Below are 458,813 nucleotides of genomic sequence, written 5' to 3' on the forward strand. Positions count from 1 at the left end.
CCTCCCAGTGCCCCCCAGTGACCCCCATTAACCAAATATTGGGACCCCCAGTGCCACCCAGTGCCTCCCAGTGCCACCCAGTACCCCGCAGTGCCTCCCAATAACCAAACATTGGGACCCCAGTATCCCCCAGTGCCCCCCAGTTTCCCCCACTGACCAAACATTGGGACCCCCAGTGCCTCCCAGTGCCCCCCAGTGCCTCCCATTAACCACACACTGGGACTCCCAGTGCCCCCCAGTGCCCCCAGCCCCAGTGTCCCCCACTGACCAAACATTGGGACCCCCAGTGCCCCCCAGTGCCCCCAGCCCCAGTGTCCCCCATTAACCAAACATTGGGACCCCAGTATCCCCCAGTGCCCCCCAGTGACCCCCAGTTTCCCCCACTGACCAAACATTGGGACCCCCAGTGCCTCCCAGTGCCCTCCAGTGCCCCCCAGTGACCCCCATTAACCACACACTGGGACCCCCAGTGCCCCCCCAGTGCCCCCCAATGCCCCCAGTGTCCCCCACTGACCAAACATTGGGACCCCCAGTGCATCCCAGTGCCTCCCAGTGCCTCCCAGTGCCTCCCAGTGCCCCCTATTGACCACACATTGGGACCCCAGTTCCCCCCAGTGACCCCCATTAACCAAACATTGGGACCCCAGTATCCCCCAGTGCCCCCCAGTGCCCCCCACTATCCCCCACTCACCAAATATTGGGATCCCCAGTGCCTCCCAGTGCCCCCCAGTGACCCTCATTAACCACACACTGGGACCCCCAGTGCCCCCCAGTGCCCCCAGCCCCAGTGTCCCCCACTGACCAAACACTGGGACCCCCAGTGCCCCCCCAGTGTCTTCCAGTGCCCCCCAGTGACCCCCAATAACCAAACATTGGGACCCCAGTGCCCCCCAGTGCCCCCCAGTGCCCCCCAGTTTCCCCCACTGACCAACCATTGGGACCCCCAGTGCCTCCCAGTGCCTCCCAGTGCCCCTCAGTGACCCCCATTAACCACACACTGGGACCCCCAGTGCCCCCCCAGTGCCCCCCAATGCCCCCAGTGTCCCCCACTGACCAAACATTGGGACCCCCAGTGCATCCCAGTGCCTCCCAGTGCCTCCCAGTGCCCCCCAGTGCCCTCCAGTACCCCCCAGTGACCCCCATTGACCACACACTGGGATTCCCAGTATCCCCCAGTATTTCCCAGTTTCCCCCACTGACCAAACATTGGGACCCCCAGTGCCTCCCAGTGCCTCCCAGTGCCCCCCAGTGCCCTCCAGTGCCCCCCAGTGACCCTCATTGACCACACACTGGGATTCCCAGTATCCCCCAGTATCCCCCAGTGCCCTCCAGTACCCCCCAGTGTCCCCCACTGACCAAACACTGGGACCTCCAGTGCCTCCCAGTGCTTCCCAGTGCCTCCCAGTACCCCCCAGTGACCCCCATTAACCACACACTGGGACCACCAGTACCCCCCCAAATCCCCCCCCCCCCAGATCGACCAGCAAATCCCCCCACTGACACCCCCCCCCCCCGCCATACCTGGCACCAGCAGCACCGGCAGCACTGGGAGCACTGGGAGCACTGGGAGCACTGGTTTCTTATAGCAGCCTGGGGGATGGGGGCCAACCTCATACCTTCCCCCCCTACCCCCCCCCCCCCACCTCCCCCCCCAGCACCACTATGGGGCAGGATCCGGCCCCACCGGCTCAGCCAGTCCTTGGGACGCGAATGAGAATGAGTCAGGGCTGCCGGCGGCCCCTATAGACCGGCCCCATACATTTGGGGACCTATAGCCCAGCCCGTATAACCCAGCCCCCATAGACCTGCCCTATAGATCGGGGCCGTATAGACCAGCCCCTATAGCCCTGCCCCCATAGCCCTACCCTATAGATCGGGGCCCTATAGACCAGCCCCTATAGCCCTGCCCCCAAAGTCCTGCCCTATAGATCTGGGCCCTATAGACCAGCCCATATAACCCATCCTCCATAGCCCTGCCCTATAGATCAGGGCCCTATAGACCTGCCCCTATAGCCCTGCCCTAAAGATCTGGGCCCTATAGACCAGCCCCTATAGCTCTGCCCCCATAGCCCTGTCCTGTAGATCAGGGCCCTATAGCCCAGCCCATATAACCCAGCCTCCATAGTCCTGCCCTATATATCTGGGCCCTATAGACCAGCCCATATAACCCACCCCCCATAGCCCTGCCCTATAGATCGGGCCCCTATAGACCAGCCCCTATAGCCCTGCCCTATAGATCAGGGCCCTATAGACCAGCCCCTATAACCCAGCCCCCATAGACCTGCCCTATAGATCGGGGCCCTATAGACCAGCCCATATAACCCACCCCCCATAGCCCTGCCCTATAGATCGGGCCCCTATAGACCAGCCCCTATAGCCCTGCCCTATAGATGGGGGCCCTATAGACCAGCCCCTATAACCCAGCCCCCATAGACCTGCCCTATAGATCGGGGCCCTATAGACCAGCCCCTATAACCCAGCCCCCATAGACCTGCCCTATAGATCGGGGCCCTGTAGACCAGCCCCTATAGCCCTGCCCCCATAACCCTGCCCTATAGACTGGGACCCTATAGACCAGCCCCTATATCCCAGCTGACCCTATATACTTGGGGCCTATAGCCAAGCCCAGTATACCTTGCCCCTACTGGGTGACCCCCTATAAGACCCCCCAACCCATCCCCTATAGGACCCTATAACCCATTTCCTCTAAGACCCTATGTCTCATCCCTTCCAGGACCCTATAGCCCATCCCCTATAGGTTCCCACAGCCCATCCCCCATAGGACCCTACAGCCTGTCCCCTATAGGACCCTATAGCCCCTCCCATAGGACCCTATAGCCTGTCCCCTATAGGACCCTATAGCCCCCCCCATAGGACCCTATAGCCTGTCCCCTATAGGACCCTATAGCCCCCCCCATAGGACCCTATAGCCTGTCCCCTATAGGACCCTATAGCCCTCCCCATAGGACCCTATAGCCTGTCCCCTATAGGGCACTATAGCCCCCCCCATAGGACCCTATAGCGTGTCCTCTATAGGACCATGATGACCTCGAGGTGACAACAATCGCACGGAGGGTGACAATGGTGACACCAATGGGTGGCAGTGATGGAACTGGGGGTGACAGTGGTGACATCAGGGTGACAACAATACCATTAAGATGACAACAGTGACATTGGAGGTGACAACAGTGACACCAGCAGGTGACAACGATGCCTCCAGGGTGACAACGATGACATTGGGGTTGACAACCACAACCTCAGGGTGACAACGGTGACACCAGTGGGTGACAATAATGACATTGGGGTTGACCACCACCACCTCAGGGTGACAACCATGACCTCATGGTGACAATGATGGCACTGGGGGTGACAACCACAACCTCATGGTGACAACGGTGACACCAGTGGGTGACAACGATGCCTCCAGGGTGACACCGATGACATTGGGGTTGACAACCACCACCTCAGGGTGACAACGGTGACACCAACAGATGACAACGATGACACTGGGGTTGACCACCACGACCTCAGGGTGACAACCATGACCTCATGGTGACAGTGATGACACTGGGGTTGACAACCACCACCTCAGGGTGACAACGGTGACACCAGTGGGTGACAGTGATGACATTGGGGTTGACCACCACCACCTCAGGGTGACAACGGTGACACCAATGGGTGACAACGATGCCGGTAGGGTGACAATGATGACACTGGGGTTGACAACTGTGACCTCGGGGTGACAACCATGACCTCATGGTGACAACAACGACACCAACGGGTGACAATGACGACATGGAGGTGACAGTGCTGCCAGCAGGATGACAAATATGATATTGGGGATGACAGCGGTGACACCAACGGGTGACAACGATGCCGGTAGGGTGACAACGATGACATCGGGGTTGACAACCACGACCTCATGGTGACAACGGTGACACCAACGGGTGCCCACCCCCCAATTTAGGGATTCCGGGGGGCGAGACAGGGGACAGCACCCGCCAGGAGGGGCAGGCGGCCACCAGTGGGTGACGGGGACGGGGACGAGGACAAGATGTCACGCAGCTCGGGGACAATCTCCAGGAGGGATTCGGGGACATCGGGGTCACGGCGCCGGGAGAGACTCTCCAATGGGGACAGAGCGTGGCCTTCGTCCTCATCCTCCTCCTCCTCCTCCTCCAAATCTTCCTCCTCCATGGGGTTGGGGACAGCGGTGACAGTGGGGACAATGGTGGCGGTGGGGACGATGTCGGGGACAGGGCTGGGAACGGTGACAGGGAGGGGGGCGGTGGTGGGGATGGGGACGGTGATGGGGACGGGCAGCGTGCGGGCGGTGACACCTGGAGTGGGGGACAAAGGGGGATGTTGGCCTTGGCCTGGAGGCTGTCCCCGTGTCCCCCCCATGTCCCCGCATCCCTGTGTTCCCCCACATCCCCATGTCCCCACGTCCCCACATCCTCATCCCATCCCAATTTGAGGACCCCCATATCCCCACACCCCCATATTCCCACATCCCACATCCCCACATCCCTCACCCCATCCCAATTTGGGGACCCACATCCCACATCCCCACATCCCCACATCCCCACATCCCCATGTCCCCACATCCCCATTCCAAATCAATTTGGGGACCCTCCCATAACCCCATAACCCCATATCCCCACATCCCCACATCCCCATTCCAAGCCAATTTGGGGACCCCCATGTCCCCACACCCCCATATCCCTATATCCCTATATCCCCACATCCCCATCCCATCCCAATTTGGGGACCCCCATATCCCCACACCCCCATATTCCCACATCCCATATCCCCATTCCAAACCATTTTGGGGACCCACATCCCCCGCATCCCCACATCCCCCATATTCCCACATCCCACATCCCCACCCCATCCCAATTTGGGGACCCCCATGTCCCCATTTGGGGGCCCCCATATCCCCACGTCCCCACATCCCCACATCCCTCACCCCATCCCAATTTGGGGACCCACATCCCCACCTCCCCACATCCCCACGTCCCCACATCCCCACCCAATCCCAATTTGGGGACCCACATCTCCACCTCCCATTTGTGGTCCCCCGTATCCCCACGTCCCTACATCCCCACATCCCTCACCCAATCCCAATTTGGGGACCCATCTCCTCATATCCCAAAACCAGTTTGGACGCTGGTCACTTACTGATCCCGAGCAGGACGAGCAGGACGCCGACGGTCCTGGGGGCACCCATGGGTGCTGCTGGGTGTACTGGGAGCACTGGGAGCACTGGGAATGCCGGTTTTATGGCTGGATAAGATGTGCCAACGCTGCCCACGCTTTCGACCCAACCCAGGTGTGGCCGCCCACAGTCGGGTGGGGTTTGGGGTTGGGTTGGTCCTATTGGGGATGTATCGGCCCCATTGCGGTCCCTATGGGGTCATATAGGTCCTAGAAGGGATGTATTCCCATTGGGAACATCCTGATCCCATTGGGGACATCTTTGTCCCACTGTGGTCCCATTGGGGTCATATTGGTCCCATTGGGGACATCCTGGTCCCCCTGTAGACCCATTGGGGTCATATTGGTCCCATTGGGATTGGGTTGACCCCATTGGGGATGTATCGGTCCCATTGTGGTCCCAATGGGGTCATATAGGTCCTAGAAGGGATGTATTCCCATTGGGAACATCCTGGTCCCATTGGGAGCATCCTGATCCCACTGGGGACATCTTTGTCCCACTGTGGTCCCATTGGGGTCATATTGATCCCACTGGGGTTGGGTTGGTCCCACTGGGGATGTATCGGTCCCATTGTGGTCCCAATGGGGTCATATAGGTCCTAGAAGGGATGTATTCCCATTGGGAACATCCTGATCCCATTGGGGACATCTCTGTCCCACTGTGGTCCCACTGGGGTCGTATTGGTCCCACTGGGGACATCCTGATCCCACTCTGGTCCCATTGGGGTCATATTGATCCCACTGGGGTTGGGTTGGTCCCACTGGGGATGTATCAACCTCATTGTGGTCCCAATGGGGTCATATAGGTCCTAGAAGGGATGTATTCCCACTGGGGACATCTTTGTCCCCATTGGGGTCAAACTGAACCCATTGGGGACATTTTGGTCCTACTGGGGACGCACGCATCCCATTGGGGTCAAATTGTTTCTACAGGGTCCGTACTGTTCCTTAGGATTCCATACTGGTCCCTGTGGGTCCATACTTGTCCCTATGGCTCCACACGGACCCCTCCCTCTTTTATCCCCCCCCTGTCCCTCCACCCTGGTCCAGTTTCGGTGCCACCTCCCCAGTGTCACCTGTCCCCACCCTGGCTGGTCCCGATGACCCCGTGGGCGGCCCCAGCCCCACCCCAGCATTCCCATCCCACTCCCAGTTCCACTGTCCCCATTCCGGTCCCAAGTTCCTCATTCAGTTCCCAGTGTCCCCATTCCCATGGGTGTCCCCATCCCAGTGACCCCAAAGTCTCCATCTGAGTGTCCCCATCCCTGTCCTTCTGGATGTCCCCAAGCAAATGTCCCCACTGTCCCCATCCCCAAAGTCCCCATCCCAACGTCCCCATCCCTGTCCTTGGAATTGTCCCCATCCCAGTGTCCCCAGGATCCCCATCCCAACACCCCCATCCCTGTCCTTCGTGTTGTCCCCAACCAAATGTCCCCATAGATCCCATCCCCAGTGTCCCCATCCCTGTCCTTCTGGTTGTCCCCAACCAAATGTCCCCAATCTCCCCATCCCCAAAGTCCCCATCCCAAAGTCCCCATCCAAATGTCCCCAATCTCCCCATCCCAACATCCCCATCCCTATCCTTCTTGTCCCCATCCCAATGTCCCCAATCTCTCCATCCCCACTGTCCCCCATCCCAGTGTCCCCCATCTCCCCATCCCCAAAGTCCCCATCCCAACGTCCCCAAAATCCCCATCCCAACATCCCCATCCCTGTCCTTCTGGTTGTCCCCATCCCAATCTCCCCAATCTCCCCATCCCCACTGTCCCCCATCAGATTGTCCCCAGTCTCCCCATCCCAAAGTCCCCATCCCAATGTCCCCAATCTCCCCATCCCAAAGTCCCCATCCAAATGTCCCCAATCTCCCCATCCCAACATCCCCATCCCTATCCTTCTTGTCCCCATCTCAATGTCCCCAATCTCTCCATCCCCACTGTCCCCCATCCCAGTGTCCCTAATCTCCCCATCCCCAAAGTCCCCATCCCAACATCCCCAAAATCCCCATCCCAACATCCCCATCCCTGTCCTTGTAGTTGTCCCCATCCCATTGTCCCCAATCTCCCCATCCCCAATCTCCCCATCCCCAAAGTCCCCATCCCAGTGTCCCCAATTTCCCCATCCCCAAAGTCCCCATCCCAACGTCCCCAAAATCCCAATGTCCCCAAAGTCCCCATCCCTGTCCTTCTGGTTGTCCCCATCCCAACGTCCCCAATCTCCTCATTCCCACTGTCCCCCATCAGATTGTCCCCAGTCTCCCCATCCCCAAAGTCCCCATCCCATTGTCCCCCATCTCCCCATCCCAAAGTCCCCATCCAAATGTCCCAAATCTCCCCATCCCAACGTCCCCATCCCTGTCCTTGTAGTTGTCCCCATCCCATTGTCCCCAATCTCCCCATCCCAAAGTCCCCATCCCATTGTCCCCCATCTCCCCATCCCAAAGTCCCCATCCAAATGTCCCCAATCTCCCCATCCCAACGTCCCCATCCCTGTCCTTGTAGTTGTCCCCATCCCAACATCCCCAATCTCCTCATCCCCACTGTCCCCCATCAGATTGTCCCCAATCTCCCCATCCCCAAAGTCCCCATCCCATTGTCCCCCATCTCCCCATCCCAAAGTCCCCATCCAAATGTCCCCAATCTCCCCATCCCAACATCCCCATCCCTATCCTTCTTGTCCCCATCCCAATGTCCCCAATCTCCCCATCCCAAAGTCCCCATCCCATTGTCCCCCATCTCCCCATCCCAAAGTCCCCATCCAAATGTCCCCAATCTCCCCATCCCAACGTCCCCATCCCTGTCCTTGTAGTTGTCCCCATCCCATTGTCCCCAATTTCCCCATCCCAAAGTCCCCATCCCTGTCCTTGTAGTTGTCCCCATCCCAACGTCCCCAAATCCTCCCATCCTCCAACCGTGGGTGCAGACCAGCCCGACCAGCTCATCCGGTGCTGTGACACCTATGGACACGTGTGGCCATACTGGGGACACGTGTGGCCACAGGGACAAGTTTGGTGACACGTGTGGCCACGTGGGGCCATACTGGGGACACGTGTGGCCACGGGGACGGTGACACGTGTGTCCCCATATCGGGACACGTGTGTCCACGGGGACAGGGAACAAGGATGGTGCCACGCTGCAAGGGCTTTATTGGGATCGTGGGGAGGGTGACAGCACCATCCCCTATTTGTCACATCCCCCACAGCCCGATTCCTGCCCCGATCCACTGCTGGATCCCGATTCGTAGGTCCCGGTCCCGGAGCTGTAAGCGTATCCTGCATTAGGACCGCGGCGGATGGGGATGTGACCCCCAGTCCTGGCTGGATCCCGAAGCCCTGGCACGAAGGGGATCCCAGGGTTCTTGTATACGGGGCGCAGGGATCCGCTTCCATAGGATCCCGATCCCCCATAGGATCCTGATCCGCTTCCATAGGATCCCAATCCCCCATAGGATCCTGATCCGCCTCCGGAAGATCCTGATCCCCCATAGGATCCTGATCCGCCTCCGTAGGATCCCAATCCCCCATAGGATCCCGATCCACCTCCAGAAGATCCCGATCCCCCATAGGATCCTGAGTCTTCTCCATAGGATCCCGAGTAACCCCCATAGGATCCTGAATCATCCCCATAGGATGAGGGGAGCCCGTAGGATCCTGAGCTGCCTCCATAGGAGCTTGATCCCCCATAGGACCCCGATCCGCTGCCTCCTTGGGATCCAGGTCTGCCTGATCCCGATCCTCCTTGGGATCCAGGTCTTCCTGATCCTGATCCTATTCCCCCTTGGGATCCAGGTCTCCCCGATCCCGATCCTCCTTGGGATCCAGGTCTCCCCGATCCCGATCCTCCTTGGGATCCAGGTCTTCCTGATCCTGATCCTCCTTGGGATCCAGGTCTGCCCGATCCCAATCCTCCTTGGGATCCAGGTCTGCCTGATCCTGATCCTGATCCTCCTTGGGATCCAGGTCTGCCTGATCCCGATCCTATTCCCCCTTGGGATCCAGGTCTTCCTGATCCTGATCCTCCTTGGGATCCAGGTCTGCCTGATCCCGATCCTCCTTGGGATCCAGGTCTTCCTGATCCTGATCCTATTCCCCCTTGGGATCCAGGTCTGCCTGATCCCGATCCTCCTTGGGATCCAGGTCTTCCTGATCCACTTCCCCCTTGGGATCCAGGTCTGCCTGATCCCGATCCCGATCCACTTCCCCCTTGGGATCCAGGTCTCCCCGATCCCGATCCCCCTTGGGATCCAGGTCTTCCCAATCCATAGGGCAGAAGTCCATAGGATCCTGGTGGCCCACCAGATTCCGGTGAGACAAAAGATCCTGATCCGTCCCCTTGGGATCCCGGTCGGCTTCCATAGGATCCTGGTTTACCTCCACTGGATTCCGGTGACACGTAGGACCCAGATCCACTTCCTCGTCCCGGGGATGGCCCCGATACACCCCCATAGGATCCTGATCCGCCCCCATAGGATCCTGAACTGCTCCCATAGGATCCGGAGTCACCGTAGGATCCCGATCCACCGCCATGGGATCCCGATCCACCTTGGGATCCTGGTCTGCCCCCATAGGATCCCGATCCACCTTGGGATCCCGGTCTGCCCCCATAGGATCCTGAGCTGCTCCCATAGGATCCGGAGTCACCGTAGGATCCCGATCCACCGCCATGGGATCCTGATCCACCTTGGGATCCCGGTCTGCCTCCATAGGATCCCAATCCACCTTGGGATCCTGGTCTGCCCCCATAGGATCCTGAGCTGCTCCCATAGGATCCGGAGTCACCGTAGGATCCCGATCCACCTTGGGATCCCGGTCTGCCCCCATAGGATCCCGAACTGCTCCCAAAGGATCCCGATCCACCGCCATGGGATCCCGATCCACCTTGGGATCCCGGTCTGCCCCCATAGGATCCCAAACTGCTCCCATAGGATCCCGATCCACCGCCATGGGATCCCAATCCGCCATAGGATCCCGGTCCGCTGTAGGATCCCGAGCTGCTCCCATAGGATCCTGGTCCACTGTAGGATCCCACTCCCCCTCCGGAGGACCCCGCTGTGTCCCTCCCAGTTTGGGGGCTGAGGAATCCAGTGGGTTCCTTGCAGGGATCCACCCCGGCCATCAGCGGGCTCAGATGGGATCCCGAGTCACAGTCGGAGGCAGCGCCTGGAGAAGTGGAAGGGAGCCTTCCCAGTTCATCCCAGTCCATCCCAGTTTGTTCCAGTCCATCCCAGTTCATCCCAGTCCATCCCAGTTTGCTCCAGACCATCCCAGTTTGTTCTAGTCCATCCCAGTGCATCCTAGTTTATCCCATCTCACCCCAGTCCATCCCAGTCCATCCCAGTCCATCCCAGTCCATCCCATCTCACCCCAGTCCATTCCAGTCCATCCCAGTTTATCCCAGTACATCTCAGTCCATCCCATCTCACCCCAGTCCATCCCAGTCCATCCCAGTCCATCCCAGTCCATCCCATCTCACCCCAGTCCATTCCAGTCCATCCCAGTTTATCCCAGTACATCTCAGTCCATCCCAGATCACCCCAGTTTATCCCAGTCCATCCCAGTCCATCCCAGATCACCCCAGTCCATCCCAGTCCATCCCAGTTCACCCCAGCCCATCCCAGTCTATCCCAGTCCATCCCATCTCACCCCAGTCTATCCCAGTTTGTCCCAATCCACCCCACTCCATCCCAGTTCCTCCCAGTTCTCCCCCACTCCATCCCAGTCCCTTCCAACTCTCCTCCAGCCCATCCCAGTCCCTCCCAATCCCCTCCCACTCCATCCCAGTCCCTCCTATTTCCCACCCCAGTCCCTCCCAGTCCCCCCCCAGTCCCTCCCAGTCCCTCACAACCCTCCTCCAGCCCATCCCAGTCCCTCCCAGTCCCTCACAATCCTCTCCCACTCCATCCCAGTCCCTCCCATTTCCCACCCCAGTCCCTCCCAGTGCTCCCAGTCCCTCCCAGTCCCTCACAATCCTCTCCCACTCCATCCCAGTCCCTCCCATTTCCCACCCCAGTCCCTCCCAGTGCTCCCAGTCCCCCCCCAGTCCCTCCCAATCCTCTCCCACTCCCTCCCAGTCCCCCACCAGTCCCTCCCAGTCCCTCCCAGTCCCCCCCAGTCCCTCCCAATCCTCTCCCACTCCATTCCAGTCCCTCCCAATCCACCCCACTCCATCCCAGTCCCCCACCAGTCCCTCCCAGTCCCTCCCAATCCTCTCCCACTCCATCCCAGTCCCTCCCAGTCCTTCCCAGTCCCTCCCAATCCTCTCCCACTCCATCCCAGTCCCTCCCAGTCCCCCCCATTCCCTCCCAATCCTCTCTCACTCCATCCCAGTCCCTCCCATTTCCCACCCCAGTCCCTCCCAGTGCTCCCAGTCCCCCCCCAGTCCCTCCCAATCCTCTCCCACTCCATCCCAGTCCCTCCCAGTGCCCCCCAGTCCCTCCCAGTCCCTCACAACCCTCCTCCAGCCCATCCCAGTCCCTCCCAGTCCCTCCCAATCCTCTCCCACTCCATCCCAGTCCCTCCCAGTGCTCCCCAGTCCCTCCCAGTCCCTCACAACCCTCCTCCAGCCCATCCCAGTCCCTCCCAATCCTCTCCCACTCCATCCCAGTCCCTCCCAGTCCCCCCCATTCCCTCCCAATCCTCTCTCACTCCATCCCAGTTCCTCCCATTTCCCACCCCAATCCCTCCCAGTGCTCCCAGTCCCCCCCAGTCCCTCCCAATCCTCTCCCACTCCATCCCAGTCCCCCACCAGTCCCTCCCAGTCCCTCCCAATCCTCTCCCACTCCATCCCAGTCCCTCCCAGTTCCCCCCAGTCTCTCCCAATCCTCTCCCACTCCCTCCCAGTCCACCACCAGTCCCTCCCAGTCCCTCCCAATCCTCTCCCACTCCATCCCAGTCCCTCCCAATCCTTCCCAGTCCCTCCCAATCCTCTCCCACTCCATCCCAGTCCCTCCCAGTCCCCCCCATTCCCTCCCAATCCTCTCTCACTCCATCCCAGTCCCTCCCATTTCCCACCCCAATCCCTCCCAGTGCTCCCAGTCCCCCCCAGTCCCTCCCAATCCTCTCCCACTCCATCCCAGTCCCCCCCAGTCCCTCCCAATCCTCTCCCACTCCATTCCAGTCCCTCCCAACCCTCTCCCACTCCATCCCAGTCCCTCCCAGTTCACCCCCCCAGTCCCTCCCAGTGCCCCCCAGTTCCCCACCTGCCGTCTTCCCACACAGCAGCAGCAATAAGACCCCCAGGGCCGATGGCAGCCGAGGAGCAGCCATGGCTGGGGACATCGGGGACATCGGGGACGCAACGGGGACAGAAGGGACCGACCTTAAATAAGGACCAGGGGATGGGTGGGGCGGCCCGGTGCCATCACTGGGGGAGGGGACATTTGGGGACACGAGGACGGCCCCGCCTCGTTAAACCCTGAGTCACATCATTGACCTGCTTGGGACAGGGCAGGGTCACCCGTGTCACAACTGGGGACAGCTCAATGTCACCGAGTGCCCATGAGCCAGTGGGGGCAGCTCAGGGCCACCATGTGTCCAGTGACCACTTGGGGACACCTTGGGGACATCTTGGGGACATCACCACTTGTCCATGGACCACCTGGGGACAGCTCAGGGCCACCACGCGTCCATGGACCACTTGGGGACACGTTGGGGACATCATCAGTTGTCCATGGACCACTTGGGGGCACCTTGGGGACATCATCACGTGTCCATGGACCACTTGGGGAAACCCTGGGGACATCTTGGGGACATCACCACTTGTCCATGGACCACCTGGGGGCAGCTCAGGGCCACCATGTGTCCAGTGACCACTTGGGGACACCTTGGGGACATCTTGGGGACATCACCACTTGTCTATGGACCACCTGGGGACAGCTCAGGGCCACCACGCGTCCATGGACCACTTGGGGACACGTTGGGGACATCATCAGTTGTCCATGGACCACTTGGGGACACCTTGGGGACATCATCACGTGTCCATGGACCACTTGGGGACACCCTGGGGACATCTTGGGGACATCACCACTTGTCCATGGACCACCTGGGGGCAGCTCAGGGCCACCACGCGTCCAGGGACCACTTGGGGACACCTTGGGGACATCTTGGGGACATCACATGTCCATGGACCACTTGGGGACAGCTCAGGGCCACCACGTGTCCATGGACCACTTGGGGACATCCCAATGCCACATGTCCCACTTGGGGACACCTACGGACCACTTGGGGACATCTCAAGGCCATGTGTCCCACTTGGGGACATCAAGTGTCCATGTCCCACCTGGGAACATCTTGGGGACATCATCACATATCCATGGACCACTTGGGGACATCTTGGGGACATCATCAGTTGTCCATGGACCACTTGGGGACAGCTCAGGGCCACCACGTGTCCATGTCACACTTGGGGACATCTTGGGGACATCATCACATGTCCATGGACCACCTGGGGACATCTTGGGGACATCTCAAGGCCATATGTCCCACTTGGGGACATCGAGTGTCCCATGTCCTACCTAGGGAAATCTTGGGGACATCATCACGTGTCCATGTCACACTTGGGGACATCTTGGGGACATCATCACGTCCATGTCCCATTTGGGGACACCCATGGACCACTTGGGGACATCATGACTCATGTCCCGTTTGGGGACACTTTGGGGACAACTTGAGGACACCATGACCATGCCCTGTTGGGGACACTTTGAGGACATCACACCCTTGTCCCATTTGGGGACATCCTGGGGACACTTTGGGGTCACCTTGGGGACACTTTGGGGACCCCATACCCATGTCCCATTTGGGGACACTTTGGGAACACTTTGGGGACCCCACACCCACGTCCCATTTGGGGACACCCTGGGGACACTTTGGGGACAATTTGGGGACCCCATACCCACGTCCCATTTGGGGACACTTTGGGGACCCCCATACCCATGTCCCATTTGGGGACACCCTGGGGACACTTTGGGGACCCCATAACCCTGTCCCATTTAGGGACACTTTGGGGACACTTTGGGGTCACCTTGGTGACAATTTGGAGACACTTTGGGGTCACATTGGGGACCCTTTGGGGACATTCTGGAGACCCCATACCCACGTCCCATTTGGGGACACCCTGGGGACACTTTGGGGACAATTTGGAGACACTTTGGGGTCACATTGGGGACACTTTGGGGACCCCATACCCGCATCCCATTTGGGGACACTTTGGGGACCCCATACCCACGTCCCATTTAGGGACACCCTGGGGACACTTTTGGGACAATTTGGAGACACTTTAGGATCACATTGGGGACCCTCTGGGGACATTCTGGAGACCCCATACCCATGTCCCATTTGGGGACACCCTGGGGACACTTTGGGGACAATTTGGAGACACTTTGGGGACACTTTAGGGTCACGTTGGAGACACCCTGGGGACACTTTGGGGTCACATTGGGGACACTTTCGGGACCCCATACCCACGTCCCATTTAGGGACACCCTGAGGACACTTTGGGGACACTTTGGGGTCACATTAGGGACAATTTGGGGACCCCCATACCCATGTCCCATTTGGGGACACCCTGGGGACACTTTGGGGACACTTTGGGGACCCCATACCCACATAGCATTTGGGGATATCCTGGGGACACTTTGGGGACACTTTGGGGTCACATTGGGGTCACCTTGGGGACAATTTGGAGACACTTTGGGGTCACCTTGGTGACACTTTGGGGACCCCATACCCACATCCCATTTGGGGACACCCTGGGGACACTTTGGGGACACTCTGGGGTCACATTGGGGACACTTTGGGGACCCCCATACCCACGTCCCATTTGGGGACACTTTGGGGACATTTATGGGGACACGTTGGTGTGTCCCCCCCCCCCGGATTGAGGCCATATGGCCGCTCCCCATGGTGACACGTCGGCCACCCCCAGGGTGGGGTGGGGACGGTGACACCCGAGTGTCCCCTCCCCCTCCCCACCCCTCCTCGCACCCCCCCCCCCCCCCCCAATTTTGGTCACCACGGGTGGAGCGGACGCTTCGGGTGCCCCCGGAAGTGGGTTATTATGGGATGGGAGGAGGTGGCCCCGCCCTGCTCCACCCAGGGGTGGGGGGGGGGGGGGGGTTGAATGGGGAATAGGAGGGTTGGGCGGGGGGGGGGGCGATGGGGGGGTCTATGGGGGGACAATGGGATTTTGGGGGGGGTCCTGGGGGGTCTGGGGGGGGTCAATGGGGGTGAGGGGGGTGGGGGGGATCGTGGGGGGGGGTGGGGGGTCAATGGGGGGATGGGGGGACAGTGGGGTTATGGGGGGGAAGGGGGGGTCTATGGGGGGACAATGGGATTTTGGGGGGGTCCTGGGGGTCAATGGGGGGGTCTGGTGGGGGTGAATGGGGTGGGGGAGGTCGTGGGGGGGGATGGGGGGGTCTATGGGGGGACAATGGGATTTTGGGGGGGGTCCTGAGGGTCAATGGAGGGGTGTGGGGGGGGTTTGGAGGGGGTCAGTGGGGTCTGGGGGGGTCTATGGGGGGACAGTGGGGTTATGGGGGTGATGGGGGGGGCTATGGGGGGACAATGGGATTTTGGGGGGGGTCCTGAGGGTCAATGGAGCGGTGTGGGGGGGGTTTGGGGGGGGTCAGTGGGGTCTGAGGGGGTCTATGGGGTGACAGCGGGGTTATGGGGGGGGATGGGGGGGGCTATGTGGGGACAATGGGATTTTGGGGGGGTCAGTGGGGTCTGTGGGGGGGTCTGTGGGTCAATGGGGGGGGTCAGTGGGGTCTGAGGGGGTCTATGGGGGGACAGTGGGGTTATGGGGGTGATGGGGGGGGTCTTTGGGGGGACAATGGGATTTTGGGGGGGGTCCTGAGGGTCAATGGAGCGGTGTGGGGGGGGTTTGAAGGGGGTCAGTGGGGTCTGGGGGAGTCTATGGGGGGACAGTGGGGTTATGGGGGGGGATGGGGGGGTCTATGGGGGGACAATGGGATTTTGGGGGGGTCCTGGGGGTCTGTGGGGGGGTCTGTGGGTCAATGGGGGGGGTCAGTGGGGTCTGAGGGGGTCTATGGGGGGACAGTGGGGTTATGGGGGTGATGGGGGGGGTCTTTGGGGGGACAATGGGATTTTGGGGGGGGTCCTGAGGGTCAATGGAGCGGTGTGGGGGGGGTTTGAAGGGGGTCAGTGGGGTCTGGGGGAGTCTATGGGGGGACAGTGGGGTTATGGGGGGGGATGGGGGGGTCTATGGGGGGACAAAGGGATTTTGGGGGGGGTCCTGGGGGGTCTGGGGGTCAATGGGGGGGTCTGGTGGGAGTGAATTGGGTGGGGGAGGTCGTGGGGGGGGGGATGGGGGGGTCTATGGGGGGACAATGGGATTTTGGGGGGGTTCTGGGGGTCTGTGGGGGGGTCTGTGGGTCAATGGGGGGGGTCAGTGGGGTCTGGGGGGGTCTATGGGGGGACAATGGGGTTATGGGGGGGGATGGGGGGGTCTATGGGGGGACAATGGGATTTTGGGGGGGTCCTGGGGGTCAATGGAGGGGTGTGGGGGGGGTGGGGGTGGGGGTCAATGGGAATCTGGGGGATTTTGGGGGGGTCCTGGGGGTCAATGGGGGGATCTGGGGGGTTGGGGATACTGAAGGTAGCTGGGTGGGGGGAGGGGGGGTTAATTGAAGGGGGGGTCCATGGAGTGTTTTTTTTTGGGGGGGGGGAGAGACACTGAGGTGTTGAATGGGGATCCAGAGGGTCCCAAATAGGGATGGGGGGAAAGGGGGGTATCTTCTCTTTTATAGGGGGGGTCATCATTTTATGGGGGGGTCACCATTTTATAGGGGGGTCATCATTTTATGGGGGGGGGGGGTTCAACATTTTATAGTGGGGCGTCATTTTATGGGGGGGGTCACCATTTTTATAGGAGGGGTCATCATTTTAAAGGGGGGGGGTCACCATTTTGTAGGGGGGGGTCGCCATTTTATTGGGGGAGGGGATCACCAATTTATAGGAAGAACTCCAACTTTTTTTTTTTGGGGGGGGGGCACAAATCCTCACCATTATTTCAAATCCCATCCCCCCCCCCCATTCCTTCCCCCCCCCCCACGGAAGTGCAGTTCCGCCTTTTGGCCACACGGTGGCGCTGTTGTAAAGGGCCTGGATGGAGTTTGGGGGCGGAGGTGGGGGGGGGGGGGGGCGAATGGGCGGAGGGGGGGGGGGGGGCGTTTAGGAATGGGGCGACCCTACCATAACACCCCCCCCCCCCCTCAAGCTCCGCCCCCCCCATCCCTTCCTCCTTCCCTTCCCCTCCCCCCCCTCCTTTTTTTTCTTTTTTTCCCCCTTCTTTTCCTCACACAAAGACCCCCCCCCAAAATTAAGAACCTCCCCCCCCCCCCCATAACGCCCAAAAAAAACAAAAACCCGAACGGGGGGGTGGGGGGGGGGCGGGGAAACCCCTCCCCCCCCCACTCCCTTCCCTCCATCCGCTCTCCGGATGCCCCCCCCTCCCTTCTTCCCCCCCCCCCCCCCCCCTCCTTTTGTCTTCCGGATACATTTTGGGCGTTAACCCCTCCCTTCCCCCCCCCCCTTAAAAAAAAAGCCACCCCCCCCTCTTCTAAAATAACCCCAAAATCACTTCTTTCCCCCCCCCCACGCTATTAAAAAAAAACCCAAAAAACAGAAGGAAAAGAAAAGAGAGGGGGGGGGGGGAGGGAAAAAAGAAAGGAAGGGGGGGGGGGGGGTTGGGAAATCCCCCCCCCCGTGGGAAAAGCCGCTTTTCTTTGCCCCCCCCCCCCCCCCCGCAACCAAAGCCGCCCTCGGAGCGCCGCCGCGATCGCCGCGTCCCGAAGTGAGTAAAAAAAACCCGAATGGGGGGGGGGGGGAGGTTGGGGATGGGAATGGGGGGGGATTTGGGATTGGGGGGGGGACGGGACAGTGAGGGGTCTTGGGACGCCCCCCCCAACCCGCTTTATAACCCCCTCCTTTTCCGCGTCGTTCGCTGCGGGGGGGCGATTTTGTGGACCCCCCCCCCCCCGCCTCCCCTCCTTTCCAACATCCCCAAATCCGACGCCGCTCCGCCCGTCTGCGCCCTTTGTCCCCATAGCGGCTGTGCCACCAAGCCCTATTGTCCCCAAATGTCCCCATCCTTTGTGTGCCCACAACCACGGTGTCCCTAAATCCCCATCCCTGCTGTCCCCCCATCCTTGGTGACCCCAAATGTCCCCATCCCATATGTCCCCCCCAACCCCAGTGTCCCCAAATCCCCATCTACATTGTCCCCCCAAATCCTTGGTGACCCCAAATGTCCCCATCCCATATGTCCCCCCATCCTTGGTGACCCTAAATGTCCCCATCCTTGGTGTCCCCCCCAACCCCAGTGTCCCCAAATCCTCATCTATGGTGTCCCCCCAACCCCGGTGTCCCCAAATGTCCCCAATCTTGGTGACCCCAAATGTCCCCATACCTGGTGTCCCCCACTCTTTGGTGACCCCAAATGTCCCCATCCCATATGTCCCCCCCAACCCCAGTGTCCCCAAATCCCCATCTATGTTGTCCCCCCAGTCCTGGTGTCCCCAAATGTCCCCATCCTTGGTGACCCCAAATGTCCCCATCCATGGTGTCCCCCACAACCCCAGTGTCCCCAAATCCCCATCTATGTTGTCCCCCCAACCCCGGTGTCCCCAAATGTCCCCAATCTTGGTGACCCCAAGTGTCCCCATTCTCGGTGTCCCCCCCAACCCCAGTGTCCCCAAATCCCCATCTACATTGTCCCCCCAAATCCTGGTGTCCCCAAATGTCCCCATCCTTGGTGACCCCAAATGTCCCCATCCTTGGTGTCCCCCACAACCCCAGTGTCCCCAAATCCTCATCTATGGTGTCCCCCCAATCCTGGTGTCCCCAAATGTCCCCATCCCTGGTGACCCCAAATGTCCCCATCCCTGGTGTCCCCCCATCCTTGGTGACCCTAAATGTCCCCATCCCTGGTGTCCCCCCACATCCCCAGTGTCCCTAAATCCCCATCTACATTGTCCCCCCAAATCCTGGTGTCCCCAAATGTCCCCATCCCTGGTGTCCCCCACAACCCCAGTGTCCCCAAATCCCCATCTGTGTTGTCCCCCCAATCCTGGTGTCCCCAAATGTCCCCATCCCTGGTGACCCCAAATGTCCCCATCCCATATGTCCCCCCCAACCCCAGTGTCCCCAAATCCTCATCTATGGTGTCCCCCCAATCCTGGTGTCCCCAAATGTCCCCATCCCTGGTGAACCCCCATCCTTGGTGACCCCAAATGTCCCCATTCTCGGTGTCCCCCACAACCCCAGTGTCCCCAAATCCCCATCTATGTTGTCCCCCCAAATCCTGGTGTCCCCAAATGTTCCCATCCTTGGTGACCCCAAATGTCCCCATCCCTGGTGTCCCCCCATCCTTGGTGACCCTAAATGTCTCCATCCCATATGTCCCCCACAACCCCAGTGTCCCCAAATCAACCCCAGTGTCCCCAAATATCTCCATCCCATATATCCCCAACATCCCTGGTGTCCCCAAATCCCCACCCCTGATGTCCCCACCATCCCCAGTGACCCCAATATCTCCAACCTCGGTGTCCCCACCGTCCCTGTTGACCCCAAACTTGGTGACCCCATCCTTGGTGACCCCAATATTTCCATCCTTGATGTCCCCACCATCCCTGTTGACCCCAAACTTGGTGACCCCATCCCCAGTGACCCCAATATCTCCATCTTTGGTTTCCTCTCCATCCCTGTTGACCCCAAACTTGGTGACCCCATCCTTGGTGACCCCAATATTTCCATCCTTGATGTCCCCACCATCCCTGTTGACTCCAAACTTGGTGACCCCATCCCCAATGACCCCAATATCTCCAACCTCAATGTCCCCACCATCCCTGTTGACCCCATCCCTGGTGACCCCAATATTTCCATCCTTGATGTCCCCACCATCCCTGTTGACCCCAAACTTGGTGACCCCATCCCCAGTGACCCCAATATCTCCATCTTTGGTTTCCTCTCCATCCCTGTTGACCCCAAACTTGGTGATCCCATCCTCAATGACCCCAATATCTCCAACCTCAATGTCCCCACCATCCCTGTTGACCCCAAACTTGGTGACCCCATCCCTGGTGACCCCAATATCTCCATCTTTGGTTTCCTCTCCATCCCTGTTGACCCCAAACTTGGTGACCCCATCCTCAATGACCCCAATATCTCCAACCTCAATGTCCCCACCATCCCTGTTGACCCCAAACTTGGTGACTCCATCCATGTTGACCCCAATATCTCCATCCCTGATGTCCCCACCATCCCCGTTGACCCCAAACTTGGTGACCCCATCCCCGCTCCCCCCCATATCTCCACCCCCCTCCTTTCCCCCACCGCTCCCGATGTCCCCAACCTCCCCTCCCACCACCAGGCCATGGCGGTGCCGGGTTGGAAGCTTCAACTCTTGGAACGTCGCCGACGTGAAGAAGAAGCAGCTCGACGTCGGGAACGGGAACAGAGGGACCGAGCAGCTCAATTGCCCCCGTGGAAAAGGGAACTGCTGGAAAGACGACGGGCAAAAGCGGGATCCGGGGGGGGTCCTCCAATGGGGACGTCACCCCCAGTGACTTTGTCCCCGGGGTTGAGTCGTAGCGCTGAAGGTTTGGAGAGCTGCGGTACCACCGAAGCCCCCCGGGGTCGGGTCAGTCGTCTGCTGAGTCGTTTCGCCCCACGGCCACCCCCAGCTCGGTCACTCAGCACTGAGGGGCTCCCAGAGAGCCCCCCAACCAAGGGGGGTCCCCAACGGTGTCCCCAAGGGGATGGGGTAGAGATGGGGGATGGGGATGGGATGGGGAAAGGTCGGGGAAGCGTTGGGTTGGGTGCTCAAGGGGGTGGTGATGGGATGGGGGGTGGTGATGGGGTGGGGAAGGGCTGGTCAACGGTTGGGTTGGGTGCTCAAGGGGGTGGTGATGGGATGGGGGGTGGTGATGGGGTGGGGAAGGGTTGGGGAAGCGTTGGGTTGGGTCCTCAAGGGGGTGGTGATGGGGTGGGGAACGGTGGGAGGTTGGCTGACGTTGGCCAACGGTTGGGTGAGGGGTTGGGGGCCACCGAGGGGCTGACAGGACGTGACAGCGAGGGGGTGGGGAGGGCAGAGGGGCGAGGGATGGGTGAGGGTCGTGGGACGGGCAAGGGGCGAGGGTTGTTTGATGGGTTGGGGGCAACGGAGGGCCAGCAGGGGGCTGAGGGCCACGGGAAGGGGAAGGGCCAGGGGTTGGCCACCAACCTGGGGACGACAAAGGATGTGGGGACAGCTGAGGTGAGGGGGGTGGTGAAGGGGCTGGTGACAGCCAAGGGGTGGGGGTCTGTGAAGGCCCCAAAAGAGGGGCAGGGGGCAGCTGAGGGGTGTAGGGGGGGTAAGGGCCATGGGTCGGCCACCAGCCCGGGGACAGTTGATGGTCTGGGGACAAAGAAGGACCTGGGGACAACCGAGGGCCGCGGGACGGTCAGGGAGATGGTGAAGGGCTGGAAGGGACAGGGGACAGCTGAGGGGACACGGGGGGGGACAGTTGGTGGCCAGGAGGGCACGGGGATGGCCGAGGGACCGAGCACGGTGGCACCTCTGGTGGCCACAAAAGCTTCGGTGGGGAAGATGCCACCAACAGTGGTGACAACGTCAGCCGTGGCACCAACGTTGGCCACGGTGCCACCAACGACTGTGGTGTCATCGGTGTCAACCACGTCACCGTCATCAACCGGGACATCCGCGGCGGCCATGATGCCGACGGTGACGGTGACAATGTCAGCCATGTCACCAACGGTGGCCGTGATGCCATCGACGTCAACCGTGACGATGTCAACCACGTCACCGTCAACCGTGGTGTCAGCGACCACAGCACTGCCAAACACGTCACCATCAACGGTGACACCGTCAGCTGTGGCGTCGCCAACCACGTCACCGCCAACCACGCCACCGTCAGCCATGACACCGCCAACCATGTCACCAACGGTGGCCAAGATGCCACCAACAACCACGTCGTCATCAACCACGTCACCAACGGTGGCCAAGATGCCACCACTGACCACATCACCACCAACCACGTCACCAACGGTGGCCAAGATGCCACCAGCGACCACGTCACCACCAACCACATCACCGCCAACCACGTCACCCTCCACCACATCACCAACAGTTGCCAAGATGCCACCAATGACCACGTCACCCTCAACCACGTCACCACCAACCACGTCACCAACGGTAGCCAAGATGCCACCAACGACCACATCATCACCAACCACGTCACCACCAACCATGTCACCCTCAACCACGTCATCACCAACCGCGTCACCAACAGCGTCCAAGATGCCACCACCATCCACATCACCGCCAACCACGTCACCAACAGCATCCAAGATGCCACCACCATCCACAACACCACCAACCACGTCACCAACAGCATCCAAGATGCCACCACCATCCACAACACCACCAACCACATCACCAACAGCATCCAAGATGCCACCACCATCCACATCACCGCCAACCACGTCACCAACAGCATCCAAGATGCCACCACCGTCCACATCACCGCCAACCACGTCACCAACAGCATCCAAGATGCCACCACCGTCCACATCACCGCCAACCACGTCACCCTCAACCACGTCGCCTCCAACCACGACCCCCCCGGCACCCGCACCGCCCCCAACGCCGACGTCACCGTCGCCCACACCTCCACCTCCTTCCTCCACGGTGACACCGTCAGCCTCCCCCACCCAGGGGCGTTCCGAGGGCGGCCCCTCGGACGTCCCACCCCCGGGGGGGTCCGTTGGGGCGGCGGCCATGCGTGGGGCTCCCCGTCGAGACGCCGCACCCCCCCTGGCCCACCCGGCCCTCCAACGCCGTAGTGGGAACACCATCACCGTACGGCCCCGGAGAGGGGTGGGCAACGAGGGGGGGTCCACCACGGTTGTTCCACCTCCGACTCCATCCATCCCCAACCCGGGGCCCCCCAAGAAGCGTTACCCCACGGCCGAGGAGATCCAGGTCATCGGGGGGTACCTGGCTCTGCCCCGCTCCTGTCTGGCCAAAAATGACCCCCACCGCAAGAAGGTGCGTCACCGTGTGTGTCCCCCCCCTGCGACCCCCCCCCCGTGTCCCCTGAGGTCCTCCTGTGTGCCCCCATCCCCGTGCTGTACCTCCATCAGTGCCCCGTGTCCCCAGGTTTTGGCCCCCTGTCCCCATCCTTTGCCCATTCCGTGCTCCGTGTCCCCAGTTTTTGGCCCCTTCCGTGTTTCCTGTCCCCAATTCTTGGCCCCTTCTGTGTTTCCTGTCCCCAGTTTTTGGTCCCCTGTCCCCATCCTTTGTTCCCTGACCCCATCCTTTGCTCCCTTCTGTGCCCCATGTCCCCAGTTTTTGGCCCCATGTCCGCATCCTTTGCCCCTTTCTTTTCCCCATGTCCCCAATTTTTTGTCCCCTGTCCCCAGGTTTTGTCCCCTGTCCCCATCCTTTACCCCCCTTCCGTGCCCCATGTCCCCAATTTTTGGCCCATTCCATGCCCCATGTCCCCAATTTTTGTCCCCTGTCCCCAGGTTTTGTCCCCTGTCCCCATCCTTTACCCCCCTTCTGTGCCCCCTGTCCCCAATTTTTGGCCCCTTCCGTGTTTCGTGTCCCCAATTTTTGCCCCGTCCCCAATTTTTGGCCCCCTTCCCCATCCTTTTCTCCCTTCCATGCCCCACATCCCCATCCTTTGTCCCCTTCCATATCCCCTATCCCCAACCTTTGCCCCCTGCCCCCAATCTTTGCCCCCTGTCCCCATCCTTTGCCCCCTCCTGTGCCCCATATCCCCATTTTTTGCCCCATATCCTCATCCTTTACCCCCTTCTACGTCCCCTATCCCCAATTTTTGCCCCTATCCCCAATCTTTGCCCCCCATCCCCAACTTTTGCTCCCTACCCCCAATTTTTGCCCCCCATCCCCAACTTTTGCCCCCCTGCCCCCATCCTTTGCCCCACATCCCTATTCATTGTCCCATATCCCCATCCTTTGCCCCTTTTCTGTGCCCCACATCCCCAACTTTTGCCCCCTACCCCCAATCTTTGCCCCTCATCCCCAATTTTTGCCCCCCGTCCCCATCCTTTGCCCCTTTCTGTGCCCCGTATCCCCAGTTTTTGCCCCCTGTCCCCAACTTTTGCCCCCCATCCCCAGTCTTTCCCCCCCATCCCCAATTTTTGCCCCCATATCCCCAATTTTTGCCCCCGTCCCCAATTTTTGCCCCCTGCCCCCAATCTTTCCCCCCCACCCCCAATTTTTGCCCCCACCCCCAATCTTCCCCCCCCATCCCCATCCTTTGCCCCCTTCTACGTCCCCTATCCCCAATTTTTGCCCCCTGTCCCCCCACTGAACCCCCCCCCCAATATTACCCACAATCCTTTGCCACCCCCCCCCCAAAAAAAAAAAAAATAAAAAACAGGAACCCAAACAGGGGGGAAGGGGAAGGGGGGGGGGGGAGGGGAGAAGGAAGTGGTTGCGGTGGTGGCAGGGAGGGGACAAACATGTTGTCCCCCCCCCCCACCTTCCTGTCCCATCCCCCAGCTTGTTAATAGCCTCCGCTAATTACGATTAAGCCCCGAGGGGATTAATTGCCATGGGAACCCCCACAGAGTTGTGGGTGGGGATGGGGGCAGGGTGGAATGTCCCCAAGGGGCCGGGTGACATCTGCTGTCCCCATAGGGGTGGAGGTGTCCCCCCGTGGTGTCCCCATCATCTCCATGGTGTCCCCATAGTGTCCCCATCTCCATGGTGTCCCCATCACCTCCATGGTGTCCCCACCCCTATGGTGTCCCCACCCCTATGGTGATCCCATCTCTTATGATGTCCCCATGGTGTCCCCATAGTGTCCCTACCCTTATGGTGTCCCCATGGAGTCCCCATCATCTCCATGGTGTCCTCATGGTGCCCCCAGCCTTTTGGTGTCCCCATGGTGTCCCCATGGTGTCCCAATCTCCATGATGTCCCCATCCTTATGATGACCCCATCCCTTATGATGTCCCTATGGTGTCCCCATCCCTGTGGTGTCCCCATAGCGTCCCCATCTCCATGGTGTCTCCACGGTGTCCCCATATTGTCCCCATGGTGTCCCCACCCTTATGGTGGCCCAATGGTGTCCCCATCCCTTACCATGTCCCTATGGTGTCCCCATATTGTCCCCATAGTGTCCCCATCACCTCCATGATGTCCCCATGGTGTCCCCTTATGATGTCCCCATGGTGTCCCCATGGTGTCCCCATCCTTTTGATGTCCCCATGGTGTCCCCATCATCTCCATGATGTCCCCATGGTGTCCCCTTGGTGTCCCCATAGCGTCCCCACTCCTATGATGTCCCCATGGTGTCCCCATGGTGCCCCTACCCCTATGATGTCCCCATGCTGTCCCCCTCCCCACGCTGTCCCCATGTCCTCATGTCCCTCTGTCCCCCCCCTTCTTGTCCCCTTCCCCCCCCCTTTGTCCCCCACAGCTGAAGATCTGGTTTTCGGAGCGGGACCTGGAGCGCACCTTCTCCTACCCCTCGGAGGGGGCTTTGCTGGCAGCCTGGGGACCCCCCCCCGAAGAGCCCCCCCAGAACCCCCCCCCCGGACCCCCCACGGCCCCCGATGAGGATGAAGAGGAGGAAGAGCCCCCCCCGGGGCGGGGGCTTCAGGGGGGGCTTCGGGCACGAGCTCTGCTAGTGGGTGAGTGGAGGGGTCCTTTGGGGGGGGGGGGGGGGTCACAAGGCGTTTGGGGGGGGGGGCAGGGGTTATTTGGGGGTCCTGGGGGGGTCCTGGTATCCTCTGGGGGGGGTCTTGGGGGAAGGGGGGGGTCTTGGGGGAACCAAGGGGGAATTTGGGGGGGTCCAGGGGTCATTTGGGGGTCCTGGGGGGGGTCCTGGTTTCTCTGGGGGGGTTCTGGGGGTCTTATAGGAGGCATTTGAGTGGTTTGGGGGGTCTGGGGGGGGCACCAAGGTGTTTGGGGGGGGGTCCAGGGGTCATTGGGGGTCCTGGGGGGGGTCCTGGTATCCTCTGGGGGGGGTCTTGGGGGAACCAAGGGGGCATTTGGGGGGGTCCAGGGGTCATTTGGGGGTCCTGGGAGGTTCTGGGGGGGTACAGGTGTAAGTGCACGTTCCAATGGGTTTTTTTTTGGGGGGGGGTTGGGGAGGGGTTCCCTATTGGTTCCAATGAGGTTTTTTTTTGGGGGGGGGGGTCCCCAGTGGGTTGTTGTGGGGTTGTCTATGGGGTTTTCTATGGGGTTTGGTGGTGCTGACCCCCATTGCAGTGGGGATCATTTTGGGGGGAGGGGGGGGTTGGGGAGGGGTTCCCTATTGGTTCCAATGGGATTTTTTTTGGGGGGGAGAAGGGGGGGCAGTGGGTTGTTGTGGGGTTTTCTATGGGGTTTTCTATGGCGTTTTCTATGGGGTTTTCAATGGGGTTTTGTGGTGCTGACCCCCATTTTATCTCCCTCCCTCCCCCCTTCCCCCCCCCACAGATGAATCCTGTCGCCGGTGACCTCGACTCACTGTGGGGGGGGGGCACAGAAAAGCAGATCCCACCCCACCCCCCCAACCCCCCCACCCTTCCCCCTGGGTGGGGGTTGACAACGGCGGACCCACAGAGCCCCCCCTCCCCACCCCAATGGACACAACCAGGACCGGGGGAGGGGAGGAGTTGGGGGGGGACACGACATTTTTACACTCCTTCCCCCCCCCCCCCAATGTTTTGTAGCTTTTTCTTTTTTTTAGCAGCAATTTTTATTTCCTTAATGGTTTTTTAGGTCCTAATGAAGGGCTTTTTATAGGGGAAGATGTCAGTATTTGGGGGAAGGGGGGTTGGGGGGGGGGTGGAACGATGCAGTATTAATTGGGGGGGGGGAGAGGGGGGCACGAAGGGGGTGGGAGGGCGGGGCTTCGCGCTGGTGGGGGGGGCACAAAGGGGGTGGGGGTGGGGGACAAAATGGCGGCAGAGGGCCGCGGCCTGCTTGCGTTGCTATGGAAACGGAGCCTGAGGCCTACTGGTGGCAGTGTGGAAATGAAGCCCGAGGCCTGTTCCCGTTGCCATGGTAACAAAGCCTGAGGCCTGCTCGTTACCACGGAAACAAAGCCTGCACCTTCTCCTGTCACCATGGAAACGCAGCCTAAGGCCTACTCCAGTCTCCATAGCAACACAGCCTGCGGCCTGCACCAGTCGCCATGGCAACGAAGCCTTCGGCCGGCTCCAGCCGCCCTACGGCAGTGCAAAGCGCCAATAAAACCCGAATTCCATTAAGAGCTCGGAGAGTGGCGATTCTTTTGCGAAAGAATGTTTTAATTTTTCACAAGGGCTTTCTTACGGGGTGGGGGTTGAGCGGCGCGGCATTACGGTTGGGCGGGGGGGGGCGGAAGTGCGGTTAAGAGAGGGCGGGGCTATGTGGGGAGAGCGCATGCGCAGAGCGGCGCGGCGCAGGAAACCGGAAATAGGATCGTAGAGGCGGCCGGAAGTGGGAACGTAGCGGCGCCGGAAGTGGGAATATGGCGGCCGCACTGGAGCGATGGGTGGCGGGGGAGCTGCAAGAGCTGCTGGGGATGAGCGGCCGCCACGTCCCTGCTTTCCTGGTAGCTCTGGCGCGGCGGAGCCGGAGCGTAGAGGAGCTGCTGGAGCGGCTGAGGGAGACGGAGGCGCTGCGGGTGGAGGAGCCGCGCGTCAGGGAGTTCGCGAGGGAGCTGTGGGGGAAGGTGTGTGAGCCAGGCTCCGGGGAGGGGGGAGGAGCTTCCGGTGGGAGGGCGGGACTTGGTGAAATGGGTTTCCGGTTTGGGTGTGTGGGGCTTCCGGTTTGAGTGAGTGGAGCTTCCGGTGGGAATGGGAGGAGATTGGGGGGCGGGGCTTATCGTGTGGTGGTGGGGGTTAAAGAGGGGAGGAGCTCGTATGATTGGTGGGGCGGCATGAGAGTCAGGGGCTGTGGCCTATAGGAAGACAGGCATGTTTCCTTGTTTGGGGGCGGGGCTCAGGGATGGGGCTTATCGGGTGGGGGTGGGGCTTAAAGAAGTGGCAGCTTCTATGATTGGCGGGGGGCGCATGACAGACAGAGGGCTTGGCCTATAGGAAGACCAACGTGGGTTCTATTGAGCGGGCGTGGCTTGGAGTGGGTCGTGGGCGTGGCTATGCTAATTTTTGGCGTGGCTTTCACCGGGGGCGGGGTTTCTCAATGAATGGGGCGGAGTGTGGGTTGGCTGCTGCCAATGAGGAATGATAACTGGGTCCCTGTCATCGATTGGCCATTAAAAGGTGGGGGTGTGGCCAAGAAAGAGGCGTGGCCAAAGAAAAAGGGGGCGTGTCCTAATGAAAGCCCCGCCCCTCTCCCCCCCAGGTACCCCGAGCCCCCCCCAAGGAACCCCCAGGACGGGCAGCTGAGAGGGCAGCATTGGAGCTGCAGCGTCGCAGTCAAGGTTACCGCCCCATAGAGAGCGACGATGAGGATGATGAGGGCAGGTCCGACCCCGTTCCCACCCCACAGCGTCGTCGCCGTCGCCATCTGCGCCGTCGCCGATCCGAATCGCCCGACAAGGACAGCCCTGAGCCGTCCCCGGCACCGTGAGTAGGGCTGGGCTTGGGGGAAACACGGAGATTGGGGTCAGGATGGGTCTTGGGGTTCTCTTGGGTTCCTCTTGGTTGTTGGGGTCCTCTTCGTTATTGGGGTTGTGTTGGGTTCCTTTTGGTTATTGGGGTCCTGTTGGCTTCCTCTCGGTTGTTGGGGTCCTCTTGATTATTGGAGTTCACTTGGGTTCTTCTTGGTTATTGGGGTTTTGTTGGGTTCCTCTTGGTTTTTGGGGTTGTGTTGGGTTCTTCTTGGTTATTGGGGTCCTCTTCATTATTGGGGTTCTCTTGGGTTCCTTTTGGTTATTGAGGTTCTCTTCATTATTGGGGTCCTGTTGGGTTCTTCTCGGTTGTTGAGGTCCTCTTCATTATTGGGGTTGTGTTGGGTTCCTTTTGGTTATTGGGGTCCTGTTGGCTTCCTCTCGGTTGTTGGGGTTCTCTTCATTATTGGAGTTCATTTGGGTTCTTCTTGGTTACTGGGGTCTTGTTGGGTTCCTCTTGGTTTTTGGGGTTGTGTTGGGTTCTTCTTGGTTGTTGGGGTCCTCTTCGTTATTGGGGTTCTCTTGGGTTCCTTTTGGTTATTGAGGTTCTCTTCATTATTGGGGTCTTGTTGGGTTCTTCTCGGTTGTTGAGGTCCTCTTCATTATTGGGGTTCTCTTGGGTTCTTCTTGGTTTTTTGGGATCCTGTTGGGTTCCTCTTGGTTGTTGGGGTCCTCTTCGTTATTGGGGTTGTGTTGGGTTCCTTTTGGTTATTGGGTTTGTGTTGGGTTCCTCTCGGTTGTTGGGTTCCTCTTCATTATTGGGGTTCTTCTTGGGTTCCTCTTGGTTTTTGGTGTTGTGTTGGGTTCCTGTTGGTTATTCAGATCCTCTTCGTTATTGGGGTTGTGTTGGGTTCCTTTTGGTTAATGGGGTCTTTTTGGGTTCTTCTCGCTTATAGTGTTCCGTTTCATTTCTGGGGTTCTTTTGGGTTCCTGATTACGGAGATTGTCTTCATTAATGGGGTTCTGTTGGCTTCCTCTTGGTTGTTAGGGTCGTATTGGGTTCCTCTTGGTATTTGGGTTTCTCTTCATTATTGGGGTTTTTCTGGGTTATTTGAACTCTCCTTTGGGTGTCGGGGTTTTCTTATTGGGTTCCTGTTGGGTTTCAGTAGGTTATTGGGTTCGTTTGGGGTTCTTTTGGGTTCTGGCAGCTCTTCTTTGGGTGTCAGGGTCCGGTTATTGGGGTTTTTTTTGGGTAATTGTTTTCCTTTTGGGAACCTTTCAGTTGGTTGTTGAGTTCTTTTGGGGTTCTTTTGGGGTTATTGGAGCCCTTCTTTGGGTGCCGGGGTCCGCTTAATGTGTTCCTGTTGGTTATTGGGTTCTTCTTGGATTTCTGTAGGTTGCTGTGTTCATTTGGGGTTCTTTTGGGGTTATTGGAGCTCTCTTTTGGGTTTTAGGGTCCGCTTATTGGGTTCTTTTGGGTAATTGGGTTCCTATTGGTTTGCTGCGGGTTGTTGGGTTTGGTTTGGGTTCTTTTGGGTTCTGGGAGCTCTTCTTTGGGTATCAAGGTCTGCTTATGGGGTTCTTTTAGTTTATTGGGTTCGATTTGGGTTTTTCTAGGTCGGTAGCTTTGTGTTGGCTTCTTTTGGGTCATCGGTGTCCCCCGTTTATTTTCAACACCCCAAAATATTTCCTCAGAGCTCCGGAACCCTCAGAAGAACCAGAAGCAGAATGGGAAGCATCGGAACGGGAGCGCCTTCGGGACCTGGAGGAACGTGATGCCTTTGCTGAACGTCTCCGCCGTCGCGACCGGGACCGCACGCGCAACGTCCTCACCCGCCCCGATGCCAAGGTCTTGGGGGGGGGGGGGGGGGTCAGGAGGAATTTGGGGTCCCTGGGTGGGATTGATGGGTCCCATTTGGGATTTAGGGGTTTGGGATTGGGATTGGGACTTCTGGATGGGATTTTGGGGTCTTTGGGTGGGATTTGAGGGCTTTGTTGGTGTTCTCAGATGGGATTTTGGGGTCCCAACTGGGATTTAGGGGTTTGGGATTGGGATTGGGTCTTCTGGAAGGGATTTAGGGGTCGCTGGGTGGGATTTGAGGGCTTTGTTGGTGTTCTCAGATGGGATTTAAGAGTCCTTGTATGGGATTTGAGGGTTTTGTGGTAGGGATTGGGTCTTCTGGATGGGATTTAGGGGTCCTTGGTGGGATTTGAGGGCTTTGTTGGTGTTCTGAGATGGGATTTTGGGGTCCCAACTGGGATTTAGGGGTTTGGGATTGGGATTGGGTCTTCTGGAAGGGATTTAGGGGTCGCTGGGTGGGATTTGAGGGCTTTGTTGGTGTTCTCAGATGGGATTTAAGAGTCCTTGTATGGGATTTGAGGGTTTTGTGGTAGGGATTGGGTCTTCTGGATGGGATTTAGGGGTCCTTGGTGGGATTTGAGGGCTTTGTTGGTGTTCTGAGATGGGATTTTGGGGTCCCAACTGGGATTTAGGGGTTTGGGATTGGGATTGGGTCTTCTGGAAGGGATTTAGGGGTCGCTGGGTGGGATTTGAGGGCTTTGTTGGTGTTCTCAGATGGGATTTAAGAGTCCTTGTATGGGATTTGAGGGTTTTGTGGTAGGGATTGGGTCTTCTGGATGGGATTTAGGGGTCCTTGGTGGGATTTGAGGGCTTTGTTGGTGTTCTGAGATGGGATTTTGGGGTCACAACTGGGATTTAGGGGTTTGGGATTGGGTCTTCTGGAAGGGATTTAGGGGTCTTTGGGTGGGATTTGAGGGCTTTGTTGGTGTTCTCAGATGGGATTTTGGGGTCCCAACTGGGATTTAGGGGTTTGTGGTTGGGATTGGGTCTTCTGGAAGGGATTTTGGGGTCTTTGGGTGGGATTTGAGGGCTTTGTTGGTGTTCTGAGATGGGATTTTGGGGTCCCAACTGGGATTTAGGGGTTTGGGATTGGGATTGGGTCTTCTGGAAGGGATTTGGGGGTCACTGGGTGGGATTTGAGGGCTTTGTTGGTGTTCTCAGATGGGATTTAAGAGTCCTTGTATGGGATTTGAGGGTTTTGTGGTAGGGATTGGGTCTTCTGGATGGGATTTAGGGGTCCTTGGGTGGGATTTGAGGGCTTTGTTGGTGTTCTGAGATGGGATTAAATGGTCCCAACTGGGATTTAGGGGTTTGGGATTGGGATTGGGTCTTCTGGATGGGATTTAGGGGTCCTTGGGTGGGATTTGAGGGCTTTGTTGGTGTTCTCAGATGGGATTTAAGAGTCCTTGTATGGGATTTGAGGGTTTTGTGGTAGGGATTGGGTCTTTTGGATGGGATTTAGGGGTCCTTGGGTGGGATTTGAGGGCTTTGTTGGTGTTCTTAGATGGGATTAAATGGTCCCAACTGGGATTTAGGGGTTTGGGATTGGGATTGGGTCTTCTGGAAGGGATTTGGGGGTCACTGGGTGGGATTTGAGGGCTTTGTTGGTGTTCTCAGATGGGATTTAAGAGTCCTTGTATGGGATTTGAGGGTTTTGTGGTAGGGATTGGGTCTTCTGGATGGGATTTAGGGGTCCTTGGGTGGGATTTGAGGGCTTTGTTGGTGTTCTTAGATGGGATTAAATGGTCCCAACTGGGATTTAGGGGTTTGGGATTGGGATTGGGTCTTCTGGAAGGGATTTGGGGGTCACTGGGTGGGATTTGAGGGCTTTGTTGGTGTTCTCAGATGGGATTTAAGAGTCCTTGTATGGGATTTGAGGGTTTTGTGGTAGGGATTGGGTCTTCTGGATGGGATTTAGGGGTCCTTGGGTGGGATTTGAGGGCTTTGTTGGTGTTCTTAGATGGGATTAAATGGTCCCAACTGGGATTTAGGGGTTTGGGATTGGGATTGGGTCTTCTGGAAGGGATTTGGGGGTCACTGGGTGGGATTTGAGGGCTTTGTTGGTGTTCTCAGATGGGATTTAAGAGTCCTTGTATGGGATTTGAGGGTTTTGTGGTAGGGATTGGGTCTTCTGGATGGGATTTAGGGGTCCTTGGGTGGGATTTGAGGGCTTTGTTGGTGTTCTTAGATGGGATTAAATGGTCCCAACTGGGATTTAGGGGTTTGGGATTGGGATTGGGTCTTCTGGAAGGGATTTGGGGGTCACTGGGTGGGATTTGAGGGCTTTGTTGGTGTTCTCAGATGGGATTTAAGAGTCCTTGTATGGGATTTGAGGGTTTTGTGGTAGGGATTGGGTCTTTTGGATGGGATTTTGGAGTCCTTGGGTGGGATTTGGGGTCCCTGAATTGTCCCAGGTGTTTCCTGGGTGAGATTGGGGTGGGGCTGGTGGTCCCTGGGTGGAAGTGGAGGTTCTTGACGCTCTCGTTGGTGTTCCCAGATGGGATTTCTGGGTCCCACATGTGATTTCTGGGTCTCAAATGGGATTTAGGGTTTTTATGTGGGGTTAGAATGGGATTTAAGGGTCACTGATTGGGACTGGGTGCTCTTGGATGGGATTTGTGGGTTCTTTCATTGGGACTGGGGATTCTGGGTGAGATTTTGGAATCCTGGATGGGACTTAGGGATGCTTGGATGGGATTTGGGGGTCTCTTGTTGGGATTTGGGGCCTCACCCTGTTTTCCTTCTTCCCCCATTCCCAGGCCTACGAAGAAGCCCAGAAACGCCTCAAAGTTGCTGAAGAAGACCAAAAAACCATGGTGAGCCCCCAGAACTATTCCCAGCAGCCAACCAAACCCCTCTAATCCTAAATTCTCTTCCAATGGATCCCCTAAAACCCTAAATGCATTTGATCTGTAGGTTCCCAAACTCCAACACCCAACCAAACCCCTCTAATCCTAAATCCTCTTCCACTGGATCCCCTAAAACCTTAAATCCACTCGATCTGTGGGTTCCCAAGCTCCAAGACCCAACCAAACCCCTCTAATCCTAAATTCTCTTCCACTGGATCCCCTAAAACCTTAAATCCACTCGATCTGTGGGTTCCCAAGCTCCAAGACCCAACCAAACCCCTCTAATCCTAAATCTTCTTCCAATGGATTCCCCTAAAACCCTAAATCCACCCAACCAAACCCCACTCATCCCAAATCCCACTCCTATATATCCCCCCCCAAACCCTGAATCCGTCCCAATCCGTCCTCAGGTTCCCGAGCTCCGAAAGAAATCCCGACGGGAATATTTGGCCAAAAGGGAACGGGACAAACTGGAGGAGCTGGAAGCAGAGATTGCTGATGAGGAATATCTTTTTGGGGAAGAAACCCTAACGAGTTCCGAGCGTCGGGAGCTGGAATACAAGCGGAGGGTGCGGGATTTGGCGCGGGAATACAAGAGGGCAGGAGAAAAGGAGAAGCTGGAGAAGAGCAATCGCTACTACATGCCTGAGGAGACACGGGATAAGGTGGGCAGGGAGGGACAGCGATGGGATTTGGGGGGTTGGGACTGAAAATCACAAATTTGTGGTGGTTTTGGGGGGTGTTGGGAATGAAAATCCCGATTATTCACCGGTTTGGGACTGAAAATCCCGGATATTTGGTGGTTTTGGGGGGTGTTGGGAATGAAAATCCCAACTATTCACTGGTTTGGGACTGAAAATCCTGGATATTTGGTGGTTTCGGGGGGTGTTGGGAATGAAAATCCCAACTACTTGCTGGTTTGGGACTGAGAATCCTGATGCATGCTGGTTTAGGACTGAAAATCCCAACTACTTGCTGGTTTTGGACTGAAAATCCTGCTGCATGGTGGTATTGGACTGAAAATCCCGTATGCTTGGTGGTTTCGGGGGGTGTTGGGAATGAAAATCCCAACTACGTGGTGGTTTGGGACTGAAAATCCCAAATACTCTCTGGTTTGGAACTGAAAATCCTGATGCATGCTGGTTTAGGACTGAAAATCCCAACTACTTGCTGGTTTGGGACTGAAAATTCCAAATACATGATGGTTTTGGGGGGGGTGTTGGGACTGAAAATCCCAACTACTCAGTGCTTTGGGACTGAAAATCCCCAATTTGGGATTGGGAACCCCATTTTGGAGTCTTTTGGCACTGAAAATCCCCAATTTGGGGCAATTTGGGGGTGATTTGGGGTCTTTGGGCATCAAAAATCCCCAATTTGGGGCAATTTTGGGGTGATTTGAGGTCTTTGGGCACCAAAAATCCCCAATTTGGGACAGTTTTGGAGTGATTTGAGGTCTTTTAGCACCAAAAATCCCCAATTTTGGGCAATTTTGGGGTGATTTGAGGTCTTTGGGCACCAAAAATCCCCATTTTTGTCCATTTCAAGCCCCGTTTTTGTCTCTTTTTCCCCTCATTTCCCTTTATTTCTATTTAGAAAATCCCAGAACGTGAGGATCCCAGTGCAGAAGAGGAACGTTTGGCCCCCAGGGATGAGCAAAGGAGATGGGAAGAGGAAAGGATGGGGGCTGCAGCTCTGCGTTTTGGGGCTCGTGATGCTGCCCAGCGCCGACCCCCCCCCGATTACGACTTCATCCTGGAGGAGGATGAGATGATTCAGTTTGTCAGCGCTGTGCAGATGAAAGGCACAGAACCTGAGAAGGTGGTTGGGGGGGGGGGGGAGGTTGGGGGGGCGTTGGAGTGGCCTGAGGGGTCGTGGGGGGGTGAAATGGGGGGATTTGGGGGGGAGTTGGGAGGGATAAAGGGGATTTTGAGGGGGCTGGGGGGGCAGAAATGGGGGATTTGTGGGGGGTTGGAGGGATAAAGGGGCTTTTGAGGGGGATGGAGGGGGTCCCAGGGTGTCCTCGGGGGGATAAAGGGGCATTTGAGGGGGTTGGGGGGGCTCTGAGGGGGCAGAAATGGGGATTTGGGGGGGTCGGGAGGGATAAAGGGGCTTTTGAGGGGATGGAGAGGGTTCTGGGGTGTCCTTGAGGGGAGAAAGTGGCATTTGAGGGGATTGGGGGGGCAGAAATGGGGGGTCTGGGGAGTCCTAGGAGGGATAAAGGGGCTTTTGAGGGGGTTGGGGGGGCTCTGGGGGGGCAGAAATGGGGATTTGGGGGGGTTGGGAGGGATAAAGGGGCTTTTGAGGGGGATAGAGGGGGTCCCAGGGTGTCCTTGGCGTGGGAAGGGGGCATTCGAGGGGGTTGGGGGGGGGGTCTGGGGGTCCGAAATGGGGGATTTGGGGGGTCCTGGGAGGGATAAAGGGGCTTTTGAGGGGGATGGGGGGGGTCTGGGGAGCAGAAATGGGGGATTTGGGGGAGGGTTGAGGGATAAAGGGGCTTTTGAGGGGGATGTGGGGGGGTCCCAAGGGGAATCTGGGGGGATTTGGAGATCTTGGGGGTCCTGAGAGGTATTTAGGGGTGAAAAATATGGGATTTGGGGGTCCTGGGAGATATTTGATGGCTCTAAATGTGGGATTTGGAGCTGTGGCTGGGGGTCCCAACCCCCATGGGTGAATTTTGGGGGGTCTCACATTGGATTTGGGACCCAGGAAGCCCCCGCCCCAGTGCCGGAATCGGAACGTCGTCGTCGTTCAGCTCAGGAGGTTCGTCGTTCCCTCCCCATTTTCCCCTATCGGGATGAATTGGTGGCTGCCATCAATCAGCATCAAATCCTGGTGATAGAAGGGGAAACTGGATCCGGGAAGACCACCCAGATCCCCCAGTATCTTCATGAGGAGGTGGGAATGGGGTGATGGGGGGGCTGGCGGTGCAAATAAAGGGGATGGAGGGCAATAGGGGATGGATTTGGGGGGGCTTGGGGGGGCTGAATGGGAGGTGGGGGGCAAATAAAGTGGATGGGGGCAATAGGGGATGGATTTGGGGGGGCTTGGGGGGGTTGAAGGGGAGGTGGGGGGCAAATAAAGGGGATGGAGGGCAATAGGGGATGGATTTGGGGGGGATTGAGGGGGTTAAAAGGGAGGTGGGGGGAAATAAAGGGGATTTGGGGGGAGATTGGAGGGATTGAGGGGGAGGTGGGGGCAAATAAAGGGGATGGGGGCAATAGGGGAGGAGATGGGAGGTAATGGGGGATTATGGGGGGCTGGGGGGGGGAGATAAAGGGGATGGAGGGCAATAGGGGATGGATTTGGGGGGGGTTGAGGGGGTTGAAGGGGAGGTGGGGGGCGAATAAAGGGGTTGGGGGCAATAGGGGATGGATTTGAGGAGGGTTGGGGGGTTTATGGGGGGCTGGGGGGGAAGATAAAGGGAATGGAGGGCAATAGGGGATGGATTTGGGGAGGGTTGGGGGGTTTATGGGGAGCTAGGGGGGGAGATAAAGGGGATGGAGGGCAATAGGGGATGGATTTGGGGGGGATTGAGGGGGTTGAAGGGGAGGTGGGGGCAAATAAAGGGGTTGGGGCGATAAGGGATGGATTTGGGGGGGATTGAGGGGGTTGAAGGGGAGGTGGGGGCAAATAAAGGGGCTGGGGGCAATAGGGGAAGGATTTGGGGGGAGGTGTGGGGGTTGAAAGGGAGGTGGGGGGCGAATAAAGGGGTTGGGGGGCAGTGGGAGGCAGTAGGGAAGGAGATGGGGGGGGTTTGGGGGGGCTGGGGGGCAAATAAAGGGCTGGGGGCAATAGGGGGTGGATTTGGGGGCGTTTGGGGAGGGGTTGATGGTGAGGTGGGAGGGCAAATAAAGGGATTGGGGTGGGGGAGTTTGGGGCATTCGGGAGGGGGGTACGGGGGCAGATAAAGGGCTTGGGGGGCATTAGGAGGGTGGGGGGGAGTGTGGGGGGGCCATAAGGGGGTTGGGGGGCAATAGGAGACCCCCCCCCAGCCATTTATTTGCCCCCCCCCCCCCCGCAGGGATACACGAGGCAGGGGATGAAGATTGGGATCACGCAGCCAAGGCGCGTGGCTGCCATGAGCGTGGCTGCGCGGGTGGCCGTGGAGATGGGCACCAAACTGGGCAACGAGGTGACAAAGCGGGGGGGTCGGGGGGTGGGGGGGGGTCAGGGGGGGTGTATGGGGTGGGGGGGGGTCAATGGGATGTTGGGGGGGAAGGGGGGGATTTGGGGGGAAGGGGGGATGTGGGATGTGGGGACATCGGGGGGACTTGGGGACACTGGGGGGCATTGGGGACGTGGGGGGGCCAGGGGGGGTCAGGGGGGTCAGGGGGGTGTATGGGGTTGTGGGGGGTCAGGGGGGGTGTATGGGGTGGGGGGGTCAATGGGATGTGGGAGGGAAGGGGGGGATGTGGGATATGGGGACATCAGGGGGACTTGGGGACACTGGGGGGCATTGGGGACGTGGGGGGGTCAGGGGGGGTCAGGGGGGTGTATGGGGTTGGGGGGGTCGGGGGGGTGTATGGGGTGTGGGGTGGTCAATGGGATGTTGGGGGGGAAGGGGGGGATTTGGGGGGAAGGGGGGATGTGGGATGTGGGGACATCGGGGGGACTTGGGGACACTGGGGGGCATTGGGGACGTGGGGGGGCCAGGGGGGGTCAGGGGGGTCAGGGGGGTGTATGGGGTTGTGGGGGGTCAGGGGGGGTGTATGGGGTGGGGGGGTCAATGGGATGTGGGAGGGAAGGGGGGGATGTGGGATATGGGGACATCAGGGGGACTTGGGGACACTGGGGGGCATTGGGGACGTGGGGGGGTCAGGGGGGGTCAGGGGGGTGTATGGGGTTGGGGGGGTCGGGGGGGTGTATGGGGTGTGGGGTGGTCAATGGGATGTGGGGGGGAAGGGGGGGATTTGGGGGGAAGGGGGGATGTGGGATGTGGGGACATCGGGGGGACTTGGGGACACTGGGGGGCATTGGGGACGTGGGGGGGTCAGGGGGGGTCGGGGGGGTGTATGGGGTGTGGGGTGGTCAATGGGATGTGGGGGGGAAGGGGGGATTTGGGGGTAAGAGGGGATATGGGGGGTATTGGGATATGGGTACATCGGGGGGACTTGGGGACATTGGGGACATCAGGGGGATGTGGGGACATGGTGGGTGAGGGGGGGGTGGGGGGTGTATGGGGTGGGGGGGGTCACTGGGATGTGGGGGTAAGGGGGGATGTGGGGACACTGGGGGACATGGGGACAGTGGGGGACATTGGGACATGGGGACACTGGGGGACATGGGGACATTGGGGACATTGGGAACACTGGGGGTCAATGGGACATGGGGACATTGAGGGACATGGGGACACTGGGGACACTGGGGGACATGGGGACATTGGGGGACAATGGGACATGGGGACGTGGGGGGGATGTGGGGACATCAGAGGACATTGGGATTTGGGGACATCAGGGGGATACGGGGACATGGGGGGGACGTGGGGACACCAGGACATGGGGACACAGGGGGTCAATGGGACACTGGGGGACACTGGGGGGATATGGGGACATGGAGAGATCAATGGGACGTGAGGACATCAGGGGGGACGTGGGGCTGTACGGTGACCACGGGGACGTGGCGGGGACATTTGGGGACGCCGTGTGACACGTTGGGGACATTTGGGGACCCCCCCCAGGTGGGGTACAGCATCCGCTTTGAGGACTGCACGTCGGAGCGCACGGTGCTGAAGTACATGACGGATGGGATGCTGCTGAGGGAGTTCCTCACAGAGCCCGACCTCGCATCGTACAGGTGGCCCTGGGGACACTGGGGACATCGGGGGGATCGGGGGTGTTGGGGACATTGGGGGCGTTGGGGACGGTGAGGTCATTGGGGACAATGGGGGCACTGGGGACAATGGGGGCATTGGGGTCGTTGAGGACGTTGGGGGCAGTGGGGATATTGGGGTCGTTGAGGATGTTGGGGTTGTTGAGGATGTTGGGGACAATGGGGTCACTGGGGACATTGGGGGCGTTGGGGACAATGGAGGCATTGGGGTCGTTGAGGACATTGGGGGCAGTGGGGATATTGGGGTCGTTGAGGATGTTGGGGACAGTGGGGACACTGGGAGCATTGGGGACAATGGGGACATTGGGGGTGTTGGGGACATTGGGAGCGTTGGGGACAATGGGGACTGGGGTCATTGAGGATGTTGGGGTTGCTGAGGATGTTGGGGTCGTTGGGGTCAATGGGGCGTTGGGGACAATGGGGTCATTGGGGGCATTGGGGACATTGGGGGCAGTGGGGATATTGGGGGAGTTGGGGACAATGGGGACATTGGGGTCATTGAGGATGTTGGGGTTGTTGAGGATGTTGGGGACAATGGGGACATTGGGAGCGTTGGGGACAATTGGGGTCAATGGGGACAATGGGGACATTGGGGGCACTGGGGGCATTGTGGATGTTGGGACAGTGGGGTCAGCGGGGTCACTGGGGGCAGTGGGGACAATGGGGACATTGGGGTCATTGGGGACATTGGGGACATGAGGGGTTGGAGGATGTTGGGGATTTCCCCATGTCCATCTTCATGTCCCCACATCCCAATGTCCACATGTCCCCATGTCCCCAAATCCAACCCAACGTCCCCAAATCCAACTCAACGTCCCCAAATCCACCTCAATGTCCCCAAATCCACCCCAACGTCCCCAAATCCATCTGTGTCCCCAAATCCACCTCAACATCCCCAAATCCAACTCAACGTCCCCAAACCCATCCCAATGTCCCCAAATGCACCTCAGCGTCCCCAAATCCACCTCAACATCCCCAAATCCACCTCAACGTCCCCAAACCCAACCCAATGTTCCAAAATCCACCTCAACGTCCCCAAATCCACCTCAACGTCCCCAAATCCACCTCATTGTCCCCAAACCCATCCCGATGTCCCCAAATCCAACTCAACGTCCTCAAACCCATCTCAGTGTCCCCAAATCCATCCCATTGTCCCCAAATCCAACTCAACGTCCCCAAACTCAACTCAACATCCCCAAACTCAACTCAAGGTCCCCAAATCCATCTCAACATCCCCAAATCAATCTCAGTGTCCCCAAACCCATCCCAACGTCCCCAAATCCACCTCAACGTCCCCAAATCCATCTCAACATCCCCAAACCCACCCCAATGTCCCCAAATCCATCTCAACATCCCCCAATCCACCCCAATGTCCCCAAACCCATCTCAACATCCCCCAATCCACCCCAATGTCCCCAAATCCACCTCGACGTCCCCAAACTCAACTCAACATCCCCAAATCCACCCCAACGTCCCCAAACCCACCCCAACGTCCCCAAATCCCCCCCAGTGTCATCATGGTGGACGAAGCCCACGAGCGCACGCTGCACACGGATGTCCTGTTTGGGCTGGTGAAGGACATCGCTCGGTTCCGGCCCGAGCTGAAGGTTCTGGTGGCTTCGGCCACTTTGGACACCCAAAGGTTCTCCACCTTCTTCGACGACGCTCCCGTCTTCCGCATCCCTGGGCGTCGCTTCCCTGTAGATATCTACTACACCAAGGTGGGGGATCTCGGGGTCTTGGGGGGTCTTGGGGTCTTGGGGATCTTGGGGATGTTGGGGTCTTGGGGACGTTGGGGTCTTGGGGGTGTTGGAGGATGTTGGGGTCTTGGGGACTTTGGGGTCTTGGGAACGTTGGGGTCTTGGGGACGTTGGGGACGTTGGGGTCTTGGGGATCTTGGTGTCTTGGGGATTTGGGGGTTTTGGGGGTCTTGGGGATGTTGGGGTCTTGGGGGGATTGGAGGATGTTGGGGTCTTGGGAACTTTGGGGTCTTGGGGACGTTGGGGTCTTGGAGGACATTGGGGTCTTGGGGACGTTGGGGTCTTGGGGGGTCTTGGAGGATGTTGGGGTCTTGGGGACTTCGGGGTCTTGGAGGATGTTGGGGTCTTGGGGGTCTTGGAGGATGTTGGGGTGTTGGGGACTTTGGGGTCTTGGGGATCTTGGGGACATTGGGGTCTTGGGGACTTTGAGGTATTGGGCGTCTTGGAGGACATTGGGGTCTTGGGGACATTGGGGTCTTGGGGATCTTGGAGATGTTGGGGCCTTGGGGATCTTGGGGTCTTGGGGACATTGGGGTCTTGGGGACTTTGGGGTCTTGGGTTGGGGAATTTGAGGTATTAGGGAGTCTTGGAGGATATAGAGATGTGGGAGGATGGGAGGATATGGGGGATATGGGGACATGTGGGGATGGAGATGTGAGGGGATATGGGGGATATGGGGGAATATGGGGACATGGCAGGATATGGGATGTTGGGGTATAAGGGGATATGGGGGGATATGGGGGGATATGGGGGGATATGGGGGGATATGGGGACATGGCAGGATATGAGGATATGGAGATATGGGAGGATGGGGAAATATGGGGGGGATACGGGGACGTGTGGATTTGCTCTCTGATGTCCCCTCCCCACATCTCCCCCACCCCCCGTCTCCCCCCCCCAAAACCAGGCACCCGAGGCCGACTACCTGGAGGCGTGTGTGGTGTCAGTGCTGCAGATCCACGTCACGCAGCCCCCGGGGGACATCCTGGTCTTCCTCACTGGCCAGGTGGGCTTCCTCCCCCCTCCCCCCCCCTTCCCCTTCCCTCCCCCCTACGACCCCCTAAACCCCCCCACTGTCCCCCCCCCCCCACCTCTCACCTCCCTGCTGTCCCCACATCCGTGGGGTGTCGCCATCCATCTGATGTCCCCCCCTTATGCAGTTCTTGACCTCCCCCCCCAAATAGGAGGAGATTGAGGCGTGTGTGGAGCTGCTGCAGGAGCGCTGCCGCCGCCTGGGCTCCAAGATGGCGGAGCTGCTGGTGCTGCCCATTTATGCCAACCTCCCTTCTGACATGCAGGCTCGGATCTTTGAGCCCACGCCGCCCGGAGCCCGCAAAGTGAGCGTTGCCCCTTTAAGAGAAAGGTTGGGGTCTCTTTAAGTCAGATTGTGGGCCCACCTCACTGAGAGTGTGTTGCCCCTTTAAGAAAGCGAGCCCTCCCCCCCCCCCAAAAAAAACCCGACAAACATTGCCCCTTTAAGAGGGGGTGTGGCTTGGTGAGGAGGTGTTGCCCTTTTAAGAATGTGAGCCCACCCCCCCACTCCCCCCCCCCAAAAAAAACCCCACAAACATTGCCCCTTTAAGAAAGGGGGGTGTGTGGCATGGAGATGGGTGTTACCCCCTTAAGAGAAAATGTGGGTCCATCTCAGAGAAAATGCATTGCCTTTTTAAGGGAAGGGGTGTGACATAGAGAGTAGTATGGCCCCTTTAAGAGAGTGTATGGGCCCACCCCAGAAGAATGCATTGCCCCTTTAAGGGAGGGGGAGTGTGGCACGGATGGGGTATTGCCCCTTTAAGAGAAGATGTGGGCCCATCCCACAAAACCATTGCCCCTTTAAGGGAATGGGTGTGTGGCACAGAGGGGGTGTTGCCCTTTTAAGAGAAGATGTGGGCCCACATTACGGATAATGCATTGCCCCTTTAAGGGAAAAGGGTGTGACATAGGGAGGGGTGTGGTCCCTTAAAGAGAGAGCATGAGCCCACCCCACAAAAAGTACATTGTCCCTTTAAGAAGGAGGGGGTGTGCGGCATGGGGAGGGATCTTGCCCCTTTAAGAGAAGTTGTGGGCCCACCCCAAAAGAACGCATTGCCCCTTTGAGGGAGTTGGTATCCTGGGGAGAGGTGTTGCCCCTTTAAGAGAAGGTGTGGGCCAACCCCACAGAAAATGCATTGCCCCTTTAAGGGAGGAGGTGTGGCACAGGCAGGGGTGCAGCTCCTTTAAAAGATAGTGTGGGCCCAGCCCACAAAGAGTGTGTTGCTCCTTTATTGGAGAGGGATTTGACATGGGGAAGGATGTTGCCTGTTTAAGAAAGAGTGTGGCCTCAACCAATAACAAAAACAAGAAAAAAATGCATTGCCCTTTTAAGAGAGGGGATGTGGAATGAGGAGTGCTGTTGCCCCTTTAAGAGAATGAGTGGGCCCACCTTCATAGAAACTGCATTGCCCTTTTAAGGGAGTGCAGCACGGGGAGGCGTGTTTTCAGAAATGGCGAGGAAGTGGGCGTGGTTTTATTCAGGCGCGTCCCGGAAGTGGGCGGTGCTTCTCGGGGATGCGTCCCTCCGGAAGTGGGCATGGTTAAACGGGCTGTAAACCGGAAGTGGGCGTGGCTTAGTGATGTGCAGGCTGGAAGTTGGTGTGGCTTTTCTCCAGGCGCATCCCCGGGTGGGAGTGGGCGTGGCTTGTCGATGTATTGACCCGGAAGTGGACTTGCCTTGACGAGCTGTAAAACCGGAAGTGGGCGGGGCTTAGCGAGGCCCGCCACGTGATTGGGTGTGGCCTATCAGTGCCTGTCCTGGGAAAATTGGGTGAGGCTTAAGGAGGCGTGGGCGCCACAGAAGTGGGCGAGGCTTAATAAGGTGTGACCCCCGGAAGTGGGCGTGGCTTAACGAGACGTTGATCCCGGAAGTGGGCGTGGCTTTACGAGGCGTGGTCTCCCACCGGAAGTGGGCGTGGCTTAACGAGGTGTGATTCCGGAAGTGGGCGTAGTTTAGTGAGAAATGGACCGCCCCGGAAGTGGGCGAGGCTTAATGAGGCGTATTCTCCCACCGGAAGTGGGCGTGGCTCAATGAGTTGTGACACCCGGAAGTGGGCGTGGCTTAATTAGACGTGACCCCTCTCGAAATGGGCGTGGCTTAATGAGGCGTGGACCCCCCCCCACAGAAAGTGGGCATGACTTAATTAGGCATGATCCCCCTCAAAGTGGACATGACTTAATAAGTCGTGACCCCCCCCCCCCCGGAAGTGGGCGTGGCTCATTGCTCCCCCCCCCTACAGGTGGTGGTGGCCACGAACATCGCGGAGACGTCGCTGACCATCGATGGCATCGTTTACGTTTTGGACCCCGGGTTCTGTAAGCAGAAGAGTTACAGCGCCAGAACCGGCATGGAGTCCCTCATCGTCACCCCCTGCTCCAGGGTAACAGCGCCCCCCTCTCACAGACCTCCACGCCGCCCCATGCGCCCGTAAACCCAGAAAACCACCCCAGAGCCCCACAAGAACCCCATAACCACATTATCCCATAAGCACCTCATTGCCCCATAAGCACCTCATTACCCCATATTCACCCTGTAACTCCATAATCCTATAATCACCCCATCAGCCAATCAGCGCACAGCTCACCTCACACCCCATCGCCATCCCATAATATATAGCCATCCCACAATACCCCCCCCAGCAGCCCTCAGCCAATCAGAGTGCAGCTCGCCTCACACCCCACCGCCATCCCATAATATGCCCCCCTGCAGCCCTCAGCCAATCAGCACGCAGCTCGCCTCACGCCCCCATCGCCATCCCATAATATATAGCCATCCCATAATATCTCTCCTGCAGCCCTCAGCCAATCAGCGCGCAGCTCACCCCCATCGCCATCCCATAATTTCCCCCTGCTCCCCTCAGCCAATCAGTGCGCAGCTCGCCTCACACCCCACCGCCATCCCATAATATCCCCCCCCTGCAAGTCTTCAGCCAATCAGCGCACAGCTTGCCTCACACCCCACCGCCATCCCATAATATATAGCCATCCCATAATACGCCCCCCAGAAGGCCTCAGCCAATCAGCGCGCAGCTTACCTCACACGCCACCGCCATCCCATAATATCCCCCCCTGCAGCCTTCAGCCAATCAGCACGCAGCTCGCCTCACACCCCACCGCCATCCCATAATATGCCCCCCTGCAGCCCTCAGCCAATCAGCACGCAGCTCGCCTCACGCCCCCATCGCCATCCCAGAATATATAGCCATCCCATAATATCTCTCCTGCAGCCCTCAGCCAATCAGCGCGCAGCTCACCCCCATCGCCATCCCATAATTTCCCCCTGCTCCCCTCAGCCAATCAGAGCGCAGCTCGCCTCACACCCCACCGCCATCCCATAATATCCCCCCCTGCAAGTCTTCAGCCAATCAGCGCACAGCTCGCCTCACACCCCATCGCCATCCCATAATATATAGCCATCCCATAATACGCCCCCCAGAAGGCCTCAGCCAATCAGCGCGCAGCTTACCTCACACGCCACCGCCATCCCATAATATCCCCCCCTGCAGCCCTCAGCCAATCAGCACGCAGCTCACCTCACACCCCACCGCCATCCCATAATATCCCCCCCTGCAAGCCTCAACCAATCAGCACGCAGCTCACCTCACACCCCCGTCGCCATCCCGTAATCCCCTCCCCCCCAGAAGGCCTCAGCCAATCAGCGCGCGGCTCCCCTCACGCCCCGCCTCCATCCCATCGTACCCCTGGCAGGCCTCAGCCAATCAGCGCGCAGGGCGGGCCGGCCGCGTGGCCCCTGGGAAATGTTTCCGCCTTTACACGGCCTGGGCTTTCCAACACGAACTGGAGGAAACGGCCGTGCCCGAAATCCAGCGCGCCGACCTGGGCTGCCTCGTGCTGCTGCTCAAGAGCCTGGGTGAGGGGGGGGCACGGGGGCACTGCGGGACTTATGGGGCGTTATGGGATCGTTATGGGACCTATAGGGGCACTATGGGACCTATGGGGGCATTGTTATGGGACCTATGGGGGCATTATGGGATCATTATGGGACCTATGGGGGCATTATGGGACCTATGGGGGCATTATGGGATCATTATGGGACCTATAGGGGCATTATGGGACCTATGGGGGCATTATGGGATCGTTATGGGACCTATGGGGGCATTATGGGACCTATGGGGGCATTATGGGATCGTTATGGGACCTATGGGGGCATTATGGGATCGTTATGGGATCTATAGGGGCAGTGTGGGACCTACAGGGGCACTATGGGACCTATGGGGGCACTATGGGATCGTTATGGGATCTATAGGGGCAGTGTGGGGCCTGTAGGGGCACTATGGGACCTATAGGGGCACTGCAGGACCTATGGGGGCATTATGGGACCATTATGGGACTTATAGGGGCACTATGGGAGCTATGGGGGAAGTGTGAGACCATTATGGGATGTATAGGTGCCATTGGGTGCCATTGGGTTCCACTGGATTCCTTTGGGTGCCACTGGGTTCCCTTGGAGTTCCATTGGGTGCCATTGGGTTCCCTTGGAGTTCCATTGGGTTCCACTGGGTTCCACTAGGTTCCATTGGGTTCCACTGGGTTCCATTGGGTTCCATTGGAGTTCCATTGGGTTCCATTGGGTTCCATTGGAGTTCCATTGGGTTCCACTGGGTGCCATTGGGTTCCACTGGGTGCCATTGGGTGCCATTGGGTTCCACTGGGTTCCTTTGGGTGCCATTGGGTTCCCTTGGAGTTCCATTGGGTGCCATTGGGTTCCCTTGGAGTTCCATTGGGTTCCACTGGGTTCCACTGGGTTCCATTGGGTTCCACTGGGTTCCATTGGGTTCCATTGGAGTTCCATTGGGTTCCATTGGGTTCCATTGGAGTTCCATTGGGTTCCACTGGGTGCCATTGGGTTCCACTGGGTTCCATTGGGTGCCATTGGGTTCCATTGGAGTTCCACTGGGTTTCATTGGGTTCCACTGGGTTCCATTGGGTTCCATTGGAGTTCCATTGGGTTCCATTGGGTTCCATTGGAGTTCCATTGGGTTCCACTGGGTGCCATTGGGTTCCACTGGGTTCCATTAAGTTCCATTGGGTTCCATTGGAGTTCCATTGGGTTCCATTGGGTGCCATTGGGTTCCACTGGGTTCCACTGGGTTCCATTAAGTTCCATTGGGTGCCATTGGGTTCCATTGGAGTTCCATTGGGTTCCATTGGGTGCCATTGGGTTCCACTGGGTTCCACTGGGTTCCATTAAGTTCCATTGGGTGCCATTGGGTTCCATTGGAGTTCCATTGGGTTCCATTGGGTTCCACTGGGTTCCACTGGGTTCCATTGGTTTCCATTGGGTGCCATTGGGTTCCATTGGAGTTCCATTGGGTTCCATTGGGTTCCACTGGGTTCCACTGGGTTCCATTGGGTTCCATTGGAGTTCCATTGGGTTCCATTGGGTTCCACTGGGTTCCATTAGGTTCCATTGGTTTCCATTGGGTTCCATTAAGTTCCATTGGGTGCCATTGGGTGCCATTGGGTGCCATTGAGTGGCATTGGTTTCCATTGGGTGCCATTGGTTTCCATTGGTTTCCGTTGGGTTCCCCTGGGTGCCATTGGGTGCCATTGGGTTCCATTGAGTTCCATTGAGTTCCATTGAGTTCCATTGAGTTCCATTGGAGTTCCATTGGAGTTCCATTGGAGTTCCATTGGGTTCCATTGAGTGCCATTGGTTTCCACTGGGTTCCATTGGGTTCCACTGGGTTCCATTGGAGTTCCATTGGTTTCCATTGGGTGCCATTGGGTTCCACTGGGTTCCATTGGAGTGCCATTGGGTTCCATTGGAGTTCCATTGGGTTCCATTGGGTTCCATTGGGTGCCATTGAGTTCCATTGGAGTTCCATTGGGTTCCATTGGGTTCCATTAGGTTCCATTGGTTTCCATTGTGTTCCATTAGGTTCCATTGGTTTCCATTGGCTGCCATTGGGTGCCATTGAGTGGCATTGGTTTCCATTGGGTGCCATTGGGTTCCATTGGCTGCCATTGGCTGCCATTGTCTTCCATTGGGTTCCTTTGGGTGTTCCATTGGGTGACACTGGGTGACACTGGGTGCCCCCGCAGGCATCAATGACCTCATCCACTTCGACTTCCTGGACCCCCCACCCCACGAGGCTCTGCTGTTGGCACTGGAGCAGCTCTACGCCCTCGGGGCCCTCAACCACCTCGGGGAGCTCACCACGGTACTGGGAGCACTGGGACGGACTGGGGTGGGATCGGGGTGGGACTGGGAAGGACTGGGATGGAACTGGGATAGGACTGGAAGGACTGGGGTGGGACTGGGGTGGGACTGGGATGGGACTGGGAGGGATTAGGAGGGACTGGGGTGGAACTGGGATGGGATTGGGGTGGGACTGGGAGGGACTGGGGTTGACTGGGGTGGGACTGGGATGGGATTGGGATGGGACTGGGAGGGACTGGGAGGACTGGGCGGGACTGGGAGTACTGGAATGGGACTGGGATGGGGCTGGGGTGGAACTGGGAGGGACTGGGAGCACTGCAATGGAACTGGGAGGGACTGGGAGCACTGGGAGGGGAGGCTGGGAGGAACTGGGAGAGCTGGAATGGAACTGGGAGGGACTGGGGTGGAACTGGGAGGGACTGGGAGGACTGGGATGGAAGTGGGAGGGACTGGGAGCACTGGGAGGGGGTGCTGGGAAGAACTGGGAGAGCTGGAATGGAACTGGGATGGGACTGGGAGGGACTGGGAGCACTGCAATGGAACTGGGAGGGACTGGGAGCACTGGGAGGGGAGTCTGGGAGGGACTGGGTGAGCTGGGATGAAACTGGGAGGGACTGGGATGGGACTGGGGTGGAAATGGGAGTGCTGGGATGGCACTGGGAGCACTGGGATGGGACTGGGATGGCACTGGGCTGTTACTGGGGGCACTGGGATGGGACTGGGAGCACTGGGCTGGTTGATAGTGGTTCATACTGGATGATACTGGTTGATACTGGTTGGTACTGGTTGATACTGGTTCATACTGGTTCATACTGGTCCCCAGCTGGGCCGGCGCATGGCGGAGCTGCCGGTGGAACCCATGTTGGCCAAAATGATCCTCGCGTCCGAGCAGTGCGTCACCACTGTCACCTATGGGTGTCACCTATGGGTGCCCCAGTCCCTATGGGTGTCCCCATTGTCCCCTATGGGTGCCCCAGTCCCTATGGGTGTCCCCTATGGGTGTCCCCTATAGGTGTCCCAATTCCTATGGTGTCACCTATGGGTGTCCACTATGGGTGTCCCCTGTGGGTGCCCCAATCCCTATGGGTGTCCCCTATGGGTGTCCCCTTTGTGTCCCCTCTGGGTGTCCCCATTGTCCCCTATGGGTGTTCCCATCCTTATGGGTGTCCCTATCCCTATGGGTGTCCCCTTGGGTGTCCCCATTGTTCCCTATGGGTGTCCCCATCCCTATGGGTGTCCCCATCCTTACGGGTGCCCCCATCCCTACGGGTGCCCCCTATGGATGTCCCCATTGTCCCCTATGGGTGTCCCCTTTGTGTCCCCTTTGTGTCCCCTATGGGTGTCCCCATTGTCCCCTATTGGTGTCCCCATCCCTATGGGTGTCCCCATTGTCCCCTGTGGGTGTCCCCTATGGGTGTCCCCATTGTTCCCTATGAGTATCCTCATCCCTATGGGTGTCCCCTATGGGTGTCCCATCTGTGTCCCCTTTGTGTCCCCTATGGGTGTCCCCATTGTCCCCTCTGGGTGTCCCCATTGTCCCCTATGGGTGTCCCCTTTGTGTCCCTTTGGGTGTCCCCATTGTCCCCTATTGGTGTCCCCATCCTTATGAGTGCCCCCATCCCTATGGGTGTCCCCTATGGGTGTCCCCTATGCGTGTCCCCTCTGGGTATCCCTACTGTCCCCTCTGGGTGTCCCCATTGTCCCCTATGGGTGTCCCCTATGGGTGTCCCCTTTGTGTCCCCTTGGGTGTCCCAATTGTCCCCTATTGGTGTCCCCATCCCTATGGGTGTCCCCATTGTCCCCTGTGGGTGTCCCCTATGGGTGTCCCGTCTGTGTCCCCTTTGTGTCCCCTGTGGTTGTCACCATTGTCCCCTGTGGGTGTCCCCTTTGTGTCCCCTCTGGGTGTCCCCATTGTCCCCTATGGGGGTCCCCATCCCTCTGGGTGTCTCCTCTGGGCGTCCCCATTGTCCCCTATGAGTATCCTCATCCCTATGGGTGTCCCCTATGGGTGTCCCCTATGGGTGTCCCCTTTGTGTCCCCTTGGGTGTCCCCATTGTCCCCTATTGGTGTCCCCATCCCTATGGGTGTCTCCTATGGGTGTCCCCATTGTCCCCTCTGGGTGTCCCCTATGGGTGTCCACTTTGTGTCTCCTCTGGGCGTCCCCATTGTCCCCTATGGGTGTCCCCTTTGTGTCCCCCCCCCTCACATCACCAACCCCCCCCCCCCAGGTACGGCTGCACAGAGGAGGTGCTGACGGTGGCCGCCATGCTGTCAGTGAACAACGCCGTGTTTTACCGGCCCAAAGATCGGGTGCTGCACGCAGACAGCGCCCGCCTGGGCTTCTACATCCCGGGGGGGGACCACCTGGTGCTGCTCAACGTCTACAACCAGGTGGGGGGGGGGGGGGGCAGATGGGAGCTGGTGCTGCTCAGTGTGGGGCTATTTGGGGGGTGGGAGCTCCTGGTGCTGCTCAGTGTGGGGGTATTTGGGGGGGGGGTTGGACCAGGTGATGCTGCTCTATATGGGGATATTTGGGGGGGGGGGGAGCTCCTGGTGCTGCTCAGTGTGGGGGTATTTGGGGGGGGGTCACCTGGTGCTGCTCAACGTCTACAACCAGGTGGGGGGGGGGCAGATGGGAGCTCCTGGTGCTGCTCAGTGTGGGGGTATTTGGGGGGGGGGAGCTCCTGGTGCTGCTCAGTGTGGGGGTATTTGGGGGGGGGGGGTTGGACCAGGTGATGCTGCTCTATATGGGGACATTTGGGGGGGGTGGGAGCTCCTGGTGCTGCTCAATGTGGGGATATTTGGGGGGGGGGGGGCCACCTGGTGCTGCTCAACGTCTACAACCAGGTGGGGGGGGGCAGATGGGAGCTTCTGGTGCTGCTCAGTGTGGGGGTATTTGGGGGGGGGGGGTTGGACCAGGTGGTGCTGCTCTATATGGGGACATTTGGGGGGGGTGGGAGCTCCTGGTGCTGCTCAGTGTGGGGGTACTTGGGGGGGGGGGGGGTTGGATCAGGTGATGCTGCTCTATATGGGGACATTTGGGGGGGGTGGGAGCTCCTGGTGCTGCTCAGTGTGGGGGTATTTGGGGGGGGGGGTTGGACCAGGTGATGCTGCTCTATATGGGGATATTTGGGGGGGGTGGGAGCTCCTGGTGCTGCTCAATGTGGGGGTATTTGGGGGGGGGGCGGGACACCTGGTGCTGCTCAATGTGGGGGTATTTGGGGGGGGGGTCACCTGGTGCTGCTCAACGTCTACAACCAGGTGGGGGGGGGGCAGATGGGAGCTCCTGGTGCTGCTCAGTATGGGGGTATTTGGGGGGGGGGGTTGGACCAGGTGATGCTGCTCTATATGGGGATATTTGGGGGGGGGGGGGAGCTCCTGGTGCTGCTCAGTGTAGGGGTATTTGGGGGGGGGTTGGGAGGAATGGGAGTTAATGGGGGGATGGGGGGTGGGAAGGGGGTGATGGGGGGCTGGGGGGGGGGAGAGAATGGGGATATGGGGGGTTGGGGGGATGGGGAGGGAGGAATGGGGGGATAATGGGGGGATGGGGGCATGGGGGGGTGGCAAGGGGGGGATAGAAAGGATGGGGGGTGGGAAGCGGGTGATGGGGGGCTGGGGGGGGGAGAATGGGGATAAAGGGGGGGTATGGGGGGGTTGGGGGTTGGAGAGTGGGGATAATGGAGGATGTAGATGGGGTGGAGGGGGGGGATATGGGGGGGTCTGGGGATGGAGAGGGGATGTGGGGGCGTCTGGGGGGGGCAGAGTGGGGATGGAGTGAGAATGGGAGGGGCAGTGGAGTCGGGGGGGACATGGGGGGGGGGCAGAGAGAGGGACGGTGGGGAAATGAAGTGGGTGGGGGGCTGGGGGGACGTTGTGGGGGACATTGGGCCCTGTGGGGTTGTCCCACCGCAGCACTGACCGGCACTTTTGTCTGTGTGTCCCCATGTCCTCATGTCCCCCTCCTGTCCCCACACCCCCTCTGTCCCCCATGTCCACCATGTCCCCCATATTCCCCACATCCCCCACATTCCCAACACCCCCCATGTCCCCATACCCTCCCCACATCCCCCATCTCCCCCCCATATCCCACATCCCCCCCACGTCCCCATATCCCCCCCACATCCCCCATATCCCCCCCATGGCCCCACATCCCCCACACCCCACATTCTCCCCACATCCCCCATATCCCTCCCATGCCCCCACACCCCCCACATCCCCCCCATGCCCCCACATCCCCCATACCACCCACATCCCCCATATCTCCCCCATGTCCCCATATCCCCCCATGTCCCCACACCCCTCCTATGTCCCCCATGGCCCCACACCCCCCACATCCCTTCACATCCCCCATACCGCTCACATACCCCATATCCCCCCCATGTCCCCACACCCCCCACACCCCCCATATCTCCCCCACGTCCCCACACCCCCCACACCCCCCATATCCCCCCCACATCCCCCATATCCCTCCACATCCCCCACACCCCCCATATCCCCCCCACATCCCCCATATCCCCCCCACGTCCCCACACCCCCCACACCCCCATATCCCCCCCATGTCCCCACATCCCCCAAACCCCCCATATCCCCCCCATGTCCCCACACCCCCCACATCCCCCATATCCCTCCACATCCCCACACCCCCCACATCCCCCATATCCCTCCACATCCCCACATCCCCCACATCCCCCATATCTCCCCCATGTCCCCACACCCCCCAAACCCCCCCTACCTTCCCCCATCACTCCACACCCCCCAAACCGCCCACACCCCCCATATCCCCCCCATGTCCCCACACCCCCCACATCCCCCATATCCCTCCACATCCCCACACCCCCCACATCCCCCATATCCCCCCCACATCCCCACACCCCCCACACCCCCATATCCCCCCCATGTCCCCACACCCCCCACATCCCCCATATCCCTCCACATCCCCACATCCCCCACATCCCCCATATCTCCCCCATGTCCCCACACCCCCCAAACCCCCCCTACCTTCCCCCATCACTCCACACCCCCCAAACCCCCCACACCCCCATATCCCCCCCACGTCCCCACACCCCCCATATCCCCCCCACGTCCCCACACCCCCCACACCCCCCATATCCCCCCCACGTCCCCATATCCCCCCATATCCCCCCCGTGCCCCCCCGCAGTGGGCCAGCAGCGGTCACTCCGTGCAGTGGTGCTACGAGCACTTCGTGCAGTCGCGCTCCATGCGCCGGGCGCGGGACGTGAGGGAGCAGCTGGAGGGGCTGATGGAGCGCATCGAGATCTCGCCTTCCTCCTGCGGGGGGGACTTCGGCCCCGTCCGGAAGGTGACCCCCCAACGGGACCCCCAAAAACCCCATCATTTTCCCCATAAAACACATCGTTGCCTCCCAAACCCAATCATTGCCCCCCAAGCCCCATTTCCCCATCCCACAACCCTTCAGCATCCCATAATCTCCCCCCTTCAGCCCCCCATTATCCCCCCCAAACCCCATTTCCCCCTCCCACACCCCTTCAGCCCCCCATTATCCCCCCCAAACCCCATTTCCCCCTCCCACACCCCTTCAGCCCCCCATTATCCCCCCCAAACCCCATTTCCCCCTCCCACACCCCTTCAGCCCCCCATTATCCCCCCCAAACCCCATTTCCCCCTCCCACACCCCTTCAGCCCCCCATTATCCCCCCCTTCACCCCCCCATTATCCCCCCAAACCCCATTTCCCCCTCCCACACCCCTTCAGCCCCCCATTATCCCCCCCCAAGCCCCATTTCCCCCTCCCACACGCCTTCAGCCCCCCATTATCCCCCCCTTCACCCCCCCATTATCCCCCCAAACCCCATTTCCCCCTCCCACACCCCTTCAGCCCCCCATTATCCCCCCCAAACCCCATTTCCCCCTCCCACACCCCTTCAGCCCCCCATTATCCCCCCCCAAGCCCCATTTCCCCCTCCCACACGCCTTCAGCCCCCCATTATCCCCCCCTTCAGCCCCCCATTATCCCCCAAACCCCATTTCCCCCTCCCACACCCCTTCACCCCCCCATTATCCCCCCCAAACCCCATTTCCCCCTCCCACACCCCTTCAGCCCCCCATTATCCCCCCCTTCAGCCCCCCATTATCCCCCCCAAACCCCATTTCCCCCTCCCACACCCCTTCAGCCCCCCATTATCCCCCCCAAACCCCATTTCCCCCTCCCACACCCCTTCAGCCCCCCATTATTCCCCCTTCACCCCCCCATTATCCCCCCCAAACCCCATTTCCCCCTCCCACACCCCTTCAGCACCCCATTATCCCCCCCAAACCCCATTTCCCCCTCCCACACCCCTTCAGCCCCCCATTATCCCCCCCTTCACCCCCCCATTATCCCCCCAAACCCCATTTCCCCCTCCCACACCCCTTCAGCCCCCCATTATTCCCCCCCAAACCCCATTTCCCCCTCCCACACCCCTTCAGCCCCCCATTATCCCCCCCAAACCCCATTTCCCCCTCCCACACCCCTTCACCCCCCCATTATCCCCCCCAAACCCCATTTCCCCCTCCCACAACCCTTCAGCATCCCATTATCTCCCCCCTTCACCCCCCCATTATCCCCCCAAACCCCATTTCCCCCTCCCACACCCCTTCAGCCCCCCATTATTCCCCCCCAAACCCCATTTCCCCCTCCCACACCCCTTCAGCCCCCCATTATCCCCCCCAAACCCCATTTCCCCCTCCCACACCCCTTCAGCCCCCCATTATTCCCCCCCAAACCCCATTTCCACCTCCCACACCCATTCAGCCCCCCATTATTCCCCCTTCAGCCCCCCATTATTCCCCCCAAACCCCATTTCCCCTTCCCACACCCCTTCAGCCCCCCATTATCCCCCCTTCAGCCCCCCATTATCCCCCAAACCCCATTTCCCCCTCCCACACCCCTTCACCCCCCCATTATCCCCCCCAAACCCCATTTCCCCCTCCCACACCCCTTCAGCCCCCCATTATCCCCCCCTTCAGCCCCCCATTATCCCCCCCAAACCCCATTTCCCCCTCCCACACCCCTTCAGCCCCCCATTATCCCCCCCAAACCCCATTTCCCCCTCCCACACCCCTTCAGCCCCCCATTATTCCCCCTTCACCCCCCCATTATCCCCCCCAAACCCCATTTCCCCCTCCCACACCCCTTCAGCACCCCATTATCCCCCCCAAACCCCATTTCCCCCTCCCACACCCCTTCAGCCCCCCATTATCCCCCCCTTCACCCCCCCATTATCCCCCCAAACCCCATTTCCCCCTCCCACACCCCTTCAGCCCCCCATTATTCCCCCCCAAACCCCATTTCCCCCTCCCACACCCCTTCAGCCCCCCATTATCCCCCCCAAACCCCATTTCCCCCTCCCACACCCCTTCAGCCCCCCATTATTCCCCCTTCACCCCCCCATTATCCCCCCCAAACCCCATTTCCCCCTCCCACAACCCTTCAGCATCCCATTATCTCCCCCCTTCACCCCCCCATTATCCCCCCAAACCCCATTTCCCCCTCCCACACCCCTTCAGCCCCCCATTATTCCCCCCCAAACCCCATTTCCCCCTCCCACACCCCTTCAGCCCCCCATTATCCCCCCCTTCACCCCCCCATTATCCCCCCAAACCCCATTTCCCCCTCCCACACCCCTTCAGCACCCCATTATCCCCCCAAACCCCATTTCCCCTTCCCACACCCCTTCAGCCCCCCATTATCCCCCCCAAACCCCATTTCCCCTTCCCACACCCCTTCAGCCCCCCATTATCCCCCCCCAAACCCCATTTCCCCCTCCCACACCCCTTCAGCCCCCCATTATCCCCCCCTTCACCCCTCCATTATCCCCCCCAAACCCCATTTCCCCCTCCCACACCCCTTCAGCCCCCCATTATCCCCCCCAAACCCCATTTCCCCCTCCCACACCCCTTCAGCCCCCCATTATCCCCCCCTTCACCCCCCCATTATCCCCCCAAACCCCATTTCCCCCTCCCACACCCCTTCAGGCCCCCATTATCCCCCCCCAAGCCCCATTTCCCCCTCCCACACCCCTTCACCCCCCCATTATCCCCCCCAAACCCCATTTCCCCCTCCCACACCCCTTCAGCCCCCCATTATTCCCCCCCAAACCCCATTTCCCCTTCCCACACCCCTTCAGCCCCCCATTATCCCCCCTTCAGCCCCCCATTATCCCCCAAACCCCATTTCCCCCTCCCACACCCCTTCACCCCCCCATTATCCCCCCCAAACCCCATTTCCCCCTCCCACACCCCTTCAGCCCCCCATTATCCCCCCCTTCAGCCCCCCATTATCCCCCCCAAACCCCATTTCCCCCTCCCACACCCCTTCAGCCCCCCATTATCCCCCCCAAACCCCATTTCCCCCTCCCACACCCCTTCAGCCCCCCATTATTCCCCCTTCACCCCCCCATTATCCCCCCCAAACCCCATTTCCCCCTCCCACACCCCTTCAGCACCCCATTATCCCCCCCAAACCCCATTTCCCCCTCCCACACCCCTTCAGCCCCCCATTATCCCCCCCTTCACCCCCCCATTATCCCCCCAAACCCCATTTCCCCCTCCCACACCCCTTCAGCCCCCCATTATTCCCCCCCAAACCCCATTTCCCCCTCCCACACCCCTTCAGCCCCCCATTATCCCCCCCAAACCCCATTTCCCCCTCCCACACCCCTTCACCCCCCCATTATCCCCCCCAAACCCCATTTCCCCCTCCCACACCCCTTCAGCCCCCCATTATTCCCCCTTCACCCCCCCATTATCCCCCCCAAACCCCATTTCCCCCTCCCACAACCCTTCAGCATCCCATTATCTCCCCCCTTCACCCCCCCATTATCCCCCCAAACCCCATTTCCCCCTCCCACACCCCTTCAGCCCCCCATTATTCCCCCCCAAACCCCATTTCCCCCTCCCACACCCCTTCAGCCCCCCATTATCCCCCCAAACCCCATTTCCCCCTCCCACACCCCTTCAGCACCCCATTATCCCCCCAAACCCCATTTCCCCTTCCCACACCCCTTCAGCCCCCCATTATCCCCCCCAAACCCCATTTCCCCTTCCCACACCCCTTCAGCCCCCCATTATCCCCCCCCAAACCCCATTTCCCCCTCCCACACCCCTTCAGCCCCCCATTATCCCCCCCTTCACCCCTCCATTATCCCCCCCAAACCCCATTTCCCCCTCCCACACCCCTTCAGCCCCCCATTATCCCCCCCAAACCCCATTTCCCCCTCCCACACCCCTTCAGCCCCCCATTATCCCCCCCTTCACCCCCCCATTATCCCCCCAAACCCCATTTCCCCCTCCCACACCCCTTCAGGCCCCCATTATCCCCCCCCAAGCCCCATTTCCCCCTCCCACACCCCTTCAGCCCCCCATTATTCCCCCCCAAACCCCATTTCCCCTTCCCACACCCCTTCAGCCCCCCATTATCCCCCCTTCAGCCCCCCATTATCCCCCAAACCCCATTTCCCCCTCCCACACCCCTTCACCCCCCCATTATCCCCCCCAAACCCCATTTCCCCCTCCCACACCCCTTCAGCCCCCCATTATCCCCCCCTTCAGCCCCCCATTATCCCCCCCAAACCCCATTTCCCCCTCCCACACCCCTTCAGCCCCCCATTATCCCCCCCAAACCCCATTTCCCCCTCCCACACCCCTTCAGCCCCCCATTATTCCCCCTTCACCCCCCCATTATCCCCCCCAAACCCCATTTCCCCCTCCCACACCCCTTCAGCACCCCATTATCCCCCCCAAACCCCATTTCCCCCTCCCACACCCCTTCAGCACCCCATTATCCCCCCCTTCACCCCCCCATTATCCCCCCAAACCCCATTTCCCCCTCCCACACCCCTTCAGCCCCCCATTATTCCCCCCCAAACCCCATTTCCCCCTCCCACACCCCTTCAGCCCCCCATTATCCCCCCCAAACCCCATTTCCCCCTCCCACACCCCTTCACCCCCCCATTATCCCCCCCAAACCCCATTTCCCCCTCCCACACCCCTTCAGCCCCCCATTATTCCCCCTTCACCCCCCCATTATCCCCCCCAAACCCCATTTCCCCCTCCCACAACCCTTCAGCATCCCATTATCTCCCCCCTTCACCCCCCCATTATCCCCCCAAACCCCATTTCCCCCTCCCACACCCCTTCAGCCCCCCATTATTCCCCCCCAAACCCCATTTCCCCCTCCCACACCCCTTCAGCCCCCCATTATCCCCCCCTTCACCCCCCCATTATCCCCCCAAACCCCATTTCCCCCTCCCACACCCCTTCAGCCCCCCATTATCCCCCCCCAAGCCCCATTTCCCCTTCCCACACCCCTTCACCCCCCCATTATCCCCCCAAACCCCATTTCCCCCTCCCACACGCCTTCAGCCCCCCATTATTCCCCCCTTCACCCCCCCATTATCCCCCCCCAAACCCCATTTCCCCCTCCCACACGCCTTCAGCCCCCCATTATTCCCCCCTTCAGCCCCCCCATTATCCCCCCCAAACCCCATTTCCCCCTCCCACACCCCTTCAGCCCCCCATTATCCCCCCCAAACCCCATTTCCCCTTCCCACAGCCCTTCAGCCCCCCATTATCCCCCCCAAACCCCATTTCCCCCTCCCACACCCCTTCAGCCCCCCATTATCCCCCCCAAACCCCATTTCCCCCTCCCACAACCCTTCAGCATCCCATTATCCCCCCCAAACCCCATTTCTCCCTCCCACACCCCTCAGCACCCCATTCTCCCCCCTCTCCCCCCCCCATATTCTCTAACACCGCCCCCCAACGCCCCCCCCAGGCCATCACTGCTGGTTTCTTCTACCACACGGCACGGCTGACCCGCGGGGGCTACAGGACGGTGAAGCACCAGCAGACGGTTTTCATCCACCCCAACAGTTCCCTGTTTGAGGAGCAGCCCCGCTGGGTGCTCTACCACGAGCTGGTCTTCACCACCAAGGAGTTCATGCGGCAGGTGGGGGGCTGGGGGGGTTTTGGGGAGGGGGGGGTGGGAGGTAACGGGGTGGGGGGCGTTGGGGTGGGAGGTGGTGGGATGGGGTTGATGGGATGGGGAGAGTGGGATGGGTGAGAATGGGATGGGGACAGTGGGATGGGGGATAGTGGGGTGGGAGATAGTGGGATGGGGACATTGGGATGGGGAGAGTGGGATGGGAGATAATGGGATGGGGATGATGGGGATGATGGGATGGAGAGAGTGGGATGGGGACAGTGGGGTGGGAGATAATGGGATGGGGACAATAGGGTCAATGGGGTGAGTGACATTGGGATGGGGGACATTGGGATGGGAGATGATGGGATGGGGACAGTGGGATGGAAGAAAATGGGATGGGGACATTGGGGTGGGAGATAATGGGATGGGGATGATGGGATGGGGAGAGTGGGATGGGTGAGAATGGGATGGGGACAGTGGGATGGGGGATAGTGGGGTGGGAGATAGTGGGATGGGGTTGATGGGGACGGGGATGGGAGATAATGGGGTGGGGATGATGGGATGGGGGACAGTGGGGTGGGAGATGATGGGATGGGGATGATGGGATGGGAGATAATGGGATGGGGGGTAACGGGATGGGGACGATAGGGTCAATGGGATGGGGAACAATGGGGTGGGGGACGATGGGTGACATTGGGATGGGGACATTGGGATGGGGACAATGGGATGGGAGATAATGGGATGGGGACGATAGGATGGGGAACAATGGGATGGGATGGGATGGGGAACAATGGGGTGGGGGATGATGGGTGACATCGGGATGGGTGACACTGGGGTGCCCACAGGTGCTGGAGATCGACAGCGCGTGGCTGCTGGAGGTGGCCCCCCATTACTACCAGGCGAAGGAACTGGAGGACGGCGGAGGTCGAAAAATGCCCAAAAAAGTGGGGAAGAGCCGCCAGGAGTTGGGCTGAACCCAAAGGAGGGGGTTTAAAGGGTCGGGGGGGGGGCATAAAATGACATGGGGGGGGTGGACGACGACATCGAGGAGGGGGGGACACAGCGGGGCTGTGGGACGTCCCCAATACAGTGAACGGATGGAGAGCGGTTTTGTCACTTTCCCTTTATTCTGTACATTCATTTACGGGGTATTTTAGAGGGTGGGGGGGAAGGATTTGGGGTGGGGGGGGATAAAGAGGGAGGGGGGGGTTCTCAGGTGGCCCCCGGGGGTCCCATGGGGTGCAGCGTCGTCCCCAACGTCTCCGTCAGCAGCAGTGCAGCCACCAGCAGCTTCTTGGCCTCTGGGAGGGCTGTGGGGGCCGGGGTGAGCTGTGGGGGGGGGAAAAGGGGGTGTCAGGGATGTGGGGGGGGGGGTCTCCTGTCCCCTGTCCCCCATCTTCCCCCCCCCCCCCCCCCATAATGTCCCCACCCTTACCTTGTCCACACGGTGGAGGCAGATGAGCCCCTCTGCGTTCAGGGTGAAGGTGGAGAAGGCGTCGTAGGATCTGGGGACAACGGGGGGACATTGGGGACATTGGGGATTGGGGGCAGTGGGGACTTTGGGGCAATGGGGGTGCGGGGGGGGACTGGGGACATTGGGGATGGAGGGGGCAATGAAGACTTCGGGGGTAATGGGGACTTTAGGGACATTGGGGATGGGGGGGGCAATGAGGACTTCGGGGGTAATGGGGACTTTAGGGACATTGGGGATGGGGGGGGCAATGGGGACTTTGGGGGCAGTGGGGGCTTTGGGGGCAGTGGGGACATTGGGGACATTGGGGATGGGGGGGGGCAATGGGGACTTTGGGGGCAGTGGGGGTGTGGGTGGGGGCAATGGGATCACATTGCCAGTGGGGACACAGAGGTGACAGTAGGGACAAATGGGGACAATGGGGACACGGAGATGACACATAGGCAACAAATGGGGACACAGAGGTGACAGTGGGGGCAATGGGGACAAATGGGGACAGTGGGGATGTGGTGACAATGGGGTCACGTTGACAGTGGGACACAGAGGTGACAGTGGGGACAGTGGTGACAAATGGGGACACAGAGGCAACAATGGGGACAGAGAGGTGACAGTGGTGACAAATGGGGACACAGAGGCAACAAATGGGGACACAGAGGTGACAATGGTGACAAATGGGGACACAGAGGTGACAGTGGGGACAGTGGTGACAAATGGGGACACAGAGGTGACAAATGGGGACACAGAGGTGACAGTAGGGACACAGAGGTGACAATGGTGACAAATGGGGACACAGAGGTGACAAATGGGGACAGTGGTGACAAATGGGGACACAGAAGCGACAATGGTGACAAATGGGGACACAGAGGTAACAATGGGGACAAATGGTGACACAGAGGTGACAGTGGGGACAGTGGTGACAAATGGGGACAGTGGGGATGTGGTGACAATAGGGTCGCGTTGACAGTGTGGACACAGAGGTGACAAATGAGAACACAGAGGTGACAGTGGTGACAAATGGGGACACAGGTGACAGTGGGGACAGTAGGGATGTGGTGACAAATGGGGTCACGTTGACAATGGGGACACAGAGGTGACAGTGGGGACAGTGGTGACAAATGGGGACACAGAGGTGACAATGGGGGCAAATGGGGACACAGAGGCGACAAATGGGGACACAGAGGTGACAGTGGGGACAGTGGGGACACAGAGGTGACAGTGGGGACAGTGGTGACAAATGGGGACACAGAGGCGACATGGGGACACAGAGGTGACAATGGGGACAAATGGGGACACAGGCAACAAATGGGGACACAATGGGGACAAATGGGGACACAGAAGTGACAATGGGGACAGTGGGGATGTGGTGACAATGGGGTCACATTGACAATGGGGACACAGAGGTGACAGTGGGGACAGTGGTGACAAATGGGGACACAGAGGTGACAATGGTGACAAATGGGGACACAGAGGCGACAATGGGGACACAGAGGTGACAGTAGGGACACAGAGGTGACAATGGTGACAAATGGGGACACAGAGGTGACAATGGGGACACAGTGGGGACGTGGTGACAATGGGGTCACGTTGACAGTGGGGACACAGAGGTGACAGTGGGCACAACGGTGACAAACGGGGGCAACAGGGACGGTGACAACCCCGGCTCAGTGGTGCCGACGGGGACGCAGAGGTGACAGGGAGGTGACAAAGGTGACGAGCCGTCGGCTGACCTGAGCAGGTCCCGTTTGTCACGGCGGTAGAAGCGGAGCAGGCAGAGGTGGAAGGGAACCCCGACCAGACGCCAGCGGGCGCGGATGCAGCCCAGCTCCGGGTGCCTCGTCAGCGCCAGCACCTCCAAACGGACCCCGGCAAAATAACCCCAAACCGCGGCCCGGCACAGCGACACGGCCAGCTGGTAAAGCACGCGGCCCCTATAGGGACACACAGCGCCCTATAGGGCAGCTCGACCCTACAGGGACGGCGCGGCGCCCCATAGAGCGCATGGACCCTATAGGGACAGCGCCTCCTAGTGGCAGTACGTGGTACTGCAGGGGGTCCCTATGAGACACAGCGCCAACTAGTGGCAGTACTTGGTACTGCACGCAGCCACAATGGGACACAGCGCCACCTAATGGCAATACACGGTACTGCACAGTACCCCAATAGGGACACACAGCAGCCTATAGGGCAGCTCGACCCTATAGGGACGGCGCGGCGCCCCATAGAGCGCATGGACCTTATAGGGACACACAGCAGCCTATAGGGCAGCTCGACCCTATAGGGACGGCACGGCGCCCCATAGAGCGCATGGACCCTATAGGGACAGCGCCTCCTAGTGGCAGTACGTGGTCCTGCAGGTGATCCCAATGGGACACAGCGCCCTCTAGTGGCAATACGTAGTACTGCACGCAGCCACAATGGGACACAGCGCCACCCAATGGGAATACACGGTACTGCATGCAGACCCTATAGGGACACACAGCACCTCATAGGGCACCTGGACCCTATAGGGATGGCACAGCACCCCATAGGGCACCTTGACCCCATAAGGACAACACAGCACCCCATAAGGCAACTGGACCCCATAGGGACGGCAGAGCGCCCCATAGAGCACCTGGACCCTATAAGGACACACAGCACCCCATAGGGCACCTGGACCCTATAGGGACACACAGTGTCACCCCATGGCACCCCAAACAGCTCCTATAGGAACAGCCCATGTCACCCCATATTCCCCTATAGGTCCACCCCACATCCCTATGTGCTGCTTCCAGCCCTATGGGTCAGCCCCACACCCCTATAGGGCAGCCCCACACCCTTATAGGTCCACCCCACACCCCTATGGGTCACTTCCAACCCTATAGGGCAGCCCTACTCCCTGTAAGGTGACCCCCCAGCCCTATAGGTCCACCCCACACCCCTATGGGTCACTTCCAGCCCTACAGGTCTGCCCTACTCCCTATGGGTCCACCCCACGGCCCTATAGGGCGGCCCTACAGATGTGTGGGGCGCTCACCGCGTGTGCAGCCGGAGGTGGTGGTTGATGAACTCCACGTCGTGGGAATACAGCCCGTAGTCGGGGACCTTCAGCAGGAAATTGGGGAGCTGGGGGGGGGCAGAACGGGGTCAGGGCATTGCGACCCTATAACGACCCTATAACGTCCCCATAGGGCCCCCAGTGCGTCCCCAATGTGTCCCCATAGGATCCCCATAGCGTGCCTATATGGTCCCTATTGTATCCCTATAATGTCGCCATTGTGACACCATAGAGTGCCTACAGGATCCCCATAAAGTCCCCATAGGATGCCTATAGGGTCCTTATAATGTCCCCATTGTGTGCCTATAAGGTCCCCCATAGCGTCCCCATAATGTCCCCCATAGGGTCCCCATCATGTTCCCATTGTGTCCTCATGGCGTGCCTATAGGATCTCCGTAGCATCCACATTGTGTCCCCTCCCCAAAGTCCCCCATAACCACCCCATATCCCCCCCAAATCCTCCCCAAATCCCTCATAACCACCCCAAAAACCCCCCAAATCCACCCCAGCCCCCCCATAACCACCCCATATCCCCCCAAATCCCCCTCAGACTCCCCATAACCACCCCAAAAAGCCCCCAATCCCACCCCAGCCCCCCATAACCACCCCATATCTCCCCCATATCCCCCCAAACCCTCCCAAATCCCCCCCAAATCCCCCATAACCACCCCATATCCCCCCCATATCCCCCCAGCCCCCCCATAACTACCCCAAACCCCCCCAATCCCACCCCAGCCCCCCCATAACCACCCCATATCCCCCCCATATTCCCCCAAACCACCCCATATCCCCCCCATTTTCCCCCAGCCCCCCCATAACCATCCCAAAACCCCCCATAACCACCCCAAAAACCCCCAGACTCCCCCAATCCCACCCCAGCCCCCCCATAACCACCCCATATCCCCCCCATATGCCCCCAAACCCCCCCAAATCCCCCATAACCACCCCATATCCCCCCCCAATCCCACCCCAGTCCCCCCATATCCCCCCCCAGATCCCCCCAGCCTCCCCATTACTACCCCAAATCCCCCCAAACCCACTCCAGCCCCCCCATAACCACCCCATATCCCCCCCATATGCCCCCCAGCCCCCCCATAACCACCCCATATCCCCCCCAGATCCCCCCAGCCCCCCCATAACCACCCCATATCCCCCCCATATTCCCCCAAACCACCCCATATCCCCCCCATTTTCCCCCAGCCCCCCCATAACCATCCCAAAACCCCCCATAACCACCCCAAAAACCCCCAGACTCCCCCAATCCCACCCCAGCCCCCCCATAACCACCCCATATCCCCCCCATATGCCCCCAAATGCCCCCAAACCCCCCCATAACCACCCCATATCCCCCCCAGATCCCCCCAGCCCCCCCATAACCACCCCAAATGCCCCCAAATCCCCCCCAGCCCCTCCATAACCACCCCATAACCACCCCAAAACCCCCCCAGACTCCCCCCCCCCCCCCCAAAACCAACCTCGTGCCGCAGTTTCTCGTGCATCACAGCCAGATGCTCCTCCATGCGGGGTGGGGGGGGGCCGGGAGGTGACGGTGATGGAGGGGGGGGGGGGGCAGCAAATAACGGGGTGGGGGTCCGGAGGAGGAGAAGAAAAGAAGAAAAAGGAGGGGGGAGAAATGGGGGGGTGGGGGGGTCACGGACGTCGATGTCGTCTTCATTTCGTCCGTCCACGGTGGTGATTTTCCCCTCGGGGGGGGGTAAAATATGGGGGGGGGGAGGTGGGAAAGGAGAGGGGGGAAGATATGGGGTGGAAATAGGGGGGGGGCGGGGGGGGGGAACGCGGGGGAGAACCCGGAGGAGGGGGGGGGAAGGGCTGAGATGGAGCTTCGGCATGGGGGGAGGTCCTGGAATAAAGGGGGGGGGGGAAATGGGGGGGTGAGATATAAAGGGGGGGGGAGGTGTGGGGCTGCCCTATAAGGGGGGGGGGGCTGCCCTATAGGGTGGGGGGGGGGGGCTGAGATGTGGGGCTGCCCTATAGAGAGTAGGGGGGCTGGCCTGTAGGATGGGGGTGTTGAGATATGGGGCTGCCCTATAGAGAGTGCGGGGGCTGCCCTATAGGATGTGACGCTGCCCTATATGGGGCTGCCCCATAGGGTGGGGGGGGGCTGAGATATGGGGCTGACCTATGGGGGGGAGAGTTGGGGGGGGGGTTGGGGGGGCTGCCCCATAGGATGGGTGGGGTCGAGATGTGGGGCTGCCCCATAGAGGTGTGGAACTGCCCTATAAGATATGGGGCTGCCCCATAAGGGGCTGGAACTGCCCTATGGGATGTGGGGCTGCCCTATGTGGGCCTGGATCTGCCCTATAGGATGTGGGGCTGCCCCATAAGGGGCTGGAACTGCTCTATAGGATGTGGGGCTGCCCTATATGGGGCTCGAACTACCCTATATATTATAGGAGCGCCCCACAGCCCCCCATTCTGCCCCATAAGAGCCGCCCCATCTCAGCCCCACAGATCCCACAAGCCCCGCCCCTTCCCTCCAAACCACGCCCGTCTCATTAGCATAACCACGCCCATTTCTCCTCACCTGCGGTCTCGCCCGGTAGCGGCGGCTTTGAGGCCCCGAGCCGCTCCACGCCGCCCCCAGCCCGGTCCATGCCGACCTCAGACGGGCTGCGGCGGCGTTTCGGTGCCGGAGCATCGCGACGCCGCCCCGGGGCTGAGCGCGGCCCTTTTTTCCCTTCTCCTCACAGGAACCGGCACCGCACTGCGCCTGCGCGTTGCGTCGTTTCCGGTTTTGAGTGAGGCTACTTCCGGTCGCTTCTAAGGGCAATTCCGGCCGGGCATCGAGCTACTTCCGGTTATTGATAAGGGAACTTCCGGAAAATGGTGAAGTTACTTCCGGTTGCGGGTAAGGGCACTTCCGGCCGCAGTGAGCGACGCATGCGCGTTGAGGCGTTGCGGCGTTTGGGAAGGTGACCGCGCGGAGTGGGCGTGGCTTAGAGAGGCAACGCCTTAAAGGGGGGGGTAACGTCTTAAAGGGGCAACGCCTTCAGGGGGGTGGGGACCGCAGGGGGCGTGGCTTGAAGAGCGGGAGGATTGGGGGCGGGGAAGTGATGTCACGCCCCCCAGTGATGACGTCACAGCCCGGCGATGACGTCACCGTTCCCTCCAATATTCATTGAGACACAGACAGAAAGCAAAGGGTTCTCAGATTTATTGAAACGACCCCAAAATTGGGGGGGTTGGGGGGGAAGGAGGGAGGGGAAAGACCCTCAGTGGGACATGGGGCAGAGAGAGGCACCCATAGGTGCTGTGGGGCTGGGATGGGCACCCACGGGGATTGGGGGGGAGGGGAGGAGAGGGAACCTAGGGGGCAGCAATGGGCACCAATGGCTGCTATAGGGTGGGGATTGGGAACCTATGGGGCAGGGAGGAGCAGCCATGGGTGCTGTGGGGTGGGGATGGGCACCCATGGGTGCTGTAGGGTGGGGATAGGGACCCTATGGGGCAGCAATGGGCACCCATGGGTGCTGTGGGGCTGGGATAGGGACCCTATGGGGCAGCACTGAGCACCCATGGCTGCTGTGGGGCTGGGATGGGCACCAATGGGGGCTGTAGGGCTGGGATATGGACTCTATTGGGTAGAAAAGGGCACCCATGGGAGCTGTAGGGTGGGGATAGGGACCCTATGGGGCAGGGAGGGGCACCCATGGGTGCTATGGGGCTGGGATGGGCACCAATGGGGGCTGTGGGGTGGGGATAGGGACCCTATGGGGCAGCAATGGGCACCCATGGGAGCTTTTGGGTGGGGATAGGGACCCTATGGGGCAGCAATGAGCACCCATGGGTGCCCCCCATCCACGCTATGGGGCAGCGAAGCCCCATTGACCCCAACGATTTCAGCGTCCGATGCGGCCGAGCGAACTGCCAAAAGCAAGCAGCAAATGGGGGTCGAAAAAAAACCCCAAAAGGTTAAAATGGGGGTTTTGGGGGGGGATTTGGGGACTCACCTGGCACGTCGTTGTTGCCCCATATCGGGTCTGGTTTGATTGGGGTCAGCATTTATAGGGTCGTCTGTAGGGCCGCGACGGAGAAAAGGGCGTAAAGTTCCTCTTAATGGGGAACCGCTGGGGCGGCCCGGCGTTAAGTTGAATGGCCACGGTGGCTCCTCCTCCTCCCGCAAAACTGCGAATTCGATTGGTCGGCGGAGAGCGGAAGTGGGCGTGGTTACGCGGTAAGTTTCCCACGGTTCTCCCGCGCGTTCATTCATTCGTTCGTTCGTTCATTCATTCACTTACAGTCGCGGTCGGAAGAGGAATAGGGTTTGATTTCCTCTTCCGGGCGTCGCTGGGGGGGGCGGCGATTTGGGGGGGCTGGAGGGGGGAGATATAAATAGTAAGGAGGGTTAATGAGGGGGGGGGGCACCCTCCAGACCCCCGCGTCGCCCTATAGAGGAGTTTTCTGCCCCACTTACCTGGGCGGTTGGAGAAAAAGCCGTCGAAAATGACGAAGTTGTTTACCTTTAAGGGGGGGTTGGAGAGGGGGGGGGATTTCAGTGTGATTTACCCCCCCCCATGGGGCAAAATTCCCCCCCCCCCCCATCACCCAAAGCCCCACAGAACTGAAAGCAATCAGTTCTCTCTGCTCCCCCCCCACCCTTCCCCCCCAAACCCAACCCAAAGAGGTAAATTCAAAGCTATTTGCCCCCCCCCCGGGGTAAATTAGAAGCTATTTGCCCCCCCCCGGGGTAAATTAGAAGCTATTCCCCCCCCCCCCCTCCCCCCATACAGTTCTGCTCAAAGCCCCACAGAACCGAAAGCAATCCCAAACCTAAGGGGGTAAATTCAAAGCTATTTGCCCCCCCCCCCGGGGTAAATTCGAAGCTATTTGCCCCCCCCCACCTGTGGGATGGGGTCTCTGAGGCCGTAATGCTTCTGGAGGAAGGAGAGCAGCTTCTGGGAGGGGCGATCCACGGCCAAACGCCGGGGGTCCATGCGCTCACTCTGGGTTTTTTTTTTGGGGGGGGGGGACAAAAAATTGGGTCTAAATGGGGGTCTGTGGGGTCCCAGTGGGGGCTGGGGGGGGTGAGAGTGGGGGTTGGGGGGTTATTGAGGGGTCTGGGAGGGGGTCAGAGTGGGGGTTGGGGGGTTATTAAGGGGTCTGGGGGGGTCAAAGTGGGGGTTGGGGGGGTTATTGAGGGGTCTGGGGGGGGGTCACAGTGGGGGCTGGGGGGTCAAATGGGGGCTGGGGGAGTCACAGTGGTGGTTGGGGGGGTTATTGAGGGGTCTGGGGGGGTTCAAATGGGGGTTGGGGGCTCACAGTGGGGGCTGGGGGGTTCAAATGGGGGTAGGGGGGGTTATTGAGGGATCTGAGGGGGTCAGAGTGGGGGCTGGAGGGCTATTAAGGGGTCTGGGGGGGTCATAGTGGGGGTTGGGGGGGTTATTGAGGGGTCTGGGGGGGTCAAAGGGGGGGTTGGGGGGTCTTTTTGGGGTCTGGGGGGGTCAGAGTGGGACTGGGGGGGCTATTAAGGGGGGTTTGGGGGTTAAAATGGGGGTTGGGGGGTTATTGAGGGGTCTGGGGGGGTCAAAGTGGGGGCTGGGGGGGGTCTTATTGGAATCTGGGGGGGGGTCACAGGGGGTCTGGGGGGGTTATTAAGGGATCTGGGGGGGAGGTCAGAGTGGGGTCTGTGAGGATCATTAGGGTCGGGGGGGTCACAGTGGGGTCTGCATGATCAGAAGGGGGTCTGGGGGTATCATTGAGGATTCTGGGGGTGGATTCCCCCCCCCAGGTATTTATTCCCCCCCCCACGCCCCCCCCCCCAACCTGCAGCATGTGCTGGAACAGCTCCAGGCCGTGGCCGCAGCGCTGCAGGGATTCGTGGATGTAAAAATCCAGCAGGCAAAGCGGCTCCGCCTCCACGTGGGCACCGCTGCGATCCTAAAAAAGGGGGGGGGGGGGCATCCGATGAGACCCCCCCTCCCACCCCTCAAAACATGACACACGCCCATGGGACCCCCCCACACCCCAATGGGAGCCCAGATCCCAATGGGAGCCCCTCAAACCCCATGGGACCCCCCCAGACCCCAATGAGAGCCCAGACCCTAATGGAACCCCCCCAAACCCCATGGGGCCCCCCCAGACCCCAATGAGAGTCCAGATCCCAATGGGACCCGATTGAACCTCATGGGAACCCCACAAACCCCAAAGGATCCCCCCAGATCCCACAGGACCCCAGTGAGAGCCCAGACCCTAATGGGACCCCCCCAAACCCCATGGGACCCCCCCAGACCCCAAAGGGAACCCAGATCCCAATGGGAGCCCCTTGAACCCCATGGGACCCCCCCCAGACCCCAGTGGAAACCCCCAAGACCCCACAGGACCCCCCAGACCCCAAAGGGAACCCAGATCCCAATGGGACCCCCTCGAACCCCATGGGACCCCCCCAGACCCCAAAGGGAGCCCCAGATTCCATAGGGACATCGTCAAACCCCACAGGACCCCCCCAGACCCCAATGAGAGCCCAGACCCTAATGGGACCCCCCCAAACCCCATGGGACCCCCCCAGACCCCAGTGGAAACCCCCAAGACCCCACAGGACCCCCACAGACCCCAATGAGAGCCCAGACCCCAATGAGAGCCCCCCAAATCCCCCTGTGACACCTCAGACCACACTGAGACGCCCTCAGACCCCAATAACCCCCCCCATACCCCAATAAACCTCCCCAGACCCCAATGAGACCCCCCCAGACCCCAATGAGACCCATAGGATCCCCCTGTGACACTTCAGACCCCATTGAGACCCCCCCCAGACCCCAATAAACCCCCCAGACCCCAATAACCCCCCCAGACTCCCCTAATGACACCTCAGAACCCAATGAGACCCCCCAGACCCCAATAAACCCCCCAGACCCCCCTGTGACACCTCAGACCCCATTGAGACCCCCCCCAGACCCCACAGGACCCCCCCATACCCCAATAAACCTCCCCAGACCCCATTGAGACCCCCCCAGACCCCAATAAACCCCTCCAGACCCCCCTGTGACACCTCAGACCCCATTGAGACCCCCCAGACCCCAATAACCCCCCCCCAAGCCCCAATTTAACCCCCTTAGATCCCACCCACCCCCTCCAAACTGCCCCCCCCCCCCCCCCCCCAAAAAAAAAATACTCACCAATAGGAACAGCTTCTTATAGCCCACCTTTAGAAACCCTATAACGACACTTTTGGGGTCTCTGGTGGTCCGGGGGGGTCCTGGGGGGTCCCTCATGATGTATAGGACGTGCTGGTTGGCTTCCATCCGTGCTGCGCTGGTCACGGGGGTGGGCAGCCCCTGAGCCTAAAAATCCCAAATTTCACCCCAAATCTGCCCTATTTCACCCCAAATCTGCCTAATTCCCTTCTCAATTTACCCCAATTACCCCCAATTTAGTCCATATTTGCCCCATTTTGCCTCGTTTCGCCCCAATTTTATCCCCTTCTCTCCATTTCGTCCCGTTCTTCTAAGATTATCCCAATTTTCCCCAGCTTTGCCCCAATATTTCCTTATTTTGCCCCATTTTCCCAAATATCACCCCAATTTTTCCCAGTTTTTCCCTATTTTTCCCATTATTCCCCCATTTTCCCAAATATTATTCCAATTTTCCCCAATTTTCCCCAATTTTGTCCCAATATTACCCTATTTTCCCCATTATTCCCCCAATTCTCCCCCAATATTCTCCCATTTTCCCCCATTATTTCCCCATTTTTCCCCATTATTTCCCCATTTTCCCCCTTATTTCCTCATTTTCCCAAATATTACCCCAATTTTGCCCCAATATTTCCCTATTTTCCCCATTATTCCCCCAATATTATCCCAATTTAACCCAGTTTTCCCCAACTTTGCCCCAATATTTTCCCATTTTCCCCCATTTTCCCAAATATTATTCCAATTTTCCCCAATTTTGTCCCAGTATTACCCTATTTTCCCCATTATTCCCCCAATTCCCCCGATTTTTCCCCAATATTCCCCCATTTTCCCCCATTATTCCCCCATTTTCCTCAATATTACCCCAATTTTGCCCCAATATTTCCCTATTTTCCCCATTATTCCCCCAATATTATCCCAATTTACCCCAGTTTTCCCAAATTTTGCCCCAATATTTCCCTATTTTCCCCATTATTCCCAAAATTCCCTTAATATTATCTCAATTTTCCCCAATTTTGCCCAAATATTTCCCCATTTTCCCCCATTTTCTGAAATATTATTCAAATTTCCCCCAATTTTGCCCAATTTTGCCCCAATATTTCCCTATTTTCCCCATCATTACCCCATTTTCCCCCAATATTACCCCAATATTTCCCCATCTTCCCCATTATTCCCCCAATTTTCCCCAATATTACCCCAATTTTGCCCCAAAATTTCCTATTTTCCCTCATTTTCTGAAATACTATTCCAGTTTCCCCCAATTTTCCCCAATATTTCCTTATTTTCCCCATTATTTCCCCAATTCCCCCCATATTACCCCATTTTTCCAAATATTACCCAAATTTTCCCCATTTTGCCCCAATATTCCCCCATTTTCCCCAATATTACCCCAATTTTCCCCAATTTTGCCCCAATATTTCCCTATTTTTCCCCATTTTCCAAAATATTATTCCAATTTTTCCCAATTTTCCCCAATTTCACCCCATTTTCCCCCACATTTTCCCAATTCTTACCACATTTCCCCCAATTCCACCCCATTTCCCCCCATTTTTGCTCATTTTTCCCCCATCCACACCCAATTATTCCCCCTTCTTCCCCAAATTCACCCCATTTTCCCCCATTTTATCCCATCTCCCCTCAAATTTGCCCAATTCTTACCACATTTCCCCCAATTTCACCCCATTTCCCCCCACATCTTCCCATTTTTCCCCCATTTCCCCCAATTTCACTGTGTTCCCCCCCATTTTCCCATTTTTCCCCCATTTTCTCCCAATTTTCCCCACTTTTATCCCAATTTCACCCCATTTCCCCCCGCATTTTCCCATTTTTTCCCCAATTTTGTCCCAATTTCCCCCAATTTCCCCCACCTTGGCTGATGCTCGCCCCAATTCATCGATCAGCGTCCGCAGCTGCTCCAGTGCTGCCCTATGGGGCACCCCATAGATTTGCCCCACATCTTCCCATCACCCTATAGGGCACCCCATAGATTCCCTCCCCCCCCATCACCCTATAGGGCACCCCATAGATTCCCTTTCCCCCCCATCACCCTATAGGCTACCCCATAGATTCCCTTTCCATCACCCTATAGGGCACCCCATAGATTCTCTCCCCCCCATCATCCTATAGGGCACCCCATAGATTCCCTTCCCCTTCCCATCATCCTCTGGGGCACCCCATAGATCCCCTTCCCTTCCCATCATCCTCTGGGGCACCCCATAGATCCCCTTCCCCTTCCCATCATCCTCTGGGGCACCCCATAGATTCCCTTCCCATCATCCTTTGGGGCACCCCATAGATTCCCTTCCCATCATCCTTTGGGGCACCCCATAGATTCCCTTTCCCTTCCCATCATCCTCTGGGGCACCCCATAGATTCCCTTCCCACAATGCCCCACGACAGCCTCCCATCCTTCCCATCATGCACCGGGGCAACGCCATGTCCCAGCATGCCCCGCGTCCCCCCGTTTATTTCCGAGCTTGCGCCCCTCCCCCCCCCTCCTCAGGCTTCAAGCCTCCGGGTAGGCCTCACTCCCCGGTACCGGTTGTTGCCCCCTCGGCGCCCGGTGGGCTGAAGGTGTTGATCCACCACGGTGAAACGCTCTCCTAACACAGCTGTGACGTCGAATGGAAACTCCATGGCTCCGCAACCGGGCCTGGGCCTGGTCCCGGTGCCGGTACCGTTGTCGCCGTCGTCGCCAGGCCCAGGCCCAGGCCCGGGCCCGACCCTTAGCAACCGCCCATAGCAACAAGCCCCGCCCCTAATCCCATAGAACCAATCATCTTCGGGTAACAAGCCACGCCCCTTAACAACCCGCTAAACCAAGCCCCGCCCCTTAGCAACCACGCAGCAGCGCGGTGCACGCTGGGATATACACCCCTCCATACATCCCTTATGGGGGCGGCCATTTTGAGGGCGTTGCCGCCATCTTGAGGGCGTCGCCGCCGTTTTTCCCCACCTCGCCCCGCTTTTCTTCGTTTTGCCCCAATTTTGTCCCAATTTTGCCCAATTTTTCCCCTAATTACGCCAGTTTACTCCAGTGTTCCCCGTGCTGCTCCAACTTCTCATCATTTTGCTCCGATTTTTCCCCTTTTTCCACAGTTCTGCCCTATTTTGTTCTCACTTTGCCCCATTTCTCCCCCAATTGCCTCCAATTTTCCTTATTTTTCCAATTTCTCCCGATTTTTCCCCGTTTTGCCCCAGTTTCCCCCATTTGCTCTGAATTTTGCCTCGATTTTTCCCAATTTTCCACTAGTTACCCTACATTTTCCCCTTTTTTCCCCAATTTACCACAATTTTGCCCCAATTCTCTCCCTTTTCCCCCAATTTCACCCCATTTTGTCCTGATTTTCCCCCATTACTCCCAATCACCCCAATTTTTGTCTCTTTTCCCAATTCTTCCCCATTTAGCCACAATTTTTCCCCAGTTTTCCCAGTTTTCCCCCCGTTGCTCCAATTTTCCCAATGTTTTTCCCCTCTTTACCCCCAATTTTTCACCATTTTTTCCCGATTCTTCTCCCATTTTCTCGTTTTGCCCCCATTTTTCCACAATTTCCTGGGCCTCGCTGCCATTTGTGGGCCCTGCCGCCATTTTGAAGGCACCGCCGCCATTTTTTTTGCCCTTCCCGCCATTTTGTGGGCGTGGCCGCCATTTTCCCCCTTCCCGCCATTCTGTGGGCGTGGCCGCCATTTTTGCACCATTCCCGCCATTCTGTGGGCGTGGCCGCCATTTTGAGGGTACCGCCGCCATTTTTTCACCATTCCCGCCATTTTGAGGGCGTGGCCGCCATTTTTCCCCCATTCCCGCCATTTTGTGGGCGTGGCCGCCATTTTTCCCCCATTCCCGCCATTTTGTGGGCGCGGCCGCCATTTTTTTCCCCCATTCCCGCCATTTTGTGGGCGCGGCCGCCATTTTTTTCCCCATTCCCGCCATTTTGTGTGCACTGCCGCCATCCTGAAAGCCTGGAAAACACACAGTTGCGAGCCACAAAAACCTCTTTATTCTCCTTCTCACCCCTTCGTTCCCCCTTTTTACCCCTCTACTCCTCCCTTCTGCCCTTCCACCCCCATTTCAGACCCCGCTTTTTGCCCCTCACCCAGGGCTACAGCCGCTCCCCCCTCCCCCTTTTCCTCCTCCTTGAGGTAATCCTTATAGATACGCCTGAGGCGAGCGATGGCGGCTGCGGGCGGCTGCTGCCATTCGTACCACGGATACCACACACGGCCTTCCCTCAGCTGTGGGCCCGGAGGTGTCTTCCCGATGGCGGAATGCGGCGTGAGGTAATCGTCTGATGGTGGAGGAACGAAGGGCACCCGCAGCCATAGCAGCCCTGAGGAATGGAGGTGATGAAGGCAAGAGGGCGGCCAGTGAGCTCCAGCGTGTATCATTAAGGGATAGCTTAACTCCAATATATACCATTATAGGTCAGCTTAATCCTAGTATAAACCATTATAGGACAGCTTAACCCCAGCAAAAACCACTGTAGGACAGCTTAACCCCAGTATAAACCATTATAGGACAGCTTAACCCTAATATATACCATTAAAGCACAAATTACCACTGTGGTTCCTATTAATTACTCATCGTTAGCATCTCTGCGTTAATTACCCCACGTATAATTAATGAATTTCCCCCCCCTTTCCCCTAATTGGGCTCACCGTGGTCCTGTGCCTGAGCGATGGCCTTCAGCAGCAGTTTGTGTTGCTTCATGCAGACACCTGGGGGGGGAAGGGAAGGTTTGGTGGCCCTACAGGGGGGTTTGGTGGCCACTGCGGTGTCTTTATGGGGTTTGGTGGCCCTACAGGGGGGTTTGGTAGCCATTATGGTGTCCTTATGGGGTTTGGTAGCCCTAGAGGAGCTCTGGTGGCCATTATAGTGTCCTTATGGAGTTTGGTGGCCCTACAGGGGGATTTGGTGGCCACTGCAGTGTCCTTATGGGGTTTGGTAGCCCTATAGGGGGTTTGGTGGCCATTGGGGTGTCCTTATGGGGTTTGATGGCCCTACACGGGGGTTTGGTGGCCACTGTGGTGTCCTTATGGGGTTTGGTGGCCCTACAGGAGGTCTGATGGCCCTACAGGGGGGTTTGGTGGCCACTGTGGTGTCCTTATAGGGTTTGGTAGCCCTACAGGGAGGTTTGGCAGCCATTGTGGTGTCTTTATGGGGTTTGGTGGCCCTATAGAGAGGTTTGGTGGCCAATAGGGTGTCCTTATGGGGTTTGATAGCCCTACAGAGGGGGTTGGTGGCCACTGCGGTGTCTTTATAGGGTTTGGTGGCCCTACAGGGGGTTTGATGGCCACTGTGGTGTCTTTATGGGGTTTGGTGGCCCTATAGACAGTTTGGTGGACATTGTAGTGTCCTTACGGGGTCTGATGGCCCTACAGGGGGTTTATGGCCCTACAGGGGGGTTTGGGGCCACCCCACACGCAGCTTTGGTGGTCATCACAACCTCTTCTATATTTTTCCCCCCTCACCCGTGTGCGTGGGATGGAAGATGGAGCCGGAATGGGGGCACACAAACTGCTCCAGCAGCTTCACGTTCTGCCGCGAGGAAGAGGAAGACGAGGAGGAAGAAAACAAAAATGAACAGAACGAATTTCCTCCTTTTTCGCCCCGTTTTTGTGCCCCCCCCCCCCCCCCAGCAGCTCTGCTCACCCTGAAGTCCACGTGCAGGTTGTGGTCCCGGCAGATGGGGCAGGGGTTCCCCACGCGTTTCCCCTTACGCTGGGGGGGGGGAAATGGTGTGAGGGTCTCCCAGAAACCCCCAAATTCCTTCCCAGTCCCATCCCAGTCCTCCCAGTTCCCTCCCAGTACCCCAAATTCCTTCCCAGTCCCATCCCAGTCCTCCCAGTTCCCTCCCAGTACCCCAAATTCCTTCTCAGTTTCTTCCCAGTCCCTCCATATTCATTCCTAGTCCCATCCCAGTCCTCCCAGTTCCCTCCCAGTCCCCCCAAATTCCTTCCCAGTCCCATCCCAGTCCTCCCAGTTCCCTCCCAGTCCCTCCAAATTCCTTCCCAGTTCCCCCAGCTCCCTCCCAGTACTCCCAGTCCCCCCAAATTCCTTCCCAGTCCTCCCAGTCCCCACACATTCCTTCCCAGTCCCCCCAGCCCCCTCCCAGTACTCCCAGTTTCTTCCCAATCCCCCCAAATTCACTCCCAGTCCCATCCCAGTCCCCCCAGCTCCCTCTCAGTACTCCCAGTTCCTTCCCAGCCCCCCCAAATTCATTCCCAGTCCCCCCAGTTCCCTCCCAGTACCTCCAGTTCCTTCCCAGTCCCCCTGAATTCCTTCCCAGTTCTACCAGTCCCCCCCCAGTTCTTTCCCAGTCCCTCCAAATTCCTTCCCAATTCCCCCAGATTCCTTCCCCATCCCCCCCAAATTCCCTCCCAGCCCCCCCAGCTCCCTCCCAGTATTCCCAGTCCCCCCAAATTCCTTCCCAGTCCCACCCCAGTCCCCCAATTCCCTCCCAGTCCCCTGAAATTCCTTCCCAGTTCCCCCCCAGTCCTCTCTTAGTCCCTCTAAATTCCTTCCCAGTTCCCTGAAATTCCTTCCCAGTCTCCTCCCAGTTCCCCAACCCCCCCCCAGACCTCCCAATTCCCCCCCAGTCTTCCCAGTTCCCCCTCCAGTCCTCCCTCAGACCCCCCCCCAGCCCCCCCCCATCCTCCCAGTTCTCTCCCAGTCCCTTCCCAGTATTCCCAATTCCCTCCCAGTCCCCCCCAGTCCTCCCCAGTCCTCCCAATTCTCTCCCAGACCTCCCCCAACCACCCCCCAGTCCCCCCAATTCCCTCCCAGTCCCCCCAATTCCTTCCCAGTCCACCTCCCAGTCCTCCCCCATCCTCCCAGTTCCCTCCCAGTCCCTCCCAGTACCCCCCCCCCTCACCACACAAGTCTTTCTGGTCCGTTGAGGCGGGATGGCCCCTTTGTGGTTCCTCCTGTACCCCAACCACACCGGGTTGGCCCCATAAGCCTCCCGGTACTCTGTGCCAACAGCTCAGTCACCCCCAGTCCTCCCAGTCCCCCACCAGTCCTCCCAGTCCCCCACCAGTCCCTCTCAATTCCTTCCCAGTTCCCCACCAGTGCTCACAATTCCCTCCCAGTCCCCCCCAGTCCTCCCAGTCCCTCCTCAGCTCCCCACCAGTGCTCGCAATTCCCTCCCAGTTCCCCCACCAGTCCTCCCAATTCCCTCCCAGTCCCCCAAATTCCTTCCCAGTCCTCCCAGCCCCCCCCCAGTCCTCCCAGTTCTCAGTTTTCCCAGTTCCCCCCCAGTCCTCCCCCAAACCCTCCCAGTTCCCCACCAGCCCTCCCAGTTCCCCCCCAATCCTCCCAATTCTCTCCCAGTCCTCCCAGTTCCCCCCCAATCCTCCCAATTCTCTCCCAGTCCTCCCAGTTCCCCCCCAGTCCTCCCAGTCCCTCCCCAGTTCCCCTCTAGTCCTCCCAATTCCCTCCCAGCCCCCCCCCCAGTCCCCCCCTAGTCCTCCCAGTCCCCCCCCCCAGTCCTCCCAATTCCCCCCAACCCCCCCTAATCCTCCCAATTCCCTCCCAGTCCCACCCCAACTCCCCCCCCCCACCTCCCCAATTCCCTCCCAGTCCTCCCAGTTCCCCCGGGGGGGGGGGAGGGGGGGGGTACAGGAGTAATTTGGGGACACTGTGGGTAGGGTGCCCCCCCCCCCCCAATTACCATCACTGTCCAGATATTCCCAGGGTTTCTCTTTATAGGGTGAGGAAACTTCTGGGGTCCCGTGGGAGCTGCAGGGCCGGGAGGGGGGGGCAGCCTGGGGACAGCAAGGGGGGGGGGGGGGGGGGACAGTGAGATAGGAATGGGATGGGGGGGGGCAACAGGGGGGGCAATAAGGCGAGGTGGGAATGGGATGGGATGGGGGGGGGCAATAATGGGGTGGCAGGAATGGGGGGCAATGGGATGGGGGGGTAATAATGGGGTGATAAGAGGATCGGGGGGGCAATAATGGGGTGATAAGAGGGTGGGGGAGCAATAGGATGGGGGGCAATAATGGGGGGGCAATAATGGGTGAAAATAGGATGGGGGGGTAATAATGGGGTGGGAATGGGAAAGAGGGAGCAATAATGGGATGATAACAGGATGGAAGAACAATGGGATGGGGGGCAATAATGGGGGGGGGCAATTAAGATAGGGGGCTGATAAGGTGAGGTGGGAATGGGATGGGGGGGCAACAGTGGGATGGGGACAAATAAGGGGGGGCCAATAGGATGGGGGGGCAATAATGGGGGGGCAATAATGGGGGGGGGGGCAATAAAGGGGGGGCAACAATGGGGGTGGTGACACCCACCTACTGGGGGGGCATGAGATGATGTGATGGTGGACAGCGCGCACTGATGACGTCACTATCACGTGACGTCACTCCCCTCCTCACCCCTCCAACCCCAGCAGGCCGCAGCGCCCCCTGTAGGCCGCAGCGGAGCCGGTAGGCCTCAGCGCCGCCGGTAGGCCGCAGCGGAGCCGGTAGGCCTCAGCGCCGCCGGTAGGCCTCAGGGCCCGCTCCCACCCCGTCTATCTTCATCTTCCTCCTCTTCCTCACCGGTCCCCACAGCGGCCTCCCCGCAGCTCTCACACCCCGCACCGCCGCCCTCAGCATCGCCATCCCCGTGGTCACTGCTGCCGCCGCCGCCATCTTACCGCCCCGCCTCCCACAGCGGGCGGAGCCTGGGCGCCGCCATTTTGTCGTACGTCGCGGGCGGAAGTGCGCATGCGCAGAGGGAATTAAAACTGCGCCACGCTCGGGGAGCAGCAGCGGGCTGCGAGCGCGCATGCGCGGGGAGGAGGGGGTGGTGGTCATGTCACCGCCCCGCGCATGCGCGCTGCGCCCCAAGGTCGTTCGTCTGCGCTTGAAGGGCGGACGGGGCGAAATGGCCGCCGCGCAGGCGCGGTGAGGGTGGCGGTGAGTGCGTTCGTCGCCTCTTTTTGGGGTGAAAAATGGGTTTTTCGGGAGCGAAGGGCGAGCGGTTGTGAAGCGGCGCGGCGGGGGGGCGGGGGGAGCGGAGGGCTGTAAAGGCGAACGGGAGGGAGGTGAGGAGGGGGCGGGGCTTAAAGGCGGGAAGGGCGGGGCTTTGAGGGAGTGGGCGTGGTTTATGTCGGGAAGAAGGGGCGTGGCCGGGTATAAAAGGCGCCGCCCGCGCGGCTCGGCCGCCATTCTGGGGTCGGGGGTAGAGGTGAGTACTGAGCTGTGGGCGGGCGGAGGGCGGAACGGGGTGGGCGCGGGGATTCCCACGACCCCGCGTTTGAACCCCGAAGTAAACGGCGGTCCCCGTTGCGGGGGGAGCTCGGGGTTTTGATTTTTCCTCAGAGCCGCCCTCGAAATGGGGCGAATCGGCCTTAAAATAGTTTTTTTTTTTTTGCTTTTAAACGGCTTAAAACGTCTCTAAACCCCCCTGAACTGCCCCTAGAAAGGCACCGAAATGGTGCTAAGATGCTGTAGAACCTTCTGGAATGGCGTTAAAACGGCTCCGAAGGTTCTGGAATGGCTTTGAAAAGCTCCTCCCCCCAGCAAGAAAATGGCTTCGAGTCGTCCGAAAAGCCTCCAAACCTCCCAAAAGGGCCTCGAAACGCCCCCAAATCCTCCTTAGCACCCCAAAATCTATTGAAATCGCCCCCAAATCGGCCGAAATGGCCCCAAAGTTAGCCGAAATGGCCCCGAGAGGGACCGAAATGGCTTTAAAATGATCTCTACCCCCCTGGAATGGCCTCAAAAAGGACCGAAATAGCATTAAAAAAACCCCCGTCCCCCCCAAAATGCCCCCGAAAAGGGCTAAAATGGCCCCAAAATTGCCCAAATGACCCAGAAAAGATTGAAATGGCCCCAAAATCACCTGAATCCGCCCCAAAAATGATTAAAATGGCCTTAAACTCCAAAATAGTCCTGTAAGGAACTAAAATGCCCCAAATCTGCCCCAGAAAGGACCGAAACAGCCCCAAAATCACCTGAAACCGCCCCAAAAAGGAGTAAAGCGGTCCCCAAAAGCTCCAAAATGGCGTGAAACCACCCCAAAAAGCTCCAAAATGGCCCCGTAAGGGACTAAAATGGCCCTAAAATCAGCCAAAAAGGGCTAAAACGGCCCCAAAATCACCCGAAACAGCCCCGAAAAGGACTAAAATGCCCCCGAAATCACCCAAAACAGCCCCAAAAACGATTAAAATGGCCCCATAAGGGACTAAAATGGCCCCCAACCCCCCCCAAATAAAGGAAAACAAAAAAAAAGCCAATTCCAAACCCCATTTTTTAACCCATTTCCCCCCTATTTTTCAACACCATCAACAGAGGGAGGTGGGACGAAGTGGGGGGGTGGGGGGGGGAGGCTGGGTGGAGGGGGGGGGTGGTATTGATCAAATTTTCCTATTATTTTATATTATTTTATTTACTGTCACCCCTCCTTTCCCTCCCTTCCTTTCCCATCCTTTCCATTTCCAACCCCCCCCCCCAAAACTCCCCATTTTTTCTCCCTTCCCCCCCCCCCCCCCCCCCCCCCCTCCACCTTTTATCCAGGTTTGACCTGCGACCACCGGTCACCGTTGGGCGCGACACACAGACAAGACAGACAGACAGACAGAAGAGAAGCCAAACACAAGAAAACACACCCCACCCCCCCCCAAAAAAAACCTCCCCGCCCCCCCCCTCCCCCCAAACAAACAAACAAACAGACCAACAACAACAACAACAACAAAATACCAACAACAACAACAGAGCCAAGGGGAAAACACCCAACCCCCCCTCCAACCTCCCCCCAAAAAAACAGAACCTCAAACCAACCTAAAAAAAAAAGCTGTGGAAGAAACCCCCCCTTCCCCCCCCCCCAAAAAAAAAAAAATCTTTTCTCCCCAATTTTGGGATCCGGTGCTGCGAAAAAAAAAAAACTGCAAAGGAAAAACAAAACAAGAACAAAAAAAAAATCTTCATTGATACATAAACCCCCCCCCCAAAAAAAAAACAACCAAAAAAAGGACATTTCTGCTCTGTTATCCCCATAAAAAAATTATATATTTTTTTCCCCCATTTTTTTAAATTATTCCCCCCCCCCTTCTGTTTTTTTTTTTTTTGGGTGTTTTTCCAGCTTAAAAACCACCGGTTTTTTTTATTATTTTTTTTTTTCCAATTTTTTTCCCTTTTTTAATTTTTTCCTCTCACAAAGCGGGGGGGGGAAGCCCCAAAAACATCGAAAACAACCCAAATTACCCCCCCCCCCCCAAAAAAAAAAATACAAAAAAAAGCGTTTTTAAGCGATGGCTTCGCTCGAAAAACCTTTTTTTCCTCAGAAACGACCTTAAATGCCCCCCCCCCAAAAAAAACCCAATTTTTTTTTTTTTTTTTCCTGTGCGTGTGGGGGGGGGGGAGGTGGGGGGGGGGCTGCATTTTTTTGTGATTTTTATTTTTAATTTTTTCGAAGCGCTGTGGACGAGAAAATTAATTGCATTGTAAGTGTTTGCCTGAGCCCAAATGGCACCACAACCCCCCCCCCCCCCCCCCCTTATAAAAACCCCCCAAAAAATAGGGAAAATCGCCCCAAAAATGTCGCGGTTGGAGGAGTTGGGGGTCGGACGGAGGTGGTGGAAGCTGAAATTTGGGGAGATTTGGTGGAAAAAAGGTTAAAAACAACAAAAAAAAAGATGTGAACAACAGGGCTGGGTGGGAGGCAGGCAGGAGTAGGCCGCGATCCTTAGGAACCCCCCCCCCCCCTCATTAACAGCGGTAATTAGCAAAAATTCATCAGCTCCCAAGCGGAAATGAGAGGTGTGCAGATAGAGGAAACCCCCCCCCTTTAAAAAATGGCGATTTTTTGGGGTGAAAAGACCCGAATTCGGCGGATCTGTACATAAAAAAAAAGACGAGAGAAAAAAAAAAAAAAAAAAGCGGGCGGTTCTGAAAGGCCCCAAAATGGCGGATTTTTTTTTTTTTTCTATATATTTTTATTTTATTTTTATTTTTTCCCGGGGGGGGTCGGCGGGGGGGGATTTTTTACATCGGGGAGGGTTTGGATTTACGGTGGAATTTTTTATTTTTATGGGGGGGGGGCAGAAAACGGTGATTTTTGGGTGTTTTTGTTTTAAGGGGGGGGGCGAAAAATGGTGATTTTTAGGGTTTTTTTTTTTATAACGGGGGGGTCGAAAACGGGGGGGTTTGGGGTTTTATTTGAATGGGGGGGGGGGCGAAAATTTGGTGATTTGGGGTTTTTTTTAGTGGGGGGGAGCGAAAAACGGTGATTTTTATTTCATTTTTTTTTTTAATGGGGGGGGTCAGAAAATGGTGATTTTTAGTTGTTTTTTTTTTAAGGGGGGGGGGTCGAAAAGGGGTGATTTTTTTAATTATTATTTTAATGGGGGGGGGGGGGTCGAAAACCGGTGATTTTAGGTTCATTTTCTTAATGGGGGGGGGGTCGAAAACCGGTGATTTTGGGCTTTTTTTTCTTTTTTTTTTAACGGGGGGGGTCTTTTTTTTTTTTTTTACGGGGGGTTTTGGGTGTTTTTACTTCTTTTGATGGGGGGGGGTCAGAAAATAGTGATTTTTTTTTATATATATTTTAATGCGGGGGGGGGGTCGGAAACGGGTGATTTTTGGGTTCATTTTTTTTAACGGGGGGGTCTTTTTTTTAACGGGGGGGGGGTCAGAAACGGGTGATTTTTATTTTATTTTTATTTTATTTTTATTTTATTTTTATTTTAACGGGGGGGGGGGGTTGGGTGAGGCGATGAACGGCGCTGGGGTCAGAATTAAAGGGGGGGTGGGGGGGGGGGGGGGTCGTATTCCTGCATAAAACCGCCGGGTTGATGCCGCCCCCCCCCATTTTTATTTTTTTTTAAATTAATTATTTCATTATTTATTTACTTTTTTTTTTTTTAGGGACAAACCCCCCCCCCCCCCAAAAAAAAAAACGCTAAAAAAAAGAAAAAAATCCCAAGTTTTCAACCGCGCCCAAAATGGCGCCGGGCCGCTCGCTTTGCTGCCCCCCCCCCCTTTTTTTATCCCCCCCCCCCGCCGTTGTTTTGCCTTTTTCTTGCAGGTTTTACCCCTTTTTTTTTTTTTTTTTTGCCCCCCCCCCCCCCGCCAACTGTTTGAAATATGATCCGCCCTCCTTATCGATATTAACGATTTTAAGGTTTTATTAATTATCTTGCTTGGTTAAAATGCTGCTGATGGGGGGGGGGGGGGATTTTTTTTTGTGGGGGGGGGGAATTATAAGATTAGAAATGCGCGTATTGGGGGGGGGGGGGAAGAGGGGGGGGTGGGGGCAGCGCGTTGTGATCCGTTTCTATTTAATTAACGTTGATCTTTTAACGATTAATTCCTAATTTCCCCCCCCCTCCTCCCCCCCCACCCCCCCCCAGAGCCCCCTCCCCTTTTTTTTTTCTCTCCATTTTTAATTAAGGTTGCTCCAAATCCCCGTTTTCTCGCTTAAAATGGCGTCGGGAATGGAGGGAAATGGACCCCCCCCCTCCAGCCCCCCCCCCCCATTTCCCCCCCCCCCCCAATAACGCAGCGTTGCCCACAGCCAAACCCCTCCCACCTCGCCTGGGGGGGGGGGGGGGGGGGGGTTTGCAGCCCAACCCCCCCCCCCCCCAACCCCTTCTTAAGTGCCTCCATAGGATCCTATGGGCCCCCCCCCACTTCCCCCATAGGATCTTATGGCCTCCCCCCCCCCATAGGATCCTATGCCCCCCCTCCTCCCCCCTGCCCCATAGGATCCTATGGGAACCATCCCCCCCCCCCCATAAAGCCCCCGTCCATGCCCCCATAGGATCCTATGCCCCCCCCCCTTCCCCCCATGCCCCCATAGGATCCTATGGCTCCTTCCCTTCCTCCATAGGATCCTATGGGAACACCCCCCCCCAATAGGATCCTATGGGCCCCCCCTTCCCCCATAGGATCTTATGGGCCCCCCCCCCCATAGGATCCTGTGGCCCCCCCCTCCTTTCCCTGTGCCCCCATAGGATCCTGTGGGGCCCCTCTTCCCCCATAGGATCCTGTGGGGCCCCTCCTCTAGGATCCCATGCCCCCCCCCTCCCTCCAAAGGACTCTATGGGCCCTTCCCCCCCCCCCCCCCCCCCCCCATGGCCCATGCCCCCATAGGATCTTATTTGGAGGGGGGGGGGGGGGCATAGGATTCTATGAGGCCCCCACCTATAGGGTCCCATGCCCCCCCTATCCCCCCACCAAGACTCTATGGGCCCTCCCTCCCCACATGCCCCCCCTGTCCCATAGGATCTTATGGAGCCCCCCTCCCATATGGCCCCCCTGTGTCCTCCCTCCCCCCATAGAATCCTATGGAGCCCCCCCCATAGGATTTTATGGGCAGCCCCCTATGCCCCCCCCATAGGATCTTATGGTCCCCTTCCCCCCCATATCCCCCCCCCCTTATCTCCCATAGGATCCTATGAGGCTCCCCTCATTGCCTCCGTAGGACCCCATAGGATCCTATTCCCCCCCCTTCCCCTATAGGATCCTATAACGCTCCCCCCCCCCCTCCATTGCTTCCATAGGATCCTATGGGGGGGGGGGTCATAGGACCCTATGGCCCCCCCCCACCCCCAAACTGCCTCCATAGGACCTTATTGGGACCCCCCCACCCATAGGACCCTATGGCGGTACCCCCCCCCCCCAATTGCCCCCATAGGACCCTATGGAGACCCCCCCCATCCATAGGCCTCTATGGGAACTCCCCTCACCCATAGGCCCCTATTGGGGGGGGGGGGTGGAGTGGTGGGGTCATAGGACCTTATGGGCACCCCCCACCCCCAATTGCCCCCATAGGACTCTCTGCCCCCCCCCCCCCCCCCCCAATTGCCTCCATAGAACCTTATTGGGGGGGGCAGGGGTCATGGGACCCTATGGATGTCCCCCCCCAAAACTGCCCCCATAGGCCCCTATGGGACCCCCCCACCCATCGGACCCTATGGGGACGACCCCCCCCCCTCAATTGTCCCCATAGGACTTTATGGGGGGGGGGGGCAGGGGGGTCATAGGACCCTATGGACCCATAGGACCCCCCCCAATTGTCTCCTATAGGACCTCATGCCCCCCCCCATAGGACCCTATGGGCCCCCCCTCCCCCCCCCGAAATTCTTTCTTAGCCTTTTTTTGGGAATTTTTTTTCCTTTTTTTTTTTTCCCCCCTTTTATTTCTTTTTTATTTTATTTTATTTCTTTTTTTTTTTTTCCTTTTTTACTTTTCATTTATTTTTTCAGTTCTATTTTTTTTTTTTACTTTTCCACCTTTTTTCTTTTTTATTTTTTTCCATTTTTTCTTTTCATTTTTTTACTTTAATTTTTTTTTTACTTTTTTCCTCTTTTTGTTTCTTTTTAATTTCCTTTTATTTTTTTCCTTTTATTTTTTTCCTTTTATTTTTTTTATTTTCCTTTTCCCCTTCGATTTCTTCTTTTTTTCTTTTATATTTTTCTCTCTTTTTTTTCCGTTTTTTTTCCGTTTATTTTTTCTTTCATTTTTTCTTTATTTTTTCCCTTTTATTTCCTTTTATTTCTTTTTTCCCCTTTTTTTCTTTTGTTTTTTTTCCTTTATTTCACTCTATTCTTTCTTTTCCTTTTTTTCTTTTATTTTTCTTTATTATTTCTTTTTTTCCTTTATTTCATTTTTTCCCTTTATTTATTCGTTTTCCTTTTCTCCTTTAATTTTTCTACTTTTTTCCTTTATTTTTCGTTCCATTTTTTCTTTTATTTTTCTCCTTTCATTTGTTCCTTTTATTTTATTCCTTCATTTTGCACATTTTTTTTATTTTTCTCCTTTATTTGTCTTTTATCTCCCTCTATTTATTTTTTCTTTTTTCCCATTTTACCCCATTTATTTATTATTTTTCCTCTCTTTTATTTTCTTCTTGACACTTTTTATTTCCCTTTTTTCCCCCTTTTTCCCCATTTTTTCCATTTTTCCCCATTTTTTCCATTTTTCCCCATTTTTTCCATTTTTCCCCATTTTTTCCATTTTCTTTTTTCATTTCTTTCTTCTATTTTAATTTTTTCCTTTATTTTTTTCATTTTTTTCCTTTTCCCTTCGTTTCTTGTTCCTTCATTTTTCTTTTAATTCCTTTTATTCTTTTTTTCTCTTTCCTGTTAATTTTCCCCTTTTTTCTTTTTTTCTTTCATTTCTTCTTTTTTCCCCTTTTTATTTCTTATCTTTTTCATTCATTTTTTCCTTTTATTCCTTTTTTCACTGATTTTTTCTTTATTTTCCCCACTTTTCCCGCTTTTATTTTTTCATTTTTCCTATTTTTTTTCATTTTATTTCACTTCTTTCCTTCTTTTTTCCTTTTCCCCTTTTTTTCTGATTTTCCCCCTCTTTTTTTTTGCTTTTCTTTCTTTTTCTTTTCCTTTTATTTTTTTCCATTTTTCCTTTATTTTTTCATTTTAATTTTTTTTAACTTTTAAATTTATTTTTTATTTATTTATTTATTTTTCTCTTTTTTTTTTTTCCATTTATTTTCCTTCTTTCTTTTATTTTCTTTTATTTTCATTTTTTTCTTCTACTGTTTTTCTTTTGTTCTTTTCTTTTTCTCATTTCTCCTTTATTTCCTTTTTTCTTTCCTTTTCCTCCTTTCCCCATTTATTTCTTCCCCCACTTCCTCCCCATTTCCCCACTGATTTCCCATCCATTTCCCCACTTTATTTCCTCCCATTTCCTCCTTTATCTTTTCCTTATTTTCCCATTTTCTTTCATTTCCCCATTTTCCTCCAAACTTCCCCCTATTTCCCCACATTTCTCCCCACATTTCCGCACTTCTTCCCCATTTCCCCCCATATTTCCCCCATATTTCCCCATTTCCCCCCACATTTCCCCACTTCTTCCCCATTTCCCCCCACATTTCCCCACTTCTTCCCCATTTCCCCCCACATTTCCCCCCACATTTCCCCCCACATTTCCCCCCACATTTCCCCCCACATTTCCCCCCACATTTCCTCATTTCTCCCCATATTCCCCCCACATTTCCCCATTTCTTCCCATATTTCCCCCCATATTTCCCCCATATTCCCCATTTCCCCCCATATTTCCCCCATATTTCCCCATTTCCCCCCAAATCTTCCCCATTTCTTCCCCATTTTCCCCAAATCTTCCCCATTTCTCCCCCAATTCCCCCCCCTCCCCCAATTTAACCCCAATAGGAAACGCTCCCCCCCCAAGCTCTTATTTCCTCCCAAAACCCCAAAATTGACCAATTTTGCCCCATTTCTCAGCGCTGTGGCGGAGCTGTAGGAACTTTTAACACCACCATCGGGGTAAGCAGCACCCCCCCCTCATTAACACCCAGCCTTAATTACACCTCTTCCCTCTCTAATTAACACAAACCTCTTTAATTTCCACTCCCCTCCCCCTTCCCCCATTTTCCTCACATTTGGCCCCAAACCCCAAAAGATTTGGCTTCAAAAAAAAAAAAACAACCCCAAATTCCACCCCCCCCCGCCCCAAATTTTGACCATTTTCCCCCTTTTTTCACCCAAAATGAGCTCAGAGCTGGGGGAGCATTTCCTAAACCCCCCCCCCCCCCCCTTCAACCCTATACTTTTGCCCCCCCCATTCAACCCCATGCTTTTAGGGTCGTCGTCCCCCCCCCCCCATTCAATCCCATGCTTTTGTCCGTCCCCCCCCACTCCTCCCTATGCTTTTAGGATTTCCCCCCCCCCCCCATTCATCCCTATGCTTTTAGGATCCCCCCCCCCCCATTCATTCTTATATTTATGGGGTCCCCCCATTTCATTTCTGTGCTTTTAGGATCCCCCCCATTTCATTTCTGTGCTTTTAGGATCCCCCTCCCCATTCATTCCTATACTTATGGGGTCCCCCCCCATTCATCCCTATTCTTTTGGGGTGTCCCCCCCCATTCAATCCCATGCTTTTGCCCCCCCACCCCATCACTTTTATGCTTCGTCCCCCCCCCATTCATCCCTATGCTTTTAGGATCCCCCTCCCCATTCATTCCTATACTTATGGGGTCCCCCCCCATTCATCCCTATTTTTTTGGGGTGTCCCCCCCCATTCAATCCCATGCTTCATCCCCCCCCCACTCATCCCAATGCTTTTAGGATCCCCCCCCCATTCATTCCTATATTTATGGGGTCCTCCCCCTTTTCATTTCTATACTTTCAGGGTCCCCCTCCCATTCATCCTTATTCTTTTGGGGTGTCCCCCCCCATTCAATCCCATGCTTTTAGGATCCCCCCCCCCCCAGTTCATCCCAATGCTTTTAGGTTCCCCCCCCCCAAATTCAATCCCATAATTTTGGGGTCCCCCCATTCAACCCTATACTTTTAGGGCCATCCCCCCCCAGTTCATCCTTTTGCTTTTAGGTTCCCCCCCCCCCAGTTCAATCCCATACTTTTAGGATCCCCCCCCCCCCCCCATTTGTTTTTTGGGATGGGAGCAAAACGGGGCAGAAAAAGGCAAAATTTTGATGATTTGGGGTCAAAAAAGGATTAAAAAAACCCTTAAAATAATTAAAGGGGGGGGGGGTCCAAGCTGACCCCCCCCCTTAAATAGGGCTTTTATTTGGGGGGGGTCTTTGTTCTCTATTCCCCCCCCCATATAAAAGGGGTCAGTGTTGACTCTGCTCATCAAAACAGGAGAAAAAAACCCAAATTTTCCCATTTTAGGGCATTTTCCATGTAGAACCCCCCCCCCCCCCCCCCCAAAAAATAACCCTCAATTTTGAGTTTTCTGCCCCATTTTTTCAGGTGGGAGCAACCAAAAATTGAGGGGGGGCCCAACTTCCCCCCCTTTAAACCCGTAGGGTCAAAAAAAACCACCTTTTTTTAGGGTGAAAAACCTCAATTTTGGGGGCTTTTCAGCCCCCCCCCCCCCATTTATAAGGCTTTGTGCTTATTAACTGGCTGTGTTGTCTTTGCAGAAGGGCCGGCGGAGGAATCTGTATCCTTTCTTAATTAACCACGAGGGTTAAATAGCTCGTTAAGCGGCTCGTTAAGGTTTTGAGGAGAAAAAGTTGTATTTTGGGAGGTCGGAAATCTCCTAAAATTTGGTATTTTTTGGAGGGGGGGGGGGTTCTCCCTCCTCCTCCCCCCCCTTACAAACCATCATTTGTCAACTTCGTTAGCGCTAACGAGGCGGCAGTGAGTAATTAGTGCTGATTAAGACTGGCTTGGATGCTGTGTGTGTGTGCATTGAGGTCAGGGTGGGGTCGTTAATGCTCTGCTTTTAATTAGGGTACGCTAATTAAGGCCCCCCCACCCCAGGAAATGCCTCTGTTGGGAGGTGGTTGTTGTTAATGAGCGTTAATTGGGTGGGTTAATTAGAGCCTGGGTGCTTTCTGTGATGCTGTAAAGGGTGAAATGGGGGTGAAACGGTCCCGAATTGGGGCAAAATGAGCCAAAAATTGGGGTAAAATGACCAAAAATTGGGGTAAAATGATCCTAAATTGGGACAGAGCTCTGATTTTGGGGTGAAATGGCCCCAAATTGGGGTAAAATAATGAAAAATTGGGATAAAATGATCCCAAATTGGAGCTGAGCTCTGATTTTGGGGCAAAATGAGCCCAAATTGGGGTAAAATAATGAAAAATTGGGATAAACTGATCCCAAATTGGAGCTGAGCTCTGATTTTGGGCTGAAATGGCCCCAAATTGGGGCAAAATGAGCCCAAATTGGAATAAAATGACCCTAAATTAAGGTAAAATGACCCTAAATTGGGACAGAGCTCTGATTTTGGGCTGAAATGGCCCCAAAATTGGGACACAATGACCCCAAATTGGACCTGATTTCTGATATTGGAGTGAAATTGGGCTGAAATGACCCCAAATTGGGGCAAACTGACCCCAAATTGATGCTAAGCTCAGATTTTGGGGTGAAATGGCCCCAAATTGGAGCAGAATGAGCCCAAATTGGGGCTGAGCTCTGATTTTGGGGTGAAATTGCCCTAAATTGGGGCTGGAAGGGGACTGAAATGATCCCGAATTGGGCTTAAATGGCCCCAATTTGGGGCAAAATGACCCCAAATTGGGGCTGAGCTCTGATTTTGGGCTGAAATGACCCCAAATTGGGGTTGAAATGACCCCAAATTGAGGCAAAATGACCCCAGATTGGGGCTGAGTGCTGTTAATTGCGTCGTTAATTACCCGCCGTTAATTACCCGCCGCTCGCCGTCAACAGACCCGTTGTTTTGGGGTGAAAAAAGGGGATTTTGGGGCCAGGAATGGGGATTTTGGGGGCAGAAAAAGGAGATTTTAGGGCAGGAAAGTGGAATTTTAGGCCCAGAATAGGGATTTTGGGGCAGGAAAGGGGGATTTTGGGGCCAACAATGAGAATTTTAGTTCTGAAAGCTTCGAATCTTTGCTTATAACCGCCTGTTATTGAGGAGTAGGGATTTTTGGGGGGAGAAAAAATGGGATTTTGGGGTCTTTTGGGAGCAAATGGACATTTTTTGTGTGGGGGGGTGGAATCCGTGCTTACATTGACACCATTTCAGGGCAAAAAAGTTGAGATTTGGGTTCTTTTAGCATCAGAAATGAGATTTATTTCGATCTCAAATCCGTATTCATACTGACACCGTTGGGAGGCTTTTTGGGGGTCTAAAAACTACAACTTTGGGTCTTTCTTGGATAGAAAAAATTAAACATGGAGCTGGGGGGAGGGTTGGGGGGGTGGGGGGGGCTGTGTGTAACAATGCTCCCCCCCCAGGAATAGAATTTGGGCTCGGATTCCATTGGTGGATCCGTGGCTGTGCCACCTTTCAGAGCCACTCTGACTGCTTACGTTGCATTTTTTCAACCCTTTTAAGGCTTTTTCAACCTAAAAACAACTTCTATTTTCTTTCACCCCCCCCCTCACCCCCCTCCCCACCCCCCTCTCTCCAGATTTTCCTGCCATGGGCTCCGGCCCCATTGACCCCAAGGAGCTCCTCAAGGCCTTGGATTGTTTCCTGGGCCGTGATGGGGAGGTCAAAAGCACCGAAGGCATCACCAAGATATTCAAGTGAGTGTCATCCCCCCCCCTGCGCCCCCCCCGGGGGTCTCATGGTGTCCACCTCCCCCCCAGGACGCCCTTGTGCCCCCCCCCAGGGGGTCTCCCTGTGCCCCCCCCCACCCCCATATTTCCCCCCACGACCCCCTATCTTTGTCCCCCCCAAGAGATCACAGTACCCCTCCCCAATGCCCCCCTCAGGGGTCTCCCATTGCTGTCCCCCCCCCAGTATTTCACCCCACGACCCCCCTATCTTTGTCGTCCGTTCCCCCCCCCCCCCCCCTCCTGGGGTCTCACATTGCTTCCCCCCTCCCCAAGGATCCCCCTATGCCCCCCCCCAGGACTTTCTTGTGCCCCCCCACAGGGGTCTCATGGTGTCCATGACCCCCCCAGGGGTCTCCCTCTGCCCCCCCCCCCCCCATATTTCCCCCCACAACGTCCCTATCTTTGCCCCCCCCCCCGAGATCTCACTTGACCCCCAGTGCCCCCCCTCAGGGGTCTCCCATTGCTGCCCCCCCCAGAACTTACTTGTGCCCCCCCCCCGCCATCCCCCCAGGGGTCTCACAGTGTCCACCTCTCCCCCACGACCCCCCCAGGACTTCCCTGTGCCCCCCCTAGGGGTTTCCCTATGCCCCCCCCCCGTTTTTCCCCCCACAACCTCCCTATCTTTGCCCCCCCAGAGATCTCACAGTACCCCTCCCCAGGACCCCCAATGCCCCCCCTCAGGGGTCTCCCATTGCTGTCCCCCCCCCCAGGACCCCTCTGTGCCCCCCCCAGTATTTCACCCCACGACCCCCCTATCTTTGTCGTCCCCCCCCCCCGCCCCCCTCCTGGGGTCTCACATTGCTTCCCCCCCCCAAGGATCCCCCTATGCCCCCCCACAGGGGTCTCACGGTGTCCACGACCCCCCCAGGCCCCCCCTGTGCCCCCCCCCAGGGGTCTCCCTGTGCCCCCAACCCCGTATTTCCCCCCACGACCCCCCATACCCTTCCTCCCCCCCCAGGTGCCTCACATTGCTTCCCTCCCCCCCCCAGGACCCCCCTGTGCCCCCTTTCCCCCCCATATCCCCCCCCCAGGGTTCTCCCATTGCTGCCCCCCCCTTAATTATTCTCACCCCCCCCCCTCCTTTTTATTAATTAGCTTAATGAAGGACTCCCAAAAGATGGTGAGCCGCTGCATCTACCTGAACATCCTGCTGCAGACCCGCGCTCAGGACATCCTCATCAAGTAAACCACCCCCCCCCCCTCCTTTTTTTTGTTTAATCTTCTTATATACCCAATTATTAACCATTAATTACTAATAATTACTTAATTAACCCCCCCCTTTTCCATCAGGTTCATCCGCGTGGGGGGGTACAAACTCCTCAACACTTGGCTCACCGCCTCCAAAGCCACCAACAACGTCCCCTTCCTGCAGCAGATCCTCCTCACTCTGCAGCACCTCCCCCTCACCGTGGACCACCTCAAACAGGTTGGGACCCCCCCCTCAAAAAAAAAACCACCCCCCCCATTCCAAAATCCCACCCCCCCAAAATCCCCATTTTTATACCCCCCCCCCCTCCTGCAGCTTTTCCTGCTCCCTTTACTTCACTGTGAACTGCCTCAAACAGCTGGGGACCCCCCCTCAAAATCCCCCACCCCACTCCAAAATTGCCCCCAACCCCCCCAAAATGCTCCCCTCAATTCCTCCCATCCGCCAGCTGTGCATTTTGTGCCCCCCCCCTCCCAAAATCCCCATTTTTATGCTCCCCCCTCCCCCAGCTTTTCCTGCTCCCTCTACTTCACTGTGAACTGCCTCAAACAGCTGGGGACCCCCCCCCCCCAAAATCCCCCACCCCACTCCAAAATTGCCCCCAGCCCCCCCCAAAATGCCCCCCCCAATTCCTCCCACCCCCCAGCTGTGCATCTTGTGCCCCCCCCCCCCCCCCAATCCCCATTTTATGCCCCCCCCCCCATCCTTTACCTGCCGCCTTCCCCTGCAGCACCTCCCCCTCCCTGTGAACCACCTGAAACACATGGGGACCCCCCCTCAAAAATCCTCCCCTTCCAAAATCCCCCCCTCACTCCCCTCAAAACATCCATTTTGTGCCCCCCCCTCATATTTTTCCTTCCCCCCCCCTCAAAATCTCTTGCAGAACAACACAGCCAAACTGGTGAAGCAGCTCAGCAAATCCAGCGATGATGAAGGTGAGTTTGCCCCCCCCTCCCCCCCCAACAAAATATTGGGACCCCCCCATAAAATAATACCATCCACACAATACCCCATCCCTAATAACCCCCCTGACCCCCCCCTTATTCCTCCCCAATAACCCCCAGACCCCCTTTTATTCCCACCCATCCCAAATAACCCCCCTTATTCCCCCTTCACATCCCCCTTATCCCCCCCAATACCCCCCTTATTCCCCCCCAGACCCCCTCACCCCCCTTATGCCCCCTGACCCCCCCTTATTCTTCCCTCAATAACCCCCCATATCCCCTTTATCCCCCTGACCCCCCTTATTCCTCCCCAAATCATCCCCCTGACCCCCCTTTATCCCCCCAGACCCCCTTTATCCCCCCTCCCCCTCTTATTCCCCCCCAATAACCCCTTTTATTCCTACCCCCCTTATCCCCCCCAGACCCCCTTTATCCCCCCGACCCCCCCTTATTCTCTTCTCAATAACCCCCCAGACCCTCCCCCAGATCCTCTTTATCCCCCCCACCCCAAATAACCCCCCTGACTCCCCTTTATTCCCCCCCCCAAATAACCCCCCCAGACCTCTCTTATCCCCCCGACTCCCCCCTTACTCCCCCCAATAACCACCAGACCCCCCCAGACCCCAAATAACCCCCCTGACCCCCCCCCTTTATTCCTCCCCAATAACCCCCCAGACCCTCCCGACCTCCCTTATCCCCCCGGACCCCCTTTATCACCCCCCACCCCAAATAACCCCCCTGCCCCCCCCTTTATTCCCCCCCAATAACCCCCAGACCGTTCCCACCTCCCTTATCCCCCCCAGACCCCCTTTATCCCCCCCCACCCCAAATAACCCCCCTGACCCCCCCCTCTTTATTCCCCCCAATCACCCCCCAGACCCTCCCCACCTCCCTTATCCCCCCCAGACCCCAAATAACCCCCCTGATCCCCCCCTTATTCCCCCCCAATAACCCCCAGACCGTTCCCACCTCCCTTATCCCCCACAGACCCCCTTTATCCCCCCCCACCCCAAATAACCCCCCTGACCCCCCCTTTATTCCCCCCCAATAACCCCCAGACCCTCCCCACCTCCCTTATCCCCCCCAGACCCCCTTTATCCCCCCCCACCCCAAATAACCCCCTGACCCCCCTTTTATTCCCCCCCATAGCCCCCCAGACCCTCCCCAACCCCCTTTATCCCCCCCACCCCAAATAACCCCCCTGCCCCCCCCTTTATTCCCCCCCAATAACCCCCAGACCGTTCCCACCTCCCTTATCCCCCCCAGACCCCCTTTATCCCCCCCCACCCCAAATAACCCCCTGACCCCCCTTTTATTCCCCCCAATCACCCCCCAGACCCTCCCCAACCCCCTTTATCCCCCCCACCCCAAATAACCCCCCTGCCCCCCCCTTTATTCCCCCCCAATAACCCCCAGACCGTTCCCACCTCCCTTATCCCCCCCAGACCCCCTTTATCCCCCCCCACCCCAAATAACCCCCTGACCCCCCTTTTATTCCCCCCCATAACCCCCCAGACCCTCCCCAACCCCCTTTACCCCCCCCACCCCAAATAACCCCCCTGCCCCCCCCTTTATTCCCCCCCAATAACCCCCAGACCGTTCCCACCTCCCTTATCCCCCACAGACCCCCTTTATCCCCCCCCACCCCAAATAACCCCCCTGACCCCCCCCTCTTTATTCCCCCCCAATAACCCCCAGACCCTCCCCACCCCCTTTATCCCCCCCAGACCCCTTTTATCCCCCCAGACGCCAAATAACCCCCCCATTTTTCTCTCCCCCCCCCCAGAGCTGCGCCGCCTGGCCTCCATCCTGGTCAGCGACTGGATGGCCGTCATCCGTTCCCAGAGCGGTTCTCAACCTACAGAAAAAGACAAAAAGAAACGAAAAGAAGAAAACAAACCCAAAAATCCCATCCCGGAAAAAAGCCAGGAATTCAAATCCGACCCTAAAAACGAAGAAGGGATGGAGAAAAAAAGGGAAAAACCCAAATCTTTACGGACCACAGCCCCCAGTCACGCCAAGTTCCGGTCTACGGGTATGGGGGGGTCTTTGGGGTGGGGTTTGGGGTCTTTGAATGGGATTTGGGGTCTTTGGGGTGGGGTTTGGGGTCTTTGAATGGGGTTTGGGGTCTTTGGGGTGGGGGTTTGGGGTCTTTGAATGGGATTTGGGGTCTTTGGGGTGGGGGTTTGGAGATCTTTGAATGGGGTTTGGGGTCTCTGGGGTGGGGTTTGGGGGTCTTTGAATGGGATTTGGGGTCTTTGGGGTGGGGTTTGGGGTCTTTGGGATTTGGGGTCATTTAGGGTGGGATTTGGGGGCTCTGAGTGGGATTTGAGGTCTTTGAATGGGATTTGGGGGCAATGAATGGTCTTTAGGGTGGGGTTTGGGGGCTCTGAGTGGGATTTGGGGTCTTTAGGGTGAGATTTGGGGTCTTTGGATGGAATTTGGGGGCCTTTGAGTGAGATTTGGGGCTTTTGAATGGGATTTAGGGTGGGGTTTGGGGTCTTTGAGTGGGGTTTGGGGTCTTTGAGTGGGGTTTGGGGTCTTTGAGTGGGGTTTGGGGTCTTTGAGTGGGGTTTGGGGGCCTTTGAGATCTGGGGCCTTTGAATGGGATTTAGGGTGGGATTTCAGGGCTTTGAGTGGGATTTGGGGTCTCTTTAGTGTAGGATTTGGGGTCTTTGAATGGGTTTGGGGGCATTTAGGGTGGAGTTTGGGGCCTTTGAGTGGGATTTAGGGTGGGGTTTGGGGGGTCTTTGGGCGGGATTTGGGGTCTTTGAATGGGATTTGGGGGGAGGTTGGAGGGTCTTTGAGTGGGATTTGGAGTCCTTGGGATTTGGGGGTATTTTAATAGGATTTGGGAGTATTTTAATAGGATTTGGAGCCTTTGAATGGGATTTAGGGTGGGGTTTGGGGTCTGTGGGTGGGATTTGGGGGTATTTTAATGGGATTTGGGGTATTTTAATGGGATTTGCTGCCATTTTCTCAGCATCGCGTCTCTGCAGCTCAAGTTTTGGGTCCCCTGTCTCCATTTTAAGGACTGGGAATCCAACGGGAGGATTTGGGATGCCCCAAATCGGGGGTCTCCCACCCCCCACCCCGCTAATTACCGCCTCCTCGTTAACCCCGCAGGGCTGGAGATGGAAACTCCCTCATTAACACCATCCAAGAAAACGAACTCCTCCTCCACAGCCGACAAATACAACCTGAAACCGATGCCCATCAAAAGGCAAAAGTGAGCCAAAAAAAAAAACCCCAAAAACTGGGGGGGGAATGAAAAATAGGGTTTTTTTTTTTTTTTTTATGGGATTTTGAGCTCTTTTTCCTTTTCTTGCAGCACTTCTTCCCTTTGTGGGGATAATCCTCCGGCAGAGAAAAAATACAAACCTCTCAACACCACCCCAAATGCCACCAAGGAGATCAAAGTCAAGATCATCCCACCACAACGTGAGTGGGGGGATATAGGGTCAGCCCCTCCCTGACCCCATAAGCGGCCCCATTGGGGTTGTGGGGTGATGGGGTGGATGGGGGTTATGGGGTGATCATCCCACCCCAATGTGAGTGGGGGGATATAGGGTCAGCCCCTCCCTGACCCCATAAACGGCCCCATTGGGGCTGTGAGGTGATGGGGTGGATGGGGTGATGGCCCTATTGGTTGGTGTTATGGGGTGAATGGTGTGATGATCCTGTTGGGGTGATGGCCCTATTGGGGTTATGGGGTTGATGGGATTGGGGGTGATGATTCCATTGGGGTTATGGGGTCAGAGTGATGACCCTGTTGGGGTGGATGGGGTTATGGGGTGATCATCCCACCCCAACGTGAGTGGGGGGATATAGGGTCAGCCCCCCTCCCCCCCCGACCCCATAAGCAGCCCCATTGGGGTTGTGGGGTGATGGGGTGGATGGGGTTATGGGGTTGTGGGGTGGATGGAGATGACTATATGGTCCAGATGACCCCATAACCTTCCCCCATTTGCACTGACCCCATTGGGTTGACCCCATAGTCCACATGACCCCATAACCTTCCTTGGGTTGCATTGACCCCATTGGGGGGTTACACCACGGTCTGGATGACTCCATAACCTTTCCCCATTTGCATTGACCCCATTGGGGTGACCCCATGGTCCGGATGACCCCATAACCTTCCCTGGGTTGCACTGACCCCATTGGGATGCCACCACGGTCCGGATGACCCCATAACCTTCCCTGGGCTGCATTGACTCCATTGGGGTGATGCCATATTCAGAGTGACCCCATAACCTTCCTCCATTTGCACTGACCCCATTGGGATGACACTGCGGTCCGGATGACCCCATAGGCTTCCCCCATAGGCTTCCCCCATAGGCTTCCCCCATAGGCTTCCCCCATAGGCTTCCCCCATAGGCTTCCCCCATAGGCTTCCCCCATAGGCTTCCCCCATAGGCTTCCCCCATAGGCTTCCCCCATAGGCTTCCCCCATAGCCTTCCCCCATAGCCTTCCCCCATAGCCTTCCCCCATAGCCTTCCCCCATAGCCTTCCCCCATAGCCTTCCCCCATTTGCACTGACCCCATTGGGATGCCACCACGGTCCAGCTGACCCCATAACCTTCCCCTGATTTGAGTGACCCCATTGTTCTGACCCTACTGACGCTGACCCCCCCCAAAATCCCTTTTCCCCCCCAGCCATGGAAGGTCTCGGTTTCCTCGACGCCCTCAACTCCGCTCCCATCCCTGGCATTAAGATCAAGAAAAAGAAAAGAGTTCTGTCCCCGACGGCCACCAAGGTGAGATGCCCCCAAACCCCAAACGTCACCCCATTGATTTTTTTTATAGGGTCACAAGTCCTCATTTTACTCCCATCCCTTTTCCCAGCCCAGTCCATTCGAGGGCAAATCCATATCCGAAAGCAACGCCACCAAACCTTCATCTCCTGAACCCAATTCTGGTTCTGATGGCATGGAATCGGATCGACCCGGCACTCCGGTTCCGGCCGTGGAAGTACCAGAACCGATGGAAATAGGTGAGTGATTTGATAAATCCTAATTAACGTCACGGGGGGGGGGGGGGGGGGGGGGGGATGGATGGTGTAAAAAGAAAAAAAAAAACCCCAAAAACCAAAAATCCTATTGTTGAGTTTTGTTTATAGGGTCGTCGGAGCAAAGCGACGGGAAACAAAACGACGGTGGGGGCGACGGGGCTCCGCTCAGTAAGAAGGGCAGGAAAAGGAAAAGCGTGAGCTGGCCTGAGGAGAGCAAACTGAGGGAGTACTTCTACTTCGAGCTGGATGAGACGGAGAGGGGTGAGATATGGGGTGGGGGGGTTCCCCCCCATAAAGGAAATCTGGGAAATGGGGTTCTCTGTGAAATGGGTCATCGAAAAAGATGGGGAGTCCAGTAAGATGGGTGACCTGAAAGGATGGGGAGCCCAAAAGGATGGGAGACCTGAAAGATGGGGTCCTATAAAAGGGATGGGGACCTCAAAAAGATGAGTAACCCAAAAGGATGGGGATCCAAAAAGATGGCGTCCTCCAAAAAGATGGGGACCCTAAAAAGATGGGGACCCTAAAAAGATGGGTAACTCAAAAGATGGGGTCCTATAAAAGGGATGGGGACCTCAAAAAGATGAGTAACCCAGAAGGATGGGTCCTCCAAAAGGATGGGGACCCTAAAAAGATGGGGACCCTAAAAAGATGGGGTCCTATAAAAGTGATGGGGACCCCAAAAAGATGAGTAACCTAGAAGGATGGGGATCCCAAAAGGATGGATAACTCAAAAGATGGGGTCCTATAAAAGGGATGGGGTCCCCCAAAAGGATGGGGACCCCAAAAAGATGAGTAACCCAGAAGGATGGGGTCCTCCAAAAAATGGGGACCCTAAAAAGATGGGTAACCCAAAAGGATGGGGAGCCCAAGAAGGTGGGTAACTCAAAAGATGGGGTCCTATAAAAGGGATGGGGTCCTATAAAAGGGATGGGGACCCCAAAAAGATGAGTAATCCAGAAGGATGGGGTCCTCCAAAAAGATGGGGTCCTCCAAAAAGATGGGGTCCTCCAAAAAGATGGGGACCCTAAAAAGATGGGGACCCTAAAAAGATGGGGACCCTAAAAAGATGGGGACCCTAAAAAGATGGGTAACTCAAAAGATGGGGTCCTATAAAAGGGATGGGGACTCCAAAAAGATGAGTAACCCAAAAGGATGGCGTCCTCCAAAAGGATGGGGACCCCAAAAAGATGAGGTCCTATAAAAGGGATGGGGACCCCCAAAAAGATGGATAACCCAAAAAGATGGATAACCCAAAAAGATGGATAACCCAAAAAGATAATGGGGTCCTCCAAGAAATGGGGTTCTCCATGAAATGGGTCATCTGAAATGATGGGGAGCCCAAAAAGATGGGTGACCCAAAAAGATAATGGGACCCCCCAAAGGATGAGCCCCCAAAAATGGGTCCCCCAAAGGATGGGCACCCCAAAGGATGATCCCCCAAAAATGGGTCCCCCAAAAATGGGTACTCTAAAGGATGAGCCCCTCAAAAATGGGTCCCCCAAAGGATGATCCCCCAAAAATGGGTCCCCCAAAAACGGATCCCCCATAGGATGACCCCCTCAAAAATGGGTCCCCCAAAAATGGATCCCCTAAAGGATGAGCCCCCGAAAAATGGATCCCCCAAAAGATGAGCCTCTCAAAAATGGGTCCCCCAAAGGATGGGCACCCCAAAGGATGATCCCCCAAAAATGGATCCCCCAAAGAATGAGCCCCCGAAAAATGGATCCCCCAAAGAATGAGCCCCCGAAAAATGGATCCCCCAAAGAATGAGCCCCCAAAAATGGGTCCCCCAAAGTTGGGTCCCCCAAAAATGGATCCCCAAAGGATGAGCCCCCCAAAAATGGATCCCCCAAAGGATGAGTTCCTAAAGTTGGGTCCCCCAAAAATGGATCCCCAAAGGATGAGCCCCTGAAAAATGGGTCCCCCAAAGGATGAGCCCCCGAAAAATGGATCCCCCAAAGAATGAGCCCCCAAAAATGAGCCCCCCCAAAACAACTCCCCTAACGAACGAACCCCCTCCCCCCAAAAAAAAAACCCCATCTAACTCCCACCCACCATCTCTCTCCCCCTCCCCTCTCAGTCAACGTCAACAAGATCAAGGATTTCGGCGAAGCAGCCAAGAGGGAGATGCTGAAGGACAGGGAAGCTTTCGAGACGGCTCGGCGCCTCAGCCACGACGCCATGGAAGAAAAAGTGCCCTGGGTTTATCCCAAAATCCTGGAGCTCCCCGCGCCCCTCGTGGTGCCGGGCAGCGGCAGCAGGGAACGTTTCACCCAGGCGGAGAGGGAGAAGGGCATCCTGCAGGAGCTCTTCCTCTCCAAGGATCGGTGAGGGGATCCTTTTAGGGTCCTGCTTTGTTCTTTGGGGTCAGCGGGGATGGATTTGGGGTCCTGGTTTCCCCTTCAGACCCCCCTCTCCCCAGTAGATCGATGATGGGGTGTGGGATGGATCCTGGTGGGATCTGAGAGCCAAGGGGGGGAGAAGAGGGGATTTGGGACCCTAAAAAGGGAAGAAGAGGGGATTTGGGAACCCAGAAGGGAAGAAGAGGGGATTTGGGACCCTAAAAAGGGAAGAAGAGGGGATTTGGGACCCTAAAAAGGGAAGAAGAGGGGATTTGGGACCCCAGAAGGGAAGAAGAGGGGATTTGGGACCCCAGAAGGGAAGAAGAGGGGATTTGGGACCCCAGAAGGGAAGAAGAGGGGATTTGGGACCCCAGAAGGGAAGAAGAGGGGATTTGGGACCCTAAAAAGGGAAGAAGAAGAGATGTAGGAACCCAGAAGGGAAGAAGAGGGGATTTGGGAACCCAGAAGGGAAGAAGAGGGGATTTGGGACCCTAAAAAGGGAAGAAGAGGGGATTTGGGACCCTAAAAAGGGAAGAAGAGGGGATTTGGGACCCCAGAAGGGAAGAAGAGGGGATTTGGGACCCCAGAAGGGAAGAAGAGGGGATTTGGGACCCTAAAAAGGGAAGAAGAGGGGATTTGGGACCCCAGAAGGGAAGAAGAGGGGATTTGGGACCCCAGAAGGGAAGAAGAGGGGATTTTGGGATTTGAGAGCTCTTCCTCTCCAAGGATCGGTGAGGGGATCCTTTTAGGGTCCTACTTTTTGGGGTTAGCAGGGATGGATTTGGGGTCTCAGTTTCCCCCTTCCAATAGATCTGTGATGGGGTGTGGGATGGATCCTGGTGGGATCTGAGAGCCAGAGGGGAAAGAAGAAGGGATATAGGATCCAAAAAGAGAAGAAGATTTGGGACCCAAAAAAGGGAAGAAGAGAGGATTTGGGACCCCAAAAGGGAAGAAGAGAGGATCTGGGACCCCAGAAGGGAAGAAAAGAGGATCTGGGACCCCAAAAGGGAAGAAGAGGGGATCTGGGACCCCATAAAGGGAGGAAGAGGGGATTTGAGAGCTCACTGCTTCTCTTCCCCCTCCCCCCCCCCCCCCCCCCATAATGGGTCCAAACCTGATGGATGCTTATCTGGGGGGGGGGGGGGGCAGGGGGGGGCAATTGGGATCAAATTGGGGGGGGGGATATGGGATGGGGGGGCCAGTTGGGATCCATTTTGTTGGTGGGAGGGGGGGGGGAAAGGGGGGGATTCCAAATCTGTGGATGCTTATGAGGGTGGGGGGGGGAAAGGGGGGGATTCCAAATCTGTGGATGCTTATGAGGGTGGGGGGGGGAAAGGGGGGGATTCCAAATCTGTGGATGCTTATGAGGGTGGGGGGGGGAAAGGGGGGGATTCCAAATCTGTGGATGCTTATGAGGGTGGGGGGGGGGGGGGCAATTGGGATCAAATTTGGGGGGGGATGTGGGGGGGGATCGTAGTGGGATCAATTTGGGGGGAATATGGAGTGGGGGGGGGCAATTAGGATCAAATGGGGGGGGGGAATATGGGGTGGGGGGTCCAGTTGGGATCCATTTAGGGGGGGGAGGGTAATTTGGGGAGGAGGGGGGGGGTTCAGTTAGGATCTGTTTGAGGGGGGGGGAATCTATCGAGCTCACTGCTTCTCTTCCCCCCCCCTCCCCCCATAATGGGTCCAAACCTGATGGATGCTTATCTTGGGGGGGAATTGGGATCAAATTGGGGGGGTTAATGGATGCTAATGGGGGGGCGGGGGTCCAGTTGGGTATTTTGAGGTGGGGGGGGGGAATCCATTGAGTTCACCTTCCCCCCCCCCCCCATTTCAGAGTCCCTGACAGCCCCCACGAACCCGATCCCGAATCCTATGAACCTCTGCCACCAAAGCTGATCCCACTGGATGAGGTAAGGAGCCCCCCCCCCAAAAATCCTAAAAGGACCCCCCCCCCAAAAAAAAAAAACACCAAAGGCCCCCCCATATTAAAACCCATAGAGCCCCCCCGTATTGAAATCCACAGGACCCCCCCAAATAAGAATCCATAGAGCCCCCCCACATAAATATGCATAGACCCCCCCTAAAATTAATATCCATGAACCCCCCCCTCCTTTAGCATCCATTAACCCCCCCCAATTTGATTCCCCCCCCCAATAACATTACTCCCCCAGCACTGCTCCCCAGATGACCACCACTCCCCCCCCCCAAGACTGCTTGCCAAATGACCCCCCCCCCCCAAATGACTCCTCCCAAATAAAATCCCCCCCCCAATAACAATCTCCCCCCTACCTAAGCTTCCACCCTGCCTCCCCCCCATGAAATAAAATGACCCCCCCCCAAAAAAAATTGCCCCCCCCCAATAATAATCTTCCTCCCCCCCCCCCCCCCAGGACTGCTCCCCAGATGAGCCCCCCAAACAAATTTCCCCCCCCTTTCCCCCCTCAAAAAAAGTTGCCCCCCCCAGGACTGCTCCCCAGATGTCCCCCCCATCTAAGCTTCCCCCCTTCCCCCCCCCTCCCCCCCCCCGCAAAAAATTTCCCCCCCCCAGGACTGCCCCAATTAACGCCCCTTCCCCCCCCCATTAATAATTTGCCCCCCCCCAAGGACTGCTCCCCAGATGACCCCCCCATTAATAATGTCCCCCCCCCATTAGGACTGCTCCCCAGATGACCCCCCCCATCTAAGCTTCTCCCCTTCCTCCTCCCCCCAAATAAAATGAACCTCCCCCCCAATAATAACCCCCCCAGGACTGCCCCAATTAACCCGCCCCAATTAACAACCCCCCCCCCCCCCCCCAAATAAAATGACCCCCCCCCCAATAATAATCTCCCCCCCCAGGACTGCTCCCCAGATGACCCCCCCCCCCATTAATAATTTCCCCCCCCCCAGGACTGCTCCTCAGATGCCCCCCCCCATCTAAGCTTGCCCCTTCCCTCCCCCCCAAATAAAATGACCCCCCCCCCAGGACTGCTCCCCCCCAGATGACCCTCCCCTCCCCCCCCCCCCCAAATAAAATGACCCCCCCGCCCCCCCAGGACTGCTCCCCAGATGACCCCCCCCCCAAAAAAATGATCCCCCCACCTAAGCTTCCCCCCCTTCCCCTCCACTTCCCCCCCAAATAAAATGACCCCCCCCCCCATTAATAATTTCCCCCCCCCCCAGGACTGCTCCCCAGATGACCCCCCCTACCCGGAAGTGTCGGACGCCGCCCCCCCCCCGTCCCCCGACGCCACCAAGCTGCCCCCGGTGCTGGCCAACCTGATGGGCAGCGTGGGGGGGGGCGCGACAAAAAACCCCCAGGCCGGGGGGGGGGCAGGGAATCCGGGCGGCCCCCCCCCACCCATCAACATGCAGGAGATCCTCAGCTCCATTATGGTAAGCAGGGGGGGGAGGGGTTAATTGGGTGGGGGGCGTTAATTGGGGGGGGGGGGACAGGCGTTAATTGGGGGGGTGGTTAATTGGAGGGGGACGGGCGTTAATTGTTGGGGGGATCATTAATTGGGGAGTCCTTAAATGGGGGGGGGGGTTTAATTGGAGGGGTTAATTGGCAGGGGGGCGCTAATTGGGGGGAGGTTAATTGGTGGGGGGTTAATGGGTAGGGGGGCGTTATTTGGGGAGAGTTAATTGACGGGGAGGCGTTAATTGGGGGGTGGGTTAATTGGCAGGGGAGGTGTTAATTTTTGCCCCCCCCCGACCACGTGATTTTTGCCCCCTTCCCGACCACGGGTGATTTTTGCCGCCCCCTTTCGACCACGTGACTTTCACCCCCCGATCACGTGACTTTGGCCCCCTCCACTGACCACGTGATTTTTTGCCCCTTCCGACCATGTGACTTTTGCCCCCTCCAATGACCACGTGATTTTTTGCCCCTTCCGACCATGTGACTTTTGCCCCCTCCACTGACCACGTGATTTTTTGCCCCTTCCGACCATGTGACTTTTGCCCCCTCCACTGACCACGTGATTTTTTGCCCCTTCCGACCATGTGACTTTTGCCCCCTCCACTGACCACGTCATTTTTGCCCCCTCCGACCACGTGATTTTTTGCCCCCTTCCCGACCACGGGTAATTTTTGCCCCCCCGACTATGTGATTTTTGCCCCCCTTCGACCGCGCGATCCCCCCCCCCCGACCACGTGGTTTTCGCCTTCCCCCGACCACGTGACTTTTGCCCCCTCCACTGACCACGTGATTTTTGCCCCCCCGACCACGTGATTTTTGCCCCCCCGACCACGTGATTTTTGCCCCCTCCACTGACCACGTGATTCCTGCCCCCCCCCCCCCGACCACTTGATTTTTCCCCCCCACCACGTGATTTTTCCCCCCCACCACGTGATTTTCACCTTCCCCCGACCACGTGATTTTTGTCCCCTCCACTGACCACGTAATTTTCGCCCCCCCCCACCACGTAATTTTCGGCCCCCCACGACCACGTGATTCCTGCCCCCCCCTTCCTGGCCACGTGATTCCTGCCCCCCCCTCCCCTGACCACGTGACTTTCGCCCCCCCCCCCAGGGCGGCCCGAACAGCCACAAGGCCGAGGAGCTGCTGAAGCAGCCCGACTACTCCGAGAAGATCAAAGCGCTGCTGGGCAACCTGCAGGGCCAGCCGGGAGGTCAGCGGGGGGGGGGGTTATGGCTGGGGGGGGGCATCAGTGCTATCCTATGGGGCTGTAATTGGGGGGGGGGGGCGGCACTGCTATCCTATGGGGGTGTAATTGGGGGTGGGGGGCAGCAGTGTTATCCTATGGGAGCACATCAGTGTTATCCTATGGGGTGTAATTGGGGGTGGGGGGCATCATTTGTGGGGGGGGCAGCACTGTTATCCTATGGGGGTGTCAGGGGGGGCATCAGTGTTATCCTATGGGGGTGTAATTGGGGGGGGGGGCATCAGTGTTATCCTATGAGGGTGTAATTGGGGGGGGGGAGGACATCAGTGTTATCCTATGGGGGTGTAATTGGGGGGGGGGGGCATCATTGAGGGGGGGGGTCTCTGAGGGGATCACAATGTGGGGGTCACAATGCGGGGCTCTCAGTGGGGGTGACAATGGGGGGGTCTGAGGGGGGAGTGACAATGGGGGGGTCACAATGGGGGGGTGGCAATGGAGGGGTCTCAGTGGGGGGGGTCACAATGGGGGGGATGACAATGGGGGAGTCTGAGTGGGGGGGTTTCAGTGGGTGCTGACAGTGGGGGGGGGTCACAATGGGGGGGGTGACAATAGGGGGATCTTAGTGGGGGGGGGGTGACAATGGGGGGGGGTCTTAGTGGAGGGGATGACAATGGGGGGGGTGTTGATTGGGGGGGGGATGACAATGGAGGGGACACTTCCCACCCCTAACAATCTGCACCCCACAGTGCCGCACGGCTTGCTGGGTCCCGGCCCCATGGCCAATGGTTTCCCTCCTGGCCCCAAACCTATGGGGCACTTTGCGCCTGGAGGGCCCGGCCCTATGCCTGGTGAGTGCCCTATAGGGTGACCCCATAACCTCACCCCATAGCATGGCCCCATAGGGTGACCCCATAACCTCACCCCATAGGGTGACCCCATAACCTCATCCCATAGCATGGCCTCATAGGGTGACCCCATAACCTCACCCCATAGTATGGCCCCCCCATATCCCTCCCCCCATACTCCCCCCCCCCCCCCCCTCCTAATCCTCTTCTTTCCCCCCCAGGACCCCATAACCCCCCCCCCAGCCTCCCCAAATACCCCTCCCCCCCCGCCCCAACCCTCTTTCTTCCTCCCCAGGACACCATAGCCCCCCCACATACCCCCCCCCCATACCCTCCCCCACCCCTCCTAACCCTCTTTCTTCTTTATCCCCCCCCCAGGACCCCATAACCCCTCCAAATACCCCCCCCAGCCCCCCCCATACCCTCCCCCACCCCTCCTAACCCTCTTTCTTCTCTCTTTTCCCCCCCCCAGGACCGCACGGAGGCCCCCCCGGCCCTTCCTTACCTCCAATGCCAGGCGGTCCCCGACTGATGGGCCCCCCCCCTCCACAACAACGCGGCGGCGGGGGGGGACCAGATTTTTGGGACCCCCCCGATGGAGGAGGCGGAGGCGGGGGCGGCGGCGGGGGGGGGATGAGGGGGGGTCCTCACAGCGGTGGAGGAGGCGGCGGGGGGGGTCCGATGCGGGGGGGTCCCTTCCATCGTGCGAGGGGGGGTCGAGCTGGGGCCGAACCCCACCCGTATCGAAACCGTGGAGGCGGGGGGGGGAGAAATCCGGGGGGGGGCGGTCGCGGACCCCCATCCGGGCACGGGGGAGAACATAGAGATCACCCCCCCCCTCCACCACCCCCCCCACCACCGCCTCCGCCGAGGGGGGGGCATCCCGGTGACCATCCCCCCCCCCCGAGGGGTCACGGGGGGGGTCACGGCGGAGGTAAATGCGGAGGGGGGGGCGGCGGCGGAGGGGGAGGGGGAGGAGGAGGAGGCGGTGGTGGAGGGGGGGGGGGTTGGATGTGGGGGGGGGGACCGGGTCCAGGTTGGGAGGGGCCGGTTGGAGCCCCTTCCCCACCGCCTCCGCCCCCCCCTTTCTTACCGCGTTGGAGGGGGGGCGGGGGGGGACACGGCCCAGGTGGGGAACCCCCCCCCCCTCATCCGTTGCAACCCCTCGAGCCCCCCCCGGGGCCTTGGGGGAGGGGGCCAGACTGGCGTCGACCCCCTATGGGGCTTTAGGGGGGGGGAAATTGGGGGGGTGGGGATGGGAGAGGGGCTTTTTTTTTCGGGGGGGGGGAGATGGGAGGGGGGGGTCAGTATCCCCAGCATTCAGCCCCAGGGTGGAGGCGGGGGGGGGGGCAGAGAGGCAATGAGGTGGAGGTCGGGTAGGGGGCAGCACTGAGGCATGCTGGGAGTTGTAGTTCAGGACCTGCAGCAAGGCATGCTGGGAGCTGTAGTCCAGCAATGGGCCCTGAAGCAAAGATGCTGGGAGCTGTAGTCCAGCAATGGGCCCTGAAGCAAAGATGCTGGGAGCTGTTCAGCATTGGGCCATGCAGCAAGGCATGCTGGGAGTTGTAGTACCAGCATTGGGCCCTGAAGCAAAGCATGCTGGGAGCTGTAGTCCAGCAATGGGCCCTGAAGCAAAGCATGCTGGGAGCTGTAGTCCAGCAATGGGCCCTGAAGCAAAGCATGCTGGGAGCTGTAGTCCAGCATTGGGCCCTGAAGCAAAGCATGCTGGGAGCTGTAGTCCAGCAATGGGCCCTGAAGCAAAGCATGCTGGGAGCTGTAGTAGTCCAGCATTGGGCCCTGAAGCAAAGCATGCTGGGAGCTGTAGTCCAGCAGTGCAGGCTCAGAGCTGCAGTCCATCCCCACTTACAGCCCAGGGGATGGGGAGGAAACCACTGAGCCCCCCCCCATTTCTAGGGCCCCCCCCCACCCTCCACACCCCCCATAGGGCCGTGGGACCCTAAAACCTCCCCACCCCCCCCACAACCCCCCCAAACCCCCATTTTCCTTCGATTCCCCCCTCATTTCCTTTTTTTTTTCTTACTTTCCTCCACTGCTGCCACCACATAAAGGGGGGGCACCTGATTCCCCCCCCCCCCCCCCCAAAAAAAAGAAATCCAGCCCCCCCATCTGCCCCCACTTCCTGCTGAAGGGCAGCAGCAGGTACAGCTGTGCCCCCCCCCCCCCCCTCAGACCCTTCCTCCCCCCCCTCCTCATCGTCCACCCCTCACTTTTAACCCCCCCCCAAAACTTCAGACCCCCCCTCACCCCCCCACCCCCTTCACCCCCCCCTCTGACCCCCCCCACGCCCTTCAAACCCCCCCTTTAATTACCCCCCCCCCCCCCCCCCCCCAATCTTCCTGCAGCCGCCGCCATTATGGCTTCTGTGAGGCCTCAGGCGCTCTGTGCCCCCCCCCCCCTCATTAATTAACCCCCCCATGGCTTAATTGCCTCCCCCCCCGGGTTAATTAACCCCCCCATGACTTAATTGACCCCCCCAAGGGCTTAATTGCCCCCCCAAAGGAGTTACTTCCCCCCCCTTCCAAAGGGTTAATTGACCCCCCAGGGTGGAATAATCCCCCCCCCCATGGCTTAATTAATTCTGCCAGGGGGCTAATTACCCCCCTCATGGCCTAATTAACCCCCCAAGAAGTTAATTAACCCCCCCAAGGGCTTAATTGCCCCCCCAAAGGCGTTACTTCCCCCCATTCCAAAGGGTTAATTGATCCCCCAGGATGGAATAATCCCCACCCCATGGCTTAATTACCCACCTATGGCTTAATTAATTCTGCCAGAGGATTAATTACCTCTTAATTAACTCCGTCATGACTTAATTGACCCCCGAAGGGCTTAATTACCCCCCCAAGCGGGTTAATTGCCACCCCAAAAAGGCTTAATTGCCCCCCCCAAGGTGTAAATATTCCCCACCCCCGTGGCTTAATTACACACCCATGTGGTTAATTACTCTCCCCATGGCTTAATTCCCCCTGCCAGGGGATTAATTACCCCCCTTATGGCTTGATTGGTCCTGCCAGGGTGTTAATTACTCCACCCATGGCTTAATTGCTCCCTCAAGGAGTTAATTACACCCTCCCCCCCCACCTCCATTGCTTAATTAGCTCCCCAAGGGCTTAATTGCCCCTGCCAGGGAGTTAATTACCCCCCCATGAAATTAATTGACCCCCCCAAGAAATTAATTACACCCCCCCACGGGCTTAATTAACCACCCAGGAGTTAATTACTCCTTGCAGGGCTTAATTACCATCCCCCACCCAGGGCTTAATTATCCTCCTTCAGCGGTTAATTAACCCCTCCTGGGGTTAATTGCTCCCCCCAGGTGTTAATTACATTCTCCCAGAACTTAATTACCTCCCCTCCCAGGGATTAATTACCCCCCCCAGGAGTTAATTGCCCTTCCCTCAGGGGTTAATTGCTCTTTGCAATGCTTAATTACCCCCCCCCACTGGGCTTAATTGCCCTCCCCGGGGCTTAATTACAGCCCCCCAGGGGTTAATTACTCTTATTAACCACCTAATTAACCTCCTGCAAGGCTTAATTATCTCTTGCAGAGCCTAATTACCCCTGCCAAGGTCTAATTACCCCCCTTGCAGGGCTTAATTACCCTTCCCAGGGTTTGAATTTGCCCCCCTGCTGGGCTTAATGACTCCTAATTACCCCCAGGGCTTAATTACCCCCCTGGGCAGGTCTCATTATCCCCACGACGAGCTTAATTCATTACCCCTTCAGTGCTTAATTACCCCCTATTGCTTCAATTACTTTCATTGGGGGGAAAAAGCTCTTATTGGCTGCAGGATCTAATTATCTAATTAACTCCTGCGGGTCTTCATTATCTCTTGCAGGGCCTAATTAATCCTGCCAAGGTCTAATTACCCTCTTTCTGGAGCCTAATTATCCCTGCCGTGGTCTAATTACCCCTGTCAGGGCTTAATTACTCTTCCCATGGCCTAATTACTCCCCTTTACAGGCCTAATTACCCCTGCCATGGCCTAATTACCCCTGCCATGGCCTAATTACCCCCTTGTGGAGCCTAATTACCCCTGCCTTGGCCTAATTACCCCTGCCATGGCCTAATTACCCCCCCTTGCAGGGCCTAATTACCCCCTTACGGAGCCTAATTACCCTCGCCAAGGTCTAATTACCCCCCATTACAGAGCTTAATTAAGCCTGCTGATGTCTAATTACCTTTCCTATAGAACCTGATTTCCCTGGCCTAATTACCCCCCTTTACAGAGCCTAATTACCCCCCCCATGGCTTAATTACTCTTCCCATGGCCTAATTACCCCCGCCATGGCCTAATTACCCCCCCCATGGCTTAATTACTCTTCCCATGACCTAATTACCCCTGCCATGGCCTAATTACCCCCCCCCCCGCACTTAATTACCCCTTGGGAAAACCTCATTAAACCCATTTAGTCCTTAATTACCCCCCCCCAACTTAATTGCAAACCGCCCCCCCCCCCCAATTGCTTAATGGGGGGGGGGGGGGGCAATTAATCTGTAGGGCAAAACTGACCCGGGGGGGGGGGGGGGGGGCAATTAGAATAATTAACCCCCCCCCCCCATAGACCACAAATACCCCCGGGGGGGGGCAATTACCCCCCCATAGACCCCAATTACCCCGGGGGGGGGGCAATTACCCCCCAGCAGGGCAATTACCCCCCACTCCCCCCCCCCCAAAAAATAAAAGGGCCCAATTCTGCCCTTGCTGGGGTCAAACCCCCCCCCCATTTTTTTTGCCCCCCCCCATTTTTACCCCATTTCCCCCCCCCATTTTTTACCCCCCCCTTTTTACCCCCCCAACCCCCTTTTTTCCCCCCTTTTTTCCCCCCCTTTTTTCCCCCCTTTTTTCCCCCCTTTTTTCCCCCCTTTTTTCCCCCCTTTTTCCCCTTTTTCCCCTTCCTCCCCCCCCCATTTTCCCCCCCCCCCCAAAATTCCCTCCTTTATTGCGGGGGGGGGGCTTTAATCTCTGTATTTTTTTGGGGGGGGGCTTAATTTTATTTGTTGTGGGGGGGTCGTTTATTATTCTGTGGGTGTGGATATTTGGGGGGGGTCCCACGATGTAATTTTTTTTTTTTGGGGGGGGGGGGCAGTGGGGGGGGGGGGGGGGGAGGGGCTGCGCCGCCGGCTGCTGTTTTCTATGAAAACTTTTTTTGGGGGGGGGGCAAAAAGGAAATTTCCTCCCCCCCCCCCCCCCCTCACCCCCCTTTTTTTCCTCCTCTTCCTCCTCCGCCCCCCCCCAGATTTTGTATATTTTGTACATTAATAATAAACGGGTGGATGGAGGCTGTAATTAATGCGCTGCCTAATGGGGTTAATTAGTGGGGTGATTAATGGGGTTAATTAGTGGGGTGATTAATGGGGTTATTAGTGGGTTATTAATGGGTTATTAGTGGGATATTAGTGGGGTTAATTAGTGGGTTATTAGCGGGGTTAATGGGGTTAATTAGTGGGGTGGTTAATTGGGTTATTAATGCGGTTATTAGTGGGGTTAATGGGGTTAATTAGTGGGGTGATTAATTGGGTTATTAGTGGGGTTAATTCGTGGGTTATTAGTGGGGTTAATTAGTGGGTTATTAGCGGGGTTAATTAGTGGGTTATTAGTTGGTTATTAGTGGGTAATTAATCGGGTTAATGGGGTTAATTAGTGGGTTATTAGTGGGGTTAATGGGGTTGATTAATGGGGTTATTAGTGGGTTATCAATGGGGTTATTAGTGGGTTATTAGTAGGGTTATTTATGGGGTGATTAATGCGGTTAATTAGTGGGTTATTAGTGGGGTTATTAGTGGGGTGATTAATGGGGTTATTAGTGAGGGTATTAGTGGGGTTAATGGGGTTAATTAGTGGGTTATTAGTGGGTTATTAGTGGGGTTAATTAGTGGGTTATTAGTGGGGTTAATTAGTGGGTTATTAGTGGGTTATTAGTGGGGTTAATTAGTGGGTTATTAGTCGGCTTAATTAGTGGCTTATTAGTGGGGTTAATTAGTGGGTTATTAATGGTGTTAAATAGTGGGTTATTAGTGGGTTATTAATGGGGTTAGTGGGGTTAATGGGGTTAATTAGTGGGTTATTAATGGGGTTAATTAGTGGGGTGATTAATGGGGTGATTAATGGGGTTATTAGTGGGTTATTAATGGGTTATTAGTGGGTTATTAGTGGGGTTAATGGGGTGATTAGTGGGGTGATTAATGGGGTGATTAATGGGGTGGGGTGGGTTGGGGGGTGTGTGGGGATGGGGGTGAAATTATGGGGTTGGGGGGGTTTTGGGGCTGGGGGAGTTTATGGGGTTGGGGGGGGTTTATGGGATTGGGGGGGTTTATGGGGTTTGGGGGGGGTTATGGGGTTGGGTGGTTATGGGATTATAGGGATATATGGGACTGGGGGGGTTTATGGGGTTGGGATTTATGGGTTGGGGGGGGTTTTGGGGCTGGGGGATTTATGGGGTTGAGGGGGGTGTTATGGGGTTATGGGAATATATGGGGCTGGGGGGGTTTAATGGGGTTGGAGGCTTTTGGGGTCCTTAAGGGATCCTTATGGGGTTGTGGGGGGGTTATATGGGGGGAGGGGGGAAATTATGGGGTGGGGGGGGATATATGGGGGACCCCATACAGCCGTGCTTTTGGGGTTTCCCCCATACAGACCCCATACAGACATGGTTTTTGGGGTGGCCCCACCCATATGGGGTTTTTGGGGTCCCACATACAAATGATAGGATTTTTTGGGGTCCCCGCATCCATTTGGGGTTTTTGGGATCCCTGCATCCTTACGGGGTTTTTATGAGGTTCCCCCCATCCGTATGGGGTTTTTTGGAGTCCCTCCATCCTTATGAGGTTTTTGGGGTCCCCCATACAAATGATGGCATTTTTTGGGGTCCCCCCATCCGTATGGGGTTTTTTTGGGTTCCCCCATCCGTATGGGGTTTTTGGGGTCCTCCCATCCATATAGGGGTTTTTTTTGGGGTCCCCCCATTCACTCCCTGCCCCTCAGTGCCACCTCCAACCCCAAATCCCAACAACCCCAAATCCCAACAACCCCAAATCCCAACAACCCCAAATCCCACCGCCAGCACTCAGGATCCCAACGACGACCCCATAACCCGTAAGCGGCCCCAAAACCCCATAAGCGGCCCCAAAAGACACCACCAGGCTCCTCCTGTTGCAGCGATCTTTATTCCCCCATACAGACCCCATACAGACCTGCTTTTAGGGTTTCCCCCATACAGACCCCATACAGACACGCTTTTAGGATTTCCCCCATACAGACCCCATACAGACCCCATACAGCCGTGCTTTTAGGGTTTCCCCCATACAGACCCCATACAGACCTGCTTTTAGGATTTCCCCCATACAGACCCCATACAGCCGTGCTTTTAGGGTTTCCCGCATACAGACCCCATACAGACCCCATACAGACACGCTTTTAGGATTTCCCCCATACAAACCCCATACAGACCCCATACAGCCGTGCTTTTAGGATTTCCCCCATACAGACCCCATACAGACCTGCTTTTAGGGTTTCCCCCATACAGACCCCATACAGACCCCATACAGCCGTGCTTTTAGGGTTTCCCCCATACAGACCCCATACAGCCGTGCTTTTAGGATTTCCCCCATACAGACCCCATACAGTCGTGCTTTTAGGATTTCCCCCATACAGACCCCATACAGCCGTGCTTTTAGGATTTCCCCCATACAGACCCCATACAGTCGTGCTTTTAGGATTTCCCCCATACAGACCCCATACAGACACGCTTTTAGGATTTCCCCCATACAGACCCCATACAAACCCCATACAGCCGTGCTTTTAGGGTTTCCCCCATACAGACCCCATACAGACCTGCTTTTAGGGCTTCCCCCATACAGACCCCATACAGCCATGCTTTTAGGATTTCCTGCATACAGACCCCATACAGACCCCATACAGACACGCTTTTAGGATTTCCCCCATACAGACCCCATACAGACACGCTTTTAGGATTTCCCCCATACAGACCCCATACAGACCCCATACAGCCGTGCTTTTGGGATTTCCCCCATACAGACCCCATACAGCCGTGTTTTTAGGGTTTCCCCCATACAAACCCCATATGGACCCCATACAGACACGCTTTTAGGGTTTCCCCCATACAGACCCCATACAGATGTGGTTTTTGGGGTCCCCCCCCATTCATATGGGGTTTTTATGAGGTTCCCCCGTCCATATAGGGTTTTTGGGGTCCCCCATACAAATGATGGCATTTTTTGGGGTCCCCCCATCCGTATGGGGTTTTTTTGGTGTCTCCTCATCCATATGGGGTTTTTGGGGTCCCCCATCCATATGGGTTTTTTTTGGTGTCTCCTCATCTGTATGGGGTTTTTTTGGAGTCTCCCCATCCACATGGGGTCCCCCCCATCCATATGGGGTTTTTGGGGTCCCTCCATCCATATGGGGTTTTTATGAGGTTCCCCCCATCTCTATGGGGTTTTTTTGGGTACCCCCCATCCGTATGGGGTTTTTGGGGTCCCTCCATCCATATGGAGTTTTTATGAGCTTCCCCCATCTGTATGGGGTTTTTTTGGGGTCTCCTCATCTGTATGGGGTTTTTGGGTTCTTCCATCCACATGGGGTCCCCCCCATCCATATGGGGTTTTTATGAGGTTCCCCCCATCCGTATGGGGTTTTTGGGGTCCCTCCATCCTTCTGGGGTTATTGGGGTCCCCCATACAAATGATGGCATTTTTTTGGGGTCCCTCCATCCGTATGGGGTTTTTATGAGGTTCCCTCCATCTGCATGGGGTTTTTTGGGTTCCCTCCATCCGTATGGGGTTTTTGGGGTCCCCCCATCCATATGGGGTTTTTGGGGTCCCTCCATCCATATGGGGTTTTTATGAGCTTCCCCCATCTGTATGGGGTTTTTTTGGGTTCCCCCCATCCGTATGGGTTTTTTTTGGTGTTTCCTCATCCGTATGGGGTTTTTTTGGGGTCTCCCCATCCATATGGGGTTTTTGGAGTCCCTCCATCCATATGGGGTTTTTATGAGGTTCCCCCCATCCGTATGGGGTTTTTATGAGGTTCCCTCCATCTGCATGGGGTTTTTTGGGTTCCCCCCATCCGTATGGGTTTTTTTTGGTGTTTCCTCATCCGTATGGGGTTTTTAGGGTCCCCCATCCGTACGGGGTTTTTTTTGGGGTCCCCCCCTTCACTCCCTGGCCCTCTGCGCCACCTCCTCCCCCAGCGCCTCCAGCACCTCCCTCTTGTAATCCTGGAAATCCCCGTCGATTTGGTTGAGGCTCTGCTGCTCCACCACCCACAGCTGGCAGCCCGTCTCCGTGATCAGCCGCGAGTCGTGGCTCACGATGATGACGGCTGGGGGGGGGACAAGGGGGGGGGGTCAGAGGTGGGGGGGGTTTGGGGGGGGAAACGGGGGTTTTTGGGGGGGGAAATGGGGGAAAATAGGGGGGCTTTTGGGGGAGAAATGGGAGGAAATGGGGGGAAATGGGGGGAAATAGGGGGGTTTGGGGGGGAAATGGGGAGGATTGGGGGGGAAATAGGGGGGCGTTGGGGGGGAAGTGGGGGGTTTGGGGGGGAGATATGGGAGGAAATGGGTGAAATGGGGGGCAATTTGGGGTTTGGGGGGGAATAGGGGGGAAATGGGGGGAGAAATGGGGGGAAATGGGGGGGAAAATGGGGAAAATAGGGGGAAATAGGGGGGTGTGGGGGGGAAATGGGGGAAAGTGGGGGGGGTCAGAGGTGGGGGGGGTTGGGGGGGAATAGGGGGTTTGGGGGGGGAAATGGGGGAAATGGGGAGGATTTGGGGGGAAATTGGGGGGGAAATGGGGGGTTTGGGGGGGGGAATGGGGGGTATTTTGGGGGAAATAGGGGGGTTTTGGGGGGGAAATGGGGGGTTTGGGGGGGAGATATGGGAGGAAATGGGGGGAAATGGGGGGAGGGTCAGAGGTGGGGGGGTTGCGGGGAAATGGGGGGGAAAATAGGGGGGTTTGGGGGGGGGAAATGGGGGAAAGGGGGGGGGTTAAAGGTGGGAGGGGGGTTTGGGGGGGGATAGGGGGTTTTTTGGGGGGGGAAATGGGGGAAATGGGGAAGATTTGGGGGGAAATGGGGGGAGGGTCAGAGGTGGGGGGGTTGGGGGGAGAATGGGGGGAAATGGGGGGGAAAATGGGGGAAAATAGGGGGGTTTGGGGGGGGGAAATGGGGGAAAGTGGGGGGGGTCAGAGGTGGGGGGGGTTTGGGGGGGAATAGGGGTGTTTTTGGGGGACAAAATGGGGGAAAATAGGGGGAAATAGGGGGGCTTTTAGGGGAGAAATAGGAGGAAATGGGGGGCATTTTGGGGTCTGGGGGGTTTGGGGAGAAATGGGGGGAGAAATGGGGGGAAATGGGGGGGAAAATGGGGGAAAATAGGGGGGTTTGGGGGGGGGAAATGGGGGAAAGTGTGAGGGGGTCAGAGGTGGGGGGGTTGGGGGGGATAAGGGGGGGTTGGGGGGGGGAAATGGGGGAAATGGGGAGGATTTGGGGGGAAACGGGGGTTTGGGGGGGAGATATGGGAGGAAATGGGGGGAAATGGGGGGAGGGTCAGAGGTGGGGGGGTTTGGGGGGGAATAGGGGGGTTTGGGGGGGAAATGGGGGGAAATATGGGGAAATGGGGGGGATTTGGGGGGGAATAGGGGGGTTCTGGGGGGCAAATGGGGGGGAAATGGGGGGAAGGTCAGAGGTGGGGGGGTTTGGGGGCAAATAGGGGGGTTTGGGGGGAGAAATGGGGGGATTTGGGGGTAATTGGGGGGAAATGGGGGAGAAATGGGGGGAAATGGGGGGTTGGGGTCTGGGGGGATTTGGGGAGAGAAATGGGGAGGAAATGGAGGGGGGTCAGAGGTGGGGGGGGATTTGGGGGGGAAATAGGGGGGGTTTGGGGGGAGAAATGGGTGGTTTGGGGGGGATTTGGGGGATTTGGGGGAATAGGGGGGGTTGTTGGAGATTTGGGGGGAGAAATGGGGGAGGTTTTGGGGTCTGGGGGGATTTGGGGGAAGAAATGGGGGGAAATAGGGGGGTTTGGGGGAAATTTCGGGGATCTGGGGGGAAAATAGGGAGGATTTGGGGGAAATGGGGGGTTTTGGGGGGAGAAATGGGGGGTTTGGGGGGGATTTGGGGTCAGGATGGGATTTGGGGGAGAAAGGGGGGGAAATGGGGGGGGGGTTGGGTCTGGGGGGGATTTGGGGGGGATTTGGGGGAAAATAGGGGGGCTGGGGGGGATGGGAGTGATGATGGGGGGGTTTGGGGTGTTAGGGATTTTGGGGAAGGGGTGTGGGGGGGTGTTGGGGTTTTTTTTGGGGGGGTTGGGGTTTTTTGGGGGGGGTCTGGGGGGTTTGGGGTCCCCCATCACCGCTCACCCCCTTTGTATTCGTTGATGGCGTCGGCCAAAGCGTCGATGGATTCGATGTCCAGATTATTGGTGGGTTCATCCTATGGGGGCAGCGGGGCATTTGGGGACCCCAAAACCCCATGGGAGACCCCAAAACCCTATGGGAGACCCCAAAAACCCATGGGGGACCAAAAAAACCCATGGCGGACCAAAAAAACCCATGGGGGACCCCAAAACACCATAGGGGACCCTAAAACCCATAGGGGAGCCCAAAAACCCCATAAAAGATCCCAAAAGCCCATTGGAGACCCCAAAACCCCATAGGGATCCTAAAACCCCATGGGAGACCCCAAAACCCCAAGAAAACACCATAGGGGACCCTAAAAACCCATAGGGACCCCAAAACCCCATAAAAGATCCAAAAACCCCATTGGAGACCCCAAAACCCCATTGGAGACCCCAAAACCCCATAACCACCCCATAAAGACCCCATAAAGACCCCATAAGGGAACCCATAATGACCCCATAATGACCACATAACCCCATAAGAACCCCATAACCACCCCATAAAGACCCCATAACCACCCCATAAGGACCCCAGAAGGACCCCATAAAACCCCATAACCACCCCATAAGACCTGATAACCCCATAAGGACCCCATAAAACCCCATAAGGACCCCATAAGACCCCATAAGAACCCCATAAGACCCCATAAAATCCCATAAGACCCCATAACCACCCCATAATCCTATAAAACCCCATAAGACCCCATAAGGACCCCACAAGGACCCATAAGACCCCATAAGGACCCCATAACCACCCCATAAGACCCCATAAGGACCCCATAACCACCCCATAAGACCCCATAAGAACCCCATAAGGACCCCATAAGGACCCCATAAGGACCCATAAGGACCCCATAAGACCCCATAAGACCCCATAACCACCCCATAAGACCCCATAAGGACCCCATAAGGACCCATAAGGACCCCATAAGACCCCATAAAACCCCATAAGACCCCATAAGACCCCATAAGGACCCCATAAAACCCCATAAGGACCCATAAGGACCCCATAAGACCCCATAAGACCCCATAAGGACCCCATAAAACCCCATAAGGACCCCATAAAACCCCATAAGGACCCATAAGGACCCCATAGGACCCCATAAAACCCCATAAGGACCCATAAGGACCCCATAAGACCCCATAAGGACCCCATAAAACCCCATAAGGACCCATAAGGACCCCATAGGACCCCATAAAACCCCATAAAACCCCTCTGACCAGCACCAGGACGTCCGGCTCCCTGCAGGCCAGCTCAGCAAAAACCACGCGGGCCTTCTGACCTCCTGCCAGCACAGCAATTAATTAACGCTAATTACCGCCCCGGATATTAATTACAGCCCCAGACATTAATTACAGCCCCTCCTGGGTTATTAATTGCAACCCCTGGGCTATTAATTACAACCCCTGGGCCATTAGCCACCCCCGGATATTAATTACATGCCCATTAATTATGTCCCCTAGGTTATTAATTATGCCTCCTGGGTTATTAATTACACCACCTGGGTTATTAATTGCAACCCCTGGGTTATTAATTACAACCCCTAGGTTCTTAATTGCAGCCCTATAGCTATTAATGGCACCCCCTGGGTTATTAATTACAGCCCCTGGGTTATTAATTAGAACCCCTGGGGTATTAATTGCAAGCACTGGGTTATTAATTGCACCCCCTGGGCCATTAGCCATCCCTAGCTATTAATTACATGCCCAGAGTTATTAATTACAGCCCGGGATATTAATTACAGCTCCTCCTGGGTTACTAATTACACCACCTGGGTTATTAATTACATCCCCTAGCTTATTAATTGCAGCCCTATAGCTATTAATGGCACCCCCCGGGTTATTAATTGCACCCCCTGGGTCATTAGCCACCCCCGGATATTAATTACATGCCCAGGCTTAATTATTAATGATGTCCCCTAGGTTATTAATTATGCCCCCTGGGTTATTAATTACAACCCCATAACCATTAATTGCAACCCCTGAGCTATTAGCCACGCCCCCCACTGGTAGCCACGCCCCCTATTGGTACCCACGCCCCCTATTGGCAGCCCCGACCGCCGTAAGCCCCGCCCTCTTAGTTGCCCTGCCTCCTATTGGTAGCCTTGCCCACTGTTAGCCCCGCCCCCTTAGTAGCTCGGCCTCCTATTGGCAGCCGGGCCCCGTTAATAGCCCCGCCTCCTATTCGTAGCCCCGCCCCCCTTAGTACCCCCACCTCCTATTGGCAGCCATGTCCCTTGTTAGCTCCGCCCAGTCGTTAGCCCCGCCCCCTTAGTAACCCGCCTCCTATTGGTAGCTGCGCTCCCCGTTGTCTCCGCCCCCTTAGTACCCCCGCCTCCTATTGGTAGCTGCGCCCCCCGCTAGCCCCACCCCCTTAGTACCTCCGCCTCCTATTGGTAGCTGCGCCCCCCGCTAGCCCCACCCCCTTACAAACCCCGCCTCCTATTGGTAGCCGCGCTTCCGCTAGCCACGCCCCCTTAGTACCCCTGCCTCCTATTGGTAGCCCAGCCCCCGCTACCCCCGCCCCCTTAGTAACCCCGCCTCCTATTGGTAGCTGCGCCCCCCGCTAGCCCCACCCCCTTAGAACCCCCACCTCCTATTGGTAGCCCCGCCCCCGCTACCCCCGCCTCCCTTAGAAAGCCCGCCTTTTATTGGTAGCCCCGCCCCCTCAGAACCCCACCTCCTATTGGTAGCTGCGCCCCCCGCTAGCCCCAGCCCCCTTAGTATCCCGGCCTCCTATTGGTAGCCCCGCCCCGTTAGCCCCGCCCACCGGACAGCTTGGCGATCTGCAGGGTGTGGGCGTGGCCTTCGAGGCCAAATCGACCCAAGCACTTCCGGGCGTCCTGGTGGGGGAGGTTGAAGCTCTTCTGCAGGTATTCGGCCGCCGTCTCACCCAGCCGCAGCTGCTCTGCGGCCTGCTGGTTGAAGAAGCCCACCTTCTGCAATGGGGGAACGGGGGGGAGGGGGGGTCAAAGGTCAGTGGGCGGGGCTAGAGGAAGGGGGAGCCAATGGGGAGAGGGGGATGAGGGTGGGTGGGGACAGTGGAAGTGAGCACAGCCAATGGGAAAGGAGATGAGGGTAAGTGGGTGGGGCTAGAGGAAGGGGGAGCCAATGGGCAGAGGGGGATGTAGAGGGGGTGGGGACAGTGGACAGTGTGCAGAGCCAATGGGAAAGGAGCGTAGCATAAGTGGGCGGGGCTAGAGGGGTAGCCAATGCTTGGAGGGGAACCGTGAGGAGGCGGGGACAGGGGATGGGATTGGAGCCAATGGGCGGAGGGCTAAACCCGACATTCCCCAAACCCCACCCACTCCCAGCTCTGATTGGCCGTTCTGCCAGCATGGACCAATCACAACCCACAACCCAGTCAAAGCTCCGCCCACACTGCACACCAACTGCAGGCATTGGCCCAGCGAAAGGGGCACGGCCAACAAGCCCCGCCCTCCTCCCCCCCATCAGCCCCTCCCACTTCCAGCTCTGATTGGCCGCTCTGCCAGCATGGACCAATCACCACACCCCACCCCTGCCGAAGACCCGCCCCTTCCCCCTTAGGCCCCGCCCCTCACCAGGCGGTGGTTGCGGCGCATTTCCCCACGTGTCTGTGGGACAGAATGGAGCTCAATTGAGGGGGGGGTCCCCAAAATTTGAGGCCCCCACCCCCGTTTTGGGGTCCCCCCCCCATTCTACCCCCCAGTTCCCCTCCCCTATAATAGGCCCCCCTCCCCCATATTGGGGTCCCCCCCATTTGGGTCCCTCCAACCCCCCCCCCCGCCTAATTTGGGGTCCCCCCCATTTAAGCCCCCCTCTCCTGCCCCACATAATCCCCCTCCCCAATTGCCCCCCCCCCCTCCATTTTGGGGTCCCCCCCCTTCCCCCCCCATCCTGACTCCATTTAGTGCCCCCTCCTATAATTGCCCCCCCCCCCCCAAATTTGGGGTTCCCCCCTTCCCCCCCTTCCTGCCCCCCCATTTAGGTCCACCCCCCCAATAAATTGCCCCCCCCCATTTCAGGGACTCCTGAAATCCCCATCCCATAATTTCCCCCCCTCCATAATCCCCCCAAAATCCCACCCCCATAATTTCCCCCCCCATAATTTCCCCCCTCTCATAATTTTCCCCCTCCAAATCCTCCCCCCCCTTAATTCTCCCCCCAAAATTGAAATTGAAAAGTGAAATTTCCCCCCCCCCCAAAAATCCCCCCCCATAATTTCACTCCCCCAAATCCCCCCTCCCAAATCCCCCCTCCCTTAATTCCCCCACCAATAATTCCCCCACCCCCCAAATCCCCCCCCCATTACTGTCCCCTCCTCCCCAAAATCCCCCCCCCCCCAAATCCCCCCCCTATAACTGCCTGTCCCCCCATTTTTGGGGTCCCCCCTCATTCTACCACCCCATATTCCCCCCCCCTCCATTTTGGGGTTCCCTCCTTTCTGCCTCTCCCCCCCTATTTGGGACTCCCCCCCCCCCCAAATTTCGGGGTCCCCCCCCCCCCCATACCGGTGTCAGCTGCCCGGTGAGCAGCAGCAGCAAAGTGCTCTTCCCAACTCCATTGGGGCCCACGATGCAAACTGGGGGGGGGGGGACACGAGGGGGGGGGGGGGGGGCAAGACACAACACTGTTATTGTAGAGCCCCCAATATTTACGTAGGAACCCCCATATTTACGTAAGACCCCCCCATATTTACGTAAGAACCCCCCATATTTACGTAGAATATCCCACAGCTTATGTAAATCTCCCAATATTTACGTAAAGTTGACCAAAGTTTACGTAAAGGCTCCCAAAATTTACGTAAGGCCCCCCAATATTTACGTAAGACCCTCCATATTTACGTAGAAACCCCCATATTTACGTAAGACCCCCCCATATTTACGTAAGAACCCCCCATATTTACGTAGAATATCCCACAGCTTACGTAAATCTCCCAATATTTACGTAAAGTTGACCAAAGTTTACGTAAAGGCTCCTAATATTTACGTAAGACCCCCTAAAATTTACGTAAGAACCCCCAATATTTACGTAAGAACCCCCCATATTTACGTAGAATATCCCACAGCTTACGTAAATCTCCCAATATTTACGTAAAGTTGACCAAAGTTTACGTAAAGGCTCCTAATATTTACGTAAGACCCCCTAAAATTTACGTAAGAACCCCCAATATTTACGTAAGAACCCCCCATATTTACGTAGAATATCCCACAGCTTACGTAAATCTCCCAATATCTACGTAAAGTTGACCAAAGTTTACGTAAAGGCTCCCAAAATTTACGTAAGACCCCCCAATATTTACGTAACACCCCCCCATATTTACGTAAGGACCCCCAACATTTACATAGAATATCTCAAAGCTTACGTAAATCCCCCAATATTTACGTGAAGCTGTCCAAAGTTTACGTAAAGACTCCCAATATTTACCTAAGGCCCCCCAGTATTTACGTAAGACCCTCCATATTTACGTAGAAACCCCCATATTTACGTAAGACCCCCCCATATTTACGTAAGAACCCCCCATATTTACGTAAGAACCCCCCATATTTACGTAGAAACCCCCATATTTACGTAGAATATCCCACAGCTTACGTAAATCTCCCAATATTTACGTAAAGTTGACCAAAGTTTACGTAAAGGCTCCCAAAATTTACGTAAGGCCCCCCAATATTTACGTAACACCCCCCACATTTACGTAAGGACCCCCCAATATTTACGTAAGACCCCCCACATTTACGTAACACCCCCCCATATTTACGTAAGGACCCCCAACATTTACATAGAATATCTCAAAGCTTACGTAAATCCCCCAATATTTACGTAAAGTTGACCAAAGTTTACGTAAAGGCTCCCAAAATTTACCTAAGACCCCCCAATATTTACGTAAGACCCCCCACATTTACGTAAGGACCCCCCAATATTTACGTAAGACCCCCCATATTTACGTAAGACCCCCCACATTTATGTAAGGACCCCCCAATATTTACGTAAGACCCCCCCATATTTACGTAAGAACCCCCCATATTTACGTAGTACCCCCCATATTTACGTAGAATATCCCAAAGCTTACGTAGATCTCCCAACATTTACGTAAAGTTGCCCAATATTTACATAAGACCCCCCCAACATTTACGTAAGGACCCCCCAACATTTACGTAAAACTCCCAACATTTACGTAAAACTCCCAACATTTACGTAAGACCCCCCGACCTTTACGTAGATCTCCCAATACTTACGTAAAGTTACCCAACATCCACGTAAGACCCCCCAATATTTACGTAAGACCCCCCCCATTTACGTAAGCCCCCCCCCACATTTACGTAAGCCCCCCCCCAGCTCTCACTGCGTGATTCCATGTCGATGCCGAAGTCCAGGTTCTTGAACAGCAGCTGCTGCCCCTCGTACCCAAAATCCACCCCTGGGGGGGGGGGAAGGATGGGGGGGGGTAAGAGGGGGTCCCAAATACCCCCAGAACTGCCCCACCCCCACCCTAATTGCCCCCCATCCCCACTAATTGCCCCTCTAAGGCCCTGACCCCCCCCCAATTACCCCATAACCCCCCCCAAAACCAACCCCATATCGCCACTAATTGCCCCCACATCCTCCCCTAATTACCCCCCCATCCCCTCCCAATTACCCCCCATCCCCTCTAATTGCCCCCCATCCCCGATAATTACCCCCATCCCCGATAATTGCCCCCCATTCCCCAATAATTGCCCCTCTAAGGCCCTGAACCCCCCCCAATTACCCCATAACTCTCCCAAAAACCACCCCATATCCCCTCTAATTGCCCCCCATCCCCACTAATTACCGCCCCATCCCCCCTAATTGCCCCACATCCCACCCTAATTGCCCCTCTAAGACCCTGAACCCCCCCTTAATTGCCCCACAATGCCCCCAAAACCACCCCTATCCCTGCTAATTGCCCCCAAATCCTCCCCTAATTACCCCCCCATCCCCCTAATTACCCTTCCAACCCCCCCTCCCACCCCTCCATCACCCCATAACCCCCCAAAACCCCCCTCTAATTACCCCCCATCCCCCTAATTACCCTTCTAATCCCCCCTCCATCACCCCACAACCCCCCCTATAACCCCCCATCCCTTCTAATTACCCCCCATCACCCTAATTACCCTTCTAACCCCCCCCTCCATCACCCCATAACCCCCCCTCATCCCCTCTAATTACCCCCCATCCCCCTAAATACCCTTCTAACCCCCCTCCATCACCCCATAACCCCCCCTATAACCCCCCCCATCCCTTCTAACTACCCCCCATCCCCCTAATTACCCTTCTAACCCCCCCCTCCTCCCCCTCCATCACCCCATAACCCCCCCTATAACCCCCACATCCCTTCTAATTACCCCCCATCCCCCTAATTACCGTTCTAACCCCCCTCCATCACCCCATAACCCCCCCCCCGGCCCCCATTACCGTGCAGCCCCAGGATGGGGGGGCTGAGGGGGGGCGGGTTGGGGAAGGTGAAGCGCACGCTGTATTCCCGGGGCCTTTTCAGGAGCTCAGGAGCTTCGGCTGCTTCTTCGTCAGCCGCCCGACGGCGGCATTTCTGCTGCTTCCTCGTTAGGGCTTCCTTCGTTTGCTTCTCCTAATTAAGAATTAAGGGGGGGTGGGGGGTTATATGGACCCTAAGGGGGGGGTTATATGGGGTTTTGGGGGGGTTACATGGGGTTTGGGGGGGTTATATGGACCCTAAGGGGGGGATGTGGGGGATGGATGTGGCATTTCTGCTGCTTCCTCATTAGGGCTTCCTTCGTTTGCTTCTCCTAAGTAAGAATTTAGAGGGAGGGGGGGGTAATATGGATTCTAAGGGGGGGTTATATGGGGTTTTGGGGGGGTTACATGGGGTTTGGGGGGGTTATATGGACCCTAAGGGGAGGATTTGGGGGATGGATGTGGCATTTCTGCTGCTTCCTCGTTAGGGCTTCCTTCGTTTGCTTCTCCTAATTAAGAATTAAGGGGGGGTGGGGGGTTATATGGACCCTAAGGGGGGATTATATGGGGTTTTGGGGGGGTTACATGGGGTTTGGGGGGGTTATATGGACCCTAAGGGGGGGATTTGGGGGATGGATGTGGCATTTCTGCTGCTTCCTCGTTAAGGCTTCCTTCGTTTGCTTCTCCTAATTAAGAATTTAGAGGGAGGGGGGGGGTTATATGGATTCTAAGGGGGGGTTATATGGGGTTTTGGGGGGGTTATATGGGGTTTGGGGGGGTTATATGGACCCTAAGGGGGGGTTATATGGGGTTGCGGGCTGTGATATGGACCCTAAGGGGGGATTTATGGGGTTTGGGGGGGGTTATAAGGACCCCAAGGAGGGATTTATGGGGTTTTGGGGGGGCTTATATGGGGTTTGGGGGGGTTATATGGGGTTTGGGGGGGTTATATGGACCCTAAGGGGGGTTATATGGGTTTTTTGGGGGGTTATATGGACCCTAAGGGGGGGATTTGGGGGATGTATGGGGTTGGGGTTATGTGACATTGCTGCTGCTTCCTTGTTAGGGCTTCCTTCGTTTGTTTCTCCTAATTAAGAATTTAAGGCGGGGGGGGGGGGGGGGGGGAGTTGGGGGGGTTATATGGACCCTAAGGGGGTGGGGGGGTAGGAATATATGGGATTTAGGGGGGTTATATGGACCCTAAGGGGGGGATTGATGGGGTTTTGGGGGGGTTATATGGACCCTAAGGGGGGCTTATGTGGGGTTGGGGGGTGTGATATGGACCCTAAGGGGGGATTTATGGGGTTTGGGGGGGGTTATATGGACCCTAAGGGGGGATTATGGGGTTGGGGGGGTTATATGGACCCTAAGGGGGTGGGGGGGTAGGAATATATAGGATTTAGGGTGGGATTGGCTCTAAGGGGGGGGGGTGCTATGGGATGGGGATTCCTATGGGATGGGGGTTCTTATGGGGTGGGTTCCTATGGGGGGTGGCTCTATGGGGTTTTTACGTTGGGGATGAGGGGGGACCTATGGGGGGGATCCTATGGGGTGGGGGTTCTTTGGGGGGGTCCTATGTGGGATTGGCTCTAAGGGGGGGGGGTCCTATGGGGTGGGGATTCCTATGGGATGGGGGTTCCTATAGGAGATGGATCCATGGGGTTGTTATGTTGGGGATGGGGGGGGGGTCCTATAGGGTGGGGGCTCTTATGGGGGGGGTCCTATTGGGTGAGGGTTCTTATGGGGGGGGGGGGTCCTATGTGGGATTGGCTCTAAGGGGGGGGGGGTCCTATGGGGTGGGGATTCCTATGGGATGGGGGTTCTTATGGGGTGGGTTCCTATGGGAGGTGGCTCTATGGGGTTTTTACGTTGGGGATGGGGGGGGGGTCCTATGGGGTAGGGGTTCTTATGGGGGGGGGTCCTACGGGGGAGTGGTTCTATGGGGGGGGATCCAATGGGGTGGGAGTTCCTATGGGATGGGGGTTCCTATGGGGGGTGGCTCTGTGGGGTTTTTATGTTGGGGATGGGGGAAGGGGGGGGTCCTATGGGGTGGGGGAGAAGGGGGGGTATTTATTGGAGGGGGGGGGTTCTTTGGGGGGGTCCTATGTGGGATTGGCTCTAAGGGGGGGGGGGTCCTATGGGGTGGGGATTCCTATGGGATGGGGGTTCCTATAGGAGATGGCTCCATAGGGTTGTTATGTTGGGGATGGGGGGGGGGGGTCCTATAGGGTGGGGGCTCTTATGGGGGGGGTCCTATTGGGTGAGGGTTCTTATGGGGGGGGGTCCTATGTGGGATTGGCTCTAAGGGGGGGGGGGGTCCTATGGGGTGGGGATTCCTATGGGATGGGGGTTCTTATGGGGTGGGTTCCTATGGGGGGTGGCTCTATGGGGTTTTTACGTTGGGGATGGGGGGGAGGGGGGGGAAGGGGGGGGTATTTGTTGGAGGGGGGGGTTCTTTGGGGGGTTCCTATGTGGGATTGGCTCTAAGGGGGGGGGGTCCTATGGGGTGGGGATTCCTATGGGATGGGGGTTCTTATGGGGTGGGTTCCTATGGGGGGTGACTCTATGGGGTTTTTACGTTGGGGAGGGGGGGGGGTCCTATGGGGTAGGGGTTCTTATGGGGGGGGGTCCTACGGGGGAGTGGTTCTATGGGGGGGGATCCAATGGGGTGGGAGTTCCTATGGGATGGGGGTTCCTATGGGGGGTGGCTCTGTGGGGTTTTTATGTTGGGGATGGGGGGGGACCTATGGGGGGCATCCTATGGGGTGGGGGTTCTTTGGGGGGGGTCCTATGTGGGATTGGCTCTAAGGGGGGGGGGTCCTATGGGGTGGGGATTCCTATGGGATGGGGGTTCTTATGGGTTGGGTTCCTATGGGAGGTGGCTCTGTGGGGTTTTTACGTTGGGGATGGGGGGGGAGGAGGGGTCTTATGGGGGGGGTATTTATTGGGGGGGGGTCCCACCGCCTGCTTGGTGGATTTGCCCCCGGCTTTGAGGTCGCGCAGTTTCTTCTCCTGCTTCTCGTACTGCTTCAGCAGCTCCTTCTGCTTCTGCTGATACATCTTCTTAAACGTCACTGCCATGCAATGGGGGGGGGGGCACGGGGGGGGGGGCGGTTACCCCCCCTGACCATCAACAGCCCCCCACTCATAGAGCCAACCACTCCATAGGACCCCCCTCCCCCCATAGGACAACCCCATAGAGCCACCCCCCCCCCCCCCCACCCCATAGAGCCGTCCCATAAAGCCATCCCTCCCCATAGGACCCCCCCCCCAATTAAAACCCCCCTCCCCCATAGAGCCACCCCCCCCAAATAGGACCCCCCCCACAGAACCACCCCCCAAATAGGACCCCCCCCCATTTTGCCCCCCTACCTCCATAGACCCCACCCCATGGAAACCCCCCCCATAGACCCCCTCCCCCCCCAAATAAGACCCCCCCATTTTGTCCCCCCCCATTTTACACCCCCCCCCATTTCGTTGTCGTCCCCCATTTTATCAGCCCCCCCGTTTCGCCCCCCCCCCCATTTCGTCACCCCCCCTCATAAACCCCCCCCAAATAGGACCCCCCCATAGACCCCCTCCCCAAATAGGACCCCCCCCACAGGCCCCCTCCCCAAATAGGACTCCACCCCACCTACCCCCCCCCATAGACCCCCTCCCCAAATAGGACACCCCCCACAGAGCCCCCCCCCCAAATAGGAGCCCCCCCTAGACCCCATCCCCAAATAGGACCCCCCCACAGACCCCCCCCCATAGACCCCCTCCCCAAATAGGACCCCCCCCACAGGCCCCCCCCCCCATAGATGCCCCCTCCCCAAATAGGACCCCCCCCCATAGGCCCCCTTCCCAAATAGGACCCTTCCCACAGACCCCCCCCATACCCCCCACCCAGACCCCCTCCCCAAATAGGAACCCCCCCATTTCATCCCCCCCCCAAATAGGACCCCCCCATAGACCCCCTCCCCAAATAGGACACCCCCACAGGCCCCCCCCCCCATAGATGCCCCCTCCCCAAATAGGACCCCCCCCTCCTAGACCCCCTTCCCAAATAGGACCCTTCCCACAGACCCCCCCTATACCCCCCACCCAGACCCCCTCCCCAAATAGGAACCCCCCCATTTCATCCCCCCCCCCAAATAGGACCCCCCCACAGACCCCCCCCATAGACACCCTCCCCAAATACGACCCTCCCCTTTTCACCCCCCGCCATAGAACCCCCTCCCCTTTTCGCTCCCCCCATAGACCCCCTCCCCAAATAGGACCCCTCCCATAGACCCCCCTCCAAATAGGAGCCCCCCATAGAACCTCCTCCCCAAATAAGACCCCACCCATGGACCCCCCCCACAGACCCCCCCCAAATAGGACCCTCCCCACAGACCCCCCCCCATACTCCCCCCCCAGACCCCCTCCCCAAATAGGAACCCCCCCACAGGCCCCCTCCCCAAATAGGACTCCACCCCACCCCCACCCCCCCCATAGACCCCCTCCCCAAATAGGACCCCCCCCACAGACCCCCCCCATAGACCCCCTCCCCAAATACGACCCTCCCCTAGAACCCATAGAACCCCCTCCCCTTTTCACCCCCCCCATAGAACCCCCTCCCCTTTTCGCTCCCCCCACAGACCCCCCCCAAATAGGACCCCCCCATAAACCCCCCCCCCCCATATAGGACCCCCCCCATGGAGCCCCCCCACAGACCCCCTCCCCCATAGACCCCCTCCCCAAATACGACCCTCCCCTTTTCACACCCCCCATAGAACCCCCTCCCCTTTTCGCTCCCCCCATAGACCCCTCCCCAAATAGGACCCCCCCCATAGACCCCCCCCCCCATATAGGACCCCCCCCACAGACCCCCTCCCCCATAGACCCCCTCCCCAAATATGACCCTCCCCTTTTCACCCCCCCCATAGAACCCCCTCCCCTTTTCGCTCCCCCCATAGACCCCTCCCCAAATAGGACCCCCCCCATAGACCCCCCCCCCCATATAGGACCTCCCCCACAGACCCCCTCCCCCATAGACCCCCTCCCCAAATATGACCCTCCCCTTTTCACCCCCCCCATAGAACCCCCTCCCCTTTTCGCTCCCCCCATAGACCCCTCCCCAAATAGGACCCCCCCCATAAACCCCCCCCCCCATATAGGACCCCCCCCACAGACCCCCTCCCCCATAGACCCCCTCCCCAAATACGACCCTCCCCTTTTCACACCCCCCATAGAACCCCCTCCCCTTTTCGCTCCCCCCATAGACCCCTCCCCAAATAGGACCCCCCCATAAACCCCCCCCCCCATATAGGACCCCCCCCAGACCCCCACGCACTGTAGTTGCCGCGGTAGTAGTGCAGGCGCTGGGCGTGCAGGTGCACGATGTCGGTGCACACGTCGTCCAGGAAGCCCTGGTCGTGCGACACCACCAGCAGCGTCTTCTTCCACGTCTGCAGGTAGCTGGGGGGGGGGGGGGGGCGAGGGGGGAGGGTCAGTGGGGTCAGCGGGGTTCATTGGGGTCAATTGTAGGGTTGGGGTCATTGGGGTCATTGGGGGCAGTGGAGTCATCGGGGTCATCGGGGTCATTGAGGTCATTGGGGTCAGTGGGGTCATTGGGGGCAGCGGGGTCAGCGGGGTCAGCGAAGTCATTGGGGTCACTGGGGGCAGTGGAGTCATTGGGGTCATCGGGGTCAGTGGGGTCATTGGGGACATTGGGGGCAGTGGGGTCATTGGGGGCAGTGGGGTCAGCGGGGTCATCAGGGTCAGCGGGGTCATTGGGGGCAGTGGGGTCATTGGGGTCATTGGGGGCAGCGGGGTCAGCGGGGTCAGCGAAGTCATTGGGGTCATTGGGGTCAGTGGGGTCATTGGGGACATTGGGGGCAGTGGGGTCATTGGGGGCAGTGGGGTCAGCGGGGTCATCAGGGTGAGCGGGGGTATTGGGGGCAGTGGGGTCATTGGGGTCATTGGGGGCAGTGGGGTCATTGGGGTCATTGGGGGCAGCAGGGTCATTGAGGTCATTGGGGGCAGTGGGGTCATTGGGGGCAGTGGGGTCATTGGGGCAGTGGGGTCATGGGGGCAGTGGGGTCAATTGTAGGGTTGGGGCAGCGGGGTCAGCGGGGGCAGTGGGGTCATTGGGGGCAGTGGGGTCATTGGGGGCAGTGGGGTCAATTGTAGGGTTGGGGGCATTGGGGTCATTGGGTCAGTGGGGTCAATTGTAGGGTTGGGGGCAGCAGGATCATTGGGGTCAGCTATGGGATTGGGGTCAGCGGGGTTATTGGGGTCATTGGGGTCAGCTGTCGGGTTGGGGTCAGTGGGGTCAGCTGTGGGGTTTGGGCCCCCCCAAAATGCATTGCCCCCCCCATATTTATTGCCCCCCCTATTTATTGCCCCCCAATATTTATTCCCCTCCCATATTTATTGCCCCCCTCGTATTTATTACCCACCCCATATTTATAACCCCCCCCCAATATTTATTGCCCCCCCATATCTATTGCCCCCCCCCCCCATATTTATAGCCCCCCCCCTGACTTGTTGAGCCAGATGACGGCGTTGAGGTCCAGGTGGTTGGTGGGCTCATCCAGCATCAGCAGCGTGGGCTCCATGAACAGCGCCCTGCTCACACGTGTCACAACAGCACCGTTCTCATCCACAACCACCCCCCCCCAAATATAAAAACATGGGGGGGGTGGGGGGTCCTATGGGGTTTGGGGGATCCTAGGGGGGGGTCCAGGGGGGAGACAGGGGTCCTGGGGGGGTCCTATGGGGTTTGGGGGGTCCTAGGGGGGGGGGTGTTGGGGGGGTCCTATGGGGTTTGGGGGGTCCTAGGGGGAGACAGGCGTCCTGGGGGGGTCCTATGGGGTTTGGGGGTCCTGGGGGGGGGTCCTGGGGGTGGACAGTGGGGTTTGGGGGGGTCCTAGGGGGAGACAGGGGTCCTGGGGGGGTCCTATGGGGTTTGGGGGGTCCTAGGGGGGGGGTGTTGGGGGGGTCCTATGGGGTTTGCGGGGTCCTAGGGGGAGACAGGCGTCCTGGGGGGGTCCTATGGGGTTTGGGGGTCCTGGGGGGGTTTCTATTGGGGTTGGGGGGTCCTAGGGGGAGACAGGGGTCCTGGGGGGGTCCTATGGGGTTTGGGGGTCCTGGAGGGGGGTCCTGGGGGTGGACAATGGGGTTTGGGGGGGTCCTGGGGGGAGACAGGGGTCCTGGGGGGGTCCTATGGGGTTTGGGGGGTCCTATGGGGGGGGGGTGTTGGGGGGGTCCTATGGGGTTTGCGGGGTCCTAGGGGGAGACAGGCGTCCTGGGGGGGTCCTATGGGGTTTGGGGGTCCTGGGGGGGGGTCCTGGGGGTGGACAGTGGGGTTTGGGGGGGTCCTAGGGGGAGACAGGGGTCCTGTGGGGTTTGGGGGGTCCTGGGGGGGTCCTATGGGGTTTGGGGGTCCTGGGGGGGGGTCCTGGGGGTGGACAGTGGGGTTTGGGGGGGTCCTGGGGGGGGGTTCTGGGGGGGTCCTATGGGGTTTGGGGGGTCCTGGGGGGGTTCTATTGGGGTTGGGGGGTCCTAGGGGGAGACAGGGGTCCTGGGGGGGTCCTATGGGGTTTGGGGGTCCTGGGGGGGGGGTCCTGGGGGTGGACAATGGGGTTTGGGGGGGTCCTGGGGGGAGACAGGGGTCCTGGGGGGGTCCTATGGGGTTTGGGGGTCCTGGGGGGGGGTCCTGGGGGTGGACAGTGGGGTTTGGGGGGGTCCTGGGGGGAGACAGGGGTCCTGGGGGGGTCCTATGGGGTTTGGGGGTCCTGGGGGGGAGTCCTGGGGGTGGACAGTGGGGTTTGGGGGGGGCCTGGGGGGAGACAGGGGTCCTGAGGGGGTCCTGTGGGGTTTGGGGGGTCCTGAGGGGGGGGTCCTGGGGGGGTCCTATCGGGTTTGGGGAGTCCTGGGGGGGGTTCTGGGAGGGGTCCTATGGGGTTTAGGGGTCCTGGGGGGGGGTCCTGGGGGTGGACAGTGGGGTTTGGGGGGGTCCTGGGGGGAGACAGGGGTCCTGGGGGTGTCCTATGGGGTTTGGGGTTCTGGGGGGGGGGGTCCTGGGGGTGGACAGTGGGGTTTGGGGGGGTCCTGGGGGGAGACAGGGGTCCTGGGGGGGTCCTATGGGGTTTGGGGAGTCCTGGGGGGGTTCTATTGGGGTTGGGGGGTCCTTGGGGGAGACAGGGGTCCTGGGGGGGGTCCTATGGAGTTTGGGGGGTCCTGGGGGGGGGTCCTATTGGGGAGGGATCCTGGAAGGGAATAAAGGTGATCTGGGGGGGGTCCTGGGGGGGGGAAGGGGGACACAATAGGGTTTGGAAAGGGGGGGGTCCTATTGGGGGGGATTCCTGGAAGGGAATAAAGGTGATCTGGGGGGGGGTCCTGGGGGGGTGGGGGCAATGGGGTTTGGAGAGGGGGGGTTCCTATTTGGGGGGGGGGGGGGGTCCTGGAAGGGAAGAAAAGTGATCTGAGGGTGGTCCTGGGGGGGGGACAGACACAACGGGGTTTGGAGGGGGGGGGGTTCTATTGGGGGGAGGTCCTGGAAGGGAATAAAGGTGATCTGGGGGGGGTCCTATTGGGGGGGGGTCCTGGAATGGAATAAAGGAGATCTGGGGTGGGAGATGAGCTGGGGGGGGGGGTCATACAGGGTTTGTTCCCCCCCTCCCTTGAAAATAAGCCCCCCCCCCCCAATTTTAAAAGCCACCCACCGTGCCAAGGAGACCCTCATCCTCCACCCCCCCGAAAATTTGCGGGTGGGGCGGTTCTGCATTTCGGGGTTAAAACCCAACCCGGCCAAAATCCGCCGCGCTTTGGGTTCCGCCGCCGCCGCGCCGATGGCGCGCAGCTCCTCGTACACCTATGGGGGGGGGGGGGGTTTTTGGGGGGGGGGGGGCGTTATTTAGGGTTTGGAGGGCAGGGGGGAGGGGGGGGCGGAAGGTACATCGGAATCCACTCAAAACCCCACTGGTCAACCCAACAGCGGCCGTACCCCAAAAGACCCCCCCCCCCCACGACCCCCGCAATCCCTGCTATCCCCCCCCCCACAACCCCCCCAACCCCCCCCCCCCAAAAAAAACCCCAGACCCCATTAATTTCCCCAAGAACCCCCCCCAAACCCCACTAATCCACCCCACACACCCCATAGGACCCCCCCCCCCCAAACCCCATAGAACACCCCCCAGGACCCCAGTATCCCCCCCCCAAAAAAAAACCCAGACCCCACTAATTTCCCCAAGAACCCCCCCCAAATCCCACTAATCCACCCCACACACCCCATAGGACCCCCCCCCCCCCCAAACCCCATTATCCCCCCCCCCACGACCCCCCCAAACCCCATAGGACCCCCCCCAGGACCCCATTATCCCCCCCCCCGGCCCCCCCAACCCCCCCCCAAAAAAAACCCCAGACCCCATTGATTTCCCCAAGAAACCCCCCCAAGCCCCACAGGACCCCCCACCCCCAAACCCCACTAATCCCCCCCCACGAGCCCATTATACCCCCCCCACGACCCCCCCAAACCCCATAGGACCCCCCCCAAGACCCCAGTATCCCCCCCCCACGACCCCATAGGACCCCCCCCCCCAAAAAAAAAACCCCAGACCCCATTGATTTCCCCAAGAACCCCCCCCAAATCCCACTAATCCACCCCACACACCCCATAGGACCCCCCCCCCCCCACCCAAACCCTATTATCCCTCCCCCCACGACCCCCCCAAACCCCATAGAACCCCCCCCAGGACCCCAGTATCCCCCCCCCCCGGCCCCCCCACCCCCCCCCCTAAAAAAAAAACCCCAGACCCCATTGATTTCCCCAAGAACCCCCCCCAAATCCCACTAATCCACCCCACACACCCCATAGGACCCCCCACCCCAAACCCCATTATCTCCCCCCCCACGACCCCCCCAAACCCCATAGGACCCCCCCCAGGACCCCAGTATCCCCCCCCCCCGGCCCCGCCAACCCCCCCCCCCAAAAAAAACCCCAGACCCCATTGATTTCCCCAAGAACCCCTCCCCAAATCCCATTGGATCCCCCTCCTCTCAATTTTCCATCCCCCCCCCCCATTTTCAATCCCACCCCCAATTTCCCACCCCCCCAATTTTCCACCCACCCCCCCATTTTCAAACCCCCCCCGAAACTTTCCATCTCAGCCCCCCCATTTCCCACCCCCCCCAATTTCCCACCCCCCTCCTCAATTTCCCCCCCCCCTCAATTCCCTCCCCCCATTTTCCATCCCACCCCCCCCAATTTCCCACCCCCCCCAAACCTTCCACCCCAGCCCCCCCATTTTCCACCCCCCCAATTTCCCACCCCCCCTCTCAATTCCCCCCCCCAATTCCCATCCCCCCCCAATTTCCCACCCCCCAGAGCCCCCCCCCAAAATTTCCACCCCCCCATTTTCCACCCCCCCCATTTTCCATCCTACCCCCTCCCAATTTCCAACCCCCCTCTCAATTCCCCCCCCAAATTCCCCCCCCTTTTCCATCCTACCCCCCCAAATTTCCACCCCCCCATTTTCCATCCTACCCCCCCCAATTTCCCACCCCCCCCTCTCAATCCCCCCCCAATTCCCATCCCACCCCCAATTTCCCACCCCCCAGAGCCCCCCCCAAAATTTCCACCCCCCCATTTTCCACCCCCCCCAATTTTCCATCCTACCCCCCCCCAATTTCCCCCCCCTCAATTCCTCCCCCCCCAATTCCCATCCCACCCCCAATTTCCCCCCCCCCCAATTCTCCCCCCCAAGTTGTCCCCCCCAATTTCCCACCCCCCCGACCCCCCCCCGCACAAATTCCCCCCCCCACCTTCTCCAGCCCCCCCATTTTCCACCCCCCCAATTCCCATCCCACCCCCAATTTCCCACCCCCCCCCAATTCTCCCCCCCCAAGTTGTCCCCCCCAATTTCCCACCCCCCCAACCCCCCCCCCACAAATTTACCCCCTCCCACCTTCTCCAGCCCCCCCATTTTCCACCCCCCAATTCCCCCCCCTCAATTCCCCCCCGCAATTCCCATCCCACCCCCAATTTCCCCCCCCCAATTCTCCCCCCCGAGTTGTCCCCCCCAATTTCCCACCCCCCCGACCCCCCCCAAATTTCCCCCCCTACCTTCTCCAGCCCCCCCATTTTCCACCCCCCCATTTTCCCCCCCTCAATTCCCCCCCCCCCAATTCCCATCCCACCCCCAATTTCCCCCCCCCCAAATTCTCCCCCCCGAGTCGTCCCCCCCAATTTCCCCCCCCCCCGACCCCCCCCCAAATTCCCCCCCCCCCCCACCTTCTCCAGCCTCTCAGCAGCGCCGTCGTCCCCCCCCTCCAGGGCGCTTTGCAGCCTTTTCTCCTCCTCCAGCAGCTGCAGCCGTTTGGTGTCGGCCCTCAGCACCGCCTGCACCGCCGGGGTCTCGTCTGCCACCACCTCTGGGGGGGGGCGAGGGGGGGGGCAAAAAAAAATTAAGGGGGGGGGGGCTTAAAAGAGGAAGAACTGGGAGTTTGGGGTTCTATGGGGAGTGCGGGGGGGGTTTGAGGGGGTTTAATGGGGTTTGGGGGGATCCTGGGGGGGGTCTTATGGGGGGGGGGGTCTTGAGGGGGCCTATAGGGGTTGGGGGAGTCCTGGGGGGGTCCTATGGGGGGTATGGTGGGGTGGGGGGGGGTCCTGGGGGCTCCTATGGGGAGTGGGGGGGGATCTTGAGGGGGTTTAATGGGGTTTGGGGGGGTCCTGGGGGGGGGTCTTATGGGGGGGGGGGTCTTGAGGGGGCCTATAGGGGTTGGGGGGGTCCTGGGGGGGTCCTATGGGGGGTATGGTGGGGTGGGGGGGGGTCCTGGGGGCTCCTATGGGGAGTGGGGGGGGGTCTTGAGGGGGTTTAATGGGGTTTGGGGGGGTCCTGGCGGGGGGTCTTATGGGGGGGGGGGTCTTGAGGGGGCCTATAGGGGTTGGGGGGGTCCTGGGGGGGTCTTATGGGGGGTATGGTGGGGTGGGGGGGGGGTCCTGGGGGCTCCTATGGGGAGTGGGGGGGGGTCTTGAGGGGGTTTAATGGGTTTTGGGGGGATCCTGGGGGGGGTCTTATGGGGGGGGGGTCTTGATGGGGCCTATAGGGGTTGGGGGGGTCCTGGGGGGGTCCTATGGGGGGTATGGTGGGGTGGGGGGGGGGTCCTGGGGGCTCCTATGGGGAGTGGGGGGGGGTCTTGAGGAGGTTTAATGGGGTTTGGGGGGGTCCTGGGGGGGGTATTATTGAGGGGGGGGTCTTGAGGGGGCCTATAGGGGTTGGGGGGGGTCCTGGGGGGTCCTATGGGAGGTAGGGGGGGTCTTGAGGGGGCTTTGGGGGGTTTAATGGGGTTTGGGGGGGTCCTGGGGGGGTCTTATGGGGGTGGGGGGGCCTTGAGGGGTTGGGGGGGTCCTGGGGGGGTCCTATGGGGGGTATGGTGGGGTGGGAGGGGGGTCCTGGGGGCTCCTATGGGGAATGGGGGGGGGTCTTAAGGGGGTTTAATGGGGTTTGGCGGGGTCCTGGGGGGGGTCTTATGGGTGGGGGGGGGTCTTGAGGGGGCTTTGGGGGGTTTAATGGGGTTTGGGGGGGTCCTGGGGGGGTCTTATGGGAGGTGGGGGGGGTCTTGAGGGGGCTTTGGGGGGTATAATGGGGTTTGTGGGGGGTCCTGGGGGGGTCCTATGGGGGATATGGTGGGGTGGGGGGGGGTCCTGGGGGCTCCTATGGGGAGTGGGGGGGGGTCTTGAGGGGGTTTAATGGGGTTTGGGGGGGTCCTGGGGGGGGTATTATCGGGGGGGGGGGGTCTTGAGGGGGCCTATAGGGGTTGGGGGGGTCCTGGGGGGGTCCTATGGGGGGTATGGTGGGGTGGGGGGGGGTCCTGGGGGCTCCTATGGGGAGTGGGGGTCTTGAGGGGGTTTAATAGGGTTTGGGGGGATCCTGGGGGGGGGTCTTATGGGGGGGGGGTCTTGAGGGGGCCTATAGGGGTTGGGGGGGTCCTGAGGGGGTTTAATGGGGGGTATGGTGGGGTGGGGGGGGGGTCTGGGGGGTCCTATGGGAGGTAGGGGGGGTCTTGAGGGGGCTTTGGGGGGTTTAATTGGGTTTGGGGGGGTCCTGGTGGGGTCTTATGGGAGGGGGGGGAGGTCTTGAGAGGATCCTTGGGGGGCATAGTGGGGTTGGGGGGGGTCCTGGGGGGGTCTATAGGGGTTGGGGGGGTCCTGGGGGGGGTTCCATGGGGAAGTGGGGGTGGTATTGAGGGGGTTTTGGGGGGTCCTATGGGAGGGGGGGGTCCTGAGAGGATCTTTGGGGGGTTTAGTGGGGTTGGGGGGGTTCCTGGGGGGGCCTATAGGGGGTGGGGGGGTCCTGGGGGGGTCCTATGGGGAGGTGGGGGGGTCTTAAGGGGGTTTTGGGGGGTTTAATGGGGTTTGGGGGGGTCCTGGGGGTTCCTATGGGGTTTGGGGTGTCTTATGGGGTTGGGGAGGCTCCTATAAGGTTTTGGGGGTCCTATGGGGCTGGGGGGGCTCCTATAATGTTTTGGGGGCTCTTATGGGGATCCTAAGGGGTTGGTGGGCTCCTATAGGGTTTTGTGGGGTGAGGGGGGTGGGGGTCTTATGGGATTTGGGGGGGGTCTCACCCTGCTCGCACAGCAGCACGTCGATGTTGGGGGGGATGCTGAGCGCCCTGTTGGCGATGTGCTTCAGCAGCGTCGTTTTCCCTTTCCTGCAATTAACAACGCCCCCAACCCCCAGAATTAATTACAACCCTTCAGCTCTATGGGTCAGCCTCTCAATTAACGGCTTAATTAATGAGGAACCTCGTTAACTCACCCGTTAGGGCCCACCAGGCCGTAACGACGCCCGGCCACGATGTAAAGGTCGGCGTTGACGAAGAGCTCCTTGCCGTGGGCTGAGATGCTGAACTTCTCCAGCTGGGGTGGGGGGGGGGGGGAGAAAAAGGGGGTAAATGGGGGCAGGGGGCATCGTGGGGGGGGTCTGTGGGGTCGTTATGGGGCGATTGGGGTTTCTATGGGGTTTCTATGGGGTGATTTGGGGCGCTATGGGGTCCCTATGGGTCTCTATGGGGTGTTGAGGGGTCCTTATGGGGTCCTATGGGGTCCTATGGGGTGATTTAGGTTCCTATGGGGTCTCTATGGGGTGCTATGGGGTGATTTAGGTTAACGTGGGTCTCTGTGGGGTATTATGGGGTCTCTTTGGGGCGCTATGGGGTAATTTAGGTCTCTCTGGGGTGCTATGGGGTGATTTAGGTCTCTGTGCGTCCCTATAGGGTGTTATGGGATCTCTATGGGGCGACTTAAGTCCCTATGGGTCTCTATGGGGTGTTGAGGGGTCCTTATGGGGTCCTATGCGGTCCTATGGGATCTCTATGGGGCGCTATGGGGTGATTTAGGTCCCTATGGGGTCTCTGTGGGGCACTATGGCGTTCCTATGGGGTGCTATGGGGTGATTTAGGTCTCTGTGGGTCCCTATGGGGTGATTTGGGGTGATTTAGGTCTCTGTGGGGCACAATGGGGTCCCTATGGGGCCTCTATGGGGTGCTATGGGGCTCTATGGGGTGCTATGGGGTGATTTAGGTCCCTATGGGGTGTCTATGGAATGCTGACGGGTCTCTATGGGGCACTATGGGGCTCCTATGGGTCTCTATGGGGTGCTGAAGGGTCTCTATGGGGTCTCTATGGGGCACTACGGAGTGATTTAGGTCTCTGTAGGGTCACTCTGGGGCCTCTATGAGGTCCCTATGGGGTGCTATGGCGTGATTTAGGTCTCTGTGGGTCCTTATGGGGTGTTGAGGGGTCCTTATGGGGCACTATGGGGTCTCTATGGGGCGCTATGGGGTGATTTAGGTCCCTATGAGGCCTCAGTGGGGCACAATGGGGTCTCTATGGGGTCCTATGGGGTGATTTAGGTTAACGTGGGTCCCTATGGGGCACTATGAGGTCTCTATGGGGCACTATGGGGTCTCTATGGGGCAATTTAGGTCTCTATGGGGTCCCTATGGGGTGATTTAGGTCTCTATGGGCTGCTATAGGGTGATTTAGGTCTCTGTGGGTCCCTATGGGGTGTTATGGGATCTCTATGGGGCGATCTAGGTCCCTATGGGGTCCCTATGGGTCTCTATGGGGTGTTAAGCGATCCTTATGGGGGCCTATGGGGTCCTATGGGATCTCTATGGGGTGATTTAGGTTCCCATGGGGTCTCTATGGGGCACTATGGGGTCTCTATGGGGCGCTATGGAGTGATTTAGTTCTCTGTGGATCCCTATGGGGTGTTATGGGGTCTCTATGGGGCAATTTAGGTCTCAATGGGTCCCTATGGGGTGTTATGGGGTCTCTACGGGGCAATTTAGGTCCCTATGGGTCCCTATGGGGTGTTATGGGGTCTCTACGGGGCAATTTAGGTCCCTATGGGGTCCCTATGGGTGTCTATGGGGTGCTGAGGAGTCTCCATGGGGTCCATATGAGGTCCTATAGGATCTCTATGGGGCGTTATGGGGTGATTTAGGACTCTCTGGGGTCCCTATGGGGCCCTATGGGTCCTTATAAGGTGTTATGGGATCCCTATGGGGCAATTCAGGTTCCTATGGGGTCTCTATGGGGTGCTATGGGGTGATTTAGGTTCCTATAGGGTCTCTGTGGGGTGCTAAGGGGTCCCTATGGGTCTCTATTGGGCGCTATGGGGTTCTCTGGAGTGATTTAAGTATCTATGGGGCGCAGTGCGGATCTATGGGGCGCAATACGGACTCTATGGGGCGCAATACGGACTCTATGGGGCGCAGTGCGGCCCTATAGGACAGAATATGGGATCTATGGGGCGCAGTGGGGGCTCTATGGGGCGCAATGTGGGATCAATAGGGCACAATATGGGCTCTATGGGGCGCAGTGTGGATCTATGGGGCAGAATATGGGATCTATGGGGCGCAGTGCGGGATCTATGGGTCACGGCAGACCTTGATGTCGGCGGCGTTCTCCAGCATGGCCTGGCGGGCCGAAAGCTCCGCCTGCGAAACCGCGAAGTCGCTCTCGGTCGCCGCCGTGGCCATGGTGGCCACCTGGCGCTGGTAGTCCAGCTGGCAAAAAGGGGGGCGGGGTTAGGGTGGGGACACGCCCACTTCCTGCCAAAGCCACGCCCCCCACCCCCCCGGAACCTGTCTGTATTCAAAGTCCCGCCCCCTTTGGGAATGGTAGTCCAATTGGAACAGTAGTTTTATACAGGCAATACCCACTTCCGGTCAAAGCCACGCCCATTTCCGGTCACAGCCACGCCCACTTCCGGTCACAGCCACGCCTCCCCCCCCCCGGGCCTGTCCGTATTCAGAGCCCCGCCCCCTTTGGGAATACTAGCGTAACGCTAAGAGTAATTTTATACAGGCAATGCCCACTTCCGGTTTTAAGCCACGCCTACTTCCGGTCAAAGCCACACCCAGTTCCGGTTATAACCTCTTTATTCAAAGCCTGACCACTTGGGAATAACAGTGGAAGGATTGTAGGCGGGGCTAAGCACGGCCACGCCTCCTTTTATGCCACTAATCCGCACCTCTCGACCAATAGAAAGCTTGAGTGTGACACGGCCCCACCCACTTTGCTAAGCCCCGCCCCTTGCCTGAATCCCCTCCCCCTCCCTGCTTTAAGCCTCTCCTATTGGCTCCACCCAAACGTAGCCCTGCCCTCTGCTGCTAAGCCCCACCCCCTCGAGACAGGAGACCTTTCCTATTGGCTGCTGCAAGGCAACCTGTGGGCGTCGTCACCTTTGGCCACGCCCCCTCCCCTGAATGCACTCAACCAATCGCCATTTACAAAGCCCCACCCCCTGCTTGCTATTGGTCTGCTAAACGGAAAAAGGCGTGGCTTAGCAATAAAAGGGGCTGCAGCTGCAGCCAATCACAACCCCTCCGCCCCATCCAATCAGGTGAGGGTTTGGTCCCGCTGGCTCCGCCCCCTTGTCTCCAAGCCCTACCCCTTCAAGCTCCGCCTACCGGAAGTCCCGCCCACCGGAAGCCCCGCCCCTCACCTGTTTTTTCAGCTTTTTCCGCTCCTTTTTGCTGATTTGCTCCTTTTTCCCCCCATTTTCCTCTTCCTCCACCTCATCCTTGGGGGCGGGACTTCCGGGGGCGGGACCGGCTTTGTGGGCGGGACTTCCGGGGGCGGGGGCTGCTTTAGGGGCGGGACTTCCGGGTTTTTCAGCCTCTTCTTCCTCCTCCTCTTCCTCCTCGTCGTCGGAGAGCAGAGCGGCAAATTGGTTCTGGGGGGGGAATGGGCCCAAATGCTGGAGCACACGGCCGCACCCACCGCTGCCCCATAGCTGCCCCATAGCCGGACCCATAGCTGCCCCATAGCTGCCCCATAGCCGGACCCATAGCTGCCCCATAGCTGCCCCATAGTCGGACCCATAGCTGCCCCATAGCTGCCCCATAGCCGGACCCATAGCTGCCCCATAGATACCCCATAGCCGCCCCATAGCTGCCCCATAGCCACCCCATAGCTGCCCCATAGATACCCCATAGCCGCCCCATAGCTGCCCCATAGATACCCCATAGCCGCCCCATAGCTGCCCCATAGATACCCCATAACTGCTCCATAGCTGCCCCATAGCCGCCCCATAGATACCCCACAGCTGCCCCATAGCCACCCCATAGCTGCCCCATAGCCACCCTATAACCACCCCATAGTTGCACCATAGCTGCCCCATAGCCACCCCATAGCTGCCCCATAGCCGCCCCATAGCCAGACCCACAGCTGCCCATAGCTGGAGCCAGAGTCTGCCTCATAATCCCATATCCCACCCCATAACCCCATAACCCCAAATCCCATAACCCCTGACCCCACAACCCGTGACCCCAAAGCCCATAACTCCTGACCCCACAACCCCTGACCCCATAACTCCATAACCCCACAACCCTGACTCCATAACCAGAACCCCATATCCCACCCCATAACCCTATAACCCCACAACCCCTGACCCCACAACCCTTGACCCAACATCCACCCCATAACGCCTGACCCCATATCCACCCCAAACCCCACAACCCCATAATCCCACAACCCCTGACCCCACAACCCCATAACTCCATATCCCACCCCATAACCCTATAACCCCATGACCCCTGACCCCATAGCCCCAAACCCCACAACCCCTGACTCCATAACTCCATAACCCCACAACCCCAGACCCCACAACCCCATAACCCCAAATCCCACAACCCCTGACCCCACAACTCCATAACCCCACAACCCTGACTCCATAACCAGAACCCCATATCCCACCCCACAACCCTATAACCCCACAACCCCTGACCCCACAACCCCATAACCCCAAATCCCACAACCCCTCACCCCATAACCCCTGACCCCACAACCCCACAACCCCTGACCCCACAACTCCATAACCCCACAACCCTGACTCCATAACCAGAACCCCATATCCCACCCCATAACCCCATAACCCCAAACCCCATAACCCCAAATCCCATAACTCCCGACCCCACAACCCCTGACCCCACAACCCTGATCCCACACCCCATAATCGCATAACCCCTGACCCCATAACCCCACAATCCCACAACCCTGACCCCAAACCCCTGACCCCACAACCCCTGACCCCATAACCCCTGACCCCATAACCCTGACCCCATAACCCCCCACGCACCACCCGCCTGCTGCAGTTCCGTTCGTTCTTCCGGTTCTTCTTCCTCCTCCCGTCCTCCTCCTCTTCCTCCTGCGACCCCAAAAACGCCTCAGCTCCACGTTTATGGGGTCAGCCCCACACTTATAGGGTCAGCCTCACATTTGCGGGGTCAGCTCCACACTTACGGGGTCAGCCTCACGCTTATGGGGTCAGCGCCAAGCTTATAGGGTCAGGCCACATTTATAGGGTCAGCCCCACACTTATGGGGCCAGCCCCACGCTTATAGGGTCAGTCCCACGCTTATGGGGTGAGCCCACACTTATGGGGTCAGCCCACACTTATGGGGACAGCCCCACACTTATGGGATCAGCCCCACGCTTATAGGGTCAGTCCCATGCTTATAGGGTCAGTCCCACGCTTATGGGGTGAGCCCACACTTATAGGGACCGCCCCACACTTATGGGATCAGCCCCACACTTATGGGATCAGCCCACACTTATAGGGTCAGTCCCACACTTATGGGGTGAGCCCACACTTATGGGGTCAGCCCTCACTTATAGGGACAGCCCCACACTTATGGGATCAGCCCCACACTTATGGGGTCAGTGCCAAGCTTATAACATCAGCCCCACACTTATAGGGCCAGGCCACATTTATAGGGTCAGCCTCACATTTACGGGGTCAGCTCCACACTTATGGGGCCAGCCCCACGCTTATAGGGTCAGTCCCACACCTATGGGGTGAACCCACACTTATGGGATCAGCCCCACATTTATAGGGTCAGCCCCATACTTATGGGATCAGCCCACACTTATAGGCCCAGCCCCACACTTATGGGATCAGCCCACACTTATGGGGTCAGTGCCAAGCTTATAAGGTCAGCCCTACGCTTATAGGGTCAGCCCCACATTTATGGGATCAGCACATGCTTATGGGGTCAGTGCCAAGCTTAAGATCAGCCCTACGCTTATAGGGTCAGCCCCACATTTATGGGATCAGCCCACGCTTATAGGAACAGCCCACACTTATAGGACCAGCCCCACATTTATGGGGTCAGCCCTCACTTATAGGGTCAGCCCCACGTTTATAGGGTCAGCCCCACACTTACGGGATCAGCCCTCTCTTATGCAGTCAGCTCTCACTTATAGGGTCAGCCCACCCTTATGGGGTCAGCCTCACCCTTATGGGGTCAGCCCACCCTTATGGGGCCGCCCCCCACCTCCCACCTTCTTGCTCAGGGTTCGGGATCCTTCATCCCCCCCCTCCTCCTCCTCTTCCTCGTCCTCCAAACTCAGCGCACTGAAGATGTTCTCAACCTATGGGGGCAGATGGGGGGCAAAATAAATCCCCCCCCCAAAAAACCCCAAATCGACCCCATTTATGTCCCCCCCCCAAAAAAAAACCCAAATCGACCCCATTTATGTCCTCCCCCCCAAAAAACCCCAAATTGACCCCAATTATTGACCCCATTTATGTCCCCCCCCCAAAAAAACCCCAAATTGACCCCAATTACTGACCCCCCCCAAAAAGAACCCCATTCCTCCAAACTGATCCCATTTATGTCCCCCCCCAAAAGAAACTCCTTATCCAAAACTGACCCCATTTATGACCCCCCCCCAAAAAAAAAACATTGCCCCAAATTGACCCCATTTATGTCCCCCCCCCCAAAAAACCCCATTATCCCAAATTGACCCCCCCAAAAAACCCCATTACCCCAAATCCACCTCATTTATGTCCCCCCCCCAAAAAACCCATTATCCCAAATTGACCCCCCCAAAAAACCCCAAACTGACCCCATTTATGCCCCCCCCCAAAAAAACCCCAAACTGACCCCATTTATGACCCCCCCCCCAAAAAAACCCATTGCCCCAAATTGACCCCATTTATGTCCCCCCCCCCAAAAAACCCCATTATCCCAAATTGACCCCCCCAAAAAAAACCCCATTATCCCAAATCAACCCCACCCAAAAAACCCCAATACCCCAAACTGACCCCATTTATGTCCCCCCCCCAAAAAACCCCATTATCCCAAATTGACCTCATTTATGCCCCCCCCCAAAAACCCCAAACTGACCCCATTTATGCCCCCCCCCAAAAAAACCCCAAACTGACCCCATTTATGTCCCCCCCCCAAAAAACTCCATTATCCCAAATTGACCCCCCCAAAAAAACCCCATTACCCCAAATCCACCTCATTTATGTCCCCCCCCCAAAAAACCCCAATACCCCAAACTGACCCCATTTATGCCCCCCCCCAAAAAAACCCCAAACTGACCCCATTTATGCCCCCCCCCAAAAAAACCCCAAACTGACCCCATTTATGTCCCCCCCCCAAAAAACTCCATTATCCCAAATTGACCCCCCCAAAAAAACCCCATTACCCCAAATCCACCTCATTTATGTCCCCCCCCCAAAAAACCCCAATACCCCAAACTGACCCCATTTATGCCCCCCCCCAAAAAAACCCCAAACTGACCCCATTTATGTCCCCCCCCAAAAAAACCCATTGCCCCAAATTGACCCCATTTATGTCCCCCCCCCAAAAAAACCCATTATCCCAAATTGACCCCCCCCAAAAAAACCCCATTATCCCAAATTAACCCCACCCAAAAACCCCCAATACCCCAAACTGACCCCATTTATGCCCCCCCCCAAAAAAACCCCAAACTGACCCCATTTATGTCCCCCCCCCAAAAAAACCCCATTATCCCAAATTGACCCCCCCAAAAAACCCCATTACCCCAAATCGACCTCATTTATGTCCCCCCCCCCAAAAACCCCAAACTGACCCCATTTATGTCCCCCCCCCAAAAAAACCCATTGCCCCAAACTGACCCCATTTATGTCCCCCCCCCAAAAAACCCCATTATCCCAAATTGACCCCCCCAAAAAAAACCCCATTATCCCAAATCAACCCCACCCAAAAAACCCCAATACCCCAAACTGACCCCATTTATGCCCCCCCCAAAAAAAACCCCAAACTGACCCCATTCATGTCTCCAGATCCCCGTATTCCCCCCCCAAATTCAATCCCCCCCCCTCAAGACCCCCAACCCCCCCCAAATTCAATGCCCCCCCCTCCAGACCCCCACTTCCCCCCCTCAATGACCCCATTCCCCCCCAAAGACCCCCCAACCCCCCCCAAAATTGCCCCCCCCTCCCTCCAGTCCCCCATTTATCCCATAAAGACCCCCAGCAGCCCCCCCCCACATTGACCCCCCCCCCCAGAACCCCATTTCCCCCCAAGGACCCCCCCAACCCTCCCCAAATTGATCCCCCTCCCCCCCCCAACCCCCATATTCCCCCCCCCAAATTCAATCCCCCCCCCCTCAAGACCCCCAACCCCCCCCAAATTCAATGCCCCCCCCTCCAGACCCCCATTTCACCCCCCAAGGACCCCATTGCCCCCCCAAGGACCCCCAACCCCCCCCCAAATTCAATGCCCCCCCCTCCAGACCCCCACTTCCCCCCCCCAATGACCCCATTCCCCCCCAAAGACCCCCCAACCCCCCCATAAACCAACAGCCCCCCCCCAAAATCAGCCCCCGCCCCCTCACCTGTCTTCTCCTCCCCCCTCTCCTTCCTGCAGACCCTGTGGGGGGGGGGGAACACAAAATTATCACTGCAGACCCCCCCCAAAAATCAGATCCCACCCCCTCCCCACAAAGCCCCGCCCCCATCCTCGTAGCCCCGCCCCCTCAGCCCCAGAACCCACCAATCAAGAGGAAGCCGCGCCCCCCACCTCCAAGCCCCCCCCCGAACCCAAGCAGGAAGCCCCGCCCCCGCCCTCATAGCCCCGCCCTCCAACTCGAAGCCCCGCCCCCCAACCGTGAAGCCCCGCCCCCTCAGCGCTAAAACCCACCAATGAACGGAAAGCGCTGCACCCAATACAGCCCCGCCCACAACTTCGAAGCCCCGCCCCTTCAGCCTCATGAACAGCCAATCATCAGGAAGTCCCGCCCTCCAGATCGAAGCCCCGCCCCCTTCCTCAAAACCCCGCCCTCCAACAGGAAGCTCTGCCCCCAACAAGGAAGACCCGCCCCCTCAGCCCCACAACGCACCAATCAGCGGGAAGCCCCGCCCACTACATGCAGGCCCCGCCCCAATCTCGCTCAGGCCCCGCCCACTAAGTCCCGCCCACAACCTCGAAGCCCCGCCCCTTCAGCCTCACAAACTGTCAATCATTACGAACTCCCGCCCTCCAACTCAAAGCTCCGCCCCCAACCATGAAGCCCCGCCCCCTCAGCCCCAGGACCCACCAATCACCAAGAAGCCCCGCCCCCATACCCAAGCCCCGCCCCCTCAGCCTCATGATCTGCCAATCAGTAGCAACTCCCGCCCTCCACCTCAAAGCCCCGCCCCTTCCTGAAAACCCCGCCCACCGAATTGAAGCCCAACCAAAAGCATGAAGCCACCCTCACAGCTCCGCCCCCAACCGTGAAGCCCCGCCCCCTCAGCCCCATAACCCACTAATCAACAGGAAGCCCCGCCCCCCACCTCCAAGCCCCGCCCCCACCCTCAGAGCTCCGCCCTCCAACTCGAAGCCCCGCCCCCACCCTCAGAGCTCCGCCTTCCCACTCCAAACCCCGCCCCCAACCGTGAAGCCCCACCCCCTCAGCCCCATAACCCACCAATCAATGGGAAGCCCCGCCCCCTGTCTGGCTCAGGCCCCGCCCCCTTCTTCAACCCCCCCATCTCTCTCCAAAGCTCCGCCCCTTTTTACCTCGTGGCTCCGCCCCTTCCTTCTCAAGCTCCGCCCCCTCGTTCTCAGGCTCCGCCCCCTGGCGCCGCCCCTTTTTCTTCTCCTTCTTCTTCTTCGCTGCCTGGAGGTTTTTTTTTTTTGGGAGGGGGGGGGGGGGGGTCGTTAATTACCCGTTAATTAGCGATTAATTAAGCGATTGATTAATTGCGATAATTAACGAACCTGGGGGGCCGGAGGCTCCTTTTCTGGGGGTTTGGGGGCGTCGGGGGGGGGCGCGGGGTGATCCTCAGCCAGCTCCTCAAAGAACTGCGGGGGGGGATTTGGGGGGGGGGGGGGTTAAAAATTGGGGGGGGGTAAAAATAGGGGGGTGTGGGGTAAAATGGGGGGGTAAAATATGGGGGGGGGGGGTAAAAATTAGAGGGTGGGGGGGTAAAATGGGGGGGGTGGGGGGTAAAATAGGCAGGGGGGGTAAAAATGGGGGGGGGGAAATTGGGGGAGTAGAATTGGGGGGGTGGAGGGTAAAATGGGAGGGGGAATGGGGGGGGAAAATTGGGGGGTGGGGGGGTAAAATAGGGGGGGTATAAATTAGGGGATGGGGGGTAAAATGGGGGGGATAAAATGGGGGAAGGGGTAAAAATTGGGGGGGTGGAGAAATAAAATGGGGGGGTAAAATGGGGGGTTAAAAATGGGGGGGGGTAAAAATGGGGGGGAAAAAATGGGGGGGTGGGGGGTAAAATGGGGGGGTAAAATAGGCAGGGGGGTAAAAATGGGGGGGTAAAAATTGGGGGGGTGGGGGATAAAATAGGGGGGTGGGGGGGTTGAGGTTTGGGGAGGTAAAAATGGGGGGGGGAAGGTTAAAAAAGGGGGAGGGAAAAAAGGGGGGATAAAATGGGGGGGTTAAAAATGGGGGGGGTAAAATGGGGGGAGGTAGAATGGGGGGATTGTTCATCTATGGGGCAATGTGTGGGGCAGGGATTGAAAATCTATGGGGCAGGGATTGGAAATCTATGGGGCAGGGATTGAAAATCTATGGGGCAGGGATTGGAAATCTATGGGGCAGGGATTGGAAATCTATGGGGCAGAGATTGGAAATCTACGACGCACGCATTACTAATCTATGGGGCAGGAATTGGAAATGTATGGGGCACAGATTGCTGATCTATGGGGCAACGTGTGGGGCAGGGATTGCTGAGCTATGGGGCAGGGATTGAAAATCTATGGGGCAAGGACTGAAAATCTATAGGGCAGGGATTGGAAACCTATGGGGCAGGGATTGCTGATCTATGGGGCAAGGTGTGGGGCAAGAATAGGAAATCTACGTGACAGGGGTTAGAAATCTATGGGGCAGGAATTGCTGAGTTATGGAGCAGATATTGGAAATCTATGGGGCACGCATTACTAATCTATGGGGCAGGGATTGGAAATGTATAGGGCACAGATTGTTGATCTATGGGGCAACGTGTGAGGCAAGAACAGCAAATCTATGGGGCACGAATTGGAGATCTATGGGGCAGCGATTGCTCATCTATAGGGCACGGGTTGGAGATAATCTATGGGGCAGGAAGTGCCGATCTATGGGGCAATTTGTGGGGCAGCGCTCACGGATTTCTTGGCCCTGCGGTCCTTTTTTCCCTTCTTCACGGGTTGCTCTATAAGAAAATAAAAAAAAAAAGACAACCCGCCCCATAGATCCGTGGGTCCCAGCCCCATAGATTCCCCCAGCCCCACACATCCCACCCCATAGATCTCAGACCTCCAGACCTACACATCCACCCCCATTGATCCCCTAGCCCATAAATCCTCCAGCCCCACAGATCCCAGATCTCCAACCCCATAGATCCCAGTCCCACAGATCCATGGGTCCCAGCCCCACACATCCTCCAGCCCCAAACATCCCAGACCTCCAGCCCCACAGATCCCAGCCCCACAGATCCTCCAGCCCCACACATCCCAGATCTCCAGCCCCATAGATCCCAGTCCAACAGATCCATGGACCCCAGCCCCACACATTCTCCAGCCCCACACATCCCAGCCCCCCACATCCCAGACCTCCAGCCCCACACATCCCAGCCCCACAGATCCTCCAGCCCCACACGTCCCAGACCCACAGGTCCCAGACCTCCAGCCCCACAGATCCTCCAGCCCCAAACATCCCAGACCTCCAGCCCCACAGAACCATGGGTCCCGGCCCCACAGATCCTCCAGCCCCACAGATCCATGGGTCCCGGCCCCACACATCCCAGCCCCACAGATCCCAGACCTCCGGCCCCACAGATCCTTCTGCCCCACAGATCCCAGATCTCCAGCCCCACAGATCCATGGGTCCCGGCCCCACACATCCTCCAGCCCCACAGATCCCACCCCACAGCCGACCCCCCCCCGCTCACCCCTCCCTTCGCTCTCCCCCTTCCATTCCTCCTCCCGGACCGCCGCACTCTTCGCTCCTTTCGGCATGGCCGACTACTGCGCATGCGCAACTACTGAGACGTGACCAGAGAGTCCCCTCGCTTCCGCTCCTCGCCGGAAGTCCTCCGAGAACGTCCCTTCATCCCATTGGCCGCTCCCGGCTGATTTCCCCCCGTCATTGGCTGTCCCGCTTTTGTCCCGCCCTTTTCTGAGGTGATCTTTTTTCTCATTGGTCATTCGCGGTTCGATCCAGCCCCTCCTGCGGTGATCTTTACTCCCATTGGCTCCTCTCCCTTCATCCCGCCCCCCTCTGCTGTGTTCTCTCTTCCTGTTGGTTCTTTCCTCTTCGTCCCGCCCCCCCGTGAGGTATTCTCTCCTCCCATTGGTTCCTTCGCGTTCATACCGACCCCTGATTGGCCATCTTTCCTCCAATTGGTTCCGTCAATTCCATCTCCCCCCCGCCGAGGCGATCTCCCTTCCTATTGGTTCTTCCTCCCTCGTCCCGCCCCCCACTGAGGTGATCTCGCCTCCCATTGGCCGCTCCCCTTTCATCCTGCCCTCCTGCTTAGCGTTCTCCTCTCCTATTGGCTCCTTCTCATTAACCCCGCCCCCCACTGAGGTAATCTCCCCTCCCATTGGCTCCTTCACTTCCGGGAACAAGAAGGGGGGGGGGAGGGAATTAACCGGAAGTGACTTATGGAAGCGCTCCCACCGGAAGCGTAAGCACCGGAAGTTCAGTCTTGAAGAGTTCTCACCCTGATCGCACGCACCGGAAGTTCTGCCTAAAAGAGCCCTCACCAGAAGGAACGTCTGGAAGAGCTCTCACCGGAAGTTCCGCCTAAAAAAAAAGCCCTCACCGGAAGTTCAGTCTAAAAGAGCTCTCACCGGAAGTGACGTCTGGAAGCGCTCTCCCTGGAGTGGCCCTTACTGGAACTGTCGTCTAGAAGACTTCCCGTCCGAAACGTAAAACCGAACGACTGTAAGTGGCGTGTCGCAAGCTGCCTCACCGGAAGCGAAGAACCGGAAGCGTGGTCCCGTAAACGGCCTTTCACCGGAAATGCCGTCTAGCAGCGCTCTCGACAGAGGTGAGAACCGGAAGTGAAAGAAGAACGAAAAACCAGGAGCGAAGAACCGGAAGCGCGATCTCGAAGCGGCCTTTCACCGGAAGCGCTCTCGACAGAAGTGAGAACCGGAAGTGAGAAGCCAGAAGCGAAAAAGAAGAAGAAGAAGCGAGGAACCCGAAGCGAAGGACGAGAAGCGACGGACCAGAAGCGGCGGACCGGAAGCGGCGGACCGGAAGCGACGAACCGGAAGCGCCTTCTGAGCTGAATCGAAAAGCCGGAAGTGTCATTCGGCACGGGTTGTACTCGGACGAAGCACCGACCGGAAGTGCCGCACCGGAAGTGCCGGGAACGGAAATCCCGAGCGGAAGCGGCGGAGCGGACCGGAAGCGGCCGGGCGAGGGGCGGCGCCCCGGGGGGCGGAAGGGGCGGCGATGGCGGAAGCGGCGGACGGCGGCGCCTGCGGAACCGAAACCGTCACGCAGAGCGGCGGCGCGCAGCCCGTAAGGGGGGGGGGTAATTAGTGGGGCGGGTAATTAGTGAGAAGGGTTAATTAGTGGGGGGGGGGTAATTAGTGGGACAGGTAATTTGTGAGGGGGGCAATTAGTGCTGGGGGGGTCATTAGTGGGGGGAGTAATTAGTGAGGGGGTAATTAGTGGCGGGGGTAATTAGTGGGGGGGGTAATTAATGAGAAGGGTTAATTAGTGGGGGGGGTAATTAGTGGGACAGGTAATTTGTGAGGGGGTAATTAGTGCTGGGGGGGTCATTAGTGGGGGGGTAATTAATGGGAGAGATAATTAATGGGGGGGGTGATTAGTGTGGGGGGGTAATTAATGAGAGAGGGGTTAATTGGTGTGTGGGGAGGTAATTAGTGGGACAGGTAATTAGTGAGGGGGGTAATTAGTGCTGGGGGGGTAATTAGTGGGAGAGATAATTAGTGTGGGTGGGTAATTAATGCGGGGGGTAATTAGTGTGGGGGAGTAATTAGTGGGAGAGAAAATTAGTGGGAGGGCGGTAATTAGTGGGAGAGGTAATTAGTGGGAGGGGGGTAATTAGTGGGAGGGGGTAATTAGTGGGACAGGTAATTAGTGAGAAAGGTAATTAGTGTGGGGGGGGTAATTAATGCGGGAGGATAATTAGTGCAGGGGGTAATTAGTGGGAGGGAGTAATTAGTGGGAGAAGTAATTAGCGGGAGAGGGTAATTAGTGTGGGGGGGTCATTAGTGTGGGGGGGTAATTAGTGGGTGAGGTAAGTTGTGAGGGGGTAATTAGTAGGAAAGGGGTAATTAGCGTGGGGGGGGAATTAGTGGGAGAGATAATTAGAGTGTGGGGGTAATTAGCATGGGGGTAATTAGTGGGAGAGGGTAATGTGTGAGGAGGTAATTAGTGGGAGGGGGGGTGATTAGTGGGACAGGTAATTTGTGAGGGGGGGTAATTAGTGAGAGAAGTAATTAGTGGGAGGGGGTAATTAGTGGGGAGCGGGGTGTTGATAATGAGGAAGGAATCTTAATTAATGGGGTGGGACTAATTAGTGCGGTAGGATTTAATTAATGGGGGGGTGGGGGTTGGGTAATGAGGAGGGGTCTTAATGAATGGTGGCTTTTTAATTAGTGGGGGTGGGGGCTTGATAATTAGGAAGGATTCTTAATTGATAGGGGAGGCTTAATTAGGGAGCTGGGGATTTAATAATGAGGGATGAGTCTTAATTAATGGAGGAGGACCTAATTGGTGGGGGTTTGATAATGAGGAGGGGGCCTAATTAATGGGAGGGGGTAATTAGTGGGGAGCTGGGGGGTAGGTAATGAGGAGGGGGTCTTAATTAGTGGGGGGAGACTAATTAGTGGGGGTTGGGGTTTGATAACGAGGAGGGATATTAATTAGGGGGAAGGTTCTAATTAATTGGGGTTGGGGAGGTTTCTAATTAATGGCGGAGGGCTGTAATTAGTGCGGGTGGGGCTTTGATAATGAGGAGCGGGTCTTAATTAGCGGGGAGGAATTAATTAGTGGGGGGTTGGTAATGCGGAGAGAGGCTTAATTAGTGGGGAGGGCCTAATTAATGGCGGTTGGAGGTAGATAATGAGGAAGAATCCTGATTAATGAATGAGGTCTAATTAATGAGAAGGGGCTCAGTAATGAGGAGGGGATCTTAATTAGCGGGGGAGGCTTTAATTAGAGGCTGGGGGAGTTTCCTAATCAATGGGGGAGGGCACTAATTAATGGGTTGATATTAAGGATAACAACGGTAATAGGGACAGTAAGGGCGTGGAGTAATTAATGGGGGAGGTTCTAATTGATGAGGAGTGGGGACTCTATAATGAGGGGGGGCCCTAATTAGTGGGGAAGGGGCTAATTAATTAAGGTGGGGGTTTGTAATCAATGCCGTAGGAGAGCAGAAGTGGGGATGAGGACGGAGCACTGTGGGCATCAAGGGGTCATTGTGGGGAAGGGGGGTAATTAAGGATGCTGGGGGGGTAATTAAGAAGTGTGTGGCGGGTAATTAAGAAGTGTGAGGGTTAATTAAGATGGGGGGTGTTAATTAAGGTGGGAGGGGGCAATAAATGCCATTGGGGAGCAGAGATGGGGATGAGCACTGTGGGGCATCAAGGGGCCATTTTGTGGAAGGGGGGTAATTAAGGAAGCTGGGGGGGTAATTAAGAAGTGTGTGGCGGGTAATTAAGAAGTGTGAGGGTTAATTAAGATGGGGGGTGTTAATTAAGGTGGGGAGAGGGGGCAATAAATGCCATAGGGGAGCAGAGATGGGGATGAGCACTGTGGGCATCAAGGGGTCATTTTGGGGAAAGGGGGTAATTAAGAAGTTTGGGGGGTAATTAAGAAAGGAGGAGTGTTAATTAAGATGAGAAGAGATTAATTAAGATGGGGGGTGTTAATTAAGGTGGGAGGGGGGACAATAAGTGCCGTAGGGGAGCAGAGATGAGGACAGAGCACCGTGGGGCATCGAGGGGACATTTTGGGGAAGGAGGGGGTAATTAAGGTGGGGAGGGGGGGTTAATTAAGACGAGGGGTGTTAATTAGGATCTCCCCCCTTCCCAGGAGAACCGCAGTCTGACGCTGAAGCTGCGGAAGAGGAAACCAGAGAAAAAAGTGGGCTGGACGAGCGACACGGTGGATAACGAGCAGCTGGGGAGGAGGTCGTCCAAGTGTGAGTGGGGGGCCTGGGGGGGCTAATGGGGGCATTATGGGGGATTTGGGGGCATTATGGGGCATTTGGGAGGCATTATGGGGGATTTGGGGGGCATTATGGGGGCTTTGGGGGCATTATGGGGGATTTGGGGGCATTATGGGAGACTTGGGGGCATTATGGGGCATTTGGGAGGCATTATGGGGCATTTAGGGGGCATTATGGGGGATTTGGGGGCATTATGGTGGATTTGGGGGCATTATGGGAGACTTGGGGGCATTATGGGGGCTTTGGGGGGCATTATGGGGGATTTGGGGGCATTATGGGGCATTTGGGAGGCATTATGGGGGATTTGGGGGGCATTATGGGGGCTTTGGGGGCATTATGGGGGATTTGGGGGCATTATGGGAGACTTGGGGGCATTATGGGGCATTTGGGAGGCATTATGGGGCATTTAGGGGGCATTATGGGGGATTTGGGGGCATTATGGTGGATTTGGGGGCATTATGGGAGACTTGGGGGCATTATGGGGGCTTTGGGGGGCATTATGGGGGATTTGGGGGCATTATGGGGCATTTGGGAGGCATTATGGGGGATTTGGGGGGCATTATGGGGGCTTTGGGGGCATTATGGGGGATTTGGGGGCATTATGGGAGACTTGGGGGCATTATGGGGCATTTGGGAGGCATTATGGGGCATTTAGGGGGCATTATGGGGGATTTGGGGGCATTATGGTGGATTTGGGGGCATTATGGGAGACTTGGGGGCATTATGGGGGCTTTGGGGGGCATTATGGGGGATTTGGGGGCATTATGGGGGATTTGGGGGCATTATGGGGCATTTGGGAGGCATTATGGGGGATTTGGGGGGCATTATGGGAGACTTGGGGGCATTATGGGGGCTTTCGGGGCATTATGGGGGATTTGGGGGATTTGGGGGGCATTATGGGGGCTTTGGGGGCATTATGGGGGATTTGGGGGGCATTATGGGGGCTTTGGGGGCATTATGGGGGATTTGGGGGGCATTATGGGGGCTTTGGGGGCATTATGGGGGATTTGGGGGATTTTGGGGGCATTATGGGGCATTTCGGGGGCTTTGGGGGGCATTATGGGGGCTTTGGGGGGCATTATGGGGGACTTGGGGGCATTATGGGGGCTTTGGGGGGCCTTGGGGGGCATTATGGGGGATTTGGGGGGCATTATGGGGGCCTTGGGGTGCATTATGGGGGATTTTGGGGGGCCTTGGGGGGCATTATGGGGGATTTTGGGGGCATTATGGGGGCTTTGGGGGGCATTATGGGGGATTTCGGGGGCATTGTGGGGGCTTTGGGGGGCATTATGGGGAATTTGGGGGCCTTGGGGGGCATTATGAGGGATTTAGGGGCTTTGGGGGGCATATGGGGGGATTTGGGGGGCATTATGGGGGCTTTGGGGGCATTATAGGGGATTTGGGGGGCCTTGGGGGGCATTATGGGGGACTTTGGGGGCATTATGGGGCATTTGGGGTGCATTATGGGGGACTTGGGGGGCATTATGGGGGACTTGGGGTCATTATGGGGGATCTGGGGGGCATTATGGGGGATTTGGGGGCCTTGGGGGGCATTATGGGGGGATTTGGGGGGCATTATGGGGCATTTGGGAGGCATTATGGGGGCTTTGGGGGCATTATGGGGGATTTGGGGGATTTTGGGGGCATTATGGGGGATTTGGGGGCATTATGGGGGATTTGGGGTGCATTATGGGGGCTTTGGGGGGCATTATGGGGGCTTTGGGGGGCATTATGGGGAATTTGGGGGCGTTGGGGGGCATTATGGGGGATTTAGGGGCTTTGGGGGGCATATGGGGGGATTTGGGGGGCATTATGGGGGCTTTGGGGGCATTATAGGGGATTTGGGGGGCCTTGGGGGGCATTATGGGGGACTTTGGGGGCATTATGGGGGCTTTGGGGGGCATTATGGGGGATTTTGGGGGCATTATGGGGGCTTTGGGGGGCATTATGGGGGATTTGGGGGCATTATGGGGGATTTGGGGGCGTTATGGGGCATTTGGGAGGCATTATGGGGGATTTGGGGGGCATTATGAGGGATTTGGGGGCATTATGGGGGATTTGGGAGGCATTATGGGGGATTTGGGGGGCATTATGAGGGATTTGGGGGCATTATGGGGCATTTGGGAGGCATTATGGGGGCTTTGGGGGCATTATGGGGGATTTGGGGGGCTTTGGGGGGCATTATGGGGGACTTGGTGGCATTATGGGGGCTTTGGGGGGCCTTGGGGGGCATTATGGGGGATTTTGCGGGCATTATGAGGGATTTGGGGGGCATTATGGGGCATTTGGGAGGCATTATGGGGCATTTAGGGGGCATTATGGGGGATTTGGGGGCATTATGGGGGCATTATGGGGGCCTTGTGGGCATTATGGGGGCTTTGGGGGGCATTATGGGGGACTTGGGGACATTATGGGAGACTTGGGGGCATTATGGGGGATTTGGGGGCATTATGGGAGACTTGGGGGCATTATGGGGCATTTGGGAGGCATTATGGGGCATTTAGGGGGCATTATGGGGGATTTGGGGGCATTATGGTGGATTTGGGGGCATTATGGGAGACTTGGGGGCATTATGGGGGCTTTGGGGGGCATTATGGGGGATTTGGGGGCATTATGGGGGATTTGGGGGCATTATGGGGCATTTGGGAGGCATTATGGGGGATTTGGGGGGCATTATGGGGGCTTTGGGGGCATTATGGGGGATTTGGGGGCATTATGGGAGACTTGGGGGCATTATGGGGCATTTGGGAGGCATTATGGGGCATTTAGGGGGCATTATGGGGGATTTGGGGATATTATGGTGGATTTGGGGGCATTATGGGAGACTTGGGGGCATTTTGGGGGCTTTGGGGGGCATTATGGGGGATTTGGGGGCATTATGGGGGATTTGGGGGCATTATGGGGCATTTGGGAGGCATTATGGGGGATTTGGGGGGCATTATGGGAGACTTGGGGGCATTATGGGGGCTTTGGGGGCATTATGGGGGATTTGGGGGATTTGGGGGGCATTATGGGGGCTTTGGGGGCATTATGGGGGATTTGGGGGGCATTATGGGGGCTTTGGGGGCATTTTGGGGGATTTTGGGGGCATTATGGGGCATTTCGGGGGCATTATGGGGCATTATGGGGCTTTGGGGGGCATTATGGGGGACTTGGGGGCATTATGGGGGCTTTGGGGGGCCTTGGGGGGCATTATGGGGGATTTGGGGGGCATTATGGGGGCCTTGGGGTGCATTATGGGGGATTTTGGGGGGCCTTGGGGGGCATTATGGGGGATTTTGGGGGCATTATGGGGGCTTTGGGGGGCATTTTGGGGGATTTGGGGGGCATTATGGGGGCTTTGGGGGGCATATGGGGGGATTTGGGGGGCATTATGGGGGCTTTGGGGGCATTATAGGGGATTTGGGGGGCCTTGGGGGGCATTATGGGGGACTTTGGGGGCATTTGGGGGCATTTGGGGTGCATTATGGGGGACTTGGGGGGCATTATGGGGGACTTGGGGTCATTATGGGGGATCTGGGGGGCATTATGGGGGATTTGGGGGCCTTGGGGGGCATTATGGGGGGATTTGGGGGGCATTATGGGGCATTTGGGAGGCATTATGGGGGCTTTGGGGGCATTATGGGGGATTTGGGGGATTTTGGGGGCATTATGGGGGATTTGGGGTGCATTATGGGGGATTTGGGGGGCATTATGGGGGCTTTGGGGGGCATTATGGGGAATTTGGGGGCGTTGGGGGGCATTATGGGGGATTTAGGGGCTTTGGGGGGCATATGGGGGGATTTGGGGGGCATTATGGGGGCTTTGGGGGCATTATAGGGGATTTGGGGGGCCTTGGGGGGCATTATGGGGGACTTTGGGGGCATTATGGGGGCTTTGGGGGGCATTATGGGGGATTTTGGGGGCATTATGGGGGCTTTGGGGGGCATTATGGGGGATTTGGGGGCATTATGGGGGATTTGGGGGCGTTATGGGGCATTTGGGAGGCATTATGGGGGATTTGGGGGGCATTATGAGGGATTTGGGGGCATTATGGGGGATTTGGGAGGCATTATGGGGGATTTGGGGGGCATTATGAGGGATTTGGGGGCATTATGGGGCATTTGGGAGGCATTATGGGGGCTTTGGGGGCATTATGGGGGATTTGGGGGGCTTTGGGGGGCATTATGGGGGACTTGGTGGCATTATGGGGGCTTTGGGGGGCCTTGGGGGGCATTATGGGGGATTTTGCGGGCATTATGAGGGATTTGGGGGGCATTATGGGGCATTTGGGAGGCATTATGGGGCATTTAGGGGGCATTATGGGGGATTTGGGGGCATTATGGGGGCATTATGGGGGCCTTGTGGGCATTATGGGGGCTTTGGGGGGCATTATGGGGGACTTGGGGACATTATGGGAGACTTGGGGGCATTATGGGGGATTTGGGGGCATTTGGGGGGCATTATGGGGGCTTTGGGGGGCATTATGGGGGCTTTGGGGGCATTATGGGGGATTTGGGGGGCCTTGGGGGGCATTATGGGGGATTTTGGGGGCATTATGGGGCATTTGGGGTGCATTATGGGGGATTTGGGGGGCATTATGGGGGCTTTGGGGGGCATTATGGGGGATTTGGGGGGCATTATGGGGAATTTGGGGGCCTTGGGGGGCATTATGGGGGATTTAGGGGCTTTGGGGAGCACATGGGGGGATTTGGGGGGCATTATGGGGGCTTTGGGGGCATTATGGGGGATTTGGGGGGCTTTAGGGGGGATTTTGGGGGTTTGGGGGGCATTATGGGGGTTTTGGGGGCATTATGGGGGATTTGGGGCATTTTGGGGGCATTATGGGGCATTTGGGGGCATTATGGGGGCTTTGGGGGCATTATTGGGGATTTGGGGGGCCTTGGGGGGCATTATGGGGGATTTTGGGGGCATTATGGGGGCTTTGGGGGCATTATGGGGGATTGGGGGGCATTATGGGGGCTTTGGGGGCATTATGGGGCATTTGGGGGGCATTATGGGGGATTTGGGGGCATTATGGGGCATTTGGGGGGCATTATGGGGGATTTGGGGGGCTTTGGGGGGCATTATGGGGGATTTGGGAGGCATTATGGGGGCTTTGGGGGCATTATGGGGGATTTGGGGGGCATTATGGGGGATTTGGGGGTCATTATGGGAGACTTGGGGGCATTATGGGGGATTTGGGGTGCATTATGGGGGATTTGGGGGGCATTATGGGGGATTTGGGGGGCATTATGGGGGCTTTGGGGGCATTATGGGGGATTTGGGGGATTTTGGGGGCATTATGGGGGCTTTGGGGGGCATTATGGGGGATTTGGGAGGCATTATGGGGCATTTAGGGGGCATTATGGGGGATTTGGGGGGCATTATGGGGGCTTTGGGGGCATTATGGGGGCTTTGGGGGGCATTATGGGGGATTTTGGGGGCATTATGGGGGATTTGGGGGGCATTGTGGGGGATTTGGGGGGCATTATGGGGGACTTGGGGGCATTATGGGGGCTTTGGGGGCATTATGGGGGATTTGGGAGGCATTTTGGGGGATTTGGGGGGCATTATGGGGGATTTGGGGGGCATTATGGGGGATTTGGGAGGCATTATGGGGCATTTAGGGGGCATTATGGGGGATTTGGGGGCATTATGGGGGATTTGGGAGGCATTTTGGGGGATTTGGGGGGCATTATGGGGGCTTTGGGGGCATTATGGGGGATTTGGGGGGCATTATGGGGGCTTTGGGGGCATTATGGGGGATTTGGGGGATTTTGGGGGCATTATGGGGCATTTGGGGGGCTTTGGGGGGCATTATGGGGGCTTTGGGGGCATTATGGGGGATTTTGGGGGCATTATGGGGCATTTGGGGTGCATTATGGGGGATTTGGGGGCATTATGGGGGACTTGGGGGGCATTATGGGGGCTTTGGGGGGCATTATGGGGGATTTGGGGGCCTTTGGTGGCATTATGGGGGATTTGGTGGCATTATGGGGGACTTGGGGGGCATTATGGGGGCTTTGGGGGGCATTATGGGGGATTTGGGGGCATTATGAGGGATTTGGGGGCATTTGGGGGCATTATGCGGGATTTGGGGGCATTATGGGGCATTTGGGGGGCATTATGGGGGATTTGGGGGCATTATGGGGCATTTGGGGGGCATTATGGGGGATTTGGGGGGCTTTGGGGGGCATTATGGGGGATTTGGGAGGCATTATGGGGGCTTTGGGGGCATTATGGGGGATTTGGGGGATCTTGGGGGTCATTATGGGAGACTTGGGGGCATTATGGGGGATTTGGGGGCATTATGGGGGATTTGGGAGCTTTGGTGGGCATTACGGGGGATTTGGGGGCATTTGGGGGCATTATGGGGGATTTGGGGGCATTATGGGGCATTTGGGGGGCATTATGGGGGCTTTGGGGGGCTTTGGGGGGCATTATGGGGGATTTGGGAGCTTTGGTGGGCATTACGGGGGATTTGGGGGCATTATGGGGGATTTGGGGTCTTTGGGGGGCATTGGGGGGCATTATGGGGGATTTGGGGGCCTTCGGGGGGGTTGTGGACACTGTAGTCACTTTGGGGACACTTTGGGGACTCTTTGGGGACACAGTGGTCACTTCGGGGTCACTGGGGACACTTGGGACACTTTTGGGACACGTTGGGGCAACTTGGGGTCACTTGGGGACACTTGGGGACACTTTGGGGACACTGTGGTCACTTTGGGGTCCTTTGGGGTCACTTTAGGGACAGTTTGTGGACTCTGGGGTCACTTTGGGGTCCTTTAGGGTCCTTTGGGGACAATTTGGGGACACTTTGGGGACCCTGGGGTTACTTTGGCGTCACTTTAGGACACATTGGGGTCACTTGGGGACACTTTGGGGACCCTGGGGTCACTTTGGGGTCACTTTGGGGTCACTTTGGGACACTTTGGGGACACTGTGGTCACTTTGGGGTCCTTTGCGGTCACTTTAGGGACAGTTTGTGGACACTGGGGTCACTTTGGGGTCCTTTGGGGTCCTTTAGGTTCCTTTGGGGACAATTTGGGGACACTTTGGGGACCCTGGGGTTACTTCGGGGTCACTTTAGGACACTTTGGGGTCACTTGGGGACACTTTGGGGACACTGTGGTCACTTTGGGGTCCTTTGGGGTCCTTTGGGGTCACTTTAGGGACAGTTTGTGGACACTGTGGTCACTTTGGGGTCACTTTGGGGTCACTTTGGGGACCCTGGGGTCACTTTGGGGTCACATTGGGGACACTTTGGGGTCTCTTGGGGACACTTTGTGGACACTTCTGGGTCACTTTGGGGCAATTTGGGGTCACTTTGGGTCACTTGTGGACACTGTTTTCATTTGGGATCCTTTGGGGTCCTTTGGGGACACTTTGGGGACACTTTGAGGACACTTTGGGGTCACTTTGGGGTCCTTTGCGGTCACTTTAGGGACAGTTTGTGGACACTGGGGTCACTTTGGGGTCCTTTGGGGACACTTTGGGGACACTTTGGGGTCACTTTGGGTCACTTGTGGACACCGTGGTCACTTTGGGATCCTTTGGGGTCACTTGGGGACACTTTGGGGACACTGGAGTCACTTTGGGGTCCTTTGCGGTCACTTTAGTGACAGTTGGTGGACACTGTTTTCACTTTGGGGTCCTTTGGGGTCCTTTGGGGTCCTTTAGGGTCCTTTGGGGACAATTTGGGGACACTTTGGGGACCGTGGGGTCACTTTGGGGACACTTGGGGACACTTTGGGGACACTGTGGTCACTTTGGGGTCCTTTGGGGTCACTTTGGGGACAATTTGGGGTCACTTTGGGGCAACTTGTGGACACCATGGTCACTTTAGGACACTTTGGGGACACTTTGGGGACACTTTGGGGTCACTTTGGGTCACTTGTGGACACCGTGGTCACTTTGGGATCCTTTGGGGTCACTTGGGGACACTTTGGGGACACTGGAGTCACTTTGGGGTCCTTTGCGGTCACTTTAGTGACAGTTTGTGGACACTGTTTTCACTTTGGGGTCCTTTGGGGTCCTTTAGGGTCCTTTGGGGACAATTTGGGGACACTTTGGGGACCGTGGGGTCACTTTGGGGACACTTGGGGACACTTTGTGGACACTGTGGTCACTTTGGGATCCTTTGGGGTCCTTTGGGGTCACTTTAGGGACAGTTTGTGGACACTGGGGTCACTTTGGGGTCCTTTAGGGTCCTTTGGGGACACTTTGAGGACAATCTGGGGACACTGGAGTCACTTTGAGGTCACTTTAGGACACTTTGTGGACACTGTGGTCACTTTTGGGTCCTTTGGTGTCACTTTGGGGACAATTTGGGGTCACTTTGGGTCACTGGTGGACACCGTGGTCACTTTGGGGACACTTTGGGGACACTTTGGGGACACTTTGGGGACACTGGAGTCACTTTGAGGTCACTTTAGGACACTTTGGGGACACTGTGGTCACTTTTGGGTCCTTTGGGGTCACTTTGGGGTCACTTTGGGTCCTTTGGTGTCACTTTGGGGTCACTTTGGGGACACTTTGGGGACACTTTGGGGACACTGGAGTCACTTTGAGGTCACTTTAGGACACTTTGAGGACACTGTGGTCACTTTTGGGTCCTTTGGTGTCACTTTGGGGTCACTTTGGGGACAATTTGGGGTCACTTTGGGGCAACTTGTGGACACCATGGTCACTTTAGGACACTTTGGGGACACTTTGGGGACACTTTGGGGTCACTTTGGGTCACTTGTGGACACCGTGGTCACTTTGGGATCCTTTGGGGTCACTTGGGGACACTTTGGGGACACTGGAGTCACTTTGGGGTCCTTTGCGGTCACTTTAGTGACAGTTTGTGGACACTGTTTTCACTTTGGGGTCCTTTGGGGTCCTTTAGGGTCCTTTGGGGACAATTTGGGGACACTTTGGGGACCGTGGGGTCACTTTGGGGACACTTGGGGACACTTTGGGGACACTGTGGTCACTTTGGGATCCTTTGGGGTCCTTTGGGGTCACTTTAGGGACAGTTTGTGGACACTGGGGTCACTTTGGGGTCCTTTGGGGACACTTTGGGGACACTTTGGGGACACTGGAGTCACTTTGAGGTCACTTTAGGACACTTTGGGGACACTGTGGTCACTTTTGGGTCCTTTGGTGTCACTTTGGGGTCACTTTGGGGACAATTTGGGGTCACTTTGGGGCAACTTGTGGACACCATGGTCACTTTAGGACACTTTGGGGACACTTTGGGGTCACTTTTGGTCACTTGTGGACACCGTGGTCACTTTGGGATCCTTTGGGGTCACTTGGGGACACTTTGGGGACACCGTGGTCACTTTGGGATCCTTTGGGGTCCTTTGGGGTCACTTTAGGGACAGTTTGTGGACACTGGGGTCACTTTGGGGTCCTTTGGGGTCACTTTGGGGACAATTTGGGGTCACTTTGGGTCACTTGTGGACACCGTGGTCACGTTGGGGTCGTTTGGGGTCCTTTGGGGACACTTTGGGGACACTTTGGGGACCCTGGGGTCACTTTTGGGTCACTTTTGGGTCCTTTGGTGTCACTTTGGGGTCACTTTGGGGACACTTTGGGGTCACTTTGGGTCACTTGTGGACACCATGGTCACTTTAGGATCCTTTGGGGTCCTTTGGGGTCACTTTGGGGACACTTTGGGGACACTTTGGGGTCCCATTCTGACCCCCCCCCCCCTTTCTCAGGCTGCTGCATCTACGAGAAGCCGCGCGCCTTCGGGGAAAGCTCGACGGAGAGCGAGGAGGAGGAGGAGGAGGAGGAGGAGGAGGAAGGCTGCGGCCACGCGCACTGCGTGCGGGGGCACAAAAGGGGCCGGGGGCGGCGGGGGGGGGCGGCGCCGGGGGGGGAAGGACCCCAAAATTTACCTCGAGGTCCTCCGGGACCCCCGACGCCCATGGAGCACTGAGGGTCCCAAATCCCAAATCGCCGCTGCGCCCAAATGCAGCACCGACCCCACATGGGATCCCAGGTGGAGCAGCTGACCCCAAAAGGAACCTCTGACCCCAAAAGGAACCCCAAAAGGAACCTCTGACCCCACATGGAACCTCTGACCCCAAGTGGAACCTCTGACCCCACATGGAACCTCTGACCCCAAAAGGAACCCCAAAAGGAACCTCTGATCCCAAAAGGAACCTCTGACCTCAAAAGGAACCTCTGACCCCACATGGAACCTCTGACCCCAAAAGGAACCCCAAAAGAAACCTCTGACTCCACATGGAACCTCTGACCCCACATGGAACCTCTGACCCCAAAAGGAACCCCAAAAGGAACCTCTGACCCCACATGGAACCTCTGACCCCAAAAGGAACCCCAAAAGGAACCTCTGACCCCACATGGAACCTCTGACCCCAAAAGGAATCTCTGACCCCAAAAGGAACCCAAAATGGAACCCCAAATGGAACCTCTGACCCCAAATGGAACCTCTGACCCCAAAAGGAACCCAAAATGGAACCCCAAAAGGAACCTCTGACCCCAAAAGGAACCCCAAATGGAACACCTGATCCCAAGTGGAACCTCTGACCCCATATGGAACAGCTGACCCCAAAAAGAACCCCAAATGGAACCTCTGACCCCAGAAGGAACCTCTGACACCAAATGGAACCCCAAATGGAACCTCTGACTCCAAAAGGAACTTCTGACCCCAAAAGGAACCCCAAAAGGAACCCTAAATGGAACCCTAAATGGAACCTCTGACCCCAAATAGAACCCCAGATGGAACACCTGACCCCGCATGGAACCTCTGACCCCAAATGGAACCTTTGACCCCAAATGGAATCCCAAAGGGAACACCTGACCCCAAATGCATCATCTGACCCCAAATGGAACCCCAAATGGAACATCTCACCCTAAATGGAACCTCTGACCCCAATGGAACACCTGACCCCAATGGAATCCCAAATGGAATACCTGACCCCAAATGGAACCTCTGACCCCAAAAGGATCATCTGACCCCAATGGGATCCCAAATGGAACGTCTCACCCCAGTGAAATCCCAAATGGAACCTGTGACCCCAAATGGAAAACCTGACCCCAAATGGGATCCCCACAACCCAACACGGGACCCCATAACCCAACACAGGACCCCATAACCCAACACGGGACCCCACAACCCAACACGGGACCCCATAACTCAACATGTGACCCCATAACCCAACACGTGACCCCATAACTCAACGTGGGACCCCATAACCCAACACGGAACCCCATAACCCAACATGGGACCTCACAACCCAACACAGGACCCCATAACCCAACATGTGACCCCATAACCCAACATGGGACCCCACAACCCAACACAGGACCCCATAACCCAACATGTGACCCCATGTGTGACCCCATAACCCAACATGTGACCCCACAACCCAACATGGGACCCCATAACCAAACAAGTGACCCCATAACCCAACACGGGACCCCACAACCCAACATGGGACCACATGTGTGACCCCACAACCCAACGGGACCCCACAACCCAACGGGACCCCATAACCCAACGCAGGACCCCATGTGTGACCCCACAACCCAACAAGTGACCCCATAACCCCCCCCTCCTGCTCCCCCTTGTCGGACTGCAGCCCCCCCACCTCAGCCCCAAATTGACTCTGGGTTCCCCCCCCCAACCCCAAATCCTCCCTTTTCACCCCAAATTTCTCTTTTAGGGGCAGGAATTGGGGCCGCCCCCCCCCCCCCCAACCCCAATTTCAGTTCAGTGTCACTTTGACCCCCCCCACCCCAATGCGTTCGTTATGGGGGTCGACCCCCCCCCCCCACAACTCCATTCCCCCCCCCCCGGAGGTGTTTGGGGTCGGGGGGGGGGGGGGGCATTTTAGGGTCGGGGGGGTTATTTTAGGGTTGGGGGGGTTATTTTGGGGTCAGGGGGACATTTTAGGGTCGGGGGGGTTATTTTGAGGTCGGGGGTGGTATTTTAGGGTCAGGGGTTTGGGGGGGGGGGGGTTGTGATTCCCACCCTCCTCACCTCTTCCCCCCCCCCCCCGGAATTTATGGGGCATTAAAGGTGGCACTGAGAGCTGTGGGGTGATGGAGTTTATTGTGGGGGGGGGTCTTCAGCCCGGGGGGGGCGATGGGGGGGCGGTTGCTGGGGGTCCTCCAGAGGGGGGGGTGGCGTCGGCACGGAGCTGAGCCCCTAAACTGTGGGGAGAGAGGGAGGGGGGGGTCAGTGGGGGTCAAAGGTCAGATGGGGTCAAGGGGGGTCAGTGGGGGGGGTGAGGGGTTATTGGGGTCGGGGGGTGCTGGGGTCTGGGGGGGTCAAAGGTCAGATGGGATCAAGGGGGTCAATGGGGGTCGGGGGGGTAAAGGGTATTTTGGGGTTGGGGTCAAAGGTCAGATGGGGTCAGTGGGGGTCGGGGGGGTAAAGGGTATTTTGGGGTTGGGGGGTCAAAGGTCAGATGGGGTCAAGGGGGGTCAATGGGGGTCGGGGGGGTAAAGGGTATTTGGGGGTTGGGGGGGTCAAAGGTCAAATGGGGTCAAGGGGGGTTGGGGGGTCAATGGAGGTCGAGGGTGCTGGGGTCTGGGGGGGTCAAAGGTCAGATGGGGTCGGGGGGGTCAATGGGGGTCAGTGGGGGGGTGAGGGGTCAATGGGGGTCAGGGGGGCCTGGGGGGGGTCAAGGGTTGAGGAGGTCAGTGGGGGTCAGGGGGTCAAAGGTCAGATGGGGTCAAGGGGGGTCAAAGGGTTGTGGGGTCAATGGAGGTCGGGGGGTGCAGAGGTCAAAGAAGGTCAAAGGGTGGAGGGGGGTCAAGGGGGGTCAATGGGGGTGAAAGGGTCAAGGGGTCAGATGGGGTCAAGGGTCAAGAGTCAAGGGGTCCCCCACCCCCCCCAAAAAAAAAACCCGGTCCCATAGGGGGCCCCCATTCAGCCCCATTGGGCTCTGATGGCACAGCTGGGAGCGACACCCAGGAACGGCACCGGAAATGGCACCGGAAATGGCGCCGGAAATGGCAGGCACCAGGAATGGCACCGGAAATGGCAGTCACCAAGAATGTCACGAGGAATGTCACCGGAAATGGCAGGCACCGGAAATGGCAGGCACCAGGAATGTCACCAGGAATGTCACCCGGCTGCATCGTCCCCAAATGGGGCGGATGTGGTGGTTGACAGCAGCACCAAATAAGTCACCAGGAACGTGGCACCAACAGAGGAGCGCCAAATAAGTCCCCAGCAATGAGGCACCAACGGGGGCGGGGGGGGCAGCAAATATGTCACCAACGGGGTGATACCAAAAGAGGGGCACCAAATATGTCCCCAGCAATGTGGCACCAAAAATGTGGCACCAAATGTGTCCCCAGCCATGTGGCAGCAACAGGGGGGCACCAAATAAGTCCCCAGCAATGTGGCTCCAACGGGGTGGGGGGCACCAAATGTCACCAACAGGGTGATACCAAGAGGGGGGGCGACAACAGGGGGGCATCAAATAAGTCCCCAGCAATGTGACCCCAAAAATGTGGCACCAAATAAGTCACCAACACAGTGATACCGAGAGGGTGGCACCAAATAAGTCCCCAGCAATGTGGCACCAACAGAGGGGCACCAAATAAGTCACCAACAATGTGGCTCCAATGGGGTGGGGGGCACCAAATGTGTCACCAACAGGGTGATACCAAAAGAGGGGCACCAAATATGTCCCCAGCAATGTGGCCCCAAAAATGTGGCACCAAATAAGTCACCAACACAGTGATACCGAGAGGGTGGCACCAAATAAGTCCCCAGCAATGTGGCACCAACAGAGGAGCATCAAATAAGTCACCAAGAATGTGACACCAATAAGGGGGCACCAAATGTGTCACCAACAGGGTGATACGAATAGGGGGGCACCAAATGTGTCACCAGCAGGGTGGCACCAACAGGGGGGCAGCAAATAAGTCACCAACAGGTGATACCAAGAGGGGGGGCGACAATAGGGGGGCATCAAAAAAGTCCCCAGCAATGTGGCACCAACAGGGGGGGCACCCAACATGGTGGCACCAGCACCGTAGCACGAAATAAGTCACCAAGAGGGCGTTAGCACCAACGTGGCACCAAATAAGTCCCCAGCAATGTCACCCGGCCACTTAGGGAGCCTGAGGGGGGGGGAGGTGACGCTGTTGTCACCCCCCCCCAGGGACAGGAGGGGTGACACAATGGGTGTCACCGTGTGGGTCACTGCGGTGCCATAATGGGGTCACAGCCGTGTCACCACTGTCACCCACTGGGTGTCACCTGGAGCCATGGGGGAGGAGGGGGGGGGGGGGCACTTTGTCACCCACTGGGTGTCACCCAGAGCCATGGAGGGGGGGGGGGGGGCACTTTGTCACCCAGGAGCCATGGGGGGGGGGATCACTGCTGTCCTGCTGTCACCCACTGGGTGTCACCTGGAGCCATGGGGGAGGGGCGGGGGGGGGCACTTTGTCACCCACTGGGTGTCACCCAGAGCCATGGAGGGGGGGGGGGGGGGCACTTTGTCACCAGGAGCCATGGGGGGGAAGGGGGGGGGGTTGACGGTATCCCTTGGGTTGTTTGGGGACATTTGGGGACATGGATGGGGTTTGGGGGGGGGGGGTTGGGGGGGGGGAGGGGAGGAAGAAGGGAGGAAGGGAGGGAAGGGGCTGGGGGTCCCAATGGGTGTCACCCCCTGACCACCACAGCCACCCCCCCCCCCCAAACTGTCCCCAGCCCCCCCCTATATCCTCCCCATGGCCCCCAGCCCCCCATATCCCCCCATGTCTCCCCATATTGCCCCCCTATACCCCCCCCATACCCCCCTATGCCCCCCCACGCCCCCCCATATTCTCCCCTACCCCCCATATTACCCCATTCCCCCCCATTTCCCCCATATTCCCCCATACCCCTCCCATACCCCCCCATTAACCCCACTATTCCCCCCCATATCCCCCCTTATTACCCCCCCATACCCCCCCATATCCCCCCTTCCCCCCAATTTACCCCATTATTCCCCCCCACCCCCCCATATCCCCCCTTATTACCCCCCCATACCCCCCATATCCCCCCTTCCCCCCAATTTACCCCATTATTCCCCTTATTACCCCCCCACATCTCCCCTTCCCCCCAATTTACCCCATTATTCCCCCTCCCCAACCCCCCTTATTACCCTCTGTACCCTTATACCCCCCCATACCCCCCCATATCCCCCCTTCCCCCCCATTTACCCCATTATTCCCCCCCACCCCCCCATATTCCCCCTCACACCCCCCCAATTTCCCCCCCTACCCCTCATATTACCCCCCATCTTCCCAGTAACCCCATTATTCCCCCAATTTACCCCATTATTCCCCCCCATATCCCCCATATTACCCCCCATATCCCCCCATATTACCCCCCCACATCACCCCCCCCATATCCCCCCAATTCCCCCCATATCCCCCATATTACCCCCTATGTCCCCCCCATATCTCCCATTATTCCCCCCTACGCCCCCATATCCCCCATTACCCCCCATTATTCCCCCATTACCCCCCATTCCCCCCATTACCCCCCATACCCCCCCATTACCCCTCCATTACCCCCCTATTAATTACCCCCGATTATCCCCCCATTAACCCCCTATTAATTACTCCCCCATTATCCCCCCCCATTGCCCTCCATCACCCCCTATTAATTACCCCCATTACCCCAATTAATTACCCCCCACATCCCCCCCCGTACCCCCCTATTAATTACCCCATTACCCCCCATATGCCCCCCATTACCCCCCATTCCCCCCACTAATTACTCCCCCCCCCAATTAACGGTAATTAATCACCTCCCCCTCTTCCTCCTCCTCTCCGTTTTCCCTCCATCCCTGCCCTTCCTGTCCCCCCCCCATTCCCCCCCTATTACCCCCATATCCCCCCCACTCTTCCCACTAATTACTCCCCCCACTAATTACTCCCCCCCCCCAATTAACGGTAATTAATCCCCTCCCCCTCTTCCTCCTCCTCTCCGTTTTCCCTCCATCCCTGCCCTTCCTGTCCCCCCCCATTCCCCCCCATTCCCCCCATACCCCCCCAACTCCCCCCACTAATTACTCCCCCTCCCAATTAAGGGTAATTAATCACCTCCCCCCGTTCCTCCTCCTCTGTGCCCCGGCCGCGCTCCCTCCTCCTCTCGCCACCTCCGCCATCCTTTCTGCGATCCGCGCCTCCACCGCCGCCGCCACCGCCGTGCGGAGCCGGGAACGGAGGCAGGGCTGCCGGCACCGCGGGCACCGGAACGCCGCCGGGGCGGGAGGGGCGGACGGGGCGGAAGGGATGGAAGGGTCGGACGGGACAGACGGGGTGAAAGGGACAGACGGGACGGACAGAACGGATGGAACAGACGGGACGGACGGGACGGACGGGACGGACGGGGTGGAAGGGACAGACAGAACGGATGGAACAGACGGGACGGACGGGGTGGATGGGACGGACAGAACAGACGGGACGGACGGGACAGAAGAGACGGACAGGACGGACAGATCGGACGGGACAGACAGATCAGACGGGACAGACGGGACGGACGGGACAGAAGAGACGGACGGGGCGGACAGATCGGACGGGACGGACAGAACAGACGGGACAGACAGAACAGACGGGACGGACAGAACAGACGGGACAGACGGGACGGACAGAACAGACGGGACAGACGGGACGGACGGGACGGACAGATCGGACGGGACAGACGGGACGGACGCGGCGGCCAGGAGGCAGCGGCGGCAGCAGCGGTGGTCGCAGCTGAGCAGAACCGGATCCCGAACCGGAAACCCGCAGGCGGCGCACAGCGATGCGTCCAGCAGCTGCTGGATGGGGGACGGCAGAACCGGAACACGAACCGGAACCGGGGAGGGGTTCGGGATGGATGGCGGGGGGGGCTCCGGAACCGGAACCGGGGAGGGGTTCGGAGCCCGGACCGGGGATGGAACCGGGGAGGACTTCGGAACCGGGACCGGAACCGGAACCGGGGAGGGCTCCGGGTTGGATGTCGGGGAGGGGTTCGGAACCGGGACCGGGTCAGACTTCGGGACCGGGACGGACACCGGAGAGGACATCGGAGCGGACGTCGAGGAGGACTTCGGAACCGGGGACGACACCGGAATGGACGGAACCGGGACCGGAACTGAAAGCGGAGCGGACACCGGGATGGACGTCGAGGAGGACTCTGGGACCGGGGACGGAACCGGGACCGGCACCGGGGAGGACACCGGAGTGGACGTCGAGGAGGACTTCGGCACCGGGACAGAAACCGGAACCGCGGAGGGCTTCAGAACCGAGACGGACATCGGAGTGGACTTCGGTACCGGGACCGAGGAGGGCTTCAGAACCGGGACCGGGGAAGACTTCAGAACCGGGACCGGCAGCGGAGCGGATGTCGGGGAGGACTTCGGAATCGGGACCGGCGCCGGGACCGGGGCGGGCTTCGGAACCGGTACGGACACCGGGCTGGACGACGAGAAGGACTTCGGAACCGGGACCGAGGACGGAACCCGGACGGACACCGGAGCGGACGCCGGGGAGGACTTCGGAACCGGAACCGGGGAAAACTTCGGGACCGGGGGGAGCTTCGGATCCGGGACCGGCAGCGGAGCGGATGTCGGGACGGACGTCGGAATCGGGACCGGGACCGGAAGCGGGGCGGGCTTCGGAGCCGGGATCGGGACCGGAGCGGATGTCGGGTTGGACATCGGAACCGGCACCGGAACCGGAGCGAAGTTCGGCACCGACGGCGAAACCGACGGCGGAGGGAAAAGAGCGGGGCGGGGAGGCGGGAGGGACGCGGGTGGGGCTTAAGGACGGGGCGGGGACAGACGGACACAAACAAGGGTGGGGACAGACGGACAGCAGCGGTGACATCAGTGGGGACAGGCGGACATAAACACGGGTGGGGACAGAGGGACGGCCGGGGGGACAGACGGACACATGTGGGGGTGGGGACACGAGTGGGGACAGAAGTGGGGACAGACGGACACGGGTAGGGACAGAAGGACGTCCGTGGGGACAGACGGACATCAGTGATGACATCCATAGGGACAGACGGACACAGACACGGGTGGGGACAGAAGGACGGCCGTGGGGACAGACGGACACGGGTGGGGGTGGGGACACGAGTGGGGACAGAAGTGGGGACAGACGGACACGGGTAGGGACAGAAGGACGTCCGTGGGGACAGACGGACATCAGTGATGACGTCCATAGGGACAGACGGACACAGACACGGGTGGGGACAGAAGGACGGCCGTGGGGACAGACGGACACGGGTGGGGGTGGGGACACGAGTGGGGACAGAAGTGGGGACAGACGGACACGGACACGGGTGGGGACAGACGGACATCAGCGATGACGACATTCGGGACAGACGGACACGGGTGGGGGGAGGGGAAGGAGATCCTGACCCCAATGGGATCCCAGGTTCAGGTTCCAATGATCCCAAACCTAAAAAGACCCCAACCCCAAAAAGACCCCAACCCCAAAAGACCCGAACCCCAAAAGACCCGAACCCCAAAAAGACCCCAACCCCAAAAGACCCCCACCCCAAAGGGATCCCAACTCATGAGACCCCCACCCCAATGAGACACAGACTCAGGAGATGCTGACCCCAATGGAAGCCATGTTCAGGTCCCAATGATCCCAAACCCAACGGGACCCCAGACTCAGGAGACCCCAACCCCATGTTGGGGTGACGGAGACCCCAACCCCAACGGGGTCCCGTGTTGGGGTGACGGAGACCCCAAAACCAATGGGGTCCTGTGTTCAAGAGACCCCAACCCCAATGGGGTCCCATGTTGGGGTGACGGAGACCCCAACCCCAATAGGGTTCTGTGTTCAAGATATCCCAACTCCAATGGGGTCCCCAGCTCATGAGACCCCAACCCAACGGGGTCCTGTGTTGGCTTGACGGAGCCCCCAACCCCAACGGGACCCAGAGCTCATGAGACCCCACCCCAATGGGGTGTTGGGTTGACGGAGACCCCAACCCCAATGGGGTCCCATGTTGGCTTGACGGAGACCCAACCTCAACAGGGCCTCATGTTGGGTTGATGGAGACCCCAACCCCAATAGGGTTCTGTGTTCAAGATACCCCAACTCCAATTGGCCCCCAACTAAGGAGACCCCAATTCCAAGGGGGTCCCATGTTGGGTTGAAGGAGCCCCCAACCCCAACGGGGTCCCATGTTGGTTTGACAGAGACCCCAACTCCAATAGGCCTCCCAGCTCATGAGACCTGAACCCAAATGGGGTCCCATGTTGGTTTGATGGAGACCCCAACCCCAACGGGACCCAGAGCTCATGAGACCCCAACCCTACGGGGTGTTGGGTTGACGGAGCCCCCAACCCCAATGGGGTCCCCAGCTCATGAGACCCCAACCCCAACGGGACCCAGAGCTCATGAGACCCCAACCCCAATGGGGTCCTGTGTTGGGTTGACGGAGACCCCAACCCCAACGGGGTCCCACGTTGGCGTGACGGAGACCCAACCTCAACAGGGTCTCATGTTGGGCTGACGGAGCCCCCAACCCCAACAGGGCCTCATGTTGGATTCATGGAGACCCAACCTCAACGGGGTCCCATGTTGGTTTTACGAAGACCCCAACCCCAATGGGGTCCCGTGTTGGTTTGACAGAGACCCCAACTCCAATAGGCCTCCCAGCTCACGAGACCTGAACCCAAATGGGGTCCATGTTGGATTGATGGAGACCCCAACCCAAATGGGGTCCTGTGTTGGGTTGATGGAGACCCAACCCCAACGGGGTGTTGGGTTGATGGGGCCCCCAACCCCAACGGGACCCAGAGCTCATGAGACCCCAACCCCAATGGGGTCCTGTGTTGGGCTGACGGAGACCCCAACCCCAATGGGGTCCCATGTTGGTTTGACAGAGACCCCAACTCCAATAGGCCTCCCAGCTCACGAGACCTGAACCCAAATGGGGTCCCATGTTGGATTGATGGAGACCCCAACCCAAATGGGGTCCTGTGTTGGGTTGATGGAGACCCAACCCCAACGGGGTGTTGGGTTGATGGAGACCCCAACCCCAATGGGGTCCCATGTTGGGTTGACAGAGACCCAACCTCAACAGGGTCTCACGTTGGGCTGACGGAGCCCCCAACCCAAACGGGGTCCCGTGTTGGGCTGACGGAGACCCCAACCCCAATGGGGTCCCGTGTTGGGTTGACGGAGACCCCAACCCCAATGGGGTCCCATGTTGGTTTGACAGAGACCCCAACCCCAATGGGGTCCCATGTTGGTTTGACAGAGACCCCAACCCCAACGGGGTCCCATGTTGGGTTGACAGAGACCCAACCTCAACAGGGTCTCATGTTGGGCTGATGGAGCCCCCAACCCCAATGGGGTCCCGTGTTGGGTTGATGGAGCCCCCAACCCCAATGGGGTCCCATGTTGGATTGACGGAGACCCCAACCCAAATGGGGTCCTGTGTTGGGTTGATGGAGACCCCAACCCCAACGGGGTCCCATGTTGGCGTGACGGAGACCCAACCTCAACAGGGCCTCACGTTGGGCTGACGGAGCCCCCAACCCAAACGGGGTCCCGTGTTGGGTTGACGGAGACCCAACCTCAACAGGGTCTCACGTTGGGCTGACGGAGCCCCCAACCCCCCGTGCCCCCCATCCGACGCCCCCCGCCCGCAGCTCAGTCCCAGTCGGTGGGCTCACAGATGCTGAGCGGGGCGGCGTTGCGGCGCCCGGCGCGGATGCCGGGGTAGAAGAGCGGCCATATTTTCTCGGTGAAGGTGTCGGTGAAGGTGTAGAGGTGCGAGCGGTCGGTGACGTTGTAGAAGGAAACCTCCCCCGCCTCGTAGTCCACGAAGACCCCCACCCTGGTGGGCTTCACCCTGGGGCTGAGGGGGGTGAAGGGGGCGGTGGTGGCGGCGTAGCGATCGCCGTTCCAAAGCCGGACCCTCCAAAATCCGCTCTCGGGCAGCGCCGCCGGCTCCCCGTTGCGACACACCGAGTCCCCGCAGACCCCCAGCGCCCAGTGGGTTTTGTGGCCCACCTCCACCTCCCAGTAATGGCGGCCCGACGTGAAGCCCCTGGAGCCCAGCACGCACGGGTAGGTGGTGAAGCGGCGGCTGCTGGCCGCCAGGTGGCGCTGGCGGCTCTCGATGAAACGGACGCTTTTCCGGTCGGGGGATAAAAGGAGGTTGGGGTGCGCGGTGTCGGGGTCCAGAGTGACGTCACCTGGGGGGGGGAAATAGGGGGGTCAGGGGGGGGTGGGGGCATAGGGGGCATAGGGGGGATATGGGGGGTGTGGGGGGATATGGGGGATATGGGGGGATATGGGGGGATATGGGGGATATGGGGGGATATGGGGGGATATGGGGGGATATGGGGGATGGGGGGGATATGGGGGGATATGGGGGGATATGGGGGATATGGGGGATGTGGGGGATATGGGGGGATATGGGGGGATATGGGGGATGGGGGGGATATGGGGGGATATGGGGGGATATGGGGGATATGGGGGATGTGGGGGATATGGGGGGATATGGGGGATGGGGGGGATATGGGGGATGGGGGGGAATATGGGGGATATGGGGGGATATGGGGGATGGGAGGGATATGGGGGATATGGGGGGATATGGGGGATGGGGGGGATGTGGGGGATGTGGGGGGTTAGGGGCTGTGGGGGGGATGTGGGGGGGTGTAGGAGATATGGGGGGATATGGGGGGATATGGGGTGTGGGGGGGATATGGGGGATGTGGGGGATGGGGGGTGTGGGGAGGTATGGGGGGGGGATATGGGGGTGCGCGGTGTCGGGGTCCAGAGTGACGTCACCTGGGGGGGGAAATAGGGGGGTCAGGGGGGGGTGGGGGCATAGGGGGCATAGGGGGGTGTGGGGGGATATGGGGGGTGTGAGGGGTGTGGGGGAATATGGGGGATGGGGGGGATATGGGGGATGTGGGGGATGGGGGGGATATGGGGGATATGGGGGGATATGGGGGATGTGGGGGATGGGGGGGATATGGGGGGATATGGGGGATGGGGGGGATATGGGGGATGTGGGAGGTTAGGGGCTGTGGGGGGGATGTGGGGGGGTGTAGGAGATATGGGGGCATATGGGGTGTGGGGGGGATATGGGGGGCGATTTGGGGGGATATGGGGGTGGGTGGTGTCGGGGTCCAGCGTGACGTCACCTGGGGGGGGGCAAATAGGGGGGTCAGGGGGGTGGGGGGGCATAGGGAGCATAGGGGGGATATGGGGGTGTAGGGGGGATATGGGGGATATGGGGGATATGGGGGATATGGGGGATATGGGGGGGATGTGGGGGTGCGCGGTGTCCGGGTCCAGCATGACGTCACCTGGGGGGGGACAGCGGGGTTAGGGGGGGTGGGGGGGGTTGGGATATGGGGGGTGTGGGGGGTGTGGGGGGTGGAGGGGGTGGAGGGGGATATGGGGGATGGGGGATATGGGATATGGGGGTGGGTGGTGTCCAGGTCCAGCGTGACGTCATCTGGGGGGGGACAGCGGGGTTAGGGGGGGTGGGGGGGGGTATCTATGGGGCGGCTATGGGGCGGCTATGGGGCAGGTATTGGGCAGCTATGGGGCAGCTACGGGACGGCTATAGGGCAGCTATGGGGCAGCTACGGGGTATCTATGGGGCGGCTATGGGGTGGCTATTGGGCAGCTATGGGTCAGCTATGGGGCAGCTATGGGGCAGTTATGGGGCGGCTATGGGGCGGCTATGGGGCGGCTATGGGGTGGCTATGGGGCAGCTATGGGGCAGTTATGGGGCAGTTATGGGGCAGTTATGGGGAAGCTATGGGGAAGCTATGGGGCGCCTATGGGGCAGTTATGGGGCGGCTATGGGGTGGCTATTGGGCAGCTATGGGGCAGCTATGGGTCAGCTATGGGGCAGTTATGGGGCGGCTATGGGGCAATTATGGGGGCGGCTATGGGGCAGTTATGGGGCGGCTATGGGGCAATTATGGGGGCGGCTATGGGGCAGTTATGGGGCGGCTATGGGGCGGCTATGGGGCAGTTATGGGGTGGCTATGGGGCAGCTACGGGGCAGCTATGGGGCAGTTATGGGGCGGCTATGGGGCAGCTACGGGGCAGCTATGGGGCAGCTACAGGGCGGCTACGGGGCGGCTATGGGGCGGCTATGGGGCAGTTATGGGGTGGCTATGGGGCGGCTATGGGGCAGCTATGGGGCAGCTACGGGACAGCTACAGGGCAGCTATGGGGCAGCTATGGGGCAGCTACGGGGCAGCTATGGGGCAGCTATGGGGTGGCTATGGGGCAGCTATGGGGCAGCTATGGGGCGGCTATGGGGCAGCTATGGGGCGGCTATGGGGCAGCTATAGGGCAGTTATGGGGCAGCTATGGGGCGGCTATGGGGCAGTTATGGGGCGCTCACCCAGCAGCCTCCTGGCCATCTTGCGCAGGGTGAAGTACTGGCGCGGGAAGCTGCAGAAATTCCTCTGCAGCTCAATGGGGACGGAGGGGGGGGGCTCCGACTGCGCCGCCTCCTCCTCGCACCTGGGGGGGGCACAGGGGGGGGGTCCCGGGGGTCACGTGATCCGCCGACCCCATAAATCCCCCCCTCCCCCCCCAACAAACCCCACGGCGCTGGGGGGATTTGGGGTCCCGGGGTGGGGGGGGCTCACCTGGAGAGCAGAGTGGGGATGTCCTGGGGGGGGAGATGTGGGGTGAGGGGGGGCACAAACTGCAGTGATCGCAAACTGCAGTGACCCCAAAACCAGTGACCCCAAAACCGCAGTGATCCCAAAACAACACTGACCCCAAAACCGCAGTGATCCCAAGCCAACAGTGACCCCAAAACTGCAGTGACCCCAAAACCAGCAGTGATCCCAAATCTACAGTGACCCCAAAACCACAGTGACCCCAAAACCAGCAAGTGACCCCAAACCAACACTGACCCCAAAACCGCAGCGATCCCAAAACCAACACTGACCCCAAAACTGCAGTGATCCCAAGCCAACAGTGACCCCAAAGCTGCAGTGACCCCAAAACCAGCAGTGATCCCAAATCTACAGTGACCCCAAAACCACAGTGACCCCAAAACCAGCAAGTGACCCCAAACCAACACTGACCCCAAAACTGCAGCGATCCCAAAACCAACACTGACCCCAAAACTGCAGTGATCCCAAGCCAACAGTGACCCCAAAGCTGCAGTGACCCCAAAACAGCAGTGATCCCAAAACTGCAGTGACCCCAAGCCAACAGTAACCCCAAAACTACAGTGACCCCAAAACTGCAATGACCCTAAAGCAGCACTGACCCCCAACCCAACGACCCCAAACCGAACAGTGACCCCAAAGCCAACAATGATCCCAATGCAACGACCCCAAACGCAGCACTGAGCCCAAACCAGCAACGATCCTAAAACCCAGAAAAATCCCCAAGCCAACACTGACCCCAAACCCAACAGCGATCGCACTGCAACGATCCCAAACCTAACAATGACCCCAAACCCTACAATGACCCCAACAGCACTTCCAACCCTCCCCCACCCCACCCCATCCACCCCATCCCACCCCACCCCATCCTCATTCTATCCACCCCATCCCACCCATCTGATCCCACCCCATCCACCCCACCCCACCCCATCCCATCCCACCCATCTGATCCCACCCCACCCCATCCCACCCCATCCCACCCCACCCCATCCATCCTATCCACCCCATCCACCCCATCCCACCCCATCCCACCCCATCCCACCCCAACCCAACCCATCCATCCCATCCCATCCCATCCCATCCCATCCCATCCCATCCCATCCCATCCCATCCCATCCCATCCCACCCCATCCCATCCCATCCCATCCCATCCCATCCCATCCCACCCCACCCCAACCCATCCATCCCATCCCATCCCATCCCATCCCATCCCACCCCATCCCATCCCATCCCATCCCATCCCATCCCACCCCACCCCACCCCATCCCATCCCATCCCATCCCATCCCATCCCATCCCATCCCACCCCATCCCATCCCATCCCATCCCATCCCATCCCATCCCACCCCATCCCATCCCATCCCATCCCATCCCATCCCATCCCATCCCATCCCATCCCACCCCACCCCAACCCATCCATCCCATCCCATCCCATCCCACCCCATCCCATCCCACCCCAACCCATCCATCCCATCCCATCCCACCCCACCCCATCCCATCCCATCCCATCCCATCCCATCCCACCCCATCCCATCCCACCCCAACCCATCCATCCCATCCATCCCATCCCATCCCACCCCATCCCATCCCATCCCATCCCACCCCATCCCATCCCACCCCAACCCATCCATCCCATCCCATCCCACCCCATCCCATCCCATCCCAGCCCACCCCATCCCATCCATCTGATCCCATCCCACCCCATCCCATCCCCTCCCATCCCATCCTATCCATTCCATTCCTCCCACCCCAGCCCATCCCATCCCCTCCCATCCCATCCCATCCACCCCATCCATCCCACCCCATCCCATCCCATCCCATCCCATCCCATCCCATCCCATCCCATCCCATCCCATCCCATCCATCTGATCCCACCCCACCCCATCCCATCCCATCCCATCCCATCCATCTGATCCCACCCCATCCCATCCCATCCATCTGATCCCATCCCATCCCATCCCATCCCATCCCATCCCATCCCATCCCATCCCATCCCATCCCATCCCATCCCATCCCATCCACCCCATCCATCCCACCCCATCCCATCCCATCCCATCCCATCCCATCCCATCCCATCCCATCCCATCCATCTGATCCCACCCCACCCCATCCCATCCCATCCCACCCCATCCCATCCCATCCATCTGATCCCATCCCATCCCATCCCATCCCATCCCATCCCATCCCATCCCACCCCATCCATCCCATCCCATCCCATCTCCTCCCATCCCATCCCATCCATCCCATCCCATCCATTCCATTCCTCCCACCCCACCCCACCCCACCCCATCCAATCCCACCCCCCGCCCCCCACCTGCAGCAGCTGCAGCCCCCCCTGCATGCACTTCTCCTCGGCGGCAGCCAGCAGCTCCTGCAGCTGCGCCCTCTGCTGCTGCAGCAGCTCGGCGTTGGCCCGCAGGCGCTGCAGGATCTCGCGCTCCTCCTCGTCCAGCCGCCGCTGCAGCTCCTGCTCCTCCTCCTCCAGCAGCCGGTGCAGCTCCTCGAACTCCGAGCTGATCCGGCGCCGGTGCGAGGACACCGAGCGCTGCGGGCAGGGAAGGGTTAACGAGGGGGTGGGGGGTGAGCGGGCACTGAGCGCTGCGGGCAGGGAAGGGTTAATGAGGGGTGGGGGGTGAGCAGGCACTGAGCGCTGCGGGGAGGGAAGGGTTAACGAGGGGGTGGGGGGTGAGCGGGCACTGAGCGCTGCGGGGAGGGAAGGGTTAATGAGGGGTGGGGGGTGAGCGGGCACCAAGCGCTGCGGGCAGGAAAGGGTTAACGAGGGGTGGGGGGTGAGAGGGCACTGAGTGCTGCGGGGAGGGAAGGGTTAACGGGGGGTGGGGGGTGAGCGGGCATTGAGTGCTGCAGGGAGGGAAGGGTTAACGGGGGGAGGAAAGGGTTAATGGTGCGGAAATGAGGCAGAAAGCGAGGCGGAAATGGGGCGGAAGTGAGGGGGAAGTGAGGCAGGAAGTGAGGGGGAAATGGGGGTGGAAATGGGGCGGAAGTGAGGGGAAAGTCAGGCAGGATGTGAGGCGGAAAAAAAGCGGAAGTGAGGCGGAAGTGAGGCGGAAATGGGATGGAAGTGAGGGGAAAGTGAGGCAGGAAGTGAGGCGGAAGTGAGGGGGAAGTGAGGCAGAAATGGGGCGGAAATGCGGAGGAAGTGTGGCAGAAAGTGAGGTGGAAATGAGGGGGAAATGTGGCAGGAAGTGAGGGGAAAATGGGGCGGAAGTGAGGGGGAAGTGAGGCAGGAAGTGAGGCGGAAATGGGGCGGAAGTGGGGGGAAATGGGGTGGAAATGGGGCGGAAGTGAGTGGGAAGTGAGGCAGGAAGTGAGGTGGAAATGAGGCGGAAGTGAGGTGGAAATGGGGTGGAAATGAGGCTGAAATGGGGCGGAAGTGAGGGGGAAATGGGGCAGAAGTGAGGGGGAAGTGAGACAGGAAGTGAGGGGGAAATGGGGCGGAAGTGAGGGGGAAGTGAGACAGGAAGTGAGGGGGAAATGGGGCGGAAGTGAGGGGGAAGTGAGGCAGGAAGTGAGGCGGAAATGGGGCGGAAGTGGGGGGAAATGGGGTGGAAATGGGGCGGAAGTGAGGGGGAAGTGAGGCAGGAAGTGAGGCGGAAATGAGGCGGAAGTGAGGTGGAAATGGGGTGGAAATGAGGCTGAAATGGGGCGGAAGTGAGGGGGAAATGGGGCAGAAGTGAGGGGAAGTGAGACAGGAAGTGAGGGGGAAATGGGGCGGAAGTGAGGGGGAAGTGAGACAGGAAGTGAAAGGGAAATGGGGCGGAAGTGAGGGGGAAGTGAGACAGGAAGTGAGGGGGAAATGGGGCGGAAGTGAGGGGGAAGTGAGACAGGAAGTGAGGGGGAAATGGGGCGGAAGTGAGGGGGAAATAGACAGGAAGTGAGGTGGAAATGGGGCGGAAGTGAGGCGGAAACGGGCCGGCAGTGATGCAAGCAGCGCGCTCACCTTCAGCTCGGCGGCTTTCTTCTCCTCCTGGGCCCGGCAGCGGCGCAGGACGAGCAGCCGCTGCTCCAAGGGCTCCAGGCAGCGCTGCAGCCGCTCCTGGGGGCAGCGGGGGCACGGCTGCACCTCAACACACAGCCCACCCCAAAGCCCGCCCCGTATCCCCCCATATCCCACAGCCCGCCCCATATCCCCCCACCTACATCCCACATCCCCCTCCACACCCCCTATCTCCCCATATCCCACCCCATACCCCTGAAACCCTCTATATCCCACCCCACACCCCCCATATCCCACGCCCTATCCCCCATATCCCACCCCATACCCCCTGTATCCCCCATATCCCACCCCACACCCCCCATACCCCACCCTATATCCCCCATATCCCCCATAACCCACCCCCTATCCCCCATACCCCCCCTATATCCCACCCCACACCCCCCATATCCCACCCTATACCCCCCATATCCCACCCCCTATCCCCCATACCCCCTGTATCCCCCATATCCCACCCCATATCCTCCGTATCCCCCATATCCCACCCCATACCCCCTATATCCCACCCTATACCCACCATTCCCCCCATATCCCACCCCATACTCCCCATATCCCCCATATCCCACCCCCTATCCCCCATACCCCCCCCATATCCCACCCCATACGTCCCATATCCCACATCCTATCCCCCATATCCCACCTCCTACCCCCCATATCCCACCCCATACTCCCCATATCCCCCATATCCCACCCCATACCCCCTGTATCCCCCATATCCCACCTCCTACCCCCCATATCCCACCCCATACTCCCCATATCCCCCATATCCCACCCCATACCCCCTGTATCCCCCATATCCCACCCCATACTCCCCATATCCCCCATATCCCACCCCATACTCCCCATATCCCCCATATCCCACCCCATACCCCCTGTATCCCCCATATCCCACCCCATACTCCCCATATCCCCCATATCCCACCCCATACCCCCTGTATCCCCCATATCCCACCCCATACCCCCCATATCCCACCTCCTACCCCCCATATCCCACCCCCTATCCCCCATACCCTCCCCATATCCCACCCCACACCCCCCATATCCCCCATATCCCACCCCATACATCCCATATCCCACCTCCTACCCCCATATCCCACCCCCTACCCCCCATACCCCCATATCCCACCCCATACCCCCTGTATCCCCCATATCCCACCCCATACCCCCCATATCCCACCTCCTACCCCCCATATCCCACCCCATACGTCCCATACCCCCCATATCCCACCCCATACGCCCCATATCCCCCATAACCCACCCCCTATCCCTCATACCCCCCCATATACCACCCCATATCCCCTGTATCCCCCATATCCCACCCCATATCCCCTGTATCCCCCATATCCCACCTCCTACCCCCCATACCCTCCCCATATCCCACCCCATACCCCCCATATCCCACCTCCTACCCCCCATACCCCGCATACTCCCCATATCCCACCCCATACCGCCCATATCCCACCTCCTACCCCCCATATCCCACCCCATATGTCCCATATCCCACCCCATACCCCCCATACCCCCCATATCCCACCCCATACTGCCCATATCCCACCTCCTACCCCCCATATCCCACCCCCTATCCCCCATACCCCCCCATATCCCACCCCATATCCCCCATATCCCACCCCATGCCCCCCATATCCCACCTCCTACCCCCCATATCCCACCCCCTATCCCCCATACCCCCCATATCCCACCCCATACGTCCCATATCCCACCTCCTACCCCCCATATCCCACCCTATACCCCCCATACCCCCCATATCCCACCCCATACCCCCTGTATCCCCCATATCCCACCTCCTACCCCCCATATCCCCCATATCCCACCTCCTACCCCCCATATCCCAACTCCTACCCCGCATATTCCACCCCATCCTCCCCATATCCCCCATATCCCACCCCATACGCCCCATATCCTCCATAACCCACCCCCTATCCCTCATACCCCCCCATATCCCACCCCATATCCCCTGTATCCCCCATATCCCACCTCCTACCCCCCATACCCCCCATATCCCACCTCCTACCCCCCATACCCCCCCCATATCCCACCCCACACCCCCCCATACCCCCCATATCCCACCTCCTACCCCCCATATCCCACCTCATACCCCCCATATCCCACCCCATACCCCCCATACCCCCCATATCCCACCTCCTACCCCCCATATCCCACCCTATACCCCCCATACCCCCCATATCCCACCCTATACCCCCCATATCCCCCATATCCCACCCCATACCCCCTGTATCCCCCATATCCCACCTCCTACCCCCCATACCCCCCATACCCCCCATATCCCACCTCCTACCCCCCATATCCCACCCCATATGTCCCATATCCCACCCCATACCCCCCATACCCCCCATATCCCACCCCATACCCCCCACATCCCACCTCCTACCCCCCCATCCCACCCCATACCGCCCATATCCCACCTCCTACCCCCCATACCCCCCATATCCCACCCCACACCCCCCCTACCCCCCCCTGTACCCCCCACCCCCCCCCCCCCGCACCTTGCACTCGTCGGCCGCCTCCCTGACGCCGCGCAGGCGATGCTGGCCGGCGGCGCACCGCACCTCGCAGGCCGCGCACACCGCCTTCATCTCCTGGCTGCAAAACCTCCTGAGCTGCCCGCCGTGCTCCTCGCACCTCCCGTCCTCTTCCTCCCCCTCCCCAAAAAGCCCGGACCCCCCCCCACCCCCACCCCCACCGACGTCTCCGCATCCCGGCGCTCTCCTCTTCGCCGCCCTCAGCTGCCGGGCGGCTTCCACCATGTTGCCCAGCTGCCGGTTGGGTCGGAGGCGGCGACGCCGGGAGCTTTTCCTGCACACGGGGCAGGGGAAGGCGCCCTCCAGCCCGGCCCACCAGCGGGTGATGCAGCGACGGCAGAAGTTGTGGCCGCATTCGATCAGCACCGGGTCCTGCAGGAATTCCAGGCACACCGAGCAGCTGGCCTCCACACGCAGCGTCTCCAGCGGGTCCGAGTCCGACATGGCGCCGATGAGGGGATTGGAGGGGGGATTTGGGGCAGGGGGGAGGGAGGAGCTGGGATGGGGGCAGATAAAGGTGTCAGTATGGGGGTGGAAATGGGGGGTGGGGGGGTCTGGGGGGGATTTGGGGGGGATTTGCGGGGATTTGGGGGAGATAAAGGTGTCAGTATGGGGATGGAAATGGGGGGAATTGGGGGCCTGGGGGGGATTTGGGGGGGATTGGAGGGGGATTTGGGGGAGATCTGGAGGGATTTTGGGGAGAAAAGGGCGTCAGTCCAGTGTTGGAAAGAGGATGGAGATTGGGGGGGTGGGATTGGGGGCGGGGAGCTGGGATGGGGGGAGATAAAGGTGTCAGTATGGGGATGGAAATGGGGGTACTGGGGGCCTGGGGGGATTTGGGGGGGATTGGAGGGGGATTTGGGGGAGAAAAGGGAGTCAGTCTGGGGATGGAAATGGGGGGTTGTGGGGGAGGGAGCTGGGATGGGGGGAGATAAAGGTGTCAGTATGGGGGTGGAAATGGGGGTATTGGAGGTCTGGGGGGGATTTGGGGGGGATTGGAGGGGGATTTGGGGGAGATTTGGGGGAGAAAAGGGTGTCAGTTGGGGGATTTGGGGGAGGGGGTTGGGGTGGGGGTCTGGGGTGTGTTTGGGGGGATTGGAGGGGGATTTGGGGAGATAAAGGTGTCAGTATGGGGATGGAAATGGGGGTACTGTGGAGTCTGGGGGGGATTGGAGGGGGATTTGGGGCAGATTTGGGGGAGATTTGGGGGAGAAAAGGGCGTCAGTCCAGGGATGGAAATGGGGGGGGGTATTGGAGGGGGGATTTGGGGGAGGGGGAGGGGGGAGCTGGGATGGGGGGAGATAAAGGTGTCAGTATGGGGGTGGAAATGGGGGGGATTGGGGATCTGGGGGGGATTTGGGGGGATTTGTGGGGATTTGGGGGAGATAAAGGTGTCAGTATGGGGGTGGAAATGGGGGGTATTGGGGATCTGGGGGGATTTGGGGGAGATTTGGGGGGATTTTGGGGAGAAAAGGGCGTCCGTCCAGGGTTGGAAAGGGGGAGAAGATTGGGGGGGTGGGATTGGGGAGGGGGGAGGAGGGAGCTGGGATGGGGGGAGATAAAGGTGTCAGTATGGGGGTGGAAATGGGGGGTGGGGGGGTCTGGGGGGGATTTGGGGGAGATTTGGGGGGATTTTGGGGAGAAAAGGGCGTCAGTCCAGGGATGGAAATGGGGGGGGTATTGGAGGGGGGATTTGGGGGAGGGGGGAGGAGGGAGCTGGGATGGGGGGAGATAAAGGTGTCAGTATGGGGGTGGAAATGGGGGTATTGGGGATCTGGGGGGATTTGGGGGAGAAAAGAACGTAAGTTTGGGGATGGAAATGGGGGGGGAAGCTGGGATGTGGGGAGATAAAGGGCGTCACTGTGGGGATGGAAATGGGGGGTGGAAATTGGGGGAGTCTGGGGGGGGATTTGGGGGGGATTTGGGGGAGATTTGGGGGGAATTTGGGGAGAAAAGGGCGTCAGTCCAGGGTTGGAAAGGGGGGGGAGATTGGGGGGGTGGGATTGAGGAGGGGGGAGGAGGGAGCTGGGATGGGGGGAGATAAAGGTGTCAGTATGGGGGTGGAAATGGGGGGGATTGGGGGTCTGGGGGGATTTGGGGGGGATTGGAGGGGGATTTGGGGGAGATTTGGGGGGATTTGGGGGAGAAAAGGGCGTCAGTCCAGGGATGGAAATGGGGGGGGGTATTGGAGGGGGGATTTGGGGCAGGGCGGAGGGGGGAGCTGGGATGGGGGGAGATAAAGGTGTCAGTATGGGGGTGGAAATGGGGGTATTGGGGATCTGGGGGGCATTTGGGGGGGATTGGAGGGGGATTTGGGGGAGATTTGGGGGGATTTTGGGGAGAAAAGGGCGTCAGTCCAGGGTTGGAAATGGGGGGGGGTATTGGAGGGGGGATTTGGGGGAGGGGGGAGGGGGGAGCTGGGATGGGGGGAGATAAAGGTGTCAGTATGGGGGTGGAAATGGGGGGGATTGGGGGGGATTGGAGGGGGATTTGGGGGAGAAAAGGGCGTCAGTTGGGGGATGGAAAGGGAGGGAGTTGGGGTGGGGGTCTGGGGGGGATTTGGGGGGGATTGGAGGGGGATTTTGGGAGATAAAGGGCGTCAGTCGGGGGATGGAAATGGGGGGGGTATTGGAGGGGGTGGGATTGGGGAGGGGGGAGGAAGCTGGGATGTGGGGAGATAAAGGTGTCAGTATGGGGGTGGAAATGGGGGATGTGGGGGGGATTTGGGGGAGAAAAGGGCGTCAGTTGGGGGGTGGAAAGGGGAAGAGATTGGGGGAGTCTGGGGGGGATTTGGGGGGGATTTGGGGAGGGATTTGGGGGGGACGTGGAGGAGAAAATGGCAGAAGTCGGGGGATGGAAAAGGGGGCTGTGGGGGGGATTTGGGGGGGATTTTGGGTGTCTGCAGGGCAGCTGTAGGGCCACTATGAAGCTTCTATAGGGCATTCCTAGAGCACCTATAGGGCAGCTATAGGGCAGCTATAGGGCAGCTATAGGACTTCTATAGGGCGTCTATAGGTCAACTGTAATATGTCTGACTGGTGTTTATAGGATGGCTATAGGGTATTTACACAGCACCTACAAGGCATCAATATGGTTTCTATAGGGTTTCTATAAGGTATCCATAAGATTTTTATAAGGTGCCTATAGGGTGCCTGTACAGCATCCATAAGGCATCCATAGGGTGTCTGTAGGGCATCCTTAGGATGTCTATACAGCCTCGATAGGGCGCCCATAGCACCTCTTTAGGGCACCTATGGGGAGCCTATAAGCCATCTATAAGACACCTACAGGGCTTCTATAGGGCGCCTGTAGGATGTCCATAGCACACCTATAGGATGTTTATGGTAATATTATAAAGCACGTATAGGATTTCCATAGGGTACCTATAGAACCTCTGTAAGAACATCTGTAGGACTTCAATAGGGCACCTATAAGTGTCCATAAGGCAACTATAGAGTGCCTATAGCGCATCCATAAGGCACCCATAGGGCTTCTATAGAGCACCTGCAAAGCTTCCATAGGGTGTCTATGGGGTGCCTGCAAGGCAGCCATAGGGCGGCTATAGGGCAGCTATGGGACGTCTATAGGGGGCCTATATGGCATCTGTGGGGTGTCTGTAAGACTACTATAGGGCGCCTATGGGGTGCCTGCAAGACAGCTATAAGGTGTCTATACAGCACCTATAGGGCATCCATAGGGTGCCTATAGGAGACCTATAAGGCTTCTATAGGGCATCTATAGGGCACCTATAACACTACTATAAAGCGTCTATAGAATGTCTGCAAGGCAGCTATAGGGCGCCTATAGGGCATCCGTAGGGCGTCCATGGGGCGCCTATAGAGCGCCTATAGGGCATCTATACGGCACCTGTAAGGCTCCTATAGGGTGTCTATAGGGTGCCTGCAAGGCAGCTATAGGGCGCCTATAGGGCATCCGTAGGGCGTCCATGGGGCGCCTATAGGGCCCCTATAGGGCGCGGATAGGGCACGCACAGGGTACCTATAGAGTATCTATAGGGTATCGACAGGTCCCGCACCCAACTCCACTCACCGCCACGCAGCTCGGCCGCCGGAAATGACGTCAAAACGCCGCCGGATGCGACGTCATCACGGCGCGCCACGCCCTCTAGACGAAACCCCCGCCCCTTCCGCCCCGAAGCCGACCAATGGGAAGCGGCTGCCCCGCCCCTCTCCGCGGGCGGCTCGGCCAATGGGGAGCGGGGAGCGGCGGAGCGATGGCGGCCGTGCGGGACCGGGAGGCGCTGCAGCGGCTCAGCTTCCTGTTCCAGGCACGGGGGGCGGGGGGGGGTCCTATGGGGAGGGGTCCTATGGCGGGTTCTATGGGGGGGGGTCCTATGGGGGTCCTATGGGGAGGGGTCCTATGGGGAGGGGTCCTATGGGGGTCCTATGGGGAGGGGTCCTATGGGGGGGGGTCCTATGGGGAGGGGTCCTATGGGGGGGGGTCCTATGGCGGGTTCTATGGGGGGGGGTCCTATGCGGGTCCTATGGGGAGGGGTCCTATGGGGGGGGGTCCTATGGGGGGTTCTATGGGGAGGGGTCCTATGGGAAGGGTCCTATGGGGAGGGGTCCTATGGGGAGGGGTCCTATGGGGGGTTCTATGGGGGGGGGTCCTATGGGGAGGGGTCCTATGGGGGGTTCTATGTGGGGTCCTATGGGGAGGGGTCCTATGGGGGATTCTATTGGGGGTTCTATGGGGAGGGGTCCTATGGGAAGGGTCCTATGGAGGGGGGGGTTCTATGGGGCAGATGGGGTTTATGGGGGATCCTATGGGGCAGATGGGGTTTTTGGGGGGGTCCTGTGGGGCAGGGTTCTATGGGGGGAGTCCTATGGGGGGGGTCCTATGGGGCAGATTGGGTTTATGGGGGGTCCTGTGGGGGGGGTCCTATGGGGGTCCTATGGGGCAGATGGGGTTTATGGGGGTGTTCTGTGGGGGTGGGGGTCCTATGGGGGGGGTGTCTTATGGGGCAGATGGGGTTTATGGCGGGGGTCCTATGGGGGGAGTTCTATGGGGGGAGTCCTATGGGGCAGATGGGGTTTATGGGGGGGTCCTGTGGGGGGGGTCCTATGGGGTTTATGGGGGAATCCTATGGGGCAGATGGGGTTTATGGGGGGGGGTCCTATGGGGCAGAAGGGGTTTATGGGGGGCGGTCCTATAGGGTTTATGGGGGGGGGGGGTTCTATGGGGCTGTGGGACCCGCTACGGGACAGGGGGTGTTGCTATGGGGCTGGGGGTGTTTCGATGGGGCTGGGGGTGTTGCTATGGGGCTGGGGGTCACGCTATGGGGCTGGGGGTGTTGCTATGGGGCTGGGGGTCACGCTATGGGGCTGGGGGTGTTGCTATGGGGCTGGGGGTCACGCTATGGGGCTGGGGGTGTTGCTATGGGGCTGGGGGTCACGCTATGGGGCTGGGTGGGATCCTATGGGGCTGTGGGCCCTGCTATGGGGCTGGGGGTGTTCCTATGGGGCTGTGGGCCACACTATGGGGCTGGGGCCGTGCTATGGGGCTGGGGGTGTTTCTATGGGGCTGTGGGCCTCGCTATGGGGCTGGGGGTGTTTCTATGGGGCTGTGGGCCTCGCTATGGGGCTGGGGATGTTCCTATGGGGCTGTGGGCCTCGCTATGGGGCTGGGTGGGATCCTATGGGGCTGTGGGCCTCGCTATGGGGCTGGGGGTGTTTCTATGGGGCTGTGGGCCGCACTATCGGGCTGGGTGGGATCCTATGGGGCTGTGGGCCTTGCTATTGGGCTGGGGCCGTGCTATGGGGCTGGGGGTGTTTCTATGGGGCTGTGGGCCATGCTATGGGGCTGGTTGGGATCCTATGGGGCTGTGGGCCGCGCTATGGGGCTGGGTGGGATCCTATGGGGCTGTGGGCCTCGCTATGGGGCTGGGGGTGTTCCTATGGGGCTGGGGCCACGCTATGGGGCTGGTTGGGATCCTATGGGGCTGTGGGCCTCGCTATGGGGCTGGGTGGGATCCTATGGGGCTGTGGGCCGCGCTATGGGGCTGGGTGGGATCCTATGGGGCTGTGGGCCTTGCTATTGGGCTGGGGCCGTGCTATGGGGCTGGGGGTGTTTCTATGGGGCTGTGGGCCTCGCTATGGGGCTGGGGGTGTTTCTATGGGGCTGTGGGCCATGCTATGGGGCTGGTTGGGATCCTATGGGGCTGTGGGCCCCGCTATGGGGCTGGGTGGGATCCTATGGGGCTGTGGGCCGCGCTATGGGGCTGAGGCCGCGCTGTGGGGCAGGACATCCGCTGACGCCCCCCTCCCCAGGCCGCTCACTGGGTTGTGGCGCACAGCCCGGCCCTGGCCCGCTTCTACCTGAGCGCCCAGCGGGGCGCAGCGCGGCGCCTGGTGCTGCGCATGTGAGTCGGGGGGGCACAAAGTGGGGGTGACCCCAAACCCCCCGCTGACCCCAAACCCCCTGCTGACCCCAAACCCTCCTCGGTGACCCCCCAAGCCCCCCCCCAATTGACCCCAAATACCCCGGGTGACCCCTAAACCCTTCCGGTGTCCCCCAACCCCCCCCCCCAGCAACCCTTAAATCCCCCCTGGTGACCCCAAAATTCTTCTGGTGACCCCAAACTCCCCCCCCGTGACCCCAAACTCCCCCCCGTGACCCCAAATCCCCCCCAGTGCCCCCAAATTCCCTCCTTGGTGACCCCCCCCCGGTGACCCCAAACCCCCCCCCCGTGACCCCAAACTCCCCCCCGTGACCCCAAATCCCCCCCCAGTGCCCCCAGATTCCCTCCTCGGTGACCCCAATCCCCCCCCCAGTGACCCCAACCCCCCCCCCCGCTGACCCCAAATACCCCCCCGCTGACCCCCCAGCCCCCCCCAGTTGACCCCAAATACCCCGGGTGACCCCTAAACCCTTCCGGTGTCCCCCAACCCCCCCCCCCAGCAACCCTTAAATCCCTCCCAGTGACCCCCAACCGCCTCCCCCCCCCCCTCAGTGACCCGAAATCCCCCCCAGTGACCCCAAACGCCCCCCCCCCCCGGTGACCCCCAAATTCTTCTGGTGACCCCTAAATCCCCCCCAGTGACCCTTAAGCCCCCCCGTGACCCCAAATTCCCCCCCCATGACCCCAACCCCCCCCCAGTGACCCCAAACTCCCCCCCCATGACCCCAAATTCCCCCCTCGGTGACCCCAAAATTCTTTTGGTGACCCCTATATCCTCCCCAGTGACCCTTAAGCCCCCCTGTGACCCCAAACTCCCCCCCCGTGACCCCAAATTCCCCCCTTGGTGACCCCAACCCCTCCCCAGTGACCCCAAACCCCACCCCCAGTGACCCAAATCCCCCCCGTGACCCCAAATTCCCCCCCCGTGACCCCAAATACCCCCCCATGACCCCAAACCGCCCCCCCAGTGCCCCCAAATTCCCTCCTCAATGACCCCAAATCCCCCCCAGTGCCCCCCCCCGGTGACCCCAAATTCCCCCCCCGTGACCCCAAATACCCCCCCATGACCCCAAAACCCCCCCGTGACCCCAAATTCCCCCCTCGGTGACCCCAAACTCCCCCCCCCGGTGACCCCAAACTCCCCCCCCCGGTGACCCCAAAATTCTTCTGGTGACCCCAAATTCCCTCCTCGGTGACCCTCCCCCCCCCCCCGATGACCCCAAACCCCCCCCCCCGTGACCCCAAATCCCCCCCCACTGACCCCCAACCCCCCCCTGCCCCATAGGGACCCTACAATCAAGCGCTCCGTGTGTCAGCGCTGCTGCGCCCCGCTGCTGCCTGGGGGGAAGCAGAGGCTGCGTGGTGGGTGGGGGGGCAGCTGTGGGGCGGGGGGTGGTTATGGGGCAGCTATGGGGCGGGGGGTGGCTATGGGGCGGGGGAGGATGGCTATGGGGCGGGGGGTGGCTATGGGGCAGGGGAGGATGGCTATGGGGCGGGGGGTGGCTATGGGGCAGGGGAGAATGGCTATGGGGCGGGGGGTGGTTGTGGGGCAGGGAGGATGGCTATGGGGTGGAGGAGTGGCTATGGGGTGGAGGGTGGTTATGGGGTGGGGGAGATGAGTATGGGGTGAGGGGTCATTATGGGGTGGCTGTGGGGCAGCTATGGGGTGCCTATGGGGGTGGATGTGGAGCAGTTATGGGGCGCCTATGGGGTGGCTGTGGGGCAGAGCTATGGGGCAATTATAGCGCAGCTATGGGGCAGCTGTGGGGCAGCTATGGGGTATCTATGGGGCAGTTATGGGTGCCTATGGGGCAGCAGTGGGGCGGCTATGGGGCAGCAGTGGGGCGGCTGTGGGGCAGCTATGGGGCACCTATGGGGTGGCTGTGGGGAGCTATGGGGTATCTATGGGGCAGTTATGGGGTGCCTATGGGGCAGCTGTGGGGCGGTTATGGGACGGCTATGGGGTATCTATGGGGCAGCAGTGGGGCGGCAGCAGCTCGGAGAGCCGCGCTGAGCTGCGCACCCCATAGGAGGGAGCCGCCACCCCCGCGTGGTGCAGCGCTGCGGTTTCTGCGCTCGCCGCCGCCGCCTGCTCTGCCCGCCCCGGCCGCGATTGGCTCCCGGACACGGCGCGCCCTCCAATGACGGCGTCCGCGCGGCAATAAACTCGCTTTAATTGGTTCGGAGGCGACGCGTCGCGGCTTCCCGTTGGCCCGCTCGGCGACGAGGGGGCGGGGCTAACACTCGTCCTCCCCCAGTAGAGCGAAGGGATTGGCCGAGCGGCCGCCGGGGGGCGGGCTCTCGTCCGGCTCCTCCCCCTGGCTGTCCTCCGAGCCCGAAGGCGCGTCGCCGGGGGGGGGGCGAGGCGGGGGGGGGTCCGGGCCGCTCCGCAGCAGCGCCGCCAGCGCCGAAGTGTCGGCGTGCGACTCCCAGCGCTCTGCGGGGACACGGGGGCGGTGGGGGCGTGGGGGGGACAATGGGGGATAGGGGGACAGTGGGGGACAATGGGGGATAGCGGGACAGTGGGGGACAATGGGGGATAGGGGGGCAGTGGGGGACGATGGGAGATAGGGGGGCAGTGGGGGACAATGGGGGATAGCGGGACAGTGGGGGATGATGGGAGATAGGGGGGCAGTGGGGGACAATGGGGGATAGGGGGACAGTGGGGGACAATGGGGGATAGCGGGACAGTGGGGGACAATGGGGGATAGCGGGACAGTGGGGGACAATGGGGGATAGGGGGGCAGTGGGGGACGATGGGAGATAGGGGGGCAGTGGGGGACAATGGGGGATAGCGGGACAGTGGGGGATGATGGGAGATAGGGGGGCAGTGGGGCATTGGGGGACAGTGGGGGGAACAATAGGGCACAGGGGGACAGTGGGGGACGATGGGGGATAGGGGGACAAGGGGGGCAATGGGGGACAATGGGGGATAGGGAGACAATGGGGGATTGGGGAGCACTGGGGGATTGGGGGACAAGGGGGGATTGGGGGGCAGTGGGGGATTGGGGGACAGTGGGGGGAACAATAGGGCACAGGGGGACAGTGGGGGACAATGGGGGATAGAGGGACAGTGGGGGATGATGGGAGATAGGGGGACAAGGGGGGCAATGGGGGACAATGGGGGATTGGGGGACTGGAGGACAATGGGGGACGATGGGGCATTGGGGGACAATGGGGGGCAATGGGGCATTGGGGGACCGTGGGGGGCAATGGGGCATTAGGGGACAATGGGGGACAATGGGGAATAAGGGGACAATGGGGGACAGGTGACACGGGACAGGTCTGGGTAACACAGGAGGGGTCTGGGTGACACGGGAGAGTCCCAGGTGACACGGGAGGGTCCGAGGTGACACGGGACGGTCCCAGGTGACACGGGACGGGGTCTGGGTGACATGGGGCGGGTCCGGGTGACACGGGCGGGGTCTGGGTGACACAGGAGGGGCCCCAGGTGACACGGGCGGGTCCCAGGTCACACAGGATGGGTCCGGATGACACAGGAGGGGTGCGGGTGACGCGGGAGGGGTGCGGGTGACACGTGAAGGATCCGGGTGACACGGGAGGGGTCCCAGGTAACATGGGAGGGGTCAGGTGACACGGGACAGGTCCGGGTGACACGGGACGGGTCTGGTGACACAGGATGGGTCTGGGTGACACGGGATGGGTCCAGCTGACACGGGACGGGTCTGGGTGACATGGGATGGGTCCCAGATGACACGGGACGGGTCTGGTGACACAGGATGGATTGGGTGACACGGGAGGGGTCCGGGTGACACGGGAGGGGTCCCAGGTGACACAAGAGGGTCCCGGGTGACACGTGAAGGGTCCGGGTGACACGGGAGGGGTCCCAGGTAACACGGGACAGGTCAGGTGACACGTGAAGGGTCCGGGTGACACGGGATGGGTCTGGGTGACACGGGATGGGTCCAGCTGACACGGGACAGGTCTGGGTGACATGGGACGGGTCCCAGATGACACGGGACGGGTCTGGTGACACAGGATGGATCGGGTGACACAGGAGGGGTCTGGTGACACGGGAGGGGTCCGGGTGACGCGGGACGGGTCTGGGTGACACGGGAGGGGTCCGGGTGACATGGGACGGGTCTGGTGACACGGGACGGGTCTGGGTGACACGGGAGGGTCCCAGGTGACACGGGAGGGGTCTGGGTGACACGGGACAGGTCTGGTGACACGGGACGGGTCTGGGTGACACGGGAGGGATCTGGTGACCCAGGATGGATCGGGTGACACGGGACGGGTCTGGGTGACACGGGACGGGTCCGGGTGACGCGGGAAGGGTCCGGGTGACACGGGAGGGGTCCGGGTGACACGGGAGGGGTCTGGTGACACGGGACGGGTCCGGGTGACGCGGGATGGGTCCGGGTGACACAGGAGGGGTCCGGGTGACATGGGACGGGTCTGGTGACACGGGACGGGTCTGGGTGACACGGGAGGGTCCCAGGTGACACGGGAGGGGTCTGGGTGACACGGGAGGGGTCTGGTGACACGGGACGGGTCCAGCTGACACGGGACGGGTCTGGGTGACACGGGAGGGATCTGGTGACCCAGGATGGATCGGGTGACACGGGACGGGTCTGGGTGACACGGGAGGGGTCTGGGTGACACGGGAGGGGTCTGGTGACACGGGACGGGTCCAGCTGACACGGGACGGGTCTGGGTGACACGGGAGGGATCTGGTGACCCAGGATGGATCGGGTGACACGGGACGGGTCTGGGTGACACGGGAGGGGTCTGGGTGACACGGGAGGGGTCTGGTGACACGGGACGGGTCCAGCTGACACGGGACGGGTCCAGCTGACACGGGACGGGTCTGGGTGACACGGGAGGGATCTGGTGACCCAGGATGGATCGGGTGACACGGGACGGGTCTGGGTGACACGGGAGGGGTCTGGGTGACACGGGAGGGGTCCGGGTGACGTAGGAAGGGTCCGGGTGACGCAGGAGGGGTCCCAGGTGACACAAGAGGGGTCCGGGTGACGCGGGAGGAGCGAGTGCACTCACTGGCGTGGGCGCCGTATCCCGGCGGGCGCAGGCAGAGCAGCAGCCTCCCGTCGGCCGCCATGCGCAGGATGCTGTTGGCCGCCCGGTACACGTCGTGCCGCGCCGCCTTGGCCGTGCGGTAACCGCGCTTCTCCGCCCACGCTGCCGCAAAGGGAGGAGGGGAAGGGCGAAGCCGGGCCCCGGATGGGGAGATTTCAGCCCTACATCCAACGGGGGACGCGGGAAGGGGTCCGGGGACAACGGGGAGGAGGTGGGGTGATGCAGGAGGGGGGCTGGGTGACACAGGAGGGGACCGGGTGACATAGAAGGGGACCAGGGTGACGACAGGAAGGGTCTGGGGGACACAGGAAGGGGTCGGGGGGACACAGGAAGGGGTCTGGGTGACACAGGAAGGGGTCGGGGTGACACAGGAGGGATTCAGGTGACACAGGAAGGGGTCTGGGGGAAACAGGAAGGGGTCAGGGTGACACAGGGGGGGACCAGGTGACATAGAAGGGGACCAGGGTGACGACAGGAAGGGTCTGGGGACACAGGAAGGGGTCGGGGGGACACAGGAAGGGACCAGGTGACAACAGGAAGGGGTCCAGGGGACACAGGAAGGGGTCAGGGTGACACATGAAGGAGTCAGGGTGACACATGAAGGGGTCTGGGTGACACAGGGGGGGACCAGGTGACACAGGAAGGGGTCAGAGAGACACGGGAGAGATCCAGGTGACACAGGAAGGAGTCAGGACGATACAGGAGGAACTGGGTGACACAGCAGGGGTCCAGGTGACACAGGAAGGGGTCAGGGTGGCATGGGACTAGGTGACAAAGCTGGGGACTGGGTGACACGAGAAGGGGTTTGGGTGACACAGGAGGGATCCAGGTAACACAAGGAGTCCAGGTGACATGGAAGAGGACCGGGTGACAGAACAAGGGATTGGGTGACCCAGGAGGGGCCCGGGTGACAGAGGAGGAACTGAGTGACACGAGAAGGGCTCAGGGTGACACAGGAAGGAGTCAGGGTGACACAGGAGGAAGGGGTCTGGATGACACAAGAAGGGATCTGGGTGACACAGAAAGGAGTCAGGGTGACAAAGGAAGGGTCCAGATGACACAGAAGGCACCCAGGTGACACGGGAGGACTCTGGGTGACACAGGAGGGACTGGGTGACACGAGAAGGGGTCTGCATTCACCTTCGCAGATGTCCCACGCCGTCCAACCTGCCGGGGTGCTGGGGGGCCGCAGGCCCAGCAGGGTGGGCAGGGGAAGGCGGGTGGCCAGGAAACCCACGGCTGAGTACGGTTCCTGAAGCTGGGAAATGGGGTACACCCCTGCCAGGATCTGCGGGGGAGGGAAAGGAAGCGATTAACGCCGTGTTAATTAAAATCTGGGGGGGGTTGTGGGGTTGTAGGACCACCTGGAGCTTGCGGGGGGTGCGGGAGGGGAAGACGAGGCAAGGGGTGACAGGGAGGTGATGGGGTGGCAGGAGGGTGACAAGGGGCGACAGGAGGAGACAAAGGGTGGCAGGGGGTGACGTGGGGTGACAGGAGGTGACAGGAAGGGACAGGGATGCCACGTTAATTAAAACTGGGGAGGTGGGGGGTGGGGTTGTGGGACCACCTGGAGCTCGCAGGGGGTGAAGGAGGGGAAGACGAGGCCGGGGCAGTCGCAGAGGTGGACGGTGGGGGTGAGGAAGAGGAGGTGACAGGGAGTGACAAGGGGTGACAAGGGATGACAGGGAGGTGATGGGGTGGCAGGAGGGTGACAAGGGATGACAGGGAGGTGATGGGGTGGCAGGAGGGTGACAAGGGATGACAGGGAGGTGATGGGGTGGCAGGAGGGTGACAAGGGGTGACAGGAAGAGACAAAGGGTGGCAGGGGGTGATGGGGGGGTGACGGGAGGTAACAGGAGGTGACAGGGAGGGACAAGAGGGTGACATGGAGGCACAGGGACGCCGCATTAATTAAAACTGGGGGGGGGTTGTGGGACCACCTGGAGCTCACGGGGGGCGCGGGAGGGGAAGACGAGGCCGGGGCAGTCGCAGAGGCGGACGGTGGGGGTGAGGAAGTGGGTCTGGAAGTAGCGGGTGCGGCCGGGGGTCCGTGAGACGCTGACGGCGCTGCGGCCCAACACTGCGTTCAGCACCGATGACTTCCCTGCATTGGGCAGCCCTAAGAAGAGGGGGGGAGGGGAGGAAGAGAGGAAACAATAAGCCTCGCCCCCCAGCCCCCCCACCCCTTCAAAGCCCCCCCCTCCAGCTTTAGCCCCCCGCCCCCACTTCAGGCCTACCCCCTATCAGCCCCGCCCCAAGTCTCCTCCTTAGCCCCACCCCCCACACCTCCGACCCCTTCATTAAGGCCCTCCTCTCATTACACCCCCTTCATTAAGGCCCTCCTCTCATTACACCCCCTTCATTAAGGCCCTCCTCTCATTACACCCACCCACAGCAAAGCCACTCTCCTTCCTTCAGCCCCATCTCTCCCACCATGTCCACCAATAAGCTCTGCCCATCCCGCGTCGCCCCGCCCCTCAGCAGTTTGCCCCGCCCACCTGCTTTAGCCCCGCCCAGCCTACACCCATGAAACCACCTTAGCCCATGAAACCACGCCCCTCATGCTTAGCCCCGCCCACCACAAAACCACACCCCTCCCATCCTATCCACCAATAACCACCACCCAAATGCTTTAGCCCCGCCCCTTCACTGAAAAGGAATCAAAGGAATCCTGGTTTTAGCCCCGCCCCTCCTCTGGATAACCTTTCTTTAGCCCCGCCCACTCCCAATAAGCCCCGCCCTCTATTGTTATTCCATACCACCTGATAAGCCGCGCCCCGTCTTTAGCCCCGCCCACTCCAATAAGCCCCGCCCCGATTCTAATCCAAACGCCTAAGAGCCCCGCCCCGTCTTTAGCCCTGCCCACCCCCCAACAAGCCCCGCCCATTCTCTGAAGAACACGCCTATAGCCCCACCCACACCAATAAGCCCCGCCCCCAATTTGCTAGCCCACACATGGTAAGCCCCGCCCCTGTTTTTAGCCCCGCCCTCTTCTGACGATGCATCGTCCTTAGCCACGCCCACTCCCAATAAGCCCCGCCCATCCAGCAAGCCTCGCTCCTCCTTTAAAGAGGGATCCCATCTTTAGACCCGCCCACTCCCGGTAAGCCCCGCCCCTCGGCTCTAGCCCCTCCCACCGGGCGCTAAGCCCCGCCCTCACCGACGCATCCCAGGGTCAGCACCCCGTGGCGGTATCGCTCCCATTGGGGGGGGGCCCCCCCCGCGCCGTACTCCTCCTCCTCCTCCTCCTCGCCCCCCCCCGGCTCCTCCTCTTCCTCTTCCTGCTGCTCTTCCTCTTCCTCCTCTTCCTCTTCCTCCTCCTCCTCCGGTGCCGCCTCTGCCCGCTCCAGCCGGGCTCGCCAGCTGCTCAGGTCCACTGCGGCACCGCATGGGTGAGGGGGGGGGGGGACGACAGGAGACCCCCCCCCCCCATAAGCCCCAAAAGAAAGAGGAACCCCCCTCCCATATCTGAAAGGGAGAAGTGCCCCATAGGAGAAAATGGGGACCCCCTCAGAACCCCCAGGAGAAAGGGCGGACCCCCCCCCCAGAAGCCCCAAAAGAAAGAGGAGAACCCCCCCGCCCCCCCATAGGAAAAAGAAAGGACCCCCTGTAGGACCCCCAAAAGAAAGAGGCCCCCCCCCATAAGAGAAAGTGGAAACCCCCTCCCCTAGGAGAAAAAGTGGACCCCCCCCACAGAAGCCCCAAATAAAGAGGAGACCCCTCCCCCATAGAAAAAAGAAAGGACCCCCTGCAGGACCCCCAAAAGAAAGAGGGACATCGCCCCCAAAAGGAGAAAGTGGGGGGACCCCCCCATAACCCCAAAAGAAAAATGGGACCCCCCCACATAGGAGAAAGTGGGGACCCCTCCCAGGACCCCAAAATGAGGATCCCCCCTACAGAAGAATTTGGGGGGACCCCCCTCCCCAGTACGCCCAAAAGAAAGATGGGACCCCCCCCATAGGAAAAAGAAAGGACCCCCTACAGAAACCCCAAAAGAAAGAGAAGACTCCCCCCCCATAGGAAAAAGTGGGGACCACCCCCCCCCGGACCCCTAAAAGAAAAAAAAAGAGAAGATCTTCCCATAGGAAAAAGGGGGGATCCGCCCCCCCAACAAAGAGGGGACTCTCCCCCCCCCCCATAAAAAAAAGAAAAGAGGGAACCCCCAAAAGAAGGAAGAGAGCTCCTATAGGAGAAAAAGGGGACACACCCCCCCCATAGGAAAAAGAGGGGACCCCTAAAAGAAAGAGGAGACCCCAAAAGAAAGAGGGGACCCCCCAGGGGCCCCCCATGAGAACGAGAACACTCTCATAGAAAAAAAAGAAGACACCCCCCCCCCCCAACACGGAGCAGACCCTCCACGATCCCCCCCCACCGCCACCCCCCTGACCCCCAAGTGGGTGTGAGGAGGGTTCTGCCCACCCTATTTGGGGTGTTGTGGGGGAGGGGTGCCCCCCCCCACATTTCGGGGTGCTGGGGGGCCGTTGGGGTCTCACCTTCCCCCCCCACGATGCTCTCACACGCCTCCAGCAGCTGCCGCGGCCCCACAGCGCGCGCCCAGCCGCCCCCACGGCGCCGCCGCGGCCCTACGGGGGGGCAGCAATGTGAGGGGGGCGGGGGGGGGACAGGGGGACGTAGGGGGGACAAGGGGGGGACATGGGGGACATCGGGGGTCGCAGGGGAACGGGGAGAGACAAGGGAGGATGGAGGGAGTGGGGGACATGGGGGACATCGGGGGACACAGGGGGACACGGGGAGGGGGGTCACGGGGAGGGGGGGACACTGGGGGACAAGGGAGGACAGGGGGAGTGGGGGACATGGGGGACAGAGGGGGGGGACGGCGGGGACAGAGGGGTGGGGGACATCGGGGGGAACGGGGGGGGATAGGGGGACAAGGGGGGACAGGGGGAGTGGGGGACATTGGTTGACATAGCGGAATGGGGAGGGGCAGGGGGGGAAAGGGGGAGTGGGGGACATGGGGGACACTGGGGGACATGGGGAGGGGGGTCACAGGGAGTGGGGGACACTGGGGGACAGGGGGGAGTGGGGGACAGGGGGGACACCGGGGGGACAGGGGGAGGGGGGTCACAGGGAGTGAGGGACACTGGGGGACGGGGGGGGGACAGGGGGGAGTGGGGGACATAGGGGGGGACATGGGGGACACCGGGGGGGGACAAGGGAGGATGGGGGGAGTGGGGGACATGGGGGACATTGGGGGACACAGGGGGACACAGGGAGGGGGGTCACAGGGAGTGGGGGACACTGCGGGACACCCGGGGTCGCAGGGGGACAGAGAGGGATGGGGGGGGACGGGGGGAGTGGGTGACACAGGGGGACACAGGGAGACAACGGGGACGGGGGGGACAGAGGGGGTGAGTGACACTGGGGGACATCAGGGGATGGGGGGGGACAGAGGGAATGAATGACAGCAGGGGACACAGGGGAATAGGGGGGGTGATGGGGGTGTGACAGGAGAGTGGCAAAAAGGGGCAAGGAGGTGACAGGGAGGTGACAGGAGGTGACACGGAGGTGATGGAGGGATGATGGGGGTAGTGGGGAGTGGCAGCAGGTTGACGAGGGGTGACAGGAGGTGACAAGGGGTGACAAGGGATGATGACAAGGAGATGATAGGGAGGTAACAAGGGGATGATGGGGGAAGCGGGGAGTGGCAGGGTGACAAGGGGGGTGACAAGGGGGGTGACAAGGGGGGTGACAAGGGGGGTGACAAGGGGGGTGACAAGGGGGAAGCAGGGGGTGGCAGCAGGTTGACAAGGGGTGATGAGGGGTGACAGGAGGTGACAAGGGGTGACAGGGGATGACAGGGGATGACAGGGAGGTGACATGGGAAGTGACAGGAGGTGATGGAGGGATGATGAGGGTAGTGGGGAGCGGCAGCAGGTTGATGAGGGGTGACAGGAGGTGACAAGGGGTGACAGGGAGGTGACAGGGAGGTGACACAGAGGTGATGGAGAGATGATGGGGGAAGCAGGGGGTGTCAGCAGGTTGACAAGGGATGATGAGGGGTGACAGGAGGTGACAAGGGGTGACAGGGGATGACAAGGTGATAGGGAGGTGATGGAGGGATGATGGGGGAAGCAGGGGGTGGCAGCAGGTTGACAAGGTGTGACAGGAGGTGACATGGGGTGACAGGGGATGACAGGGAGGTGATGGAGGGATGACGGGGGTAGCGGGGAGTGGCAGCAGGTTGACGAGGGGTGACAGGAAGGTGACAGGAGGTGACATGGGGTGACAGGGGATGACAGGGAGGTGATGGAGGGATGACGGGGGTAGCGGGGAGTGGCAGCAGGTTGACGAGGGGTGACAGGGAGGTGATGGAGGGACGATGGGGGAAGCGGGGAGTGGCAGCGGGGTGGCAGCAGGTTGACGAGGGGTGACGGGGGGGGTGACAGGAGGTGACAGGGAGGTGACAGGGAGGTGACAGTTCCTTACCACGCGCGGCAGCAGAGCTGAAGGGCACGACGCGCACCCCGGGGACGCGCTCCCGCAGGAAGTGGCTCCAGGCCGTGGCCACGGGGGGGTCGCAGAGATCCACCTTGTTGAGGATGAGGATGAGCCCCTTGCCCAGCTGCTGCGTCACGTGGGCGGCGAGGGCGGGGGGCACGTTCAGAGCCTGTCGTTTTTGAGGGGGGGCACACAGAGAGGGGGGGTTGGCGTGGTGCTGTCTCATGGTTGTTGTCGTCCTCCCCCCCCCCCGCCCCCCCAGCTCACCGGGTGCCGCGCGTCGGTGATGAGCAGCAGCACATCTGACATCTCCAGCACGCGCCACAGCTGCCGCCATGTCTGGGGGGGCAGGGGGGGGGTGGGGGGCACAGAATTCATCCCCCTGACCCCCCCCCCGCAGCGTCACCCAAACCCCCACATCTCCTCCCCAAATCCCCACATCCCCCCTAACCCTAACGCCTCCCCCATGACCTTATCACCCGTTCCTCTTGTCTCCCCATCTCTATGCCACCCCAAATTCCCCCCCCCACGCCCCCCATGTCTCCACGTCACCCCAAATTCCCTCCACCCCACGCCCACCATTGCCCCCCCCACATCTCTATGGCCCCCCACACATCCCCTCCCCCCATGTTCCTCTGTCCCCCCGTGACCCCAAATCCCCCCCCCACATCCTTCATTGCCCGTCTCGATGTCTACCCACATCCCCCTCATAACCTTAGACCCCCTCCCCACATTTTTAAGCCCCCCCACATCCCTTCCCCACCTTCCCTACTCCCCCCACGTCCCCTCCCCACATCCCTTAATCCCCCTCCAGCCCCCTCCCCACATCCCTTAACCCCCCCACACCCCTATGTCCCCTCCAGCCCCCTCCCCACATCCCTTAACCCCCCCATGCCCCCTCCCCACATCCCTTAACCCCTCCACGCCCCCTCCCCACATCCCCCCAGCCTCCTCCCCACACCCCTATGACCCCTCATGACCCCCAAGTCCCCTCTCAGCCCCCTAGACCCCCTCCCCCAAGTCCCCATGTCCCCCCCATTCCCCCCCACCTCCAGGTTATGCTCAAAAGGCATCAGCTGCCATTGCTGCCCCCCTCCCCACATCCCTTAACCTCCCCACGCCCCCTCCCCACATCCCTATGACCCCCCATGACCCCCAAATCCCCTCCCAGCCCCGTAGACCCTCCCCCACAAGTCCCACGTCCCCCCTATTGCCCCCCCCCCACCTCCAGGTTGTGCTCGAAGGGCGCCAGGTCCCCGTTGCTGCCCCCCTCCCCACGCAGCCCCCTCAGGAAGGCGCTGAACGCCGCCTCCTCGCGCGCCCGCAGCTCCTCCCGGCTCATGGCGAAGCTCCAGGGCGGCCGCCGAGGGAAATCCATGTCTGGGGGGGGGAAATGCTGATTCCAGCAGCACCGGGACCCCCCCGGGTACCCTATGGGGTCTGGGGGAACCCTACGGGGTTTGGGAGGACTCTATGGGGGTCCTATGGGGTTTGGGGGAACCCTAGGGGGTCTGAATGGCTCTGGAAGGACTCTACGGGGGTCCTATGGGGCCTGGGGGAGCCCTATGGGGTCTGGGGGAACCCTAGGGGGTCTGAATGGCTCTGGGAGGACTCTATGGGGGTGCTATGGGACCTGGGGGAGTCCTACGTGATCTGATGTGGCTCTGGGAGGACTCTATGGGGGTCCTATGGGACCTGGGGGGGCCCTATGGGGTCTGGGAGGACCCGAGGGGGTCCAATGTGGCTCTGGGAGGACTCTATGGGGGTCCTATGGGCTCTGGGAGGACTCTATGGGGGTTCTATGGGGTTTGGGGGAACCCTATGGGGTCTGGGAGGATCCTAGGGGGTTTTATGTGGCTCTGGGAGGATTCTATGGGGGTTCTATGGGGTTTGGGGGAACCCGAGGGGGTCTGGGAGGACCCGAGGGGGGCTGATGTGGCTCTGGGAGGACCCTATGGGGGTCGTATGGGGTTTGGGGGAACCCTATGGGGTTTGGGAGGATCCGAGGGGGTCTGATGTGGCTCTAGGAGGACTCTAAGAGGGTCCTATGGGGCCTGGGGGAGCCCTATGGGCTCTGGGAGGACCCAAGGGGGTCTGATGTGGCTCTGGGAGGACCCTATGGGGGTTGTATGGGGTTTGGGGGAGCCCTATGGGCTCTGGGAGGATCCTAGGGGGTTTTATGTGGCTCTGGGAGGACTCTATGGGGGTTCTATGGGGCTTGGGGGAACCCGAGGGGGTCTGGGAGGACCCGAGGGGGGCTGATGTGGCTCTGGGAGGACCCTATGGGGGTCGTATGGCGTTTGGGGGAACCCTATGGGGTTTGGGAGGACCCGAGGGGGTCTGATGTGGCTCTAGGAGGACTCTAAGAGGGTCCTATGGGGCCTGGGGGAGCCCTATGGGCTCTGGGAGGATCCTAGGGGGTTTTATGTGGCTCTGGGAGGATTCTATGGGGGTTCTATGGGGCTTGGGGGAACCCGAGGGGGTCTGGGAGGACCCGAGGGGGGCTGATGTGGCTCTGGGAGGACCCTATGGGGGTTGTATGGGGTTTGGGGGAACCCTATGGGGTCTGGGAGGATCCGAGGGGGTCTGATGTGGCTCTGGGAGGACTCTATGGGGGTCCTATGGGACCTGGGGGAACCGTATGGGGTCTGGGAGGACCTGAGGGGGTCTGATGTGGCTCTGGGAGAACTCTATAGGGGTGCTATGGGGTGTGGGAGGACCTGAGGGGGTCTGATGTGGCTCTGGGAGGACTCTATGGGGGTACTATGGTGTTTGGGGGAACCCTATGGGGTCTGGGAGAACCCTAGGGGGTCTGATGTGGCTCGGGGAGGACCCTATGGGGTTCCTATGCATCCCTATGGGCTCTATGAGGACCTCTGCAGGCCCTATAGGACTCTGGGAGGACCCTATTGGGCTCTGGACAAATCTTATGGGTCTCAGTGGGGCTCTAGGAGGACCCCGTATGGTTCTTATGCGTCCCTATGGGCACTACGAGGATCTTTGGAGGCCCTATGGGGCTATCAGAGAATATCTGGGTACCACACGGGGCTCTAGGAGGACTTCTAAGGCCCTGGGAGGACCTTTGAGGGCCCTACGGGCTCTAGGAGAATACTATGGGTTGCAATGGGGCTCTGGGACAACCTTTGGGGGCCCTAAGGGGCCATGGGAGGACCTCTGGGTGCTCTACGGGGCTCTGGGAGGACCTCTGGGTGCCCTACAGGGCTTTGGGAGGACCTCTGGGTGCCCTGTGGGGCTCTGGGAGGACCTCTGGGTGTCTATAGGACTCTGGGAGGACCTCTGGGTGCCCTACGGGGGCCCTGGGAGGACCTCTGGGTGCCCTGTGGGGCTCTGGGAGGACCTCTGGGTGTCTATAGGACTCTGGGAGGACCTCTGGGTGCCCTGTGGGGGCCCTGGGAGGACCTCTGGGTGCCCTGTGGGGGCCCTGGGAGGACCTCTGGGTGCCCTACGGGGCTCTGGGAGGACCTCTGGGTGCCCTACGGGGGCCCTGGGAGGACCTCTGGGTGCCCTGTGGGGCTCTGGGAGGACCTCTGGGTGTCTATAGGACTCTGGGAGGACCTCTGGGTGCCCTGTGGGGGCCCTGGGAGGACCTCTGGGTGCCCTGTGGGGGCCCTGGGAGGACCTCTGGGTGCCCTACGGGGGCCCTGGGAGGACCTCTGGGTGCCCTACGGGGCTCTGGGAGGACCTCTGGGTGCCCTACGGGGGCCCTGGGAGGACCTCTGGGTGCCCTGTGGGGCTCTGGGAGGACCTCTGGGTGTCTATAGGACTCTGGGAGGACCTCTGGGTGCCCTGTGGGGGCCCTGGGAGGACCTCTGGGTGCCCTGTGGGGGCCCTGGGAGGACCTCTGGGTGCCCTGTGGGGGCCCTGGGAGGACCTCTGGGTGCCCTACGGGGCTCTGGGAGGACCTCTGGGTGCCCTACGGGGGCCCTGGGAGGACCTCTGGGTGCCCTACGGGGCTCTGGGAGGACCTCTGGGTGCCCCATAGGTCTCACCATCCCCATAGATGCTGTCGGGGTTCAGCTCCAGCGCGGTGCTGGGCAGCGGCTGCAGCAGCTCCTCCTGTGCCCGGCGTCTGCTGCGCGCCAGCGCCTCGGAGCGCGGCCCCCCCAGCTGCAGCCGGAACCTGGGGGAGGCACAGCACTGAGACCCCCATAACCACCCTATAACGACCCCATAACCACCCCATAGTAACCACCCCATAGCCCCCCCAGCTGCAGCCGGAACCTGGGGGGGGGCACAGCACTGAGACCCCCATAGCCACCCTATAACGACCCCATAACCACCCCATAGTAACCACCCCATAGCCCCCCCAGCTGCAGCCGGAACCTGGGGGGGGCACAGCATGAGACCCCCATAATCACCCTACAACCACCCCATAGCCCCCCAGCTGCAGCCGGAACCTGGGGGGGCACAGCACTGAGACCCCCATAACCACTCCATAACCATCCTATAACCATCCTATAACCACCCCATAATCCCCCAGCTGCAGCCGGAACCTGGGGGGGACACAGCACTGACACCCCCATAATCACCCTATAACCATCCTATAACCATCCTATAACCACCCCATAACCCCCCAGCTGCAGCCGGAACCTGGGGGGGGGGGGGCACAGCACTGAGACCCCCGTAATCACCCTATAACCACCCCATAACCACCCCATAGTCCCCCAGATGCAGCCAGAACCTGGGGGAGTAAGGGGGGGCACAGCATTGAGACACCCATAACCACCCCCTAACCCCTCAATTCCCCCCACAGCCCCCTCAGAACCCCCCTATTCCTACCACAGCCCTCCATAACCCCCCATTATTCCCTCAAAGCCCCCCCATAACCCCAATAATCCCCTTAGAACCCCCCTATTCTCACCACAGCCCCCCAGAACCCCTCAATCTCCCCCCAGCAACCTCTATTCCCACCACAGCCCACAGTATTCCCTCAAAGCCCCCCCCAAATCCCCCTATTCCCACCACAGCCCCCCCATAAACCCTCAATGTCCCCCCACAGCCCCTCAGAACCCCTCTATTCCCACCACAGACCCCCATAATCCCCCAATATTCCCTCGCAGCACCCAGTATTCCCTCAAAACACCCCCAAATAATCCTCTCAGAACCCCAATATTCCCCCCACAGCCCCCCATAACCCTTCAATTTCCCTCCATAACACCTAATATTTCCCTCATAGCCCCATAAACCCCCCCAACCTCCTCCCCCAAACCCCCCTTTTCCTACCATAGCCCCCCCATAACCCCTCAATTCCTCCCCACACCTCTAAGAACCCCTCTATTCCCACCACAGCCCCCCCATAACCCCCCAATATTCCCTCAAAGCCCCCCAAACCCCCCTATTCCCACCACAGCCCCCCCAAACCGCCCAATATTCCCTCAAAGCCCCCAATAATCTCCTCAGAACCCCCCTATTCCCACCACAGCCCCCCAAACCCCCCAATATTCCCTCAAAGCCCCCCCAAACCCCCCTATTCCCACCACAGCCCCCCAAACCCCCCAATATTCCCTCAAAGCCCCCCCAAACCCCCCTATTCCCACCACAGCCCCCCAAACCCCCCAATATTCCCTCAAAGCCCCCCCAAACCCCCCTATTCCCACCACAGCCCCCCCAAACCGCCCAATATTCCCTCAAAGTCCCCCGAAGCCCCCAATAATCTCCTCAGAACCCCCCTATTCCCACCACAGCCCCCCAAACCCCCCAATATTCCCTCAAAGTCCCCCCCCAAAGCCCCCTATTCCCACCACAGCCTCCCATAACCCCCCCAATATTCCCTCAAAGCCCCCCCCAAACCCCCTCAGAACCCTCCTATTCCCACCACAGCCCCCCAAACCCCCCAATATTCCCTCAAAGCCCCCCCCAAAAGCCCTCTATTCCCACCAGTCCCCCATAAACCCCCAATATTCCCTCAAAGCCCCCCCAAATCCCCCTATTCCCACCACAGCCCCCCCATAAACCCTCAATGTCCCCCCTCAGCCCCTCAGAACCCCTCTATTCCCACCACAACCCTCCATAAGCCCCCAATATTCCCTCAAAGTCCCCCCCCAAAGCCCCCTATTCCCACCACAGCCCCCCAAACCCCCCAATATTCCCTCAAAGCCCCCCCAAACCCCCTCAGAACCCCCCTATTCCCACCACAGCCCCCCAAACCCCCCAATATTCCCTCAAAGCCCCCCCCAAAGCCCCCCATTCCCACCACAGCCCCCCATAACCCTTCCATTCCCCCCCACCTGCCGGGATCGCGGCGCTTCGCCGTTTCTCCCCCTTCGCCCGAACTCCGGGCCGCATCGCCGCTCCTCTCGGCGCTGACGCTGCGGCTCCGCGGGGTCGGATCCGGTCCCGGGGAGGCATCTGCGGGGGGGGGGGGAAAGAAGAAAAAAAAAAACAACGGGAGAAAATAGAAGCGGAGCGTTCCGGGATGGGGCTCCGGGTGGGGGAAGGGCGGCCCCGCTGCCGCTCACCGCCCCGTTTTCGCTGCCGGCGGTCGCGGAGCTGCAGCCGCTTCTGCTTGGCGCTGAACGGCCGCTTGCGGGGCATGACGGGAGGGAGGGGCGGGGCCTCGGCGGGCCAATGGGAAGGGAGAGCGGGAGGCACGTGATGCGACGGGCCAATGGGAGGGTGGGAAGGGTGGAGGGGTGGAAGCCAATAGGAGAAGAAAGCACAACAAGGGGGGCGGGACGAGGTGGGAAGAACCAATAGGAGAGAAGATCACCTCAGAGCGGAGGGCGGGATGAACTTGAAGGAGCCAATGGAAGGGGAGATCACCTCAGAGGGGGGCGGGGCCGTGGTGAGAAAACCAATAGAAGGAGAGATCACAGCAGGAGGGCGGAGCGTGATGGGAAGAGCCAATAGGGAGAGAGATCATAGCAGAGAGGGCAAATGGGGTCACAGCGTGGCTGCAGTGAGGCTGTGTCACCGCCAGGGGGCGCTGTGAATGGAGGTCAATGTATCATATGAGTGCAATATTGCTGTGTCACCACCAGGGGGCGCTGTGAGCGGACTCCAATGTATTTCTATGGGCGCAGTGCGGCTTTGTCACCTGCAGGGGGCGCTGTGCGCGGAAGTCAATGCATCTCTATGGGGTCGCTGAATCTCTATGGGGTCAATGTGCGTCTGCAGTGTCGCCGCGTCGCCAGCAGGGGGCGCTGTGAATGGAGGTCAGTGCATCTCTATGGGTGCAGTGCGGCTGTGTCACCGCCAGGGGGCGCTGATCGTGGAAGTCAATGCATTTCTATGGGGTCAGTGAATCCCTATGGGGTCACTGTATCTCTATGGGATCATTGAGTTTCTATGGGGTCACTGAATCCCTATGGGGTCACCGAATCCCTATGGGGTCACCGTGCCTCTATGGGATCGTTGTGTTTCTATGGGGTCACTGAGTCCCTATGGGGTCACTGCATCTCTATAGGATCTCTGTATCTCTATGGGGTCACCGTATCCCTATGGGGTCACTGCATCTCTATAGGATCTCTGTATCTCTATGGGGTCCCCGTATCTCTATGGGATCGTTGCGTTTCTATGGGGTCACTGAGTCCCTATGGGGTCACTGTATCTCTATGGGGTCACCGTATCCCTATGAGGTCACTGAATCTCTATGGGGTCATTGTGTTTCTATGGGGTCACTGAATCCCTATGGGGTCACCGTATCTCTATAGGATCTCTGTATCTCTATGGGGTCACTGAATCCCTATGGGGTCTCTGCATCTCTGTAGGATCTCTGTATCTCTATGGGGTCACCGTGTCTCTATGGGATCGTTGTGTTTCTATGGGGTCACCGTATCTCTATGGGGTCACCGTGTCTCTATGGGATCGTTGTGTTTCTATGGGGTCACCGTATCCCTATGGGGTCACCGTATCTCTATAGGATCTCTGTATCCCTATGGGGTCACTGTATCCCTATGGGGTCACTGAATCTCTATAGGATCTCTGTATCTCTATGGGGTCACCGTGTCTCTATGGGATCGTTGTGTTTCTATGGGGTCACGGTATCTCTATGGGGTCACTGAATCCCTATGGGGTCACTGAATCCCTATGGGGTCGCCATATCTCTATGGGGTCACTGAATCTCTACGGGTCACTGTATCTCTATGGGATCATTGCGTTTCTATAGGGTCACGGTTTCTCTATAGGGTCAGTGAATCCCTATGGGGTCACCGTATCTCTATGGGGTCACTGAATCTCTATGGGATCATTGCGTTCCTATGGGGTCATTGCGTTTCTATGGGGTCACTGAATCCCTATGGGGTCACCGAATCCCTATGGAGTCATGGTATCTCTATGGGGTCCCCGTGTCTCTATGGGGTCACTGAATCCCTATGGGGTCACCGTGTCTTTATGGGGTCACCGTGTCTCTATGGGATCGTTGCGTTTCTATGGGGTCACTGCATCTCTATAGGATCTCTGTATCTCTATGGGGTCACCGTATCCCTATGGGGTCACTGTAACTCTATGGGATCTCTGTATCCCTATGGGGTCACCGTATCCCTATGGGGTCCCTGTATCTCTATGGGGTCCCCGTATCTCTATGGGATCGTTGCGTTTCTATGGGGTCACTGAGTCCCTATGGGGTCACTGTATCTCTATGGGGTCACCGTATCTCTATGGGGTCACCGTGTCTCTATGGGATCGTTGTGTTTCTATGGGGTCATTGCGTTTCTATGGGGTCACCGAATCCCTATGGGGTCGCTGTAACTCTATAGGATCTCTGTATCTCTATGGGGTCACCGAATCCCTATGGGGTCACTGTAACTCTATAGGATCTCTGTATCTCTATGGGGTCACTGAGTCCCTATGGGGTCACTGTATCTCTATGGGGTCACCGTATCCCTATGGGGTCACTGCATCTCTATGGGATCGTTGCGTTTCTGTGGGGTCACCGAATCCCTGTGGGGTCACTGAATCTCTATGGGATCATTGTGTTTCTATGGGATCATTGTGTTTCTATGGGGTCATTGTGTCTCTATGGGATCACGGAATCCCTATGGGGTCACTGTAACTCTATAGGATCTCTGTATCTCTATGGGGTCACCGAATCCCTATGGGGTCACTGTACCTCTATAGGATCTCTGTATCTCTATGGGGTCACCGTATCCCTATGGGGTCACTGTACCTCTATAGGATCTCTGTATCTCTATGGGGTCACTGTAACCCTATAGGATCTCTGTATCTCTATGGGATCTCTATATCCCTATGGGGTCACTGTACCTCTATAGGATCTCTGTATCTCTATGGGGTCACCGTATCCCTATGGGGTCACTGTACCTCTATAGGATCTCTGTATCCCTATGGGGTCACCGTGTCTCTATGGGATCGTTGTGTTTCTATGGGGTCATTGCGTTTCTATGGGGTCACCGTATCCCTATGGGGTCGCTGTACCTCTATAGGATCTCTGTATCTCTATGGGGTCACCGAATCCCTATGGGGCCACTGTAACTCTATAGGATCTCTGTATCTCTATGGGGTCACCGAATCCCTATGGGGTCACTGTAACTCTATAGGATCTCTGTATCTCTATGGGGTCACCGAATCCCTATGGGGTCACTGCATCTCTATAGGATCTCTGTATCTCTATGGGGTCACCGTATCCCTATGGGGTCGCTGTACCTCTATAGGATCTCTGTATCTCTATGGGGTCACCGAATCCCTATGGGGTCACTGTAACCCTATAGGATCTCTGTATCTCTATGGGGTCACCGTATCCCTATGGGGTCGCCGTACCTCTATGGGACCGTTGTGTTTCTGTGGGGTGACGGCGCGGCTGCAATGACGCCGTGTGGCCACACGGTGGCGCTGTGTCTATAGGGCCGTTGTGTCGCTGTGGGGCGGCGACGTTTCTGTAGGGTCGCGGTGTTGACAATGGGCGGAGCCGCGGTTCTATGGGGCCGCTGTGTTTTTCTATGGGGCCGCTGTGTTTCTATGGGGTCGCTGTGTCCGTACGGGGCCGCGGCGTTCCTATGGGGCCGCGGCGTTGTTTTTATAGGGTCGCGGTGTTGTTGACAGAGGGCGGCGCTGTGTTTATATGGGGCCGCCGCCGCAGCCGCCGCTTTTGGGCTGAAAAGCGCCGATTTTGGAGCACTGAGCGGCTCTGTGGGGCGGGGGGGGGGGGGGGGATGCAGATCTATGGGGTGGGGGTGGATCTGTGGGGCAGGGATGGGGGCAGATCTATGGGGCAGACCTATGGGGCAGGGATGGATCTATGGGGCAGAGATGGATCTATGGGGCAGGAATGGGGGCAGATCTATGGGGTGGGGGTGGATCTGTGGGGCAGGGATGGGGGCAGATCTATGGGGCGGGGATGGGGGCAGATCTATGGGGCAGACCTATGGGGCAGGGATGGATCTATGGGGCGGAGATGGATCTATGGGGCAGGGATGGATCTATGGGGCGGGGATGGATCTATGGGGCAGGAATGGGGGCAGATCTATGGGGCAGATCTATGGGGTGGGGATGGAGCTATAGGGCAGGAATAGGGGCAGGTCTATGGGGTGGGGATGGAGCTATGGGGCAGGAATAGGGGCAAATCTATGGGGCAGAGGTGGATCTATGGGGCAGGGATGAATCTATGGGGCAGGAATGGATCTATGGGGCAGGAATAGGGACAGATCTATGGGGCAGGGATGGATCTATGGGGCAGGAATAGGGGCAAATCTATGGGGCAGGGATGGATCTATGGGGCAGGAATGGGGGCAGATCTATGGGGCGGGGATGGATCTATGGGGCAGGAATAGGGGCAAATCTATGGGGAAGAGATGGATCTATGGGGCAGGAATGGGGACAGATCTATGGGGCAGGGATGGATCTATGGGGCAGGAATGGGGGCAGATCTATGGGGCAGAGGTGGATCTATGGGGCAGGGATGAATATGGGGCAGGGATGGGGACATATCTATGGGGCGGAGATGGATCTATGGGGCAGGAATAGGGGCAGATCTATGGGGCGGGGATGGATCTATGGGGCAGGAATGAGAGCAGATCTATGGGGCAGGGATGGATCTATGGGGCAGGGATGAATCTATGGGGCGGGGATGGGGACATATCTATGGGGCGGGGATGGAGCTATGGGGCAGGAATGAGAGCAGATCTATGGGGCGGGGATGGATCTATGAGGCAGGAAACGGGGCAGATCTATGGGGTGGGGGTGGATCTGTGGGGCAGGGATGGGGGCAGATCTATGGGGCGGGGATGGATCTATGGGGCAGGAATGGGGACATATCTATGGGGCAGAGATGGATCTATGGGGCAGGAATGAATCTATGGGGCAGGGATGGGGACATATCTATGGGGCAGAGGTGGATCTGTGGGGCAGGAAAGGGGGCAGATCTATGGGGCAGAGATGGATCTATAGGTCAGGAATAGGGGCAAATCTATGGGGCAGGGATGGATCTATGGGGCAGGAATGGGGACAGATCTATGGGGCAGGGATGGATCTATGGGGCAGGAATAAGGGCAAATCTATGGGGCGGGGATGGATCTATGGGGCAGGAATGGGGGCAGATCTATGGGGCGGGGATGGATCTGTGGGGCAGGAAAGGGGGCAGATCTATGGGGCAGGGATGGATCTATGGGGCAGGAATGGGGACAGATCTATGGGGCAGGGATGGATCTATGGGGCAGGAATGGGGGCAGATCTATGGGGAAGAGATGGATCTATGGGGCAGAGATGGGGACAGATCTATGGGGCGGGGATGGATCTATGGGGCAGGGATGGGGACATATCTATGGGGCAGAGGTGGATCTATGGGGCAGGAATGAGAGCAGATCTATGGGGCAGAGATGGATCTATAGGTCAGGAATAGGGGCAAATCTATGGGGCAGGGATGGATCCATGGGGCAGGAATGGGGACAGATCTATGGGGCAGGGATGGATCTATGGGGCAGGAATAGGGGCAAATCTATGGGGTGGGGATGGATCTATGGGGCAGGAATGGGGGCAGATCTATGGGGCAGGGATGGATCTATGGGGCACGAATAGGGGCAGATCTATGGGGCGGGGATGGATCTATGGGGCGGATCTATGGGGCAGGGGCGGATCTATGGGGCGGATCTATGGGGCAGGGGCGGATCTGTGGGGCGGGGCTGTGGGGCCGGCAGTGGGGCGGGCGGTCGCGGGGCCGCATTTGGGCCGAAGGAGGCGGAGGAGAGGGACGCGCTGTCGCGATATCGCGACATCGGAGGCGCCGTCGCGACAGCGGCGCGGGGATCTCCGGACGGCGGCGGCGGATATCGCGACAGAGGCGGCGATGTCGCGACAGAGCGGCGGAACGGAGGCGGCACTGCGCGCCGTCCTCGTGTTGCTGGGCGCCGCTCTGAGCGCTGCAGGTGGGGAGGTGGCACTGGGAGCCGATACTGGGAGCACTGGGAGGAACTGGGATGGACTGGGATGGACTGGGAGCCGTTACTGGGAGCACTGGGGGAACTGGAAGCACTGGGAGCCGTTACTGGGAGCACTGGGAGGGACTGGGAGGAACTGGGATGGACTGGGAGTCCTTACTGGGAGCACTGGGAAGGACTGGGAGCCGTTACTGGGAGCACTGGGGGCACTGGGAGTCCTTACTGGGAGCACTGGGTGGACTGGGATGGACTGGGAGCCGTTACTGGGAGCACTGGGATGGACTGGGAGTCCTTACTGGGAGCACTGGGAGCACTGGGTGGACTGGGATGGACTGGGAGCCGTTACTGGGAGCACTGGGAGGTGATACTGGGAGCACTGGGATGAATTGGGAAGGAACTGGGATGTACTGGGATGTACTGGGATATACTGGGAGGTACTGGGATGGACTGGGAGCACTGGGTTGGACTGGGAGGAACTGGGAGCACTGGGATGGACTGGAAGGAGCACTGGGTTGGACTGGGATAGACTGGGATGGACTGGGAGCACTGGGATGGGCTGGGAGGAACTGGGAGCACTGGGATGTACTGGGATGGACTGGGAGGAGCGCTGGGACCACATGGAGCACTGGGGTGAACTGGGAGGCACTGGGATGGACTGGGATGGACTGGGAGGCACTGGGATGGACTGGGAGGCACTGGGTTGAACTGGGAGGCACTGGGATGGACTGGGAAGCACTGGGTTGAACTGGGAGGGACTGGGATGGACTGGGAAGCACTGGGTTGAACTGGGAGGCACTGGGAAGCACTGGGTTGAACTGGGTTGAACTGGGAGGCACTGGGATGGAATGGGATGGACTGGGAGGCACTGGGTTGAACTGGGACGGACTGGGATGAACTGGGAGGCACTGGGATGGACTGGGATGGACTGGGAGGCACTGGGATGAACTGGGAGGCACTGGGTTGAACTGGGACGGACTGGGATGGACTGGGAGGCACTGGGTTGAACTGGGTTGAACTGGGAGGCACTGGGATGGAATGGGATGGACTGGGAGGCACTGGGTTGAACTGGGACGGACTGGGATGGACTGGGAGGCACTGGGATGAACTGGGAGGCACTGGGTTGAACTGGGATGGACTGGGAGGCACTGGGATGAACTGGGAGGCACTGGGATGGACTGGGAGGCACTGGGATGGACTGGGTTGAACTGGGATGGACTGGGAGGAGCACCTGGAGCACACGGAGAACTGGGATGGACTGGGACGGACTGGGAGATACTGGGAGATACTGGGAGCACTGGGATGGACTGGGAGGAGAACCAGGAGCACATGGAGCACGGGGACATACTGGGATGTACTGGGATATACTGGGATATACTGGGAGGCACTGGGAGGCACTGGGAGGAGAACTGGGATGGACTGGGATGCACTGGGATATACTGGGAGGAGAACTGGGATATACTGGGATATACTGGGATGGACTGGGAGATACTGGGATGGACTGGGAGGAGAACTGGGATATACTGGGATGGACTGGGATATACTGGGAGGAGAACTGGGATATACTGGGACATACTGGGATGGACTGGGACATACTCGGATGGACTGGGAGGAGTGCTGGGATGCACTGGGATGGACTGGGGTGTACTGGGAGGCACTGGGATGGACTGGGAGCACTGGGATGTACTGGGATGGACTGGGAGGAGAACCAGGAGCACATGGAGCACTGGGATATACTGGGATATACTGGGATGTACTGGGATGTACTGGGATATACTGGGATATACTGGGATGGACCGGAAGGAGCACCAGGATATACTGGGAGCTCTGGGATATACTGGGATGGACTGGGAGGTACTGGGATGTACTGGGATGGACTGGGAGGAGCATCGGAGTATACTGGGAGCACTGGGAGCACTGGGAGGAGTACTGGGGTGTACTGGGATATACTGGGATGGACTGGGAAGAGCACTGGGATGTACTGGGAGCACTGGGATATACTGGGATGTACTGGGACATACTGGGACGTACTGGGACGTACTGGGAATACTGGGATATACTGGGATGTACTGGGATGTACTGGGATGTACTGGGATATACTGGGATGTACTGGGATTACTGGGATGTACTGGGATGTACTGGGATATACTGGGATGTACTGGGAGCACTGGGATGAACTGGGAGCACTGGGACGTACTGGGACGTACTGGGATGTACTGGGACATACTGGGATGCACTGGGATGGACTGGGATGTACTGGGACGTACTGGGATGCACTGGGATGGACTGGGACGTACTGGGACGTACTGGGACATACTGGGACGTACTGGGATGCACTGGGATGTACTGGGATGGACTGGGATGTACTGGGATGTACTGGGAGCACTGGGATGAACTGGGAGCACTGGGATGAACTGGTAGCACTGGGATGTACTGGGACGTACTGGGATGCACTGGGATGGACTGGGATGTACTGGGATGTACTGGGAGCACTGGGATGAACTGGGAGCACTGGGATGAACTGGTAGCACTGGGATATACTGGGATGTACTGGGAGCACTGGGATGGACTGGGAGCACCGGGACGTACTGGGACGTACTGGGATGTACTGGGACATACTGGGATGCACTGGGATGGACTGGGATGGACTGGGACGTACTGGGACATACTGGGACGTACTGGGATGTACTGGGACATACTGGGATGCACTGGGATGGACTGGGATGGACTGGGACGTACTGGGACGTACTGGGATATACTGGGAGCACTGGGATGTACTGGGAGCACTGGGATGAACTGGTAGCACTGGGATGTACTGGGATGTACTGGGATGGACTGGAATGCACTGGGATGGACTGGGATATACTGGGATGTACTGGGATGTACTGGGATGGACTGGGATGGACTGGGACGTACTGGGAGCACTGGGACGTACTGGGACATACTGGGATATTCTGGGACATACTGGGACGTACTGGGACGTACTGGGACATACTGGGACGTACTGGGACGTACTGGGACATACTGGGACGTACTGGGACGTACTGGGATGTACTGGGACGTACTGGGACATACTGGGAGCACTGGAAGACGTGCAGTGGGACCTCCAGGACCCACCGGTCCCATATGGGCACTGATGGCCCCGTATGGATCCTATATGGCCCCTATATGTCCCCTATATGGCCCTATATGGCCCTATATGGCCCTATATGTCCCCTATATGGCCTTATATGGCCCCTATATGGCCCTATATATCCCCTATATGTCCCTATATGGCCCTATATGTCCCCTATATGGCCCCTATATGGCCCTCTATGGCCCTATATATCCCCTATATGTTCCCTATATGGCCCTATATGTCCCCTATATGGTCCTCTATGGCCCTATATGTCCCCTATATGTCCCTATATGGCCCTATATGTCCCCTATATGTTCCTATATGTCCCTATATATCCCCTATATGTCCACTATATGGCCCTGTATTACCCTATATGTCTCTATATGTCCCGTATGTGGCCCTATATGTCCCCTTTATGGCCCTATATGGCCCTATATGTCCCCTATATATCCCCTATATGGCCCTATATGGCCCTGTATGCCCCCACATGCCCCTATATGTCCCCATATGTCCCTCTATGTCCCCTATATAACCCCATATAACTCCACGTAACCCCATATGTGACCCCATATAAAACCCCATATATATATGACCCCATATATGACCCCATATACTATCCCATATAAAACCCCATCTATGACTTCATATAACCCCACGCATGACCCCATATCTGACCCCATACATAGTCCCATATATGACCCCATATACGATCCCATATATGATCCCATATATACCTCCATGTACAACTCCATATATGATCCCATATATGGCTTCATATAACCCCATATATGACCCCGTAAATGATCCCATATAAGACCCCATATATGATCCTATATGAAACCCCATATCTGACCCCATATCTGACCCCATATATGATCCCATATCTGACCCCATATCTGACCCCATATATAACCCCATACATGACCTCATATAACTCCATATGGCCCCATATCTGTCCCCATATATAACCCCATATATGATCCCATGTATGATCCCATATAAGACCCCATATATGATCCCATATATAACCCCATATATGACCTCATATAACTCCATATATCCCCATATCTGATCCCATATCTGACCCCATATATAACCCAATATATGATCCCATATATAAAACCCCATATATGACCTTATATAACTCCATATAGCCCCATATCTGACCCCATATATGATCCCATATAAGACCCCATATATGATCCCATATGAAACCCCATATATGACCTTATATAACTCCATATAGCCCCATATCTGACCCCATATATGATCCCATATATGATCCCATATCTGACCCCATATATAACCCCATATATGATCCCATATATGATCCCATATAAGACCCCATATCTGACCCCATATATAACCCCATATCTGACCCCATATCTGACCCCATATATAACCCCATACATGACCTCATATAACTCCATATAGCCCCATATCTGACCCCATATAAGACCCCATATCTGACCCCATATCTGACCCCATATATAACCCCATATAAGACCCCATATCTGACCCCATATATAACCCCATATATGATCCCATATATAAAACCCCATATATGACCTTATATAACTCCATATAGCCCCATATCTGACCCCATATCTGACCCCATATATGATCCCATATATGACCCCATATCTGACCCCATATCTGACCCCATATATAACCCCATATAAAATCCCATATATAACCCCATATATCAGCCCATATATAATCCCCTATATGACCTCGTATAACCCCACATAACCCTATATGTCACCCCATATACGACCCCATAAATGACCCCATATAACCCCATATATGACCCCATAAATGGCCCCATATATGACCCCATATAAAACCCCATATATGGCCCCATATATGACCTCGTATAACCCCATATAACCCTATATGTCACCCCATAAATGACCCCATATGTGACCCTGTATAGACCAGTATGGCCCAGTATGGCCCAGTATAGACCAGTATAGACCAGTATAGACCGGTATGGACCAGTATAGACCAGTATGGCCCAGTACAGACCAGTATGGCCCAGTATAGACCAGTACAGACCAGTATGGCCCAGTATAGACCAGTACAGACCAGTATGGACCAGTATAGAACCGTAAGGCCCAGTATGGACCAGTACAGACCAGTATGGACCAGTATGGACCAGTATAGCTGCATATAGCCCAGTATAGCCCAGTATAAACTAGCATAGCCCAGTATAGCCCCATATATCCCAGTATAAACCAGTATAAACCAGTATAGCCCAGTATAGCCCAGTATAAACCAGTATAGCTGCATATAGCCCAGTATAGACCAGTATAGACCAGTATAAGCCAGCATAGCCCAGTATAGCCCCATATATCCCAGTATAAACCAGTATAAACCAGTATGAACCAGTATAGCCCCATGTATCCCAGTATAAACCAGTATAAACCAGTATGAACCAGTATAGCCCCATATATCCCAGTACAAACCAGTATAAACCAGTATGAACCAGTATAGCCCCATATATCCCAGTACAAACCAGTATAAACCAGTATGAACCAGTATAGCCCCATGTATCCCAGTATAAACCAGTACAAACCAGTATAAACCAGTATAGCCCCATGTATCCCAGTATAAACCAGTACAAACCAGTATAAACCAGTATAGCCCCATGTATCCCAGTATAAACCAGTACAAACCAGTAGAAACCAGTATAGCCCCATATATCCCAGAACAAACCAGTATAAACCAGTATGAACCAGTATAGCCCCATGTATCCCAGTATAAACCAGTACAAACCAGTATAAACCAGTATAGCCCCATGTATCCCAGTATAAACCAGTACAAACCAGTATAAACCAGTATAGCCCCATGTATCCCAGTATAAACCAGTACAAACCAGTAGAAACCAGTATAGCCCCATATATCCCAGAACAAACCAGTATAAACCAGTATGAACCAGTATAGCCCCATGTATCCCAGTATAAACCAGTACAAACCAGTATAAACCAGTATAGCCCCATGTATCCCAGTATAAACCAGTACAAACCAGTATAAACCAGTATAGCCCCATGTATCCCAGTATAAACCAGTACAAACCAGTAGAAACCAGTATAGCCCCATATATCCCAGAACAAACCAGTATAAACCAGTATGAACCAGTATAGCCCCATGTATCCCAGTATAAACCAGTACAAACCAGTATAAACCAGTATAGCCCCATGTATCCCAGTATAAACCAGTACAAACCAGTATAAACCAGTATAGCCCCATATATCCCAGAACAAACCAGTACAAACCAGTATAAACCAGTATAGCCCCATATATCCCAGTACAAACCAGTATAGCCCAGTTCAGCCCAGTATAACCCAGCCCAGTCCATCCCAGTATGGCCCAGTATAACCCAGTACAGCCCAGTACAGCCCATATCCCCCCCCCGACCCTATATCCTCCCTTGACCCTAAATCACCCCTTGACCCTATATGTCCTCCTTGACCCTATATCTCCCCCCGACCCTATATCCTCCCTTGACCCTAAATCGCCCCCTGACCCCATATCTCCCCCCTGACCCTATATTTCCCCGCTGACCCTATACCCTCCCCTGACCCCATATCTCCCCTCTGACCCTATATCCCCTCCCTGTCCCTGTATTCCCCCCCAACCCTATATCCCCCCTGACCCTATATCCCCCCTGACCCTATATTCCCCCCCGACCCAATATTCCCCCCCGACCCTATACCTCCCCTCCGACCCTATATCCCCTCCCTGTCCCTATATCTCCCCCCTGACCCTATATCCTCCCTTGACCCTATATCTCCCCCCTGACCCTACATCCTCCCCCTGACCCTATATGTCCCCCGACCCTATGTGCCCCCTTGACCCTATATCCCCCCTTGACCCTATAGACACCCCCTGACCCTATATGCCCCCCCGGCCTTATATCTTCCCCTCAACCCTATATACCACCCCTGACCCTATATACCATCCCCCCACCCGTCCTTATACCTCCTCCAGCCCTATATCCCCCCCCCCCGACCCTATATATCTCCTCAAATCCTATATATCCTGCTCCCCCAAGCCTATACCCCCCCCGACCCTATATATGCCCCCTGACCCTATATACCAGCCCCCCCACCCATCCCTATACCCCCCCTGACCCTATATATCCTCCCCGACCCTATATGCCATCCCTCCTGACCCTATATCCTGACACCCTATAAGGGATTGGGGGCCCTATAGGGGATTGGGGGCCCTATGGGGGATCTGAGACCCTATAAGGGATTGGGGGCCCTATAGGGGATGGGGGGCATTTGGGGTTTTGAATCCTATAGGGGATTTGGGGCATTTGGGGTTTTGGGGACCTATAAGGGATTGGGGGCCCTATAGGGGTTTGGGGGCCCTATAGGGGATCTGAGACCCTATAAGGGATTGGGGGCCCTATAGGGGATGGGGGTTATTTGGGGTTTTGGGGCCCTATAGGGAATTGGGGGCCCTATGGGGGAACTGAGACCCTATAAGGGATTGGGGGCCCTATAGGGAATGGGGGTTATTTAGGGTTTTGGGGCCCTTATAGGGGATTGGGGGCCCTATAGGGGATGGGGGGCATTTGGGGTTTTGAATCCTATAGGGGATTTGGGGCATTTGGGGTTTTGGGGCCTTTATAGGGGATTGGGGGCCCTATAGGGGATCTGAGACCCTATAAGGGATTGGGGGCCCTATAGGGGATGGGGGGGCATTTGGGGTTTTGGGGCCTTATAGGGGATTGGGGGCCCTATAGGGGATTGGGGGCCCTATGGGGGATCTGAGACCCCATAAGGGATTGGGGGCCCTATAGGGAATGGGGGTTATTTAGGGTTTTGGGGCCCTATAGGGGATTGGGGGCCCTATAGGGGATTGGGGGCCCTATGGGGGATCTGAGACCCTATAAGGGACTGGGGGCCCTATAGGAGACAGGGGGCATTTGGGGTTTTGAATCCTATAGGGGATTTGGGGCATTTGGGGTTTTGGGGCCCTTATAGGGGATTGGGGGCCCTATAGGGGATCTGAGACCCTATAAGGGACTGGGGGCCCTATAGGGGATGGGGGTTATTTGGGGTTTTGGGGCCCTATAGGGAATTGGGGGCCCTATGGGGGATCTGAGACCCTATAAGGGATTGGGGGCCCTATAGGGGATGGGGGTTATTTGGGGTTTTGGGGCCCTTATAGGGGATTGGGGGCCCTATAGGGGATTGGGGGCCCTATGGGGGATCTGAGACCCTATAAGGGAATTGGGGCCCTTTAGCGAATGGGGGTTATTTAGGGTTTTGGGGCCCTATAGGGGATTGGGGGCCCTATAGGGGATCTAGGGCCACACAAGGGATTGAGGCCATATAGGGATATGGGGCCATATGGTGTCCCATAAGATAACCCCTATAGAGCCCCATAGCTGTGACCCATAGATCCCCCATAGATCCCCCATAGATCCCCTATTGAGCCCCTATAGAGCCCCTATAGATCCCCTATAGAGCCCCATAACTGCTCCCCATTGCTGTGCCCTATAGATCCCCCATAGATCCCCTATAGATCCCCTATAAAGCCCCCCAACTGTGCCCTATAGATCCCCTATAGATCCCCTATAGATCTCTATCGATCCCCTATAGAGCCCCACAGCTGTGCCCCATAACCGTGCCCCATAGATCCCCTATAGGTCCCCTATAGTGCCCCATAACCGTGCCCTATTGATCCCCTATAGATCCCTATCGATCCCCTATAGAGTCCCACAGCTGTGCCCCATCGCTGTGCCCTATAGAGCCCCTATAGAGCCCCTATAGAGCCCCATAACCGTGCCCTATAGATCCCCCACAGATCCCCTATAGATCCCCTATAGATCCCCTATAGATCCCCCATAGAGCCCCCTAGCTGTGCCCCATAGCTGTGCCCCATTGCTGTGCCCTATAGATCCCCTATAGATCCCCTATAGAGCCCCATAACCGTGCCCTATAGATCCCCCACAGATCCCCCACAGATCCCCTATAGATCCCCTATAGATCCCCTATAGATCCCCCATAGAGCCCCCTAGCTGTGCCCCATAGCTGTACCCCATTGCTGTGCCCTATAGATCCCCTATAGATCCCCTATAGAGCCCCATAACCGTGCCCTATAGATCCCCTATAGATCCCTATCGATCCCCTATAGAGCCCCATAGCCGTGCCCCATTGCTGTGCCCTATAGATCCCCTATAGATCCCCCATAGAGCCCCTATAGAGCCCCTATAGAGCCCCATAGCTGTGCCCCATAGCCGTGCCCTATAGATCCCCTATAGATCCCCCATAGAACCCCTATAGAGCCCCTATAGATCCCCTATAGAGCCCCATAACCATGCCCTATAGATCCCCCACAGATCCCCTATAGATCCCCTATAGATCCCCATAGCTGTGCCCCATTGCTGTGCCCTATGGATCCCCTATAGAGCCCCATAGCTGTGCCCCATAGCCGTGCCCTATAGATCCCCCATAGATCCCCCATAGATCCCCTATAGATCCCCTATAGATCCCCTATGGAGCCCCCTAGCAGTGCCCCCACAGTTCCCCCCCCCCCCCCCCGTTTCCGTTCCGCATCCCATAATATTTTAATGGCTTTTCCATCCGTCCGTCCGTCCGTCCGCCAAAGAACGGCGCCTCTGTGCGGGGCTGGGAGCGCCGCCAGTGGGACGGACGGACGGACGGACCCCCAAAGAATGGCCCTATTGTGGGGCGGACGGACGGACGGACGCCATTACGGGACGGACGGACGGACAGACCCCAAAGAATGACACCATTGTGGGACGGACAGACAGACAGACCCCAAAGAATGGCCCTATTGTGGGGCGGACGGACGGACGGACGCCATTACGAGACGGACGGACGGACGGACCCCAAAGAATGACTCCATTGTGGGGCGGACAGATGGACAGACCCCAAAGAACGACCACATTGTGGGACTGACGGACCGACGGACTCCATTGAGGGACGGACAGACGGACGGACATCAATGAATGGCCCCATCGTGGGACAGATGGACCGACGGACCCCATTGAGGGACGGACGGACGGACAGACTCCAAAGAATGACCCCATTGTGGGACAGACAGACAGACAGACATCAATGAATGGCCCTATTGTGGGACGGACGGACCAACGGACCCCACTGAGGGACAGACAGACAACAGACCCCAAAGAATGGCCCCATTGTGGGACGGACGGACAGACGGACCCCACTGAGGGACAGACAGACAGACAGACCCCCCAAAATGACCCCATTGTGGGATGGATGGACAGACAGACCCCAATGAATGGCCCCATTCTGGGACTGACGGACAGACGGACCCCACTGAGGGACAGACAGACAGACAGACCCTCCAAAATGACCCCATTGTGGGACGGACGGACAGACAGACCCCAAAGAATGGCCCTATTGTGGGACGGACAGATGGACGGACATCAATGAATGGCCCCATTGTGGGACAGATGGACCGACGGACTCCATTGTGGGGCGGACGGATGGACAGACCCCAAAGAATGACCCCATTGTGGGACAGACAGACAGACAGACCCCAAAGAATGGCCCCATTGAGGGACAGACAGACAGACAGACATCAATGAATGGCCCCATTCTGGGACTGATGGACCAATGGACCCCATTGTGGGACGGACAGACAGACGGACCCCAAAGAATGGCCCCATTGAGGGACAGACAGACTGATGGACCCCACTGAGGGACAGACAGACGGACGGACCCCAAAGAATGGCCTCATTGTGGTACGGACAGACGGACAGACCCCAAACAGTGACCCCATTGAGGGATGGACGGACAGACGGACCCCATTACGGGACGGACGGACGGACAGACCCCAAAAAATGGCCCCGTTGTGGGACGGACGGACAGACAGACCCCAAAGAACGACCCCAATGAGAGACGGATGGACGGACAGACAGAAGCCCGAATAGCGGCCGCATCGTGAGACGGACAGACGGACGGACAGAAGCCCAAAGAATGGCGCTATTGTGAGATGGACAGACCGACAGACCCCGAGTACTGACTCCATGCTGGGGCAGACGGATGGACAGACGGACGGACCCCAAAGAATGGCCCCAATGAGGGACAGACAGACGGACCCCAAACTGACAGCCGCGCTGCGGGCGCTGGGTGCTCGCGGGCGCCCCCTGCTGGTGGCAGAGCCGCATTGCACCCCACAAATCACCCTTAAATCACCCCTAAATCACCCCTAAATCACCCCATATCCCCCACGGCACCCCATAAATCACCCCATAGCAACTTATGTCACCCCATAAATCACCCTATAGTACACCATAGCACCCCATAGCAGCCTATATCACCCTATGGACCCCATAGCACCCCATATCCCCCCATCTGACCCTATGTCTCCCCCTCGGTGCTTACAGCGCCCCCTGGTGGTGAAAGAGACGCATTGCACCCCACAGCTCACCCCATAAATCACCCCTAAATCTCCCCGTATCCCCCATAGCACCCTATAACACCCCATAGCACCCCATAAATCACCCCATGGACCCCATATCCCCCCCACCTGACCCTCTGTTTCCCCCCCCCAGTCCCCCTGGACGTGCTGCGGGCTCTGGGTGCTCACGGGCGCCCCCTGGTGGTGGCAGAGCCGCATTGCACCCCACAAATCACCCCATAGATCACCCCATAAATCACCCCATATCCCCCATAGCACCCCATAAATCACCCCATTGCACCCCATAGCACCCTATATCACCCCATAGCACCCCACCTGACCCTATGTCCCCCCCCCAGCCCCCCTGGACGTGCTGCGGGCTCTGGGTGCCCACGAGCGCCCCCTGGGGGTGACGGCGACCCCCGGCGTTTGCCCCCATAGCGGCAGCGCTTTCAGCATCGCCCCCAGCGCCCGGCTCAGCGCCCCCACCAGGCACATCCTGCACGGTAAGGGGTCGCGGGGTCAAAGGTCACGGGGTCAAGGGTCACGGGGTCAGGGGGTCGGGGGTGGTGTTGCGGTTGGGGGTGGCATTGGGGGGGCATGGGGCTGGGATTGGGAATGGGGTTGGGGGTCATGGGGTCGTGGGTCAGGGGTCATGGGGTCATGGGGATGGGGGGTCTCAAGGTCGGGGGTCAAAGGTCATGGGGGCAAGGGGTCACGGGGTCACGGGGTCATGGAGTTGTGGGGGTGGGGCGTTGTGGTTGGGGGTGGGGTTGGGGGGATGGGGATGGATTGGGATTTGGAATGCGGTTGGGGGTCACGGGGTCGGGGGTCATGGGGTCAGGGGTCACGGGGTCAGGGGTCAGAGGTCATGGGTCAGAGGTCATGAGGATTGGAGGGGGGTTGGGTGATGGGGATGGGGGTGTTGGGGGTGGGGGTCGTGGGGTTGGGGGTCAAGAGGACAGGAGGTGCCAGGGTCAAAGGTCAAGGGTCATGGGGTCAAGGGGTCACGGGGTCGTGGAGTTGTGGGGGAGGGGCGTTGCGGTTGGGGGTGGCATTGGGGGGGCATGGGGGTGGGATTGGGAATGGGGTTAGGGGTCAGGGGGTCAGGGGTCAGGGGTCATGGGGTCAGAGGTCACGGGGTCAGAGGTCACGGGGTTGGGAGGGGGTTGGGGGGACTGGGGGGTGGGTTGGGATTAGGAATGGGGAGTCATGGGGTCATGGGATCAAAGGTCAGGGGGTTGGGGATGGGGGTCGTGGGTTTGGGGGTCAGCGGATCAGGGGTTTTGGGTTCAAGGGGTCACAGGGCCACGGGGTCAGAGGTCAAAGGTTGTGGTCATGGGGACATCTGACCCCACAGGGCCACTGTTCTTATGGGATGTGTGGGGCTGTTCTTATGGGGTCTGTGGGGCTGTTATTATGGGATGTGTGGGGCTGTTCTTATGGGATCTATGGGGCTGTTCTTATGGGATCTATGGGGCTGCTCTTATGGGATGTGTGGGGCTGTTCCTATGGGATCTACGGGGCTGTTCCTATGGGATCTATGGGGCTGCTCTTACGGGATGTGTGGGGCTGCTCTTATGGGATCTGTGGGGCTGCAATTATGGGATGTATGGGGCTGTTCCTATGGGATCTATGGGGCTGTTCTTATGGGATCTATGGGGCTGTTCTTATGGGATGTGTGGGGCTGCTCTTATGGGATCTATGGGGCTGCTCTTATGGGATGTGTGGGGCTGTTCCTATGGGATCTACGGGGCTGTTCCTATGGGATCTATGGGGCTGCTCTTATGGGATCTATGGGGCTGTTCCTATGGGATCTATGGGGCTGCTCTTCCGGGATGTGTGGGGCAGCACTGACCCCCCCCGCCCCATAGGGCCACTGCTATTATGGGATGTATGGGGCTGTTCCTATGGGATCTATGGGGCTGTTCTTATGGGATGTGTGGGGCTGTTCCTATGGGATCTATGGGGCTGCTCTTATGGGATGTGTGGGGCTGTTCCTATGGGATCTATAGGGCTGTTCTTATGGGATGTGTGGGGCTGTTCCTATGGGATCTATGGGGCTGCTCTTACGGGATGTGTGGGGCTGCTCTTATGGGATCTATGGGGCTGCTATTATGGGACCTATGGGGCTGTTCCTATGGGATCTATGGGGCTGCTCTTCCGGGATGTGTGGGGCAGCACTGACCCCCCCCCGCCCCATAGGGCCACTGCTATTATGGGACCTATGGGGCTGTTCTTATGGGATCTATGGGGCTGTTCCTATGGGATCTATGGGGCTGCTCTTATGGGATCTATGGGGCTGTTCCTATGGGGTCTATGGGGCTGTTCTTATGGGATGTGTGGGGCAGCACTGACCCCCCCCGCCCCATAGGGCCGCTGCATTCGGGCTTCGCTCTCTCGGTTCTGCTCCGTTTGGATCCCGGCTCTTCGGTTCCGCTGCTTTGGGTTCGGGACGGCGCCGTGGGGCGGCACTTTGGGGTCCGGGTCGGCCCCACATGGCTCAGCCTGTCCTATGGGGCGGCCGATGATGATGATGATGATGATGGTGGTGAGGGGGGGGACGGCCGCCCCACAGCTCAGCACCGCCTGCACTTCAGCAACGTCCGCATCGCCGATGGGAGGTAGGGGATGAGCCCCATAGCACCCTATAGGGCCCCATAGCACCCCATAGGGACCCACGGCACCCTATAGAGCCCCACTGCACCCTATAGGGCCCCATAGCACCCCATAGGGACCCACAGCACCCTATAGAGCCCCACAGCACCCTATAGGGCCCCATAGCACCCCATAGGGCCCCATAGCACCCCATAGGGACCCACGGCACCCTATAGAGCCCCACAGCACCCTATAGAGCCCTACGGCACCCCATAGGGCCCCATAGCACCCCATAGGGCCCTACGGTACCCTATAGGGCCCCATAGCACCCCATAGGGACCCACAGCACCCTATAGAGCCCTACGGCACTCCATATGGCCCCATAGCACCCCATAGGGACCCACAGCACCCTATAGGGCCCCACAGCACCCTATAGAGCCCTACGGCACCCTACAGGGCCCCATAGCACCCCATAGGGCCCTACGGTACCCTACAGGGCCCCATAGCACCCTATAGGGCCCCACAGCACCCTATAGAGCCCTACGGCACCCTATAGGGCCCCACAGCATCCTATAGGGCCCTACGGCACCCCATAGGGCCCCATAGCACCCCATAGGGACCCACAGCACCCTATAGAGCCCCACAGCACCCCAGAGGGCCCCATAGCACCCCATAGGGCCCTACGGTACCCTATAGGGCCCCATAGCACCCCATAGGGACCCACAGCACCCTATAGGGCCCCACTGCACCCTATAGGGCCCCATAGCACCCCATAGGGACCCACGGCACCCTATAGAGCCCCACAGCACCCCATAGGGCCCCATAGCACCCCATAGGGACCCACAGCACCCTATAGGGCCCCATAGCACCCCATAGGGACCCACAGCACCCTATAGGGCCCCACTGCACCCTATAGGGCCCCATAGCACCCCATAGGGACCCACGGCACCCTATAGAGCCCCACAGCACCCTATAGGGCCCCACAGCACCCCATAGGGCCCCATAGCACCCCATAGGGACCCACGGCACCCTATAGAGCCCCACAGCACCCTATAGAGCCCTACGGCACCCCATAGGGCCCCATAGCACCCCATAGGGACCCACAGCACCCTATAGGGCCCCACAGCACGCTATAGAGCCCTACGGCACCCTATAGGGCCCCACAGCACCCTATAGGGCCCTACGGCACCCCATAGGGCCCCATAGCACCCCATAGGGCCCTACGGTACCCCAGAGGGCCCCATAGCACCCCATAGGGCCCTACGGTACCCTATAGAGCCCTACGGCACTCCATATGGCCCCATAGCACCCCATAGGGACCCACAGCACCCTATAGGGCCCCACAGCACCCTATAGAGCCCTACGGCACCCTACAGGGCCCCATAGCACCCCATAGGGCCCTACGGTACCCTACAGGGCCCCATAGCACCCTATAGGGCCCCACAGCACCCTATAGAGCCCTACGGCACCCTATAGGGACCCACAGCACCCTATAGGGCCCCACAGCACGCTATAGAGCCCTACGGCACCCTATAGGGCCCCACAGCACCCTATAGGGTCCTACGGCACCCCATAGGGCCCCATAGCACCCCATAGGGCCCTACGGTACCCTATAGGGCCCCATAGCACCCCATAGGGACCCACAGCACCCTATAGGGCCCCACAGCACGCTATAGAGCCCTACGGCACCCTATAGGGCCCCACAGCACCCTATAGGGTCCTACGGCACCCCATAGGGCCCCATAGCACCCCATAGGGCCCTACGGTACCCTATAGGGCCCCATAGCACCCCATAGGGACCCACAGCACCCTATAGGGCCCCACAGCACGCTATAGAGCCCTACGGCACCCTATAGGGCCCCACAGCACCCTATAGGGTCCTACGGCACCCCATAGGGCCCCATAGCACCCCATAGGGCCCTACGGTACCCTATAGGGCCCCATAGCACCCCATAGGGACCCACAGCACCCTATAGGGACCCACAGCACCCTATAGGGCCCTACGGCACCCCATAGGGCCCCATAACACCCCATAGGACCCCATAGCACCCTATGGAACCCCATAGCACCCTATAGGGCCCCATAGCACCCCATAGGGACCCACAGCACCCTATAGAGCTCCACAGCACCCTACAGGGCCCCATAGCACCCCATAGGGCCACATAGCACCCCATATGGCCCCATAGCACCCCATAGGGACCCACAGCACCCTATAGGGCCCCATAGCACCCTATAGAGCTCCTCAGCACCCTATAGGGCCCCATAACACCCCATAGGGCCCCATAGCACCCTATGGAACCCCATAGCACCCTATAGGGCCCCATAGCACCCCATATGGCCCCATAGCACCCCATAGGGCCCCACAGCACCCTATAGGGCCCCATAGCACCCTATGGAACCCCATAGCACCCTATAGGGCCCCCGTGACCCTTCTGTGACCCCATGACCCCATAACCCCCCAAGACCCCATAACCCCTATGTCCCCTCCATGCCCCCACGACCCCATGACCCCACAAACCCATGACCCCATAACCCCTCCGTGACCCCTCCGTGACCCCGTGACCCCTCCACGCCCCCCCACGACCCCATGACCCCTATGACTCCTCCATGACCCCACAACCCCATGACCCCATAACCCCTCCATGACCCCTCCATGACCCCGTGACCCCTCCATGCCCCCCCACGACCCCATGACCCCTATGACCCCTCCATGACCCCATAACCCTCCCATGACCCCATAACCCCCCCAAGACCCCATGACCCCTATGTCCCCTCCATGACCCCATAACCCCATGACCCCATAACCCCCCAAAGACCCCATAACCCCTATGTCCCCTCCATGCCCCCTCACGACCCCATGACCCCACAACCCCATAACCCCTCCGTGACCCCTCCATGACCCCGTGACCCTGTGACCCCTCCATGACCCCTGTGACCCCCAACGATCCCATGACCCCTCCAAGACCCCCCAAGACCCCATAACCCCTATGTCCCCTCCACGCCCCCTCACGACCCCATGACCCCACAACCCCGTGACCCCATAACCCCTCCGTGACCCCTCCGTGACCCCGTGACCCCTCCGTAACCCTGTGACCCCATAATCCCCCGAAGACCCCATGACCCCTATGTCCCCTCCATGACCCCACAACCCCATGACCCCATAACTCTCCTATGACCCCACAACCCCATGACCCCATAACCCCTCCGTGACCCCTCCATGACCCCGTGACCCCGTGACCCCTCCGTGACCCCGTGACCCCACTGTGCCCCACAGGTGGCACTCGGTGGTGCTGGCCCTGCGCGGCTCGGCGCTGACCCTACACTTGGACTGCCGCCCTATGGGGTCGCGCCCCATTGCGACCCCAAATCTCCTCCTCCTCCTCTTCGGCCGCCCCCAGCCTGGGGGGGTCATCGGGATCGGGAAACCCCAAGGGGGTGGATTTAGGGTATGGGGTGGAAGGGGGGGCTGGGGGGTTCTATGGGGCTGGGAGGGGTTGTGGGGTGGAGGGGTTCTATGGGGTTCTATGGGGCTGGGGGGTTATGGGGTGGAGGGGTTCTATGGGATTCTATGGGGTTCTATGGGGTTCTATGGGGTTCTATGGGGCTGGGGGGTTATGGGGTGGAGGGGTTCTATGGGGTTCAATGGGGTTCTATGGGGATCTATGGGGTTCTATGGGGCTGGGGGTTATGGGGTGGAGGGGTTCTATGGGGATCTATGGGGCTGAGGGGTTATGGGGTGGAGGGGTTCTATGGGGTTCTATGGGGTTCTATGGGGTTCTATGGGGCTGAGGGGTTATGGGGTGGAGGGGTTCTATGGGGTTCTATGGGGCTGGGGGTTATGGGGTGGAGGGGTTCTATGGGGTTCTATGGGGCTGGGGGGTTATGGGGTGGAGGGGTTCTATGGGATTCTATGGGGTTCTATGGGGTTCTATGGGGCTGAGGGGTTATGGGGTGGAGAGGTTCTATGGGGTTCTATGGGGCTGGGGGTTATGGGGTGGAGGGGTTCTATGGGGTTCTATGGGGTTCTATGGGGTTCTATGGGGCTGAGGGGTTATGGGGTGGAGAGGTTCTATGGGGTTCTATGGGGCTGGAGGTTATGGGGTGGAGGGGTTCTATGGGATTCTATGAGGTTCTATGGGGCTGGGGGGCTTGTGCGGTGGTGGGGTTCTATGGGGTTCTATGGGGATCTATGGGGTTCTATGGGGCTGGGGGGTTATGGGGTGGAGGGGTTCTATGGGGTTCTATGGGGTTCTATGGGGCTGGGGGGTTATGGGGTGGAGGGGTTCTATGGGGTTCTGTGGGGTTCTATGGGGGCATGGGGGGATCTATGGGGCTGGGGGGTAATGGGGTGGAGGGGTTCTATGGGGCACTATGGGTCTCTATGGGTCTCTATGGGGCGCTATGGGGTGCTATGGGTCGCTATGGGGCGCTATGGGTCCCTATGGGTCCCTATGGGTCCCTATGGGTCTCTATGGGGCGCTGTGGGTCGCTATGGGCCTCTATTGGGCACTATGGGTCTCTATGGGTCTCTATGGTCTCTATGGGTCTTTATGGGTCCCTATGGGTCCCTATGGGTCCCTATGGGTCTCTATGGGTCTCTATGGGTCTCTATGGGTCCCTATGGGGCCCTATGGGTCTCTATGGGCCTCTATTGGGCACTATGGGTCCCTATGGGTCTCTATGGTCTCTATGGGTCTTTATGGGTCCCTATGGTTCCCTATGGGTCTCTATGGGGCGCTATGGGTCCCTATGGGTCTCTATGGGTCTCTATGGGGCCCTGTGGGTCTCTATGGGTCTCTATGGGTCTCTATGGGTCTCTATGGGGCGCTATGGGTCCCTATGGGTCTCTATGGGCCTCTATTGGGCACTATGGGTCTTTATGGGTCCCTATGGGTCCCTATGGGTCCCTATGGGTCTCTATGGGGCGCTATGGGTCCCTATGGGTCCCTATGGGTCCCTATGGGTCTCTATGGGGCGCTATGGGTCCCTATGGGTCCCTATGGGTCCCTATGGGTCTCTATGGGGCGCTATGGGTCCCTATGGGTCCCTATGGGTCCCTATGGGTCTCTATGGGGCGCTATGGGTCCCTATGGGTCCCTATGGGTCCCTATGGGTCTCTATGGGGCGCTATGGGTCCCTATGGGTCTCTATGGGTCCCTATGGGTCCCTATGGGTCTCTATGGGTCTCTATGGGTCCCTATGGGTCCCTATGGGTCTCTATGGGTCTCAGCGGCGCCGCGTTGCCGTGGCAGGGCGCAATAGAGGAGCTGCTGTTGTGGTCGGACCCCCGCGCCGCTATGGGGCGCTGTTCCGTCTCCCGCCAGCGCTGCGCCCCCCAGCGGCCGCAGAGCGACATGGCAGCGCTGCGGAACGGGGCGGTGCGTGCGTCGTCATGGCGACCGGGGGGGGGGGGGGAGGGGAGGGAGATGGGGGGGTGGGGAGGTATAAGGGGTGGGGTCCCCTATAGAATTGGGGGGTTCCCTATAGGAGTGGGTGGGGGTCCCCTATAGAATTATGGGGTCTCCTATAGGAATGGGGGGGGCTATAGGAGGAGGGGGGGTCCGCTATAGAATTGGGGGGTCTCCTATAGGAATGGGGTGGGTCCCCTATAGGAGTGGGAGGGGGTCCCCTATAGAATTATGGGGTCTCCTATAGGAATGTGGGGGGCTATAGGAGGTGGGGGGGGGATCCCCTATAGAATTGAGGGGTCCCCTATAGAATTGGGGGGTTCCCTATAGGAGTGGGTGGGGGTCCCCTATAAAATTATGGGGTCTCCTATAGGAATGGGGGGGGTCTGCTATAGGAATGGAGGGGGTCCGCTATAGAATGGGGGGGTCCCCTATAGGAATGGGGGGGAGGAATCCCTAATAGGAACAGGGGGAGGGGTCCCCTATAGGATTGGGTGAGGGTCCCCTATAGAATGGGGTGGTCCCCTATAGGAATGGGGGGGCTATAGGGTGTGGGGGGTCCCCTATAGAATTGGGGGTTCTCCTATAGGAATGGGGGGGGGTATAGAACTCGGGGGGGTCCCCTATAGGAGTGGGAGGGTGCTATAGAAAGTGGGGGGGTCCCCTATAGAACTGGGTGGGGGTCCCTGTAGGTGTGGGGGGGGATCCCTATAGGAACGGGGGGGGGGGGTGTGAGGGGGGAAGGTTGTCCCTATAGAATCTGGGGGGGGGGGGAGGGTCCCTATAGAAGTGGGAGGGAGGGATCCCCTATAAAAGTGGGTGGGGGTCTCCTATAGAAGTGCTGGGATCCCCCGTAGGAATGGGGGGGGTTTATAGGAACGGGGGGGGGGGTATGGAAATGGGGGGGGGTCCCTATAGGAACGGGGGTTCCCTATGGAAATGTGAGGGGGAAGGGCATTTTCCCCTGTAGAAATGGGGGGAGAGGTCCCCTATAGAAATGGGGGGGGGGGTCCCTATAGAAATGTGGGGGTCCCCTATAGAAAAGCAGGGGGAGGGGTATTTTTCCCTATAGAAATGGGGATTGGGGGGGGGGGTCCCCTATAGGAATGGGGGGTGGGGGGGGTGTTTTCCCCTATAGAAATCGTGGGGTCCCCTGTGGAGGGTCGGGGTCCCCTATAGAAACGCGGCATGGCGCCCCTGCTTAATTAACAGGGCTGCTTCATTAACGCGGCCTCGTTAACGAGCGTCCTTTTCCACCCCCCCCCCCCCCCAGGTGGTGCGGGGCCTCAAGGGCGACAAAGGAGAAGCGGCCGCCATTGAGCCCGTGAGTCTTCACACCCCAAATCCCACCCCAAATCCCACCCCATATCCCACCCCAAATCACCCCATAACACCCCAAATCACATCACCCCATAACACCCCAAATCACATCACCCCAAATCCCACCCCAAATCCCACCCCATAACACCCCATAACACCCCATAACACCCCAAATCACATCACCCCATAACACAACACCCCAAATCCCACCCCAAATTCCACCCCAAATTACCCCAAATCCAACCCCAAACCCCACCCCACATCACCCCAAATCTCATCACCCCATATCCCACCCCATTCCGCACCCCAAATCACCCCAAATCCAACCCCAAATCCCACCCCATATCACCCCAAATCCCACCCCAAATCACCCCATATCCCATCCCAAATCCCATTCCAAGTCACCCCAAATCACATCACCCCATATCCCACCCCATATCACCCCAAATCACCCCAAATCCCACCCCACATCACCCCAAATCCCACCCCACATCCCACCGCACATCACCCCAAATCCCACCCCAAATCCCACCGCACATCACCCCAAATCCAACCCCAAATCCCACCCCAAATCACCCCAAATCACCCCATATCCCACCCCAAATCCCATTCCAAGTCACCCCAAATCACATCACCCCAAATCCCATCCCATATCCCACCGCATATCACCCCAAATCCCATCCCAAATCCCACCCCATGTCCCACCCCATATCACCCCATATCCCACTCAAAATCCCACCCCAAATCACCCCATATCCCATCCCATATCCCACCCCACATCCCACCCCACATCACCCCAAATCACCCCATATCCCACCCCAAATCCCATTCCACGTCACCCCAAATCACATCACCCCAAATCCCACCCCATATCCCACCCCAAACCCCAGCCCACATCACCCCAAATCCCACCCCAAATCGCACCCCAAATCACCCCATATCCCACCCCACATCACCCCAAATCCCACCCCAAATCACCCCATATCACATCCCAAATCCTATCCCATATCCCACCCCAAATCCCACCCCAAATCCCACCCCACATCACCCCAAATCACCCCATATCCCACCCCAAATCCCATTCCAAGTCACCCCAAATCCCACCCCAAATCCCACCCCATATCCCATCCCAAATCCCCTTCCAAGTCACCCCAAATCACATCACCCCATATCCCACCCCAAATCACCCCATATCCCACCCCATATCCCACCCCACATCCCACCCCACATCACCCCAAATCCCACCCCATATCCCATCCCAAATCCCCTTCCAAGTCACCCCAAATCACATCACCCCATATCCCACCCCAAATCACCCCATATCCCACCCCATATCCCACCCCACATCCCACCCCACATCACCCCAAATCCCACCCCATATCCCACCCCACATCACCCCAAATCACCCCATATCCCACCCCAAACCCCACCCCACATCACCCCAAATCCCACCCCAAATCCCATCCCATATCCCACCCCATATCCCACCCCAAATCCCACCCCAAATCACCCCAAATCACCCCATATCCCACCCCATATCACCCCATATCCCACCCCACATCCCCCCATATCCCACCCCAAATCCCACCCCACATCCCACCCCACATCACCCCAAATCCCACCCCAAATCACCCCATATCCCATCCCATATCCCACCCCACATCCCACCCCACATCACCCCAAATCCCACCCCATATCCCACCCCACATCACCCCAAATCACCCCATATCCCACCCCAAACCCCACCCCAAATCACCCCATATCCCACCCCAAATCCCACCGCATATCACCCCAAATCCCATCCCAAATCCCACCCCATATCCCACCCCACATCCCCCCATATCCCACCCCAAATCCCACCCCACATCCCACCCCACATCACCCCAAATCCCACCCCAAATCACCCCATATCCCATCCCATATCCCACCCCATATCCCACCCCACATCACCCCAAATCCCACCCCAAATCCCACCCCACATCCCACCCCATTCCCCCCTTGTCCCCATCAGGGCATGTTGGTGGAAGGCCCCCCTGGCCCCGAAGGCCCGGCGGTGAGTGACCCCGTTATGGGGACCCCAAATCCCCCCTATTGTCCCCTATTGTCCCCTATTGTCCCCTACTGTCCCCTATTGTCCCTATTATCCCATATTATCCCCCTATTGTCCCCTATTGTCCCCTACTGTCCCCTATTGTCCCTCTTATCCCATATTATCCTCCTATTGTCCCCCCATTGTCCCCTATTGTCCCCTACTGTCCCCTATTGTCCCTATTATCCCATGTTGTCCCCCTATTGTCCCCTATTGTCCCCTACTGTCCCCTATTGTCCCTATTATCCCATATTATCCTCCTATTGTCCCCCCATTGTCCCCTATTGTCCCCTACTGTCCCCTATTGTCCCTATTATCCCATGTTGTCCCCCTATTGTCCCCTATTGTCCCCTACTGTCCCCTATTGTCCCTATTATCCCATATTATCCTCCTATTGTCCCCCCATTGTCCCCTATTGTCCCCTACTGTCCCCTATTGTCCCTATTATCCCATGTTGTCCCCCTATTGTCCCCTATTGTCCCCCTATTGTTCCCTATTATCCCCTATTGTCCCCTATTGTCCCTATTATCCCCTATTGTTCCCTATTTTCCCCTATTATCCCCTATTGTCCCTATTATCCCATATTATCCCCATATTGTCCCCTACTGTCCCTATTATCCCCCCATTGTCCCCTATTGTCCCAATTGTCCCCTATTTTCCCCCTATTGTCCCCTATTATCCCATATTATCCCCCTATTGTCCCCTACTGTCCCCCGATTATCCCATATTATCCCCATATTGTCCCCTATTGTTCCTATTATCCCCCTATTGTCCCCCTACTGTTCCCTATTATCCCCCATTGTCCCCTATTGTCCCTATTATCCCCTATTGTTCCCTATTGTCCCTATTATCCCATGTTATCCCCCTATTGTCCCCTATTGTCCCTTTTATCCCCCTATCGCCCCCTATTGTCCCCCTACTGTCCCCTATTATCTCCTATTGTCCCTATTATCCCCTATTGTTCCCTATTGTCCCCCTACTGTCCCCTATTATCTCCTATTGTCCCTATTATCCCCTATTGTCCCTATTATCCCCTATTGTTCCCTATTGTCCCCCTATTGTCCCTATTATCCCCTACTGTCCCCTATTGTCCCTATTATCCCCTATTGTTTCCTATTGTCCCCCTATTATCCCCTGTTGTCCCTATTATCCCATATTATCCCCCTATTGTCCCCTATTGTCCCTATTGTCCCCCTATTGTCCCCCTATTGTCCCCTATTGTCCCTATTATCCCCTATTATCCCCTATTGTCACCCCTTTGTCCCCTATTGTCCCCCTTTTATCCCCCTTTTGTCCCCTATTATCCCCCAACTGTCCCCCTATTGTCCCTATTGTCCCATATTATCCCCCTATTGTCCCCCTATTGTCCCTATTGTCTCCTATTATCCCTCTATTGTCCCCTATTGTCCCTATTATCCCCTATTATCCCCTATTGTCACCCCTTTGTCCCCTATTGTCCCCTATTGTCCCCTATTATCCCCTATTATCCCCTATTGTCACCCCTTTGTCCCCTACTGTCCCTATTATCCCCCAATTTTCCCCCTCTTATCCCCCTCTTATCCCCCCTATCGTCACCCCATTGTCCCCTATTGTCCCCTATTGTCACCATGTCCCCCCCCCACAGGGGATATCGGGACCCCCGGGGACACAGGGGCCGCCAGGAGCACCGGGAGACCCTGGGGAGAGGGTGAGACCCCATAAGTCCCCATTGTCCCCATCGTCCCCATAATGTCCCCATATGACCCTATTGACCCCATAATGTCCCCATTGTCCCCACTGTGACTCTATAACGTCCCCATTGTCCCCATTGTCCCCATAATGTCCCCATATGTCCCTATTGACCCCATAACGTCCCCATTGTCCCCATTGTCCCCATAATGTCCCCATATGTCCCTATTGACCCCATCATGTCCCCATTGTCCCCATATGTCCCCATATGTCCCTATTGACCCCATCATGTCCCCATTGTCCCCCCTGTCCCCATAATGTCCCCATATGACCCTATTGACCCCATAATGTCCCCATTGTCCCCCCAGTCCCCATAATGTCCCCATATGACCCTATTGACCCCATAGTGTCCCCATTGTCCCCATTGTCCCCCATAATGTCCCCATATGACCCTATTGACCCCATAGTGTCCCCATTGTCCCCCCAGTCTCTATAATGTCCCCATATGACCCTATTGACCCCATCATGTCCCCATTGTCCCCATTGTCCCTATAATGTCCCCATATGTCCCTATTGACCCCATAGTGTCCCCATTGTCCCCCCAGTCCCTATAATGTCCCCATATGTCCCTATTGACCCCATAGTGTCCCCATCATGTCCCCGTATGTCCCTATTGACCCCATAACGTCCCCATTGTCCCCATTGTCCCCATAATGTCCCCATATGTCCCTATTGACCCCATAACGTCCCCATTGTCCCCATTGTCCCCATAATGTCCCCATATGACCCTATTGACCCCATAGTGTCCCCATTGTCCCCATTGTCCCCATAATGTCCCCATATGTCCCTATTGACCCCATAGTGTCCCCATTGTCCCCATTGTCCCCATAATGTCCCCATATGTCCCTATTGACCCCATCATGTCCCCATTGTCCCCATTGTCCCCATAATGTCCCCATATGTCCCTATTGACCCCATAACGTCCCCATTGTCCCCATTGTCCCCATAATGTCCCCATATGACCCTATTGACCCCATAGTGTCCCCATTGTCCCCATTGTCCCCATAATGTCCCCATATGTCCCTATTGACCCCATAAGTCCCTATTGACCCCACTGTGACTCTATAATGATCCCATTGTCCCCATTGTCCCCATAATGTCCCCATATGACCCTATTGACCCCATAGTGTCCCCATTGTCCCCATAATGTCCCCATATGACCCTATTGACCCCATCATGTCCCCATTGTCCCCATTGTCCCCATATGTCCCCATATGTCCCTATTGACCCCATCGTGTCCCCATTGTCCCCATAATGTCCCCATATGTCCCCATATGTCCCTATTGACCCCATCATGTCCCCATTGTCCCCATTGTCCCCATAATGTCCCCATATGTCCCTATTGACCCCATCGTGTCCCCATTGTCCCCATTGTCCCTATAATGTCCCCATATGTCCCTATTGACCCCATCGTGTCCCCATTGTCCCCATATGTCCCCATATGTCCCTATTGACCCCATCATGTCCCCATTGTCCCCATTGTCCCCCATAATGTCCCCATATGACCCTATTGACCCCATCGTGTCCCCATTGTCCCCATTGTCCCCCATAATGTCCCCATATGACCCTATTGACCCCATAGTGTCCCCATTGTCCCCCCAGTCCCCATAATGTCCCCATATGTCCCATAATGTCCCCATATGACCCTATTGACCCCATCATGTCCCCATTGTCCCCATAATGTACCCATATGTCCCTATTGACCCCATAACGTCCCCATTGTCCCCACTGCCCCCATAAGTCCCTGTGCCCCCAAAAGTCCCCGCCAATCCCATAAGTCCCTGTGCCCACATAAGTCCCTATTGACCCCATAATGTCCCCACTGACCCCATAAGTCCCCACTGCCCCCATAAGTCCCTACTGCCCCCATTGTCCCCACTGACCCCATAAGTCCCCATGCCCCCATAAGTCCCTATTGACCCCATAATGTCCCCACTGACCCCATATGTCCCCACTGACCCCATAAGTCCCCATGCCCCCATATGTCCCCATTGTCCCTACTGACCCCATAAGTCCCCACCATTCCCATAAGTCCCCATGCCCCATAATGCCCTGCGCCCCCATAAGTCCCCGTGCCCCATAATGCCCCGTGCCCCATAATGCCCTGCGCCCCCATAATGCCCTGCGCCCCCATAAGTCCCCGTGCCCCATAAGTCCCTGTGCCCCATAATGCCCTGCGCCCCCATAAGTCCCCGTGCCCCATAAGTCCCCGTGCCCCATAATGCCCTGCGCCCCCATAAGTCCCCGTGCCCCATAATGCCCTGCGCCCCCATAAGTCCCCGTGCCCCATAATGCCCCGTGCCCCATAATGCCCTGCGCCCCCATAATGCCCTGCGCCCCCATAAGTCCCTGTGCCCCATAAGTCCCTGTGCCCCATAATGCCCTGCGCCCCCATAAGTCCCCGTGCCCCATAATGCCCTGCGCCCCCATAATGCCCTGCGCCCCCATAATGCCCTGCGCCCCCATAAGTCCCCGTGCCCCATAAGTCCCCGTGCCCCATAATGCCCTGCGCCCCCATAAGTCCCCGTGCCCCATAATGCCCTGCGCCCCCATAAGTCCCCGTGCCCCATAATGCCCTGCGCCCCCATAATGCCCTGCGCCCCCATAAGTCCCCGTGCCCCATAAGTCCCCGTGCCCCATAATGCCCTGCGCCCCCATAAGTCCCCGTGCCCCATAATGCCCTGCGCCCCCATAATGCCCTGCGCCCCCATAAGTCCCCGTGCCCCATAAGTCCCCGTGCCCCATAATGCCCTGCGCCCCCATAAGTCCCCGTGCCCCATAATGCCCTGCGCCCCCATAATGCCCTGCGCCCTTTGTCTCCCGCAGGGCCCCCCCGGCCGCCCCGGCCTGCCTGGATCCGATGGGACCCCAGGGCCTCCGGGCACCGCCATGATGCTGCCGGTATGGGGTCGCTTATGGGGTTATGGGGTCGGCTGTGGGGTCAGATGTGGGGTCAGCCATAGGGGGGTTATGGGGTCAGATGTGGGATCAGCTGTTGGGGTCAGATGTGGGGGGGTTATGGGGTCGGCTATGGGGTCAGATGTGGGGTCAGCTATGGGGTCAGCTATGGGGTGTTATGGGGTCGGCTATGGGGTCGGTTATGGGGTCAGCTATGAGGTCAGCTGTGGGGTCAGCTATGGGGGGGCTTATGGGGTCAGCTATGGGGTCTCATTATGGGATGGCGCTGCGGGGTCTCATTATGGGATGTTGCTATGGGGTCTCATTATGGGATGGCGCTATGGGGTCTCATTATGGGATGGCGCTGTGGGGTCTCATTATGGGATGTTGCTATGGGGTCTCATTATGGGATGGCGCTATGGGGTCTCATTATGGGATGGCGCTGCGGGGTCTCATTATGGGATGTTGCTATGGGGTCTCATTATGGGATGGCGCTATGGGGTCTCATTATGGGATGTTGCTATGGGGTCTCATTATGGGATGGCGCTGCGGGGTCTCATTATGGGATGGCGCTGCGGGGTCTCATTATGGGATGTTGCTATGGGGTCTCATTATGGGATGGCGCTGCGGGGTCTCATTATGGGATGTTGCTATGGGGTCTCATTATGGGATGGCGCTATGGGGTCTCATTATGGGATGTTGCTATGGGGTCTCATTATGGGATGTTGCTATGGGGTCTCATTATGGGATGGCGCTGCGGGGTCTCATTATGGGATGTTGCTATGGGGTCTCATTATGGGATGGCGCTGCGGGGTCTCATTATGGGATGTTGCTATGGGGTCTCATTATGGGATGTTGCTATGGGGTCTCATTATGGGATGGCGCTATGGGGTCTCATTATGGGATGTTGCTATGGGGTCTCATTATGGGATGGCGCTGCGGGGTCTCATTATGGGATGGCGCTGCGGGGTCTCATTATGGGATGGCGCTATGGGGTCTCATTATGGGATGTTGCTATGGGGTCTCATTATGGGATGTTGCTATGGGGTCTCATTATGGGATGGCGCTGCGGGGTCTCATTATGGGATGTTGCTATGGGGTCTCATTATGGGATGGCGCTATGGGGTCTCATTATGGGATGTTGCTATGGGGTCTCATTATGGGATGGCGCTATGGGGTCTCATTATGGGATGGCGCTGCGGGGTCTCATTATGGGATGGCGCTGTGGGGTCTCATTATGGGATGGCGCTATGGGGTCTCATTATGGGATGTTGCTATGGGGTCTCATTATGGGATGGCGCTATGGGGTCTCATTATGGGATGGCGCTGCGGGGTCTCATTATGGGATGGCGCTGTGGGGTCTCATTATGGGATGGCGCTATGGGGTCTCATTATGGGATGTTGCTATGGGGTCTCATTATGGGATGGCGCTATGGGGTCTCATTATGGGATGGCGCTGCGGGGTCTCATTATGGGATGGCGCTGTGGGGTCTCATTATGGGATGGCGCTATGGGGTCTCATTATGGGATGGCGCTGCGGGGTCTCATTATGGGATGGCGCAGTTCCGGTTCAGCAGCTCGGCGCTGAAGGGCCCGGCGGCGGCGGCGCAGGAGATGCAGGCGCAGGCGGCGCTGATGCAGGCCAGGGTGAGCCGGACATCCCATAATCGTCACACACCGTCTGCCCCACTGATCCCACGGATCCTATAGATCCCACAGATCCCACAATCTGCCCCACTGATCCCGTAATCTGCCCCACTGATCCCACGGATCCCAAAGATCCCACAAATCCTATAGATCCCACAGATCCCATAATCTGCCCCACCAATCCTATAGATCCCACAGATCCCATGATCTGCCCCACGGATCCCATAATCTGCCCCACAGATCCCACAGATCCCAAATATCCCACAGATCCTATAGATCCCAGAGATCCCATAATCTGCCCCACAGATCCCACTGATCCTATAGATCCCACAGATCCCATGATCTGCCCCACTGATCCCACAGATCCCGTAATCTCCCCTACGGATCCCGTAATCTGCCCCACACATCCCACAAATCCTATAGATCCCACAGATCCCATAATCTGCCCCACTGATCCTATAGATCCCACAGATCCCATAATCTACCCCACTGATCCTATAGGTCCCACACATCCCACGATCTGCCCCACTGATCCCACAGATCCCGTAATCTCCCCATGGATCCCGTAATCTGCCCCACACATCCCACAAATCCTATAGATCCCACAGATCCCATAATCTGCCCCACAGATCCCACAAATCCCAAAGATCCCACAGATCCTATAGGTCCCACAGACCCCATAATTTGCCCCACAGATCCCACAATCTGCCCCACTGATCCTATAGATCCCACAGATCCCATGATCTCCCCCACTGATCCCGTAATCTGCCCCACAGATCCCACAAATCCCATAGATCCCACAGATCCTATAGGTCCCACAGACCCCATAATTTGCCCCACAGATCCCACAATCTTCCCCACTGATCCTATAGATCCCACAGATCCCATAATCTGACCACAGATCCCATAGACCCCCTTGTCCCAGAGACCCCATTGTCTGCTTTGACCCTATAGACCCCATAGACCCCATAGATCCCAGAGACCCCACTGTCCTATAAACCCCATTGTCCCATAGACCCCATTGTCTCCTTTTAACCCTATAGACCCCAGAGACCCCATTGTCTCCTTTGACCCTATAGACCCCATAGATCCCACTGACCCCATAGATCCCATAGACCCCATTGTCTCCTTTTAACCCTATAGACCCCATAGATCCCACTGACCCCATAGACCCCATTGTCCCATAGACCCCAGTGTCTACTTCGACCCTATAGATCCCATAGACCCCATAGACCCCATTGTCCTATAAACCCCATTGTCCCATAGACCCCATTGTCTCCTTTTCACCCTATAGACCCCATAGACCCCAAAGACCCCATAGACCCCCCCATCCCCTATAGGACTGACCCCATTTCTTCCCCCACCCCATAGCTGGCCCTACGCGGCCCCCCCGGCCCTATGGGCTACACCGGGCGGCCCGGACCTATGGTGAGTATGGGGTGACCCTATAAGGGGGGGAGACCCTATAGAGGGGGGGGAGACCCTATAGAAGGGAAGGAGACCCTATGGAGGGGGGATGACCCTATAAACAGGGGGGAGACCCTATAGAGGGTGAGGAGACCCTATAGAAGGAAGCAGACCCTATAAGGCTGACCCTATAGGGGGTGGGAGACCCTATAGAGGGGAGGTAACCCTATAGAGGGGAGGTGACCCTATAGAAGGGAAGGAGAACCTATAGAAGGAAGCAGACCCTATAGGTGGGACCCTATAGGGGGTGGGAGACCCTATAGAGGGGAGGAGACCCAATAGAGGGGGGGGATCCTATAGGGCTGACCCTAGAGACCGGGGGGAGACCCTATAGAGGGGGGGAGACCCTATAGATGGGGGGAGACCCTATAGAGAGGTGGGAGACCCTATAGAAGGGAGGGAGGACCTATAGAGGGAAGCAGACCCTATAAGGGTGACCCTATAGGGGGTGGGAGACCCTATGGAGGGGGGGAGACCCTATAGATGGGGGGAGACCCTATAGGGCTGCCCTATAGATGTGGGGAGACCCTAGAGATTGGGGGAGACCCTATAGATGGGGGGAGATCCTATAGAGGGGGGTGACCCTATAGATGGGGGGAGACCCTATAGAGGGGGGGAGACCCTATAGATGGGGGGAGATCCTATAGGGCTGACCCTAGAGATCGGGGGAGACCCTATAGAGGGGGGGAAATCCTATAGAGGGGGGAAGATCCTATAGGGCTGACCCTAGAGAGGGGGTGAGACCCTATAGAGGGGGGGAGACCCTATAGAGGGGGGGAAATCCTATAGAGGGGGGAAGATCCTATAGGGCTGACCCTTGAGAGGGGGGGAGACCCTATAGGGCTGACACTATAGATGTGGGGAGACCGTAGAGATGTGGGAAGACCCTATAGAGGGGGGGAAGACCCTATAGGGCTGACCCTACAGAGCTGACCCTATAAACCCCCACCCCCACCCCATTGCTTTATAGGGCCAACCCGGCAGCGTCGGCATGAAGGGCGAAAGCGGCGATTTTGGCCCCCAGGTGACCCCCCCCCCAAAAAAAAACCCTATAATCATCCGTCCCCTATAGCCCACCCTATAGGGCCGCTCCGTCAGCACCTCTTATAGGGTCCCCCTTAACCGACCCCGCATCCCCTATAGGGACCCCGAGGACCGCAGGGGCTGAGCGGACCCCCAGGAAAACCCGGAAGGAGGGTGAGAGTTTATGGGGTCGGGATGATTTATGGGGTGGGGGGGTGGGGGGGGTTATGGGATGTGGGACCACCCCCCCCCCCTTTCCCCTATAGGTTCGTTTCTATAGGGTTTCTTCGCTGTTATAGGGTCGGCCGGGAGCTGATGGAGCGCGGGGGCTGCCTGGAGATCCTGGGGTGAAGGTATGGGGTCCTATAGGGGATGGGGGAACCTATAGGGTGGATCCTATGGGGTCCTATAGGGGGTGGGGGAACCTATAGGGTGGATCCTATGGGGGTTTGGGGTCCTATAGAGTGGATTCTATGGGGGTTTGGGATCCTATAGGGGATGGGGGAACCTATAGGGTGGATCCTATGGGGGTTTGGGGTCCTATAGGGGATGGGGGAACATATAGGGTGGATCCTATAGGGACCCTATTGGGGTTTGGGGTGCTATAGGGTGGATCCTATGGGGGTTTGGGGTCCTATAGGGGATGGGGGAACATATAGGGTGGATCCGATGGGGTTTGGGGTCCTATAGGGTGGATCCTGTGGGGGTTTGGGGTCCTATAGGGGATGGGGGAACAAATAGGGTGGATCCTATGGGGTCCTATAGGGGATGGGGGAATCTATAGGGTGGAACCTATGGGGCTTTGGGATCCTATAGGTTGGATCCTGTGGGGGTTTGGGGTCTTATAGGGGATGGGGGAACCTATAGAGTGGATCCTATGGGGTTTGGTGTGCTCTATAGGGTTTGGGGTCCTATGGGGTGGGGGGTCGTGTCTATAGGGCCCCCTATGGGGCGCTGACCCCATATATTTTCTATAGGGCGATCGTGGCTTCGACGGCTTACCGGGACTGCCGGGGGACAAAGGGCACCGCGTGAGTGGGGCGGCCCCATAACTGCCCCATAACTGCCCCATAACTGCCCCATAGCCGCCCCATAACTGCCCCATAAGTGCCCCATAGCTGCCCCATAGCCGCCCCATAACTGCCCCATAACTGCCCCATAACTGCCCCATAGCTGCCCCATAGCTGCCCCATAACTGCCCCATAGCCGCCCCAAAGCTGCCCCATGGCTGCCCCATAACCTCCATCCCATAACCCCATAACCCAGCCCCACAACCCCATAACCCCATAACCCCATAACCTCCACCCCATAACCCCACAACCCCACAACCCCACAACCCCATAACCCCATAACCCCACAACCCCATAACCTCCATCCCACAATCCCATAACACCATAACCCCATAACCTCCACCCCATAACCCCATAACCTCCATCCCACAACCCCATAACCCCATAACCCCATAACCCCACAACCCCATAACCTCCATCCCACAACCCCATAACCCCATAACCCCATAACCTCCATCCCATAACCCCACAACCCCATAACCCCACAACCCCATAACCTCCATCCCACAATCCCATAACACCATAACCCCATAACCTCCACCCCATAACCCCATAACCTCCATCCCACAACCCCATAACCCCATAACCCCATAACCCCACAACCCCATAACCTCCATCCCACAACCCCATAACCCCATAACCCCATAACCTCCATCCCATAACCCCACAACCCCACAACCTCTACCCCACAACCCCATAACCCCATAACCCCATAACCCCATAACCTCCACCCCATAACCCCACAACCCCACAACCCCACAACCCCATAACCCCATAACCCCACAACCCCATAACCTCCATCCCACAACCCCATAACCCCATAACCCCATAACCTCCATCCCATAACCCCACAACCCCACAACCTCTACCCCACAACCCCATAACCCCATAACCCCACAACCCCATAACCTCCATCCCACAATCCCATAACCCCACAACCCCATAACCCCATAACCCCATAACCCCATAACGCCATAACCCAGCCCCATAACCCCACAACCCCACAACCCCACAACCTCTACTCCACAACCCCATAACCCCATAATCCCACAACCCCACAACCTCCACCCCATAACCCCATAACCCCACAACCCCATAACCTCCATCCCACAACCCCATAACCCCATAACCCCATAACCCCATAACCCCATAACCCCATAACCTCCATCCCACAATCCCATAACCCCATAACCCCATAACCCCATAACCCAGCCCCATAACCCCACAACCCCACAACCTCTACCCCACAACCCCATAACCCCATAACCCCACAACCCCATAACCTCCATCCCACAACCCCATAACCCCATAACCCCATAACCCCATAACCCAGCCCCATAACCCCACAACCCCACAACCTCTACCCCACAACCCCATAACCCCATAACCCCACAACCCCACAACCTCTACCCCACAACCCCATAACCCCATAACCCCACAACCCCATAACCTCCATCCCACAACCCCATAACCCCATAACCCCATAACCCCATAACCTCCATCCCACAATCCCATAACCCCATAACCCCATAACCCCATAACCCAGCCCCATAACCCCACAACCCCACAACCTCTACCCCACAACCCCATAACCCCATAACCCCACAACCCCATAACCTCCATCCCACAACCCCATAACCCCATAACCCCATAACCCCATAACCTCCATCCCACAACCCCATAACCCCATAACCCAGCCCCATAACCCCACAACCCCACAACCTCTACCCCACAACCCCATAACCCCATAACCCCACAACCCCATAACCTCCATCCCACAACCCCATAACCCCATAACCCCATAACCCCATAACCTCCATCCCACAACCCCATAACCCCATAACCCAGCCCCATAACCCCACAACCCCACAACCTCTACCCCACAACCCCATAACCCCATAACCCCACAACCCCATAACCTCCATCCCACAACCCCATAACCCCATAACCCCATAACCCCATAACCTCCATCCCACAACCCCATAACCCCATAACCCAGCCCCATAACCCCACAACCCCACAACCTCTACCCCACAACCCCATAACCCCATAACCCCACAACCCCATAACCTCCATCCCACAACCCCATAACCCCATAACCCCATAACCCCATAACCCCATAACCTCCATCCCACAATCCCATAACCCCATAACCCCATAACCCAGCCCCATAACCCCACAACCCCACAACCTCTACCCCACAACCCCATAACCCCATAACCCCACAACCCCACAACCTCCACCCCATAACCCCATAACCCCACAACCCCATAACCTCCACCCCAAAACCCCACAACCCCACAACCCCATAAACTCCCCCCACAGGGTGAGAGCGGCGTGCGGGGGGAACCCGGCCCCCCAGGGGACGACGGGGAGAGGGTGAGTGGGGGGGGGGGGGTAAAAAGTGGGGAGGGGGTCGGGGGGATATGGGATTTTTGGGGGGGGGTGTTGGGGGGCAGATTTGGGGTTTTGGGGGGGGCTGGGGGTCTTTGGAGGGGGTTTGGGGGTTTCTATGGGGTGGGGGTCTGAGGGGGATTTGGGATTTTGGGGGGGGCTGGGGAGTCTGGGGGGGATTTGAGGCTGATTTTGGGGGGGGGTTCTATGGGGTGGGGGTCTGAGGGGGATTTGGGGTTTTTTGGGGGGGTTTCTGGAGGGGCTGGGGGGGATTTCGGGCTGATTTTGGGGGGGGGTTCTATGGGGTGGGGGTCTGAGGGGGATTTGGGATTTTGGGGGGGGGCTGGGGGTCTTTAGGGGGGGTTTGGGGGTTTCTATGGGGTGGGGGTCTAAGGGGGATTTGGGATTTTGGGGGGGGGCTGGGGGTCTTTGGGGGGGGGCTTGGGGGGTTCTATGGGATGGGGGTCTGAGATATGGGTTTTTTTGGGGGGGGAGGTTGGGGGGATTTGGGGGTTGGGGATGGGAGGGTTCTGGGGGGGGGGGATTTGAGGGGTTTTTGGAGGGTTGGAGGCTTGGGGGGGGGGGGGGGGGGGATCTTTCCGGAGGGGGGGGTTGGAGGGGGGGGGGGATCTGAGTCTGAGCCCCCCCCCCAAATTTGGGGTCTTCATAGGGGGACGCCGGAGATGTGGGGCCGCGTGGGATGCCTGGAGAAGCGGTAACGGCCCCCCCCCCCCCCCCAGGACCCCCTTGGACCACCCAGGGACCCCCCCCCAAAATCCCCCCCCCAAGACCACCCAGGGACCCCCCACCCCAGGACCCCCTCCTCACACCCCCCACCCTTGAGACCAACCTTCGCCCCCCCCCCCCAACTTAGGACCACCCCATTGGGAACGACCCCCTCCCACCCCCCCACCCTGCCCCCCCCCCCAAAAAAAATACCCCTCCCCCCCAAAATACCCCCCCCCCAGGACCCCCCCCTCCATCATAAACCCTCCTCTCTGGATCCCCCCCCCCCAACCACCTGGACACCCCCAGAATCCCCCAGGACCCCCCCCTGGATTCCCCCCCTTGGGACCCCCTCCACTTCAGAACCCCCCCAGGACCCCCTCCTCCCCCAAGAACCCCCCCCCCCCCCCAGAAATCCCCCTTGGGACCCCCGCCTTCACAGAACACCTCCCAAGACCCCCCCCCCCCCATAGACCTCCCCCCAAACTCCCCCCCCCCCCACCGCAGAGCCCCCCCAGGACCCTCCACAAGACCCCCCCAGACCCCCTCCCCCTCAGAACCCCCCCAGGACCCCCCTCCCAAATCCTCTCCCGGCCCCCCTCCCCCCCAGACCCCTCCCCCAGAAATTCCCCTGAAACCCCCCCCCTTGGGATCCCCTCCTCCACAGAACCCCCCCAAGACCCCCCCCCAAACTCCCCCTCCCCCAGGACCCACCACAAGACCCCCCCCAGACCCGCCCCCCAGAGCCCCCCCAGGACCCCCCCCCAACATCCTCCCCCGACCCCCACTCCCCCAGAAGCCCCCCAGAACCCTTCTCCCCCAGGACCCCCCCCCCAAGACCCCCCCCCAGCCCCCTCATTTACCCCCCCCCCCCCCCATTTCCCCTCAGGGTCCCCGTGGGCTGCTGGGCCCCAAAGGCCCCCCCGGAATCCCTGGACCTCCGGTGAGTGAAGCCCGTAATCCCAATCCCGTAATCCCATAATCCCGTAATCCCAATCCCGTAATCCCATAATCCCGTAATCCCAATCCCGTAATCCCAATCCCGTAATCCCATAATCCCGTAATCCCAATCCCTACATCCCATAATCCCGTAATCCCAATCCCATAATCCCAATCCCGTAATCCCAATCCCGTAATCCCATAATCCCGTAATCCCAATCCCGTAATCCCAATCCCGTAATCCCAATCCCATAATCCCAATCCCTTCATCCCATAATCCCGTAATCCCAATCCCATAATCCCAATCCCGTAATCCCAATCCCGTAATCCCAATCCCGTAATCCCATAATCCCATAATCCCAATCCCATAATCCCAATCCCGTAATCCCATAATCCCGTAATCCCAATCCCTTCATCCCAATCCCATCATCCCAATCCCGTAATCCCATAATCCCATAATCCCGTAATCCCAATCCCGTAATCCCATAATCCCGTAATCCCAATCCCATAATCCCAATCCCGTAATCCCAATCCCGTAATCCCAATCCCATAATCCCAATCCCGTAATCCCAATCCCGTAATCCCAATCCCATAATCCCAATCCCTTCATCCCATAATCCCGTAATCCCAATCCCATAATCCCAATCCCGTAATCCCAATCCCGTAATCCCATAATCCCATAATCCCAATCCCATAATCCCAATCCCGTAATCCCATAATCCCGTAATCCCAATCCCTTCATCCCAATCCCATCATCCCAATCCCGTAATCCCATAATCCCATAATCCCGTAATCCCATAATCCCGTAATCCCAATCCCGTAATCCCAATCCCGTAATCCCATAATCCCGTAATCCCAATCCCGTAATCCCAATCCCATCATCCCAATCCCGTAATCCCAATCCCGTAATCCCAATCCCTTCATCCCATAATCCCGTAATCCCAATCCCATCATCCCAATCCCGTAATCCCGTAATCCCAATCCCGTAATCCCAATCCCATCATCCCAATCCCGTAATCCCAGAATCCCGTAATCCCAATCCCGTAATCCCAATCCCATAATCCCATAATCCCGTAATCCCAATCCCGTAATCCCATAATCCTGTAATCCCAATCCCGTAATCCCAATCCTGTAATCGCAATCCCTTCATCCCATAATCCCGTAATCCCAATCCCGTAATCCCAATCCCATCATCCCAATCCCATCATCCCATAATACCGTAATCCCAATCCCGTAATCCCAATCCTGTAATCCCAATCCCGTAATCCCAATCCCATCATCCCAATCCCGTAATCCCATAATCCCGTAATCCCAATTCCGTAATCCCAATCCCTTCATCCCATAATAAAATGGCAGCAATCCCGTAATTAATGCCAATAATCCCATTATTAATGCCAATAACTGCGTAATTAATGCCAATAATCCCATTATTAATGCCAATAACTGCGTAATTAATGCCAATAATCCCATTATTAGTGCCAATAATCCCATTAAAATGGCAACAATCCTGTAATTAATGCCAACAATCCCATTATTAGTGCCAATAATCCCATTAAAATGGCAGCAATCCTGTAATTAATGCCAATAATCCCATTATTAATGCCAATAATCCCATTAAAATGGCAACAATCCTGTAATTAATGCCAATAATCCCATTAATAATGCCAATAATCGTGTAATTAATGCCAATAATCCCATTATTAGTGCCAATAATCCCATTAAAATGGCATCAATCCTGTAATTAATGCCAATAATTCCATTATTAATGCCAATAATCGCGTAATTAATGCCAATAATCCCATTAATAATGCCCATAATCGCATAATTAATGCCAATAATCCCATTAATAATGCCAATAATCGCGTAATTAATGCCAATAATCCCATTATTAATGCCAATAATCCCATTAAAATGGCATAAATCCTGTAATTAATGCCAATAATTCCATTATTAATGCCAATAATCGCGTAATTAATGCCAATAATCGAGTAATTAATGCCACCGATCCCCTCATTAATGCCACCAATGCCCTTCTGGTGGGCAGTGACGCCATTAATGGCGTAATTAACGGCACTAATTGCCCTCTGCCTGCAGGGCGTGCGGGGGATGGACGGCCCCATCGGCCCCAAAGGGAACCTGGTGAGGGGGGGGCAAAAATGGGGGGTGGGGGGGCAGAAAGGGGGGGCGTGGGGGGGTGGGGGGGGCAGAAAGGGGGGGGGATATTGGGGGGGGCAAAGTGGGGGGGGGACAGAAAGGGGGGACATTGGGGGGGGCAGAAATGGGGGGGCAAAAAAGGGGGGGGGCAAAAAGGGGGGGGCGGGGGGGTGGGGGAGGCAGAAATGGGGGGGATATTGGGGGGGGCAAAGTGGGGGGGGGCAAAAAGGGGGGGACATTGGGGGGGCAGAAATGGGGGGGGGACAGAAAGGGGGGGACATTGGGGGGGCTGAAATGGGGGGGTCAAAAAAGGGAGGGGGGCAAAAAGGGGGGGGCGTGGGGGGTGGGGGGGGCAGAAATGGGGGGGATATTGGGGGGGGCAAAGTGGGGGGGGGACAGAAAGGGGGGGACATTGGGAGGGCAGAAATGGGGGGGGCAAAAAAAAGGGGGGGGGCAAAAAGGGGGGGGGTGGGGGGTGGGGGGGGCAGAAAGGGGGGGGATATTGGGGGGGGGGGGCCAAAGTGGGGGGGGGGACAGAAAGGAGGGGACCAAAAAGGAGGGGGGGGGGCAGAAAGGGGGGGGATATTGGGGGGGGGGAAAAGTGGGGGGGGGCAAAAAGGGGGGGGCGTGGGGGATGGGGGGGCAGAAAGGGGGGGGGATATTGGGGGGGGGCAAAGTGGGGGGGGGACAGAAAGGGGGGGACATTGGGGGGGCTGAAATGGGGGGGGCAAAAAAAGGGAGGGGGGCAAAAGGGGGGGGCGTGGGGGGTGGGGGAGGCAGAAAGGGGGGGGATATTGGGGGGGGAGGGGCAAAGTGGGTGGGGGACAGAAAGGGGGGGACCAAAAAGGAGGGGGGGGGGCAGAAAGGGGGGGGATATTGGGGGGGGGGCAAAGTGGGGGGGGACAAAAAGGGGGGGGGTGGGGGGTGGGGGGGGCAGAAAGAGGGGGGACATTGGGGGGGGGCAAAGTGGGGGGGACAGAAAGGGGGGGACATTGGGGGGGCTGAAATGGGGGGGGCAAAAAAAGGGAGGGGGGCAAAAAGGGGGGGGCGTGGGGGGTGGGGGGGGCAGAAAGGGGGGAGATATTGGGGGGGGCAAAGTGGGGGGGGGGCAAAAAGGGGGGGGCGTGGGGGGGTGGGGGGGGCAGAAAGGGGGGGGATATTGGGGGGGGACAGAAAATGAGGGGACAGAAAGGGGAGGGACCAAAAAGGAGGGGGGGGGGGGGCAGAAAGAGGGGGTAGAAAGGGGGGGGGAGACAGAAAGGGGGGGACATTGGGGGGGGCAAAGTGGGGGGGGGGACAGAAAGGGGAGGGGGACAGAAAGGGGGGGGGGTACAAAGGGGGGGGGGACAGAAAAGGCGGGACATTGGGGGGGGTCCAAAGCGGGGGGGTGACAGAAAGAGGGGGGAACAGAAAGGGGGGACCAAAAAGGAGGGGGGGGGCAGAAAGGCGGGGGGGGGGCAGAAAGGGGGGGACATTGTGGGGGGGGGACCCAAAGGAGGGGGGCAGAAAGGGGAGGGGGGGCAGAAAGGGGGGGGGCATGGAGAGGGCTATGGGGGGGGCATGGGGGGGGCATAAAGGGGGGTTGACAAAAAGGGGGGGACATTGGGGGGGGGGGGCCAAAGGGGGGGGGACAGAAAAGGGGGGGGCATGTGGGGGGTAACAGAAAGGGGGGGGGTAAATGGGGGAGGATTTTGGGGGGGGGGACACAAAGGGGGGGGACACAGGGATGGGTGACAGAAAGGGGGGGACATGGGGGGATCATTGGGGGGGCACAAAGGGGGGGAAACTGGGGGGGGGGCAATGGGGGGGGATATTGGGGGGGGTGACAGAAAGGGGAGGGAAATGGGGGGGGGGCAAAAGGGGGGGGATATTGGGGGGAGGTGACACAAAGGGGGGGGGACACTGGGATGGGAGGGGGCCACCGGGGGGGGGGATATTTGGGGGGGATGACAGAAAGGGGGGGGGGACATAAGGAGTTTGTGGGGGGGGCATTAGGGGGGGACATGGGGGGGGATATTGGGGGGGGGGGTTAACATGGGGGGGGGCATATGGGGGGGGACAGAAAGGGGGGGATATGGGAGGGATATTGGGGGGTTTATGGGGGGGGGGGACCCAAGGGGGGGGTGACAGTGGGGGGGGGTCACACAAAGGGGGGGGGGGACACACTGGGGGGGTTGACACGGGGGGGTGACCCATCTCATTTTGTCCCCCCCCCCCCCTTCAGGGTCCCCAAGGAGAACCCGGCCCCCCCGGTCAGCAGGGGACCCCCGGAACACAGGTGAGACCCCCCCCAAAATCCCCCCCCCACACTTTTTTATTTGGGGGGGGGGGGTGTAAAAATGCCACCCCTCAATGTTGTTTCCCGTCCCCCCCCACAATTGAGGTCACGTGACAATGTCCGTTCTCCCCCCCCCCCAATTTGGGGTCACGTGACAATGCCCATCACCCCCCCCCCCCCCCAATTTGGGATCACGTGACAATGTTCTCCCCCACCCCCCCAATTTGGGGCCATGTGACCACCCCCATTTGTGATCATGTGATCGCCCCCTCATATTTGTGATCACGTGACCATGCCCCCCTCCTATAATTTGTGATCACGTGACCGTGGCCCCCCAATTTGTGATCATGACCACCTCCCCAATTTGTGATCACGTGACCATGGGGCCCCCCTCAATTTGTGATCACATGACCATGCCCCCCTCCTATAATTTGTGATCACGTGACCATGCCCCCCACCCCCAATTTGTAACCGTGTGTGATCACATGACCCCCCCCTCCCCAATTTGTGATCATGTGACCATGGCCCCCCAATTCATGATCACGTGACCACCCCCCCATTTGTGATCACGTGACCATGGACCCCCTCCCATAATTTGTAATCACGTGACCATGCCCCCCCCCCAATTTATGATCACGTGATCACCCCCCCCAATTTGTGATCACGTGACCATGCCGCCCCCCCCCAAATATTTTCCAGGGTCTCCCAGGTCCTCAAGGCGCCACGGGGCCCCCAGGAGAGAAGGTGCAGCTTTGGGGCCGTTTGGGGCCTTTTTGGGGGGCGGTGCCATTTTGGGGGGGGGCCTGGGGGGGGGGTTGGGGACCGTCCTCATTGTGTCACCTCCCCATCCCCTATAGGACCCCAAACCCCCATAGGATCCACCCTATAGCACCCCAAACTCCCATAGGATCCACCCTATAGCACCCCAATAGGGTCCCTATAGGATCCACCCTATAGGATCCCCCATCCCCTATAGGACCCAAACCACCATAGGATCCACCCTATAGGATCCCAAACCCCATAGCATCCATCCTATAGGTTCTCCTATCCCCTATAAGACCCCAAACCCCCATAGGGTCCATGCTATAGGTTCCCCCATCCCCTATAGGACCCAAACCCCAATACAATCCACCCTATAGGACCCCAAACCCCAATAGGGTACCTATAGGATCCACCCAATAGGTTCCCCCATCCCCTATAGGACCCCAAACTCCCATAGGATCCACCCTATAGCACCCCAAACCCCAATAGGGTCCCTATAGGATCCACCCTATAGGATCCCCCATCCCCTATAGGAACCCAAACCCCCATAGGATCCAGCCTATAGGACCCCAAACTCCCATAGGATCCACCCTATAGCACCCCAAACCCCAATAGGGTCCTTATAGGATCCACCCTATAGGTTCCCCCATCCCCTATAAGACTCCAAGCCCCCATAGGATTCACCCTATAGGACCCCAAATCCCAACAGGGTCCCTATAGGATCCACCCTATAGGTTCCCCCATCCCCTATAAGACTCCAAGCCCCCATAGGATTCACCCTATAGGACCCCAAATCCCAACAGGGTCCATATAGGATCCACCCTATAGGATCCCCCATCCCCTATAGGACCCCAAACCCCCATAACGTCCACCCTATCAGACCCCAAACCCCCATAGAGTCCACGCTATAGGTTCCCCCATCCCCTATAGGACCCCAAACCCCAATAGGGCCCCTATAGGATCCACCCTATAGGATCCCCCATCCCCTATAGGAACCCAAACCCCCATAGGATCCACACTATAGGACCCCAAATCCTAATAGGATCCCTATAGGATCCACCCAATAGGTTTCCCCATCCCCTATAGGACCCCAAACCCCCATAGGATCCACCCTATAGGACCCAAATCCCCATAGGATCCAGCCTATAGGACCCCAAACCCCCATAGGATCCACCCTATAGCACCCCAAACCCCAATAGGGTCCCTATAGGATCCCCCCTATAGGTTCCCCCATCCCCTATAGGACCCAAACCCCCATAGGATCCACCCTATAGGACCCCAAACCCCAATAGCGTCCCTATAGGATCCACCCTATAGGTTCCCCCATCCCCTACAGGACCCCAAACCCCCATAGGATCCACCCTATAGGTTCCCCCATTCCCTATAGGACCCCAAACTCCCGTAGGATCCCAAACCCTATAAGTTCCCCCATCCCCTATAGGTTTGGGGTTTGAGGTCCTATAGGGTGGACCCTATAGGGTCTCCCCCCATCTATAGGGTCTCCCCCCATCTATAGGGTCAGCCCTATAGGGCCTCCCCCCTCTATAAGCGGGGTTTTGGGGGGGGTCCTGGGGGGGGGGGTTGGGGACTGTCCTCATTGTGTCACCTCCCCATTTTGGGGGGGGGGACTTTGGGGGTCCCCACCCTCATCGTGTCACCTCCCCATTTTGGGGGGGGGGACTTTGGGGGTCCCCACCCTCATCGTGTCACCTCCCCATTTTGGGGGGGGGGACTTTGGGGGTCCCCACCCTCATTGTGTCACCTCCCCATTTTGGGGGGGGGGGGGTTGGGGGGGTGGGGGACCACCCTCATTGTGTCACCTCCCCATTTTGGGTGGTTTTGGGGGGGGTCCTGGGGGGTTTGGGGACCACCCTCATCGTGTCACCTCCCCATTTTGGGGGGGGGGACTTTGGGGGTCCCCACCCTCATTGTGTCACCTCCCCATTTTGGGGGGGTCCTGGGGGGCTTTTGGGGTGACGGCGCCGTTCCCCTCAGGGACCCCCAGGGAAACCCGGGCTGCCGGGAGCGCCTGGAACCGACGGGCAGCCCGTGAGTGGCAGCTTTGTCACACTGGCACCTCCTGGCACCTTCTGTCACCCTGTCACTTTGTCACCTTCTCACCCTGTCACCTTTTGTCACCTTGTCACCCTGTCACCCTGTCACCTTGTCGCCTTTTGTCACACTGTCACCCTGTCCCCATGTCACCCTGACACCCTGTCACCTTCTCACACTGTCACCCCGTCCCCATGTCACCCTGACACGCTGTCACCCTGTCACATTGTCAAACTGTCATCTTGCCACACTCTCACCCTGTCCCCATGTCACATTGTCACCTTGTCACCCTGTCACCCTGTCACCTTTTGTCACACTGTCACCCTGTCACCCTGTCACCTTGTCACCTTCTCACACTGTCACCCTGTCCCCATGTCACCCTGACACCCTGTCACCCTGTCACACTGTCACCTTTTGTCACACTGTCACCCTGTCACCCTGTCCCCATGTCACGTTGTCACCCTGTCACACTGTCACCTTTTGTCACCTTGTCACCCTGTCACCCTGTCACCTTGTCACCTTCTCACCCTGTCACCCTGTCCCCATGTCACCCTGACACCCTGTCACCCTGTCACACTGTCACCTTTTGTCACCTTTTGTCACCCTGTCACACTGTCATCCTGTCATCTTGCCACACTCTCACCCTGTCCCCATGTCACCCTGTCACTTTGTCACCTTGTCACCCTGTCACCCTGTCACCCTGTCACCCTGTCCCCATGTCACCCTGTCCCCATGTCACCTTGCCACCCTGTCACACTGTCCCCATGTCACCCTGTCACCTTTTGTCACCCTGTCACCCTGTCCCCATGTCACGTTGTCACACTGTCACCCTGTCACCTTGTCACACTGTCACCTATGCCCCCACTGACCCCATATCCCCCCCACATCCCCCCACCAACCCCCAAATGTCCCCATACCCCCCCAGATGTCCCCACCGACCCCAAATGTCCCCCACTGACCCCAAATCCCCCCCACATCCCCCCACCGACCCCAAAATGTCCCCATATTCCCCTAGATGTCCCCAATGACCCCATATGTCCCCAAATATCCCCACGAACCCCAGATGTCCCCACTGACCCCATAATTTCCCCATTATTCCCCCATAATTTCCCCACATCCCCCCACTGACCCCATAATTTCCCCATATGCCCCCATATGTCCCCACTGACCCCAAATGTCCCCCACTGACCCCATAATTTCCCCATTATCCCCCCATAATTTCCCCATATCCCCCCCACATCCCCCCACCGACCCCAAATGTCCCCATATCCCCCCACATGTCCCCACCGACCCCAAATGTCCCCACTGACCCCAAAATGTCTCCATATCCCCCCTACATCCCCCCCACTGACCCCAAAATGTCCCCATATCCCCCCATATGTCCTCACTGACCCCATATGTCCCCATACGTCTCCACCGACCCCATAATTTCCCATTATTCCCCCATAATTTCCCCACATCCCCCCACTGACCCCAAATGTCCCCATATCCCCCCATGTGTCCCCACTGACCCCAAATGTCCCCATATCCCCCCAAATGTCCCCACCGACCCCATAATTTCCCCATATCCCCCCACTGACCCCAAATGTCCCCACTGACCCCATAATTTCCCCATTATCCCCCCATAATTTCCCCATTATCCCCCACCCCACCCCCCCACCGACCCCAAATGTCCCCATATCCCCCCACATGTCCCCACTGACCCCAAATGTCCCCACTGACCCCAAAATGTCCCCATATCCCCCCTACATCCCCCCCACTGACCCCAAAATGTCCCCATATCCCCCCATATGTCCCCACTGACCCCATATGTCCCCATATGTCTCCACCGACCCCATAATTTCCCCATTATTCCCCCATAATTTCCCCACATCCCCCCACTGACCCCAAATGTCCCTACTGACTCCATATCCCCCCACATCCCCCCACTGACCCCAAAATGTCCCCATATCCCCCCATATGTCCCCACTGACCCCAAATGTCCCCCACTGACCCCAAAATGTCCCCATATCCCCCCAAATGTTCCCATACCCCCCCACATGTCCCCACTGACCCCAAATGTCCCCATATCCCCCCAAATGTCCCCACTGACCCCAAATGTCCCCCACTGACCCCAAAATGTCCCCATATCCCCCCAAATGTCCCCACTGACCCCATAATTTCCCCATAGGGTCACCCAGGCAAGGAGGGTCCCGCAGGTCCCAAAGGCCACCAGGTAACAGCGGGGGGGGACAATTTGGGGGGGGTCCCGTGGTGACCCCGACCCCATTGGGTGACACCTCAACCCCCCCCCACCCCAAATAGGGTCCACAGGGACCCCAAGGACCCATCGGGTATCCGGGGCCGCGTGGTGTGAAGGTAGGGATATGGGGGAAAAGGGGGATATGGGGGATATGGGGGAAATGGGGGATATGGGGGATATGGGGGAAATGGGGGATATGGGGGATATGGGGGAAATGGGGGATATGGGGGATATGGGGGAAATGGGGGATATGGGGGATATGGGGGATATGGGGGAAATGGGGGATATGGGGGATATGGGGGGAATGGGGGAATGGGGGATATGGGGGGGAATGGGGGGAAATGGGGGGAATGGGGGAAATGGGGGGAAGTGGGGGAAATGGGGGAAATGGGGGGGAATGGGGGAAATGGGGGATATGGGGGGAATGGGGGAAATGGGGGGAATGGGGGAAATGGGGGGGAATGGGGGATATGGGGGATATGGGGGAAATGGGGGAAATGGGGGATATGGGGAAATGGGGGGAATGGGGGAAATGGGGGAAATGGGGGAAATGGGGGATATGGGGGATATGGGGAAATGGGGGATATGGGGAAATGGGGGAAATGGGGGAAATGGGGGGAATGGGGGATGTGGGGGATGTGGGGGAATGGGGGAATGGGGGAAGTGGGGGGAATGGGGGGAATGGGGGAAATGGGGGATATGGGGGAAATGGGGGACATGGGGGACATGGGGGATATGGGGGGAATGGGGGAAATGGGGGAAATGGGGGAAATGGGGGAATGGGGGAAATGGGGGATATGGGGGAAATGGGGGAAATGGGGGGAATGGGGGGGAATGGGGGAAATGGGGGAATGGGGGATATGGGGGAAATGGGGGAAATGGGGGGAATGGGGGGGAATGGGGGACATGGGGGATATGGGGGATATGGGGGGGGAATGGGGGGGAAGTGGGGGGAAATGGGGGGAATGGGGGAAATGGGGGATATGGGGGAAATGGGGGATATGGGGGAAATGGGGGATATGGGGGATATGGGGGGGGAATGGGGGGGAAGTGGGGGGAAATGGGGGGGAATGGAGGGGAAGGGGGGGGAAAAGGGGGGAAATGGGGGGGAATGGGGGGGAATGGGGGGAAGTGGGGGGAAGTGGGGGGGAAATGGGGGGAAATTGGGGGTGAAATGGGGGGAATGGGGGGGAATGGGGGGGGAATGGGGAGTTGGGGGGGGAAATGGGGGCTTGGGGGGCAGCTGGGGGGCTGGGGGGGGAAATGTGGGGCTGGGGGGGATTTTTGGGGTGAGAAAAGGCAGATTTGGGGTCTGAGTGCTTCCCCCCCCCACAGGGAGCAGACGGCATCCGTGGGATCAGCGGCCACAAAGGGGAGAAGGTGAGGGCGGCCCTGCCCCATAGATCCGCCCCATAGATCCGCCCCATAGCCCTGCCCCATAGATCCGCCCAATAGCGCTGCCCCATAGCCCTGCCCCATAGATCCGCCCCATAGATCCGCCCCATAGATCTGCCCCATAGCCCTGCCCCATAGATCCGCCCCATAGATCCGCCCCATAGCCCTGCCCCATAGCCCTGCCCCATAGATCCGCCCCATAGATCCGCCCCACAGCCCTGCCCCATAGCCCTGCCCCATAGATCCGCCCCATAGATCCGCCCCACAGATCCATCCCACAGCCCTGCCCCATAGATCTGCCCCATAGATCTGCCCCATAGCTCTTCCCCATAGATCCGCCCCACAGATCCATCCCACAGCCCTGCCCCATAGATCCGCCCCATACATCCACCCCATAGATCCGCCCCACATCCCTGCCCCATAGATCCGCCCCATAGATCCATCCCACAGCCCTGCCCCATAGATCAGCCCCACCGATCCGCCCCCCAGCCCTGCCCCATAGATCCACCCCATAGCTTCACCCCCCAGCCCTGCCCCACAGCGCTGCCCCACATAGCACTGCCCCATAGCGTCACCCCACAGCCCTGCCCCCCAGCCCTGCCCCATAGATCCGCCCCCCAGCCCTGCCCCATAGATCCGCCCCATAGATCCGCCCCCCAGCCCTGCCCCATAGATCCGCCCCACAGCCCTGCCCCATAGATCCACCCCATAGCTTCACCCCACAGCCCTGCCCCATAGATCTGCCCCACAGCCCTGCCCCACAGATCTGCCCCATAGATCCGCCCCACAGCCCTGCCCCATAGATACGCCCCATAGATCCAACCCATAGCCCTGCCCATAGATCTGCCCCATAGATCCTACAGATCCATCCCATAGATCCGCCCCACAGCCCTGCCCCACAGCCCTGCCCCATAGCACTGCCCCATAGCTTCACCCCACAGCCCTGCCCCATAGATCCGCCCCATAGCTTCACCCCACAGCCCTGCCCCACAGCCCTGCCCCATAGATCTGCCCTATAGATCCGCCCCACAGCCCTGCCCCACAGCCCTGCCCCATAGATCCGCCCCATAGCCCTGCCCCATAGATCCGCCCCACAGCCCTGCCCCATAGATCCGCCCCATAGCTTCACCCCACAGCCCTGCCCCACAGATCCGCCCCACAGATCCGCCCCCCTTTGTGCCCCGCAGGGTGAGGAAGGTTTTCCCGGCCTCAAAGGCGACGTGGGAGCGAAAGGAGAGCGGGTGAGGGGGATAATGAGCCTAATTAACTAATTAATCGGGGTTAATGAGCTCCTTAATGAATGAACGGGGTGAGGGGGATAATGAGCCTCATTAACTAATTAATCGGGGTTAATGAGCTCCTTAATGAATGAACGGGGTGAGGGGGATAATGAGCCTCATTAACTAATTAATCGGGGTTAATGAGCTCCTTAATGAATGAACGGGGTGAGGGGGATAATGAGCCTCATTAACTAATTAATCGGGGTTAATGAGCTCCTTAATGAATGAACGGGGTGAGGGGGATAATGAGCCTCATTAACTAATTAATCGGGGTTAATGAGCTCCTTAATGAATGAACGGGGTGAGGGGGATAATGAGCCTAATTAATTAACGGGGGCTAATGAGCTTCATTAATTAATGAATGGGGTAATGAGCTCCTTAATGAATGAATGGGGTGAGGGGGATAATGAGCTTAATTAATTAATTGGGGCTAATGAGCTTAATTAATTAATTGGGGTTAATGAGCTCCTTAATTAATGAATGGGGTGAGGGGGGCTAATGAGCTTAATTAATTAATTGGGGTTAATGAGCTCCTTAATTAATGAATGGGCTTAATGAGCTCCTTAATTAATGAATGGGGTGAGGGGGGTTAATGAGCTTAAGTAATTAATTTGGGTTAATGAGCTCCTTAATTAATGAATGGGGTGAAGGGGGCTAATGACCTTAATTAATTAATGAATGGGGTTAATGAGCTCCGTAATTAATGAATGGGGTGAGGGGGATAATGAGCTTCATTAATTAATTGGGGCTAATGAGCTTAAGTAATTAATTGGGGTTAATGAGCTCTGTAATTATTTAATGGGGGTTAATGAGCTTCTTAATGAATGAATGGGATGAGGGGGGCTAATGAGCTTAATTAATTAATTGGGGTTAATGTGCTCCTTAATTAATGAAAGGGGTGAGGGGGGTTAATGAGCTCCTTAATTAATTACTTGGGCGGGTGAGGGGGTGCCTAATGAATTGAGTGTTAATGAGGCATTAATGATTGACTAATGAAGGAAGGCTAATGACGGAATGGCGCTAATGAAGGCAGGCTAATTAATTAGCGGTGCTAATGAGGCTAATGACTGAATGGTGTCAATGAGGCTAATGACGGGATGGCGCTAATGAAGGAAGGCTAATTAATTAATGGCGTTAATGAGGCTAATGACTGAGTGGCGCTAATGAGGTAATGATGAAGGCAGGCTAATGACTAATTAGCACAAGGCAGCTAATGACCAATTAGCACAAGGCAGGCTAATGACACTAATTAGCACAAGGCAGCTAATGACACTAATTAGCACAAGGCAGGCTAATGACACTAATTAGCGCTGATGAAGGCAGCTAATGACCAATTAGCACTAATGAAGGCAGCTAATGACGCTAATTAGCACTAATGAAGGCAGGTTCTGACGCTAATTAGCGCTAATGAAGGCAGCTAATGACGCTAATTAGCACTAATGAAGGCAGCTAATGACCAATTAGCGCTAATGAAGGCAGCTAATGACGCTAATTAGCACTAATGAAGGCAGCTAATGACACCAATCAGCACTAATGAAGGCAGCTAATGACCAATTAGCACTAATGAAGGCAGCTAATGACACCAATCAGCACTAATGAAGGCAGCTAATGACGCTAATTAGCACTAATGAAGGCAGCTAATGACACCAATCAGCACTAATGAAGGCAGCTAATGACCAATTATCGCTGATGAAGGCAGGTACTGACGCTAATTAGCGCTAATGAAGGCAGCTAATGACCAATCAGCACTAATGAAGGCAGCTAATGACCAATCAGCACTAATGAAGGCAGGTACTGACGCTAATTAGCACTAATGAAGGCAGGTACTGACGCTAATTATCGCTGATGAAGGCAGCTAATGACGCTAATTACCGCTAATGAAGGCAGCTAATGACCAATCAGCACAAATGAAGGCAGGTACTGACGCTAATTAGCACTAATGAAGGCAGCTAATGACCAATCAGCACTAATGAAGGCAGCTAATGACGCTAATTATCGCTAATGAAGGCAGGTACTGACGCTAATTATCGCTAATGAAGGCAGCTAATGACCAATTAGCACTAATGAAGGCAGCTAATGACACCAATCAGCACTAATGAAGGCAGGTACTGACGCTAATTATCGCTAATGAAGGCAGCTAATGACGCTAATTAGCACTAATGAAGGCAGCTAATGACCAATCAGCACAAATGAAGGCAGGTACTGACGCTAATTAGCACTAATGAAGGCAGCTAATGACCAATTAGCACTAATGGAGGCAGGTACTGACGCTAATTACCGCTGATGAAGGCAGGTACTGACGCTAATTAGCGCTGATGAAGGCAGCTAATGACGCTAATTAGCGCTGATGAAGGCAGCTAATGACGCTAATTAGCGCTGATGAAGGCAGCTAATGACGCTAATTACCGCTGATGAAGGCAGGTGCTGACGCTAATTAGCGCTGATGAAGGCAGCTAATGACGCTAATTATCGCTAATGAAGGCAGGTACTGACGCTAATTAGCGCTGATGAAGGCAGCTAATGACGCTAATTAGCGCTGATGAAGGCAGCTAATGACGCTAATTAGCGCTGATGAAGGCAGCTACTGACGCTAATTAGCACTAATGAAGGCAGCTAATGACGCTAATTAGCGCTGATGAAGGCAGCTAATGACGCTAATTATCGCTGATGAAGGCAGCTAATGACGCTAATTAGCGCTGATGAAGGCAGCTAATGACGCTAATTAGCGCTGATGAAGGCAGGTACTGACGCTAATTAGCGCTGATGAAGGCAGCTAATGACGCTAATTACCGCTGATGAAGGCAGCTACTGACGCTAATTAGCACTAATGAAGGCAGCTAATGACGCTAATTACCGCTGCTCCTTAGGGTGACGCCGGCGCTCCCGGCTCTCGCGGCTCCGACGGCGCCGAGGGACCCAAAGGGCGGATGGGCGCCGCGGGGGAGGCGGGGCCCGCGGGGCGGCGCGGGGACAAGGTGCGCCTATACAGCCTATGGGCGCCATACGGGCGCCATATAGACACCCTATGGACACCCTATGGACACCATATAGACACCATATAGACACCCTATGGACACCATATAGAGCCTATGGACACCCTATGGACACCCTATGGACACCATATAGAGCCTATGGACACCATATAGACACCATATAGACACCCTATGGACACCCTATGGACACCCTATGGACACCATATAGACACCCTATAGACACCATATAGACACCATATGGACACCCTATGGACACCATATAGACACCCTATGGACACCCTATGGACACCCTATGGACACCATATAGACACCCTATGGACACCCTATGGACACCATATAGAGCCTATGGACACCCTATGGACACCCTATGGACACCATATAGAGCCTATGGACACCATATAGACACCATATAGACACCCTATGGACACCCTATGGACACCCTATGGACACCATATAGACACCCTATAGACACCATATAGACACCATATGGACACCCTATGGACACCATATAGACACCCTATGGACACCCTATGGACACCCTATGGACACCATATAGACACCCTATGGACACCCTATGGACACCATATAGAGCCTATGGACACCCTATGGACACCCTATGGACACCATATAGAGACCATATAGACACCATATAGACACCCTATGGACACCATATAGACACCATATAGACACCCTATGGACACCATATAGAGACCCTATGGACACCATATAGAGCCTATGGACACCATATAGACACCATATAGACACCCTATGGACACCCTATGGACACCCTATGGACACCATATAGACACCCTATGGACACCCTATGGACACCATATAGAGCCTATGGACACCCTATGGACACCATATAGACACCCTATAGACACCATATAGACACCATATAGACACCCTATGGACACCCTATGGACACCCTATGGACACCATATAGAGCCTATGGACACCCTATGGACACCCTATGGACACCATATAGACACCCTATAGACACCATATAGACACCATATAGACACCCTATGGACACCCTATGGACACCCTATGGACACCATATAGACACCCTATGGACACCCTATGGACACCATATAGAGCCTATGGACACCCTATGGACACCCTATGGACACCATATAGAGACCATATAGACACCATATAGACACCCTATGGACACCATATAGACACCATATAGACACCCTATGGACACCATATAGAGACCCTATGGACACCATATAGAGCCTATGGACACCATATAGACACCATATAGACACCCTATGGACACCCTATGGACACCATATAGACACCATATAGACACCCTATGGACACCATATGGACACCCTATGGACACCCTATGGACACCATATAGACACCCTATGGACACCCTATGGACACCATATAGATACCCTATAGACACCATATAGACACCCTATGGACACCCTATGGACACCCTATGGACACCCTATGGACACCATATAGACACCATATAGACACCATATAGACACCCTATGGACACCATATAGACACCCTATGGACACCCTATGGACACCATATAGACACCCTATAGACACCATATAGACACCCTATGGACACCATATAGACACCCTATGGACACCCTATGGACACCATATAGAGCCTATGGACACCCTATGGACACCATATAGACACCCTATAGACACCATATAGACACCATATAGACACCATATAGACACCCTATGGACACCCTATGGACACCATATAGACACCATATAGAGCCTATAGACACCCTATGGACACCATATAGACACCCTATAGACACCATATAGACACCATATAGACACCATATAGAGCCTATAGACACCCTATGGACACCCTATGGACACCATATAGAGCCTATAGACACCCTATGGACACCCTATGGACACCATATAGACACCATATAGACACCATATAGACACCATATAGACACCATATAGAGCCTATGGACACCCTATAGACACCATATAGACACCCTATAGACACCCTATGGACACCATATAGACACCCTATAGAGCCTATAGACACCCTATGGACACCATATAGACACCCTATAGACACCATATAGACACCATATAGACACCATATAGACACCCTATGGACACCCTATGGACACCATATAGACACCATATAGAGCCTATAGACACCCTATGGACACCCTATGGACACCATATAGAGACCCTATGGACACCATATAGACACCCTATGGGCGCCATATAGAGACCCTATAGACACCGTATAGACACCGTATAGACACCGTATAGACACCATATAGACACCATATAGACACCATATAGAGCCTATGGACACCCTATAGACACCATATAGACACCATATAGACACCCTATGGACACCCTATAGACACCATATAGACACCATATAGAGCCTATAGACACCCTATGGACACCATATAGACACCCTATAGACACCATATAGACACCATATAGACACCATATAGAGCCTATAGACACCCTATGGACACCCTATGGACACCATATAGAGCCTATAGACACCCTATGGACACCCTATGGACACCATATAGAGACCCTATGGACACCATATAGACACCCTATGGGCGCCATATAGAGACCCTATAGACACCGTATAGACACCGTATAGACACCGTATAGACACCATATAGACACCATATAGACACCATATAGAGCCTATGGACACCCTATAGACACCATATAGACACCATATAGACACCCTATGGACACCCTATAGACACCATATAGACACCATATAGAGCCTATAGACACCCTATGGACACCATATAGACACCATATAGACACCATATAGACACCCTATGGACATCATATAGACACCATATAGACACCATATAGAGCCTATGGACACCCTATAGACACCATATAGACACCCTATAGACACCATATAGACACCATATAGACACCCTATAGAGCCTATAGACACCCTATGGACACCATATAGACACCATATAGACACCATATAGAGCCTATAGACACCCTATGGACACCATATAGACACCATATAGCCACCCTATAGAGCCTATGGACACCATATAGACACCGTATAGACACCCTATAGACACCATATAGCCACCCTATAGAGCCTATGGACACCATATAGACACCGTATAGACACCATATAGACACCATATAGAGCCTATGGACACCCTATAGACACCATATAGACACCCTATGGAGCCTATGGACACCATATAGACACCCTATAGAGACCATATAGCAGCACTATAGACACCCTATAGACACCATATAGACACCCTATAGAGCCTATAGACACCCTATAGAGACCCTATAGAGACCCTATGGCCACCCTATAGCCACCCTATAGAGCCTATAGAGACCCTATGGCCACCCTATAGACACCCTATAGAGACCCTATGGCCACCCTATAGACACCCTATAGAGACCCTATAAACACCCTATGGAGCCTATAGACACCCTATAGAGCCTATAGACACCATATCGACACCCTATAGACACCCTATAGACACCCTATGGAGCCTATAGAGACCCTATGGACACCCTATAGACACCCTATAGAGCCTATAGAGACCCTATAGACACCCTATAGACACCCTATGGCCGCCCTATAGAGACCTTATAGCCACCCTATAGCCACCCTATAGAGCCTATAGAGACCCTATGGACACCCTATAGACACCCTACAGAGCCTATAGACACCCTATAGAGCCTATAGACACCCTATTGACACCCTATAGACACCCTATAGCTGCCCTATAGAGCCTATAGAGACCCTATAGAGACCCTATGGCCGCCCTATAGACACCCTATAGAGCCTATAGAGACCCTATAGCCGCCCTATAGCCACCCTATAGAGCCTATAGAGACCCTATGGACACCCTATAGACACCCTATAGAGCCTATAGAGACCCTATAGACACCCTATAGACACCCTATAGAGAGCCTATGGAGACCCTATAGCCGCCCTATAGAGACCCCCTATAGAGCCTATAGAGACCCTATAACCACTCTATAGACACCCTATGGACACCCTATAGACACCCTATAGAGACCCTATAGCCGCCCTATAGAGACCCTATAGAGACCCTATAGACACCCTATAGAGCCTATAGAGACCCTACAGAGCCTATAGACACCCTATAGAGACCCTATAGAGCCCCTATAGAGCCCCTATAGAGACCCTATAGAGCCCCTATAGATCCTATAGCATCCCCTATAGCTGCCCTATAGACCCTATAGAGCCCCTATAGAGACCCTATAGAGACCCTATAGATCCTACAGCATCCCCTATAGCCACCCTATAGAGCCTATAACGACCCTATAGCGTCCCCTATAGCGTCCCCTATAGCCACCCCTATAGAGACCCTATAGAGCCCCTATAGAGACCCTATAGCGCCCCCTATAGATCCTACAGCGTCCCCTATAGAGCCCCTATAGAGCCTATAGCGTCCCCTAGAGCGACCCCTATTGCGTCCCCTATAGATCCTATAGCATCCCCCTATACAGCCTATAGCGTCCCCTATGGCATCCCCTATAGAGCCCGTAGCGTTCCCTATAGATCCCCTATAGATCCTATAGCATCCCCCATTGCATCCCCTATAGAGCACATAGCGTCCCCTATAGAGCCTACAGGATCCCCCCCAGCATCCCCCATAGCATCCCCCATAGCATCCCCTATAGATCCTATAGCATCCCCCAGAGCATCCCCATAGCGTCCCCTATAGAGCCTATAGTGTCCCCTATTGCGTCCCCTATAGATCCTATAGGATCCCCCATAGGATTCCCCATTGCGTCCCCTATAGATCCTATAGAGCCTACAGGATCCCCCACAGCATCCCCTATAGAGCCCATAGGATCCCTAAAGAGCCCTTAGAGTCCCCTATGGATCCTATAGGATCCCCCATAGGATCCCCTACAGAGCCCATAGGATCCCCCATAGGATCCCCCATAAAGCCTATAGGGCCCCTATAAGATCCCCTAAGGGCCCATAGAGCCCATAGGATCCCCCATAGGATCCCCTATAGAGCCCTTAGGATCCCCTATAGTTCCTCTAAGCCCCCCTATAGGACCCCCCATCGGATCCCCCATAGATCCTACGGGATTTCCCCCACACCCCATAGGATCTCCCTATAGAGCCCATCGGATCCCCTATAAACCCCATAGGATCCCCTATAGGATCCCCTGTAGGATCCCCTATAGAGCCCATAGGATCCCCCCAGAGAGCCCTTAGGATCCCCTATAATCGTATAGGATCCCCCAGAGCTTCCCCTACAGGATCCCCTATAGGACCCCCCATCGGATCCCCCATAGATCCTACGGGATTTCCCCCATACCCCCTCGGATCCCCTATAAACCCTATGGGATCCCCTATGGGATCCCCTGTAGGATCCCCTATATCTCTGTCCCGTCCCATAGGGCAAACTGGGGGTGCCGGGACTTCCGGGTTACCCGGGGCGCCAGGGCCCCAAGGTGAGTGTGGGGCGGCCCCATAAGTGCCTTCCACCCCATAAGTGCCCCCGCCCCATAAGTGCCTTCCACCCCATAAGTGCCTTCCACCCCATAAGTCCCCTCGACCCCATAAATCCCCTGCCCCATAAGTCCCCCGCCCCATAAGTGCCTTTCACCCCATAAGTTCCCTTGACCCCATAAGTGCCCCCACCCCAATAGTGCCCCTGCCCCATAAGTGCCATTACCCCATAAGTCTCCCTGACCCCATAAGTCCCCCTGCCCCATAACTGCCTTTCACCCCATAAGTCACCTCGACCCCATAAATCTCCTTGACCCCATAAGTGACACTACCCCATAAGTCTCCTTGATCCCACAAATGCCCTGCCCCATAAGTGCCCCCGCCCCATAAGTGCCTTCCACCCCATAAGTGCCCCCGCCCCATAAGTGCCTTTCACCCCATAACTGCCTTTCACCCCATAAGTCCCCTCGACCCCATAAATCCCCTGCCCCATAAATCTCCTGCCCCATAAGTCCCCTCGACCCCATAAGTCCCCTGCCCCATAAGTCCCCCGCCCCATAAGTGCCTTCCACCCCATAAGTGCCTTCCACCCCATAAGTCCCCTCGACCCCATAAATCCCCTGCCCCATAAGTCCCCCGCCCCATAAGTGCCTTTCACCCCATAAGTCCCCTCGACCCCATAAGTCCCCTGCCCCATAAATCTCCTGCCCCATAAGTCCCCTGTCCCATAAGTCCCCTCGACCCCATAAGTGCCATTACCCCATAAGTGGCTTTCACCCCATAAGTCCCCTGCCCTATAAGTCCCCTCGACCCCATAAGTGCCATTACCCCATAAGTGCCATTACCCCATAAGTCTCCCTGACCCCATAATTCTCCTTGACCCCATAAGCGCCCTGCCCCATAACTGCCTTTCACTCCATAAGTCCCCTCGATCCCATAATTCCCCTGCCCCAACCCCCTCTGACCCCAAATCCTTCTGACCCCAAACCCTTCTGACCCCAAACCCTTGTGACCCCAAACCCTTGTGACCCCAAACTCCTCTGACCCCAAACCCTCTGACCCCAACCCCTTGTGACCCAAAACTCCTCTGACCCCAAACCCTCTGACCCCAAACCCTCTGACCCCAAACCCTTGTGACCCCAAACCCTCTGACCCCAACCCCTTCTGACCCCAAACCCTTGTGACCCCAAACTCCTCTGACCCCAATCCCTCTGACCCCAAACCCTCTGACCCCAACCCCTTGTGACCCCAAACCCTCTGACCCCAAAACCTCTGACCCCAAACCCTTGTGACCTCAAACCCTCTGACCCCAAACCCTTGTGACCCCAAACCCTCTGACCCCAAACCCTCTGACCCCAAACCCTTGTGACCCCAAACCCCTTTTGACCCCAAACCCTTGTGACCCCAAACCCCTCTGACCCCAATCCCTCTGACCCCAAACCCTTGTGACCCCAAACCCTCTGACCCCAAACCCTTGTGACCCCAAACTCCTCTGACCCCAACCCCTTGTGACCCCAAACCCTTGTGACCCCAAACCCCTCTGACCCCAAACCCTCTGACCCCAAACCCTTGTGACCCCAAACCCCTCTGACCCCAAACCCTCTGACCCCAATCCCTCTGACCCCAAACCCTTGTGACCCCAAACCCTCTGACCCCAAACCCTTGTGACCCCAAACTCCTCTGACCCCAACCCCTTGTGACCCCAAACCCTTGTGACCCCAAACCCCTCTGACCCCAAACCCTCTGACCCCAAACCCTTGTGACCCCAAACCCCTCTGACCCCAAACCCTCTGACCCCAAACCCTTGTGACCCCAAACCCCTCTGACCCCAAACCCTCTGACCCCAAACCCTTGTGACCCCATAGGGCTCTCAGGGGTTCCCAGGTTTCCCAGGTGCCAACGGTGAGAAGGGAACGCGGGTGAGTGACCCTATAGGGCGTCTATGGGGCGGGCGCTATGGGGCCATGGACCTCTATGGGGTGGGCATCTATGGGGCTGTGGTCCTTCTATGGGGCGGGTGCTATGGGGTGGGCACTATGGGGTGGTCCCTCTATGGGGTGGGTGCTATGGGGCGGGTGCTATGGGGCCATGGACCTCTATGGGGTGGGCATCTATGGGGCTGTGATCCCTCTATGGGGTGGGTGCTATGGGTCTGGGCGCTATGGGGTGGGCGCTATGGGGTTGGGACACTATGGGGTGGGGTTCTGTGGGTCCCTACGGGTCCCTACGGGTCTCTATGGGTCTCTATGGTTCGCTATGGGTCTCTATGGGTCTCTATGGGTCCCTATGGGTCTCTATGGGTCTCTATGGGGCGCTATGGGTCCCTATGGGTCTCTATGGGTCTCTATAAGGCCCTATGGGATTCTATGGGTCGCTATGGGTCGCTATGGGTTCCTATGGGTCGCTATGGGTCCCTATGGGTCCCTATGGGGCGCCATGTTGCTATGGGGCGCTGCTGTTCTCTCCTATAGGGTTTGTCGGGGAAGTCGGGGCCCAGAGGTGAACGCGGCCCTACAGTGAGTGTGGGGCACAGGCTGCCCCCACCCCATAACCCCACAACCACCCCACAACCGCCCCACAACTGCCCCATAACCCCACAACCACCCCATAACCCCACAACCACCCCACAACCACCCCACAACTGCCCCATAACCCCACAACCACCCCACAACCACCCCATAACCCCACAACCACCCCACAACAACCCCACAACTGCCCCATAACCCCACAACAACCCCACAACCACCCCATAACCATCATCCCAACCCCATAACCCCATAACAACCCCCATAACCCCACAATAACCCCACAATAACCCCACAACAACCCCATAACCCCATAACAACCCCCATAACCCCATAACCCCACAATAACCCCACAACAACCCCATAACCCCATAACAACCCCATAACCCCACAACAACCCCACAACAACCCCATAACCCCAATCTCCTAATCCCCTAATCCCATAAATCCCATTAATCCCCTAGTTCCATTAATCCCATGATCCCATTTATCCCATTAATCCCCTAATCCCATTTATTCCCCTAATCCCCTAATCCCATAATTCCCACAATCCCCTAATCCCATTAATCCCCTGATCCCATTCATCCCATTAATCCCATAATCCCACAATCCCACAATCCCCTAATCCCATTCATCCCATTCATCCCATTCATCCCATTCATCCCACAATCCCCTAATCCCATAAATCCCACAATCCCCTAATCCCCTAATCCCATTAATCCCATTAATCAGTGATTCCATTCATCCCACAATCCCACAATCCCCTAATCCCATCAATCCCATTAATCCCATTAATCCCATTAATCCCACAATCCCATTAATCCCCTAATCCCCTAATCCCACAATCCCATTAATCCCACTAATCCCCTTATCCCAAAATCCCACAATCCCATAATCCCATTTATCCCCTAATCCCACAATCCCCTAATCCCACAATCCCACAATCCCACAATCCCATTCATCCTATTCATCCCACAATCCTACAATCCCCTAATCCCATTAATCCCATTAATCCCATTAATCCCATTAATCCCATTAATCCCATTAATCCCACAATCCCCTAATCCCATTAATCCCACAATCCCACAATCCCCTAATCCCATAAATCCCACAAATCCCCTAATCCCATTAATCCCTTAATCCCATTCATCCCATTAATCCCTTAATCCCATTCATCCCATTCATCCCATTAATCAAATTAATCCCATTAATCCCATAAATCCCACGATCCCATCAATTCCCCCATAGGGTCCTCGGGGTCAGCGCGGTCCGCGCGGCGCCACCGGCAAATCAGGAGCCAAGGTGGGCGGGGTCAGAGGTCACGGGGGTCAGGGGTCACGGGGTCAGCGGTCACGGGGTCAGAGGTTATGGGGTGGGATTATGGGGTTTGAGGGGTTTTGGGGTCAGAGGTTATGGGGTGGGGGGCTGTATGGGGTCAGGAGTTATGGGGTCGGAGGTCACGGGGTCGGAGGTCATGGGGTCAGGTTGTGGGGTGGGGGGGTTATGGGGTCAGGTTATGGGGTCAGGTTATGGGGTGGGGGGTTTATGGGGTGAGGAAGGTTATGGGGTGGAGAGGGTTATGGGATCAGGTTATGGGGTGAGGTTATGGGGTGGGGTGAGTTAAGGGGTGAGGGAGGTTATGGGGTGGGGGAGTTATGGGGTCAGGTTATGGGGTCAGGTTATGGGGTCAGGTTATGGGGTGGGGGGTTATGGGATCAGGTTATGGGGTGAGGTTATGGGGTAGGGGGTTTATGAGGTGAGGGAGGTTATGGGGTGGGGGAGTTATGGGGTGGGGGAGTTATGGGGTCAGCTTATGGGGTGAGGTTATGGGGTGGGGGTGTAGCGGGATCCGCTCAAACCCCACAGTTCTGACCCCTAAATTTTCCCCCCATCCCCCCCAAATCCTATAGGGGACGTCGGGCAGCGATGGACCGCATGGACCCCCGGGAGAGAGGGTGAGACATATGGGGCGGCCCTATAGGGCAGCGATCCTACAGGGGGTGGGGTCTCCCATAGGGTCGTGAGGCGACCCCATAGGGATGTGGGGTGACCCCATATGGATGTGGGGCGCCCCATAAGTGCTCCCTCTCTCTCCCTCTCCCCATAGGGTGTACCTGGAGCTGCCGGCCCCAATGGATTCCCCGGCCCCAAAGGACCCCCGGTGAGCCCCAAATGACCCCAAAATGGCCCCAAATGGCCCCAAATGGCCCTAAATGGCCCTAAATGACCCCAAATGGCCCCAAATGACCCCAAATTGCTTCGTGTTACCCCGACCGGCCCCGAATGGTTCCGATTATTCCCGATCCTCCCCCGACCGCCCCCGAATGGTTCCGATTACCCCCGATCCTCCCCCGACCGCCCCCGAATGGTTCCGATTATTCCCGATCCTCCCCCGATCCTTCCCGACCGCTCCCGAATGGTTCCGAATAGTTCCGATTACCGCCGATCGCTCCCGACTTTCCCCGAATGCCTCCGAATATTCCCGAATGGCTCCGATCAGCCCCGATCGTCCCCAAATGACCCCGAATGTTTCCGATTATCCCCGACTGCCCCCGAATGGCTCCGATCGTTTTCCGACTGTCCCCAAATGTCCCTAAATGACCCCGATTGTCGCCGATTGTCGCCGATTGTCGCCCCTTTTCCCTCCCAGGGTCCCCCCGGCAAGGACGGAGTGCCGGGACACCCCGGGCAGCGCGGCGACGGCGTGAGTCGGTGCCCCATAGCCGCCCCATAGCCACCCCATAGCTGCCCCATAGATGCCCCATAGCTGCCCCATACCCGCCCCATACCCGCCCCATAGCTGCCCCATAGCCGCCCCATAGCTGCCCCATAGCTGCCCCATAGCTGCCCCATAGCCGCCCCATAGCTGCCCCATAGCCGCCCCATACATACCCCATAGATACCCCATAAGCCACCCCATAGCTGCCCCATAGCCGCCCCATAGCTGCCCCATAGCCGCCCCATACATACCCCATAGATACCCCATAAGCCACCCCATAGCTGCCCCATAGCTGCCCCATAGATGCCCCATAGCTGCCCCATAGCCCACCCCATAGCCACTCCACAGCTGCCCCATAGCCCGCCCAATAGCCCACCCCATAGCCACCCCATAGCCACCCCATAGCTGCCCCATAGATGCCCCATAGCCACTCCATAGCTACCCCATAGCTGCCCCATACATACCCCATAGATACCTCATAGCCACCCCATAGCCTGCCCCATAGATACCCCATAAGCCACCCCATAGCTGCCCCATAGCTGCCCCATAGCTGCCCCATAGATGCCCCATAGCTGCCCCATAGCCCACCCCATAGCCACTCCACAGCCGCCCCATAGCCCGCCCAATAGCCCACCCCATAGCCACCCCATAGCTGCCCCATAGCCGCCCCATAGCCGCCCCATAGCTGCCCCATAGCTGCCCCATAACCATCCCATAGCCGCCCCATAGCCCACCCCCTAGCCACCCCATAGCCGCCCCATAGCCCACCCTATAGCCTGCCCCATAGCCACCCCATAGCCCACCCCATAGCCCGCCCCATAGCCGCCCCATAGCCCACCCCATAGCCACCCCATAGCCACCCTATAACCCACCCTATAGCCTACCCTATAGCCCACCCCACAGCCACCCTATAGCCCGCCCCATAGCCGCCCTATTGCCGCCCCATAGCCACCCCATAGCCCCTCCATAGCCACTCCATAGCCACCCCATAGCCACCCCATAGCCACCCCATAGCCCACCCCAAAGCCCCTCTCCCCACCCCCCTTTTTCCCTTATAGGGTTTCCAAGGCAAGACCGGCCCCCCCGGCCCCCCCGGAGTTGTAGGGCCGCAGGTGAGCACTGCCCCATAGGGGACCCCAAAATGTGGGGGGGGGGAGTCCATAAACCTATAGGGCCGCCCCATAGGGGACCCCAAAATGTGGGGGGGGGGCCTTGGACATGGGGGGTGTCCGTAACCCTATAGGGCCGCCCCATAGGGGACCCCAAACTGAGGGGGGTACACAACCCTATAAGATCCCCCCTCCTGACCCCATACGGGTCCCCATATATGGGGGGGGGTCCCCAACCCTATAAGACCCCCCCCCACCCCATAAAGGTCTCCATATGGGGGGGGAGGGGTCCACAACCCCATAAGACCCCCCCCCCCTTAAAGGTCTCCGTATGGGGGGGGTCCCCAACCCTATAAGACCCCCCCACACCCCATAAAGGTCTCCATATGGAGGGGGGGGGGTCCACAACCCCATAAGACCCCCCCTTAAAGGTCTCCATATGGGGGGGTCCCCAACCCTATAAGACCCCCCCACACCCCATAAAAGTCTCCATATGGGGGATGGGGGGGTCTCCAACCCTATAAGACCCCCCCCTTAAAGATCTCCATATGGGGGGGGTCCCCAACCCTATAAGACCCCCCCACACCCCATAAAGGTCTCCATATGGAGGGGGGGGTCCACAACCCCATAAGACCCCCCCCACGACCCTATAAAAGAGTCCATATGGGGGAGGGGGGTCCACAGCCCTATAGGACCCCCCCCCTATTCACCCCATAGGGGTCCCCATATATGGGGGGGGGGTCCCCAACCCTATAAGACCCCCCCACACCCCATAAAGGTCTCCATATGGAGGGGGGGGTCCCCAACCCTATAAGACCCCCCCACGACCCCATAAAAGAGTCCATATGGTGGGGGGGGGGGTCCCCAACCCTATAAGACCCCCCCCACCCCATAAAGGTCTCTATATGGAGGGGGGGGGGTCCACAACCCCATAAGACCCCCCCCACGACCCTATAAAAGAGTCCATATGGGGGAGGGGGGTCCACAGCCCTATAGGACCCCCCCCCTATTCACCCCATAGGGGTCCCCATATATGGGGGGGGGGTCCCCAACCCTATAAGACCCCCCCCCACAACTTGTAGGGTCCGTCGGGTGAATCCGGCCCTATGGGAGAGCGGGGTCATCCTGGCCCCCCCGGCCCCCCCGGGGAGCAGGGGCTGTCCGGGCCTGCAGGGAAAGAGGGAACCAAGGTGAGGGGGGGTCACCTGTTTTTGGGGGGGGGGGACCCTATAACTCCTTTGGGGGGGGGGTGACCCTATAAGCCTTTTATTTGGGGGGGTAACCCTATAAGCCTTTTATTCGGGGGGGTGACCTTTTTTTTGGGGGGGGTGACCCTATAAGCCTTTTTTTGGGGGGGGTGATCCTATAAGCCTTTTATTGGGGGGGTGACCTTTTTTTTGGGGGGGTGACCCTATACGCCTTTTATTGAGGGGGATGGTGGGTGACCTTTTTTTCGGGGGGTGGCGACCCTATAAGCCTTTTTTTTGGGGGGATGACCTTTTTTGGGGGGGGGGGCGACCCTATAAGCCTTTTATTTGGGGGGGGGTGATCCTATAAGCCTTTTATTTGGGGGGGGGGTGACCCTATAACCCTTTTATTTGGGGGGGGGGGGGGACCCTATAACCCTTTTTTTGGGGGTGGCGACCCTATAAGCCTTTTTTTTCGGGGGGGTGACCCTATAAGCCTTTTATTTGGGGGGGGGTGACCTTTTTTGGGGGGGGGTGACCCTATAAGCCTTTTATTTGGGGGGGGGGGGATCCTATAAGCCTTTTATTCGGGGGGGCTGAGCTTTTTTTGGGGGGGGGTGACCCTATAAGCCTTTTTTTGGGGGGGGGTGATCCTATAACTCCTTTTGGGGGGGGTGGCAACCCTATAAGCCTTTTAGTTCGGGGGGGTGACCTTTTTTTGGGGGGGGGGGTGACCCTATAAGCCTTTTTTTTGGGGGGGGGGGTGACCCTATAACTCCTTTGGGGGGGGTGGCGACCCTATAAGCCTTTTTTTGGGGGGGTGACCCTATAAGCCTTTTATTTTGGGGGGGGGGTGTGATCCTATAAGCCTTTTATTTGGGGGGGGGTGACCCTATAAGTCTTTTTATTTTGGGGGGGGGCTGACCCTATAAGCCTTTTTTTCTGGTGGGGGGGAGGTGACCCTATAACCCCTTTGGGGGGGGGGTGACCCTATAACCCTTTTTTTGGGAAGGGGGGAGGTGACCCCATAAGCTTTTTTTTCTGGGGGGGGGGAGATGATCCTATAAGCCTTTTTTCGGAGGGGAGGAGGGGGGGGTGACCCTATAAGCCTTTTTTTTGGGGGGGTGACCCTATAAACTTTTTTGGGGGGGTGACCCTATAACCCTTTTTTTCAGGGGGGGGGTTGGGGTGACCCTATAACTCCTTTGGGGGGGGGGTGACCCTATAACCCCTCTATGGGACCCCATAGATTTCTTTTTTGGGGGGGGACGACACACCCTATAACCCTTTATGGGAGGGGGGAGGCTGACCCTATAACCCCTCTATGGGACCCCATAGATTTGGGGGGGGGGGGGAGGTGACCCTATAACCCCCCCGAGGGATTTTTTTTGGGGGGGGGGGGGTTTCCTCCAAACGTTTTGGGGTTTTTGGCTGTGATTGGGGGTTTTTTTTTGGGGGGGGGGGCGGATTTGGGGTTTTTCCTCTTCCCCCCCCTTTTCCCCACCCCCACCCCCCCGTTTTTCTCCCCCCATAGGGTGACCCCGGCCCCCCCGGCCCCCCCGGGAAGGACGGCCCTGCAGGACTGCGGGGATTTCCTGGAGAGCGGGGGCTGCCCGGAACTGCTGTCAGTGCTTCCGCCCCATTTCCTCCCCCATTTCCGCCTTATTTCCACCCCTACTTCCGCCCCATTTCCTGCCCCATTTCCTCCTCCTTTGCTCCCAAATTTCTGCCCCACTCCCGTCCCGCTTCCGCCCCACTTCCGCCCCACTTCTGCCCCACTTCCGCCCCATTTCCTCCCCCATTTCCGTCCCATTTCCTCCCCATTTCCTCCATAATTTCCACCCCTACTTCCGCCCCATTTCCTGTCCCATTTCCTCCTCCTTTGCTCCCAAATTTCTGCCCCACTCCCGTCCCGCTTCCGCCCCACTTCCGCCCCACTTCCGTCCCACTTCCGCCCCATTTCCTCCCCCATTTCCGTCCCATTTCCTCCCCATTTCCTCCATAATTTCCACCCCTACTTCCGCCCCATTTCCTGTCCCATTTCCTCCTCCTTTGCTCCCAAATTTCTGCCCCACTCCCGTCCCGCTTCCGCCCCACTTCCGCCCCACTTCCGTCCCACTTCCGCCCCATTTCCTCCCCCATTTCCGTCCCATTTCCTCCCCATTTCCTCCATAATTTCCACCCCTACTTCCGCCCCATTTCCTGCCCCATTTCCTCCTCCTTTGCTCCCAAATTTCTGCCCCACTCCCGTCCCGCTTCCGCCCCACTTCCGCCCCACTTCTGCCCCACTTCCGCCCCATTTCCTCCCCCATTTCCGTCCCATTTCCTCCCCATTTCCTCCATAATTTCCACCCCTACTTCCGCCCCATTTCCTGTCCCATTTCCTCCTCCTTTGCTCCCAAATTTCTGCCCCACTCCCGTCCCGCTTCCGCCCCACTTCCGCCCCACTTCCGTCCCACTTCCGCCCCATTTCCTCCCCCATTTCCGTCCCATTTCCTCCCCATTTCCTCCATAATTTCCACCCCTACTTCCGCCCCATTTCCTGTCCCATTTCCTCCTCCTTTGCTCCCTAATTTCTGCCCCACTCCCGTCCCACTTCCGCCCCAGTTCCGCCGCATTTCCTCCCCCACTTCCGTCCCATTTCCTCCCCAATTCCTCCATAATTTCCACCCCACTTCTGCCCTATTTCCTGTCCCATTTCCTCCCCATTTGCTCCGTAATTTTTACCCCACTTCTGCCCCACTTCCGCCCCATTTCCTCCCCCCTTTCCGTCCCTTTTCCTCCTCATTTGCTCCCTAATTTCTGCCCCACTCCTGTCCCACTTCCACCCCACTTCCGCCCCATTTCCTCCCCCACTTCCGTCCAATTTCCTCCCCATTTGCTCCATAATTTCCACCCCTACTTCCGCCCCATTTCTGCCCCATTTCCTCCTCCTTTGCTCCCTAATTTCTGCCCCACTTCCGTCCCACTTCCGTCCCACTTCTGCCCCACTTCTGCCCCATTTCCTCCCCCATTTCCGTCCCATTTCCTCCCCATTTCCTCCATAATTTCTACCCCTACTTCCGCCCCATTTCCTGTCCCATTTCCTCCCCATTTACTCCGTAATTTTTACCCCACTTCTGCCCCACTTCCGCCCCATTTCCTCCCCCCTTTCTGTCCCATTTCCTCCCCATTTGCTCCATAATTTCCACCCCACTTCCGCTCTTCTTCCGCCCTCCTTTCCGCCCCATTTCTCCCCATTTCCTCCCCCATTTCCATCCAATTTCCTCCCCATTTCCTCCATAATTTCCACCCCACTTCCGCCCTCCTATCCGCCCCACTTCCACCCCCCTTTCCTCCATAATTTCCACCCCACTTCCACCCCATTTCCTCCCCACTTCCTCCCTCTTGTCCCCTTCATTTCCTACCCCATTTCCTCCTCCTTTCCCTCCTCCTTTCTCTCCCATTTCCTCCTCCCATTTTCCTCCATCATTTCCTCCCCACTTCCTCTCGCCTTTCCCCCTTGTTTCCTCCCTCCTTTCCATCCCATTTCCGCCCCCATTCTCCCCCCATTTCCCCCCATCCCCCCATTTCCCTCTGCCTCCACTTCCCCCCCATTTCCCCCCCATTTCCCCCCCATCCCACCCCACTTCCCCCCCCACTTCCCCACATTTCCCCCCATCCTCATTTCCCCCCCATTTCGCCCACTTCCTCCCCCACTTCCTCCCCACTTCCTCCCCATTTCCCCCCCCACTTATGGGTCCCCCCCCCATTTCCCCACAGGGCGGCGTTGGACTGAAAGGCAACGAGGGACCGCCGGGACCGCCGGGCCCTGCAGTGAGCTGCCCCATAGCTGCCCCATAGCCGCCCCATAGCTGCCCCATAGCTGCCCCATAGCCGCCCCATAGCCGCCCCATAACTGCCCCATAGCTGCCCCATATCCCCCCAACCCCCCCCATATGCCCCCATCTCCCCCCATACCCCCTCATACCCCCCCACATGCCCCCAACCCCCCCCCATATGCCCCCATACCCCCCCATGCCCCCCCATATCCCCCCATATCCCCCCACATCCCCCCTACTGCCCCCATACCCACCCCATAACCCCCCCACACCCCCCATATCACCCCATACCCCCCCAAATCCCCCCAAATTCCCCCATATCCCCCCATAACCCCCCCAAACCCCCCCACACCCCCCATATCCCCCCATACCCCCCCAAATTCCCCCATATCCCCCCATAACCACCCCAACCCCCCCCACCCCCCATATCCCCCAAATCCCCCCACATCCCCCACATATCCCCCCAAACCCCCCATATCCCCCCATATCACCCCATATCCCCCCCATAACCACCCCCCCACAACCCCATATCCCCCCACATCCCCCCATATCCCCCCATACCCACCCCATAACCCCCCCAAACCCCCCCACATCCCCCCACATCCCCCCATATCCCCCCATACCCACCCCATATCTCCCCATATCCCCCCTATCCCCCCCCATACCCACCCCATAACCGCCCCAAATGCCCCCACATCCCCCCATATCCCCCCATACCCACCACATAACCCCCCCAAACCCCCCCATAACCCCCCATACCCCCGCATATCCCCCCATAACCCCCCCAAACCCCCCCCATATCCCCCCACATCCCCCCATATCCCCCCATACCCACCCCATAACCCGCTCAAACCCCCCCAACCCCCCCCAAATCCCCCCAAACCCCCCCACATCCCCCCACACCCCCCCAAATCCCCTCATACCCACCCCATAGCCCCCCCAAACCCCCCCATATCCCCCCACATCCCCCCATATCCCCCCATACCCACCCCATAACCCCCCCAAATCCCCCCATATTCCCCCATACCCACCCCATAACCCCCCCAAATCCCCCCATATTCCCCCATACCCACCCCATAACCCCCCCAAACCCCCCCACATCCCCCCACATCCCCCCATATCCCCCCATACCCCCCCATATCCCCCCACATCCCCCCATATTCCCCCATACCCACCCCATATCCCCCCACACCCCCCCCATATCCCCCCCCCGACCCCCCTGACACCCCCCCCCCCCAGGGCTCCCCCGGTTCTCGCGGATCCCCGGGCGCAGGCGGCGCCGTGGGACCCCCAGGTCGGCCCGGACCCCACGGCCCCCCGGGACCCTCGGGGGAGAAGGGAGTCCCCGTAAGTACGGCCCTATAAAACCCCACACGTACCCCACAAATTGCCTAGCGGTACCCCATAGACACCCCACAGACACCCCATAGACACCCCATAGAAACCCCATAGACACCCCATAGACACCCCATAGAAACCCCATAGAAACCCCATAGACACCCCATAGACACCCCATAGACACCCCACAGACACCCCATAGAAACCCCACAGACACCCCATAGAAACCCCATAAACACCCCATAGATATTCCATAAATCACCCATAGATATCCCATAGACACCCCATAGACACCCCATAGACACCCCATAGACACCCCACAGACACCCCATAGATACCCCATAGAAACCCCATAGACACCCCATAGACACCCCATAGAAACCCCATAGACACCCCATAGACACCCCATAGACACCCCACAGACACCCCATAGATACCCCATAGACACCCCATAGATATTCCATAAATCACCCATAGATATCCCATAGACACCCCATAGACACCCCACAGACACCCCATAGATACCCCATAGAAACCCCATAGACACCCCATAGACACCCCATAGAAACCCCATAGACACCCCATAGACACCCCACAGACACCCCATAGAAACCCCATAGACACCCCATAGATACCCCATAGAAACCCCATAGACACCCCATAGACACCCCATAGAAACCCCATAGACACCCCATAGATATTCCATAAATCACCCATAGATATCCCATAGACACCCCATAGACACCCCATAGACACCCCACAGACACCCCATAGATACCCCATAGAAACCCCATAGACACCCCATAGACACCCCATAGAAACCCCATAGACACCCCATAGACACCCCATAGACACCCCACAGACACCCCATAGAAACCCCATAGACACCCCATAGACACCCCATAGACACCCCATAGAAACCCCATAGAAACCCCATAGACACCCCATAGAAACCCCATAGAAACCCCATAAATCCCCATAGATATCCCAATAGATACCCCATAGACACCCCATAGACACCCCATAAATCCCCATAAGCACCCCATATCCCTATAGGGTGAGAAGGGCTCTGTGGGGCTCCCATAACCCCATAAGCACCCCATAACCCCATAACCCCATAATCCCATACCCCTATAGGGTGAGAAGGGCGTTGTGGAGCCCCATAACCCCATAACCCCATAAGCACCCCATAACCCCACAAGCACCCCATACCCCTATAGGGTGAGAAGGGCTCTGTGGGGCCCCCATAACCCCATAAGCACCCCATAACCCCATAACCACCCCATATCCCTATAGGGTGAGAAGGGCTCTGTGGGGCCCCATAACCCCATAACCCCATAAGCACCCCATACCCCTATAGGGTGAGAAGGGCGCTGTGGGGCCACCACAACCCCATAACCCCATAACCCCATAACCACCCCATAACCCCATAACCCCATAACCCCATAAGCACCCCATACCCCTATAGGGTGAGAAGGGCGCTGTGGGGCCGCCCGGTCGCGACGGCTCTCAGGGCCCCGTTGGACTTCCGGGACCGGCCGGACCTCCAGGCGGCCCTGGGGACGACGGGGACAAGGTGAGGCTGCCCCATAAGTGTGGGGTGGGACCCATAAGTGTGGGGTGCCCCATAAGTGTTGGGCTGCCCCACAAGTGTGGGGTGGGAGCCAGAAGTGTGGGGTGCCCCATAAGTGTGGGGTGGGATCCATAAGTGTGGGGTGGGGCCCACAAGTGTGGGGCTGCCCCATAAGTGTGGGGTGGGACCCAGAAGTGTGGGGTGGGGCCCAGAAGTGTGGGGCTGCCCCATAAGTGGGGTCTGCCCCAGAAGTGTGGGGTGGGACCCATAAGTGTGGGGTGCCCCATAAGTGTGGGGTGCCCCATAAGTGTTGGGCTGCCCCACAAGTGTGGGGTGGGAGCCAGAAGTGTGGGGTCTGACCCCATAAGTGTGGGGTGGGACCCAGAAGTGTGGGGTGCCCCATAAGTGGGGTCTACCCCATAATTGTGGGGTGGGATCCATAAATGCGGGGTGTCCCATAAGTGGGGTGCCCCATAAGTGTGGGGTGGGACCCATAAGTGTGGGCTGCCCCATAAGTGGGGTCTGACCCTATAAGTGTGGGGTGGGACCCATAAGTGGGGTCTGACCCCAAAAGTGTGGGGTGTCCCATAAGTGTGTGGTGGGACCCATAAGTGTGGGGCTGCCCCAGAAGTGTGGGTGCTGCCCCATAAGTGTGGGGCTGCCCCATAGATTCCCCCCCATCCCTGTAGGGTGAAGGCGGTGAGCCGGGCCAGAAGGGAGCCAAAGGCAGCAAAGGGGAACACGTGAGTCACCGCGCCCCATAGCCGCCCCATAGCCGCCCCATAGCTGCCCCATAGCTGCCCCATAGCCGCCCCATAGCTGCCCCATAGCCGCCCCATAGCCGCCCCATAGCTGCCCCATAGCCGCCCCATAGCTGCCCCATAGCCGCCCCATAGATGCCACATAGCTGCCCCATAGCCGCCCCATAGCCGCCCCATAACTGCCCCATAACTGCCCCATAGCCGCCCCATAGCCGCCCCATAGTTGCCCCATAGCCGCCCCATAACCGCCCCACAACCACCCCACAGCTGCCCCATAGCCGCCCCATAACTGCCCCATAGCCGCCCCATAGCTGCCCCATAACCGCCCCATAGCTGCCCCATAGCCGCCCCATAGCCGCCCCATAACTGCCCCACAGCCGCCCCATAGCCACCCCATAGCTGCCCCATAGCCGCCCCATAGCTGCCCCATAGCTGCCCCATAGCTGCCCCATAACCATCCCATAGCCGCCCCATAGCCGCCCCATAGCTGCCCCATAGCTGCCCCATAGCTGCCCCATAACCATCCCATAGCCGCCCCATAGCTGCCCCATAGCCGCCCCATAGCCGCCCCATAGCCGCCCCATAGCTGCCCCATAGCCGCCCCATAGCCGCCCCATAGCTGCCCCATAGCTGCCCCATAGCCGCCCCATAGCTGCCCCATAACTGCCCCATAGTTGCCCCATAGCCGCCCCATAACTGCCCCATAGCTGCCCCATAACCGCCCCATAACCGCCCCACAACCACCCCACAGCTGCCCCATAGCCGCCCCATAGCCGCCCCATAACCGCCCCATAACTGCCCCATAGCCACCCCATAGCCGTCCCATAGCCGCCCCATAGCTGCCCCACAGCCACCCCACAGCTGCCCCATAGCCACCCCATAGCTGCCCCATAGCCGCCCCATAGCATCCCATAGCACCCCATAGAACCTATAGTGCCCCCAATGACCCCCAACTGACCCCCAATGACCCTAAAATGACCCAGAATGACCCCAGGTGACCCCAATGACCCCCAAATGACCTCAAAATGACCTCAATGACCCCCAAATGACCCTAAAATGACCCCAAAGAACCCCAGCTGACCCCAGGTGACCCAATGACCCCAATGAACCCCAAGTGACCTCAAAATGACCCCAGATGACCCCAATGACCCCCAAATGACCTCAAAATGACCCCAATGACCCAAAATGACCCCAGAATGACCCCAATGACCCCAAATGACCCCAAATGCCCCCCAGGTGACCCCCATGACCCCCGTGACCCCAAATGACCCCCAAATGACCCCAAATGACCCTAAATTCCCCCCCACAGGGCCCTCCTGACCCCAAATGACCCCCAAATGACCCCAAATGACCCTAAATCCCCCCCAGGGCCCCCCCGGCCCCCGTGACCCCAAAATGACCCTAAAATGACCCCAGGTGACCTCAGGTAACCCCAGGTGACCCCCATGACCCCCGTGACCCCAAATGACCCCAAGATGACCCCCAAATGACCCTAAATCCCCCCCCAGGGCCCCCCCGGCCCCCCCGGCCCCATGGGATCGCTGGGCCAGCCGGGAGCTGCGGTGAGTCCCTCACTCAGTAATTAGCGGATTCATTAACGGCTCTGGGTCATTAGCGGCCACACTTCGGGGGGGGGCGGTTATGGGGTTAACGGGGGCGGGGGGGTTATGGGGTTTATGGGGTTTATGGGGTTTATGGGGTTAATGGGGTTAATGGGATTTATGGGATTTATGGGATTATGGGATTAATGGGATTAATGGGATTATGGGATTATGGGATTATGGGACTGGGATTATGGGATTATGGGATTAATGGGGTTAATGGGGTTAATGGGATTAATGGGATTATGGGACTGGGATTATGGGATTAATGGGATTATGGGATTGGGATTAATGGGATTTATGGGGTTTATGGGGTTAATGGGATTAATGGGATTAATGGGATTAATGGGATTATGGGAGTTATGGGATTATGGGACTGGGATTATGGGATTTATGGGATTAATGGGATTGTGGGATTATGGGACTGGGATTATGGGATTTATGGGATTATGGGATTTATGGGATTTATGGGATTAGGGGACTGGGATTTTGGGATTATGGGATTAATGGGGTTAATGGGATTAATGGGATTAATGGAGTTAATGGGATTATGGGATTATGGGGTTTATGGGATTAATGGGGTTAATGGGATTAATGGGATTTATGGGATTTATGGGATTTATGGGATTATGGGATTAATGGGATTATGGGATTATGGGAGTTATGGGATTATGGGATTATGGGATTTATGGGGTTAATGGGATTATGGGACTAGGACTATGGGATTAATGGGATTATGGGATTGGGATTAATGGGATTTATGGGATTAATGGGATTTATGGTGTTAATAGGATTAATGGGATTCGGGGATTATGGGATTGGGATTAATGGGATTATGGGATTTATGGGGTTAATGGGATTAATGGGATTAATGGGATTAATGGGATTAATGGGATTAATGGGGTTAATGGGATAATGGGACTGGGATTATGGGAATAATGGGATCATGGGATTAATGGGATTCGGCTTTAGGAGATTAGGGGAATAATCCCCCCCCATTCCCCCCCAATTTCCCCCCCATTTCCCCCCCCTTTTCCTCCATTTCCCCCCCATTCCCCCCCATTCCCCCCCATTTCCCCCCCATTTCCCCCCCCCCATTTACCTCATTTCCCCTCCATTCCCATCCCATTTCCTTCCCATTGCCCCCCCATTTTACCCCCCACTTCCCCCCCATTTCCCCCCCATTTCCCCCATTTCCCCCCATTTCCCTCCCATTTCCCCCCCACTTCCCCCCCATCCCACCCAATCCCCCCCATTTACCCCATATTCCCCCTCATTCCCCCCATTTCCCCCCCATTTCCCCCCATTTCCCCCCATTCCCCCCCATTTACCCCATATTCCCCCCCATTTCCCCCCATTCCCCTGCATTCCCCCCCACTTCCCCCCATTCCCCCCCATTTCCCCCCATTCCTCTCAATTTCCCCCCCACTTCCCCCCATTCCCCCTCATTTCCCCCCCCACTTTCCCCCTCACTTCCCCCCCACTTCCCCCCTCATTTCCCCCCTCATTCCCCCCCACTTCCCCCCCATTTCCCCCCTTCTCCCCCCATTCCCCCCATTTCCCCCCCACTTCCCCCCCACTTCCCCCCACTTCTCCCCCACTTCTCCTCACTTCCCCCTCACTTCCCCCCCACTTCCCCCCCATTTCCCCCCACTCCCCCCCATTTCCCCCCCATTTCCCCCCCATTTCCCCTCACTTCCCCCCCATTTCCCCTCACTTCTCCCCCATTTCCCACCCATTTCCCCCCCATTCCCCGCAATTCCCCCCCCACTTCCCCCCCACTTCCCCCCCACTTCCCCCCCATTTTCCCCATTCTCCCCCCATTTCCCCCCCATTTCCCCCCCACTTCCCCCCAACTTCCCCCCATTTCCCCCCATTCCCCCCCCACTTCCCCCCCATTTCCCCCCCTTCTCCCCCCATTCCCCCCATATTCCCCCTCACTTCCCCCCCACTTCCCCCCCATTTCCCCCACTTCCCCCCCACTTCCCCCCCCATTCCCCCCCATTTACCCCATATTCCCCCCATTTCCCCCATTTCCCCCCTCATTTCCCCCCCCCATTCCCCCCCACTTCCCCCCCATTTTCCCCCCACTTCCCCCCTATTTCCCCCCCATTTCACCCATATTACCCCCACTTCCCCCCCACTTCCCCCCCACTTCCCCCCCATTTCCCCCCCATTCCCCCCCATTCCCCCCCATTTACCCCATATTCCCCCCATTTCCCCCATTTCCCCCCCCACTTCTCCCCCTTTTTCCCCCCACTTCCCCCCATTTCCCCCATTCTCCCCCCATTTCCCCCCCATTTCCCCCCCATTCCTCTCAATTTCCCCCCCATTTCCCCCATATTTCCCCCCCATTTCCCCCCACTTCCCCCCGTTTCCCCCCCTTCCCCCCCTTCCCCCCCTTCCCCCCCATTCCCCCATTTCCCCCTACTTCCCCCCATTTCCCCCCCATTCCTCTCAATTTCCCCCCCATTTCCCCCATATTCCCCCCCTTCCCCCCCCACTTCCCCCCCATTTCCCCCTCCATTCCCCCCCATTCCCCCCCATTTACTCCATATTCCCCCCATTTCTCCCCCATTTCCCCCCTCATTTCCCCCATTTCCCCCCCATTTCCCCCCCATTCCCCCACTTCCCCCCCATTTCCCCCCACTTCCCCTCATTTCCTCCCCCACTTCCCCCCCACTTTCCCCCCATTTTCCCCATTCTCCCCCCATTTCCCCCCCCATTTCCCCCCCATTTCCCCCATATTTCCCCCCCACTTCCCCCCCATTCCCCCCCTTCCCCCCAGGGTGCAGACGGAGCTCCGGGTCCCCGCGGCCCTCAGGGTCACTTTGGTGCCAAAGGTGACGAAGGGACGCGAGGTTTTCACGGCCCCCCCGGCCCCATAGGGCTGCAGGTGACCCCCCTCCCCCCCCCAGCTAATTAACCCCCCCAATTAACCCCCGCTAATTAACCCCACCCAATTCACCCCTCAATTAACCCCTCAATTAACCCCTCCCAATTAACCCCCCCCAATTAACCCCCTCCCCAATTAAACCCCCAATTAACCCCCCCAATTAACCCCCGCTAATTAACCCCCCCAATTAACCCCCCCCCAATTAACCCCCCCCAATTAACCCCCCCCAATTAACCCCCCCAAAATAACCCCCCCAATTAACCCTCCGAAAACAACCCCCTAATTAACCCCCCCAATTAACCCCACTCATAATAACCCCCCCAATTGACCCCCCCAATAATAACCCCAATAACAACCCCCATAATTAACCCCCCAATTAACCCCCCCCAATTAACCCACTCATAATAACCCCCCCCCAATTAACCCCCCCCAATTAACCCCCCCAAAATAACCCCCCCAATTAACCCCACTCATAACAACCCCCTAATTAACCCCCCCAATTAACCTTACTCATAATAACCCCCCCAATTAACCCCTCCCAATTAACCCCCCCAATTAACCCCCCCAAAATAACCCCCCCAATTAACCCCACTCATAACAACCCCCTAATTAACCCCCCCAATTAACCTCACTCATAATAACCCCCCCAATTAACCCCCCCGATAACAACCCCCTAATTAACCCCCCCAATTAACCCCCCCCAATTAACCCCACTCATAATAACCCCCCCAATTAACCCCCCCCGATAACAATCCCCTAATTAACCCCCCCAATTAACCCCCCCCAATTAACCCTACTCATAATAACCCCCCCAATTAACGCCCCCAATTAACCCCCCCAAAATAACCCCCCCAATTAACCCCCCCCAATTAACCCCACTCATAATAATCGCCCCGATTAACCGCCCCCGATAACAACCCCCTAATTAACCCCGCCAATTAACCCCCCCCAATTAACCCCCCCAAAATAACCCCCCTCCCCAAAACCCCAATAATAACCCCAATAATAACCCCCCGCAATAATTAATAACCCCCCCAATAATTAATAACCCCCCTCAATAATTAATAACCCCCCCAATTAATTAATAACCCCAATTAATTAATAACCCCCCCATTCAGGGTCAGCCCGGCCCCGCTGGTGAGAAGGGTGAGACAGGAGACGGCGGCCCTATGGTACGTGGACCCCCCCCAAAATGTGCCCCCCCCCCCCAAATTTGCCCCCCCCCAAAATTTGCCCCCCCCCAAAATGTGCCCCCTCCCCCCCACTGTCACCTCCCCCCCCCCAATGCTGTCACCTCCCCCCCTTGGTGACAACAACCCCCCCAAATGTCGTCCCCCCCCCCAACGATACCCCCCCCCAATGATGCCCCCCTTACCCCCCCCCCACGATACCACCCCCCCCCTCAGTGTCCCCCCCCCCCTTGGTGACACCAACCCCCCCCCAATGTCACCACCCCCCCCTTGGTGACAACAACCCCCCCCCCAATGTCACCACCCCCCCCTTGGTGACAACAACCCCCCCCCCAATGTCACCCCCCCCTTGGTGACACCAACCCCCACCCAATGTCACCCCCACCCCCAATGTCCCCCCCCCTTGGTGACACCAACCCCCCTAAATGTTCCCCCCCCCCCCACAGATGCCCCCCTCCCCAATGTCACCCCCCCTTACCCCCCCCCCACGATGTCACCCCCCCCTCAGTGTCGTCCCCCCCCCAGTGTCACCAACCACCCCCAATGTCACCAACCCCCCCCCCTTGGTGACACCAACCCCCCCCCAATGTCACCGCCCCCCCTCCCCAAATGTCCCCCCCCCCCAACGATGCCACCCCCCCTCAGTGTCCCCCCCCCTTGGTGACAACAACCCCCCCCCCCAATGTCACCCCCACCCCCAATGTCACCCCCCCCCCTTGGTGACAACAACCCCCCCCCCAATGTCACCCCCACCCCCAATGTCACCCCCCCCCCTTGGTGACAACAACCCCCCCCCAAATGTCCCCCCCCCCAATGTCACCCCCACCCCCAATGTCACCCCCCCTTGGTGACACCAACCCCCCGAAAGTTCCCCCCCCCCCCTTCCCACAGATGCCCCCCCCCTCAATGTCACCCCCCCTTACCCCCCCCCCACGATGCCACCCCCCCCTCAGTGTCCCCCCCCCCTTGGTGACACCAACCCCCCCACAATGTCACCGCCCCCCCCCCCCACCCAGTGTCACCAAACCCCCCCACAGTGTGACCCCCCCCCCCCTTGGTGCCACCCCCTCCCCCAATGTCACCAACTCCCCCCCCCCCCTTGGTGACACCAACCCCCCCAAATTTCCCCCCCCCCCCAACGATACCCCCCCCCTCAGTGTCACCCCTCCTTACCCCCCCCCCCCACGATGCCACCCCCCCCCTCAGTGTCCCCCCCCCCTTGGTGACACCAACCCCCCCCCCATTGTCACCGCCCCCCCCCCAAATGTCCCCCCCCCCCACCAACGATGCCACCCCCCCTCAATGTCACCCCCCCTTACCCCCTCTACCCCACGATGCCACCCCCCCTCAGTGTCCCCCCCCCCCCTTGGTGCCACCCCCTGCCCCAATGTCACCCCCACCCCCAATGTCCCCCCCCCTTGGTGACACCAACCCCCCCAAAGTTCCCCCCCCCCCTTCCCACAGATGCCCCCCCCCCTCAATGTCACCCCCCCTTACCCCCCCCCCACGATGCCACCCCCCCCTCAGTGCCCCCTCCCCCTTGGTGACACCAACCCCCCCCAATGTCACCGCCCCCCCCCCCAAATGTCCCCACCCCCCCAACGATGCCACCCCCCCTCAATGTCACCCCCCCTTGGTGACAACAACCCCCCCCAATGTCACCCCCCCCTTGGTGACACCAACCCCCCCCAATGTCACCGCCCCCCCCCCAAATGTCCCCACCCCCCCAACGATGCCACCCCCCCTCAATGTCACCCCCCCTTGGTGACACCAACCCCCCCACAATGTCACCGCCCCCCCCCCCCAGTGTCACCAAACCCCCCCACAGTGTGACCCCCCCCCCCTTGGTGCCACCCCCTCCCCCAATGTCACCAACTCCCCCCCCCCTTGGTGCCACCACCCCCCCCAATGTCACCCCCCCCACAGTGTCACCCCCCCAATGTCACCAACCCCCTCCCCCCTTGGTGACACCAACTCCCCCCCCCCCAATTTCCCCCCCCCCTTGGTGACACCAAAACACCCCAGTGTCACCAACCCCCCCCAATGTCACCCCCCCCCAGTGTGAGCCCCCCCCCTTGGTGCCACCCCCTCCCCTAATGTCACCCCCCCCCTTGGTGACCCCCCCCCAGTGTCACCAACCCCCCCCTTGGTGACACCAACTCCCCCCCCCCAATTTCCCCCCCCCTTGGTGCCACCCCCTCCCCCAATGTCACCCCCCCCCAGTGTCACCACCCCCCCCCAATGTCACCAACCCCCCCCTTGGTGACACCAACCCCCCCCCCCCCAAATTTGCCCCCCCCCCTTGGTACCACCCCCCCCCCCAATGTCACCCCCACCCAGTGTGACCCCCCCCCCAATGTCCCCCCTCCCCCCCCCATTGTCCCCTCCCCCCCCTTATTGTCCCCCCCCCCCCACTGTGATTTTCTCCCCCCCCCCCAGGGCCCCCCCGGACCCCCCGGACCCCGCGGCCCAGCCGGACCTTCGGGAGCGGATGTGAGTCACCCCAAATGACCCCAAATGTCCCCAAATGACCCCAGAATGACCCCAGAATGACCCCAAATGTCCCCGATCCCAAAATGACCCCAAATGACCCCACTGACCCCAGAATGACCCCAAAATGACCCCAAAATGACCCCAGAATGACCCCAAATGTCCCCGATCCCAAAATGACCCCACTGACCCCAGAATGACCCCAAATATCCCCGATCCCAAAATGACCCCAAATGACCCCACTGACCCCAGAATGACCCCAAATGACCCCAAATGACCCCAGAATGACCCCAAATGTCCCCGATCCCATAATGACCCCACTGACTCCAGAATGACCCCAAATGACCCCACTGAACCCCAAAATGACCCCAAATGACCCCAAATGACCCCAGAATGACCCCAAATGTCCCCGATCCCATAATGACCCCACTGACCCCAGAATGACCCCAAATATCCCCGATCCCAAAATGACCCCAAATGACCCCACTGACCCCAGAATGACCCCAAATGACCCCAAATGACCCCAGAATGACCCCAAATGTCCCCGATCCCATAATGACCCCACTGACTCCAGAATGACCCCAAATGACCCCACTGAACCCCAAAATGACCACAGAATGACCCCAAATGACCCCAGAATGACCCCAAATGTCCCCGATCCCATAATGACCCCACTGACTCCAGAATGACCCCAAATGACCCCACTGAACCCCAAAATGACCACAGAATGACCCCAAATGACCCCAGAATGACCCCAAAATGACCCCAGAATGACCCCAAATATCCCCATCCCAAAATGACCCCAAATGACCCCACTGAACCCCAAAATGACCACAGAATGACCCCAAATGACCCCAGAATGACCCCAAATGTCCCTCAATCCCAAAATGACCCCAAATGACCCCACTGACCCCAGAATGACCCCAGAATGACCTCAAATGACCCCAGAATGACCCCAAATATCCCCGATCCCAAAATGACCCCAAATGACCCCACTGACCCCAGAATGACCCCAGAATGACCCCAAATATCCCCATCCCAAAATGACCCCAAATGACCCCACTGACCCCAGAATGACCCCAGAATGACCTCAAATGACCCCAGAATGACCCCAAATATCCCCGATCCCAAAATGACCCCAAATGACCCCACTGACCCCAAAATGACCCCAGAATGACCCCAAAATGACCCCAAATGACCCCAAATGACCCCAAAATGACCAAAAATGACCAAAAATGTCCCTCGATCCCAAAATGACCCCACTGACCCCAGAATGACCCCAGAATGACCCCAATATGACCCCAAAATGACCCCAGAATGACCCCAAATGTCCCCAATGTGACCCCAAAATGACCCCAAAATGACCCCAAATGACCCCCGATCCCAAAATGACCACGTTGCCCCCAATGTCCCCATAACTGCCCCCCCCACCCCATAACTACCCCCCCCACCCCATAACTGCCCCCAATGTCCCCATAACTGCCCCCCCCACCCCATAACTGCCCCCCAACCCAAATCCCCCCCTCACCCCATAACTGCCCCCCCACCCCATAACTTCCCCCCCCCACCCCACATTTCTGCGCCGCCCCCCAGGGCCCCCAGGGACCCCCAGGAGGAGTCGGAAACGTGGGGCCACCGGGAGAGAAGGTGGGGATGGGTTGGTTAAGGGGGGGGGTTAAGTTGGGATGGGTTGGTTAAGGGGGGGGGGGTGGTTAGGGGGGTTGGTTAAGGAGGGGTGGGTTGGTTAAGGGGGGGGGTTGGTTATGGGGTTGGGATGGGTTGGTTAAGGGGGGGGGTTAAGTTGGGATGGGTTGGTTAAGGGGGGGGGTTGGTTATGGAGTTGGGATGGGTTGGTTAAGGGGGGGGGGGTTGGTTAGGGGGGTGGTTAAGTTGGGATGGGTTGGTTAAGGGGGGGGGTTGGTTAGGGGGGTTGGTTAAGTTGGGATGGGTTGGTTAAGGGGGGGGGGTGGTTAGGGGGGTTGGTTAAGGAGGGGTGGGTTGGTTAAGGGGGGGGGTTGGTTATGGGGTTGGGATGGGTTGGTTAAGGGGGGGGGTTAAGTTGGGATGGGTTGGTTAAGGGGGGGGGTTGGTTATGGAGTTGGGATGGGTTGGTTAAGGGGGGGGGGTTGGTTATGGGGTTGGTTAAGTTGGGATGGGTTGGTTAAGGGGGGGGGTTGGTTAGGGGGGTTGGTTAAGTTGGGATGGGTTGGTTAAGGGGGGGGGGTGGTTAGGGGGGTTGGTTAAGGAGGGGTGGGTTGGTTAAGGGGGGGGTTGGTTATGGGGTTGGGATGGGTTGGTTAAGGGGGTTGGTTAAGTTGGGATGGGTTGGTTAAGGGGGGGGGTTGGTTATGGAGTTGGGATGGGTTGGTTAAGGGGGGGGGGGTTGGTTATGGGGTTGGTTAAGTTGGGATGGGTTGGTTAAGGGGGGGGGTTGGTTAGGGGGGTTGGTTAAGTTGGGATGGGTTGGTTAAGGGGGGGGGGTGGTTAGGGGGGTTGGTTAAGGAGGGGTGGGTTGGTTAAGGGGGGGGGTTGGTTATGGGGTTGGGATGGGTTGGTTAAGGGGGGGGCTTGGTTAAGGGGGTTGGTTAAGTGGGGATGGGTTGGTTAAGGGAGGGGGGGTTGGTTATGGAGTTGGGATGGGTTGGTTAAGGGGGTTGGTTAAGTGGGGGTGGGGTTGGTTAAGGGGGGCGGATTGATTAAGGGGGGGGGATTGGTTGGTTAAGGGGGGGTGGGTTGGTTGAAGGGGGTTGGTTATGTTGGGGTGGGTTGGTTAAGGGGGGGTGGGTTGGTTATGGGGTTGGGATGGGTTGGTTAAGTGGGGATGGGTTGGTTAAGGGAGGGGGGGTTGGTTATGGGCTTGGGATGGGATGGGATGGGTTGGTTACAGGGGTTGGTTCAGTTGGGATGGGTTGGTTAAGGGGTTGGGATGGGTTGGTTAAGTCGGGATGGGTTGGTTAAGGGGTTGGGATGGGTTGGTTAAGTCGGGACGGGTCGGGTTGACCCACGGATCCCCCGTCCCCATTTTAGGGTGACCCCGGAGAGTCGGGAACACCGGGAATCCAGGGAGAACCAGGGGTGAAGGTGAGGAAGGGGGGGGGCACAAAGACCCCCACCCCAAATTGGGGCTCATCCCCCTCTTATGTGGCACCCAAAGCCCCCACCCCACACATAATAGGGTCACCACCCCACTTATGGGGTCCCCAACCCCTCTCCCACCCCATATATGGGCTCAGCACCCCAAATAGGGGGCACTGAAAGCCCCCACCCCAAATAGGGGCTCAGCCCCCACTTATGGGGCACCCAAAGCCCCCACCCCACACATAATAGGGTCAGCACCCTACTTATGGGGTCCCCAACCCCTCTCCCACCCCAAGTAGGGGCTCATCCCCCACTTATGGGGCACCCAAAGCCCCCACCCCACACATAATAGGGTCAGCACCCTACTTATGGGGTCCCCAACCCCTCTCCCACCCCGAATAGGGACTCATTCCCCTCTTATGGGCTCAGCACCCCATTTATGGGACACCCAAAGCCCCCACCCCAAATAGGAGCTCAGCACCCCAAATAGGGGCTCATCCCCCACTTATGGGGCACCCAAAGCCCCCACCCCACACATAATAGGGTCACCACCCCGCTTATGGGGTCCCCAACCCCTCTCCCACCCCATATATGGGCTCAGCACCCCAAATAGGGGGCACTGAAAGCCCCCACCCCAAATAGGAGCTCATCCCCCACTTATGGGGCACCCAAAGCCCCCACCCCAAATAGGGGCTCATCCCTCACTTATGGGGCACCCAAAGCCCCCACCCCAAATTGGGGCTCATCCCCACTTATGGGGCACCCAAAGCCCCCACCCCACACATAATAGGGTCAGCACCCCGCTTATGGGGTCCCCAACCCCTCTCCCACCCCATATATGTGCTCAGCACCCCAAATAGGGGATCAGCATCCCAAACTGGGGGCATCCAAAGCCCCCACCCCAAATAGGGGCTCAGCCCCCACTTATGGGGCACCCAAAGCCCCCACCCCACACATAATAGGGTCAGCACCCCACTTATGGGACACCCAAAGCCCCCACCCCAAATAGGGGCTTATCCCCCACTTACGGGGCACCCAAAGCCCCCTCCCAACACATAATAGGGTCAGCAGCCCACTTATGGGGTCCCCAACCCCTGTCCCACCCTATAGGGCCCACGTGGGGACAGAGGAGAGAAAGGAGAGGCCGGCACCGCTGGCATTGCGGGACCACCGGGGGGCAAAGGACCCCCAGGCGACGACGGCCCTAAAGGAAACCCCGTAAGTGTGGGATTGGGGGGGGGGGCGGGTTTGGGATTTTTGGGGGCTGATGGATTTGACCCTTTTTGTCTGTTTTAGGGTCCCGTTGGGTTTCCAGGTGATCCGGGACCACCGGGGGAAATGGGACCCAGGGTGAGTGGGGGGGGATGGGGGGGATGGGGAGGGGCTGTAGGGTCGGGGGGGTGGGAGAGGGGTTATGGGGTGGGGGGGGAGATGGGGAGAGGCTATAGGGTCGAGGGGGGATGGGGAGGGGCTATAGGGTCTGGGGGGGGAAGGGTTATGGGGTGAGGGGGGTGGGGGCTTTGGGGTTGGGGGGTTGGTGGGGGAGAGGTTATAGGGTCTGGGGGGGAGGGGAGAGGGGTTATGGGGTGGGGGGGGAGATGGGGAGAGGCTATAGGGTCGGGGGGGGATGGGGAGGGGCTATAGGGTCTGGGGGGGAGGGGAGAGGGGTTATGGGGTGGGGGGGAGATGGGGAGAGGCTATAGGGTCGGGGGGGTGGGAGAGGGGTTATGGGGTGGGGGGATTTTGGGGAGCTTGGGGTTGTGGGGGGGGATGGGGGAGAGGTTATAGGGTCTGGGTGGGGGGGGAAGGGTTATGGGGTGGGGGGGGTGGGGGCTTTGGGGTTGGGGGGTTGGTGGGGGAGAGGTTATAGGTTCTGGGGGGGGTGGGAGAGGGGTTCTGGGGTGGGGGGGGGCTGTGGGGTAAGCATGGCGTTCCCCCGTTCCCTATAGGGCCAGGACGGAGCCAAGGGGGAGCGCGGAGAGGATGGGGAACCTGGAGAGCCGGTGGGTGTCACGTGACCCCCTGAGCACGTGACCCTGTCACCTGACCTCGTCATCACGTGACCCCATCGTCTGACCCCATCCCAGTGACCCCACCCCAATGACCCCATCCAGTGACCCCATCCAGTGACCCCATCCGGTGATCCCATCCGGTGACCCCATACGGTGACCCCGTACCCCGACCCCATTATGGTGACCCCACACGTTGACCCCATTATGGTGACCCCATAAGGTGACCCCATATGGTGACCCCACCCCAATGACCCCATAAGGTGACCCCATAGCTGATGACCCCATCCCGATGACCCCATAGTGACCCCATTATGGTGACCCCATATGGTGACCCCCACCCCAGTGACCCCACATGTTGACCCTATATGGTGACCCCATATGATGACCCCATATGGTGACCCCATCCCAGTCACCCCATAGCTGTGACCCCAATCCCAATGACCCCGTAAGGTGACCCCATACGGTGACCCCAATCCCAATGACCCCATAAGGTGACCCCATATGGTGGCCCCACCCCAGTGACCCCACATGTTGACCCTATATGGTGACCCCATATGATGACCCCATAAGGTGACCCCATCCCAGTCACCCCATAGCTGTGACCCCAATCCCAATGACCCCGTAAGGTGACCCCATATGGTGACCCCATCCCAATCACCCCATAAGTTGATTCCGTGTGATGACCCCATATGGTGACCCCATAGCTGTGACCCCAATCCCAATGACCCCATATGATGACCCCATATAATGACTCCATATGATGTGACCCCATATGGTGACCCCATCCCAATGACCCCATAGCTGTGACCCCATATGATGACCTGATCCCAATGACCCCATAAGGTGACCCCATATGATGACCCCATCCCAATGAGCCCCTACGGTGACCCCATAAAGTGACCCCATATGGTGAACCCATATGGTGAACCCATATGATGGCCCCATATGGTGACCCCATATCATGACCCCATATGGTGATCCCATATCATGACCCCATAGGATAACCCCATACCCTGACCCCATAGCTGTGACCCCATCCCAATGACCCCATAAGGTGACCCCATATGGTGACCCCATCCCAATGACCCCAGAAGGTGACCCCATAAAGTGACCCCATATGGTGACCCCATCCCAGTGACCCCATACGATGACCCTATATGATGACCTGATCCCAATGACCCCATAAGGTGACCCCATAAGGTGACCCCATATGGTGAACCCATATGATGGCCCCATATGTGACCCCATATCATGACCCCATATGGTGATCCAACATGATGACCCCATAGCATAACCCCATACCCTGACCCCATAGCTGTGACCCCATCCCAATGACCCCATAAGGTGACCCCATAAAGTGACCCCATATGGTGACCCCATCCCATTGACCCCGTATGATGACCCCGTCTGGTGACCCCATAAGGTGCCCCGACCCCATAACAGTTCCCCCCTTTTTCTTTTTAGGGCTCTCCGGGTCCGACGGGAGAAAACGGCCCCCCGGGACCCCTGGGAAAAAGGGTGAGCGGGGTGACCCTAAAAGGGGGAGGGGGACCCAACGGGGTGGGGGACCCCATGGGTGACCCCAAAGGGGTGGGGGACATCATTGGGTGACCCCAAAAGGGTGGGGGACCCCAAAGTGATGGAGGAACCCATGGGTGACCCTAAAAGAGGGGAGGGGGACCCCAAAGGGGTGGGTGACCTCATTGGGTGACCCCAAAAGGGTGGGGGACCCCAAAGTGATGGAGGAACCCATGGGTGACCCTAAAAGGGAGGAGGGGGACCCCAAAGGGGTGACCCCAAAGTGGGGGGGACCCCAAAGGGGTGGGTGACCTCATTGGGTGACCCCAATGGGTGGGGGACCCCATGGGTGACCCTAAAGGGGGAGGGGACCCCAAAGGAGTGGGGGACATCGTTGGGTGACCCCAAAGTGATGGAGGAACCCATGGGTGACCCTAAAAGAGGGGAGGGGGACCCCAAAGGGGTGGGTGACCTCATTGGGTGACCCCAAAAGGGTGGGGGACCCCAAAGTGATGGAGGAACCCATGGGGTGACCCTAAAATGGGGGGGGGGACCCCATGGGTGGCCCCAAAGGGGTGGGTGACATCATTGGGTGACCCCAAAGTGATGGAGGAACCCATGGGTGACCCCAAGGTGCTGGGTGCCACCAGCTTTGGGTGTCACTGACCTCTGTGCCACCTTTGGGTGCCACCATTGGGTGACACCAGCATTGGGTGACCATTACCCCTGGGTGCCACCCCTGGGTGCCACCATTGGGTGTCATCAACCCCCGTTTACCACCCTTGGGTGCCATCATTGGGTGTCACTGACCCCTGGGTGCCACCTTTGAGTGCCACCATTGGGTGCCATCATTGGGTGTCATCAACCCCTGGGTGCCACCGTTGGGTGCCACACTTGGGTGCTATCATCGGGTGTCATCAACCCCTGGGTGCCACCCTTGGGTGCCATCATTGGGTGACACCGACCCCTGGGTGCCACCATTGGGTGTCATCAACCCCCGTTTATCACCCTTGGGTGCCACCCTTGGGTGCAACCCTTGGGTGTCATCAACCCCTGGGTGCCACCTTTGGCTGCCACCATTGGATGTCACCAACCCCTGGGTGCCACCTTTGGGTGCCACCATTGGGTGTCACCGACCCCCGGGTGCCACCCTTGGGTGCCACCCTTGGATGTCATCAACCCCCGTTTACCACCCTTGGGTGCCACCATGGGGTGACACCACCATTGGGTGTCATCGACCCCCGGGTGCCACCCTTGGGTGCCACCCTTGGGTGCCATTTCCCCCTTCCTCCACAGGGACCCGCAGGATCGCCCGGCCCCGAGGGGCGGCAGGGAGAGAAGGGAGCCAAGGTGAGGGGGGGGGACATCGGGGTGGCCTTGGGGACATCCCATAATGCATGGGGACATCATGGTGGCCTTGGGGACATCAAGGTGGCCTTGGGGACATCCCATAATGCATGGAGACATTGGGGGGGCCTTGGGGACATCCCATAATGCATGGGGACATCATGGTGGCCTTGGGGACATCAAGGTGGCCTTGGGGACTTCCCATAATGCATGGGGACATCATGGGGTCATGATGGTGGCCTTGGGGACATCCCATAATGCATGGGGACATCATGGTGGCCTTGGGGACATCAAGGTGGCCTTGGGGTCATGATGGGGTCATTATGGTGGCCTTCGGGACATCATGGTGGCCTTGGGGACATCCCATAATGCATGGGGACATCATGGCAGCCTTGGGGACATCGGGGTGGCCTTGGGGACTTCCCATAATCCATGGGGACATCATGGCAGCCTTGGGGACATCAAGGTGGCCTTGGGGACTTCCCATAATGCATGGGGACATCATGGCGACCTTGGGGACATTGTGGTGGCCCTGATGACATCATGATGGCCATGGGGTCATGATGGTGGCCTTGGGGTCGTGATGGTGGCCTTGGGGTCAGTATGGGGACATCACAGTGGCCATGGGGTCGTGATGGTGGCCTTGGGGACTTTCTGGGGTCATGATGGTGGCCACAGGGTCATGATGGTGGCCTTGGGGTCAGTATGGGGACATCACAGTGGCCATGGGGTCATTATGGTGGCCTCGGGGACTTCCTGGGGTCATGATGGTGGCCTTGGGGTCGTGATGGTGGCCTTGGGGTCAGTATGGGGACATCACAGTGGCCATGGGGTCGTGATGGTGGCCTTGGGGACTTTCTGGGGTCATGATGGTGGCCTTGGGGTCGTGATGGTGGCCTTGGGGTCAGTATGGGGACATCACAGTGGCCATGGGGTCGTGATGGTGGCCTTGGGGACTTTCTGGGGTCATGATGGTGGCCACAGGGTCATGATGGTGGCCTTGGGGTCGTGATGGTGGCCTTGGGGTCACTATGGGGTCATGATGGTGGCCATGGAGTCATGATGGTGGCCTTGGGGTCACTATGGGGTCATTATGGTGGCCTTGGGGTTGTGATGGTGGCCATGATGGTGGCCACAGGGTCGTGATGGTGGCCTTGGGGTCATGATGGTGGCTTTGGGGTCACTATGGAGTCATGATGGTGGCCACGGGGTCATGATGGTGGCCTTGGGGACTTCCTGGGGTCATGATGGTGACCTTGGGGTCATGATGGTGGCCATGGAGTCATGATGGTGGCCTTGGGGTCGTGATGGTGGCCTTGGGGTCACTATGGGGTCATGATAGTGGCCATGGGGTCGTGATGGTGGCCTTGGGGTCATGCTGGTGGCCATGAGGTCATGATGGGGGCCTTGGGGTCACTATGGGGTCATGATGGTGGCCACGGGGTCATGACAGTGGCCTTGGGGTCACTATGGGGTCATGCTGGTGGCCATGGGGTCGTGATGGTGGCCTTGGGGTCACTATAGGGACATGATGGTGGCCTTGGGGACTTTATGGGGTCATGCTGGTGGCCTTGGGGTCATTATGGGGGTCATGATGGTGGCCTTGGGGTCATCATGGTGGCCATGGAGTCATGATGGTGGCCTTGGGGTCATGATGGTGGCCTTGGGGTCATCATGGTGGCCATGGAGTCATGATGGTGGCCTTGGGGTCATGATGGTGGCCTTGGGGTCAGTATGGGGTCATTATGGTGGCCTTGGGGTTGTGATGGTGGCCATGATGGTGGCCACGGGGTCATGATGGTGGCCTTGGGGTCATGATGGTGGCCATGGAGTCATGATGGTGGCCTTGGGGTCAGTATGGGGTCATTATGGTGGCCTTGGGGTTGTGATGGTGGCCATGATGGTGGCCACGGGGTCATGATGGTGGCCTTGGGGTCATGATGGTGGCCATGGAGTCATGATGGTGGCCTTGGGGTCATGATGGTGGCCTTGGGGTCACTATGGGGTCATGATGGTGGCCACGGGGTCATGATGGTGGCCTTGGGGACTTCCTGGGGTCATGATGGTGACCTTGGGGTCATGATGGTGGCCATGGAGTCATGATGGTGGCCTTGGGGTCAGTATGGGGTCATGATGGTGGCCACGGGGTCATGATGGTGGCCTTGGGGTCGTGCTGGTGGCCTTGGGGTCACTATGGGGTCATGCTGGTGGCCATGGGGTCGTGCTGGTGGCCTTGGGGTCACTATGGGGTCATGCTGGTGGCCATGGGGTCGTGATGGTGGCCTTGGGGTCACTATAGGGGCATGCTGGTGGCCATGGGGTCATGATGGGGGTCATAATGGTGGCCATGGGGTCGTGATGGTGGCCTTGGGGTCACTATAGGGACATGATGGTGGCCTTGGGGTCACTATGGGGTCGTGCTGGTGGCCTTGGGGTGACTGGAGCTTTTCCCCCATAGGGAGAAGTGGGAGCTGTGGGGGCTCCGGGTAAAACCGGCGCCGTGGGGCCCCCAGGGAACGAGGGCAAAGTGGGGCCCGATGGCCTGAGGGGGCTGCCGGGGGCTGTGGTGAGTAGCTGGGGGGGGGACAACAATGGGGGGGGACAATGGGGACAATTGGGGACAGTGGGAACAATGGGGGCAATGGGGGCAATGGGGATAATGGGGAGAATGGGGGAAATGGGGGCAATGGGGGCAGTGGGGGGTATGGGGGATAATGGGGGCAATGGGGGGGGCTGGGGGGGCTGCCGGGGGCTGTGGTGAGTAGCTGGGGGGGGGACAATGGGGGGGGACAATGGGGACAATTGGGGACAGTGGGAACAATGGGGGCAATGGGGACAATGGGGGAAATGGGGGAAATGGGGGCAATGGGGGCAGTGGGGGGTATGGGGGATAATGGGGGCAATGGGGGGGGCTGGGGGGGCTGCCGGGGGCTGTGGTGAGTAGCTGGGGGGGGGGGGGCATGGGGACAATGTGGGGGGGCAATGGGGGGGGAGCATGGGGACAATGTGGGGGGGCAATGGGGACAATTGGGGACAGTGGGAACAATGGGGACAATGGGGACAATGGGGATAATGGGGGTAATGGGGGCAATGGGGGATAATGGGGGCAATGGGGGGGGCTGGGGGGGCTGCTGGGGGCTGTGGTGAGTATTTGGGGGGGGGGCGTGGGGGGGGGCAATGGGGACAATGGGGACAGTGGGGGAAATGGGGGCAATGGGGGGTATGGGTGAAGATGGGGGGTATGGGGGCAATGGGGGATAAATGGGGGCAATGGGGGGGGCTGAGGGGGCTGTGGTGAGTATTTGGGGGGGGGCGTGGGGGGGGCGATGGGGACAATGGGGGGGCAATGGGGACAGTGGGGACAATGGGGGCAATGGGGGATAATGGGGGGGGGGGCAATGTGAGGGATGGGGGGGATGGGGGGAGGGGGGGTAAAATTGGGAGGGGGGTTAATGGGGGGGATGGGGGGGGTGGGGGGCAATTGGGGGGGTGGGGGGGTAATGAGGGGGTGGGGGGCTGTGGGTCGGTGGGGGGGGGCTTATGGGGGGGGGACAAGCAGGGGTCGGGGGGGTTGGGGGCGGATTTGGGGTCGGGGGGGTAATGGGGGGGGGATAGGGGGCTATGGGTCGGTGGGGGGGGCTTATGGGGGGGTGGGGGGCAATTGGGGCGGTGGGGGGGGTAATGGGGGGCATAGGGGGCTATGGGTCGGGGGGAGGGGTCTTATGGGGGGGTGGGGGGGCTATGGGTCGGTGCGGGGGGGCCTACGGGGGGGTTGGGGGGACAAGAAGGGGTCGGGGGGGTTGGGGGCCGGATTTGGGGTCGGGTGGGTAATGGGGGGGGTAGGGGGGGTGTGGGGCAATTGGGGGGGTGGGGGGGGGTATGGGGGGGCTGGGGGCTATGGGTCGGTGGGGGGGGGGCTTATGGGGGGGTGGGGGGCAATTGGGGCGATGGGGGGTAATGGGGGGGTGGGGGGCTATGGGTCGTTGGGGGGGGGCTTATGGGGGGGTACGGGGGGTGGATTTGGGGTTGGGGGGCAATGGGGGGGCATAGGGGGCTATGGGTCGGTGGGGGGGGGCTTATGGGGGGGTGGGGGGGTAATTGGGGCGGTGGGGGGGGCTTATGGGGGGTGGGGGGCAATTGGGGCGGTGGGGGGTAATAGGGGGGTGGGGGGCTATGGGTCGTTGGGGGGGGGCTTATGGGGGGGGTAGGGGGGGCGGATTTGGGGTCGGGGGGGTAATGGGGGGGGTGGGGGGCTATGGGTCGGTGGGGGGGGTTGGGGGGGGCAATTTGGGGTTGGGGGGGGTAATGGGGGGGTGGGGGGCTATGGGTTGGTGGGGGGGGTTGGGGGGGGCAATTTGGGGTTGGGGGGGGTAATGGGGGGGTGGGGGGCTATGGGTTGGTGGGGGGGGGTTGGGGGGGGCAATTTGGGGTCGGGGGGGGGTGGGTGACATCCCTGTGTCTCTTATAGGGCCAGCAGGGCCGGCCGGGCGCTACGGGATCTGCGGGACCCCCGGGACCTGCGGGACCCCCGGGGCTGCCGGGGCTGCGGGGCGCCGGTGGGGCCAAAGGGGAAAAGGTGGGGGGGGGCGGCACCCATGGGTGCGGGGGGTGGGGGGGGGGGGACCCCAAAGATGCCCCCCTGAAATGCCCCCATTGCTGCCCCTATTGTGTCCCATTACGGCCTGTTGTGCCCCCACTGCTGCCCCACTGACCCCATTCCTGCCCCATTGCCCCATTGCCCCATTCCTGCCCCACTGACCCCATTCCTGCCCCACTGCTGCCCCACTGACCCCATTCCTGCCCCATTGCCCCATTCCTGCCCCACTGACCCCATTCCTGCCCCACTGCTGCCCCACTGACCCCATTCCTGCCCCATTGCCCCATTGCCCCATTCCTGCCCCACTGACCCCATTCCTGCCCCATTCCTGCCCCATTGCCCCCATTCCTGCCCCACTGACCCCATTCCTGCCCCATTGCCCCATTCCTGCCCCATTCCTGCCCCACTGACCCCATTCCTGCCCCATTGCCCCATTTTCCCCCACTGACCCCATTCCTGCCCCATCGCCCCATTCCTGCCCCATAGCTGCCCCACTGACCCCATTCCTGCCCCATTGCCCCATTTTCCCCCACTGACCCCATAATGACCCCATCGTGACCCCATTGTCCCCCTTGCCCCCAGATTGTCCCCATTGACCCCGTAGTGACCCCATAAAGTTCCCATCTTCCTGCCGACCCTATTACGTCCCCATTGTCCCCACAATGACCCCATAATGTCCCCATTGTCCCCACCGACCCTATAACGTCCCCATTGACCCCATAATGTCCCTACTGACCCCATAATGTCCCCCCTGACCCCATAACGTCCCTATTGACCCCATAACATCCCCCCCAACCCCATAACGTCCGCCCTAACCCCATAATGTCCCCTCCGACCCCATACCGTCCCTGCTGACCCCAATACATCCCTGCTGACCCCAATACATCCCTGCTGACCCCATAACGTCCCCGCTGACCCCATAACGTCCCTCCTGACCCCATAACATCCCCATTGTCCCTCCTGACCCCATAATGTCCCTCCAGACCCCATAACGTCCCTATTGACCCCATAACGTTCCCCCCAACCCCATAACATCCCCCCTGACCCCATAACGTCCCCCCCGACCCCATAACGCCCCCGCTAACCCCAATACATCCCCGCTGACCCCAATACATCCCTGCTGACCCCATAACGTTCCCGCTGACCCCATGACATCCCTCCTGACCCCATAATGTCCCCATTGACCCCGCTGACCCTATAACATCCCCCCTGACCCCATACCGTCCCCCCCAACCCCATAACGTCCTCCCAGACCCCATACTGTCCCCCCCGACCCCATAACGTCCCCACTGTCCCCCCTGACCCTATAATGTTCCTGCTGACCCCATAACGTCCCCGCTGACCCCGCTGACCCTATAACATCCCCCCTGTCCCCATAATGTCCCCCCCGACCCCATACCGCCCCCGCTGACCCCACAACGCCCCCGCTGTCCTTATAGGGTCACCCCGGTCTGCTGGGTTTGCTGGGACCCCCAGGAGAGCAGGGAGAAAAAGGGGAGCGGGGGAGGATGGGACCCCAAGGGTCTGCGGGGCCGAAGGGCGACAGCGTGAGTTTATGGGGTCCTTATGGGGTCCTTATGGGGTCGGGGGGGTTATGGGGTCAGTATGGGGTTATGGGGTCAGTATGGGGTTATGGGGTCGGGGGAGGATGGGACCCCAAGGGTCTGCGGGGCCGAAGGGCGACAGCGTGAGTTTATGGGGTCCTTATGGGGTCGGGGGGTTATGGGGTCAGTATGGGGTTATGGGGTGGGTTATGGGGTTATGGGGTCAGTATGGGGTCAGTATGGGGTTATGGGGTCAGGGGGAGGATGGGACCCCAAGGGTCTGCGGGGCCGAAGGGCGACAGCGTGAGTTTATGGGGTCCTTATGGGGTCGGGGGGTTATGGGGTCAGTATGGGGTTATGGGGTGGGTTATAGGGTTATGGGGTCAGGGGGAGGATGGGACCCCAAGGGTCTGCGGGGCCGAAGGGTGACACCGTGAGTTTATGGGGTCATTATGGGGTCCTTATGGGGTCGGGGGGGTTATGGGGTCAGTATGGGGTTATGGGGTCAGTATGGGGTCAGTATGGGGTTATGGGGTCAGGGGGAGGATGGGACCCCAAGGGTCTGCGGGGCCGAAGGGCGACAGCGTGAGTTTATGGGGTCCTTATGGGGTCGGGGAGTTATGGGGTCAGTATGGGGTTATGGGGTCAGGGGGAGGATGGGACTCCAAGGGTCTGCAGGGCCGAAGGGCGACACCGTGAGTTTATGGGGTCATTATGGGGTCCTTATGGGGTCGGGGGGGTTATGGGGTCAGTATGGGGTTCGGGGGGGTTATGGGGTGGGTTATGGGGTTATGGGGTCAGGGGGAGGATGGGACCCCAAGGGTCTGCGGGGCCGAAGGGCGACAGCGTGAGTTTATGGGGTCATTATGGGGTCATTATGGGGTCGGGGGGGTTATGGGGTGGGTTATGGGGTTATGGGGTCAGGGAGGGTTATGGGGTCAGGATGGGGTCAGTATGGGGTCAGTATGGGGCCAGTATGGGGTTATGGGGTCGGGGGAGGATGGGACCCCAAGGGTCTGCAGGGCCGAAGGGCGACAGCGTGAGTTTATGGGGTCCTTACGGGGTCATTATGGGGTCGGGGGGTTATGGGGTGGGTTATGGGGTTATGGGGTCAGTATGGGGTCAGTGTGGGGTTATGGGGTCAGGGGGAGGATGGGACCCCAAGAGTCTGCGGGGCTGAAGGGCGACACCGTGAGTTTATGGGGTCCTTATGGGGTCGGGGGGGTTATGGGGTCAGGATGGGGTCAGTAAGGGGTTATGGGGTGGGTTATGGGGTTATGGGGTCAGGATGGGGTTATTGGATTTAGGGGGCTATGGGGGATCTATGGGGTTTTGTGATCTATGGGGTTATGGGATCTTGGGGGATCTATGGGGTTATGGGGGATCAATGGGGTTTTGGGATTTATGGGGTTTTGGGATCTATGGGGTTATGGGATCAGTGGGGTTATGGCTTCTATGGGGTTTTGGGATCAGTGGGGTTTTGGGATCTATGGGGTTTTGGGATCTATGGAGTTATGGGATTATTGGGATTATGGGATCTATGGGGTTATGGGATTTATGGGACTATGGGGGATTTATGGGGTTTTGTGATCTGTGGGGTTTTGGGATCAGTGGGGTTATGGGGGATCTGTGGGGCTATGGGATCAGTGGGGTTTTGGGTTTTATGGGGCTCTGGGATCTATGGGGTTTTGGGATCTATGGGGCTCTGGGATCAGTGGGGTTTGGGATCTATGGGGTTTTGGGATCAATGGGGTTATGGGATTTATGGGGTTTTGGGATCTATGGGGTTATGGGATCAGTGGGGTTATGGCTTCTATGGGGTTTTGGGATCAGTGGGGTTTTGGGATCTATGGGGTTTTGGGATCTATCGAGTTATGGGATCATTGGGATTATGGGATCTATGGGGTTATGGGATTTATGGGACTATGGGGGATTTATGGGGTTTTGTGATCTGTGGGGTTTTGGGATCAGTGGGGTTATGGGGGATCTGTGGGGCTATGGGATCAGTGGGGTTTTGGGTTTTATGGGGCTCTGGGATCTATGGGGTTTTGGGATCTATGGGGCTCTGGGATCAGTGGGGTTTGGGATCTATGGGGTTTTGGGATCAATGGGGTTATGGGATTTATGGGGTTTTGGGATCAGTGGGGTTATGGGGGATCTGTGGGGCTATGGGATCTATGGGGTTATGGGGGATCTATGGGGTTTTGGGATCAGTGGGGTTATGGGGGATCTGTGGGGCTCTGGGATCAGTGGGGTTTGGGATCAGTGGGGTTATGGGATTTATGGGGTTTTGGACTTGTGGGGCGGGGTCCCTTTGGGGCTTTGGGTTCTCCTTTAGGGCGCTGTGTGGGATGGGGGCAGATTTATGGGGCCGCCCCACGGCCCCCCCACATCCCACTCTTCTCCCCCCTCCACCCCAAATCTGTAGGGCGTCCCCGGAGCCACCGGCCCTATAGGGCCCGCAGGAGCCCCCGGATTGCCCGTGAGTGCCCCCACCCCATAACCCACCCCATAACCCCACAACCCACCCCATAAACCCATAACCCACCCTATAACACCATAACGACCCCATAACCCACCCCATAACCCCACAACCCCATAACCCCATAACCCACTCCATAACCAACCCCATAACCCCATAACCCTCCCCATAACCCCATATCCCACCCCATAACCCCATAACCCCATAAAGCCCCCACCCCATAACCCACCCCATAAACCCCCCACCCCATAACAAACCCCATAACCACCCCATAATCCCATAACCCACCCCATAACCCACCCCATAACCCCATAACTCACACCATAACCCCCCCCACCCCATAACCCTCCCCATAAACTCATAACCACCCCATAACCCCATAACCCACCCCATAACCCACCCCGTAACCCCATAACCCCATAACCCCCCCATAAATCCCCCATAACCACATAACCCTCCCCATAACCCCATAACCCCATAACCCCATAAAGCCCCCACCCCATAACCCAACCCATAACCCAGCCTATAACCCACCCCATAACCCCATAACCACCCCATAACGCCCCCACCCCATAACAAACCCCATAACCACCCCATAATCCCATAACCCACCCCATAACCCACCCCATAACCCCATAATCCACCCCATAACCCCATAACCCACCCCATAACACCATAACCCTCCCCATAACCCCATAACTCACCCCATAACCCTCCCCACCCCATAACCCTCCCCATAACCCCATAACCCCATAACCCACCCCATAAACCCCCCACCCCATAACCCACCCCATAACCCCATAACCCCCCCACCCCATAACCCCATCTATGGGGTTGGGGTCCCCATTTTACCCCCCCCGCCCTGCTGACGATCCCATAAATCCTTATAGGGTCCGGCCGGTCCCAAAGGAGCCAAAGGAGCGATGGTGAGTGCTGTGCCCCCACCCCATAACTGCCCCCCACCCCATAACTGCCCCCACCCCATAACTGCCCCCACCCCATAACTGCCCCCATCACCCCATAACTGCCCCCATAACTGCCCCCATCACCCCATAACTGCCCCCCATCACCCCATAACTGCCCCCAACCCAAATCCCCCCCACCCCATAACTGCCCCCCATCACCCCATAACTGCCCCCAACCCCATAACTGCCCCCCCTCACCCCATAACTGCCCCCATAACTGCCCCCCCACCCCATAACTGCCCCCATAACTGCCCCCATCACCCCATAACTGCCCCCCACCCCATAACTGCCCCCATCACCCCATAACTGCCCCCAACCCAAATCCCCCCCACCCCATAACTGCCCCCCATCACCCCATAACTGCCCCCAACCCCATAACTGCCCCCCCTCACCCCATAACTGCCCCCATAACTGCCCCCCCACCCCATAACTGCCCCCATAACTGCCCCCATCACCCCATAACTGCCCCCCACCCCATAACTGCCCCCATCACCCCATAACTGCCCCCATAACTGCCCCCATCACCCCATAACTGCCCCCCATCACCCCATAACTGCCCCCATAACTGCCCCCCCACCCCATAACTGCCCCCCTCACCCCATAACTGCCCCCCATCACCCCATAACTGCCCCCCCACCCCATAACTGCCCCCATCCCCCCTTTTTGCCCCCCCCCCCAAATTTTATAGGGCCAAGCCGGACCCAAAGGTGAACGCGGCCCCCCCGGCCCCCCCGGCCACCCCGTAAGTCCTGTGGGGTTGGGGGGGTCTGTGGGGTCTATGGGGTTTGGGGGGGTTATGGGGTTGGGGGGGTTCTATGGGGTTGGGGGCGGTTATGGGGTTGGGGGGGTTCTGTAGGGTCTATGGGGTTTGGGGGGGGGTTATGGGGTTGGGGGTGGTTCTATGGGGTCTATGGGGTTTGGGGGGGGTCTATGGGGTGTGGGGGGGTTATGGGGTTGGGGGGGTTCTGTAGGGTCTATGGGGTTTGGGGGGGGGTTATGGGGTTGGGGGGGGTCTATGGGGTCTATGGGGTTTGGGGGGGTTATGGGGTTGGGGGGGTTCTGTAGGGTCTATGGGGTTGGGGGGGTCTATGGGGACTATGGGGTTTGGGGGGGGTTATGGGGTTGGGGGTGGTTCTATGGGGTCTATGGAGTTGGGGGGGGTCTATGGGGTGTGGGGGGGTTATGGGGTTGGGGGGGTTCTGTAGGGTCTATGGGGTTTGGGGGGGGGTTATGGGGTTGGGGGGGGTCTATGGGGTCTATGGGGTTTGGGGGGGTTATGGGGTTGGGGGGGGTTATGGGGTTGGGGGGGTTCTGTAGGGTCTATGGGGTTGGGGGGGTCTATGGGGACTATGGGGTTTGGGGGGGGTTATGGGGTTGGGGGTGGTTCTATGGGGTCTATGGGGTTTGGGGGGGGTCTATGGGGTGTGGGGGGGTTATGGGGTTGGGGGGGTTCTGTAGGGTCTATGGGGTTTGGGGGGGGGTTATGGGGTTGGGGGGGGTCTATGGGGTCTATGGGGTTTGGGGGGGTTATGGGGTTGGGGGGGGTTATGGGGTTGGGGGGGTTCTGTAGGGTCTATGGGGTTGGGGGGGTCTATGGGGACTATGGGGTTTGGGGGGGGTTATGGGGTTGGGGGTGGTTCTATGGGGTCTATGGAGTTGGGGGGGGTCTATGGGGTGTGGGGGGGTTATGGGGTTGGGGGGGTTCTGTAGGGTCTATGGGGTTTGGGGGGGGGTTATGGGGTTGGGGGGGGTCTATGGGGTCTATGGGGTTTGGGGGGGTTATGGGGTTGGGGGGGTTCTGTAGGGTCTATGGGGTTGGGGGGGTCTATGGGGACTATGGGGTTTGGGGGGGGTTATGGGGTTGGGGGTGGTTCTATGGGGTCTATGGAGTTGGGGGGGGTCTATGGGGTGTGGGGGGGTTATGGGGTTGGGGGGGTTCTGTAGGGTCTATGGGGTTTGGGGGGGGGTTATGGGGTTGGGGGTGGTTCTATGGGGTCTATGGGGTTTGGGGGGGGGTTATGGGGTTGGGGGGGGTCTATGGGGTCTATGGGGTTTGGGGGGGTTATGGGGTTGGGGGGGGTCTATGGGGGTCTATGGGGTCTATGGGGTTGGGGGGTTCTGTGGGGTTGGGGGGGCTACGGGGTTGTGGGGTTGTGCTTATGGGGCAGCAAGTTGGTTATGGGGCAGGCACTTATGGGGCGGTGGGTCATTTATGGGGCAGTGGGCCACTTATGGGGCAGGGGGTCACTTATGGGGCTGGGTCACTTATGGGGCAGGGGTCACTTATGGGGCGGTGGGTCGATTGTGAGGCAGGGGTCACTTATGGGGCTGGGCTCACTTATGGGGCTGGGCTCACTTATGGGGCAGGGATCACTTATGGGGCGGTGGGTCACTTATGGGGCTGGGTCACTTATGGGGCGGGGTCACTTATGGGGCGGGGATCACTTATGGGGCTCACTTATAGGGCTGGGCTCACTTATGGGGCTGGGTCACTTATGGGGCGTGGTCACTTATGGGGTGGGGTCACTTATGGGGCGGGGTCACTTATGGGGCGGGGTCACTTATGGGGCAGGGGTCACTTATGGGGCGGGGTCACTTATGGGGCGGGCTCACTTATGGGGCTCACTTATAGGACTGGGCTCACTTATGGGGCGGGGTCACTTATGGGGCTGGGGTCACTTATGGGGCAGGGATCACTTATGGGGCGGTGGGTCACTTATAGGGCAGGGATCACTTATGGTGTGGGGTCACTTATGGGGCAGGGATCACTTATAGGGCGGGGATCACTTATGGGGCGGGCTCACTTATGGGGCGGGCTCACTTATGGGGCTCACTTATAGGACTGGGCTCACTTATGGGGCGGGGTCACTTATGGGGCGGGGTCACTTATGGGGCAGGGGTGACTTATGGGGCGGGGTCACTTATGGGGCAGGGATCACTTATGGGGCAGGGATCACTTATGGGGCTGGGCTCACTTATGGGGCGGGGTCACTTATGGGACAGGGATCACTTATGGGGCAGGGATCACTTATGGGGCGGGGTCACTTATGGGGCGGGGTCACTTATGGGTCTGGGGTCACTTATGGGGCAGGGTCACTTATGGGTCTGGGGTCACTTATGGGGCGGGCTCACTTATGGGGCGGGGATCACTTATGGGGCTCACTTATAGGGCTGGGCTCACTTATGGGGCTGGGTCACTTATGGGGCGGGGATCACTTATGGGGCAGGGATCACTTATGGGGCGGGCTCACTTATGGGGCGGGGTCACTTATGGGGCGGGGTCACTTATGGGGCAGGGGTCACTTATGGGGCGGAGTCACTTATGGGGCAGGGTCACTTATGGGTCTGGGGTCACTTATGGGGCGGGGTCACTTATGGGGCTGGGCTCACTTATGGGGCTCACTTATAGGGCTGGGCTCACTTATGGGGCTGGGTCACTTATGGGGCGGGGATCACTTATGGGGCAGGGATCACTTATGGGGCGGGCTCACTTATGGGGCGGGGTCACTTATGGGGCAGGGTCACTTATGGGGCGGGGTCACTTATGGGGCGCGGTGCCGCAGGGCCCCCCAGGGGAGGTGATCCAGCCGCTGCCGCTGCAGTCGCCCCATAAGAACAAACGCTCCATCGACGCCTCGCAACCGCTGGCCGACGACCCCGCGAGCGGCCCCACAAGTGTGGGGCTGGAGGAGCTGCTGGGCGCCGTGGGGCGGGAGATCGAAGCCTTGCGGCGACCGACCGGGACCCGAGAAAATCCGGCACGGAGCTGCCAGGACCTGCGGCTCAGCCACCCACAGCTGCACGACGGTCTGCGCCCCACTGCGCCCCACTGCGCCCCACTGCGGCCCCATAGCGGCCCTATAAGGGACTATAGGGACACATAGGGACCCATAGGGACCCATAGCGCCCCATGAGGACCCATAGGGACCCATAGGGACCCATAGGGACCCATAAAGATCAATAGAGACCCATAAGGACCCATAGGGACCCATAGCGACCCATAGGGACCCATAGGGACCCATAGCGACCCATAGGGACCCATAGGGACCCATAGAGACCCATAGAGACCCATAGCGCCCCACTGCGGCCCCATAGCGGCCCCATAGCGGCCCTATAAGGGACTATGGGGACAGATAGGGACCCTTAGGGACCCACAGAGACCCATAGGGACCCATGAGGACCCATAGGGACCCATAGGGACCCATAGAGATCAATAGAGACCCATAGAGATCAATAGAGACCCATAAGGACCCATAGGGACCCATAGCGACCCATAGGGACCCATGGAGCCCCATAGAGACCCATAGGGACCCATAGAGACCCATAGAGACCCATAGGGACCCATGGAGCCCCATAGAGACCCATAGGGACCCATAGAGACCCATAGCGACCTATGGAGCCCCATAGAGACCCATAGTGCCCCATAGAGACCCACAGAGACCCACAGAGACCCACAGAGACCCATAGCGCCCCATAGAGCCCCATTGAGACCCATAGCGCCCCATTGCGCCCCATAGAGACCCATAGCGACCCATAGCGCCCCATAGCGACCCATAGCGACCCATAGAGACCCACAGAGACCCACAGAGACCCATAGCGCCCCATAGAGCCCCATAGAGACCCATAGCGACCCATAGCGCCCCATAGCGACCCATAGCGACCCATAGAGACCCACAGAGACCCACAGAGACCCATAGCGCCCCATAGAGCCCCATAGAGACCCATAGCGACCCATAGCGCCCCATAGCGACCCATAGCGACCCATAGAGACCCACAGAGACCCACAGAGACCCATAGCGCCCCATAGAGCCCCATAGAGACCCATAGCGACCCATAGCGCCCCATAGCGACCCATAGCGACCCATAGAGACCCACAGAGACCCACAGAGACCCATAGCGCCCCATAGAGCCCCATAGAGACCCATAGAGCCCCATAGAGACCCATAGCGCCCCATAGAGACCCATAGCGACCCATAGCGCCCCATAGCGCCCCCCACATGTAGACCCCCCCGCTATTCCCCCCCCACACCCCCCCCATATTAAGACCCCCTCCGTATGACCCCCCCAATTTACCCCCCCTAATTAACCCCCCCTATTTCATCCCCCCCAATTCACCCCCCCAATTCACCCCCCCCAATTAACCCCCCTAATTAACCCCCTCTAATTAACCCCCCATATTTCCCCTCCACCCCAATTCACCACCCCCCAATTCATCCCCCCCAATTCCCCCCCCCAATTATCCCCCCCTAATTAACCCCAGATATTTCATCCCCCCCAATTCACGCTCCCAATTCACCCCCCCTAATTAACCCCCCTAATTAACCCTCCCCTAATTAACCCCCCATATTCCCCCCCCAATTCACCCCCCCCAATTATCCCCCCCTAATTAACCCCCCATATTTCATCCCCCCCAATTCACCCCCCCCAATTCACCCCCCCAATTCACCCCCCCAATTCACGCCCCCCTAATTAACCCCCCTAATTAACCCTCCCCTAATTAACCCCCCCTATTTCCCCCCCCCCCCCAGGCCCCTACTGGGTGGACCCCAACCAGGGCTGCTCCCGCGACGCCATCCAAGTCTTCTGCCGCTTCTCCGGGGGGGGGACGGCCACGTGTCTGCCCCCCCACAACGACACCCAGCAGGTCAGAGCCCCCCCAACCCCCCCCCAGAAAAGGTGGGACCCCCCCCCACCTCCAACCCCCCCCCCAAAAACGTCAGACCCCCCCCAAACCCCAAACACCCCCCCAAAATGTGAGACCCCCCCCCACCCCCTGTCCCCATCACTCCATTATTGGAGGGGGGGGTCACGTGTCTGCCCCCCCACAACGACACCCAGCAGATCAGAGCCCCCCCAACCCCCCCCCAAAAAAGGTGGGACCCCCCCCCACCTCCAACCCCCCCCCCAAAAAGGTGAGACCCCCCCCAAACCCCAAACACCCCCCCAAAATGTGAGACCCCACCCCACACCCCCTGTCCCCCTGCCATCACCCCATTACTGGGGGGGGTGACATGTGTGCCACCCCCACAACGACACCCAGCAGGTCAGAGCCCCCCAACCCCCCCCCCAAAAAAAGGTGAGACCCCCCCTCCACCTCCAACCCCCCCCCCAAAATGTGAGACCCCCCCCAAACCCCAAATCTCACCCCCCCAAATGCTGAGACCCCCCACCTTCACCCCATTATTGGGGGGGCCACATTTCTGCCCCCCCCCCACAACGACACCCAGCAGGTCAGAGCCCCCCCAACCCCCCCCAAAAAAGGTGGGACCCCCCCCCACCTCCAAGCCCCCCCAAGAAAGGTGAGACTCCCCCCAAACCCCAAACACCACCCCAAAAAGGTGAGACCCCCCCCCAACCCTGTCTCCATCACCCCTTTATTGGGGGAGGGGGGTCACATTTCTGCCCCCCCACAACGACACCCAGCAGGTCAGAGCCCCCCAACCCCCCCCCCAAAAAAAGGTGAGACCCCCCCTCCACCTCCAACCCCCCCCCCAAAAAGGTGAGACCCCCCCCCAAACCCCAAACACCCCCCCCAAAATGTGAGACCCCCCCCCCACCCCCTGTCCCCATCACCCCATTATTGGAGGGGGGGGTCACATGTCTGCCCCCCCACAACGACACCCAACCCCTTTGCCCCCCCCCATTTAACCCCCCCGTCCCCCCCCCACACCCCCATTTCCCCCCCCACGCCCCCCAACCCCCCCATATCCCCCCCCACCCCCCCCATACCCCCCAATATCCCATGCCCCCCCCCGCCCCCCCCCAAATTAACCCCCCCATCTCCCCCCCCACCCCCATTTCCCCCCCCAATCCCCCCATATCCCCCCTCGACCCCCCCCATAACCCCCCCCATAACCCCTCAATATCCCATGCCCCCCCCCCTTTTGCCCCCCCCCCAATTTAACCCCCCCTTTCCCCCCCCACCCCCCCATATCTCCCCCCCAACCCATATTCCCCCCTCCACGTCCCCCATCCCCCCCCCATATCCCCCCAGACCCCCCATTCCCCCCCCACACCCCTCAATATCCCATGCCCCCCCCCCTTTTTTGCCCCCCCCCCAATTTAACCCCCTTTCCCCCCCCACCCCCATTTCCCCCCCCCGTCCCCCAACCCCCCCAAATCCCCCCAAACCCCCCATTCCCCCTCCACACCCCTCAATATCCCATGCCCCCCCCCCTTTTTGCCCCCCCCCCCAATTTAACCCCCCCTTTCCCCCCCCCGCAGCCCGCCGCCCCCCCCCCGGTTCAGCTCCGTTTCCTCCGCCTGCTGAGCGCGGCGGCGGCTCAGCGCGTTACCCGGCCGTGTCCGCCAGGGGGCGCCGGCGCTCCGCTGCTCCTCACGGCGGCCAACGGGGAGCGCCTGGATGCCGGCGGCGCCCAGCAGCTGCGGGTCAGAGACAGCCGGCCGTGCGCGGTGAGCGGGCGGGGACCGGGACCCCAGACCCATAAGGGACCCCAGACCCATCAGGGACCCCCACCCCATAACGGACCCCAGACCCAGCAGGGACCCCAGACCCATCAGGGACCCCCACCCCATAACGGACCCCAGAGCCAGCAGGGACCCCAGGCCCATCAGGGACCCCCACCCCATAACGGACCCCAGACCCAGCAGGGACCCCAGACCCAGCAGGGACCCCAGACCCATAAGGGACCCCCACCCCATAAGGGACCCCAGACCCATAAGTGGGACCCCAGACCCATAAGGGACCCCAGACCCATCAGTGGGACCCCAGACCCAGCAGGGACCCCAGACCCACAGGGACCCCAGACCCATAAGTGGGACCCCAGAGCCAGCAGGGACCCCAGACCCATAAGGGACCCCATACCCATCAGGGACCCCAGACCCATGAGGGACCCCAGACCCATAAGGGACCCCTGACCCATAAGGGACCCCAGACCCATCAGTGGGACCCCAGACCCAGCAGGGACCCCAGACCCACAGGGACCCCAGACCCATAAGTGGGACCCCAGAGCCAGCAGGGACCCCAGACCCATAAGGGACCCCCACCCCATAAGGGACCCCAGAGCCAGCAGTGGGACCCCCACCCCATAACGGACCCCAGAGCCAGCAGGGACCCCAGGCCCATCAGGGACCCCCACCCCATAACGGACCCCAGACCCATAAGTGGGACCCCAGACCCATAAGGGACCCCAGACCCATCAGTGGGACCCCAGACCCAGCAGGGACCCCAGACCCACAGGGACCCCAGACCCATAAGTGGGACCCCAGACCCAGCAGGGACCCCAGACCCATAAGGGACCCCCACCCCATAAGGGACCCCAGACCCATAAGTGGGACCCCAGACCCATAAGGGACCCCAGACCCATCAGGGACCCCAGACCCATGAGGGACCCCAGACCCATAAGGGACCCCTGACCCATCAGTGGGACCCCAGACCCAGCAGGGACCCCAAGAGGACCCCAGACCCAGCAGTGGGACCCCAGACCCATAAGGGACCCCAGACCTATAAGGGACCCCAGACCCATAAGGGACCCCAGACCCAGCAGGGACCCCAGAGCCATAAGTGGGACCCCAGACCCACAGGGACCCCAGACCCATAAGGGACCCCAGACCCATAAGTGGGACCCCAGAGCCATAAGTGGGACTCCAGACCCATCAGGGACCCCAGACCCATGAGGGACCCCAGACCCATAAGGGACCCCAGACCTATAAGGGACCCCAGAGCCATAAATGGGACCCCAGACCCATGAGGGACCCCTGACCCATCAGGGACCCGAGACCTATAAGGGACCCCAGACCCATAAGTGGGACCCCAGACCCATGAGGGACCCAGACCCAGCAGGGACCCCCACCCCATAAGGGACCCCAGACCCATAAGGGACCCCAGACCCATCAGTGGGACCCCAGACCCAGCAGGGACCCCAGACCCATAAGTGGGACCCCAGACCCATAAGGGGCCCCAGACCTATAAGGGACCCCAGGCCTATAAGGGACCCCAGACCCCCCATGACCCCCATCTGACCCCCATCTGACCCCATGACGCCCATCTGACCCGCATCTGACCCCCGTCTGACCCTATGACCCCCATCTGACCCCCATCTGACCCCATCTGACCCCCATCTGACCCCATGACCCCCATCTGACCCCCATGTCCCCCCAACCCCACAGCTGACCCCATGACCCCCATCTGACCCCCGTCTGACCCCATGACCCCCATCTGACCCCCATCTGACCCCCGACCCCGCAGCTGACCCCGTGAGCCCCATCTGACCCCATGACCCCCATCTGACCCCCATCTGACCCTCATCTGACCTCATGACCCCCATCTGACCCCCGTCTGACCCCCTTCTGACCCCATGACCCCCATCTGACCCCATATCTGCCCCCCAACCCTGCAGCTGACCCCATGACCCCCATCTGACCCCCTTCTGACCCCATGACCCCCGTCTGACCCCATGACCCCCATCTGACCCCATGACCCCCGTCTGACCCCCGTCTGACCGCCGTGTTGCCCCGCAGGCCGCAGTGGGGCAGCAGAGCCATGAGCTGTGGTCGCCCCGCCCGGATCTGTTCCCGCTGTCCGACCCCAGCGGCGCCGCGACCTTCGGCCCCGTCTGCTTCATCGCCTGACCGCGTCCTTAATTACCCCGCTCCTTCATTAATTACCCCGCTCCTTCATTAATTACCCCGCTCCTTAACGCGTCCGCCCCCCCCGCCCCATAAGGAGAAAGGAGAAACCCCATAAGGCGCAGCGACCCCAAAACGCAACTGTGGGGTTTTTATTGGGGGGGCGGGGGGTCAGTAATTAGCGATCTCTGACGGGGTTCTTAATGATTTCTGAAGTTAATGAGCGGTAATTAAGTGGCGGAATTGAAGGAGGAGCGGAGGAGGGAAGGGGGGGCTGCTGTTATTTATTTTGGAGGAGTTTTTATGGGGCCGGTGGAATAAAAAGGAGGGCGGTCCCAGAAGTGTGACCCATAAGTGTGACCCATAAGTGTGACCCACAAGTGTGACCCCATAAGTGTGACCCCATAACTGCCACCCCATAACTGTGACCCCATAAGTGTGACCCCATAAGTGTGACCCCATAAGTGAGATCCCATAAGTGTGACCCAGAAGTGTGACCCAGAAGTGTGACCCCATAAGTGTGGCCCCATAAGTGTGACCCCATAAGTGTAACCCATAAGTGTGACCCCATAAGTGTGACCCAGAAGTGTGACCCTATAACAGCCACCCCACAAGTGTGACCCCATAAGTGTGACCCATAAGTGTGGCCCATAAGTGTGACCCCATAAGTGTGGCCCATAAGTGTGACCCCATAACAGCCACCCCATAAGTGTGACCCCAGAAGTATGACCCAGAAGTGTGACCCTATAACAGCCACCCATAAGTGCGACCCATAAGTGTGACCCAGAAGTGTGACCCCATAAATATGACCCACAAGTGTGACCCCATAAGTGTGACCCCATAAATCTGACCCCATAAGTGTGACCCATAAGTGTGACCCCATAAGTGTGGCCCCATAAGTATGATCCCATAAGTGTGACATAGAAGTGTGACCCCATAAGTGTGACCCCATAAGTGTGGCCCCATAAGTGTGACCCCATAAGTGTAACCCATAAGTGTGACCCATAAGTGTGACCCATAAGTGTGACCCTATAACAGCCACCCCATAAGTGTGATCCACAAGTGTGACCCCATAAGTGTGGCCCCATAAGTGTGACCCCACCCCCACACCATCATCCCCCACAGACCCCACAAACCTCACAAACCCTACAGACCCCACAGGCCCCAGAAACCCCACATATCCCAGAAACCCCAGAAACTCCAGAACCCCACAGACCCCACAAACCCTACAGACCCCACAGACCCCACAGGCGCCCCCAAACCTCCCCACCCCACAAACCCCACTGAACCCACAGACCCCACAAACCCCACAGACCCTACAAACCCCACAAACCCCACGGACCCCACAGACCTCATAGATGCCTCCACCCCATAAACCCCACAGACCCCACAGACCCCACAAACCTCTCCACCCCACAGACCCCACAAACCCCACAAACCTTTCCACCCCACAAACCCCACAAACCCCATAAACCCCTCCACCCCACAGACCCCACAGACCCCACAAACCTTACAGACCCCACAAACCCCACAGACCCCACAGACCCCAAACCCCACAGAGCTCCGTGCTGCACGTCGGGGCCGACCCCATTTATTGACCCCAAAACTGCCAATGGGGGGGGGGAACGGGGATGTGAGGCGGGCAGGGGGAGACCCCACAGATATGGGGCGCTATGGGGTGCTATGGGGTGCTATGGGGCGGTGTGGGGTGCTATGGGGCGGTGTGTGGGGCTATAGGGTGCTATGGGGTGCTATGGGGTCCAATGGGGTGCTATGGGGTGCTATGGGGCGGTGTGGGGTGCTATGGGGCAGGGTGTGGGGCTATAGGGTGTTATGGGGCGCTATGGGGTGCTATGGGGCGGTGTGGGGTGCAATGGGGTCAATGCGTTCAGTGGAGCCTCAGTGGGTCTCAATGGGGTCAATGGGTCGCAGTGGGTCTCAGTGGGGTCAGTGGGTCTCAATGGGTCTCAGTGGGTCTCAGTGGGTCTCAGTGGGTCTCAGTGGGTCACTGTGTTGCTCCATGGGTCTCAATGGGTCTCGGTGGGTCTCGGTGGGTCTCAGTGGGTCGCTGTGTTGCTCCATGAGTCTCAATGGGTCTCAATGGGTCTCAATGGGTCTCTATGGGTCTCTATGGGCCTCAATGGGTCTCAGTGGGTCTCAATGGGTCTCAATGGGTCTCTATGGGTCTCTATGGGCCTCAATGGGTCTCAGTGGGTCTCAATGGGTCTCAGGAGTCTCAGTGGGTCTCAATGGGTCTCAGTGGGTCTCAATGGGTCTCAATGGGTCTCAATGGGTCTCTATGGGCCTCAATGGGTCTCAGTGGGTCTCAATGGGTCTCAATGGGTCTCAGTGGGTCTCAATCGGTCTCGGTGGGTCTCGGCGGGTCTCAGTGGGTCTTAATGGGTCTCAGTGGGTCTCAATGGGGTCAATGTGTCTCAATGGGTCTCAATGGGTCTCAATGGGTCTCGGTGGGTCTCAATGGGTCTCAGGGGTCTCAATGGGTCTCAGTGGGTCTCAATGGGTCTCAGTGGGTCTCAATGGGTCTCGGTGGGTCTCTATGGGCCTCAATGGGTCTCAGGGGTCTCAATGTGTCTCAATGTGTCTCAGTGGGTCTCAATGGGTCTCAGGGGTCTCAGTGGGTCTCAATGGGTCTCAATGGGTCTCAGTGGGTTTCAGTGGGTCTCGGTGGGTCTCAATGGGTCTCAATGGGTCTCAATGGGTCTCAGTGGGTCTCAATGGGTCTCAATGGGTCTCAATGGGTCTCTATGGGCCTCAATGGGTCTCAGTGGGTCTCAATGGGTCTCAATGGGTCTCTATGGGTCTCTATGGGCCTCAATGGGTCTCAGTGGGTCTCAATGGGTCTCAGGAGTCTCAGTGGGTCTCAATGGGTCTCAGTGGGTCTCAATGGGTCTCAATGGGTCTCAATGGGTCTCTATGGGCCTCAATGGGTCTCAGTGGGTCTCAATGGGTCTCAATGGGTCTCAGTGGGTCTCAATCGGTCTCGGTGGGTCTCGGCGGGTCTCAGTGGGTCTTAATGGGTCTCAGTGGGTCTCAATGGGGTCAATGTGTCTCAATGGGTCTCAATGGGTCTCAATGGGTCTCGGTGGGTCTCAATGGGTCTCAGGGGTCTCAATGGGTCTCAGTGGGTCTCAATGGGTCTCAGTGGGTCTCAATGGGTCTCGGTGGGTCTCTATGGGCCTCAATGGGTCTCAGGGGTCTCAATGTGTCTCAATGTGTCTCAGTGGGTCTCAATGGGTCTCAGGGGTCTCAGTGGGTCTCAATGGGTCTCAATGGGTCTCAGTGGGTTTCAGTGGGTCTCGGTGGGTCTCAATGGGTCTCAATGGGTCTCAATGGGTCTCAGTGGGTCTCAATGGGTCTCAATGGGTCTCAATGGGTCTCTATGGGCCTCAATGGGTCTCAGTGGGTCTCAATGGGTCTCAATGGGTCTCTATGGGTCTCTATGGGCCTCAATGGGTCTCAGTGGGTCTCAATGGGTCTCAGGAGTCTCAGTGGGTCTCAATGGGTCTCAGTGGGTCTCAATGGGTCTCAATGGGTCTCAATGGGTCTCTATGGGCCTCAATGGGTCTCAGTGGGTCTCAATGGGTCTCAATGGGTCTCAGTGGGTCTCAATCGGTCTCGGTGGGTCTCGGCGGGTCTCAGTGGGTCTTAATGGGTCTCAGTGGGTCTCAATGGGGTCAATGTGTCTCAATGGGTCTCAATGGGTCTCAATGGGTCTCGGTGGGTCTCAATGGGTCTCAGGGGTCTCAATGGGTCTCAGTGGGTCTCAATGGGTCTCAGTGGGTCTCAATGGGTCTCGGTGGGTCTCTATGGGCCTCAATGGGTCTCAGGGGTCTCAATGTGTCTCAATGTGTCTCAGTGGGTCTCAATGGGTCTCAGGGGTCTCAGTGGGTCTCAATGGGTCTCAATGGGTCTCAGTGGGTTTCAGTGGGTCTCGGTGGGTCTCAATGGGTCTCAATGGGTCTCAATGGGTCTCAGTGGGTCTCAATGGGTCTCAATGGGTCTCAATGGGTCTCTATGGGCCTCAATGGGTCTCAGTGGGTCTCAATGGGTCTCAATGGGTCTCTATGGGTCTCTATGGGCCTCAATGGGTCTCAGTGGGTCTCAATGGGTCTCAGGAGTCTCAGTGGGTCTCAATGGGTCTCAGTGGGTCTCAATGGGTCTCAATGGGTCTCAATGGGTCTCTATGGGCCTCAATGGGTCTCAGTGGGTCTCAATGGGTCTCAATGGGTCTCAGTGGGTCTCAATCGGTCTCGGTGGGTCTCGGCGGGTCTCAGTGGGTCTTAATGGGTCTCAGTGGGTCTCAATGGGGTCAATGTGTCTCAATGGGTCTCAATGGGTCTCAATGGGTCTCGGTGGGTCTCAATGGGTCTCAGGGGTCTCAATGGGTCTCAGTGGGTCTCAATGGGTCTCAGTGGGTCTCAATGGGTCTCGGTGGGTCTCTATGGGCCTCAATGGGTCTCAGGGGTCTCAATGTGTCTCAATGTGTCTCAGTGGGTCTCAATGGGTCTCAGGGGTCTCAGTGGGTCTCAATGGGTCTCAATGGGTCTCAGTGGGTTTCAGTGGGTCTCGGTGGGTCTCAATGGGTCTCAATGGGTCTCAATGGGTCTCAATGGGCCTCAATGGGGTCAATGTGTCTCAATGGGTCTCAATGGGTCCCAGTGGGTCTCAGTGGGTCTCAATGGGTCTCAATGGGGTCAATGTGTCTCAATGGGTCTCAATGGGTCTCAGTGGGTCTCAGTGGGTCTCGGTGGGTCTCAGTGGGTCTCAGTGGGTCTCAATGAGGTCAATGTGTCTCAATGGGTCTCAATGGGTCTCAGTGGGTCTCAGGGGTCTCAATGGGTCTCGGTGGGTCTCAATGGGTCTCGGTGGATCTCGGTGGGTCCCGGTGTGTCGGTGTGGGTGCGGAGGTCGGGCGGCGTGGCGGCGCTCACAGCAGCCCCCTCTGGCGGGCGGCGGCCCCGCGGCGCACGGCGCGCAGGATGAGGGCGGTGCCGGCCGCGATGCCCGCGATGCCCACCGCCAATCCCGCGGCGCACCACAGGGTGGCGCTGCTCTCCGACGGCGGCTGCGGCACTTCCGGCTCTGCGGGCGCAAACGGGGGTGGGGGGGAGCGGCATCCGGGGCCATTGAACCTCATAACCACACAACCACACCACCCATAACCCCACAACCCCACAACCCTATGACCCCATAACTCCGTAACCCCGTAACCCTGTAACCCCACAACCCCATAACCCTGCAACCCTGTAACCCCATAGCCCCACAACCCCACAACCTCACAACCCCATGACCCCATAACCCCACAACCCCATAACCTCATAACCCGACAACCCCATAACCCCATAGCCCCACAACCCCATAATCCTATAATCCCACAACCCCATAACCCTATGACCCCATAACCCCATGACCCTATGACCCCATAACTCCAAACCCCACAACCCCATAACCCCATAACCCACCCCATCACCCCATATCCCACCCCATCACCCCATAAGCACCCCATCACCCCTATATCTCACCCCACAGCCGCTCGGTGGCGCCCTCTGCCGCCCAGTGGCGCACAGCACACGTGTACACGTCTCCCATCACCCCATAACCCCATACCCACCCCATAACCACCCCATATCCCACCCCATAACCCCATATCCCACCCCATAACCCCATCACCCCATATCCCCCCCCATAACCCCATATCCCACCCCATCACCCCATATCCCCCCCCATAACCCCATATCCCACCCCATCACCCCATAACCACCCCATAACCCCATATCCCACCCCATCACCCCTATATCTCACCCCAGAGGCGCTCGGTGGCGCCCTCTGTCGCCCAGTGGCGCACAGCACACGTGTACACGTCGCCGCGGCGCGGCACGAAGGGCAGGTAGGAGAACTTCCGGAAGAGGAGGTCGGGCCGGCCGTAATACACGCTGTCGTAAACGCCGTCGCTCAGCGGCTCCCCGTTACGACGCCACTCGATGGTGGCGACGGGCGGCCAGAAGCGGTCGGCGTAGCAGATGAGGACGTTGGGTTCGTCCAGCTCCACCGGGTCCTCCGAGAACAGCGCCACCTCCGGCGCCACTGCGCAACGGCAGCGGCGTGACGGGGTGCGGGGCGTTGTGGGGTTTTATGGGGTTTTGTGGGGTTGTGGGGTTGTGGGGTTTTATGGGGTTGTGGGGTTTTATGGGGTTTTGTGGGGTTGTGGGGTTTTATGGGGTTTTGTGGCGTTGTGGGGTTTTATGGGGTTATGGGGTTGTGGGGTTTTATGGGGTTTTATGGGGTGTTATGGGGTTATGGGGTTGTGGGGTTTTATGGGGTTGTGGGGTTTTATGGGGTGTTATGGGGTTATGGGGTTGTGGGGTTTTATGGGGTTATGGGGTTGTGGGGTTTTATGGGGTTTTGTGGGGTTGTGGGGTTTTATGGGGTTTTATGGGGTTGTGGGGTTTTATGGGGTTTTATGGGGTTATGGGGTGCTTATGGGGTTATGGGGTTTTATGGGGTGTTATGGGGTTTTATGGGGATATGGGGTTTTATGGGGTTATGGGGTGCTTATGGGGTTATGGGCTTATGGGGTTTTATGGGGTGTTATGGGGTTTTATGGGGTTATGGGGTTTTATGGGGTTGTGGGGTTTTATGGGGTTATGGGGTTTTATGGGGTTTTATGGGGTTTTATGGGGTTATGGGGTTTTATGGGGTTGTGGGGTTTTATGGGGTTATGGGGTTTTATGGGGTTATGGGGTTATGGGGTTTTATGGGGTGTTATGGGGTTTTATGGGGTTGTGGGGTTTTATGGGGTTTTATGGGGTTGTGGGGTTTTATGGGGTTTTATGGGGTTATGGGGTGCTTATGGGGTTATGGGGTTATGGGGTTTTATGGGGTGTTATGGGGTTTTATGGGGTTGTGGGGTTTTATGGGGTTATGGGGTTTTATGGGGTTGTGGGGTTTTATGGGGTTATGAGGTGTTATGGGGTTGTGGGGTTTTATGGGGTTTTATGGGGTTGTGGGGTTTTATGGGGTTTTATGGGGTTTTATGGGGTTTTATGGGGTTATGGGGTTTTATTGGGTTTTATGGGGTGTTATGGGGTTGTGGGGTTTTATGGGGTTTTATGGGGTTGTGGGGTTTTATGGAGTTATGGGGTTTTATGGGGTTTTATGGGGTTATGGGGTTTTATGGGGTTATGGGGTTTTATGGGGTTTTATGGGGTTGTGGGGTTTTATGGGGTGTTATGGGGTTATGGGGATTTATGGGGTTTTATGGGGTGCTTAAGGGGTTGTGGGGTTTTATGGGGTTATGGAGCGGGTTATGGGGTTGGGGGTTATGGGGCTCCATTGCCCCATCACCCCATTGCACCCCATCACCCCACACATGACCCCCTGACCTTTGACCCCTGACCCCTGGCCCCACTCCCAGGCTCTGCAGGGACCCACAGCAGCTCCACCTCATCACTTCCACACTCTGTTTCCCCACTGCTCACCCCAACCCCATCACCCCACAACTGCGGGACCCCCTGCCCCCAAACCTTAGACCCCTGACCCCTGACCTTTGACCCCTGACCCCCCCGTACCGAATTCCTGCTGGGAGCGGTAGGAGTTGTGGGTCATGACGTCGAGGTTCTGCCCCATCACCCCATCACCCCATCCTGACCCCAAAACTGCGGGACCCAGCGCCCCCAGACCTTTGTCCCCTGACCCCTGACCTTTGACCCCTGACCCCCCGTACCGAACTCCTCCTGGGAGTGGTTGGAGTTGTGGATCATGACGTCGAGGTTCTGCAGGGCTCCATCACCCCATCACCCCATCCTGACCCCACCGCCCCACAACTCTGGGACCCATCGCCCCCAGACCTTTGCCCCCTGACCCCTGACCCTTGACCCCGCCATACCGAACTCCTCCTGGGAGCGGTTGGAGTTGTGGATCATGACGTCGAGGTTCTGCTTGCCCACGGCCATGTTCTGCAGGGCGCCCTGCGCCTCGAAGCTGGCGAAGCGGCCGAAGTCGGGCAGCCGCCAGACGGTCTGTGCCGCCTCCAGCTCCACGTGGAACAGCTCGTCCGCGTCGAAGTGGAAGCCAAACTGAGCCCCCGACGCCTCCGGGCCCTCCGAGCGGTGGTAGAACTCCGCCTGGATCAGCACGTGCGGCTCTGCGGGGTCGGGGGTCAAGGGTCAGGGGTCAGAGAGGGGCAGGGGGGGCATTGGGGGGCAGTGGGGTTGCAGGTCTGTGGGGTGAGGGGGGGTTTAGGGGGGAGAAGTGATGGGTAGAACTCGGCCTGAAGCAGCATGTGCGGCTCTGTGGGGTCAGGGGGCAAAGGTCAGGGGTCGGGAGGTCATTGGGGGGCATTTGGGGAGCAGTGACGGGGCAGTGGGGTCAATGGGGTTGGGCATCAGGGGGAGCCAGGGGGTGTCAGGGGGGCAGCCTTTGTCCAGAACTCGGCCTGGATCAGCACATGTGGCTCTGCGGGGTCAGGGGTCAAGGGTCAGGGGTCAGAGAGGGGCAGGGGGGTCGTTGGGGGGCAGTGGGGTTGGAGGTCAGTGGGGGTCAGCGGGATTCAGGGGTCAGAAGTGATGGGTAGAACTCGGCCTGGATCAGCACGTGCGGCTCTGTGGGGTCGGGGGTCAAGGGTCAGGGGTCAGAGAGGGGCAGGGGGGGCATTGGGGGGCAGTGGGGTTGGAGGTCTGTGGGGTGAGGGGGGGTTTAGGGGGGAGAAGTGATGGGTAGAACTCAGCCTGGATCAGCACATGGGGCTCTGCAGGGTCAGGGGTCAAGGGTCAGGGGTCGGGGTGTCATTGGGGGGCATTTGGGGGGCAGTGGGGTCAAGGGAGTTGGGGGTCAGGGGGGGTTGAGGGGGGGTGTCAGGGGGGCAGAAGTGATGGGTAGAACTCGGCCTGGATCAGCACGTGCGGCTCTGCGGGGTCAGGGGTCAAGGGTCAGGGGTCAGAGAGGGGCAGGGGGGGCAGTGGGGGGCAGTGGGGGGCAGTGGGGTCAATGGAGTTGGGGGTCAGCGGGATTCAGGGGGCAGAAGTGCTGGGTAGAACTCGGCCTGAAGCAGCACATGGGGCTCTGCGGGGTCAGGGGTCAAGGGTCAGGGGTCAGAGAGGGGCAGGGGGTCACTGGGGGGCAGTGGGGTCAGTGGGGTTGGGGGTCAGTGGGGACCAGGCGGGGTCAGGGGGGCAGAAGTGATGGGTAGAACTTGGCCTGCAGAATCATGTGGGGCTCTGTGGGGTCAGGGGTCAGGGGTCATTGGGGGGCATTTGGGGGGCAGTGGGGTTGGCGGTCAGGGGGTCAGAGGGTCTTAGGGGGCAGTGGGGGTCAGGGGTCAAAGGTCAGGGGTCAGCAGAGGTACGGGGTTAAGCGATAGGGTGGAGGTTATGGGGTAGGAGTGGGGTTATGGGATCCCCCCCAGCCCCATAACCGCCCCATAAGTGCTATGGGACCCCACTGCCAGCCCCATAGCTGCCCCATAACTGCTATGGGACCCCAGTCCTAACCCCATAGCTGCTATGGGACCCCACCCAGACCCCCCCCAGCCCCATAGCTGCCCCATAACTGCTATGGGATCCCACTCCCAGCCCCATAACCACCCCATCACTGCTATGGGATCCCACTCCCAGCCCCATAACCACCCCATCACTGCTATGGGATCCCACTCCCAGCCCCATAACCACCCCATAACTTCTGTGCCTCCCCCCCAGCCCCATAAGCGCCCCATAACAGCTGTGTCCCCCCCCAGCCCCATAACCACCCCATAATTGCTATGGGATCCCACTCCCAGCCCCATAACCGCCCCATAACTGCTATGGGATCCCAGTCCTAACCCCATAGCTGTTATGGGACCCCACCCAGACCCCCCCAGCCCCATAGCTGCCCCATAACTGCTATGGGATCCCACTCCCAGCCCCATAAGCACCCCATAACTTCTGTGCCCCCCCCCAGCCCCATAAGCGCCCCATAACAGCTGTGCCCCCCCCCCCCCCAGCCCCATAACCACCCCATAACTGCTATGGGATCCCAATCCCAGCCCCATAACTGCTATGGAATCCCAGTCCCAACCCCATAGCTGCCCCATAACTATTATGGGACCCCACCCAGACCCCCCCCCCAGCCCCATAGCTGCCCCATAACTGCTATGGGACCCCACCCAGACCCCCCAGCCCCATAGCTGCCCCATAACTGCTATGGGATCCCACTCCCAGCCCCATATCTGCCATGGGACCCCCCCCAGCCCCCCCCCCCCAGCCCCATAACCACCCCATAAGTGCTATGGGACCCCACCCAGACCCCCCCCAGCCCCATAAGCGCCCCATAACAGCTGTGCCCCCCCCCCCAGCCCCCTCCCCACGCACTCAGAACGGCCCCGACGCCCCCCAGGACCCCCAAGAGGAGCACTGGGATCGCAGCTCCGCTCAGCACCGCCATCTCTTGCGCTGCGAGCCCCACAAGTGTGGGGCGGAGTGGGGGGGGGGGGGAGAGAGGGGTACCGACCCCCCCCGCACGGCTGGAAGCTTTCAGCCAATCGCGTGCGGCAACGCCGCTGACGTCAGTTGTTCCCAGGGAGAGCGGCGCCGCACGGTGACCCGAATGGGAAACGGACGGAGCCCCACTGAGCCCCATAGATCGACTGAGCCCCATAGATCCCACTGTGCCCCATAGATCGACTGAGCCCCATAGATCGACTGAGCCCCATAGATCCCACTGTGCCCCACAGATCGACTGAGCCCCATAGATCCCACTGTGCCCCATAGATCGACTGAGCCCCATAGATCGACTGAGCCCCATAGATCGACTGTGCCCCATAGATCCCACTGTGCCCCATAGATCGACTGAGCCCCATAGATCCCACTGAACCCCATAGATCCCACTGAGCCCCATAGATCCCAGTGTGCCCCATAGATCCCACTGTGCCCCATAGATCTTATTGAGTCCCATAGATCCCAGCGTGCCCCATAGATCGACTGTGCCCCATAGATCCCACTGTGCCCCACAGATCCTATTGACCCCCATAGATCCTATTGAGACCCATAGATCCTACTGACCCCCATAGATCCCAGTGTGCGCCATAGATCCCATTGTGCCCCATAGATCGACTGAGCCCCATAGATCCCAGCGTACCCCATAGATCCTACTGAGCCCCATAGATCCCACTGTGCCCCACAGATCCTATTGAGCCCCATAGATCCCAGTGTGCCCCATAGATCCTATTGAGCCCCATAGATCCCAGTGTGACCCATAGATCGACTGAGCCCCATAGATCCCACTGTGCCCCATAGATCCCACTGAGCCCCATAGATCCCAGCGTACCCCATAGATCCTATTGACCCCCATAGATCCCAGTGTGCCCCATAGATCCTATTGACCCCATAGATCCCACTGTGCCCCATAGATCGACTGAGCCCCATAGATCCTATTGACCCCATAGATCCCACTGTGCCCCATAGATCCCACTGTGCCCCATAGATCCCAGCGTACCCCATAGATCCTATTGAGCCCCATAGATCCCAGTGTGCCCCATAGATCCTATTGAGCCCCATAGATCCCACTGTGTGCCCCATAGATCCTATTGAGCCCCATAGATCCCAGTGTGCCCCATAGATCCTATTGACCCCACAGATTCTATTGACCCCATAGATCCCACTGTGCCCCATAGATCTTATTGAGTCCCATAGATCCCAGAGTGCCCCATAGATCGACTGTGCCCCATAGATCCCACTGTGCCCCATAGATCCTATTGACCCCCATAGATCCCAGTGTGCCCCATAGATCCTATTGACCCCATAGATTCTATTGACCCCATAGATCCCATTGTGCCCCATAGATCGACTGAGCCCCATAGATCCTATTGACCCCATAGATCGACTGAGCCCCATAGATCCTATTGACCCCATAGATCCCACTGTGCCCCATAGATCGACTGTACCCCATAGATCCCAGTGTGCCCCATAGATCGACTGAGCCCCATAAATCCCACTGAGCCCCATAGATCCTATTGACCCCCATAGATCCCACTGTGCCCCATAGATCCCAGTGTGCCCCATAGATCCTATTGACCCCATAGATCCCACTGAGCCCCATAGATCGACTGAGCCCCATAGATCCCAGTGTGCCTCATAGATCGACTGAGCCCCATAGATCGACTGAGCCCCATAGATCCCACTGAGCCCCATAGATCCCAGTGTGACCCATAGATCGACTGAGCCCCATAGATCCCACTGTGCCCCATAGATCCCACTGAGCCCCATAGATCCCAGCGTACCCCATAGATCCTATTGACCCCCATAGATCCCAGTGTGCCCCATAGATCGACTGAGCCCCATAGATCCTATTGACCCCATAGATTCTATTGACCCCATAGATCCCAGTGTGCCCCATAGATCGACTGAGCCCCATAGATCCTATTGACCCCATAGATCCCACTGTGCCCCATAGATCCCACTGTGCCCCATAGATCGACTGTGCCCCATAGATCCTATTGACCCCCATAGATCCTATTGAGACCCATAGATCTCTGTGCCCCACTGATCCCACTGTGCCCCATAGATCCCACTGTGCCCCACAGATCTCTGTGCCCCACTGACCCCAATGTGCCCCACTGACCCCAGTGTGCCCCACTGATCCCCCCTGCCCCACAGATTCCCCCCCCCCCCCAATTCTATGGGGCAGAGTGCCGGACGGCGCTCCGGCAGCGGGAACTCTGCCCGGATACCGGTGACGTCACCAGACTCCGCCCACCGCCCTTCCCCCCACTTCTCGTTGTCCCCTGCCCTACTGGGGTTACTGGCGGTCATTGGGGGCTACTGGGGGGCTACCGAGGGAGCGCTGGGGGCTACTGGGGGATACTGGGGGAGCACTGCTTGGGGGGGGATACTGGGAGGCTACTCGGGGCCACTGAGGATTACTGGGGGCTACTGGGGGTTACTGGGGGCCACTGGGGGTCACTGGGGGCTACTGAAGGCTACTGGGGGCTACTGGGGGCTACTGGGGGCTACTGGGGGAGCACTGGTTGGGGAGGGATGCTGGGAGGCTACTCGGGGCCACTGAGGATTACTGGGGGCTACTGGGGGGCTACTGGGGGTTACTGGGGGTCACTGGGGGTCACTGGGGGCTACTGAAGGCTACTGGGGGCTACTGAGGGAGCACTGGGGGCTACTGGGGGCTACTGAAAGGCTACTGGGGGTTACTGGGGGTCACTGGGGGCTACTGAAGGCTACTGGGGGCTACTGAAGGAGCACTGGGGGCTACTGGGGGCTACTGGGGGTTACTGGGGGTCACTGGGAGGCTACTGGAGGTTACTGGGGGCCACTAGGGGTTACTGGGGGTCACTGGGGGCTACTGAAGGCTACCGGGGGCTACTGAGGGAGCACTGGGGGCTACTGGGGGCCACTAGGGCTGCATGGGGCCGTCCCCATTGGGGTCCTCCATTTCCCATTGGGGTCTCCATGTCCCTTTGGGGTCCTCCATGTCCCTTTGGGGTCTCCGTGTCCCCATATGCACCCATGGGTCCCCACTGAGTTCCTCCATGTCTCCTTGGGGTCTCCATGCCCCCATGGGTCCCATTGGGATCTTCGTGTCCCATTGGGTCCCCATTGGGTCTTCATGTCCCACTGACGTCCCCATGGATCCCATTGGGGTCCTCCATCTCCCATTGGGTCCCCATGGTGTCCCCATGTCCCACTGGGTTTTCCATGTCCCCATATGTCCCCATGGGTCCCATTGGGGTCTTCATGTCCCATTGGGGTCCCCATGGATCCCATTGGGGTCCTCCATCTCCCATTGGGTCCCCATGGTGTCCCTATGTCCCACTGGGGTCTCCATGTCCCCATATGTCCCCATGGGTCCCCTTTGGGGTCTCCCATGTCCCATTGGGGTCCTCCATGGGTCCCATTGGGTTTTCACGTCCCACTGATGCCCCCATGGATCCCATTGGTGTCCCCATGTCCCCATATGTCCCCATGGGTCCCCACTGAGGTCCTCCATGTCCCTTTGGGTCTTCATGTCCCATTGGGGTCCTCCATGTCTCCTTGGGGTCTCCATGCCCCCATGGGTCCCATTGGGATCTTCGTGTCCCCATTGGGTCCCCATTGGGTCTCCATGTCCCACTGATGTCCCCATGGGTCCCATTGAGGTCCTCCATGTTCCCATTGGATCCCCATGGTGTCCCCATGTCCCACTGGGTTTTCCATGTCCCCATATGTCCCCATGGGTCCCATTGGGGTCTTCATGTCCCATTGGGGTCCCCATGGATCCCATTGGGGTCCTCCATCTCCCATTGGGTCCCCATGGTGTCCCTATGTCCCACTGGGGTCTCCATGTCCCCATATGTCCCCATGGGTCCCCTTTGGGGTCTCCCATGTCCCATTGGGGTCCTCCATGTGTCTCATTGGGTTTTCACGTCCCACTGATGTCCCCATGGATCCCATTGGTGTCCCCATGTCCCCATATGTCCCCATGGGTCCCCACTGAGGTCCTCCATGTCCCTTTGGGTCTTCATGTCCCATTGGGGTCCTCCATGTCTCCTTGGGGTCTCCATGCCCCCATGGGTCCCATTGGGATCTTCGTGTCCCATAGGGTCCCCATTGGGTCTCCATGTCTCACTGACGTCCCCATGGATCCCATTGGGGTCTCCATGTCCCACTGATGTCCCCATGGGTCCCACTGAGGTCCTCCACGTCCCCATGTCACCAATCACTCTTTTATTGAACGCCTCCTACAAAAAGCCCCCCATAATCCCCCCCATCCCTCCCATATCCCCCCAAAGACCCCCCCAGCCCCCCAATCACTCCCACTGAGCGATGGCCGCCATCATGGCCACCCCGGCCAGCAGCGCGGCCAGCTGCAGCAGGGACTGCATGGGGACGTCCCATTGGGGTCCTCCGTGTCCCATTGGGGTCTCCATGTCCCACTGATGTCCCCATGGGTCCCATTGGGATCTTCGTGTCCCACTGATGCCCCCATGGATCCCATTGGTGTCCCCATGTCCCCATATGTCCCCATGGGTCCCCATTGAGGTCCTCCATGTCCCTTTGGGTCTTCATGTCCCATTGGGGTCCTCCATGTCTCCTTGGGGTCTCCATGCCCCCATGGGTCCCATTGGGATCTTCGTGTCCCATAGGGTCCCCATTGGGTCTCCATGTCCCACTGACGTCCCCATGGATCCCATTGGGGTCTCCATGTCCCATTGGGGTCCCTCATGTCCCACTGATGTCCCCATGGGTCCCACTGAGGTCCTCCACGTCCCCATGTCACCAATCACTCTTTTATTGAACGCCTCCTACAAAAAGCCCCCCAAATCCCCCCATAACCCCCCCCAAAGACCCCCAACCCCCCCCCCCAGCCCCCCAATCACTCCCACTGAGCGATGGCCGCCATCATGGCCACCCCGGCCAGCAGCGCGGCCAGCTGCAGCAGGGACTGCATGGGGACGTCCTCTCGGAGCAGCTGGGGGAGGACGGCCACCGTCCCCACGTAGATGAAGCCCCCCGCCGTGAAGGGGAGGATCCAGCGCGTGGCTGCGGCCCCCACCCCTTCGGCCAGCAGGGAACAGCCCGCGCCCCCCACCGCCCCCAGGGCGGTCAGCAGCTGCAGGCGCATCGCCTGGCGGGGGGCAATGAGATGGGGGGTAATTGGGTGGGGGGGAATTGGGTGGGGGGTAATGAGGTGGGGGGGAATTGGGTGGGGGGTAATTAGGTGGGGGGTAATGAGATGGGGGGTAATTGGGTGGGGGGGAATTGGGTGGGGGGTAATGAGGTGGGGGGGAATTGGGTGGGGGGTAATGAGATGGGGGGTAATTGGGTGGGGGGGAATTGGGTGGGGGGGAATTGGGTGGGGGGGAATTAGGTGGGGGGTAATGAGGTGGGGGGTAATGAGATGGGGGGGAATTGGGTGGGGGGGAATTGGGTGGGGGGTAATTGGGTGGGGGGGAATTGGGTGGGGGGTAATGAGGTGGGGGGTAATTGGGTGGGGGGGAATTGGGTGGGGGGTAATGAGGTGGGGGGGAATTGGGTGGGGGGTAATTAGGGGGGGGGCAATGAGATGGGGGGTAATTGGGTGGGGGGTAATTAGGTGGGGGGTAATTAGATGGGCGGGGGGCAATGAGATGGGGGGTAATTGGGTGGGGGGTAATTAGGCGGGGGGTAATTAGATGGGGGGTAAGAAGATTGGGGGGTAATTAGATGGGTGGGGGGTAATTAGATAGGAGGGGTATAAGGGCAGTAATATGGGGGGTATAGGGGGCAGGGAGGTGGTATGGGGGGTAATTAGGTGGGGGGGTAAGAAGATGGGCAGGGGGTAATGAGATGGGGGGGTAATTAGGTGGGGGGTAATTATGTGGGGGGTAAGAAGATGGGGGGGTAATTAGGTGGGTGGGGGGTAATGAGATGGGAGGGGTATAAGGGCGGTGATATGGGGGGTATAGGGGGCAGTATGGGGGGATAGGGGGCAGGGAGGTGATATGGGGGGTAATTAGGTGGGGGGGTAAGAAGATGGGCAGGGGGTAATGAGATGGGGGGGTAATTAGGTGGGGGGTAATTAGGTGGGGGGGTAATTAGATGGGCGGGGGGCAATGAGATGGGGGGGTAATTGGGTGGGGGGTAATTAGGTGGGGGGTAATTAGATGGGCGGGGGGTAATGAGATGGGGGGATAATTGGGTGGGGGGTAAGAAGATGGGGGGGTAATTAGATGGGCGGGGGGCAATGAGATGGGGGGGTAATTGGGCGGGGGGTAATTAGCTGGGGGGTAATTAGGTGGGGGGTAATTAGGCGGGGGGTAATTAGGCGGGGGGTAAGAAGATTGGGGGGTAATTAGATGGGTGGGGGGTAATTAGATAGGAGGGATATAAGGGCAGTAATATGGGGGGTATAGGGGGCAGGGAGGTGGTATGGGGGGGTAATTAGGTGGGGGGGTAATTAGATGGGCGGGGGGTAATTAGATGGGAGAGGTATAAGGGGGATGATATGAGGGGGTAATTAGATGGGGGTAATTAGATGGAGGTTAATGAGATGGGAGGGGTATAAGGTGGGTGATATGGGGGGTATAGGGGGCAGGGAAGTAATATGACGGGTAATTGGATGGGGGGGTAATGAGATGGGGGGGTAATTAGATGGGCGGGGGGTAATGAGATGGGGGGGTAAGAAGATGGGGGGGTAATTAGATGGGTGGGGGGCAATTAGATGGGAGGGGTATAAGGGGGGTGATATGGGGGTATAGGGGGCCGGATGGGGGGGATAGGGGGCATAGAGGGGCAATATGGCGGATCTTTGACCCCAACCCCACCCCGTGACCCTTCACCTTTAACCCTGATCCCAACGGTGACCCTTGACCCCAACCACGCGACCCTTCACCCTGACCCCAAAGATGACCCTTGACCCCAACCCAACCACATGATGCTTCACCTTTAACCCTGACCCCAAAGATGACCTTTGACCCCAACCCAACCACGTGACACTTTAACTTTAACCCCAACCCCAAGGATGACCCTTGACCCCAACCACATGACCCTTCACCTTTAACCCTGACCCCAACAATGACCCTTGACCCCAACTCAATCATGTGACCCGTCACCTTTAACCCCGACCCCAACAACGACCCTTGACCCCAACCATGCGACCCTTCACCCTTCACCCTGACCCCAAGATGACCCTTGACCCCAACCCAACCACATGACCCTTCTCCTTGACCCCAAAGATGAACCTTGACCCCAACCACGTGAACCTTGACCTTTAACCCTGACCCCAACCCAACCACGTGACCCTTCACCTTTAACCCTGACCCAAAGATGACCCTTGACCCCAACCACATTACCCTTCACCTTTAACCCCAACGCAACCACGTGACCCTTCACCTTTAACCCTGACCCAAAGACGACCCTTGACCCCAACCACATGACCCTTCACCTTTAACCCCGACCCCAACCCAACCACATGATCTTGACCTTTAACCCCGACCCCAACCCAACCATGTGATCTTGATCTTTAACCTGACCCCAACCCAACCATGTGACCCTTGACCTTTAACCCCGACCCCAACCCAACCACATGACCCTTCACCTTTAACCTGACCCCAACCCAACCACGTGAACCTTGACCTTTAACCCGACCCCAACCCAACCACGTGACCCTCGACCCCAACCCAACCCCAAAACACAACCCATAACCCAACCCCACGACCTTTCACCTTTACCCCCCGCCCCGTGACCTTTGACCCCAGGGGGCGGGCTCTCACCTGCTTCTTGCTACAGCCCGACTGCACCAAGATGGCGAGGTCGCCGACCTCGTGCGGGACCTCGTGGAGGAGCACCGTCAACGCCGTCACCGTCCCGACGGCCGGGCCGGCCACGAAGGACGCCCCGATGGCCAAACCGTCCGTCACGTTGTGAGCCACGTCGGCTGCCAGGTTCAGGTAGCCAGAAACCTGCATGGCTGCGGGGTGGAGGGGACAACGGGGTCCACAGTGGTGGCCAAAATGGCGGCCCCAGTGGTGACCATGACGGTGGCCCGATAGTGACCCCAGTGGTGGTCCCAGTAGTGGTCCCGAAGGTGGCCCGATAGTGACCCCAGTGGTGGCCCCAATGGTGGTCCCGATGGTGGCCCGATAGTGACCCCAGTGGTGGCCCCAATGGTGGTCCTGATGGTGGCCCGATAGTGACCCCAGTGGTGGCCCCAATGGTGGTCCTGATGGTGGCCCCAATGGTGTTCCCAACCATGTCCCAATGTCCCCAGCGGTGTCACCAATGGTGTCCCCAGCGCTGTCCCCACGTCCCCAATGCTGTCCCCATGTCCCCAGTGCTGTCCCCAGTGGTGTCCCCACGTCCCCAGTGGCGTCCCCATGTCCCCAGTGCTGTCCCCAGTGGTGTCCCCATGTCCCAGTGCTGTCCCCATGTCCCCAGTGCTGTCCCCAGTGGTGTCCCCACGTCCCCAGTGCTGTCCCCATGTCCCCAATGCTGTCCCCAATTCTGTCCCCACATCCCCAGTGCTGTCCCCAGTGCTGTCCCCATGTCCCCAGTGCTGTCCCCATGTCCCCAGTGCTGTCCCCAGTGGTGTCCCCACATCCCCAATGGTGTCCCCACGTCCCCAGTGGTGTCCCCACATCCCCAGTGCTGTCCCCAATGCTGTCCCCAGTGCTGTCCCCAGTGCTGTCCCCAGCGCTGTCCCCACGCCCCTCACCATTCCCTTCGCTGCGCTCCCTCCGTCCCCCGCTGCCGCCTTTCCGCTCTTCCTCCTCCTCCTCCTCCTCCTCCCCATCGCTCTCCTTCTCCTTCGGCCCTGCCGACAGATGTGGGTCAGCCCCTCCCCCCCCCCACCCCCCACCCCCCAATTTGGGGCCATTTGTGGCCCCCTCTCACCGTGGCCACCCTTCCCCCACCCCCCAGCCCCCAATTTGGGGCCATTTGTGGCCCCCAACTCACCGTGGCCGCCCTTCCCCCACCCCCCACCCCCCAATTTGGGGCCATTTGTGGCCCCCTCTCACCGTAGCCACCCTTCCCCCAACCCCCCACCCCCCCACCCCCCAATTTGGGGCTGTTTGTGGCCCCCAACTCACCGTGGCCACCCTTCCCCCCACCCCCACCCCCCAATTTGGGGCCATTTGTGGCTCCCAACTCATCGTGGCCGCCCTGCCCCCAACCCCCAATTTGGGGCCATTTGTGGCCCCCATCTCACCGTAGCCACCCTTCCCCCACCCCCCAGCCCCCAATTTGGGGCCGTTTGTGGCCCCCTCTCACCGTGGCCACCCTTCCCCCACCCCCCACCCCCCAATTTGGGGCCATTTGTGGCTCCCAACTCATCGTGGCCGCCCTGCCCCCAACCCCCAATTTGGGGCCATTTGTGGCCCCCAACTCACCGTAGCCACCCTTCCCCCACCCCCACCCCCCAATTTGGGGCCGTTTGTGGCCCCCATCTCACCGTAGCCACCCTTCCCCCACCCCCCACCCCCCAGTTTGGGGCCGTTTGTGGCCCCCTCTCACCGTAGCCACCCTTCCCCCAACCCCCACCCCCCAGGTTGGGGCCATTTGTGGCCCCCAACTCACCATAGCCGCTCTTCCCCCCACCCCCACCCCCCAATTTGGGGCCATTTGTGGCCCCCTCTCACCGTAGCCACCCTTCCCCCACCCCCCACCCCCCAGTTTGGGGCCATTTGTGGCCCCCAACTCACCGTGGCCGCCCTTCCCCCACCCCACCCCCCAGTTTGGGGCCGTTTGTGGCCCCCTCTCACCGTGGCCACCCTTCCCCCACCCCCACCCCCCAGTTTGGGGCCGTTTGTGGCCCCCTCTCACCGTGGCCACCCTTCCCCCACCCCCACCCCCCAGTTTGGGGCCGTTTGTGGCCCCCTCTCACCGTGGCCACCCTTCCCCCACCCCCACCCCCCAGTTTGGGGCCGTTTGTGGCCCCCTCTCACCGTGGCCACCCTTCCCCCACCCCCACCCCCCAGTTTGGGGCCGTTTGTGGCCCCCTCTCACCGTGGCCACCCTTCCCCCACCCCCACCCCCCAGTTTGGGGCCGTTTGTGGCCCCCTCTCACCGTGGCCACCCTTCCCCCACCCCCACCCCCCAGTTTGGGGCCGTTTGTGGCCCCCTCTCACCGTGGCCACCCTTCCCCCACCCCCACCCCCCAGTTTGGGGCCGTTTGTGGCCCCCTCTCACCGTGGCCGCCCTTCCCCCACCCCCACCCCCCAGTTTGGGGCCGTTTGTGGCCCCCTCTCACCGTGGCCACCCTTCCCCCACCCCCACCCCCCAGTTTGGGGCCGTTTGTGGCCCCCTCTCACCGTGGCTGTGCCCGTGGCCGTGGCCGTGGCCGCCCTTCAGATGCCTGACTCCCTTCTCCACCACCAGGAAGGCCACGATGCCGGCCAGCACCCACGTCCCCACGGCCAGCATCCTGCCGTGCTCCGCGCCTGGGGACACCCACAGGGACTGTCCGTCCATCTGTCCGTCTGTCCGTCCGTTGGTCCATCCACCCGTCCGTCGGTCCATCCACCTGTCCATCCATCCCTCCATCCCTCCACCCATCTGTCCACCCATCCATCCATCTCTCCACCCATCTGTCCATCCATCTGACCATCCATCCATCTGTCCTTCCACCCATTCACCCATCTGTCCATCCACCCACCCATCTGTCCATCCACCCACCCATCTGTCCATCCACCCGTCCATCGGTCCATCCACCCATCCATCCATCCAACCGTCCATCCACCCATCCATCTGTCCATCCAACCATCCGTCCATTCGCCCGTCTGTCCTTCCACCCGTTCACCCATCTGTCCATCCATCTGTCCATTCATCCACCTGTCCATCCACCCACCCATCCAACTGTCCGTCCATCTGTCCATCCAACCACCCATCCACCCATCCACCCCTCCACCCATCCGTCCGTCCGCCCGTCTGTCCTTCCACCCATTCACCCATCCGTCCATCTGTCCACCCATCCGTCCACCTGTCCATCCACCCGTCCATCCACCCCTCCATCTGCCCACCCACCATCCGTCCATCCGCCCGTCTGTCCTTCCACCCGTTCACCCATCTGTCCACCCATTCATCCACCCATCTGTGCATCCATCTGTCCACCCACCCATCCGTCCTTCCACCCACCCGTCCATCTGTCCATCCAGCCTCCCCACCCACCCACCCACCCATGTCCATCCAACCATCCATCCACCCAGCCATCCGTCCGTCCATCCGCCCACCCACCCAACCCCCTGTCCGTCCGTCCGTCCGTCCCACCTTGGTGTGAGTGCCCGTGGCCGTGCGTCCAATCGCTGCCCCCCAATTCGTGGCCGCCGTCCTCGTGGTGAGTGTGGGGAACTGCAGGGGGGGAGGAGGGGGGGGAACCACCATGTGTCCGTGTGTCCCCCAAAGTGAGCCCCAAAATATGGGGTGGGGGGACACTGAGGGCCACATTGACCCCAAAAGTGCCCCAGTGACCCCAAAATATGGGATGCGGGAACATTGAGTGCCCCACTGACCCTAAAAGTGCCCCAGTGACCCCCAAAATGCACCCACTGAACCCAAAAATGCACCAGTGACCCCCAAAATGCACCCATTGACCCTAAAAGTGCCCCAGTGACCCCCAAAATGCACCCACTGAACCCAAAAGTGCCCCAGTGACCCCAAAATTTGGCCATGCAGCCATGGGGGAGTGAGTCTCTATAGGGCTCAATGGAGCTACCATAGAGGCAGGAAAGAAGGGATAGAGTGGCCATGGGGGACTGATCCTCCATAGGGAGCAATGGAGCAACCATAGAGGTGGGGAAGGGGGCATAGAGTGGCCATGAGAGAGGGGCTCTCCATGGGGATCAATGGAGCTACCATAGAGATGGGGAAAGAGAGATAGAAAGGCCATGGAGAAGAGCATCTCCATAGGGATCAATGGGGCTACCATAGAGATGAGGAATGCAGGATAGAGTGGACAAGCAGGAGCAACTCTCCACGGGGATCAATGGAGCTACCATAGAGATGGGGACGGAGGTATAGAGCGCCCCACGCGGTCCTCCAAAGCACCCCGATGGCCCCCAAAAGTGCCAGAACGACCCCCAAAGTGCCCCACTGCCCCCCAAATTTGGGGATTTTGGGGCTGGGGGGGGTCAGCACTCACCCAAGGCGTGGGGGATGAGGTGGAGGAATGCATCCCCCAGGAGACCCCCAGCAGCAAAGCTGCCACAGTGAACCCCAAAATTCGGCCATGCAGTCATGGGGGAGTGAATCTCCATAGGGAGCAATGGAGCAACCATAGAGGTGGGAAAGGGGGCATAGAGTGGCCATCGGGGACTGATTCTCCATAGGGCTCAATGGAGCTACCATAGAAATGGGGAAGTGGGGATAGAGTGGTCAAGGAGGAGCGACTCTCCATGGGGATCAATGGAGCTACCATAGAGGTGGGGAAGGGGGCATAGAGTGGACAAGGAGCAGTGACTCTCCACAGGGATCAATGAAGCTACCATAGAGGTGGGGAAGGAGGTATAGAGCGCCCCACACGGTCCTCCAAAGCGCCCCGATGGCCCCCAAAAGTGCCAGAACGACCCCCAAAGTGCCCCACTGCCCCCCAAATTTGGGGGTTTTGGGGCTGGGGGGGGTCAGCACTCACCCAAGGCGTGGGGGATGAGGTGGAGGAATGCATCCCCCAGGAGACCCCCAGCAGCAAAACTGAGCAGCAGCCGGAGCAGCCCGCGGTGCTGGGGGGAGTTGGACTCCAGGGGCACCAGGAAGAGCAGGAGGTACGGAGCAGCGCTGATCAGCAGCGTGGCTGTCATCGTCTGGGGGGGGACGGTAATTGGGGGGGGTTAATTGGGGGGGGGGGGTGTTAATTGGGGGGGTCAATGGGGTGAGATTGGGGGGAGGTGTTAATTGGGGGGATGGTAATTGGGGGGGGTTAATTGGGGAGGGGGTGTTAATTGGGGGGGTCAATGGGGTGAGATTGGGGGGAGGTGTTAATTGGGGGGGATGGTAATTGGGGGGGGGTTAATTGGGGGGGGGATATTGGGGAGGTGTTAATTGGGGGGGGGATATTGGGGTGAGATTGGGGGGAGGTGTTAATTGGGGGGGATGTTAATTGGGGAGGGGATATTGGGGGGAGGGTGTTAATTGGGGGGGCCAATGGGGTGAGATTGGGGGGAAGTGGTGTGGGGGGGTCTTAATTGGGGGGGTGTTAATTGGGGGGGGGGGAGATTGGGGGATGTTAATTGGGGAGGGGGGTGTTAATTGGGGGGGCCAATGGGGTGAGATTGGGGGGAGGTGTTAATTGGGGGAAGATTGATGGGGTGGGATATCAATTGGGGGGAGGGAGATCGATGGGGAGGGATCGATGGGGCGGGCTGTTAATTGGGGGAGGTGGGATATTGATGGGGGGCATTAATGGGGGGGGGGTGGCACAGTTGGGGGGAAGGGGACGCTCACCTGAAGCCATAGGGTCAGCGTATCCGGGCGGCTGTGAGGTGGAGGGGGGGGAATCTGGGGGTCTCCATGGCCAAGGCCCCCATGGAAGTGGCTGTGGCCGTGGTGGGGGTCCCCATGGCTGTGGTGGGGGTCCCCATGGCTGTGGTGGGGGTCCCCGTGGCCAATGTCCCCATGGGAGTGGCCGTGGTGGGGGTCCCCGTGATGGTGGCCGTGGTGGGGGTCCTCATGGGGGTCCCCGTGGCCAATGTCCCCATGGTGGTGGCCATGGTGGGGGTCCTCATGGTGGTGGCCGTGGCCGTGGTAGGGGTCCCCGTGGCCAATGTCCCCATGGGAGTGGCTGTGGCCGTGGTGAGGGTCCCCATGGTGGTGGCCTTGGCCAGTGTCCCCGTGGTGATGGTGGTGGCCATGATGGGGTTCCCCATCATGGTGGTGGTGGCCATGATGGGGGTCCCCACGGTGGTGGTGGCCATGATAGGGGTCCCCATGGTGGTGGTGGTGGCCATGATGGGGGTCCCCATGGGGGTCCCCATGGTAGTGGTGGTGGCTACGGCCACTAAACATGGCCGTCAGCGTTTGGCCGTGGCCGCCATCCTCGTGGTGGTGGTGATGGTGGTGCTGGAGGTCCTCGTGGGAAGGGTCGTGGTGGTGCTGGTCCCCGTGAGAGGCGGAGGGCAGGAGGCAGAGGGCCAACGCGGCGGCCATGACGGTAGCCATGCCGGTGGCCACGTGTTCCCCCGGGTGGAGGAGGGCCGTCGCCATGAAGCTGTGGGGAGAAAGGTGGGGGAGATGCGGTCATGGGGGAAGAGATCCTCCATAGGGATCAGTGGAGTATCATAGAGACGAGGAAGAGGGGGTAGAGCGGCCACGGGGGAGTGACTCTCCATAGGGATCAATGCAGCTACCATAGAGATGGGGACAGGGAGTAGAGCGGTCACGGGAGAGCGACCCTCCATTGGGATCAGTGGAGGTACCATAGAGATGAGGAAGAGGAGATAGAGCAGCCATGGGGAAATGACCCCCCCCCCCAGGGATCAATAAAGGTATCACAGAGATGGGGAAGAGGGAGTAGAGTGACCAGAGGAGAGAACCTCCATAGGGATCAATGGAGGTACCATAGAGATGGGAAAGCAGGGATAGAGCGGCCATGGGGGAGTGACTCCCCATGGGAATCAATAGAGGTACCATAGAGATGGGAAAGGAGGGATAGAGTGGCCATGGGGAAGTGAACCTCCGAAAGGATCAATGGAGCTACCATAGAGATGGAGAAGGAAGAATAGAGTGCCCTGCAGGCAGCCTGTAGGGAAGAATGGAAACCACCATAGAGACGGGAAAGGGACGATAGAGCGCTCCATGCACAGCCCATAGAGCTCAATGCAGCTACCATAGAGATGGGGAAGAGGAGATAGAGTGGCCATGGGAGAGTGACCCTCCATAGGGCTCAATAGAGGTACCATAGAGACGGGGAGGGAGGAATAGAGCGGCCACCGGGGGGCGGTTCTCCATAGAAATCAATGGAGCTACCATAGAGACGGAAGAGAGAGGATAGAGCGCCCCACGCTCATCCTATAGGGGAGAACGGGAATCACCATAGAAACGGGGAAGGGGAGATAGAGCGCCCCACATGCGACACATAGAGTTCAACGGAGCCACCACAGAGACGGCGGAGAAGGGATAGAGTGCCCCACGCGCAGCCCATAGCGGAGAACTGGAACAACCATAGAGACGAGGGAGGGGAGATAGAGTGACCCACACACGGCTCATAGAGCTCAATGGAGCCACCATAGAGACGGCGGAGAGGGGATAGAGTGCCCCACGCGCAACGCATAGGGGAGAACGGGAGCAACCATAGAGACAGGAGAGAAGGGACAGAGCGCCCCCCGCCGCCTCACGCCCGTCTGGCCGCCCCTCTCGCTGCCCCGCGGAGGACTCACCGTGCGGCTCCAACCCCGACGTGGCACCGAGGCCACGCCTTTTCCGTTCTCTCGCGAGAGTTGCCCCTGACCACAGCGGAACCGGAAAAAGGTTGAAGGTTCCGTCGCCATCTTGGCGCCGGGCACTTCCGGTCCCCTTTTTTGGGGCGGGAGGGGTGGGGGGAGCGGGCGGTTATTTCCGGTGTATGTGGGGCGGGGGGGTTGGGGGGGGCGGCGCGGAGCAGTGTGGGGCGGCGGAGGCGGTGGGGCCCGAGGGCGGGGGGGGCCGAGGCCGGGAGCCCCCCCGGGGAGACGGGGATGGGAGACAGCGACCGCGGTCAGTGACGGGCGGCGGGGGGGGGGGAGACGGGGGGGGTCCTACGGGGGGGCTGTGGGGCCTATGGGGGCCTATGGGGGCCTAATGAGCCTTATGGGGTCCTGGGGGGGGGATATGGGGGCCTATGGGGGCCTATGGAGTGAGGGGGGGGGATATGGGGTCCTGTGGGGATGGGGGGGGGCATATGGGGTCCTATGGGGTCTTATGGGGGCCTGGGGGGAATGGATATGGGATCCAATGGGGTCCTGGGGGGGGGGGCTATGGGGTTCTATGGGGATGGGGGGGGCATATGGGGTCCTATGGGGTCTTATGGGGGCCTGGGGGGGGTGGAGGGGGGAATATGGGGTCCTATGGGGATGGGGGGAGGAATATGGGGTTGTATGGTGTTGTATGGGGATGGGGGGGGCATAGGGGGTCCTATGGGGTCTTATGGGGGCCTGGGGGGGGGGGGGGGGAATATGGGGCCGTATGGGGATGGGGGGGGCATATGGGGTCCTATGGGGTCTTATGAGGGCGGGAGGGGGGGCGAGGGGGGGAATATGGGGTCCTATGGGGATGGGGGGGGACATATGGGGTCCTGTGGGGTCCTATGGGGATGGGGGGGGACATATAGGGTTGTATGGTGTTGTATGGGGATGGGGGGGGAATATGGGGTTCTATGGGGATGGGGGGGGAAATATGGGGTCCTATGGGGTCTTATGGGGGGATGGGGGGGGGCGAGGGGGGAAATATGGGGTCCTATGGGGTCCTATGGGGGCGTGTGGGGGAGTGGATGTGGGATCCAATGGGGTCCTGGGGGGGGCGTATGGAGTCCTATGGGGCCATATGGGGATGTGGGGGCTATGGGGTCCTATGGGGTTCTATGGGGATGGGGGGGGGAATATGGGGTTTTATGGTGTTGTATGGGGATGGGGGGGGGGATATGGGGTCCTATGGGGTATTATGGGGTCCTATGTGGATGGGGGGGGCAATATGGGGTTGTATGGTGTCGTATGGGGATGGGGGGGGGATATGGGGTTCTATGGGGATGGGGGGGGCAATATGGGGTCCTATGGGGATGGGGGGGGCAATATGGGGTTGTATGGTGTCGTATGGGGATGGGGGGGGGGGGGAATATAGGGTCCTGTGTGGATGAAGGGGGATATATGGGGTCCTGTGGGGTCCTATGGGGTCTTATGGGGGTCTGGGGGGGACGAGGTGGGGAATATGGGGTCCTATGGGAATGGGGGGGGAATATGGGGTTGTATGGTGTCGTACGGGGATGGGGGGGTGCATATGGGGTCCTATGGGGTCCTATGAGGATGGGGGGGATGAGGGGGAGAATATGGGGTCCTATGGGGTCCTATGGGGGTCTGGGGAGGGGGCCCTATGGAGTCCTATGGGGTCCTATGGGGATGGGGGCGGGAATATGGGGTCCTTTGGGGTTCTATGGGGTGAGGGGAGGATATGGGGTCAGATGGGGTCCTATGGGGATGGGGGGGGGAATATGGGGTTGTATGGTCGTATGGGGATGGGGGGAGGATATGGGGTCCTATGGGGTCCTGGGGTGATATGGGGTCTTTTAGGGTCCTATGGGGGTGTGGGGGAGAGTGGATATGGGATCCAATGGGGTCCTGGGGGGGGCCTATAGGGTCCTATGGGGATGGGGGGAGGGAATATGGGGTCCTTTGGTGTTCTATGGGGTGAGGGGGGGGATATGGGGTCGTATGGGGTCTTCTGGGGGCCTATGGTGTCGTATGGGGGCCTATGGGGTGGGAGGGGAGGATATGGGGTCCTATGGGGTCTTATGGGAAGCTATGGGGCTCTATGGGGTCCTATTTGGGGGCATATGTGGGTCTGTGGGGTTTTATGGGGTTCTGGGTTGGGGACTGTGGGGTCCTATGGGGGGATATGGGGTCATATGGGGTCATAGGGGGATTGGGGTGGGGATATGGGATCCTATGGGGTCCTCTGGTCTCCTATGGGTCAGGGGAGGCTTTAAGGTCCTATGGGTTCGTATGGGGATGGGGGAGATACGGGGTCCTATGGGATTCTATGGGGGGAATATGGGGTCCTATGGGATCTTATGGGGTCCTGGGGGGGCAATATGGGGATCTTATGGTGTTCTGGGTTGGGGAATATGGAGTTGTATGGGATCCTATGGGATCCTGGGGGGGAATATGGGGTTGTATGGGATCCTGGGGGGTCCTGGGGGGGGAATATGGGGTTGTATGGGATCTTATGGGGTCCTGGGGGGGAATATGGGGTTGTATGGGATCTTATGGGGTCCTGGGGGGGGAATATGGGGTTGTATGGGATCTTATGGATTCCTATGGGGTGAGGGGGGGGGGGAATATGGGGTCCTATGGGGTCCTATGGAGAGTTCTGGGGGGTGCTGTGGGGTCCCAGCTCCCCCCACACCTAATTAACTCCCAGCCCCAATTAACCCCACTCCTAATTAACCTGTCCCCCTCCTATCTCCCCCCCCCCCAGAGACCCACAGCCCGGATGGTTCCTCCCAAAGGCCCCCCCCCCCCCCAATTAACCCCCCAGCTCCCACCAACCAGCCCCCCCAGCCCCAATTAGTGTTAATTAGCTCCTAATTAACCCCTAATGAAGTCCTAATTAACCCCCCCCATCTCATTCCAGAGACCCGCAGCCCGGACAGTTGCACTCAGTACCTCCCCCTCCCCCCCCAACCCCTCAATTAACCCCCACTCCCAATTAAGCCCCCTAATTAACTCTCAATCAGCCCCCCCTAAACAGCTCCCCAGCCCAATTAACCCCTAATAAACCCTAATTAATTCCTAATTAATTTAATTCCAGGGACCTGCAGCCCGGACAGCTCCTCTCACAGCTCCCCCCAAATAACTCCCCACCCCTAATTAACCCCCCCAATTAACACCCCCCCCCCCGAGCCAGCCATCCCAGTCTCCCAGCCCCCCAACCAGCACTAATTAACCCCCAATTAAGCCCTAATTAATGTAATTGCAGAGACCCGCAGCTCGGACAGCTCCTCTCTCAGCCCCCCTCTCAAGACCCCTAATTAACCACCTACACCTAATTAACCTCCCTCAACCAGCCTCCCCAGCCCCCCAACCACCCCCCAGCCCCAATTAACCCCCATTAACCCCCAATTAACCCCAATTAACCCCCAATTAACCCCTAATTAATGTAATTGCAGAGACCCGCAGCCCAGACAGCTCCTCTCTCAGTGCCTCCCCTCCCCCCCAATTATCCCCCCAGCCCCCCAATTAACCCCCCATCCCCCTAATTAACCCCCACAGCACCCCCCCAACCACCCCCCATCCCCAATGAGCCCCAATTAACCCCCAATTAACCCCTAATTAATGTAATTACAGAGACGCGCAGCCCGGAGAGCTCCTCTCTCAGCGCCTCCCCTCCCCCCTAATTAGTCCCCCAACCCCCCAATTAACCCCCCATCCCCCTAATTAACCCCTCCAGCCCCTCCCCAGCCCCCAGTTAACCCCAATTAACCCCCAATTACCCTCTAATTAATGTAATTACAGAGACCCGCAGCCCGGACAGCTCCTCTCTCAGCGCCTCCCCTCCCCCCCCCGCCCCCCCCATGGCCGCCCCCCCCCCAGCGCCCCCCCCCGGTTCCCCATTTGCCGTCATCACGTCCTCGGGGGGGGGAGGGGCGGCCCCAGCGCCCTACGCCCGCAGCCCGCAGGTAATTAGGCGCCCGTTAATTAGCGCTAATTGCCTGTCATTAGCCCTAATACGTCTCTCTTTTCCTCGCTTTCCCTCCCTGCTGCTCCATTTTTCCCATTTCTGCCTGGGTCTCTCTTTATTCCTTTCGTCATTACTTCTTAATTATGCTTAATTGTCATTAATTTTCCACGTTTTTTATTAATTATCCCTTAATTTTCTTTGTTTTTCATCAATTTTTCCGATTTTCTCCGTTTTTAATTAATTACCTCTCAATTTTCTCCATTTCTCATCAATTTTTCCTATTCCTGTTGAGTTTTTCCTTATTATTCTGCATATCAGTCCTTAATTATGCTCATTTCTCCTTCATTTTCCCTACTTTTTATTAATTATTCCTTGATTATTCTTAATTACTTTTTTTTTCTTTGATTTATGCATTTTTTACTAATTACTCCTCAATTTTTGCTATTTTCCATTGGTTTTTCCCATTTCTTCTTGGCTTTTCCTTATTATTGCCCATATCAGCCCTTAATTATTCCTAGTTGTCCTTAGTTTTCCTTATTTGTTATTAATTATCTCTTAATTTTCTTAATTTTTTCGTTACTTTTTCCTATTTCTTCTTAATTTTCCCCATTTCTTATTAATTATCCCTTAGTTATCTCTATTTCTCATTAATTTTTCCTGTTTTTCTTAACTTTATTCATTTTTTCTTTCCTTTTTCCTTTCCTCCCTTTTCCTCCCTTTTCCTCCTTTTTCCTCCCCTTTCCCTCCCTTTTCCCTCCCTTTTTCCTCCCTTTTCCTCCCTTTCCCTCCCTTTTCCCTCCCTTTTTCCTCCCTTTTCCTCCCTTTTCCTCCCTTTTCCTCCTTTTCCTCCCTTTTCCTCCTTTTCCTCCTTTTCCTCCCTTTTCCTCCTTTTCCTCCCTTTTCCTCCCTTTTCCTCCCTTTTCCTCCCCTTTTCCTCCCCTTTTCCCTCCCTTTTCCTCCCTTTTCCTCCCTTTTCCTCCCTTTTTCCTCCCTTTTCCCTCCCTTTCCCTCCCTTTCCTTCCTTTTCCCTCCCTTTTCCTCCCTTTTTCCTCCCTTTTCCTCCCCTTTTCCCTCCCTTTTCCTCCCTTTTCCTCCCTTTTTCCTCCCTTTTTCCTCCCTTTTTCCTCCCTTTTCCTCCCTTTTCCCCCTTTTTCCCCCCTTTTCCCCCCTTTTCCTCCCTTTTCCTCCCTTTTCCTCCCTTTTTCCTCCCTTTTTCCTCCCTTTCCCTCCCTTTCTCTCCTTTTCCCTCCCTTTTCCTCCCTTTTTCCTCCCTTTTCCTCCCCTTTTCCCTCCCTTTTCCTCCCTTTTTCTCCCTTTTCCTCCCTTTTTCCTCCCTTTTTCCTCCCTTTTTCCTCCCTTTTCCTCCCTTTTCCTCCTTTTCCTCCCTTTTCCCCCTTTTTCCCCCTTTTTCCCCCTTTTCCCCCTTTTCCCCCCTTTCCCTCCCTTTTCCTCCTTTTCCCTCCCTTTTCCTCCCTTTTTCCTCCCTTTTCCTCCCCTTTTCCCCCCTTTTCCTCCCTTTTCCTCCCTTTTTCTCCCTTTTCCTCCCTTTTTCCTCCCTTTTTCCTCCATTTTTCCTCCCTTTTTCCTCCCTTTTCCTCCCTTTTCCTCCCTTTTCCTCCTTTTCCTCCCTTTTCCCCCTTTTTCCCCCCTTTTTCCCCCTTTTTCCCCCTTTTCCCCCCTTTTCCTCCCTTTTCCTCCCTTTTCCTCCCTTTTTCCTCCCTTTTTCCTCCCTTTTTCCTCCCTTTCCCTCCCTTTCCCTCCTTTTCCCTCCTTTTCCCTCCCTTTTCCTCCCTTTTTCTCCCTTTTCCTCCCTTTTTCTCCCTTTTCCTCCCTTTTTCCTCCCTTTTTCCTCCCTTTTTCCTCCCTTTTCCTCCCTTTTCCTCCCTTTTCCTCCTTTTCCTCCCTTTTCCCCCTTTTTCCCCCTTTTTCCCCCTTTTCCCCCCTTTTCCTCCCTTTTCCTCCCTTTTTCCCCCTTTTTCCCCCTTTTTCCCCCTTTTTCCCCCTTTTCCTCCCTTTTCCTCCCTTTTTCCTCCCTTTCCCTCCCTTTTCCCTCCCTTTTTCCTCCCTTTTTCTCCCTTTTTCCCCTTTTTTTCCTTTTTCCCCCTTTTTTCTCCAAATTGTTTTTTCTTTTTTCCCCTTTTTCCTTTTTCCTCTTTTTTCCCCCTATTTTTCCAATCTTTAAAATCTTTCCCCCCCCTTTTCCCTCCCTCCCCTTTTCCCTCCCCCCCCTTTCCTCCCCCCCCTTTTCCTCCCCCCCCCCTTTTCCTCCCCCCCCCATTTCCCCCCCCTTTCCCCCCCCTTTCCCTCCCCCTTTCCCTCCCCCCCTTTCCTCTCCCCCCCTTTCCTCTCCCCCCTCTTTTTCCTCCCCCCCCCTTTTCCTTCTCTCTTTTTGCCCATTTTTGGTGTTTTTCACCCCCTCCCCCCCCCATATGAGAACCCCCCCGTAACCAGGATTTCTTTCTCTCTTTTTGCCCATTTTGGCCGTTTTTCACCCCAAAAAGCCGAGCCCGGCCTCCCTGCCCCCCCCTCACACGGTCAGCAGTTCAGATGACATCAAACCCCCCCTCGGGCTCCGACCCCCCCACGGCCCCCCCCACGGCCCCCCCCCCGGGAAACGCCTCTGCGCCATCTGCGGGGATCGCTCCTCAGGTAAAGCCCCAAATCCGCCCCTTTTCACCCCAAAATCTCTGCCCCAAATTCTTCTTTTCTCAGCCCAAATCTCAGCCTCAAACTGACCCAAATCTGAGCCCAAATTCCTCAAATCTGAGCCCAAATCTGAGCCTAAAACTGACACAAATCTGCCCAAATTCCTCAAATCTGAGCCCAAATCCGTCCTTTTCACCCCAAAATTTCTGCCCCAAATTCCTCAAATCTGAGCCCAAATCTGACCCAAATTCCTCAAATCTGAGCCTAAAACTGACACAAAACTGCCCAAATTCCTCAAATCCGAGCCCAAATCCGTCCTTTTCACCCCAAAATTTCTGCCCCAAATTCCTCAAATCTGAGCCCAAATCTGAGCCAAATTCCTCAAATGTGAGCCCAAATCTGAGCCTAAAACTGACCCAAATCTGACCCAAATCTGAGCCCCGAATTCCTCAAATCTGAGCCCAAATCTGAGCCTCAAACTGACCCAAATCTGAGCCCAAATCTGCCCCAAATTCTTCAAATCTGAGCCCAAATCTGCCCCCAATTCCTCATATCTGAGCCCAAATCCGCCCTTTTTCACCCCAAAATCTCTGCCCCAAATTCTTCTTTTCTGAGCCTAAAACTGACCCAAATCTGACCCAAATCTGAGCCCCGAATTCCTCAAATCTGAGCCCAAATCTGAACCTCAAACTGAGCCAAATCTGAGCCCAAATCTGCCCCAAATTCCTCAAATCTGAACCGAAATCTGAGCCTCAAACTGACCCAAATCACTGCCCCAAATTCCTCAAATCTGAGCCCAAATCCGTCCTTTTCACCCCAAAATTTCTGCCTCAAACTGACCCAAATCTGAGCCCAAATCTGACCCAAATTCCCCAAATCTGAGCCCAAATCTGCCCCAAATTCATCAAATCTGAGCCCAAATCTGACCCAAATTCCTCAAATCTGAGCCTAAAACTGACACAAAACTGCCCAAATTCCTCAAATCTGAGCCCAAATCTGCCCCAAATTCCTCAAATCTGAGCCCAAATCCGCCCATTTTCACCCCAAAATCTCTGCCCCAAATTCCTCAAATCTGAGCCCAAATCTGAGCCCAAATCTGAGCCAAATTCCTCAAATCTGAGCCCAAATCCGTCCTTTTCACCCCAAAATCTCTGCCCCAAATTCCTCTTTTCTGAGCCCAAGTCCAAGCCCAAATCTACCTCAAATTCCTCAAATCTCAGCCCAAATCTGAGCCTCAAACTGACCCAAATTCCTCAAATCTGAGCCCAAATCCGTCCTTTTCACCCCAAAATCTCTGCCCCAAATTCCTCTTTTCTGAGCCCAAATCCACTCTTCGATGACTTTCGTGACCCCAATGATGACTTCCATGACCCCACTGACCCCAAAGATGACCCCAATGACCCCAGTGATGACCCCAATGTCCCCAAAGATGACCCCAGTGCCCCCAATGATGACTTCCATCACCCCAATGACCCCATAGATGACCCCAACGATGTCCCCCATGACCCCAGTGACCCCAATGAAGACTTCCACGACCCCACTGACCCCAATGATGTCCACCATGGCCCCGGTGACCCCAATGAAGACTTCCACGACCCCGCTGACCCCAACGATGACCCAGTGACATGAATGATGACTTCCATGACCCCAAAGATGACCCCAGTGACCCCAATGATGACCCCAGTGATGACTTCCATGACCCCAGTGCCCCCAATGATGACTTCCATGACCCCAGTGATGACCCCAATGTCCCCAAAGATGACCCCAGTGCCCCCAATGATGACTTCCATCACCCCAATGACCCCAAAGATGACCCCAACGATGTCCCCCATGACCCCAGTGACCCCAATGATGACCCAGTGACATGAATGATGACTTCCATGACCCCAAAGATGACCCCAGTGACCCCAATGAAGACTTCCACGACCCCACTGACCCCGACGATGTCCCCCATGACCCCGGTGACCCCCACCCTTGACCCCTGCCCCCCGACCCGCAGGGAAGCACTACGGCGTGTACAGCTGCGAGGGCTGCAAGGGCTTCTTCAAGAGGACGATCCGGAAGGACCTGAGCTACAGCTGCCGGGACAACCGCGACTGCGTGGTGGACAAGCGGCAGCGCAACCGCTGCCAGTACTGCCGCTACCAGAAGTGCCTGGCCAGCGGCATGAGGCGCGAGGGTAGGCCCCAAAGTGGCCCCCAATCCCCTTTCTGACCCCAAAATCCCGCTCCCAGACCCCAAAAACCCCATCTCATAGCCCCAAATCACACTTCTGGAGCCTCAAATCCCATAACAGTGACATGCGGCACAAAGGTTTGCCCTGCCAGGACCTGCAGCCCCCTCTATGACCCCCAAATCCCCCTTTGTGACCCCAAAATCCCACTCTCAGACCCCATTATTGTTCCAGAATCACACTCTCAGACCCCCAAATCCCCCTTTCTGACCCCAAATCCCCCTTTCTGACCCCAAAATCCCACTCCCAGACCCCATTATTGCTCCAGAATCCCACTCTCTGACCCCCAAATCCTCCTTTCTGACCCCCAAATCTCCCTTTCTGACCCCAAAATCCCCCTTTCTGACCCCAAAATCCCATTCAGACCCACCCGCTGCCAGTACTGCCGCTACCAGAAGTGCCTGGCCAGCGGCATGAGGCGCGAGGCTCGGCCCCAAAGTGGCCCCCAATCCCCTTTCTGACCCCAAAATCCCGCTCCCAGACCCCAAAAACCCCATCTCATAGCCCCAAATCCCACTTCTGGAGCCCCAAATCACCCCAAAATCCCGTAACAGCGACATGCGGCATGAGTGTACGTCCTGCCAGGACCTGCAGCCCCCTTTCTGACCCCGGAATCCCCCTTTCTGACCCCAAATCCCCCTGTCTGACCCCAAAATCCCGCTCCCAGACTCCAAATCCTACTCCTAGACCCCAAAATTGCCCCAAAATCCCACTCCTAAGCCTCAAAATCCCATGAGAGTGACATGCGGTGTGAAGGCCCACCGTGCCAGGACCTGCAGCCCCCTTACTGACCCCCAAATCCCCCTTTTTGACCCCAAATTCCCACTCCCGCACCCCATTATTGCTCCACAATCCCACTCTCAGACCCCAAAATCCCCCTTTCTGACCCCAAAATTCTCCTTTCTGATCCCAAAATCCCACTCCCAGACCCCATTATTGCTCCAGAATCCCACTCTCAGACCCCAAATTCCCCTTTCTGACCCCAAATCCCCCTTTCTGACCCCAAAATCCCACTCCTGGACCCCATTATTGCTCTAGAATCCCCCTTTCTGACCCCAGATCCCCCTTTCTGACCCCAAAATCCCGTTCCCAGACCCTGAAAACCCAAGGAAGACCCCCCCCCCCCCACTATGGGGCAGCCCCATAGCGACCCCTCCCCTCCCCCCCTTCCATTATGGGGCATCCCTGCCTCTAAGGGTTCCCCCCCCCCCCATCTATAGGGCAGCCACCTGTTCTATGGTGCCCCCTGCCATCTATGGGGCAGCCCCCCCCCAGTCTATAGGGCAACCCCCCTCCGAACCCCCCTATCCCCCTCCCATCCCCCCTCCCTCTATATAGCAGCCCCTCCCCCATTAAACCCCCCCCCCATCTATGGGGCAGCCCCCCCCCACCTATGGGTCAGCCCCCCACCGACACCCCCCATCCCCCTCCCATCCCCCCTCCCTCTCTGCGGCAGCCCCCTGCCCCCCATCTATAGGGCAGCCCCCCATCCCCCCTCCCCATGTCCCTCCCCTCCTCTGTGGGGCAGCCCCTCGTTCTATGGTGCCCCCCCCCAATCTATGGGTCAGCCCCACACCAACCCCCCCCATCCCCCTCCCATCCCCCCTCCCTCTATACAGCAGCCCCTCCCCCATGAAACCCCCCCCCCATCTATGGGGCAGCCCCCCCCCACCTATGGGTCAGCCCCCCACTGACTCCCCCCCATCCCCCTCCCATCCCCCCTCCCTCTATGCGGCAGCCCCTCCCCCATGAATGACCCCCCCTCCCATCTATGGGGCAGCCCCATACCAAGCCCCCCCCCACAGTTGTCCCCCCCCATCTATGGGTCAGCCCCCCACTGACTCCCCCCCATCCCCCTCCCATCCCCCCTCCCTCTATGCGCCAGCCCCTCCCCCATGAAAGACCCCCCCTCCCATCTATGGGGCAGCCCCCCCCCCACCTATGGGTCAGCCCCACACCGACCCCCCCCCATCCCCCTCCCATCCCCCCTCCCTCTATGCGCCAGCCCCTCCCCCATGAACCCCCCCCCCCCATCTATGGGGCAGCCCCATACCGAGCCCCCCCCCCCACTTTTCCCCTCCCATCTATGGGGCAGCCCCACACCGACCCCCCCCAACCCCCCCCATCCTCCTCCCATCCCCCCTCCCATCTATGGGGCAGCCCCCCCCCACCTATGGGTCAGCCCCCCACTGACTCCCCCCCATTCCCCTCCCATCCCCCCTCCCTCTATGCAGCAGCTCCTCCCCCATGAAAGACCCCCCCCTCCCATCTATGGGGCAGCCCCCGCCCACCTATGGGTCAGCCCCACACCGACCCCCCCCATCCCCCTCCCATCCCCCCTCCCTCTATGCGGCAGCTCCTCCCCCATGAAAGACCACCCCCTCCATCTATGGGGCAGCCCCATACCGAGCCCCCCCCACAGTTGTCCCCCCCCATCTATGGGTCAGCCCCACACCGACCCCCCCCAACCCCCCCCCATCCTCCTCCCATCCCCCCTCCCATCTATGGGGCAGCCCCCCCCCCAATCTATGGGTCAGCCCCACACCGACCCCCCCCATCCCCCTCCCATCCCCCCTCCCTCTATACAGCAGCCCCTCCCCCATGAAACCCCCCCCCCATCTATGGAGCAGCCCCCCCCACCTATGGGTCAGCCCCCCACTGACTCCCCCCCATCCCCCTCCCATCCCCCCTCCCTCTATGCGGCAGCTCCTCCCCCATGAAAGACCCCCCCCTCCCATCTATGGGGCAGCCCCCCCCCACCTATGGGTCAGCCCCACACCGACACCCCCCATCCCCCTCCCATCCCCCCTCCCTCTCTGCGGCAGCCCCCTGCCCCCCATCTATAGGGCAGCCCCCCATCCCCCCTCCCCATGTCCCTCCCCTCCTCTGTGGGGCAGCCCCTCGTTCTATGGTGCCCCCCCCCAATCTATGGGTCAGCCCCACACCGACCCCCCTCATCCCCCTCCCATCCCCCCTCCCACTATGCAGCCTCCCCACCCCCATGAAAGCCCCCCCCCCCATCTATGGGGCAGCCCCCCCCCACCTATGGGTCAGCCCCACACCGACCCCCCCTCTGGCGTCCCCCCCCCCCCATAGCGGTGCAGGAGGAGCGGCAGCGGGGGAAGGAGAAGGAGGGGGAGGAGGGGGGGGCGGCGACCCCCGAGGAAATGCCGGTGGAGCGGATCCTGGACGCAGAGATGGCGGTGGAGCAGAAATCCGAGCAGGGGGTGGACGGAGCGGGGGGGGGATCGGTGAGAGGGGGGGCCGTGGGGGGGGGGCGTGGGGGGAGGGGGTCGGTGAAGGGGGGGGCGTGGGGGGCGTCGGTGAGTGGGGGGGGCGTGGGGGGGGGGCGGTGAGGTGGGGGGGTCGTTGAGGGGGGGGGCATGGGGGGGGCCGGGGGGGTGGTGGGTGGGGGGTCGGTGAGTGGGGGGGGCAATGGGGGGGGTCGGTGAGGGGGGGGTGTGGGGGGGGCGGTGAGGTGGGGGGGTCGGTGAGGGGGGGGGCATGGGGGGGGCCGAGGGGGGGGGGGCCGGGGGGGTGGTGGGTGGGGGGGGTGTGGGGGGGGGGCCGTGATGAGGGGGGGCCGTGGGGGGGGCGGTGAGGGGGGCACCGTGGGGGGGGTCGGTGAGGGGGGGGGGCATGGGGGGGGCCGTTGGGGGGGGGGGCCATGTGGGGGGGGGTCGGTGAAAGCGGCAGGGCAATGGGGGAGTGTTGGGGGGGGGCAATGGGGGGGGGGGTTGGTGAGGGGGGGACCGTGGGGGGTCGTTGGGGGGGTCGGTGAGGGGGGGGCATGGGTGGGGGCCGTGGGGGGGTCGGTGAGAGGGAGGGGCAATGGGGTGGGTCGGTGAGGGGGGGGGCATGGGGGGGGTCGGTGTGGTTGTCGGTGAGGGGGGGGCATGGGGGGGGATCGGTGAGAGGGGGGGTCGTGGGGGGGGGTCGGTGAGGGGGGGGCATGATGGGGGGGGGGCCATGTGGGGGGGGGTCGGTGAAAGCGGCAGGGCGATGGGGGAGTGTTGGGGGGGGGGCGATGGGGGGGGGTCGGTGGGGGGGGGGCATGAGGGGGGCCGTGGGGGGGGGCTGTGGGGGGGGATTGGTGAGAGGGGGGCCATGGGGGGGGCCGTTGGGGGGGGGGCTGTGGGGGGAGGAGTCGGTGAGGGGTGGGGCATGGGGGGGGGAGGAGGTGGGGGGGGGGGCCGGTGAGGGGTGGGCCGGTGAGGGGGGGGCCATGGGGGGGGGATCGGTGAGAGGGGGGCCATGGGGGGGAGCCATGGGGGGGTCGGTGGGGGGGGTGGGCGATGCGGAGGGGTCGGTGAGGGGGGGGAGCCGGGGGGGCGGCGATGGAGGGGGTCGGTGAGAAAGGAGGCCGCGGGGGGGGGGCGATGAGGGGGGGGTTGGTGGGCAAGTCGGTGAGGGGGGGGCATGGGGGGGGGATCGGTGAGAGGGGGGGCTGTGGGGGGGGTCGGTGGGGGGGGGGGGCCTGTGGGGGGGGTCGGTGAAAGCAGCAGGGCGATGGGGGAGTGTTGGGGGGGGGCGATGGGGGGGGATCGGTGAGAGGGGGGGCCGTGGGGGGGGTCGGTGAGGGGGGGTGCAGTGGGGGGGGATCGGTGAGAGGGGGGCCGTGGGGGGGGGGGCTGTGGGGGGAGGAGTCGGTGAGGGAGGGGGCATGGGGGGGGGAGGAGGTGGGGGGGGGCCGTGGGGGGGGGGTCAGTGAGTGGGAGGGGCGATGGGGGGAGTCGGTGAGAGGGGGTCGGTGGGGGGGGGGGCATGAGGGGGGCCATGGGGGGGGGTCGGTGGGGGGGCAATGGGGGGGTTGGTGAGGGGGGGGTCGGTGGGGGGGTCGGTGAGGGGGGGGCAATGGGGGGAGCCGTTGGGGGGTCGGTGAGAGGGGGGGCAATGGGGGGGAGTCGGTGAGGGGGGGGGCGTGGGGGGGTCGGTGAGGGGGGGGCCGTGGGGGGTAACATGGGGGGGAGCCATGGGGGGGTCGGTGGGGGGGGGGGGGGCTGTGTGGGGGGTCGATGAGAGGGAGGGCCGTGGGGGGGAGGGGTCAGTGAGGGGGGAGAGCCGGGGGGGGGCGATGGGGGGGTCGGTGAGAAGGGGGGCCGTGGGGGGGGGCGGTGAGGGTGAGGGGGGGGGCATGGGGGGGGGACCATGGTGGGGGGGGTGGTCAGTGAGGGGGGGTCGGTGAGGGGGGGGGGTGATGGGATCGGTGGGGGGGGAAATGGGGGGCAGTGGGGGGGCAGTGGGGGGGTCGGTTGGGGAGGGGGGCAATGGGGGGAAATATTGGGGGGGGGTTGGGGGTCACATGGGAGGGTTGGGGGCCACATGGGGGCTTAAAGGTCACATGGGGGGGTCAGGGGTCACATGGGGGGGTCGGGGGTCACACGGGGGGGTCAGGGGTCACAAGGGGGGGTCAGGGGTCACATGGGGGGGTCGGGGGTCACACGGGGGGGTCAGGGGTCACAAGGGGGGGTCAGGGGTCACATGGGGGGGTCGGGGGTCACACGGGGGGGTCAGGGGTCACGGGGTGAAGCCCCCCCCCCCCATATCAGCCCAATGCCATCAATGGGCAGAATTTGGGGGGGGGGGGGACACTTTGGGGTCCCATTGGGGGAGTCGGGGGGCAGCGGGGGGGTCGGGGGTCAGAGGTGGGGGGTTAAAGGTCACAAGGGGGGGTTGGGGGTCTTATGGGGGGGGATAAAGGTCACATGGGGGTCAGATGGAGGGCTTTGGGGTCGGGGGGGGGCTGGGGGTCACATGGGGCGTTGGGGGTCAGATGGGGGGGTTAAAGGTCACGTGGGTTAAAGGTCACATGGGGGGTTTGGGTCATGGGGGGGGGTTAGGGGTCACATGGGGGCGGTTGGGGGTCAAAGGGGAATTTGTGGGTCAGACGTGGGGGTTAAAGGTCACATGGGGGGTTTGGGGATCACATGGGGGGGTCGGGGGTCACACGGGGGAGTCAGGGGTCACACGGGGGGGTCAGGGGTCACAGGGTGAAGCCCCCCCCCCATATCAGCCCAATGCCATCAATGGGCAGAATTTGGGGGGGGGGGACGACACACTTTGGGGTCCCATCAGGGGAGTTGGGGGGCAGAGGGGGGGTCGGGGGTCAGGGGTTGGGGGTTAAAGGTCACATAGGGGGGTTGGGGGTCTTATGGGGGGGGATAAAGGTCACATGGGGGTCAGATGGAGGGCTTTGGGGTCGGGGGGGGGCTGGGGGTCACATGGGGGGGTTGGGGGTCACATAGGGGGGTTAGGGGTCACATGGGAGTGGTTGGGGGTCAAAGGGGATTTGGGAGTCAGACGTGGGGGTTAAAGGTCACATGGGGGGGTTGGGGGTCACATGGGGGGTCAGGGGTCACATGGGGGGGTCACAGGGGTGTTGGGGGGTCAGGGTCACGTGGGGGGTCACAAAGGGGGGTTGGGGGTGACATGGGGGGGTCAGGGGTCACATGGGGGGTCGGGGGTCACACAGGGGGGTCAGGGGTCACGAGGTGAAGCCCCCCCCCATATCAGCCCACTGCCATCAATGGGCAGAATTTGGGGGGGGGGGGGGGGACACTTTGGGGTCCCATCGGGGGAGTCGGGGGGCAGCGGGGGGGTCGGGGGTCAGACGCGGGGGTCGGGGGTCGCGGGTTGAAACGCCCCCCCCCCAGCCCCGCGGTTCTGACCCCCCCCCCTCCCCTAAATCCCCCCCCCCCCCGTGTATCAGCCCAATGACCCGGTGACCAACATCTGCCAGGCCGCCGACCGGCAGCTCTTCACCCTGGTGGAATGGGCCAAAAGGATCCCCAGGTTCTCAGGGCTCCCATTGGACGACCAGGTCATCCTGCTGCGCGCCGGTGAGTTGTGGGGTCACCCTATAGCGCTTATGGGGTCGTGTGGGGTGTTATGGGGTCATGTGGGGTCATATGGGGTCATATGGGGTCATGTGGGGTCCTATGGGGTGTGTGGTTCCTGTTGGACAACCAGGTCATCCTGCTGCGCGCCGGTGAGTTGTAGGGTCTTATGGGGTCATGTGGGGTGTTATGGGGTCATGTGGGGTCATGTGGGGTCATGTGGGGTCCTATGGGGTGTGTGGTTCCCATTGGACGACCAGGTCATCCTGCTGCGCGCCGGTGAGTTGTGGGGTCTTATGGGGTCGTGTGGGGTCGTGTGGGGTCATGTGGGGTCCTATGGGGTCATGTGGGGTCCTATGGGGTGTGTGGTTCCCATTGGACGACCAGGTCATCCTGCTGCGCGCCGGTGAGCTGTGGGGTCACCCTATAACTCTTATGGGGTCGTGTGGGGTGTTATGGGGTCATGTGGGGTGTTATGGGGTCACATGGGGTCCTATGGGGTGTGTGGTTCCCATTGGACGACCAGGTCATCCTGCTGCGCGCCGGTGAGTTGTGGGGTCTTATGGGGTCGTGTGGGGTCGTGTGGGGTCATGTGGGGTCCTATGGGGTCATGTGGGGTCCTATGGGGTGTGTGGTTCCCATTGGACGACCAGGTCATCCTGCTGCGCGCCGGTGAGCTGTGGGGTCACCCTATAACTCTTATGGGGTCGTGTGGGGTGTTATGGGGTCATGTGGGGTGTTATGGGGTCACATGGGGTCCTATGGGGTGTGTGGTTCCCATTGGACGACCAGGTCATCCTGCTGCGCGCCGGTGAGTTGTAGGGTCTTATGGGGTCATGTGGGGTCATGTGGGGTCACATGGGGTCATAGGGGGTCATGTGGGGTCCTATGGGGTCATATGGGGTGTGTGGTTCCCATTGGACGACCAGGTCATCCTGCTGCGCGCCGGTGAGCTGTGGGGTCACCCTATAGCGCTTATGGGGTCGTGTGGGGTGTTGTGGGGTCATGTGGGGTCATGTGGGGTCCTATGGGGTCCTATGGGGTGTGTGGTTCCCATTGGACGACCAGGTCATCCTGCTGCGCGCCGGTGAGCTGTGGGGTCACCCTATAACTCTTATGGGGTCGTGTGGGGTGTTATGGGGTCATGTGGGGTGTTATGGGGTCACATGGGGTCATATGGGGTGTGTGGTTCCCGTTGGACGACCAGGTCACCCTGCTGCGCGCCGGTGAGTTGTAGGGTCTTATGGGGTCATGTGGGGTGTTATGGGGTCATGTGGGGTCATATGGGGTCATGTGGGGTCCTATGGGGTGTGTGGTTCCCATTGGACGACCAGGTCACCCTGCTGCGCGCCGGTGAGTTGTAGGGTTTTATGGGGTCATGTGGGGTCGTGTGGGGTCACATGGGGTCATGTGGGGTCATGTGGGGTCATATGGTGTCCTATGGGGTGTGTGGTTCCCATTGGATGACCAGGTCATCCTGCTGCGCGCCGGTGAGATGTGGGGCCGCCCCATAACTCTTATGGGGTCATATGGGGTCATGTGGGGTCCTATGGGGTCGTGTGGGGTCCTATGGGGTGTGTGGTTCCCATTGGACGACCAGGTCATCCTGCTGCGCGCCGGTGAGTTGTGGGGTCACCCTATAGCGCTTATGGGGTCGTGTGGGGTGTTATGGGGTCATGTGGGGTCCTATGGGGTCATGTGGGGTCCTATGGGGTGTGTGGTTCCTGTTGGATGACCAGGTCATCCTGCTGCGCGCCGGTGAGATGTGGGGCCGCCCCATAACTCTTATGGGGTCGTGTGGGGTGTTATGGGGTCATGTGGGGTCCTATGGGGTCATGTGGGGTCCTATGGGGTGTGTGGTTCCCATTGGACGACCAGGTCATCCTGCTGCGCGCCGGTGAGTTGTAGGGTCACCCCATAACTCTTATGGGGTCGTGTGGGGTCATATGGGGTCATGTGGGGTCATATGGGGTGTGTGGGGTCAGTATGGGGTGTGTGGTTCCCATTGGACAACCAGGTCATCCTGCTCCGCGCCAGTGAGTTGTGGGGCCGCCCTATAGCGCTTATGGGGCTGATGCTATGGGGCTGAAGTTATGGGATGCTATGGGGCAGATATTATGGGATGTGGGGCTGACGCTCTGGGGCTGTCGCTCTGGGGCTGTCGCTATGGGGCTGTCGCTATGGGGCTGAAGTTATGGGGCTGACGCTCTGGGGCTGCCCCATAGGCTGGAACGAGCTGCTGATCGCGTCGTTCTGTGTATGTGTGGGGCTGACGCTATGGGGCTGAAGTTATGGGATGCTATGGGGCAGATATTATGGGATGTGGGGCTGACGCTCTGGGGCTGTTGCTATGGGGCTGAAGTTATGGGGCTGAAGTTGTGGGGCTGTCGCTATGGGGCTGAAGTTATGGGGCTGACGCTCTGGGGCTGCCCCACAGGCTGGAACGAGCTGCTGATCGCGTCGTTCTGTGTGTGTGTGGGGCTGACGCTATGGGGCTGTCGCTATGGGGCTGAAGTTATGGGGCTGACGCTCTGGGGCTGCCCCACAGGCTGGAACGAGCTGCTGATCGCTCGTTCTGTGTATGTGTGGGGCTGACGCTATGGGGCTGAAGTTATGGGATGCTATGGGGCATATATTATGGGATGTGGGGCTGACGCTCTGGGGCTGTTGCTATGGGGCTGAAGTTATGGGGCTGTCGCTATGGGGCTGTCGCTATGGGGCTGAAGTTATGGGGCTGACGCTCTGGGGCTGCCCCACAGGCTGGAACGAGCTGCTGATCGCGTCGTTCTGTGTGTGTGTGGGGCTGACGCTATGGGGCTGACATTATGGGATGCTATGGGGCAGATATTATGGGATGTGGGGCTGATGCTATGGGGCTGAAGTTGTGGGGCTGTCGCTATGGGGCTGAAGTTATGGGGCTGATGCTATGGGGCTGCCCCACAGGCTGGAACGAGCTGCTGATCGCATCGTTCTGTGTGTGTGTGGGGCTGACGCTATGGGGCTGACATTATGGGATGCTATGGGGCAGATATTATGGGATGTGGGGCTGACGCTCTGGGGCTGTCGCTATGGGGCTGAAGTTATGGGGCTGTCGCTCTGGGGCTGTCGCTCTGGGGCTGAAGTTATGGGGCTGAAGTTATGGGGCTGACGCTCTGGGGCTGCCCCACAGGCTGGAACGAGCTGCTGATCGCGTCGTTCTGTGTGTGTGTGGGGCTGACGCTCTGGGGCTGTCGCTATGGGGCTGAAGTTATGGGGCTGTCGCTATGGGGCTGAAGTTATGGGGCTGACGCTATGGGGCTGCCCCACAGGCTGGAACGAGCTGCTGATCGCGTCGTTCTCGCACCGCTCCATCGCGGTTCAGGACGGAATCCTGCTGGCCACGGGGCTCCACGTCCATCGCAGCAGCGCCCACAGCGCCGGCGTCGGCGCCATCTTCGACAGGTGGGGGTCTGCCCCACACATCCGCCCCATAAGTAGGGGGGGGGAGGTCTGAGCCATAGATCTGACCCATAAGTGGGGGTATGGGGTGGTATTGGGGTTGTTGCGGGCTCTGAGCCATAGATCTGCCCCATAAGTGGGGGTAGGGGGGGGTCTGCCCCACACATCCGCACCATAAGTGGGGGGAGGGGGGGGTCTGACCCATAGATCCGCCCCATAAGTGGGGGTAGGGGGGGTCTGAGCCATAGATCTGACTCATAAATGGGGATATGGGGGAGGATCTGCCCCATAAGTGGGGGGAGGAGGGGTCTGCCCCATAGATCTGCCCCATAAGTGGGGGAAGGGGGGAGTCTCCCCATACATCCTCGCCATGAGTGGGGGTAGGGGGGGTCTGAGGCATAGATCTGCCCCATAAGTGGGAGTAGGGGGGGTCTGACCCATAGATCTGCCCCATAAGTGGGGGGAGGGGGGGTCTGAGACATAGATCCAACCCATAAGTGGGGATATGGGGGAGGATCTGCCCCATAAGTGGGGGTAGGTGGGGTCTCTGACCCATAGATCAGCCTTATAAGTGGGGATGTGGGTTGGGGTCCGTGCCCCATAGCTCTGCCCCATAAGTGAGTTTAGGGGATGTGCGAGGTTATGGGATCCCTGCCCCATAGCTCCAACCCACAAGTTGGGTCCCTGCCCCATAGCTCTGCCCACAAATGGGATTATGGGGTCTGTGGGGTTCCAGGGTCCGTGCCCCGTAGCTCCGCCCCATAAGTTATGGGGTCGCTGCCCCACTCTTGTAGGGTTCTGACTGAGCTGGTGTCGAAGATGCGCGATATGAGGATGGACAAAACGGAGCTGGGCTGCCTGCGCGCCATCATCCTCTTCAACCCCGGTTAATCTGGGGTTTGGGGTGGGATTATGGGGTTGTGGGGCGGGATTATGGCGTGTGGGGCGGGATTATGGGGTTAGGGGGTGAGATTATGGGGTTTGGGGGTGGGATTATGGGGCACAGAGGTGAAATTTTGGGATATAAGGAAGCAGGGCTGCCTGCGCGCCATCATCCTGTTCAACCCTGGTTAATCTGGGTTGTGGGGTGGGATTATGGGGTTGTGGGGTGGGATTATGGGGTTGTGGGGTGGGATTATGGCTTGTGGGGTGGGATTATGTGGTTAGGGGGTGAGATTATGGGGTTTGGGGGTGGGATTATGGGGCACAGAGGTGGGATTATGGGGTATAATGGAGCTGGGCTGCCTGCGCGCCATCATCCTGTTCAACCCTGGTTAATCTGGGTTGTGGGGTGGGATTATGGGGTTGTGGGGTGGGATTATGGGGTTCTGGGGTGGGATTATGGCTTGTGGGGTGGGATTATGGGGTTAGGGGGTGAGATTATGGGGTTTGGGGGTGGGATTATGGGGCACAGAGGTGGGATTATGGGGTATAATGGAGCTGGGCTGCCTGCGCGCCATCATCCTCTTCAACCCTGGTTAATCTGGGATTCGGGGTGGGATTATGGGGTTGTGGGGTGGGATTATGGGGCACAGAGGTGGGATTTAGGGGTTAAGGGTGGGATTATCCCAATCCCCAATCCCTTAATCCCCTCATCCCAATCCCCTAATCCCAATCCCTAATCACCATAATCCCAATCCCCTAATCCCAATCCGCTAATCCCACAATCCCCTAATCCCAATCCCTTAATCCCCTAATCCCAATCCCTAACCCAATCCCTACTCCCAATCCCCTACTCCCAATCCCCTACTCCCAATCCCCTAATCCCAATCCCTAATCCCACAATCCCCTAATCCAAATCCCCAATCCAAATCCCCTAATCCCAATCCCTAATCCCTACTCCCAATCCCCTACTCTCAATCCCCTACTCCCAATTCTCTAATCCCACAATCCCCTAATCCCAATCCCTAATCCCAATCCCCTAATCCCAATCCTAATCCCAATCCCAATCCCTAATCCCAATCCCAATCCCTAATCCCAATCCCCTAATCCCAATCCTAATCCCAATCCCTAATCCCAATCCCAATCCCTAATCCCAATCCCTAATCCCAATCCCAATCCCAATCCCTAATCCCAATCCTAATCCCAATCCCAATCCCTAATCCCAATCCCTAATCCCAATCCCAATCCCCTAATCCCAATCCTAATCCCAATCCCAATCCCTAATCCCAATCCCTAATCCCAATCCCAATCCCTAATCCCAATCCCAATCCCTAATCCCTAATCCCAATCCCCTAATCCCACGATCCCCTAATCCCAATCCCTAATCCCAATCCCTAATCCCAATCCCAATCCCTAATCCCAATCCCTAATCCCAATCCCTAATCCCTAATCCCAATCCCTAATCCCTAATCCCAATTCCCTAATCCCACGATCCCCTAATCCCAATCCCAATCCCTAATCCCAATCCCTAATCCCAATCCCTAATCCCTAATCCCAATCGCTATTCCCTAATCCCAATTCCCTAATCCCACGATCCCCTAATCCCAATCCCAATCCCAATCCCTAATCCCAATCCCACCCGCAGACGCCAAAGGTCTGTCGAACCCCGGCGAGGTGGAGGTGCTGCGGGAAAAGGTTTACGCGGCGCTGGAGTCCTACTGCAAACAGAAATACCCCGAGCAGCAGGGAAGGTGGGAAACCCCACAGCCACCCGAAACCACCCAAAACCACCCAAAAGCCCCAAATCTGGGGCTTTTTGACCCAAAATCCCCACCAGGTTCGACCCCAAACCCAAAAAACGCCCGAAAGTTGGGGGTAGAACGGGAGGATAAAGGGCAAAGATTGGCACGGAGCTGCAAAAATTGGCACCAAAATTGGCAAGTTTGACCCCAAATCCCCAAAATTGGCCCCCAAATTTGTCCCAGAAATGCAAAGTTTGACCCAAATTACAAAAATTCACCCCAAACTCCCTTGAAAAATCCCCAAAGTTGGACCCAAAACGCCACAAATTGGCCCCAAAACTTTGATCGAAGTTGGATCGAAATCATCAAATTTTGAGTCCCAAAAAGCTCAAATTTGACCCCAAACCTCAAATGCTGACCTCAAAAGACTTCAAACCCCAAATGTTGGCCCTGTAACCCCCAAACTTCAGCCCCCCAAAACCCAAACTTTGACCTCAAAACCCCAGATCTCGACCCAAAAAGCCCCGAATCCACTCAGAATCTCCCCCAAAATGACCCAAAACGACCCAAAATGACCCAAATTTGGGCGTTTTTGACCCAAAATCCCCACCAGGTTTGACCCCAAATCCAAAAAAGCCTCAAAAGTCAGGGGTAGAATGGGAGGAAAAAGGGCAAAGATTGGCACAAAACTGCAAAAATTAGCACAAAAATTGGCAGAAAAATGCCAAGTTTGACCCAAAATCCCAAAAATTGGCCCCCAAATTGCCCCAAAAATACAAAGTTTGACCCAAAAGTCCCAAATTTGACCTAAAAAAGCCCCAAATCTGACCCAACAGCCCCAAATTTGATCCAAAATCCCAAAGATTGACAAAAATCCCCCAAAATTGATCCCTTCAGCGCCAAAATTTGACTCCCCAAAAAACTAAATTTGACCCAAAAGTTCAAAATTCACTCAGAACCCCCCCAAAGGAAAACCCCAGAATGACCCAAAATTGTGCTTTTTCACCCCAAAACTGCCGCAGATTCGCTCCTATCCCCCCATGACCTCAAAGTCGGACCCCAAAATCCCCCCAAAAAACCTCAAATTTGACCCCAAACCCCAAGGTTTCACCCCCCAAATCCCCTCGTAAGCCCCTCCCCACAAAAAAAAACACCCCAAAAAGACCCAAAATTGTTCTTTTTCACCCCAAAACCCCCCTCAGGTTCGCTCCCATTTCCCACAAAACCCCAAAGTTGGACCCCAAAATCCCAAGGGTTGACCTCAAAATCCCCCCAAAAAAACCTCAAATTTGACCCCAAACCCCCAAATTTCACCCCCCAAAAGCCCCCTTACCCCTCCATCCCCCCCGAAAACAACCCAAAAAGACCCAAAACTGTGTTTTTTCACCCCAAATCCCCCCTCAGGTTCGCCAAGCTGCTGCTCCGTCTGCCGGCTCTGCGCTCCATCGGCCTCAAATGCTTGGAGCACCTCTTCTTCTTCAAGCTCATCGGGGACACCCCCATCGACACCTTCCTCATGGAGATGCTCGAGGCTCCCCACCAGCTGGCCTGACCCCCCCGCCATCCCATAATACCACCCTATAATCCCATAATCCCAGTCCTGACCCCGTAATCCCGATCCCGTGGTTCGTTTCCCCCATTTTGGGTCACGGTAATCGGCCTCGTGTCATGAAAATGGACTCTAATCAGGAGCTCAAAGACAGAATGCCATCCCATAATACCACAATCCCACCCTGTAATCCCATAATCCCCATTCTGACCCCATAATCCCAATCCTGACCCCATAATCCCAATCCCGTGGGTTTTTCTCCCAATCCCGGGTCACGGAAATCGGCCTCATGTCATGAAAATGGACTCAAATCCGGAGTGCATGGATGGGATTCCATCCCATAATACCACGATCCCACCCCGTAATCCCATAATCCTGATCGTATAATCCCATAATCCCAGTCCTGACCCCATAATCCCAATCCCGTGGTTTGCTTCCCCCATTTCGGGTCATGAAAATGGTCTCCACTCCAGAGTGCATGGATGGGATTCCATCCCATAATACCACGATCCCACCCCATAATCCCATAATCCCAATCCCACCCCGATAATCCCAATTCCAATCCCATAATCCCAATCCTGACCCCATAATCCCAGTATCCCAAAGCTGTAATCCCACAATGCCATCATTCCAATCCCATAATCCCAATCCCATAATCCCAATCCCAACCCCATAATCCCAATCCCAACCCCATAATCCCAATCCCAATCCTATAATCCCAATCCCAATCCCATAATCCCAATCCCATAATCCCAATCCCAACCCCATAATCCCAATCCCAATCCTATAATCCCAATCCCAATCCCATAATCCCAATCCCAACCCCATAATCCCATACTCCCAACCCCATAATCCCAATCCCAATCCTATAATCCCAATCCCAACCCCATAATCCCATAATCCCACCCCATAATCCCATAATCCCAGCCCATAATCCCCAAAATAAATCCCTCACGGCCCTTTAAGACCCCCCCCAATTTTTAGGGGATCCACCCACCCCAAAAAATCTGCAATATTCCTTTAAATCCACCCCCATTTTTAGGGACCCCCCCCAAATAAATCCCCCGTGGTCCTTTAAGACCCTCCCCCACTTTTAGGGCCCCCCCCCCCCCAAAAAAAATCGACCACGTCCCTTTAAATGCCCCCCATCCCCCCAGTTTATTGTGGGGGGGGGGGGTCGTTATTATTGCAGGTCCTACAACCCCCCCCTATAGATCAGAATTTGGGGGGGAGGGGAGCGTTATTATTGTAGGTCCTACAGACCCCCCCCCCCATATCAAAAACTGGGGTGGAGGGGGGCGTTTTTTTTGGGGGGGGGTCGTTATTATTGTAGACCCTACAAACCCCCCCCCCCATAGATCAGATTGGGGGGGGGGGGGTGGAGGGCTTGTATTTATTGTAGGTCCTACGCAACCCCCCCTCACCCCCCCCAACACAAACGGCCACTCCGTGACCCCCCCCCCAAAAAAAAAAAACAACCAAAAAACGACAAAAAAAGGACGAAAAGAGGAAAAAAAAAAACAACTAAAAGCGCTTCGGAGAAAGCAGTGAAAAAATAAAGAGCTGCAGCTTCGCAGGGTGCAGTGCGGCCGTGTCACCGCCGGGGGGCGCTGTGTGCGGAGGGCAATGCGTCTCTATGGGGTCACTGGGTGCAGTGCGGCCGTGTCACCGCCGGGGGGCGCTGTGTGCGGAGGGCAATGCATCTCTATGGGGTCACTGGGTGCAGTGCGGCCGTGTCACCACCAGGCGGCGCCATGTGTGTGGAGGGCAATGCACCTCTATGGGGTCACTGGATGCAATGCGGCCGTGTCGCCACTGGGAGGCGCTGTGTGTGGAGGTCAATGTATCTCTATGGGGTCACTGAGTGCAGTGCGGCTGAGTCACCACCAGGAGGCGCTGTGTGTTGAGGTCAATGTATCTCTATGGGGTCAATGTATCTCTATGGGGTCACTGGGTGTTAGCAGTGCGGCCGTGTCACCGCCGGGGGGCGCTGTGTGCGGAGGTCAATGCATCTCTATGGGGTCAACGCAATTCTATGGGGTCACTGGTTGCTGTGCGGCCGTCACCGCCAGGGAGCGCTGTGTGTTGAGATCAATGCATCTCTATGGGGTCAATGCATCTCAATGGGGTCACTGAGTGCAGTGCGGCCGTGTCACCGCCAGGGGGCGCTGTGTGCGGAGGGCAATGCATCTCTATGGTGTCACTGGGTGCAGTGCGGCCGTGTCACCGCCAGGTGGCGCTGTGTGTGGAGGGCAATGCATCTCTATGGTGTCACTGGGTGCAGTGCGGCCGTGTCACCACCAGGCGGCGCTGTGTGCGGAGGGCAATGCATCTCTATGGGGTCAACGCATCTCTATGGAGCCACTGGGTGCAGTGCGGCCGTGTCACCACCAGGCGGCGCTGTGTGCAGAGGGCAATGCATCTCTATGGGGTCAACGCATCTCTATGGAGCCACTGGGTGCAGTGCGGCCGTGTCACCACCAGGCGGCGCTATGTGTGTGGAGGTCAGTGCATCTCTATGGGGTCACTAGATGCAATGCGGCCGTGTCGCCACTGGGAGGCGCTGTGTGTGGAGGTCAATGTATCTCTATGGGGTCACTGAGTGCAGTGCGGCTGAGTCACCACCAGGAGGCGCTGTGTGTTGAGGTCAATGTATCTCTATGGGGTCAATGTATCTCTATGGGGTCACTGGGTGTTAGCAGTGCGGCCGTGTCACCGCCGGGGGGCGCTGTGTGCGGAGGTCAATGCATCTCTATGGGGTCAACGCAATTCTATGGGGTCACTGGTTGCTGTGCGGCCGTCACCGCCAGGGAGCGCTGTGTGTTGAGATCAATGCATCTCTATGGGGTCAATGCATCTCTATGGTGTCACTGGGTGCAGTGCGGCCGTGTCACCGCCAGGTGGCGCTGTGTGTGGAGGGCAATGCATCTCTATGGAGCCACTGGGTGCAGTGCGGCCGTGTCACCACCAGGCGGCGCTGTGTGCGGAGGGCAATGCATCTCTATGGGGTCAACGCATCTCTATGGAGCCACTGGGTGCAGTGCGGCCGTGTCACCACCAGGCGGCGCTATGTGTGTGGAGGTCAGTGCATCTCTATGGGGTCACTAGATGCAATGCGGCCGTGTCGCCACTGGGAGGCGCTGTGTGTGGAGGTCAATGTATCTCTACGGGGTCACTGAGTGCAGTGCGGCTGAGTCACCACCAGGAGGCGCTGTGTGTTGAGGTCAATGTATCTCTATGGGGTCAATGTATCTCTATGGGGTCACTGGGTGTTAGCAGTGCGGCCGTGTCACCGCCGGGGGGCGCTGTGTGCGGAGGGCAATGCATCTCTATGGGGTCAATGCATCTCTATGGGGTCACTGGGTGCAGTGATGCTGTGTCACCACCAGGCGGCGCTGTGTGTGTGGAGGTCAATGCATCTCTATGGGGTCGCTGTGTGAGTGCAGTGTGGATGTATCGCCACCAGGGGGCGCTGTAAGGGTGGGATCAACGGATCTCTATGCGGTTGGTGTTTGGGTGCAGTGTCGCTGTATCGCCACTGGGAGGCGCTGTGCCTCTATGGAATCTTTATGGGGGATTTTTCCCCTCTCCAACCCCGCCGAGAATTGCGGTGTCCCTATGGGAGATACTGGGGTCTCTATGGGGGTTTTGGGGTCTTCCGTGGGGGATACGGGCGGCCCCCAAATATCATGTGAACACCCCCAAGAACGATTTGGGGGCTTTTTGAGGAATTTTGTGGCCTTTATGGAGGAGATTTCCCCCCCCCCCCAGGAATATTTAGCACGCCTCCCACCCCCCTCCGTGAGATGGATTTTGGTCCCGCTCTGAAGAATTTGGGGCCTTTGGGTGGGGGTGTGGTCTGTTTTGGGGTCCTTTAGAAAAATTTGGGGGTGCTTTTGAGAGATATGGGGCTCAATATAAGGGATGTTGCCCCCCCTCCCTCCCCCGAATGATTTGGGGATCTCTGTGGGGCATGTGGGAACATTGTGGGGGTATTTATGGGGAATTTTGCCCCCCCCCCTCAGGTGTTCAGTTCCCACCCCTCGAGAGTTTTCGGGCTTTTGGGGCCGTTTTGGGGCCGTTTTGAGGGATTCTGTAATCTTCACGAGAGATCTGGGGACTTCCTCCCTTTCCCCGCCTCGGGGACATCGAAGCTCGCGGATCTCATTTTTCACGATCACGGTTCCCGCCCGGACCCCATTTCCGGGGGGACCCATAGAAGTGAGCCCCGATTCCGGGCCCCCGTTTCCCCCCCGCAATCGTTATGAGTAACGCTCCCTACCCAACTTCCGGCCTACACCGGAAGTGGTCGCATCACCACCAGCCCTCCACCGGATGTCTTCCTCTCTCACTTCCGGCCCTCCGCCGGATGTCGCCCCCCACTTCCGGCCCTCAACCGGAAGTCGCTCTCCCGGAGACCCCATTTCGTACCTCAGGACGGGACGGGCTCCGGGCGGCCCCCGTGGGGGGGGGGGGAGGCAGCAAAAAGCCGAATTCGGCCTCGGGGAGCGCGGGTGAGTGAATGGGGGGGGCACTGAGGGGCTGGGGGGCGGCGAGGGGGGGTCGAGGGATCATTTGGAGGCGGGGGGTGAGTTGGGGGGGGGGGGGGGAAGCGGGGATAACCGGGCCTGGGCCGGGGGTTTGGGGGGGGGGGTCAAAGGGAGCCCCCAGCCTTTAACCGGTTGCCGGCTCCGAGCTGCGGGTCCGCCCCCCTCGTTGAGGTTACGGGGGGGGGGAGCGGGGGGGGCGGCGGTGGCGTTGCGCGGGGTGATGACGTCACCGCGCCCGAGGAGGTAACGGATCCGGGAGGGGGGGGGGGGCGGCGGGGAATGATGACGTCACACGGCGGTTTCTCTCCGCAGGTTGAGGCATCACGTGACCCGGGCGCTGCCTCCCTCTGTCCCCCCTCCCAGTATTCCCGTATTCCCAGTAACCCCCCCCCCCCCCCACCGCCCCCCGTTTCTCGGTTCCGTCCATTTATCCCAGTACCCCCCCCATCACCCCAGTTCCCTCCCAGTGCCCCCATATCGCCCCCAGTTCCCTCCCAGTACACCCCCGTCACCCCCAGTACCCCCCCCATCACTCCCAGTTCCCTCCCAGTGCCCCACCATCACCACCAGATCCCTCCTGGTAACCCCCCCACCCACCCCAGCCCTCCCCCATTAACCCCACTGCCCTCACCCCCCAGTTTCCCCCCAGTTCCCCCCCCAATTGCCCCCAACAGCCCCCCCATTGCCCCCCAGCTCCCCCTATCTGCCCCCGCCACCCCCAGCTCCACCCCACACCCCCAGCTCCCTCCCACTGCCCCCAGAAGCCCCCCCAGCTCCCTCCCATTGACCCCCAGCTCCCCCCAACTCCCTCCCATTACCCCCAGCTCCCCCCATCTTCCCTCCAGCTCCCTCCATCTGCCCCCCAGCTCCCTCCCATTGACCCCCAGCTCCCCCCAGCTCCCTCCCATTACCCCCAGCTCCCCCCATCTTTCCCCCAGCTCCCTCCCACTGCCCGTAGCTCCCTCCCATTACCCCCATCTGCTCCTCAGCTCCCTCCCATTGCCCCCAACTTCCTCCCACCGCCCCCCATCTCCCCCCATCTGCCCCCCAGCTCACTCCCACTGCCCGTAGCTCCCTCCTATTGCCCTTAGCTCTCTTTCATTCCTCCCATCTCCTCCCCACCGCCCGTAGCTCCCTCCCACTCCCCCCCAGCTCCCTTCCATTGCCTCTCACCGCCCCCCACCTGCCCCCCCTTCACCCCCAGCCATGTCCTCGTGCGCCGAGGTCCTTCGTTTCCAGCTGCCGGGCCACGAGGCTGCAGCCCTTCGCAGCATGACCCGCCTGCGTGCCGAGGAGCGTTTCTGCGACGTCACCATCGTGGCCCGCAGCCTCCGCTTCCGCGGCCACCGCGTCATCCTGGCCGCCTGCTCTCCTTTTCTCCGGGATCAATTCCTGCTCAACCCGGCGGCCGAGCTGCGCGTCTCCCTGGCTCACAGCGCCCGCGTTTTGGCCGACCTCCTCCTCTCCTGTTACACCGGAGCCTTGGAGTTCGCCGGGCGAGATTTGGTCAATTATCTGACGGCTGCCAGCTACCTGCAGATGGAGCACGTGGTGGAGCGCTGCCGAGGGGCTCTGGCACGATTCATCCAACCCCCCCCGGAGCCCCCGCCGGCCCCCAAGCAAGAGGAAGACGACGAAGATGAAGAAGAGGAGGAAGAAGCGGCACCCGACGTCTGCATTGTGAAAGTGGAGCCGGGCTCGGCGCGGCGCCGGCGCCGGGAGGCAACGATGGCGGTGGTGACGGCGGGGACGGCGGCGGCGGTGGAGGAAGCGCCGCGGTTGCCTCCGCTCGGCGTGGTGAAAGCCAGGTACAGCCTGGCAGAAGATGCTGAAGGAGAAGGGGTGCTCATCTTCCCCGGGCCAGGAGGAGGAGGAGGAGGTGGGGATGATGGCGGTGCCACGCCAGGGCCGTCCTCGTGGTCGGTTGCCGTCCCGGCGCCGGCGTCTTCGGCGTCGTGCGCCCCGGCGCGCTGCGGGAAATGTGGGGAAGGTTTCCAAGGGGTGGAGAAATTGGTGTTCCACATGAGAGCCCAACACTTCATCTTCATGTGCCCGCGCTGCGGCAAGCAGTTCAACCACAGCAGCAACCTGAACCGGCACATGAACGTCCACCGCGGCGTCAAATCGCACGGCTGCGGCGTCTGCGGGAAGAGCTTCACCCAAAAATCCACCCTGCACGACCACATGAACCTGCACAGCGGGGAGAGGCCGTACCGCTGCTCCTACTGCGACGTGCGCTTCGCTCACAAACCCGCCATCCGCAGGCATCTGAAGGAGCAGCACGGAAAAACCACGGCTGAAAACGTGCAGGAGGCCAGCGGGGCCGAAATCAACGTGCCGGTGCGCTGAGCGCGGCTCCGGGCGCCGGATGAGGGGGTGACGCCGAGCCCCGGGCGCCCGTGGTCGTGTTTTGGACACTGTTGCCAATGCTGAGGTTCTGCCTTTAAGGTGGGGTTGTTGGCCGGCGTGGTTGGACCATAAAAAATCCCCTTGGGGTTTGTTGGCCCCGAGTTTCGTCGCCCCAAAACGGCGAGGTTTGGTGTTGGGCGTTGGGTTTGGCCAACCAGAACGGTGAGGTTTGACTTTGGATGATGAGTTTGGCCAACCAGAACGGCAAGCTTCAAGTTTGGACAGTGCGTTTGGCCTCCCAAAATGGTGACATTCGGCGTTGGGCGTTGGGTTTGGCCACCCAGAACGGCGAGGTTCAACTTTGGATGATGAGTTCGGTCATGAGAACATCCACGTTGACTTTGGACGTTGGGTTTGGGCACCCAGAATGGCAACATTCGGCGTTGGGCTTTGGGTTTGGCCAACCAGAATGGCGACGTTTGGCGTTGGGCTTTGGGTTTGGCCAACCAGAATGGCAAGCTTCACGTTTGGACTGTGAGTTTGGCCACCCAAAACAGCGATGTTCGGCGTTCAGCCCTGGGATTGGCCAAGCAGATCAGTGAGGTTCGACTTTGGGCGATGGGTTTGGCCAACCAGAATGGCGACACTCGGTGTTGGATGTTGGGTTTGGCCACCACCCAAAATGGTGACATTTGGTGTTGGGAGTTGGATTTGGCCAACCAGAACGATGAGGTTCAACTTTGGACAGTGGGTTTGGCCAAACAGAATGGCAAAATTTGGTGCTGGATGTTTGGTTTGGCTGCCCAAAACGGCGACATTCAGCGTTGAGCGTTGGGTTTGGCCAGCCAGAATGGTGAGGTTCGACTTTGGACGATGAATTCAGTTGTGAGAACGTCAGCAATGTCTTCAGACATTGGGTTTGTCCATCCCAAATATCTCACGATGATGGGATTGGCCTTAAGAAATCTCTTGGGTAGATGTTGAGTTTTGTTGCCCCAAAATGGCGACGTTGGGCGTTGGGTTTGGCCACCCAGAATGGTGAGGTTCAATTTCGGATGATGAGTTTGGTCATGACAGCATACATGTTGACTTTGGACCTTGGGTTTGGCCAGCCCAAAATGCCAAGGTTCAGCACTGGGCTTTGGGTTTGGCCACCCAAAATGTTGAAGTTTGGCATCGGGTGTTGGATTTGGTCATCCAAAAAATGGCAAACTTCAAGTTTGGACAGTTGAGTTTTGCCACCCAAAATGGCGACATTCGGCTGTTGGGTTTGGCCAATCAAAACGCTGAGATTTGAATTTGGATGATGGGTTTGGCCAAGCAAAATGGCAAAATTCAGCAATGGGCATTGGGTTTGGCCACCCAAAATGACAAAAACTTCAGCTTTGGATGATGGGGTTCGGTTGTGAGAACGTCGGCGTTGGGTTTGGCTGCCCCAAATCCCTCAGAGTGCCCTGAAATGTTGAGTTTCACCACCCAGAAGGCCGTGGGTCAGCGTGGGACATTGGCTTTGGCCATCAGAAAGCTGGATGATGACTTTGGCTGCCCCACATCCATCGGGACGTTGGATTTGGCCACCCCAAATTCCACAGGGTGCCCTAAAATGTCGAGTTTCACCACCCAGAACGCCGTGGGTCAATGTTGGATGTTGGCTTTGGCCGTCAGACATCGGGGTTGTCTTTGGATGATGAATTTGGCTACCCCAAATCCTCCAGGACGATGGCTTTGGTTGCCCCAAATCCCTCAGGACTTTGGGTTTGGTTACCCAGAACGCCGTGGATCAATGTCAGCTGTTGGGTTTGGCCATCTGGACGTTGATGTTGTCTTTGGACGATGACTTTGACCACCCCACCTCCATCGGGCCCTCATCAGATGTTGAGTTTTGCCACTCAGAATCCCTTGGGTCAACGTTGGTCAATGGGTTCAGCCATCAGAACATCGGTGTTGTCTTCCGACAATTGAGTTTGGCCAGCCCACACCCACCACGGTGCCATCAGATGTTGAGTTTGACCACCCAGAACCCCTTGGGTCAACGTTGGACGTTGGATTTGGCCATCAGGATGTCGGCCTTGTCTTCAGACGTTGGGTTTGGCCACCCCACGTCCTTTGGGATGTCATGGGGTGTTGGATTTGGCCACCCAGAATGCTGTGGGTCAACACTGGACGCTGGCTTTGGCCATCAGGACGTCAGCGTTGTCTTCAGGCCGTGGCTTTGGTTGCCCCACATCCCTGAGGACGATGGGTTTTGTTGCCCAGAACGCTGCAGCTCAACCTCGGACCGTGGGTTTGGCCATCAAGATGTTGGTGTTGTCTTTTGCCATTGAGTTTGGCCGCACCAAATCCCTCAGGCCCTCATCAGATGTTGAGTTTTGCCACCCAGAATCCCTTGGGTCAACGTTGGACGTTGGCTTTGGCCATCAGGACGTCGGCGTTGTCTTCAGACCATGAATTTGGCCGCCCCACATCCCCAGGGCTGTTGTTGGACGTTGAGTTTCACCACCCAGAATGCCGTGGGTCAACGTTGGACGTTGGCTTTGGCCATCAGGACGTTGGATGGCGATTTTGGCTGCCCCACATCCATCACAACCACGAGTTTGGCCACCCAGAACCCTGTGGGTCAACGTTGGACGTTGGCTTTGGCCATGGGGACGTTGGATGACGATTTTGGCTGCCCCACATCCATCAGGACGTTGGGTTTGGCCACCCCAAATCTCACGGGGTGCCATCAGATGTTGAGTTTCACCACCCAGAATGCCGTGGGTCAACGTTGGACGTCGGCTTTGGCCATCAGGACGTCGGCGTTGTGTTCAGGCAGTGGTTTTGGTTGCCCCACATCCCCGAGGACGCTGAATTTGGCCACCCCACATCCCTGATTTGGCCACCCCACATCCCTGGGGACGATGCTTTTTTGTTTGGCCTCCCCCCATCTTTGGGTGGCCAAATCTACGGGGTCGTCAGCTGGGGGGTCTGTGGCCACCTCATATCTCTTGGGGCCACCGTTGGGTGCTGGGTTTTTTACCCCCCCCCCCCCCACCCCAATCTATGGGGCTGTCACTTGAGGTCAGCTGTGACCACGTGGGCTCACCCTGACCTGGGCCCTCACCAATATCGGTCCCCCCCTGCAACTGGTGACCACCAATATTGGTTCCCCCCCTCTTTTGTGGCCCCCACCAATATTGGTTTCTTCCCCCCCCCCTACCCCCCCCAATTCGGTGACCACCAATATGGATCCCCCCCCCCCACACACCATTTTTGTGGTGCCCACCAATATTGATCCCCCCTGCAACCGGTGACCAACAATGTTGGTTCCCCCAATATTGGTTCCCCCCTCCCCCCAGATTCGGTGCCCACCAATATTGGTTCCCCACTCCCCCCCCCCCTTTTTTTTTTGTGGTGCCCACCAACGTAGCCCACCCCCCAAATTCGGTGGCCACAATTATTGCTTACTTCCCCCCTGCCCCCCCCCCAAAAAAAAAACAAACTCGGTGGCCACCAATGTTGCCCCACCCCCACCTTTGGTGGCCACCAACATGGGGGTCCCCAGTCGCCCCTCTTCCCCCCCCCCCCCCATGGGACCCCCTCTGTTGTTGGGGGAAGGTTTGGGGGGGGGGGTCCCTATAGTTTGTAGTGTCTGGGATGGGATGGAGGAAGGGGGGGGGGAGGGAGGAAATTGGGGGGGGGGGGAGGGGGGGGCTGGCATATTTTGGGGTAGGAAATGGGGGTCGGGGGGGGGGGAGGAAATTTGGGGTGGGGGGGGAAGCGCTGCTTTTAGAGATTTTTGTAATAAAGGAGTGGAAGAAAAACCAAACAACAGTTTGGGGTTTGGGGTGGGGGGCTGTGACCCCTTAAGGGGGGGGGGGATTTTAGGGGGATCAGCCCGCGGGGGGGGTTGTGACCTGTTAGTGGGGGGGGGGGGTTGACCCCTTTAAGGGGGGTAAAGGGGGGAGGTTGAGGGGGGGGGGTCAGCCGGTGGGAGGGGGTATGGGGTGGGATATGGGGATATGGGATATGGGATATAGGGTGGGATATGGGGGTATGGGGTGGGAGGGGGGCATGGGGGGGATATGGGATGGGATAGGGGGTGGGGGCTTATGGGGTGGGATATGGGGATATGGGGTGGGATGGGGGCATGGGGGGATATGGGATGGGATATGGGGTGGGATGGGGATATGGGGTGGGATATGGGGATATGGGGATATGGGGTGGGATGGGGATATGGGGTGGGATATGGGGATATGGGATATAGGGTGGGATGTGGGGATATGGGGTGGGATATGGGGATATGGGATATGGAGGGGGCTATGGGGTGTGGATACATATGGGGTGGGATATGGGGTGTGGGGGGATATGGGGTGGGATAAGGGGATATGGGGCGGGGGCATTGGGATGTGGGGACAGTGGGGATTTATGGGGACATTGTGGGGGGGAGGAAGGAGGGGTTTTGGGGGGGGGGGTGCGTGCCCTTATGGTGGGGGTGGGGGCGGGTCATCGCGTGGCCACGCCCCTTCCGGCCGCCCCCACGCCGGAAGTGAATCAGCCGCCCCCGCTTGTGGGGTGGGATGACCACGTGGCACCGGGTCACGTGGTCACGTGTCCCTATGTCCACGTGTGACCCCATAGCCACGTAGGTGTCCCCATAGCCCCACACGTGTCCCTATAACCCCACGTGTCCCCATGTCCCCATAAGTGTCCCTATAACCCCACAGGTGACCCCATAGCTCCACATGTGACCCCACAGCCCCATGTGTCCCTATAACCCCACATGTGACCCCATAATCCTGTATGTGTCCCTATAACCACACATGTGTCCCCACAGCCCCACATGTGACCCCATAACCCCGTATGTGTCCCTATAACCACACATGTGTCCCTATAACCCCATATGTGTCCCCACAGCCCCACATGTGACCCCATAACCCCATATGTGTCCCCATAGCCCCACATGTGTCCCCACAGCCCCACATGTGACCCCATAACCCCGTATGTGTCCCTATAACCACACGTGTCCTCATAGCCCCACATGTGTCCCCACAGCCCCACATGTGACCCCATAACCCCACGTGTCCCCATGTCCCCATGTGTCCCTATAACCCCATACGTGACCCCACAGCCCCACGTGTGCCCCATAGCCCCAGATGACCCCATACACATCCCCATATGTCCCCATATCTCCATGTCCCCATGTCCTCATGTCCCCATATCCCCCATATCCCAACATCCCCCCCATGTCCCCATAACGTCCCCATAACCCCATGTCCCCCATATCCCAATACTCCCCCATACACCCCCATGTCCCCATAACCCCCCCACATCCCAATATCCCCCCACACCCTCCCATATCCCAATATCCCCCCATATCCCAATATCCCCCCCCATGTCCCCATATCCCCCCCCATGTCCCCATAACGTCCCCATAACCCCATATTCCCCATATCCCAATACCCCCCTAAACCCCCTCATGTCCCCATATCCCCCACATCCCAATATCCCCCCCATGTCCCCATAACCCCCATATCCCAATATCCCCCCCATGTCCCCATATCCCCCATATCCCAACATCCCCCCCATGTCCCCATATCCCCCACATCCCAACATCCCCCCCATGTCCCCATAACCCCCATATCCTAATATCCCCCCCCATGTCCCCATATCCCCCCACATCCCAATATCCTCCCCCATATCCCCCATATCCCAACATCCCCCCCATGTCCCCATATCCCCCATATCCCAATATCCCCCCCGATATCCCCTATATCCCAATATCCCCCCCCCATACCCACCATATCCCAACATCCCCCCCATGTCCCCATATCCCCTATATCCCAATATCCCCCCCATGTCCCCATACCACCTATATCCCAATATCCCCCCCATGTCCCCATATCTCCCCACATCCCAACATCCCCCCCCATGTCCCCATGTCCCCCATATCCCAATATCCCCCCCGATATCCCCTATATCCCAATATCCCCCCCCCATACCCACCATATCCCAACATCCCCCCCATGTCCCCATATCCCCTATATCCCAATATCCCCCCCATGTCCCCATACCCCCCACATCCCAATATTCCCCCCCGATATCCCCTATATCCCAATATCCCCCCCCATGTCCCCATATCCCAACATCCCCCCCCATGTCCCCATATCCCCCACATCCCAACATCCCCCCCTATGTCCCCATATCTCCCCACATCCCAATATCCTCCCCCATATCCCCCATATCCCAACATTCCCCCCATATCCCCTATATCCCAATATCCCCCCCATGTCCCCATACCCCCTATATCCCAATATCCCCCCCATGTCCCCATAACCCCCATATCCTAATATCCCCCCCTATGTCCCCATATCTCCCCACATCCCAACATCCCCCACCATGTCCCCATACCCCCCACATCCCAATATCCCCCCCGATATCCCCTATATCCCAATATCCTCCCCCATGTTCCCATATCCCAACATCCCCCCCCATGTCCCCATATCCCCCATATCCCAACATCCCCCCCCATGTCCCCATATTCCCCACATCCCAACATCCCCCCCTATGTCCCCATATCTCCCACATCCCAATATCCTCCCCCATATCCCCCATATCCCAACATTCCCCCCATGTCCCCATATCCCCCATATCCCAACATCCCCCCCCATGTCCCCATACCTCCCATATCCCAACATCCCCCCACACCCCCCCATATCCCCTATATCCCAACATCCCCCCCATGTCCTCATATCCCAATATCCCCCCCATATCCCAACATCCCCCCCTATGTCCCCATACCCCCATATCCCAATATCCCCCCCATATCCCAACATCCCCCCACACCCCCCCATATCCCCTATATCCCAATATCGCCCCCCATGTCCCCATCCCCCCCATGTCCCAATACCCCCCCATAACCCCATAATGTCCCCATAATGTCCCCATACCCCCCCCCCGCCCCCCCGGTCCCCATCCGGTCCCCATCCGGTCCCCACCCTCCACCCCCGCCGTGCCGAACCGGGTCCGGACCGGTCCTCCCGGTCCCGCCGTGACCCAACGATGTCAGCGCTGTGGGGCCGCCCCATAAATCCTGTAGGGTTTATAAAGGGCTGAGCTGATCTGCGGGGCGAGGAGAAGGAGACAGGGTGAGTGGGGGTGGGATATGGGGTGGGATATGGGGTGGGGGGGGATATGGGGTGTGGGGGGGGATATTGGGGGATATGGGGTGGGATATGGGGGGGGATATGGGGTGTGGGGGGGATATGGGGTGTGGGGGGGGATATTGGGGGATATGGGGTGGGATATGGGGGGGGATATGGGGTGTGGGGGGGATATGGGGTGTGGGGGGGGATATTGGGGGATATGGGGTGGGATATGGGGGGGGATATGGGGTGTGGGGGGGATATGGGGTGTGGGGGGGGATATTGGGGGATATGGGGTATGGGATATGGGGTGGGGGATATGGGGTGTGGGGGGGATATGGGGTGTGGGGGGGGATATTGGGGGATATGGGGTGGGATATGGGGTATGGGATATGGGGGGGGATATGGGGTGTGGGGGGGTGTGGGGTGTGGGATATGGGGGGTCATTGGGATTTGGGAACATTGGGAACATATGGGGACATTGGGGACATATGGGGACATTGGGGTGTGGGGTCACTGGGATTTGGGGACATTGGGGACATATGGGGTGGGATATGGGGGGGGATGTGGGGATATGAGGTGGGATATGGGGATATGGGGTGTGGGGGGATATGGGGTGTGGGATATGGGGTGGGATGTGGAGTGGGGGATATGGGGTTTCGGATATGGGGTGTGGGATATGAGGTGGGATATGGGGTATGGGATACGTGGGGGGATATGGGGTGTGGGGGGGGACGTGAGGGGGGGATATGGGGTGGGGATATGGGGTATGGGATATGGGGGGGGATATGGAGTGTGGGGGGGAGATGTGGGGGGGATATGGGATATGGGGATATGGGGTTTCGGATATGGGATGTGGGATATGGGGGGGGGATATGGGGTGGGGGGGATATTGGGGGGATGTGGGGTGGGATATGGGGATATGGGGTGTGAGGGGATATGGGGTGTGGGATGTGGGGGGAATATGGGGTATGGGGGGATATGGGGGGGATATGGGGTGTGGGATATGGGGGGGGTGTGGGGAGGGATATGGGGGGGAGATATGGGGTGGGATTTGGGAATATGGGGTGTGGGATATGGGGGGGGGAGATGGGGTGGGGGATATGGGGTGAGATGGGGGCATAGGGGGGGATATGGGGATATAGGGTGGGAGATGGGGTGGGATATGGGGTGTGGGATGTGGGGATGTGGGGACAGTGGGATGTAGGGACATTGGGATATATGGGGACATTGGGATATGGGGACATGGGGACATTGGGGTGGGGGGGAATTGGGATTTGGGGACATTGGGGACATACGGGGACATTGGGGTGGGGATGTGGGGATAGGGGGACACTGGGATGTGGGGACACTGGGATGTAGGGACATTGGGATATATGGGGACATTGGGGTGTGGGGTCATTGGGATTTGGGGACATTGGGGACATACGGGGACATTGGGGACATATGGGGACATTGGGGTGTGAATGTGGGGACAGTGGGGATATATGGGGACATGGGGACATTGGGGTGGGATGTGGGGACAATGGGATGTGGGGACTTTGGGGTGGGGATGTGAGGATGTGGGGACGTTGGGGTGGGGATGTGGGGATGTGGGGTTTTGTGGGGACACTGGGATGTGGGGTGGTGGGACGGGGACAGGAAAAGGATGTGGCTACCGGGGAGCACTGGGTGGCTACTGGGGTGCGGTGGGGGAGGGGCTGTGGGGCCGGGGGTGGGGGATGTGGGGACGTTTGGGGGCATTTGGGGACATGGGGGGGTAGGGAAGGGATATGGGGGGTATGGGGGGATATGGGGGGGATTTGGGACAATTTGGGGACATGGGGGGTAGGGAAGGGATATGGGGGGCTATGGGGGGGGGATATGGGGGATTTGGGGGCATATGGGAACGTGGGAGGGTAGGGAAGGGATATGGGGGGGGGATATGGGGGTATTTGGGGACATTTGGGGACATGGGGGGGGTAGGGAAGGGATATGGGGGGCTATGGGGGGACATGGGGGGATTTGGGTTGGGATATGGGGTCATTTGGGGACATGGGTGGATATGGGGGCATACGGGGATATGGGGGGGGTATTGGGGGGAGACATGGGGGGCTATGGGGGGATATGGGGAGATTTGGGGACATGGGGGGGCTGTGGGGACATGGGGGGATATGGGGGGGGGATATGGGGTCATTAGGGGTCATTTGGGACCATGGGGGGATATGGGGACATTTAGGGATATGGGGGAGAAGGGGTGGGATATGGGGGGCTGTGGGGGGGCTGTGGGGGGATTTGGGGCCATTTGGGGACATGGGGGGGTAGGGGGGGGATATGGGGGGGGCTGTGGGGTCATTTGGGGTCGCCGTGTCCCCGCAGAGCGATGTGTGCGGGTTTGCAGTGCCTGCTGAACCTCCTGCGATGGGGGTGGGGGGTCCTGAAGGGGCTGCTGGGGGGGCACGGAGGTGAGTGGGGGGGGGGACGTGGGGGGGGGACGTAAGGGGACGTGGGGGGAGATGGGGGGGAGATGTGGGGGGGAGATAAGGGGATGTGGGGGGGGCATGGGGGGTCTGGGGGTGTGGGGGGGTTGGGGGGTGACGGGAGGAGATGGGGGGGATGTGGGGGGGTGACATAAGGGGACACGGGGGGGGGACGTGGGGGGTGACATTGGGGGACGTGGGGGGGACGTGGGGACGTGGGGTGAAGGGGATGAGGGGGGTCTGGGGGGGTTGGGGGGGTTGGGGGGGTGACATAGGGGACATGGGGGGGGGGACGTGGGGGGTGACAGGTGGAGGACGTTGGGGGGGGGATGAGGGGACGTGGGGTGAAGGGGACGGGGGGGTCTCGGGGAGCTGGGGGGGTTGGGGGGTGACGGGAGGAGGTGGGGGGGATGTGGGGGGGTGACATGGGGGGGGATGTGAGGTACGTGGGGGGGGGACGTGGGGACACGGGGTGAGGGGGACACGGGGGGTGACGTGGGGGGGGGGGCATGTGGGGTGTGGGGGGTGACATAGGGGACGTGGGGGGGGATGTGGGGGGGTGATATGGGGAAGCGTGGGGGGGTGACATGGGGGGGACATGGGGGGGGACATGGGGGGGGCACTGGGGGTCTCTGGTGGGATATGGGGGGGATGTGGGGGCATAGGGGGGTGACATGGGGGGGCACTGGGGGGATATGGGGGGGAATGTGGCGGGGGGGGCATTGGATGACTCCCCCCCCCCCCAAATTCTTGCAGCCCCCCTGAAGCCGCCGTGTGAAAGGAGAGCTCTGGTGCCCGGCAAGGAGGAGTGAACCCCCCCCCCCCCCGGGGGTAATAACTGCCCCCCACAGGGGCAATAAACCCCCCCCCGGCAATAATCCCCCCCCCCCGGGGGCAATAAATCCCCCCCCCCCCCCCCAAATAGGGGCAATAAACCCCGCGCTGTCCGTGTCTCTCTGCGCTGCAGTACCGCAGTGCGGCCACTAGAGGGCGGTAGGGAGCGCCGCGCTGTTGTACGCATGCGCGATGCTGGGGGGCGGGGATACGAGAAATGAAACGCGGCGCTCAGCCAATCGCGGCGCGAGAAGAGACGAGGCGGAAGTGGAGCGGCCGCTCTGCGCAGCCAGTCTCTATGGTGCTCGGTCCTCCAGCCCGTAACACGCCTCATCCAACGGCCACGCAATGGCCAATCAGGGGGCTCCAGTAGCCTCCCAGTAGCCAGCCAATGATCCCCAGTAGCCACCCAGTACCTTCCCAGTATCCCCCCACTAGCCCCCTCAGTGACCACCCAGTAGCCCCCAGTAGCCCCCCAGTAGCTGATGGATTTGGATGGTGTGATCCCATTGGCTGATGGATTTGGGTGGTGGGACCCCATTGGATCCCATTGGGTGATGGGGTTTGGGGTGGTGGGACCCCATTGGCTGATGGATTTGAGTTGTGGGACCCCATTGGCTGATGGATTTGGGTGACGTGATCCCATTGGATCCCATTGGGTTGAGGATTCCCCAATAGCGATGGGGGGCTCCCATGGGGTAGCGTGGCCGAGCGGTCTAAGGCGCTGGATTAAGGCTCCAGTCCCTGCGGGGGCGTGGGTTCGAATCCCACCGCTGCCACGACGCATCTTTTGGGGTCCCATGGGGGGAGCACAGCTGGGGGTGCGCCCCCCCCTCCCCCCAGTTAACAACTCAATGATTTTTAATTGATTTTATCCTTTTTTTCATTATTTTATCAGCAATCTCCCCCCTCCCCCCCCCAAGCCCTTCTTGGTTCCCACAGCCCACAATGGGGCGGCGATGCTTAGGGGTCCCCAATGGTTTGCCCCAATTGCCCCACATCCCAGCGACCCCCCCCCCCCAACCCCCCCCGGTGGCTGGGACCCCCCCTGGGCTCCCCATTCTTAAGAAATCCCACTCTATTGGGGGAACCATTGGGATTCATTGGTGTTTTGGGGGGCATTTCACGGGGTTCCTCGGAACTTGGTGGGATTCCATTGGATTCCCTGGGATTTTATGGGATTCCATTGGATTTCATGGGATTCTGTGGGATTTCATGGGATTCCATTGGATTTTATGGGATTCCGTGGGACTTCATGGGGTTCCTTAGGGATTTCATGGGATTCCTTGAGATTTTGAGGAGTTCCTTAGAGTTTTCTTGGGGATCCTTGGGATTTTGTGGGATTCTGTGAGATTTCATGGGACTCCATTGGATTTAATGGGGTTCCTTGGGGATTTCTTGGGGTTCCTTGGGATTTGATGGGAATCCATGGGATTTCATGGGGTTCTATGGGGATTCCATGGGGTTCCTTGGGGATTTCATGGGGTTCTATGGGGATTCCAATGGGGTTCCTTGAGGATTTCATGGGGATCCTTGAGATTTTGAGGAGTTCCTTAGAGTTTTCTTGGGGATCCTTGGGATTTTGTGGGATTCCATTGGATTTCATGGGGTTCCTTGGGATTTCTTGGGGTTCCTTGGGATTTCATGGGATTCCATGGTGATTTCATGGGATTCCATGGGAATCTCATGGAATTCCACTGGATTCCATGGGGTTCCTTGGGGATTTCATGGGATTCCTTGAGATTTCATGGGGATCCTTAGATATTTCTTGGGATTTTATGGGATTCCATTGGATTTCATGGGATTCCATGAGGTTCCTTGGGGATTCCATGGGGTTCCTTGGGGATTTCTTGGGATTCCATGGGAATTTCATAGGATTCCATGGGATTTCACGGAATTCTATAGGGATTCCATAGGGTTCCTTGATTTTTTTGGGGAGTTCCTTAGAGATTTCATGGGGATCCTTGGATTTTGTGGGATTCAATGGATTCATTCCATTCATTCTGTGGGATTCCAATGGATTTCATTCCAATGTACCATTCCTTGGAATTTCTTGGTGTTTCTTCAAGATTTTGTAGGGTTCCTTGGCGATCTCACGGGGTTCCTTGCAGATTCCATGGGATTCCTTGGAGTTTCATGGGGTTCTGTGGGGTTCCTTAGAAATTTCATGGGGTTCCTTGATATTCAAAGCAGCTCCTTGGAGATTTTATAGGATTCCTTGGGGATCTCAAGGAGTTCCTTGGGATTTCATGGAATCTGTTGGATGTTTTTTGAAGTTCCATTGGACTTTATGGGGTTCCTTGGGATTCCATGAAATTTGTTGGACGTTTTATGGGGTTCCATTGGATTTTATGGTTCCTCGGAATTCCATGGGGTTCCACAGGGATTTCCTGGGGGTCCCAATGTTTCTCTCCACCCCCATTTTCCCCCACGACCCCCCCCACAAAAGCAGCCGCTGCCTTTTATCGAGCGTCCATGGGGATTTCATTGGGGGTCCCACGGGGATATATTTTTTTGGGGGGGGTCTCCGGCCATCAGGACCCCAAAGCGGGGTGCAGGGGGGGCTCAAGCCTTGCCCTGCGCCCTCTGGAATTCCTGCTGCAGCCTCGCCAGCACCTCCCTCTGCTGCTCCGACCTCTTCTCCATCTCCTGCATCTGCTGCTCGTAGCGTTTGCTGCGCGGGGACGACAAAATTTGGGGTTTTTGGCCCCAAAAACAGCCCCCCCCCAAAAAAAAAAAGCGTGGCCATGTGACCCACATCTCTCCTGTGATGTATTCCAGCCGTTTGGCCACGGTGACGCGGGCGTCCTCCATGTCCTGCCTCACCAGCACCGGGCCCAGCAGCTTGAAGATGGTGTTGGTGTCGTCCAGCAGCTCCAGCTCCTGGGGGGGGGGGCTTGGGGGTCTTTGGGGGGCCTCAAAATGTCTTATTTTGGGAGGTTGGGGGTGGTTTTGGGGGGTACTGGGGTGGTTTGGGGGGCTTTGGGGGTCTCAAGATATCCTTTTTGGGGGGTTGGGGGGGCTTTGGGGGGTATTGAGGTGGTTTGGGGGGCTTTGGGGGATCTCAAAATGTCCTTTTTGGGGGGGGGTTGGGGGGTTTCGGGGGGTATTGGGGTGGTTTGGGGGGCTTTGGGGATCTCAAAATGTCTTTTTTTGGGGGGGTTGGGAGGGTTTTGGGGGGTATTGGGGTGGTTTGGGGGGCTTTGGGGTCTCAAAATGTCCTTTTTGGGGGGTTGGGGTGGTTTTGGGGGGTATTGGGGTGGTTTGGGGGATTTGGGGGTCTCAAAATGTCGTTTTTGGGGGTTGGGGGTGGTTTTGGGGGGGCTTTGGGGTCTCAAAATGTCTCCTCGGGGGGGGTTGGGGGGCTTTTAGGGGGTATTGGGGTGGTTTGGGGGGCTTTGGGGGGTCTCAAATTGTCTTTTTTTGGGGGGTTGGGGTGGTTTTGGGGGGTACTGGGGTGGTTTGGGGGGCTTTGGGGGATCTCAAAATGTCCTTTTTGGGGGGGGGTTGGGGGGTTTCGGGGGGTATTGGGGTGGTTTGGGGGGCTTTGGGGGATCTCAAAATGTCCTTTTTGGGGGGGGGTTGGGGGGTTTCGGGGGGTATTGGGGTGGTTTGGGGGGCTTTGGGGATCTCAAAATGTCTTTTTTTGGGGGGGTTCGGGGGGTTTGGGGGGTCTCAATATGGGTTTTGGGGGGGGTATTGGAGTGGTTTGGGGGCCTTAAAATGCTTTTTGGGGGGGTTGGGGTGGTTTTGGGGGGTCTCAGTGTGGGTTGTGGGGATATTGGGGTGGCTTGGGGGGTTCTGGGGGGTCTTGGGATGCTTTTTTGGGGGGGCTGCGGGGGTCCCGATGAATCTTCTGGGTGTGTTGGGGTGGATTGGGGGCATTTGGGGGGGAGGCTTGAAAATATTTTAGGGGGATCTGGGGCATTTTGGGGGGTTTGGGGCACTTTGGGGGGGGTCTGGGCATTTTGGGGGGGTCTGGGGGGGCTTCCTTTTGGGGTGCTTCCTAGGGGCAACACTGGGACAGTTTTTTGGGGGGGGGAGGTGTTATTTTGGGTGTTTTAACCATTTTTGGGGGTGTTTTTGAGATAATTTGCGGGGTGGGGGGTTTTATAAGGGTTTTTTTTTTTGGGGGGGGGTGTTTTTGGGGTGATTTGGGTTTTTTTTTTTGGGGGGGGTCCCCACCTCTTTGACGATGTTGTTCTCTGTCAGCTGAGCCTCCAGTTTCTGCCGCGCCGCCACCGATTTGCTGAGGTCTGGGGGGGGGATTTGGGGTGGGGATTTGATCCTAAAGCCCCCCCCCACCCCAAAAAGAAAAAGAATAGGGGGTGATGGGGGGGGGAGGAAGGGAAATGGGGTGTGGGAGTTGTGTGTGGGGGGGATTATAGGATGTGGGGTGGAGGGAAAGGGTTATAGGGTGGGGGGGGTTATGGGGTGGGGATTATGGGGTCTGTGGGGGTGGGGGGGTTATGGGGTGGGGGGAGTTTGGGGTCTCTAGGGGGGTAATGGGGGATGTGGGGGGGGTTATGATGCGGCTGTGGGGTGGAGGGGGGGGTTGTGGGGTGGGGGGGGTTACGGGGTAGGAGGGTTATATGGGGTGGGGAGTTATGGGGTCTGTGGGGGGGGTTATGAGGTGCGTGTGGGGGTAATGGGGGATGGAGGAGGGGTTATGGGGTGGGAAAGGGTTTGGGGTCTATGTGGGGGGGTTATGGGGTCTGTGGGGGGGTTGATAGGGTGTGTGGGGAGGTAATGGAGGATTTGGGGGGGAGTTATGGGGGCAGAAAGGGGGCTGTGGGGTGGGGTGGGGAATAGTGGGGGGTAATGGGGTTTGTGGGGGAGGTTATGGGGTCTGTGGGGGGGATTATGGGGTGTGTGGGGGGGCTATGGGGTCGGTGGGGGGGGGTTATGTGGCGTGGGGGGGTCATGGGATGTGGGGGGGCTATGGGGTCTGTGAGGTGGGTTATGTGGCATGGGGGGGGGTTATGGGTTTTCTTGGGGGGGGGTTGGGGTTTTATGGGGACTTATGGGGTTTTGGGGTATTTCTGGGATTTTGGGGGGGTATTTCCATGGCTGGGGGGGGCTGAGGGCGCAGTGCCCCCCACCTTTCTGCAGCTGTTGGTATTTCTCCAGCTCCCCCTGCAGCTTCTTCTGGATCTGCTCCGCCATGGCAACGCTGGGGGGGGGGGGGAAAACCCCTTAACGACCCCCCCATCCCCCACAGCCCCCCCCGACCCCCATATCCCCCCTCCCACCCCCCCAGGACCCCCCCCACCCCTCCAGCTCCCCCATTGGGCTCTAAGCTTCCCGCAACCGCCCCCCAGCCCCCCCACCCCCATTCCTGCCCCATTTACCCCCCACAAAAACCCCGTAACCCCCCCACAAACCCCACAACCCCCCCCCACAGACCCCATAACCCCCCCCACAGACCCCATTACTCCCCACTATTCCCCCGCTCACCCCACAGCCCCCTTTCTGCCCCCACAACCCCCCCGAAAGCTTCCATGACCTCCCCACACGCCCTATAAACCCCCCCCTCCCACCCCACAGACCCCATAGCCCCCCCCGCATCCAAACTCCCCCATAACCCCCCCAACGTCCCCCATAACCCCCCCCACATCGACCCCAAACCCCTTCCCGCCCCACAACCCCCTTTCTACCCCACAACCCCCCCCAAAGACCCCAATCCCCCCCCACCCCATAACCTTCCAGCCCCCATTACCCCCCCACAGACCCCATTACCCCCCCCACAGACCCCAACCCCCCCACCCCATAACCTTCCAGCCCCCATTACCCCCCCCCACAGACCCCAACCCCCCCACCCCATAACCTTCCAGCCCCCATAACCCCCCCCACGCCCCCCTCAGCTCCCCCATAGGGCTCTAAGCTCCCCCCACCCCTCCCCCCAGCCCCATTTCTGCCCCACTGCCCCCCAACCGCCCCCTGTTCCCCTCCCCCACCTCCCCGCACTCCTCACCGTCTCAAGCCCCGCCTCTTCCTCTCACGTGACCGCCGAACGACCCGCCTCTTCCCATCACGTGATCACAACCAACTCCTCCCACGCTCCACGCATGCGCCTCTCTCACCGTCCACGCATGCGCACTGAGCACAACGCGGAAACCGCCCCTTTCTTCACGTGACCACATCAAACCGCGCTCACTACGCATGCGCGCATCCGTATCCCGGTCTCTACACGCATGCGCACTGCTCACGCCTTCCCACTCTGCACATGCGCACTAGTCAACACTCATCCCACTTCCGGCAGAGCGCATGCGTGTTCTCCACCGGTTACCATCCGACGCATGCGCACTACTTCTACCTCCACTCGGCGCATGCGCGTTTCTCACGCCCCGCCAGCTGACGCATGCGTACTCTTCACCTCCTCGCAACGACGCATGCGCACTTTTCTCTTCTCACTCCCGGCGCATGCGCACTGAGCGCAGCCCGCAGCCGTGCGGGCGGAGATGCGGCGATGGCTGCGGCTGCGGGGAGCGGGGCGGAGGGCGGCGGCGGCGCTGCTGGGGCTGCTGGCGCTGGGCTGGGCCGCGGGGCGGTGGGGGGGGGCGGGTGATGCGGGGGCCGCAATGCACGCAGGGGCTGCAGGGGCTGCAATGCACGCAGGGGCTGCAGGGGCTGCAATGCACGCAGGTGCTGCAATGCACGCAAGGGCTGCAATGCACGCAAGGGCTGCAGGTGCTTCAGTGCATGCAGGGGTTGCAAATGCTGTAAATGCTGCAGGGTTTGCAATGCACGCAGGGGCTGCAGGGGATGCAGGTGCTGCAATGCACGCAGGGGCTGCAATGCCTGCAATGCACGCAGGGGCTGCAGGGGCTGCAATGCATGCAGGGTCTGCAATACACGCAGGTGCTGCAGGCGCTGCAATGCACACAGACGCTGCAATGCCTGCAATGCACGCAGGGGCTGCAAATGCTGCAAATGCTGCAAATGCTGCAGGCGCTGCAATGCCTGCAATGCACGCAGGGGCTGCAAATGCTGCAAATGCTGCAAATGCTGCAGACGCTGCAATGCCTGCAATGCACGCAGGGGCTGCAGGCGCGGGTTCAGCAGCGGTGGGGGAGGTGCAGGGGGTCCCATTGGGGGAGGTGCAGGGGGTCCGTTTTGGGGAGGTGCAGGGGGTCCCATTGGGGGAGGTGCAGGGGGTCCCGTTGCTGCTCGCCCCCCCCCCCTGCTCGGCTCCCCCCCCCCTCCTGCTGCTCCTGGTTCCCAGCAGCCCCGGCAACGCGGAGCGGCGCAGCGCCGTGCGCAGCACCTGGGGGGCGGCCGGAGCCCCACGATGCAGGACCGTCTTCGGCTTCGGGGTCCCGGCTGGGGTGAGGGGGGGGGGCGGGGGGGTCGTATTGGGGTAAGGGATGGGGGGGGTCCCTGTTGGGGTAATGGGGGAATGGGGGGGGGGGGGTGAGGGGTCCATATTGGGGTTAATTGGGGGGGGGATGTAGGGATGGGGGGGTCCATATTGGGGTAAGGGATGGGGGGCGGGGTCCCTGGTGGGGTAATGGGGGAATGGGGGGGGTGAGGGGTCCATAGTGGGGTTAATTGGGGGGGGGGGTGGAGTGGGGGGTCCGTATTGGGGGTAAGGATTGGGAAGGGGGGGGTCCCTATTGGGGTAATGGGGCTGGGGGGGGCTGGGGGGTCCGTATTGAGGGTAAGGAATGGGGGGGGTCCCTGTTGGGGGAATGGGGGGGGTCCATATTGGGGTAAGGGATGGGGGGGGGTGTAGTGGGGGATGGGGGAATGGGGGGGGCTGGGGGGTCCATAGTGGGGTAAATTGAGGGGGGGATGTAGGGGTGGGGGGTCCGTATTGGGGTAATGGGGCTGGGGGGTCCATAGTGGGGTAAATTGGGGGGGGGGTGGAGGGGTGGGGGGTCCGTATTGGGGTAAGGGATGGGGGGGTCCCTGGTGGGGTAATGGGGCTGGGGGGGGGCGGGGGGGTCATATTGGGGTAAGGGATGGGGGGGGGGCCATACTGGGGGATGGGGGAATGGGGGGGGCTGGGGGGGTCCATATTGGGGTAAGGGATGGGGGGGGTGGAGGGGTGGGGGGGTCTGTATTGGGGTAATGGGGCTGGGGGGAGGGGTGTAGTGGGGGATGGGGGAATGGGGGGGGCTGGGGGGGTCCATAGTGGGGTAAATTAGGGGGGGGATGTAGGGGTGGGGGCTCCGTATTGGGGTAAAGGGGGGAAGGCTGGGGGGTCCATATTGAGGGTAAGGAATGTGGGGGGGGTCCCTGTTGGGGTAATAGGGGCGGCTGGGGGGGTCCTTAGTGGGGTAAATTGGGGGGCGGGGTGTCGGGATGGAGGCTCCATATTGGGGTAAATTGGGGGGAGGGATGTAGGACTGGGGGGTCCGTATTGGGGTAAGGGATGGGGGGGGCCGTACTGCGGTAATGGGGCTTGGGGGGGGGCTGGGGGGGTCCATAGTGGGGTAAATTGGGGGGGGAGGATATAGGGGTTGGGGGTCCGTATTGGGGTAAAGGGGGGGGAGGCTGGGGGGTCCATATTGGGGGTAAGGAATGGGGGGGGGTCCCTGTTGGGGGAATGGGGGGGGCTGGGGGGTCCATATTGGGGTAAATTGGGGGGGGATGTAGGGGTGGGGGATTGTGGGGTCCCTATGAGGGTAAAGGCGGGGGACCCCATAGGGAAATGGGGCTGGGGGGCTCTATGGGGCCACGGGGACCCCAAAGGGCCTTGAGGATGTGCTGACCCCACAAATCTCTCTGCCCCACAGGGCTCCATAGTGCAGGACGGGGGGCAGCGCTATGGGGCAGAGCCACAGGACGAAGCCCAGCGCTATGGGGCAGAACCACATAATGTAGCTCAGCGCTATGGGGCAGAACTGCAGGACGAAGCTCAGCGCTATGGGGCAGAACCACATAATGTAGCTCAGCGCTATGGGGCAGAGCCACAGGACAAAGCTCAGCGCTATGGGGCCATGCAGGATCAGACCCAGCGCTATGGGGCAGAGCCACAGGACAAAACCCAGCTCTATGGGGCAGAACCACATGCTGAAGCCCAGCGCTATGGGGCAGAGCCACAGGACAAAACCCAGCACTATGGGGCAGAGCCACATGCTGAAGCGCGGCGCTATGGGGCAGACCCGCAGGACGAAGCGCAGCGCTATGGGGCAGAACCACATGCTGAAGCCCAGCGCTATGGGGCAGAACTGCAGGACAAAATGCAGCGCTATGGGGCAGACCCACAAGACGAAGCCCAGCGCTATGGGGCAGAGCCACAGGGCGAATCACGGCGCTATGGGGCAGACCCGCAGGACAAAATGCAGCGCTATGGGGCAGACCCACATGCTGAAGCGCGGCGCTATGGGGCAGAGCCACATGCTGAAGCGCGGCGCTATGGGGCAGACCCACATGCTGAAGCACGGCGCTATGGGGCAGACCCACATGCTGAAGCACGGCACTATGGGGCAGACCCACATGCTGAAGCGCGGCGCTATGGGGCATGTTAAAAAGTAGGAATGTTTGTCCCGAGCTGTATCTCTCTTCCCCCTGTTTGCCTGCCTTGCTCAGGATGACCTTTGCCCTGTATTGAGTATCAATCAGCCAGCAAGTTAGCAGCCATGCAGGAACAACAATTGTTTCCTCACACAGCAGGAAACTTGCATACCATAAAAGGGAAACCACCAGTCGGGGTTAAGGAGAGGGTATGAGGCCCATACGACCACCAGAAGGCAGGATAAGATAAGACCCCCTAGCAACAGCCAGATCATGCGCAGAGTACGCCACAATAGGAATGCGGGGGAGGACGCGAATACTGAAGATGAACTGCATAAAAGGACCGCGTACGGGTTAAAACTTTGCGGCAGTTGGTGGAACGCAGAGTCCCCTGTCGCCCAGCGCTGCATTGCCTCTTTGTTCTTTGCTCATTATAATCAATAAATTCAATTATTGGCTCCTTAACCTTTGGTCCATTATTTTATCGATAACAATTGGTGCCGTGACTCGGATAGGAATAGTGGCAGGATTCTGAGAGTTGGGGAGGCGCCCCGCCAGAACTGGCGGCCCCGCTCCTGATTCCCTGCCTTACCCCTACCGACGATCCGAAATTTAAGAGCAAAGAGGCAAGGAAGGACCGGTCGACCCCTTAAATTTTGTGCACAAAAGTCCGGACGAAGACGCAGGATGCGTAAGTAATTGCCGTTTTGGCAAGGGTTTTCCGTTCGGTCGGGGTCGGGTTTCCCGGAGTGTGACGAGTGGTGTGTGTGTGAGAGGGGGCCGGTAGCTCGGACTAACCCAAGCGAGTGTGGACCCTCTAGTAGTGCGGTTCTCATTGCCTGCGAAGGCGTGAGCCACAAACGAGGGGAAGTGAGTGAAACGCACACACGATTGAGTGAAGGCACTCCGGAAGATGGGACAGGGAAAGAGTAAGGACCCTGTGACCATGAAACGTTCCCCTCTAGCATTCAGGTTAGAAATGTGGAGGAAGACTAAGATGATTCACTATTGCATGAAAGTATGGGGAGATAAGGAGATTGGCCCCAATGTCCGGTGGCCAAAATTTGAGTCCAGTGAAGATTGGGTATAGCAACAATTAAACTTTTGTGTTAATGCTAAGACACCCTTTAGTCAGGAAGAGGGTGAATATGCAGCTGTCTGGGTTACACGCCCAGGGGGACCAGCAATCCCGATCCTTAAACTATCCCAGGCAGACAGAAAGACTGAGAAACAGAAACCTAGGAAGGAGGAGGATAGCCCCATGGGACCCCCACCATATATTCCACCACCACCGACAGCTCCTCCCCCTCCACAGCCCGAGGTAGATAACCAGGATAATTCAGATAATCAGGAAATAGACCCTAACTCGGGTCCCTAAACCAGGAGAAGGGCTCGTCAACAAAATCTATATCCATTGTGAGAAGTACCTATGGGGGGTTCCAATCCACAGATGGGATTTATGTCGGTACCTTTAAGTTCGGGGGATGTTAGGGAATTTAAGAAAGAAATTATTAAGGTACTTTTGCAGTTTTGTAAAGAGCACTGCGGTAAAAATACTCCTTCACGGAAGGAGATCGCCGCGGTGCTGTCGCTTTTAGAAGGAAAAAAAAAAAAAAAAAAAAAAAAAAGGGGAGCTGGACTCTTCCCAACAAGTGTTAGATTCATGCAGGTGGGATTCACTCACCTCGGCACTGTGCCAGCGTGCCATGAACAACCAGAAAGCCACGGAACTTAAAACGTGGGGTTTGATACTTGGAGCCCTTAAGGCGGCTAAGGGGGAGGGGCCGCGGGGAGCGGGACTTTGGAATCTTGCAGGTCCGGCGAACAAAGGACGGCGAGCGGGGTGGCGAACGGGGGCGGAGACATGAAGAAAGGATTAACCCTGAAGTATGGTATACAACCGAAAGTGTAGGGCGTCTAGAAATACCCCCCTTCTCCATTAAGCTCAGGGATCCTGAGATCCCTATAAAAATAAAACAGTATCCCATCTCGCTGGAAGGGAGCAGAGGCCTAAAGCCAGAAATAGAAAGACTCATAAAGCAAGGGTTATTGGAACCCTGTATGTCCCCATTCAATACTCCCATATTGCCGGTTAAAAAGCCTAATGGCACGTATCGCCTGGTACATGACTTGCGAGAAATAAATAAAAGAACCATTTCTCGCTTCCCTGTAGTTGCTAATCCTTACACCCTGTTGAGCAAATTAGGCCCTGAAAATTTATGGTATAGTGTGATTGATTTAAAAGATGCATTCTGAGCCTGCCCTCTAGATGAGTCTTGCCGGGATTATTTTGCCTTTGAATGGGAAGACCCGGACACAGGGAGGAAACAACAATTGAGGTGGACAGTATTACCACAGGGCTTAACCGAATCCCCAAATTTATTCGGACAAGCCCTAGAACAGATTTTACAAGAATATCAACCAGCTCCAGAAATCACCCTTATCCAGTATGTGGATGACTTGCTAATCGCAGGAAAAGAGGAGGAAAAAGGGTTAAAGAGAAAGAGAGTTAATCCTTGCTGGTGTGAGAGCAACCCCTGCACCGTTCCCCCGCGAGCAGTACTTGGTGTGAGAGAGAGAGCCGGGACGGAGACTGCTGTTATTTGTGAAGGGGGAAGTGAGAATAGCCTCTGTAGAGGTCTGGGAAACCCGAAATCCCAGTGTTAGCACTGGAAGCCTCTGGAGAGGAGGAGGTAAAACTGAAATATGATGGTAGTAGTTTATGTAATGATGCGAGTTTGGAAAGTGAAAAGTTTGGGAAGGACACAGGCTGAGGAAGGCAAGGATGAGCAGGGTGTGACAGGGATGTAGAGGTGAGCGATATGAAGGAAAAACAAACAAACAAAAACTGATTGAGAAACAGAGATAGTAAGGAAATTGGGAATAACAGCAGCTGTTACTGTCGCAGCACTAGAGTAGGGCGTAGGACCCAGGAATCCACTCAGAGAGAGAGGGAAGGGGGGGGCTGGAAGAGCCCAGGGAGGGCTCCGCCCCACTGCAATAAAAGTAATGTGTGAATTACTGAGAAAGAGGGAACCGCCTCTGGTTGCAAAAATGAAGGATGGGAATTTGGGAAGTTTACCCTAGCAGATCCACTGGTTAAATTACAGCTAGGGAAGCAGAATAAAGAGGTAAAGAGATTAAATTCAGTAGAGACCCATAGAAGTTAGGTAAATCCTAAATCAGGCATACACAGGATTGCAGGCATCAGAAATGCCTGGCAGAGCCAAAATGCAGCCCAATAAAAGTTAAGTTAAAGACAGGAGCCAGCCCAACCAGGGTAAAGCAGTGCCCTTTGAGGATACAAGACTGTAGGAGGATAAAAGAAATAATAGATAACTTTATGAATTTTGGATTATTAATTGGATAGAAATCCAAATAGAACACCCTGATCTTGCAAATGAAAAATTGGATGGCAAGAGTTATAATTTGGTACAAGATTTGAGGGCAATTAATAGAAATGTTGAACCAAGTTAAGGAATAAGTAGGTGGGGTTTACCGTTCTGGATTTGAAGTACACCTTTTTCTGCCTGGTTTTGCCAAAGAAAGTCTACAGTATGTGGAACAAAGGAGGACTGTGTACAGTGGACTGAGTTTGCTGAATTTCTTGACTTAAATGGCTATCAAGCTTCTCAACAGAAAGCAGAACTGATCAAAGAGAAGGAAGCAGTTTGCTGAACACCCAGAACACCAACGCAGAGCTACCTCCAAGCCAGCAGTGTGCACTGCATGGAGACTGTTTATGCCAATTGCTCAGACCTACAGGAGGAACCACTGGATGATGCTGAGGACGGAAGCAGCTTTGTGAAACTGTAAGCAGGACATGCAGTAACTGCTACTGACAAGGTAATTGAAGCAAAACCATTACCTGTGGGGACTTCTGCTCAGAAGGCTAAAATAACTGCCTTGACAAGAACTAAATATGTTTTTGGGGTGGTACCTACTCATGGTACCATCTGGAAAGAGCGAGGTTTTCTTACACACATGGAAAACAAACTCAGTATGATGAAAATCTCCCAAAGAGCGGCGTGGCTATTATACATTGTAAAGGACATCAGAAGAGAGACACTGTACAGGCAACCAGGAATATGATGGTGGATCAGGTGGCAAAACAGGCAGCTGAAGGAAAAGAAATTGGTGAACTGGCTTTAATTCCAGACGGTAAACTTAAAATATTTGAACCTTAATCAGAACCTATAAGGTATTATGGACAGGATAGGAATTTATTGATTTAAAAGGGAAGAGAGCAAACTGACAGGTGGGTGCATACCCAGATGGACACATTATTGTGCCCTTTATTATTTTATAGAAATTGGTTCTAAGGGAACATAATAAAACATATGTGGGTACAGACATCAGAAAGTAACTGTACAGTCCTAGTACCAGGAACAGGGTACAAGTGGGGCTTGTTGGGAAAGGGAATCTTTTAGGACAACAATTGTAAATTGATTTTTTTCAGAACTGTTAGGAAAAAGGTGGGTTTCAGTATATGCTGGTTCTAAGAAATACCCTTTTCAGGGTGACCAGAATCATTTCCTTGCAGGACCAATCAAGCCAAAGAAATAACCAAGGTATTGCTGCAGGAGATTATACCAAGGTTTGGGTGTCCTGCAGCAATACCCTTCAACCAGGGAACTCACTTGATTGCAGAGATGGTCCAATAGGTCAGTAAGCATTGGGAATACATTGGAATTAAATCACAGGTTGTAAAACTGGCCCAGGAAGCTGGACTATCCTGGCCACAGTTGTTACCTTTGGCTCTCCTTAGGAAACCTAGAGCCAAAGAGGGGTTAATTCTTTCAAAAGACTCTACAAAAGGCCTTATCTCTACCCAGGTAGGGAGTGAAATACTGAGTATGTGGTAAATCTACAAGAATAGCTTCAGGAAATAGAGAAACTGGTTCTAGGAACCAGAGCCCAAGGCCTTGGCTTGATCCCTCAAATACAATGGGAACTGAAGCCAGCTGGACCCTTAAAATTGTGAATCCAAAAACAGTAATATGGGCTCTTATAATTGTTAGAAATGTTAATTTGATTAAGTGCGGCATTTGATGTAAATGCTTATATATCTCTTCTGGAAAACATCATTGCAAAGTATACTTATATCAGTAATTGTTTGGTATGTGGGCTCTGTACATAGGTGTATATATGTATATTTTGTCATACACGTTGCAAGAAGATCCTGCACAAGATCAAACCAGAGAACAAGGCATGGCATGCCCGAGGAAGCGCCTGAAGAAGACGGTCCGACCACAGTGGACTGCGAGGAGAAAGGACCCCTCCGACTAACAATTAAGAGAAATGTATAAACTATGCATTGTAATTAACCTTGTAAGATTTGCTTTAGCCTGGGAAGGTAATAGCTACTCGGGCAGTGGCCCAAAATTTTAACCTAACAAATTGTTGGATATGTACGGCCCTCCCCAGAGCAGGGGGGTTGCCAGTCTATGGGGTAGTAGCACTTAATTGGACAATTCCAAATTGGGTGGAACACAAGGAACGAAATTTAACTGAGAGAATTTACTTTACCACAGGAATTTCCACCAAGGCAATAATGTAAAACAGATAAAAAGGAATGACTAATATAGTCCCTCCGGAGAAGCCACCTCAGTTCTGCTAAAGAAGCTAAATGGTCGGGGCATGGTTTGAACACCTACCTTTTGCTGTACAGTGCTTAATAGGATTTATAATAGCATTAATCTTGTCATTAATTTTGTATTTTTTGTGGAAGGTTGTCAAGTGCGGAAAGGGGGTTTGCGTTCACGAATAAAAGAGAGGTACTAAGTGAGATCAGCCTACCAAGTTTGCCCTGAATACAATGGGTGCACGGCTGTAAGGGTTGGCCGATTGTTGAAAAGGCTCCGGGATTAAACTCCAGAGACACTCTGTGGACAAGGGCCTGGATTACCCCAGGGGATTCAGTAGTGAATAAAACAGGCTGTGATGGGGAAAAGTCCACCTTCGAGTAGGTCCTCTGCTGCCGAGAAGATAAAGACCCCTGTAGCTGGCTGCAACCCAGTTGACAGGCGAGGCAGAGACGGACCTCAGGTGAAGGGACGATACTTGACCCCAAAGACAGTCATTTTGGTCTGTGCATCTGTTCTACTTCCAGGGGTACAGGCCAGCAATCCACATGAGCCCATGATATGGGAATTATTCAACATACAGCAAACTGACCAACCCTTGAAAAGCTGTTAAAACTGAACCTCTGTAAAAACCAAGCCCTGGAGTGGGACAAAAGGCAAATCAGGGAGGCCAGATAGGCATCAACTGCCTATCCTGTGGCTATTATGGCTAACATGTATAATGATTGTTGCTTTGGCATCACGGGCTGAGGGAGCACACCTCCTGCCCCAGCCAGGGAATGTGTGGGTCACCTGGGCAAACAGGACGGGGCAGAAGGATTTTTGCCTTAGCCTACAATCAGCAACCTCCCCTTTCCGCACCTGCCTAGTGGGCATCCCTCAATATACGTTAGGAGCTTTTGCGGGATACACCACGAACCATTCCAGTTGCCGTAATGACGGCGATCTAGCAAGCCAAACGGCATGTTTGATAAAATCTCTGAATGTATCTCTTCCATGGGATCCGTAGGAATTAGATATCTTGGGGTCGCCGCAGCAAAGAGTTCGCAGCAGATTGAACGACTAGCGTGTTGGTCAGTCAAGCAAGCAAACCTGACAACGTTAGTGTTAAATGCGATGCTAGAAGACACAAACAGTATTCGGCATGCTGTGTTACAGAATAGGGCGGCCATCGATTTCCTACTTTTAGCACAAGGGCATGGATGTGAGGATTTGGAAGGGATGTGCTGTTTCAACCTCAGTGACCATAGTGTGTCTATCCATAAGGCGTTGAAAGACCTACAAAACCATTCGCAAAAGGTTCGGGTGGAAGATGATCCTATTGGGAACTGGTTTAAGAATGTGTTTGGTAGTTTTGGGGGATGGATTGCTAAAGTTGTTAAAGTGATTGCGCTAGTATTGCTTGTAATAATTTGCATTGCGGCCATTCTGCCTTGTATAATTATGTGTTTCCAGAATTGTCTTTCCAGAATCATGTGGCAAGCAATGGATCAACGGATTCTGTATCATAAGGCGCAAGATCAGTTATGAGGAAGAAGAAATGTAATAGGTGTGGCGAGGAAGGCGGGATGTGACGGGGTCAGGCTTCAAAATAACGAACATATAGGGGAAAGGAATAAAACAAGCCTGGACAAACATTCAACGATAAAAGAAAAAGGGGGGAAATTGTTAAAAAGTAGGAATGTTTGTCCCGAGCTGTATCTCTCTTCCCCCTGTTTGCCTGCCTTGCTCAGGATGACCTTTGCCCTGTATTGAGTATCAATCAGCCAGCAAGTTAGCAGCCATGCAGGAACAACAATTGTTTCCTCACACAGCAGGAAACTTGCATACCATAAAAGGGAAACCACCAGTCGGGGTTAAGGAGAGGGTATGAGGCCCATACGACCACCAGAAGGCAGGATAAGATAAGACCCCCTAGCAACAGCCAGATCATGCGCAGAGTACGCCACAATAGGAATGCGGGGGAGGACGCGAATACTGAAGATGAACTGCATAAAAGGACCGCGTACGGGTTAAAACTTTGCGGCAGTTGGTGGAACGCAGAGTCCCCTGTCGCCCAGCGCTGCATTGCCTCTTTGTTCTTTGCTCATTATAATCAATAAATTCAATTATTGGCTCCTTAACCTTTGGTCCATTATTTTATCGATAACAGGGCAGACCCACATGCTGAAGCACGGCGCTATGGGGCAGAGCCACATGCTGAAGCGCGGCGCTATGGGGCAGACCCACATGCTGAAGCACGGCGCTATGGGGCAGAGCCACATGCTGAAGCACGGCGCTATGGGGCAGACCCACATGCTGAAGCACGGCGCTATGGGGCAGACCCACATGCTGAAGCGCGGCGCTATGGGGCAGACCCGCAGGACGAAGCGCGGCGCTATGGGGCAGAGCCACATGCTGAAGCGCGGCGCTATGGGGCAGCCCTCCGCAGCGAATGGCGGCAGTTTGGGGACATCCTGCAGGGCTCCTTTTGGGACACTTACGCCAACCTGACCCAGAAGACTCTGCTGCTGCTGGGCTGGGCCGCCCTCTTCTGCCCCGCGGCTCAATTCGTGCTCAAAGCCGACGACGATTCCTTCATCCACACCCCCGCCCTCCTGGCCCACCTGCAGAGCCCCCCGTCCCCCCTTTATTACATGGGCCGGGTCCATTACGGGGTCGCCCCGAACCGGGACCCCCGCAGCCGCCACCACGTCCCGGTGGGGCTGTACCCCCTGCCCTCCTTCCCCCCCTACTGCAGCGGCAGCGCCTACGTGCTGTCCATGGCGGCGCTGCGGGGGGTCCTTAGGGTGGCCCCCTCTGTTCCTAAAGTGAGCCCGGAAGACGTTTTTATAGGGCTGTGCGCCCACCGCGCCGGGATCCCCCCCACCCACGTGGAAAGGATGGGGGGGGGGGCCCGGTTCCCCGAGGATGGGTGCTGCTTCGGGGAGGTGCTGCTGAGCGCCCACCGAATGGGGCCGGATGGGATGAGGAGGGCGTGGGGTCACGTTGTGGGGGCGCGGGGGGGGGGGGCGTGCGGGGTGATGCAGAGGATGGCGGGGATGCTGAGGTGCCGCGCGCTGGCGCTGCTCAGCGGGGGGTGGGGGTGAGGGGGGGGAAGGGGGGGTCACAGCTGTGGGGTCACAGCTGTGGGGCTCAATGCAGTGCATTGGGGTCAGTGCTGTGGGGTTCAGTTGTATGGGGTCAGTGCTATGGGACTCAATGCAGTGCTGTGGGGTCAGTGCTGTGGGGTCAGTGCTATGGGGTCAGAGCTGTGGGGTCACAGCTGTGGGGTCACAGCTGTGGGACCCAATGCTATGGGGTCAGTGCTATGGGGTCAGAGCTGTGGGGTCAGTGCTATGGGACCCAATGCTATGGGGTCAGTGCTATGGGGTCAGAGCTGTGGGGTCAGTGCTATGGGACCCAATGCTATGGGGTCAGTGCTGTGGGGTCAGAGCTGTGGGGCTCAATGCAGTGCATTGGGGTCAGTGCTGTGGGGTCAGAGCTGTGGGGTCGGTGCTGTGGGGTTCAGTTGTATGGGGTCAGTGCTGTGGGGCCCAATGCAGTGCATTGGGGTCAGAGCTGTGGGGTCACAGCTGTGGGGTCAGAGCTGTGGGGCTCAATGCAGTGCATTGGGGTCACAGCTGTGGGGTCAGTGCTGTGGGACCCAATGCTATGGGGTCAGTGCTATGGGGTCACAGCTGTGGGGTCAGAGCTGTGGGGTCAGTGCTATGGGGTCAGAGCTATGGGACCCAATGCTATGGGATCAGAACTATGGGGCCCAGTGCAGTGCATTGGGGTCAGTGCTATGGGGTTCAGTTGTATGGGGTCAGTGCTATGGGGCTCAATGCGGTGCATTGGGGTCAGTGTTATGGGATCAGAGCTATGGGGTCAGTGCTGTGGGATCAGTGCTATGGGGTTCAGTGCAGGGCTATGGGGTCCAGTGCTATGGGGCTCGGTTCTGTGGGATCAGTGCAGTGCATTGGGGTCAGAGCTATGGGGTCAGTGTTGTGGGGTCAGTGCTGTGGGGCCCAGTGCAGTGCACTGGGGTCAGTGCTATGGGGTTCAGTTGTATGGGGTCGGTGCTGTGGGGTCGGTGCTGCGGGGTGAGTGCAATGCTATGGGGTCGGTGCTATGGGGTCAGTGCTATGGGGCCCAGTGCAATGCTATGGGGTCAGAGCTATGGGGTCAGTGCTGTGGGGTTCAGTTGTATGGGGTCAGTGCTGTGGGGTTGGTGCTGCAGGGCTCAATGCAGTGCATTGGGGTGAGTGCAATGCTATGGGGTCAGTGCTATAGGGTCAGAGCTATGGGGCTCAGTGCAGTGCATTGGGGTCAGTGCAATGCTATGGGGTCAGTGCTATAGGGTCAGAGCTATGGGGCCCAGTGCAGTGCGTTGGGGTCAGTGCAATGCTATGGGGTCAGTGCTATAGGGTCAGAGCTATGGGGCCCAGTGCGGTGCATTGGGGTCAGTGCGGTGCTATGGGGTCAGTGCTATAGGGTCAGAGCTATGGGGCCCAGTGCAGTGCGTTGGGGTGAGTGCAATGCTATGGGGTCAGTGCTATAGGGTCAGAGCTATGGGGCCCAGTGCGGTGCATTGGGGTCAGTGCGGTGCTATGGGGTCGGTGCTGTGGGGTCGCTGCTATGGGGCCCAATGCGGTGCAATGAGAGCAGCGGTGACAGCGGAGCAACGGTGGTGACATCACAGCCGTGGTGACATCAGGGCAGTGACGGTGACATCGGAGCAGCGATGGTGACACCACATGGTGACATCAGGGCAGTGACGGTGACAGTGGAGCAACGGTGGCACTGCAGCATTGGTGACATTAACGGTGACACTGGGGGTGGTGACACATCGGGGCGGCGATGGTGACAACAGAGCAGTGATGGTGGCAGTGGTGACATCGGAGCAGCGACGGTGACAACGCAGCAATGGTGACATCGGGGCAGTGACGGTGACAACGGAGCAGCGGTGACACTGCAGCGCTGGTGACGGTGACATCGGGGCAGTGGGGGTGACATCACAGCCCTGGTGACATCGGAGCAACAATGGTGACAACGGAGCAACGGTGGTGACATCACAGCTGTGGTGACATCAGGGCAGTGACGGTGACATCGGAGCAGCGATGGTGACACCACATGGTGACATCAGGGCAGTGACGGTGACAGTGGAGCAACAGTGACACTGCAGCATTGGTGACATTAACGGTGACATTGGGGGTGGTGACAGCGGAGCAGCGGTGGTGACAGCGGGACAGTGGTGACATTGAAGGGGTGATGGTGACGACGGAGCAGCGGTGACAGTGACATCGGGGCAGTGGTGGCACTGCAGTGAAGTGACGGTGACACTGGGGCAGTGACGGTGACATCGAAGGAGTGACGGTGACATCACAGCAATGGTGACATCGGGGCGGTGATGGTGACATCGGAGCGACGGTGACACTGCAGCATTGGTGACGGTGACATCGGGGCAGTGGTGGCACCGCATGGTGACAATGGAGTAGCAACAGTGACAACGGAGCAGCGGTGACAATGACATCACAGCCGTGGTGACATCGGGGCAGTGACGGTGACATCACAGCCGTGGTGACATCTGAGTAGTGATGGTGACATCGGAGCGGTGACATCGGGGCAGTGATGGTGACAATGGAGCGACGGTGACACTGCAGCGTTGGTGACGTCACAGCCATGGTGACATCAGAGCGGTGACAATGGAGCAGCGACGGTGACATCACAGCCGTGGTGACACCGCGGTGACATCGCTGTCACCACCCTCCCCCTCCCCCCCCCCCCGGTGCATTGGGGACAAAGGGTGACGATGACAAAAGGACGGGCGCTGCGTTGTCCCCCAGCTGCCACCTCCTTGTCACCTCTGTCCCCAGGCGGTGGCAGCGAGGGAAGCAATAAAGAGGGGGGTGGTGACATCGGCGGTGACATCGGCGGTGGCACTTCGGTGGTGGTGACACATTGGGGTGGTGGCACTGGGGGTGGTGGCATGACGGTGACACATTGACGGTGACATCGGGGTGGTGACATCAGTGGTGACATCGGGGGTGACACTTCGAGGGGGGTCACGTTGGGGTGGGGACACAGTGATGGTGACACTGATGGTGACAGTAATGGTGACAATGGGGGTGACACTGGGGGTGACATATTGAGGGGGGTCACATTGGGGTGGTGACACATTGGGGGTGATGACACTGATGGTGACACCTTGATGGTGACACTGGGGTGGTGACACTGATGGTGACATTGGGGTGGTGACACATTGGGGTGGCGACACTGATAGTGACAGTAAAGGTGACACATTGGGGGGGTGACGCTGGGGGTGACAACAATGGTGACACATTAACGATGACACACTGATGGTGACATCGGGGTGGTGACACTGGGGGTGGTGACACATTGGGGGGGTCTCCAGCAGAGGACACAGCTGTGGTGGCACGATGGCTTTAATAGGACGGGGGGGGGGGGAGGGGACACAGGCATCATGTCCCCAAGGGTGTCCCCAAGGATGACCCCAAGGACCCCATGGCGATGTCCCCAAGACCTTGAGGACCCCACACAGGTGTCCCCAAAGGCCACGGTGGCATCCTGTCCCCACCAGGGCTGATCCCAAGACCCCATAGATGTGTCCCCAAAGGCCACAGCGGTGTCCCCAAGACCCCAAGGACCCCATAGAGGTGTCCCCAAGGTCCACGGTGGCATCCTGTCCCCACCAGGGCTGATCCCAAGACCCCAAAGAAGTGTCCCCAAGGACCCCATAGATGTGTCCCCAAGGCCCTGAAGGCCCCACACAGATGTCCCCAAGACCCCATAGAGATGTCCCCAAGGTCCATGGGGTGTCCCCAAGGGCCACAGTGTGACCCCAAGACCCCAAGGACCCCATAGAAGTGTCCCTGAAGTCCATGATGGTGTCCCCAAGGACCCCACAGCAATGTCCCCAAGGGCCACAGTCTGTCCCCAAGACCCCGAGGACCCCACAGAGGTGTCCCCAAGGTTCATGGCGGTGTCCCCAAGGACCCCATAGAAGTGTCCCCAAGGGCCACAGTGGGATCCTATCCCCACCAGGGCTGGCCCCAAGACCCCAAGGACCCCAAAGGGGGGGGGGAGCCCTATAGGGACATGGGGACCCTATAGGGACAATGGGGGGGATGGACCCTAAAGTCCCCAGCGGTGTCCCCAAGGCCCCGAAGACCCCATAGAGGTGTCCCCAAGGTTCATGGCGGTGTCCCCAGGGACCCCACAGAAGTGTCCCCACGGGCCACAGCAGTGTCCCCAAGACCCCATAGAGATGTCCCCAAGACCCCGAGGACCCCATAGAAGTGTCCCTAAAGTCCATGGCAGTGTCCCCAAGGACCCCATAGAGGTGTCCCCAAGGACCCCACAGAAGTGTCCCCAAGGTCCATGGCAATGTGTCCCCCACACCCTGTCCCTATTTCTTGAAGCGATCCAGCGCAGTCCGCGTCCCCATTGTCCCCTTTGTCCCCATTGTCCCTTTTGTCCCCGTTGTCCCCTTTGTCCCCGTTGTCCCCGTTGTCCCCTTTGTCCCCGCTGCGACGTCCCTCCTGCGCTGCTCCCGCTGCTCCACGCTGCGCTGGATGGCGGCCTGGGGGGGGCGAGGGGGACATTGAGGGACCCCATAGGGACAATGGGGGGGGGGACCCTATAGGGACATTGGGGACATTATAGGGACATGGGGACACTATAGGGATATTGGGGGGGGGGGAACCTATAAGGACAATGGGGGGGGGGACCCTATAGGGACATTGGGGACCCTAGAGGGACATGGGGACACTACAGGGACATGGGGACATTATAGGGACATCGTGGGGGGAACCCTATAGGGATATGGGGACACTATAGGGACACTGGGGGGGAGAACCCTAAAGGGATATGGGGACACTATAGGGACATGAGGGGGGGACCCTATAGGGACATTGGGGACATTATAGGGACATTGGGGGGGGGGACCCTATAGGGACATTGGGGACCCTACAGGGACATGGGGACACTATAGGGACACTGGGGGGGGAGAACCCTAAAGGGATATGGGGACACTATAGGGACATGAGGGGGGGACCCTATAGGGACATGGGGACCCCACAGGGACATTGTTGGGGGGGAACCCTACAGGGACATGGGGACACTATAGGGACATTGGGAGGGAGGGGGACACTATAGGGACGTGGGGACCCTATAGAGACACTGCAGGGGGAACCCTATAGGGCCGCTATGGGGACACAGTGGGAACCCTATGGGGACCCTATGGAGATGCTATGGGGACTCTATGGGGGCACAAAGGGGACCCTATGGGGAAGTTATGGGGTCACAAAGAGGACACAATAGGGACGCTATGGGGTCACAAAGGGGATGCAATAGGGATGCTATGGGGGCACAAAGGGGACGCAATAGGGACACTATGGGGGCACAAAGGGGACCCTAAGGAGATGCTATAGGGGCACAAACGGGACGCAGTAGAGATGCTATGGGGTCACAAAGGGGACGCAATAGGGATGCTATGGGGGCACAAAGGGGACACAATAGGGACACTATGGGGGCACAAAGGGGACCCCACAGGGCCGCTATGGGGACCCTATGGGGACCCTATGGGGATGCTATGGGGGCACAAAGGGGGCCCTAAGGAGATGCTATGGGGGCACAAAGGGGACGTAATAGAGATGCTATGGGGGCACAAACGGGACCCTATGGAGATGCTATGGGGATGCTATGGGGGCACAAAGGGGACCCTATGGGGGCACAAAGGGGATGCAATAGGGATGCTATGGGGGCACAAAGGGGACCCTATAGGGCCGCTATGGGGCCGCCATGGGGCGCCGTGGGGCCACGCACCCTGTGCTGCTGGTGGGCCACCTTCCTCTTGCGGTGCAGCGCCCCGCTGCCCTTCGCTTTGCGCCGCGGGCGGAACTTCCTCGGGGCATCGGGGTCAAAGCCCTGCGCGTTTTTTTTTTGGGGGGGGGGGAAGGAAGAGAAATGAGGGCGGGGGACCCCAAACAGCGACGGCGGCTCTATGGGGTGCCCCCCCCCCCCGTTACCAGGCGCTCGATTCGCTCGGCGCGTTTCTGCTCCAGCGTGGCTGCGTCCACCTGCTGCAGCTGCGCCGCCTCCACCGTCAGCAGGGCGGCGGGGATCTGGGGGGAGCAGTAAGGGGGGGCAACAAGGGGGGCAACAAGGGGGGCAACAAGGGGGGGTAAGGGGGGGCAGGGGCAACAAGGGGGGCAACAAGGGGGGGTAAGGGGGGGCAGGGGCAACAAGGGGGGCAACAAGGGGGGGCAGGGGCAATAAAGGGGGGGCAACAAGGGGGGGCAGGGGCAATAAAGGGGGGGCAACAAGGGGGGCAATAAGGGGGGGTAACAAGGGGGGCAACAAGGGGGGGTAACAAGGGGGGGTAACAAGGGGTAAGGGGGGGCAACAAGGGGGGGTAACAAGGGGGGGCAACAAGGGGGGCAACAAGGGGGGGTAACAAGGGGGGCAACAAGGGGGGGTAAGGGGGGCAACAAGGGGGGCAACAAGGGGGGCAACAAGGGGGGGTAAGGGGGGCAACAAGGGGGGCAACAAGGGGGGGTAAGGGGGGCAACAAGGGGGGCAACAAGGGGGGGTAAGGGGGGGGCAGGGGCAACAAGGGGGGGCAGGGGTATCAAGGGGGGGCAATAATGGGGGGCAGGGGCAATAAGGGGGGCAACAAGGGAGGGCAGGGGCAACAAGGGGGGGCAACAAGGGGGGGTAAGGGGGGGGCAGGGGCAACAAGGGGGGCCAGGGGTATCAAGGGGGGGCAATAATGGGGGGCAGGGGCAATAAGGGGGGGCAACAAGGGAGGGCAGGGGCAACAAGGGGGGGCAACAAGGGGGGGCAGGGACAATAAAGGGGGGCAACAAGGGGGGGCAGGGGCAACAAGGGGGGGCAGTAAGGGGGGGCAGGGGCAATAAGGGGGGGCAATAAGGGGGGGCAACAAGGGGGGGCAACAAGGGGGGGCAACAAGGGGGGGTAAGGGGGGGCAGGGGCAACAAGGGGGGGCAACAAGGGGGGGTAAGGGGGGTGATGGGGGGCAATAAGGGGGGGCAATAAAGGGGGGCAACAAGGGGGGGCAATAAGGGGGGTAAGGGGGGCCGATAAGGGGGGGCAATAAGGGGGGGGCAATAAGGGGGGGGCAATAAGGGGGGGTAAGGGGGGTGATGGGGGGCAATAAGGGGGGGCAATAAGGGGGGGTAAGGGGGTGGTAAGGGGGGGCAATAAGGAAGGGGTAAGGGGGGTGATGGGGGGGCAATAAGGGGGTGGTTGGGGGGGCAATAAGAGGGGGGACAATAAGGGGGGGGTAAGGGGGGGCAATAAGGGGGGGCGTAAGGGGGGGAGCCAATGGGGACAGGTGGGGACTGGTGGGTGCCCATGGGTGCCAATGGGGACAGATGGGAGCCAATGGGTGCCCGTGGGGACAGCTGGGTGCCGATGGGTGCCAATGGGACAGATGGGTGCCAATGGGTGCCAGTGGGGACAGGTGGGGACTGGTGGGTGCCCATGGGTGTCAATGGGGACAGATGGGTGCCAATGGGTGCCAGTGGGGACAGATGGGTGCCAATGGGGACAGATGAGGACTGCTGGGTGCCCATGGGTGCCACTGGGAACAAATGGGTGTCAGTGTGGACAGATGGGTGCCAATGGGGACAGATGACGGCTGGTGGGTGCCCATGGGTGCCAATGGGGACAGCTGGGTGCCGATGAGTGCCAGTGGGGACAGATGGATGCCAATGGGTGCCAATGGGGACAGGTGGGTGCCAATGGGGACAAATGGGTGCCAGTGGGAACAGATGGGTGTCAGTGGGGGGCAGATGAGGACTGCTGAGCACCCACGGGTGCCAATGGGGACAGATGGGTGCCAGTGGGAACAGATGGGTGCCAATGGGGACAGGTGGGTGTCAATGGGGACAAATGGGTGCCAATGGGAACAAATGGGTGTCAGTGGGAACAGATGGGTGTCAGTGGGGACAGATGACGACTGGTGGGTGCCGATGGGCGCCAATGGGGACAGATGGGTGCCAATGGGTGCCAGTGGGAACAGATGGGTGCCAATGGGGACAGATGAGGACTGCTGGGCGCCCATGGGTGCCAATGGGGACAGGTGGATGCCAATGGGTGCCCATAGGGACTGGTGGGTGCCCATGGGCGCCAATGGGAAAACAGCTGGGTGCCCATGGGCGCCAATGGGGACAGCTGGGTGCCGATGGGTGCCCACGTGCACCCATGGGTGCCGCTCACCTTCTCCAGCAGCGCCTTCACCTCCCACTCCTGGCGCTGCTTGCGGCTGCGGTACGGGTTGGCCTCCAGGGCATCGAAGTTGGGTTCGCCCGCCCCTGCGGGGACCAAAGGGGACGACACGTGAGGGGGGCACCCATGGGTGCCGTGAGGGGGGGGAGGGGGGCAGCACCCAAGGGTGCCGAGGCGTTACCCGGAACCAGCAGGCTGGAGAAGCCGCCGCCGTGCCCCACGCCCAGGACGTCCTCGAAGGGGCAGAAGCGGAGGCTGCGGGGGGGGTGCGACAGGCGGTGGCACAGGAACGGCTTGGGGGGCACGGAGCCGCAGGGGGGGGGGAACACCTGGGGGGGGGCAAGGGGGGGGCGGTGAGGGGGGGTGGGGGGGGTGGGGGGGCAACGGGGGGGATGTAAAGGGGGGGGGTGGGGGGGCAATTTGGGGGATGTAAGGGGGGGCACGGAGCCACAGGGGGGGGGGAACACCTGGGGGGGGGCAAGGGGGGGGCGGTGAGGGGGGGTGGGGGGGGGTGGGGGGGATGTAAAGAGGGGAGAGTTGGGGGTGGGGGGCAATGGGGGGGATGTAAGGGGGGGCATGGAGCTGCAGGGGGGGGGGAACATCTGGGGGGGGCAGAGGGGGGCGGTGAGGGGGGGTGGGGGGGCAATGGGGGGGATGTAAAGAGGGGAGAGTTGAGGGTGGGGGGCAATGGGGGGGCAGTGGGGGGCAATTGGGGGGATGTAAGGGGGGGAAAGGAGCCACAGGGGGGGGGGAACACCTGGGGGGGGGCAGAGGGGGGCGGTGAGGGGGGGTGGGGGGGCAATGGGGGGGATGTAAAGGGGGGAGAGTTGGGGGTGGGGGGCAATTGGGGGGCAGTGGGGGGCAATTTGGGAGATGTAAGGGGGGGCAGGGAGCCACGAGGGGGGGGAACACCTGGGGGGGGCATGGGGGGGATGTAAAAGGGGGGGGGGTGGGGGGCAATGGGGGGGATGTAAGGGGGGGAAAGGAGTCGCAGGGGGGGGGAACACCTGGGGGGGGCGGGGGCAGGATGTAAAAGGGGGGGGTGGGGGGCAATGGGGGGGATGTAAAGGGGGGAGAGTTGGGGGTGGGGGGCAATGGGGGGGCAGTGGGGGGCAATTGGGGGGATGTAAGGGGGGGCACGGAGCCGGCAGGGGGGGGGAGACACCTTGGGGGGGGCAATGGGGGGCTGAGGGGGGATGTGAGGGGGGGGACAGTGGGGGGGACGTAAGGGGGGGCAATAGGGGGTACTGGGGGGCACAGGGGGGATATAAGGGGGGTGCAGTGGAGGGTGGGGGGGGGCAATGGTGGGTGGGGGGGGACATCTGTCGGGGGGGGCAATGGGGGGCACTGGGGGACACGGGGGGGGGGGATATAAGAGGGGGGGGGACACCTGGGTGGGCAATAGAGGGTAATGGGGGGCACTGGGGGGGGATGAAAGGGGGGCTCAACGGGGGGATATAAGGGGTGACAACGGGATGGGGGGGAGGACGATGGGACCTGGGGGGGGGGGAGGGTGACAATACAATGGAATGGGGGGGGGGGTCCCGGGGGGGGGGTGGGATTGAGGGGGGGGGTCCCACCTGCACCACGTCCCCGCAGGTGAAGGCCAGCAGCCCCCGCTGGCTGTAGCACAGGTTGGCGCCCCCCAGCGGCAGCGCCAGGCCCTGCAGCTTCCCGTAGCTGCGCAGATCCCAGAGCTGCAGCCGCCGGTCCAGCCCCACCGTCGCCATGTAACTACAAAACCGGGGGGGGGGAGCTACATCAGGTGACCCCCCCCCGCGGTGGGAAGGGCTGCCCCCACCCATAAACCACCCCCCCGAAAACCCCTCCCCATATAAACCCCCCCCTAAGACCCCCTCTATATACCCCCCCCCATTACCCACCTATACATCCTTCCCTATAGAAACCCCCCCGTAAACCCCCCCCCAAATCACCCCCCCCAATACAAGCCCCCAAATGCCCCCCCTCCCATACGACCCCCCCATACGACCCCCCCTCAAATTACCCCCCATATAACCCCCCCCAAATAAGCCCCCATTTAACCCCCCCAAATCACTTCTCCGTATCAACCCCCCCATACAGCCCCCCCCCCAAATCAACCGCCATATAACCCCCCCATACAACCCCCCCCAAATCACCCCCCATAAGTCCCCCCCAAATAAGCCCCTATTTAATCTCCCCCCAAATCCCCCCCCCCATTTAAGCCCCCCCCCAAACCAACCCCCATATAAATCCCCCATACAACCCCCCCCAAATCACCCCCAAATGACCCCCCCTCCCATACGACCCCCCCATTTGTCACCCCCAAATCAACCCCCCATTTAAGCCCCCCCTTAAGCCCCCCCCCAAACCAACCCCCATATAAATCCCCCCATACAACCCCCCCCAAATCACCCCCCATATAAGTCCCCCCCAAATAAGCCCCTATTTAATCTCCCCCCAAATCCCCCCCCCATTTAAGCCCCCCCCCAAACCAACCCCCATATAAATCCCCCATACAACCCCCCATACAACCTCCCCCCCAAATCACTCCCCATATAACCCCCCCCCAAATCCCCCCCCATACAAGACCCCCCCCCCATACGACCCCCCCATTGGACACCCCCAAATCCCCCCCCCCCATTTAAGCCCCCCCAAACCAACCCCCATACAAATCCCCCCATATAAATCCCCCCATACAACCTCCCCCCCCAAATCACTCCCCATATAACCCCCCCCATACGACCCCCCCCCCCAAATGACCCCCCACCCCACACGCCCCCCCCCAATTATCCCCCCCCCACTGACGTCCCGCTGCAGTCGATGCCGATGTCCCTGACGGCCCCATGGTGGCACAGCAGCCGCACGGCGGGGCTGGGGGAGTTGGGGGTCCACAGCGTCACCGTGCCTGGGGGGGGGGGTTAATTTGGGGGGGGGTTAATTTGGGGGGGGGGTTAATTTGGGGGGGGGGTCATCATTATTTGTAGGGGGGGGGGTCCTCCGTATCCTCCATATTCGGGGTGAGGGAGGAGGGTCCCTGGGATTTGGGGGGGGTCTGTCATTTGGGGGGGGGGTCCTCCATATTTGGGGGGGGGGGGTTGGGGGTGGTCCCTGGGATTTGGGGGGGGGGTCCTCATTATCTGGGGGGGGGCCTCCATATCCTCCATATTTGGGGTTGGGGAGGGGGGGTCTCTGGGATTAGAGGGGGAGTCCTCCATATTTGGGGGGCGGATTTGGGGGTGGTCCTTGGGATTTGGGGGGGTTTGTCATTTGGGGGGGGGTCCTCCATATTTGGGGGGGTTTTGGGGGAGGTCCCTGGGATTTGGGGGGGGTCCTTCGTATCCTCCATATTTGGGGTGGGTCCCTGGGATTTGGGGGGGGTCTGTCATTTGGGGGGGGGGGTCTTCATTATTTGGGGGAATCCCCATAACTTGTGGGGGGGGTCCCCATGATTTGGAGGGGGGTCCCCATGATTGGGGGGGGACCTTTAGCTTGGGGGGGTTCCCCATGACTGGGGGGGTTCCCATGATTTGGGGGGGGGTCCCATAGCTTGGAGGATCTCCATGACCTGGGAGGGGGGGGTTCCCCATGACTTCGGGGGGGGGGTCTCTATGATTTGGGGGGGGTCTCTATGATTTGGGTGGGGTGTCTATGATTTGAGGGGGGTCTCTATGATTTGGGGGGGGTCTCTATGATTTGGGGGGGGTGTCTATGATTTGGGTGGGGTCTCAATGATTTGGGGGGGGTCTCTATGATTTGGGGGGGGTCCCTCACCGTTGCTGTGCCCCAGATGCACGACGCCGCTGGCCGGGTTCTGCGCCATGGCGGCTGGGCGCCCCCCCCTGGTGCAAAACGCTGCCACCTCCGCCCCCACCGAAACGTCCAGGAACTGCAGGAACCCCGCTGCGTTCTGCAAGGGGGGCGGGGGCACCCATTGGCACCCATGGGCTCCTACGGGCTCCTATGGGCTCCCACTGTCTCCCATTGGCACCCAGCTGTCCCCATCCGTCCCCATTGGCAGCCATGGGCACCCACTGGCACCCAGCTGTCCCCAGTGTCTCCCATGGGCACCCAGCTGTCCCCATCTGTCCCCATTGGCACCCACTGTCTCCCATTGGCACCCATGGGCACCCAGCCGTCCCCACCTGTCCCCATTGGCACCCACGGGCACCCATTGGCACTCAGCGGTCCCCATCTGCCCCCATTGGCACCCATTGGCACCCATGTGTACCCATTGGCAGCCATGGACTCCCATGGGCACCCAGTGGCACCCAGCTGTCCCCATCTGTCCCCATTGGCACCCATGGGCACCCACTGTCTCCCATTGGCACCCAGCTGTCCCCATTGGTACCCATGGGCACCCATCTGTCCCCACCTGTCCCCATTGACAGCCGTGGACTCCCATGGGCACCCAGTGGCACCCAGCTGTCTCCATCTGTCCCTATTGGCACCCATGGGCACCCATTGGCACCCAGGTGTCCCCATTGGCAGCCATGGACTCCCATGGGCACCCAGTGGAACCCAGCTGTCCCCATCTGTCCCCAGTAGCACCCATGGGCACCCAGTGGATCCCAGCTGCCCCCATCTGTCCCCAGTAGCACCCAGTGGCACCCAGCTGTCCCCATCTGTCCCCATTGGCACCTATGGACTGCCATGGGCACCCAGTGGCACCCAGCTGTCCCCATTGGCACCCATTGGCTCCCATTGTCTCCCATGGGCACCCATTGTCCCCACAGGCACCCCCTGTCTCCCTTTGGAACCTATGGGCAACTACTGGCACCCATTGGCACCCATAGTCACCCAGTGGCTCCCATGGGCACCCAGTGCCTCCCATTGGCACCCATTATCTCCCATTGGCACCCATAGTCACCCATTGGCACCCATTGGCCCCCATTGGCTCCCACCCATCCCCACTGGCACCCACTATCCCCCCCCCCCCGTTGCCCCCCCTCACAGCAGCACCCAGCATCAGGCGGTGCTGCAGGAACTGCATCCTCAGCACTGCCCCATATTGCCCCCATATTGCCCCGTATTGACCCCCATATTGCCCCCCCCCCCCCCCATATCATTGCTGCCCCCCCCAGTTGCCCCCCCCTCACAGCAGCACCCAGCATCAGGTGATGCTGCAGGAACTGCATCCTCAGCACTGCCCCATATTGCCCCCCTATTGCCCCATATTACCCCATATTGCCCCCCATATTACCCCATATTGCCCCCCCATATTATTGCCCCCCCCCGTGCCCCCCCCTCACTGCGGCGGCCAGCAGCCAGTGGTGCTGCAGGAACTGCATCCTCAGCACTGCCCCATATTGCCCCCCTATTGCCCCATATTGCCCCCCATATTACCCCACATTGCCCCCCCCCCATATTATTGCCCCCCCCCCATATTGCCCCCCCATATTGGCCCCCCCCCCATATTATTGCCCCCCCCCCAGTTACCCCCCCCTCACCGCGGCGGCCAGCAGCCAGTGGTGCTGCAGGAACTGCATCCTCAGCACCTCCTTGAAGGCCTTCATGCAGTTGAGCTCCAGGCCGGCGCCGTCGTACACAAACAGCCAGCGGCGCTGCGCCACCGCCAGCAGCGCCTCCGTGTGCAGGAACCTGCGGGCACGCGCGCGTGCAACGGCTGTCAGGGTGTCATCGTGCGGGTGGGGGGCGCCGACACGCGTGAGAGCAGCAACGTGCGTGTGCGGGGCAGCAACACGCCTGTGCTGGGCACTGACACGTGTGAGAGCACAAATGTGTGTGTGTGGGGCAGCAACACGCGTGTGCTGGGCACCGACATGTGTGAGAGCACAAATGTGTGTGTGCGGGGCAGCAACACGCGTGTGCTGGGCACTGACACGTGTGAGAGCACAAATGTGTGTGTGCGGGGCAGCAACACGCGTGTGCTGGGCACCGACATGTGTGAGAGCACAAATGTGTGTGTGCGGGGCAGCAACACGCGTGTGAAAGCAGCAACATGCGTGTGCGGGGCAGCAACACGCATGTGCAGGGCACCGACATGTGTGAAAGCAGCAACATGTGTGTGCGGGGCAGCAACACGCGTGTGCAGGGCACCGACACGTGTGAGAGCAGCAACATGCGTGTGCGGGGCAGCAACACGCGTGTGCTGGGCACTGACACGTGTGAGAGCACAAACGTGTGTGTGTGGGGCAGCAACACGCGTGTGCTGGGCACCGACACGTGTGAGAGCACAAATGTGCGTGTGAGAGCAGCAACATGCGTGTGCGGGGCAGCAACACGCGTGTGCTGGGCACTGACACGTGTGAGAGCACCAACATGTGTGTGTGGGGCAGCAACACGCGTGTGCTGGGCACCGACACGTGTGAGAGCACAAACGTGTGTGTGTGGGGCAGCAACACGCGTGTGCTGGGCACTGACACGTGTGAGAGCAGCAACGTGCGTGTGTGGGGCAGCAACATGCGTGTGAAAGCACCAACACACATGTGCAGGGCACCGACACGTGTGTGTGGGGCAGCAACATGTGCGTGGGGCACCAACATGTGTGTGCGGGGCACTGACACGTGTGTGCGTGGGGCAGCAACGTGTGTGCGGGGCACCGACACGTGTGTGTGGGGCACCGACACGTGTGCGTGGGGCAGCAACATGTGTGCAGGGCACCGACACGTGTGAGAGCAGCAACATGCGTGTGAGAGCACCAACATGTGTGTAAGAGCACCAATGTGTGTGTGCGGGGCAGTAACGTGTGTGAGAGCACCGACACGTGTGTGCAGGGCACCGACACATGTGTGAGAGCACCGACACGTGTCACAGCTGTGTGCAGCCACCTGTGAGCACACGCGTGTGGAATGGGAACGTGGATGTGCGAGGCACCAACACCTGTGTGCACCACCAACGTGTATCTGTGGGTCCCTATGGGTCCCCATGGGTCTCTATGGGTCCCCATGGGTCTCTATGGGGTCTCCATGAGTCTCTATGGGTTCCTATAGGTCCCTATGGGTCTCTATGGGGTCACTATGGGTCGCTATGGGGTCTCTGTGGGTCTCTATGCGTTCCTATAGGTCCCTATGGGTCTCTATGGATCTCTATAGGTCCCTATGGGCCTCTATGGGGTCGCTATGGGTCTCTATGGGTTCCTATAGGTCCCTATGGGTCCCTATGGATCTCCATGGGTCCCTACAGATCTCTATGCGGTCCCTATGGGTCTCTAAGGGTCCCTTTGATTCTCTATGGGTCCCTATGAGTTCCTATGGGGTCTCTACAGGTCCCTATGGGTCTCTATGGGGTCTCTATGGGTCTCTATGGATCTCTATGGGTCCCTATAGATCTCTATGTGGTTCCTATGGGTCCCTACGGGTCCCTTAGGTTCTCTATGGGTCCCTATGAGTTCCTATGGGGTCTCTACAGGTCCCTATGGGTCTCTATGGCACCCTATGGGTCTCTATGGGGTCGCTATGGGTCCCTATGGATCTCTATGCGGTCCCTATGGATCTCTATGTGGTTCCTATGGGTCTCTAAGGGTCCCTTTGGTTCTCTATGGGTCCCTATGAGTTCCTATGGGGTCTCTACAGGTCCCTATGGGTCTCTATGGCACCCTATGGGTCTCTATGGGGTCGCTATGGGTCCCTATGGATCTCTATGCGGTCCCTATGGATCTCTATGTGGTTCCTATGGGTCCCTACGGGTCCCTTTGGTTCTCTATGGGTCCCTATGAGTTCCTATGGGGTCTCTACAGGTCCCTATGGGTCTCTATGGCACCCTATGGGTCGCTATGCGTCCCTATGGGTCGCTATATGGCTCTGTACGTCCCTATGGGTCCCTATAAACCCCTATAGTTTCTATGGGTCCCTATGGGTCCCTATGGACACCCCACTGTCTGCACACCCACAGAATTCTGTGCCCCCCCACCCGCTTTGCACACCTGTTACACACCCACTGCACACTCACGGTGCCCCCCACCCCCATTGCACACCTATTGCACACTCACAGCGCCCCCCACCCCATTGCACGCCTATTGCACACTCACAGTGCCCCCCACCCCATTGCAAGCCCTTTGCACGCTCGCAGTGCCCCCCGCCCCCGTCGCACGCCCCTTGCACGCCCGTTTGCACACTCACACGGCGTCGTGCACGGTCTCCATGACGTTGAACTCGCACTGCAGCGCCTTCGTCTGCCAATCCAAGGCTGCCACGTGGCCACGCCGCCCCCCCAGCAGCAAATGGCTGCAAATTTGGGGGGGGGGAAAGGCTGTGAGGGGGGGGGAACAAAGCAGGGATGGGGGGGGGGGGGCAAAGGGGCTGGGGAGGATGGGGGGGGCTGTGAGGGGGGCAAGGGGGGATAGAATGGGGATGGGGGGGACAGGGAGGGGATGGGGGGGCCATAATGGGGGGGGGGGGCAAAAGGGGGTACAGGGGATGGGGGGAGAGAAGGGGGGGCACAATGTGGGGGGGGACATAATGGGGGGGGCATTGAGGGGGGGGACGGTGAGAGGAGGGGCTGGGGGGGCACATGGGGGATGGGGGGAAAAAGGGGATGGGGGGCACTGGGGGGGGTTGGGGGAAGATAGAGGGGATGGGGGGGGACAAGGAGGGGATGTGGGGGCGGGGGGGGCACAATGTGGGGGGGGGCAAAAGGGGGTAAAGGGGATGGGGGGAGAGAAGGGGGGGCAGTGAGGGGGGGGCTGGGGGGGCACATGGGGGTTGGGGGCATAAAGGGGATGGGGGGGCACTGGGGGGGGGTTGGGGGACGATAGAAGGGATGGGGGTAAGGGGGGGGCACAAGGAGGGGGGGGGCATAGGGGGGCAAATGGGATGGGGGGAGCAATGGGGGGGGGCAGAGGATGGGGGGGACACAGGGGATGGGGGAGCGGGGGGGCTGTGGGGGGGGCACATGGGGGGGGTGGGGGGGAGAAAGGGGATGGGGGGGCATGGGGGGGCAAAGAGGATGGGGGGGCATTGAGTGGGGGGGTGGGGGAAGATAGAGGGGATGGGGGGGCTGTGGGGGGGGCACATGGGGGGGTGGGGGGGAGCAAAGGGGATGGGGGGACATTGAGGGGGGGGGACTGGGGTGCGCAAAGGGGCTGGGGGGGGCAACGAGGGGGGGGTGGGGGGTGAGGGGATGTTTGGGGGGTGGGGGGGTTATTTTGGGGAGGTGGTATTTGGGGGGGGGGACATTTGGGGGGGGTCTCTCACCGGCCGGTCCGGCTGTAGTCCAGGCAGTACGGCCCAAACTGCTCCAAGTGCAGCTCAAAGTGCTGCGGGACGGCGGGGCACCCATCACCACGGCACCCAGCGGCACCCAGCGGCACCCAGTGACATCCAGGGGCACCCAGTGACACCCAATGGCACCCAGTGACATCCAGCGGCACCCAGCGGCACCCAATGGCACCCAGTGACATCCAGCGGCACCCAGCGGCACCCAGGGGCATCCAGTGACACCCAATGGCACCCAGGGACACCCAGGGGCCCCCAGTGGCACCCAAGGGCACCCAATGACACTCAGGAGCACCCAGAGGCACCCAGTCATATCCAATGGCACCCAGTGACACCCAATGGCACCCAGAGACACCCAGTGGCACCCAGGGACACCCAGCGACACCCAATGGCACCCAGGGGCACCCAGTGACAACCAATGGCACCCAGGGATACCCATGGCACCCAGGGGCACCTCAATGTCCCCCATTCCACGTGTCCCCCATTGTCCCCTACTGTCACCTATGGGCACCCATTGTCCCCCATTGTCCCCCATTGTCCCTCACTGTCACCTAGGGGCACCCACTGTCCCCCACTGTCCCCCACTGTCCCCCACTGTCACCTATGGGCACCCATTGCCCCCACTGCCCCCCACTGTCACCTATAGCACCCATTGTCCCCACTGTCACCTATGGGCACCCATTGTCCCCCACTGTCATCTATGGCACCCATTGTCCCCGATCATCACCCACTGTCCCCCATTGCCCCCCACTGTCACCTAAGGGCACCCATTGTCCCCCACTGTCCCCCACTGCTCCCCACTGTCACCTATAGCACCCATTGTCCCCGCTGTCACCTATGGGCACCCATTGCCCCCACTGCCCCCCACTGTCACCTATGGGCACCCATTGTCCCCCACTGTCCCCTATGGGCACCCATTGTCCCCCACTGTCACCTATGGGCACCCATTGCCCCCACTGCCCCCCACTGTCACCTATGGGCACCCATTGTCCCCCACTGTCCCCTATGGGCACCCATTGTCCCCCACTGTCACCTATGGGCACCCATTGTCCCCGCTGTCACCTATGGGCACCCATTGCCCCCACTGCCCCCCACTGTCACCTATAGCACCCATTGTCCCCCACTGTCCCCTATGGGCCCCCATTGTCACCCACTGTCACCCCCCCACCTTGGCAGCGCTGGCGATGTCGGCCGCCTGGGCGATGTCCCTTTGGGTGACGCTGCACGTGTCCTCGCCTGGGTCCGCCTCCAGGAAACTGGGGGGGCACCGGGGGGGGGGTCACGTTGGGGGGGGTCACGTGGGGGGGGGGGGTCATGCAATGGGGGTCATGGGGTGGGGGGTGACACATGGGGGAGCCACGTGGAGGGTGGGGGGGGGGGGGTCACACAATGGGGGTCACGGGGTGGGGGGTCATGGGGGGGGGTGACACATGGGGGGGGTCATACAATGGGGGTCACGGGGTGGGGGGTCATGGGGGGGGGGTGACACATGGGGGGGGAAGGGGGGATAACGTATGGGGGGGGTCGGGGGGGTCATACAGTGGGGGTCATGGGGGGGGTCACATGGGGGGGTCGTGCAATGGGGGTCATGGGGTGGGGGGGTGACACATGGAGGAGCCACGTGGGGGGGGCGGGGGGGTCATACCATGGGTGTCATGGGGTGGGGGGTCATGGGGGGGGGTTGTGTAATGGGGGTCATGGGGGGGGTAACGTATGGGGGGGGTCGGGGGGGTCACATCGGGGGGGGGTCACAGGGGGGGTCGTGCAATGGGGGTCACGGGGTGGGGGGGTGACACATGGGAGAGCCACATGGGGGGGGGTCACACAACGGAGGTCACAGGGTGGGGGGTCATGGGGGGGGTCACATGGGGGGGGCACACAATGGGGGGGCCATGTGGGGGGGGTGACGTATGGGGGGGGCGGGGGGGTTATACAATGGGGGTCACGGGGGGGGGTCACATCAGGGGGGGCACACGATCGGGGGGTGACACATGGGGGGGGTGATGTATGGGGGGGGTCAGGGGGGTCATACAATGGGGGTCACGGGGGGGGTGACACACGGGGGGGCCATGTCAGGGAGGGGTGACACGTGGGGGGGGTCACACAACGGGGGGGTGATGGGGGAGTCGCACGATGGGGGGGGGTCGTGGGGGGGTCATATGATGGGGTCACACAATGGGGGGGGGTCTCACAATGAGGGGGGGTCATAGTGGAAGGATCACAATGGGGGGGGTCTCACAATGGGGGGGGTCTCACAATGGGGAATCATACAATTGGGGGGGTCTCATAGTGGGAGGATCACAATGGGGACGGTCTCACAATGGGGGGGGGTCTCACAATAGGGGGGGGTCTCACAATGGGGGGGGGTCTCACAATAGGGGGGGTCTCGCAATAGGGGGGGTCTCGCAATGGGGGGGGTCTCGCAATGGGGGGGGTCTCGCAACGGGGGGGGCACACAATAGGGGGGGTGGTCTCAGAATGAAGAGGGGATCACACAATCGGGGGGTCACACAATAGGGGGGGTCTCACAACGGGGGGGGGTCACACAATAGGGGGGATCTCACAATGGGGGGGGCACGCAATGATGGGGAAAGTCTCACAATGGGGGGGGTCTCACAATAGGGGGGGGCCACTCTCACAATGAGGGGGTCACATAAAGGGGGGGGTCTCCCAATGGGGGGTCACACAACGGGGGGGGGGGTCTCACATTTGGGGGGTCTCGCAATGGGGGGGGGCCACACAATCGGGCGGTCACACAATAGGGGAGGGTCACATTAAGGGTGGGCTGTCACAATGGAGGGGGGGGGTCTCCCAATGAAGAGGGGATCACACAATTGGGGGTCACATAAAGGGGGGGTGTCACACAATAGGGGGGGTCTCCCAATGGGGGGGGTGGTCACACAATGGGGGGGGTCCACACAACGGGAGAGGTCTCCCAATGGAGGCAGGTCTCCCAATGGGGGGGGTCACACAATGGGGGGGGGGGGTGTCTCCCCAATGGGGGGGGGTCTCCCAATGGGGGGATGTCACAATAGAGGAGGGGTCCCACAATGGGGGGGGGGTCTCACTATGGGGGGGAGGTCACACAATGCGGGGGGTCACAATGGGGAGTCTCACAATAGGGAGGTCACACAATGGGGGGGGGGGTCACACAATGGGGGGGGGGGTCTCCCAACGTGGGGGGGGTCACACAATGGGGGGGGGTCGCACAATGGGGGGGGTCTCACCCACCCCGGCTGCTCCGCCATCAGCAGCTCCATCCTGGCCGCCCGCTGCGCCGCCGCCTCCGCGCCGCCCCCCGCCCTCCTCAGCTGCGCCCGCAGGCGCTGGGTGCGGGCGGGGGGCTGGGGGGGTCGTGGGAGGGGGTTATGATGGGGTGGGGGGGGGACACATCGCTAAGTGCCCCCCAGCTGGACCTCCAGCCCCCCCCTTTTCTCCCCACTCCCACCCAGGACCACCGCAATCCCTCCCCAGATCCCCCCCCCCACTTGGACCCCCCAGGTCCCCAAATCTGCCCCTGGAGCCCCCCAGGAACCCCCCCCCCCCCCAGGACCTCCAACCACCCCCCTTCTCACCCCCCCAGGACCCCCAAACTCCCCCCCCAGGACCCCCCCCAGCCCCGCCCAATGACTCCCCCCCACCTGGACCCCCCAATCACCCCCAAGACCCCCCCCCCCCCCCAGGACCCCCCAATCCCTCCCAGGACCCCCCAGTCCCCCCCATAACACCCAAATCCCCCCCCATGACCCCCCACGATCCCCAAATCCCCCCCCAGGACCCCCAAGTTCCTCCCCCCATGATCCCCAAATTCCCCCCAGGACCCCCAAATCCCCCCCCAGGACCTCCAAATTCCCCTCAGGACCCCCCTATCCCCACCCTAAAAACCCCAATCCCCCCTAGGACCCCCCAAATCCCCCCCCAGGCCCCCCCGGCACTCCCAAATTCCCGTTAGGACCCCCCTGGGACCCCCCAACCGCCCCCCCGGATCCCCAAATCCCCCCCATGACCCCCAAATTCCCCTCAGAACACCCCTAGGACCCCCAACCCCCCCCATGACTCCCAAACCCCCCCCACGACCCCCAAATCCCCCCCCGGCCCCCCCCAAAGCCCCCAAATTCCCCCTCCTCACCTCCTTCCCGTCGGCTCCCCGGAGGAATCTCTTCACCCGCGGCCTCGGGACGGGCGCAGCCCCCGGGAAAGGATCCCTGCGCCCCGCCCGGCCCTTTTCCCGGCCCCCCCCCGGCTCCGCTCCCCCCGCTTCGCTTCCATTCCCGGTTCTCCGTTTCCGCGGAGGACCCACGGGGAGCCCCGCACGGCGCGCCGCCATCGCCACGTGCTTCCTCGTCCCGCCCCTTCCGGCGCGCCGCGTGACGTAGACCAATCAGAAAGAGGGAGGGACGAAGCGCGGCCCAATCGGGAGGGGGGTGAATGAAGGTGGCGCCGCCATATTGGATGAGGGCAGGGAAAGACGAGAGCGGGCGTTGCCATATTTGTTGAGGGCGGAAAAAGGGAAGAGCGAGCGCCGCCATATTGGTTAAGGGCGGAAAAAGGGAAGAGCAGGCGTCTCCATATTGGTTGAGGGCGCTACGATAACAGAGCGGGCGCCGCCATACTGGGTGAGGACAACGAGCCCCACTTACGGGGCGGTGACCCCCACTTATGGGGCGGCGACTCCACTTATGGGGCAATATCCCCCCACTTATGGGGCAGTGACCCCCACTTAAAGAGTGGTAACCCCACTTACGGGGCAATATCACCCATTATGGGGCGGTGATACCCACTTATGGGGCGGTGATACCCACTTATGGGGCAGCGACCCCCACTTATGGGGCAGCGACCCCCACTTATGGGGCAGTGACCCCCATTAAGGGACACCGACCCCACTTCTGGGGCAGCGACCCCCACTTATGGGGCAGTGACCCCCATTACGGGGCAGTAACCCCACTTCTGGGCCTGTGACCCCCACTTCTGGGGCAGTGACCCCACTTATGGGGCTGTGACCCCCACTTATGGGGCAGCGACCCCAGTTATGGGGCAGTGGTCCCCACTTATGGGGCAGCGACCCCACTTATGGGGCAGTGACCCCCATAACGGGGCAGTTACCCCACTTATGGGGCTGTGACCCCACTTCTGGGTGAGTGACCCCACTTCTGGTGCAGTGACCCCACTTATGGGGCTGTGACCCCCACTTATGGGGCAGCGACCCCACTTATGGGGTGGTGATCCCCACTTATGGGGCAGCGACCCCACTTCTGGGGCAGTGACCCCACTTATGTGGCTGTGACCCCCACTTCTGGGGCAGCAACCCCACTTCTGGGGCAGTGACCCCACTTATGGGGCTGTGACCCCACTTACGGGGCTGTGACCCCCACTTCTGGGGCAGTGACCCCATTTATGGGGCAGGAACCCCACTTATGAGGCAGTGACCCCCATTACGGGGCAGCGACCCCCACTTATGGGGCAGTGACCCCCATTATGGGGCTGTGACCCCACTTATGGGGCAGTGACCCCACTTATGGGGCTGTGACCCCACTTATGGGTGAGTGACCCCACTTCTGGGGCAGTGACCCCCACTTATGGGGCAGAGACCCCACTTATGGGGCTGTGGCCCCCACTTATGGGGCAGCGACCCCACTTATGGGGCAGCGACCCCACTTATGGGGCAGTGGCCCCCACTTATGGGGCAGCGACCCCACTTCTGGGGCTGTGACCCCCACTTATGGGGCAGCAACCCCCACTTATGGGGTGAGTGACCCCACTTATGGGGCAGTGACCCCCATTATGGGGCTGTGACCCCACTTATGGGGCTGTGACCCCACTTATGAGGCAGCGACCCCATTTATGGGGCAGTGGCCCCCACTTATGAGGCAGCGACCCCATTTATGGGGCAGTGACCCCCACTTATGGGGCAGCGACCCCACTTATGGGGCAGTGACCCCCATAACGGGGCAGTTACCCCACTTATGGGGCAGCGACCCGCACTGATGGGGCTGTGACCCCACTTATGGGGCAGTGACCCGCACTGATGGGGCTGTGACCCCACTTATGGGGCAGCGACCCCCACTTCTGGGGCAGTGACCCCACTTCTGGGGCTGTGACCCCCACTTATGGGGCAGCAACCCCCACTTATGGGGTGGTGATCCCCACTTATGGGGCAGCGACCCCACTTCTGGGGCAGTGACCCCACTTATGGGGCAGCAACCGCACTTATGGGGCGGCGACCCCCACTTATGGGTGAGTGACCCCACTTATGGGGCAGTGACCCCCATTATGGGGCTGTGACCCCACTTATGGGGCTGTGACCCCACTTATGAGGCAGCGACCCCATTTATGGGGCAGTGGCCCCCACTTATGGGGCAGCGACCCCATTTATGGGGCAGTGACCCCCACTTATGGGGCAGCGACCCCACTTATGGGGCAGTGACCCCCATAACGGGGCAGTTACCCCACTTATGGGGCAGCGACCCGCACTGATGGGGCTGTGACCCCACTTATGGGGCAGTGACCCCCACTGATGGGGCTGTGACCCCACTTATGGGGCAGTGACCCGCACTGATGGGGCTGTGACCCCACTTATGGGGCAGTGACCCCCACTTATGGGGCAGTGACCACACGCAGCCGTCGGTCCGATTCCTTTATTGCCCCCCGTGGCTTCACTTCTTCTTGGAGACCCCCACAGTGCGGCCCCTCCGCCCGGTGGTCTTCGTGTGCTGCCCCCGAACGCGCAGCCTGTGGGGCGGGATGGGGGTCGGGGGGGGGCAGATCGTCCACTGCCCCATAAGTCCCTCCGTGGCTCCCCATAAGTCCCCCCTGCCCCATAAGTCCCTCTATGGATCTCCATCGTCCTCCATAGATCTCCACTGCCCCATAAGTCCCCATAGGTCCCCCTTTGCCCCATAAGTCCCTCCACGGGTCCCCACCGCCCCATAAGTTCCTCTGTGGGTCACCACTGCCCCCCCTACGTCCCCCTCACCCCATAACACCCACTCATGCCTCCCCACTGCCCCATAAGTGGGGTACATGAGTCCCCGTTGCCCCATAAGTCCCTCTATGGGTCGCCACTGCCCTCCATACGTCTCCACTGCCCCATAAGTCCCCATACGTCCCCCTCTGCCCCATAAGTCCCTGCATACGTCCCCATACGTCCCCACTGCCCCACAAGTGGGGTACATGGGTCCCCATAAGTCCCCCTTTGCCCCATAAGTCCCTGCATACGTCCCCATAGGTCCCCCCTGCCCCATAAGTCCCTCCATGGGTCCCCGCTGCCCCCCACGTCCCCATTATCCCATAAGATCCCATACCCCCAGAACTCCCCATTGCCCCACAAGTCCTCATAACCCCTTAAGTCCCCATTGCCCCATAACTCCCTCCATATGTCCTCACTGCCCCATAAGTCCTCACTGCCCTATAAATCCCCATTACCCCATAAATCCCCGCTGCCCCGTAAGTCCCCATTACCCCATAAATCCTCATTGCCCCGTAAGTCCCCACTGCCCCATAACTCCCCCCACATGCCCTCGCTGCCCCACACCCCCATTGCCCCCATTACCCCATAAGTTCCCATTACCCCGTCCCCCGTCCCCATTGCCCCCCCCAATGGGTCCCCCCCACCCCATAGATCCGCCCCCAACCCAAGGATCCCCCCAACCCCATAGATCCCCCCCCCGCCCCATAGATTCCCCCCGCCCCACAGATCCCCCCCCGCCCCATAGATTTCCCCCACTCACCCCCAGAAATGCCTCAGGCCCCGGTGAGCTCGGATTTTCTTCAGCCTCTCCAAATCCTCCCTCAGTTTGTTGTCCAGGCCGTTGGCCAGAACCTGCCGGGGTTGGGGGGCACAGCGGGGTCACCTCCAGCCCCACAGCGACCCACATCCTGCCCCACATCTCCCAACCCTGCCCCACAGCGACCCACATCCCGCCCCACATCTCCCATTCCTGCCCCACCGTGACCCACATCCTGCCCCACATCTCCCAACCCTGCCCCACAGCGACCCACATCCTGCCCCACATCTCCCAACCCTGCCCCACAGCGACCCACATCCTGCCCCACATCTCCCAACCCTGCCCCACATCTCCCATTCCTGCCCCACAGTGACCCACATCCTGCCCCACATCGCCCAACCCTGCCCCACAACGACCCACATCCTGCCCCACAGCGACCCACATCCTGCCCCACATCTCTCAACCCTGCCCCACATCTCCCAGCCCTGCCCCACAGCGACCCACATCCTGCCCCACAGCAACCCATATCCTGCCCCACATCCCCCCCAGCCCCACCTGGCTGTACTTCCCATCCTTCGCCCCTCAGCCCCACATCCCGCCCCACATCTCCCCCCCAGCCCCACATCCTGCCCCACATCCAACCCCCATCTCCCCCCCCCCCAGCCCCACATCCTGCCCCAAATCCCGCCCCACCTCCCCCCAGCCCCACCTGGCTCTACTTCCCATCCTTTGCCCCCCAGCCCCACATCCCGCCCCACATCCCCCCCAGCCCCACCTGGCTGTACTTCCCGTCCTTGACGTCCTTCTGCCTGTTGAGGAACCAGTCTGGGATCTTGTACTGCCGCGGGTTCTGCATGATGGTGATGACCCGCTCCACCTGCGGGGGGTCGGGGGGCGCCCGTGGGTGGGGGGTGACCCCGATTCACCCCCCCCCAGCCCCCTGTTGGGTCCAGGGGCGCCCTGGGGTCCCCGCTCACCTCGTCCTCCGTCAGCTCCCCCGCCCTCTTGGTCAGGTCGATGTCGGCCTTGCGCAGAACCACGTGGGCGTAGCGCCGACCCACGCCCTGGGGGGGCAAGATGGCGGCCGGGGTCATAAACCCAATGGGGGGGCAAGATGGCGGCCGGGGGGGCGGTGGGGGGGGAAACGAGATGGTGGTTGGGGTCATAAACCCAATGGGGGGAACAAGATGGCAGACATGGCCATGAATCCAATGGGGAAACAAGATGGCGGCCGGGGTCATAAACCCAATGGGGGAAACAAGATGGCGGCTGCAGGGGTGGTGGTGGGGAAACAAGATGGCGGCTGGGGTCATAAACACAATGGGGAAACAAGATGGGGGCCGGGGGGGTTGGTGGTGGGGGAAACAAGATGGTGGTCGGGGTCATAAACCCAATGGGGGGAACAAGATGGCGGTGGTGGAAGAGTTGGAGAACAAAACAAGATGGCAGCCATGGCCATGAATCCAATGGGGAAACAAGATGGCATCTGGAATCATGAATCCAATGGGGAAACAAGATGGCGGCCGGGGTCATAAACCCAATGGGGAAACAAGATGGCGGCCATGGCCATGAATCCAATGGGGGGAACAAGATGGCAGCCGGGGGTGGTGGTGGTGGGGGAAACAAGATGGCGGTGGTGGAAGAGTTGGAGAACAAAACAAGATGGCGGCCATAGCCATGAATCCAATGGGGGAAACGAGACGGCAGCCAGGACCACAAACCCAATGGAAAAGAAACAAGATGGCGGCCGTGGGGGGTGGTGGTGCCCCCCTAAAAGGTGTCCCCCAAACCCGGAAGTGCTCCCCTCCCCTCGCCTCTCCCCCCAAAAAAGCCCCCCTCCCATGGTGACCCCCCCCCCCCCCCCAAAGGTGCTGCCCCCCTCCCCAACTCAAAAGTCGTCCCCCCCCCCCCCACCCAAAGGAGCCACTCCCCCCCCACCCAAAAGGTTCCCCCTCTCCCACCCAGAAGTGGCCCCCAACCGGAAATACCCAACCGGAAGTACCCCAACCCGGAAGTGCCCCAACCCGGAAGTGCCCACCCGCACACCCGGAAGTGCCCCCCCCCCCCACCTTGATGGCGGTGATGGCAAAGGCGATTTTCCTGCGGCCATCGATGTTGGTGTTCAGCACCCGCAGGATGTGCTGGAATTTCTCCGGGATCACCAGGGACTGCGGCATTATGGGATGGAGCGGGATTATTATGGGATGGGCACCCGCCGTTACGGGACAGAACGCGAATATTATGGGATGGAAACCAGCACTGATGGATGGGGGCGGCCATGTTGGAATGGCGGCGGTCATTGTGGGGAGGGGGGCAGCCATTGTGGAGCGGGGAGTGAAATTATGGGATGGAGACTGAAATAACAGGATAGAAAATGAATATTATGGGATGGACAGCGCTATTATGGAATGATGGCAGCCACTGCGAGGTGGGCCCGGCCGTTGTGGGGATGGGGGCCGCCATGTTGGAATGGCGGCGGTCATTGTGGGAATGGGGACAACCATTGTGGGGATGGGGGGCGGCCATTTTGGAAAGACAGCAGCCATTGTGGGCTTGGGGGCGGCCATGTTGGAATGGCAGCGGCCATTGTGGGCTTGGGGGCGGCCATGTTGGAATGGCAGCAGCCATTGTGGGCTTGGGGGCGGCCATGTTGGAATGGCAGCAGCCATTGTGCGTTTGGGGGTGGCCACGGTGGGGTGGGGACCGAAATTATGGGATGGACAGTGAGTATTATGGGATGGACACTGATTATCATAGAATGGGGGCAGCCATTAAAAGGCGCTAACTGAAATTATGGGACAGGGAAATAGCATTATGGGATGGAGAGGAGCATTATGGGATGGCCCCCACCATTGAAAGATGAGGGCATCCATTGAAAGGTGGAAACTGAAATTATGGGATGGAAAAAAGCATTACGGGATGGAAAGAGGCATTGTGGGATGGGCTGGGGAATTGTGTGGTGGAGAGAGGCATTGTGGGATGGAGAGAGGCATTGTGGGACGGAGAGGGGAATTGTGGGACAGAGAGGGATGGAGGCGGATGCTATGGGACAGCAGCAGCCATAGTGGGACAAACAGAAAAATTATGGGATACAAAAATATTATGGGATGGAAACGAATGTTATGGGGTGGGGGCAGACATTATGGAACACAGAAATTATGGGATGGCAGACAATCATTATGGAACACAGAAATTATGGGATGGCAGACAATCATTATGGGTTGGAAACTATTACGGGATGGGGGTCGGTGCTGTGGGATGGGGGCGGTCATTATGGGATGGAGACAAGCATTATGGGATGGCAGCCGCCACTGTGTGATGGGAGCGGCCATTGGGGGATGGAGACTGAAATAATGGGATGGAAAAAAGCATTATGGGATAGAAAAGGGCATTGTGGGACGGGGAAGAGCATTGTGGGATGGAGAGGGGCATTGTGGGACAGAAAGGGGCATTGTGGGATAGAGAAGGGCATCGTGGGGTGAGGGATGGAGACGATCGCTATGGGATGGGGGCGGTCTCTGGGGTTTGGGGAGGGTTATTATGGGATGGGGACAGTCTGGGGGGGCCGGGGATGGTCGCGGTCATTATGGGACGGAGACGATCATTATGGGATGGAATCTCTGGGGTTTGGGGTGGGTTCCTATAGGGACCGGCCCTATGGGATGGCGGCAGCATTTATGGGATGGGGAGCATCTCTGGGGATTGGGGGCAGCCATAATGCGATGTGGGGGGTTATTATGGGATGGGGGGGGGCATTATGGGATGGTGGCGGACAGAGCCTATGGGGTGCGGATGGTCCCCAGAGCTTGGGGAGGGTGGCTGTGGGATGGGGGCAGCGTCTGTGAGATAAGGACGGTTATTATGAGATGGGGGCGGCCATTATGGGATGGCGACCGCATTTATGGGATGGGGCCGGTCCTCATGGGATGGCAAGGACTATTATGGGATGGGGATGGTCATTACATGATGCAAACGGTCATTACGGGATTGGGGCGGCCTTGATGGAATGGGGCCGGTCTTTATGGGATGGCAAAGTCCTTATGGGATAGGGATGGTCATTATGGGATGGCAAGGACCTTTATGGGATGGGGCCAATCCTTACGGGATGGGAAGGACCATTATGGGACGGGCTCAGTCATGATGGGATGGAGATGGTCATTATGGGATGGGGACGGTCATTATGGGATGGAGACGGTCGTTATGGGATGGGGCCGGTCCTTATGGGATGCCAAGGGCCTTTATGGGACGGGATCGGTTACCATGGGATGGGGCCGGTCCTTATGGGATGGGAAGGGGCGCTATGGGATGGGAAACGCCGTCATGGGATGCGGCCGATCATTATGGGATGCGGCCGATCGCTACGGGTGCGCACAGCCGCGCGCCGTGCCCCCCACCTCCCCTCCAGGCCCCGAGGCGCCGTTGAATGGCGGCTCCCCGCTCCCCCCGCTCCCCGCCGCCGCCATCGCGCCCCCTCCGCTCCCCCCCATCCCCTCCCCGCCCCATCCCGTCCTCCGCGGGCCCGGATGGCGGCGGATGGCGGCCGCTCCCCCCTCTCTCACCATGGCGGCGGCCTCCGCGCTCCTCCGGAAGAGACAGAGAAAGGGAGCGGAACTGACGTCAGCGGAAAGCGACTCTAGCACCGGACGTGCTCTCCCGAGGGGGGGGTTTGAGAACGTGCCGGAAGTTCCGCCAGCTGCGGTAGCGGAAGTGGCGTCAGAAGGAGAGCGCCGGAAGTGGCGCTGAGAGGGAGAGCGCCGGAAATGGAGGAAACCGCAGAGATGGCGGAGGCGGAGGAAGAGCTGGAGCTGGAGCTGGGGCTGGACGGGGTGGATGGTGAGGGGGGGTGTGGGGAGGGGGGGGAGTGAGGATATAGGGGGACATGGGGGGGGTGTGGGGATATGGGGGAATGGGGGGGAATGGGGGAATGGAGAGGGGGATGGGGGGGATAAGGGGGATGTGGGGGGGATATGGGGGAGATATGGGGGAATTGGGAGGGATATGGGTGGGATATGGGGGAATGGGGGGGATTTGGGGGGGACAAGAGGGAATGGGGGGAGATATGGGGCCCACAGGGGGATATGGGGAGGATACGGGGGGTATATGGGGGAATAGGGGGATATGGGGGGGATAAGGGGGAAGGGGGGGGGGGGGCTATGGGGTCCATAGGGGGATATGGGGGACATGGGGGGGATAAGGGGGAATGGGGGGGGAATATGGGGCCCATAGGGGGATATGGGGGGCATATGGGGGAATAGGGGTATATGGGGGGAAAAAGGGGGAAGGGGGGGGTTATGCGGCTTGGGATCATGTAGGAATGGGGGGGATATGGGGCTTGCAGGGGGATGTGGGGTCCACAGGGGGATATGGGGGGGACATGGGGGCCGTAGGGGGATATGGACGGATATGGGAGGGATGTGGGGCACGTTGGGAGACCCTACACGTGTGGGGGTGTGGGGAGATATGGGAGTGGGGGGCATATGGGGCACACGGGGGGATATGGGGAGGATTTGGGGGAATAGGGGGGATGTGGGGAGAAATGGGGGTGGGGGAGGAATATGGGGGTGGGAGGGGATGGGGGGCACACGGGGGGATAAATACAGGGGATGGGGGGATGTGGGGGGGTAAATAGAGGGGGTATGGCGGCCACGGGGGGGTAAATGGGGGGATATATGGGACACGGGGAGATATGGGGCGGCTATGGGGCACACCGTGGGGGCTATGGGGCGCACTGGGGGCGATATGGGGCAGATGTGTGGGGCTGGAAGTGACGCTGTGCCCCCCTCCCCCCCCCCAGTGCACATCCAGGCCAACCTGGAGGACGCCTTGGTGCAGGAGGCGCTGAAAACGGTGAGACCCGCCGCCCCCCCCTCTGCCCCATAGCGACCCCCCCATCCCATAATATCCCCTCAACTCCCCAATATCCCCCTACCCCGCAGCTTCCCCCCAACCCCCTCAGTCTGCCCCATAGCATCCCCCTGCCCCATAGCCCCCCTGCTTCACAGTCCTTCCCACCCTACAACGTCCCTTTTCTCCCCCCACCCGCAGCATCCCCCCACGCCCCCAGTGCCCTCCCCGCCCCATAGCATCCCCCCACCACAGCCCCCCCACCCCACGCCGTGCCGTGCCCTGCACCCCACAGCATCCCTTCATCCCACAGCATCCCCCTGGCCCCCTCAGTCTGCCCCATAGCATCCCTCCTGCCCCATGGCCCCCCCTGCCCCACAGCCCCCCCCGCCCGCCCCACACCGTGCCCCTCCCCCCGACATTCCTGCCCCACAGGGCGTGGATTTGCGGCAGTACTCAGCGCAGGTGGAGGCGGAGCTGCAGGAGGTGGAGCGAGCGTCCATCCGCGACTGTATCCTTCTGTCAGCCTGTTGTGGTGTGGTGTTGTGCTGTTGTGGTGTTGTGGTAGTGGGGTGTTGTGGTGGTGTGGTGGTGTGGTGTTGTGGTGTTGTGGTGTTGTGGTGGTGTGGTGTGTCCATCTGCGACTGCATCCTTCTGTGAGCCTGTTGTGGTGGTGGGGTGGTGTGGTGTTGTGGTGTTGTGGTAGTGGGGTGTTGTGGTGTTGTGGTGGTGGGGTGTTGTGGTGGTGGGGTGTTGTGGTGGTGTGGTGTTGTGGTGTGTCCATCAGCGACTGTATCCTTCTGTCAGCCTGTTGTGGTGGTGGTGTGGTGTGGTAGTGGGGTGTTGTGGTGTTGTGGTAGTGGGGTGTTGTGGTGTTGTGGTGGTGGGGTGTTGTGGTGTTTCCATCAGCGACTGTATCCTTCTGTCAGCCTGTTGTGCTGTTGTGGTGTTGTAGTGTGGTGCTGCGTTGTTGTGCTGTTTGTGTTGTGATGCATCCATCTGCGACTGTATCCTTCTGTCAGCCTGTTGTGGTGGGGGTGTTGTGGTGTTGTGGTGGTGGGGTGTTGTGGTGGTGGGATGTTGTGGTGGTGGGGTGTGTACGTCTGCAACTGTATCGTTCTGTCAGCCTGTTGTGCTGTTGTGGTGGTGGGGTGTTGTGGTGGAGTGGTGTGTCCATCTGCGACTGTATCCTTCTGTCAGCCTGCTCTGCTCTTGCGCCGTTGTGGTGTTGTGTTGTTGTGGTGTTTGCGTTGTGTTGTGTCCATCTGCGACTGTATCTTTCTGTTGGCCTGCTGCGCTGTTGCGTTGTGGTGTTGTGATGTTGTGGTGGTGGTGTGTTGTTGCGGTTTTGTAGTATTGTGGTGATGTAGTGCGGCGTCATGCTGTTGTGTCGCTGTGTTGTTGTGGAGCTCTGCTGTTGTGTTGTTGTGTAGTTGTGTCGTCGTGTAGTTGTGCAGTTGTGTAGCTGTACAGTTGTGTTGTTGTGCAGTTGTGTGGTTGTGCAGTTGTGTGGTTGTGCAGTTGTGCAATTGCGTTGTTGTGTGCTTGTGGTGTTGTGTGCTTGTGTGGTTGAGCAGTTGTGTTGTTGTGCCATTGTGCAGTTGTGGTGTTGTGCAGTTGTGCAATTGCGTTGTTGTGTGGTTGTGGTGTTGTGTGGTTGTGCGGTTGTGTCGTGTGGTTGTGCAGTTATGTCGTTGTGTGGGTGTGTTGTGCAGTTCTGTTGTGTCGTTGTGCAGTTCTGTTGTGTCATTGTGCAGTTGTGTGGTTGTGCAGTTGTGTCGTGTGGGTGTATTGTTGTGCAGTTCTGTTGTGTCATTGTGCAGTTGTGTGGTTGTGCAGTTGTGTCGTTGTGCAGTTGTGTGGTTGTGTCGTTGTGTCATTGTGTTGTGTGGTTGTGTCATTGTGTTGTTGTGCAGTTGTGTGGTTGTGCGGTTGTGTGGTTGTGTTGTTGTGCGGTTGTGTTGTTGTGCGGTTGTGCGGTTGTGTTGTTGTGTGGTTGTGTAGTTGTGTTGTTGTGCGGTTGTGTTGTTGTGTCGTGTTGTTGTGTGGTTGTGTCATTGTGCAGTTGTGCTGTTGTGCGGTTGTGTCATTGTGCAGTTGTGCGGTTGTGAGGTTGTGCGGTTGTGTCGTTGTGCGGTTGTGTCGTTGTGTTGTTGTGTTGTTGTGTAGCTCCTTACCCCCGCGCAGACATCAAGGAGAGCGAGAACATCGCGGAGCTGCACAACCAGATCACCGCCTGCGACGCCATCCTGCAGGTGGGCGCCGGGGGCGCGGCGGGAACAGGGGGGGTCTATGGGGCACAGTGGGATCCTATGGGGCGCAGTGGGACCCAATGGGGTTCAATGGGGTACAGTGGGATCCGATGGGGCACGGCGGGAACAGTGGGGGTCTATGGGGCACAGTGGGATCCTATGGGGCGCAGTGGGGTTCAGTGAGGTCCTATGGGGCGCGGTGGGATCCAATGGTGCACAATGGGGTCCAATGGGGTTCAGTGGGGTACAGTGAGGTCTTATGGGGCGCAGTGGGACCCAATGGGGCACAAAGGGGTCTAATGGAACTCAATGGAGTTCAATGGGGCATAGTGGGGTCCAATGGGGCACAGTGGGACCCAATGGGGTTCAGTGGGGCACAGTGAGCTCCTATGGGGCGCAGTGGGACCCAATGGGGCACAATGGGACCCAATGAGGCACAATGGGGTCTAATGGAACTCAATGGGATTTCAATGGGGCACAGTGAGCTCCTATGGGGCGCAGTGGGATCTAGTGGGGCACAATGGGGTGCAATGGGGCACAATGGGATCTAATGAAAGTCAATGGGGCACAGTGGGACCCAATGGGACCCAATAGGGCACAATGGGACCCAATGGGGCGCAATGGGGCACAATGGGGTCTAATGAAACTCAATGGGGTCCCATGGGGCACAATGGGACCCAATGGGGCACAATGGCATCTAATGAAAGTCAATGGGACCCAATGGGGTCCAATGGGGCACAATGAGACCCAATGAAACTCAATGGGATCCAATGGGGCACAGTGGGGTCCAATGAAACTCAGTGGGGTCCCATGGGGCACAATGGGGTCTAATGAAACTCAATGGGACCCAATGGGGCACAATGGCATCTAACGAAAGTCAATGGGGTGCAATGGGGCACAATGGGATCCAATGGGGCGCAATGGGATCTAATGAAAGTCAATGGGGTGCAATGGGACCCAATGGGGCACAATGGCATCTAATGAAAGTCAATGGGACCCAATGGGGCACAATGGGACCCAGTGGGGCGCAATGGGATGTAATGAAAGTCAATTGGGTGCAATGGGACCCAATGGGGCACAATGGGGCACAATGGGGTCCAATGGGATCTAATGAAAGTCAATGGGGTGCAATGGGACCCAATGGGGTGCAATGGGGCACAATGGGACCCAATGGGGCGCAATGGGATCTAATGAAAGCCAGTGGGGCACAATGGGACCCAGTGGGACCCAATAGGGCACAATGGGACCCAATGGGGCGCAATGGGGTGCAATGGGGCGCAATGGGGCGCAATGGCATCTAATGAAAGTCAATGGGACCCAATGGGGCACAATGGGGCACAATGGGGTCCAATGGGATCTAATGAAAGTCAATGGGGCGCAATGGGACCCAATGGGGCGCAATGGGATCTAATGAAAGTCAATGGGGCACAGTGGGACCCAATGGGGCGCAATGGGATCTAATGAAAGTCAATGGGGCACAATGGGACCCAGTGGGACCCAATAGGGCACAATGGGACCCAATGGGGCGCAATGGGGCGCAACGGGCCCCAATGGGAGCCGCAGCACCCAGCAGTGTCACTCAGTGGGACCCCCCGTGTCCCCCCCCCGCCCCCCAGCGCATGGAGCAGATGCTGGGCGCCTTCCAGAGCGACCTGAGCAGCATCAGCTGCGAGATCCGCGCGCTGCAGGAGCACAGCGTGGCCATGAACGTCCGCCTGCACAACCGGCGCGCCGTGCGGGCACGGCTGGCACAGCTGCTGGACGAGCTGCTCGTGTCGCCCGCCATGATCAGGTGGGGGGTATGGGGGCTGTATGGGGTGCTATGGGGTGCTATGGGGTCTGTATGGGGTGTTATGGCACAGCTGCTGGACGAGCTGCTCGTGTCGCCCGCCATGATCAGGTGGGGGATATGGGGGCTGTATGGGGTCTGTATGGGTGCTATGGGGTCTGTATGGGGGGTTATGGGGTGCTATGGGGTCTGTATGGGTGCTATGGGGTCTGTATGGGGTGTTATAGCACAGCTGCTGGACGAGCTGCTCGTGTCGCCCGCCATGATCAGGTGGGGGGTGGGGTCGGTATGGGGGTTTATGGGGTGCTATGGGGTCTGTATGGGTGCTATGGGGTCTGTATGGGGTGTTATGGTGCAGCTGCTGGACGAGCTGCTCGTCTCACCCACCATGATCAGGTGGGGGGGTTATGGGGTCTGTATGGGGTTTTCTGGACTGTCTGGGGTTCCATGGGGTTCTATGGGACTCCATGAGGCTGTATGGGGTTCTGTGGGCTCTATGGGGTTCCATGGGGTTCTATGGGATTCCATGAGGCTGTGTGGGCTCTATGGGGTTCCGTGGGGTTCTATGGGGTCCATGAGGCTGTGTGGGCTCTATGGGGTTCTGTGGGGTTCTATGGGGTCCATGAGGCTGTGTGGGCTCTATGGGGTTCCATGGGGTTCTATGGGGTTCCATGAGGCTGTGTGGGCTCTATGGGGTTCTGTGGGGTTCTATGGGGTCCATGAGGCTGTGTGGGCTCTATAGGGTTCCGTGGGGTTCTATGGGGTCCATGAGGCTGTGTGGGCTCTATGGGGTTCCGTGGGGCTCTATGGGGTTCCGTGGGGTTCTATGGGGTCCATGAGGCTGTGTGGGCTCTATGGGGTTCCATGGGGTTCTATGGGGTCCATGAGGCTGTGTGGGCTCTATGGGGTTCCATGGGGTTCTATGGGGTTCCATGAGGCTGTGTGGGCTCTATGGGGTTCCATGGGGTTCTATGGGGTCCATGAGGCTGTGTGGGCTCTATGGGGTTCCATGGGGTTCTATGGGGTCCATGAGGCTGTGTGGGCTCTATGGGGTTCCGTGGGGCTCTATGGGGTTCCGTGGGGTTCTGTGGGGTTCTATGGGGTCCATGAGGCTGTGTGGGCTCTATGGGGCCGCCGTCCCCCCGCAGTGCCATCGTGGAGGCTGCGGTGACGGAGCCGCCGTTCCTGGAGCAGCTGCGGGCGCTGGACGCCAAGATGGCGGCGGTGAAGGAGCTGGCCTTCCACGACACCGCGGCCTGCGGGGACGTGCAGCACGTCCTGCAGCGCCTCAAGGACAAGGTGCCCCATAGCGGGACCCACGGACACACATCGGGACCCATAGAAACCATAGAGACCCATAGAGATCCGTAGAGACCCATTGGGACCCATAGAGATCAATTAGGACCTATAAAGACCCATTGGGACCCATAGAAACCATAGAGACCCATTGGAACCCATAGAGACCCATTGGGACCCATAGAGACCCATTGGAACCCATAGAGACCCATAGAGACCCATTGGGACCCATAGAGACCCATTGGGACCCATAGAAACCATAGAGACCCATTGGAAGCCATTGGGACCCATAGAGATCAATTGGGACCTATAAAGACCCATTGGGACCCATAGAAACCATAGAGAGCCATAGAGACCCATTGGGACCCATAGAAACCCATAGAGACCCATTGGGACCCATTGGGACCCATAGAAACCCATTGGGACCCATAGAAACCCACAGAGACCCATAGAGATCCATTGGAACGCATACAGACCCATAGAGACCCATTGGGACCCATAAAGACCCATTGGGACCCATAGAAACTGTAGAGACCCATTGGGAGCCATAGAAACCCATAGAGACCCATTGGGAGCCATAGAGACTTATTGGGACCCATAGAAACTTCTGAAGATCCATTGGGACCCACAGAAACCCATAGTGATTCATTGGGACCCATAGAGACCTATTGGGACCCACAGAAACCCATAGGGACCCCATAGAGACCCCTTAGAGACCCATGGGACCCATAGGGACCCATAGGGACGCATAGAGACCCCTAGTGTGTCCCACAGCCCCCCCATAGCACCCCCATAACCCCCCCAGGACCCCATAACCCCCCCATAGCCCCCCCCCCCATAGCCCCCCCCATAACCCCCCCAGGATCCCATAACCCCCCCCCATAGCCCCCCCATAATCTCATAACCCCCCATAGTCCCCCCATAACCCCCCCAGAACCCCAGAACCCCCCCCCAAAGCCCCCATAGCCCCCCATAACCCAACCAGGACCCCATAACCCCCCCCCAAAGCCCCCCCAGCCCCCCATAACCCCCCCAGGACCCCATAACCCCCCCAGGATCCCATAACCCTCCCCATAGCCCCCCCATAACCCCCCATAACCCCATACCCCTCCCCCAAAGCCCCCCCAGCCCCCCATAACCCCCCCATAACCCCCCCCATAACCCCCCTGCCCCCCCAGGCCGTGTCCAAGATCCGGGACTTCGTGCTGCAGAAGATCTCGTCGTTCCGCCGCCCCATGACCAACTACCAGATCCCACAGACCGCCCTCCTCAAATACAGGTGGCTCTCCGCCCCCCCCACCCCCCCAAAGACCCCCCCCCAAATATTCAGACCCCCCAACCCCCTCCTTTAAACCCCAATCCCCCATTCAGACCCCCTTAAAACCTTTAAATCCCCCCCTTCAAACCCCCAGATCCCACAATAAAGTCCCCCATCCTCTCCTTTAGACCCCCAAATCCCCCCTAGAGACCCCCAAACCCCCCCCAAATCCCCCCAACTGCCCCCAGACCCCCCTAGAACCACCCCAAATCCCCCCAAGCCCCCCCCAAATCCCCCCTACTGCCCCCAAACACCGCAATAATCACCCCAAATCCCCCCCAGACCCCTTATAACCCCCCAGCTGCCCCCAAATCCACCTTTAATCACCCCAAATCCCCCCCGTGCCCCCCCAAATCCCCCCCAACTGCCCCCAGACCCCCCTAGAACCACCCCAATTCCCCCCAGCTGCCCCCAGACCCCCTTATAATCACCCCAAATCCCCCCCAGCTGCCTCCAGACCCCCCCAAATCTCCCCAACTCCCCCCAGCTGCCCCCAGACCCCCCTATAATCCCCCCGAATCCCCCCAAGCCCCCCCAAATCCCCCCCAATCCCTTATAATCACCTCGAATCCCCCCAAACTTCCCCAAATCCCCCCCAACTGGCCCCAGACCCCCCTAGAACCACCCCAAATCCCCCCAGCTGCCCCCAGACCCCCTTATAATCACCCCAAATCCCCCCCAGCTGCCTCCAGACCCCCCCAAATCTCCCCAACTCCCCCCAGCTGCCCCCAGACCCCCCTATAATCCCCCCAAATCCCCCCAAGCCCCCCCAAATCCCCCCCAATCCCTTATAATCACCTCGAATCCCCCCAAACTTCCCCAAATCCCCCCCAACTGGCCCCAGACCCCCCTAGAACCACCCCAAATTCCCCCAAATGCCCCCAGACCCTCCTATAATCACCCCAAATCCCCCCCAGCTGCCCCCAGACCCCCCCAAATCTCCCCAACTCCCCCCCAGCTGCCCCCAGACCCCCCTATAATCCCCCCAAATCCCCCCCAACTGCCCCCAAATCTACCTTTAATCACTCCAAATCCCCCCAACTGCCCCCCGACCCCCTATAATCACCTCAAATCCCCCCAAACCTCCCCAAATCCCCCCCAGCTGCCCCCAGACCCCCCTAGAATCACCCAAATTTCCCCCAACAGCCCCCAGACCCCCTATAATCACCCCAAATCCCCCTAAGTCCCCCCAAATCCCCCCCAACCCCCTATAGTCACCTCGAATCCCCCCAAACCTCCCCAAATCCCCCCCAACTGCCCCCATTTCCCCCTAGAATCACCCCAAACCCCCCCCCACAACCACCTCCAAACCCCCTCCCAAAATGACGACCCCCTCCTCCCTTTCCCCCCTGCACCCCCGCCCCCAAAAAATAAGCCCCCCCTGCCCTGCTGCAGGTATTTCTACCTGTTCCTGCTGGGCAACGAGCGGGCGGCGGCGCAGGAGGTGAGGGAGCAGTACGTGGACACCATGAGCAAAATCTACCTGTCCTACTTCAAGGCTTACACTGCGCGCCTGATGAAGCTCCAGGTCTGGGGGGGTGGGGGGCGGGGGGTCTGGGGGGGGGTTTGGGGTGATGAAAGGGGGATTTGGGGGCAGCTGGGGGGGATTTGGGGTGATGAAAGGGGGGTTTGAGGTCAGTTTGGGGGGATTTGGGGTGATGAAAGGGGGGTTTGGGGGCAGCTGGGGGGGATTTGGGGTGATGAAAGGGGGGTTTGGGGTGATTAAAGGGGGTTTGAGGTCAGTTTGGGGGGATTTGGGGTGATGAAGGGGGGGTTTGGGGGCAGTTGAGGGGGATTTGGAGGGATTAAAAGGGGGTTAGGGGCAGTTGGGGGGGATTTGGGGTGATGAAAGGGGGTTTGGGGGCAGTTGGGGGGGATTTGGGGTGATTTTAGGGGGGCTTGGGGGGGTTTATGGTTTGGGGTGATTCTAGGGGGGTTTGGGGGTTTAAAGGGGGATTTGGGGGGGGTGGGGATCTCAAGGGGGGCGGTTGGGGGGCGCTGTGGGGTCACAGAGGGTCAGAGGTCAGTGGGGGGTCAGAGGTCAGAGGTCACAGCGCCCCCTGCTGTCCCCGCAGTTCGAGGAGGTGGCGGAGAAGGACGACCTCATGGGGGTGGAGGACACGGCCAGGAAGGATATCCTTGCCCCATAGCGACCCATGGCTGCCCCATAGCTGCCCCATAACCACCGCATAGCTGCCCCATAGCTGCCCTATAGATACCCCGTAACTGCCCCATAACCCCACCCCACCCATCTCTGCCCCATAGCTGCCCTATAGCCCTGCCCCATAGCCCTGCCCCATAGCTGCCCCATAACTCCACCCCATAGCTGCCCCATAACCCCACCCCATAACCCCACCTCACCTCACATCTGTGCCCTATAGCTGCCCCATAACCCTGCCCCATAGCTGCTTCATAGCTGCCCCATAGCTGCCCAATACCTGCTCCAGAGCTGCCCCATAACCCTGCCCCACAGCTGCCCCACAGCTGCCCCATAGCTGCCCCACAGCTGCTCCATAACCCTGCCCCATAGTTGCCCCATACCCTGCCCCATAGCTGCCCCATAGCTGCCCCATAACCCCGCCCCATAGCCCCGCCCCATAGCTGCTCCACTGCTGCTCCGTAGCTGCCCCATAGCTGCCCCACAGCTGCTTCATAACCCCACAGTTGCCCCATAATCCTGCCCTATAGCTGCCCCATAACCCCACCCCATAGCTACCCCATAACCCTGCCCCATAGCTGCCCCATAGCTGCCCCATAGCCCCGCCCCATAGCTGTCCCATAGCTGCCCCATAACCCCGCCCCATAGTTGCCCCATAACCCTGCCCCATAGTTGCCCCATACCCTGCCCCATAGCTGCCCCATAGCTGCCCCATACCCTGCCCCATAGCTGTCCCATAGCTGCCCCATAGCCCTGCCCCATAGCTGCCCCATAGCCCCGCCCCATAGCTGCTCCACTGCTGCTCCATAGCTGCCCCATAGCTGTCCCATATCCCCACCCTATAGCTGCCCCATAGCCCCACCCCATAGCTGCCCCATCTCTGCCCCCCATCTCCCCATCTCTGCCCCCCAACCCCGCCGCCGTTTTTCGCCTTGACGCCGGACGCTTCTTCTCGAAGCCGCCGCTGCGGAGCCGCAACACGGTTTTCACGCTGGGGCAGCGGGGGGCGCTGCTGGGCAGCGCGGAGCTCGAGGCGCCCATCATCGTCCCGCACGCGGCGCAGCGCAGCGACGTCCGGGTCAGAACCGAACGGTGACCCGGAAGTGACCCCGCCACCTTCCCCCCCTTACATTCACCCGGAAGTGACCCCATTGCCCTCCCCGCGCACATCGACACGGAGGTGACCCCATATCCCCCTTTCTTTGACCCGGAAGTGACCCCGTACCCCCCCTCAACACACACACATTGTCCCGGAAGTGACCCCGCCACGCCCCCCCCATGGATTCACCCGGAAGTGACCCCGTAGCCCCTCCCCCCCCTGCACATTGACCCGGAGGTGACCCCATACTCCCCTCGCATTGACCCGGAAGTGACCACGTACCCCCCACCCCCCCACCCCAATAGATTGACCCGGAAGTGACTCTGTAACTCCATAACCTCACACCTGCCCCCCCACAACCCTTTGACCTTTGGCCTATCTCGGGCTTACCTTTGACCTCTGACCCCCAGTACCCATTCAAGGGTCTCTTTTGATGCCCATAATCCCACATCTCACCCCATAACTTCACACCCAAGCCCACACCTGACCCCATAACCCCACACCTGACCCCCTGACCTTATGACCCCGGGCTGACCTTTGACCTCTGACCCCAGTACCCATTCGAGGCTCACTTTGATGCCGATAACCCCACATCTCACCCCATAACTTCACACCCAAGCCCACATCTGACCCCATAACCCCACACCTGACTCTGTAACCCCACATTTGACCTCCCTGACCTTGTGACCCCGGGCTGACCTTTGATCTCTGACCCCCAGTACCCATTTGAGGCTCTCTTTTGATGCCCATAACCCCACATCTCACCCCATAACCCCACCCCTGAACCCGTAACCCCACACCTGACCCCGTAACCCCATCCCTGACCCCCTGACCTTGTGGCCCCGGGCTGACCTTTGACCTCTGACCCCCAGTACCCGTTCGAGGCGCTGTTCCGCAGCCAGCACTACGCGCTGGTGGACAACAGCTGCAGGGAATTCCTTTTCCTCTGCGACTTCTTCGCCGTGTCGGGGGGGGACGCCATGCAGCTCTATGGGGCCGTCATGGGGCGCACCCTCACCATGTTCCTGGTGGGCATTTGGGGGATTTGGGGGCTTTTTGGGGTCATCTTTTGGGGTTACATTGGGTGGGACCCTCACCATGTTCCTGGTGGGCATTTGGGGGCATTTTGGGGTATTTTGGGTTCTTTTGGGTTCATCTTTTGGGGTCATGACGGGCAGCACCCTCACCATGTTCCTGGTGGGCATTTGGGGGATTTGGGGGGCATTTTGGGGGCATTTGGGGGCCTTTTGGGGTCATCTTTTGGGGTTACATTGGGTGGGATCCTCACCATGTTCCTGGTGGGCATTTTTGGGGTATTTTAGGGCATTTTGGGGCTTTTTGAGGTCATCTTTTGGGGTTACATTGGGTGGGACCCTCTCCATGTTCCTGGTGGGCATTTGGGGGTATTTTGGGGTCATTTTGGGGTTTTTGGGGGCCTTTTGGTGTCATCTTTTGGGGTTAATATGGGTGGGAACCTCACCATGTTCCTGGTGGGCATTTGGGGGATTTGGGGGGCATTTTGGGGCATTTTGGGGTCATCTTTTGGGGGTTACATTGGGTGGGAGGCTCACCATGTTCCTGGTGGGCATTCTGGGGCGTTTTGGGGTATTTTGGGGCCATTTTGGGGTCTGATTTTAGGGGATGTCATGGGGAAGGGTCTCATCATGTTCCTGGTGGGCATTTTGGGGCCATTTTGGGGGCATTTTGGGGCATTTTGGGGTCATTCTATGGGCTGATTTAATTTGGGGGGGGGTCTGCAGAAGCACATGGAGGGTTACATCAGTGCCTGTTGGGACGTCGGTTGGGGATCTTTAGAGGGGGCTGGGGGTCTTTGGGGGGGGTCTTGGGTTGGGGTTGGGTTGGGGGTCTTTGGGGTTGGATGGGGGTCTTTGGGGGGGGTATTTTGGGGGGGGGATTTGGGGTCTGGTTTTATTCTGGGGGGGGTTTAAGTCAGCGCCTGATGGGATGTCGGTTGGGTTGGGGGTCTTTGGGGATGGATTGGGGGTGTTTTGGGGTTGGATCACTGATCTTTTGGGGGGGGGTTGGAGCCCTTGGACCCCCCCACCCCCATGGGGGGGGGATTTAGGTCTGATTTAATTTGGGGGGGGGTCTGCAGAAGCACATGGAGGGTTACGTCAGCGCCTGCTACGACGGCATCGCTGTGTTCCTCTGCATCCACATCGCCCTGCGCTACAGAGCCCTGATGGGCAAAAGGAACGTCCCCGCCATGGACAGGTGGGGAGGGGGCTTCGGGGGGGGTCTGTGGGGTGGGGGGGGCTTTGGGGGGTCCTGGGGGGGTTATTTGGGGTGGGGGGGTTCTGGGGGTGTCTTTTTGGGGGGGCTGAGGGGGTCGTTTGGGGGGTCTTTTGGGGTGGTGGGGGGTAAAAGGAACATCCCCGACATGGACAGGTGGGGAGGGGGCTTCGGGGGGGGGCTTATGGGGTTTGGGGGGCTTTGGGGGTCCTGGGGGGGTTATTTGGGGTGGGGGGGTTCTGGGGGTGTCTTTTTTGGGGGGGGTTGAGGGGGTCTTTTGGGGGGGTGGGGGGTAAAAGGAACGTCCCCGCCATGGACAGGTGGGGAGGGAGCTTGGGGGGGGGGTCTGAGTGGGAGGGGGTCTTATGGGGTGGGGGGGGCTTTGGGGAGGGGTCTGAGGGGGGTCCTGGGGGGGTTATTTGGGGTGGGGGGGTTCTGGGGGTGTCTTTTTTGGGGGGGCTGAGGGGGTCGTTTGGGGGGTCTTTTGGGGTAGGGGGGGTGAAAAGGAACGGCCCTGCCATGGACAGGTGGGGAGGGGGCTTCGGGGGGGGGGGGTTGTGGGGTGGGGGGGGCTTTGGGGGTCCTGGGGGGTTATTTAGGGTGGGGGGTTCTGGGGGTGTCTTTTTCGGGGGGGGTTGAGGGGGTCTTTTGGGGGGTTTTTTGGGGTGGTGGGGGAGTCCTGGGGGGGTATTTGGGGTGGGGGGCTGTGAGGGGGGGTGTTTGGGGTGGGGAGGGGCCTGAGGGGGGTACTGAGGGGGGGTGGTCTTTGGAGTGGGGGGGTTTTGGGGGCATCTTTTTTGGGGGGGGCTTTGACAGGGGTCCTGATGGGAGCCTTTTGGGGGTCTTTTGGGGTGGGGGTCTTTTCTGGGGGAGGGGGGGGGTTGAAGGGGGTCCTGATGGGGTCCTTGGGGGGGTCTTCAGGGGGTCCTGCACGGATTATTTGGGGTGGGGGTCTTTGGGGAGGCTTTTGGGGTGGGGGGGGATCTTTGGGGGGGGTTTTTGGGGTCGGGGGGATCTTGAGGGGGGCTTTTGGGGTGGGGGCTTTGAGTGGGGTCCTGATGGGGTCCTTGGGGGGGTCTTTTAGAATGAGCAGATCTTTGGGGGGGGGGTCTGAGGGAGGTCCTGGGGGGGGTAATTGGGGTCGGGGGGGGTCTTTTGGAGTGGGGGCGGTCCTGGGGGGGCTGGGGGGCAATTTGGGGGGGGTCTTTTGGGGGTGGTTTTAACGCCGCCCCCCCTGCTGGCAGGTACTGGGAGGCGCTGCTGGAGCTGCTGTGGCCGCGCTTCGAGCACATCTTGGAGCTGAACATCCACAGCATCCAAAGCACCGACCCCCAGAAGTTGGGCTCTCTGGACACGCGGCCCCATTATGTAATCTGGGGGGGGGGGGGGTCGTAATGTGGGAGGGGGGCTTTAAAGTGAGGGGGGGGGGTCTCATTTTTGTGCCCCCCCCCCCCCAGATAACGCGGCGTTACGCAGAGTTTTCTTCTGCCATCGTCAGCATCAACCAGACGTTCCCCAATGAGAGAACCAATGCACTGCTGGGGCAGCTGCAGGTGGGGGGCGTTGGGGGGGGGTCTTTGGGTGGGGGGGGGTCCTGGGGGGGCTGGGGAGGGATTTGAGGGGGGTCTTTGGATGGGGGGGGTCGTGGAGGGGGTCTGGAGGGGAGAGATCATTGGTTCCTCAATGGGAGGATCTGCTGGGCAGCTGCAGGTTGGGGGGGGTCTTTGGGTGAGGGGGGGTCTTGGGGGGGATTTGGGGGGGGTCTTTGGGTGGGGGGGGGTCCTGGGAGGGCTGGTGGGGGAATTTTGGGGGGGGGTCTTTGGGTGGGGGGGGTCGTGGAGGGGGTCTGGGGGAGGAGAGATCATTGGTTTCTCAATGGGAGGATCAATGTGCTGCTGGGGCAGCTGCAGGTTGGGGGGGGGTCTTTGGGTGGGGGGGGGCTGGGGGGGGATTTGGGGGGTCTTTGGGTTGGGGGGGGGGCTGGGGAGGGATTTGGGGGGGGTCTTTGGGTGGTGGGGTCGTGGAGGGGGTCTGGGGGGGAGATCATTGGTTCCCCAATGGGAGGATCAATGTGCTGCTGGGGCAGCTGCAGGTTGGGGGGGTCTTTGGGTGAGGGGGGGTCTTGGGGGGGATTTGGGGGGTCTGGGGGGGTCTTTGGGTGGAGGGAGGTCTGGGGGGGGTCCTTGAGGGGGTCTGGTATGGGGATTTTGAAGGGGGTGGGGTCTTTTGGGGGGGTCTGTGGGGGTGGGAGGGGGGTCTTGAAGGAGGTCTGAGGGGCTCAGAGGTCTTTGGGGGGGGCTGGTAAAAGGATTTAGAGGGGAGGTCTTTTGTGGGGGGGGGTCGTCCGGGGGGTCTTGTTGGAGATTTGGGGGGGGGTCTGGGGTGGGCTGGTATTTGGGGGGGGTCTGATAAGGGGATTTTGGGGGGGGGGGGTCTTTGTGCGTAGGGCAGTTTTGGAGGTGGCAGGGGGGTCTTTGGGAGGGGTTTAAGGAGAATTGGGGGGGGGTGTTGGGGGGGGGGGTTGTGTGTTGTTGGTTGTGGGTTTTTTTTGGGGGGGGGTCTCACGTTGGGACCCCCCCCCCTCCCCCTCAATGAAACCAGGTGGAGGTGGAGAACCTGGTGCTGCGCGTGGCGGCCGAGTTCTCGTCCAGGAAGGAGCAGCTCATCTTCCTCATCAACAACTACGACATGATGCTGGGGGTCCTCATGGTAACGCCGACCCCCCCCCACCCAAAGACCCCCCCCCAAAAGTAACCCCCCCCCCCCACGACCCCCCTAAAAGACCCTCCAAAGATCCCCCCCCCCCAGACCCTTTCAGAACCGCCTTATCAGAGCCCTCCTCAAAGACAGCTCAGGACCCCCCCCCAAAGACCCCCCCCAAAAGACCCCCCCTCACACAAAGAACCCCCCCTCAAATACCTCCCCAAAATCCCCCCCCAAAGACCCCCCCCCCCCAAACCCCCCCCCCTCAAAATCCCCATGAAAAACCCCTAAGACCCCCTCCAAAGATCCCCCATTAAAGACCCCCCATTGAAGACCCCTGGAGCCCCTCCAGAATCGCCCCCAAAAGACCCCCCCCAAAGACCCCCCTCCCGCAAAGAACCCCCCCCCCTCAAACACCTCCCCAGATCCCCCCCAAAGACCCCCCCCAAAAGACCCTGCTTCAAAATCCCCATAAAGACCCCCAAGATCCCCTCAAAAGACCCCCCCTCAAAGATTCCCTCAATCTCCCCTCCCCAAGACCCCCAAAGACCCCCCCAAAAAATCCCACTCAAAGACTCCCCCAGGTCCCCCCAAAAGACCCCCCTCAAAAGACCCCCCCTCAAACACCCCCCCAAAGCCCCCCCTCCAAAAAAACCTCAAAGACCCCCAGATTCCCCCCAAAGCCCCCTAAGACCCCTCAAAGACCCCCCCCAAATCCCCCCCCAGGCCCCCCTTAAGATCCCCACCAAAGACCCTCTCAGATCCCCCCTCAAAAACCCCAAAACCCCCCAAAGACCCCCGACCCCCCCCCCAGACCCCCTCAAAAGACCCCCCCCCAAAGCCCCCCTTCTACAACTCTCAAAGACCCCCCTAAAGACCCCCGCGACCCCCCCAGACCTCCTCCAAAAGAGACCCCCACTCAAAGATCCTCCAAAGGCCCCCCCCAAAAAACCCCCCATACCGTCCCCCAAGACCCCCCCAAAGCCCCCCCCAAAAAGCTCTTACCAGACCCCCCCCAGAGACCCCCAGAAGACCCCCCCCCACATCCCCTCCCTCAAAGACTCCCCTTAAGAACTCTCCATCAAAGACCCCCCCAAATCCCCCCCCCAGAAGACCCCCCAACAAAGATCCCTCACAAAGCCCCCCCCCCAAAAATCCACCCCCCCATCACCCCCTGCCCCCCCCCCAACCCTGAGACCCCCCCCCAAATTTGGCCCCCAGGAGCGAGCTGTGGAGGAGAGCAAAGAGGTGGAAGGCTTCCAGCAGCTGCTGTCCGCCCGCACGCAGGTGAGGGGGGGGACCCCAATTTGGGGGGGGGGTCTTCTCCCAGTTTAGGGTCTCCCATCCCAGTTTGGGGTCTGCCCTCCCAGTTTGGGGTCTCCTCTCCCAGTTTGGGGTCTGCCCTCCCAGTTTAGGGTCTCCTCTCCCAGTCTGGGGTCTCCTTTCCCAGTTTGGGATTTGCCCTCCCAGTTTGGGGTTTCCTCTCCCAGTTTGGGGTTTCCTCTCCCAGTTTGGGGGTCTTCCATCCCAGTCTGGGGTCTCCTCTGCCGCACTGTGGTCTCTCATCCCAATTTGGGGTGGGGTCCTCTCCCAGTTTGGGGTCTGCCCTCCCACTTTGGGGTCTCCCCTCCTACTTTGGGGTCTCCCATCCCAGTTTAGGGGTCCTCTCCCAGTTTAGGGGTTTCCCATCCCAGTTCGGGGTCTCCCCTCCCACTTTGGGGTCTCTCACCCCATTTTGGGGTCTCCCCTCCCACTTTGGGGTCTCTCACCCCACTTTGGGGTCTCCCCTCCCACTTTGGGGTCTCCCCTCCCACTTTGGTCTCTCCTCTCCCAGTTTAGGGGTCTCCCCTCCCCACTTTAGGGGGTCTCCCATCCCATTTTGGGGATCCTCTCCCAGTTTGGGGGGGTCTCTCATCCCCCTTTGGGGTCCCCCCCCCAATTTTGTGACCCCCCCCCCTTTATGGCCCCCCCAGGAGTTCATCGAGGAGCTGCTGGCGCCGCCCTTCGGGGGGATGATTGCGTTCGTCAAGGAGGCGGAGACCCTCATCGAGAGGGGGCAGCAGGACAGGCTGCGGGGGGAGGAAGGTGGGAGCCCCCCCCCCAAAAAACCTCTCCAAAGACCCCCTCAAAAAATCCCCTCAAAGACCCCCTTATAGACCCCGCTATAAACCCCCCAAAAAATCCTCCTATAGACCCCCCATAAAGACCCCCCCCACAAACACCCCCCTCAAACACACCCCAAAGACCCCCACCACAAAGACCCCCCCAGACCTCCCCCCGAAACCCACTAAAAGACCCCCTGAAGACCCCCCTATAGACCCCCCCACAGACCCCCCCCCACAGACCCCCCCAAAGACCCCCCCCACAAACACCCCCCTCAAGACCCCCCCCCCCCCAAAGACCCCCTCAAAAAACCCCTTCAAAGACCCCCCTATAAACCACCCACTTGTCCGGGTCCTGGAAGGTCACAGTGAGCCAAACGGGGGGGGGGGTCAGGACCCCCAAAATCCCCCTGGACCCCCCCAGATCGCCCCCAACCCCCCCCAAGACCCCCCCCATTTAATTTCTGTTTTGGGGGGAGGGGGGGTCTCCAGCCCGTGTCACCCCATTGGTCTACAGCTTCTCCAGGTCCTGGAAGGTCACAGTGAGCCAAACAGGGGGGGGTTTAGGACCCCAAAATCCCCCTGGACCCCCCCTAAATCACCCCCAACCCCCAACCCCCAACCCAAGACCCCCCCCATTTAATTTCTATTTTGGGGGGGGGGGTCTCCAGCCCGCGTCACCCAATTGGTGCGAGGTTTCTCCAGGTCCTGGAAGGTCGCAGTGAGCCAAAGGGGGGGGTTTAGGACCCCAAAATCCCCCTGGACTCCCCTAAATCACCCCCAACCCCCAACCCAAGACCCCCTCAACCCCCCCAAGACCCCCCCCCCCATTTAATTTCCATTTTGGGGGGGGTCTGCAGCCCGCGTCACCCAATTGGTGCGAGGTTTCTCCGGGTCCTGGAAGGTCGCAGTGGAATCCCTCAGCCAGGACGTCATGCGCTCCTTCAGCAACTTCAAGAACGGCACCAGCATCATCCAGGTTGGGGGGGGGCACACACCTAAAGACCCCCCCCCCAACCACAACCACACCACGTGACCACGTGTCCCCCCCCCCCCAATTTTAGGGCGCCCTGACGCAGCTCATCCAATACTACCACCGCTTCCAGAAGGTTCTGGCTTTGCCCCCCCTCCGCGCCCTCCCCGCCCGCGCCGACCTCATCAACATCCACCACCTCATGGTGGAGCTCAAGAAGCACAAACCCAATTTTTAACGACCCCCCCCGGGCCCCCCCAGACCCCCCCGGGGTCCCTTTTTGTGTCCCCCCCCCCCCATATCCTCCAATGTCTCCCCTGGCCCCTTTGTGTCCTAATCTCCATCCTTTGGTCTCCTCCCCCTTGTGCCCCCCCCCAAATCCCTTCATGCCCCCCCCAGGGTCCCTTTTTGTGTCCCCCCCCCATATCCCCTCCCCCGGGGTCCCTTTTTGTGTCCCCCCGCCCCCCCCATATCCCCCAATGTCCCCCCTGCCCCCTTTGTGTCCTAATCTCCATCTTTCGGTCTTCTCCCCCCCTGTGCCCCCACCCAGATCCCTTTGTGCCCCCTATGCCCCCCTTCATATTCACTTGGCCCCCCCCAAATCCCTTTATGCCCCCCCCCCCCCCAAAGTCCTTTCATGCCCCCCCCGGGGTCCCTTTTTGTGTCTCCCCCCCCCATATTCCCCCCCCGGGGTCCCTTTTTGTGTCCCCCCCCCATATCCCCCCCTGGGCCCCTTAGTGTCCCCATCTCCATCCCTTAATCCCCATGCCCCTCCCACATATTCACTTGCCCCCCCCCCCCCTCCCCAAATCCCTTTATGCCCCCCCCGGGGTCCCTTTTTGTGTGTCCCCCCCCCCAACCCCATATCCCTCAATGTCCCCCCTGGCTCCTTTTGTGCCCCCATCTCCATCCTTTGGTCCCCTTCCCCTTGTGCCCCCCCCCCCCCCATGTTCATTTGCCCCCCCCCCAAGTCCCTTTATGACCCCCCCGGGGTCCCTTTTTGTGTTGCCCCCCCCCATATCCCCCAATGTTCCCCCAGGTCCCTTTATGCCCCCATCACCATCCCTTGGTGTCCGTCCCCCCCCCCCCCATAAAGAACCGATGTGCAGAATCCCTCCAAGTGCCAATTTATTGCTGTCCCCCCCCCCCCCCAAACCCCAACCCCAGACCCCCAACCCCCCCCCCCTCAGACCCCCAGGGGACCCCCACCTCCCCCTCCCCCCTCCGAATGCTGATGGTGGGGAATGGGGGGGGGGGGGGGAGGGGATGTGAACCCCTCCCCCTCCATGGGAACAGGGACAGGTGGGGACAACGATGGGACCCCCTGTGGGGAGGGGGACACAAATGGGGACAGTGACCCCCATTTGCCCCTGTGCTGTCCCCCCCCCCCTTCCTGTCCCTTTAGAATAGTGACAGTCACACCCCTGTCCCCCCCCAATCTCCCCTATGTCCCCATCAGGATGGGGG

The 458,813-nt window shown here is 58.8% G+C and overlaps 22 protein-coding genes, 2 long non-coding RNA genes and 1 other non-coding gene across 37 annotated transcripts; 11 read left to right on the forward strand and 14 right to left on the reverse strand.

Moving 5' to 3' along the window:
* Positions 1–7,430: 7,430 nt before the first annotated feature.
* LOC116239883 (uncharacterized) lies at positions 7,431–15,194 on the reverse strand. Its single transcript, XM_090129108.1, has 2 exons — positions 12,412–15,194; positions 7,431–10,372 (listed from the first exon to the last, which is right to left on the reverse strand). Exons 1-2 carry the CDS (start codon positions 12,497–12,499, stop codon positions 8,394–8,396), a joined length of 2,067 nt encoding a protein of 688 aa, XP_089985234.1. The 5' UTR covers positions 12,500–15,194; the 3' UTR covers positions 7,431–8,393.
* Positions 15,195–27,670: 12,476 nt separating this feature from the next.
* DHX16 (DEAH-box helicase 16) lies at positions 27,671–60,235 on the forward strand. The gene is made up of 20 exons (XM_090129073.1): positions 27,671–27,912; positions 28,545–28,768; positions 30,448–30,601; positions 33,373–33,429; positions 33,873–34,127; positions 35,056–35,280; positions 36,169–36,357; positions 37,484–37,594; positions 39,140–39,255; positions 40,802–41,012; positions 41,959–42,057; positions 42,236–42,388; positions 44,324–44,464; positions 45,792–45,954; positions 48,150–48,268; positions 49,091–49,158; positions 50,496–50,658; positions 53,427–53,588; positions 59,063–59,236; positions 60,058–60,235. The coding sequence occupies exons 1-20, from the start codon at positions 27,709–27,711 to the stop codon at positions 60,184–60,186; spliced, it is 3,117 nt and encodes a 1,038-aa protein (XP_089985199.1). The 5' UTR covers positions 27,671–27,708; the 3' UTR covers positions 60,187–60,235.
* On the reverse strand, positions 43,683–45,254 carry LOC149913766 (uncharacterized). Of its 2 annotated transcripts, none has more exons than XR_016461017.1 (3): positions 45,119–45,254; positions 44,322–44,397; positions 43,683–43,769 (listed from the first exon to the last, which is right to left on the reverse strand). It is a non-coding gene; the product is annotated as an uncharacterized LOC149913766 (long non-coding RNA). The 2 variants fall into 2 exon arrangements; XR_016461018.1 differs by lacking the exon at positions 45,119–45,254 and adding an exon at positions 44,906–45,085.
* Positions 60,236–60,310: 75 nt separating the features above from the next.
* On the reverse strand, positions 60,311–65,277 carry C35H6orf136 (chromosome 35 C6orf136 homolog). Its single transcript, XM_090129202.1, has 5 exons — positions 65,193–65,277; positions 63,697–63,785; positions 62,411–62,611; positions 60,648–60,717; positions 60,311–60,541 (listed from the first exon to the last, which is right to left on the reverse strand). Exons 1-5 carry the CDS (start codon positions 65,235–65,237, stop codon positions 60,425–60,427), a joined length of 522 nt encoding a protein of 173 aa, XP_089985328.1. The 5' UTR covers positions 65,238–65,277; the 3' UTR covers positions 60,311–60,424.
* A 1,604-nt stretch (positions 65,278–66,881) lies between these two features.
* Positions 66,882–73,604, reverse strand: ATAT1 (alpha tubulin acetyltransferase 1). The gene is made up of 9 exons (XM_090129175.1): positions 73,402–73,604; positions 72,731–72,788; positions 70,851–71,015; positions 69,502–69,615; positions 68,580–68,681; positions 68,153–68,198; positions 67,977–68,051; positions 67,689–67,863; positions 66,882–67,602 (listed from the first exon to the last, which is right to left on the reverse strand). Exons 1-9 carry the CDS (start codon positions 73,497–73,499, stop codon positions 67,578–67,580), a joined length of 858 nt encoding a protein of 285 aa, XP_089985301.1. The 5' UTR covers positions 73,500–73,604; the 3' UTR covers positions 66,882–67,577.
* Positions 73,605–74,837: 1,233 nt separating this feature from the next.
* Positions 74,838–79,775, reverse strand: MRPS18B (mitochondrial ribosomal protein S18B). The gene is made up of 7 exons (XM_090129153.1): positions 79,410–79,775; positions 78,533–78,626; positions 77,735–77,832; positions 76,513–76,581; positions 76,332–76,398; positions 75,519–75,578; positions 74,838–75,190 (listed from the first exon to the last, which is right to left on the reverse strand). The coding sequence occupies exons 1-7, from the start codon at positions 79,665–79,667 to the stop codon at positions 74,892–74,894; spliced, it is 945 nt and encodes a 314-aa protein (XP_089985279.1). The 5' UTR covers positions 79,668–79,775; the 3' UTR covers positions 74,838–74,891.
* A 2,434-nt stretch (positions 79,776–82,209) lies between these two features.
* PPP1R10 (protein phosphatase 1 regulatory subunit 10) lies at positions 82,210–108,054 on the forward strand. 2 transcript variants are annotated; one of them, XM_090129083.1, is made up of 18 exons: positions 82,282–82,297; positions 88,061–88,102; positions 91,687–91,804; positions 92,933–93,019; positions 93,128–93,263; positions 93,928–93,979; positions 95,775–96,023; positions 97,115–97,217; positions 97,320–97,429; positions 98,646–98,746; positions 98,835–98,982; positions 99,109–99,261; positions 101,084–101,330; positions 103,186–103,261; positions 104,514–104,726; positions 105,865–105,964; positions 106,705–106,806; positions 107,276–108,054. In XM_090129083.1, exons 3-18 carry the CDS (start codon positions 91,698–91,700, stop codon positions 108,031–108,033), a joined length of 2,742 nt encoding a protein of 913 aa, XP_089985209.1. In that variant the 5' UTR covers positions 82,282–82,297; positions 88,061–88,102; positions 91,687–91,697; the 3' UTR covers positions 108,034–108,054. The 2 variants fall into 2 exon arrangements, with proteins under 2 accessions (XP_089985208.1, XP_089985209.1); XM_090129082.1 differs by lacking the exon at positions 88,061–88,102 and having other exon boundaries at positions 82,210–82,297.
* Positions 108,055–113,970: 5,916 nt separating this feature from the next.
* ABCF1 (ATP binding cassette subfamily F member 1) lies at positions 113,971–152,393 on the reverse strand. Of its 2 annotated transcripts, none has more exons than XM_090129087.1 (25): positions 152,305–152,393; positions 151,358–152,214; positions 150,573–150,619; positions 149,193–149,276; positions 148,992–149,091; positions 147,826–147,860; positions 145,495–145,584; positions 144,290–144,358; positions 142,655–142,885; positions 141,594–141,713; positions 139,457–139,557; positions 139,264–139,349; positions 136,931–137,070; positions 134,364–134,512; positions 132,181–132,264; positions 130,988–131,112; positions 128,632–128,744; positions 125,653–125,824; positions 124,562–124,636; positions 122,730–122,800; positions 121,800–121,832; positions 121,007–121,175; positions 119,458–119,522; positions 118,199–118,271; positions 113,971–116,165 (listed from the first exon to the last, which is right to left on the reverse strand). In XM_090129087.1, the coding sequence occupies exons 2-25, from the start codon at positions 151,422–151,424 to the stop codon at positions 115,999–116,001; spliced, it is 2,466 nt and encodes an 821-aa protein (XP_089985213.1). In that variant the 5' UTR covers positions 151,425–152,214; positions 152,305–152,393; the 3' UTR covers positions 113,971–115,998. The 2 variants fall into 2 exon arrangements, with proteins under 2 accessions (XP_089985213.1, XP_089985214.1); XM_090129088.1 differs by having other exon boundaries at positions 151,358–151,447; positions 152,262–152,391.
* A 281-nt stretch (positions 152,394–152,674) lies between these two features.
* Positions 152,675–167,323, forward strand: PPP1R11 (protein phosphatase 1 regulatory inhibitor subunit 11). The gene is made up of 3 exons (XM_090129208.1): positions 152,675–152,940; positions 155,488–155,596; positions 165,316–167,323. The coding sequence occupies exons 1-3, from the start codon at positions 152,872–152,874 to the stop codon at positions 165,534–165,536; spliced, it is 399 nt and encodes a 132-aa protein (XP_089985334.1). The 5' UTR covers positions 152,675–152,871; the 3' UTR covers positions 165,537–167,323.
* A 110-nt stretch (positions 167,324–167,433) lies between these two features.
* LOC149913769 (uncharacterized) lies at positions 167,434–174,095 on the reverse strand. The gene is made up of 2 exons (XM_090129129.1): positions 171,680–174,095; positions 167,434–167,779 (listed from the first exon to the last, which is right to left on the reverse strand). Exons 1-2 carry the CDS (start codon positions 173,278–173,280, stop codon positions 167,695–167,697), a joined length of 1,686 nt encoding a protein of 561 aa, XP_089985255.1. The 5' UTR covers positions 173,281–174,095; the 3' UTR covers positions 167,434–167,694.
* An 88-nt stretch (positions 174,096–174,183) lies between these two features.
* On the reverse strand, positions 174,184–189,997 carry TRIM39 (tripartite motif containing 39). Of its 3 annotated transcripts, XM_090129142.1 has the most exons (8): positions 189,876–189,997; positions 185,790–186,321; positions 183,211–183,306; positions 181,567–181,797; positions 179,221–179,243; positions 178,971–179,092; positions 176,606–176,790; positions 174,184–176,450 (listed from the first exon to the last, which is right to left on the reverse strand). In XM_090129142.1, the coding sequence occupies exons 2-8, from the start codon at positions 186,267–186,269 to the stop codon at positions 176,262–176,264; spliced, it is 1,326 nt and encodes a 441-aa protein (XP_089985268.1). In that variant the 5' UTR covers positions 186,270–186,321; positions 189,876–189,997; the 3' UTR covers positions 174,184–176,261. The 3 variants fall into 3 exon arrangements, with proteins under 3 accessions (XP_089985268.1, XP_089985267.1, XP_089985269.1); XM_090129141.1 differs by having other exon boundaries at positions 174,184–176,790; XM_090129143.1 differs by lacking the exons at positions 179,221–179,243; positions 189,876–189,997 and having other exon boundaries at positions 185,790–186,308.
* On the forward strand, positions 189,983–194,432 carry RPP21 (ribonuclease P subunit p21). The gene is made up of 4 exons (XM_090129207.1): positions 189,983–190,113; positions 192,116–192,207; positions 193,532–193,608; positions 194,277–194,432. Exons 1-4 carry the CDS (start codon positions 189,991–189,993, stop codon positions 194,420–194,422), a joined length of 438 nt encoding a protein of 145 aa, XP_089985333.1. The 5' UTR covers positions 189,983–189,990; the 3' UTR covers positions 194,423–194,432.
* Positions 194,403–210,547, reverse strand: GNL1 (G protein nucleolar 1). 3 transcript variants are annotated; one of them, XM_090129076.1, is made up of 12 exons: positions 210,246–210,523; positions 210,015–210,135; positions 207,777–207,907; positions 204,992–205,146; positions 204,034–204,105; positions 203,755–203,935; positions 201,801–201,890; positions 200,468–200,683; positions 199,248–199,426; positions 198,448–198,595; positions 197,269–197,409; positions 194,403–194,683 (listed from the first exon to the last, which is right to left on the reverse strand). In XM_090129076.1, exons 1-12 carry the CDS (start codon positions 210,319–210,321, stop codon positions 194,484–194,486), a joined length of 1,710 nt encoding a protein of 569 aa, XP_089985202.1. In that variant the 5' UTR covers positions 210,322–210,523; the 3' UTR covers positions 194,403–194,483. The 3 variants fall into 3 exon arrangements, with proteins under 3 accessions (XP_089985202.1, XP_089985201.1, XP_089985200.1); XM_090129075.1 differs by lacking the exon at positions 194,403–194,683 and adding an exon at positions 195,620–196,233 and having other exon boundaries at positions 210,246–210,535; XM_090129074.1 differs by lacking the exon at positions 194,403–194,683 and having other exon boundaries at positions 195,620–197,409; positions 210,246–210,547.
* Positions 210,548–215,894: 5,347 nt separating this feature from the next.
* COL11A2 (collagen type XI alpha 2 chain) lies at positions 215,895–324,386 on the forward strand. Its single transcript, XM_090129218.1, has 62 exons — positions 215,895–216,101; positions 228,000–228,146; positions 230,015–230,264; positions 233,513–233,684; positions 235,491–235,616; positions 236,920–236,970; positions 238,978–239,019; positions 240,680–240,742; positions 243,610–243,684; positions 245,245–245,328; positions 246,700–246,756; positions 247,766–247,819; positions 247,939–247,992; positions 248,118–248,171; positions 248,796–248,849; positions 251,214–251,267; positions 251,953–251,997; positions 252,898–252,951; positions 255,042–255,086; positions 257,326–257,379; positions 258,079–258,123; positions 260,137–260,190; positions 262,364–262,408; positions 262,498–262,551; positions 263,771–263,815; positions 265,018–265,071; positions 267,978–268,085; positions 273,524–273,577; positions 275,441–275,494; positions 276,047–276,091; positions 277,349–277,402; positions 278,011–278,055; positions 278,208–278,261; positions 278,751–278,804; positions 279,878–279,931; positions 281,011–281,118; positions 282,650–282,739; positions 284,878–284,931; positions 286,176–286,283; positions 287,743–287,850; positions 288,537–288,590; positions 290,117–290,170; positions 292,998–293,105; positions 294,224–294,277; positions 296,735–296,788; positions 298,379–298,432; positions 299,813–299,866; positions 300,974–301,081; positions 301,160–301,213; positions 301,813–301,866; positions 303,340–303,393; positions 304,690–304,743; positions 307,199–307,306; positions 309,209–309,316; positions 310,777–310,884; positions 313,310–313,363; positions 314,254–314,289; positions 315,017–315,070; positions 317,892–318,135; positions 319,857–319,972; positions 321,553–321,741; positions 323,809–324,386. The coding sequence occupies exons 1-62, from the start codon at positions 216,023–216,025 to the stop codon at positions 323,917–323,919; spliced, it is 4,785 nt and encodes a 1,594-aa protein (XP_089985344.1). The 5' UTR covers positions 215,895–216,022; the 3' UTR covers positions 323,920–324,386.
* Positions 324,387–325,485: 1,099 nt separating this feature from the next.
* Positions 325,486–334,410, reverse strand: LOC116241410 (mamu class II histocompatibility antigen, DR alpha chain-like). The gene is made up of 4 exons (XM_090129149.1): positions 334,281–334,410; positions 331,823–332,080; positions 329,740–330,021; positions 325,486–329,019 (listed from the first exon to the last, which is right to left on the reverse strand). Exons 1-4 carry the CDS (start codon positions 334,351–334,353, stop codon positions 328,865–328,867), a joined length of 768 nt encoding a protein of 255 aa, XP_089985275.1. The 5' UTR covers positions 334,354–334,410; the 3' UTR covers positions 325,486–328,864.
* A 4,835-nt stretch (positions 334,411–339,245) lies between these two features.
* Positions 339,246–350,054, reverse strand: SLC39A7 (solute carrier family 39 member 7). The gene is made up of 8 exons (XM_090129128.1): positions 349,745–350,054; positions 347,814–348,576; positions 347,005–347,173; positions 345,645–345,725; positions 344,690–344,818; positions 343,093–343,191; positions 342,152–342,348; positions 339,246–339,525 (listed from the first exon to the last, which is right to left on the reverse strand). Exons 2-8 carry the CDS (start codon positions 348,570–348,572, stop codon positions 339,274–339,276), a joined length of 1,686 nt encoding a protein of 561 aa, XP_089985254.1. The 5' UTR covers positions 348,573–348,576; positions 349,745–350,054; the 3' UTR covers positions 339,246–339,273.
* Positions 349,954–374,637, forward strand: RXRB (retinoid X receptor beta). Of its 2 annotated transcripts, none has more exons than XM_090129160.1 (10): positions 349,954–350,060; positions 353,570–353,733; positions 356,237–356,384; positions 358,381–358,560; positions 361,711–361,865; positions 365,354–365,453; positions 368,759–368,891; positions 369,683–369,774; positions 371,416–371,521; positions 372,917–374,637. In XM_090129160.1, the coding sequence occupies exons 1-10, from the start codon at positions 350,042–350,044 to the stop codon at positions 373,062–373,064; spliced, it is 1,245 nt and encodes a 414-aa protein (XP_089985286.1). In that variant the 5' UTR covers positions 349,954–350,041; the 3' UTR covers positions 373,065–374,637. The 2 variants fall into 2 exon arrangements, with proteins under 2 accessions (XP_089985286.1, XP_089985285.1); XM_090129159.1 differs by having other exon boundaries at positions 349,956–350,060; positions 365,324–365,453.
* Positions 374,638–378,392: 3,755 nt separating this feature from the next.
* ZBTB12 (zinc finger and BTB domain containing 12) lies at positions 378,393–383,603 on the forward strand. The gene has a single exon (XM_031610091.2). It carries the CDS (start codon positions 378,818–378,820, stop codon positions 379,958–379,960), a length of 1,143 nt encoding a protein of 380 aa, XP_031465951.2. The 5' UTR covers positions 378,393–378,817; the 3' UTR covers positions 379,961–383,603.
* A 3,393-nt stretch (positions 383,604–386,996) lies between these two features.
* On the forward strand, positions 386,997–390,362 carry LOC149913772 (uncharacterized). The gene is made up of 3 exons (XR_016461020.1): positions 386,997–387,087; positions 389,443–389,528; positions 390,300–390,362. It is a non-coding gene; the product is annotated as an uncharacterized LOC149913772 (long non-coding RNA).
* A 712-nt stretch (positions 390,363–391,074) lies between these two features.
* TRNAL-AAG (transfer RNA leucine (anticodon AAG)) lies at positions 391,075–391,156 on the forward strand. The gene has a single exon. It is a non-coding gene; the product is annotated as a tRNA-Leu (tRNA).
* Positions 391,157–391,411: 255 nt separating this feature from the next.
* On the reverse strand, positions 391,412–396,475 carry PFDN6 (prefoldin subunit 6). Of its 2 annotated transcripts, XM_090129214.1 has the most exons (5): positions 396,352–396,475; positions 395,480–395,550; positions 394,563–394,633; positions 393,136–393,260; positions 391,413–393,051 (listed from the first exon to the last, which is right to left on the reverse strand). In XM_090129214.1, exons 2-5 carry the CDS (start codon positions 395,541–395,543, stop codon positions 392,943–392,945), a joined length of 369 nt encoding a protein of 122 aa, XP_089985340.1. In that variant the 5' UTR covers positions 395,544–395,550; positions 396,352–396,475; the 3' UTR covers positions 391,413–392,942. The 2 variants fall into 2 exon arrangements, with proteins under 2 accessions (XP_089985341.1, XP_089985340.1); XM_090129215.1 differs by lacking the exon at positions 396,352–396,475 and having other exon boundaries at positions 391,412–393,051.
* A 220-nt stretch (positions 396,476–396,695) lies between these two features.
* Positions 396,696–408,524, forward strand: B3GALT4 (beta-1,3-galactosyltransferase 4). 2 transcript variants are annotated; one of them, XM_090129086.1, is made up of 4 exons: positions 396,696–397,277; positions 397,341–397,705; positions 399,119–399,848; positions 407,582–408,524. In XM_090129086.1, exons 1-4 carry the CDS (start codon positions 396,839–396,841, stop codon positions 408,511–408,513), a joined length of 2,466 nt encoding a protein of 821 aa, XP_089985212.1. In that variant the 5' UTR covers positions 396,696–396,838; the 3' UTR covers positions 408,514–408,524. The 2 variants fall into 2 exon arrangements, with proteins under 2 accessions (XP_089985212.1, XP_089985211.1); XM_090129085.1 differs by having other exon boundaries at positions 396,696–397,705.
* A 3,552-nt stretch (positions 408,525–412,076) lies between these two features.
* WDR46 (WD repeat domain 46) lies at positions 412,077–430,226 on the reverse strand. Its single transcript, XM_090129127.1, has 14 exons — positions 429,965–430,226; positions 429,067–429,179; positions 427,004–427,091; positions 425,815–425,876; positions 424,741–424,845; positions 422,110–422,260; positions 420,434–420,569; positions 419,468–419,567; positions 418,261–418,414; positions 416,862–417,009; positions 416,672–416,766; positions 414,457–414,552; positions 414,254–414,355; positions 412,077–413,009 (listed from the first exon to the last, which is right to left on the reverse strand). Exons 1-14 carry the CDS (start codon positions 430,160–430,162, stop codon positions 412,836–412,838), a joined length of 1,722 nt encoding a protein of 573 aa, XP_089985253.1. The 5' UTR covers positions 430,163–430,226; the 3' UTR covers positions 412,077–412,835.
* A 2,229-nt stretch (positions 430,227–432,455) lies between these two features.
* RPS18 (ribosomal protein S18) lies at positions 432,456–438,387 on the reverse strand. Its single transcript, XM_090129205.1, has 6 exons — positions 438,119–438,387; positions 435,629–435,727; positions 434,537–434,623; positions 434,335–434,436; positions 433,563–433,654; positions 432,456–432,564 (listed from the first exon to the last, which is right to left on the reverse strand). The coding sequence occupies exons 1-6, from the start codon at positions 438,119–438,121 to the stop codon at positions 432,489–432,491; spliced, it is 459 nt and encodes a 152-aa protein (XP_089985331.1). The 5' UTR covers positions 438,122–438,387; the 3' UTR covers positions 432,456–432,488.
* VPS52 (VPS52 subunit of GARP complex) lies at positions 438,262–457,614 on the forward strand. Of its 3 annotated transcripts, XM_090129113.1 has the most exons (19): positions 438,262–438,392; positions 439,354–439,406; positions 439,839–439,914; positions 441,591–441,658; positions 443,272–443,447; positions 444,593–444,743; positions 445,919–446,019; positions 447,454–447,586; positions 448,134–448,191; positions 449,161–449,294; positions 450,188–450,343; positions 451,432–451,550; positions 452,813–452,936; positions 453,026–453,121; positions 454,170–454,277; positions 455,493–455,558; positions 456,245–456,356; positions 457,234–457,352; positions 457,438–457,614. In XM_090129113.1, the coding sequence occupies exons 1-19, from the start codon at positions 438,320–438,322 to the stop codon at positions 457,582–457,584; spliced, it is 2,070 nt and encodes a 689-aa protein (XP_089985239.1). In that variant the 5' UTR covers positions 438,262–438,319; the 3' UTR covers positions 457,585–457,614. The 3 variants fall into 3 exon arrangements, with proteins under 3 accessions (XP_089985239.1, XP_089985240.1, XP_089985241.1); XM_090129114.1 differs by lacking the exons at positions 457,234–457,352; positions 457,438–457,614 and adding an exon at positions 457,045–457,226; XM_090129115.1 differs by lacking the exons at positions 438,262–438,392; positions 439,354–439,406; positions 439,839–439,914; positions 441,591–441,658; positions 443,272–443,447 and adding an exon at positions 443,456–443,714.
* The last annotated feature ends 1,199 nt before the right edge of the window (positions 457,615–458,813 follow it).

Source organism: Phasianus colchicus, chromosome 35 (assembly GCF_987193195.1).
Source record: "Phasianus colchicus chromosome 35, bPhaCol1.hap1.1, whole genome shotgun sequence".
NCBI classification, from domain to species: Eukaryota; Metazoa; Chordata; class Aves; order Galliformes; family Phasianidae; genus Phasianus; species Phasianus colchicus.

Excerpts from the sequence above, each read along its gene's own strand:
- LOC116239883 (XM_090129108.1), bottom strand. The coding sequence starts at position 12,499 with ATGTCCCCGATGTCCCCAGCCATGGCTGCTCCTCGGCTGCCATCGGCC. Across the intron at positions 10,373-12,411 it reads GCTGTGTGGGAAGACGGCAG|GCGCTGCCTCCGACTGTGAC; the intron begins GTGGGGAACTGG and ends CCACTTCTCCAG.
- DHX16 (XM_090129073.1), top strand. The coding sequence starts at position 27,709 with ATGGCGGCCGCACTGGAGCGATGGGTGGCGGGGGAGCTGCAAGAGCTG. Across the intron at positions 44,465-45,791 it reads TCGTCACCCCCTGCTCCAGG|GCCTCAGCCAATCAGCGCGC; the intron begins GTAACAGCGCCC and ends TACCCCTGGCAG. Across the intron at positions 53,589-59,062 it reads ACTTCGGCCCCGTCCGGAAG|GCCATCACTGCTGGTTTCTT; the intron begins GTGACCCCCCAA and ends CGCCCCCCCCAG.
- C35H6orf136 (XM_090129202.1), bottom strand. The coding sequence starts at position 65,237 with ATGGAGGAGCATCTGGCTGTGATGCACGAGAAACTGCGGCACGAG. Across the intron at positions 62,612-63,696 it reads CACCTCCGGCTGCACACGCG|GGGCCGCGTGCTTTACCAGC; the intron begins GTGAGCGCCCCA and ends GTGTCCCTATAG. Across the intron at positions 60,718-62,410 it reads GACAAACGGGACCTGCTCAG|ATCCTACGACGCCTTCTCCA; the intron begins GTCAGCCGACGG and ends CGTTGTCCCCAG.
- ATAT1 (XM_090129175.1), bottom strand. The coding sequence starts at position 73,499 with ATGGAGTTTCCATTCGACGTCACAGCTGTGTTAGGAGAGCGTTTCACC. Across the intron at positions 68,199-68,579 it reads TCAGAGACCCCATCCCACAG|GTAAACAACTTCGTCATTTT; the intron begins GTGGGGGGGGGC and ends CCCCCCTTAAAG. Across the intron at positions 67,864-67,976 it reads TTCCTCTTCCGACCGCGACT|TTTTGCGGGAGGAGGAGGAG; the intron begins GTAAGTGAATGA and ends TCGAATTCGCAG.
- MRPS18B (XM_090129153.1), bottom strand. The coding sequence starts at position 79,667 with ATGACCACCACCCCCTCCTCCCCGCGCATGCGCGCTCGCAGCCCGCTG. Across the intron at positions 76,399-76,512 it reads ACCTGCACGTGGACTTCAGG|AACGTGAAGCTGCTGGAGCA; the intron begins GTGAGCAGAGCT and ends TCCTCGCGGCAG. Across the intron at positions 75,579-76,331 it reads CTTCCATCCCACGCACACGG|GTGTCTGCATGAAGCAACAC; the intron begins GTGAGGGGGGAA and ends TTCCCCCCCCAG.
- PPP1R10 (XM_090129082.1), top strand. The coding sequence starts at position 91,698 with ATGGGCTCCGGCCCCATTGACCCCAAGGAGCTCCTCAAGGCCTTGGAT. Across the intron at positions 103,262-104,513 it reads AGCTGATCCCACTGGATGAG|GACTGCTCCCCAGATGACCC; the intron begins GTAAGGAGCCCC and ends CCCCCCCCCCAG. Across the intron at positions 106,807-107,275 it reads AGGGCCCGGCCCTATGCCTG|GACCGCACGGAGGCCCCCCC; the intron begins GTGAGTGCCCTA and ends TCCCCCCCCCAG.
- ABCF1 (XM_090129087.1), bottom strand. The coding sequence starts at position 151,424 with ATGCCGAAAGGAGCGAAGAGTGCGGCGGTCCGGGAGGAGGAATGGAAG. Across the intron at positions 137,071-139,263 it reads CGTGCTGCTGTGCGAGCAGG|AGGTGGTGGCAGACGAGACC; the intron begins GTGAGACCCCCC and ends GCCCCCCCCCAG. Across the intron at positions 125,825-128,631 it reads GCAAATCCACCAAGCAGGCG|GAGAAGCAAACGAAGGAAGC; the intron begins GTGGGACCCCCC and ends ATTCTTAATTAG.
- PPP1R11 (XM_090129208.1), top strand. The coding sequence starts at position 152,872 with ATGGCGGAAGCGGCGGACGGCGGCGCCTGCGGAACCGAAACCGTCACG. Across the intron at positions 152,941-155,487 it reads AGAGCGGCGGCGCGCAGCCC|GAGAACCGCAGTCTGACGCT; the intron begins GTAAGGGGGGGG and ends CCCCCTTCCCAG. Across the intron at positions 155,597-165,315 it reads GGGGAGGAGGTCGTCCAAGT|GCTGCTGCATCTACGAGAAG; the intron begins GTGAGTGGGGGG and ends CCCCTTTCTCAG.
- LOC149913769 (XM_090129129.1), bottom strand. The coding sequence starts at position 173,280 with ATGTCCAACCCGACATCCGCTCCGGTCCCGATCCCGGCTCCGAAGCCC. Across the intron at positions 167,780-171,679 it reads AGGAGGAGGAACGGGGGGAG|TTTAGGGGCTCAGCTCCGTG; the intron begins GTGATTAATTAC and ends CTCTCCCCACAG.
- TRIM39 (XM_090129141.1), bottom strand. The coding sequence starts at position 186,269 with ATGTCGGACTCGGACCCGCTGGAGACGCTGCGTGTGGAGGCCAGCTGC. Across the intron at positions 183,307-185,789 it reads AGGCGGCCGACGAGTGCAAG|GAGCGGCTGCAGCGCTGCCT; the intron begins GTGCGGGGGGGG and ends CGCTGCCCCCAG. Across the intron at positions 179,093-179,220 it reads ATCCCCACTCTGCTCTCCAG|GTGCGAGGAGGAGGCGGCGC; the intron begins GTGAGCCCCCCC and ends TGCCCCCCCCAG.
- RPP21 (XM_090129207.1), top strand. The coding sequence starts at position 189,991 with ATGGGAAGCGGCTGCCCCGCCCCTCTCCGCGGGCGGCTCGGCCAATGG. Across the intron at positions 190,114-192,115 it reads GGCTCAGCTTCCTGTTCCAG|GCCGCTCACTGGGTTGTGGC; the intron begins GCACGGGGGGCG and ends CCCCCTCCCCAG. Across the intron at positions 192,208-193,531 it reads CGGCGCCTGGTGCTGCGCAT|GGACCCTACAATCAAGCGCT; the intron begins GTGAGTCGGGGG and ends CCTGCCCCATAG.
- GNL1 (XM_090129074.1), bottom strand. The coding sequence starts at position 210,321 with ATGCCCCGCAAGCGGCCGTTCAGCGCCAAGCAGAAGCGGCTGCAGCTC. Across the intron at positions 207,908-210,014 it reads AAGCGCCGCGATCCCGGCAG|GTTCCGGCTGCAGCTGGGGG; the intron begins GTGGGGGGGAAT and ends TGCCTCCCCCAG. Across the intron at positions 203,936-204,033 it reads TCACCGACGCGCGGCACCCG|GCTCTGAACGTGCCCCCCGC; the intron begins GTGAGCTGGGGG and ends CAAAAACGACAG.
- COL11A2 (XM_090129218.1), top strand. The coding sequence starts at position 216,023 with ATGTCGCGACAGAGCGGCGGAACGGAGGCGGCACTGCGCGCCGTCCTC. Across the intron at positions 277,403-278,010 it reads CCGGCAAATCAGGAGCCAAG|GGGACGTCGGGCAGCGATGG; the intron begins GTGGGCGGGGTC and ends CAAATCCTATAG. Across the intron at positions 278,262-278,750 it reads CCGGCCCCAAAGGACCCCCG|GGTCCCCCCGGCAAGGACGG; the intron begins GTGAGCCCCAAA and ends TTTCCCTCCCAG.
- LOC116241410 (XM_090129149.1), bottom strand. The coding sequence starts at position 334,353 with ATGGCGGTGCTGAGCGGAGCTGCGATCCCAGTGCTCCTCTTGGGGGTC. Across the intron at positions 332,081-334,280 it reads GGGCGTCGGGGCCGTTCTGA|AGCCGCACGTGCTGATCCAG; the intron begins GTGCGTGGGGAG and ends CCGACCCCGCAG. Across the intron at positions 330,022-331,822 it reads CCGCTCCCAGGAGGAGTTCG|TGGCGCCGGAGGTGGCGCTG; the intron begins GTATGGCGGGGT and ends GCCGTTGCGCAG.
- SLC39A7 (XM_090129128.1), bottom strand. The coding sequence starts at position 348,572 with ATGGCGACGGCCCTCCTCCACCCGGGGGAACACGTGGCCACCGGCATG. Across the intron at positions 347,174-347,813 it reads CGCTGACCCTATGGCTTCAG|ACGATGACAGCCACGCTGCT; the intron begins GTGAGCGTCCCC and ends GTCCCCCCCCAG. Across the intron at positions 342,349-343,092 it reads GGAGCGCAGCGAAGGGAATG|CCATGCAGGTTTCTGGCTAC; the intron begins GTGAGGGGCGTG and ends TCCACCCCGCAG.
- RXRB (XM_090129159.1), top strand. Across the intron at positions 361,866-365,323 it reads ACGGAGCGGGGGGGGGATCG|CCCAATGACCCGGTGACCAA; the intron begins GTGAGAGGGGGG and ends CCCGTGTATCAG. Across the intron at positions 368,892-369,682 it reads GTCGGCGCCATCTTCGACAG|GGTTCTGACTGAGCTGGTGT; the intron begins GTGGGGGTCTGC and ends CCACTCTTGTAG.
- ZBTB12 (XM_031610091.2), top strand. The coding sequence starts at position 378,818 with ATGTCCTCGTGCGCCGAGGTCCTTCGTTTCCAGCTGCCGGGCCACGAG.
- PFDN6 (XM_090129215.1), bottom strand. The coding sequence starts at position 395,543 with ATGGCGGAGCAGATCCAGAAGAAGCTGCAGGGGGAGCTGGAGAAATAC. Across the intron at positions 394,634-395,479 it reads ATACCAACAGCTGCAGAAAG|ACCTCAGCAAATCGGTGGCG; the intron begins GTGGGGGGCACT and ends TCCCCCCCCCAG. Across the intron at positions 393,261-394,562 it reads AGAACAACATCGTCAAAGAG|GAGCTGGAGCTGCTGGACGA; the intron begins GTGGGGACCCCC and ends CCCCCCCCCCAG.
- B3GALT4 (XM_090129085.1), top strand. The coding sequence starts at position 396,839 with ATGCGGCGATGGCTGCGGCTGCGGGGAGCGGGGCGGAGGGCGGCGGCG. Across the intron at positions 397,706-399,118 it reads GCTTCGGGGTCCCGGCTGGG|GGCTCCATAGTGCAGGACGG; the intron begins GTGAGGGGGGGG and ends TCTGCCCCACAG. Across the intron at positions 399,849-407,581 it reads AGCGCGGCGCTATGGGGCAT|ACCCACATGCTGAAGCACGG; the intron begins GTTAAAAAGTAG and ends ATAACAGGGCAG.
- WDR46 (XM_090129127.1), bottom strand. The coding sequence starts at position 430,162 with ATGGCGGCGCGCCGTGCGGGGCTCCCCGTGGGTCCTCCGCGGAAACGG. Across the intron at positions 419,568-420,433 it reads GCATCTGGGGCACAGCAACG|GCACGGTGACGCTGTGGACC; the intron begins GTGAGGGACCCC and ends CCCCCCCCCCAG. Across the intron at positions 414,553-416,671 it reads TGAAGGCGCTGCTGGAGAAG|ATCCCCGCCGCCCTGCTGAC; the intron begins GTGAGCGGCACC and ends TGCTCCCCCCAG.
- RPS18 (XM_090129205.1), bottom strand. Across the intron at positions 433,655-434,334 it reads AGGACGGGAAGTACAGCCAG|GTTCTGGCCAACGGCCTGGA; the intron begins GTGGGGCTGGGG and ends CAACCCCGGCAG. Across the intron at positions 432,565-433,562 it reads GGCCTGAGGCATTTCTGGGG|GCTGCGCGTTCGGGGGCAGC; the intron begins GTGAGTGGGGGA and ends CCCGCCCCACAG.
- VPS52 (XM_090129113.1), top strand. The coding sequence starts at position 438,320 with ATGGAGGAAACCGCAGAGATGGCGGAGGCGGAGGAAGAGCTGGAGCTG. Across the intron at positions 447,587-448,133 it reads CGCGCCTGATGAAGCTCCAG|TTCGAGGAGGTGGCGGAGAA; the intron begins GTCTGGGGGGGT and ends CTGTCCCCGCAG. Across the intron at positions 457,353-457,437 it reads ACGGCACCAGCATCATCCAG|GGCGCCCTGACGCAGCTCAT; the intron begins GTTGGGGGGGGG and ends CCCCAATTTTAG.